At 37.2% G+C, this 564,339-nt stretch overlaps 1 protein-coding gene and 1 pseudogene across 1 annotated transcript; both read right to left on the reverse strand.

Moving 5' to 3' along the window:
- Positions 1 to 4,348: 4,348 nt before the first annotated feature.
- Positions 4,349 to 8,318, reverse strand: LOC118842619 (annotated as a pseudogene).
- Positions 8,319 to 95,599: 87,281 nt separating this feature from the next.
- On the reverse strand, positions 95,600 to 461,025 carry CDH8 (cadherin 8). Its single transcript, XM_036750041.1, has 11 exons — positions 460,927 to 461,025; positions 460,222 to 460,516; positions 373,273 to 373,392; positions 321,921 to 322,088; positions 312,936 to 313,123; positions 309,538 to 309,791; positions 273,756 to 273,892; positions 212,666 to 212,787; positions 186,872 to 186,989; positions 97,505 to 97,756; positions 95,600 to 96,396 (listed from the first exon to the last, which is right to left on the reverse strand). The coding sequence occupies exons 1-11, from the start codon at positions 461,023 to 461,025 to the stop codon at positions 95,903 to 95,905; spliced, it is 2,247 nt and encodes a 748-aa protein (XP_036605936.1). The 3' UTR covers positions 95,600 to 95,902.
- Positions 461,026 to 564,339: the final 103,314 nt, after the last annotated feature.

Raw genomic sequence — 564,339 nt, forward strand, 5'->3', positions numbered from 1 at the left:
AAGGAAAGGCAAGCTGTAGAAGGCCCTATCAAGCTTAAAAGAGGTCTAGTAATAGATTATGATTAACTACTATAGAACCAACGAAGGTTAGTGTGAACAGGCTCATTCATTCGGAAATGGTCATTAGGGGAAGGTTGGCTTATGATTAACACATGATGAACCACTGATTTCTGGGAATATTAGGTATTGCATAGCATTTTTAATTGTATACTCTCTTGTATTGTTCTCTGGCATGTATAAGTCTTTTCTATGTCTCCCCACCCACTAAATAAGCTTTGCAATTGTACAGATTCTCCCTTATACTTTCTTGATAACACAGGTATGAGTATAAAATAGGGATTCTATCTACTTAATGGTTATCATCATCTTTCACAGTAAGAATAACTCACGTTAATACAACTCTGTGATTTGTAAGATTCTTTTCTCACCATCACCCCATGAGGTTGTAGATATTATAACTTCTATTTAACAGATTGGTAAACTGAGATTCAGAGAGGTTCAGCCCATTCCCTAAAGTCACACAACCAGGAAGTTTCACAACTATGACTTGAACATAGGTTTTCTTACTCTTGGTCCAGTGCTTTCTCCACTAATCCACACTGACTTTAAAATAATCGTCATAAAAATAATGAATGAAAAGAATTTTGTGTTAGGTGTTTGCTATGAGCCAAGCACTATGGTCAGTACTGTGGATAGAAATAGAGAGATTGAAAAAGTCCCTACTTTCAAGTTTACACTCTAATTAGGGAGCGGCAACAAACAAAAGAAAGTTCAACTATGGTATATGTGGAAAGACTTGAAAGTCCTAAGGGGGCAACAGCAGGCCTGATGGCAAGGTTCAGTGTACATTGTATCTGTCATAGTTCAGGTGATAGTCCTGGGGTTTGGAAAGAATTGAGAAAGGGCAGATTGCTAGTATTTGACACAGTGCTTGGCATATAATAAATATTGTATTCATGTATTCACTTACTCATTCATTCTTTATTCAGGTAATAAAGCACAAAGGACCATAGAGCACATGTTGATATATGTTTCCTTACCATAGCCCTGAGGGTAAATTGGACAGTTATCATTATGCTAATTTTTATAAATAGGAAAACAGATTTAGAGAAATGAAATTACTTTTCTTTCCACCGAGCTTGGCAGTGTTAGATCTGGATTCAAATTCAGAATCTTTGTCAATCTTTGTGCTCTTTCCTTTACAAAGGATTTGAGGTTACCATCCCCCAGAAAACACACTTTACTGAAACAGTGACTCTGCTCTCTGTATCTTCAGTATATCCCCCAAAGAAACAAAATATGTGTTTCATGAGTACTCATTGTCAGAGCTATTCATTATTCACATCTTGTAGTTATATGATCAAATAAGATAGTATCTGCAAAACTCCAAGTACAATGCTTGGCATATAGTAGGCTCTTAATAAATCTACCACCCCTCCCCAGTATCACAAGCCATAGACAATTTCTCATGCATATTGAGTGTATGGTTTTCAAATGCTTTACACATTTGTGTTTCACAGCAACCAATTTTATTAATTTAAAGGAGGAAAATGAAAAAAGAAAGTAATATAACCAAGGTCATGCAGTCAAGAAAGAGCAGAGGTGGGACAGAAACCATTTTTTTTCTTATTTCTACATTGACTATTTCTATTTGACTCCTTGTAATAAGATAAACCTCATGAAATAAGAAGACATTGCACTTTCCTGTCATAATTGGCCAGAGCTTCATATGATAGAAGCCATCATTCATATATGCATGCATTGTAATGCTCATTCCAAAATGTAGTTCTGTGTTTCAGTGTTTGACTCAAAACAATGAGCCAGTACTATGCACCACGGGCTGTGCTAAGCATTTTTTAAAAATATTCCATTTGATCTTCCCAATAACTCTGGGAGGTAGATTCTATTCTTATTCTGATTTTACAGTTGAAGAAACTGACTCAAAGAGGGATTAAGTGATTTGCCCAGGGTCACACAGCTAGTAAATTTCTGAGGTCACATTTGACTTCAGGTCTTCCTGAATCCAGGCACTGTGTTCTGTCTACTGCACCATTCTATGATTCTTCTCACTATCTCTACCTGCTTATGCTCACAGTCCCTGGCATTTTCCAAATAATACCTTATCACACGTTACTCTCTTCAATGTTGACTGCATGTTCCCTTTCCTACCCCTACCCCCACCTGCCACCATATACATAGACAAAGTAAACCAGAAGGAGGAATGAGGATACTTTATTCTAACCTTCCAATTTCAGTCTCACCCTCTACTGCAATCACTCAGAGACTTCTCATCCATTGAGGTCCAATAAATCAATAAATGTTTATGATGTACCTACTTGGTGCAGTGTGCTAGGCTTTAGGGATGCAGGTACCAATTATACAACAATCCCTACTCATAAAGAGTTTAGATTGTAAAAGTCAATAAACAAATCCCTTTTATAGAATAAACATAAAGTTAACAATTACAAAGAAGTACAATGTAGGCAAATACCTCTTATATCACTTTCTGTTCAAATACTACCTCTAACATAAAATACTTAGACTAAGGAATTTGGACTTTCATCTGCCTCTGGTCTGTGGAGTGGTAAGAGGTTGCTAAGAAAAGGGATTTCCATGATCAAAGCAATTAGTACCGAAGTGACAGGAGAGAGAAAATAAACTGGGCAGACTGAATTCAGGGTCAACAGCTGGAGGACTATTTCCATAATCCAGATATTAGATGATAAACACCTAGAATGTTGTGGCAACAGTGGAAATGGAGAGAAAGGCATGGGTGTGGGGGAAAAATTAAAGAAAGAATTGATAGGACTCATGGGATACTTAAATAGAGAGATAAAGGCCAGTTGTTTAGTAGATTGTTATATCATAAACTCCTTGAGGATAGTCAATGTGATTTAAAAAAAAAGTTATTTGTATCCTTATCATTCAACACCCAAATGGCAGTCACTTAGGATCAATAAATCTTTTATTTGAAAGGGAATTCAGAAGTCATCAGGTGCAGCAACCCAACTGAAACATAAATCCCTGCAATAACAAACTTGACCAGTAGATATTAAGCCTCTGACTGAACACAGTTCAAGAATTTGAACTCAGTATTCCTATAGGGCAGCCATTTTCTACTTTGGGCCAAATTTAATTTTTATTAAGTTGTTAATATTGTTGCCCTTTTTTCTTCTATTGAAACAAAATCTGCTCCCTTTATAATTTCAGTCCATTGGTCCTACTTTTGCTCTTTGAGACCAGGTCTGATAAACCTACCCCCTCTTCTATGTGACATCTTTTTAAAGTGTTAGAACACAATTGTTGTATCTCACCTAAGCCTTCTCTTCTTCAAGCTAAAACCCCATTTTATTTTAGGCCCAAAATTTGTTCTTTTAGAAATGATGAGCATCACTAAGTACAAATGAGTTTCAGTGGTGTGGCCTGTTAGCATGCTGTGATGCATTATGTCAATAAAATAATCCTTCTCTTCCACTCTTCTCCTCCCCTCACCCCCATTGCTGCTTACCCAGGAAAATAAATCGTTCACTGCATGACGATACTATTAGGTATGAATTTTAGTTCATGAAAAATTGGCTCCCACAGAGGCTGCATCAGAACCAGCAGCCTGAGTATCCAAAGTCATTATTTTTTAAATTTGCTGTCCCTATCTTCAGCTATGTTTCTTCCATAGTACCAAGTGAATATTGTGGTCAAGCACACTAGTGGCCAAAACCAAATCCATGTCATTTTGTTCACCCAGTCCACTCAGCCACGACATTCACCTTCCAAGAAGCTTGAGCCCATCTTCGATTTCCTATATTCAGGCAGAGGCCGGGGGCTGATTCAGGTTGTCTGTCCTTAAGTCCATGATATATAAGTAGATGTTGTCAAATAACAGAGCAAAGATGTCTCCAAAGCTAACCAATGTCAAATTTGAGAATACCATAGCTGGGAAAGTCCTACTGATAAAAATTCTAGGGCTGACTACATTCAGTGTATTTGCAATCAAAATGGAGTTTTGGTTGCAAAAAGACATTTCAATCCTCAGCTACAATGTTTTCGAGCATTTGAAGTTGATTTCTCTTCCACATTGCCAAATCTTGATGCCATACTTGTCAGCACTGAAAAGAATGTGATCTCCAGGGCTGTGCAAGAGAGACTTGACCTTGCACTTATGTAAAACCACCTTGGTTACCCCACTCAGTTTGTCCAGTTAGTGTGTTCGGGCATGTCAGTTGGTAAGACGAAGCTCTTCATCTTTCATGGTGAAGTCCAAAGAATGGTTCACCAAGAGATCAAGCTCATCACTGTAGTTCACACTGAACACTACATCTCAGTGTCCTTTGAAAGGATATGTTCAAGGTCCTTAACTCCATTCCCAACAGGCTACTGTGTTATCAAAGTATCTTGTTACAAGTTTCTGTTAATCAAGCTTGTTAACCAAAAAGAACATCACAAGTCCATGAGATATTGCGTTGGAACTAGATTTATTACAAGAGAAATTAACATTCATGTGGAACCCTAAGCAAACACAAAGAGTTCACAATCCAAACAGAAGCTTATATATTTATGAAATTGTGACAAAGAGAAGAGGAGAAACAGAAATCTCCACCTAAATAGGAGTGGCAGGGGAGGAGAAGTCATGAATAATTAAGATGCCAGTAGCAGCATTCTTTTCCCTTGGGAACTGCTAGCCTAGGAAGATATGATGGTCTGCTTATCTACAAGTGTCCCAGCTGCACAAGCAGTTTCCCAGTCTAGTTCAGACTGATTGGCACCTGTCTAGACTCCCAAGGACACACAAGTAGTACAACTTGGGGCACAAACAACAAATTATGTCAGCCCAGGAGGCTCTTCATCCTTGATAAGCTGCATACTCCAGGTCCAGTGTTTCTAAAACACACGGCAACTCAAATAGACAAGTTCAGATGACCCCTTAAGATTAGTCTGCAAACTTTACACCAGCATAGGTGTGGGTCTGAATGCCATACATACACTGTTCTGGGCTCACATGAGAGAGTTTTGCAGACAAGTCATCTGACCCTGTACAGAGAAGTCCATCCTTGCAGGAGAGTGCATATAGTATGGTAATGTGCCCAAAGGCTTCATGCCCCTTCAAGTGCTTCATGCTCAAAATTGCCTTCAAATAAACATTCATCCCATGCAAAGCATCCCAAGCAGATTCACACATCTGCCAGCCCAAGTTTGGACAGGTGGGCTGCCATACTCTGTACAGGCTCTTATAACCTTATTCCACTAATTAGAGATGAGTCAACACATGAATAAGATCTGAGGATTAAGCTATTTTAATAAAAGCTGAGCTCCCGTGGAAAAAGTTTGAGGAAGTCTCACTTGAGGGCAATCTTTAGGTTATTGGAGAGGTGTCTGAGCTAGATTGTTCCACTGAGACAAATCGTTTTTTTCTGAGGGTACACTCCAAGGGCCTTGGGATTGACACACAATAGCCAGGGTGCCTGTGGTCCAGTGGTGCCTCACATTGATCTGAACCTTTTGGCAGCCATGGAACTGACTGGCAGACCACAGCTTGGAACAATCCAATTTTCTTTGACTAGTCTCTACATTGCTTGTAGATCTTGGCTATCCTTGCTTTTCTCTAGACACATTCCAGCTTGTCATTGTCCTTACTAAAAAATGGTGCTCACAATTAGAAGATAGAGTCCCAATGAAACCAAACCAAGGCCAAATACAGGGTAAATATTGCCTTCCACGTTCTAGATGTCGCTGTAGCCTAAAATTAGAATAACTTTTTTGACTGACATATCATGCTAGTAGCCCACCAAAAGTCCCAGATATTTTTTCACATAAACAGGTAACTAGTCATGTCTTTTTAACCTTCAGCTTTTGCATTTAGTTTTGTTAAATTCAAACACAGGAATTTACACTTATCCTCAGTATATCTTCTTTTTTAGCCTCAACCCAGAAAAGTCCCTTTGGAACCTTCTTTTGTCATCTAAGATGCCATCTACAAACTATGCTTTCACTCATCATCTATAAGGGTTAAAAAAATAAGTTGAATGGAATGAAGCTAAAGAGAGAGCCTTGCTGACACTCTACTAAAGATCTCTCTCCAAGTTGTCACCAATTTATTAATAAATACTTATTAATAAACTGACAAAATGGTTTTTTTCCAAGAATATTCTTAAAAAGATAGTTGTTTAGGACATCAGTTGCAAATGGCTGTGTTCTGAGTTTGTGTAGTAAGAGAGCAGCTGAAAAAGCAAATTATAAATGCAAAGACTTGTCAACCAAGGCCATCTGTTTCTGCTACTTTTCAGTACATGAGGGATCTATGATTCCTTCCCATTTGGGGAAATTTTTTGTACTAATATACATATTAATATATATATATATATAGATATATAAACATGTTTGGAAGGGAATAACATTTATGGAATTATCTACTAGGTCCCAGGCATTGTATTAAGCACTTTTACAAATATGATTTCATTTGATCCTCACAATAACATAATAGCACCTTACAAGGGTGGTATGTGCTATTACAATCCCCATTTTACACTTGAATAAATTGAGGCAAACAACCATTAAATGACTTGCCAAGGGTCACACATTAAGTGTTTGATATAAGATTTTGAACTCAAGACCAGCGCCCTATACACTGCACAATCAGCAGCCTCTATGTTGATAACAAGTATCCTACTGGCAATCTCAGATTTATTTAACTCCCTAATTCTCCTCAAGGTTCAGAGAAAGAGCAGCCTCCTACCCCAAACTTTTCCTGATCCTTCCCTTCTCCCTACCTCCAGCCCTGTTAGTAGAGCCCTATAACCTAAAAAGTAATTTGTACTTACTTTACATATATTTTCTATGACTTTGTCTGTATATATCTTGTTTCTTCTAATAGAATATGAACGACTCAAGATCAAGGACTATTTTTCATTTTGCCTTTGGATTCCCAGAATCTCAGATGCTGTCTCACCCACTGTCATTGCTTAATAAAATCTTGTAAAATTTACTCAAATTGAGCTCGGCATTAAGTCTTAGAGAACTTCCTGAAACTCAGAGAGTGCCCATGATCACAAAACTCAAGAGTATAAGAGGTGAGAATTGAACTCGTCTCCCTGACTTCAAGTCCAAAACTCTCCCTCATGCCATCCTGTCTCTGAGGCTATTTACAGAATTATAAATAATAACACCCAAGAATCCTTCCATAGAGTAGATGGCACATAATAAAAGGACAGCTTGGGGAGTTCTCTCAAAGTTTGTTCCTTTTTTGAAGGGATTTACACAGCAATAAAATTTGCAGAAGTGTAAAATTAACTGAGGTATATGACAAAAATAACTGTATTTTCGGTTCACAAATCTTTTTTTTTTTTCAGCCCAATATCACAGGCAGGATATTGCCTTTCTCACAGCTTGAGAATTAAAGAAAAACTTCAAAACCTTGTATAGTTGCAAAGTGGGATGTGAACTCCACATTCATCAGCCCACTGAGATGCTTTGGACAGAGGACCAGCCTCAGGCAGCAATAGATGGATGCCCTTAGAAGCCCACAATGGGGTGGACTTGACTCAGGCTGATTCTCTGTTAATTTAGTGTTGGAACAAAATGACAACCTTAAGTCATTCAATAGTTAACAAACCTAAGTTGACATAGATACAGCATAGAAAAGATATTTAACAAAGGTACTGTAAGACTTCATCTCAGTAGACTTAGCCCCCATCTCCTCATTAAAAGGCATCAGAAGAGCAGGGCAAAGTCTGTAGTGTCCAGCTCCTTCTGACTGGATTTTTAAAAATCACTTTAATTGTTCAAGAAACCACAGAAACTATGGCCAGTGGAATCATAGCTTGAGCCTCAGCTCCCTGGGCCTATCAAATGTATGATCAGCTTTGCCTTTCAGAAGACAAGCAAATAGACAACAAAAACAAAAATGTAGCCCCACACATTCGGACAGACATTGGTAGTGGGAAACTTGAAAAATAGAATGGTCCAATCACAAAGTCAATCTATTATCCCAGGAAAGATGAATTCAAGAGATGAGGAAGGATCTCTAAAGGCTTTTATTCTTCTAGAAATGGAAACACAGAAAAGAATTACCTGGGATGTTGTTAGGTGGGGTGGAGGGAGGAGGAGGGACTATTATGAGAATGCTCTTCAACAGAAAATTCTGCCTTAATCATAATGCTGGCCTGAATGTTATCCATGAAAGGCCCTAAAGTCTGTTTCATGCTTCCCAAGAAAATGGGCAGTTTCTAAGGCCAGACTTGGGCAAGATTGTCCTTCCTTTGTTTTCCTACCTTCGTCTCACATAGCCTCTTCCCGTTCACATCCAGGAGCTTATCTGTTTCATTCATGTGGAGTCTTGCTCTCAGTTGGTCGTCAATGTATCCCTGCTTGATCTATTAACTGACAATGAAAGCATTAACTAAAGAGGCTCTAAGTAGCAACTTGGGGGTGAAGATAGCAGCTGGACTAGTGATTCATCGATATGAGGAAATGCTGATTGAGGAAACTCCATCAGACAAGAGCAGGAAAGCATCTTTTCTGCAACTTATAATTTCAGACTGTTTTCTAACATTCTGAAAAGTTGAGCGACTTGCCTAGGGTCACACATCAAGTTTGTGGGACTTGAACCCAGATCTCCTTGGCTGCAAGGCTGACTATTCATTATATCATACTAAAAATTATTAGTGATTATTTTTGGTTGTATTACTCATCTTGTTCTCATCTCTTTTTTTTTTGATAGAGATTAGATTGAAAGTCTTTGGAAATGTACACCTCCTCCTATTAGCCTTTTATAGGCAGTTAGTTGTTACAGAAAATTAAGTGCTAGATTTGGATTCAAGAAGACCTGAATTCAAATCCTGCATCAGATACTAGTTGTATGAATCTGGGAAAGTCACTTAACCTTTTTGTGGCTCAGTTTCTTTATCTGTAATGTGGGGCAATAATAACTCCTACCTCTCAGGGTTATTTATGAGTGTCTAATGTGAGAATAGGTAAAATACTTTGCAAACATTAACATGCTCTATAAAAGTTAGTTATCATTATTATTAATATTATTAATTTTAATATCCTGTTGACCATTGCACAAGTGGCTCAAATAATTATGTTTCAAAAATGAATTATAAGATCACTGGAAACAACTTTCAGATAACTCTAGTAACAGGCTGGAAGATGGTGATGATATGAACCTCATTCTGTTCCTACATGATTTTGATTTTTACTTCACTGTCTCTGTATTTTTTAAAGCTATCTATTCCACATAACCTGGAGATTGAGTATTTTGGTATGGAAAAATCTATTAAAATACTCTTTTTTAAATTTTTATGGGCCAGTTTCATATTAAGTCAGTTGTGAACAAGAAATAGTTCTGTGGTAATGCTCTGGTTTCAGGTCAGTTAACTTGTTGAATTCTCTCAGATATTTTAAGATCTATATCAGCACTTAGGTGTTTAAGACCCAATCTGTGAATTTATCAGAGAGAGTGAGCTTTTGTTGTATACTTCTTGCCACCAGGTCATGTCTTCTTGGTATTTGGTAAATGCTAAAATTTTCAACTTGCAATAAAAAGTTGACCCAGTTCTAATGTTTACTTGCATACTCTTCATCAGTCAAAAGCTCAAGCTTCTTAATGCCAACCTATGTGTAATTCTAATGGTGTGGTGAGTGAAGGGTAATACCAGGGAAACTGAAGCATGTTTCTCCAAACAAAATCATTTCATTAACAGTTGCATGTATAGCTGTTAATAAAGTGAGTCAGACTGGCCTCCTCAGTTACATCAGCTATTGATGAGAAAGGAAGAATCCCTTTTTATTGAGATTCAGGGAAAGAGAAATTCTGGGTGGCTGGGAAATGTCACAAGGTGTGTTGGCCTTCAGGTTTAGATGGTCAGAACCCTCTGACAATTCCTTAATTATTAATTACTTTATGTGATTCCTCTGCCTGTTGTGATCTTGGCTAGGAGACGAAAACCACCTTATTTGATCCCCACAAAAGAGCATCAAACTTCCCTAATTTTACAAGGAAGGACAGTGGCAGAAGAATTGCCTTTTGGAGGTAGGGCTTTGGCCTAAGCTAATTTTTGTTTACAGTTAACAAACACAGATGGCAGGATAAATGGCTTAGCAAGCAAATGTCCCAGGAGCTAATTTCAGCAGTAATCACCTCATCCCCTTTCAACCACTCCTTTAAGCCATTCAAAGTGGGAGAGGCCAGCATTTTTGAGTATATTTAGGCAGATGCTAATCATTAAAAAAATCAATGCAGCATAAAATCAATTACACTATAAAAGCAATACAGTAAAAATCAGAGGAAATATTAATTTCTGTCTGTACACAGTAGTGAGGACTTGACCCTGAGTTCTCAAAGTACCTCTTTTTCCACAACCAAATCTACATGACTCACACATTTGTCCAACATGCTTTGGCCTTCTGTTGGGTGAATTCATATGGATGTTGCCCTTTTGATTCTACTCTTAGAACATGGGCATTTCATAGGCTTCATGTGGAAGGAAATCCTTTTAGTTACATTTTAGAAATCCAGTGGCATGCACCTACTATGATCTTTTGCTTTTGTTATGTGAAGTAACTTCTATATTTCTGTAACATTTAGTAGAGTATTTTTATAACTTTTTGGCCTATTTTATTAGATCCTTTGATAACAGGTATTAAATCCTAGATGTTTAGAAGAGATGTCTTGTGGGGGTGGGATGGTAGAGGGGGATCACTGTGTTCAACTATTTAAAGAATTGTCATGTGAAAGAGCAATTAGTTATGTTATCTCAGTCCTACAGGTCTGTTTCAGCCAACTATAACCAGTTCAAAAGAGCCAATTTTAAAAATTTTAGTGTGAGCAATTTATGTCTTGGAAATCAGTGAATGCTCCAAATTGGGGCATGATTTATTGTTTTGTTGACTGTCTAGACTTAAGAAAGTGATGTAAGAAATGTTCCTAATGCAGATTTAAATTCAAAGTATGTCCTCTGTATTTGTTTATTTTCTTTCTATCTTTTTAGAGAGCTAGTTGTTAAACGTTTGGCAGCATTCCCCTCATTGGACCCAGTGGGATTACTGGGTAAGAGATGTAGAGAGTATAATTTCAGCTTGATGGAAGAATAAACTTCCTAATAATTAGGTGTTTCTTTAAAGTGACCAAAAGTAAAATAGGTCACATGTGTAAGTAATATGCTTCTCATAAAGTCTTTTCCAGAATTCTTAGAAGAGATTCCTTTTATTTGATTAGATAATCTCAGAAATTTTGCTCAGCCCTGAAATTTTATAATTCTCTGGGCTATTTCTGGGTGGGATTGAGCACATCCTGGACAGTACTTAAATCAGTGGTTGACCAAAGGACATTGACAGGTATGCTAAGAAGCACAGTTGCATATTCAGGGAGAAAGAGGAAGAATGCACCAGGTAGGCCAAACCACCATTATCATTTTTCCTTTAATCCTGATGGAGGCAGCCCAGAATACGAGAGTCTGGGAATATGGGCAACCAGCCCTGATTTTGTAGAGACTCACTTGAAAACTTCCTCTGAAGCTGAAAGCAAACCTTCAAAAGAAGAATGTTAGCTTTGCAGATGATCTTAAACCACAAACATCTACAGCTAGAAGAGGCCACAGTAGGTGTTAAGTTGAATGCTCTTATTTTGCAGATGAAGGAACCGAGGCCATAGAGGAAAACTCAGCTACCTAAGATTAACCAATCAGTAAGACAAAATCAAAACTACAAATTAGTTCTCTTTGTAGCAGAGGCTGATTTAGCCTAAAGGTGTCATTCCATGAAGCATGCACCCAAAAGTGCCTTGAAAAAATTCTTTTTATCGGTCACAGATATAGAAGATCCAGAGGGTTAAAAAAAAAATCTTGCCCCCAATATCCTTGGCAACTTCAAATGCTTCAATCTTGGAAATGGATATGGCTTTAACAGTACAAATGTCACTCCTACCTGTTTTGTTGCTTCACACTAAGGACCACTTGTACAACTTTGCCTTTCCATCTGCCCTATAGCAGACCCCTCCTATATGTTTTGTCTCCCCCTATTTACATGTAAGCTCCTTGATAGAAAGGAAAGTCTCACTTTTATATCTGTGTCCACAGGGCTTAGCACTGGAATTGGCACATAGAGGGGACAGGTGATAGAGAGATAAATGATAGATAGGTAGATGATACATAGATAGATACATAGATAGATAGAATGATAGAATGATAAAGAGAAATTGATAGATTCATTCTAATTTGTATTTTATGAAAGCATTTAAACTTACTGACTAGAAAATCCAGGGAATTTGTGTGTGCTTTCCTTCCTCCTTAAAAAAAAATAGCTATCCTTCTTTTGTAAAAGAAGCCCTGTATTAAATGTAAGTGTCAGAGGGTTTCCTCTATAGAGCCCTTGATCCTTGACTAGGCAAGCATTCATGGCTTATATATCTCTCCGCTATCAGTTAGTTACAACGGTTCAACATCAATTCTCAGTTCCATTTTCATCTGCTACCACCCCTTGGGGATATATCTGAGTATGAACAGCAATGGATGGTGCCATGGGTACTTGTCCCTGGGGGCAATCATCTCTTTAAACACCTCAATGAAAATCAGCTGGTGCCAAGATTTCATTTCTATCAGCAGGAATTGGATGTGGACCAATTACCTTGATGGGAAAGTTCCATTGCCAAGGCTCTCTGCTGTATGGTCCCTTCAGGAGAAAAGTTAACTTAATTAGTTCTCAAGACAACTCCAAAGCCTCAGGTTTTTTGCTTTTTTGTTGTTGTTGTTTTGCTTTGTTTTTTTATTAATTCTCTCTCTGTCTGTGTCTGTCTCTGTCTCTCTTCTACAATTTTATGCTAATGCATTTCACCATGCTTGAAAAATATCTCCAAAAAGTAAATTATAGCCTCTCTCTCCTTGCAATTGATTTATCTTGCTTTCCTAACAACAACTTGTGTAAAATTCTTTTGAACCCCTATCAGGATCAAACATCAAACTACTTCTGTGCTACTGCTAATTTTTTTCCCAGTATATTTACTTCTTTTCTTTTGTAGAAGAATGAATTATGTGTTAACAGAAAGGATTCCAAGAAATCAAAAAGGATATGAATGATGATAAAAAAAAAAACCTGTCCACTTGTATTAACGACTTTTATGGCACCAAAAAGTTTATAGATTGTTTTGCATGCACCATTTCATTTTATCCTCACCAAGACCTGGAAATATAGGCACCTTAACATTTGAAAAAAATGTAAAAACTGGGGTCCAAAAGATAAAGTGACTTGCTTACAGTCACATGTCAAATACAATCTGATTTCAAATTCATGCATTCTGCATCAAAGTGAATAACTCTATCCAACACATCAAGTCAGTTGCTTCCCTTTTTAGATATTTTATTGTTACAGAAGTAGCAGCTTGAGAAATTATTTCAAGAACTAGAGAGTGTGAGGTGCCATTAACATCATAAGATATTATATTATCTCAAAATATAGAATGTTAAAGCTGGAAGAAAACCTTCAAAAAAAGAATGTTGGCTTCGCAAATGATCTTAAACCATAAACATCTACAGCTAGAAGAGACCACAATAGGTGTTAAGTTGAATGCTCTCATTTTGCCAATGAGGGAACTGAGGCCACAGAGGAAAACTCAGCTACCTAAGATTACTCAATCAGTAAGACGAAACAAAAATTACCATTTAGTTCTCTTTGTAGCAGAGGCTGATTTAGCCTGCAGTGGTCATTCCATGAAGCAAGCACCCAAAAATGCTTTGAAAAAATTCCAGGGATTCAAAGGATATAATGACTCATTTTGGGGATCTTTGGGGGATGACAAACTGCTTGGCCACATCTGTATTTTTGGTGGCATAGACCTAAAAGTACTTGTGTTTTTGTGTGGTATGACAAATTTTGAGTGGTCTTGGGCTGAAATAGCAGAGTGGTTGGTTGTGGAAACAACTGAGCAGAGAGTTCAGACCTAATGCAGGGATAGTACAACGCATAATTGAAATGCAAAAAGTCTAATCAGCAATCCCATAAACTATTTCTTATTATGATGGAGTATATTAATCACCCATCAGATTGTAACTCATTATAATTTAAGTTACTGAATTTTTTTCATTTTTGTTTGTTTGATGTTGGTTTGCTTTTGTTAAAAGAGTGTGTGAGTGTCCTGTGCTTGGCATTCTTTTTAGATGTAGGAACAAATTATCTGTCCAATGCCTGATTCATATGGTACAATGACTGTACTGTGCACTACCCCTCCCTTTGACAGAGACCATAGATGGGAAAAAAGAAAGAAAAAAAAGAAGGAAGGAAGGAGTGAAGGAAGGAAGGAAGAAAGAAAGGAAGGAAAGCAAAAGAAAGAGAAAGAAAGAAAGAAATCTAGCTAGTAAACCCCAAGTTAAGTGGGCAGCTTCTGGCCATCAAAATTTACCTTTCTTTGGAGAGGAGAAGGAGGAGGGCAGGGAGAGGGAGAGAACAAGCTGAGTTACCCAACTAGTTGGTTCCCCTGTCAGTCAGCTTGGTCTACGCACATGTTGTGTTTGTCCTTCGTTTTTGAGGAGGACTATGACATGGGGAAATGATGACTTGACTTGCACTTGACTTTGATTTGAGTGAGGGAGGACTGTGCAAGGTCACCAGCCTCTCTCTTCCAGAGCCATCTGGATCCAGTGACCTGATATTCACCAGGACAAATGGAGATGGCCCAGGATGTATTGGGAGACCCTAGCTAAGGCCTTTAGGCTAAAGTCTTTTCATGTACTCACTTAGAGCAAGGTAACACCCATTCAGTGAATAGGCCTCTTTGAGAAGTAAGTCAAGAAATGGCCCCTTTAATTAAAAAAAAAAAGAAAAACAAAGAAAAAATTGGAACCAGATGGCTCTGGAGGAGAAAATGAGGCTGGTGACCTTGCACAGCCCTCCCTCAAATCAAAGTCAAGTACAAGTCATGTCATCATTTTCCTGATGTCATGGTCCTCCTGAAAAATGAAGGACAAACACAACAAGATAGGAAGCATAGTTTAAATTGATTTAAATTGATAAATAGTTTAAATAGATTTAAATCCCTAGGTGCTGGGAGGAAGAATTAAGGAAAAATAATGTGAATAATGGGAGCCTCTTTCATTGCAGGCAGGTTCTCCCATAACAATCCCAGTTAAAAAAAACAACAACAACACATGCCTGAGTAGAATACAGGTTGTGTTCAATGTACTCCATTCTCTGTAATGGATCACACATTTGTTGCTCGGAGTGAGATTTTCATTTTTAGTCCAGTGTTATATTCATGCTATTTCCGCTATGTTTTTATTTCTTTTTCCTGAGTCACATAATCCAAGTGTTTTATGTTTGACCTTATGAAGTAAGAGAAGACATTTTCTGCTTGGGAATGAAATAGAGTAGCAAAAATGAATCATAAATAAATTTCTTGCCATCAGTTAAATCCTGAATTATTGACCTATGAAAAAAATAAAAATAATTAATAGATAAAGTAGAAACAGCAAGTGCTCCAAAAAAAATCATCAGGTCTACAAAATAAACTAAATAAGTCAATACTTTCATTGTTTCCTTATCTGTTTGAAAGATTAGAACAGGGACTACAAGTGCTTTTGTTCCATATCTTTTTTTTCTTTCTTTTTTATTTACTGTTACTGAAACATGTGTTTGCAAATGATTCCTTTGTATTTACACTACTGAAACCCCTAGATGGCAATTCTTGAAATTGAAATAATAAGCAGGGGAGCAGGGCAGAGCCAAGATGGCAGAGTAAAAGCAGGGACTTGCTTGGGCTCTCTGCCAATTCCCTCCAAACACCTGTAAAAATGACTCTAAACAAATTCTAGAGCTATCGAACACATGAAATGACAGTGAAACAAGTCTCCAGACCAATATGGCCTGGATGCTTTCTGGGAAGGTTCTATCGCACCATGTTGGGAGTGGAGCACAGCCCAGCATGGGTCACAGCGGCACAGACCAGGCTGGAGCAGACTGGGCAGAGCAGGCTTCAGAGCACTGAATCAATGAGCTGTGGTAGTTTCCAGAATTCTCAACCCACAAATGCCAAAGACAACTTAGCAGGTCAGTGGGAAATCTCTGTTGGACTTGAGTGAGAGAAGGGTGCTGTCTGGCCCCAGTCCCAGGGTGGCAGAGGTGGCTGCAGCAGTGGCTGCTCCTGGAGCTCCACGTCCACAGATGATGGGGGGGGAATCAAGTGGCTGATCAGAGTGGGAGTCCAGGGATCTCTTTGCTGGCACTGAGGCAGGATTCTCTTGTTTTGCCCTGCTTGGATCTGGGTCACAGTCCTTGGTGGTGGTCCCAGGATGAGGAGGAGTGCTGGTGAGGAAGAGCTTATGGTGGCTGTGGAGAAGGAGTTCTCCTAAAAGTTCCAAGGCAGAAAAGAGTGCTTGAGGTCACTCACTGACACAGGCCAGGAGAGGAGTAAACCCCTCTCCTTGGATCATACCACTTCAGAAGAACTAAAAATAGGTGCCTACAAATAGCTCAGAAAACAGCAGCACAAAACCCCTGAAGCTTAGGGGAGCACTGTCCACTTTGGAAGCAGAGTCATACCTTGACAAAGAGCTCAAAAGTCAAGTAATTGGCTGGGAAAAATTAGCAGACAGCATAAAAAATCTAAGACTATAGAATCTTACTTTGGTGACAAGGAAGTTCAAAACATAGAACCAGAAGAAGACAACAAAGTGAAAGATCCTACATCAAAAGCCTCCAAGAAACATATGAATTGGTCTCAGGCCAAGAAAGAGCTCAAAAAGGATTTGGAAAAGAAAATTAGAGAAGTAGAGGAAAAATTAGGAAAAAAATAAGAGTGATGCAAGAAAACCATGAAAAACAAGTCAACAGCTTGGTAAAGGAGACCCCCCCAAAATACAGAAGGAAATAACACCTTAAAAATAGACTAACCCAAATGACAAAAGACATCCAAAAAGCCAATGAGGAGAAGAATGCCTTAAAAAGCCGAATTGATCAAATGGAAAAGAGGTCCAAAAGATCACTGAAGAAAATAATGCCTTAAAAATTAGAATGGAGCAAATGGAAGGTAATGATTTTATGAGAAATCAAGAAATTATCAATTATAAAACAGAAGCAAAAGAATGAAAAAAATAGAAGACAATGTCAAATATCTCACTAGAAAAGCCATTGACCTGGAAAATAGATCCAGAAGGGATAATTTAAAAATTATTGCACTAGTTGAAAGCCATGACTAAAATTGAGCATAGACATCATCTTTCAATAAATTGTCAAGGAAAACTGCCCTGATATTCTAGAATCAGAGGGTAAAATAGAAATTGAAAGAATCTACAGATCGCCTCCTCAAAAAGATCACAAAAGGAAAACTCTTAGGAGTATTGTCTCCAAATTCCAGAGTTCTCAGATCAAGGAGAAAATATTACAAGCAGCCAGAAAGAAACAATTTGAGTACTGTGGAAATGCAATGAAGATAACACAAGATCTAGCAGCTTCTACATTAAGGGATAGAAGGGCTTGGAATTTGATATACCAGAGGTCAAAGGAGCTAGGATTAAAACCAAGAATCACCTACCCAGCAAAACTGAGTATAATACTTCAGGGGAAAATGGATTTTCAATGAAATAGAGAACTTTCAAGCATTCTTGATTAAAAGACCAAAGCTGAATAGAAAATTTTACTTTCAAATACAAGAATCAAGAGAAGCATAAAAAGCTAAAAGGAAAGATAAATCATAAAGGACTTATTAAAGTTGAATTGTTTACATTCCTACATGGAATTGTAATATTTGTAACTCATGAGACCTTTCTCAGTATTAGTGTAGTTGAAAGGAATACACACACACACACACACACACACACACATATATATATATATGTATATATATATATATATATATATATATATATACATACACACAGAGAGAGAGAGAGAGAGAGAGAGAGAGAGAGAGAGAGAGAAAGAAAGAGCACAGGGTGAGTTGAATATGAAGTGCTATCTAAAAAAATAAAATTAAGGGGTGAGAGAGGAATATATTGGAAGAAGGAGAAAGGGAGAGATAGAATGGGGTAAATTATCTCACATAAAAGAAGCAAGAAAAAGCTGTTATAATGAAAAGGAAGAATGGGCAGGTGAAAGGGAATGAGTGAACCTTATTCTCATTGGATTTGGCTTAAGGAACCAATAAGGTTGTTAACCAATAAGGGCAGGGTGTTTACATCTTTATGTGGGATTATATCATCTTATGTATGTTATATATATATATATATATACACATATATATATGTCAGTCTTGAGAATGGTACAGCTATTATGACAATTGAAAGGGATATACATAGGTTGTGAATGCCTGTATAAATTAACTGATGTAAAGATATAAAATATAAGTAAGAGTTATAAAGGGAGGGCTATGAGAGAAGCGGTAAGGAGGTAGTAGAAAAGGGTAAATTACACCAAATGAAGTGGCACAAAAACATATTATAGTAGAGGGAAAGAAGGGAGGGAGAAGAGCAGTATTTGAGCTTTACTGTCATCTGATCTAGTTCAAGAAGGGAGTAACTTACCCTGATAAGTTTAGAAATCTAACTTGTCCTACGGGAAGTAGGAGGGGAAGGGGGGAAAAAGGGAAGGGGGTGGTCAGAAGGGAGAGGAGAAGTAGCAAGTGGGAAACGGTAAGATAAGGGAGGGGAATAAAGAGGGAGGGTAAACTGAGGAAGGTGGTGGTCAAAAGCAAAACTTTGTTGAGGAGGAGAAGGGGAAAAGGAGAAATAAAAGCACAAACAGGGGAAATTAGGATGGAGAAAAAGACACAGATAGAAATCATAACTCTGAACGTGCAGGGGATGAACATTCTCATAAAACAGAAGCAGATAGCAGAATGGATTAAAAACTGTAATCCTACAATATGCTGTTTACAAGAAACGCATTTGAAACAGGGGGATACACATAGGGTAAAGGTAAAAGGCTGGAGTAAATATATTGTGCCTCAGCTAAAGTAAAAAAAAGCAGGTGTAGCAATCCTAATCTCAGACAAAGCAAAAGTAAAGATAGATTTAATTAAAAGAGATAAGGAAGGACATTATATCCTGCTAAAAGGCACCATAAACAATGAAGCAATATCATTGCTTAACATATATGCACCAAGTGGTAAGGCATACAAATTCTTAGAGGAGAGGTTAAGGGACTTACAGGAAGAAATAGATAGCAAAACTATAATATAGGGAGACCTCAACCTCCCCCTTTCTGAACTTGATAAATCTAACCTCAAAATAAATAAGAAAAAAGTTAAGGAGGTAAACAGAATTTTAGAAAAGGCACATATGATAGACCTCTGGAGAAAACTGAATGGGGATAAAAAGGAATATATGTGATTCTCAAAAGTACATGGCACATACTCAAAAATTGACCAGGTACTTGGGCATAAAAACCCCACAATCCAGTGCAGAAAAGCAGAAGTAGTCGAAGCATCCTTTTCAGATCATGATGCAATAAGAATAATTTTTAATAAAGAACCATGGAAAAATAAACTAAAAACTAATTGATAACTAAATAATTTAATTCTAAAGAATGAGTGGGCCAAAGAACAAGTCAGAGAAACAATTAATAACTTCATTCAAGAGAATGACAATAATGAAATAACATACCAAAACTTATGGGATGCAGCAAAAGCAGTTCTTAGGGGAAGTTTTATATACCTAAATGCCTACATGAATAAAATAGGGAAAAAAGAGATCAATGATCTGGGCATACAGCTGAAAAAGTTAGAAAAAGAGCAAATTGAAAACCCCCAATTGAATACCAAATTAGGAATACTGAAAATCAAAGGAGAGATTAATAAAATTGAAACCAAGAAAACTATTGAATTAATAAATAAAATAAAGAGCTGGTTTTATGAAAAAACCAATAAAATTGATAAACCTTTGGCCAATTTGATTAAAAAAAAGAAAGAAGAAAACCAAATTACCAGTATCAAAAATGAAAAGGGTCAGGTCACCTCTAATGAAGAGGAAATCAAAACAATAATTAGGAATTATTTTGCCCAACTGTATGCCCATAAATTTGACAACCTTAGAGATATGGATGAATATCTACAAAAACATAAACTGCCCAGGCTAACAGAAAAGGAAGTGAAATTTCTTAATAACCCCATCTCAGAGAAAGAAATTGAGCATGCCATCAATGAACTCCCTAGGAAAAAATCTCCAGGGCCAGATGGTTTTACATGTGAATTCTATCAAACATTTAAAGAACAATTAATTCCCCAATACTTTGTAGACTATTTGGGAAAATAAGTGAAGAAGGAGTCCTACCCAATTCTTTTTATGACACAAATATGGTACTAATACCCAAACCAGGTAGAGTGAAAAGAGAGAAAGAAAATTATAGACCAATTTCCCTAATGAATATTGATGCAAAAATTTTAAATAAAATATTAGCAAAAATATTGCAGCAACTCATCACGAGAATAATACACTATGACCAGGTAGGATTTATTCCAGGAATGCAAGGTTGGTTCAATATTAGGAAAACTATTAGCGTAATTGACCATATCAACAGCAAAACTAGCAGAAATCATATGATCATCTCAATAGACGCAGAAAAAGCCTTTGACAACGTACAACACCCATTCCTATTAAAAACACTAGAAAGCATAAGAATAAGTGGAACCTTCCTTAAAATTATAAATAGCATCTACCTAAGACCATTGACAAGCATTATTTGTAATGGGGATAAACTAGGTGCATTCCCAATAAGATCAGGGGTGAAACAAGGATGTCCATTATCACCCCTATTATTCAATTTGGTACTAGAAACATTAGCTGTAGCAATAAGAGAAGAAAAAGAAATTGAAGGAATTAGAATAGGAAAAGAAGAAACTAAATTATCACTTTTTGCAGATGACATGATGATTTATTTAGAGAATCCTAGAGAATCAAGTAAAAAACTACTTGAAATAATAAACAACTTTAGCAAAGTTGCAGGATATAAAATAAACCCAGATAAATCCTCAGCATTCCTATACATTACTGACAAAGCCCAACAGCAAGAGATAGAAAGAGAAATTCCATTCAAAGTTACTGTAGGCACTATAAAATATTTGGGAGTCTATTTGCCAAGACAAACCCAGGGCCTATATGAACATAACTATGACACACTTTTCACGTGAATAAAATCAGATCTAAATAAATGGAAAAATATCAGTTGCTCATGGTTAGGCTGAGCTAATATAATAAAAATGACAATTTTACCTAAATTAATCTATCTATTCAGTGCCATACCAATTGAACTACCAAAAATTATTTTACTAAGCTGGGCAAAATAATAACAAAATTCATCTGGAAAAACAAGAGGTCTAGAATATCTAGGGTATTAATGAAAGGAAATGCTAGAGAAGGTGGCCTAGCCATATCAGATATTAAACTGTACTACAGAGCAGCAGTCATCAAAACTACCTGGTACTGGTTAAGAAACAGAGGTGTGGATCAGTGGAATAGGATAGGTACACAAGTAGGAGAAATCAACAAGTTTAGCAATCTACTCTTTGATAAACCCAAAGAGGCCAGCTTCTGGGCTAATAATTCACTATTTCACAAAAACTGCTGGGAAAATTGGAAAATGGTAGGGCAGAAACTGGGCATAGACAAATATCTTATACCATATACCAAAATAAAGTCAAAATGAGTTCATGATTTAGGAGTAAAATCTGATACTATAAGCAATTTGGGAAAGGAAGGAATAGTTTATTTATCAGATTTATGGAAAAGTAAAGAATTCATGACCCAACAAGAGATAGAGAGCATTACAAAATGCAAAATGGATAATTTTGATTATGTCAAATTGAAATGTTTTTGCACAAAAAAGCCAATGCAACAAAGATTAGGAGGGAAGCAGAAAATTGGGAGAAAATCTTTGCAACTTGTATCTCTGATAAAGGTCTCATTTCTAAAATATACAGGGAACTGAGCCAAATATATAGGAATACAAGCCATTCCCCAATTGAGAAATGGTCAAAGGATATGAACAGGCAGTTTTCAGAGGAAGAAATCAAAGCTATCTATAGGCATATGAAAAAATGCTCTGGATCACTACTGATTAGAGAAATGCAAATCAAAACAACTCTTAGATACCACATCTCTCCTGTCAGATTGGCTAAAACAACAAAGCAGGAAAATGATAAATGCTGGAAAGGATGTGGGGAAATTGGAACATTGTTACATTGCTGGTGGAGTTGTGAGCTGATCCAGCCTTTTTGGAGAGCAATTTGGAACTATGCCCAAAGGGCTATAAAAATGTTCATACCCTTTGACCCAGCAATACCACTTCTAGGGTTGTATCCCAAAGAAATCACACAAGCGGGAAAAGGACCCATATTTACAAGGATATTTATAGCGGCTCTTTTTGTGGTAGCCAAGAATTGGAAATCAAAGGGATGCCCATCAATTGGGGAATGGCTGAACAAGCTGTGGTATATGAAGGTAATGGAATACTATTGTGCCATAAGAAATGGGGATGATACGGACTTCGTAACAACCTGGAAAACCCTACATGACATAATGCTGAGTGAGCGGAGCAGAGCCAGGAGAACATTGTACACAACAACAGATATATGGATTCCGTGAGGACCAACCCTGACATACTTTGCTCTTCTCAGCAACGTAAGGTGCAAGGACAACTCCAGGGAACTCACGATGGAGAATGTTATCTTCTTCCAGAGAAAGAACTGTGAAGTTTGAATACAGATTGAGATGTACTACATGCTTGCCTTTTTTGCTTCTCTTTTGTTTTTGTTTCTGGGTTTTTTTTTTTTGCCTCTGTTTCTTCTTTCTCATGATTCATTCCATTGGTCATAATTCTTCTCCACAACTTGACTAGTGTATAAATTAATTCAGTGCGAAGTTATACATGGTAGTTATATGAGATTCCATGCCATCTTGGGGAGGGAGGGGGGAGGGAGAGGAGAAAATCTGGAACTCAAAATTATGTAGAACTGTGTGCGGTAAACTAAAAATCAATCAATTAATTAATTAATTAAAAAAAGGAAAAAAGAAAAAGCTGTTATAATGAAAAGGAAGAATGGGGAGGTGAAAAGGAATGAGTGAACCTTATTCTCATTGGATTTGGCTTAAGGAAGGAATAACATACACACTCAATTAGGTACCTTACCCTACAGGAAAGTAGAGAGCAAGGTGATAAGAAGGGAGGATGATTGAAGGGAGGTCACATTGGGGGAAGGGGTAGTTTTCAGAAGTAAACATTTTTGAAAAGGGACAGAGTCAAAGTAGAAAATTAAATTTAATAAATGGGGGATGAGATAGGATGGAGGGAAATATAATTACTCTTTCATAGAATGACTATTATGGAAGTGTTTTGCATAATGATACATGTATAACCTATATTGAATTGCTTGCCTTCTCAAGGAGGGAGGGTGGTGGGGGGGGAAGAAGGGAGAGAATTTGGAACTCAAAGTTGTAAAAATAAATGTTAAAAACTGTTTTTACATGCAATTCGGAAACAAGATATACAGGCAATGGGGTACAGAAATCTATCTTGCCCTACAAGAAAGTAAAGGGAAAGAGGATAACTGGGCAGGGGGTTATAAAAGTGAGGGCAGACTGGTGAAAGGGGCAATCAGAATATATGCCATGTTGGGGTGGGGGGAGGGGAGAGATGGGGAGAAAATTTGTAACTCAAATCTTGTGGAAATGAATGTTGAAAACTAATAATAAATTAATCTTTTAAAAAAGAAATAAACAATAGTTATGGAAGAAATCTGTACATTCTTTGAGATGTTTTCTTAACCTTCTCAATGATTGTCTATAGTAAACTTTCAAATCTGCCCTCCCTTTTATCACCCCCTTTTTCCCCTTATCACCTTCCTCTCCCAATTCCCTGTCAGGTAATATAAATTTCTATTACCAATTGGACACACATAGGCACACACACACACACACACACACACACATACATTTGTGTGTGTATGTATGTATCTATGTATACATTTATTTCCTTCTTTCCTATCCACTGTAAAAGCTCTTCCTTGTGCACCACTTTTATGTGAGATTGTTTTTCCCATTCTTTTCCTCCCTTTCCTCTTCCTCCAGGGCATCCCTCTTGCTCACTTATCTATTTCTTCTAGATCATCCCAACATAATCAACTCACTCCCACACCCCTTTTCTATGTACAATGATTCTCACTTCCCTAGTAATGATAAAGTTCTTGTAAGGTGCATGTATCATCTTCCCGTATAGAAAGTAAAACAGTTTAACCTCATTGATTTCCTTATACTTTTTCATCCATGTTTACTTTTTTACACTTCTCTTGAGACAAATTTCAAAGTAAAATTTTCTATCTAGCTCTTGTTTTTTCATCATGTATTCTTGAAAATTCTCTATTTCTTTATATATCCATTTTTCTCCTTGAAGGATTATCCTCAGGTTTGCCGGAAAGATGATTCTTTCCAGATCTTTTTGTTTTCCAGAATATAATAGCCCAAGTCCTCTGCTCCTTTAATGTGGTAGGGGCTAAATCTTGTGTGATCCTTATTGGGATTACATGGTATTTGAATGTTTTCTTCTTCACTACTTGAAGTATTTTCTTTTTGGGCTGGTAGCTCTATCATTTGTCTATAATATTCACAGAAATTTTCATTTTATGATTGGATTTGTGATTGTTGATTGGTGAATTCTTTCAATTTCTATTTTAGCCTCTGGTTCTAGGATATCAAAGAAGTTTTCATTGATAATTTCTTGAAATATCATGACTAAGTTCTTTCTTTGCTCATGGCTTTCAGGTAGCTCAATAATTTTTAAATGATCTCATCTCAATCTGTTTTTTCTTGATAAACTATTTTTCCAATGAAATATTTAATGTTTTCTTCCTTTTTAATTCTTTACACTTTGTTTTATTGTCTCTTGGTGTTATTAGCTTCCACTTGCCTAATTCTAATTTTTAAGGAATTATTTTCTTCATTGAGCTTTTGTACCTTTTCTTTTCCATTTTGCCAAATCAGCTTTTTAAAGTGTGGTTTTTAATCAGGAAATTTTGTACCTCTTTTTTCATTTGTTCTTTAGTGTTTTTGTTCCTCTCTTTCTAAACTATTGTCTTGGCTCAATTTTCTTCATTTGCATTTATTTCTTTGCGTAATATTCTTTCACCACTCTTATTTGATTTTGAAAATAAGTTTTTAGTTCTTTTAGGAATATTTTTTGGACTTGTGTCCAATTACTTTTTTTTCCCCTTGAGGCTTTGATTGAAGCTGTTTTGACTTCACTGTCTTCTTTTGAGTTTGTGTCTTGATCTTCCTTGTCACCATGGTAGCTTTTTGTGGTCAGGTTCTTTTTTGTTGTTGTTTGCACATGTTTTAACCTATCTCTTGATTTTGACCCTTATGTTAAAATTGTGCTCTGTTTCCAGCATGGAGAAGAGGGGTACTGTCTCAAACTTTGAGATTTTTTGCACTATTATTTTAGAGCTAGTTTGGAGGGTTTGGAAATTTATAGTGCTTTCATGGAGGTATGATCTTGGGAGAGGTGTGCTCACTGCTTTCTTGGTCTGTACTCTGGTCCCTTCCTAGGAAGCCCCATACACACCCTTGGGATTATAATTGATATTCTTATTGATTGTGTTTTATAACTAAGATAATATATAAGCTCCTTAATTTGATCCTTTGCTCTTATATACGAATTTTCTTGTTATTTTATCTAATTTTTTTAAAAAAAATGTTACAGGTACATCATCATCTTTTCTGTATTAAGTCAACCTAATCATGGCTATTATGTATTGTTCCAAATGTTGAAAATTTCTTTCTTTTCTTCTGAAAAAAATCTTATAATTATTGTTTTTGTTACTGGGCTAAACAAACAAAATTAAATTATAATATGCATCACTGATATTTAAAATGTTATTTGTATGCCTATGACTTTTTTTGTCTTAAAAATGATCATGAATAGAAATGCTCATGATGTTATGGACATATCTTATACCTTATTCATTTGTATTAGTTAGTTTTTATGGTAAGTAATGTTTTTGTTGGTGCTCTGGAGTTTTCTAAATAATTTGCCATATCATCTCAAAAAAAAACTAGCAATTTAACTTCTTCTTAGCAATGCCAATTTCATTTCATTTCTTTTATCTCAGTCTATTGTTATAGCTGCCATTTCAGTTCTATGTTGAATAATAATATTGGGTAGGTATATATCTTCCCCCAACCTCCACTACTTTTAGTGGAGAATTAAGGATTTGTTAATACATATAATACTAACTCAATTTCAAGTAACTACTTTTATGTGTATAAAGGTGAAGATCTAAATATTCCTCAATCTTTGTCTTTTTTAACTGAAATGTATGTTGTATTTTGTCAAAGGTTTTTTTCTGCATCTATTGCTATATGCATGTGAATCATAAGATCACAGTTAAAGACTTTTGAGCAACTTTAGAGATATATTCCAATCACTGCATTTTACAGATGTGGAAGCCAAGTCTCTGGAAGGTAAGTTATTGGATCAAGTTCAAACAGGTAGGAAGAGTGGGATCTGAATCTAGCTTTAATTATTCTGATAGGAATGGTCATCACACTGTATAACACTGCTTCAATGTTATTGCTATTATTTATATTTGATTTTGTTCAGCAAACATTTGTTAAATAACTATGACTTGAATTGTGATGATAAGGTTTATGTCACAAATATTATTTCATACAACATCATTATTATGGTATTAATTTCACAGTATGAAACCATTCTTGTGTCCCTAGTTTATAAAACAAACTTAATTGCAATAAATGTGTTTTATACATCACTGTGTTATTTTACCAATATTTTATTTTAGGGATTTGAGCCATTATTCACTAATGATATTAGTAAATACTTCTCTCTCTCTCTCTCTCTCCCTTATCCTTTCTTGGCTTGAGAACCCAGGCTGTATTTTTCTTATAGAAAGGAGTAGAGTATTTTCTTTCTCTTTTGTTAAACAAAGAAAGAAAAGTGCACACACCTACGTATACACGTATTGTGTGTATATATATAATATATATACACATATACATATTTATGCCTACACACACACACACACACACACACACATATATATATATGTATACACATATATAACAAACTCATAAATCCATTTCTTCCTATTGAAGGGAAAAGACCTTTTGAGTAACACTGGATGAGCAAGACAAATATAGCTTATGATCTACATCAGAGGTACCAAGTGGACTGACAACAAGATTAAAGTGTAATTGGAAAATGTTTAAGAAAAAATGCATTACAACAGATAATATTAAATTGTAGTTTTCTAATCAATATGTAAGAATAATTGCTATTTGTGTTTGACACCACTGATGATTTGAAGGAATATTCATCACTTGAGGGAATATTCAAATCAATGAGTTCATAGATCTAGTTGAGTATATAAATGCTTTTGACTAGCATAAGCATTGAGGGAAATTCATTTGTCTCAGAAAACTGCTTTAGTTATATCTTATCAATGTTGATATTATTATTATCACTTTACTAAATAATTTTATTGCATCAATGATTGGATCTTTGCCTTTAACCATTTTGAAGAAAATATTTTAAATCAATATTTAGGCCAGCAATTTTGCTTAAATTTTCTTGATTAATATCTTATTTTATTTATCCTTAGTAAAAACAAAATTAATTTTTTTTGCATTAAAGTTTTTTATTCCTTGAATAGTAATTGAATACATTACAATCCAAGAATATCTGAACTCAGGAAAAAAGCCTATTAATTCTCTCCATATGTAATCTCTCCAGCACTTTTACTGTTTTTATATTTTTTTTTTCACTTATATTTTGGTCTCATTGAATTCCTTAAGTGGTGTGTTGATATAGCGAACTATTAATATTATTTTTCTCTAACTCTTTTTTATACTGTAGTTTTTTACTTTATATTTGTTCCTATTTGGTTGAATGATTGTACTTAATATTGACCTGCTTTGTCAGTGGTTCTTTAATCATGATATAATGATTATAGCACTCAATTTCTAAATTTAATTCATCTCTATCTGAAATAATGAGTGCTTTCTTATTTTCTGTGGTCAATTGATGCCTAATAAATTTTTATCAAATCTTTCATTTTAAAGTCTCTATCTTAGCTGTTTCTATGTCATTCAATATGTTATGGGTCATGTCTCATTTCCCTATTCTGTAACACATTTCTTTATTACAGAGGAATCCACTAATGTTTTTAGTCAACACCATAGCAGGCTCAGCTAAATTTTCTTGAAATATACAGACGTACAAACTGAGGCACTCAGAGATCTGCATAGAAACACACACACGCGCACACACACACACACACACACACACACACACATGCAGAAATACAGACACCCATTTCCACTCCAGTTTTTGTAAACATGCATACAGAATTATGTTCTTAAATTGCTTCTAATACCTCTCTATATTTTTTTCAGTGTTTTTGCTTTACCTGCCTATCACCCTTTTCTGAGATAATAACATCATTTGGTTTGCATGTCCCTCTACCTTGCTCTGAGATGCCCACAATAAGACAATTTTTTTCAGCTCTTTTATTTTGATTTATTGCATTACTAAATAAATATATATTGTTTATCGCAATTCCATAAACCTATTTGTTACCTTTAATTGTTAATTAAAAGGACCTTACTACATAATTTTCTTCTATGACAGTGCCAATACCTTCGTGATTCTGAAAACCCCTCAAGTTGCTGTCCTTCTAGCCTTTAGGTAACTTCAAGTCAGAATGATGCCCAGGTTTTTTTTTTTATTTTCTAGTGCAGTATTTTGTCTTTACTAACTTTCCCAAGGCTTCCCAAGAGACCATTGTAGATCATGTTTTGATAGTTTTGTGTAATATTTCTATTGAATAAGTTTCTCAGTACTGTTCCCTCATTTCTTATCAAATAATTATAAACCCCCTATGTAGTTTTAACTAACCTGTTGAAGAGTCAAATGAAACTCCTTTTAGATGTTCAGAGTTCAAACTCCAAAAGCAGAAATGATATGTATAACCAACGATCATCACTGACTTGCAAAGCAAAGGTAACAGACTAGTCTTATTTTTCTGAGGATTACCTTACAGTTTTTTTGTTTTGTATTTTTTATCAATTTATTTGTATATTGAAAGTCTGAAAAAATAGCTATTATTTTCTCATAGAAATTCTTGTTGGTGTTTTAAACAATGAAAAATGTACTTTCTCCCATCAAATAAATTTAATAGTATATCTAGGTAGTTTATTTTAGGATAAAACCTGATTTTCTTTGACTTTCAGTGAATCATATTCTGTGTTTTTCTATCCTTTCATTTATTTTTGAGTAATTCTCTGCATTTTAAAAAATGAAGATCATTGGTAAGTTTTTTTTTATTTTATCTTTATCAATTAAGATCTATTCTTTGACAACAATTTAACTCCATAAGTTGAAAATGGGCTTCCCACTCTGACAGCAAGTAGTTTCTGTTGATGTATGTCATCTATGTCTTGTTCTCAAGATTTTTGAAAGGAAGGTTTTTTTGCACAATTTACTGAGGAAAAAATAAGTATTTTCAACATTTCCTTTGGGGAAATTTGGTGATTCGTAAATGAAATGAACTCTATCCTCTCTTTTTCTCATCTTTGCTTGTAAACCTTTTAAGCCTCCTTCCAGTTGAGTTGTCTTTTGATCTTCTTTTCCAGTTTGTTCTTTCACTTCTTTGGATTTTCATTCCAGCAAAACAATTTTATCTCTCAGCGATTTCATGTTTTTGTTAAATATTTTGACTAGTTTTCCTCAAAACTTTCTTGTAATATTTCTTCTCTTTACGTATCTCTTTGTAGAGATAGTAGCTCATCTTTCTTGTCCTCTAATGTTTTCCCCAGAATTTGATATCTTACTTGTTCTAGTTTTATTGATAAGCCCTTTTGAAGTTAATTAATTGTTTTTTCCAACTTATAAATTTATTCTCTCATCTGCTGATTTGTAATTTATTTACTTTCTGGAGGGTTTTCTCTACTTAATTTTTTTAAATTTACCTTTGGTTTTAGTGATCTGAGAGACTAAATTTACTTAAGGTAAGTAACTTAAGTAAGGAAAGTAACTTAAGATTACTTTCCTCTCTATTACCACTTTTTAATTTTTGGTTATTTCTATATGCATTCTCATCTGGAAGGTCAGCCAGCTAGGGTTTCCATTATTACACATTCCTCCATGATGCTTTCTTATACTATGCCATAGTTAGGATTCTTTTGGTATATGTAATAGCTTATCAGAGTTGTCAGATTTGAAACTCTAACCATTTAAAATGTAATTTGTAAATGTTTAACAAACAAAATAAACAAAATACAATGTGATATAGTTAAGGTTAATATGTCATTTTTAAGTTCAATATGCTGTCAAATGGATATGCTTCTATTTGAGTTTGACATCACTGACCTAGTGATGGCTGCTAAAGTCCACTTCAAATCTCAAATTCTATAATTCATTTATTTAATTTGATGTTCCTTCTTTCCCCCATACTTTGTACATTGGCATGAAAGTGTGTAAAGTGCTAAATATTTTGACTTCTCCAGTCTTCACAAATGACAATTAGAAATCAATTACAGATGTCATAAATGTTTGTTGAGTTGAATTACTTTACACATTATCTTCTGTAACATGTGGTTGTTGTTGCTGTTGTTTTCTTCCCCCAGAGACTTTTCTCATTGCCCTGATGTTGCTTTTTAGAGCTCTCTTGATAAGATTGTGTAAGTTTTTTGTCTAATACATATCTCCCAATCTTTATGAAATGAAGTAAATTCCATACAAGGAATTTATCATTTTGGTATTGTAAGCCATGACCCAGAAAACCAAATCCTTTTTGGCACCATCTTGCTACCCAGCTGTTCAATTCCCATGCCATCCTGTCACTTCCAAAGTCATGACCTTTACTAGGAGAAAAGAGGACAATACCACATGTTCATCCTTCAAGTCCTTCAATGACCTATATAATATTCCTAATTGACCAGAAATATATTAGAGGTTCCTTATTCTAGTACCATTTGTTGCAACATACTTAAGAATATGTGAAGAGCCTTGAAACAGACAGAAAGAACATATGTATAGAGTTGGAAGAAAGAGTGAATAATCATTTTAAGGGAAAAGGTGTGGGTAGAATGAGTAAATGACACAGTGGAAAATGAATTTATGGAAGAAACATTTAATATGGGTACTCTAGGGAGGGATGGATTGTAGTGTAATTTGCAAATTACATGGTATTTCAGAACAAGAAGAGTCACAAATTTTTAGAGTTGGAAGCATTTTCAGAAATCAACTAATCTGATTTTTACTTCAACTGGTATCCCATTTATAATATCCTTAACAACTCCAATAATAGCATTTATAAAAGATTTATGTGCCAGGCACTGTGCTGTGTACTAAACAAATATTATCTCATTTGATCTACGCAACAATTTGTAGTACTGGTACTATTCTTTTTTGCTTTTTTCCGGGGCGGGGCAGGGCAATTGGGGTTAAGTGACTTGCCCAAGGTCACACAGCTAGTACACATGTCAAGTGTCTGAGGCCTGATTTGAACTCAGGTCCTCCTGACTCCAGGGCTGGTGCTCTACTCACTGCACTACCTAGCTGCCCCCTACTGGTACTATTTTGATCCATATTTTATAGTTGAGGAAACTTAGGCAAAGAGAAGGTAAATAACATGTCTGAGGTCACACAGCTCTAGTAAGTGTCTAAAACTTTATTTGACCTCAAGTCTTTTTAATTGAAGTCTAACACCTTATCCATTGCACCACATAGTTGCCTCTTAACAAGGTGTTATCCAACTTCTGTTGAAAGACCTTGACTGATGGCAAACATATACACTCTCTCTTGTGGCTATCCATTCCATTTTTCAACAAATTTACTTGTTAACCAGTTTGGTCTTATATCACTCCAAAACTTCCCCTCTTCAACTTTCACCCATTCTTTCTCTATCTGCCTTCGAGGGCCAAGCAGACCAAGTCTTCTTCCATTTTCCACATGATAGCTCTTCAAATCTTTAAAGACAACTCATCTTCTAGTTCAACTATCTCATTTCACAGATGAGAAAACTAAGTCATAAAGAGTTTAAGAGATTTGCCCAAGGACACACTACAAGTTAGTAGGAGATAGAATTGAATCATAGGTCACCCAGCTCATACCACCAGCAGCCACTAATAAGACAATAATATCATAAGCTTATGGATTTACATTTGGAAGGGTCCTTAGAGACACACACCCTGACACACATATTTATCATATTATGAAAGGAAGGCATAGATAGGTTAAGTGATTTGCCCGTAGGTAGAAGGATAGTCAATGCTGGCATTTTTCTGGGATTTGGACTCTAGCCCTGTGATTCCAGTTCTGGTATTCCTTCCACAGCAGCACACTGTCTCTCCTTTACTCAGCATATTGTATCAACATATTGGTAACTTGGGATATATGATTGAAAAGCAGCAAAGGAAGGATATAAAAATAGCTAACTTTAAGGTTTGCAAAGCACTTTACACATCTTATCTCATTTGATCCTCACAACAAGCCTGGGAGGTAGGTGCTATTATTACACCCATTTTAAAGATGAGGAAACTCAGGAAAATAAAGGTTAGATGACTTTTCCAAGATGACACAGCTAGTGTCTATGGAAGGATTTAAATTCGATTTTTTCTGACTTTAGGTCTAACAATTAGTCTCTAACCATTGTGCAAACTATCTGCCATACAACCAAGCTAAAGAAGAAAATTGAGTGGAAATGGAGGATTAAGCTGTACGTCAACTTGGCATATACCTGTACAAAAATCATGAATTCAAAAGTAGAAGGGTGATAAAAACCTCTTCACTAGACATTTGAGTAAGGCAAAATGCATGGATTTTGCAAATATTACTGTAGTGTCTGGCTGTCTGTGTTCTCGTTTCTCCTGTCCCAACCCAAGTTTTACAATAAGGTTGTAAACACCCTGTTAAAAAAATAAAAAATTCTCAGCAAGACCACTTTTAGGGGTGTATCCCAAAAAGATCCCACAAGTGGGAAAGGGACATATGTACAAAAATATTTATAGCAGCTCTTTTTGTGGTAGCAAAGAACTGGAAATCAAGGGGATGCCCATCAATTGGGGAATGGCTAAACAAGTTGTGGTATATGAATGTAATGGAATACTACTGTGCTATAACAAATGGGGAAGATACAGACTTCATAATAACCTAGAAAGACCTACATGATATGATGCTGAGTGAACAGAGCAGAACCAGGAGAATGTTGTACATAGCCACAAATACATTGCTTCTGTGATGACTAACTCTGATAGACTTGGCTCTTCTCAGCAATACAAGGTTCAAAGACAACTCCAAAGGCCTCATGATGGAGAGTGCTAACTACATTCAGATAAATAACCATGGAGTCTGAATGTAGATTGAGGCAAACTATTTGCTCTCTTTTCTTCCTCTCTCTTTTTTGGGTTTTGTTTCTTCTTTCTCCTGATTCATTCCACTGGTCATAATTCTTCTTTACAACTTGACTATTGTGTAAATAAGTTTAATGCGAAGGTGTATGAAGAAGATATATTGGATTCCATCCTGTCTTTGGGGGAAGGGGGAAGAGGAGGGAGGGTAAAAAAATCTGGAACTCAAAAACATGTGGAACTGAGTGTTGTAAACCAAAAATTAAAAAAAAAATTTAAAAAATTAAGACTTCTTCTCTGGCATGAAGGGATGGCCAAAAATTTTACATGGATTTTCCAGAACTCAGGGGTGCTATGCCCCTAATGCTTGCCATGTGGAAGGGATAAGTATAGGCCCCTGCTTTTATTCTTCTTCCCTTCGCTGTCCCCTCTTTTTTTCTGAGACTGAGGGAAGGAGCAGTAGTAATTCATTATGAGTACCTACCACACTAGTAATTATTATAGATTATAATCTAGAAAGTAAAGAAGGCTTCAGACTTCATTTCAAGATCAGCCACTTTAATGAGATTTATGTGTTACTATAAAACTAAAATAAAATTAATGTTAGCTTGATATTGCCCTAAGTGACTTTTTTTTTTAAATAAACACTGGCGTCAGAAAATGCTGAGTCGCAAAATTTTCACTCTGGGGTGTCATACCACTCTCTGATCTTGTATTGCTGAATGTTCTACACACATTTTAAATTATAAACCATGAAATATACTTGTGTGAAATTAGCTCATGTAGAATCAATCAGAATATATCTATGTATGTCTATGTCATCTTTCTATCCATGTTTTTATCTGTATGTATGCATCAGTATATATTTTGTTGTTGTTCAGTCATTTCAGTATTGTCTGACTCTTTGTGACCTGATTTTGGGTTTTCTTGGCAAAGATACTAGAGTGGTTTGCCATTTCTTTCTCTAGCCCATTTTATGGATGAGGAAACTGAGGCAAACAGGGTTAAGTGAATTATCCAGGATCATATACTGAGTAAATGTCTGAGGCTAAATTTGAACTCAGGTCTTCCTGATTCCAGGTCCAGCACTCTATCCATTGTGACACCTAGCTGCTCTTTTACTAATATGTAGACATGGTACAAAGCTTTTTGTTTGTTTGCTCTGGGTTTTTTGTTTGTTTTTAAGGAAAAAGAAAGCAAAGGAAAGGAGAAAGGGAAGGAGAAGGGGGAGAGGGAAGGGGAAAGGAGAGGGAAAGGAAGGGAAGAAAAGGCAAAATAGAAAGTCTATTTTAAAAAAGTGAACTTTGTTTCTTCAGTTGAGACTTTTCATTGAGTCCATGTAAAGTTAAATTTCTTGCTTTCCCCCAGATATATCCCTTTTACAGTTGTTCTATATTAGAATCAGAGAATCTGTGTTCACAGCCTCTGACACATACACACATATACCAGAAAATCTGTGCTTTCTGGTTATGTTTTATCTTTATATATAATATTATTAAATAAGCTATATCAACATAATGTGTTGTTACATATAATTAGATGCAGATAAAGATGTCATCATAAATCATTACCAGAGTTTACATTGTAAAGGTTTGCTTGTCAGGGCAAATAGATAAATAAAGGGGAAAGGGGAAAAGAAGAAATAACTTGTACTAGCTTTCATCATCTATGGTCCTGTTGAACACTTTCACTGTTCCATTACTTTACAATTATAAAGTACAAGCCTGAGCCCAGCAGGAAGACAACCTACCTCTACCATCAGTTTTTGTCCCAAATGCCAATTTCCTCTCAGCTGGAGTGTACCACCCTGGTCCCCATCTCCATCTATTCTAGCTTTTGACTGCTCCAAATCTTTTCCTACTGGGCTGAGTAAACATTGCACAGACTTTCAATCATGGCTAAGAAGCTTAGAAAAAACACAAATTATAGAAATTTCATCTAAGGATCAAGCCACACCTTCCAGTTGGAGGGTGTAGGGGAAAAACTGGATAGACACAGAGTGCAGACTGTGTTTGAATGAGGAAGTGTAGACACATCTCTTGAGAACGGGGGAATCTGACATTAACAGATGTGGAAAGGTAATTCTGTACCTGAAGGTGGACAAAGCCATAGATATCAAAGGAGGTGATGAAGTTAATGATGTTAAGTGTAAGACAATGTTTACAATTAACCAACTGCAGCCTTGTGAATTGCAAAGAGTACAAGGTGATAAATTATTGATTCATAATCCCATGGCATCTATTAACTGATTCATGTACTAGATTCTGACTCATTGCTAAGTACAAAATGTCCACCACTTGGAGAATCAGCATCAAAGTAGCCTGGAAATGATTTAGGAAACTGAAGAAAATTAAATGACTAGAACTTCAAAGGTCAATGAAGGCTTTGAATGTTCACCCAATATAGCAGGAGATATTGTCTGGCATCTCAGCTTCTACTTTAAACCTCTCAGTAATCCTTGGGCAATTTTCCCAGTAGTTATCAATTTTAAAGCATTAGGCCTCTATCTCTAGTTGCCAATAGGGCATTTCTTACTCTGTGTCTTTCCATGCCATCAAATCCAACATGTCTAAAACAATATTTCCTTCAAACTTGTTTCTCTTTTTTTACTCCATTCTTTTTGTAGGAGTATCACTATATACTTAATCCCTTCTATTAAAAAAGCTTGATAATATCTTTGGATTCCTCCCCCCCCCCACCTATCATAATTAATAAGTTACCAAGTCCTGTGGATTTGACTTTAGCAATATCAATCAAATCCATCCCTTCCTTTCTATTCCCACAGCCAAGATGCTAATGCAGACCACATTAACCTTCTGACTATCACAGTGGCCTCTTAATAGATATTCTTACTTCTTTGTCTCTAATCCATCTAATACACAACTGTCAGAATGATATTTTTTAAAATTTTATACATATTTTTCCTCTGAACTCAAATACAAAAATGATTCATTTCCCTAAACATAACACAACACAAAAAAAGGGAAACCATGAATTTTCCTTTAATAGTGCTTGCTGTTTTTAAAAAGCATATACTAAATTCTGATCAAAATTCTTCAGTGTTTCTCTTTTATTCACCCAGTAATGGTTCAATTACTTAGTTTGCCATTCAAGGCCATCCACAATCTGCTACTACCCAGAAGCTTTTCAGTCTTATCTCAATGCTACTCCCCTGCAGTTCTAGCCAAACTGGACTGTTTTCTGCAGTTTTTTACAAATTATGTTTTCTCTTCTGCATAGTGTTCCTAATGCTTGGAATTTGATCTCTCCCTACCCACCTCCAACATTTAAAATGTTTCTCATCCTTTAAAATGTGTCCCAAATGTCATATGAAACATTTTTTCAATCTCTCCAGTTAGAAAGAATCCCACTCCCAACAAATAATAATTTTGTACTTTTTTCATATCTACATTGTACACTATCAATCAATAAACCAAACAGTCAGCGAACATTTAAGAAACACCTCCTCTGAGCAAGTTACGGTGTTAGATGCTGAGGACACACAGCCAAAAGGAAAAGAAATACCCTTGCTCTTAAGAATGCTCCCAGGGGAAACAAAACACAGGTAAATGCAAAGTACAATATATATACAACGCATGGGGTGTGTGGGGTGGGGTAGGGTTGGTGTGAGCACTAGTAGCTAGTCAACAGGGACAGGTCTTAAGTAGGCCTTGAAGTACTACTACTAGTGTTGAACTGTGAAGGGAGCTAGGGATTCTAAGAGACAGATGTTAAAATACAGTATACTGGGCCAGCCTAAGCAAAAGCAGAGAGATAGAATATAGAATACTGTACATGAGGAATAGTAAAATAAATAATTTAGCTGGACTACAGTGTGCACAAAGGAGAAAAAATATCTAATAAGTCAAAAAAGATAGGCTGAAACTACATTTTATTGTGAAAGGCTTTAATACTAAAAATGGAAGTTTGTATTTTATCCTAAAGTTACTATGGAACCATTGGAACTCTTGGAACAGAGGAGTCAGAGCTGTACTTTAGGATCATACTTTGGCACTTGTGAACTTACCTGAAATTTTGAGGCAATAGACCTATTAGCTCTGAAACATTCTGCTCCCCCCATGTCCAATGTCTCTATTGATCAGTTGGACTTCGTGGGCCAGGTCCTTTCTGAAGCTCAATTCCCACCTGTCAGCTCTACTGCTCTTTTTTCTTATTGGCACTCTTCTTTTCTGCCATGAATGACACTCTTCAGAGTTGCACACGTTGACTTCCTCTGATTCTTTCCAAGTGGGGTTTCAGACTTGCGCAACTAGGGCAATTGCGATGTGATATGACCAATGATGGAGAATGAGACAAGAAATCCCTTTCCCCAACTCCCACCATGCCCTCTGGTGGAAATGTGAAGGAAAAGGAAAAGAATAATTCTTTGTCAACAATTGTGTTCTTCCATAAATGGTTCTACTTAAAAGTAGCAGCATACAACTTTTACAAAGCTTTTCTTTCTTGATTCCCAGCAGAACCAATTAGTTGATTTTTTTAAAAAAATAAAAGGTATATGAACAATCTTTGGCTAGCCAATGTCCTCCATTTCCTTAAGGGAAAATATCACACTTCGTGAAAGAAAAACAGTATGTAGATTGTTTTGGTTGAATCTCATTTAACACTCATTCACAGTTTGTTATCTTTATTACCTACCCCATTAAGGATTGAGGAACCAGGAGTGATCTGACCAACTCCCCAGCCTCCATTATCTTTACATGGTTTTGAATTGAACCTGATATTTCACTCCCCCAAATGAGAAAGTTATTTTTGCCAAGGATTGTTAGAATCTCTTCTCAAATTTAAAATCTTAGAAACTTGCCTAAGAATCACTGAAGGGATCACGAATGGAAAGAAAAAGTTTAAGAAGCCCTGGCCTAGAGCACTGAGAGGCATTTAAATGAATTTCCTAGGGTCACAAAGCTAATATATGTCAAAGGTAATCCTTGAAAACATATTTTCCCGACTCCAAAGCCAACTCTGTATTCATTACATCCCACATCCTCTTAATAGGCAATAATAAATATGTTTAATTTAAGTGCCTTTTGTTGAATTTAATACCACTCTGCTAGACTATAAGCTCCATAAGGCCAGTTACCATATTTTATTTATCTTATCCAATTTCCTCAGGTACCTAAGAGAGTGTTTTGCTCATAGATGATGCTTATTAAACACTTTTTTGAAGTTGTAGAAGGTAAAATCTAGATGAAGGGTAGATATCTCTCTTGGCAATTGGGGGTTCACACTTTTTTTAAGATGTGGGACAAAAGATATTCACACATGCAGCATAATGACCGAATTATTTTGAGAGTGCAAAGCCAAGTCTAGCCACAGTGAATGCAGTCTTCATTCATATCTCTAGATTAATAATTAAAACAAGGTCAGCACCAATAATGGAAGAAATTACCTATTTAGAAAATGCATAATGAAGCACTTCCCTCTAGGTGCTTCATTAAATGATTTTATTCTTTAAAAAATCTCTCTATACTCAATTTATATACATTTTACATTAATACCAATTAGATTAAAGGTGTTCTGAACAAAATATATAGGCCAGAACAATTATTAAAGAATTCAACTTGGGTAGGTGAATGGATTCAAGAGTTCAAGTTTGCCTTAGATAATTATCCCAAAGCTAGGGACCTAATTTTTAGTTCTTTCAGACTATCCACATCCCTAAACTCTGTTCACATAAGAAGTTCATGAATAGAAGTGTTTTTTTCCTTGACATACTTTATAACATTTTATTTTTTCCAATCCAAGTTTGAAGGTATATTTAGAAAAGAAACAAGTACTGTTTGGGCTTGGAAAATGTCAGGATCTATTTTGGTTTAGATGAAGGAAAGAAGAGACCAGCACAAGCAGGCTGGAATGGTCAATTTGTAATGTTCAAACCCAATCTAGCTTAATGAGATGCTCCCACAGAATTATCAGGCTGTCCACAGGTGAAAAGCATCCAAGAGCTTTATAGAATCAGAAAATGACAACACTTGAAAGGACTTTAGAAAATAAAATGTTACAGCTGGAAAGGTCCTTAAAGTACAGACTGCTAGAACAGGTCCTTAAAGCATAGAATTCTAATTATAAATTTAGAAGTGGAAGGAACCTTAGCAATTATCTGTTTCAATGCTCTAATCTTACAGATGTAGGAATCTGAAGCCCAAAGTGAATTCTAAGGCCTTATAAATGAGGATTTTGTACCAGTGAACAAGGTACAATGAAAGGAGCACTGGATATAGAGTCAGATGACCCAGGTCCAAATCCCATCTTTTAAAGTTATGACCTCTGTCACCTTGTGTGTTATTTAATCAACCTGAATCCCTTTTTCCTCATTTCTTAAATGAGGAGATTGGATTGGATAGTCAATGAGATCACTTCTAAATATAAAATTTCATGATCTTAAATAGCTGAGGACTCTAATACCCAAAGAAGTAAAATATTTTGCTGAAAGTCACACAAGTGGTAAATCAGAGGGGTAGGATTTAAATCCATTTCTTATGGCTCCAAATTCTATATCTTTCCACTATGCTTTGATTAACATGACTTAAAATGTAATATTAACCTAACCTCCTAATTTTACAGATTTTTTTAAAAAGTGATGCTAAGCAGGGAAAATGACATACCTAATATTACAGCGCTAGTCATTGGAAGAGCTCAGACTAGGATTCAGGTCTTTTGACTTGCAGTATGGTGTTCTTTCCAATCCACCATGAACTGCTTGCTGTGCAGTCCCCTCTAGGTGTCTCTATTCATGTGTACACACGGTGAAGAGATAAAGGTAAGCTTAAATTTGAATATTTAGTATTTTAGTAACAATTGTAAAAAAAGTGAACATTAATTATGGGGGGAACATGATAATTGTCTTCTAGTTTGGTAGCTTTAGAGTTAAGGGGGACCTCAAAAGACATCTAGTCTACTTTATTTTACAGAGGTGTGACCTGAGGCCCAGAGAAGTTCAGGGATGTGCCCAAGGTCACATAAAGAAGAAACTGCAAATCTGACATTCTAACACATTTCTGGATTTAAATCCATTTTTATTTTTCTGCTGTTGCATGCTGCTCCCCCAGTAGCATGTTTTCTGTTACCTAAGCATTTCATTGTTGTTCAGTTATTTTCAGTCTTGGCTGACTGTTCATGACCCTATTGGGGGTTCCCTTGGCAAAGATTCTGGAGTGCTTTGCCTTTCTGCTCTCCAGCTCATTTTATAGATGAAGGAACTTAGGCAAATATTATTAAGTGACTTGCCCAGGGTCACATAGCTAATAAGTGTCTTAGGCCAGATTTGACCTCTGGAAGAGGAGTCTTCCTGATTCCAGGCTCAGCACGCTATCCACTGTTCCACCTAGCTGCCTGAATATACATTTTTGTTTAAAATAATGTTGTTAGGAGTCATAGACTCCTATAATCTTACAGCTGGAAAGGATCTTTATTGCCATATAGTCCCATCTCCTTGCCAGTGAAGGAATCTTCTCTAGTACAATGGGTCAAAGTGTGAAGTTTTGCTTTTCTATTGGCTTTGGGGTGAATAGTTTTTTTTTTTTTTTCTGACTTAGGATTCCTTCAGGACAAAAGAAGAAAAACAATTTTTTTTTACTTGAAGCTCCATTTAATTACTGGAATCAATCAAGGAACAATGGTAAAGAAAAATCATTTCCCACCTCTAAAAGTTCAGTCAGAGAACTTTCTGTGAATGAAATTGCTATTAATTTGTCACTAATGGAGCATAACTTTATTTTTTTTTTCCTGATGCAGGTCTTGCTTCTAAATCTCCAGGATTTAGGAGGAGCTGTTTTAGGGCTCTAGAAATAATGTAAGCTCCCAAGAAAATCACCTAACCTGCAAATTGTACTTCTTCACATAAAAGCCATCTCTGAAAAGTGGATATATGTGGAATTTCTGAACTCCTATGAATTTAGTCACTAACTCAAGCTACAATCTGCAATGCCTCCATGCTTTAGCTATAACTGACACTGCAGAGCAATTCCTGTTTTCAGTTGAAATATCAATTACCAAGAATGTTAGGATAGCGATGCATGCCTTTACTAACCAATGTTATTGTTCCCCTCTGCCTAGTGGTCAAACAGTCCACTGAATGGGAACAGGAAGAAGGATAATTACTCTTCCATAGCCCAGTGACATGGTAAACAAGCATACTGCACTTTCACAATGACTGCACATTGAAACAGAATGAATGACTTCTGAATCAAAGTGCCACTAAGTCAATTTCCATAAACTGAATAATTATAAGTTGGATTATGTAAGCAACAGATCAAGAAAAAATGATGTGACAAAGTGTAGTTTATTTGTCTGTTCCAACTTCTCCATCTCTACCTCTTCCCCATGTAATGTCAGATCAGGCAAGAAATGAGTTCCTGAAAGCTTTGATGTGAGGTGATGGCCTTCTATTCAGCTCAAATGTTGACAGAGATGAGTCAGTAACTAAATAACTCCATTCAGCAATTCCTGTTCTCTTGCTGAATTCGAATGCAGTTTTCCCCACAGTCTGTGAGTAATGTCACCTAATTACTTTAATGCTGGTATGTCCAAAGGTTTGATGAAGAACTGTGCTTAACTTTGAGGAGGTAGTTATTTTGTAATGAGTTTTATTGAGGGAAAACTCCTGAATGCATCATTGATTCAGAATTTATATCTTCACTTATAAAATCTCCCAGGATCCATTGCAACTCTCCATTATTCCTATGCCCAACTTATCTACATTAGGAGGATGAGAGAAGGTGGGCCCTAGGTTTCTGTGTGAGTGATAATTTCAGAGGAAATATGAGAGGAGGAAACGAACAGAATGATGAAGTAATACCTTCTACATGAGGGTTCCTAAAGAAGAGAAGGCGTGACTGTGGGAACTCATGAATAAAAACTTCACAGAGCAGGATCTCTGAAAAAATGTGACAACCAAAAAGAAAATAATAAATACTTTTGCGCAACACAAATTTAAAAGAACTGAGGTTATTAAGTGGATATTTTTAGATGGATAGAGGATGTGGCATCAGTACCTCCCCCACAAAGATTTGCATATGATAAGTGGTATAAAAGTTGTCACAAAGGATGTCTATTATAGGAAAGAGGTAGCTTGGTCATGTAGTTACAGTGACAGCCAATGTATGAATAGCTTGAATACTATGATGACATTTCTGAGATACTAAAATACTTGTGGGAAGACCTCCAGTGTTTCAGTATATGCTCTATAGAAGATTTATTGAGAACACTGCCTCGATACTTCAATGGATCTGTGATCTTATTGAAACAGATATGGGATCTGTCCAGATCGCCCACTAAACTAACATTCTTACTTTGACAAATACATCTTTATTTTCCTCTAAATGACTGTTGCAACAATTCAGCTAGCAGCTGTTGTGGGGATGAAAGACCAACACAAGCCCAACAACAAGAACACTGCCAGTACAGGTTCTTTCGATCTGCTTTACTAAGGAAAGTAATGTTAAGGGGTTAACAATCATACTTGGATCCAACATATACATATTAACTCACTTAGTTCAGGAGGAAAAGCCAACAACCTGAACTTCAGAGCAAATACAAACAAGTTACAAACATATACAATATAAATAGACCAGATCACAATTCATAGTTACCAAGAAACCATCAACATCTGGGTTGAAGACCCGGGGACCTCTTAACAACGGCTGGCCCAGAGTCATGTGCCACTCCTCCTGTGGCTCAGAGCCCCCAGGGAGAATGCCAGCCTCTGGGTTTCTATATCTTGTTCAGAGTCAAAGGTGAGTCACACATGCAACTCACTCACGTGACCTAAAAGTGTCATAAAAATGGGACTTAAACCCATGTGGTCTAAAAGCCTCTGATGTCACAAACAGGTCACTCAAACCCATGTAAACAGGCTTCCCCTTGAGGCAAGGACTCCTAATTTAATCAAGGAAACAAAGGCCAAACTCTTCAAGGGCACTTGATTGAATAAGTGCTAAAAGCCCACCTTAATTAACAATAAAATACCCCATGTATTCCCCCTTCATTTGGAGTCCTTTCTCTATATCTCTTGGAATTGTACTTATACCAATTAAAGAAATCCCATAATCTAAGAATACCTTAAAGGAATACATACATACATACATATATATACACATAGTATATGTACATGCACATATATGTATCTATTTATTTATTTAAGAGATTTCATTGAGAAAGGGATGAAAAAATATACAGTAATAATTGTTTGGAATAATAGGAACTAATAAAGCTCTTTTTAAAAAAAAAATAGAGTGTGTTTGTAGGCAGCAGGGAAAGAACCAGAAGGTAGGGAGAAATTCGAGATTTAAGCTCAGAGATAGTAGATTGGTGGAATTAATCTATTTGAAAATAATCTACTTGAAAATATGGGACATCATGGAACCATGGCTTACATGTGATGTTTACCCTGATAAGGAAAAGAACCACCTTGTCATTGGATACCGGAGTGAAGGGGTGGGAAATAGCCAAATGATGTCAGAGAGACATGAAATAAGGAAGAGGGAACAAGAGGAGCTCCTAGGAAATATTCTTGATTATTTTCTATTAAGTCCTCAATGAAGATGGTCATCAGTGTGGCAAGGGAAACTTGAAGAGAGAAGAAAAACTTCAGAATAGCTGCTCTTGTTACTGGAACAGTTAGTTAATTAGGGAGGAATAGCAGGATTGTCTTGCTACATGGAGGACCTAGTTGAGAATAAAACGAGGAGGTAATATTCTTTAATCATACCCTAAAGCTGTTAGTATGTAATCTTGTGTACAATTAGGCATCTACAGCTTCACATACTTTTTAAACTTTTAGATTCTGTTTTTAGATCACCTTAATTTCCTACTACATCCCTGCACCTCTCCGTTCAAGACAGCCATACCTTATAACAAATAATAAAAATGAAAGAGAAAAATAAACAGTTTAGCAAAACTAACCAACACATAAACCAAGTCTAGTAGTATGAAAAATATTCCATACACATAATTCCCTAACTTTGCAAAGATGGGAGATAGGTGTAATATTTTTTCATGTCCTACTGGGGAGCAACTTATTCATTGCCATTGCACATTGTTCGTTTTTGTTGGTTTTTTTTTTGTATATACACTTTTCTGGTTATTGCATACATTGGTTTTTTTGTATGTATTTATTTGAACTTTGCTAGTTCATATAAATCTTATGCATTTCGGGATTCTTCATTATTTCGAACATTGTGATAATATTTCATTATATTGGCATATGAGAATATTTTTACGTAGTCCCTAATTGATGGGGATTTACTTTGGTCTTTGCTATCTGTTTCTCCTTTTTCTCCCTTTTTTGTCTCTGTTTCTATCTGTGTCTCCCCCTCTGTCTCTGTCTCTCCTTTCTTTCTCTTCTCTATTTGTCGGTCTCTTTCTGTGTCTGTCTGTCTTTCAGAGAGAGAGAGAGAGAGAGAGAGAGAGAGAGAGAGAGAGAGAGAGAGAGAGAGATGTTCTGCTATATATATATGTTGATGTAGATTGAATATTTATTCCATCCTTGACTTTCTTGGGGTATAAGCCTAACAGTGGGATCTTTGGATCATAGATTATAAACAGCCTAACTACTGCCTTAACATCATTCCAAATTGCTCTCCAGAATATACAGACCAATTAACAGCTCCACCAGTACTATATTTTTGTTCCTATCATGCCAGAAGCCCTCTAATCGGTTGAATAGTCCCACCTTCATCATCTTTGCCAATTTTCTGGGTGTGAATTGAAAGCTCAGAGCTATTTTGATGTACATTTCTCTTGGCATTATTTGTTGAAGTAATGTTTCATATGGTTGTTAATAGTATGTAATACTTCTTTTGAAAACTGTTCATATCCTTTGATTACTTATTTATTGAGGAACATCCCTTAGCCTTATATATTTGTGTTAGTTCCCTGTCTGTCTTATATATCAAGCCCATGTCAGATATTTAATGCAAACTGCATCATTTTTCTATTTAAAAATGTTAATATAATTTCACTGATATATTTTGATTTTAAAATGCCTTGATTTTCCCCTTTCTGTGTCCCTTCCATGCTCTCAGATAGTCATCATTTACAACAAAATATTTAAAGAAAAAAAATTTAAAAAGAAGAGAAAAAACAGCAAAAATGAAATATAGATGTGTGTGTATGCATGTTTGTGTATGTATGTATGCATGTGCATGTGTGTGTGCGAAAAGTCCCCAAACCTGGATCTTGCATCTCTGCGAAGGAATGTATGTGTGGCTATGGTGGTGGTGTTGCTTGGTATTTCTCATTTCTGTCTTTTTGGGTGGGGAGGGGAGGCAAACTTGTTCTTTGTAATTTTGCAACTTCCATTTTCAGTTGTTTTATTGTAGTCATTCTTTTCATTTACATCATGTTAGCCATGGTCTTTGTATTGTTTTCTTGGCTCAGTTTATTTCACTTTGTATCAGTTCATCAGTCTTTCAATGATTCTCTTCAATTATCGTATTGGTTATTTCTTACAGCACAGTAGTATTCTATTACATCCATGTACCCCAATTATTTAGTCATCACCTAATCGATGAGCATCTACTTTGTTTCCATTCCTTAGTTACCTATGACAAAAAAGTGCTACATATACTTTTAACACTTAAATATGTGTTTATAATATTATAAATAGTTTATAATATTTATAATGTTATATGTAATGTTATAATGTTTATAATGTTATACAGAAACATTATAATATAATATAGTGTTTATAATAATAAATTGTGCTATAGAAACAGTACTAAACTAGGTAATTTTTTTAAGTTGGTTGTCACTTGCAAAATACAAAACTTTAATAGCTGGCTGATGTTGGGTTGGATGAATAATTGAACACTAGTCTCCCAATCACATCAATGGTAATGGGGGAACAACAGAAAGGATTATGAATGCAAAGAGGGGCTGGGAATTCTCAGTCTTTTCTTCCCAGACAAATGAACCAGCAAAACCTGATATATTTCTTGCCCAAGCCCATTCATTTGACAAAACATAAGGCAGTTAATCCTTCCTTTTGAAATCCCCCCTTTCTTTAAAGAGATTATAAATCAAAGCCATCAGCCTAAAATAAAAACGTTCAGGGACAGGAAAGAAAATCAAAGGGCCAAAATGGAAACATAATCCTGATTTCAATGCTTCCTTGCTGGAAACAATGTTGCTATAGTCGACTTGGAAAATTGTGAAAGAGGTGATCACACATCACTCTTCTCTTTAATACAATGAAAGAGCAGGCATTTGGCTTAGTGCTGTTGGATATTTGGATATTATTGTCAATGAGTTGGATGCCTGGGCATACTTGGGGGGTGGAGGAGGATCAGAATGGGAGTAGGAAGATCAAAGTTCAAATCTTATCCCTTCTACATGGATGAGAATAATGTCTCTTAGCCTTGATTTACTCACCTTAAAATGGTGATGATGATACTTGCAAAACACATTTCATAGAGTTTTTCTGAGGATGTTCTTTTTAAATTTTAAAGAAAAAATGCAAACTATTTTGCTTAGCAAATATATGTTACATGAAAGTTGGACCAAATAGCTAATAAATAAGATTGGTGTTGTATGTCAAAGTAAAGATCTAAAAAGACCTAGAATTTAGTAGATTTAATATATTAGGGAAAAACATTAAATGATATACTTAGGATAAAAATCAACAGAACATGTCTAGGAATTGGGAAGATAAGAGGGAAATCAGTTTTTGTGGAAAATCAGTTACGGATCTGATATTTACTATGTGAGTGATCTGGGTAAGTCAATGGTTTTGAGCTTGTTTCTCATCCATAAAAGGGAGCTGTCAATGCTCATACTACTTACTTTCTATGGTTGATCTAAGGAAAGCACTATGCCCAACTTAAATTGCTACATAAATATAAGTTATTATCATCTGAGGGTAGGAAAAATGGTTTGAGCACACTCTGAAGTCAAGATGAGTCAGTAATGTGTCATAGTAGTCCTAAAAGTTAACTTTCTTGTATGTGGGATTTTTATTGTTCAGTTGTTACAGTCATGTACAACCCTTTGTGACCCTATTTGGTTTTTGCTTGTTTGTTTGTTTTGTTTTGCTTTTTGTTTTGGCGAAGATACTGGAGTGGTTTGCCATTTTCTTCTCCAGTTCATTTTACAAATGAGAAAATTGAGGCAAATGGAGTTAAATGGCTTGCTCAAAGTCACCCCATTAGTAAGCATCCAAGGCCAGATTTGAACTCAGTCCTCCTGACTCAAGGCTCAGCATTCTAGCCACTGTGTCATTTAGCTTCCCACATATGTGGCATTATTAAATGCATACTGTCACAAAAGGCTGCCTTAGCACAGTGCATAGAAGTCTAGCCCTTGGATTCTGGAAGTCCTAGGCAAAGTTACCCTCTGATATTTATTAACTTTGTAATCTGAGGAAATCACTTAACTAGCGGGATCAACACTTAGAGCACTGAACTTGGAGTATGTCAGACCTTAGTTTGAATCCTGCCCCAGATACTTGTTACTGTGTGACCTTTGGCAAGTCATTTAGCCTTTCTCATCCTCAGTTTCTTCATTTGTAAAATTGAATTCAATCTTCAAGTTCCAGTCTGGTTCTTAATCTAGATTTCTATGATCCCTGCATGCATCATACAACTCACTAGGACATAAATCATAAACAGCAGGCAATGTATTTTGGTAGAAAGTCTTTTCAAACTGGGAGTTCCCTATGCTGACAAAATTGTAGAATTTTCAAATATTAGTGTAGTGTTAAAGACAAGGTATAGTCTCACTGTACTTTGTCCTGATAATATTCTATTGGAAGTATTTTATTTAGTTCTGGGAACAAAATTAATAAACTGGATTGTGTCCAACAGCCAATATAGAAAGAGGATTCCAAATCATGTCATTTAAAGCTTGGGAAATGTAGTGTAGGCATGATCGTTGATTTCAGGTGCTTAAAGGGCTACCATATGGGAAAATGTTTAGATTTGTTTTACTTGTTCCCAGAGAACAGAAGTATAAGGTTAAAACTACAGAGCTGGATTTCTGTTCAAGAAAAGAAAAAAATTCTATGCTGTCAAAAGTAGAATGGATTACCTTAGAAATTAATGAGTTCCATATCATTTTTGGTCTTTAAATGGCAGGAAGAATATGATAGAGAACATGCTCGAGATTAGAAGCTGAGGCTTATGATTTAGGGGGCAGTTAGGTGGTGCAGTGGATAGAACACTGGCCCTGGATTGAGGAGGACCTCAGATCAAATCTGGCTTTAGACATGTATTAACTGTGTGACCCTGGGCAGGTCACTTAACCCTGTTTGCCTCAGTTTTTCATCACTAAAATGAGCTGGGGAAGGAAAAGGGAACCCCTTCCAGAATCTTTGCCAAGAAAATCACAAAGGGGTTCACAGAAAGTCTGATATGACTCAACAACAATAACAACAAAAACTTACTACTGAAGGTTAGACTAAATGTTCTTATGAATTCATTCTATTATTAAAATTTATTTTAAAAGTTATGAGAATTTCCATTTAATATTTATTTATAATAACACAAAAGTTTAATAATTTTCAAAACGGTGGTTGCCAAAGTGTGCAAAATAGTATTGAAAATTCCTGGCAAAGAACTATGACACCAACCTGCTCTATGGGGCTGCTGGATTACAAAGCCATGAAATGTCTGATCATGTGTTGCTCCCTGACCTTCTAATTGTCCTATTTCTGAGTACTGTTTAATTGTCCTTTCTTGTCATTGGCATAAGTTAATGGTTTCCCTGCTGCTTGGGGTATAGGATTCAGAGAGACAGTGGCTTGTCTAATGAGTTCAAGATAGTTCTCTCTGGAATGGCTGTAGACTCTTTATTGGATCATATATCTAATAGTCCTGTCTCCATATGATGCCCAAATGAAGTCTTCTTGAAAACTTTCAGTGCATTGATTCCTGTGGGGAAATCTTATTTAGATGCTCCTAGATTAAAGTGGAGTCAGAGGTCTTATTCCTCTCTTTGTTTGCCTGTTTTCTTCTAAGGGCCCACCATGATGAGATATTGAATTAAACTCTCTTTGGAGGAAATTAGGGCCCTTTAAGATTCCAGATGTGCCAGGATATTAGGAAGAAGGTCTAATCTAAAACCCAATTTAGTGACTATTACCTGCCTTCTCTGTAGTTGGCATCTCTAAATGTGAAGAAAGTGTTTTCACCTAATGAAGGAGATGCCTTCCAAGCAGAGGTCACTTCAAATCATCAAGCTGGGGGCAGGTGGCTGGTTTTCTGATTCCATGAGGCTGCTGTCACTCTGGATATTATTCCAAAGCTTGCCTGGCAGTATTCAGGGCTGTGCTCTTCAGGCATCATAAGCAGATAATTCATAAGAGAAAGATGGGTGGGGGGAAGGGAAGGGAGCAATTCATTGAAAAATTCTGTTCCATGTCAAGATATGAAAATGGCTAGGGCATTCCTTCCTCTCTTATAATTCCTGTTTGTTCTTAAATGAGGAAATGGAGAAAGGTGAAAGGTATGTATAGAATGTAAAAGAAGTCTTCACTGTATCTGTTTCAGAAAGGCCTTTTATCCCCCTTCTTTTCCCTCCTAGTCTTTCATTATTGGGCTATGGAAAATAGAATGAGCTCTAATAGAATCCAAGGAAAACAGCTCCAATGAATTTTCATGTGACTGAGATCAAGGATACTGAAGCATAGAATGAATAGCTAAAGAGACCCCAGGAAACATCAGAATGTACTTGAGGAGAAGTAGATGCTATCGAGGAGAAGGCCCTGCCAGGTGACAATGCTATGGCCCCTGTACTTGGAATTGACTCTCATTATGACTGAGGTGAACTCATTTCTGTGATGAAGATTGAATATTCTGATGGTGTCAACCCTTGCATGTGTACTATAGTTCAGGTGGTTGACTTTGGAATGTAATAAAGAATTCACTTTAGGGATCATTAGTTTATTATAGGCGAAGCATTTCCTTATTCTAATGACTTGCATTTCTCCTTTGTGGCAAAATTTTTATTATTTTTCACATTGAATTTTAGTATCACTGGCCCTCACAACAATGGATTTGAAATTCTATACTTAAAAAACACCAAATAAAATAAGCATTTCTGTATACATAATAGAACAGAGCCTATGACTTTTCACCAGACTGGCTATCTGCCACCCCTGGAATTCTCTGCCTTTTCACTTCTACCTCCTGCTTCCACAGCTTCCTTCATGACTCCTTTCAAATCCTATCTGCAAGAGGCCTTATCTGCTCTCCCCAGTTGATAGTGCTCTCCCTTTGAGATTATCTCCCATTTATGCTGCATATATCTTGTATGGACATAATTATTTCCTCCATTATAATGTGAGTTGCCTGAAGTTTTTTTTTTAGCTTTTACTTTTGATAACTCCAGCATTTAACAGTACCTGGAACATAGTAGGCACTTAATAAATACTTGTTTATGATGGTGATGTGAATGCCTCTCTTTTCACTGTTCCCAATATCTGGACTATCCTTCCTTTCCCTTTGTTGCTGTTCAGTAGTTTCATTTGTGCCTGAATCTTAATGGCCTCATTTGGGATTTTCTTGGCAAAGATAGAAAGATATATTCTTTCTCCAGCTCATTTTACATATGAGGAAACTGAGGCAAACGAGGTTAAGTGGTTTGCTCAGGTTCACCCGGCTGTAAGTATCTGAGGTCAAATTTGAAGTCAGGTCTTTCTGACTTTTGGCCAGGCTCTCTATGCACTACACCACCTTGCTACTCTCAATGTCAGTGGAATACTGTCCTATTCTTAAAAGCACAATTTATATACCACTCATAACAGTAGACTTTTCTTATCTCTGATGCTTAGCGATAATTATCTTTCCTCTCAAATCTCACAAAATACATTGCTTTGCACTTTTTGAATGTACATAACTGTTGGTTTTGTGCATTGTCTATGATTTTCCCTCCTTTCCCTTCCCAACCCACACTCCACTAGCCTGTAAACTCTAAGAAGGAATAATACTTCGCTAAGTTTCATATCCTCCCTAGCACTGTGCCCTGCCTATCAGAAGAGCTTAATAAATACTTGTTTAAATAAATGCAGAGCCAGGTTCCTGAACTCAATCAACTCTTTAGGACTGGTAAGAAAGAGCAATAATATTGATTATACAGTGTCCCTGAGAATATCTGTTGTGTTAGAGGCAGGGGGAGTGAGAGTGATGAGATGAACCTGATTATAGCTTTAGGGTCTACATAATGTTGCACTGAAAGAATTAAATGCATATGTGCTTCCTCATCTGGAGATGAGGCAACATTTGGGGAATCTAGGACTTCTGGTGATTGTGGGAATGAATGTCAATATCCCTTAATTCCTTCCCCAGCAGGGCCTGAGAGACCTGAACAATGCTAAAAGAAGCAGAGGAAAGCTGTACTTTGTTGCCAGGGACTTAGCAGATGCTTGGGAAGGTCAGGAAATATGAACTGACTTTGTCCTCTGAAGGGCTAGTGTCACTGTCTGAATCTGTTTTTAGGATAAGGGTTTGACATTTCAGCCCCAAAAGCTCAACCTGTAATATACATACACATGCCCACACGTATATATGCCTAGAAATACACATATACTCATGGATGCATGTATGTACACACATGCATGTGCACATATATCACATATATAAACAGGCATGTAAATATTCCTGTTACATGCACATATACACATTGAATTAAAAGTAAAAGTAACTTGAGATCACCAATGCCATCCTAGAGTCAGCTAGTTGGTTTCATGGATAGAGAATTGAATCTGGAATGAAGAAAATGAGGTAAAATCTAGCTTTGGAAACTTACTAGCTTTGTGATCATGGGAAACTGTTTGCCTCAGTTTCCTCAAATGTAAAATGGGCATGATAATAGTAACTAATTCACAGGGTTATTACGAGAAATAAATGACACAATATTTGTAAAGCACTTGGCAGGATACTGGCGTGAAGTAGGTGCTACATAAATCCTATTTTATTATTACTATTGTTATTTGCATATTCACATATACACATGCATGCATATTCATGATGTGTATATACTTGCACACACGCACATATATACTATGACCATAATTGTATGTATACATGTACTTGTATGTGTTGTTGTTTATTTATTTATTTGAGGTTTTCTTAGCAAAGATCCTGGAATGGTTTGCTTTTCCTTCTCCAGCTCATTTTATAGATGAGTAAACTGAGGCAAACAGTGTTAAGTGACTTGCCCACGGTCATATGATGAGTAAATGTCTGAGGTCAGATGTGCAATCAGGTCTTCCTGACTCAAAGTCCATCACTCTATCCACTGTGCCACCTAGCTGTCCATGCTGTACATGCAAGTGTATATATGTGTGTACATAGGCACATATGAAGTTACAAACATAACAGGATGGATATGGATATTAATATAATGTAGTACTGAGCACAGGAGAGCCTATCTCTTTTTAGAAGCCTGCTCAAAGTTAGCCTGGGCCTGAAAGAACTCAATAACTCATTTTGCCTGTGGGAATACTCCTCTGAATTGGGATGAATGAAAATCTAGGCAGTGAGCCTGAGGCAATTTGGAGGAAGGCATAGTTGGCATGTTTATAAAATTTTCAGATGACACAAAGCTGGGAGAAATAACCAACATGTTAGATGAGAGAATCATGATCCAAAAAGATCTTGATAGGTTAGAATGGAGGGCCAAACCCAGTAAGCTAAAAGTTAACAAAGATAAATATAAAGTTTTTCATTTAAGTTAAAAAAAATAAACTATACGAGTATGATGTGGGACATTGACTCATGGCTAGATAACAATTCATGCATAGAAAACCTAAGGGGCTTAGCAAACACAAGGTAAGTCATACTTTTGTTAAAAGTCAATAAAATGTATTGTGTACCGACTATAATAGAGCAGTAGTGTTAAGAATGAACACCACTGTCCTTGGTTCTGATTAAGTAACATTTGGGGTATTATGTTCAGTTCAGTGACATGGACAACCGGTTGAAATGAACAAAGTTATCTGGAAGTAGTTGAGGAAGGGAAAAAATGCTTTCATCCAGATAGTAGTATTTAAGAAGAAAGTGCCATCTGAGCCAAACCTTTCAGAAAAGTGAGATTCCAATTGGCAGATTAGGAAGGAGTGAATTAGGAAGCATCCGAGACAGCCTATACAAATACAAAGTTGGAGTCATTTTGTTGAGTTCAGGCCATAGTTAGTAATATGTCCAGTACAATTTAAGTGACATATAGGCATAGTGAACAAATTCCCTACACACACACACATACACACACACACACACACACACACACACACACACACACAAGTAAAGATTCTCCACCCAAGCCATCAAAAAATCTACTAAAACTTGGAAATATATACATTTTTTTCAGAGTACAGCTTTTCATCTGGTACTTCTGAAGTTGATTTTTGAACCCATTTATATATCTTTGAATTTATCCTCATTAAACTTTGCCATATTAGATGAAATATATTTGAATTCTAATTAAAAATAATGAGAGTCAGGAGATGGTAGTTCTATTTCATAATCAGATTGTGACTCACTGTGAGCAAGCCATTTAATCTCTCTGTGCCTCAGTTTCCTTACCAATAAAGTGAGATTTGAAAAAAAGATGATCTCTAGGATCCATTCCAACTCTAACATGTTGTAATTGGCACAAGACTAATATGAGTACAAAACCCTCCATTGAATTTAAGCTACAGTAATAGGATAGCACTTAGAATGAGGTTGAAGTGGGGTGAAAGACCTCTTATTATCTACCCTGGTCAGAAGAAACTTAAGAAGACCATTGTCAGTGTAACACATGGTCTTTTATTGGCTTTGTTCATTGCACTTTGGTACCACGTTATTGGAGGAACTTTAATGAACTGGAATATAACCAAAGACATATTAATAGTATAGGAAGGGGAATAGAAAGTATGCCATACAAAAATCCTAAAAGTAAGTGAGGAAGTGATTATATGGTGGCTTCTTGGTGATTGCATATGCATAATAAAATCAGAAGCATTGCTAAGCAGGATGAAATTAATGATCCTCTCTGTCACCCTTACCTTGGCCCCAGACTTTCCTATTAATTCATGCCTTTCCTGTTCTCACTTGTTTGCTTAGGAGGCCAAACAAAATATTGGCCTAGGACAATTGTCAGGTCCTATGACCAAGAGAACACTTGTTTTGTTGTTGTTGTTGTTGTTGTTGAAAGGTTAGCCTCTAATTTGAGCCTGACTGAGTACAGGTTAGCTATTCAACATTAAAGTTTGTGACAAAGACCTTGCCATCGGTAAGAAGGAACTAGAACTGAAAAAATAAAGATTAAGCTTTAGAATCCTAGCTAGCTGTGACTATTCTATTTTCCAAAGAGCTAGTATTGGGGTCAAGGAATTATCTTTTGCACAGGAATTTTCTATTTCATTCCAGGGTCTGGAAACAGATATGTCTTGTTTATTGGAAGAAAAGTCCCTTACAACCCACCACCAATCTAATGGCTGGATGCATTAGGGTTCTTGTGCTCTAAAAGTGCTATAGCTTTAGCCCTGGCCCTTAAGATAAAAGAGAGTTGGAAGAGTCCACTTTTTTGTGTAAAAGAATTTGTATATTTGTTTATGGCTTGAGTTAAAGCCAGAAACTTCATTTAGAGAGAAGTATCAAAATTCAGTAATTAGTGGAGCTACACCTGAGAGGGATCAGCAGATCTGTGAGTCCAGTATTGAGTGTAATATTGAGAAGCAATAGCCACATGAGACCAACAAGGATTAACACGTGGCAAAACTTTTGCATCAGCTATATCAGCAGGAAAATCACACCACCTGAGATTTGCAGGAGCAGAACCAAGGCATCAACGAACACTTTCATGTCCATGCAACTTCAGAGTTGTGATTTTCTTCTTCAATCATGAGTCCTGGCCTCATATCTTCCTTAACTGTGTGCCTATCCCAACATAACCCTCATCCAAAATATTATCCATATTTCTATCTCCCCATAAGTATTTCTTTTATATATCTATGTTCCTACAAATAGTATATGTATTTGTGGAAAGAATTCTTCATGTTTATGAGGAGAATATTTTACTGATGCTTTTATTACTATACTATTTGATTTCATTGCTTGAAACTAATTGTATACTCTGACTCTAAAAAAAAAGTAAGTTCATTGGGGGCAGAGCCAAGATGGCAGCTGGAAAGCAGGGACTTGCCTAAAGCTCTCCCCCAGGACCCTCCAAACACCTATAAAAATGTCTCTGAACAAATTCTATAACTGTAGAACCCACAAAATAGCAGAGGGAAGCAGGGCTCCAGCCCAGGACAGCCTGGATGGTCTCTGGGTAAAGTCTATTGCACCATGCTGGGAGCCAAACAGAGCAGAGCCCGGCATGGGCCCCACCTGGACCAACCAGAGTGGGAGCCCAGTGGAACAGGACATACCGCACTGAATCAATGAGCTGTAGCAGTTACCAGACTTCTCAACCCACAAACACCAAAGACAACAGAGAAGGTTAGTGGAAAAAACTGCTGGGTCAGAGTGAAAGGGGTTCGCAGTCGGCCACCATGCCAGGGGTGGTGGAGGTAGTGCAGCTCTGAAGCTGCTTACAGAGCTACAGCTGCAGTTGCTTCCAGCCCCAGGCCCACCTGGTGGGAGGAATTAAATGGTCGATCAGATCAGGAGTGCAGAGCCTGCTTAGATCTGAGTCATTGTCCGGGTTGGAAGTCCTTGAGGGAGGAGGAGTGTTGGTGTGGCAGAGCTTGCTCTGAGAAATAGCTCTGAAAACAGCAGCTTGGGCCATAGTACTCTCTACAAGCAGTCATACCTGACAAAAAACTCAAGGGTCAAGTAGTTGGCTGGGCACATGAACAGGCAGCAAAAATGGTCTCAGATTCAGACTCAAACTTTGGAATCTTTGGTGACAAAGAAGACCAAAACATACACTCAGAAGAACCCAACAAAGTCAAGGAGCCAACATCAAAAGCCTCCAAGAAAAACACGAACTGGTCTCAGGCCATGGAAGAACTCAAAAAGGATTTGGAAAAGCAAGTTAGAGAAGTAGAGTTAAAACTGGGAAGAGAAATGAGAGTGATGCGAGAAAACCATGAAAAATAAGTCAATGAATGGCTAAAGGAGACCCCAGAAAATACTGAAGAAAATAACACCTTAAAAATAGACTAACTCACATGGCAAAAGAGCTCCAAAAAGCCAGTGAGGAGAAGAATGCCTTGAAAGGCAGAATTAGCCAAATGGAAAAGGAGGTCCAATGGACCACTGAAGAAAATACTACCTTAAAAATTAGATTGGAGCAAGTGGAAGCTAGTGACTTTATGAGAAATCAAGATATTATAAAAGAGAACCAAGGGAATGGAAAATGCAAGACAATGTGAAATATCTCATTGGAGAAACCACTGACTTGGAAAAGAGATACAGGAGATGTAATTTTAAAATTATTGGACTACCTGAATGTCATGATCTAAAACAGAGCCTAGATATCATCTTTTAAGAAATTATCAAGGAGAACTGCCCTCATATTCTAGAGCCACAGGGTAAAATAGAAATTGAAAGAATCCACTGATCGCTTCCCGAAAAAGATCCCAAAAAGAAAACTCCTAGGAATATTGTTGCCAAATTCCAGAGCTCCCAGATCAAGGAGAAAATACTGGAAGCAGCCAGAAAGAAACAATTTGAGTATTGTGGAAACACAATCAGGATAATACAAGATCTAGCAGCTTCTACATTAAGGGATTGAAGGGCTTGGAATATGATATTCTGGAGGTCAATGGAGCTAGGACTAAAACCAAGAATCACCTACCCAGCTATGCTGAGTATCATGCTCCAAGGCAAAATAAGGATTTTCAATAAAATAGAGGACACTAAAGTTTGCTCAGTGAAAAGACCAGAGCTGAATAGAAAATTTGACTTTCAAACACAAAAATCAAGAGAAGCATGAAAAGCTAAACAAGAAAGAGAAATCATAAGGGACTTACTAAAGTTGAACTGTTTTGTTTACATTCCTACATGGAAAGATAATGTGTATAATTCATGAGATCTCGGTATTAGGGTAGCTAAAGGGAACATACATACATACATATATAGTTATATCTATATATCTCTCTATATATAGACAGAGGTCACAGGGTGAGTTGAATATGAAGGGATGATATCTAAAAAAATAAAATCCAATTAAAGGATGGGAGAGGAATATTTTGAGAGAGGGAGAAAGGGAGAGATAGAATGGGGTAAATTATCTTGCATAAAAGTGGCAAGTAAAAGCAGTTCTGTAGGAAGGGAAGAGGGGGCAGGTGAGGGGGAATGAGTGAATCTTGCTCTCATCGGATTTGACCTGAGGAGGGAATAACATACACACTCAATTGGGTATCTTACCCCACAGGAAAGAAGGAGGAAGGAGATAAAAAACGGGGGATGATAGAAGGGAGGGCAGATAGGGGAAGAGGTAATCAAAAGCAAACACTTCTGAAAAAGGACAGGGTCAAGGGAGAAAATTGAATAAAGGGGAATATGATAGGAGGAGCAAAATATAGTTAGTCTTTCACAACATAAGTATTGTGGAAGGGTTTTGCATAATGATACACATGTGGCCTATGTTGAATTGCTTGCCTTGTTAGGGAGGGTGGGTGGGGAGTGAAGAAGAGAGAGAATTTGCAACTCAAAGTTTTAAAAGCAGATGTTCAAAAAAAAGTTTTTACATGCAACTAGGAAATAAGATATACAGGCAATGGGGCATAGAAATCTATCTTGCCCTATAAGAAAGTAAGGGAAAATGGGGGTTAGAGGGAGTGGGGTGACAAAAGGGAGGGCTGACTGGGGAACAGGGCAATCAGAATATATGCCATCTTGGAATGGGTAGGAGGGTAGAAATGGGGAGAAAATTTGCAATTCAAACTCTTGTGGAAATCAATGCTGAAAATGAAAAATATTAAATAAATAAATAAATAAATGATCTTTTAAAAAATGACAAAAAATGTAAGTTCATTGATGTGAGTTCAGTGCATAAGCTTCTGTGGATATGGATGCATGGAGTAACTTCAACCTAGAGTAGTATTGTCTGGGGAACCAAAAGTTGAAGTCAGTAAGTGCCCCCATCTAGATGTTACATTTAGCCTGGAGAACAAAAAAATAAAACCTAGGAAGAACATGATAACTATTTTTGAAGGACTATTGTATGGAGAGAAAAAATGAGCTTTACTTTGATTCATTCCAGAAGGCAAACCTAGGAGAAATGACTGGTAATTGGAGAGAGGCGGATTTTGATTCCATCCAAGGAAAAATGCCTTAACTATGATTCTGCTCCCAAAATGTAATGGGCCCCCTGGTGAAGTAATGAGTTCCCCATCCCTGGAGGTCTTAAACAGAAGAAGGAAAACCACCTATCAGAGATTTTGAAAAAAGGAAATTCTTGTTCAGGCACAGGACTAGATAGCCTTTGAAGTGCCTTCAAACTCTTAGATACTGTATTTCTGTGAAGTTACAGGGTGGTCTATTTCACCTTGATATAAGGGAGAAAAATCTTCAAAATGAAAGCAGAAAGGCTCTAAAAGTGGAAAGGCTTGTCTAGTCTGTTAGTGAATTTCCTCTCACTGAAGTTCATCAAGCAGATGTGTGATGACCAATTATTTATGATTTTCAGGAATTCCTATTTAGATGTCAGTTATACTAGACGGCCCCTGACACCAATATTAAGCTTCTGTGATTCAGCAATACTTAATCTAGGACTTGAATAGCCAATAGGCAATAGCCAAACACTAATCCCAAGGATTCTGGGTAATTACCAGTTATTAAGCACAGGTAGTTCCTATATATTATGTAGGAGTTCCTTCCAGCCAGCAGGGGAATGCCCTTTCAATGCAAGGCTATATTTAATGCTGCCCTATTGACATCTTCATTATTTTGCTCTCTCTAATCTCCTCTGTAAAGTTTGAGTAAAACTGTCCCAACTACTGAGTGAAGGTCTTGGCTTAGAATTGACTCTCTTCCTAGCAGTTAGATCCTACAATCTTCAACTGCCCTGCAATGTGACTAGAAGCTCACTAAGGGTATGGAAGCAAATACAGATAGCCAGGCATAGTTCCTTTTCACTTAGTGCTTTATTAGCAATGTGTTATATTTGGAGGGAGTGTTGGGGGACGCTTCAAAGACTTGTATGTGAGCTCTTTTTCTGGCAATGATTATCTCTAGTTTCCTTATTTGTAAAATGGGAATAAAAATATTTTAACCATAAGACAATAGTATGCAGAGGATCAGAGGGTCATAAGTTATTGATTTGGAGTTAAAAATGGATGTCAAATGTAATCTATAGAAAATATTCATCTTACACGTGGAGAAATTGAAGCCTAGGAAAGTTACATGGCTTGCCTAAGGTTACATAAACGAGACAGGATTCAACCAGGAGAGCAACTAGGAGGCACAGTGGTGAGTATTAGGCCTAGAGTTAGGATGATTGGAGTTCAGATCAAGCCTCACTTACTTACTAGACTGTATGACTCTGGCCAAGTCACTTGACCTCTGTTTTCCTCAGTTTATTCATTTATAAAAAGCAGATAATAATAGCATCTATCTCTTGGGATTTTATGAAGATCAAATGAGATGGTAATTATAAAGCATTTAGCACAGTGCCTGGCACAGAGTAAGCACCATATAAATATTATTATTATTATTATCATTACTGTTGAGTCCAAATATAGCTCGTCTGTTTCAGAGTCCAGCACATTTGTGGAAAATGCTACAAAGCTGAAAGGGGAGAAAGCAGAATAGTATATTAAGGCAGAACTCGAGACTGATATCACTAAAACTTTTTCAGTTCTAATATGCATATTCGTTATTAAGTCAAAATATCTAGATTCAGTCAATTCCAGGTATATGTTGTGTTACATTGGGCAAGTCATCTGGCCTCTTGAACTCATTCTAGTCCTATGCAAAATGAAGGAGTTGGACCAGACGATCTTTAATGACTATACCATGCCCAATGCCTTATTGCTACAAATACAACAACAACAGCAAAATCATGTTAAACAAAAAGTCAAAGAGCTCAACCAGAAAATCATCTACCAGATTTGTTACAAGATGAAGGGTATAGCCTGTGATACCACCCACTAGCAAGGGGAGGTCATCATCATTGTTGTTGGAGTTATTATTATATCTGCATGTCACCACACCTTCAACAGAATGTTAGAAATAGACTGGATCATAGAATAGATCATTCCATAGTCTCCAACTTTTTTAATTTGATAAAAACTGAAGACTAGAACCAATGAGTAGTTAGCCTAAAGTTGCATAGCTATTTGGTGGCAGAACTAGATGTAAAATCTTCATTTTGAAACTACTCACCCAGTACTCTGGAGAATCAAGACAGATTCTCATGGGGTAATCATGCCCAATTAAGAACAGATTGTCTCAGAAATTATTGTTGTGCCCCTCCCCTTGCCATTACTGAACTGAACATCTTTATGCAGACCTTCTCATCAGCTTCCAGAATACTTGATTTCTACTAACTTAGGTCATGTGAGGGATCATTGAGTGTAGTGAAAGAGTTCTGGATTTGAGGCTGAAAGACCTGGGTTCAGGGGGCAGTTAGGTGGCACAGTGAGTAGAGCATTGGCCCTGGAGTCAGGAGGACCTGAGTTCAAATCTGGCCTCAGACACTTGACACATGTACTAGCTGTGTGACCTTGGGCAAGTCACAACCCCAACTGCCCTGCCTTCCCTCCTCAAAAAAAAAAAAAAAGACCTGGGTTCAGATCTTGGTTCTGTCACTTTACTACATATATTTAGTGTAGGCTATTTGCTGTAATTGTGGTTGTTCAGTTGTTTCAGTTGTGTCTGACTCTTTGTGATTCATCTGGGATTTTCTTAGCAAAGATACTGGAGTGATTTACCATTTTCTTCTCCAGATCATTTTAAGGATAGGAAAACTGAGGCAAACAAGGTGAAGTGACTTGCCTACGTTCACATACCTTGGTTATCCATTTTTTTCAAAGAGGACCAAAATAAAATCACTATGCTAGAGTCAAGTAACAGCATGGGTTACTGTGGCTGATCAGACCAATAAAAGCTCAGGAATACTCTGTCACAGGTCAGGCACAAATAGTCCTTGTGAACATTTGGGATTGATTCTCTAAACTTGAGTATCTCATGTTTCTTTTGGGCTACTTCAATTCTGCTTTGCTTATAAAGCACAGCACATTCTCTGATGAGGACATGCCACACTGGGTGGTACTGCACCATTATCTCCAATGTCACACAAACAATTTCAAAGTTCTTAAGAGAGACCTTGAGAATGTCCTCGTATTACTTTTTCTGACCACTATTTAAGCACTTGCCCTATGTGAGTTCTCCATGAATTAGTCTTTTTGCCAAGAGTACTTTTGGCATTCAAACATGGTGGCCAGCCCATTAAAGTTGTGCTTTCTGTGATAGAGTTTGAATGCTTGGCAGTTTAGTTCTAGAAAGGACCTCAGTGTCTGGTATGTTATCTTCCCAGGTGATCTTCAGAATATTCCTAAGACAATTCAAATGGAAATGATTCAGTTCCATGGCTTGACACTGGTAGATTGTCCAGATTTCATGGGCATACAACAATGAGGCTAGTACAATGGCTTTGTAGAACTTCAGTTTGGTAGCCTATCTAATATCTCTTCTCTCCTACACTTTCCTTTGGAGCCTCCCAAACACTGAGCTAGCTCTGGTAATCAATGTGTCAACCTCATTATCAATGTGTACATCCCTGGAAAGTATATTGGCAAGGCAAGTGAACTTATCCACGGTATTCCAAACTACTCCATGTGTTTCACCAGATGGTTCCACATATGGATGGTGTAGTGCTGGCTGATGGAGCACCTGTGTTTTCTTGGTGTTAATTGTTAGTTCAAAATTAGCACAAGCAGCAGAAAATCAATCCGTACATTGTTGCATCCTAGCTTCATAGGCTGCATTGAGTACAAAACCATCTGAAAACTAATAAACAAAAAAATCATGTACCAGCAACTCCCTCCACTTTAGTCTTGGCTTGTAGCCTTTTTAGGTTGAAGAATTTACCATCAGTACAGCAGGTACTTGACAACATGGCTAAAAACATCATGCTAAAAAGCATGGGAGCAAGCACATAGCCTTGTTTCACTGCATTGATTACTAGGAAAGTGTGAGAACGTTGTTCATTACCCAGAACGTGGACAAGCATTTGATTGTGAAATTGATGTACAATACTGATGAACTTCTCCAGGCATCCAAATTTTGACATAATTTTCCACAAGCCCTCATAACTGACAACATCAAAGGCCTTGGTCAAATCTACGAATGTTGTGTATAGCCCTCTGTTCTGCTCCTGGCAGTTCTCCTGGAGTTGTCAGGCAGCAAACAACATATTGATCGTTCTTCGGCCCTTTATGAAGCTACACTGGCTCTCAGGAAGATGACTAACTTCCAGGTGAAGGATCAGCCTATTAAGGAGGACTCTGACAAGACTCTTGACAGTAATGACTAAGAGAAAGATAACCCTGCTGTGATTGTCACAGGACAATCTATTTCCTTTACCTTTATAGAGGTGGACAATGGAGGTGTCCTTGAACTCCTGAGGATAACCTCTTCTTGCTATATGACTCAGAAAATTTCAGTCAGCTTTTGTATGAGCAGTGGACCACCCCACCCCAACCTGGCAAGTCTCAGCTGGAATAGAATCAGTACCAGTTGCTTTGTCATGCAAAAAGTCTAATGGCATTCAAAACCTCTTCTTCAGTTGGAACTTCAGCTAGAGAAGGATTGACTTCAACCTGAGGTAAATGGTCAATGGCTTCAGCATTGATTGCTGACAATCTGTTGAGAACACTATGCAAATATACTGCTCATCTCTTAAGGATCCTGTTCTTATGACTAATCAATGTGGCTCCATTAGCACCAAGTATTTGAGATGCACCATAGGTCTTTGGCCCACAAATAGCCTTCAGGGCATCATAAAAGCACTTTGGATTGTTACTATCAGTATAAAACTGAATTTCATTGGCCTTTTTACTGGGCCAAGAATCCTGATTCTCTCCAAACTTCCTCTGTACTTTACTTTTGATGAAATTAAATGCTGCCTTCTTAGATATGGATGAACTATCTTTCTGGTAAACCCTGTAGGGTTCTCATTTTTCATTTAGCAGCTTCTGAATTTCCCCATAATTTTAATCAAACCAGTCTTGATGTTTGTGAATGTTCTGACCCAGATGAGCACCAGTGCTATATGCCAAATCTCCGAAAGCTGCCCATTCCTTTTCTGCTCCACTGTTACCAACTGTTTGTTCAACTTTCCCTCCAAGTTAGCAATGAACTCTTTCTGATCTGTTGACATTAATTCTTCTTGTAGTCATTTTGCCTTGGGGCCACTACCACTTTTGTTAAATGAGAATAATTAGCTTGAAGAAGATATGTCTATGATCAGTCCAGTACTCTGTACCACTCATTGCCTTACACCCTGTCTTTCTCTTCTCCTTACAATCAAATGGTCTATTAAATGCCAATGTTTGCTGCAAGGATACATCCATGAAGTTTTATTGTGTCTAGGTAAATGGAAGACAGTGTTGGTGATGAGATGGTAATGATATGCACAAATCTTCAGTAGCAAGTGACCATTGATGTTGGGTGTTTCCAACTCCCTTCCTCCCAAGGAGTCCCTGCCATGTATGGTAGTCTGAGCCTACTCAAACATTAAAGTCACCCAGAATTATAAGCTTTTCCTTCTTTGGCACATTGCTAATAAGGGTCTCCAGTTCTTCATAAAAATTTTCTTTGTCTTCATCAGTGTTCATTATGGTGGGCACACAGGCACAAATGATGGTGTCATATTGTTTTCCCGCAAGTGGCAATTACATCGTCATGGGCCTGTCATTCACTCCTTTTGGTAGGCATACAGCCTTGTTCACCAGATTCATTTTGATTACAAAGCTTATACTGGCTTGATGGTGCTCCCCTTCAGTGTGGCCACTAGTGTGTATCCAGCTCCAACTTCAATAAGCTAGCCTTCATTTCCCATCCCTGTTTCGCTCAGGGCTGCTATTTGGATGTAACACCAGCTGAGTTCTCACAGCAAGAGCTATTCATCTTTCAGGTATATTGGATTTTGTGTTGTCTGTAAGTGTGTGCACATTCCATGTATCAATGGTGAGTGGGATCATCTTTGTAGAAGTTTTTGTACATTTTGTGTGGGTGGGATTCCCACCTGCCATGGTAATCAGGCCAGGGTTAGGTAAGCAGATATTTCTTAAGGCACCTTTTCTAGCCCCTTCCTCACACCAGGAGGTAAGCAGTGTTATCCTCAAGAGGTTGCTCAGATACCCAGAGGGCTACTGAATGCCACTGCTGCTTCCAGTGAGAAGATGACCCTATGACTTGGGCCACCTACATGCAAGGTTGTAAATACATCTCCCAGTGTATCTGCATCTGATGCTTGGTCACTTGCCTGTTGTCACAGGACTTTGATATAAATAAAAATGGTAAAATTATATGGGTGATATCTTTTGATTCATGCATAAACTGGATTTAAGTGAGGCAAAGTCGCACAAAGTCAACCTTACTGTTTCTTCCAGAGTCATCACAGTTCAGTGGCAAGAGAGAGTCAAGATGACTGATGATGGCTCAAGATGCAGTGGGTGACTTTGGAGTCTTTGATGTCTAACCAAGCTCTAAGTGCTCCACAGCACCTGCCTCAGCTGCCTCCATGGTCATTGTAACAAATTGCTCTCATCCACTCATTCCACAAGGGGAATTCTTCATATCCTTGGGGTAGACACCCCCCTAACTCACCAGTGCATTTGATACCGCTTAGTTACCCTCAACCTGGCTTAGCCCATCTGCCAAAATGGTTTACCTGGGTGTGGCCACTGTGCATGCTATAGCTTCTGGGAGCCACAGGTGAGAGCTAGGTGGATCAGGTAGAAATCAAAGGTAGAAAGCAGCCCAGACAAGGGCTTGGCAGCCCTCACATTAGAGGTACTAGTCTTCCTTGAGCATACCCTCCACCCTGAAACCAGATTTGAACTCAGGAAGAGGAGTCTTCTTGTCTCTAGGCTCCACACTCTAGCTACTACACTGCCTAGCTATCCATAGCATAGGCCATATCCTTGGATAATTCATTTCCCCTGTAAGCGTCTTATTTTTGTCAGATATAAAGTGAATGAGTTGGACTACATGATGCCTATAGATCATTCCAACTCTAATCTTTCCTCTTTGGAGATTTCCCATACAGCTCTAATTTTCTGTGCTCTAAGCTCTATTCTAGGTGATCACATATGCTCAGGTATGATGATTGCCAAGGTTATTATTTAGGTTGAAGGTTTACCAGGTTGAGAATACTTTGCCAGACTCTAGGAGGTATTACATACTAAGTCAGGAAATCATACAAAGAAAATTCAAAAGCCTTTGTGCCGATATTCATAAAGCACTTTCCATGGTAGTCAGAAACCATAAACAAAATGGGAGCCCTTCACTGGGGAATGACTGAACAAACTGTCATATATGGAGGTAACGGTACATATGTGCTGCTGTAAGAAATGACAAATATGAAAAATTCAGAGAATTGTGGGAAAATAAGTATAAACATATATAACAAAGTAACAGAATCTAGAGAATAAAATACACCACAAATCCAAAAATGTAAATGAAAATGACCAATAGGAGTAACTAAACTATGATTAATTATAATGACCAATCACTGTCCAAGAAAATAGATGAAACCATTCCCCTATGTTTAGGGCCTCTATCCTCTACATCATTTTTTATCTTATCTTGCTATTTCATCAGTATAAGGATTTGCCAATACACATCAGCATTGATTACAAAATTTACTTAAAGTATTATTTGCCTAGGGAACTGATAATATAAATCTTGCTAAGGGGCACACAACCAGTGTGTAAGAGATGGTACTTGAACCTAATCTACAAATATAGAATGAATCTAATGACTTCCTCTCTAAAGATATCAACAAAACATAATGCATATGTATGTATAGTATTAATACATTACATTAAAAATATCTCCAGCTTTCTATGATGATAGCCATAAAGTATGTCACTCTATTGGGACAACTGTATGTTAGTGCCATCTCTAATGCATTAGTTGCTTAAGTGAGAACTATATCCAGCTCCTGTGTTGCTTTCCCCTCAGAAAGTACTAAAGAATGGCCCATGGTTCATTTTAGTAAGTGAGGAAAGCTGGGGTGTGTTTGGAGCTTAATGACATTATTTACATGTCTTCTGCGGGAGAGGCAGTACTTAACTTGCTTTTTATGAGACATTTCTGAAGATGTCTTCATTGCTATTCGATAAAAAGGCAATTGTCAGTGCTTTGATAATTTCTCATTGAGAATCCTCCGACACGATTTTTAGCGGGATGCACAGCCCTACAGCCGGTATCAGCATTGGATAATAGAACAGCTAGGCTCATTTTGCAGTGTGATTACAAAACCCATCACTGTGAATTATACAGCAAGCAAAATTGGTTTCCACCTTCTGCAAAGCCAGAATATTATCTTGCACAAATAGTGTACAAATGTAGAAATAATATGAGTCCAACTTATCTGAACGATAGACTACAAAAGCCTTGTGCCGTTCCCTCCATCAGCCCTCTCTGTGCTGTTAATGGTACCTACTCTATTCAGAAAGCAATCCCTAATCATGGTGAATGCTCTCACTCCCACTAAGCTTCAATAGCCCAGATATGCCTCCTACTGCTGCCAAAGTCTATGAAACTGACAATTAATTTCAAAGGAATTTCCTCAACATCTTAAGGTCAGTCAAAATGTGGCCATGTCAGCTTACATAATACATATGTCCCATTAATTGAAATGGTCTATTTGGCATTATGGATATAACATCAGTGATATAACCTGATATCCCTTTTTAGATTGGAATCAGCCTTTCTAATGCTGCCTTTAGCATATTTAGGCATAATTTTGAAAAAGATTTCTTTTTTTTCTCATGAATTATGAGCCTTGCAGACTCTAATGAACATTTAGAGGTTGATAGATCATAGGATCTCAGAACTGGAAAGAACATGGTGCTACTTGAGGCAGCAACCCTCTCTATGACATCCCCAGAGAAAAGTTATTCATTATTTATCTTTGCCACCACCAACACCAAATTGCCACCACTGAGGTTGGCAAACTAGTCTGTCCTAGGTAGAAAGTCATCCTGAGGGAGGAATAGGAGAACGCACGTACCAGGCAAACCAGACCACTACCACCATTTATCCTCAAACTCTAACACAAACAGTCTAGGATTCTTCCCACAAGAACAGGAATACCAGTTCTTCTCTCTCCCAGACCCCTAGACATGTTTCCAGCCTGTCTCTGTTACCATCATCCAGGGAAGAACATTTTACGGAGATGAGACCTGGCAAATGTTTCCTTGGATGCCATATTGGCAGCCTCCTCAACAATCACAAGTATTGAAGACCCATATAAGAAATTTTTCAGTGTCAAAGTCCTTGGAACCATCAAATGGCTAAATATCATAAACAAACATAATTTATTCATGGAAATAACACTAAGAATAAACTGTCAAGTAGCTTTACAGTGTTCACCAAGGACCATTGGACCTTTCCCTTTGACCTGGAGCTGAAGCCTCCTAATTGTGTTGCCATTCTCTATTAGAATATGATTTTCTTAAGAGCAGAGACTACCTTACTTTTTTATTTGGATTGTCACCCTTAGCACAGTGCTTTGCACATAGTAAGCACTTAATAAATATTTTTTTATTCATTCTTTCTGCCAGTTTTTCCCACTCATTTGCTTTTGGAGATGCAAACATCTGCAGTTCCTTCAATTTGTCATTAAGCAAGTTTCTAGTCTCTTTCATTCTAAGTGCTCATCTAGTCCAACCGACTCATTTATGCAAATGCAGAAACAGGGCCCTAGGAAGGCCCTTCACCAAGATCACAAAGCGAGTTAGTGAAGCTCCTTCCTGACAAGTACTCAGATTTATCCATCTTTGTATCCCCTAGTGTCCTCTCCCACCAACCTTTCTATCCTACCCATCAAATGCCTTGACCTATTAAAGACCTTTACATACAAGTTCCCTGGGATTCTTGGTGAACAAGACTTGGGGAGAATGAATGTTAATTTTCTTAAAATTCCATGATATAGATGCAACAGTGAGACTAGGAAATCTGAAAGCCTTGAATTTCCCCCAAACCATAAACAGTAACTATTTTTAACTGAGCTTTCCATATTCTGGGGCAATAATATCACATGCAAGGTAATGAACATCAAAATGAGACTTCCTCCTATGGAAAAGCATCTTTACAGCTGCTATTTGACTGCATGAAGATCATCTTGATTCTCTATTAAGTGACTAAATGGTGAGGGACTCAATTCGTCACTTTTTTTAAGCAAATCTTTTTTTTTTTTTACCTTGAGTCATTTCAAGGTATATGTATAATTTACACCTCATTCCCAAGCAGAATGCCTCCTGGGGCATATATCTGTATGGTATCAAATACAAAAAGCAGCCATGATCCATGTCTTCAATATAGGGATTTCCCCAAATTTCTTTTTCAGAATCTCCTCTGTAAGTGGTTACACCCATTCTCATAGTTTCAACTTCCTCCTCTAGGTGGATGACTCTAAAACTAATGTATTCTTCCCAACCCTCTCTCCAGTCCCTCATCTCCAAATCTCTACTGGTCAGTTAATAGAATCACAAAATCTCTAACATGGAACCAGGCCTCAGAGCCCTTCCACTCTGATCATACCCAAACAAGAATCTCCCTACAACATACTTAGCAATGATCAAATGTTATGGCAAGCAAAGTGGGACTTTTTGTTTTGCTCTTTTTTTTGCTCTTGGAGTTCTAGTTCTTCTCAGCACTAAGGTAATCAAGTGCCCTTGAGTAAGACTCGCCTTTGTTTGAATAAAGAGTTTTGATTAATCAAGAGTCTTTGATGACCTGCTTAAGTCACAAGAAAGCCTAAGTCACATGAGTTCCAGTCACATGGTTGTGACACCCTCTGTGGGCTGACCCGGGAGAAGTGTATGTCCACTCTGAAGTTAGCATTTTGCTTTGAGGGCCTCACTCATTGTAAGAGTGTTCCTGTGACTTGGCCAGATGAGACTCTGGGTAGCCATTAAGGAGCCCTCCTGGCTTTGAAAACCTAGATGTTGGTACTTCTCTCTGGTATGTATATCTGTATTGCTCTGGATAGATAGTTAGATGCTCTGTCTGTTGATTTGTGTTATTTGCTCTGTTTATATAATTTCTGCTTGTAATTTCTGTTTGTGTTTTCTCTGAAGTATCAGGGTGCTGACTTTTTCCCATGAACTAAGTGAATGACATATGTTTGTTTAATTAAAGTGAGATTATCAACCCCTTAAAGTTGCTTTCCTTAGAAAAGCAGATCAAAGAATCTGGGGTAGCAGCTCTCCTGTGTGCTGGTGTTATTGACCTTACACATCTACAGTAGTTGCAAGTGATCTCTGCTTGAAGATGGCCAGAGAGGGAGGAATGAGTAACTCCCAAGGCAGCTCATCCTACTTGGGGGTATCCCTATTTCACAGAATTTTCCTTTCTACAAGGTTTTATATGCGTTTTTGTAACTTCAATTCATGGATGCTAAATATGCTTCCTTAAACTGAGCAGAATGCGTTTAAACTCTCTTCATTGTGACAGTGTATAGAAGTACAGTAGAAAGAACTGACTCCAAAGTCAGAGAATAAGGGTTCAAATGATATCTTTGATACTTCATGTATGATCATGACATGCCATGAATGAAAGATGAATTTGAAGGCAGCAGACCATAGTTCTAATCCTGCTGCTGCCCCTTACTATAGGTTTGACCTTGGGAAATTCACTTAAACTCTCTAGGACCCAGTTTCCTTACTTGTAAAATGAGGGAGTTGTTGCAATCTAGGATTGTATTATAGTGAAGACTTCCGCCTTTTGGTCATCTTTCACTGGACGTCCTCCAGCTTTCAGAAAGCTCTTCCTAAAATGTGGTATCTAGAATTAAATATAACACTGCAGATATGACCTAACCAGGGTAATCAATTTATTATTATTTCCTTTATTAATACCTAATATTAATGTGAATCTATCTAATGTTACTAACATTAATGTTAATTAACAAAATTAAATAATATTATTATATTCTTTATTAAACACCTAATATATACCAAACATTGTGCTATGGAGTGGGAATGTAAAGACAAAAACAAGACAGTCCCTGACTGCTAAGGACTAGGAGTTGAGTTGAGAGACACCATGTACATATTGTATGTGGGCCATTAGAAAATTGATTTAAAAAAACAGAGATGAGGTAATTTTATTAAAAAGGTACTAGAAGCTTGGGGGATTGGGAAAGACAGACTAGAGATGAACTTTAAATGAAACTAAGGACTCTAAGGAATGGAGGTGTTGGTGTGGAGTGCCATCCAGGAGTGTGGGACACCCACAAAGATGGGACATGGAGTGTTATATATGAGAAACTGCAAGGTTAGTTTAGCTGGATCAAGGTGGTATAAGAGAAGAATAATGCATATTTAACCTGAAAATTAAGTTGATAGTTCAGGACTCAGTTTTGAAAAGCATTAACAACAAAGGAGTTCATATTTGATGCTAGAGGTAACACAGAATCACTGGAGTTTATTGAGCAGTAAAGCAAAATGGACAGACCATCTCTCAAAATAAAAATGGCTTATAACTAGGCATCTATGAGAAGGAAGGACTGAGATAGTTACAGATCCAAGGAAGGAAGGTCAATTATGGGGCAGTTGCAATTGATCAGGCAAAGCCTAAATTGGAGTGGTCACTACATGAGTGGAGATAAAGGAATGAATTTGAAAGATCTTGAGGAGGTAGAAATGGCAAGTTTTTACAGGGCAAACAACACAGGACATTGCTAGTCCTAAATATTACACTTAATGCTATCCAGTATCACAATACTGATTGCTAGTGGGACAAGGGTATTGCTATTTCCTTATTGGTTCATATTGAAATTACAGTCATCTAAAACCTCTAATCCACCTAAATATCTTAAAACCCAACATTGCTAAAACTAAACTTATCTTTTACACAAAATGTTCTTTCTGATTTTCTTCTTCTATTAATATTCTTCCTATTTACTCAGTCACTAGGCTTAAAATTTCAGAGTCATCTATGACACTACCTTCTCTTGGGTACTCCCTATATAATCAGTTGCCAACTCTTATCCTTTCTATCTCTTTCATGGGACACATTTGAGATTACATAATATAACATCTACTTACATTTATATAGTGCCCTAAGGTTTACAAAGTGCTTTCCTCATAACAGTCCTGGAACTAGGAGTGGAAGTGTGATTACCATCTGCTTATGTCTGAGGAGACTGAGACTCAGTGAGATTAAGTGACTTCTTCATGGCCATGCAGATATTAGGTGGCTGAGGATGGAATCCAATCCTGGGCACTTGTCTCCCATTATAGCAGTTTCCTCCACACTACTCTACCATTACCAATTAGCTCTTCATTACATACTGTCTTGTACTGTTCTCCAGAAAGATACTATGGCACAACGGATAGAGGGCTGGCTTTGAAGTCAGGAAGACCTAGATTCATGCCAACTAATCACAATAGGCTGTATAAAGATGGGAGAATCACATCAATGCTAAGTGCTTTTCAGACAACTCTTTTAGATACCAAGATGCAGACAAGCTGATGATCCATCAGTAGAGGCAAATTCTAACTCAGAGTTACCCTTGAGGACAAAATCCCAAATCCAGTCTCCCACCTAAAAACATCTTAATAAATTATTGATGTGTAACAATTATAACTCTTACAACACAATCCACATCTCCTGAAGGCCATGGAAGCCAATCTGTTGTAATGAAAAGAACTCCAAATGGGAGTCAGAAAGACAGGGGCCTAGAAGTGGCTCTACCACATACTCTGTGACGTTAACCAAACCATTTCCTCTCTTTTGGAGTCAATTTCCTTCTCTTTTGAATGGGGACATTGGATTAGAACTCTATGGCCCCATTTGGTCCTAAAATTTTCTATTCTAAATTTCTTTCTGTATCAGACTTTCTATGAGGCTATGACTATATTGTGTGCACACATGCGTGTGTGTGTGTGTTTGTGTGTATGTGTGTGGTGTGTATGTGTGTGTGTGTGTGTGTGCACGTGTGTATCCACAGCAGAGTTAGGCGCACACTTGTTCTTCATTAAATATCTGTTGGTTTTGGCAAAAATGAGAGACACTTTTAAAGGCAGGGACCTGTAAGCTATGTTCATTTCTCAGGAACTAGATTCACTTTACAGTAAGTAGTGATAAACTACAAATTGAGTCTGAAGAGCCTCATTTAATATTTTTATCAGTGCCAAACCACAAGTCCAATAATGCTCTTACCCTTGGGGATTAGTACTTAGACCACAGAGGAGTGATGTACCTTGGGAATCATTCCTGGAAAACATATTTCTGTTTATATTTAAAACTACATATTTCTTTAGCTCTCTATCAGGTTGGATATAGACTAATGTTACAGAACATTATTTCCATTAAGGGAATATTTCCAGTAAGTGAGCCAAACAATCCAGCCAAAAATAAAATCACTAAAGTGAAGGTTTTTTTTTTCATTTCTATAATGCTAAAAAAAAAAAAGAATAATCTCTTTGGCTACATTAGCTAAACCTTTGATGCCAGACACTAATTATGCCTCTTTTGACCTTATCTATCTCTATTCTTATACTATATTCCATAATATACTCTATCAACTGGTATAGAGCACAAGGAATAGAGATGAAGTTCCTATGCCTCTGATGGGCTATTCCAAGAGTATCACTTTTAAATCAGAGAACGTCAAATTTGGAAGGGACTTTAAATACCATCATATCCAGGCCATCTGGAGGGAAACAGAACTCTCAGAGGTCACACAAAAAAGTCATAACAGAAATCCCACAAAAGACCTTGGACCTTCTATTTCCCAATCAAATGTATTATCTGCCCTACCCCCTCTCCTAAGGCAAGATGTTCATTCAGCAAACTTTTCTTGAATGTGTACTCTGTTCAAGATAAGGTGCTAGGCACTGGGAATATAAATATACAGTTTATAGACAAAACTCTGTTCTTACCTTCATGGAATTTACTGTGTACTAGGGAACAAAATATGCTGACAGTTAACTAGAATGCTTAATATTATATAAAAAGTGCGTCAGATGAATGCAGAGTAAAGCGTTATGGAAGGACTGAGACAAATGTCTATATGAGCTGAGAGGTTCAGGGAAAGCATAGAGTAGGATAAGGATTTGAATTTGAAATTAAAGGATAGGTAGGAATTCATCTAAAAGTGGAAAGGCAGGCATTCCAGGTCCAGGGTAAAGCATGGATGAAAGGTATATATGGAGACCAAAGTGATACATTTAACGATGTTTTAAACAAATATTTTTAAAGATACTTAAAAACTAGTTGACTATTAAAACCTTTTGATTATTCATGCAGATACATTTACACTGCCAGAAGTACACATCTAGAACACATTGCTAAAGATTATTAAGTCTTGAACATTAAACTGAAGAATTTAGTGTTATTTTTATGTTTTACCAATTGAATGCAGAGATTAGAGTAGGTTGGGAAGACTCACAATAAAAACCATTTAGATTAAAGTGAATAGATACAGAGACTGAAGAACATCATTGTCAGAGTTTATTACAGACCACCTCGATAGAAATAAAGAATAAATAAAGAGTTGGAAAAACTTATCACCAGGGTAGCTCAGAGGTTTGATAAAATATTGTCGTAAGGCTTCCATTTTCTATATAACTGTGGGAGCTCTGTTTCTGTCTCTCTCTTTAATCAAAAGCAATCTAGAATTCTTTTTTTACTTTCCTATGAAAATTTCATCCTTCAAAAAGTAGATGAACTAAATCAATTGAATTAAATTTTTGAAAGCATTTATTTTTTTAAAAAGACCTACTATGAGCTCACCATTTTACCAGGCACTGGGGACAAAATGTAATCAGTGCAATCAAAGATCTTACCTTCTATTAAAGGAAACATACACATAGTCATCTAGGCAAGTAACAAAATGTAAATATACAAAGAAAATATAAAGTAATAGGAAGAGAAAAAGCATTCAAAGTTAGGATATGAAGAAAGTTATCTTCAATGGAATAAATTTTTTTGTTGTCTTAAATGGATCTAAGGATACCAAGGACAAAAGGTAAAAAGTAAGCCCATTCTAGTTATGGAAAATAACCTTTTCAAAGTGTAGCCATAATGGCTTTTGTTTTCTTTGAATGGCTCAGCTTGCCTCATTGAGCCTCTGGACACTGTGGCTTGCTCTTCCGGGGCAGGAGGCCCGGGGAGCATGCCGGGAAGCAGACAGCTTCCTGTGTGGGGAGTCATGGGGCTGGCTGAGGGGAGGTGTTAGCTCCAGAACCTGGTCTACCCTAGGGGGAGGAGCCAACTCAAGAACCAATCAGCCCTGGTCATTCGGGCGGAGCTTGATGATGTCAGAAACCCTATAAAAGGGGAGAGGACAGCTTGAAGATTCTCTCTTTCCTTTTCCGGTTGGAGCCAGCGACAGTTACGACAGTTACGTCAGTTTCAGTTTCAGACACAGACACAGCTGAGGCAGGAGCTGCCAGCAGCAGAGCTGATCTACGGGAGGAAGCTGAACAAAGACTTCAGTCCAGTGGGTAATCTTATTACCATCAAGGGGGAAACATGATTTTGCTTTACGCAATCATGTTTCTCTGTAGCCTCCTGGTTACTCTTTCAAGGCGTACCTATTGGGCCTGGAAGATTATGACCAACATATCAAAATGGGGTTGCTGGTTCATGGGTTGGTTACTGTTGAGCCTAAATAAATGTTTTGATTCTTCTGCCTTCTACTTTGAGAGTTTCTTCTATCCGGCGATTCCGAACCTTTCAGACATGTTTATGATCTTCTTTGAGATTATAAACTCGGCCCTCCTGATACATTTGGCGTCACGAACAGGATCGCTAGGTATAAGATCTCTATTTAGAAGCAGAACAATTCCAGAGGAGGAGATAAATATCCCAGGATGGGAGGATCCATTTTATTCCTCCCTAGCAAAAGAATTGGCTAAAAAAGCTGGACCCTGTGAAAACTGGGAACCAAGGCTACGGAGAGGAGATCCTAGGGATTTAGAAAAGTGTTTACGAGAAGTTGGGATTCAGTCAGGGGCATCACTATCTAGGCAAAGCTGGATAGTGTTATCAGCCTACCGGCTAGTATACGAAAGATTGAGATTAAGTGAAAGACATGGGGGCACTCCTACCCCACAGGAAGAAGGGAAATCTCAGATAGCAGAAGACCAAACTGACTCAAATGAGAACTTTTCTATTAATGTGGCTAAGAGCAACAGGAGACCAAAAAAGCCCAGAGTGCATTTCAACCCAGCCCAGAAAGAGCCGGCTGAGGCACAAAACACTACTGGGGTTCAGGATGTGCCTCACACAGAGAATAGGAGATGGTTAAATGATCAGACAAGGGCTCGACCCATACAAAGGAGGAAGACAGAAACCCGAGGTGAAGATTCAGTTACAAGGGAAATTCAGGAAGATTTCTCACCGCAAGAGGTCACAGATATTTTGAGTAGATTCAGCCAAAGAATAGGAGAACCATTGATATCTTGGATGGTAAGACTCAGTGATCAAGGGGCCGGTGGAATATCAGTAGATGGGACAGACTGCATGAGATTCATAGGTATCAGCCATGATCCTCTAGTTCAACAAGCTTTTAGGGAACATCATCAGCAAGGAGATGGTGATAGCAAGACTACTCTGTTGGCATTAGCCGCTGTGGGATGCAATAAGAGATATGATACTGATTCTATGTGGCCCACTGAGCACAGACCCTGGTATTCACTTAGAGATTGTATCATGAGACTAAAGGAGGAGGTAATGAAGACTGCCATTATGATAGGAACTGCAGACAAATATTACAATGATCCAATGGGACTGTCTCATAGGAATTTAATAATTAGGACAGCTCCCCCTGCTTATAAACAACTAATTTTGAATTTATTGCTTGGAGAAGTAGGGAGCCGTCTTACAACAGTGATAAATAAGATTTTACAGTTATATGACTTAGGTGACTGGGGAAGGGATAGATCTCCTCGAGAGAGAAGAGTGTATAACCAGCAAACTTGGCGCCAAAGGAGAGTAACAAGGAAAGAAATGTTTACTACTTTATTGAGAGCAGGGGTAGGTTTTGAAATGATAGATGGAATTCCAACCAATGAATTATACAGAATGTATAGAGGACTTGATAACACGAGAAATAGGGAAATAAGAACTGCTCCTGCAAGCCCACAAGCCACTCAGAGTGAAGGTGACCTTGTGTGATTAACGGATGAAAACTTGTACATTTGGGGAAAGGCTGGGAGGACAATCTTAGTCTATATCTAGGGTGGGATCCTCTTGGCTTCCTCATTATGTTCCTTTTGAAAAGAAACATTTCCCACCTGAGTTTGGCTCTGATGTTGGATCTTTGCATAACTAAAATCTCAACCAAACTTGAGATGATTTTATTTGAAGAATTATAGTCCATACTTGTCTATTCTTTTTGTCCTTTGTTTTGGCTAACCTTGTTGCTAGTTTTGTTTCCTTCAGGCTTAAGCACCCTGCACTTTCCGGTGACTGCCTAAGCATGTAGCATTCTTGGAATTCCTGCCAGCTCGTTAAAGAAATGACCTCTGGAATGGGACTTTTTGGGGGCAGGGCCATCTCTACATCCAATTTCAGCATGAAGAAGCTATGGAAAATGAGACCTTCACCCCTCACCCCAAGATTTTGAGCCCCAATCGTTCAAGGGGGGTGGAAATGATGATAGTGTTCTGTTTACTTATTTTGTGTTATCCTTGCTGTGTTGTTTTATTGTTATGATATTATTGATCCTATGTAATGGATACAAGGATTTAGGGGTGGACATTTGAATTATTAATAATTATTTTGGGGATGATTGATTGAAGAGATTATTTTGCTGGGATCTAGGGGTGGATTGCATTTGAATCGTTAACCAATGTTTGGGAATGTCACTGAATGATATGTTTTGCTTTATAATGAATGATACGTTTTAGTTTCCTTTGTAATTGGATCACAATGTATGTTCTAGGATACATGGCTGATTAGATTATGTATCCTATAACAAGGGGTGGAGTGTAGCCATAATGGCTTTTGTTTTCTTTGAATGGCTCAGCTTGCCTCATTGAGCCTCTGGACACTGTGGCTTGCTCTTCCGGGGCAGGAGGCCCGGGGAGCATGCCGGGAAGCAGACAGCTTCCTGTGTGGGGAGTCATGGGGCTGGCTGAGGGGAGGTGTTAGCTCCAGAACCTGGTCTACCCTAGGGGGAGGAGCCAACTCAAGAACCAATCAGCCCTGGTCATTCGGGCGGAGCTTGATGATGTCAGAAACCCTATAAAAGGGGAGAGGACAGCTTGAAGATTCTCTCTTTCCTTTTCCGGTTGGAGCCAGCGACAGTTACGACAGTTACGTCAGTTTCAGTTTCAGACACAGACACAGCTGAGGCAGGAGCTGCCAGCAGCAGAGCTGATCTACGGGAGGAAGCTGAACAAAGACTTCAGTCCAGTGGGTAATCTTATTACCATCAAGGGGGAAACATGATTTTGCTTTACGCAATCATGTTTCTCTGTAGCCTCCTGGTTACTCTTTCAAGGCGTACCTATTGGGCCTGGAAGATTATGACCAACATATCAAAATGGGGTTGCTGGTTCATGGGTTGGTTACTGTTGAGCCTAAATAAATGTTTTGATTCTTCTGCCTTCTACTTTGAGAGTTTCTTCTATCCGGCGATTCCGAACCTTTCAGACATGTTTATGATCTTCTTTGAGATTATAAACTCGGCCCTCCTGATACACAAAGCCATGGACATAAGAGATGATGATATGTTGTGTACAAAGAAAAACAAGTAAAAATGCAGAATTCATAAGGTGAAGTAATATGAAATCAGTATAGAAAGATAGGTTGGAGATATCTAGGTGTCACAGTGAATATAGCTGTGGGTCTGGAGTCATTTAAGGCCTGAGTCCAAATCTGGCCCCACATATTCACTAGTTGTGTGATTCTGTACAAGTCATCTCTGTTTCCTTTAGTTTGCCCAACTGCAAAATGATGATTATAACGATACCTAATGTCCAAGCTTGCTGTGAGGATGAAATAAGATCATATTTGTAAGTTACTTAGTACATTTTCTAACATGTAACAGATGCTTAATATATCTTATTTTCTTCCTTCCTTAAAAAAACCCTAGAATATTGATTTTTTGTTGCTGTTGTTTTTTGATCATTTTTCTAGCTTATTTCTTGACTTTGAACTTTATGTTAAAGTTTGACTCCACTCTCCTGGGGCGGGGGCGGGGAGGTACTTCCCCAAGCTTTAGGCTTTTCATGATACTGTTTTCAGAGCTAGTTCTATGGATCTGCAAATTTTTGGTGGTTCCAAGATGGTGGTATCCTCAGAGAGGTGTGGTCACTGCTCCCCTGGTCTCCACTCTCTTCTTTACCCAGGAAGGGCCCCTGGTCTCCTGTAGCCACAAGCACTCATACTCCTCTTTGCCTTGGAACTTAGACCATGGCCTCTGCTTCTTTGTGACTGACCTCCACCACTCCACTTCATCCTAGAACTGTAACTGAGAACTTTGTATTGGCAATAGAGATGGCAATCAGGGCCACCTATATCCAGTGCCGACAAAGGGTCCTCTGTACTCTCTGACTGGTTGTCTGATCCCCTTGCCATCTCTTGGCTGAGAACTCCCAAAGCTGCTGCTGCCACCATGTGTGCGTACTGAAAATAGGCCTCTACCCTGATATCACAGATGTCCCCTGAAAACCTTGTAAGTTTTCTTAGCGGAGAAAAAAGGTCATTGTTTTTACCACTCCAAAATTTGATTTGAGTAGTTATCTTAGAGTTGATTGGAGAGGAATATTGAAAGAGTTCAGCTGGGCTGCCACCTCTAAATAAAGAGTTGGACACAACTGAAAAAAATGACTGAACAACAAAAGACCAATTAGGATTCCATTATAAGAATCCAGAAGAGAAAGGATGAGGTGTTAGAGTGGTTCTGTGACATGTATGAAAAGGAGTCAGATGTGAAAGATATAGTCAGAATAGATTTGACAAGACCAGGAAGTTGAAGGTATATGAAAATGAGTGTGAATGAAGAGTTAAGAATAACTCCGAGTTTGTGAACTAAAGTGGTTGGAAAGATGGTGTAGAGTTAACAGTAATAAGGAAGCTAGTGATGAGGGTAATTAGGGAACTAATGGGGCTGAAAGAGTTGTGTTTTGGTCATATTGGATTTGAATCATCTATGGGACAATTGCATGGATGTGTCCAATGGGAGATTATGATATGGGATTTGATTTAATGAGATAGAAAATGTGTTCCCATGTAGAATTCGGGTTCATCTGAATAATGATAACAAGTACATAGGAGCCAACAAAATTATTAAGGAAGATGACATAGAGGCAGAAGAGGAGACGGACAAAGACAGAATTTGGAGATATTCCCACAATTATTTGTTGTTTAGTCATTTCAGTCATGTCTGACTCTTTGTGACCCCAATTAGGATTTACTTGGCAAAGATACTGGAGTGGTTTTCCATATTCTTCCCTATCTCATTTTACAGATGAGGAAACTGAGGCAAACAAGGTTAAGTGACTTGAACAGAATCATACAGCTCATACATATCTGAGACTGGATTTGAACTTAGATCTTCCTGACTACAGGCCCAGTAATCTATCCACTGAGCCACCTAGCTGCCCTTATCCATTGTGCCCCATAGCTGCTGTGATAAGGCTGACAATCCAACCAAAGAGATTTAAGAAGGAGGATAAGAACTCCCCCAAAAAACCAGTAAAACCTTCCAAAATCCATGGAGGAAGCTTTCAGTCAAGACAATCTAGGAGGAAAGCGTTGTCAGCAATATTAAGCATTATAAAAAAAAAAAACAAACAAGAAGGATGAAGAGTGAAACATTTCATATGGTTTTCTTATTTACAAAAATGAAGCATTTGCTAGAATAGAAGTCATAGGAACCTCAGGAAGGGAGTGGTAGTGACCATTCCATTCATCACAGAATGATAGGAAGATTGTTTTTAGTCTAACATGCACCCCAGATTTTGGTAAAGCAGATTTAAAGATTCAAGGGATAGTTCTAAAGGTTGTCAGGGTATAAAATTATAATGGGTGAGTCTATCCAGGGAATGAAGGAAAGAGGGAGGGAAGGAAGGAAGGGAAAAGCAGTTCTTAAAAATTGGCCATGTGCTAGGACATAAAATGTCATAAGCAAATTCAGAAAGGCAGAAGTATTAAACATGTCTCCGTGACTGACTATGATGATATAAGAGATAATTAACAAGCCTTCTAAAGAAATGATTCAAACTTAAAGATGGTAAAAACATTTTAATCCTAAAGAATTAGTTCATTCTGCAAAATGACAGCAATGAATCAACATAAAAAACTTTTGGTATGTAGCCAAAGAAGGATTTAGAGGAAAATTTATATCACTCAAATCCTTTCTTCAACAGAAACACAGAAAGAATAGAATAATAAACTTTAAAAAGTAGTTGAAATGTAAACAACAAAAGAAATTAATTGCACATAGAAATTTTGAAAATTAAATTTTTTAAGTCGAAAGAAAAAATGAAGATATAAAATTGAGAATACTTTTTAAAAAACACTGATAAATTGAACCCCAGCTAATGTGTTAAAAAGGGAGGGTTGATCAAATTTTGAAAATCAATAATAAAAAAATGAATTCAAAATAAATGGGAAATAAAGGACATTTTGAGAAAATATATTATATGTCAATAAAATTGAATACAGTATTTATAAATACAGTGTTTAAACAGCATTTATAAAACAGTATTTATACATTATTTGCACATGTATAAATATTTAATAAATATTTAATAAATAATGGAATTTAATAAATGTTTAATAAATTAATAAATATTTAATAGATAAATTACATTATTTAAAAATACAGTATTTACAAATAGAGTAACCAAATCTCAAAGTACTATGAAATTAAAGTCTAATGGGAGTGGGGGAAGTGTGAAATGCAAATTCTCTCAAACATTATAAGATTAAATAATTCTCATATTACATAGATTATTTGAAAAGATAGAAAAAAATAACACTTTAACCAAAATTCTTTTGAGGATGCAAATATGTTCTTCATACCAAAATCAGGGAGAGATGAAGCTGGGAAAGAAAGGTCTATATCAACAGCTTTAATAAATATTGAATGAAAAACATTGAATAAAATAATGACAAAGAGGCTACAAAATACATTAAAATATTATCAATTATTACTAGGTTGGATTTATGCCAGGAATGCTGAGGTGGTTCAATACTAGAAAAATTATAAACATAATACACCACATTAACAACAGCAAATAAGTATCAGTAAAAATTGTTGAAAATTGACCCCCCCCACTACCACAAAATGTAACAACCATTTCTGCTAAAACATTTTTTAAAAGCATAAATGGACTTTACTTTAATATTATGAGGTCTATCTAAAACCAATAGCCAGTATAATATATAATGAAGATAAACTAGAGGCCTTTCCAATAAAATTAAGTTAAAACATGGTTTTCCATTATCATGACTATTATTAGATCTAATACTAGAAATGCTAGCTATAGCAAGGAAAGGAAAAAAAAAGAGGAAATCCATATAGTCAAAGAGGATTGGAAATTATATATGTATATATTTGCAGATAATATGATTATCTGCTTAGAGTACTCTAGGGATTAAGTCAGGCTCTCATCACTTCATGCCTGGACTATTGCAATAGCCTGCTGGTTTGTTTCCCTGCCACAAGCCTGCTCCCACTCCAGTCCATCTTCCACTCAGCTGCTAAAGTGATCTACCTAAATTGCAGTTCTGACCATGTCATCCCACCTACCATTCAGCAATCTCCAGTGGCTCTAAAGGTCAAAGGTCCAAGGTCAAAGATAAAATTTTCTATTTGGTGTTATAAATCTTCCTTAATCTGGCCCCTTCCTACCTTTATAGTGTCTTTACATCGTATACCACCTCCATGTAACTCTGTAATGCAGTAATACTGACATCTTTGCAAAACACTCCATATCCTGACTTTGATGTGTTCATTTGCTCTCTCTCGTGCCTGGTATTCTCTCCTTCCTCATCTCCACCTTTTGACTTCTCTAACTTCAAGTCTCAGCTTTAAGCTGAGGGTATATCAATAAAATTGGGAACAACTAAGTAAACCATTTTATAAGATTGTAACAGAATAATACTGGTCCATAAAGAAATTATGAGTCATAAATCAATGTAGAAAAGTGGCATCAAATTAAAATTGAATTGAATCATTCAAAAACCACAAATTAACATCATCTATGTTGCACTGTATTTTTGAAATTTATTTTGTTAATATTTCCCAATTACGTTTAAATCTAGTTCATACTGCACTAGGGAGTTTCCCAGCCTTGGCTGCAGGACCATAAGTTTGACAGCTCTGCTGTAGAATGCAGTGAACAGAACCTAGAAAACAATGTATACCATAACTACATCATTTTAGAGGAAAATAACTTTCAAAGAATTCATATTTCTGGTCAATGCACTCAATCAATCAGTCAATAAATATTTATTAAGCATCTACTACCTGCAAGGCACTGTGCTAAGTGTTGAGGATACAACAACAACTATGAGGCAAAAGACAGTCCCCACCCTCATGGAGCTTATAAACTAGTAGAGAGACAACATGTCAACAAATATACACAAAGTAAGCTATATACAAGATGAATAGGAAATCATTAATGGAAGGAAGGCCCTGTAATTAAGAAGGGCTGGAGAAGGCTTCCTGTTGATGATGGGATTTTAGCTGGGACTTAAAGGAAGCCAGGGAGGTCAGTTTTTGTAATGAAGGGAGAGCATAATAGACACAGAGGACAGCTAGAGAAAATTCAATGATCAACCATAGACTAATAATGGAGCATGTGTCCCATTTCTGACAAAGAAGTAATTTACTAGAAGTATGAAATGAGAAGCACATTTTCAGACATAGGCAATGCATGTATCTGTCTTCCATGGCTTAAGCTAATTTTACAAGAAGAGGTTTATTTTATTTTATTTACTTTTTTAGGGGATGGGGGATAGAAATAGTGAAAGCAAGTTAAAAAACTTCAATGAAAGAGTTTTACAAATGCACAAAAAGAAACAAAAACTTCACAGGGAGACACAACAGCGGAATATTTTTTTGGAACTATAATACTGAATTGTATATACTTTTAATATTGTTAAAGAAAGAAGAAGGGAATAGGCATTTATTTAGCAGCTGCTATGTCCCAGGTGCTGTGCTAAGTGCTTTGATGAATATCTTATTTGATCTTCCCAAAAATTCTGAGAGGCAGGTGCTATTGTTATTCCCATTTCATAGATGTGGAAACTGGGGCAGACAGAGGTTAAGTATCTTGTCCAGAGTAACACAGCGAGTAAGTGTCCAAGGCTGGATTTGAACGCACTCCTTCCAGATTCTAGGACTAGTGGTCTATCCACTACACGACCAGCAGAATAGTTTCATATATAGTAATGTTTCTGATTTTTATATGTGGAAATGTAGATATTTGTATTTATCAAATTTAGAATAACCAAAAATAAATTATTTTTCAAATAAAAGAACTATAGATTAAGCTCATCATATCTTTGTCCAAGCTCTATATATTCATATACGAACTCTGTGGGTTACCCACCCAACAGCAAGCTATCTTGTGGACAACAGGAATCCTATATCCACTTGATTTTTTCATATTTAAATAATGAAATTAGGATTTTTGAGTGGTTATGGCTCTCATTTAGGACATTCTGCCAAGTGTTGGCCCTTGAAGAAATCAGTACATGCCACCTGCAAACTGTAGCATCTGGAGGACCTCACCCTCTCTAGGGAACCATTCTCCAATTTAGATTCTGTGATGTGTATCCTTCATGACAGTAACACATATCTTTGGCAAGCATGTGTTTCCTTGTTTTATGCCTCATTTGCTATTAATAAAACAAAGTTATCTGTGTTTTGTAAGACTTAAATTACTTAGATTTTTGCAAAACAGATTGAAAACTCCCTCATGCTATTCTTGAGGATAAGATAGAGAAATGTTGGCAGTTGGGTGAAATAGGAACTGGTTAAGTCACCAGATTTGATCATTAACGAATTGATGTCACTATGTAAAGATACCCACCACCAGCTCTTTAATTGTGCTTATACTGTTTACATTGTGATTCTTTAAATCAATTACTAGGATGGAATACTTCCCAAATTTATAGAGAACATAAAGCTGGGAGAAATAAGTAGTATTTTCAATGACAGGATCAGGATCCCAAAAGATCTTGACACACTACAATACTGGGCCAAGTCTCATAAAAAGAAATTTAATGAGAATAAACATAAAGTCTCATGCTAGAGTTAAAAAAAGAAAACTTCATAAATACAAGATGGGGACTAGATAGCAATTGAGAAGAAAAAAAAGATCTGAGGTCTTCAATAAACTATATGTTCATCATGAGCTAACAATCTGATAAGACATATCAACAAAGGTAATTCAATATAATCCTCTATTAACAAGTCATAGGGTCCAGGATTGTGGATGGGGTGGTTATGTACTCTGTCACATTACACTGTAGTATTTTGTTTGATTCTAGTTATGATATTTTGGTAAGGACATTGAAAAATTAAGAGAGCATCCTGGCAAAGGAAGGCTCACAAGAAGGTGATGGTACTCAAGATCATTTCATGTTAGATTATGATTACCCCGAGTGTATTTTTTATTTTTTTATCCCCAGCATAGTGCCTGCCAGTGTAAGGACTTAATAAATTCCTCTTCACTTGACCATATGAGGAACTGATAATGGTGAGCCTGGAGAACAAAAAGGCTGGATAAAACATCATTGTTTTCTGCAAGAATTTGAATACTTGTCATGCAGAAGTGAGATTAAACTTGTTCACCCCATTTCCCATCAGCTACACTATTTTTGTTTTCTTTGGACCTCTTCACCATCTCTTCTTTCCCTAGAAAACTCATCATACAGAAATCTCACTATTCTACTAGAATGAATCCACCTGGTTCTTACATCTCTGCAGTACTGTCTGGCTCTCTCATGCGACCCTATGACTAGAACCCCTATTTAAAGAGTTTTTCTCTCCATTTCTCACCACCTACATTACTTTTGAACTTCTTTGGAATTCTCCATCATTCCCATGTGATAGGCTAATAGGTAACTTCTTTCTTCCTCTGGCCCTCTTCTTTTTTTTAAATCATTATTTATTTATTTAATAATTTTAGTTTTCAGCATTAATTTTCACAAGAGTTTGAATTACAAATTTTCTCCCCATTTCTACCCACCCCCCACTCCAAGATGGCTTATATTCTGATTGCCCCATTCCCCAGTCAACCCTTCCTTCTCTCACCCCACTCCCCCCATCCTCTTTTTCCTTCCTTTCTTATAGGGCAAGATAGATGTTTATGCCCCATTGCCTGTATATCTTATGTCCCAGTTGCATGCAAAAACTGTTTTTTTTTGAACATCTTCTTTAAAACTTTGAGTTCCAAACTCTCTCCCCTCTTCCCTCTGCACCCACCCTTCCTAAGAAGGCAAGCAATTCAACATAGGCCACATGTCTATCAGTATGCAAAACCCTTCCGCAATACTCATGTTGTGACAGATCAACTACATTTTGCTCCTCCCTATTCTATCCCCCTTTCTCCAGTTTTCTCCCTTGACCCTCTCCCTTTTCAAAAGTGTTTTCTTTTGATTACCTCCTCCCCCATCTGCCCTCTCTTCTATTGTCCCCCCTTTTTTATCTCCTTCCTTCCTCTTTCCTGTGGGGTAAGATACCCAATTAAGTGTGTATGTTATTTCCACCTCAGGTAAAATCCAATGACAGGAAGATTCACTCATTCCCCTTCACCTGCCCCCTCTTCCCTCCCAATAGAACTGATTTTTCTTGACACTTTTATGCAATATTATTTACCCCATTTTATCTCTCCCTTTCTCCCTCTCTCAATATATTCCTCTCTCATCCCTAAATTTGATTTTATGTTTTAGATAACATCCCTTCATATTCAACTCACCACATGGCCTCCCTCTCTCTCTCTCTCTCTCTCTCTCTCTCTCTCTCTCTCTCTCTCTCTCTCTCTATATATATATATATATATATATATATATATGTATATATATATACACACACACATATATATACATATATATGTATGTATATATATGTATGTGTATATATATGTATGTATATGTATGTATGTATGTATGTATGTATGTGTGTGTGTGTATGTATGTATATTCCCTTCAGCTACTCTAATAGTGAGATCTCATGAATTACACACATCATCTTTCCATTTAGGAATGTAAACAAAACAGTTTAACTTTAGTAAGTCCCTTGTGATTTCTCTTTCTTGTTTACCTTTGCATGCTTCTCTTGATTCTTCTGTTTGAAAGTCAAATTTTCTATTCAGCTCTGGTCTTTTCAATGAGAAAGCTTGAAAATCTTCTATTTTATTGGAAATCCACATTTTGCCTTGAAGCATGATACTCAGTGTAGCTGGGTAGGTGATTCTTGGTTTTAGTCTTAGCTCCATTGACCTCCAGAATATCATATTCCAAGCCCTTAAATTTTTTAGTGTAGAAGCTGATAGATCTTGTGTTATTTTGATTGTATTTCCACAGTACTCAAATTGTTTCTTTCTGGCTGCTTTCAGCATTTTCTCCTTGATCTGGTAGCTATGGAATTTGACAACAATATTCCTAGGAGTTTTCTTTTGGGGATCTTTTTCAGGAGGCAATCAGTGGATTCTTTCAATTTCTATTTTACCCACTGGCTCTAGAATATCAGGGAAGTTTTCCTTGAAAATCTCTTAAAAATGATATCTAGGCTCTTTTTTATTGATCATGATTTTCAGGTAGTCCAATAATTTTTAAAGTATCTCTCCTCAATCTATTTTCCAGGTCAGTGATTTTTCCAATGAGATATTTCACATTGTCTTCCACTTTTTCATTCCTTTGGTTCTGTTTTATAATATCTTGATTTCTCATAAAGTCACTAGCTCCCACTTGCTTCAATCTAATTTTTAAGGTGGTATTTTCTTCAGTGGTCTTTTGGACCTCCTTTTCCATTTGGATAATTCTGCCTTTCAAAGCATTCTTCTCCTCGTTGGTTTTTTGGAGCTCTTTTGCCATTTGAGTTAGTCTATTTTTTAAGGTGTTGTTTTCTTCAGTATTTTTTGGGGTCTCCTTTAGCAAGTCATTGACTTGCTTTTCATGGCTTTCTTGTATCACTCTCATTTCTCTTCCCAATTTTTCCTCTACTTCTCTAACTTGCTTTTCCAAATCCTTTTGGAGCTCTTCCATGGACTGCGACCAGTTCATGCATTTCTTAGAGGCTTTTGATGTAGGCTCTTTGACTTTGTTGAGTTCTTCTGGCTGTATGTTTTGGTCTTCTTTGTCACCAAAGAAAGATTCCAAAGTCTGAATCTGAATCTGAGTCTTTTTTCACTGCCTAGCCATGTTTCCAGCCAACTACTTGACCCTTGAGTTATTTGTTGGGGTATGACTGCTTGTAGTGTAGAGAGTATTTTGTTCCAAGCTTGAGGGGATGCACTGTCATTTTCAGAGCTATTTCTACACTGCAAGCTCTGCCACACCAGCACTCCTCCTCCCCCAAGAACTGCCAACCCGGACCTGATCCATATCTTAAGCAGGCTCTGCACTCCTGCTCTGATCTGCCACTTAATTCCTCTCACCAGGTGGGCCTGGGGGCTGGAAGCAACTGTAGCTATAGTTCCTTAGCTGCATCACCTCCGCTTCCCCTGGGGCAGTAGCTGAACCACAAACTCTTATCACTCTCTCCCAGCAGATTTTCCCACTAACCTCCTCTGTTGTCTTTTGTGTTTGTGGGTTGGGAAGTCTGGTAACTGCCACAGCTCACTGATTCAGGGTACTAGGGCCTGTTCTTCCCAGCTCATAGTCTGGTTGGTCTGGGCACAGCCCATGCTGGGCTCTGCTCTGCTCCCAGCTCCATGCATGATAGAACTTACCCAGTGACCATCCAAGCTGTCCTGGGCTGGAGCCCTGCTTCCCTCTGCTATTTCATGGGTTCTACAGTTCTAGAATTTGTTCAGAGTCATTCTTTTATCTGTGTTTGGAGGGTCCTGGGGGAGAACCCTAGGCAAGTCCCTGCTTTCCAGCTGCCATCTTGGCTCCACCCCATTCTGGCCCTGTTCTACCCCTTCTGTTTTCTGCTTCCTTTTCTGTATTGTCTTCCTCCTTTGGATTGTCACTCCCTGAGGACAGGAACAATCTTTGTTTTATTTATATTTGCATCCCTAGCACTTAGGCACAGTGCTTGGGACATAATAGGTAATAAATGATGTTACCTCTCCTGCTTTTATATATTTCAAATTGAGAATAAATTTTTCTTCTTGTCAAACTGAAATTTTCTCCTTGTAACTTCTACCTGTTAGTCCCACTTTGGTCCTCTAGGGTCAAACCTAATAGGTTGAAATCCTTTTCCAAATGGTAACTCTTTGAAATATACTGTTTGGTCTATAGATCAAAGAAACAGAAAAAGGACTCATACATGCAAAATTTTATAGCAGCTCTTTTTGTGGTAGCAAATAATTAAAAACTTAGGGGACACCCATCAATTGGTGAATAGCTGAACAATTTATGATATGTGAGTGTGATCAATTATTATTGTGCTATAAGAAATGATAAAGGGAATGGCTTCTGAAAAACCTGGGAAGACATGTATGACCTGATGCAAAATGAAGTGAGCTGACGTATAAGAACAGTATACGTAGCACCAGGAATATTAGAATGACAAACAACTATGAAAGACTTAGCTACTGATCAATCCAATAATCCACAACAATTCTAAAGGGCTCATGATGAAAAATGCTATTCACCTCTAGATAGAGAAATGATGGATGCTAAGTACAGATGGAAGCATTTTTCCCCTTTATTTTTATTGTGATTTTTCACAACTGGGTTTATGTGGAATTTTGTTTTACTTCACGTGTATAATGGGTATCATATTTTCTTCCTTCTTGATGAGTGAGGGAGGGGGTGAAGGGAGAGAATTTGGAACTTAACATAAAAAGGCATCAAGTCATATACTTGTAGGTAGCAGCCATGTTGTTCCTACTTTTTTCAGACTATGATCCTACTTTCTTAAGTCAATAAAATGATATATAAATTCTAGTGAGGACAATGAGGATGATGGTTTAAAATGCCCTAATCCTCATTACTTCCCTCTGGATGTATTCTAGTGTATCAATACCCTTCCTAAAATTTGACACCCATGACTGAACAAAATAATCCAAATATTGTCTTCCAGACTAGAGGTCACGCTATCATATTGTTCATTTTTGGACTCTGTTCCTCTATTAATTTAGCCTACAATCATATCTTTGTTGGCTTCCATATCACAGTGTTGATATATATTGCTCTCTTACATAAAACCTGTTTTTTTCCTCACCCATACTGCTGTCTCATGAACCATGTCTCACCTATTCTGAATCTGACTTCCTTTTCCAAAGCACCTTCCAAATCTACCTTTCATATTCTATCTAAATTTTGATTTTCTAAGGTCTCTATTAAGCTAATAGTTATTTATTCAATGATATTTCACTAGATGCATATTTAAACTACAGTATTCTTTTTGACTATAGATAATTTGGCATGATCTTTGTTATTACAAAATGGCAAGCCTAATCACTATTTATATGCAGAGTACCCACATGTTTCTAATAAGCAATATTTCCTAGAAGACATAAAAGTTGCCCAAGAGATTTCCTGATAAATTCTACAATAACAAACATGTACTCTTCCTTTCTTCACTACCAAGGGTAATATCTACCCTTTTCTGTAAGGTAAAATAACTCCAAAAATGAAGGGTATCATCTATATATTTTCCAAATATCTGGTACACAGCTTGCACATAATAACACAGAATCACAGATTATCAATTAGAAGGAAAGTCAGAAGCCAATTGATCTGAATACTACCTGAGTAAAAATCTCTCAAGTCTATGAGCTTTTGAATTCTGCATAAATGGTCAGGCAATTTCTAATTCAGCATCTTTAGTGAGGAAAAAAAAAAATACCTCCTTTGGCAATATCCAAATGGTTTAGACCAAAATTTGTTTCCTTCCAAGTTCTAGAGAAATTCCTCCTAATTCTGCCATCTGGGATTCAGCAGAGCAAATCCATTCATTCTGCTATGTTATATTCTATTAAATACCTTAAGGCAGCTAGCATATATGTCCTACAGCATCTCTTCATCTGATCTTCATGTAACATCATCTGTCCCCATATTGCTGCCTTCCACTTCCACCACATTGTTATCATCTTTTCTGCACTAAAATATGGCATCCAGATCAGAACCCAATACTTCCAATATGGTCTAATAGGAAAAGTATGACAGAATCATCTCCCATACCTTTGTCTCCTGATAGAATGTAAACTCTCTGAAGACAAGGAGTATTTAATTTTTGTCTTTGGGTCCCCAGTACTAAGAAGTATACCTTGCTATACTTAGCACTTAAAGCTTGTCGATTGATTCTGGACACTACATCTCACTTAATGCATCTCAAGATTTCATTTGCTTTTTGTGATACTGTGAATAGATTAAGTTTCAGCCCCTAATGGGGGATAGAGAGCATGGTAGGTTAGGAAGCACACAATGGTATCTAAATTAGCAATGGGAAGGTTACAAAGAAAGAAAAAATCAGTAATTAGATTTAATTAGATAAAACTCTCCTGGTAATTCAATTCCTGCTTGGAAACCTCACTTAGAAAAGGCTTCTGTTTGCATTAAAACTTCATTGGAGTCTACTAATTAACTATCTAAAGCAGCAAAATAGTGTCCTATTGTGGTAAAATGAGGGAAAACCTATGAGAAATATATGATTTTTTTTTACTCAGGAGCCTCTAGTGACTGAATCCCAATATAATGATCAGGCATGGCAAATAGAATTTGCCAAAACAGTTAATAATGATAGCTAGCATCAAGAACAGCAAAAAACTAAGAATCTCCCTTTGAACAACCATGGAGGATAAGTGGAATTTTCAGTGATCTACAGAGAGCTTGCATGTTTGTATTTCTACCAGTTACTAAGTAGCAGGTAAGTATTCACAGTGTAAAGATTCGTCTCCCCTCCAAGAAGCTGAAAAAGGCAGAAGGAAGATCTCTGTACTATTTAACTCATCGAGGGAAATAAAACATTCCTAGAAAATGATGGAGGAATAGTAGGAGTGCTTCTAGGAGGAAAAAGGAAAAGAAAAATATTTAAAGGGAAAGGAACAATACTAAATGGTCTCAAGAGGTCAAAATGGTAAAGATTTTTCAGTGAAACAAGGGAATAGTTTGATGTAAGGAGAAACACAAACAGGTTTCTAAAGGTGCCACAAAAAGAGATGAAAGGTAACGATTAGATTTCATTACTTTACTAAGTGCTCATATACCTCATGAATGGTTGAATGGTCCAGTATATATCATTCAAAAAGGGAGAAAAGAGATGGAATGTTAACTTTCCATCATGAAGTCTCACTTGGTCTATTACTGGTCCTTTTCACTATGTCATAAGAGGGATTCTTTTCATGTAGAGTTGAATTAGGTGTCCACTGAGGTCTCTTCAAATTCAAATTCATTGATAACAAAAATGCTACCACTTCCTCTGCACAAAAGGAGGAATTATCTATTGAAACACAGCAGATGGATTTTTCTTGCTTTAAAAAAGTGTATGCAATTTATTCTAAGTGAAATTCTATTTTTATTTTACCTTCTTAGCATTTGGTGGTTGAAAAGCTGTTATTATGTTTTTTCTTATGATGTATTAAATGATGAATATATAAACATTGTCTCTTCTTTCCTTAAAAAAATAGAGTTGATGACAACATGACCCACGTTATAGATCAAAAGGAAATTGGATTAGAAATCAGATTTGTTTGGGTTCAAATCCTGTCTCTTGCATTTACTATCTTGTGATTTTGGAAAATTAATTTCTCCTGCCTGAACCAGCTATCCCAAAATGGATTAATAATATTTGCGAAACTTATAGGGTTGTTGCAAATAAAGTACTTTGACAGCTACAACAGCACTGCCTAAATGTCAGCTCCTATTATTAAGCACAAGCTATTTTTTGCAATGACAAGGATGGTGAGATAGATTTATTAAATCCCAGCTCCTCAGAATGGTGGCCATGATTCTAATCTTGAGAATTATAAACATCATCAGCATCACACACAACTTTAAACCAATGTCCCTAAACTTTTCCCATAGATGGGTCAACCCCCTTCACAATTCTATAAATTTCCTTCATTCCAAGAAGAAAGCTCAGCTAGACAAGGGGCCACTGTATCCCCTTTTCCAGAGAGAATGTGAGTCAGAGGTGCTATTATAAATTACCAATGCAAATTATCCACAGGTTATTTGCTCTCACAGGTTAGACCTGTTTCCATTAAAACTGTCATTTTGAAGAAAGAAAATTGCATGTTCCCATTTGTGGACCCAACAATAGCTTATGTGTTTTTTTTCTTTTCATTGTTGATATTCATGTTTAAAAGCTGTATAAATGCACAATTTGAAGTGACACCCACCGTTAGTGGTTACCTTATCTTTTTGACTGACAATGATGAGATTTCTGTCATGCTCGCCTCTCCTACAGTGCCAGTGATGGGATTTTTTGAAATCTTATTACTGGTTGCACTACCGTGGTCTCAGATGGAACTTTCAATCAAAAAGGCAATCAGAAGGTTATACATTCGTGAGTTTCCCTACAAAGGAGCCCTGCAAAGCAAGGGACTGTATAATATAACTCTGTGGAAGAACCTGCTTGCCTTCAATCCATCTGTAGTTATGAACAGTAATGGGCTGCTTAGCTCACAGCACCCTCCATTAGTCTCCAAAACGTGGCCTCACCTAGAACTCAGTCCAATCTCAGTATGGAATCAGGATGTCATATTTCCCATGCTGGTGAGATTTCCATTTCTAATGCAGAGCATCACCTTATACTGAGGAGCTGATTGACAGAGATTTCCCAAGGACACATTTTACTGTCTAAAATCTGATTGGATAAGTCTTGTTTCACTTGAATTGCTTGTGCCTCCACCCCATATTCCTATTGTTGTTCAGTCATTTTTTCAGTCATGTCCAAATTTCCATGACCCCATTTTGGGGTGTTCTTGGCAAGGAAAATTGAGTGGTTTGTCATTTCCTTCTCTAGCTCATCATATAAATGAGAAAACTGAGGCAAATAGGGTTAAGGGACCTGCCCAGGATCACACAGTTAATAAGTGTCTGAGGACAGACCTGAACTCAGGAAAATGAACTTCAATAATAATTCCAATTGTATTATTCCAAGTTCTAATTCTAATTATTCTGCTCTAAAGTTCAGAACCTTGAAGTCACACCATGTGTCAACAGTAAAACTTCAGATCAGAGATTTTATCAGTAGGCACTCTCCCTCCATTCATGAAGATTTAATCATTTTCTTTTAAAAATGGTCTTCATGTGTTGCTGCAGTGGGGGAAAAAATCATCACCTGGTGGCCAAAGCCACAATTTAGGCATTCTCACACCTACTTTAAGCTGGTCCTCTGTTAACATACACAGTGCACCACCAATCTTACATTGTATGACTTTACCATATTTGCTCATCAGGTAAAACCTTCAGAAATCATGGGTTAAATCCATGCCATAAGGAGGCATCACAGGAAGATGATAGAAAAAATACTTTACTTAACTACATGAAAATTGAATCCAGTGAAATCTTGGTTTCCAAAAGAATGTGGTGCTATTATAATGGAGAATAGAATAGTGTGACAAGTGTCAAACTGAATTGGGAGCCCTGAATTCTAGTTCTTGCTCTTCCACTAATTAATTTTACAACCTCAGATAGGCACTTCAATTCACAGGTTGCACCTTATCTAAAATTCTAGAGTTCCATTCATAACTGATTATTCATTGTTCAAGGGCATGAACCAGACAAGAAGAAAGGATAAGACCAGACGTATTTATAAAAATATATTTCACAAAGTAGGAAACAATACAGGAGTTTCTCTTAATACAATACATGGAGTAAATAAACAAACAATATAGCATCAAAACAAAGTAGAAAATTAAAATGATTTGCATGTAATACTTAAGTTTTATTATACAATCTCTACTTCTAAATGGCAAGTTTGCATTACAAATTGAGTATGCTTGCAGCTTCTAGTGCTGTCTTGTCTTGGAGTGCAAAAGCCCCTGTGCATAACCATGAATGTTAGATAAAGAAATGCTAATAACATAAGTAGTAAAGTTATGTACAAACTGGTTCCTTCTCTAATACATTGGAGAACTATAAGCATGTTTTACTTTACTGTGTAATGTGTGGGCTTCTAAAAGGCTAGAGTTTAAATATTCACATGAACCAGTATACTTCCAGATGTTTGTGCTTGTAGTAAAAACACCAAATACTAGAGATATGAACAAAATAGAAAACTGTTCAAAAGTTTCTCTGGGAAAATGTTATTCCTGCCCTCATCAGTCACATAAAGCTTAACTACTCAAAAGAGACTGTTAGCTTCCCTTTTTTAATACATCATCTGCAATCATCCTTATTTGCTCATCAAAATGTACATATATTAAACATTCATTTTATATATATAGAAAACAATCTAAAGGATTATTAATGGATATAATTTTTTTCATATATTCCCTTAATCTATAGATTACCAACCTTAATAAATAAAAGCAGTAATGGACATCAATAAAATATTTATTTCAAGGATTAAACAAATAAATTCACTCATCAGTGATAAAATCAACCATCTCTTATGTAGTCCATCCATCCTGTGATACAGTTCATTTTGTGTCCTTGTGGAAGATGATGAAGTGGAAGATAAGAGTAATCCTTCTTCTAGAAACAAGCCTATTGTAATGGGATTTCTCCTCTCCCATCATTGAATGTGCAACCCTCCCCCCACCCTTCCCTGGAATGAATTAAGAACATGTGAATATTTTAAGGCTCGACACAATATTTAAAGATGAGAAATAGTCTGTGGTTATTGGGCCAACAATTATGTACAATGGATGGTCACTGCACAGTAGAAGCTAGTAGGTCTTACCAATGCTCCTCATAGCTAGCATTGTACAGAAGACCAGGTATTGCTTTAAAAATTTTGGTGGCGGGATCTTTGTTGGCATTGAGGAAAAAACGTGTTACTTTATACACCCTGGCAGATGACATTATTCAGCAGCAAAATCCCCGTAGGTCCATTTCTCTACAAAAGCACCATTTGTTTTGAATTTTCCTCTTTTTCTTACATTGAAAATTACCCCAAGATCCCAATCTCCATGTCCGTGGTGGTCAAGTGAATATCAAATATCCAAAGACTTCTAGACACTCCACATACTTTACTTCACACTCCACAAGACTTATAAACCTCCTAACATATACTTTTGTATTTTTTTTTTGGTTCAACATTACAATGTAGTTGATTTCATAGATGACTGGCGCTAAACTTGCCTCTAAAACAAATGACCACATTGGTTGTAACTAACAGGGATGGCCCTAGAATATTACATGAGTTTTCAGTTTCATAGGGAAGTTTATAATCCACTGTCAAGTTTCTTTGTCACTTTCTCCAACTGAGTAGAGTTCTCCAAGTCTTTTGAAACGAGGACCCCATTCACTGAGGTAGTCAAAATTCTGATCTGAGTCTGACGTTGAGGACTCCAGGGAACTGAGAGAGCCCGCCACTGAGCCTCGGCCTTCATAGCCATAAATCTGAATGGAGTCATATGGCGGAGCTGTGGGATCATTATCAGCTTCATGGAGCCTCACGTTAATAAATTCATCAACATCCACACCATTTGGAACAGGTGCAAGCCCTTGCCTGGGCATAAATTGCAGGTCAGGTTTTATATCCTTCCGAGGCAAAAATCCATTTATTCCATCTGGATTCTGCAAAGTTGCAATATCGAAAGCTTCTGTATCCTCTTCTCCACCTCCTTCATCATCATAACGGATGATGTTTTCCCTCACATCTTCATCATCCTTAATAATCAGGGGCTCATTTTTATGTCGTCTCAGAGTTACAAACAACACTACAATGACTGAAAGGAAAATATTGAATAAGAAACAGATTAATCAAAACAAGGTGCAATCAAAGAAAAATATACTGATTATTTTTCAGGAGACAAATTCATTTAAAAGATCCAATAGATAGATTCATGCTAAAAGAGTAAAAACAGAATTCTGGAAGAATGCCATTCACCACTAGTTTCTACTTCTGGTTCTTATATTTAGATTTAAATGTAACATAACTACATTTTCTATCAAAGAAAAACAGACGGGGGGAGTAGAAATGTTGGAAGAATATTAACTGATAGGGAACAGGGCATATATAGTACAGAAGTATTGATATAAACTTCATAGTCATGAGCAGTAAGTCCCACTATTTAACTTGTACTTTTGCTTCCTGAAATGTTGTTTTCATTAAGCCCAAACAAAATATTTTTATTTCATATTCTACTAATATCCCATGTGTTTACAGAACTTCCATTCCAATGTCACAGACAGGTCATATGAAGCAGCCATTTCTTCTTATAATATGGCATGTGTATGTGTGCTCATATACATTTAATATATGCAGTGTAACAAACAGTTTCCTAGTATAAATACTAATGTTTGTATATTTTCTTCCCATCAGTTATGAAGTATTTGGGATAAAATGGGTTTAATTTCTAGCTTTGTTATTTCATACGTGAAAAAATTAAACAAACAAACTTTTTTTACAGTTTACACCACAGGTCTCCAACCACCACAGGTTTACCAATGCAATGAAAAGACCAATCTGGTGACTCTCTAAGTTGATTCCCACCATCATCCCACCTCTCCACAATGCCTCCCAATCCATACTGCCAAGGATTCTGGGAACACAGAATCCAATGCATACTTTTTTCCAAAACTCAAGGATATTACTCTCTTCTCCCTACCATCTGCCCCTCCTCCAAAATACAGACTATAATCTCAATCATTTAATAAAGTGAAAAGTGAAAGTTTTAAAAAGTGAAAAGTGAAAGTTCCCCAAGAAATAAATTTAGAAATAAAAAGTTATGGACCCCTGGTCTAGAGAGGGTCAGTGCGGTCGAGTTATTTTCATAAATTTATAAACCCTGACACACAGATCTTGGTCATCAGAGTATAAAACACAATACATACCTAGTAGTAAAATGATGCATGCTAGTATAGCTATTAATGCTCCCATACTCAGTCCAATTGGAAGTACATATGCTTCAACATTACACGACTGTACAACACCGTCACTGCTGCAACCACAGACACGAATGGTAAGAGTGCTGGTGCTACTCAGAGGAGGGTTTCCACTATCACTGATTACAATTGGTAAAAGATAGACTTCTTGCTTCTGACGATTGAATCCACTATGTTTTGCCAAAATGCTGAGAGAATTATCTGGAAAGAAATCAAGAGAGTTTCAAAATACCTGCTCCAATTTTTTTTTTTGTTCTGCCCTTCCAGCTATTCAGGTTCCCTTTGCCTTTTACAGATTTTCATTCATTAATTCATTCAAAAGGCATTTATTAAGCACTTACAATGTGGCAGGAACTGTGTTAGGCCCTAGGGATATAAAGATAAAACTGAAACAGGTTATGCCTTCAAGGAACTTGTATTCTACTTGGGGGATCAATAAACACACACACACACACACACACTCAAGCATACATATTGCCTATGATTCTTGGAGCTCCATGGTCAGCAAGGTGGTTATGATCCCAGCACCCCACTGACTTTAGCAAAGAACTTTTAAGGAGATGATCCAAAGTGTATTTTTCATTAGGAGCAGCACAGCATAGTAGATAAAGCACCTACCTTCACAGAACTGTTGCGGGAACTGAACAAGAAAAAGTATGTAAAGCATTTTGCAAATTTTCCCATGCTGTATAAATACGAACTATTATAATTATTGTTGTTATTAATTTATTAATTAGGCATTCCTGGCAATCCAAAGGTCTATCAGATTACCAAAGCACACGACAACTAGCAAGCAAGCAAGGATTGGAACTTGGAACAAGAAAAGCAAAAACATTGGAGGCAAATGTGAGGATAAGATATATTTGAATGCCTTGACAAATGCTCCATCAGAGGGAGGTTAAACAAAGTCATTAGATCAACCATGCTTCCTGGTATTAAGGTTTCAAAGAATGAGTCACCAACAGTATGATTTTCACATCTATTTTAATATAAACATGTCTATAATGCCTTGCTGATCAGCAGTCAACCTGACGTGATGTGCTCATTTGTTTAATATGTTCTATGGATTTCCTTTGGTTATGCCCCATTATACAATGCTTTTGGGAAGAAGGATATCTACAAATGATATTAAGCCATGGTGTACCCAATGATCCAAGGATCTTTATTTTACATGACCTAGAAGGCAGACACAGCATGCAAGGGAAGAGTCCCTGAGAGCAGACAATAAATAGCTGTGTTCTATTTGGAGAATGTCTGTGACACATTGGAGCACATTTAATTAGCTCATGGAACATTGGTAAAAGATTTCACATGCTATAGTTCAAAACAGAAAATGAGAATTGTTCTTCAAAATGTAATTAATACAAATCATAACGATGCTTGTGCCTTTTGGTAGTTGACATTATTTGTATGTGATGCTATCCTTGCACATTTCTATTTCTTTGACACTCCATAATAATAACTTAGAGACTGAATCAGGAATATAAAAATGAGTGTAGGATGAGAGCTATCTCTTTGACTGCAAAAGAAGCATTATGGTGTTTCTACTACTAAAGTCATGCCAGATCCCTCTATCTTCCTGCTTTAGGGCAAGCATTAAAAAAAATACTGTGTGTATATATGTGTGTGTGTGTGTGTGTTTCCTTGTAAATCTCTCTAAAGAGAGATTTTGTCATTGTCACTGTTATAGCTGGTTTTGGGGGAGGGGAAGGAGGATAATGATGCTTTGCTCATTTGGAGAGTCTATGGGCTTGCTTAGGTCTTTTTTGAACCCCAGCAATAGGTGGGTAAAGGACTGAGACTGCATGAGGTTTGTACAACAGGTTATATCTCTCCTATTGAAAATATTTTTTGAAAAGAAAAGAGAACAAGGAGAAAAGTCATGAGGTGTTTCAATAAGAGTATGAAGCTTATAGTCAAATACCTGAGAGAAAGGCTGTTCTACACACAGAGACTTTCCATTTCATTCCTCTACTTATGCCTTTATGCATGCTGTTCCCCATGCTAGGAATAATTTATCTCTTCAATTCCACCTCTAGTCAGCTTTAATTCTTTCCCTCTCTCTCTCTCCCTCCCTCCCTCTCTCTCTCTCTCTCTCTCTCTCTCTCTGTAAGGGAAAGCAAAGTGGGACTTTGTACTTTTTTTTCTTTTGGAGTACTTCTCAGCACTAAGGCAATCAGGTGCTTTTGATTGAGTCTTGCTTTTGTTTGTAGAAGGGCCCACACCCTTTTGCTGATCAGGTCACAAGAGGTGTGAAGCCTTCTAGAGGTGTGACGTTCTCTGGCCCTTAAAAAGGGTATAAATGTATACATACATACATATATATGTATATACATATATATACATACATATAATATATATGTGTGTGTGTGTGTGTGTGTGTACATACACCCAGAGGGGATAGCCATTGAACTCAGAATCGAGAATTGAGAACTGAAAACTCTCAGAACTATGGGAGGTGAGGTTTTGGGGGGCTCACTCATTGGAAGACCGTTCCTGTTATTTGGTCAGACAAGACTCTGGGTAGCCATTAAGGAGCCCCCAGGCTTTGAAAACCCAGATGTTGGTGCTTCTCTCTCTGGTAACTGTGTATGTATTGCTATGGTCAGACAGTTAGAAGCCCTGTCTGCTGATTTGCGGTATTTTGTTCCGTTTATAATTTCTGTTTGTATTCTCTGTGAAGTCCAGGGTGCTGGCCTTTCTCCCCGAACTAAGTGAATGGTATATGTATGTTTAATTAAAGTAAGATTGTTAACCCCTTAAAGTTGCTTTCCTTAGAAATACAGATCAAAGAACCTATGCTAGTAGCCCTCCTGTGTGCTGGTGTTATTGGCCTTACACAGCCACAGTAGGAGCATCAAGTAATTGTTGTTTCTCTCTCTCTCTCTCTCTCTCTCTCTCTCTCTCTCTCTCTCTCTCTCTCTCTCTCTCTCTCTCTCCACATGCATGCCCAGAGAAGCAGAAGAGTCATTTAACATTTCTAAGCCTCAATTTGCTCATCTGAAAAATTGGCATACTATTTGTTCTAGCTACCTTACAGTATGAGAGAAAAGTAAAAGTACAGACGTGCAGTACACGTATTAACTAACTCACTGGATTGTGATAAAAATACTTGGAAAATTGTATATTTTCTTTGGAATACAAGGTATTATTATTCAACAACAAAAACATTTTGTAAATCCATTTAAGTGTCCCCGTGCCACTATTAAGGACCAAGATGCTAAATCAGATATAATCATCAGATCACCTGGTTGGGAAATACCATCAACACCTTCTCTACTTCATGAAAACACAGGTGAAACCAAGCAGCTGCACTTTTTTTACTTTTTTTTCTTTTTTTCATATATTTTGAAATGTCTTCCCCCAAAGTATGATTCCCCAGCAGTGGCCCTTGGAAGCTCAAACGCTGCTGTGACAAAGCAGAGCTCTCTGATAGGTTCCAGCAAAGTAGAAAGGGTTCAAGTATAGGTTGGGATAGAGGTAATTGCTGTTAGCTAAGGACAAATAAATCCACATCTAATGAGCCTCCTCAGTAGATTGGCTACAGAGTGGTAAATTTTCAGTCACAACAGCCATTGGAGCAGCTATTCATTGCATGTGAAATCATGATGCAATTTGTATTAGTGGCAGGAGTAGCCACAACTAATAGTAGGTACTATTTATTGTCCCCTCCCTACAGATTGAGGCAGACAGTGGTGAAATGACTTGCCCAGGATCACTAAGCTAATACATGAGGCCAGATTTAAATTTGAGTCTTCCTGACTCCAGGTCCTTCATTCTACCCATTCCACCACTTAGCTGCATAGATCTTTTGAAAGATCTGGAAATATTTAGAGGGGAGGACATAAGTAAGCAACCTTTAAAGAGCTATAGTTTCCAGAATGATAGAATTTATATTACTGATGTCCATTAAACTCCTCTGACTTCTTCTGTCTTATTTTATTCAGTCCCTATTCCAAGAAAGCCATTGATGAGTTAAAAAATGCTCAAAGGAGGGCAACTAGGGAAGTGAAGGACTTCATGTTTTTCCCATATCAAAATCAGTTGTAGGAATCAAGGACATTTAAATGCCTCAGGGATTTGTGATTTCATAAGTGTGGGTAATAATTCAACTCACGCAAATAATCGATCCTCAGAGTGTAAAACAAACCAGGTTTAGTTTGGTCAGGGAATCGACTGATAGAAGTTGTGATGAGTATCATTTATGCTTGACATAAGGTAAGAAAAAGCTCCCTAACCATTAATGTTCTGTCAAAGTGTAATGGAAGGCCTTGGGGAGTATTCCTTTCTACTTCATTGAAGGTTTTCAACCAAAGATGGGAAGACCACTTTCTGGGCTGTAGTGAGGATTAGTTTTCACATTTGGGTTGAATTAGACTGTCTTTGAGGTCCCTTTCACCATTAGAAAGATAATTAAATTAGAATATACATTTAATCTCAGCTTCCCCTCACCACGTTCAAAAAGAAAATATGAGGAATCAACGTAATTAAAAAAACCCAAGAAATAGCAAGAAAACTCACTAGAAGGCAATGCCTATGGAAAATTGAGTAATACATACACACAGATATATATATAAAACAAAATACCACATTGCCCATTCAGCTTAGTTTTTATAAGTGCCCAATACTCCTTATTTTTTGGTCACTGTTCATGGCCCCAGACCTCCTGCTCTGAGCTCAATTCTGTTTGTACTTTTCAGTCTACCTCTCCCTCCCCACAAACACCTCAACACCCAGCAGTAATTCAGCTGAACTCATCAACCCCTTGACAAGGAGAGGCTGGTTAACTTGTCTAACTCCAGTGATGTGGACAGAAGTCCTTAACCTAGAATGGGGAAAAGATCATATTAATGTTAAATTTGTTCAAACAGTCACCAACTGTTTATGAGTGTACTAGATGCCAGGCACTCTCCTAAACACTGGGAATACAAATATAAAGAAAGAAATAATCTTTAATTGCAAGGAACTTACGTTTCAACACTATTGTGACAGAAATAGAGCAGGCTTCTGGGAAGATACATGAGTAAAACGTGGGTTATAATCATGAGTTACCTTCTACACCCAAAAAAGAGCACAAAAGGCACCCAAAATAAGGATACAACAACAAATCAATGAATGGGAGATAAAGGATATAAAGTAACATGGCAGAATGAAAAGTCATGTCTAACAAACACAACTACCAGTAAATAGGAGATGGTTAAGATTTTCGCACAAGAAAAACTTAGCACTAAAATTGACAAACAATAACAATAGCAAAAAAAAAAAAAAACACCAAGCAAACGCTTCTTGAATGATGAAATGCAGTGAAACTATTTTAGAAGAAAAAAAAAAGAAATGTCTTTAAATGAGGGAGAAACGCTATAATAACAAGATAATAAGTTACACATTTTAACTAAAAGAACCACACAAATAATGACTGAATGACTGCAAAAACCTCAACAATGTTTAGAAGAGATGGAAAATTTTAAAAGAAGAAATATGTTTGGGAAATGAGACAAAATTAGATATCTCAAAGATTAAAAAGGCAAACAAATAATAGACAATTTATAGCAAAGGACAGAGACCACTTCCAAAAGAAAGTACTCTCTAAAATAGATAACAAAAGATGAGAATTTGAAAAAAGAAGTATAAGAAAAAGTAACAAATGAGATAAAAATAAAATTTTTAAAATGAAATAAAAATGCATAAATTGTCTACAAAGCAAACTAATTGCCCAACATCCTAGCATGCTTAGAGATAGCTGTAGTATTGCTTTGCAGAAGAATGTGTTTAATAGATGGCAATGGACTGACTGAGCAATTAATACCTATACTACACTTGTAATTCAAAATTGTGAAGGTTGAAGGAATTTTACTCTACTCTTTTGATGATTAAAAAAAATGATCGGTATAACCAGACCATGGGGAGATGAAACAGAGAAAGACAAGTATAAGCCCACATTAAAAATGAGCATAGATATGCACATTTGAAATACAATATTAGCATAGTCTAGAGGAATATAATAACAACATATATGACCAAGTTGGAGTTAAATTAAATTTGAAAGGATGGGTTAACATTTGGAAACATTTTGGGGGGAAAAACGTGTGTGTGTGTGTGTGTGTGTGCATAAAATTAAGATGCATATATATGTAAGTGTCTGAGGTAGGGTTAGAAGGAGTTTAAGGGAAAAGAAGAAAGTCAATCAGTCTAACAACTAGCAATTTATTGAGCACCTACTTCATGCAAGATGTACAGACCCTGAGATTTTACTATGGTTTTAAACCTGGAAAACTTGATATATTATGGCATCTTTTTAAAAAACGTGTTTGGAGGAAAGTTTTTTTGAGGGGATGAATAGTTTTGATACTTCATATTTTAATAAATGTAATGAAAATAGAATACAAAAGTCTTTTCATCAAACATCTCATACAAATTTGACATTCAAAACTTAGAGGAATTTTTATGAACATATAAGGCTAAGAGGCCTTCTGACCTGACTATCCAAAGATAAGTGGTGAAAGGATGAGAACCATTTTCAGAGGAAGTTCAAACATCAAAAATTATATGAAACAAATTATTAAAACATGAATAATAATAAATTAATTATAAATTTGTATAAATATGATGTTTCTTCTTATATTTATCTAAATTTCACAGAATATAATAAACAGAAAAAGTCAGGAGGCAGTATGTGAAGTGCAAAAATGTTGGATTTGTCATCAGAGGACCTGAGTTCAAATTTTACAATCTAACATTTATACATTGGGTAAATCATAACCTCTCTGTATCTCAGCACATCATTGTTTCAACAATTTGACTAGCAGCTGTGGAAGGGGTGTAAGACCAGCACACAGAAAGCTGCCAACACAGGTTCTTTTGATCTGCTTTACTAAGGAAAGCAACTTTAAGGGGTTAACAATCTTACTTTAATCCAACACACAAATATCATTCACTCAGCTCAGGGGGAAAAGTCAGCACCCTGAGCTTCAGAGCAAATACAAAAAGAGCGAATAAACACAAATCAACAGATAGATTTCTGTCTGACAAAATCACAATATACAGTTACCAGAGAAGCATCAACATCTGGGTTTTCTTCAAAGCCGGGGAGCTCACAACAATGGTTGGCCCAGAGTCACGTGCCACTCCTGCTGTGGCTCAGAGCTCCAAAACAGAAAGCCACCCTCTGAGTTTATATATCTTGTTCAAGGTCAAAGGTGAGTCACACATGCATCTCACCCACATGACCTAAAATCGCCACAAAAGTGCGACTTAAACTCACATGGTCTAAAAGCCTCTGATGTCACAAACATGTCACTCAAACCCATGTAAACTAGGCTTTTCCTTGAGGCAAGGAGGTCATCAAGGACTCCTAATTTAATCAAAGAAATAAAGGCCAAACTCTTCAAGGCCACTTGGTTGAATAAGAGCCCATCTTGATTCCCAACACAATCATCTGTAAAAAGAATACTCTAGATCAGATGACCTATGAATCTCCTTCCTTCTAGCTCTACATCTATGATCCTACGAATAAATCAAAGTTGTAGAAATCAAGGAAAGATAGACATGTTAATAGAATCTTGATAGAACTATGAGGAGGTCCAGAAATCCTGAAAAATGGATACTCTTTGATTTAGCAGTCTCAAGAGCATGTACCTCCCACAGAGGTTAATAATAGAAATAAAGCCCAATATGTATACCCAAATACTCAAATACCAGTTTTTTTAAATAAGAAAGTTTGAAACAAACTATCCCTATAGTAGATTCAATAGTAGGACCTGAGCTGGAAGGGACTTTGTAACACAGGCTGTTAGAAAACAGAATGTTGAAAAAGGAAGAGGGCCGAAAAATAATCTAGTCAAACTCTTATTTAATAGATTGTAGAATAACTGAATATATGTTAGTTGGAAGGAATGAACATCAGATACTATCTATTTCGACCTTTGTCTTACTAAGTAACCTGAACAAGTATCTTCTCCATATGTCCTTCCTACCTCCCAAATAAGTGGTCACTCATCCAACCTCTACTCTACAAGATATTCCATGAGGGAGGATTAGATATCTCCTGTGACATTTTGACCAACTTTATTTTCTTTTCAGTTTTTCCCCCTACATCAAGCTTAAATCTGTTGCTTTCAGGCTTCCATCCATTGTATCTAGGTATGAAATCTGGGGCCACATAATGAGTCTCTTTGTAGAATTATAGAATTTGAGAGGTGGAAGAGATCTTATGGGCTATATAGTCCATTTCATACACAAAACGAGCAGTCACTGTACATTATATGACAGCCATTCAAGTAATTGTCAGCTATCATCCTTCCCCCCATCTTCTTTTCTTAATTAATGATAAATTTATTCCACATTTTATACCTTTCGATTATTGAAGGTTACTGTCAGAGTCTCCTAATGTTTTCTCTTCTCCAGACTAAACATTTTCCCCAATAGATCCAAGTAAGACATTTTTTTCCAACCCTCTCACTATTCTAGTTGTCCTCTTCTGGATATAACACAGTTTATAACATTCCTAAAATTTCATCATCCGGAATAAAACACTGTATTAGGCATAATATGACTAGAATACATTGGAACACTCCTCTTATTCTAGACACTAGTCTATCTTAATTTATCATAGGGTGATAGTAGCTTTTTCAAATCCTTCTTAACAACATTGACTTATATTACACTATCTACTAAAACTATCATATCTTTTTAAACAATTATTATCTACACATGATTCTCCAGTCATGAATAATTCCATAGTCACAATTATAAAGTTTAGTTTTTGAACCCAAATTAAGAATTTTACATTTTTCCTGTTGCATGACCATATTAAAACCTTTTTGAAACCTGAATTTGTCATTTATTTTACTAGTAATTATTTCTAGCTTTGTGGCATCTACAAATTTTAATAGGCATATCTTGCATAGCTTCAATTAAGTGACTGATTTTTAAATAAAATAATATATCAACATGAGATTGATAGAAGACTGATCACCGAAGCAATTTCCTAGAAACTTCCTCAACTTTGTTGTTCAGTCATATCCAACTCTTTGTGACTCCATTTGGAGTTTTCTCAGAGAAGATACTGGAGTGGTTTGCCATTTCCTTCCACAGCTCATTTTACAGATGAGGAAACTGAGACAAATAGGGTTAAGTCACTTGACCAGAGTCACAGAACTAGCACATGTCTGAGGCCAGCTTTGAACTCAGGTCTTCCTGACTCTACGCTCAACACTCTATCCACTGTGCCACCTAGTTGCCAAGCTCCTCAACTTAATATTGCCCATAGAGAAGGGATTTTTAAACAATTCAAAAATTACCTAACTATACTAGCATCTTGCCCACATAGCTTCATTCTGATAAAAGTATAATATAAAAGATGACAAAATAAGGAAATAGAGGCCAAGAAAGGGTAAATAAATTCTTCAAGGTGACACATAGTAAGTTGCACAGTTAGGATTCAAAACCCAAGTCCTCTGACTTTAAATCTAGTATTCATTCCAGTACACCAAACCAAGACATAATTCTCGTCTATCAGGGAGTATATAAACAAATGTTTTTGTTTTTTTTCCGTGAATTTGAAAGTCATATTGGATAGGTTCTGAGATATCTTCCAACTTTTCATTTCTTATATGCTAGGAAGAAATGTCTATTAATAGTTAACAACTGTGTGCACGTACTTACTGGGAAACTAAGCACAAGAAATTAAGAAATAAATATTAAAATATATATTTTACTATCCTTGTGTTATGTAACATAACCATATGGCAATACTTTTAGATTCTTGAGTATCAAGATGGGCAGATTCCGTGCCTGCCATTCTGGGACAATTCTAGCTAAGTGCAGGAGGCAGATAGTTGTCTAGAGGGTTAGAAAAAAAAATAAAGTCACAAAAAAGACCATCTAGGTACTAAGGCATGTATAGGTTCATAAGATGAAACATCAGTGACCTCAGATGAATCATATAGTCCAAACCCCTCATTTTGAAGGTAAGGAAATCATGCCTTAGAGAAGTGGACAGACTTATCCAAAAGCATAATCTATTAGGGGGCACAGTTGGTTTGTTAAATCAGGTCATATGACTTCCAATTTCCTTCATGTATTACATCATAGAAAACTACATTAGAGGAGTGAGCACATATACTTAGATAATCATATATCCTTGAAACCAGAATGTCTGATTTTAATGATTCTTGAGAGACTGTACACTCCAACTCAGAAGATTTAGGTTCAAACTACAATTCTACCACTTGAAAACTGAGCAAATCTTAAATAAATCTTAAACAAAACTTAAACAAATCACTTCCCATCTCTTTGTTTCAGTTTCCATATATGTACTAGGTGGTGCAGCAGATAGAGTGCAGGCCTGGAGTCAGGAAAACCTAAGTTCAAATTCAGCCTCACACATTTATTAACTATGTGACACTGTGTAATTAGCTTAACCCTGTTTACCTCAGTTTCCTCATCTTTAAAATGAACTGGAGAAGGAAAGGGCAACACACTCTGCTATCTTTGCCAAGAAAACTCCAAATGGGGTCAAAAAGAGTCAGATATGACTGAACCATGACAACAAAAAAGTGAATATAATAAACCTAGCCCAGCACAGCCTACCTCAGATGGTTGCTGTAGTGATCAAGTGAGATAATGAATATAACTGCATTGTAAACCCTAAGGCACTTTATTAATAGTAGTTATTATTTCTGAGTGATACATATTGGTTATCTACATTGATCAAAACATGTAGTTAATTACTTAGATATTTCTTATGCTTGGGCTAATGTTATTTGTCTGTTCGGTTTAACTCACTGAAGCTCCGTCTTTTGGGACCCAGATCCAGAAGTTCCACATTTAGCACATATATGACAAAGTAACTTCATTGAATGGTGTGGTACCAGCCCTACTTGTCTAAAACTATTAAGCAATGTTCTGTGACTAACAAGACAGTCTGAGAGGCCTGCAAGAAAGTGGCAAAGAACCTGGGTTAATAAAGAGACATGCTAGACAAGTGTGATTGCTTTTATGACCAAATTAATGGATGAAGAGAAGATCAGTAGATATTATGCCTTTTTGAAAAGAGGCTCCTGACATTTGACTTGCAAATTGAATTCAAATTGTTTTGGTTGAGTCAAATGGAATGCAAGTGACTAGAAGGTCAAAAACAAGGGGAAATGGCAGTCTATTTGGTTAGGAAGGCAAACTGAGTGGGGGGAGTTAATTAAATAATTATTCTTTATAAATAAACACAGATACAGCAAAAATGCCTACCATAGAGCATAAAGATACCAACATAAATACTCGCACATACATTGGGAAACAGTTATGAATACAATCCAGTATTGAAGCGATGTAGCAGTGACTACAATAAAAGAAGATCTATAGGATGGGTGTTTAAAACAGTAGAATATATTGGAAAGAGAAAGGCAGTAATGAATTAATAAAAACCAAGAATCTGTTAAGCCAGATTCTCCCAGCACCATTATAACTTCCTGCATAATTCAGTGACAATATACAAGCCACAGTAAATACGCCACAAGCTATTGGATATTTCAAACAACCTAATTAGATCACTAGTTTATTTGTTGCTACCTTCACCCAGTCCTCTACACATCCGAATTAGAGTGTCCACCATTTAGCCTGATGATAGTGAATTATAGTCCTCCTGCAAGGCAGTCTGGTATGGGGGAAGCACACTACGGACTTGGAGTTAAGGAATTTAGGCCTGAATCCCAGCTCTGACACTAAATGTTGTGTGACCCAATGAAAATCATTTCATCATTCTTGCCCTACTTTCATCCTCCTAAAAATGAGAAAGGTGACAACAGATGAACCAAGATCTCTTCCAAATCTCATAGTTTGAGGCTGTGCTGCTTTTTTTTTTCAATTGCTATGTTTATGCTTTCTCTGAATACTTCATAATGGAGTACATAAAGTCCACTAAAGTCTTCCTTTCAAGAGTCTTCAGATCATTGTGAGGACCCCAAAGTCCTGGTGGCTAAGCCATTAGAGGTCAAGTTATCAGATCAGCAAAACTTACAATGGGCTCAGCTATTGACAGAATATTCTAAATTTGAATATTTGATTGGAATCAAGGTAAATGCCCATGAATTGGGGAATGCCTAAAGAAACTGTGATATATGCTACAACAAATGCAGTGGTGTGCCAAGAAGTGATATTTATGAGGAATTCAGAGAAACATGGGAAGATTTGTATAAATTCATTCAGAGCAAGTAAAGTAGAAGGTGGAGAACAACATAATATAGTCAAGGACTACAGTGATACCATTAGAAGAACACTAATTAATTTAGTGCTAAATGCAATAAGCAACCTTTTCCATAGAGAACAGATCCAACAACACAATTCTCTCCTCTCAGTATTAACATGACATCTATGGTTATGGAATTGCATTATGCTAATCGACGTGACTGTTTTGTCTCTTGTTTTTTTTTTTTTTTTTGAAGGGGAGAATGCAGGGCAATTGGGGTTAAGTGGCTTGCCCAAGGTCACACAGATAGGAAGTGTGTCAAGTATCTGAGGCCGGATTTGAACTCAGGTCCTCCTGACTCCAGGGCTGGTGCTCTACTCACTGCGTCACCTAGCTGCCCTGTCTCTTGTTTTTAATAAGCACTTTTCTTTATAACAAGAAAGCACTTTTGTGTGTGTGTGGGGGGAGGTCTGGAAATGGGGATTGAATAGACAAAATAGAAGTATATTATAATGGATAGAGTGACAAACTCTGAGTCCAAAATATATGGGTCTCCTTCTGAAACAGACTGATTATATGATCCTGGAAAGTGTCCGTGCCCTTTTGGAACATTTTAAGTCATAAAATACTCAGTCATCTGGATCACTAGTGGGAGTTTCTTATCAGGAATTTCCTATAACAACGAATTCATAGGTCTGGACCAAAACAAAAGGAGTTAACATTTTAGAGTAGTGTGCACAGTGAATGTGTGTATGTACATATATAAATATATACATATGTGTGTGTGTCTCTATATATGTGCATAGGTATATATGCATACACATGTATATACACGTGTGTGTATATACATGTATCTGTCTATATGTATATGCATGTGTCTGTATATAGAGTATTTATATATAAATATAAAATATATATTTGTAGATATATTGCTACACAGGTAGGTGGTTTAGTGGATAGGGCACTGGACATGGAGGCAGGAAGACCCCATTTCAAATCCAGATAGGTGCTATTATTTTCTCCATTTTACAGATGAGGAAGCCAAGATAGACAGAGTCAAGTGATTTGTCCAGGATCACACAGATAGTAAATGTTGGAGACCAGTGTTAAATTTGGTCCTTCTCATTTTAGGCCCAGGGATCCAGTCATTATATCACCTAACCATGGGTATGAAATATTGTATTTGGTAGTAAGGCTGGAGAGATAAGTTAGGTCCATGCTGGAAGAATTTATGTGCCCAAACAGAAGTGTTTACATTTGATTATGCAAGTAATAGGGAGACAATGGAGTTTACTAATAAAGGAGTGATATGATCAGACCTATGCTTTAGGAAAATCACTTTAGCAACTGTGTGAAGAATAAATGGGAGTGGGAAAGATTTAAGAGAGGGAGATCAATAAGGAAGTTTTTGTGATCGTCCAGGTGAGAAGTGATGAAGATCTTAATCAGGGCAGTGACTATGTAAGTGGAGAAAAGGGAAGGGATGCAATAAATATCATAAAGTTAAAAGACTAGGCAATTAATTGGATTTTTGAGGTCAGAAAGAGCAAAGAGTCAAGTATAACACTAAGATTCCAAAGCTAGCTTGCTACAAGAATGATGGTATTCTCAAAAGAAAGAGGAAAGTTCAGAAGAGGAATGGTTTTGTGAAGGAAAGATAATAAATTCTGTTCTGTGTTAGATGAATAGGGCATCTAGTTTTCAATGTCCAATAGAGAACCTTTGGCATAAATCCATGGCTGAAGGCTATGCTATGGATGATAATTTATGAAAGGACATGGAAGAGTAATCAGATAGCTAGGAGAAATGAGTGCGCAGTAGCATGAAACCTTGAGTGGAAAGAAGAGAAAAGGATTGTAATTAAATCCTGTGGAGGAATCAAGAAGAATGGGGATTGACAAAAGAATTTCTAATTAAGAAATCGTTTTTAATTCAGAAGCCAAAATGGGAGGATTTCAGAAGTGAGTTAGAGGGGAGAAAGTGGAGGCACCAAGTCTAGGCAGTTTTTGTTTTGTTTTGTTTTTTCACCATAGGAATTTGTTTGATAAGGGTTAGAGAGATATAAGATGGTAGTCTGAAAGGATGGTAAGGTGCAGTGGGTGGCTATTAAAGCAGGAGTGGTGGGAGAAAGAGAGAGAGAGAGAGAGAGAGAGAGAGAGAGAGACAGACAGACAGACAGACAGACACAGACACAGAGACACAGAGAGAGACAGAGACTAAGGCCAAGAGACAGAGAGAGAGACAGCGACACAGAGACAGAGAGAGAGACAGAGAAACAGAGACAGAGACACAGAGATAGCCAGAGAGAAAGAGGCAAAGATGGACAGAGAGAAAGACATAGAAAGACAGACATAATGACAGAAACAAAAAGAGAGGACATTGGCAAATGTGATATGCTATAGATTGAATTATAATGTAAGGTTTCTAAAGTTGCATTCTTCCTCATTTAGGCTTACTCCTCTACACATGAATTTTATTTTGTGATATTACTACCAAGATTCCCTAATAACTATTATTATAAATACGCCCAATTCCACATGTTAAAAAATAGAGAGTTACTGTCATCTTCATTGTGGAATCTTTTAAACACTTGATTTCTCTACTAAGCCTGAAAGTGAAACCACAAACAACTTCCTTAGAAGGCAAAGAAAACAAAATATAAATATAACTAGTTCTGGAGGGTAGGAGGTTTTCCATTTGTATCTATGCAGGAAAGCAAAACATAACCATAACATTATTTTCCATGTGAAACTTTCCCCAAATGGAATAACCAGGGTATTTAATATGATTTCATACTAACATTTCAGAAAGAAAACAACTCCAAATTATTCAATAGCTGAATGTTAAGATATCAGTAGTGTGTCTGGAGGGTGAACCCTCCACCAAAGCTTTACTGAATGAATAATTTCCTCTAAACATTTAGCTTTAGAGGAGTTAAGAATTAATTAACTCTGCAACGGATCTGATAACTATCCTCATTACCACATCACACAGATAGTGTACCAGATACAAGGTCAAGGGTACTGGGTGGAGCACAGCAGGGAAAGAAGCATTAGGCTACATTCCCTCAGACTGTTCTAAAAAGGCTGAGAGAGATTTAGAGTGGAGTGAACGGTGTAGATCCTGGTGTTAGGACAAATGGGTTAAATGCCTTAAGAGATGCCATCTGTAGGCCATTCATCTAGTTGCTTTACCTTTATGAATGAAAGATTCTTCATCTGAGAAATGTTGACAAATGAGCCATACCTCAAAGTTGTAATGAATACATGGTGAAATATGGGTTATTACAGCGACCTCTTCCAAGCTATAAAACTGACAATCTTGTGATTTATTTTTAATATCGATTAGAGATTATAGAGATTTTTTTGAGCACACCAGATAGTATTGTTACATAAGGACACCCTCCAAGTATTCATTTGCGGATGAAGGGGGAAAGGAAAGGAACAAGCATATATTAAGCACCTACTAGTGTTTGGCATTGTGTAAAGCACTTCACATATATTATCTCATATGAACTTTGAGAAGCAGAAATATAGATGAAATGTCTCCACATGTAGTTTAGGGAGACTGAGTCCCACATGAGTGGCTCCAGAACTTCTCCCACTGAAAATCTGCTCCTTAATTCTCTAGTCATAGCTGCTGTGACAAAGTATCACTGATTGCTTTCTAACTTTGCAAAAAAAAAAAGGAAGGAAGGAAGGAAGGAAGGAAAGAAAGAAAGAAAGAAAGAAAGAAAGAAAGAAAGGAAGAAAAAAAGAAAGAAAGAAAGAAAGAAAGAAAGAAAGAAAGAAAGAAAGAAAGAAAGAAAGGAAGAAAAAAAAAGAAAGAAAGAAAGCCATGGCGTCATGAAAAGTATACTTTTGTTGTTGAATTGTCTCAGTCCTGACTCTTTGTGATCCCATTTGGGATTTTCTTGTTAAAGACAGTGAAATGGTTTGCCATTTCCTTCTCCAGCTCATTTTATAGATGAGGAACTGAAGCGAACAGAATTAAATAACTTGCTTAGAGTTACACAGCTTGTAAGTGTCAGAAGCTGAATTTGAATTCAGATCTTCCTGACTAGGCACAGTGCAAATCCACTGAGCCACCTGGCTGCCCCCAAAAGAATATACGAAAATAGAAATTTGAGCTAGATGTTCTGTGGCCTTTAGAGAACCTTCATGTTATTGATGAGCCCAGAGTTATGTATTGTTAATTAAGGTGGGACTTTTTTTTTTATTGTTTTCTCTTTTAGAATGCTGAAGTAATCAAGTGCTTTGATTAAGTCTTGCTAGGTGCTAAGGCCAAGGGCCACACCCTTTTGCTGATTAGGTGTGAAGCCTTCAAGCCCTAAGAAGGGTACATAAACTCAGAGGTTAGCCTTTTATTTGGGGCTCTCCCTCACTGAAAGAGTTTTGATGTGGAGCCTCTGGGTATCGGCTAGAGCCCCCAGGCTTGAAAACCCAGATATTGGTGCTTCTCTGGTAACTGTATATCCGTGACTTTCTCAGACAGAAATCTCTATTGATTCGTGTTTATTTGCTCTGTTTATATAATGTATGTTTGTAATTTCTGTCTGTATTTGCTCTGAAGTTCAAGGTGCTGACATTTTCCTTGAACTAAGTGAATGATATATGTATGTTTGAGTAAAGTGAGATTGTAAACCCCTTAAAGTTGCTTTCCTTAGAAAAGCAGATCAAAGAACCTATGCTAGCAGCCCTCCTGTGTGCTGGTGTTATTGGCCTTACACAGCCACAGTAGCTGCAACCAGAATAAGTTGCTTAAGCAATAAATGTAAACATAATGCCTTACATTAGGCTTTAAAAAATCATTTCCCAAAGTACAAGATAGGGGAGCTATGCCTAGAAAGCAGCTTGTCTGTAAAAACATATAGGTCTTTTAGTTTCTGTGATCTCACTATGAGTCAAAAGTGTGACATGAAAGACAAAAAAAACTAATGCAAACAAACTTCTTCAAATGACATTATGGTCAAAGAAAACATTGTGAGTTTAGGAGAGTCAAAGCTAGAGAGGCTCTGGAGGACAAAGAAGCCTGTGAAAAAGGGTGTCTAAATTGCCACAGGATGATTAAGTGAAAGAACTGGAGATACTTAGCTTGGAGTAAAGAAGGCTTGGGGGAACATGTTCCTGTTACATAGCAAGTACTTAAATCAGCTATTAAAGGGCTGTCACCTGGAAGAAAGTATAGACTTGTCCTCCCTAAGCCAGAATTAGCAACAATGGCATGTAGTTGGCAAAACAAGAACAGGGTTAAACTTGTAGAGTTGGACTTGGGGTCACCAAAGATGAATGTGACTATTGGATATTTTGAAAGCATCTAAAGTGTCTGCATTTCATTTTCTTCATCTTTAAGATGAAAAGGTTGGAATAGGAAGCCTCTGAGATTGCTTCCAGTTCTAGCTGAGGTGTGCTGGGGCCAAATGCTATGGGCTTTAGAGAGCCAATTGTTAAATTTTCAGTGTGAGCATGAACACCTCAGGAACCTACAAATGCTCCAAACTAAGGCTTGACTTAGAGTTTTATCAATTTATCATTTTGTTGATTATCTAGATTTAAGAAAACAATGTTCTGGTTTTGGTTTTCCAGAGAGCTGGCTATTTAATATTTACCAGCACAATGCTATGTTATAAACCTTCCATCCTAAGGCTCAGAATGTGAAGGAATTCAAAGGACAACCAAGATGCAAAGAGGCAAAGTTAAAGGCGATACAAGGAAAATCTTTTCTAACAATAGTAGCTGTAGAGGCTCAAAAGTAGTGTTGTTTCAGACAAAGGATTGAGGCCACTTGTTAGGTATGTTGTCAAGGGGATTTCTATTCAGGTTTGGGTTGAACTCAGTGGCCTTCGAGGTCCCTTCAAGTGGGATGGTCTGTGAATCTGTAAAGAGAAGCAGTATAACCTGTTTGCTGAAAGTGAGAGTGTTTACATACAAGTTCCATGATATTTTGATAAGTGCATTATCTCATTGGTTTTGGAGATTTTTCCATGAATACAGCCCCCAATCTTTTCACAGTTTCCCATATCATAGAATTCATCTTTGTGTATTTCAGTGACATTTCAGAGAACCCAGTAGACCTGAGCCCCCCACCTTTTTTCTGGTCTCTTTAATCAGAGGCACGTATATTGATGAAGTATAAGCATAGGTTAATTACTCTGCCCAAATCTTCAGAGACTTTATCAGGGAAGACTCTTGGCTTGGTGACATTTGAGAGAAATTTACCCTTACATATTTCCCTCCTCTTGTTTCAATGGTAAAATAGATGCTTCAAAGGAGGGATATTATGCAAGGAAATTCAGCATCCTACAGGGTGACACACAGTGTACAGAGACCAGTGTTTGTCCTTGAATCATTTTAAAGATTAATACATTGCATTAAACAGCTTGACTAAACATACATCTGCGGATATAGGTCTTAATATACTTTGGGAGAGAAAGAGAGAGAAAGGATGCAAAATAGCTATGTGGATGCAATTATCATTCTAGCCACGACCACATTATCATTCTTCCCAGGTCACTGACTATGGCACAGACCTTCGAATCTCAAAAATCCAGAAGTATCAGACACACTGCATATAGCACCCTTTTTATCATAGAAATATATATGTTTAAAAGACTGTACAATTGAGGTCAGCTTTATTTGTTTTGCCTTAAATTCATACATATATTAACACATTCTATCAGAGCAAGGGGAATTCAAGGGGCATGCTAAGAGCATCCCTGTGTCTAGGTCAGCCTCACAATGGAAAGAAGAATCATATGAATTCTCTCTGGAGACTTTATTGAAAATGTGATGTGACAAAAAAAAAATCCCTATTTCTACAACTCATAAGGGAATTGGACTGCATGGAAAAGAAACACAATTATATTTTAATTCCTTTTACAGAATAAAAGGGGTGTTGGCTGCCTTTAAAATACTTTTCCTCAGATTTTGTATTTTCTAACTTATCATCCAGAGTCGAGAGTTGAAGCAGTTGGTAACAAGTGATTAAAGATATATAATATTCCCACTTGCTTCTCTACAGTGCAGAAGTACAGGATGACTCCTTGTCCACTAGAATAGAGTTTCAGGTGTCATCACTTCAAAAGGTAGGAAGCCCAAACGGCGGCAAATTCTTTAACTAAACCCTCCAGACAGTGTGCTTCAGACTGCTAGGATGGAAATGATGTATATGGAAGGAGTCACTAATTAGCCTCATTTTCAAATGAAGTACAGTCATTAAAAAAATAAACTTTTCAAAAGAGAGTACTAAAGAAAACAAAACTTTAGATTAACAACAAAAACCCTATAGCTTCTTATTCAGATTTTTTTCCAGTTAAGCTCTGTGATTTCCAGATACAAATTTAGTGTAAAGAAACCTGAGTGAGAACTTTATTCCCCATTTTGATGTGTCTGATACACATTTTGATGCAGTTAGAATCTTAAGAAACAGTGGAAAGCATCATCTCAAGAGATTTTCTTCTCCTTGTTTTACTTTAAATCCAGTGGTTCATGGTGTCAAGCTTTCCTTTACTTGAAAGAGAGGTTTTAATGAAAAACAATATTGCCAAGTTTGATGTCTCTTCCTCCTAAGTCTCCAAAAGAAAGGCACAGAATTAAATAGAAAAGTATGCCCTTCTTGTACTACAGTCACTGATGGCTTTAATCTCCTTAATGATATTTCAGACTATGAAGACTGAGTGTTTTGGATGACTAGATATCGGTTTGTTCTTCTGGCTTTTGACTCTCTCTTTCTCTTCTCCCACATTAAATTCTGTCTGTGTGTCTCTCTGGTTTTGTCTCTATCTCTCTGCATTTCTGTTACCCAGGGATTATCCTAGCTAGGCCCGGAGGGGGTTATCATCAGAGGGTTGAGTATTAAGGGATTCTTCTTTGTTAATTCCTCACAGTAATTCATGAAAACACCCCCTAAGGCATGATGAAAAGAATGCCCACTGTTTATGAAATCACAACATTGTTTTCTTTTTTAAGGTAAGTAGACTCTCTTTGAATTAATTGTCTTATCTGTTGAATTATCTACTATTCACTATTCCATAATTTGATGGATAACTTACTTCTTTAATTAACAAACACTTAGGAATTGTGAAAATTAAGTCTACACAAACCTGAAATATTTGTAAGAAAACTGAAAAACAAATCATTTACATTTTTTCTTCACATGATGGTAGACAAAATTTCTAAATTATATGTGGTTATGTCTATAAAGAGAAACAAAGACAGAAGCAGAGACTGATACAGAGGGAGGAAGAAAAAAAAGGGGGGAAGGAGGAATAAGAGAGAGAGAGAAAGAAAAGTAGAAAGGAAGAGGAAGAGGGAGAGTATTCAGAATGTCATATTCAGTATGTCAGCCTGGATAAAGGCAGGTTCAAGTCCTGACTTTGATACATACTGACTGTGTTACCCTTGGTAAGTCATTTGCCACTAGACACGTCTCTAAGAATATAAGTTGAAATAAAAGTGCTGATTTGCTTTAGTTGAAAAAAATTTCTTTAGTAGAAAATATCCTAGAGCTATGTCCTGTCTATACATAGAAACAAAAAGCACACATTGCTGTTATTATTATCATTACATATTATCTTGATGCTTTGATACTTGGTATTGTGTCAATAGAGCATTTATTTATGTGAGAGTCATTAATAACTGAGGGAAATTTTCTTTAATACATCAACGTTACCTCTTCATTTATAAATCGATATGTTGAGGGGATTAAGATTGTTCTCTAGGGCTCCAGAGGACAGCACTAGGAGGAATGCGTGAAAATAGCATAGGGGTAGATGTTTTTGAATCTTGTCATTCCCATAACTTCAGCAATAGAAAGTTGCCAACATTTTTAATCATGTTTCTGAAATAAAGGATTTGGAAATTATAGCATAGGTGTTGATTCATGGTCATATATGCCAATGCTCTCACTTTGAGAATTCTTCCTTCCACTGGAATTTATGATAGCTATAAAACTTTTTTTTTGCCAGGCAAAAAATGTCTGTTCTAGACCTGGGGAAGGTCTATTGCATTATCTGGAGACTTGACCATAATTCAGTCACACTTTATCTGTTAATTTTGCCAATGAACTATTCAGGTGTTGGATAAAATCAGACTCTCGACAACGAGACAAATTTTAGCAATGAATGTAGCTTGGGATCCAACTTGGAAAAAAAATCATTCCATGTATCATTTAAGATACAGGAGTAAGTATTAAAAAAAAAGTTTAATAGCTTCCCATGGGGGCTGGTTCTTGTGCTAAATCATTACAGTACTCAAAATATTGTACTGCCTTGCTACAATGTAAAGCCATTTCTTTTCTTTTGTGATGAAACCCCATGTCCATTTTTCTCCATAGCTATTTGTTTGTTTGTTTGTTTTCATATTGACTTGAAGAATCACATTTATTTAGGAATCCCCTCCACAATATCCTCGAAAAGTGATTACCATTCTGCAAGGAGAACCTTGAGTGGGTCTCCCAAGGAAACCCATTACCTTTGGATAACTTTAATAATTAGGAAGCTTTTTTCTGTTGTTTTTGTTGTTTTCTTACACTGAACTTAAATCATCCCCTTTGTTACCTTCACCCATTTCTCAGAGTGCTGTCCTCTGGAACCATAGAGAACATTCTTAATCCCACTTTCATGTTACAACCTTTAAGAGCTGTGAAGAAAGCTATCATATCTCCCCTCAGCCTTCTCTTTTCTAGTTTGAACTTTCCTAGTTCCTTCAACTAATATTTGGTCACCCTCCTTTTGACATGCCAATTTGTTGAAGTAATTCATAAAATACAATACTCAGAAACAAAGACAATATTCTAGATGTCATCTGGCCAGGGCAGAGTAAAGTAGGGATATCAGAGAAAATATAATATTGACAGCTCTTTGACTCTTTGACACACTTCAACCTCATATAAGATGCAAAAACTGTCTCAGATAAACTTTAATGACTCTCTCTGTCTCTCTGTCTCTGTCTTGCTCTCTCTGTCTCTACCTCTCTGTTTCTCTGTCTCTGTCTCTCTCTGTCTTCCTGTCTCTCCATGTCTCTGTCTGTCTGTCTCTCTCTCTCTCTTCCTCTCTCATTTGATATTTGATTTTACTTCTCAGTATGTAACATAGTGTTTTAGATTTAAAGAAACCTTAGCAAATTCTGCTAAATATTGAATAAAACAAAAAATGCTATCAGCTGAAACAAACATTAATACAAAAAATCTACCTTAAACATGACAATAGAGTAGAAAAGATAAATCATGTCCTTAAACATTAAAATGAATCCAATGCATGAGAGCTACAAACTATTATTTGAGTTCAAAAAAGGATGAATCATTTCCACCTCAGAGGAGGGAGGGTAGTATTGTCAGTTGTCAATGAAGATTTCTTGGGAAAGTGAAAGTTACTCTGATCTTAGAAGGATTGATAGATATCCAGTAGTCAAAAAATGAGACAAGTATAGTCTAAGTATAGAAGATATAGTAATATCAAGTAATATTAGAAAGATAAATTGTGTCTAGAATGTAGAGGATCTTGAATACCAAGCTAAGGAGACTGATCTATTTGGTGGCGAGTGATAGGGAAAACACTGAATGTTTTGGTGCTTGTAGAAGTATGTGACCAGAGATGTATTTTAGCAAAAATCAGTCCTATCATGGTACGCAGGGTGGATTGGAAATTGAAGAGATCAAAAGTGGAGAGATGAGTTAGGGAGCTGTTGAGATAGTCATGAAGAAGGGAAGTGAAAGCATAAACTAGTGTGGTACCTGGGAAACAGATTAGATACACATGTATGTGTGGCAGGGGCATGATGGAGGAAAGGTCAAAGATGAATCTAAAGTTATGAACCAGTGAGATAAAGAGAATGGTGGTGCTATCAATAAAAATAGGAAACTTATGGGGATAATTGGGTATGAAGGGGAAAAGCATTGTGTTCAGTTTTGGATATTTTGAGTTCATGCTAAAAACAGGACATTCGAATAGAGATGAAGGGCTTGTAAAAAGGTGATGGCTGAAACAGTGGAAAAGAATGAGGCTATGAGGGAAGAAGAATGTGTTGACAAAGGTAGAGGGGTGTGTTAAGGTTCTCTGCCTTGCAGAATGACATTTAAAATGAATGAAAAAAAGAAGCCAAACAAAAAAAGAGAGAGAGGACTGTCAGAATAGTAAAAAGTAGATTGAGAGACAATCAAATATAGCACTGAAAACAAGAATCAGGAGGTCCAGGTTCCTATTCTGACTTTCTCACTACATTATCGCATGGCATCATTAAAGACATTCTATCTCCCATGCATGCTTTCTTTTTTGGCTCCATTCATTGTTTATACAGGCTGTGTCAGGCCTACTGATTTCTACCTTACTTCCCTAACTCACTTCCTCCCTTTGCACAAAGCTGGCCTTGTAGTTCCTTATACCTACTCCTCACCCTCTTTGCTGGCTAGGACAAAGCTAACCAGGTTAAAGAATAACACCCCTCCTTCTATTCTCTATGCCACATCTTTCCCTAGAATTGTCACTAGGAATAAACAAATAGTCCTTTATATCTAAAGAGGGCAATGTCATGGAGCACATAAGGTGGACTCTTGGGGAGTCACAGGTCACATCATTCCCTACGTAACTATACCGTATTGTAGAAAAGAGAACTCTATGCCAAATCAGCAATGAAGGTGGAGTCTAACTCTCTGAGTGTGTTGGTAGGCAAAATGGGCTCCTTAGCACTTAGTTTAACAAGTGCCCTTGAAGAGTTTGGCTTTAGTTTGCTTTGAGTAATTCAGTGTATTTCATTGAATCTTACTAAGTGCTAAGCCCCAGGCCCAAACCCCTATTAGGTGTAAAACCTATGCGGGTGTGGATAGGCAACTAAGGTGGGGCCCAAGGTGGGGCTAACTCCAGGGAAGGCCTAGTTTACATGTCTGGGACAGCAGAGGCTTTTAGACCATGTGGGTTCAAGTCCCCTCTTTGTGACGATTCTAGGTCACGTGGGTGAGTCATGTGTGACTCACCCCTGACCCTGAAAAAGATATAAAACCAGGGGTTAGCTGTCTTTTTTTTTTGGAGCTCTTTGCTGCAGCAGTGGTGGTGCTCATGACTCTGGGCCAGCCCTTGTTCTGAGCTCCTGAGCTGAACCTAGATGTTGGTAACTATGAATTGTGTTGGGTCTATCTGTTGATGTTTGTAATTTGTTTGTATTTTGCTCTGAAGTTCAGTGTGCTGGCTTTTTCCCCTGAACTAAGTGAATGATATTTGTATGCTGAATTAAAGTAAGCTTGTCAACCCCTTCACCTTGCTTTCTTTAGTTAAGCAGATCAAAAGAACCTGTGCTGTTGGCAGCTTTCTGGGTGCTGGCTGTGGGTGGATCTTGCACCCCCACAGAAGCTGCTAGCCTGATTGTTGAAACACTGCCAGGGTGAGACATAATCCTGAAGACTTCTTATTCGGTAGGTAAGTGTCACCCTAGCCTGATTATACCATGTTCCTGGGAGGCATCTAAGATTGGGGAGGAACTGAGTTTAAGTCTGGCCTCAGATTGCAAAGAAACAGAAACTGTGGGGATGCCCATCCTTTGAGGAATGGCTGAACAAATTATTGTATATGAAGGTAATTAAATATTATTTTTTGTAAGAAATGGTGAAGAAGGTAGTTTCAGAGAAAGCCTGGAATGTTTATGTATTAGCTAATGCAAAATGAAGTGTTCAGAGTCAGGAGAAAAATTAAAAACTAACAAGAACTTTGTAAAAGCAAACAAACAATATCTAAAAGACGTAGGAATGCTGATCAACACAATGACCAAACACAATTCCAGCAGACTAATAATGAAGTAAGCTATCCATTTCCAGATAGAGAAGGTATGTATATATACATAGGGCATATATATATATACATATACATATATACATACCCTAATCTCCATTCTGAATCTATCACCTGTGTGTGTGTATGTATGTGTGTGTGTATGTGTGAAATGACCGGTATGGGATTTTATTTTGCTTGACTGTACATGTTTTAGTAGAATTTGTTTTTTCTTGCTTCCTTGATAGAAGGTGATGATGGTGGGAGGGAATTAATGTAGATTTGAAAATAAAATAAAACTTAATTTTTAAAAATCCACTCTCATTCAGTTATTAGATGCGTGATCATGGGTAAGTCACTTCGTAGCTGTCTGCCTCAGTTTCCACATCTATAAAATGACAATAACAATAGTACCTACCTCTCAAAGTCCTCATGAGGATAAAATGAGATAATAGTTGTAAAGCACTTTTTAAACCTGAAAGTACTATTTACATATTAGCTATCATTAGCCATTAGTATTCCATCCTTTCAGCCTCTCCATCAGCAGCCATCCGGTATATCACTTTCCTCTCTCACTTGCCCTAGACTCTAGAATTGTTAGTCTGTCTTTCCTTTAATCATAATATAGGAATTTTGGGCTAGGAGTGAGATGACCTGGGTTTAATTCCAGGTCTTCCAGCAATTCACTGTGTGAAATGGGACAAGTCACTTCCGTATTCTGATACTCTGTTTCCTTACCAATCTCATAAAGAAGTTACATTAGATAATCGCAAACATCGATTGCCGCCCCGCCCCCAACATCTTACGGCACTTTAGGCTTGGTCCTCCAGAAACCTTTCAAACAATAAACCTTTTTGCTTTCTAAAGCTCTTTGAAAAATCTCTGTTCAGCACTCCTTCCATTCAATTATAAGGCATAGTTAACATGGCCAATTCGCTTTCTATGATAGTCGTATGTTGGTTGGTCATGGGTCCCCTATTTCCTATTCCCCTAAATCTAGGGCCCATTTCTAGTTTTAATATGTATATTCTGTACAGCTACCATGGGGGATCCCCATCCATGTTACTGAGCTATGTCCAAGACTGTCAATAAAGACCACTGCCTATAATCTCAGAGGTGGCTATGAAGATGATGACCAGAACTTTCTGCCTTATACATACATATACATACATACACACACACACACATATATATGTGTATATATATATATATACATATAGACATACATATACATACGTGCACATAGATTTGCATGTATGTGTGTGTGTGTATCCTATAAATACATATTGACTATCAGCTGTACGTAAAATTCTGATATGGCAATTCAGACATCTGACTCATATGAATGTTATTTTTCAAAACAACCATAGTCAGAGCAATTTGGAGCTATGCCTAAAGGGTATAAAACTATGCATACCCTTTGACCAAGCAATACCACTCCTAGGTCTATGTTCCAAAGGGATAAAAAAAAGCAAAAGAATTTATATATACAAAAATATTTATAGCAGCTCTTTTGGTGGTGGCAAAGAATTGGAAATTGAGGAGACATACATCAATTAGGGAATGGCTGAACAAGTTGTTGCGTATGATTGTGGTGGAATGCTATTGCAATAAAAGAAATGATATGCAGGATGCTCTCAGAAAAACCTAGAATGACTTACATGAACTGATGCAAATGAGCAGAACTAGGAGAACCTTGTGCGTAGTAACAGCAATAATGTACAACGATCAACTGTGAATTACTTAGCCATTCTCAGCAATACAGTGATCCAAGAAAATTCTGAAGAATTGATGATGAAAAGTGCTATCCATCTCCAGAGAAAGAACTGATGGAGTCTGAATGCAGATTGAATCTTACTTTTTTCTTTACTTTCTTTTATTTTTTTTGTCCGTGTTTTCTTTTACAAGACTAACATGGAAATAAAACACATCAAACTGATTGCTTTTTCAATGGGGGGTGGAGGAGAGGGAAAGAGGGAGAGAATTTGGAATTCAACAATTTTTTAAAATGAATGGTAAAATTTTTTTTTACCTGTAATTGAGGAAAAATAAAATATTAAATTAAAAATACAACAAAACTGTTACATTTTAAAACAAAAAAGTGCAGTCAATTTGATTCAATCTCTACAAAAAAGAGGCCTCCCAAAGCAAATAAGCTGCTAGAGCAATTCCACATTTAAAACATAATATATAAATATATATATATAAACACAAGTATATATGTGTATATACATATATGTACATATTAATACAACTGTGAGAAATTCTTCCTGTTTAACTTGTTCTTCCATCTCAGAGAGAGCTTATTTGGTATTTTTTTCAAATGAAAAGTGAAATCGAAGCCAATTTTATTAAAGTAGTAAGAGCAATTTCCCTTTAGAAAAAGCCATTTATGACTCAAAACAATTTCTCTAGACTTTTAACAGCTTTTTAACAGCTCATTACTGTGTATGTGCACACACATATGCACACATAATCAGAAACAATGGGAGTTTGTTTACCAGGGAAACAAGTCATTTGGATTTTTTTTTAAATTGCGCTGTAAATTATTAAATCCAAAGAGAGATGGATCTCCCAACGGATGCTCAGCAGTTGATTTGATTGGCTTCTGTTTAGCAATTGTTCCACAGTCCTGCTTGTGCAACATTCACTTTCCAAGAAAATTATTCCACCCTGTCATCACGAGGTGAGAAAGAGACACTTAAAGGTTCCCTTATCTTTACTTCCTCTATTTTTTATGGAATAAGATCCATTTCTTCCTGATTTTTTAAGAGTAATTTCTCAACTTTTTTTTTCTAGAGTATTTTATCAATTACTTTTTTTCTTGTTGGTTTTTAATTAAATGGATTTGAAAAGAAAAAAATCCATAAATTTTCTGTTCAGATATGTGTTTTTCTAAATGTTGTCAACTGTCCCAGAGATGATCTCAACATTTTAAATGAATCTGCAAGACTTCATACTCTAAGATAATAGACAAACCATGATTGCTTGTTGCCACTTCTGTGCTCAAAAATCATCAGTATCTCCCTATTGACTACAGGGCATAAAGTTTATTACAACCTCTTCTTAACCTTATCTCATTTTACCTCTCTTTACACACTCTACTTTCCAGTCAAATGGAGCCAGTATCTATTCACTGAGCTAATTCTGCACATTCCCTCTTCTTTGCATTCGTGAAGGCTGTCTTTCCTGCCTGAAACATGCTCCTTTACCTTCTGTCAAGGCTGCAATCTTCTCCATAAATCTTTTCTTGATCTCTATATAGAAAGTGACTTCTTCCTTATCAAATTTTCTTCAAAGATTTTTCTTGAATGTTCCTTCATCTCTATTATATTTAGATATGGATTATACTAATATATGTACATGTCAATCTCAAGTACCTTGTAAGCTTTTCGAGGATAGGAACAAAAGATTTTCCTTTTTGTATCTTCAGTACTTAGCATAGACATCTACACATAGCTTATTAATGTGTGTTAATTTTTTTCATCTTTATTGTGTATACCACCTCATATTTCTTGAAATCAAAATTTGAAGACTGAAGATGGATAATACCTTTACATTTATAATCTCTATAATTGGTACAACAGCTAATTTCTGACCTCAAATATATAAGCCATGAATTTGAGAGAATGGAAGAAGATTCTCTTAAGTGGAACACTCAAAGAAAACATTTTGACTTAGAGTGAGAAATTTCTGTATTCTAAGGACTTAATACTTCTTTAGTGTGGGCATCTTCTCCACTAGTAGAGACTGCAAACTAGGTAAAACTTTGTAATCATTGTTTGAGAATTTCTATGACCAAGAACAGTGTCAACTTTCAGTCATTCTGGAGATAAGCCTCTTGAGATTTAGCTAGACTAGTCCTTAAACAAGAGACCCAGGACCCATCATGGAGTCTAAACTTGGAGCCTTTTCATCTTGATGTCCACAGCCCCTTAGTGTGCTGGTGTATATTTAACAAACAACTCTCCAAAAACAACAACAACAAAACAAACAAAAAACTTACACATGACACCCCTTTAAGTTTAGTCTGCATAAGTTATATTTTCTCTATTACTCTTTTACAGGCAAAATAATCAACAATAAGTCAAGCCCTGCTTTGTAGCATTTGATGATTTCCAAGGTATGAAGGCTCACATGAAAATTTAACCATTGCTTCAAGAGCCAGTACAAGCTTGATCTAGTAAATCCTTTGATCCACAAGTTGGATCCAGTAAACCCCTCTATCCAATAGAGCTTTTCCTCTTCTGACATGGCCTTGGAGGGTCTAGTGTCACCTGTACACTACAAGTAGGCACTGAAATGTACTAGTAGAGAAAGTAGTGAGAGATAAATGAACAAATTCTTAAAGTCCCTCTGCAGACCTGATTTAGGAGGGTCTTGGAGAAGGGCTACAGTTGTTTAACTCTGACGATATCTACTATTAGCCAAGAGATGAAACATAGCTGATGATTCAAAACTATGACTCAAAATAATCTGAGCGAGGAAATCAATTCCAAAACCCATGAAGAGGTTTGCTTTCTCCAGTGAATATCTATGTTTTGGTGTTTCAAAACTGTTGGCTTTTTAGCTACATGGACAAGTAGTTTTCCACAATTGATTCCTGGCAATTTTTCTTCAGTACTATCTCACCCCTTACTGGAAGCTCATTTTTGGTTCCCTGACTCAGGCTCACAGTGTGTGTGTGTGTGTGTGTGTGTGTGCGCACATGCACACATAGGTGCACACATGTGTTAACAAGAATTCTAAGATATCTCATTCTGGAAAAAGATTTCAGAGTTTGTGCTGGTGATAATCAGATTATTTCTATTCTTATCTGATATTTCAAGATGGTTACACTGACCTAAATATGGGATTTAAAAGAAAAGTGAGCTACGGCTTTTGCTCCTTGCCCAACTCAAGACTCAGATAAGAAATCCCCAACAATGATGTTGTTATACACAACAAAGAGTCATTTCTCCTGATTCAGAATCTATTCAATATAGAGAGAAATATTTTGTTCAAACAATTTGGGAAACAGGTGTATGATATAGCCATTATTTCCTACTCAAAAAAAATCCTAAATTTTGGAAACTAGTTCTCAGTGCCACATTTCAGAAATAGTGGTTACAATTTGGAGTTTGTGAAGAACTCAGCCTGAATGGTAAGATTATTTGAAACCACCCCATAAGAGACTTGGTTAACCAGTAACTAACTAACAAGAACTACAACTACAACATGTATTTAATAACCTAGAATTGTTTTCAAAGAACTGGTTAGGTGGTGGAGGGCATATAATATTAGATAAGGTAGGATTCCTAGCTTTATTGAATTTGAAGTCTTGTAGATTGAAGGAATTGGAAAAAAATTAGCCTAGAGAAGAGAATACTCAGGATAGGCAAACATAATGATGTCTTCAAATATCTGAAAACAGCTAGATTTGACTACATACACCCAGAAAGTCATACAGAAGGTCCCATGTTTTTTAAACACCCTTAGGATTAAGTTTCAAACTATTTCAGTAAGGGATAAATTCCAAAAGAATTGCACATATCATGAATAATAATGTTGGCTTTTCTCCTCTCACTCCCTACAATTTTTTTAAAAGATTGAAAAGGCATTAATAACTAATAACCCATATAAGAAGCCTTTCACCAATAACTGTCTACAGCAAGTTAAATCTTTACAGTCATATAATTAAGAGTTGTAGGGAACAAAAATTCCTGCTATGTTTATCATTATTATACAGAACACCTTTAACTTAGTCAAACAAAATATAGCTTTAAGCAATCTCCTTAGACAAAAGATCCCTCACGTATATGTTGAAATCACACAGAGTTCTCTGATTGATACAGCAACAGAGGTAAATAGTTCAATGATTCTCTGATTATTAATATTAAGCAAGGCATAAAACATAGGCAGGTATGGTTCCCAAAGGTGCTTGCCAGTGTCATAGAGAATGTCCTGGGCAAATAAGAGACAGGTGCCCTAAAAGTAGCAAGTCTTTCCAGATGTTACTATTTGCAGATAAAATTTTGTGGACTACATCATATCCCAGAATACTACAGGGATTCCTCGGTGAAATCTGTGACAATTAAGGGACTGTAGCAATCTACCCAGAAAATGCCATGTGTCTATTTCCTAGATTCAGACATACAGTAATAATGGGAAACCTCATGAGTTATTCCATCAGCCCATTTATCTCTGGAAGTCACAGCAAGTTGATGATAAGCTTATCCAAGAATTGGAGAAGATAAGTGTCTGGAAAATTTTGCAGCAGTTTCAATGACCCTAAAATATTTCTTGGAGTCAAAGCACACACAATTATAAAAAAGTACTCTCTTGGAGAGGTTATATGGCTGTGAATCATTAAACATTACAATCTCAGAAAATTTAAGCTTACAGGTGATCCAACAAGTAATAGAAAGAGTCATAGTAGCTATATGTAGGCTGTAGCATATTACCCATCATTACTTGAAAAATAGGAGATTTTTGGAGCATGCGCATATCACTTAAACAAAGCAACCTTGCTTCTGGGAGATCTGTGTTTTCATATAACAGTGGGAGTAGCCTCTTTTGAGATTGTGTAGCTAGAAAAGGCTGTTTCTTTAAAACTGGTCAACTGATACAGTCTTCTCTGTAACACCCAGAGAGTGTGAAGATCACAGTTCACCCACAGCATGAACTAAGTTGGTGAGGAAGGACGGATGGGCTTGGGGTTCTGTTTTATTTGTCCTTTTCAGTTCTAGGTACAATTGGTGGAATTTCCACTGGACCTGGATTTGAACTATGGCAACTTTAGTTGTTGTTGTTAAAATATATAATGCCCATGTAGCCCCTTCTCTACACAGATTAATAAAAGAGCAGTGTGAGGCCCATTTGTTTAAAAATGCATTTTACAAACAAAACTGGAGAAACTTCCTGGACATTCTTAGGCTATGCTGACATGCTGAGTGTCTCCACAATTTGTAATATACACTCAAGGCTAGGCAATATGATATCATTGAAGCTGCTTCCTTGCAAAATATATATTTCAGGGCATCAATATGGTCATTGCAGGATACACATATAGCCTGCTAGCCAGGGGAGAAGCCAGAGTGCTGATGGATCAAACCCAAAGGGATAGGGGAGAAGGGTGTTTTGGACTTAGAATTTGGAATTGCGCTACATAGAAACTAAGCTAAACTGTGAACCTAATTTCCACCTTTTCCTGAAGTAGGAGGTGGTACAGGAGGCAGATTATGCCCTGGGTGTTTATTCTTGTGTTGTACCAGAAGCGAGCGAGACACACCACAGAGTATAAGTTTTAAGTGGAGAATTTATTAGCCGGTGGCCATTGGGGTACGGCACCACAAATCAATGGCCATGTGTTGAAGCGAAAGGGTAGTTTATATAGGATATGGGGGTACAGAGTTGGGGGGGAAGAGGAACAAAGGTCCTGGCTGATCAAAAGATTCAGTCAGGTTATCGTACTAGTGGGATAATCTCATTTACATTCCTTGGTGGAGTCGTGGAGCCCCAGGGATATCTGCTAGACAGCGTCTGCCAGGTTATCCTTCAGTGGGATGGTCCTATCTATTGAGATTCCTTGGTGGAGTCATGGAGTCCCAGGGGGTTTGCTAAATGCCAAAGATATCTGAGTCCATTCTTTCTGGGGGTGCTTGTCAGTAGCTAGGGGTTACTCAGGGGTTCCTAATTTTCCTTGTATTACACTTGCTATACTTTTGAAGAAAACATTTCTTCAAAAAAGCTAATCAGAGTGCTAAGTGGTTACATGGAACTGGGGTGCAAGAGATCTACAATTAGAGGAACATCATCAGTAGGGGCTGGAGTCATTTTAGAACTTAGACACCCCCAAATCCCTTGAGAATAACAAAGCACCCATGGAGGCATGAAATGTAGCACTCCTGGCTTTCACACAGTGGGATCCAGAGTAAAAACTTTTATATTTGTATGTAAAAATGTCATAGAAGACATTATCAAGCACTCTTATGCCTATATACATATGTGAGCAAGCCATTTAATGGGAGCAAGGAATAAAAGGTAGAACTCATCAGTGATGAACTAGTAATGAAAGACCCAAAGAAAGGTCTCTGATGTATTGAGCAGATCATATATGGAAGCCAAAGCTTCCAATGGTCTCCTTGTCTTAACTCTAATTGGTTCATTATTCAAATTATTCCCCTGTCCAATCCACCATTCATAAAATTATCAAAGTGATTTTCCAAAAGCAAATGTCTAACTATACCTCTCTCTCAGTTAAATCCAGCAGCTCTCTATTATTTCTAGGATCAAATACAAGGTCTTCCTTTTGATGTTAAAAGCATTCATAACCTGACTCTTTTCCATCTTTCCAATATACATTATATGTTATTCATTCTATGGCCTATTCAAACTGATCTTTTTTTTCAAACATAGCATTTCATCTTCAATCTCCATTCCTTTGAAATGAACATCTCCCATGCCTAGGATTCTCTTCCTCCTCAGCCACACGTCTTAGAATTCTTAGTTTCTTTCAAAATACTGTTCAAGCATAGTCTTCTACAGCCCTAGATATTAATGCTTTCCTCCAAAATCACTTTTCATCTTTTTGTACATATTTCTAAATACACATGTGGCTTCCAACTAAAGGATGTTATGTTCATTAAAGGCAGAGAGAATTTCCCTTCCATTTTTCTATCCCCTAGGACTAATCATGATACATGGGGAAAAAAAATCACAAGATAATAAGGAATAGATGAATTGTGAAGAGAAGTCATGGTAGAAGAGGCCTGATGCTTATCATGCTTGGTAGAAAAGGTCAAAGCTACTAACATAAGACAAGATATTTGGGAGGCAGAGCAAAATAGTGGAGAGAATGCTAACCTAGAGACAGTAAGACCTATCTTTAAATCCTGCCTTAGACACTTAATAGCTATGTGGCCTTAGGCAAGTCATTTAACTACTCTGTACTTCAATATCTATAAAATAAGGGGTGGGGTGTGAGAATTGGGCTCAATAGCTATCAGTTTCAGCTCTAAATCTACAATCTTATGATGAAAACTGAGAAGAAATAGGCTTTGCATCACTTTAAAGAAACACTTTCAGCTCCTAGCATTGTCCTAAGTGAAATGGGATACCTCAATAAGAGGTGATCATCCCCTCATTGAGGGTCTTCAAAAGGATAGTAGACCACCATTTGTTCAGGATTTTGGAAAAGGGATTAGATTCCTACTGAGATACAGATTGTATAAAATGATCTTTGAGGTGCCTTTTAGCTCTCCAAATCTAGGATTCCATGAATTAGTTAGCAACAGGAAAAATACTTATGAGTTTTATTCAGCATGATTTGTAAAATTGATGCTTGATGCATTCAGCAATTTTCTAATGACTGAAAAGTTTTAATGTGTTTTCAACAAGGATGTATGTATGAAAAGGAATGAAAATGTCTGATCAGATTGATTCTCTCTCATGCAATTTTGTGGTAATGCCAAGTGCTGGGTTATGGAAACATCACTCCAGGCCCCTTGCAGACCATTAACATTTATTTATTTATTTTTGCTAGAGGTGTTGGGCTGACTGAAAGCTATTACTCCTGTAATACGCTGTATTTGAAAATAATTCTGATTTTCTCATCGCCATGTGCTTCTTGGCAATATTAATTCATTATCATTGTCTCGAGAGCTTCTTGCAAGATCACATTAATTCTCAAAGTCACACCTCTTCAATACTCTCTGACCTTGGTCCCCCATCCCTATCTATAATTGGAGAGAGTAGAGAGTGGATATCAGAGTACTTCCAGTTCCTCCATTCAAGGAGGGAGCCTAGGGCAGCCTGCTCACAATCAACCCCTAAGACTTACTCACACTGTCTCTCTGCTCACCACTTTCAATTCTTTTGTGCATTGGCTACCCCAATTAAATTGTGAGCTCCTTGAATGCAGAGACCATATTTTGTCTTTCTTTGTGTCCCTAGCACTCAATATAGTACCTGGCACATGTTTATTGTATGACTAATAATTATAATAATAATACCTACCATTTATATAGTAGTTTCAGATATTGTCTTATTTGATCCTTAAAACAACCATGGGAGATATCCCCCTTTTAATTGCTGCATAAGGAAGGAATAAGAGAATAAGGATAGCTAGGGAGGGATGTGTATGGATAATCATAATATTGCCTATAGAAATAAATTGATATGAAACTTCAGTTATGAGGAAAGGAACCAACTGACCAATCAATGAGAATTTAATAGGAGCCACCCTTTTACACAATACACCAGGCACTTTACTAGATTCTGGGGATAAAAAGATGAGAGCAAAAGAGTGTTCACCCTCAAGCACTTTATATTTTACTGGCTGGATAGACTAGGTTCATAGATGAGGAAATGTAAGATAGGTGAATTGAACATTATAAAAGTAATCTGGGGACAAATGGTTAACATTTTGGAGAGTCAAGGAAAGCTTGTAGAAGGATATGGCTGTTCAGTTGAGCCCTAAAGTGAGTAAAGAGTCAAAGAAAAAAAAGCTGAGAAGGGAAAGCATTCCAGGAATGAGGGACAACCTATACAAAGTTACAGAAAGAACAAATGGAGAGTTTTGTTTAAGGAACCGCAAACAGGAATGTTTGGCTGGACTGTAGTAGAATGTAGGAGGAAGAACAATGTGCAATCAGTCTGAAAAGGTAAGTTTGATTCAAATTTCAAACACAGCTGTATATATTTTATAATAGAGGCAATGCAAAGTCTCTGAAACTTAGAGCTGAGGAGTAATGTGGTCAAACTTGAACTTCAGGATTATCAATTTAGCAATAATGTGGAGGATGAATTGGTGTGGAAGGAAGCTGTAGGAGTTCTTTGCTGTAGGTACATACATCTTGTGAGGCAGTTAGTGGAAACAGTTTTAGACTAGAAGTCGAGACCTTGGTGCAAATTCTGGCCATTATCCTAATTAGCTCTGTAACCTTGGATAAATCACTTCTTTGATTTCTGCTCTTCAGTTTTCTCAATTCTAAAATGAAAGGTTGGAGTATATGGTCACTCAAGTCCACTCGGTTCTAATAACCTATGCATTGAACTCCTGGGAAAGAATATATCCTTAATTTCAAAGGAATTAATTTTTTTCCGGCATGAACAAAATGATTTCTAAGTTCCCTTTCAACTTTGAGATCTATAAAGATAACTACTATAAAAAGAAGACCGGGAATCAGAAGTTCTTGGTTCAATTCTAACCTATACTAGCAGCTTGATAGAAGGAGGAGGAGGAGAATGTATGAAGTGTTTAGCTTCATTTTTCCTGTCTGTAAGATGAGGCAGAAGTGCAGTTGGTTTAGATGGTCTCTGAAATGAATCATGATGAAGTAAACTGAAAAGAACAAAGACGAAAGTAGACTTAGATGTCATCGACCCCCAGTAATGTCTTCTTCTAATGGTTCCTTTTGTGATGAGATCATTCTGGGTTCTTGAATAGAGACAATCACTCAGGCTAACAGCTAGTCTTACAAAGATGCTTGGCTTGACACATGGGCCTGGAGATGAATGGTATCTATGGTCTGAGACCAGTCTAAGTAATCTTTGAGACCTTCAGAACCAGAAGTTTGACCATCAGGGGAAACAAAAACTAATTTGGGCCAGAGGATTTAATGAAGATCATCTACGAAGGTGGGGGAGGCATTACAATGTGCATAGGTGGTGGGGGCACCTGTAATGACAAAATCATGGATCTTTTTGAGCACTGATGTGAGATGCTAATGGAGATTTTCAGGGAAGTTAAATAAAGAAATAGAGAAAATATGGTTACATTTTCTTTAGAAGAGAGGGGGAAAGACAATTAATGATTTTCTTTTCTGTCCTCTGAAGTATCAGAGGATCACAAGATCATAGACTTAGAAATGGAAGTGACCAAAGTAGACATCAAGTCCAGCCCTCCCACCCCTATTTTACTATTAGGGAAACAAACTCCTAGAAGTTGTGACTTACCCAAGGTCACACTGATAATAAAAATAATATTAATAATAACAGCTAACATTTACATAACACCTACTATGTGGTAGGTACCATGATAAGCATATTACAATTATTCAATATTATTATTTGATCCTCACAACAGCCCTGGGAAGTAAGTACTATTATTATCCCTATTTTATAGATGAGGAAACTGAGTCAAACAAAAGCTAAGTGACTCACCTGAGTTATACAGGTAGCAAATGGCAGAATTAAGATTTTTAACTCAGGACCTCATACTCCTAATCTAGCAATTAAAACATAATTTGAATACAAGGGAAAACCAGAGGCTCCCTGATTCTCCATCTCACAGCCTGGAATCAAGTTGGTTTAAATTTTCCGTGGAAGTCTCTACAGATTGTGAGAAGCAAATAAGGTTTCCTCTTTACTCCCTGGTGTAAGGCCTGGTCTTTGGATCTCTTGTGGAAGCTTTTAGAAAAGTATTTAACCACAACCACAGAAATTCTGAATGATAAAAGTCCTATTCAGGATTAAGAAGACTGAGATGAGGTTTTATCTTCCCTGAGCCACCGTCAGCCAGGACACTGTGCCCTACAGATACCAAAGAGAAGAATGGGGCAGGATGGCTTTTTTTGGAATGGGGATGGCATGTATTTCACAGCATGTGGTTTAGGAGGGAAGATCAGGCTGCTGCTTGATTAGTAGGAGTTAAGGCAATTAGTAATAACCCTAGCAAGTTAATGGGGGTTCCCTATCTTTTTCCTCAACCAGGACTGCCAACTGCACCCTCCCCCAGGCAATCCTCTGCCTACATCGATCACCTTTCCTCCTAGATCAATATGGCTTCTAAGATGAGGATAGTCAAACCTTTCCTCGTCTTTTTGATTTAGTTCATAAAACTTGAATCTCACAAATACATCATCGTACCAACTGATTAGTAATAAATTCAATTTATATAATTTGCTTTCCCTCCCTGTGGACACCTTCTTTATAGTACTTGTAGCTGGGGAAACAGCAGGTGGCCAATGCTGCAGCAGCAACCAGCACCGCTACACGAATTAACTAGACAGCAGGTGCTCAGCGGGGTGGAGGAGGCTGGCTCTCCACTCATCTCCCTAATTAATCTGCTGATCTTTCATTATAGCGCTGGTTTGGGGTATTTATTTATCTAGGCTACTGTTAACAAAACAAAGAAATTACATGGCAAATCCCTTCCCTGCTCTATGAATGAGGTAGAAATCAAATCAAATTGAAATGAAAGAATAAAGGGGGAATTGTTTCTTGGTTCTGTCTTTACCTGCTCAACTTCCTGCTGCCATGCTTGGGAAGCTCTGCATCCATCCCTGACTCTGATGACCTCATGCCTTATCTGCTGAAATGAACTCCTAGCAAGCCTCCCTGACACCTGTCTCTTACTCTTCCAATCAATCCTGAGAACACTGCTAGTCTAATATTGTAGGAATCCCCACAGCCAAGCAGTTTAACCCAGTGTCATCATGGCCAGTCCATTTAGCACTTGGCTTCACTTTTAGACCTTGAATGGAACATGGTTTAATTGGTGTGGGTAATGCCTCCATGGCAGCTGGGTGGCACAGTGCATACACTGCAGGGCCTAGAGTTAGGAAGACTCATCTTCCTGAGTTCAAATCTGGTCTCAGATACTTACTAGCTGTTTGTAAGTAATTTAACCCTGCTTGCCTCTGTTCCCATCTATAAAATGAAAAGGAGAAGGAAATGGCAAATCACTCCCATAATCTTTGCTAGTTTTGTTGTCGAGTCATTTCACTCAGGTCCAACTCTACGTGTCCTCATTTTACGTTTTCTTGGCAAAGATACTGGAGTGGTTTGCCATTTCTTCTGTCAGGTCATTTTACAGATAAGGAAACTGGGGCAAACAGAGTCCAGGGGGTCACATAATTAGTAAGTATCTGAGGTTGGGTTTGAACTCAGGTCCTCCTGACTCCAAGGCTGGTGCTCTATCCACAGTGACAGGTGACTAAACTCTAAATGGGGTCACAAAGAGACAGACATGACTGAAAAACTGAACAACAAAAATATCTCCATGTCATGCCATACCATATGTGATCCTTAGCTATGTTTTCACATAAATCCTTCATGAAAAAACTGTGCGAAGGTCCCCCTCTGGTTCTTAAATATCTTTAAGTTCCATGTATCCCACTGTGAACAAATTAGTTTCTACTTTGGATCAAAAGTAAACCATGATATTTATGAAATTGGTTCTAAAATCTATTATGTAAAAGGAGAGATAGTCTTGCTGACCACCTGTAGTTCAGTTAGAGTGGACACCTGCCAGCAAGACCATTCTTTAGCATAATCTGAGAAGACGTAATGTAGCACCATGGAGTAGAAAGATGCTTGGATGTATATGAGAAGATCTACATCTGAACCCTTTAGTAAGTGACCATGAGCAAGTCCTATAATCTCCAACTGTTTGGAGAGACAATGTGGTTTAATAATGAAACAATATGTAGGTGCTTATGACAACTGAAGTTCACTCATGAACTATGACACTCCATTGGTTTGCATCTGAATGTGGGGTATTTCATCTCTCTAAGCTCAGGTTTCCTCATGTGAAAAATAAGGATAAGGTGTATATCGCCTGCTTCAAAGGGTTATGAAGATTTATAGCAGCTTATTTTGTGGTGGCTAAGAATTGGAAATCTAGGGCATGCCCATCAATCAGGGAATGCCTGAACAAGCTGCGATGTATGATCATGAAGGAATATTATTGTCCTATAAGAAATGACAAGCAGGATGATTTTAGAAAAACCTGGAAAGACTTACATGAATTGATGTATGATGAAGTAAACAGAACCAGGAGAATGTTGTACGTAGTAACAGCAATATTGCTCAATGAAGAACTGTGAATGACTCAGCCAGATTCTCAGCAATATAATGATCCAAGACAATCCCAAAGGACTCATGTTGAAACATGCTATCTACCTCTAGAGAAAGAACTGATATTGTCTGAATATAGACTGAAGCATCCTTTCTTTCTTCTTTCTCTCTTTTCCTTTCTTTCTTTCTTTCATTTTTTTGTTCTAGTTTTCTTGTATAAAATGACTAATATGGAAGTGTTTTACATGATTACACATGTATAACCTATATCAGATTGTTTGCCAACTTGGAAGGATGAGGGGAGGGAAGGATAGAATTTGAAACTCAAAACTTTACAAAAAATGTTTTAACATATAATTGGGGAAAATAAAATATAATTTTAAAGGGTTATAAGGGATATATAGGAAATAACAGGAAACTCACATGACAAATTCAGGTCAGCCACTTCTTTCCTAGAGCACTAAGGGGATAAATGGCTTGCCCAGAGCCACTCATGTATCATGTATCAGAGGCAAGACTTGAACCTATATCTTCTTGGCTTCCAGGCCTGGCTGTCTATCTATTATGAAATACTCTTTCTCCACAAGGTCCACAAAAATGAAATGAAGTAATATAGGCAAAGTGCTTTGTAACCCTTAATGGTGTGTTAATTCCTGCTATTAGTATTCTTTTCACTGGTTAGTATGTACATAGACCATTAGGATAGGAAGGAGCATTAGTTCCACCCATTAATTTGATAGAGGAGGAAACTGAAGTCAAGAGAATGGAAGTAACTTACCTAAGGTGACACAGAAAAATCATATTCCTAATAATAGGAATTGGGTCTGGTCTGGACTTTGATCATACCCCCCACTGCCTGGCAGAGCTCCTGGCACACCTGCCATGGGACTCCATAAATGTTTGTTGATTGAACATTAGAAATTTAATAATCCTGCAATGTAGGAAGTATTGAGGATTACTTTAAATCTGTTTAAAATAAAGAGAAGGAAAAGTGTTTATTTAAACAATAAGGCTCTCTCCTCATTCTTTTCAACTGCATACTATTTGGTGGACTCAATAGTCTAACACACATCCTGTGCATAATCTAGTTTCTCCCGTTCTCACCTCCGTAAAAAGAATAAGCCCTGATAAAATTCTAAATAGTATGAATTCTATTATATTTCCTTTTTGTGGAGGGGGGAAGGCAGGGCAATTGGGGTTAAGTGACTTACTCAATGTCACACAGCTAGTAAGTGTGTAAAGTGTCTGAGGCTGGATTTGAACTCAGGTCCTCCTGACTCCAGGGCCAATGCTCTACTCACTGCGCCACCTAGCTGCCACCTATTATATTTCTTATGGCCAATATTCTTAGTTACTTAATTTTATCCTGATGAGAAAACCCAATCGAAATATAACCTTTTGCAGGCCCAAGTTGATAACAATTTCCTAATTTTCTCTGTCTCTCACTCCCAAGAGAGAAATACTGGTCTAAAAAGTTGGACAAGAAAATTATTCTTAGAAACTTTCAAATATTTAATGCTTGTATTTTTGAAATAAAGTATTTACAGACATAGTCTAAAAGTACACTTAGAAAATTTCTGGTCATAACATCAGAGGAGCAGGTTCTACCACATACTAGTGGTGTGACTCTTAGTAACTTAACCGATCTCTGCCTCAATTACCTTATATTTAAACCAAGTATGAAGGGAGAGAGAGAGAGAGAGAGAGAGAGAGAGAGAGAGAGAGAGAGAGAGAGGTTATTTCACATGACTAGGGAAGGAAAATGCTCCAAAAAATACTTAAAAGCTATATAAATATGAATGTTCATTTCACAAATACAGTTCACTTGGTAGTTCCATATTCATTCTTAAAGCCTTCTGACTTTGCAGCTCCTAAATATGTGGGTACATAGACTTAAGGCTCAATCCTTAGTTGAGTTTTCTCTTGCTTCCTCAGATCTTACTTGTCATTCTCATCGATTTAACTCTCTCTTCAATATTAATGCCTCCAAAATATTTATCTATAATGGTTTCTTTTTTTCTGAGTTTCAGTGAATTAAACATAAATTAAACAGCAATTCCATCAAAATATTTAGCACCCACTTTGTGCAAATCTCTGCTCTTTATTGTGTGGATACAAAGGAAGATGTAACACAGAGCCTGTTTTCAAAGAGTTTATTATCTAATGGGGAACATGACAGTCATGTACCAAAGTTGGAGCCACAGGGTCTGGATTTGAATCATGCCTTGATTTCTTACTATATGTGTAACCTTAGGTAGGTTATTTTCCCTTTTAATGTTTCTGGTGACTCCTCTGCATAAATCAGGAGGAAAAGCATACATCTAGTTAATCCTTATGGGCCTTCTGTCTATGAACCACAATTTGCAAAATTAACAATTATCTATCTTCTTAACTGTCTCACTGTCACCTCAAATTCAATATGTTCCAAATTGAAATGATCATCATAGAATCATAGTCATGGAAGCATAAAGTTTAGAAGCTACCCCAGTGACCACCTAATCCAAACTATACCATAAAGAAAAAAATGTTACCTTTGTCATTAGTTTTCTGCTTGAGGACCTCCAATGTGGGAGAACTCACTATTTCCAAATATAATTCATTTCTTTTTTTTGGACAGTTCTAATAGTTAAGAAGTTTATATTGCTGTTTTTTGTAATGTTTTGTTTTTTCCCCATTATACTAAACCTAAATTTGCTACTTTTATCCATTAGACTAAGTCTTCCCTTTGTATCCAAACAGAACATAACTAATCCCTCTTCCACACAAAAGCCTTTCACATATTTGAAGACAGAAATCAGGGCTTCATTGGTTCTCTTCTTCTCAGTGCAAAATGTCCCCAGTACCTTTAACTGATCCTAATATGGCAAAGCTACTTTCTCATCCATATTCAGGTTCCAACAGCATCAATACTATTGTCTGAAAATAGATGCTTGTATTCTCTGTTTTGTTGTACTGCCTTCCCTCTTCCTTTCTCCTTAGATAGGAGTAATCAGTCATCAAATCACATTGATATTTCAAATTTTTGACAAGATCTTAGATTTTATCAGGGTGGGTACCCATGTAACTAAAGGGGATCTCCATCCTACAGTACCTTAAGTGGTTGGGTTTTTTTCTTTACAATTACCAAAATATTCTTCACCTAGTGACCAATCTTTTGGTAATGAATTTTTGCACACCTTGCTGCCTCCACTGAGGCCTCCCTCATCTCACTTTCTTTTTTTGTTTTTTTTTGGGGGGTGCAGGGCAATTGGGGATAAGTGACTTGCCCAAGGTCATACAGCTAGTACATGTATCAAGTGTCTGAGGCCGGACTTGAACTCAGGTCCGCCTGACTTCAGGGCTGGTGCTCTACTCACTGTGCCAACTAGCTGCTCCCCCTCATCTCACTTTCAAGCCCCTTTATGAGTCAATCACTGCACCCCAAAAGCCTCCTCTCCTCTAGGGTGGTTGGCTTCTGCAGGGAATAATTGGAAGACAACACTGAATATGATGTTGGAGAATGGAGGTTCAGAAGTAAACTTCTTATTCCCAGTATAATCTCAGGAAGGTCACTTACTTCTCTGGGAAACAGAGTGATAATATTTAAAAATAAGGAATAGGACAGGATAACTTCCAAAGTCTCTTCTAGTGAAAAAAACAAAAAAACAAGTGATCTTATGATCATTTTTTCTCATAGATCCAAAAAAAAACCCAAACCACTTAGGATCATAGAATTCTATTTGTTTCATAATGACATGATGCATGCTAATTTAGATCATATTTGTTTGTGTATGTGTTTTATCCTCCTGTATTTTAAGCAAACTGCAGTGAGAGACAGATAATTTTTTTAAATCCCCACCCATAACACAGTTCCTGATATATGATAGGAGTTTACTTTGTGGAATTATTTCTTGACAGCTATATCATGCTATCTCAGAGTTAGAAGGGACCAGTGAGGTCACCTTTCTTTATGTTTATTGAGTTAATGTGCTTTAGGTTAAACAGGCCCTGTTTAGAAAGACCATTGTTTTGATTTTGTGTATGTAGTTTTGAGATCTAAAAAGAAGGACTTACAAAATACAATTAACATCCCAGAACTTTTGATAATATAATCATGCAAGAGTTTTGGGGGTTTTTTATGGTAAGGCATTTTCTAGGGGAGTAAGAGACCAGACAATTCATTTCCCTCTTTGTAGGAATGTGATACATAAAATCTCTGATAAGCCATCATAAAGATATTGCCCAAAGACTCCAATAGTGGAGAATTCTCTAAAATTTGAAGTTATTCATTCCACTTTTGAGAAAGAAACAAAAAAATTGCATAAGTAATCTCAAGATAAGTAGAAGCATAAAAACTTGTATTGAAAGGGACCTAAATCTAATAGAACCATCTAATTGTACAGATCAGGCAATGGAGTATTGGAGAAAACAAATAATTAACCCTTGGATTTCTCTGATGTGTGATTTTATACCTACCTCTGACAGAGACAGAGCCAGGATTTGAAGTCGTGTCCTCTGACTTGATTATAGCCTTCTCTTTATCGATGATCTGCAATTTATCCTGCATATTGTTTACACATAATTTTTTGCCTATTGCCTTCCCTATTAAATTGTGAGCTCCTTGAAAGTCAGGACTGTCTTCTGTCTTTCTTTATATGCTCAGCTCTTAGCATACCTTTAGCTTTAAATTTTCTCAAGTTTTCTGGTCCTTTTTCCCCTAATCTGTGAAATCGGTCTGTTGAACTTCACCACTTCTAAAGTCCATTCTCATTTCCCATTATGGGTGTTCTTTCAATGCCTGGAAGTGAGTGATCATTTAAACAATGGTGAACTTCCATTTAAACAAACAGAATTAACTGGAATGTGAAAGGAATAATAGTGATAGCCTGATCACTGCAAACAGCCCATCAAGGAAATTCAGACCCAATTTTCTCTATTTCCTTCAAGAGTAGATTTCTGGGGTTGAATTTCTAGGAAATCAGCAAAATTCACCGTTTTATTTTGCCGATGGATATTTTTTTAAATGTAGCTTTTGGTTTCTTTGGTTTTATTTAAAAAAAAACACAGCAGTCATTTATGCCCATGTGACTTTATAAGTACCCCTTATCCTGTTTCTTTAACTCTGGAGCACACTCTTAATACTTTCAGATCACTCGATTTCCCTGCTGTGTAACCTTCCACCTACGTAGAACTGTTTCTGTCTCTGTCTTTTACCCTCTTTTATAATATCTGCCCAAAGATCAAATCATTAATGGTATTAAAGCTTCACCATAGAAATTGTTATCTATGCTGGAAATGTTACTTGTATGAAGAGAGGAAGAAAATTTTAATTGGAAGCCTTGCAGCTGGAAACTTCAACATAACTGGGTTTTGTGTTTCTTTATGTTTACGGGGGCTAATGTACTTTGGCTTAGGCAGGATGTGTTTAGAAACTTAAGACCATTAGGTTGATTTTGTACATACAGTTTTGAGATGTAAAAAGGAGTGCCACAAAATACAAACAATCTCTTAGAACAATTGATAACAATCATGCAAGAGTCATTTAAAATGGTCAGACTTTTTTTTTTCCGAGAGAAGCTAGAGACCAGACAATTTCATTAGGATTTTCGTCACAGCGAGTAAGTGGTGGGTGTCCTGGTGGGGTGTTCTGAGCAAAGTGGAGACATTATTGGGAAAGAAGAGTGGGAGGTTGTAGCCACACACAGTACTGTTCTCAGTTCTAAGCTACCAGGGGCTAGAGTCAACATCGAAATTCAGTATCATGGAAAGGAGAACCGAAAGAACTGTTTAACTCTTTAGACATCTCATTTCTCACTTGGTTCACAAGATTCTGACTTAGAATGGACCATAAAGGTCATCTTGTACTTCACCCTCCACCAAGGGCCCTAAGGGTTGAAGTCGAAGTTAGCAACAAAGTGGCAGAACCATGATCTGCACTTCAGTCTTCTGACTCCCAATCTATTGCTTTTTCAATCAATAAACAAACATTTAATAAGCATCAACTATGTGCCAGGCATAGTGCTAAGTGTTGGGAATACAAAGTCTTATCGAGTTTACAATCTAATGGGGGAGACAACATACAAACAAATATGTATATATATATATATATATATAGATAGATAGATAGATAGATAGATAGATAGATACATAAAGGAAGCTACAGACAGAATAAATAGGAAATAATTAACAGAAAGAAGGCTCCAGAATTAAGAGATATTAGGGAAGACTTCCTGTAGAAGATAGGCTTTTAGTTGGGACACAAAGAAAGCCAAGGAAATCAGTAGGCAGAGCAGAGGAGCGAGAATGTTCCAAGTATGGGAGACAACCAGAGAAAACGCCCAGATTGGAGAGAGGGAGTGTCTTGCTCCTTTATGCTACACTGCCTCTTCTCCAGCATGCTACCTGTTGGCATTATCTAAGTTCTCAAGGCCGGCGAAACCAGTTTTGCAGTTTGCCCCAGTGCTTCTCATATAAGCTAGAAAGGAATGGCATAAACCAGCTGAGTTAATTACTGTACACATGCCCCTTGGGGTCAGAAATAATAATGCATTTCTATCAAGAGCTACAGTATATAAAGCACTTCTCGTTCAGTTGGTTTCAGTCCTGTCTGATTCTATATGATCTCATTGTGTGTGTGTGTGTGGTCAGAAATACTGGAGTGGTTTGAAATTTGCTTCTCCAGCTCATCTTACAGATGAGAAAAATGAGGAAAACAGGGTTAAGTGACTCATCCAGGGTTACACAGCTACTAAATGTCTTATTTCAAATTTGAACTCATGAAAAGAAGTCTTCCTGACTCCAGGCCTGGCACTCTATCCACTGTGCTACCTAGATACCCATAAGGCACTTTACTGACAACAAACCTGTGAGTATATGTACTACAAATATTATTGCAATTTTACAGATAATAACAATGATAATAGCTAGCATATACTATATGCATATATTATATTATAATATAACAGAATCCTCACACCTAGGGTTGTTGTGTGGATTAAATGAATTAATATTTGTAAATACTTTGCAAACCTCAAAGCCCTATATAAATGCTAATTATTATTATTATTATATCTAATATATTATTATTATTACTATTTAATTTAAAATAGGAAACTGAGGCAGACAGAGCTCAAGGGACTTGACTAAAGGTCATAAAGCTAATATATGTCTGATGCTAGATTTGAATTTAAGATTTCCTGTTTCCAGGTCTAACACTCAATCCACTGTGTCATTTATCTGCAGAACCTGATGTGAAAACTGAGCCATAAGACGTCAATGATTTTGTCAAGGATAAAATGATAGAAAGGCTCATGACTGGTATTCAAACTCAGGTCTACTGATTTGAAATCCCTTGCCATTAAATCATACTACTCTCTGTATGTCAAGGGATCAAGTAAAAGGCACCCAGAAGTTTTAGGAGTGGCTGTTTAGACTCAACACATATAAAAGCATAATTTTCTATGTTTTTACCTCCTATAGTGCACAGCCCGGACATTTACTTGACTGCAAAGAGTCTTGGTTTCAAGAGCATCCAAGAAAAAGTGTTCCGTTGAAAATGTACTTTATCCCCTCCCCCACTTGTAAGGAAAGAATATGGTGGTGCATAAGCAGCCCAGTAAGCAGACCTAGGTAATAAGGCACCATTATTCTGAGAGAAGCCCAAGCGACAGGACCCGAAGTCTAAAGCCACCTGCTAGAATTCCCATATGGTACTCTGCATTTCAGAGAAATACCTCTAACTTAGTGGAATGTTCCCACTGAGAGGGAAGTAGGAGTTTGAAATTTTGAATGATATGAATTTCCCCACTCTGCCCCCATTTAGAGAATAGTCTGTACTAAGGGACCTTGCGTTTATTGATAATAAAAATAGAAAATGATTTTAAAATTGTGTTGAAAATGGTTTAACCACCAAAGGCTAGACAACACAGACAATTCAAGTGGAGACTTGCACATTGGAGATGACAAGGAAGTCCTGACCTCATTCTCTTCCTCTCAATTGTTCTGCGGGCAGACTGGCAGGGAGCAATTGTCCTCTGGGCTGGAAGAAAGGAACCTGATTACTCTTCTTCCCTTTTTCTCCTTGCCCAGGTCTCTCCAGCTCCCACAACCTGCATATATCAGTTTCAGCCTAGAGAGGTCTGTCAAAGAGAACGCATCTCAGCTTGAAGAGAAAGGAGCGATGAACTCTCATAGCTGTAAGACTTCACTGTGTCCCAAAATTTAGTCACTCACAGAAGCACAGAATACTAGAAAAAGAAAGAAATTTAGGATACATAATTCTGGAACAGAGTTCTTGGGATAACTGATGGGTCATCGAATCCAACGTCCTCATTTTACACATGAGGATACTGAGGCACGGAGAGATGTGACATCTCCACAAAGTTAGAGAGGGGACTTGAAACCATGTGGTTTGGCTACAAATCTAATACTCTTCCCGCTATACCCTATCTGTACACACTGCTTCTATTTTTTTTTTTGGTATATGAATTTTTTATGTGAAGAAAAGCCCAGAATTCCAAGTCTACCCTGGGGAAAAACAACAAAGCAAAACAAGACAAAACAAATCATCAATTCTGCTTTACCCCAGGGAACTGTAAAGAATCTTATTTTTATAATGCCTAGCTGACCGACTACTTAAGGCCAAAAAAAAGGCTCTACAATCTCAAAATCCAACACCTTTTCTAGCATTATCCTGGAAAGTCTCTGCTACCCCAATTACATTTTTTATTCTTTCTGGATTTTTACCAACTTTCCATATTGCTTTAGGCACAAGGCAACAGTATGTGTAAGGAAGTTTTATTATTTACAAGGGGCACCATAACCAGGTAAAGGCCCTCAGCAATCTCTGGGTCTAGTCTCTTTAATTTACAAATGAGAAGACTGAGGACCTTTGAAGTGAAGAGATTTGCCCCAGGTCTCACAGAGAGTAAATGACTGGGACTTGAGCCCATGTTGTCTGACTCCAAATTCGGAGCCTTTCCTGCCATACTGCACTTCTATCAATCTACAGAAGTACAAAATGATACATAAAGTTAGAGAAAGTTAATTATTTATCAAAAGCAAATGTGTCCAGAGCCAGTGTTCTTAACCAAAATCCTGACTCGACTGGCTAATAAAACTGACTCATATAGTATGATCCTTACTTAATCAGCCCCCACCCCCAGCCTGCTTCCCCTCTGAGAAGGGAAGCATCTCTACGTGTCTGGCATATTGATCTCAGACACCACTGCTTCCTACCTAATTACAAAACCCCGTGCATTCTTTTCCTAAAGAAACTCTGGGAGGTCTCTAAACACCGTTCTTCTAGTACTTGGCTCATTAATATGGCTATGACCAGTCAGTCTAACCTGGCCAATCACAGAAAACCATTTCAAGACCTTTTCCTGTGTGGTGCACATACCTACATGATGCCTACCTCAACTATGATCTTCTTAGTGCAGCTGGGAGGCAGTATGGCATAATTTTATCCTTGAAACAACACTGGGAAGAAGGTGCTATTACTATCCTCATTTGACAAATGAGGTGATTGAGACAGACAGAGGTTAAGTACCTGGTCCAAGTCACACATCTAGAAAGTGTGTGAGACCAGATTTTAACTCAGGACTCATTGACTAATGTATCTAACTAATGTATCACCTAGATGCCAGATCCTGGAATCATCATTTCTAGTTTTAAATTCTTTTTCTCACACTTATCAGAGGCAGCTAAGTGGCTCAGTAGATGGATGTAACACTGGACCTGGAATCTAAAAGATCTTAGTTCAAATCCAACCTCAGGCACTTAATTAGCCATGTGATACTTAACTGCTTTCTGCCTAGATTTCTTTGTCTCTAAAATGGGGGTAATTAACAGCACTTACAAAGCTGCTGAGGATTAAATGAGATAATATGTATGAAGCATTTTGTAAACCTGAAAGCACTATATAAATGCTAAATTTATTATTATTTGTGTTGTTGTTATCTGTAAAATCATGGGCAAACTTAACCTTTTTGTGTGATGGACTCTTTTAGCAGTCTGGTGAAGCCTATGGCACCCTCCTCAATAAGATTTTAAATGCATTAAATAAAACATAGGGTATTACAAACGAAAACAATTGTTGCAATAGTTATTAGGGTATTTGAAAAACACCAAAATCATGGACCCCAGGTTAAAAATCTCTGATTGTCTTCTCAGAACTTGCACCTTTTATTCCATAAATTGAGATGAATAACCCATGTATTACCTACCCCATACATCAGTGATACAAATTTGTCATGAAACTATAATTCTAATCTGGTAGTTGAGCTGTGAAGTTAGGCAGGAAGTTGTTGGTGCCAACAGCTCTAATGAGGAATCCAAACATCTTGGTCACTCTCCAGTGGCAGTATTTGAAAGGGGGCTTCCCATTTATACTACCACGGGAGAATTGTATGATTCAAATGGAGAGAGAGTAAGAAAATTGGGGAGATACCTCTGTGGCAAAGGAGTATGGCCCTGTATCTTCCAGTAGGCTGAGGATCATTTCCTCTGTTTCTATGTATAGATACATTTTCAGTTCCTTGCATCCTCTGTGGGCCTCCGGGGAAAGTTATACATGTTTAGGTATATGCAGTGAGCCATCTGAGATCTCAGGCACAGGTACAATCAAAGTCTTTTGCCACCATGTCACAACATCAATAACAGCTGTACCCCTATAATCTCTTATCATAGCTTCCCCATTCTTTCAGGTGTACCCACATCAGAGGTTACAGAACATTGGTATTGAGTAGTCATAGGACTGATTTATTTCCATATCCACCCCTTCTACCAGGGATGCAGCAGAAAAATCATATGGCCTATAAACATGTTAATAGAGACACTATCCACTCCCCACATACACTAGAAATAACATTTTGTTACAGCTTGTTAGGGAATACTATGAGAACTACAGATATGAGCTGCATATGTGGCTATAAAAGTAATCGGATGTCTTTTCTAGAGCCAAAGGAAATTCAAAAGTGGGGAGGTACACTAGGAGCAATTTTCCTAGGGCTGTATATACAGTGACTTTATTAATATTTTGGCAGGGTAGTGTCCATATTTGAAAGACAATAAAATCGGCCACTTCAAAATGGGCTCTGTAGTAGCACTATAGGGCAGGCATTATGTGGGAGGTATAGAAATGGATTCTAAAGGTTAATGATGCTTCTCACTCTCTCGCTGGCTCTTCTGTTCATATATTGATCTCCACTGCAATTTTGTTGCTATTGGCTTTCAAAAAGTCCACTGAATTACTCAACACAGTGGTAAGTGAGTAATAAAAATCCTCAGCTTAAAGGTTTCCCCCATGACTAGATGTTCCCAAAATGGTCTGCCCTATCTATATTTTTTACTTGATGATTTCATATAAGCAAAGAATGTTTAAAAGAAAACAGCATCCATCAATACACATGATACGATTCTCAGAGCTTGGTGAGATTTTGTAGAAAGGGAAACCATGTAATATTTATGTTTTGTCAATAAGCACACACCTTTAAGGTTGCTATTGATTATACATTTGAAATAAATTGCTTAGCTCTCTGGCCATTTTATATGGTTTATTTTTTCCCCAAGTAACATGTTTATTAAAGGTATCATACTTAAAATTGTAAGGAAAATGGAAAAGATTTTACAGAGATTCCACATATTATTTACAGAAAGGAAAGTATTTTCCATGTTATGTGAATAGCACCTCCTTCAAAGGTAACTGTACAGTAGTGAAAGTTCAAGCTACATCAAAGGAGAAAAAAATACAAGAAAGATAGTAATTTAATAAATAAAAGGAGAAAAATTAATGCTGTAAAAAATTGTCAAGAGAATGTTTCCTCTCCCCCAGGGGATCATTTCCTCAAGCATGAGGAAACTTCACATTCTCTCAGATATAAGCTTCTTGTCCAAGAACTTGCAGGCAGGTTTCATCAAAGCCCAACTTCCTTTGTGATCTAACCAATCCAGCCTCATTTGTCATCTCATCTCTGCTACCCAGGACCAGAAAAAGACCTGCAGGCTGCTTCTCCAGAAATATCTACTGCGCTGTAAACAGAAAGGACTCTCCTCCTGGCCCTGAATTATAAAAAAAGAGTAATCACAATCTCTACAGTAGGGAATAAACGGTCAGGAACTGGAAGCCAAGTGCAAGAATCCCTGGAGGCTAACTACTTTGTCCAAATCTTTAGAAAGACTTACCATTGGCTCATGTCAGAAATAGCAGCTAATTTCCAAATTACTGATTTCAGAGTAATCTCTGTTCTCTTTCATTCTTTTTTCTCAATCCCTTGCATGAGGATAGTAATCATATACATTTTGCCTTTGCTGTTGTGCCTTAGCTGCTAATGAGTTTTATACTGACTACTCGCCTTCTCTGTCATCTTCTGATGCTGGCATTTTCTGCCTGAATGTGATTTTAATTACCTAAGCTTCTGGTAAAAGTAGGAGAAGCAGTCATGTGCCCTCTGAGTCTTCTCTAAGATAAACATCCCCAATTCATTCAACAGTTTCTCATATGACGTGGACTGAAGACCCTTCTTCAGTCTCAGCTGACCTCCTCTAGACACTTTTCAGTTTATTAATCTCCTTCTTAATCTGTGGAACCTGAGATAATCATAGTATGCTTGATGTGGTCTGACCAGAGCAGAGTACAGTGGGACTATTACTCCCTCATTTCTTTAAGTATTACTCCCTTAATTAACCCAAGATCACTGTTATAAAAAAGAAGTGGTGGTCCCAAGACCACCATGGCAGTCTTCCCTTAAGGGAGGCTATAGTGTATAGAATCTAGGCATGGAAAAATCTGACAGTAACATCTTTTAAGATTAATACAGCCATGTGCCCAAAAATAATATCCTGCTAACCACCAGGGTCTTTCTTTTTTTGCACCTGCACACTTCAAAAATCCTGTGTGCCTTGAACCTTGACATATAAAATTGGCCAGCTCCAGAAAGTCATCCAATTTGCTGCTTAAGGTTGGAACTCTCAGAAAGATACTTTGGAGCATGCTCTCCCATGGGAATAAGTCTTCCCAGATGAATAGACCAATGTCTCTGTGCCTCACAGCACAGTGCTGCCCTTACATGAGTTTCACTCTGTTAGTTTATAAATCTGAGTTGTTTCTCAGATCTCCTCCATCTCTACCTTTCCTCCTCCCCCTCATCCACTCTTCCTCATCACTCAGCAATAAAACTTTGACTGCCACATTGTACTAATGACATATGAGGATACTTCCCCACTTAAACCTGAATATCTCCTTAAAACCTAGTGTTTCGATGAGACTTTAGAGGTTCTCTAGTATCTGGGATATATCCCTAGAAGACAGAAGACCTTTCTAGTGTTAGCAGATTGACAAAATGATGCCTCAATATCTTTCAGCAGGGAGTCATCAACTACTTCAATTTCCTCTTTTTTAGGAAGTCCTTTACTCTCTTCTCTTTGTGTCATTCTTCCATCTTCAATCCAGGATTCCCCTCTGTCCTTTTCTTACTGGTTTTCACAATGAAAACATTTTTCTTGTTTTCCCCCAAGGAAGGCTTTTATTGTTTCAGATAACCTAAGGAGGATGCCAAGGTATAAACCCCCTTACATTTTTTTCTGGGAGGTAGACCAATCTGTGCTTTGACCAGTCAGATGGCCCAGAACTACAAATATGATATATTCAATGAAGATCACTTCAACACTCTCCCCACTTTTAGGGTTTCTCCTTGGATCCTCCCTACTTGGTAATGCAGAGCTCAGCAGTTGATGCTTTCTGGATATTGAAATGAGAATAGTGGAAGAACCTACCTGTTCTACACCTACCTCCTGCCAATGAGCTACCCCATTAGACTGTGAGATCCTTGAGAGCAAGGACCATTTAATACTTAATTTATTTATTTATTTACTTTGTTGGTGTTGAGCACAGGGTCTAGCACACAGTAGGTAATTAATGAATGATTATTGACTGCTTGCCAGTGGAAATGGTCTCCAAATGGGTGACTATTGAAGGGTCAGCTTACAATTAAGAATATAAGGGAATGATCCCAATGACTCACAGATAAGCTCCTGCAATGTGTCATGTTGATTGGACTGAGAAGGTAGCTTATAGATGCTTAATGGGATGAAAGTGGAGATCATAATTAGAAGCATTGACATGCTTGGGAAAGAGGAAAGAGAGAAGGGAGCTGAGGAGCTGATGTGATTAGAAGAATTTGACCTACTTTGACTAAAATGCGAGATGTGGTTTCACATAGGTCCTTTGGAGTGAAAGATACTGATCTATATTTTTCTCTTCCCTTTCAGTAATTCATGAGTCAGGAGATAGTTGAACTACTTCTCTGTTCTGAATACTTCCTACAATGGAGCAGTCGGGAACCCATAACTCCCCCACTCCCACCTAATTCCTTTGTGAGCAGAAGGCTATTCTCCTAAAGAATAGACACTCAGAATCTATTTCTTCTGTCTTTTTCTCTTCTTCTTTGTTGGGTTCTATTAAGTCTATGTAATCTGATGTCTAAGAAAGTCCATTTGGTTGAGGACAGATATTGTCTGCAGTCATCTTTATGAAATTAATTGTGTTTCTTATATGTTTCAGATTATTGCTAGTAATTATGTTTTCATTACATAGGAGTAATTTTAGATTGGCATGCATTAAGCTAAGAATTCTTCTATAGGTCATGTGCTTATACTATCTACCAAACTTCTCTCTTTTTCAAGCTAAATTGTGTAGTTATTTTGTGAATTCAATTTTCAAGTTTTGAAGGTTAAAAGGTCCCAGAAATCCTGGAACTTAAGTAGACTTAAGGGTCTATCCTTAGTTATAGAGCTAAGAAATCTCCTATACAATGCGTGCTAACAGTCCCCATTCAAGCTAAATGAAGGATTTAATTGATGGGCTTAAGTTTCTGCTGCATACTAAGAACAAGGTAAAATGAATTTTCAGGAATAATGAAACTTGAGCAAACTTAGGGAACCATCATATCCAAAAGCTGGAGGAAGTGAAGGGTGATCTTTCTCCTCTTGTAACAGGTAGAGTAACACCTCTCCCCATTTGCTGTAAGAAAGATCATCAGTCTCTAATAGTACCTCTTTCCAGATAATTTTAAGTTGTAATTCCCAGCCTTTTAGCATTTTATTAACATCTTAGCAGCCTATGTAACACCTGCTAATACCTAAATAATCACTCAACCACTTTTCCCTTCCCTCCCTGACTTTTTTTTTAATCTCATGTTACCAGTTTGTTTTGATTTACCATAATTTGCCAGATATCCTTTCCTTCACTAAACTTCTCTCTCCTCAGGTCCTTCTTCACCTTCTTTACTTTCAGGTAAAGTCATAGAATCATAGATTTTGAGCTGGTAGATGCCTTGAAGCCTTGAAGACTGAGTCCAATGCCCTCCTGCTACATATTAGGAAAATGAAACCCAGGAAGGCTAAGAGAATTTCCCAAGGTCATACAGTTAGTAAACAGAAGCAGGATTTCAACCTAGGTCCCCTATGTCCAGGACTCCTAGGAGTCAGGACTTGAACCAAAATTTCCTAAAATAGAATGAACTCAGTGTCTTGCCAACTGCAGGGTGAAGTCTCTTTGTTCAACTCTTTTTAGTACTTTCATTTAAGAATTTCTTTGTTCCATAAGAACAAAAAGGTATGACATTTTTCACACACCTAAATTGTCAATATCCCATTAGATTCTGTGCTACTTCGGGGGCAGCTAGGTGGCACAGTGAGTAGGGCATGGGCCTTGGAGTCAGGAGGACCTGAGTTCAAATATGGCCTCAGACATTTGACACACTTACTAGCTGTGTGACCTTGGGCAAGTCATTTAACCCCAGTTGCCCTGCCTACCCCCCTCCAAAAAAAAAAAAAAACAAGATTCTTTGCTACTTCTCTGGAATATTAAAGATATCCTAAGTAGAGGAAAATATTCTTCCATATCCAATCCTGTTGCACATAGAAACTTCAAATGACAAGTTCAAATTCAACTCAAATACATTAGACTTTCCAAGTCATCAAATCACTACAAAATTATGAATCAGCATTATGTACATGTTAGAATGGGGAGTCTAAATTCTAAGAGTTCCAGATCATGTTCCTATGAAATTGTGAATCAAATAAGGACAATGTCCAGACAGTCTTTATCCAATTAGCACAAATCTTTCTTTGATGCGTTTGAAATTTCATTCAAAGCACAGCGCACATGTAAAGCTACTCAAAACCAACTGTGCTTGAGGCTTCCCTGCCTAAGATCAAAATCTTTAAACTGGAAAAAGTTATGTGTACAGTGATAGTTTAGGGGATGGATGAAAGGCACTAGGAAGGATTCCAGAGCAAAAATTCTATCTAGGCTCAATATAGTTTGTCCCTCCAAATACCAGCCCTTCCATTATAATGAGATTAACTTGAAAAGGAAGAAATAAGCACATATTGAAAAACTATCCTGATTATAGAGCATAGCAAAGTTTATACAAGGCAGACTTTCAGAAACTTGGAGTCAGACTGTAAGAATCATGAAGTCAAGGACAGTTTCATTTTTGTGTTTGTATTCTGAGTCCCTAGAAAATTGTCTACCACAAAATAGACTCTTTAAAAATACTTAATGATTTACTTTAAAAAAATTCCAACCAATTGAGTTTTATTGCTGTCAGTATTCCCCAACCTGCAGTTTTTAGATCACTATGGGAGTGGGAGGCAAAGAATTATTGCAAGGCATCTGCTATTCTACATGTGAACTGAGAATTGTCATTTTGAGGTTCTTTAATCAATGGATCTTAAAAGTACAACTGCTCTCATCAGATGGTACCCACTTTTTTATGAACAGCAATCCTCATACTCAAAGAGCTTAGTAATCACTATATATTCCTCTCTCTTTATATGCATATATATGTAAGTTTATATGTATATAGAATATATGAAAATATTATACATATACATAAATCAATAGGTAGATAGATAAATATATATGTAAATATGTGTGTGTTTTTTAAACACACTCTCTGAGGACACCTCACATAATAACTAATGTATTCTGTTGTTGCTGTAGTTGTTAAATTGAATTTCTTCTCCTTTATTTGGATCTGTAACACTATAGGTGAGGGGGTGAGGGCTCAAAGCATGGTACTAAAATAATAGCAATAATTTATGTTTTCCTAAAATTTGAATATTTACCAAGTACTTTTTAATACTTCCAATTAATCTTGAGTAAAGAATTATACAGGAAGGAAGGGAAAATAAGAGAAAGAAAGAAAAAAGAAAAGAAGAAAGAAAAGGAAGAGAGGGTGAGACAAGGAAGAAAGAGAAGAAGAAAGAAAAAAGAAGGGAAGAAAGAAGGAAGGAAGGAAAGAATGAAGGAAAGAAGGAAGGAATGAGGGAAGGAAGGAAGGAAGGAAGGAAGGAAGGAAGGTAGGAAGGAAGGAAGGAAGGTATTATGCAATGGTAGTCTTTGGTAGATAGAAAAAAGGAGGGGGGCTATCTAAGCAGTAGTCTTGGAAGATGAATTTTGGAGTGAATGATGCCAGTTTTACAGTATTTTTACTGATTTATTGTAACTGAGCTTTGCAGGCACTGAAGTGTTTGTGGATGTTTCAAAATGACCTGCTTTTCATGAGCATCAAAATTTTGATCTATCTACTAAAAAAAAAATGGATTGATGGCTGCTATCAAATTTGATAGCAGATCCCGGATATAAAAAAAGTTTTCTTGCTGTAAAATTTTAGCTGCCTGTCACTTACATTATATTATGTCACATCTCACAGTGACATATTGCAATGTAATGCAATGTAAGTCGCATAATAGACAACGGCAATACATAACATTTCTAACAGTGAGATCCATTAGACTACTCAGTAGTTTCCCAAGGGAAGTGAAAGGAATCCCATTGCTTAGGTCATTCAAAATAGATGAGAGCATATTTTGTTTTAATTTTTTATTTTATTTTTTATCCCCCTCTTCCTCTCAGTGATCTTCTACCACCTCTCTACATATGGCCAGTGGAACAAGAGAGATTGACCCTCACAGGATCATCTAGTTCACAGATTCCTTCCTTCCTCCTGTTTTTGTGCTTTTCTTTCCTTCCTTCCCTTCCTCCTTTAAATATGTATTAAGTACCCACTTTTTATGTAGCATGTATTTATCCCTGGCAGAAATTTTTTTAAAAAAATTTATTTTAATATTTAATATTTTTAGTTTTCAACATTCATTTCCACAAGCTTTTGAGTGATAAATTTTGCCCCCATTTCTATCCTCCACCCCAGCCCAAGGTAGCATATATTCTGATTGCCCATTTCCCCAGTCTGCGCTCCCTTCCATCATCCTACTCCCTCCCCTTTTCTCCTTCCCCCTTACTTCCTTGTAGGACAAGGTAGACTTCTATACCCCATTGCCTGTATATTTATTTCCCAGTTGCATATAAAAACAATGTTTTTTTGAACATTTGTTTCACAAATTTGAGTTCCAAATTCTCTCCCTTCTTCCCTCCCCACCCACCCTCCTTGAGAAGGCAAGAAATTCAACATAGGCCACACATGTATCACTATGCAGGACACTTCCATAATAGTCATGTTGTGAAAGACTATTTCCCTCCATCCTATTGTGTCCCCCTTTATGCAATTTTCTCCCTTGACTGTGTCCTTTTTCAAAAGTGTTTGCTTTTGACTACATCCCCCTGAATCCGCCCTCCCTTGTATCACCCCCCCCCATCCCCTTCCTCCCTACGTTCCTTTAGGGTAAGATACCCAGTTGAGTGTATATGTTATTCTCTCCTTAAGTCAAATCCGATGAGAGCAAGATTCACTCATTCTCTTTCACCTGCCCCATCTTTCCATTATAACTGCTCTTTCTTGCCACTTTTATGTGAGATGATTTACTCCATTCTATCCCTTTCTCCATCTCCCAATATCTTCCTCTCTCAACTCTTACTTTTATTTATTTTCAGATATCATCCCTTCACATTCAACTTACCCTGTGCCCTCTGTATATATATATATATATATATATATATATATATATATATATATATATATATATATATATATATGTATATTTGCTACAATTATCCTAATACTGAGAAAGGTCTTATGAGTTACAAATATCATCTTTCCATGTAGGAATGTAAACAAAACTGTTCATCTTTAGTAAGTCCCTTCTGCTTTCTCTTTCCCGTTTACCTTTTCATGCTTCTCTTGATTCTTGTATTTGAAAGCAAAATTTTCTATTCAGCTCTTATCTTTTCATCAAGAATGCTTGAAAGTCCTCTATTTTATTCAAAATCCATATTTTGCCCTGGAGTATTATACTCAGTTTTGCTGGGTAGGTGATTCTTGGTTTTAATCCTAGCTCCTTTGACCTCTGGAATATCATATTCCAAGCCCTTTGATCCCTTAGTGTAGAAGCTGCTAGATCTTGTATTATCCTGATTGTGTTTCCACTATACTCAGATTGGTTCTTTCTGGCTGCTTGCAATATTTTCTCCTTGAATTGGGAACTCTGGAATTTGGTCACAATATTCCTAGGAGTTTTCTTTTGGGGATCTTTTTCAAGAGTCAATCAGTGAATTCTTTCAATTTCTATTTTACCCTCTGATTATAGGATATCAGGGTAGATTTCCTTGATAATTTCTTGAAAGATGATATCTAAGCTCTTTTTTTGATCATGGCTTTCAGGTAGTCCAATAATTTTTAATTTCTCTCTCCTGGATCTATTTTCTAGGTCACTGGTTTTTCTAATGAGGTGTTTCACAATGTCTTCCATTTTTTTCATTCTTTTGGTTCTGTCTTATAATTTCTTGATTTCTTATAAAGTCACTAGCTTCCACTTGCTCCATTCTAATTTTTAAGTTGGTATTTTCTTCAGTGGTCTTTTGGACCTCCTTTTCCATTTGGCTAATTCTGCCTTTCAAGGCATTCTTCTCCTCATTGGCTTTTTGGAGCTCTTTTGCCATTTGGGTTATTCTATTTTTAAGGTGTTATTTTCTTCAGTATTTTTTGGGGTCTCCTTTAGCCAGTCATTGAATTGTTTTTCATGGTTTTCTCGCATCAGTTTCATTTCTCTTCCCAATTTTTCCTCTACTTCTCTTACTTGCTTTTCCAACTCCTTTTGGAGCTCTTCTATGGCCTGAGACCAATTCATGTTTTTCTTGGAGGCTTTTGATGTAGGCTCTTTGACTTTGCTGACTTCTTCTGGCTGTATGTTTTGATTTTCTTTGTCACCAAAACAATTCCTTTTACGCTTCTTGCTCATTTTCCCAGCCAATTACTTGACTTTAGAGTTTTTTGTCAGGGTATGACTGTTTCCAGATTGGAGCATGCTTTGTCCCAAGCTTCAGGGGTCTTGCATTGCTGTTTTCAGAGCTACTTCTATCCTGAGGTGGTATGATGCTCCTCTCCTGACCTGTGCTCTGGTCTGTGAGTGTAAGCACTCCTTTCTGCCATGTAACTACCAGGAGAATTCCCTCTCCACAGTCACCATAAGCTCTGCCACAACAGCACTCCTCCTCCCCCAAGAACCACCAGCCATGCCCATGACCCAAGCAGGGCAAAGCAAGAGAACCTTGTTGCTGTGCCAGCAAAGAGCTCTCTGCATTTCCACTTTGATCTGCTGCTTGATTCCTAACACCGTGTGGGCCAGGGGCTCTGGAAGCAACCACTGGTGGAGCTCTGGAAGCAACTGCCAGAGCTTCCTGCTGCTGCTGCCTGCTGTCCCCAGGGCTGGGGCTGGACCATGCATTTCTCTCACCCAGATCCAGCAGTTTTCCCACTGACCTGCTCAGTTCTCTTTGGGGTTGAGAAGTCTGGTAAATGGAACAGCTTAGTGATTCAGGGCCCTGAGGCCTGCTCTGCTTGGTCTACTCCTGGCCTGGTCTGTCCTGGCACAGCCCACACTGGGCTGTGCTCTGCTCCCAGTATGATGTGATAGACCTTTCTCAGCATCATCCAGGCTGTCTTGGACTGGAGACTTGTTTCCCTCTGTTTTTTTTTCATGGGTTCTGTAGCTCTAGAATTTGTTTAGTCATTTTTACAAGTGTTTGGAGGGATTTGGGAGAGAGCTTAAGCGATTCCCTGTTTTTAAACAGCCATCTTGGCTCAGCACTGTCCCCCCCAACCCCAAGGAAATTTTTAAAGTTCATATAAGACATTATCCTGGCCCTCATGTAGCTCACAGTCCAGTCACAGTTAAAAAGCACACACAGCTAACAATCATAAAAAATATCACATGATTAGTGCATTAGGCCTAGCTGTGTTGGCCCATTCTTATATTCCCTGCTACTAGCTAGGAGTTCTTAGACGCAGTATGGCTAAAGATATCCAGTGTTCTTACTAAGTCCTGCACCAGTATGGTTCCCCACTCTGTATGAACAAAGCCACCAGGCTGGAGAGAAGAGCCAAAACAGCACAAGTTAGAAATGGAGCAAGTCACAGCTTCCATGCAAGCCAGAAATAGGATCAGGCCCATGAGTGGCTGCTGCAGCAACAGCTTGGAAGAGAAAGGGAGACCCAGTGTCAAAAAATAAAATAATTAAACAAGAGAGACATAAGCAAAATGAAGTCTTCTATTAGTTTTTGGGAGGAAATCACTACTAATGGCAAGACTCAGAGAGGGAACCTAGATGGAAGTGATATTTAAATTAGTCCTTAATGAATTAGTAGGGATTGAATAATACTGAAGACAAATGAAAGAACTCAAACTTATTTTAAGCTTTAAGATCTACAAGGTATAAGAGGAAGTATGAACAAAGGTATGATAGCCTGAGAGAAGGACATATTCCTGGAATCAGAGAATAGTTCCATTTGGCTAAAGCACAGAGTATATTGCTCACAGTAATAAGACCCAAAGTGGTATAGTTAACAGGGATGAATGACCTGTGGCCTCAAGGCTACATGTGGCTCTCTGAGGCCTCAGCTGCAGCTCTTTGACTGAATCCAACAAATTTAGACTTTAGGAACTAGAGGGCCACATGTGGCCTCAAGGCCTCAGGCTAACTACCCTTGGATAGTGGGAAGAACTCTAGAACAAGAGTTACAAAGAGTTGGTGGGCTAGGGGGATATGTGGGGAGGCAGAAGAAGCTTCATGTAGGAATGAACATTTTATATAAGCATTGAATTCAGGACAGAAGTTTCAACAAGCCAAGCATAAGGGGATGGTATTCCAGGCTGAGAGAACAATGACTTGTTAGAAGTAAATAGAGGCCATGTTTGGGAAACAACGAACATTTCAAAATGGCAGGGGTTCTTAGCTTGTAGTCAGTGGTTAAATTTCAGGAGATGCTATATTTTTAAAAATATCTTAATAACTGTATTTCAATATAATTGGTTTCCTTTGTAATCCTATGCATTTTATTTTATATATTTATAAATTTTAAAAAGAGATCCATAGGCTTCACTAGGTTGCCAAAAGTATGCACGACAGAAAAAGGTTTAGACTCTGCCACAGAAATAGCAAACATGGTGGTAGTGGGGGAGGGTAGCATAGGATATCTTGAAAGATGTCTAGAGAGACATGCTGGGGCCGGAAAGCTGAGGAAGTAGCCACTAAAGGATTTTGAAGAAAGAAGTGAAATCTTTTGCTCTAAACTTTAAAAATCTGCTCAGGTAACAATGTGGGTGGTAGAATGGAAGAGGAAGAGATTGGAAATGGGAAGACCGGTGAGGAAACAATTTTAGTTTATTACATATATGTTGTCCTCCCTGCTCCATTAAGTTCCGTTAAGGTGGGACTATATATATATATATATATATATATATATATATATATATATATATATATTCTTCCTTTGTATCTTCAGCACTTAGTACAGTTCCTGGCACACAGCAGGCATTTAATAAATCATTGTTGATTAGTAGAATAGAATTAGCCTATTAGTAGAATAGAATTAGCCTTAATAGGGTCATTTGCAGTGTGAATGGAGGATAAGAATGTACATGCCGGGGATATTACCAAAACTGAATCCATATCAACAAAACTGAACACAGGACTCCAGATACAGTCTGACAAGGGCAGAATGTAATGAGATGATCAATACCCTGTTTCTAGAAATTTTTTACTTCATACTTTATTCCCAAATCACATTAGAATTTTGGGCTGTTACACCAACCTAACAACTCCCAATGAGCTTTCAGTACACTAAAACCCTTAGATCTTTTTAAAAATAATTTTTGGCTATCTATGGTTCTCCTATCTAATGCTTATGAAGTATTTTTTTTTCATTTTTGTGCTCAAATGCAAGACAATCTTTATCTTTATTGAATTTAATCTTGTCAGACTCATACTAATACTCTAGCCTATCAAGGTACCTTTGGATCTTGAGTTTAATCTCCACTGTGCTGGCTATGCCTTTCAGCTTCATGTCAACTGCAAATTTACTAATACCATCTATATACCTTAATCTATGCCGTTGATGAACATGTTAAGGGGAGGAGTTTCTTTTTGGTGGAAAGGAGACGAATCTGGTTTTGGACATATTGACTTGCAAGGCCAATTTAAAAGTTTCAGAAACTAGTGAAATAGTTGTCAATTAAACTGTTATTAATCAAGATATAGCAACTTCTTATTTATCTAGGACCTTAAGAAACAACACCTAAGTTATTGTGAGGCATATGAGTCACAGATTTAGAAGAAAAGGAATCTAAATCATATTTAAAGTTAGAATGACACTTTAGCGGTCATCTATTCTAATCCCCTCATTTCAAACATGAAGAGATTGAGGACCAGAGGAGAAAAGTAATCAATCACTCAAGTATTTATGAATGTTTCCTTTGTGTACAGCTCTCTTGTAGGCGTTGGAAATTTAAAAAAAAAATGTTCTCAAGGAACTTACATTTTATTGCCCAAAGTCACCCAGGCAAACAAAGATCTTCTGACTCCAAATTCAGTGTTTATGTAACTGTTCTACAAAGTTTATAACTGAAAAAAAAATGCTGTTTTAGAGTAAAAAAAAATCTGGGTTCGATCTCAACTTTTCTGTGAATCCAGGCAAATCATTTTCACCTCTCTGAGCTACAGATGAAATAGTCTATGATTTATCTAATACAAATGACAATGATATGAATTTATTTTACAATAAATTATCTAACAAATACAGCAGGGGATTCAGAATTAGGCAGATCTGAGTTCAAATTCTATCTCAAACACTTGCTAGCTAAGTGACTCTTGACAAGTCACTGAAATTTCTCTCATTTTTTGTTTCCTCACTTGTGAAACTGGGATGAGAACAACACTAATCTCTCAGGGTTCTTAGGAGTGTCATTTGCAAACTGTAAAGCACTATACAAATGCTAGCCATTACTAATCTATAAGGTTCCTTACAACTCTGGCATTTTGTATTCTAAGGTCTCTTATAGGAGCAAACTTCTTGATTCTAGCCTTCTGTGTTTTCAGGTTCCAGCTCAAATGTCCTAAATTTTCTGTTTGCATATAGTATATTTTAAGTTCCTTTCCATCCTGTTATATGTTGCAGAGTGTTGTTAGAAGCTTTTCTCCTCAATATTTTTTAAATTGTTTAGCGTTAGTTATTTCTTTTATGTGCACACGCACAGACACATAGACATGGACACAGACACATACACACATATTCTTGCTCTTAATTTTCCTCTTCTTTCCTCTTCCTCTTCTGAACTTTAGTTAATTGCATAATTTTCTGTTCTTTTCCTTTGGAAAAATATGAACTTTAGGTAATTGTCTCTTAACTATTCTAAAACTTTCTTTTTGACCTTTAGGTTACCAAATGTTATAATTAAAGGAAATGACAGGGCCATTCACAATATATGTGTTCTCTTTCTGAATTAAAATGTAAGTTCCTTGAGGAAAAGAACTGTCTTGCTTTCTATACTTAAATCCCCAGTGTTCAGTACAATGCCTGGCACATCATAAATGTTTAATAAATCATCCATTCATGAGTTTTTCTTTCTTCCTTTTTTTCAGTGACTCATCCTTCTTTTCACTGACTCATCCTTCTTTTCATCCTTCCTTCTCCTTAGTAACCTCTTAGTAAACAGCAGGGAATCCATAGACATTATCGCTGTCCATGGACCTGATCACATCCATTATGTGTGACCTATAAGATCTTGCCACTTTTTAGCTTTCATTGCCACAATTGATGGGAAAAGGGTGGAATCAGAGACCATTGAACAACTCTGTGCCTTCCACTGAGTCTATATGAATGCACTCATCACAGCCAACTTCTAATCATTAGGTCCACCTAACTGACCATGGCTCCTGAATCTATAACCATTCAAGGAAGTGGACTTCAACAAAATGAATAGACTCCCACCGGAATACAGAACTAAGATGAAAAGGAAGATGTAGAAGAAGAGCATTTTATTTTGATAGGATAAGTACTAGATAAGGATTAGAGCTCTGATTTCATCTGTGCAGAGGACCCTCAAGAAAGGAAATTGTCTCTACCAGTACAGGTCAACTATGTCTCTGTAACTTATTGTCTTGAAATATCGGTTCTCTCTCTCTCTCTCTCTCTCTCTCTCTCTCGCTCTCGCTCTCTCGCTCTCTCTCTCCCTCGCTCTCACTATCTTTCCCGATATAGATCTATATAGGTATATATTAGTTTGTTTTTAGTTTTTGACATTCACTTCTATAAGATTTTGAGTTCTAAATTTTCTCCCCATCCCTCCACTCCCCCTCCCCAATATGGTGTGCAATCTGATATAGATTACACACGCACAATCATGTTAAACACATTTCCACTTTGGTTATGTTTTAAAAAGAATTAGAACCAAAGGGGGTGGGGGAAGACACAAGAACGAAGAAACAAAAAAAGAGAGAGAACATAGTAGGGTTCAGTCTGCATTTAGACTCCGTAGTTCTTTCTCTGTATGTGGATAGTATTTTCCATTGAGTCTTTGGCAATTGTCTTAGGTCCTTGTATTGCTGAGAAGAGATAAGTTTATCAAAGTTGTTTGTTGCACAATGTTGCTGTTACTATGCACAATGTTCTGGTTCTGCTTACTTCAGTCAGTAAGTTCAGTTCATGTAAGTGCAGGTTTTTCTGAAGTCCACTGGGTCATCATTTCTTATGGAACAACAGTATTTACATTCATAGACCACAACTTGTTTAGCCATTCCCTAATTGATGGGCATCCCCTCAATTTCCAATTCTTGGCCACCACGTAAAGGGCTGCTATAAATATTTTTGTACATACGGGGCCTTTTCCCTTTTTTAGGATCTTTTTGGTAAACAGAGCTAGAAATTGTATCGCTGGGTCAAAAGATATGCAGTTTCATGGCCATTTAGGCATATGTAACTTATAGTCTTAAAGAATGGCCTAGAACATTTTGAGTTTAAGTGATATGTCCAGTTTTATATTTGTCAGTATGTGTCAGAATCAGGATTTAAGCATGTGTTCCTGACTCCAATTTTAGCTCTCTCTTCATTAAACTTTTTTACCTCTCTTGTAATTTTGATATTATGGGGCAAAATAAACATTAAAGAAATCAAAACAACAACAACCTCCCTAACAATTTGTTGTTCTTATTTTTGTTCACCTATTCAGTTGTGTCCAACTCTTTGTGGTCCCACGGAACACAGCACACCTGGTCCTTCTATCTTCCACTATCTCTCAAAGTCTATCCAAGTTCCTGTTTCTTGTTTCCATGGTACTATCTATTCATCTCACCCCCCATTGTCTCCTTTTCCTTTTGCCTTCAATATTCCCCAACATCAGAGTATTTTCCAATGAGTCCCATCTTCTCCTTATGTGGCCAAAGTATTTAAGCTTCATCTTCAGACTTCCCATTGAATAGATACGATCAATTATTTTACGTATTGACTGATTTGACCTCCTTTCTGTTCAAGGGATTCTCAAAAGTCTTTTCCAGCACCGCAATTCAAAAGCATTGATCCTCCAGTGCTAAGCTTTCTTTATCCTCAAATTCTCACAGCCATACAATGTTACCGGAAAAACCATAGCTTTGACTATATAGACCTTTGTCAGCAAGATGATGTCTCTGCTTTTTAGTATGCTGTCCAGATTTGCCATAGTTTTCCTTCCAAGGAGCAAATGGCTTTTAATCTCATGACTGCAGTTGCTGTCTGCAGGTATCTTTGAGCCCAAGAATGTAAAATCTGACAGTGCTTCCATTTCTTCTCCATCTATTTTCCAGAAAGTGAACTGGCCAGTTGCCAAGATCTTGGGTTTTTTTTTTTTTTTTGATGCTAGGCTTTAAGTGAGCCTTTTCTTTCTTTTTGACAAATGTTTAGTTATTTTAGTTTTCAACATTTACTCACTTCCATAAGATTATGAGTTCCAAATTTTCTCCCCATCTCTCCCCTCTCCCCTACCCTGAGATGATATGATATATGTAAAGAAGAATTAGAACCAATGGGAGAAACCATGAGAAAGAAGAAAAAAAGAAAGCAAACAATATGCTTAAATCCACATGTGGACTCCATAGTTCTTTTTCTGGATGTGGACAGCATTTTCCATCATGAGTTTTTTGGAGTTGTCTTAGATGCTTGCATTGCTGTGAAGAGATAAGTCTATTAAAGTTAGTCATCGCACAATGTGGCTGTTAGTGTGTAATGTGCTCTCCTGGTTCTGGTCACTTCACTCAGTGTCAGTTCATATAAGTCTTTCCAGGCTTTTCTGAAGTCCATCTACTCGTCACTTCTTATAGCCTGATAGCATTCCGTTACGTTAACACATCGCAGCTTGTTTAGCCATTCCCCAATTGATGGGCATCCCCTCAATTTCCAATTCTTGGCCACTACAAAAAGAGCTGCTTTAAATATTTTTGTACATGTGGGTCCTTTCGCATTTGTATGATCTCTTTGGGATATAGTCCTAGAAGTGGTATTTCTGGGTCAAAGGTATGTACATTTCGATAGCCCTTTGGCTATCTCCCTGAATGACCAAAAGCAAGCGCTGAATGATCAAATGTCCAGAGTATTGTGAAGAAAATTCTCATTTGGGAGTATGTTGGATCCAAGAACTGCTGATGTCCCTTCTTACTCTGAGACTGTGGGTATATTTCTGTAATTACTTACAGATGTATTTCTGTATGTAATTCTTTTCTTGCCTATGGGCTATTTTCTCTTACACAGACTACTGCTACTGCTTCTATTAACCTTGAGGCTTGCAAAGTACTTTACATGCATCTTCATCAAAGTCATACAACAATACTATGATCTAGGTCCTAATAATAATAAATATTAATAATAACAATAGCTAACAATTACCTAATGCTTTTTTTATAACTTTGAAAAACACTTTGTGTAAGTTATGAACCTTGTGGGGTAGGTGCTATTATGATGCCTATTTTGCAGACGAGGAACCTGAAAACAAGACTTTTAGTGACCTATCTATGGTCACATAGCTAGTAAGTGGGAGTCAGGTTCTCCTTTCTTCAGGAAGTCTTTCCTGTCTACTCACACAGGCTCCAGTCACAGCAACAATTACAGTGACTCGCCATCTCTTGCCCTTTCCAGTTCTCACATTGTCTAGCAATTTATACACTATATTATCATTTTGAATGTCTATTACTGCACTTTCTAGTAAGAGACCTGTTTGTACTTTAAAAAAATCGATCTCTTCTCACCACGTATTGCTGTCAGTTGGTATATTTTCTTCTGATACTGTGCCTGTCTCTAATAGTCCTCTCTATCCTACATCTCTTTGTGCAGGTGTTAGTATTTCTTTAAAAATGAATCTGTATTCTCAAATTGGAGACAAATAGATGGTTCAGTGAATAGGAAAGACAAGACTTCAATTCACATTTCAGATATTTGATAGCTGTGTGACCTTGGGCAAGTCACTTAACCTCATTTTGTCTCAGTTTTTTCAACAGTAAAATGGGGATAACAACAGCATCTAATTGCCAGGGTTGTTGTAAGGCTTAAATGAGTTATAAGGTATTTAATAGAATAACTGGCACACAGTGGGCACCAGCTGTTATTAAAGTTATTGTTATTATAATATATGTTTTTAATCTGTTTCTCCCATTTAACCCATCAGATTATGATTATAAGATTTTAAAGCACCCAATACATATTTTGAACATCATCAGCATTGTCCTTGAGCATTCTGGACATAGAATCATAGAATTTTAACACTTCAAGGGACTTTAAATATCACATAGGCTAGCTCTCTCATTTTACTGATGAGAAAATTGAGGCCTAATGGAGTAAATTGATGCACCTAAGGTCAAGCAAGGAGTTAGTAGCAGAACTGGGGTTATAATAAGAGTAATGCCTTACATATTCATAATGGTGTTTATTGGTTATAATGCCTTAGATACTTATAACAGGGTTTACTGGCTATAAAGCACTTTATAATTATTATCTTGTTTGAACCTACAACAAGCTTGTGAGGGAGATAGTGTCAACGTTACCGTCTCATTATACCAGTTCAGCAACAGAGGAGCAAAGAGGCCAAATGATTTCCCAAGGTAAGATATCAGTAAATGAAGGAGATCCAGCCAGAAGAATGAAGGTCTCCTCACTCCAAATATGGCATTTTTTATCAATACACTAGAAGCCAAGTTATTCAGAACTGCTTTTGTAAATTAAAAACTAAAATCAAAAGAAAGGCAGATTATTGCAAGCAAGACTGCTACAGAATCTGCTTAATGGAAGCCCTGAGATAAACAGAAATAATAGGACCAAGTATTAAGAAACTAGTTTCAGGTTTACAAAGTTTTTCATTACCTCAAGTCAATACAATCTCAAGAACTCAGTGGTGCAGAGTGGTCCTAAAATATCCCTAAGCTACATTTATTTACTAAGGATATGTTTTTTTTTTCTTTAAGCTAAAACTACCTCTAAAGTACTTGGTTTATTTCTTTCTTATACTAGATAGAAGTGTTGAATTTGACTATAGGAAGATCCAACCACATTACTTTTAGGGCAGCTATTTTATCTTTCTTACCATGTTTCCTAATATATAAAAGGGAATAATAAAACCTTCATTCTCTATCTCACAGGTTTGATGTGGGGATCAAATGAGGTAATATATGTAATGTCCTTTGCGAACTTGAATGCTCAATATAAATGTCATTTATTATTATTAATCCCATGTTTTATTTTGTATTATAGTTATTTGTACATTATCAGCTCTCCTATTGGATTCTAAATTTCTTGAGAGCAGGTAACATATATTATTTAGCCTTATGTCACTTAAAATATGAACTGGCATTTTAAAATGCCTACTATATGCTAGGCACTGTTAAGCACTGGGTTACAAATATATATATGTGTGTGTGTGTGTGTGTATGTGTATATATATATATATGTATATATATATATATATATATATATATATATATGTATATATATTTAGAGAGGGGGAAAGAGAGAGAGAGAGAGAGAAATGGGCCCAGTCTTCCAGGACCTCAGTTTCTAGTGAAAAGAACAATACGCTCAAAGATAAGTCAATACAAAGATTGTTCAAACTGAATACGATGTTATTTTTTAGGGTGAAGACCATAATCATTTGGGAAGAAGAGGGAAAAGCCTTATGTAATAAGGAACACCTAAGCGGAAACACGAAGAAGTCTGAGGATTCTAAAAAGTGAAGAATATATTGTAGGCATGGAGGAAAAGCTGTGAGTAGACATGGAGGCACAAAGTGATACATTATGTATGGGGAAATACAAGTAGGGCAGATAGAAAGGAGGCAGGAAGGGAAGAGAAAGTAATGGATGGCTTTCTCTAGGAATTTAAAAGATTTACTAGGAATGAGAAAGAAAGGGTAGATATAGCACGATATAGGATAACAGCTTGATGGGATTTGTTTGTTTGTTTTCTTAATCCACAATAACTGAGGAATGGGAATGTCATTGTTCCCATATTGCGATTATAGAAGCTGAGACTCATAAAGGTTAGAAGGTACTCATGATGGGGCTCTGCAGTCTAGTTATCCCAGAGTTCACACAGCTGTCTAGGGAGGGGAACATAGACTTGAAAGCCAGACTACCAACTGCAAATCTAATTAGTTGGTTTTTTTTCTCCTATTGTAACACCACAGCTATTTCTATTCATTTGCTATATCAACTGAATATCCATTTGATGGAATTTCCACCACTTATATGAAGTGAACTGAACATTTGAGGGAAGATATTTCTGAGGAAAGGGATGCCTGGAGCCATGCCTGGGGAGAAAAGTTATGCAGTAGGAGCCCAAGGATGCTGGTATGTTTTAGTTCATTTCCTTATCCCACTGCCATAACCTGCGATACTCTAAATGGTCCATAGTAATTTATTTTTATACGTTTTTTTCACAGTTGCTCTCTTGACAGGTGTGATAGAGACTTTTTGGAGAAGGGAAAGGAATGGAAGAAAGAATTTTTTTCAGTTCACACTATTAGCATGCCAGGTGTTGGTAAGATAAAGACTGCCAGTACTGGAGACAAACAACAATGATCTTATTGGTCAGTCAATAGCATTATATACCAAAAGGGAACAGTGCACATTCCTTAGTAAATCAGTAGCTGAACAGGACTTCTACTTTGGAGAGACACCATAATGCAGGAGAAAATGACCTAAACTGAGAGGTTGGAGACTTGAATTTGAAGCCTAGTTCTGTTGTTCCATAGTCTTATAATTGAACGTCCCCAAGCCTCAATCTCTCACTCTTTGAAATAGAAAATGATACCTGCTTTATCCACTTCTAATGCTTTTTGAACCTTAAAGTGCTATTTAAATATAAGTTACTATTAATTGTGATTTTCTACTTTTGTAAAGCAGGGAATAATTATAGTTAATAGGATGCTAAAATTAGATGGGACGTGAGAAATCGTCATTTGTGGCAGGGGAGGAGGGTGTGGGGGGTGAACTACATGACCCTGGAAAGTTCCTTTGCAGCTTATTCTGGCTCTCAGTGTTTGAGCTCTTAGTGGTACTTGTAGATGGCAACATTATCCCTTTGTTGGTGTCCCTCTGTCTTTTAAAGTTTGTTGAGTGGGCTCTCTTCTTAGACTCAGAAATCAATAAAGGCACAACTTACCATCCCAAAATATAGGTTCTTTATTAATGTGGCTAGGGGAACACAGCTCATCTCCATATGTGCTGCATGGGATACCCTAATTCCTACCCTTATATCATGGATTTCAAACTTAGATGGATGGTGGAGGTCATCTAGGAAGGAAGGGAAGAAGGAACAAAGGGAGTCAGGAAGGGAGGGAGGGAAGGAGAAAGAAAGGAGGGGAAGAAGGAAAAAAGGAAGGGTGAGAGAGGAAGAAAGGAAAGGAGGAAGAAGGAAGGATGTAAGAAGGGAAGAAAGAAGGGAGGAAGGAAGAAGAGAGGAAAGAAAGTATGGAGGGAAGGAAGGAAGGAAGGAAAGAAGGAAGGAAGGAAGGAAGGAAGGAAGGAAGGAAGGAAGGAAGGAAGGAAGGAAGGAAAAAAAGGAAGTAAAGAAGGAAGGAAGGAGAAGAAGGAAGGAAAGATTTTTAAACACCTGCTATGTGCCAGGCCCTGTGCAGAGGTTAACTGACTTCTCCAGAGTCACACAGTAAGTGTCTGAACGAGGATTCAAAATCAGGTGTTCTTGACTCCTGGCCCAGTGGATCACCTCATTGCTTGTCAGCTCATATCCTTATTTTACAACTGAGGAAATAGAGACTAAAAGAGATTAAACAAACTCCCCAAGTCACATAAGCAGTATATAGTAGAAATAGTACTAGGATACAGACTCTTCTACTCTAAATCTGACATTTTTTCCATTGTACTGCTTTGCCTATTCAGCTTCTTATCATCTCTAATCTCACAGATGAGGACATTAAGGCACAGAGAGGCTAAGGTCACCCAAGGAGTACGGATCAGAAATAGAAGCACAATTCAAACACAGGTCTTCCAACTCCTGGTCCTGTGCCATTTTCATTGCAAGTTTCTGCCTCCTTTTAGATAATATTGAGGCATTTGCTGTCCTTCATGGTTTGCTCATTGTGTAAATAGCTTTGCTGGCTCACTCTCCCGAGTGACTAAGTTATGTATCACCAGGCCACTTAACTGAGTGCTTCTGTGGGCAGGGGTATTCATTTACTCATCCTTCTGCCTTAAATTTAAAATGACCTAGATTCATTTAATTCATGTATCAGAAAAACAAAAACAATACACACACACACACACACAGACATACACACACACACACACAAGATTATTCCTTTCTGCCACACTTACCTCCTCCATCCCCAAATTTCCCTTAAAACAGCATTTTATATACATGTTCAAATAAATGTTTCTTCACACCTCTACTTCTTTATTTTCTCATCTGTGAAATAAGGGAGAAGGTGTGCTCCATAAGCTCTAAGGTCCCTTCCAGCACCAAAAATATATTCGAACATTCCATGGCCAAAAGTCTATCCCAGCTTAAAATATCACAAATCGATCCTCAGTCAGTCAGCAGATATTTATTAAGCACTTAACCATATGACAGCTAACGTGCTTAGTACCAGGGATACCAAAAACAAAATAAAACAACCACAATGACTTAAAAAACAATAACAGTGTCTTCCCTCAAGAAGCTTATAATCTAAAAAGGGTGACAACATATGCATAAGTATGTAAATACCAGAAAAATGTAAAGTAGAGGGAAGGTAATCTCAGAGGAATAGGCTCAAACAGGCAGGAGCAACAAGAAGGGCCTCCTTTAAGATTCAGTTAAACTCTATGCATTAAGTGTCTAGTAAGAGTGGTAATCAAGGGCCTGTACCAAGGGAAAGACTATGGAAATAGAAGGGGAAAAAAACCTAAATGTTTATGAGGAAAAAGAAAGGCAGCATGATGTAGTGGATAGAGTAGTACATTGATAAAGCTCAAAGCCAGGAGGAGCTAACACATGCTTGCTGACTAACCCTAGGCAAGTTCTAATTTCTCAGTGCTGAATCTAGGCAGTCCTCTCAGAATATAAATTTCAGAGAAGGTGCCAGCCTGAATTGGTAGATTGGATTTCCTAACCTGGGAACCTCCTAACATGATAAAGTCACAAATCTGATGAAAAAAGCAAAAGGGGAAAGGGAAAAAAAACCAGAAAGTAATTTTATTCTATCTGTACCTTGACAAATTGTCAAAGAGTGAGATGTATGTTACTGAGAAGTTGAATTTAATCAATGAAGAAAAACTTTGAAAGTGTTTGATATACATATATTACATGTGTGTATATATATGTGTGTGCACACTCACAGAAACACACATATGTAAGTATATATAGACATAAATTTGTACATACAAGCACATGTATGTTTGTATATAGACATGTATACATACACTATATATACATATACATACATACAAACATAGTTGTGTATGTATGTATGCATATGTGTGTATTTATGTATGTATGTATACACACAACATTTAGGTGCTAAGAGAAACTGTTTTCCTTACCAGTAATGTTATCAACAGCTACAGAGGGAGAATAATAAAGAGCTCCCATTCTCATTCTCCTAAGCCATGCTCACCTACAACTATCTGCAAAATTATTTACTAGCTAGTACTCTCAAAATAAGGAGTAAGTGGCTAATTGCATCTGCAATTTTCTATTTATGGAAAACACGAGAAAACTGCACATGTAGGAAGAAAGAGAGAGAGGCAGTGAAGGACCAAGCAAGTGTAACATCTTTCCATTGTTTCACATTATACACCAACAAAGAGAGATTAGAATCAAAATCTGGCCTTGAGCAAGCTTCCAGGTAATCATATGCATGCAATGAATAGGATGTATTTGTATATATATATATTTGTATTTTATTATATAACTACCTGAGGCAAGAATCAATCTCTTAACTTCTATTCCCAGATGTGGACAGGAAGTCTTTTTCCTATGAAATGATTGGTTTGGTGTATCTATGGGTTACAGAAAGTGCCTGCCACTCAGAGCTTGGAAAATACTATGTGATTCTACCATTTCCAAAAATACAACATAAATCATTGCTAGATATCTGCCTGGGAAACTTACAGGAGAAGAGTTCATCCAGTCAACCTCCTCATCCTCCTCCTCACCATCACTCCTAAGATTATATAGGTATTTAAAGTTTATAACATGCTTTTCTCACAACAATCCCATGAGTGATCTATAGTACAAATGTAATTTTCTCTCTTCTGTGCTTTTAAAACAAAACAAAACTGATCCTGGGCGACTGGGAATGACTTGTTCAGGGTCACACATCTTTTAAGTACTAACGTTAGCATATGAACCCCTGTGTCAATACTACAAGTCCAGTCTTCTTTCTACTATACCACAAAAATACAATTATATAGAAGCTTTCCAAAGAGTTAACAGAAATAATGCTGAATGTCAAAGTCAAATGTAAGTAAAGGAAGGATAGGATATTAGAAACAGGGATATTAAGAAAGATCTTACTGAATTTGTTAGATTAATAGTAAAAATAATTTTTATAATGGTTTAAACTTTATAAAGTATTTTTCCTCAACAATCTTATAAGATAAATAGTGTAAGTATTACCACAGTTATTCTGTAAATGGAGCACATTAAAGAAATGGCCAGGAATGTCTAGATGCAAGCCTCAGGTCTGACACATCTTGTATGACCACTGGGCAAGCCACTTAACCTTTCAGCTGTAGAGAAAGTTCAGATCAGCAATGAAATCACAGGTATAGTCCATATCTCCATTTTCCAAATAAGGAAACTAGGGGTATAATGGGAGAAGTGCCTTGCTCAAGGTAACATGATTAATAAATGTTGAAGATGGAATCCTGACTCTAAGTCCGTCTCTGTTTGTGCTCTACTATACCATCTCTCTAAGCTTAGTTTATATTTGACGTTGTTCTCGTGGGGACAGTGTTGGACCCAATACCATGAGTTATTCGGTTTCACACAGAACATCAATTCAAAGACACAACACCTGAAAAGCCTGGATCTACCACACCCAAATCTATGCTCAATGAGCTTATCAAGAGAATCTCATGGCCAATCACCAACCCTTGAATGTGCTGGCAATTTAAGGGACATGCCTTGCAGATGACAGATGGGTTAATATGAGAATTTCTTTATCCAGCATCTAAACTCATTAATATTGATATGGGTTTTTTTTAAACATATAAAATTGATCATTTAAAAATCATATGTACCTTTTCCAACCCTATGCATCATCCCTTGCGGAACTCAAATGCTTGCATGGCTTTAATCATCCTCTCTATGCAGATGATTCCCAAATTTATATCTTCACTCCCCACCTCCTCCCAGAACTCTTGTCCCATGTCTCCAACCACCCACATAAATGGCATTCTTGAAACTCAAAATCAACATGAACAAAACCAAATTCATTATCTTTCCATCAAAATCTGATAATGATACCATCATCATTCCCAGCATGAAAACTCATAACCTCAAAGTCATTTTATATTCTTTTCTCTTCTTTCCCATGTATAACAGGCTAACCCTGTCAATTTTGCCTCTGCAAAATCCCTTATTTCTATCCTCTCCTTTCTACTTTTGTAACTGCCACCTTAATTCATGCCCTTATCTCATCTTGACTAGGTTATTATGATAATCTTTTCTTGACTAGGCTGCCATAAGTATGTTCTTTATCCAGTATATTTTCTCTCCATTCCATCTTTTAACACCACTGAATAATCTTCCTAATGCATGGTCCTAATACATGCCAATATGAAAGATGATATCATTCCCATGCCACCTACCCCTAAAGCCTACTGTATCTAACCACTGAATGCCTAAGAAAATATAAACCCCTCATCCAACCTATATATCATCCTCAACTCCTCACTCTCTCCCACACCCCATATCCAATTAATGGTCAACCTCTATTGTTTTTACCTTCAGAACGGCTTTCACGTATTCCCCTTTCTCTCCTCTGACACTGCAACCACTCTGGTTACAGACCCCCATTACCTCAAAAGTGAACTACAGGATATTCCAAAAGTCTGGACACATAGGCAAAAATGCATATTTTCAAGAAATGAAATTAAGGAAATTTTCAATTAATTTATTTGGAAATTTATTTAATTGGAATGTTAACAAATAATATCTTCAGTATGATTTCCATCATTTGTGATGCAAAGGTTGAGGTGCTTTGCAAGATTCACATGAACTTGATGCAATAACTACACATTGCCTCCGTGTCCAGACTTTATGGACACCATGTATTGCAATACTTTTTAGTTGGCCTCCCTACCTGAAATTTCTCCTGACTCCAATCCATCCTCCATTCAGATGCCAAATTGATCTTTCTAAAACAGAGGTCTAATCATCTCTCTCTCTCTCTCTGTCTCTCTCTCTGTCTCTCTCTCTCTCTCTCTCTCTCTCTCTCTCTGTCTGTCTCTCTCTCACACACACACACACACACCCACACTCAAAAAAAAATCCAAAAACTCCAATGATTTCCTATTGCTTCCAGGATCAAATATAAAATCATGTTTGGTTTTCAAACCCTTGAAAAAATGGCTTCTTTTTACCTTTCCAGTCTTCTTTTATTTCACTCACCCCCCATATACTGGAGTCATTTTCCTCCTTCCCTCCATCCCTGACTCTAATTATTACTACTGCTTGTGCCTCATGCCTGACACATTCTCCTTCTCTATCTCTACCTCCTAGCTTCCCTGGCTAATTTCCAGTCTCAGTCAAAATCCCACCTTCCTGTAGGAAGTTTTGCCCAGTCTTAATCTTGGTGCCTTCTCTCTAAGACAGGACTGCACAACCTGCAGTCCCCGGGCTGCATGTGGTGTGCCAGAGGATTTTGGAAATGTACAGAAAAACATTACGTTTTCATGGGTTGCCCAAAATCCTTTGGCATGGCCCCTTCCCCAACACACCCCATATAATCAGCCCAGCTGCTGGTTGTGTTGGCCTTCCCTAAGACTACCACGTTCCAATTTATCCTAAATATATCTTGTTTATAAATGTTTGCATGTTGTTTCCTATGTTGGACTATGAGTTTTTCTTTGTATCCTCGACTCTTAGCACAATGCCCAGAAAATAGTTGGTATTTAATAAGGGATTGACTGATGCTCAACCCTCAGCCTCCAATTCACTCCAACTTACTTTTCCAAACTAATCTCAAATTATTCCCTTTTTATGCTCTCAACTCTAACTTAATTGGAATAATCTTTGTTCTCTTTTCTTTTATTCTGTCCTCTCTCATTCCTATCTCTTTTCTCAAGTTGCCTTCCATGCATGAGGTAAACTCCACTCCACCCACTCTCATCTCTGCCTGTCGAAGAACTGCTCTTATTTCAAGGTCCAACTCAGATGCAACATCTCCAGGTACCTTTCCTGACATATCCCCAATGGATTTTTTCCCTTTGCATATTTCTTACTCTTCCTTTCAGCAAAATTTTTTATCATAGTGATTTCTGTCTAAATCCTAACCCCATTTAGCACTAGAAGTTTCTTAGAAAGCAGGATAAATTTTTGAATTCCCCAAAGCTAGCATAGGCCTCAAGCAACAATAACACAGTGACAGCCCACACTTCTGGAGGGCTTTCAGTCTTATAGAGAATATCACATACAATATTAGGAAACTAGGTGGTGCAGTGGACAGAATGAATGCAGGACTTGGAGGCAGGGAGAGCTGAGTTCTAATTTGGCCTCAAATATTCACAAACTATGTGACCCTGAGCAAGTTGTTTGGCCTTTCTTGGCCAAAGTATCCTCATCTGTTAAATGGTGATAATCATAATACTTTGAACTGATAATTAATTTATGAAATTATGATATCGTGAAATGGGGGCAAGCATGCCTAGTTCTTTGAGTACTCATGGGGAAGACCACAATTGGCACTGGAAAACAAGTTGGCAATCACACTTTAATTAAACACAGAGGTTATAGGGGTAAATGGCCCATAAAGTCAGAGGTAAGTGAAAAAGTAGTGGTACAGAAGCAAATAGTATGGGAACAGGGTATGAAACAGTGAAGTAAGGCAGTGAGCCTTAAAGGAAAAGAATGGGGAGAGAAAGAGGCAGAGAGCATCACTCATGTAACCATGGCTAAGAATAGGGAGCACCATGGACCTGATAGAGATGAAAGAGGACTCTGGGGTCAGGAGTTTAAGGTCTCATTTTATAGGGTTTTGGGGCAAAACCAGATCAATTCCTATCTGTGCTATCTTGGTGTTAGTGCATTGACACATCCAAGTCACCTCAGTTATTGATAAAAGTACAAAGTTAACATCCCCATGCTCCCGAAGTTATCACCTTTGGATGTACTCCTGCTTTGGAACTGTGGAGGTCTGTAATTTGTCTTGGTTTTTATATGTTAAAGGACCAAAAACCTTGAAAGCAGCACCTGATTTGGCACATATTATCAGGATGTGAATACATTATTAAATTTGTAAATTATGCTCCTTTGAATTTTGGATGGTTTGTGTGTGACTTCCAGATTTCCCTATGAAATCTTATTTCTTGATAATGTCCCTTTGTATTAGCTAAACTTAGCTATTATATTGACTTGGGAGGGGTGGTAATGGGACCAGAACAGGACAGAATTTTTAAACACACCTTCCTCCCAATATTGCTGTGAGGATAAAATAAGGTAATACTTTTAAAGTGCTTTGTAAATCTTAAAACAATCTATAAATTATAAACTATCTACTCATTCAAAATAGCTAATAATACTATGTTGAATATAGTAGGTGCTTAATAATAACTGAGTTGAATTTGGTGAAGGCAAGATTTTTTCAGACAGACAGATTTGGGAGCCCTTGAAATTTCATCATTACAAATTCCTTCCACCAGTGGTGATGAGAAAATCTTCTGTGATTTGGAGTCTTAGAGATTTGCCCTTAGCACTGACAGGATAGGGGATTTGTGCATAATTACACAGCTAGTATTTTTGAATACTAGCGGAACTTGAACCCAGGTCTTCTTGTCTTAGGAACAATCTTCTAACCACTATACTACATGTTTTAAATAAATTTCCTTAAGCAACATCTGTTTTATAAATCTCATCCATATTTTTATCTGGATCAGAAATATTTAATTTTGAGATCCAACCATCAGGTTATATGAATTCAGCATAATCTTGAAGAAAGAGAGGTAGATTTAAGAGGACATGGGGTTAAGTCCCAACCCTGCCATTTACTGTGACACTAGACAAAGTCACTTTAACTCTCTGAGCCTTAATTTTCTCATCTGCAAAATGGGGATCATATTATCTGTCTTGCCTTCCTGACAGGACAATTGTGGAGAAAGCAGTGGTACTAATTAAATGTCAAATATTATAATCAGGGAGAGGAAGGATCTAAACCCATTCAGAACTGAAATAGAAATATTTTCTCTCTTCCACATGTCTGAAGAGAATATAGAAAGAGCTAAGTATGGCGAATCAGATTGATTAGACATTAAACCCTAGTGGTTCCCAAACCATGTTCCCCAAAGCCCTACTCTTTAACATAAACTGAATAAACCACATGCTATTTCTGTGTCCTTCTCCTATTCTTATGCTTTTTTTTATAAGACCTGGTTCTTTAGCAATAAATTATTACTTATCTATTGAGTAACAGCACAAACCTATCTTCTGGGGAGTACAAGCTTTACTTTGAAGAATTTTTTTTAAAGAAATGTGTAAGAAAGCCATGAAAAAGTCCACCATTTTCTTGAAACATCTTTGCCCCAGAAGCCAGCCTGAAAATAGGCAGCCTCAGCTCATCCTCTTTAAAAGGTTCTCTGCTGAATCTGAGCTTTGTTTGCTCAAATAGCACAATAACCACATAAGAAATCAAACTATTTCATTTTTAGACTGGATCTTCTTATCTTTTTTTCACTATTAGCTAGCATTTCTTATCCTTTAAAGAAAGGATGTGTAAAATTCTGTTTTGTTGAAAAGTGCGAAGAGGGCATTCCATGCCTAGTTTCCCTAAGGAGGTAAAAACACACAACAGAGAAGTGCATTGTTATGGAAAGAGATCTGCATGAGTAAGTCAGAGGAAGTGGACTCAAATCTACCCCTTCCACACTCATCTCTCCCTGCCTCACTCGGGCACTGTGTGACCTTGGAAAAGTCACTTACCCTCTGGGCCTCAATTTCCTCATTTATAGAGGGAGAGAATTAGACTAGATAAACTCTAAAGTCTTTCATACATCTATATTAGTGTTCCTATGTACTCTAGGAAACAAGTACAAGAGCTACATTAGTATATGAGTATTCACATTTGTGCAGATTAAAATAATGAAAAGACCCTAGTAGAATATTTTTCCTTATGCGACCCTTGTATGGAACTATGAGGACCACAGATAATAGTTTCAGACTGTCTTGATTCTCAGTTAGCACCAGAACTGCACAGGCTGGAACACAGAAGATTATTTTCATCCTTAATCCCAGAACTGTGATTATTATTGATGTCCTTTTCAGTTATAGATACCACAATTAAGAAAATAACCCATTAAACTGTAAGAGAGACTGAGGAATATGGCCAGGATGGTAAGGGAACTTGAAACAAAGTCATTTAAGGAGTGCTTTAAATAACCAAAATGTTTAGCCTCTAGAGGTAAGGGGCTTGATTGTGGATGGAGGTGGGCATTGAGGAAAGCATGAATCCAGACTTGGAATATTTTAAGAGCTGTAATATAACAGAGTAATTGCATTTCTTTTGCTTGTCCTTTGGCATTAAAACTAAGAGCAAAGGTTAGAAGTTTTATAAGGAGGCAAATTTTGGGTCAGTCTAAAGCACACACATAGACACATACACACACAAACACACGCAGAGCTTTTCTATCATTTAAAGCATTTAAAACTGTCCCAAAATGTAAGGGGCTCCCTCAAGAAGCAAGACACTTTTGGCACTGGAAGTCTTTCAAAGGAGGCTTCTGGGGTTTCTAGGAGGAGAAGAGAGGGTTTGAAGTGAGGGATCATGCTTCGGAAATGGATTAGACTATATGACTGCTGGGTTGTGACTTATAATCTCTAGGAGAATGTGATCCTATATCCTTCTGGGTTTTATTTTTAAGGTTGTTTTTGATCCTTCGTGCTATTTCACTTTCATTCATTTGAAATGAGCCTCTTCCCAGAGTCAAAATCCTTGCTTCCTCTGCTCTAGCCTCAGGTACCGGCTGCTGAAGGAGACTGAGAGGCACTGGGTTGCTTGCTTGCAATCATTCTTGTGACACAGAATGCTGTTATTGAGGTCGTGTCTCTGTATGGTGTGCCATGGATCTTGAATTTCATGTCTATAACATGTTCAGATTCTTTCTAAGTGTCAACTTTCCATGGTGAAAGAAGATGAAATGATCTTCAATTGTGATAAACAAAACAATTTACCTGAAATTTTGCTTCAAATGACAGATGATATTACCTCTGCATTTAATGTTAATATGTGGTTCAGAACTAAACTACTGTTACTATATGACTGAAATCTAGTAAACTCTAAAGTCCATTTTTCTCTCTATAACCCACACCTTTAAAAACTAAATCTGTGTTGTTGCGGTAAAGGATGTTCTGCTCACTGCACATCAAACCCAATAGTCCAGTTAAGACTGTTTAAATCGTAACCATCTCCAAATAAATTGTCAAACTTCTGCTAACTGCTTTCATAGGGAATACATGTTCATTTCTAAATGGAGATTTGGGGGTAAAAGGCTTAGAGAACCAAAGGCTAAAGGAAAGACAGGCAGGTGCTGTGCCCAAATATGGTTTAAAGGTGACAAAAATTAGCCACTCTTTTTTACAGAAAAGAGAGAGAAGCCTTGAAATAATGTCCAAGGAAAAGACTGGCAAATCACGATGGTAAATTAGGGGGAGAGCTCTGATGCAATGAACAATTTCCATTAGCATTATGGCCAACCACATGCCTCAATCTTGGCCCAGACCATTGAAAGTGTATCCCCCGTTGTCAGTAATCTGCAGATTAAATTGTCTCTAACAGTACACATTGAAAAAAAATAGATGGTAAAAGCCCTACTGTGGCTAACCAGAGCAATCATTTTAGGATTTTGAATATTTGCAAAAGAAGCTCTTCAGTTCCAATGGTACCTTTTCCTTTTGATTAAAAAGCTAAAGAAAGAAGATATGGGGATGACACAAAAATAACAGGATCCGGCAGAAACCACTGAAGCAAAGACATTGATGTTATCTGCTGATCCCTTATGCCTTCATTTTGTACACTATATAGGGTAATGATGACATATCTATTTTCTATTTTGCTTAGTGTTTATTTGCTTCTTAATTAAAGTTAGTTGACAAAATGCAACATAAATGACTTCTTGTCAACATTCTGTTGCTTTAAGCACAAGTAATAAATTATGAATAACTGAAGTGAAGGCCTTTCCTAATCATGTGTGCATAATGACAGTGTACATATTTAGGACCAATATTTGTTTTCTCTTTTGCACAAACAGAACTCTTCCTTGATCTTGTGCTTTCAAAGGTCTATGATGCCATCAGTGCACATGATCGATTCTCTAATGAAATTATAAATCCTTCATGCCTTAGAAGACTGTCTTCCTGAGTTGCTGAAGAACCCTGGCGCCTCCAAATCATTATCCTATGGTCAATAGTCTAGTGATGAATTTAACTGCACGTAGGTTGGATGGTCCATGGACAAGAAATCCAATCTGTATTTTTGATTATAACTTAGGAGGACCTGTCAGTGCTCATGTTCTGATGGTATAACTTCAAGACCCTAGGCTCACCTTCATGACATAAAGAAGAAATAGAGGAAGAGTCTAATGAAGGAACTTTTATGATTAAGAGATATCATCAAGGGGGAAACCATTACAAAATGGGTATTGTATGTGCTTGATAATTCTTGTATCATGGTGATGTGGATAGATTCATGTTCAGAAATTAACCCTGTACATCAGTGATTTTTAGAGGAAAACGACATTTTGTAGAGAGGATTCGAACTGTGGGAGAAATACACACACACACACACAAACATGCATGTGAACATACACTATCTTATATATACATATAAAGAAGGATATGTGTGCATTTATGTATGTGCATGTGCATGTGCATGTGTGTGTCCATTATGTTTTCTAAAGACTTTTTACCTGAAGGAGAAGGGTAAAAAACCAACAACAATTAACACATCGATGTGTTTCAGATGAGGGGGATTTAAAGGCCAATCAGGAAATAGAGTGCTCTTGTGTGAGCACTCAGCTAGCTCCAAGTCAGAGCAGAGTAGGCAGCAAAGGTTAAGAGGCCTGAAAGAGGACAAATGGCTTACCAGGTGGCCCCCTCCTTGCTGTCTGGATCATCAGGATGGCCTTTCAGGTCCAATGAAGCCTTGATTGATCACATCTGGCTTAAGGCGAGGAGAGAGGGGCTCTGTCTGGCTGGACGCCTGTATCCTGAATACAGGAGAGGAGTGAGTAAGGATTCAGCTGGACAGAAGAGAGAGCAAGGTCACAGGGGACATCGACGGCTGGATTAGAATTTGGGATGCCAGGTCCAATGTTTAGCAGCAACTTTCAGTTTGAGAAGAGAAAGATCCAAGAGAGACTAACTGTGGTCCAAAAATAGTATGGAAGACCACCTCCTTCACCCTTCCAGGACTCTGAACACTGTTTCTAAGAAGAGTAAGTGGAAGGTAATTGAATTCAAATTCAAAGTGAGCCTAATAGGTGACATGTAGAGATATCTAGCCTGTTCAGTACAAGGACATGTTTTTCATTGTTAGGTTTTTTGTTCGTTCATTTGTTTGTTTATTTTTAGGGAAGTGGGGGTGCAGTGGAGGGGGGATAGTTTTTTTCTTTATTTTCTACGATGAAGCAGAAATATGATGTTCTAAATCAGATCCCCCAAACCTACAGCTGTATCGATGGGTCTATGATATGTCAGATTTTATCATACTATAACCTGGTGCAGAACAAATATTTTGCTAATAATTTCGGTTAAGGGCAATATGCATCCACTAAAAATGCGGTCACTTTTTAAGTTCAAAAAGAACACTATGGAATTAGCAAGGTCCAAATGAAAAATAAATATGGGTAGAATGAAAGCAGTAAGGAGATACTTTGTAGGATGAGAAGGCAATGAATGAATGGTTCATGATAGAAGACAGATGTAATACCTGATGGTTCATTTCCTCAAAGGGCTCTACTTAGATGATTTTCATGTCAGGAAGGTGATAAGAGTATCAAACTTCCAAAATTGAGTAATGTGTCAAAATGCAAATTATTGGTTTTGGAATAAATTCCTTTAACACTCCAAGGATCCATGTTTTCTTTAGCAAGGTTACTACCTCCAGGTATGCAAATGGTGCCATTTATATGCCTTAATAGACTGTCTTACTGAGTTTCTGAGACTAAAAAAATAATAATTGAAAGAATTTCATATGCAGCTACCTAGTAAGAAGCCTCTCTGCACTTAACTAGTCTAGTTCTTGAGTGACACACAGTTTGTACTCATATTCTTCCAAGTTAGGTAAGATTTGAAGGAGCTGGCATAGGTTTCAAGAAATCAGGGTCACTTCCATGCCCTAATGAGACACTGTAGGAGGACTGGATTGGAGGAAATGAACTGCATTCTAAAAATGTGCAAAGCACTATAGACATGAAGAAAATGGAAGAGAAAGTGAATATGAAGTTCCAGCTGGAACCTACCTTCTGCAAATTGATCATTATAGTAATGCCCTAGTAGCTGGTCTGTTGAGTCAAAGAGAGGATATCAACATTAAAAGGAGGGGAAGAAAGAAAGAAAGAGAGTCAGCATCATCTGATGCTCTGGTTTTGCTTCTGTCTTTGTGAATGTAAGCAAGTATTTTATGCCCCCATGCTGTTCATCTCCTCAAGCCAAAAGCTTAGTCCACCCCTCCCACAAGCTGTCCTCCTGTGTCAGGAAGTTGGATTTTTTTTTCAGCTTCTTACACACATGGTTCAAATATCTTAGTAGAAAACATGAAAGCTCCCATTACAGTCCACTGCTCCCTGGCAATTCCAATCAAATCTATTACCTACAGAACACAAGCGAGAGTTGAGCAAGTTTCCAAGAAGCAATACAACTCAGACTTTCTGCAAGCGAACCCTTTCAGTGTCTGTAAAAGGTTCATTTATCTTCCCTGTCTCGTTATATTTAATTGTTGGGTGTCTTCCATTTTCACGGTTGCACTGGATGCCTAAATGCCAAGATGTGGTGAGCAAAACTCTCTTTTTTTAAGGTTCACCCAACTGGAAGGAGGGACCAACATTTCTGGCTATGTTCCCAGACAAACTGTGAAAACTCAAAATGCTTAGATTGTTTGCTGTTAACTGAAATTTTTAATGACTCACTGAAATTTTGATCTTTACTTCCAACTTTATCTGGCTAGGGAAGGATAGACTGCACTACTGTTTCTGGAAGACAGATTATCTCTTCCCTATTCAAAAGTAATGCTACTTGTGACATCACAAAACTGTGTACAAAAGGACAATATACAACTCATTTCCCTGGTATCTATCTTTTATTGCATATCAGTTCTCAGGATAGAGCACTGGCTCTATTGCCAGCAAGACTAGTCTTCCTGAGTTCAAATCTGACCTCAGACACTTAGCTGTGCGACCCTGGGTTAGTCACTTAACCCTGTTTGTCTCTGTTCCTCATATGGCAAACCACTTCAGTATCTCTGCCAAGAAAACCACAAATAGGGTCACCAAGAGTTGGACATGACCGAAAAACAACTGAAGAATCAGGTTAATCGGGTATCAGTTACCTTTAAAGTGCGATGAAAATCTCTATATGAAACAGAAGCAGGAATTGCAGCACATTGGAACTGGAAACAATTTTAGGAATCATCATTTCCAATCCTCTCATTTTCAGGATGAGGAAATTGAAATTCTTTGAGGTATTAAGTGACAATTTGTGGCAGAGCCAGGCTTTAAACCCAGATCTTTAATTTCCAGTTCCAGTTTCTTTGTCACAATGACTAATTCTTGTGAGATAGTGTTCTATGCTACTAAAATTGATTCTTCAGGTTCCGGCCGATATAAGCCCTTTCAGTTCGAGATTGTTACATTTTTGTCTTTGTATACCAAGTACTTCGTACAATGACCGACTTGCAGTTGGTGCCTAACAAAGGCTTGTTGAACTGAATTCTTCTTTGGAAATCTTTTTTAAGTGTGGATATACAATCTGTGATTTTTATTTTATTTTATTTTAGATAATGGTCATGCCAAATATGAGAGATGGAACATACAGTTTCTAGAGAACTCTGCCAAGACCATGATAGTATGTGATCAACACCCTGATTTATTCTGAAAGTTAAAGTTACTCTTTTTCTTTATAAGACAAACTAATTTTTAATCAAAATAGATTGAAATAAAGATCTTACTATTCTGTTTAACCACACTTACAGCTTCATAATGCTGGACAACTTTTTTTTAAGTTATTGCTCACGACAACCTTGTGAGGTTAGGTCAGAATTATTGCTGTCAAGGAAAGAAAGTAAAGAAAAATAAATTTTCAGTGAAAAGAAAAAGAATAAAGTACAGAGATTATAAGCAGCCTGTCAAAGGCTACACTGGAAGTCACTGGGAGATCAAGGACTAGAAATATTTTCTTTGATGCCCAGCTCTCTACTGGTTAGAGATGATTTAAGGTGTACTAACATGTAACAAGAACTTGTGATTTTTCTTCATCTGTTAATATAAATTTATTAGGAGACAAAACACTGTCAGGCAAATCAGTAAGTTGCAATGACTGAAATTCAAATTCATACTTCCTGAAGTTTCCACTACATATGAACTTATGTAAGCTCATATATGTAAGGCAAGGACTATCCTTGGTTCCTTATTTCTTAGTTTTTGTAGTTGTTTTGTTTTATTTTGTATCCTCAGTGTTTAACATAGTTCTTGACTCAACAGTAAGCCTTTAATAAATGTGCCTTCTAATGCTTCCTTCCTCCCTTTCTCCTTTCCTCCCTTCATTCCCTCCCTCTGTGCTTCTTGCTTCCATCCTTCCTTCTTTTCTTCTTCCTATCTTCTCTCCCTCTCTTTATCCCTCCTTCCCTCTCTTCCTTCCTCCCTTCCCTTCAACAACACTGTCCTTGAGACTTAGCATAGTAGAATGAATGGAACCAAAGTGATTTACACTTGGCTGTAAATTCCATTTATATTAGATTTATTTTGATAACAATCATTGAACAGGCCTGATGAATAGAACAATCCCCACACAAACGATACAGCTATGGAACCCTCAAGTTGATAACATGCACTGACCATTTGGGTAGTCCAAAGAGAATCATACTTATTCATCTGACTGTCTCAACTCTTTGCTATTGAGTACTATGGAAGAAAATTTGATGAGGTAAATTTATTGTGTTATACAATGTGTTGTAATTTGTTGTTTCGGATAAATAAGAGGAGGGTTGTTCTTATTTTCTATATTGGTGAAGTCATAAGCTAAAGGCAACTATTTACACGATATTCTTATTTCTTTTGCTAGCATACATCAACATTAATAAAAGCTCTTTCAGAGAACTAAATAGAACTGTGTTCAAAGGAAAAGTCATGATACATTTGGCAAATTTTATGGAATTTTCATTTATGGTATAAATGGATATTTATTGCTACTACCTTTTAGAGATAGGAGCAGATAAAATAATCAAAATTAGTCCTTATTATGTAATTTTTGTAGTTGTTGAATATATATTTCATGCAGGCCTTTCAAAAATTGTATTAATAATATTTCAATTCATCAAAAGATCAGTAAGAATACTTTCTCCACTAATGCAGATCACAGACAGTCAAGGGCCTTAGAAGTTGCTTTGTGTGGGTTGGGTTGGCCAAAACAATCAATCAATCATCACCTCGTGGCTGACTTTCTGATGATGAGCCTCTCTGTGTGTGTATCTAGGTTGGTGTTTAAACAACAGACAGTCTATCATTGAGCCAAAATTTTAACCATCTCCCCTGACATAGCCTTCTAGAACCCAAGGTCACCCCTATGTCATTTTGAGATATTAGAACACTTTAGTGGAGGAAGAGCTAAAGAAACATCTACACGAATAAGAACAGATAGATTAGACCACACATTTATCTTACTAATCATTTCCAAAAGGTTACATCATGGATCTAAGTACAATCTAAACCAAAATAAATATATTTTCTAAACCTTATTCAATATGCAGTCACTTAGGAGAGGAAAATATATGGATGCTTTGGTCATTTCTTTTTTTAATCTTTACATTCTCTGACCTTCACACATAATAGATGAGAACTAAGTAAAATATTTCTTCTAAACTTGGTACAAAAAGTGAAATAGACTGAATTAACTACCAAGGCCTCTTAAGACTCCACAACAGGACCAGGCAGAATAAGCTACAATATCCCAGAGACACACATTATCTTTCAGGAAGTTGTTGGCCCACTGACATATTGGATGCAGGTGTCAAATAAATATCTAAAAGGCATACACACAATCCAGTCAAAATGAAAAGTGGCTTCCCCTGAAGGTCTTATAAACATCGAATTAGAAGTGAACAAATCTAAGACATAAGCCAAACCCTCCTACAGAAGCTTATCTCCATATACCCAAATTCCTGGAATTTTCATAGGGACTTGATCCTTCCTTGGACAAGTAAAATGGCTAAGGTTTCTCTGGGATGAAATTACATTTTCACTTTAGAGGATTTTCTTATCTATTCTTCTATTATTATAAAAGGTAAAGTGATGTAATTACCGTGCCATTACACTGATAAGTCCAGCTCTAACTGCACATGGGGAGGGGAAGAATGGGAATTAAGTTGCAACTGAACAACACAGCAGAAAACAGCACAGAGAGAAGGTGAGTCCTGGCCCCATCTCCTAATGCTTGGATATATTTACCTTCATTTTTTTTGATGGTGAAATTTGGGTTGTTGGCCATTTCAGGAAGAAGGCTATATAGGAAAAAATGTCCAGTTTTGGGCTCATCTTTGTCTATAGCGCTGACTGTTTGGATCACCTGTAATATAAAAAAGTGACATCAGCTTTTCAGATGATATCAATTCTCTAAAAAATGTCCTAAATTATTGTGCTAGACTAAAGGACTTGCCATCATTTAGAAAAAGACAGGCTTGAAAAGCTGCTAAGAGTAAAGATCTCGACCTGCTGCATTTTGAAACTGCTGTGGTTTGGAATATCAGAATCATAACACTTGTAAATTGCAATCAGCTCGTCACAGGTTTCTTCCAGTTTGAGCATTTGTTGGCCCCCAATAACGATGTAATCTTATGCTCCTTTGGGGATGGCAGAAGACTGTACGGTGTGGGTGTTGGGAGGGTAAGGAATTGAAATCTGGAAACCTTGCCACTCTTACTGAGCTATGCTCAGCAGGCTCCCATCCCCTTGCCAAAGAACAGAGCTGTTTCCAGGCACAAACATCACTGCAGCAAGCCTCTCCAAGTACTGAAATGTAACCCCCACCCCCAATAATGAATACTGTTTTTAAAGTCAGTGGATAACAAATTCAAACAATGCTTTGGAGTGTATCCTGAGATGAATAAATTATAGGGATTAGAGGAATTACCACTGTGAAGAGAGCTGTTTGAATAGATACAGACACTTGAAAATGGAACAGGTTGGATGTGCTTCTTTCATTTGAAAGAGCTGCAGGAAGATGGGGCAAAGGTACTTCCTGTGATATCGAAGCATGATCTCAGTTATTCATATTTAGTATGGTCATGGTATTAATCACCTATCCTATAATATAGCATTTACAATGTTGAAAGACATAATTAATATAGAGTTCCTATGAATGGCTTCGAGCTAGTGTTGCTGTTTGTATTTATTTATGCATACAGATATATGGTTCAATGGAAACAATATTAAATCTGAAGGTAACCAGTTTGAGTTCAAATTCTGACTCTATAACTAACTGACCAAAGGTAAGTCACTTAATAGGCAGCTACGTTTAGACAGTGGATAGTGTGCCAAGACTGAAGTCAGGAAGACTAATTTTCCTGAGTTCAAATCTGGACTCAGACAACTACTAGCTGTGTGACCTTGGGCAAGTCACTTAATCATCTTTGCTTTAGTTTCCTCATCTGGCAAATGAGCTGGAAAAGGAAATGGCAAACTACTCCGGTATCTTTGCCAAGAAAACCCCTAAATAGACTCATGGAGAGTCAGAAATGACTGAAACTAAACAACCAAAAGTTACTTAAGCTCTTGGATCCTCAATTTACTCATATATAATATGTGGATAATAATACCTGCAATACTATCCACCTCATGAAGGTTATAAGTAACAGTACATATATGTTAATTTCAGTAATTAAATATGGGTTTTTGGGGGGCATTTATTCATGTTCAAGGCCTGTAATTTCATCAATACAATAGGGGAAATGAGCTATCTCAATTCAACCAAGGGAGAGAATTCAATCTCATCCATGGAGAAGTTTTTCGGTAAACAAGGTAGAAATCAGAGTCACTTTGAGTAAACAACTTCCCTTCAACCCATGCTTCTTCTAACCTTTTTTCCCCCTCCTCCTTGGAATCAGTCCTGAAGAGAATCTGGAATCACACATATCCTTTCTCTAAGCAGATGAAGAATATCTCTCTTCTCCAAAACTCTCTCATTAACTCTGTCCTTCATACAATCTCTCACTCAAGGTCATAGCATTCTATTTACCACTCTAGAATTGCACTGCACAGAGAGTGTGCTTGCCTATTGTGAGAGGGCTGCCCCTCCATCACCTAGCTTCTTTGAGAATCAGGTTACACATGTTCTCTAGGTGTGAGCTAACTTCAAGGGTCATCTTCTACAGATTACCATTTATGATTCTCACCGATTATTATGTCTCCCTCTACCACCCTCTAAAAATGTTATATATCTGTATCTATGTCTATATAGATATAGATACACACACATATATATATAGATAGATATAGATATATAGATATGTGTATAGTAACACATATATACATACACAATATACATATTTACACATACATATATACATATGTTATATAGTTATTTTATATGTTAACCTGTCCCCAAAAGCTTCCAAAATCTTATTGTAAATGGTTCCCCTTTGGTCCAAACAACCTAACCATTCTATTGGGCCTCACATACAGTGCTCTTTCTGCCATCTCCATGCTTTTGGACTGACTGTCCCATACCTGGGCTCCACTCATTTCTCACCTCCACCTTAGTATTCCTAGCTTCCTTCTAAACTAATCTCAAGTGTTAAATTGTGCCTGAAAAATGTCTTGATCCCCCTCACTTTTAGTACCTTTTCCTCTCCCTTGCCCAAACTGCTTTAGTTTTTTTGTTTGTTTTGTTTTGTTTTGTTTTTATTTTGCATATATTTATACAGGTAGTTACATGGCATGGAATTCAGAGGTTGGGAACCTGCGGCCTCAAGGCCACACATGGCCTTCTAGGGCCTCAGGGGCAGCGTTTTGACTGAGTCCAAGTTTTGTGGAACAAATCCTTTTATGAAGGGGATTTATTCTGTGAAGTTTAGATTCAGTCAATGGGCTGTGCTTGAGGACTCCTAGAGGGCCACATGTGGCCTCGAGGATGCAGGTTCCCCACCCCTGGCATAGATGGATAGAATGCTGGGGTTGGAGGCAGAAAAACCTGAGCACACATCCAGCCTCAGACACTTAGGAGCTATTTGACCTTGGACAAGTCACTTCACCTCTGTTTGCCTCAGTTTCTTCAGCTATAAAATAGAGGAAAGAGTATCACCTCCTACCTACGGGCTGTTGTAAGGATAAAACAAGATAACATTAGTAAAGCACTTATATAGCATGTTGGAGGTACTAAATAAATGTTATTTATCGTTATTCTATGTTCCTGTTATCTCTATCTGTAGAATATAAGCTCTTTAAGACAGGGGCAGTTTCACTTTTGTCTTTGTACCCCAGCTCCTAACACAGTGCTTAACATACAGTAGGTTTTAAATAAATGTTGATTGATTGATTAGGAAGCTGCCTGGAGCACTGAGAATTTAAATGATTTTTCCTGGACACGAAGCTAGTATATTTCATAAAAAAAGAACTCGGAACATTGTATTTCTAACTATTGGGTTTGATGCATCATCCTATTTTATCTCTCATGTATATTTATATATTAGAAGATAAATTATACGTAGACATCAATCTATCAGCAAGCATTTATCAAGATTCTACTATGTTTCAGCAACTCTTCTGGGTTCTGAGGATAGAAAGATGGTGGTGGTGGTGATGGTAGTGTGTGTGTGTGTATGTGTCTTTGTCTATGTCTGTGTGTGTGTGTGCATGTGTACAAGCACACTAATATAGAGGGGGAAGCTTAACTTACTGAAGAAAACACTAGACTTAGAGTCAGGAAGATTCAAGTTCGAATTCAGATATGGTTGCTTAACTAGATTTTTGAACCTAGGTGGATCACATTATCACTCTTAAGTCTCAATTTCTTCATCTGTGTAATGTATAATTCATAGAATACTTTTGAAGATCAAATGACATACTTATAATAATATAAGGTACTTCTATAAGTGTTTACTAGTCTTATTGCATTATTTCATTTTTTTCAATTGAATCAGTTCTTGAGAATTTTTTTTACTAATTCATAGAGGAATTGCTTCGTGTCTTAGCGGAATAACTATCTACGCTAATAAAATCACAGATCCAATGTTAATTTTATATAGCTCTGTATCTCTGGTTTTTGTCAAGGTTAGCACTCCACTGATACAAGCTGTAACTTCTTTACACCTAGTAGGTCTTCAAGATCTGCTTTGGCTAAAAAATGCATGATGCTGCAGACACTCTAGTGATAAAATCCTCTGATCTTAATGAGGTTGACACTTAGACAGAAGTAACATGTAATTCATGTAGTTCAGCACTCAGAACCTAAGACGTGGAAATGGTTGTGCTCTGCTATATCTACCATTAAGAACTTCAGCTCATTTCCATAATGAACAGAAAAGGACACATACTTGCACATATATGTGCATGTTGCATCCATATGTATATTATGTGGATATGTAGACAATATGCATATGTTATGGATTGTATACATATAAATCTATATCTATATATGGTCTTGTATACAAATTACATGGTACAAGTAATAATTGCGATATAGTTTTCTTTTATGACAACAATAGTACTGAAAGTATGTTTCTACTAACACAAAATTACTCCAGATCTCCAAACTTGACCAGGTAAAATTAGATTAAGACATTTTCTTCCCTACCTTTAGTCAGCTCACTGTCAGCTAAGTGCTGGATTTTGTGTCACACACAGAGATATGGTTCACTTCTCTCTTTGGTTGTGCTTTAGTTGTGATTTTGAAGAATTTTGGTTACTCCAGGGAAAAACGCCAAAACCACGGTTGTTAAAGAGCACTCGGTAATGAATATTAGAGATATCGCAATGGCTATTGTTACTGGGATATCAGTTGTTTAAGGATCATTCAAGCTGACAGTGAAATGGGGTCAATCAAATAAAGCACAGAGCAAAGTGTATCTAAAGCTAATAACTTGTTAAAAAAAAAGAAGAAACCTGCCATGAATCAATGAACTATTTCTGCTAAATGGCCCAATCAATCCATAGAAACAGTGATTCTTAGAGGGATTTGGCAGCCAGTGGTAATGTTAATGATTTTTTCTACAATGAATCTTAGGTTTCTTGACATTGGAAGAGTAGTAGGAAGACTAGTTTATCATACATATATATATACTCAGAAAACAAGCACACACACATAGCAGCTACTAACCAACGCTATTAAGAAAATACTTGTTGTGGATGAAACACTAGCAAAATTATGGTACTAAAGAACAGAAAAAAAAGATTTTTTTTTACTGCTGAAACTCACTCTTCCTTTCAAGGTTATAGCAAATCTTTTGTCAAAAAAAAGCTCAGATTGGCCTTTAAGATCAGGTATTCCCATATTGCAAAAAAATCTACCTTTCGAGAAAAAATTATTTGGGAATTTTTTTTCTTGTGAGCCCAGAAGTCTTTTTTCCCAGTGAGGGGAAAATGAATCTCATATATACATTACTATAATGAGAAACAGAATTATCCTGGAATTATAGAAATTCCCAAATGCCCATGTAATACTGCAATAAAACCTTGTACTTTCCTGCAGATTATAAAAGGTTAAGTCATTTATCTAAGAGATGGAGATAACATGCTTTGATAGCCTTTCAACTCAACTTATTAAAACACCATTGTGGCTAAACATGGAGAAATGGAATGTTTATCAAAGTATACTTAATATCTGGTATAATGTAGATATTTCTTGATGGGTTCAAAAATACGTGTCATAATCTTTTGAGCTCAATGCCAAAATTTGTAAACCATGATATTCAATATCAAAATGCCTTTTTAATGTAAAAAACTATCAGATTCATTGTTTATTTAATGATTTTATCTCCCAGTTAGTTTGTGCAGAGGTATATATGCAACACTGTGCACACACATACACATACATATATGTATATAAATAAATAAATTGTGTGTATGTATACACACACCTTTTTATTCATCCTTTATTTCAAAATAGACCAATGACACTATGGAGTGATGTCTTGACTTGTGTGTAAAACAGATTTAACTGAGGCAGAGTTGCACAAAGTCATCGGCCTCACTCTCTCTTCTAGAATCATTGAAATCCCGTGGCAAGACAAAAGTCAGGACAACTGATGATGGCCCAGGATAAAGGGGATGTTCTTGTCTTCTTTGATGTCTGACCAAGCCCTAAGTGCTCCATGGCACCAGTTTCAGCTGCCTTCATGGCTATTGGAGCAAATTGCTCTCATCTGTCTATTCTACCAGGGTAATTCCATCCTCCTAAATCACTAATGAGAGTGAGGTCTCCTGGTTACCCTCAACCTAGTTTAGCCAATCTGCTGAGACAATTTTACTGGGATGTGACCGTTGCAATGCTATAGCTTCTTGGAGCCACAGGTGAGAGCTGGGTGATAGATGGATACCAAAGGTGGATGAGAAGCCTTCATATATATATATATATATATATATATATATATATATATATATATATATATATATACACATATATACATATGCACACACATATACAGTGCTGTGCAGAGTAACTAGATGATACAATCATTTTACAACATATGTGTGTGTATATATGTGCGCACACATATAAATAGATATAGAGAGAGAGACAGAGAGAGAGAGAGAGAGAGAGAGAGACAGAGACAGAGGGGATATGGATATATGATATCCCAAAGGTCTTGGTGCAGTTTTGCACATTAGTAACTTAAAGCTTAAGGAAGAAGATTCGAGATAGTGGATTCAAAAACTTCAGATGCACTAAGAATAAATGTTCACAACAATTATATTTAGTTTTTCATTTAAGCTTTAGTAGCTTAAAACTACACTAACACTTTGGAAGCACCTGGTATAATTTTCCTGATCTGTCTATCATATAAGGAAAATATGAAATAGGTGGCAGTCATAGGACTCACAAACTGACCATCCAAAATAAATGTCAGAAAAATTCTCTCCAGGGGCTAATATTTAGATAGTAAGCTACTTTTAAAAATTCTACCCTATTGTTAGTAATAGTAGTTTTAGTATTAGTAATAATAACTGTTAGACCCCATGATGATGGCACCACTGCCCTTTTCATCTCCCTCTGAGGGAATCTGCAGGATGGGTGACCTTCTCCTTTGTTCCCCATGAAAATAAGAGTTAATATGGTGCCATGGGTTATAAAACACAGAAATAAAGGAACAATTCCTTGTTTGTCCTGAGTGCCTTTCTTAACCTTTCCAGCTCAGCCCTGGGAAGGTCTAACCAAGACATCTTCTCTAGGGAATAACTTTCAGTTGCCTCTCACTATTGCATTTCTTCAGTCTGTGACTGTTATCTAGCATCATATGGGTGGTGACTCTGACGTTATTCATTCAATTGTCTGAAATATAGATAAGTACCTTGCTATGCTGGATAACCTGGCATATATGGCATATATGAGAAGAATTTTTTTTATATTTCATATTGTGTAGAGCCAATCAACCATGAGGGAGGAGGGGAAACTGTACATATATTAGAGTTGTGGAAAGACTGATGGACATACAGATTCCTACTTCTGACTGCCTGATTTACTAGTGTCTCAAACGTGGAAGCAATAATATTTGTGTTGAGGGCTGGGGTGAAGAGGTGGGGTTTGAAATTACTGCCTCTGATCTTCATGAAGGCAATTGACCATTGTTATATAATTAAGAATACCTAAACAGTGACTGCTTCCTATGTAGTTGAAGAGAGCTAATAAGTTACTGTCTGTCAGGTTTATTTAACCTGACCTGAGTACAGCGCCCCCCCCCCCCCCACACATATACACATACTCCCTACGTTCCATTCCCTGGTACTATTTTTAATGATGTTACTGCCAAGGAATGGGTCCGGGGACTAGGAAAGGAAAAATGTTCTTGGCATTCTGAATTGTAATATGGACTTCTTATTCTCAGAAATATTGCTAGAAATGATGCTAACTCTATAGTCAATTTGGTATGATTCTTTAGTATCATATAGGATAAATTAGCTTTTATGAGCTAATATATGGTTCCGATCATATCCATGTTTTTTGGGAAAGCCTACTCTCAATTTCCTGCAACTGACTTTAAAAAAAAGGAAAACAAACTTATGAATTGTAGTTCATTAATAAGATGGGAACAATAGAGCTATTATCAGAGAACCTAGCAACCCTTATCCTCACAAAAGAGAGGCCATTACTGGGAGTAGCGCAAGGGAAGTGAGGCAAGTAGAAATGAGCTCACCTGTTGTGTGGCCAACTTGAGATAGGAAAGAGAAACTAGCTTCCTCTTTTTAGTTAGTTATTCTTGTTGACTATATGCTAGTGTCCTCAAAGCAGAAAGTTAGCAAATGGTCAGTTAAATTACTCTTTTAAAATCATTATTTAAAATGTGTGTGCTCAAAATTTCAGTGCCCTGAAGCAAATCTCATTTTCTTGTCCTGGTTAAGGCTCAAGGGATAAAGTTGTATTCTGGATACCAAATTTGTATTATTATCCCCATCCTTGTTGTGGTGTTACTTTATGATCCTGGGTGTTTTTTTTAATTTATTGATAATTATATTAATAGAATCATTTGAGAGTCACTGTATTGCTTCTTGCTGACCATAGAAAGAAAAAAAACCCAGAAATTTTAGAAGAATTTGAGAAAATGGCCAGAAAGAATATCGGTAATAACAGCATGTAGCCACTCCCTACCCCATCTTTTGTGAATACAATTTTATTTCCATTTACTTGGTTAATCCATCTATAAAAGCCCTATCAAATTAAAAACTGCATGAGGGCTGGGGCTGACTTCTTTCACCATTATACTTGTGCATCATAGATATTTAGTAAATATTGAATAATATTGAATGAATATTATAGTTCTGGAAATTGAGGTGGCCTTTTTGTTGAATAAAACAAAGAGGGAGAAATAGAGCTAAGGAAGATAGGGGTATATGGCCCCAGATCTATTTTGTCTGTAAAAATAAACAGACGAATGATTCTGACTCTCCACTTCTATGGCCCCTAGGATTAGTAATTTATTTTGCTAACAGAAAGGATCATCAAAAAAGTATATGATGTATAACATTCACATTCCACTAAAACAAATATTATTGTGTTGGTAAGAAGAAGGAAAGACAGCCTAGAAGACTGAAATCTCTTTGCAGGCAAAGACCATTATTCCTCATCTTCATATCCTAAGTCCCTAGCACAGTGGCCTGACTATACTCAGTGGTCAACAGATATTATTTTAAAAATCGAATTAAAAGTATTGTGAAAAGATACCCAAGTCTTGGCTGCTAACCCACTTGTTTCAAGCAGTACTCAATGCTGCAGAATTTCAGGACAGCTAAGGACTGTGGAGTCTTCCGTAATGCAATTTGACTCGAATGTGTTCCAAAGTGTGTTGTGGAAGCTCTTCTTGTCATGTCAGTTGAAATTCTTTCCCAATTTCATCTTTTCATTGCATTAGCACATTTCTGATTCTAAATGATCACATACCCCGTTAAATTCAGAAACAAATCCTTTAGGTCTGACCTGCAAATAATTCAGAAACATCAGGCAGAAAAGGTGCTGGCTATGTACTTTGTATACTCAGCATGACTCCTAGTCTTTCTAGGCAGATAATGTAAAGCCCATATCCCTACGTGTCACATTTATCCTCCCCTCCCCACCATCCAACATACACATACATTGGTGATCTAGTGTGGAGCCCACTCAACATCCTCATTTTCTTCTCTTCTCTTGGAATTTCTTGAATAAATTTGACCTAAGGAACTGGATCCCTGACATAGGGCACCAGAAATGTATTCAAAGAGGATTTTTGGCAGGGTTGGGAACCCTGGGGAATGAGAGATTGTGGTGTGGAAGAAATCAAAATTGCCAACCCCCAACTCCTTGAACCAATTTCTATAATTGTAGTGATTGTCAGTTCTAGTTATGTATGGTGGTATGAGATGCCCCCCACCCAGTGACTTTTTAACAATGGAACATGGAGTGATTATCTGAGCTATAACTAAGGATTCTGGGACCTAGAGCAAGCAGCTTGGAAGGTCTCTCAGATAATTTTTATAAGACATTTATAACTAGGAGGTAGGGAGGCAAAGAGACCTCTGAAGGGACCTTTGGGTACATTGCCCCAAGGAGGGGAAGTTTCAGGGGACACTGGGGGGCTATTCCTGGTGAGGCCACACTGAAAGCTCTAACTAAGCCAGGGTGAGTAAGCAACTATGGAGAAGCAGGGTTACTGGTACCTCATGCAACATGATATAGCAGAAAGACTATGAGTTCTGGAGTCAGAGGCTTTGGGTTCAAATTTCACCTTGGATGTTTACTATTTGTGTGTCCTTGTACAAAACACTTTACCTTCTTACTGTAGAAGGAGGGGCTTGGACTAGATTAATCTCTAGGGTCCCCTCTAACCCTACCTCTAGGATCCTCTGATTTCAACTAATTAATTTTGGTATTAAGGCACTAACCTCTAGTTTTTGCTACATAATAAAGTGAGATAAATGCTAACGATGCCCTCTGGATTTTGTAACTCTAGGGAAAAGCTCTGATCATACCACTCATTACGACTCTAGCAGTGTTTGAGTTAGTGGAGTAGAACAAAGATGAGTGTGAAAAGAAATGGTACATAACACAACTGTGCAGTTTTTTGTTGTTTTGTGAGTGTGTGTATGTGTGTGTGTGTGTGTGTGTGTGTGTGTGAATGTCTTTTAGGAAAAGTGACTGGAAAATTGATTATTAAAGTGGCAGCTGTAGAACCCTGGGGTTTGGGAGCCCTTAAATTCACAGTCTGGGGCTTTCATTTCCACATGGGAAAAAAGAATATTTACCAGACACAGACCTGGCAAGAACCAGTGGTACTTTAAGCTCAAGCTTGTACAATTCTGGGTTCTCCTTCTTGAAATGCTTTATCATTATTTGGAGGCCTGGCATTACAAGCTCCTGGTAGATGTAGTTCTTTAATTGACATAATTCTGAGTGCCCAGTGGTCTCCTTATGGAAGAAAAAGGCTTACAGAGAAACCAACAGACTTAGTTTGGATATTAGGGATGTGTGTGTGTGTGTGTGTGTGTGTGTGTGTGTGAGAGAGAGAGAGAGAGAGAGAGAGAGAGAGAGAGAGAGAGAGAGAGAGAGAGGGAGAGAGAGAGAGAGAGAGAGTGTGTTTCTTGGGTACATTTCAATTTCAGACTTTTACTCTCCTCATATAAATCCCATATCTTGCAGTGTTTATTTTGCAAAGGACATTAATCATAGAGTCATAGTATCATAGATTTGGAGCTGGGAGTGATCTTAGAGACCATTGAGCCTAACCCTTTCATTTTACAGATGGTTTTAAGAAGATAGTTGATTTGTTGAGAGTCACACAGCTAGTAAGGGTCTGAGATGGGATTTGAATTGGAATCTTCCTGATTCCAAATCTGGTGCTCTACCCAATGTGCCACCTAACTGCCTCCATTACTTTGTTCCTCTCCATAAATATACTGACATCTAAAGTGTCTTATTCACAGCAGTCATTCAGACCCACTGCTAGCTGTTCTTCTAAGCTCTTGTGCAAATAATCATATAAGTTGATTAGAAATAACAGTTTCACCCAGTATTCATTACTGGACTATTTCTGCTGAAAATAATAAAGAGATCAACATCTCGTAGAGCTCTGTGTGTGTGTGTGTGTGTGTGTGTGTGTGTGTGTGTGTATGTATGTATGTGAGAGACAGAGACAGAGACAGACAGAGAGAGAGAGAGGGAGGGGAAGAGGGACAGGGACCAGGAGAGAAAGAGAGAGTGAGAGAGAGAGAGAGAGAAAGAGAGAGAGAGAGAGAGAGATCCAGCTTCTTTTGCAACAGTGAACCAAACATGAGTCAAAAGAAGCCCAACAGAATCTTTAAAACTCTAATAATTTGCACATTCTAGCACAGCAGAGATAATTACCTGGTTTATATTGTTACTCAATCCTAGAAAGGATGAGATTTCCTTAAAGGCATTGATTAAAGGGAATTGTGAACATAGCTTTTGTGCAAATACAAACACACACACACACATACACACACACACACACACACACTAACCCTGAGTTTCATAAATTTTGTATTTTGGCGTTATTAAGTCTAGAATAAAAGCAAAGAGAGTACATCTGGCAATGTTATCCATCAACGGTTTCTTAAAACATTCTGTCACATCATCGGTTCCTAAGCTTGTCAATCTCAATTACATCAGATCCCAAAATAGAACAATGGGAAAATGGAACCCTCATAAATAGTTCAGTCAATGTATTTAAGGACTGCATATATAATTGTTAAAGGGGGCATGTAGGTGGAGAAGTGAGTAGAGCACTGACCCTGGAGTCAGAAGGACCTGAGTTCAAATTTGGCTTCAGATACTTGACACATTTACTAGCTGTGTAACCTTGGGCAAGTCATTTAACCCCAATTGCCCTGCCTTACCCTCTCTCAAAAAAATTCAAAAATATCATCTTTAAGGGTTCCAATGTGATCCTTTCCCTTATAGTGATTCTTACTTGGTAACAATAAAGAGTTAAGAAGCAATGGAAAATAGAGTGGAATAAAGAATGGAACTTGCTTCTTGTCCCACACAAAGTACGATCTGAAATGAAAATCTTCCCCCTTGTTGACAATCCTGTGTCCTAATCTCCTGATGAATTGACCTCCTGGTTGCTCAGGATGACCAACTCTATTCCCAAGTACATTGATGAATATACACTTAAAGATCCATGATCTCATTCATGTGGATAGCTCATCCCCTTGTGGAATTCATAGCCTATCCCTGCCTTCTTTCTATGTATGGTTCTTATCCATGTCGTTTAAAAATTATTTTATAGAGGGGCTGGCCAGGATGGAGGAGTTCCTCTGATTTATGTAATATTTTGTGAATGTCATTGCAAGACTCAGCCTATTTATATGCTACACCTCTGCCAGTTATGTATTTATTAGATGTCACCATTTCCTAAGCACAATTCATTAGTGGCAAGAGCATGCAACTTGCTTATTCCCACCATGTATGTTTGTTTGTCAAACTTAGAATTGTGGTATTTTGTTGTTTTTTTTTTTTGGCGGGGAGAAGAGATTGGGGAATTCTTTGATTCACAACCCTATAAAAACACTCTTACCATTGTAATACTATTGAATACTTGTTTTTTTTAAGTATACATTTAGCTATAGAGTGTCCCCAAAGTGCACTCTACCTTTAATAGCTTAAAGCTTACACATTTGTATGTACATTTGTATGCATGTACATACATTGCTTTAATAATTTTAACATCATACACAATTGTATCTATATATGTGCATAGTAATTATGCACATATGTGTGTCTATATATACATATATATACATGTATTCAGACCATAATATTCTGGCTATAGAGAGACATACAGACAGATAAGGCTTCAGTGCTTCAAAAGTTTGAGTGTAGTTTTGAGCTATTAAAACTTAAATCTGCGCTAAGATTTCTGGGAAACAGATATATGCATATATGAGAAATCATAATATGTATGGTTTTAATATAACTGTATATAGCCATATGTATATGTAGTTACAAATGTGTGTACATTATATATCTGTACATATACACATATATAAATATATACACATATACATATTTATACATATATATGTATGTGTGTATATATGTGTGTGTGTGTGTGTGTATACATATATATATATATATATATATGTAGGGCAGCTAGGTGGCAAAGTGGATAGAGCTCCAGGCCTGAAGTCAAGAAGACTTGAGTTCAAATCTGGCCTCAGACACAAGTTATAGAAGAGTTGTAGTCTTCATTCTTATAAGGAGTAGCCACAGCAGTGAGATTCCAAATTACTGAAGTACCAAAGTACTGAAGCATTATTACATTAGGTATATTTAAATATACATATAGTATGAAACGATGATGATGATGATAGCATTTATATAGCTCTTGAAGATTTACACATTGATTTATAAATATATATTAATTCATTTTATCCTCACAAAAATCTTGGGAGGTAGCTGCTATTCCTTCCCCCATCAGATATTGAGCTAATGAGGCTAAGTGACTTTCCCAGAATCACATATCTATTAAGTGTTTGATGCTGGATTTGAATTAAGTTTTCCCTGACTCCAAGCTCTCTCCATTGATCCATCATATCAATATCTATCTATCATACAGAAATACACATGCAAATACATATCTATCTATCTATCTATCTATCTATCTATCTATCCATCTATCTCTTGAGGTGAGGGCAAACCTGAGATTTCATCATTACTAGAAAACTCACCAGTAGAACACTTGGAAAATGGAACCCTAATAGTCAATTCAGTCAATATATTTAGAGACCACAAATGTAGTTTGGTAATAGTTCCAAGAAAATTCTCTCTAATAGTAGAGATGAGCAACTGTCAGGCAACTGACAATCTTAGAGTTGACTGCAGCACTGGAAGGGAAAATGACTTGCTAAAAATCATGCAGCCAACATATGTCAGGAATTAAACCCTGGATATCCCAAATCTGAGGCCAATTATCAATCGATGGTGCCACAATACTTCTCAGATATATAGATGTAGATACACAAAGGTTTTCAATTATATGTATATATGTATATGTATAGTTATGTCTCTGTGTGATATGTTTACATATACACATGCATATACATGTATTCACATGAACATATAAATTTGCTGGTTAAGAATGTTAGCAATAGTTGAGCCTAATAAGTAAGTCTCTTGAAATCCAAATTTTTGATGGTTATCCAAACTTTGTTTTATATGTGTAGTTTCCCCAACTTTTGTTTTATGTGTGGTACTAACACACCACATCTTCATTCCATGAAAAATGTAATGGAAACAGTATTTTTCTCATTTGGTTAGGCCATCAATTTAATCTCCATTTCTAAATCAATCCTATCCTCCTTTTGTGTATGCAAATTGATCTTGAAAGATGCCTTCTGGCAGAGAAGTTAAAATTAAATTTCCCATATTTATTGTTTTCATGAGTGTTGTAAAGTGTCCTAATTTTATTTTATTATTTTAAATTTATTATCAAAAGACCTATGGAACTTAAATGTCTAATATCCACCCTTTCTTTGCCTCAGGTTGGACTAATTTTGCTGTTTTTCTTATGAATTCTGTGTCTATCCTAGCCACAGAGATAGAATTTCAATTTCTTCACTTTTTAAGTTATGTTTCCTTTCCCAAACTCTTTGTATGGGAGATTTGTTCCCTCTAGCCTTTCTGTAATTGATGTGTCACACTTGGTACTGAAATTTCAGTGTTCAACATTTCTGTTTCTTAAGTGTGCATCTTTGGGTACAGGTGAATACCAAGAATTCCACTCTGACATCTGACAAAAGGAAAATTGTAACTTTACTTTCTCATAAGCATATATTTAGTGTTTTGTATGTACCTTATAATTTCTATTATGAGCTATTCAAGCACTGTGTACATGTAAAAAATGAGGACTTGAATTCTCTAGCAAAGTAAAAGAAAAGCAAAGAGAGAGAGAATAAAATTTTAAAATAAATTTTAAACTGTACACTGTTAACCCAAATATTCTCTACCATCTTTTGACTAGAACATTCCAAGATTTGAAGATTTTCATGAGAGTTAATTTATTTGCAATTTGATTTTATAATACTAACAGGTAAATAAAAGCACCCCATTATTGAAAGTAAATTGAATTGTAAATCACCTGGCTACATCCTTAACAGTAAATGGCTTTGGCCATGTGAGTGAGGTAGAACCTCAGAGTTGTATGTATAAGGGTTTTCTTTTCCTTCTCCCCCACTCCCCTTACTATTTTCTACTCCTAGGCAGGAATGGCAGTGGGAGGAAATGTGGGAAAAAGAGCAAAGAGGTGCTTGTTAATTTGAAAAATAGCAACAATAACAAGAAAAGACTCTACAGCCTAGATAACCTTACCAGAGGCTGAACTTGGGGAAGAATCACCTGAACCCAAACTCCCATGTGACCTTTCCAAGAATCTCCAAATTCAGTGCATCTTCTTACAGGAAATAAATAAAGGAAAGTGACTTTGAGAGAAATCCTATTAAAAACATAGGCAGTGAAATTTGGATGAAGTAAGGTACTTTGGTAAACAATGAGCCATCAAAGGCCATCTAAAGTCCCTGAACTAAGGAATCTCATTATGCCACCATGAGATCCTCTTTGCTTAGGCCTCATCAGGATGTGGAGATGGCCTTGTGGTCTCAGAGGCAATGCAAAGGTGTCAAACTTGGCTGGTGGCCACATGCAGCCTGCAAAACATCAGAGTGCAGCCTGAACTGGACTAAAATATAATTGGCAAATGTTTATCAGAATAAAACTACAACATAGATGATGGTAATTTTGACTAAGTTAATATGCAGCAAGGACATGTTTCTACTCAAGTTTGATACCACTTTAACAAGATATTGATCTAGAAAGGCTTCACATAGAAGTGTAGAAGTGAAGTAACTAGGTATCACTTATATATGAGCCTATCTGAGTTTAGAGACATTTACCACTAGAATGTCGGCTGCTAGTTGATAGATTTTTTTTCTTAATTTGGTAACAACAGCACGCATTCACTAAGGCATAAAGGATAGATACTCTTGGTGAAGAAAATACACCAAAAAATCTGTGATGTCATTGACATAATGGAGAGGTATAGTTAGACTTTTCTTTCTTTTTTTTGAGGGAGGAGACATTATATAGCCAATAAGGGTAGCAGAGTGGCACCAGCTCTGCTGCTGGTTGCAGAGAGTTACTGGGACACTGACAAGTGATATGTCTAGGAATAGTCAGTATGTGCTAGATTGAGGATTTGATCACAAGTCTCCCTGATTCTGAGGTCAGCTCACTATTCACACTGCCTCTGAGTTAGATAGAAAAAGAAAAAGTAGTGAATTCTCAACATCTCTCACATCTTCTCTACTCTAAGCTGGGCTTCCACTTGTCTCTCATTCAGCCTCCACTAGACTTGACATTTGAATCTCAGATCAGGGTCTTAGTGGCATATGTCATGTGTAGCGGGTTCCCTTCTTTGGGATATCCCCATTTTTCTCTCACCTTAGATTGAAGCAGCCCAGCATAGTGGAAAGAATATAGGCCTTAGATTAGGAGAGACCTCAGTTTGAATCTTGCTTATGACTTCTACTAGGTTTTGGCAATAGGCTTTTTAAAGCTTTATTAAATTTCAGTTTCTTCCTTTGTATAATATGGATGATATTTGTATCACATGTTTCTCAGGTTTATTGTGAATTTATAATGAGATAATATACACAAATTACCTAGAAAATCTGAATATGTCAGCTATCATCATGATCCTCATCTTTCTCATTTCTGTTCTATTCTAACAGACTAAGAGTGAGAAACTAACTACATCATTCAGGACATTTTAAAAGAAAGACTTTAAATTCAACAGTCTATCAGGCAGTGCATGTGAATTACTAAGGAAGAAGGAGGGGTATAATGAAGTTGAACCTTTTACAGATAGGGAAACTGAATCTCAGAGAGAGGAGGTAATTAGCACAAGATCTCTTCCATACTAAGTGCCCGGGTATGTCTCAATTCTGTATTTTGCTAATTGTATTTGATATGTATGTATATATGTATACACACATGTTCTATATACATATGGGTAACATGTATATAACATGCCTGTATATATAATACTAGATATAGTGAGCATGTTTATATTATTTACAATAATATATAAATGATACAATTATTTAATCATTTATTTATTTGGTTTTTATTTATTATACAAGTAATATACTATCATGTAATGTTATTGTTGTTTGTCCTTCATTCTTTAAGAAGACCATGACATAAGGAAACTGATGCCATGACTTGCAAGTGAACTGAATTTAAGTGAGGGAGGGCTGGGCAAAGTCATTAGACTCACTTTCTCCTATGGAGCTATCTCGGTTCAGAGGCAAGATACAGATAGAGATGACTGGAGAGGGCCCTGGATGCAGATACAAATAAGATGTAATACACACACACACATGCACACACACACACACACAGAGAATATAAGTACATATGTGTGTATACATATATGTATACACATATGTATAAATGTATATGCATGTATACACACATGTACACACATACAATCAGAATTTTTGGAAATTGAAATAAGGATTTTGGTTCTAATCAATAATTCCAAGACTATTTTTTGGGAAAATATAACTGAGGGAGATAAGGTGATTTTTATCTCTAAATCTATGATCCTATGACACTATAGAATTTGTTATTGAAAGAAATTAGTTGTCAGTCCCCTTTTATTAATCAAAAAATTTAGTTGGTCTCATGTTAAAACTAGGAGTACCGAAATTCAGGGTATCTCAAAGCCTATATATCTCAACCTTCAGCCTTGTCAGGAGTTTGCACTGGTTCTCCAAAGAGGGCAGGAAAAAAAAGAAAGGTTGAGAGACATTTATATGAATGAATTATATTTTTAAGTCTGTTAAGGATAGAGCTTAGCATTCATTTAAACAAAAAATCCAAATGAGTAGGAATTCAAATGAGTGGAGACATCTAGATGGATGGAATAGACATCTCATGACTTCTTTCTAACTCTATGATTCCGTGGTTGAAGAGAAGTTGACTACTTTGAAATACAAAAACTAATCAGAATAAATCCCTATGTTTATTTTTATGTAATTTTTAATACACTTCAACTCTACCCATGTGACTTATAAAAACTGGGTCTTTTATTTGCTTCCACTAGATTGTAGCCAATGATCTCCAGCCCTTTCCCAAAGAAGATCCCTTCTGTGTTTAACCTTAAAGTCTATTACCTTAAAAAGAAAGAATTCCTTAAAGTTATAGTTTTCTTTTTCTGACAGTGCAAATAGTCTCTCTCTCAAAAAGTAGTAGCAATGATGATGATGATGATGATGATAACAGATATGATATTTTCATCTCTTCCTCACAGGCATAAAATTTTACCTTGGTAGAAAGAACACTGAACTTAGTGTCAGAAGCTTTGACTCTGCATTTGTTAGTTCATTGGCTCTGGGCTTTTTTTCCTCCTTCCTCATTTCCTCAATTGGAAATTTAGGAGAATAGTATTTGTACCACCAACCTTACAGGGATATTGTAATAAAAGTGCTTTGTTCTTCTGAAAGTTATATATATGGAATTATTAGTAATCATGGATTGATTTCATTGATTTCCTCACATTTAAAGACATTTAAATTCTTCAAAATCATTTTGACCTGAAGTAGGATCAAAGTTTCAGAAATTTGAAGTTTGGAAAAGACTTTAGAGATCATCTAATCTAAACCCCTCATTTTACAGATAAGAAAACTGAAGCCCAGAGAAGTTAAGTTACTTTCCTAAGGTCACACTGTTAATAAATAGCAGAGAAATAACTTAAACCCGAATTTTGATTTCGAATCTAGGACTCTTTCCTGTGCACTATGGCACTTGTAACATAAATTCCTAATATAAGGAGACCCAGAATACAAAAACATTGAGAAGAAAATATCTCTTTAATAATAAGAGTAGCAATCTCTGACATTTATATTAAGGTTTTAAACTATGCAGAGTGCTTTATATCCCTTATCTCACTTGAGCTTTACAACAATCCATTGAGAAAGTATTACAGTTCTCATTATCTCCAATGAGAAAACAGAAGCTTTGTAGGGCTTTATGTTTTTTGTCTTCTGGCTGAAGAAACACTTTATTTAGTCTGATTTATTCGCATGATTTTAAGGTTCAATCGGCCTTGGGACTAGTATCTTCAGGTCTCCAAATTATAAGCATGAAGACGAGCTTTAGTGAAATGGATGCAATTCATATTTTTAGTTTGGTCCTATTACACATTAGTCATCCAGAAAGAACTCCATTCTTTTGATAAGCTTTGACTGTGACTTAATATGGAACCAAAGCTCTGCCTTCAGACCTTACATAGCAGAATGTATTAGAATGTTGGAATCCAAACAGCAATAGCATAAGACATGAATGTCACTTTAAAAGGAAAACACATTCTCATGCATTTTTGGAAGCTTCAGCTTTTGGCACAACTTTTGACTTAAAGCTTTTGACTTATAGCTACTGTACTTTCAAAACTAGCTAATTAGGATTGTGCTAACCACTGCAATAATTTATAAAATAAGAGTGTTTGTGCTTGAAAGACTTACTCAGAAAAATTCTTAACAGGAAGCATGGTATAGTGGGGACAGAACATTGGAGTAGGAATGAGAGGCTCTGAATTCAAAAGCTTAGTTCTGTGGAAGATATTGAATAGTTCCTTACATGGTGGTTTCCTCATTTGTACAATTTTGGATTATGTTATCTATAAAGTTCTTTCTAAGTCTAATTCCTATGATCCTTTTTAAAGTCAATTATTATCAAACTCAGTGTTAGCTTCAGCAAATACAAAAGGTGGCTTGTTAAAGTGCTATCCTAGACCTAGAGAGAGATGAATTAAGTTTGAATTCCAGCTTTCCCACTTACTACCTAGAGCAGTTTCCTTGTTTTTTAAAATAAAGAGATTAGATTAGATGACCTCAAAGTTTCCTTCCAGCTCTAAAATCTGTTATTTTCTGTGTTAAAAAAGGCTTAGGACATGATGCTAATACAGAGCATTTCTGAATAGGTTGCTATTTTTTAATGAAGGGAGTGTGGTCTATGATAGATAGCTTATGAAGTGTCTTGCCCCATCATCCAAAACACAGATTAAAAATGTTGAAAAATGTGTTTATTTAAAAGAAAATTCATTGTGAAAATTAGGGCTAAAGGTTTAAATTTACTAAAGAATCAAGGTAATTCTATAATAATATTGGAACATGAAGTTTTCTGAAGCTCCATTACAGCTGGGACTGCATTTAAATATATATACACATGTGTGTGATTAATATATATATGTATATATATGTGTGTGTGTATGTATATGTGTATACATATGTAAATTCCTCAATATTAGTAAACATCAGGAATATAATCAATCAACAAATACCTATTGTCAGATGCTCTTCTAGTCCCTAGGGTACACAAAGAAAAATGTAACATTCCCTCAAGAAGATTACAGTCTACACAGAGGTAATACATGCATATAAAAGTTTATGCAAGATATATACTAGATAATTAGTAGGAAGAGGGGGTAGCAGCTGGGGAGATCATGAAAGGTGCTTTGCAGATCCTATATAAACACAATGATTATGCTATATAATTTGCGTATTTAGCAGATGCAGAAAATCTGTTCTATATCCTTCCAAGGGAAGCTAGAGACACACATAAACACATATACACAACATATACGTATGCATGTATCTATACATCTATATATACACAATACACACATATCTATATCTATATACACAATATTTAGTGCTTATATAGGGTATTTCAGGACATCATGTTGTGAATATCTTATGCATGTATCTAGACTATACTAACAGAGAAATGAAAAGGGAATAGAATCATATGACCAGTGATTCATATATATAGTATGTGGATATATTGACATATGTATATATGCACACACAAATATACATACACCATATATATGTATTGCATATATGTATTATATGCATATGTATACATACACGTATATACACATACACACACATATATGAAAAATAAGTCTTCAGAATGCTTGGCATGACACTACCTTAAAATTATCATCTCAAGAACTCTTAAACATAAAACTGTAAAGAGGAAAACAAATAGATGAGAAACAGAACAGATCTGCCATCTGTGGCAATCTGCTCTTATCTTTGATGACAGTGTAAACAAGAAATTATAACGATCAATCAAGAAAGCAAATCCAAAAAAAGAGTTGCTGGACCTAAAAAAATAAATACAGTGAAAATCTATCCAGGAAGAGACAGTTTTAAAGATGCTCATTCATCAGTTTTAAGAATATCTTGAATTTCAGATGATTCCTTTTAAATCAGAAGAGAACAAGGATGGTACTGTTTCCCCGCCAAAAAAAAAAATTAAGTGAAACCACATGAGCATTTTCCAACATATAAGCCTACTTTTTTTAAAACATCGAATTATTAATGTCTTACGCATATATGTAGCATATCCTTGACAGAGAAATAAAAAGAGAACAGAACCACAGGACCAGCAACTCATTATGGGAAACTTTATCTTCACTGTTGCACAAAGTTGAATGAAAAGTATAGAAAGTTATTATCCTCACTTAGCTGATGGTTTGCTGACAAGTTTCACTAAGCAGGGCAAAATACAATGTTAAAGTCTCTTCTCTAACAAGATGTCTTCCTAGGCATACATTAAGATCATACAAGATTCTGTGAGAGGTGATACCACAGTAATCTTCTGATTATCAAAATAAAAATGTTGATGATGATAATGATATTGGCTGGTTTGATATATGATTTTAAGCTTTGCACTGTACTTTACATGTATTATTTCAAATGATCCTCACTATAACCAGATTAAGTACCAAAAGAATTATAATTTTCATTTTACTGCTAGGGATGTTGAGACTCAGAGAGATTGAGATTTGTTTATAGTGTCAAAACTAGCCAAGGCTGTGTGAGAATGATTAGGTGTAGAGAAAATCAAGTAAGGCAGGAAACAGGGAAACATACATTCAATGAAAGTATCCACCAGTGATATAGGGGATGTCCTGAACAACCAATCTAACAAGCAAATAATCAAAATAGAAGGATTCCCTGTAAATGTCAAGGTCAATAGTGGAATATATTAACTAAGAAAGCTAATGAAACCTTGGGTTTCATGAACAGAGGCATACAGGTCAATAGTAGTAGAAGATAACACTAGTCTCCTTTGCTCTGCTAAGGTGAATGTGAATGGTTTTCTTAGATGACTGACAATTTAGAAGATATATGATAAAGTGTTTTAGGATTATCAGTTGAAAGGGAATGGATTTGTATCCCTTGGCCCCATAGGACCAATTTCAAATGGTGAAATTTAATCCTTATATAAGGAAAAGAATTCCTAACAATTAAAACACAGGAAATTGAAAGGGCTGCTTCAGGAGTTGATGGGTTCTCTCTTTCTAGAAGTCCTCAAGTAAGGCTGGAGGAAGACTTGTTGGTTACATTGTAAAAACGATTCCTATCCAGGTAGAGGGCAAGAGGGTCTCAGATGAGCCTTTTAACTCAATGATTCTCTTAATCCTTAATTCTCCTGTTCATATTATGCTGACTGCAGCAATCCCCAGAATATTAAAAAGAATCCTCATTGAGATACCCTGTCATTTGAAAGATATTCACTTAGCGATGTGCATTAGGGGAGGGAGAAGTATATGAAGAATGCATATTTACTAAATTATGATAATAGCTTGAAGGAGAATCCACTTAGTGCATCCGTACAAATAACTTGGAAAGGCACAAAAATAGACAGTGACCCAGATGTACAATTGAATAGGATGAAAGAAGGCTGGATCACATTTGGAAAATTCTGCAGTGCTTGCAACTATCCCAAGCTTCCAAAGAATGCATTTTTTACGCTAGTATTCTCCACTTGAGGTCATATGGCTAGAAATCATACAGAATGACAGTCTGAAGAATGAAGACGAGGTGCTCCAAAGGACAATGTTAAGTGGATGTTTGATCAGGAAAAAAAAAATAATTATTAGAAAAGAAAGTGGATGTGTTAACAGTTTAGAGGAAGAAAAATAGGTAGACAGTCAAGCATAGCTCAAGCATCCAGGAAACATGCACTACTTTAAAAAAGGTCCATTAGCACATTGGGTGTATGCTCTAGAGAACGGTCATTGAAAGACATAAATAAGAACCACAAAGAATAAGAAGGCATGGATAGATTGTGATCTGCCCTGGTGAAAAGAGAATTCTCATCAGTGAGATCATGTGCCCATTACATTTTTGGCATAGGTGCTACTAGAGTAAGTTGTCAATCAAAATGTTAAAATGACCACTGGAAAATTCCTACTTATCTTCCTAAGGCATAATGTTGGGTTTATTAAAATTGTGAGTGAAGTCAATGTTTTCTTTCTTTGACATCAGGTACCTAAAAATCATTGACTTTAGAGCTGGAAGGAACATTAATAATCCTCTGTTCCAGGGGTTCTTGACCTAGATAGAGCCTGTCAACTTATTTTTATTATTTTAAGGAATGTATTACAATATAATTGGTTTCCTTCCTAAGCCTGAGTATTTTATTTTGTGCATTTAAAAAAGTGATTTGGAGAAGGGGTCCAAAGTCGTCATCAAACTGCCGAAGGGATCCATGACATAAACAATGTAAAGAGCCATTGCTTCATGACAATCCTCTCATTTTATAGATAGGGAAAATGAAGTCCAGAGAAATGAAGTGATGCATTCAAATTGATATGATTAGTTTGGGCCTGGGCATTACATACACCCTCAGTACAATATACTTTGCACAATCACTCACTGCCTCATTTTGTTTATGTAGAATTCATCCTATTGTGTCAGAGTCAGATGACGATGTGACATAGGCTCTGAAGGTAATTCTCAGGAGTTCCAAAACATATTCTGACCATGTCTTGTATCATTCTTGAAGTATGTGGACTCCCAGGGTAACCATTTTGAGGGGAACAACAATCATGTGTCGGTATTTTAAAATATCAATCATACTACTTCAAATTTGGGATTTAAATAAATTATTTTATAAAATAATTATTTTACAAAACAAAAAAAAAACTGTTATAATTAGGATAAATGTAGAGAGCTCAAATGCTGTGATAGTTGTGCAGGAAAACCCCCTTTTGTCCTGGAAGATCAAAACATTGATCTTTTTTAATGATTAAACAATGCATAAAGCTACAGTATAACTTTCTTTGAAGAAAAAAAAACAAATCTGCCTTGTCAGGTACCTGCTTTGGCAAATAGTAAGTTTAATTCCTAACACCCACATGAGGCACAAGAATAGTTAGATTAACAACTCTAGTGTCATACTGTCAGCTGCTGTTTATTTAAATTAAAATGTCACCATCCAGAAATAAATGAGGAAGTTGAAAAACGGTAAATTTCAAAAACATACAGTACATTGGCAGCTTGGTAAAAACGATATTACATTCTTGTTTCTGTTGAACTTAACATTGGCCTATTTCCATTTTAACATGTATTGAGATTTTGCCCTCCCCTCCCCCCCATCATTTCTATATACACTAGTATGAAGCAAAAAAAATGGACATAATGTATGTAAAGCATTTTTCACACCTAAAAGACTATATAACTGTCAGCTATTATTAGCTGAAAATATGAATAATTTTTATAATTATCAACTTATTATCCTTATTCTTATTACCTAGACTTCTGTGTGGATGCTCCCTCTACTGAGACAAATCACAGCTCTTCCAAACCTTAATAATTGATTTCAAGAGGTTCTGTATCCCACCAGATTCACCACCAGTGATGAATCTCTACTCCCTTAGCTACCTGACTGTTAGCCAACAGATACACAGTCTATTGAAGGGCCCATAGTATCTGCCAGAGAATACACGGTATTGTTGAAGCCTTCAAGAGCTAGTCTCTCTGCCATAATGAGCTGGATTTTTGTTTGGGAAAATTTATGAATGAGTAATGATATATATTGGTAGCAGGAGTCCCCCAACCAATGATGTTAGAGCTCCATCAAAGTCAATACTCTATATGACTAAGAAAAGAAAATCCCCACACAGTTCATGCCAATTTGGTGACTAAAATTTTGCTTATCTTATGTTTATCTACCCTACTTATTTTGGAGGTTTCTTATACTTTTATATCACATATCTTCTTTTAAACCATTTTGTTTTGGCTTGAAAATTCCTCTTCAGTATAATAGCTTAGGCACTGATATAATGAACAAGTCTCAATTTCATGTTTTTCCTCTTTCTCCCTTACCCTGTAAAGTCAAAGAGCTTTACTACCCTAACCTCAAACCCACATATTTTTGTTTATTTCCCAAGCCTTTTTTTCACCCAAAAGATATCTCTAATATGCTATTTCCCTTTTGGATATATGGAACAGCTAGGTACTCTACTTTTCAAGCCAATTTGGCCATCTTGATTCTAACATCAGTAGGACGAGCTGCCACACATGAGAACAAGTACAACCTCTGTATCTCTAACCTACTTAACATATTCACTAACTGCTTTGCTAACATATATATTAAAAACATGGGTTATACTTTAGTTATTCAATCATGAGACAGTGGTATAAAAACACATTCAGGATTAACAACATGGAGATATTTACTTGGCCAGGCTTTCCATTCTCACATAAAAATGCCTCATATTCGGATGCGAATTCGGGGGCGTTGTCATTGACATCCAGCACTTTTATAGCAACAGGTACTCGAGATATTTGACTGTGGTTCCCTATGGGAAGGAAAAAATAACAAGCATTGAGTGTATTTTACTTTATTTTACCTTACACACACAATTTAATGGGCTTAAAAGATGGTCTCCTATAAAGTGAAGTGTGTGTGTATGTATGTGTGTGTATCACTGTATGATATTCTAAAATAGGACACTTTTGTCATAGCATCTGACCATCCAACAAATAAAATCAGCCAGTGCTGCATCATCAAAAAGGAGAATAAATCTTTCTCGAATAATCTTTGTCAGATATTTACTTGATGACAACCTTCTTGGACTAAATTAGAAGATTTTTTTCCCCTCTGATGTATCAGGCTTTGTTTTATTGATAAAGCATATTATACACGAGGGGAGGGATGCTGTAAACAACCAGGATTGATTTCTTTGTTTATCTTTGGCAGAATACAGTACATTTTACTCTATTAGTCGCTCTGACTGCCCATATATTATGTTCAGCATTAAAAAAGACGATGGATAGCTCAGACCAAATTGTACAAGATGAAGAGTGAGCTTAGAAAAGAGTACAATCAGACAGTATTGGGAATTTTTCTAGCACTCCATTTCATTAATATTTGATGGTCAATTGACCCCTGCAGCTTTCTTGATAGGAATGAACCCAGATCATCTTTAATAAAAGTATTCATCACTTACTGAGTTAGATGGTACAGTGGATAGAGTGTTAAGTATGGAGTCAGGAAGACCATAGTTCAAATCTGGTCTCAGACACTTACTAGGTCTGTGAATCTGGGCAAGTCACTTAAACCTCCCAGGATTGTTGTGAGGACCAAATGAGATAATAACTATAAAATGCTTGATGGCTCATTAGTAAGTGCTATATGTCAGCTATAATTATTATTAATTATAATAACTTTCATGTGCAATTTGAATGGCTGAGACCTCCACACTTGGCTCTTTACATAAAATATATTTTCTGCTTATTTTCCCTCATTTTAATTGCCAAAATGATTGATAAATTGTGCAGTATTTGGGTATATTATCATCCCTCAATTTTTTTAATGTAGTGCCATTTACTTCTCTATCCACAGGGTAATGAGCTTGTGATCTTTTATGAATTATATACAATGCTTTGGAGATGGTTGATTGTTTATTTACCTTTCTATTTGCATGACACTGAGTATTAACAGGGAAAACCAAGTGAGACGAAATATTTGTTTTGGGAATATATTTCCAAATCCTGATCTTTCTTTATAATGTTGATAAAATCTAGATCATTACAATCATCAAGTTTTTTTCCCTTATAGAAAATACTTCCTCATGCCAAGAACATCTTTTATCTCTTTCTAATCTCATCCTAAACATAGACACTCTTGCTCCAAGATTTTACTTTTAATGTTTCAACCTGGGCTTTCCACATCATCCCTCATACTTCCATTTAGACCTTGTTTTCTTAACCATCTTCAGTATCTCCTTTACTCATAAATATGTTCTTCAAATTAGTAGAGTTCATTCTTTGCTTAAATATGTCTTTCCTTGACCTTCTTATTACCTCATGTTACTTTCTTACTTGCCTCTCCCTTTCAATTTCAAAATTATTGAATTTTTTGCCATGATTATTATACTATGTGTGTGTGTATGTGTGTGTGTGTGTGTGTGTGTGTGTGTGTGTGCGCACATATGTGTTTTAAGGCAATAGGGGTTAAGCGACTTGCTCAGCTAGTAAGTGTCTGAGGCTATATTTGAATTTTGGTCCTCCTGATTCCAGGACCAGTGCTCTATCCACTGTGCCACCTAGCTGCCCCTTCATATAGCTTTTAAAATAAATTAATTAGTGTGTTTTAATGAATGTCTGTTATAAGCCTCGAAGCCTTTTTTAGGCCCCTGAAATCTATCTTTAACTCCCTACAACATAACTCCGATCCCTGCCAATGTATTCAACACTTCCTCAATCTATATGTATTTGCCAAGCCCTTACCACATGCAGAGAGAACTCTGAATTATGTTGCTGAAGGTCATATAAAGATTAATAAGACATGATCTCTGATACCAAGGGGCTTCTAGTCCAGCCAGGGAGATGCCTGGAACTCAAATAACTATATTATAAAATAAAGTATGATAAGTGCCTAAGAGAGGAAAACATGTTATTCAGGAGTTCAGAGGAAGAAAAAGACATATCTGAGGGGAGAGATCAGGAAAAGCATCATGGAGGTGCTGAATATTGAAATTTAATATAGCTGTAATGGAAAGCACTAAAAATGATTCAACCTCTTAACATGTCTTATTTTTATTAATTACAAGATGATTTTCCTCAAGGTCATGTGACTTGTGATATTCTGAACACCATATTCCTAATCATACCTTTCTTGGTGGTATGGTAGATAAAACACTGAACAGAGTCAAGATCTGAATGCACATCTTGCCTCCAATGTTTCCTACTTATGTGACCCTGGCAAGTCATTTGACCTCTATTATCCTCAGTTTACTGAACTGTAAAATGGGCATAATAATACTGTACACAATCAACTGAGATATGGTTGTAAAGTATTTTGCTTATCTTAAAGTGCTATATAAAATGCTAGCTATTTTTATTGTCATAGAGTCTATCATATCCTGAACCTTTCCTTTCCATTTGTGTTGCCACACCCCCCTCCCAGTAGGACATTTTTACTTACTATGCCTAGATTCTTTTTATAATCCTCTAATCTGTTAGCTTTCCCTAGGGAAGCTAAGCATTTCAGTTTCAAATCTCCCACCCTGGACTGAGGTGTCTTGATTGGTGAATGAATAAGCAAACACTCAATTGGCACAACACTGCTTTTGGTCGGTGTAAGTTTGAGTGGAAGCTGAATATCAGAAGTATCTATTCATACCTTAAGGTATGGCCTAGGTCTCCCAGCTCTTAAATTATATGACCTTATGTTTTTATTTAATGGGACAAATAGCACTTTCAGCATCTAAGCATGTCTATTAATCAATCAGTTAGCATTTATTAAACAACTAGTTTGTTCTAGGCTTTGTGCCTTAAGATAATAGACAAAAGTGAAGTGGTCCCTGCCTTCAAGACAACTCCAATCTAGCCAAAGCTGGCCATTTGCACATGCATAGATATATAATTAATATCTTATATAAGATATTTTTAGAGGGAAAGCATTAACACCTGAGGGGATGAGAAAAGGTTTCCCATAGAAGGTGTCACTTGAGCTAAGCCTTGAAGGAATCTAGGTACATGATGAGAGTGCATTCCTAGCATTGGGGACAGCCAGAACAAAGGCATGAAAGGCCCTGTGGGATGGAATACCATGACTGAAGAACAGTAAGAAAGCCATTTTGGAAGCTGTCTCCCTCTTCTTCAGTTTCCTTATCTATAAAATGGGATAGTAATAGACTCTGCCTCATAGTAGTTATTGTGAGAATAAAATCAGATATTTCTCAAGAGATTTGAACACCTTAAGGCCCTATGTGAATGCTACTTATTGTTGCTATTTTCAACTAGAGGACCTTTCACCCATTAATATGCTCTGATTCTATGACCAGAGGAAGATAGCAGTAACAGAAAAAAAAAAGCCCAACTTCATAACGTATTGCATTGTAGTACTACAGAAGGAAGAAAAGTTCAAGGATGAAAATATTGCCCTCTGAAGAAAACAAGAGGAATATGAACCAGACCAATCTAATCCACAAACTGTGCACCTTCTATCTCAAATCCCACCTTCTGCAGGAGGCTTTCCACCTTCTGATCATCCCCCAGTGGTTAGTCTTCCCCTCTCATATTACAGTATACATTTGTATATGCTTAGCTATTTGAATTATTGTCTCCTTCATTAGAATGGAAGTTCCTTAGGGTAGGGACTGTTTTTCTTTTCTCTGTATCCCCGGAGCGCAGCACGGTGTCTGGCACACTGTAAATAATTAATAAATTCTTGTTAACTGACTGACTCACTTACCGACCTTTTCTTACCATTCTCTTTCCCTAAACAGTTTTTTCCTAGAATGTAAATATACAATTTACCAGGAATAGTTGCACTAATGATCAGCATCTTAGTAAGTGCCTTGCACATTGTAGGCATATAGTAAATGTTTATTGAATTGAATCGTATCTGAACTATTTAGGCCAGGAATACTCGAAAGTTTCTTGTGATTTTTCATTCTTCCAAAATTCTTTATTTTTGTTCTCCCCATGATACGGACAAGGCCCATCATCCTGAATCAAATAACCCAACACAGGAACATTGCCTGGGTGTCCTGCTTTCAACCCCTCTCCAATGAATGTACGATCAAGCATTTTGTTTGAAGTAATGAGACCTAACTTGGGGTCTTAGTTCAGTTTCTTATTAGTTGTATAATCTTGAGAAAACTTTTGCCTTGACAACACTCTGTGTCCTCTGCTCTAAAAGAAAATTATATATATATATATGTATATATATATGTATATATATATATATATATATGTCATTTGTCTTGTCTAGCTCATAGAGTAGTGGTGTTTTGCTTGACTACAAATATTTGTTATTAGTATTTTTTAACTTTTTTTATACAAATGATGTGAAAGGGAAATATTTTTAATTAACTGAAAAAATAATTTAATTTAAAAATTAATAAAAGCCTTTGTGAGTATAAAACTCTAAAAAAAATGTGACTTGTTTTTGTTATGCCTATTTCCCTTGGTTTGGAGTTTACTGAAATGGTGTCCTCAGCATAATTATTCACTACTGGGGGCTCTGTTTTCTTCCCTCTAATCTACTGTATGTTGTACCCTGGGACTATAAGGATGTACAGTTCTAGTCAATAAAAGAAGCTAAATTTAATCTTGCTACGATTTTCATTCACAGTTCTTGCCATGTGAAAAAATATCTGCAGAATGGACATAGTAAACTTGCAGAAATAGGGAAATGTACTCTGAAACCTCCATGAGTCTTAAAAAGATAATGCTTTTTAGTACCTTCCCCAGATACATTTAGTAGAGAAAAATAGACTCCCCTAGTCATAAAATCACACAATTTGAAAACTGAGAGGGACATGAAAGGCCATCTAGTTCAATCCATATACAAAAGGAATCCCTACTCTAACAAAAGGTCATCCAGAGTAAGATCTCCAAGGACGGAGAATCCATTATCTTTTGAGGTAGCCCATTTGACTTTTGCGCAATGATCATTTATAGGATGGTCTCATGTCTCTCCCCATATTCACTTTAACTTTGCTTCTTTGCAACTTTACACATTGCTCCAGGTTCTGTCCTCTTGGAAGGGTACAAAGGGGAGAGAAACTTTTATTCTTCCTAAATATAACAGCCGAAGACAACTATCTTGTCTTTTCTCCTAACTCTCCAGATTCTTTTTTTGTCTTGGCTAAATATTTCAATTTCCTTCAACTTATCCATCATGTGGTGTGAAATCAGGGCCCTTCACTATTCTGGTTACCCTTCTGACCTCTGGAGAACCTCTAACTTATTATTTCTATTCTTAAGGTTGTCTCACAACTGAACACAATACTACTGATGAGGTATGACTAGGCTAAAGTACAATAGGGTTATCACCTCTCTATTCCTGGAAGCTATAGCCCTCTTAAAGTAGCTCATGGTTCCATTAGCCTAATAGTGGCTTATTTCCTTACACTATTGCCTTTGACAGCCTTATTTCTCACATGTTGTATTGATGTTGCTTCCTAGGCAGACGCTCTTCTCCATTTAACCAAATTGTCTCTATCCAAAAATGGTTAAACAATTTAGTACTTTAGGTGTCATCTAAAGCTAACTTTAATTAACATGAAGACACAGGTCCAGAGAAAAGAAATGGCTTTCCCAGTGTTGCTCAGCTAATAATGTGTTTGTCAGAATGAATCCTTTGACTTCGTTTTTGGATTAAGCAGTGAGATACAAGCAGATAGAATAACTCATCTGATGTCCGCAAATCATGGAATGCAGCAGATCATCTTTTTTCTTTTACTCCCCTCTAGTACTCTACCCCTCAAGCATTCTTTGGCTGTAAGGATTAGCTGATATTCCCCTATGAACATTCTATCTGTGCATATACCATAAATGGCCTTCAAAATGACCACTTGATGGGATAGAAAGCTGAAATAGAAATCATCAGCCCAAAACATTCTGAGCAATCTTCCTTCCCTTTATCTCCCCTGGATAAACACACAAACAATGAATACAGTGTCTTATCAGGATTCTCAGCACAAGTGTCATATTTAAACACTAAAGATTTACTTTTATCTAAATTAATAAAATGACGGGCAGTTCACATTTTAAAGACATTACAGAGCAGTGTAATTAATTAGATAAGCTTCTAAAGAAATTATTCATGTCCTTTGTGACTGCCCCCCAAATGTTTGTCTTTCATCTGAAAGACAAATATTAAACATAAAGATATTATAATTAGAAACTTGATGAGAATTCATTAAAAAAATTAATTTTCTCAACTCAAGAGATGGGGACAAACAGGTTTGGAAATCAAGCCTGGGGAAACCCACTTTGGATGAACTGAAAAAAATGCATATATATATGTATATACATGCGCATATGCATATACATATATGTATATGTATTCACAGATCAGGAAAATAAGAAAACATCCTCTCTCTTTCTCTCTCTCTCTCTCTCTCTCTCTCTCTCTCTCCCTCTCCAACACACACACACACACACACACACACAATCTATTTTCTTCTTTAATGATGGGAAATCTTCTCCAGTGAATGCAGTTTCTGAGGCTTGAAGGCTGTGGGATTTTAGCCTTCCCATTTGCCCACCATCCCTCTCTCACACAACTCACCCCCAAAATTGTCCAGCAAGTTATCTCCTTCACTTAATCAAATGTAATCAAAAAGTCTTTATTGTCTAAATTTGGTTCTAATTGGATTCCAAGGGTTTCTGTTAAATAGCCAAGCATTTTTTAGTTTTGGGAGGGGGGGAAAGAATTTGACAGATTTGAATATACTGGTGGGGTTTGATAAATAATTCTTGAGGCTTCCACAAGCAGAAGGATAGAAGCTATGAGCACTAAATTACAGTCAACAGGGGAATGCAAAATATGTGAATTTATAATTGAATAGGGGATGAAGGAAACAGTGGAAGTTTATAAAACAGGAAAATGTGAACTGAATAAATGAAAGACAAGACACAAGAAAACAAGAAAAAAATCCCCTTTCCCTTCCCCAAAATAGCAGGAATATGGGGAAACATGAAATGGGGTAATGAATTAAGGCCCCTCTGTTGACTATAGGGGAGGAAAGACATTGCTGGTCTTGCAATTAAACCTTGGGTTTGAATCTAACCTTTGATACTTGGCAGTTTCATGATGTGGGGCTAATTTTGCAGCCCCTGTTTCTTCCTTTTTAAAACAGAGGTAATACTTGTATAGCATACTTCAAAGAGTTGTTGAAAAGAAAGTGTTTTGTGAACCTTAAATAGCTTAATAAATGAAAGTTATTATTATCTTTGGAGACATTATCCCCCAAGGGCTTTTGTTCATTTTTAGATCATTAGGGATTGATTCAGTGTAAAAGAGTGCTGGATCTTGAGTCAGAGTATCTAAATTTGAATTCCCTCTTTAATATTGCTTTATTAACTGTGTGACCTTGGATAAATCAGTTAACTTCTCTGGGCCTCCTTTTTTTCCATTTATAAAATAAAGGGGTTGAACTAGAGGGCCACAAAAATCACTTTTAGTTCTAAGCTCTGACCCTTTGCCATCTATCAATATATGGTGAAATGAAAAAAAAAGCAATAGAGTTGGGATTTGAAAAAAGGACATTTTATAGAGTAGAATCACTAATGAGGATGCCTTTGGGGAGCCTTCTTTTGATAAAAACTTTCTCTTATTTACATGTCAACATTTCCAAGCTACACATCATCTAAACAGTTTGATTGCAGCAACCACCGGAATTTTACTAGCTTTTGTTCTTAACCCAAAGAGAGTATCATTAAAAAAAAAAGATATATCAGTCCTTATCCTGCAAGAACCTTCTAATATTTGGATATGTTTCTGTTTTTGAGGGGAGGTACCAAAAAATTCACTGATCGAGAATCAATTCGTAATCTGATCAAAAAAATTGATATCCATAGAATATATAGTCCAACCAGTATATAAATAAGAATCTTCTCTATGACAACCCTGCTAATAAGTCAAGCAATGGCCAGATATGACAAATTGCCACCCCCACCCCTAGAGAGCTTGAATTGTTGGAAATACTTTCCTTATATTAAGAGAATCTGTGACTTCTACCCATTGTTCCTGGTCCTGACCTCTGGAAACAAACAGAAAATCTAACCACTTTTCTACTTAACAATCCTTGAAATGCTTGCAGTCAGCTGTCAGACTGGACCCTTCCCCAGCCCTGTCTTCACCAGGCTAAATATCCACTGGTCCTTCAACCAATCCTCTTAGGCCACCATCGTATAATAGCACTCAAGTACACAGAACTAAATAAATGGGGTCCGGTCAAGGGCTGAGACAACAAAACTAATAACTTTTGTCATTCTGGACACTAAGCCTGTTTTAATACCACTCACAAGCACATTAACTGTTTTGCCTGCCAAATACTTCTGCCACATTGAGTTTACAATGCATAGGAACCCTACTACATTTTTAGATTTATATATTTAAAATAGTTTTAAAACCTCTTAAGAGGATTGCCCTTAACCAAGAACCATCCTAGTTCAAGACTTTCTCAACTCCCTCCTCCCCTCTCTGTCTCTGTCTCTCTTATACATTACACATTAAAATAGACTATCTGAGTTGTGCTGGTGCTTTTTAAAAAATATAATATATTAAAATTAAATGAATCTCAGAAAATGTCCAGTTCTGTGTTAAACTTTGCTCTTAACTTCTATGATTTAACCACCCACTCATAATAAATATAAATATATGTGTTCAGTAGACTCTCAATTTAAATCTTATCATCAGATCAACAGAATTCAAAAGGTCAGTGAAATATGACCCATGTGTTTCTATTTGTACAGTATATCATTTGGAGGGCATGATCTTAAAACCACAGAAGGTTTTCAATGATATGTTCTATTTTCCATGCCCAACCCCCATGCACCCACATGCACAGGATAATATAAATTCAAATATGATGGTGTCAAAAGAAGGGTTTTGTAATCACATTAAGATGGCACATTGTAGCAATGGAATTCGTATCTAAAACATTGCAATCATTTGTCTTTTAATGTCTAGAGTAGCTTCTATATCTCCATTTTAAAAATCACATTTTGATACTCTATTTCCATTAATTTCCCAGTAATTAAGTCATGAAATGTATTGTTTTTGGCTTACTCAATGGTACAACTTGAGTTTACTGTGTTATTACCTTGAATCCTATGTGAATTGCAATAGCTATGTGGTCAATGCCCTTCAGAATTGCAGAACAGTAATTAAGGGGATGTGCTCCTCAGTGAAGGCTCTGACTGCAAAGGCAGGAAGACTCCTGGACCCATCTCTTCTCTGTTCTACACTTTGGCCACGGTGAGTTTTATATTCGTTGTGACATGTAACCAAGATATATGTGGCACATCAACGTAAGTAAACAAATACATTATTCAGGATAAATGACTAGCATTGCGGTTTGAACTGATTATACACCAACCTAGTACCTCGGTGTGGAGCTGTTGACAATAAAAATGATGATATTTCACCCACAGCTTCTAATATTAAGTACTTAGAATATATATGAATGTAAAGAGATCTACATATTCTCATCCATACATCATCAGTCCCTCCATCTGCATTATGATCTGGACAGCCATCTGCCCATCCATGTATTAGTGAAAGGTAAATACTGACAGAATATTATGAGTTGTTGAAATCCGATTTAAAAAATAAATTAGTCCTATAAATGCAAACTTATGAGCAATGTAAGACAATCTGTTGTGTTAAATTTTTAATGAAGCCACTGAGGTGATGGCTAAGAGGCTGCCGTAAAATATAGTGTCTGCTCTAGAGAAGTACTCTGAGGTGCCTTTGTAGTGGTTAACCACTGTACATCCCAGCCTTGAAGCTAAGCTCTTACCCATATGTAGCATGCTCCCTTTCACAAAATATTTACATGCAGGAAACCTTGTACCGGGAAGAATAAAAATATTATTGATATCATTTTTCTTATGGGGAAGCTAAGGCAAAGAAGAAGGGAATGACTTACTTGAGATCAGAGTTGGTAAGAAGCAAGGTTAGAATTTGAACTCATATCAGGAGACATAATGAAGACATGGAGCCAGAGGACCTGTGTGCAACTTCTGATTCTACCTACTTACTACCTTTTTGACCCTGAGCAAGTCACATAAGCTCCATGGGTTTCAATTTCTTTATCAATAAAAGATTTAGTTGTTTTACTCATGTCTTACTTTTCATGATCCCATTTGGGGTTTTCTTGGCAAAGATACTGGAGTGGCTTGCCATTTCCTTCTCCAGCTCATTTTATAGATGAGGAAACTGAGGCAAACAGATTTGCCCGGGGTCACACGGCTACTAAGTGTCTGAGGCTGGATTTGAACCCAGGTCTTCCTGACTACAGGCCTGGTATGCTATCCACTGTGCCATCTACCTGCCCATCTATAAAAGGAGATTGGATTCAATGACCTCTGAGCTCCCTTCCAGCTCTGTGGACTGCTACCTATCATTTACAGATGCTATCTAGCAAGCATAGCATCCATTCTGCTATATCTCTCTTCCTCTTATTACCACTAGTGTTCCGGCAACAAGGATTTCTCCTGACCTTTTTTATCTATTCCAGATTAAATCAAAGGATGCTAGAGCTAGAAGGGATTTTAAAAGTTATATAGTTCAATTCCATCATTTTATGCACAAAGAACCTGAGACCCAGAGAGAATAATTGATTGCCCCAAGGTCACGAAGCTTATTGTCAATTGATTAATCAATACAATTTATTATGTGCCTACTATGCCAAGTGCTGGGCATACAAAAAAGTCAAAAGACAGTCTCTACCCTCAAGGAGCTCATTATCTAATGGAGGAGATAACAAGCAAACAAAAATATACAAAGCAAGCTGTATGCAGGATAATTAGGAAATAATTAACAGAAGGAAGGTACTGGAATGTCACTCTACTCTCCATCTACTACTCTGCCTGGTTTCAACTCCACTGAAGAAGGTATCCCTCCTGGAGTAAGCTCAATACCTCTAAACTTATGGCCATGCTGCTAAAGCAAACCTGGACTGACACTACCTCCCTCAGCCTATTGTCCCTCCTGATTGGGAGGCTAGAGCCTGGAGTACCAAATTCCTCCCAATACTTTCCTTTATAGAAGGCTGAAACTGGACTTTTTGGTTCATTCCATTCTGTGTCTACTGTTCTGCCAGGTTTCAACTCCACCAAATAAGAAGGCCCTGAGCTGGGTACCTTCTGGTGCCGCCCTCACCTTTTCTGCTTCCTTATGTGTTGTCTCCCTCCCATAAGCTTCTTGAGATTCAGAGTGAGTTGGTTTTAATGCTTGGCCTTTGAGAAAGAAACTTAGCCGGTAAACCCCAAATTAACTAGGTAGCTTTCAGCCATCAAAATTTACCTTCCTTTGGACAGAACACCCTCAGGTAAAGGGAGGGGAGGGGAGGGAAGAGAAAGGGAGAAGAGGGGAGGGTCAAGCTGGGTTGCCTAACTGGAACCGGCCAGTTGGGTCCCTGTTCAGGCAGCTCAGACAAGTCACAAGTTGTGGTTTGTCCTTCGTTCTCCAAGAGAACCATGACATCAGGAAGATGATGACATGACTTGCAAGTGAATTGGATTTGAGCAAGGGAAGGCTGTGCGAAGTCACCAGCTTCACCCTCCCCTCCAGAGCCATCTGGGTCCAGTGATCTGATATTGATCAGGACAACTGAAAATGTCCCAGGGTGCAGTGGGAGGCCAAAAGAGAAACAATTACTAAATATTTAAATTCACTCTGAGCCAAGAGGGCCCAAAAAACAATTATCAAATGAAGCTTGGGCAGGGACCTGTTGTTGTCCAATCCAGGAGATTCAAAGTGAGTGGGGTTTAATGCTTGGCCTTGAGAAAGAAACCTTAATGGTTGTTTTTTTGGGGCCCTCCTGGCTCAGAGTGAATGTAAATTGTAACTATTTCTCGTTGGGCAGGCAACCCTGAGGGTCTTCCCCTCCCAGTTTGATTTTTTTTTTTATTAAAGGGGCCATCCCTTGACTCATTTCTTAAAGAGGCCTATTCACTGGATGGGTCTTGACTCACTCAAAGTGAGAACCTGAAAAGACTTTAGCTTAAAAGGGTCAATGTCTCCCACTGCATCAATATCAAGCCACTGGACCCAGACGGCTCTGGAGAAGAAGAGTGAAGCTGGTGACTTTGCACAGCCTTTCCTCACTCAAATCCAATTCCCTTGCAAGTCATAACATCATCTTCCTGATGTCATGGTCCTCTTCAAGACAAGAACGAAGGAAGAACCACCACAAAATCTGCTTGAGTGCAGGACCTATTTTTGCCTTATTAATTGTATCCTCAGCACATATCATAGTGCCTGGAACATAGTAGGCAATTAATAAATGTTTACTGAATATTGAATGTTGGAATTAAGAGGGGTTGGGGAAGGCTTCCTTGGGTGGTAGCTGGCAGCATTGGAACTTGAAGAACGCAAGTCTTCTGGCTTCATGTCTGACATTTTACTTCCTCATGTTGTCTCTAAATCCTATTCAGTAAACACTAAGTAAGTTCCTATTATTTGCAAGAGATTTTGCTAGATGCTCAGAACGCAAAGACAGATAGTAAGTATACAACTAGGCACTGTTATCAAGGATTTACATTTTAGTGGAAAGAAAAGAAAACATATACACAAATAAATTTGTGATTCAAGAGAAAGTAGGAATAAAAAAATATAAAAGGTACAGAATTTTATTTTCCTGAAAAATCTGTACATGGGGAGATTACTTTCAAGTAGGGAAGACAAAGGAATAAATATTTATATAGCGCCTACTATTTGCCAGGCACTGTGCTGTAAGTGTTGTTTTTTTAAACAAATATTTCATTTGATTCTCACAACAACTCTGTAAAAAGGGGGTTATTCTTATCTTCCTTTAACAGTTGAGAAAACTGAGGCAAACAAAAGTTAAGTGACTCGTTCAAGGTAACTCAGCTAGTAAGTATCTGATACCAGATTTGAACTCAGGTCACCTTGACTCCAGGCCCAGTAAACTATCTACTATGCCACCAGCTGCCTATGGGTGAGCTAGGGGCAAAAGGGGTCTGTAGAATTCGAGAAGCATAGGGCTAGCTTCTTGCATTCAGTGCTATGTGATTTGGGGCCTTCTTAAAGGAATAGAGAAACTTCAACAGATCAGAGGAACCTAAACAGCATAGTCTGCTTTGACCAGAACATATTTTATGTAAAGGAAAGTGCTGCAAGATAAAGCTGGGAATATAGAGTGGAATGGGATTTTAAAGGGCCCTGAATGCCAGAATGAAGAGCTTACACTTTATTCATTAGGCCATGGAATGCCACAGGAAGAGTTTTGGGATAAAGGATTAAGAAGATGTTGCTGGTATATTATGACATGTATGAAGGCAGCGGTGTGGAGGGTAGATAAAAGAGAAAGTGTAATGGAAGAAGAAAGACCGGTTACAAAGTAATTATATTGGCTTCCAAGAGAAGGGATGAAGAGCTTTATTTCAAAAGGATTTCCTGTAATGGGAAGGTTAATAAACTGATTTTGGACATACTAAATCTATCATGTAACCCAACAATCTAGAGCACCAGTAATGCTATTTGTGTGTCATGCAAATTTGGAAATATTATGAGAAAGTGAGAGAACACAGGACAATATCTGAATCACAAATGATACTAGTAAAGCAATTTCAAGTAATGATGAAAAATAGAGCTTGATGTCAGAAATTAGTATTCTGTTCCTAAGTTGGGATGCACTATCTAAAAATGCGTTTAACTTCCAGCAATGTTTTTGTTCCTAGGAAGTTATGCCAGAGATGCAGATAAAAAGGAAGTTCCCTCAATGACTTCAGAGGAGAACTGATTTAAAAATATACACTCTCCAGAGAAGGCCTTCCTAACATTATTTGTGTCATGGACCCCTTTGCCTATCTGCTGAAGACTATGGACCCCTTCTCAAAATTATGTTTTTAAGTTGATAAGTTGAAAATATATAGGGTTTGAAGGGAAACCAATTTTTAAAATTCATCTATGACTTCACACACTCACACACATAAGGATGTATACAAAAGAGTCTTCTCCAAGATGAACATCACCAGTTCCCTCAGCTGATCCTCATAAGAAAGGAAAACAAGACCCTTTGATATAATAGTTGCTTCCTCTGGCTGCTCAATGGCTTTAAATGGTGGAACCTAGCACTGATTACAACATCTCCAATATAGTGTGACCAGAGCATAATAAAGATGGGCTATTACCATATTATTTCAGGATATTATGACTCTTTTTTAAGACCATATTATCTTCTTTGGATGTCACATCACACGGTTGATTCATTCTGAGTTTGTAGCCTATTAAAACAAATAAATAAAATAAGCTTTTTTTCAGATAAACTGCTGACTAACCATGCTTCCAACCATCCAATAACCTTGAAATTATTTTTTGACCCAAGCAGAAGGCTTTGTATATGTCCTTATTGAGTTTTATCATAGTTGATATTCACATTCATCCTGATAGAATTGTAGTAATGGATCAACAACAGAAACAAATGCGTTTTTATTAATGGCGCTATAGAAGATTACCATTGAGCTTAAAGATTCATTCTAATGATCACTGGACTTTCCATTGTACTTGTAGCTGACATGTTCAATGTGTGTTGCCTCCCCCATCAGAATGTGAGGGTGGCACTGACTTAACTTTTCTATTTGGAGAATAGGAAACCCTGGAGAGAGATTGGAATTTACATTCAATGGCACAAAGGCAAATGCATTCTTGCAGGTATAATTTAAAATTAACTCACTTCCTGACATTAAGGCTTTCTAGTTAGTACATGAGAGGGAAAAGTGAATAGTAAATGTTGTGGGTTTTTCTTTCTTTCTTTTTTACATTATTTTTTCCGGTTAAAATAATCAGCTTGAGGGAATGGTTGACAATATCCGTCCTCCACTCTAAGAAGATCAGCTGAGGGAGTGGTAATGGCAAAGACAGCTAGGTAACAGAGTTGCTAGAGTGCTGGATTTGAGCAAAGAAGACCTGAGATTGAATCCTGCCTCCAAATGCTTTCTAGCTCTATGAACCAGGGGTAACTCACTGAGCCTTTCTATGCTCAGTTTCCTCATCTGTAAAGCTGGATAATAATAGCACCTAAATCATAGGATTACTGCAAGCTACGAATGACATAGCACGTTCATTTGTTTGTCCTTTGTTGTCAAAGAAGACCAATGACTTGGGTGTGAATTAGAATTAAGTCAGGCAGAATTGCATAAAGTCAGCAGCTTCACTCTCTCTTCTAGAGTCATGGAAGTCCACTGGCAAGACAGAAGTCAGGGCAACTAGTGATTATATATATATATATATATGTATATATATATACATATATATATATACACATATATATATACATATATATATATACACATATATATATACACATATATACATATATATATATACATATATATAATGTATCTGTGTGTGAGTAAATGCTTTGCGAACCTGAGAACACTATATAAGTGCCAGATATTCATTCCTTTTCTAAGCCACTTACTAAAAAGGTATGACTAATTTTATTTTAGAAATATGAGATCCCTTGCTTCAGTAAAAACTGGATGGGGATATCTTTCAACATATAAACCTGCAGGACCCAAATCTTTATATTTCAATGATGCTACTGCTTCCTGTGTAGAAAGATGGAGGGAGTTGAAGGGGGAAGAGGAAAATGGGAAGTGAGAAGGAAGCAGCAGATGTAGCGGAGAGGGGGCCAACCTCAAGGTAGGAAGACTTGAATTGAAGTTCTGCCTTTGACACATACTAATAGTATGGGAAATCATTTAATCTCTCAATGCCCCAGACTACTATCTAAGATCATAAGAGAGTTTCCACACTGGGAAATACATAGATCTATGATATCACAAGTTAAAAAAATAGAGAATTTGCTTTTTATTGAACAACTTTTTTCTTTTGACTCTCCCACACTAGCAAGAAAAAAAAAATCACAACAAAAACATCTCTGAGCCTTTGTCTTATTGAGATGTTCCTTTACGTTCTGTTCATTTACTCTAAATCCAGTTTATTGAAATCAGACTGATTATTGCTCGTTTAGAAACATATTTTGTTTGCAGCTAATGGAAAGTAGCTGATTCCATCCTAAATATTGCAGAAATGAATTTACTATATATCTCTTTGTATACATACATTCATACATACATTTACATACACACATGTGCACATGTGTATGTACCTCATATTGGAATAGGGACACATATCCCTATGCACACACACACATATCTACACACAATGATTTTCATTTTTTTTAAAGTTTCACTGATTCCTTGTTTATCAGTGGCATTGAATTTATAAGACTGCTCAGGTTTCTGGCTACACCTGGGTTTGATAAATATCGTAAGTTTCATAGTAACAGATAAATTGTCATGTTAAGTTGGGTCCCCACGTTCTGTCCTGGACCTGGACAAAGAGAAATTGCATAGATCTTGACTTAAGTAATGTTAAATTTAGCTTCTAATTCTATGAGCTTCATGTAACAAAGATCCTGGAAACAGGGAAAACTGATAGGAACTTCATAGTTCATATAATGAATTGATACTCCTTCTTATACAGAAGATAAGAACAAAGAGACACCTTTGGATTTCCAGAAACTCTTATGACCTGAATTCCTGTTTTTAGTAATCAATCACCCAGAAATCAATAGTGGGGTGAAAGTCAGAGACGTTCCGGAAAACTGGAGAACTATACCCTAAATTAGGTTCCTTGGCTAGCAGAAATATATTCCAACCCATTTGAGATAAAGGACCAACTGCACCCCCAAATTTCATTCCAATAAAATCGGCTTCAGAGATATGTTTGTTAGGGGTGTGTGTGAGTGTGTGTGTGTGTGTGTGTGTGTGTGTGTGTGTGTGTTTCTTTTATTTCTTTATTATGGCCATCAACCTACCACCAACCAACCTACAAAGAAAACTTGTTGTTAAGTGATTGGCAAGACCAATGAGCTTTCCCAAACCCCAGTTTAAAGATCATACATAAGTTTTCCCCCAAACCTTCACTGAGCCTCAGTTTCTTCAAGGGGATGAAAACACACAAACTATATCTACCAAAGAGTGTCATAGTGAACAAACCTCTTTAATAAAACTTAAAACTTGGGAGCAGTGTGGCCCATTATTATTATGGTGACCTCAACTGCAAAGAGAGAATGGTGTGAGCTCTGCTTTTTGTAGAATGCCCAATTAGTTCTTAGTTGTGATAGATCAGATTCAAATTCAAATTCAACAAACAGTGTGACCACTTAATATATTCGAGGCCCCGGGCTCAGGGACCTGGAAAGCTAATTACAGCTTAGGGAGATCTAAGTTTCACCACTGAGGGCATATAGATTAAAATCTGGGGAAATGCTATGAATATTCTCAAGTGTAAAATTCTTACTTTTCTCATTATTCACCACTTAAATTCTAATTCATATTATTAAATCAGTTCAACAGATATTCATTAACTATCTACTGCCAGACTTTTTCTGAGTACCAGGAGAGATGCAAAATTTGTGTACGACTACTCTATGCCCTCTTGGACCTTATAGGAAATACGGAAATAACTGTGGTACTATTTATATATAACAAGTGCATAAGGGAAGTGGAAATAAAGTGCTACATTAAAATCAAGTAAGCTTAGTGATTAGGTAGCTAGGTGGCACAGTGAATAGAGAACTAGAACTGGATTCAGGAAGACATATTCTGCCTCCGACAGTACCTTTGAAACCCTAAATACCTGTCTTGGATTTCTCATCTATAAAATGTGGATGATTATAGCATCTCTCTCTTGGGGTTGTTATGGGACCAAATAAGACGATATTTATAAAGCGTTGAGCAGAGTGCCTGATACATAATAGGCACTTATTTAATGCTTGTTCTGATCCTGAGGCAAGTTATAGTTAGTATTTAATAAGAGCATAGAAGGCACAATGGATAGAGTGCTGGACCTGAGTTAGGAAGACTCCTCTTCCTGAATTAAAATCTGATCCCAGACACTTACTGGCTGTATGACCCTGGGCAAGTCACTTAACCCTGTTTGCCTCAGTTTCCTCATCTGTAAAGTGAGCTGGAGAAGGAAACAGCAAATTACTCCAGTATCTTTGCCAAGAAAACCCCAAAAGAGATCATGAGGCGTTGGACACAAGTGAAAAACGACCGAACAACAAAACATTTATAAAATGCCTTAAGGTTTGCTAATATTATCCCATTAAATCCTCACAACCACCCTGTAGAGTAAGTTGCTATCATTTTTTCATTTTATAGATTAGGAAACTGATCCTTTCTAAATCAATGAAGGTTTTCTAGAGGAGGATGAAGTTTATTTGGGTTTTAACAAGTTATTAGTAATTTTATGGGCAAAAGAAAGGAAAGTTCCACATGTGAAAGCTGGATAGTGAAGAGTTTGCACAGGGGACAGCAAATGACTCACAAAGGATAACTTTCAAGATTTAAAGGTTTTCTAGATCATCAGTCCAGCCCTCTCATTTTACTGCTCAAGGGACTGAAGTCCTTCAAAGTTGAGTGATTTGCCAAAATCACAGACCTAGTACATGGTAACACATAAGATTCAAACACAGCACCTGACTTCAAATCTAGCTTTCTTCCCAGTGAACCAAAGTTCAACTGCAGTGGAAGGGACACTGAAGGTGGTAGTATGAGGTACCTCTGGAAGGAAAGGAAATGTGAAAATAGTATAAAGGAGAAATTACGAGGGGACTCTGGATGAAGGCGCATCACTGGGCTGGGAAAGGGAAGTCTGAGAGCATCCTAAAAAGGTTGGGGAAGAAGAAGGAAAATCAGAAAGGCAGCTAGGTGGCTCTGTGGATAGAGCACTAGATTTGGAGTAAAAAAACCTGAGTTCATATCCTGCTTCAGAAATTAATTAGCTGCATGACCCTATTTGAGTCACGCAACTATTCTCAGCCTCAGTTTCTTCATCTGTAAGATGGAGATAATAATAGCACCTACCTCAAAGGGAAGTTGGGAGAATCAAAGGAAATAACTCATTAAGTACTTTTGCAAACCTAAAAGCACTAAGTGCTTGCTATTAATAGCATTATCATTAGTAGTAATAATAATAATGATAACAATAATCAGGTGAACTAAACTTAGAGGAAGTAGCGATATGGGGTCAAACCCTATCTCATACATCATTTACTATCTGGTTGACAATAATCAAATTATTTCAGTTCTGCGACCATAATATGACACTAATTATTTCCACCTTGTAGGTTTATTGGGACCTATTGTGTATACTGTACTCTCTTGGATATTGGAGATATAAACAAAAAATATACAGTTATTACCCTCAAAAATCTTGCATTCTACCTAGTGGATCCCCAGTTGTCTGAGCTCCAATCTGCTCCTATGGAAAACAGGGATGTATTTGGACTACCCACTTCAAAGTATTATTTTGAAAATCAAATAAGATAATGAATGTAAACGTATAGTACATCGTTCACTTTAAAGTTATATACAAATATCACCTATCATAGGACAATTTGCTTTCCCTGTCTGAACCCCAAATTTTGTAATCTACAAAATACTTAGACTATTTTCCTTATGTGGTTGATGTGAAGAAAGTACTTTGCCGAACAGGATAGAAATGTTAATTCTAAGAGATAGTAGTTGAATGGTGATATAGGGAATGACTAAATGGTCTTGAGTAAAAATACATGACCAGATCTGTGCATAAAGCAGAGACATTCTGACAGCATCTGAAAGTTATCAAGCATGGAATGATTTCTCCATATCTTTTAACTCAAGGCAACTCAATTAGTAATTTTTTCAATGATTTCTTATCATTTCTACTCCTAATTTTAAAGGAAACAACATGTGAAATAGACATAACCTCTAAAATTCCCATTTTTCTGTGAATAACTTAATACGCATTCATTTCAGGTCATTCCTGATTTTCTACCATCATAGAAATGCATTTAAATTCCAGAACTTAGATATCTTGTAGGTATGGGCAGTCTGAAGAACTGAGTCTCAAAACCTTTCTAAAAGGATGTTGTTATCCTCAGACTGTGTTTTTTTTTTTTTTCATGAAAAGAAAGGGGAAAAAAGAACAATAAGTTTCCTTGACTTCTTCCCTCATCCTATTATCCATATTCATTTGTTAATTAACTTCATTAGCATTTTTTCTTCATTTCAAATGCAGTCTATCCAGGTGAATTTCCCATAGCAATATTAGAAAACAAACCACAGTGCTGAATTTCTGACACATTCACTTTTACTAGAAACTGTTTAATCTTTCTCAACACTAAAAGGAAATTAATTGTCTAATATATTAAAGCAATTAAACAAACCACTATAATTATTGTTATCTGCAATGATGACACTTTCATAATAGCATATTAAATCAAATTAAAATAAACTTTAAAAGAGAAGCTCTCTTAGTAACTTTGAGCTTCATTATCAAGCCAATAGATGAGGCAACTTGCCATCCACCTGCAGAGAGGAGCTTTTCATGTTTCAGTCTCTAGAGTGGGAGATTTGGCAATGATAAATACCAGTCCTCCTTCTTCCCCTCCAACCAATAGTGATTTTACATCTCCTGAGGCTTTTAGGTTGTGTTTTTGCATCCAACATAATTTAATCATGACAATTGATCTTATTACAGACTTGTATTTTTTCTTTGTTTTTTTTTTTTTACTTAATTTTTAAAGAACAATAACTTGAACCTATGTAGTACTCTATCCACATTTTACTTGTGGCAAGGCATACTGCATGCATGATATCATTTTTGTCCGCACAGTTATGCAGGGGAATAGCAGGCATCATTCTCCCCATTTACATAAGAGGAAACTGAGGCCTAGAGGACATAAGTGATTTACTTTCAACCATTGAAAAAACTGAGTATAGAAACCATGTGTTCTGCCTCTAAGTCCAGAGAATCGTCCCCCATGTCCTGAATTTTAATTTGTCATTAACAGTTTATATTCACTGGAGTGAGGATGGGAGGTATCACTCATTTTGTTTGTAAAGAGTTTAGTTGAAGAAAGCGTAAGAAAAAAGATTTGTGTAAGCAAATAGATAAAATCAACTTGTGAATAAAAAAAATCTTTCAGATGAAATATTGAGGAAAGACAGAGATATATCATTTTGGGGACCAAATAGAGAACTATTCTCCGGATTAATGTAGTGAAAGGACCTGTCTGAAGGCAGATCAAGGACTGATGGCTGCAAGGTATTGTGGTCTATCAGCTCATTTGCATTTTGATGATTTCAGAGTTTTCAAGGTTATCATTGAGAAATAGTAAATCAAGTAACCATTGTATATCATGGGAAGATTATATGAGGTGTGTTGGGTTCTTAACTGACAGAAAAGTGAAATTAGTGAGTTTTACATCACAAATTGCAGACAAATACCTGCTTATGAGGAGGTGTGGATGTGATAGGTAAGCCAGGTAAGATATAGGAAGAAGAAGAAATTATTGGAAGAGTAAGACAGAAGATGAAACAGTAGAGTAAACTGAGTGTAAGAGAAGACACAAGAATCTGAGAACAGAAGCAACAAGCGAAGCTGTTTCCAACCGCAGCAGCTGACTCTTCAGCTGTTTTCTGGGAGCCTGATGATTGGAAGAGAGGTATTGTTTGCTGATTGACTGTAGGAAGGCTAGGTCAGCTGACAGAAGTTTTTAACTACTATAATGATGGGGAAAAAAAAACTAACTACTGTTACTAAGTATAGAATAGTCTATCTTATTGCTTTCTAGTACCATCTAGAGTCTAATAATGAAAGAGAAATACGCTTAGTGTTCATTGTTGCCTTCTGCTGAATGTTATCATTTATAAAGGAGAAATAGAGTTGTAAGCTATACTAACTGGAAAAAGCTTTGCTTTGCAAGAAGCTGATTTCAGAAAGAAGCCTGTTGAGTGAAAAGCTGGCTGGGCTACTCTATATGGCCCATATAGCCAACTGGGGGAGCTTTGTAGTTCTTTGGCTTAAGAGTGCTTGCCACTGAATAATTTCAGTGTTGTAATACACACACCTATTTTTACACACACACACACACACACACACACACACACACACACATACACACACACGCACACACAAATACATGACCATTTGCTTAAAAAAAACACATTACCCTTTTCAGTGCTCTGTTAAAGGTGGCTATGAGCGAAAAGAACTCTACCCAAGATCAACAAAGTAATAATTGGGGGGAAAAAGCAACTTCATGTGATACAGATTGTTCTAGAAGGGACCAAGGATATTAAAACTGCAGCTCACCATTGTGAGTTGCTGTAAGCACATGTACTGTCCCACTCATGTGCCTCATTGTTATGTTTCTGTAAATATGTACACACCTTCCCCCACAGACACTGTGTGTGTGTGTGTGTGTGTGTGTGTGATGTTTCAGGATGAACTGTGATGTTTTGATTATTTTTGCTCTTGCTTTCTCAAAAGTGATTGATTTTTGCCAGTTCCTTCTTTTTTCTTCTATCTAGTGAATGCTGTCATTATTTTTGCTTTTGCCTTATTATTTAGTAAATGTTTATTTTAGACTTTAATAGTGCCATAGTGGCTGATTTTTATAAATTAAAAGCATAGTGGTTGGGGTTAGGGTGACATTTTGTAGGAGTGTATTTTTCCGACCTCATGGTTACCCTTGGGGCTGAGGGTAGGATAGAGACAGAAACAGAGACGGAGAGAGAGAGAGAGAAAGAGAGCTTCCATCTAGCTTCTTTTGTTAAAGTGTGCAAAAAAAAGAGTTGACAGAATATACAATAGCATCTTTAAAATACTGACAATTTTCACACACAGGAGAGATCATAAACTGGTTTCTAGTTTTAGAGAAATAGTATAGCAAATGTTACCCAAGACTAGAAATATTTTATTTTTTTAAAGGTCCTGATTAAAGAATAGAACTGTGAACATAGCTTCTTAGAACACACACACACACGCACGCACGCACGCACGCACGCACGCAAACACTTTCTCCATTATCTAACCCTGAGTTGTATAGCAAAGTAGCCACGGCTGTGGTTGGCCTCTGATACTGGGTGGGGTGGAGGGGTTAAGAGAAGAGGAAGGATACCTAACATACTGATGCTGATATGCAGGCAATTTGGGTACATGAATCAGACCAGAAAGACAGAGGGGTGCTATAGGTACCAAATTGAGTGTCACACATATGGGCAACACTGACTGCATGAGTTGATCTGATGCTACACTAAGGATAGAAATGTCTACTACCATACAAACTGTAGCGTAGAGACGTCCATGTAACCATCTAGACAAGTCACTGTTACACAATATGTATTTTTAATGTATTGTGTTATTCTCCCCCTCCCCCGCTCCATATACACACTTTCTAACGTGAATGGTTAAGCCAAACGCTTCAGATTTGTTTTGAAGAACTTCCAGGAGGCTCCGTGATGTTTCAGGGCTTTATGTAAGCAGCATGCTATCATTTGCAAACAGAAATATCTGGAAGACCTCAAACACCATAGGGAGTCCCTCTTCAGTTTGGGCCCTGCGCTGAGTCACCTCCATCAAAGTGGTAAACATCTTTGGTGAGCATGCTTCTCCCTGTTTTATTATTCAATTGCTATAAATAATCAGAGGCTAGCAGAATAAAGTTGGTATCTCTGTTCTTAAGTCTTTCAAGCACTCTTGAAATATTTTGATCTATGCCTGGAAGACGTTTTTTTTGAAGAGAGTATCTAAGGCAGTATTTTACTTTAATGAATTAAATTTTATTATTGTTTTGTTTATTTTGTCAACAAATAATAAATATGGTAGGATCTCACATCCTCTTCATATTTCTATGATTTGTTGGGATGGTGAAGATGTGGTCTATTCTGGAATATTACTTACCTTAGGCTGCCTTTTCCTTACTCAGAGTCTCATTGTGGATACCTTTGATGTGTTTGTTTATTGTTTTCATTAAAAATGTATACAGACAAGAAAAAGAGGCATATAGCTCAGTAGATGTTTATATTCTTTCAGGCACTTTTTTTTTAGATTGCAATAAGAACCATGTTTTCCCCATGACTTTATTCTTTCTTACTATTTCAGATACTTTGTTAATTCAGTTAATTCAGAATTGTATAACCTCCAGGAACATTTTTGTGTATATTTAACTCAGCTGCTAGGTGACACAGTAAATAGAGTGTCAAGCCTAGAGTCAGGACGACACCTCCTGGACTTCAAATCTGGTCTCAGAGACTTACTAGCAGTGTGACCCTGGGCAAGTCAGTTTACCCTGTTTGCCTCAGTTTCCTTGCCTGTAAAATGAGCTAGAGAAGGAAATGGCAAATCACTCCAGTATCTTTGCCAAGAAAACCCCAAATGGGGTCATGAAGAGCTGGACACAACTGAAAACAACTGAACAACAACAACCCAGCTGCTTTTCAAATATTTGTCCTTTTGCACTCTTCCTGTTCCCTCTTTAAGAACATCCAGGAGTGTCATGTGAAGGTTCAATAAGTCTATCTCCATTTTCTTCTTTAATGGTAGGAAAAAAGGTGTTATCATTTTAAAAAAAAACCTTTAAAACACTTTACAAATCTGTTCCACTTTGTTTCTGTTTGTTGTGCTTTCATTTTTATCTTTAAATATCTTTAAGGTGATTTCGTTTGGGTCTCTTACTAAAGCTTCTTTAAATTAGTTTTATGATCCTCTGTTTCTTGAGGCTACATTGCTCACAATATTCTGTCATCCTCATGAGATTTTGATCAGTTTCTATTTTAAACTGATATTGTCTTTGGCAGTGCTCTCTCTCATTGGCAAATCAAGCAAATGCTGACCAAGGCATTTTTTTGTTTCTTTTGTATTTCCTTTATAATATAATTAAAGTGTTTAAGTTTCTATTTTGTGTTATTATTATTATAATGTGTGTCTATGTCCTATCTTTCATCTGCATTCCATTTTTATCTTCAAAACCTTGTTAAATTGGTGAATGTAATAGCTTTATTTTGTACTTCATATTTTATTTTTATTTTTATTCTTTCTTCTACCATAGATAAAATTATAGCTTGCCTAATAACAAACTTTTAGAAAATATAATCTTATGGAAATTAAAGGAAATTATAGGCAAACAGTGAAAAAATAGGTACCACATAACATAACTCTAGTATTGTGTGAATTTTTAAATTATTTATTTCAATTAGAAAATTGATTGATATGTTGCTATTACAATGTCACTTTGTTTTATCACCTTTGTTTATTAAGAATGTGGTTACAGGGGCAGCTAGGTGGCACAGTGAGTAGAGCAACGGCCCTGGAGTGAGGGGGACCTGAGTTCAAATCTGGCCTCAGACACTTGACACACTTACTAGCGGTGTGACCTTGGTCAAGTCACTTAACCTCAACTGCCCTGCCTTCCCCCCTCCAAAAAAAAAAAAAAGAATGTGGTTATAGGACAAGTTAAAGTTTTGTAAGTCAGTTTCTTTGTGTGCCATCCACTAGGACCAATGTAGCATATAAAAAAAAGTTTGATCCATCTCTAGTTCCCTCTTAAATAGTCTGAATTAATGGTACAAAACTTAGTTATTAAGATACAAAAAAATTGTAAAATAGTTGGCACAGTAGTTGAAATATATAGAAATGGATTTCTATATATTACATAATGTAATATATGTAAATATGGGCTACACGTTTTTAATTTTCTTCCTATTAAACAGGTATGTTTCATGGCTGATTTCCATAAATTAGCAAAATGCTCATATCAATACTTAAATACCTAAATAGACCTCTGATTTCACAAATGTGGAGACAATCTCCAGAGTTGAAGACCTCAACCCATTCATATCTGGCCACCCTGTAGGATGTTTGCTTCTGTCCTCCCATAAAGTCACTGCAGGATACTCATTCAACAGTGTCAATATGCCCGGAGAGTAGTCATGGTGCCCATCAGTTATTCTTCACTCCCACCACATTACCAAACCACCTTCTTTTTTATCTCACCCTTTTCTATACTGCTATTCTTTGTACTTCAATCTAGTACTTTCATGTGTGTTATGTGCTGTAGCCTGCTTATATCCATTATGAGGTATCATTCCATTACTCTCAAAGTAATTTTCAGTTTGTGAAACTGAGAATAATCAATAAATATGTCAAAGTCACTCACATTTATATGATAGGTTAAGCTTCACAAATATATCCTCTCCCAATTACGATATGAGTCAAGAAAGTTGGTGTTTAAATTTCAGCTTCATCAATTACAGTCTGTGTGCTCTTCAGCAAATCATTTCCCCCCATTGGTTTTAATGTTTCCCTCTTTAAAATAAAGGACAAAGACTAGATTCTGAGCTCTTCTCCAACCATAATATTATGTGAAATTAGTAAGTATAATTGTCCCCATTTTCTAGATAAGGAAATAAGAGCGCAGAGAATTTAAAGGATTTGCTCAGGGTACCATACCTAGTATAGTTAGAACTTAGACTCAGGCCCTTTAATGTTAAATGCAAAGCCATGTCAATATTCCCCAATGGCCTTTTAAAAACTCTATACAAATACCTGATGTGCCAACAACTGTCCACTAGGCCAATGACCACTATTAAATATTTTTATTCATGGCTTTCAATTTTGGTTCACACAACTAACCAGAAAGTTATTGAAAGATGATTGATATTAGCCAGTTAATAATAGTTATTTGTATGTATGTATGTGTATTTGCATGCTACTAAACTTTAAAGAGAATTCAAGCCTCTTTTCCTTTGTTTCCTTTCATTGACAGAGACCATGCAATAACTTTGTGCTTCTTCATTTTTAATGGTGTACTGGGCCTGGAATGTTGATTCTGCTAGGTACAAAAACACTGTGTCCACCTACCCAGCAAAACTGAGTATCATGCTCCAAGGCAAAATATGGATTTTCAATAAAATAGAGGACTTTCAAGCTTTCTCAGTGAAAAGACCGGAGCTGAATAGAAAATTTGACTTTCAAACACAAGAATCAAGAGAAGCATGAAAGGGTAAACAAGAAAGAGAAATTATAAGTGACTTACTGAACATGAACTGTTTTGTTTACATTCCTACATGGAAAGATGATGTGTGTAATTCATGAGACCTCAGTATTATGGTAGATGAAGGGAATATACATGTATATAGACAGAGGGCACAGGGTGAGTTGAATATGAAGGGATGATATCTAAAAAAATAAAATCAAATTAAGGGATGAGAGAGGAATATATTGAGAGAGGGAGAAAGGGAGAGATAGAATGGGGTAAATTATCTCGCATAAAAGTGGCAAGAAAAAGCAGTTCTGTTGGGAGGGAAGAGGGAGCAGGTGAGAGGGAATGAGTGAATCTTACTCTCATTGGATTTGACCTGAGGAGGGAATAACATACACACTCAGTTGGGTATCTTACCCCACAGGAAAGAAGGAGGAAGGAGATAAAAAAGGAGGGAAGATAGAAGGGAAGGCAGATGGGGGAGGAGGCAACCAAAAACAAACACTTTGGAAAAGGGACAGGGTCAAGGGATAAAATTGAATAAAGGGGGATAGGGTAGGAAGGAGCAAAATACAGGTAGTCTTTCACAACATGAGTATTGTGGAAGGGTTTTGCATAATGATACTCATGTGGCCTATGTTGAATTGCTTGCCTTCTTAGGGAGGGTGGGTGGGGAGGGAAGAGGGGAGAGAAGTTGGAACTCAAAGTTTCAGAAGCAGATGTTCAAAAAAAAAGTTTTTGCATGCAACTAGGAAATAAGATATACAGGCAATGGAGCAAAGAAATCTACTGTGCCCTACAAGAAAGTAAGGGAAAAGGGGTTGGTGGAGGGGAATGGGGTGACAGAAGAGAGGGCTGACTGGGGAACAAGGCAATCAGAATATATGCCGTCTTGGAATGGGTGGGAGGGTAGAAATGAGGAGAAAATTTGTAATTCAAACTCTTGTGGAAACCAATGCTGAAAACTAAAAATATTAAATAAGTAAATAATGATTTAAGGAAAAATAAAAAAGAACCCTCCAAAAAAACCAAAACAACAACAACAACAACAACAAAACACTGTGTCCCTGAGGTCCATATTTTCTTCCTTAGGAAATGATTCTTCTTCTTCTTCTTCTCCTTTTTCTTCCTCTTCCTCCTGTTCTTCTTTCTCCTCCTCCTCTTTCTTTCTTCTTTTTCCTCCTTCTCTTCTTTCTATTCTTCCTCCTTCCTCCTACTTCTTCCTATATTTCAAATGCTGTGAGGATATCTAAATGCAGAAACTACTTCCATTGATATGGAATCATGACTCATGTATACTTATAATCTTAGAGGGTTGTATAAGTAACTAGGAGTTTATAATTTGTCTACAGTCATACAGCTAGTATGTGCCAGAGGTAAGGCTTAAATATAGTTCCTTCTGTCTCCAAGGCTAGCCATCTATCTACTACACTGTATTTTCTCTCATTCATATATGTTTTATATCAATAAAACCTCACTGCACTAGAGACACAAAGAAAACAAAAAAAAGTAGTACTAGCCTTCAAGGATTCTAATGTAGGAGACAACATATAAAACAAGTACATAGAATATACACATACACATATATATGTATATATATATATATATATACATGTATGTATATAATTTCTGTCTGTATCTTTAAGAGAGAGAAAATGAGAGAGATCTACTGTATGTATTTATAAACCTATATACATAATAAATTAATGTAACCAACAGAGAAGATTGGGAAGAACTGCTGTAGAAAGTGAGATTTTAGCTGAGTCTTGAACTAAAACAATGAAAATAAAAAGTGGAGGACCGGGGGCAGAATATTCTAGGAATTTGAGACAGCCAGGGCAAATACATGGAGTCAGGAAATGGAGTGTTGTGATCCAGGAAAGCAATGACATACAGTCTAGGGAGCTATCCACACTTTAGAGAAACACCCTTGGCAGTTGAGTGGAGTTTGGATTGGAGTGGGGAAACACTTAACGCACTGAAGCCTATTAAAAGACTATTGAAGTAGCCCACATGAGAAATTATAATGACTTGAATGAGGGGTGTGGCTACATGAGTGGAGAAGAGACATAAACAAGAGATATTGTGAAGTAGAAACAGCAAGTTTTGGCAATGGATTGGATGTGAAGTAAGGGAGAGTGAGGAGTAGAGAACAACATTGAATTTTCAGGCCTGAATGCCTCAGAGATTGGTAGTTCCCTTGACAATAATAGGGGATTTAAGAAAAATGGGAAAGTTTAGGGGAATGGAGAATTAATTCAGGTTTGCACATGCTGAGTTTGAAATGCCCACAGTTCAAGATGTATAACAGGCAGCTGGTAATGTGTGAATATAGCTAAACGGAGATATTAGGACTAGACATATAAATCTGGGAATTATCTGCATGGAGATAACAATTGACCCCTTGGAAACTGATGGAATAATGAAGGGAGAAAGCATAAGTCAAGTCAACAAACATTTATTAAGCACCCACTATATGCCAAGCACTGGATAAAGTAGAGAATGAAATGAAAAAGGTGCCCTGGACAGGGCATTGGAGGACACTCACAGTTAGAGGCCGTGATAAAAATGAAGACCAAGCAAAGGATAATGAGAATGATTGGTAAGAAAGCCTCAATAGAAAGCAATGCCCATACAAACTTGAGAAGAGCAAATATCCAGAAGATAATGGTTGGCGGGACCAAATGTTGCACAGATGTCCAACAGGATTCAGATTGAAAAAAAAAGCCCATTCTATTTGGCAATTAATCAATCATTGGTAAATTTGGAAAGAGGTTTCATTTGAATGATAATGTCCCAAACCAGACTGAAGAGTTAAAAAGAGAGTGAAAAGAGGAGTAGAAGCAACAATTGTGGATGACTTTCTAAAGGAGTTTAGTCACAAAGGGGAGGAGAGACATAGGATGATAGCTAGTAGGAATGGATGAACTGATGTTTTTAAAATTTTTTAAAGATCTAGGAAATGAAAATGTGGCAAGGGGGGAAGATGCTACTAAATAGGAAGAGATTGGATGTTAGAGAGTCTGGGGATGATTGTGGGAGCACTTTGTCGCAAAAGTAAGAAAAAAGATGGGAGCAAGGGTCATATTGAGGTGTTGCCCTTGAGAAGGAAAATGTCCTTCTTCATCTGAGACTAGAGTGAAGGAGATGATGTGGGAAAGTGTACAAGTAAGGTGATATGAGGATAAGTAGAGAAGGAGGTGTTCTCAGCAAATGTCTCCAGGTTTGGGGTGAAGCATAAGGCAAGGTACTCAGTTGACAGGGTAGAGCCAGGTTGCTATGAGAGTATGTGAGGAAAAGATGAGGTTTGGAACAAAGGCTTTGGAGAGTAGGAAAGTGAATAAATTTGAGATGAAGAGAATGTTAACTTGCCTCAGAGAGGGCCCAGTTGAAATTACATCATATAAATTTGCAGTGGTTTATATTAGCACAATGTTGTGATTTCCTCCAGCTCCATTCAGCACTAACTGAATAGGTGCTAAGGAGGAGGATGGTGAGAATAATCCAGGGTTGGGGTTTGGCAAGGCAGGAATGTTCATTAGAAAATGGGGAATGGGAATCAAAGGTTGCAGACAATGTAGACTTCAGTTAATTTCATGGTGGGCTGAGATAGGGAAAGGAAGAAAATAGAGATAGTAGAGAGATATTGGTCTGGGAAAGAGCTGAGGGGTTAAGTGAATGAAGGTCACAATGAGGACAAAGAGGTAAGAGGAAGAGAAGGTTTGGTAACAGGGCTACCTAAGTTGAAGTAACTGAAAGAACACAGTGCTGTGTTTACAGTGATAGAGGAGGGAAACCATAACTTGAAAAAAATTAGAGACAGATGGAAGAAACTATAAAGCTAACTCATAACTTAAAATGTGAATGTACTGAAAAATCCAATAAAATGAAAAAGTGTGACAAATTGGATAAGAAAACAAAACTCTAAAATCTGTTGCTTACAAGAAACACATTAAAAAACAAAGTCATACACAAAATAAAAATTAGAGGATGGGAAAAAATTTTACTATGCATCAAGTGAATCCAGAAAAGCAGGAGTCACGATCATGTTATCTGACACAGCAAAATCAAACATTCAAAAAAGTGATGAACAAAGAAACTCCATTATGCTAAAAGGAACCACAAACAACAAACCAATATCAGGAATGAACTTAGAGGCTCCAAATGTCTTAGCATCCAAATTCATAAAGGAAATTTTATGGGAGCTACAAGAAGACATAGTAATACAGTAATGACAGGAGACTTCAATATTCCTCTCTCAGTTTTGGAGAAGTATAACAGAAATATAAACAAAGGGAAATAATAGAACTAAACAAATTCATGGAAAAAACAGAATTAAAAGATTTATGACATCTTTTAAAGGGGACAGTAAAAGAATACACACATAGGTATGTATACATATATATGCATATATGTGTAGATATACTATATTTCTTAGCACCACATGGGACTTTCACAAAAATTTATCATGTTGTAGCACACAGAGATATTGAAACAAATTATGTAAATAGTCAATACATCCCTTATATACCATAATGCATACCCATAATAATTAGTTAAGAAACCACAAACCTCGGATAGATAGCCAAATAGAGACTTAACAATGAAATCATGAGTGTGTCAAAGAACAAGTCATAGGAAATATATATATATATATATATATATATATATATATAAAAGGAAATTATATTGATGCAACAATATACCAAAATTTCTGGCATTCAATTAAAGCAGTCCTCAAGGGAAAATCAAATATTTATAAATATATATTAACAAAATAGACAAGAGTATTAATTAACTGAAAGTGCATTATAAAAATTAGAAAGCCAAAAATGTAAAATAATCACAAAAGATGAGGTATTATAGAGGGGAAATAGATAAATAAGAAAGAAAAATCCAGAGAAATTATAAATAAGACTAAAAGCTGATTCTTTGAAAAGACCAAACTGATAAAGAAAAGAGTAAAAAATAAAATCATTAAAATAGCAAATGAGCAAGGTGAATTCATAGCAAAACCAGAAGATATAAAAAGACTAATCAGAACATATTATGCACAGTTATATGCTAATAAAATTGAGAACACAAAATAATTAGAGAAATATCTTCAAAAATATAAAATACCTAAACTATCAGAAGATTAAATGGAGTTCTTAAAAAACTGCTCTCGCAAAAGGAAAAGATCTAGGTGTAAAGAAACTACTGAAGGGAGGAAATAACAACAACAAACCCCTCATATTGATGGATTCACAAGAGTATTCTATCAAATTTTGAAAGAACAGTTAGTAGTCATAAATCACAAATTATTCTCAAACTCTAGAGAAAGAAAGAACTCTACCAAAATTTACTAGTGAGACAAATATAGTCCTAATATCTAAACTGGCAGAAGAGAAAAGAAAGAAAGAAAACTATAGGCCAATATGTTTAATGAACTTTGACTCAAAAAATTTAATAACATCCTGTTAAACAGACCACAGCAATTTATCCAAGAAATCACTTGTTATGATCAAGTGGAGTTTATAACAGGGATGCAGTGATGGTTCAACATTAGGAAAACAAATGATATATTCATTATATTAAAAGCCAAAATATCCAAAACCATGTCATCAGATCAGTAGATGCAGAAATAGCCTTTGATAAAATATACCACTTTTATGCTAAAACCTCTACGAAGTATAGATTTAGAAGGACGTTTTTTACTATTATAAAAAGTATCTTTCTAAAACCAAAAGCAAGCATCCTATTCAATAGGGATATAGTAGAAAGGTTGCTAATAAATATAGAAGTGAAGTAAAGATGCCCACTCTTTCCACTATTATTTGATATAGTTCTGGAAATGTTAGCAACAACTATAAGACAAGAGAAAGAAATGTAAAAGAAAAAAGATAGGCAAAGAGGAGACAAAATGTTCCCTGTTTTCTGATATGGTGGTTCCCTTGAAAAGTCCTAGCCAATTTGCCAACATACTAAAGGACACATTAACAGGTTTAACAAAGTGGTAGGTTATAAAATAAATCCTCAAAAATCAACAATATTTCTTCATAATAATAACAAAACACAAGAAGCAGAAATAGAAAGAGAAATCTCATTTTAATAATTATAAAATACATAAAGTACTTGGACATCGACTTACCCAAAGACATCAAGACTTGTATAGATTAAATTACAAAGTGTTTTTAAAGAAAGAACAATTTAAATAGCTCATGGCTAGGTCATGCCAATAAAATAAAAATGACAGCACTACCAAAGTTAATTTACACTTCCAATACCATTCCAAATTCAAATTACCAAAAGAATATTTTATAGAAATCAGTAAAATCATGATAAAATTAAGTTAAAAATAAAAGAACTTGAATATTAAGGGAAATGCTGAATGGAGGAGAAATTGCATTTCCAGACCCTAAATATTTTATAAAGCAGCAGTCATCCATACCATCTGGTACTGGTTAAGGAGTAGAGAAAAAAATCAGTGGAACAGGCTAGACAAAGAAGAATCAGATAGTCTAAATCCTCTATCATTCAACAGTCAATTTTTTGAAACATAGATAGAGATAGAGATATAACACTAGGTACCAATGTGTCTATCAATCCCCAGGAAATTTTCACTTCTCCAGACAAAACATCCCATTTCTTCCACTGATCTTCACATATGGTGTGGTGTACTAAACATAGTGTGATTCGGAGGCAATAATACCTGGGTTTAAATCCCTCCTTATATATTTACTCCACATGTAAGCCTGTAAAAGTCATCGAACCCCTCTATTACCTGTACTATAAATATGAATAATAACAGAACCTACCACAGGAGGTTGTGGGGATCAAATGAGATTATATATGAGGATCAGATTAGAATGTGTTTGTGTGTGTGTGTGTATTTCTGTAACACTTTACCAACCTGAAAATGCTATATAAATGTCAGATCTTATAATTGTAATTATTGCTATATTATTATATTGAAAGAACTTGTGGTCCTTTACCATCTTAGCTGTCTTGCTATGGATGCTCTCCAGTTTCCAATATCCTTCATAAACCATTGTACCCAGAAATGAACATGGCACTCTAGATGTGACACAGCCAGGGAAGAGGAAACTGGGATTATCCAATGTATTTCTAGACAATAAGGGTCTCTCTAAATTTGCATTAACATAGGAATACGTTAGATGTTTTAGCTGTCATGTTACTATTGACTGACAATGAGTTGGCAGTCCACTCTGATACATGAACTTTTCCCTCAAGATGATCAACTGTTTAGCTATTAGTGAACTGTGCTTTTTTTATTTTTTGGAACCAAATTTCAGACAATTTATGCACATTAAATTATGTTTTATTGGATTTGGACCAATGTTCTAACCATCAAGAACTTTTTGGATCCCAATTCTTCCTTGAAGTCTGTTAGCTATCACTCTAAGCTTTTAGAATAATGTACAGATCTTACAGGCATGCCACTTATAACTTTGTCCTAATGATTGGTAAAAATGTTAAAGAGTATAAGGACAAAAAATACTAGAGGAAAATATTGGTTGTTTGACAAGCATCTCATGTTTCGAGGTTAATATATAAATTTAATATTTGTGGATTGCTAAAAACTTGAATTCTTGGCACCCTGTGCCCATCTTCCTTCCGTTTCTTTACCATCACTGCAGGAATGGAAAGAGTTCACATAATACTGAGACTCATTCAGTATTTTTTATGTTATAGAACAATTACTTCCATGAAAATAACATTAAAATTATCAATATTTTTTCCATTTTACTTAAAAGAACTTTGCTTACACTTCTAAGCAAAGCAATACATTTTATTGTTATTATTATAATGGTGACAAATAACTATCTCATAAATATTAGGTTAAGTTTTTTGAATAAATATTTTAAATATAAAAATACATAAACATAGACAAAAAAGAAAGGCAGAAAGAGACAAGAGAGGCAAAAAAGAAGGAGAAAGGAGAAAGGGAGATTATCTCTCACCAACAAACCTTTAAAGTTTTTGTGGGAGTGGAGAATCTCTGTACTCTCTAAAAAGAGAGCTTAGAAAAAAGATATAAAAATGTAAAATTGAATTTCTTAAAGCCATTTTAGTTTTCTTTAATAAAAATAAATGTAACCTCAAGCTAAAAAGAACCTTGGTTTTCCTTGTACTTTAAAAAATCAATGGAGAGATCACAGAATGAGTAAAGTTAGGTTAATTACAGGATGAAAATAAATTGCAAATTAAAGCAAGTGACAGGTGATAATTTTTGAGACATGTTGCTCCTATGCTTTAAAAATGGGTTTTGTTCATGTTTTTATCATTGTCCCCAAAACACCACCACTTAGTACATCCCCACTGCCATGTAATATACTGTACAAACATCATCTTGTACATCTCTCCCTGTTGCCTCTTCTCATATTTCCCAATAACAGCCAAGACCTTTCAAATCTCCAAGTGGGATAATATGAATCTGAGTTTATCAGCCAAGTACTCTCTTCCTAGACTTACTTTTCAAAATCACTGACAAAAATCCCTCACTCAGAGACCCTAAGTAGAAAATCACCAGTAAAGTGAAAGATGCACCTGACAAGCCTTATGGGAAAAACACATACACTAAAGATAAAAATAAAGAATAACCAATAACTATTGTAAAAATAAAAGTGCTTTAAATATAAATATAGATATACACACAATTACGAATGACCTCTCATACCAAGAGAGTATAGGGGAAAGAGAACACTGCTCCTAAAAACAACAACAAAAAAAATGTGGCTTCAAATCCTGACTTTGATGTCTAAAACCTCTATATCTTTAGATAAGTCATTTTCCTTCCATGGGCCTCACTCTTCTCAACTGTAACAGGAAGGGATTTGCATTAATATGTTACATGAGAGATGGTGGCCAGGCCTCGTACTGATGACCCCACTGAATCACAAGTCAGTCAACACTAGAAGACAGCTTCAATATCTGCCTATGAAGGAAAGGCAAGCTTGGAGATGAAGATTATCAATATAGAATTGCTTTACTATTGAATTCAATTGCATTCATGTCAACATTCACTGAGCAACTATCACATGCTAGCTATCACTTAAACAACAGTCTATCAAAGACACTGCATGGCTATGAATCAGGGAACACCATGGTCTTAAAGAATACAAACTTGTAGATGAGACATGGGCCAAAGGGAAGCCATGTAGTGGATCTGAGGAGGACAAAGGTGTAAAGGGTATGTTTGATTAGTAAATCATATCATAGGGAGAATGAAAGGAAGCAGATGACGAGCAGAGTGATATAATGGTATCTGCAAGATCTTAAAATAGCCAGAAAAAGGCATCTATGCCTCTTTGGAAAATCTATGAATGGGCACTGGCAAGGTTTTTATGGGTCAAGGCTAAGGAGTGGGAAGAAATAGTCATGGTCTTCACTGATGAAGTGAATTTTAATATGGTACAAAAATAAAACTCTATCAAAGTAGTGAAGTGGGTGCAAAATACTTTCCTTGGCACTTGGGATGCAGATATGAAAAATAACACAGACCCTGGCCACAGAAAACTTAGAATCTAATAAGGACTTTTGTTGTTTAGTCATTTCATTTGTATACAGTTCTTCATGAACTCATTTGGGGTTTTCTTGGAAAAGTTGCTAGAGTGTTCTCCCATTTTCTTTTCCAGCTCATTTTACAGATGAAGAAACTGGGGCAAAAAAGGTTAAGTGACTTAGCCAGGTTCACACAGCTAGTAAGTTTCTGAAGTCTGATTTTAACTCAGCTCTTCCTGTCTCTAGACCTGGTGCTCCATCTACTGCACCTCCTAGTTGATATGTGCTAAAATAAACATGATCAGAGGTAGAGTATGATGATGACAAAGGGGAGCACCAGAAAAGTGTTTTATGAAGACAGATGAGGACATCAAGGAAGGCTTCATGGAGGAGGTAGTAATTAGGTTGGGCAATTAAAGAAGGACATAAGCATTTAATAATCCACTACTGCATGCTAGAGGCACTATGCTAAGCACTTTACAAGCATTATCTGCTTGGATTATCACAACAACCCTGAAAAGTAGGTGCTATTATTATCCCCATTTTACAGATTAGGAAATAGGGGCAGGCTGAGGTTAAATGACTTGCCCAAGGTTAAACAGATGATAAGTGTCTATGATCATATTTAAACCCTGGTCTTCTTGACTCTAGATCCAGAGCTCAATCTAATGTGTCATCATCTAGCTGCCTCTAGAGCCCTCTGAAAAGGTAAAGACAACTCTAACAAGTAACAGTGTAGAACGGTACTCTATGTAGACTAGCAAAGCAGAGGTGAGGAAAAATGAGAAGAGTGAGGAAGAGAGACATTTTGTCTAGTGTGAAGAATGTATGAAGGGAGTAGTTTTAAACGATCCTGGAAAGAAAATGACTTTGTGGCTTGGAGGGAAGGAAGCCAGAAGTCGTGCCTTTTACAAGGTAAGTTTTCAATGATTCTACTTGAGCTGAAAGGTTAGTGGGAAGAGTGTCATTACTGATAATAAATGATATTTGAAGATAGGAAAGGGATAACTGTGGATAGGATGGGAGGAAAAAGGATCCAGAAAGATAAGGGCTGAGGACTTTAAAAGGAAAGTTATATGAAAAAGGAACATGGACAGAGGTTTATATCCATAAAGCAGACATTAATGGATTAGGGGATGAGGACGCTAAAAAGGTGTCTAGGAGACTTCGGGACACAAGAGATTTAGGCTACGGCAAAGCTGTAACAGGGAACATTACACATAATAGTCTCTTAGTGAAAGTGTGACATAGGGGCCACAAAGGTTAATGGAATCTTAAGCTACATTAATAGAAGTGGAGTGTCTAGAACTAGGCAAATGATAACCTCCGTGCTCCCCTGTCCCAGTCAGACTGCATCTGGAATATTGTATTCTCTTCTGGGCACCATATATTAGGAAGGACATCGACAAGCTGGAGCGTGTCTACCAGAGGGTGACCCAAGATGGTGAGGAGACTAGAAATCACATCCAGTGAAGGTCAGAACTGAGGGATGATTAGCCTGAAGAGAAGGATTTGGGGTGAGAGCAGTGAATCAAAGTTACAGAGGTACACGTTGTAGTTTGCAATATGGACGAGAGGAAAAAAATCCAAAAATTAAAGTCATCCAAAATTAAAATGGGCTATGCATTGGTCCATAACACAGGACTAACCACTGGAGGTTTTCAAGAGAAGAATGAATGACCACCTGGTGGGGCTGTTGTTGAAAGGTTCTGGTTCAAATAAATGAACTCTGAGATTCTAGGAGTTTATGAATATAAGATTATAGGGCAGGAAAGATCCATGGCATCTAAGAGGAGAGGTGGGGAAGGTGGTAAAACATTAACTGGTCTCAGATGTATGATGGCAAAGGATATTTTGGACCTATTTGATATGGATTTGCTGAAGAAAGGGGGAAAGGAAGGAATAAGAATTCATTAAGCACCATTAGGCGTATTATTTCTTTTGATCCACACAACACCGAAAGCTATATGCTATTAACACCCGCATTTTACAGTTAAGAAAATGAAAGTGAACAAAGGTTAAGTGACTTTTCCAGTGTCACAAATGCTAGATTTAAACAGTTCTTTTTACTCCAAGTCCTGTGCTCTATCTACTGTGCCATGGTAGTGACTTAAGAAAATTATGAAGGAAACAATAAAGAGAAAAGATCTGTGTGTGCAGACATATAGTAGTGCTGCAGATTTCTATAAGCACAGAAATGGAGTCAAAAGAGAAAGACTACCCCATTTTCATCATAAAGATGAGATGAAAAGATGAAAGTGAAGAAAAGAACACAGCTATAGTGAAAAGGAACAAGGAATTTACGATCAAAAGATTTGGTTTGAGGAAAGAAAGTACAATGCGATAAACATTTATATAACACCTACTTTGCACAAGACAGTGTGCTAAAGCATTTGACAAATGTTCTTATTTGATCCTCACCACTCTGTGAGGTAGGTACTATTATCATGCCCATTTTATACTTGAATAAACTGAGGTAAATAGCATTTAAGTGACTTTCCCAGCATCACACAGTTAATAAGTGTCAGAGGTCACATTTGAACTCAGGTCTTTCTGACTCAGGGCCCAGTGCTCTATTCACTTGAGCCATAAGCTACCTTTACTACTTAACCAAATTATTTCCTTTCTCTTTGTGCCAGTTTCCCCATCTGCATAATGAAGCTAATTGAGGAGATAATCTCAATTTCTCTCCCAGTTCTAAATCTATGACCTGTGATTTAATTTCTAGTTTATTGCATTTATAAGAAACTATACAGGGGGCAGAGCCAAGATGGTGGCTGGAAAACGGACTTGCGTGAGCTCCACCCCCCTCCCCCCCTATCCTCCAAACACCTATAAAAAATGGCTCTGAACAAATTCTAGAACTGCAGAACCCACGTAATAGCAGAGAGAAGCAAGGCTCCAGCCCAGGACAGCCTGGATGGTTGTTGGGTAAGGTCTATCCCACGGATCTCGGGGCGGAGCAGAGCAGAGCAGAGCCCAGCGTGAGCTGCGTCTGGACCAGCCAGACCAGGAGCCGGGTGGAACAGGCCCAAGCACCCTGAATCAGTGAGCTGTGGCAGTTACCAGACTTCTCAACCCACAAACACCAAAGACAACAGAGAAGGTTAGTGGGAAAAGCTGCTGGGACAGAGTGAAAGGAGTTCACAGTTCGGGCCACCTCTCCCGAGGCAGCAGAGGTGGTGCAGCTCTGAGTACAGAGCTACAGCTGCAGTTGCTTCTGGCCCCAGGCTCACCTGGTGGGAGGAATTAAGTGGCAGATCTGAGCTGGAGTGCAAAGCCAACTTAGATCTGAGTCCAGTCTAAGTTGGTGGTTCGCGGGGGAGGAGTAGCACTGGTGTGGCAGAGCTTGTTGTGCAGAAACTCAAATGGCAAAAGAGCTCCAAAAAGCCAATGAGGAGAAGAATGCCTTGAAAGGCAGATTTAGCCAAATGGAAAAGGAGGTTCAAAAGACCACTGAAGAAAATACTACCTTAAAAATTAGACTGGAGCAAGCGGAAGCTACTGACTTTATGAGAAATCAAGATATTATAAAACAGAACCGAAAGAATGAAAAAATGGAAGAAGACAATGTGAAATATCTCATTGGAAAAACCACTGACCAGGACAGTAGATCCAAGAGAAACAGTTTAAAAATTATTGGACTACCTGAAAGCCACGAACAAAAAAAGAGCCTAGATATCATCTTTCAAGAAATTATCAAGGAGAACTACCCTGATATTCTAGAGAAAGAGGGTAAAATAGAAATCGAAAGAATCCACTGATTGCCTCCTGAAAAAGATCCCCAAAAGAAAAATCCTAGGAATTTTGTCACCAAATTCCAGAGCTTCCAGATCAAGGAGAAAATACTGCAAGCAGCCAGAAAGAAACCATTTGAGTATTGTGAAAACACAATCAGGATAACACAAGATCTAGCAGCTTCTACATTAAGGGATCGAAGGGCTTGGAATATGATATTCTGGAGGTCAACGGAGCTAGGATTAAAACCAAGAATCACCTTCCCAGAAAAACTGAATATCGTGCTCCAAGGCAAAATATGGACTTTCAATAAAATAGTTGACTTTCAAGCTTTCTCAGTGAAAAGACCAGAGCTGAATAGAAAATTTGACTTTCAAACACAAGAATCAAGAGAAGCATGAAAAGGTAAACAAAAAAGAGAAATCAGAAGGGACTTACTAAAGTTAAACTATTTTGTTTACATTCCTACATGGAAAGATGATGTGTATAATTCATGACACCTCAGTATTAGGGTAGATGAAGGGAATACACACACATACATAAATATATATATACACACACACACACACACACACACACACACACACACATAGACAGAGGGCACAGGGTGAGTTGAATATGAAGGGATGATATCTAAAAAAATAAAATCAGTTTAAGGGATGAGATATATTGAGAGAGGGAGAAAGGGAGAGATAGAATGGGGTAAATTATCTCACATAAAAGTGGCAAGAAAAATCAGTTCTTGTTGGGAGGGAAGAGGGGGCAGGTGAGGGGGAATGAGTGAATCTTGGTCTCATAGGATTTGACCTGAGAAGGGAATACCATACGCACTCAATTGGGTATCTTATCCCACAGGAAAGAAGGAGGAAAGAGATAAAAAAGGGGAGAAGATAGAAGGGAGGGCAGATAGGGGGAGGAGGCAACCAAAAACAAACACTTTGGAAAAGGGACAGGGTCAAGGGAGAAAATTGGATAAAGGGGGATAGGATAGGAAGGAGCAAAATATAGTCTTTCACAACATGAGTATTGTGGAAGGGTTTTACATAATGACACACATGTGGCCTATATTGAATTGCTTGCCTTCTTTGTGAGGGTGGGTGGGGAGGGAAGAGGGTAGAGAATTTGGAACTCAGTGTTTTAAAGACAGATGTTCAAAAAAAAAGTTTTTGCAATCAACTAGGAAATAAGATATACAGGCAATGGGGCATAGAAATCTATCTTGCCCTACAAGAAAGTAAGGGAAAAGGGGATGGGGGGAAGTGGAGTGACAGAAGGGAGGGTTGACTGGGAATGGGGTAACCATAATATATGCCATCTTGGAGGGGGGAAGGGTAGAAATGGGGAGAAAACTCGTAATTCAAACTCTTGTAAAAATCAATGCTGCAAACTAAAAATATTAAATAAAAAAGAAGGAAAAAAAACTATGCTTTTAATTGAGTAAGAAAATTAGATTTATTTAATGTTTTAAAATAAATATAGATGCATATACAATAAATGTATTTTAAATTAAAACAATATTAGGATCACTTGTGGTAATGTAGTTATAAAGATCAAATAAGATATAATAGTAGATTCTTAGAATTAGAAGAGGATACCTCATTTTACACCTGAGGAAACTGAGGATCAGGGAAAGGAGTGGTTTTCAAACTAGTCATAAAACTAGGAAACGGTAAAGCTGAGACTTCAAATCTCATCTTCTAACTAAATTCAGTGTTCTTTCTAGTACAAAGATGGAAATATTTAATTAGCTGTAAAATTCTCAAGTATTAACATTCCTTTTGATATTGAAGGGAATGTAACCATTTTACTTGTCTAGGCTTTCGCATCTATTAAAAGAATCCATTCTCTAGTCCACTGTGTCTCTCAGAACACTACACTGTATGTTAATTAGATATAACCTGACAGAATCTACATTTTGATTCATTTCCTTTTAATGCCAGGATGACCGTGTCTGCCAGCTTAAGCTTAGATGTCATATGGAGGGAAGTGGGATAATCTACCTCCTCCTCATCTTCATTATCATCACATTTTTGTTGCATTTTAAGTTGTAGGAAGTACTATCCTTACAACAGTCGTGTCATGTAATTATACAAATATCATTCCTATTTTACAGATGAACCCAAGGACTAATGCCAAAGTTATTCAGTTTAATGTTAGTTACCATTTCCTTTGCTAGTTCTTGTCTCCAAAGTCTGTAAAACAGAATGCCATTTATTACATGTGGGGGCTGAGATGTATGATTCTACTTGTTCTCACAACCCTGGATAGATAGCATTGAATCAAAGGTATAATTGTTAAGACCAGGGCAAGAAGCACAACATTCACCCTCAATTCCATTGGCAGAAAGACCCTCAATTCCATTGAGGAGAAGGAAGATGAAGTTTTAGGATGCTATGGGACTTTCCCCAGGAACAAAAAAATGGGAAAATTAGGGTAGATGTAGAATAGCAAGGAGTTCACCTGGGTATAGCCATGGAGGCAAGGAACTCCACCTTCTGTTTTCCTATTTTTAGCTAGCTAAGTAGGAACTATGGTCAATTGTTTCTATGCTGTTGAAGTACTGGATATTCTGGAGATTTCCCTATAAATTGCAGTCACCTGAATCAAAGTCTCACTTTCCCTACCCTAGTCGAGTCTCGATTAAGTCCCATGGATCCTATTAAACTGTATATTGTTAAATTTGGGGATCAGCTATCCAAATACAATAGTTCCTTCCCCTTTGTCCTCCCACTGATGTCTTCCTATGAAAGAAACATTAACTAGCACTTATCTCATGAAGTATTGGTTCAGCTTTCAAAAGGATCCTATATGTTTTTTCCAAGCTGAGTTTGGTTTTTTGCATGTTTGTCTTTCTAACTTCATTTCTTCAGAAATATCTAAGTAGAAAATGATATGGTTTGCATTCTAGCAATTCAAATGACAGCATAGTAATCATTTAACTTTTTGTGTGAATTCTTATAATTGAAATGACAGCATAAAAATCACTTAACTTTTTGTGTCTAGGTCTTAATTCCAGTGGGATCATACAGACCTTATCGATTATGTTTTTCCCTTTTCTTTTCTTCCTCATAATGCTTTTCTTTCTTTAAGGCACAAGTGTTAATACAACACTGGGAAATGGTTCTCCATGGTACGGAAAAGAATGGGATTCAATGTGAGTCAGAGAATTCTCAGAAATGATGGGGGTTATGTCTGTGCACACAAAATAAAGTGGAGAATTGATTATCAATGTTCATTACTATTCTGATCTAAACTCCACTTTGTCTGAAAGATTCAGATAGTTGATGCCATGCATAGTTCCTGCTAAGCTCCTTGTCCAAAGTAAGATAATCCCATGAGCACCTGATATTTCTCCATAGAATTCCGAGGCTTTTCTTTTGAAGATCTCATCTCCATCAAGGAAGCAGGGTAGCTGGGCTGTGAGATGGCATAGCAGCAACTTCAGGGAAGAGCCATGAAGAGAACACTAGCTTCTACACTACTCCCAGACTGCCTGGTGGCAGCCGATAAAAGTAGTATGAATCCAGACCTCTGCTCTCCTCTTCTTTAAAGTGAACCATAGATTATTGCAAAAGTGTGTTGGAAGGAAGAAGAACAAGTGATCTAGACAAGATCTTTTTTGAGACAAAACAGTACAGTTCTGGGGAGTCTAGTTCTCTGAACAGCTTTGTTCACAACCCTAAGGAAACATTTGTTCACTGGACTGTGCAACAAGCTGCCTGAGGTTTCAGGCATATAGGACACCAGACAGCTGGGTGATGATGACTTTGTCACAAGGTCAACTTACAGGCAGATCCTTGACAAGACCTTCTGAGTTCTACTCTCTCCTCTGTGGTATGCCTGTATTAGTGACTGAAGGAACATGACAAAAGTTTGCTACAACTTTCTTTTATAAATAAACTATGGGAGAACAAGGCGGAGGATGTTATCAAATGGAGTTAGATTCTAAATCTGACATATGGAGAGGGTTCAAGGTGCCTCCCCATTTCAGAAGAGAGTTTGTACAAGGAAATCCTGTTTTAGGATTAGAGAAATTGACGTACTCCTCCTTTAATAAATAGCATGTGTTTGTGGGGGGAGGGAGTAGGGCAGCGGGCACGTCTACAAGGAGCGAGGGGCCAGCACCCATCTGGGATCCTTTGTTCTTGGTCCTTTCTATCACTGGTTATCTTTGGGTGTGTCATGGACCTTGCTGAGAGGCTGTTGAAGCATATGGCCCCCTTCTCAGAATAAGGTTTTAAAAGCATAAAATAAAACATATAACATTACAAAGGAAACCAATTATATCAAAATATATTTATCAAAATATGTGTTTAAAAAAAGTTCCCATACCTCAGGTCAGGATATCCATCTTTAGCCTTTTAGTTTTCTCCTGACACTATTGTCCTTCCCTAAATGTCCCCATGAAGTTGTCTACAAAAGTATTCCCCCCATCTATTTACTACTTAAGATGATTACGCATGACTTTGAACAGGTGTCAGATTAAATTGGATGCAATTTTGATTATGACACAAAACTCTTTACATCACCTCAGTCTTCGTGGTGTCTTGTTTTTGAGGCAAATTAAACTCAAAGAATGTTTCTTCATAAAATACTGTGGGAGGAGTAGCCCATCAGGCAGGGAAGGTGCACAGGTAAAAAGAAAACATCCCTTCCCTCAAGTAGCTTACATTCTATAAGAGCATTTGCCAAATATACACATGAGGATGGCAAAGGAAAAGGAAAGCTTGCTGTTCACAATTTGAAGAAAAGCAGAGAGATTTTTAATATAAAAGTTGTGTTTTAAAGAGCCTAAGAAGTGGGGGGAGAGAGGGTAGGAGTGGTCAAGAAGCTTGTGTCCTTGACAAATACCTTAATTTGGACTTTTCTCTATCTTTGAAGATACAACCATAATATTTTCCATTGTAAAATTTGAAAGAAACAAAAGAAACCTTCAAAATGATGCTCTGAGGATGAATGAACTAATGTTTGTAATACTTTGAGGCAACATGGGCACAGAAACGGCAGAGAGCTTTGGTCAATCTCTTATTGCAACATTAGGAAAATGATTTCTTCCCTCATTTTGTCTCGATTTCTGCTGTTGAAAAATGGTTCTAATAATACCTGCCCTTTAGTTACTTCAGAAAGATGCTGTGAGGATTAATGAAATATGTGTAAAGAGCTTTAAGCTGGATAAAGGAAGAGATCATCGTCATTATGAAATGAATTGGATTCTTCAGATGAAATTTTTAGTAGAACTATGACCCTTCTGAGTTTTAGGAATGATAAGGCAGATATGAGAGTGTACAAAGAAATGTAATTTGAAGGAGAAAAAAGCCTTTTGTTAGAAAAGCATAGTGTTTAATTGGGGCTCTGGATCAGGAGATAATAAAGAACTTAGGAAAATTATTAAATAAATATTAAAAATGAGGAGTGAAATCAGAAGGAGGGGAATAACCTTGATATCTGGCCAAATGATCATAGCTGTCACCTCAGATTGTCGCCAATTCCCCAAATGCCCAGATTAAAGAGGAGATATTTTAACTTGACTGGAGCAAAGATCAGCAAACTAGAGCCTTCAGGCCAAAAGCCAGCAGCTCTTACATAAGCCGGCACAAAAACAGGCAGTGGGCCACAGTTTGCCAACTCCTGGAGCTCTAGAAGATGACCTGCAGGTCTGGAGAATTTGGCTTGTCTACTTCATTACAAAATATTCAGGGGGAACATAAGAGGCTAAGTCAACTATATAGATGTGTCAAAATATCCAAGTGATTTCCAGCATATAAAAGAAATATCAGATGATTAACTAAAATTTCCTATTTATTTACATGTTTTGGCACACGTAGACAAGAGGTTAATTTGACTTTTTTAAACATATTTTATAACCGTATTTATAACCGTATGATCAGTTTCCTTTGTAACCCTTTGTGTTTGATTTTATGAATTTTAAAACATTGTATGGAGTTCACCATTCTGCCAAAGGGGTGTGCAACGCAAATAAAGATTAAGAACCCCTGGTGAAGAAAGTTGTTATAGGCAAATCTGTCCAGAGGGGCAGAAATTGAGGGAATATGGCTCTTGAGATCATTTCTAATGATTTGACTGAAAAAATCCTCTAGAAATATGGTGGATATTTGTTTTTTTTAATAGCCTTAACTGTCCTCAAGAAAGCTATCTCATTTATTCTCACGTATGGCACCAGTTTCTGTGTTTTCAAATACTGTCAAAACCTTTGGAGGATCAGTACTCCTTTGGGAAAATAAGGTAAATTTTCCATAAAGGGGAGGAAGAGGTTAGAAAAAAGGATAGAAACAAGGAATGATAGAGTAAATAGAAATATAGGATGTTTAGAGTTCAAATGGAATTTATCAATGATCTAATCCAATCCTCCCATTTTACAGATGACATAATAATGAAAGCCCAGAAAAGAAAAGAAATGACTTTCCCAAGGTTGTCTGGTGAGGCATTTACAGAGCTTGGATTTAAACTCAGGTCCAATGTCCTTTCCACTATATCACAAATAATAAATGTCTTCCTTAGAAAAAGTCTCATACTTGCTATGGTACAATGGTGTAGAACTCAAATAGAAATCTACCACTGCAGGGCAGGTAGGTGGTACAGTGGAAAGAACACCAGCTATGGAGTCAGGAGGACCTGAGTTCACATCCCAACTCAGATACTTACTAGCTGTGTGACGCTGAGCAAATCACTTAACTCCTATTACCTCCAAAAAAGAAAAGGAAGGAAATGTATCTCTACAGGCAGTTTGACTTAAGAAAACAACAAATTGACATCATATACATTCTGTTGCATTTTAAAATATATTTTATTAAACATTTCCCAGCAGCATTCAGGAGTTTTGTTTGACTTTTCTGCTTAGTAGATGTAACTCAGCATTTTGAGTCAGAAGACCTGAGTTCAAATTTCAGGTCAATTCAACAAGGTTTTATTTAGGTGCATGTTCCATGTACTGTCTTCATTGTTGGACTACAAAGACTAAAACAAAATATTCCCTGCCTTCATAGAGTTTATCTTCTTGAGGGTGGTAAGAATAGGAGAGGACAGGATGGGGAAGGGAAAAAAAACATTTTTAAGCATCTGTTATGTGCTAAGCACCTTGCAAGTATTATCTTATTTGCTCTTCATAACAACCCTATGAGATAGGTGCTATTTTGACCCCTCTTTTACAACTGAGGAAACTGAGGCAGGTGGAGATTAAGTGATTTGTCCAGAGTCACATAGTAAATGTGTCTAAGGCCAGATTTGAATCCACGTATTCCTAACTTTAGGTCTGGCAACTCTATTCACCATGATATCCATTGTGGCTTCCTGCTACCTATGCTCAGTTGGTTAGTCAATCATAATTCAAATGCCTGCTCTGTGGAAGGCACTGTGTTAAGGTGGTAAGGGGAAAACATTTTTCTATGGCAAAAACAATATGTAACCAAATAAGGAAATATAAAATATATAAATAAATTTCTAGGTTTGAGTTGGGCACTAGGACCTTGGGGCAAACTGTATGTCCTGAAAATGCCTAGTATAAAAGATGCTATTACAGGTAAGCCTTGTAACAAGCTATGCCTTCTAAGAGGTAGAAGTGAGATGAGAATAGATTTTAAAGATGGGGAAACAAGATGTGAAGAAACACAGAGACTTCTACCAGAATTTTCTATTCAGTCATTTACTTGGGGAACTTCAGTGGAGATCTTTCTTATAATACACCTCCATTTCCCCATCTGCTAAATGAAAGTGTTGGACAAAATAATCCCTTCCCGCCTCTGACACTTTCTAATTCTGTTATGCAGATTTGTAGTGTTTTATCTCCATAGTCTTTTCTTCTACAAGCTGAGGGTTGGGTCAGTGGGTGGGTAGAAGCCAAAGCCGACTTTGACTTCAAAGGGTCCTGGCCTCTATACCTGCCTCAGTAACCATATCTGTAGGGTACCACTGGCCTTCACTGAGCTAAAAGGACCTGGAATAACAAGAGGTAGGCAAAGCTTGGCTTTGCCCATCCTAGTTAACACACCTGATGGAGTGGAGGACAGGTCTCAAAGTCTACAAACATGACTTGTGTTTTCTTGCTGAAGTTAGGGGAATATTCTCTTTGACACATGACCAAGTAGTTTATTATGAAAAAAACAAGATGAGCTTCTCAGGTTCTTCTTAGGTATGATCTAGTCTCCTGGAAAAGGGAAAGAGAAGTCTACTGTTTATTTTTGTGGTTCAGTTATTCAATCATGTCTGACATGTCATGACGCTATGGACCATAGTATACCAGTCACTTCTACCCTCCACTATCTCCCAAAATCTGTCCAAGCTCAAGCTCATGTTCATTGCTAATTCAACTATAGGGAAATACAAAGGACAGAGGCTGATATATAGGTCCATTCTTTCAATCTGAATGTTACATGGAGGAGATAGCAATAGAGGGCCACTTGTGCACTCCAGGGCAAAAAGGAACCCAAGAGGAAAAGGAGATCTGACTCTGAGAGGGCACATATACACCTCTTTTTAATGCTCTCAGCCATCACCATATAAACGTCCTGTGGAATAGAAGTAGAAGATTCTATTAAGCAATGTCTTGAAAGGACAGAACTTTTTTTGCTGATGGTCTGTAGCTAGCTCAAAGGATTTCTTAAGTGTTCTTGTCAATCCATATTTGTAGAAGACAGCCTGTATTCTTCTCCATATCTTAAGACTGAGGGCCATAGTCAAATGAATTAAGCAGAAACTTCTTCCAGCAAACCACCTCCCCTAAAAGAAATCTCTTAAGCCAGTACAAAGGATATCCACAACATAATTCTTCCCAGGGCTTTGTAGATCCATCATACTGTAAGTGCCATTGAGAGATACTAGCATTGGGGCACTATGAATCCATATGATACTGATTTGCCATAGCTGTCCATTTTGATTTTGTCAATGAATATTTTGCCACACTATGGACAGTGTATTCATAAATGATAAGACTTAGTTCTGTATAACTGGATTGCCTAAAAGAGAGCATTTCTTGAGTGCCTAGCTAGCTTGTATTTACTCTCATTTGACATAGGTGGGGCTTTCCTTTAGAGATATCCTGGATTTTTCTCCAGACTTCACCACCATGTGTCAGCTTCCTTCTCCTTCTGACTCTTCTCCCATGAGTTACTTCTCCTTGAATCTCCATTTTGAGGAAGGACCTAAACCAGATATCCTTCATTTTTTCAGACTTCACCATGATCCCAAGAGGGTTTCTTCTCCCTCCCCCTTACTTCTTAGTTCCCTTTCATGTGTTATACTCCCTCATTGTACTGAAAGCTTCTTGAGGGCAGCGACTGTCTTTCTTTTGTGTATATATTTGTGTATATATTTGTATTCCAAGCACTTAACACAGTGCCTGGCACACAGTAAATGCTTAATAAGTGCTTATTTACTTGACTTTGTATCATGGTCATCACTGGTGTAAAACAATCTCCAACATGAGCATATCTGAAGGGACACTTGCCAAAATAAGGAATAGCAGCTATGGTCCAAGTTAACATATAGATCATCTAGGGGTGGAGATGGGAAAGAGGATTATGTTTAGGAATCCTTTTGTCATTTTCAAAAGGAACTTGCTGCCACTGTAGGGATATTTTTGGCAAGTTTCTCTGCCTGTTTTACGTGGGTGATACTGTTCACAGAGAGTGTGGGAATACCATCAATTGACAAGATGGGGTATGATGGGCTTTGTGCCCAACAGATGCCATCTATTATTATTTTTGTTGTAACATTTATTGCTCCTATCAATCTGTTGTTAATACATCGTAAAATATTGACATTAGCCAAGTATATTATGATTATCAACTCATGAAATGAGTAGTCTCTTGTTTATCTCACAGGTATCCAAAAGCCTCACTGGTGTAAAAACAATTGGCATTTTATAAGATGCCTACAGACAAAAAATATTTTGTACGTAGTAGGTGTTCAACAAATGGTGACTGAGTGAGTGATTGAATGAACAATGTCAGACTAAATGGGAATCTATATCAATAGCTGAAATGGCATTACTAAGGCATTACTTTTGAGTCACTGTCCTCTTTAGATTACTAAGAGCTTTAAAGCAAAGAAAAAAAAAAATGAGGGTGGGGGGGAGACATAAGAGAGTATTGGCATTGTGGATAGAACACCAGGCCTGGAATCAGGAAGATCCATCTTCATGAGTTTAAATCTGGCCTCAGACACTTGTGAGCCATATGACCCTGGGCAAGCCACTTAACCCTGTTTGCCTTAGTTTCCTCATCTGGAAAATGAGTTGGAGAAGGAAATGGCAAACCACTCCAGTATCTCTGCCAAGAAAAGCCCAAATGAAGTCATGAAGAGTCAGACATGACAGAAGAACAACTAAATAAATAAGTGAACAGATAAAAAGATAAATAGAGGAATGAATGAATGATTAAGAGAGTCTAAGTGGTCTGGAGCTGTGATTTTTATGCGTGGAGAACATAAAATATTCCAAAACTGAAAGGGACCTCAGAACATAGACTCAAAGAATCATAGACTTAGAAGGAAGCTTAGAGGTCATCTAGTCCAACTCCTTCATTTTTGAATGAGGAAATGGAGAATACATGACTTACCAAAGGTCACACGAATAATTAGTAAAAGATCCAGGTTCTATACCCAGATCTTCTCACTCCAAACCCGGCTTTCTTTTCCATTGTATCATGCATCCTTCCCAACACAGAATGATATCCAGAATGTTGGGCATAAGTGAAGCCTTCAAATATAAAATATACTGTATCAGAGAGGTTTCCCAGACACTTTAGATACATTCTCTCATTGGATTCTCCCTACAACTCATGAGAAAGTGCTGCTGTTATCCTCAATTTACAGATGGGGAAACCAAAGTTGTTATAGGTTAAGGGGCTTGACTAGGGTTACAGAATTAATGTATCTGTAGAGAGATTGGAACCCAGATCTTTGTGACTCCAATTCCAATACTCTAACTACCATATCATATCAGAACCTAGAATATGAAACCTAAAATGCAAGAATATTTTAGCTTTTAGAACATAGAATCTTCAGGAGACTTTAAGGACATTAATTTTATTTGATCTTTGGAAAGAACACTGGAATAGAAATTAGGAAACCTGAATCCTAGTCCTAGCTCACTCATTTATTAGCTATGAGATCTTGGGTAAATCACATAACTTCTCTGAACTTCAGTTTCTTCCTCTGTGAAAAAGTGAATACTAGTAATAATTTGTTTTACCCACTTAATGGGTAATGTGAGGATCAAACAAATGCCATAGTGAAAATACTTGGAAAAGGAAGTAACATCATGCTGGGTCCTGGAGAGATATGTGCCAGTCTCCCCGTGCCTGTCAGCCTGCCCTTTTGGTGATGGGATGACCACTGTAATGTATAGAATACACACACATGTATGTTTATATATGTATGCATGCACATACATACATAGTTATATATACACTGCAGCTTCATTCTGAGCTTAAAACTGGCAATCTCTTACAAGGTCCTCATTTCATTCCTTATAACATTGGACCCTCTTTCATAGATGACGAATCAGGGTTAGATGATGTGGCCCAGTGAGGAAGGAAAAGGCATGGCCACTCCGCATTTCTGCTATTAATCTTTTCATTACTTTGTCTACCTCTACCTCTACCCCCAATGTACTCATGCCTCTGTTAACATCCCAGGAAGGTCAAGTCCCTGTCTCTTTAATATGTCTAAGACCATTTCCAAAAAGTCTCCTATTTTCAGAAAAAAAAAATTAAAACATTATTTTCTGTGACAAGTCACCCGGCACATTACTTTCTATCTTAGTTGCTTTTTATATTCCCTCTTAAATAAACAAATGTGGGTTTCTATGGTACTCTGTGGAATTCACTCTTTGTTTCATTGAAACTGTAACATAATTATATTGGAAATGTGAAAAACAGTTCAGCAGGAAATCAAATGCTTGCTCAGTATGGGTATTTTTATTTCCATAGTCGCCCTGATAAGTGCGAGTGAAGAGATTTGGATACTGTGCCTAACATAAAACCTAATGATGGGGCTTATTTAAGCAAAAAAAAAAATACTTAAATAGAATTCTCTTCCCCAAGACAGATCTTCTTTAGGGAGCACAGAAATTCTTTTCTCGAAGCAAGATTGTGGAGACAAGGCAGCTGTCTTGATGCTGCATAACCTGCTAGATAAGGTAAGGGAAGAATCCAATTCAGTCTTTTTCCTTTTAGCCCATATTTAATTCCCAGACCCCACCCCCCCACCCCAGCCTGTAATTAAACTCATGTTTCTTGATTACAATATGCTGGCTGGTGAGGTGCACTTGAACACCATCCCGATGGGCTCCATCCAGCAGACTGATTTACCTCAGTGGGTGGCTGGTACATTCAATTCGCAATTGTATTCACTCATTAATTTTTCTTAATCTTATTTTTAGGAATGTGGGGGAGGGGGTTCAAAATTCCTATTTCCAGGAGGAGTGCTCACACAGGCAAACTTGCTTCAACAGTAAAATTCATTTCCCCAACAGAAGTCACAGAATCACAGTCAAAGTTAGAAGGGCCCTCAGTGATTCCTTAGTCCCACCCTTAGCCAAATCATGATCGAAATGAATCTCTCACAACATATTTGAGTAATCATCTACTGCTTGAATAACTCCCGTGATGAGTAACTCATAACATACATACTAAGGCAACTCATCACATTTTTGTACAGCCCTAATTGTCTGGATTCCCCCAACCTCTCTACTGAGTCAAAATTTGCCCTCCTATTTCTAATCTGCCAGTTCATTTCTGCCCTCTAAAGACAAGTAGAACAAATTAAAACCCTCTTTCCCAGAAAAAGTCTTCAAATATTTGAAAACAGGGACCATGTTTCCCCTTATACATTCTATTCTCTATTTTCCATAGAATATTTTCCCAAGTGAACTTTATAAGGCATTACAATCCTTGAAACCCTTCTCTGGAAATGTCAGGTTATCCATTTATTTTTTTTTTCTCAGAGTGTCACATCTAGAATCGGGCATGGTACTGCATGTGTGGTCTGGCCAAGGCAAAACACAGCAAGACCAGCATGTTCTCAAAGAATTCCTGACCTGGGCAATTTATCATCTATCAACAGCCCCAGGCATATAGCATTAGTTAATAAAAAGATTGTCACTTATCAGAAGTTCCAAAACTGTTACAAGGTCTGTTTGTTATGTGGTAGGTATCAATACATAGGCAGAAGAATGTAACAGAAAGAAAGTCGACTTTGGAGTCAGAAAGACCTGTATTGAAATCCTGAGTTGAACCAAATAAGTTCTGATACTAGTTGTGTTATGCTGGGAAAGTCATTCAATCTCTCATTACTCCCTGATAATTCTCTAAGATTTTAAATTACATAGAATTAACAATCTGCAAATATATACGTATGTATGTACATATGCATGTGTATATGTACATGCATATGTATACATATATGTGTGTGTATACTCACATATTAGATATGAAATATTATTAATATATTATAACATATGATAATATAATATATTAATATATATTATATTTGCTTAAGCAGATCACCTTACCTTCTGTCACCTTAGTTTCCTCATCTGTAAAATGGACTTAATAACACTTGTACTACCTGTCATGGTTGTCTCTTGTGTCAAGATGAAGCACCAAAGCATCAATTTGTGATTAAAGTAGGAAACTCATGCCAAGACATTTAAAGACAGCTTATCCATTGGTCTTAGATACCCTAGACAGATCTTGGCAAAGGGGTGGTAGTTTGGAGAACCTTAAAGTGTTTTTCTGGTTCAGAGGTTGAACAACTTTAGGAATTCCCCTAAAAGTCCTTCTCTTTCTTCCTTTATTCCACTTCTGTAGAGTAGATGGAGTTGGTAGACATGGGAACGATCAATGACAGGGTCTTGTGATTTAGGCTAGGAAAGACCTTTGAAAACATAGGAGGAGTGACACCTCCCCCCACCAACTTAATAGATGAAATAATATAGCTCTAGAGAGCTAAAATGACTATTCTAAGGTCTCATAGGCAAGCAATAGTGTTAGAATTCAGAGACAAGTCTCCTTACTCTAGTTCCAGTATTCTTTCATTCCAAGGTTCTTTACATTATATCACACTGCCTTTAGGTTAGAATCCCAGATTAGTAGAGCCAGAAGGGGACTTAGGGGATAGAACTGCAATCCAGAGAAGGAAACTGATCATGAAAAGTTAATAATGCCGATGGTAAATAGCCAAGCTGAGATTCAGACCTTGATCTCCTCACTCTCGGTTTAGGTTTAAGTCACTGCATCAGAAGCCCTGGGTCACTGGTTTATGTATTAGGTATATGGTGACACATGATTCTAGATGGGCAAGAAATGTCCGGAAATGTAGCAGTCACTGATGGGGGCACCTAGAAACAGCCCCATCATATCTGAGGCTCCTAAGTCATGCGAATGTGATATGGGGCTGAAGCTCTTCCAAATGTAAATGTCCAGTTAAGGGGAAAATGACAACCTGACCCAGCACTTGGCAGAAGTATGTGTTAGGAATGCCCAAGGGTTGGACCATAGGGAAAGCAAAGGAAGGCAAGTGGGGAGTTGGTAAAGTACAAGTGGCATTTTTTTTTTCATTTTTCACACCTGTGCTTGGGATTAGGGATTTCACTAGTCAGGAAAAGAGATGTGGTTTAAGTTTCTTTCTCCCTGGCTCTTTATAAGCGGCTTCTGCTTGCTCAATACAGATCAGATTCAGTGATAAACTGGCTTGTTGGGTAATGAGGTGTGTGCTGGCATTATTCAGGGTCTGTCTCTAGGAAGGGATGGGGAATAGAGGTTCCTCAATCAGAAGAAGCCTGACCCCTTGGGGAAAGAGAGAAGGGACTTCAGGCTTCTCTCTGAAGGCACCTTTCTAATAGCCTCTGACTCCCCAGGTTGTTTAACATTCTGTGGGGATACTTCCCTGAGAGTACAGTCACTGCCCCACAATTTCCTAACAAGGAGAGCACGCTAGTCTCTGCCCCAGAAGGGCAATGTTCAATTGCTCAGGAAAGAATCATTTTAAAACCCAAGTGTGTCTGTCTGCCTGAGAGTTTTACTGAAGAGGAGAGTGAACCTTATTAAACTAAGGTTTCCTTCTGTTCCTCAACCCAATTCAAATATTGACATGAAGTGCCAGCCATCAATTCCTTATTCAATCACTCTACAGGCTTTTAGTAAGGGGAGGGAATGAGGATTTATTAAAGATCTCCTGTGTGCCAGGCACTGTGCTAAGCCTTTTACAAATAGTATTTCATTTGATCCTTACAACAATCATGGGAGGTAGATGCTATTATAATCCCTATTTTACATCTGATGAAACTGAGGCAGGCAGAAATTAATCACCAAGGGTCACGTAGTTAGTTCCAAGGTTAGATTTGAACTCAGTTCTTCCTGACTCCAGGCAAAGTGTTCTATCCACTGAACCACCTAGCTGTAGATGCTTTTGAGTTCTCACTCCTCCAATCTTATGTAGAAATAAACATAAAGTTAAGTATAATGTGGTTTAAAACAAACAAACAACCTTCTTGCCTTTCAGCCTTTGTATCCAGCAGCAAAACACAGTTCATGGCTGTTGTTGTTTTTTAGTTTCTTATCTTCACCGTATCAAATAATCACAGAACTTCAGAGTGGGAAGAGGCCTTGCAGGACATTTAAATCAGGCCATACTTCTACAGGAATCCCTTTTATAACAGCTCCAACAGGTAGATGTGAAGTCTTTTCTTCAAGACCTCCAGGAAAATCCAGTACCTCCTAGGGCAGCTTATTCCATTTTTGAATAGCTTTCATTATTTAGAAGCTTTTCCCTACATCAATGCGAATTCTGCCTTTCTCATCTTCGTGTCTTAAAGATCACTATTAGAATGTATGACTTCTTCTACTCTGGATGGACAGAGAGTTAGGCTATATCTTGCCTGGCTCCAGAGGGTACAACTAGAAAAAGCAGGTGGAATTTACAGAAAGGTACATTTCAGCTCAATCTGGGGCAGAGTTTGCTAATCTAGTACTATCCAAGATTGGGGTCCTCAAGAGACAGTTTGCTATCTATGGACAATATGGCCATCCATGGTGTAGCACGTAGAGGTTCAGATTTAAAGTTAGGGAAACCTACGTTTGCATCCTGCCTCAGACACCTACTAGCCCTCTGACCTGGGTTTCTGCTTTCTCAACTGTAAAACGAGGAGGTTGACGACCTCTAAGTTCTCTTCCAACTCTAAATCTATGATACTAAGATCCTATAAGTCAATCTTTTCAGGCAAGGGCAGGATGATGACTTAATGCACATGGTATGGATGGGCTTCCAAATTCAAGTAAGGATAGGGTGACCTCTGAACTCCCTTTGAGCTCTGAGATTCTAGGATTTATACAATCAGTGAATCTTATACCCCCAGAGCAATGTGAAAGGCATAGGATAGTCTTGGGGAAAACAAACAAACAAACAAACAAACAAAAGGGCTAATAACTTATTAGAGGAACCTTCCTGGAAGGACTGCTTTCTGATTAATCTCATCCTGAAAGTATCTAGAAGGTAATCAGCTCCCTTGAAAATCCAGGGCCCAGTTTACATGGTGAATTGAATACTAAGCATGAGTTATTAGCTCACGCAAGTGGTATCTTTCTTTCCATGTAGCCTGGTTTGGATGAAAACAATAATTCTGTCATCCAGGCTCGATGCCAATAGCAAAGATTCCTTGAGGGCTATCAAATTGGCATTTGCCTACTAGATTTAGCAGTAATTAACAAGAAAGCATTATTTGCAATAATGTGTTCAACGCACAGTAGTTGCCCATAGTAATGCATTATCTCTAACACAGGGGAGTTTAATTTAATGGTCAATTATGTGCCTCCTGTTTAGAAACTAATTCTGGTGACCAGTCATAGCTTGCTTTCTGTTAATGGTACCACCACGATTCCAGTCCCTCAGGCTCAAAATCTTGGAGTCTGTTTGACTCTTCCATTTCCTTAACCATCTATAGCCAACCAAACACCAAATAGTAAGGATTCTTACTTCATCATGTCTCTCCTATCTGCTTCTCCCTTTCTATTCTCACTGCTACCATCTAAATAATCTCCCTGCCTCTAGTCTTTCCCACTTTCAATCCATTCTCTTCACAGCTAATAGAATCATCTAGCTGTACTCATCTCCGTCTTACAGAAGCTATTCAAGCAAAAAAAAAAAACCCTCAGGTGTCATCTCCTAAATATGGCCTTTCCTGATATCCCTTCTCCACTTATTAGAATCCCCTTTTAAAATTACTTCACATTATTTTATAGATGCTTTGAATTTACCTACTTGTCTGCATGCAAAATCCATCAAGTACCGTGGAATCTCCATGACAGTGGGAATTATTTCATATTTGTCTTTTTTATCTCTAGAGTCATGTATGGGAGATATTTAATAATTATTTGTAGAATTTTTACTTTTATTGTCTTATAGGGATGGAAACAACCCTAAAGATAAGCTGGTCCTATGGTACCATTTTATAGATGAGAAAACTGAATCCCAGAGGAGGTAAGTGAAGTGACTTGCCCAAGTTAATTATTAACAGAGTTGATACTGGAACACATAACCCCTGCTCCTAGCACAATGTTCCTTCTATTTCATTGTGGTTGCCTCTCTGAGGTTAATCTTTCTACAGGACAACTCTGGCCACCTCAGACATCACAGCCCCTCACCACCTATATGATAAAATCCAAACTCTTTAGCCTACAATTTAAAGCATTCCACAATCAGGTTCAAGGCTGTCTTGCTAGCCTTGTCTCTCACCATATCCATATAGTGGAACCCTCCATTCGAGCTAAGATTCTCTTTATGTACTAAGAATTTACCCTGGAAGAGGATGGCATGGAAACCTTTCTTCTGATCCTGCTTCTGCCATTATTTAGTAACAGCTTCTGGAACTAATCACGTTCTCTCTTATTTGGACCTCACTTTCTTTGTCTTTGAAAGGAGAGGGTTGGACTAAATGATGTGCAAGGTACCTTCCAGCAGTAACATTCTAGAAATCTCTGATTCTTATTTGTGTGTATTTTTGCTCCTACTGTTCTGTTCCACAAGGTCTTTCCTCAATTCAACAATTCATTACAGTTCAACAAACATTTGTTAAGTCCCTGCCATGTACCAGGCACTGTATCAAGTGGTGGAGACATAAAAACAAAAATATATACAAGAAAATACATATAAAAATACACATTTATATTTATGTATATGTGTGTGTGTATACACACATACATACACACACAAACCAAAAAAAATGCTTTGTTTCTAGGAGTTCATATTCTACACCAGGTAAATCAAGAAGTCAACATAACCTAATCTGAAGAAGGAGAGAGCATTAACAAATAGAGGGAACAAAAACAGATCTGGGTAGCAAGTGGTATCTGAGTTAAGCTTTGCTAGAAAACAGAGATTATGAGGCAGAAGTGAGAGAGTATTTCAGACATAGGGGAAAACAAAAACAAAATAAACAAACAAAAAAGGAAAACTTCTATGTAAAGACCTGAAGGAAACAAGGAGAAGGCTAAACCCACAGGTAAGCAAGAAGGCCAGCCTGGTTGAAATGTAGCATGCTCAAAGAGATAATAATAATGCCTAGCATCTAGAAGTACTTTTAAGTCTAGAAAGGTAGAAGGGAGCTATCTTTTAATCTTCCCAAACCCTCTTAATTCTATTGCCTTCCCTCTGTTAATTCTTTCTTTCTTTTTTGCATATAGGTTGCTTTGTGTATATTTGTTTACTTATTATCGCCTCCATTAGATTATAAGCTCCATGAGGGCATAAACTGTCTTTTGCCTCTTTTTATATGCCCAGTGCTTAGCACAGTGCCTGGAATGTAGTAGGTGCTTAGTGTTTATTGACTGATTGATATTATAGGGGCTATAAATGCTGAGGGAAGGAGTCTATAACTTGTCTCAAAGATAATAGGCAGTCATTTCAACTTTTTAACAGAGTAGGGGAAAAATCCTAAGTTTTTTTCTGACTCCAGTTTAAATCCCACATTTATTCTTACTGCTTCAGCTAGAAATGATCTCTTTTCCTGAAGTGCTGTATTGTCAATTGTTTATGACATCTTCTGGAACCTTATTACACACTACATTAATTGCATTTTCATGGGCTTATGACTTATTTCCCCCATACTGTAAACTTCATGAGGACAGGGATTATGCAATTCATCTTGTATTCCCCCCTCATTGCTTAACACAGTGCCTGGCATACATAAATTGCTTAATAAATGCTCTTTTAAAAAGTTAATTGCTTATTTGTCCAACTTCACTTTCAAAAATGAAAATGGCAATAAGGCGCCTGCATAATGTCTCCCAGTCTTATTATCCTCACATCTAAGAGAAGATATTTATAAGTAATGAAATTATAATATTAAAATCCTGGTCATTTTATTCATATCAGGTCAATGGTAATTAAAATAGAGCAAATGACTAACAGTAGGAATAATATAAGGTGTGCACTGGGGGCTTAGGAAAAGTGGGTTACCTCCTTAGCAGCTCCATTAGGGATGTAACAACTTTAGAAGCCTAATCTACTGTTAACACATGTGCATCTAACTCCCAGTTGCAGTAATGAGATTTACACATTTACTGTGATGGCAGACTAGATCTATTACTGCTTAAGTACTTGGGGAATGCCTACAGTACAACCATCTTAGCCTCCGTTAAGTGAATTTGACACAAGAGGATGAGGAACAGCTTCTCCATTCTCATTATGAGATAACAGATGAACTTTCCTAACATCTATTTTTTTAGCTTAATTTCATTTGTCTAAACCTTTTGACTGATGAGATGCCACTCTTGAAGCAATTTTAACCCCTTCTTCATAGAGTATACCCTCCATTCTCTTTATTTTCCTGCCTTTCTGGGGGGCTCTGTTACTTAGTGGGGTTTTAAATAGTCACTCAATTCAAATACAATGTCATTTCCTAAAATTATTTCCCTAGACCTTCTCCTAGATTTCAGAAAATAGATGTTATAAAGTGGCACCAATAATCAAAACAAGTCAAACCTATTTACAAGCCATTTTAAATGCACATTAGGCTTTCTCTTGTCTTTGGTTACTGATCTTGGTGCTCTTTCCTTTAATGGCTTAGATCATGCATGGCTAATTCTGCATTTACATCCTTATCTACAGATTTGTGTTGAGACTTGTTTGCCCTTTTCCAGGGAGGAATTAATGTTTGTGTCAAGTATCACCTTATTCTTTATTTGTAGGAAGCTTGATTCACTGCTTCAACACAGCTCTCTGGCAGATAAAAGAATTTTCTGTTTCTGAAGACATAGAAGATATACTCTGGAATGGGGTGGGGGGTGGAGGAGTGAGGGATTGGGGAAGTGTTTCCTCCAAAAGAAGGATATCTTATGCTTCCCTCATTCCCTTCTCTGGACAATCTAGTTATAGAATTTTAATAATGAAACTTCCATTGACCCACATAAAAAGCCATTTCCTTTATAAGTTGTTAGACAAAACACAAACAAGGGCTAGGCACCATTTACCTAGAGATATATTTGAAAGGGACCATCCTTCATTAAATCATTCCTTGGATAATTTGATGAATCTATGATTTCATCTGTATGGATCTTCCCTTCGTAGAAGCAGAATGTAAACCTTCCTTTCCTTCTCCCCTAAGAAATCTCATCTAGGGACTGACTTCATTTGATCAATATCAGAAATGAGGCAAAATCGAATAAAAAGAATGGACAAACCCAGACACTTACTAATTTCAGTAGCTATGATCGTTATGTTGTGCCACATACTCGTCTCTCGGTCGAGGGGTGTTGCCAATGTTATCCTCCCATCTTCTGCATTAATGTTGAACTGTCTCTCAAGGTCAGTGTGCCGATCAATGGAAAACCTACAAAATGGACATCTTTGTAATCTACTTAAATATGTTTATATGAATTGTACATATTGTAGCAGGCTTTAAGTAATCCTCTGAGAACCATAGTTATGAAGCCAAATGAATTGAGAGGCTCAGTGGCCTAATCATTTACAAGACGAAATGACTGACTGAGACTTAAGAAACTTAATAATTATTGTCCAAGGAGTAATTAGCTGTATACTCAACATGAAGGTCATAAAGTGCCATCAGGTTCAGTAGGTAGCATCTTTAAAAACGGATGCTGATGAAGAGTTAATTAGACAATCCATCAAGTTTATTGGACAGCTTATATAGTATTTCTTAGCAACTGCTAATGATTGTAGCACAGTACATGCAACCCCAAAGTAGGATGGGCTTCATGATTATTGATAGCAGTCCTGGAAATAGGTGCCTTGCCAAAGAACTTCTATTTATCAGAGAATGCCTTCTCCTCCCTTCCCCCAGAATATATTATGTGTTTCTGCCTGGGCCCTTAGGGGGTTGGGGAGATGTAATAAATGATTCCCCGTTCACTAGTAAAAGATTTTAGGAAGCAAGAATTGATACCATTCAATTCTCAGACAGCAGCCTGGTATCCTGGTGGGCCTCCATTTGCATTCTACATATGCTTAGGCAGATTAACAAGAAATCTAGTGTTGGGACTAAATTTTTCTGATTGAAAGTTAAATGTACCCATGAGAGAGTGTTCATAGAATCACAGGTTCTGAGAAATTGATAATTTATTTTGATGTTTAGTGGAACACAGCAGCCACTTCTGCAAGATCTCTACCTCACAGAAATCAAGACTCTATTTGAAGACCTCTAGAGATGGAGAACTCATTACCTTCCAAGTCAACCTATCACATATTTAGACAACTGTAACTGTTAGAAGATTTTGATTTATAGCAATCTAAAATCTACTTCTCTATAACTTCCACCAATGGCTTCTGGTTCTATACTGTGGAGCCAAACACAGTCTAATTGCTCTTCTACAGGACAATCCTTAAAATATCTGAATGCAATTATCTTGCCCTCCCCTAAGGCTAAACATTCCCCACTTGATTCTCATGTGTCTTAATCTATAGCCCCATCACCATGCTCATAGCACACCTCTGAACATCTTTCAACTTCTCAAAGTACTGTCTAGAAGTGAAGATAAAATCTGATGCTACTCTCTGTTTAAGAACCCTCAGCGTCTCTCTTTTGTCTCAACAGACTCTTCAGCTTAACATTTGAAGTCCTTCCTAGTCTGGTTCCAGACCACCTTTCTAGAGTTATCTCACATTGTTCTCTTTCACACACCCAATATTAGAACAAAACTAGATTACTTACTATTCCCTAAAATCAGCATTTCATTACCAGCCTCTATCCTCTCTACCCAAACTGTAGAGTATAATCCCTCCACATCTCCACCTCACAGTACCCTTAGTTTTTTTTCAAGTCTCAGCTTATATGACAGCTCTCATTGGTTATGTTTTTTGTTTTCCTGATCTCCTAGGTATTAGTGTTTTCTCTTCCTCAAATTATCAAGATATTCTATTTAGATATATTCTATATCTATCTATAGATAGATAGATAGAGAGATAGATAGATGTTGTATGCCTGAGAACACATGAATCTGTATAACTTTTTTTTTTATATTTTTACAAGTTATGTCCCAACAATAACATGCCAGTCACTAGAGGACAGGGACTTTTGTTTATCTTGTATCCAGAGAGTCTAACGTAGTGCCTTATACATAGTAGGTACTTAATAAATGTGAGTTGGATGGATGTGTCTTTGTGAGGATTAAATCAGGTAATACTTGTAAAGAGTTTAGCACCATGCCTGGCACATAGTAGGTACACAAGATTGTTTCCTTCTTTTCTCCCTTTCTTCTTTTCTCCTTCCTTTCTTCTCTCTTTCCTTCTCTCCTTGTCTCTCTCCTTCTTTCCCCCTTCTCTCTCACACCCTCCCTCCCTTCTTCCTTTTCTTCCTTTCTTTCTTCATCCCTCCCCCCCTCCTTCCTTTCATTCCTTCTTTCCTTTGTTCCTTTGTCCCTTCCTTCTCTTTTCCTTTCTTTCCCTTCCCTCTTCCTTTCTTCTTTCTTTCCTTCCTCCCTTGTCTTAATGCACCTAAGATGGTTTAATTTTATTTTTGGCCACCATATAGCACCATTGCCCCATAATAGGCACACAATCTTTTGGTGAGTTTTTCTGAGGTCTTATTGTCAGGAAGTAACTTATTAACGTACTCCTTCAGAAAAAAAAATGTAACTGAGAAATTAAACTTTCCAATTTGTTGACAGTTTAGCCATTAAGACAGCTCAGACACTGATTTGCAACAACACTTGCAGAAGTTTACACAATCCCACTGAGAAGTTATATGGAAGTCTATAAAGGGTTTTTTTCTTGGGTACTCAAGTCAATAAAGAGATGCATTCACAGTGTGCTCAGCAATTCCTAACCATGATGGGATGAATTATGAATAATTTCAGCTTAAATTACTTGTCTTAGAGAAGGGAGGAGGAAAGCCTTTTCTCAAAAGAATGGCAACTTGTTAGGATAGACACTGTTCCTGGGGAGGACTAGGCAACAGATCTGTATATTTTCCTGACAAAGCACACATTAGTACAGCACTGAGGGTGACTACTGCAGAGCAAAGATAGGTGTGGAGGATCAGCTATTCTTTCCCACCTCATGCATCATTAATACAACTGCAAGCCAACTTTGGAATCTGATTTTTTTTTTAAAAAAATTGCTACAGTGCTGATATCGTAAAGGGAACAAGATGCATGTATACATATAGATGGGCATATATGTACACACATGTAGATGGCAGTTTCCCAAATGACATGAGGACCTAAGGAAGGGATTAGAAATGCAGTATATTAATTCTAAATCTACAACATTGTGCTAAGAAATATTATTAACTATTGTTTATTCTAAAAATTCCATTATTTATTCAATCTATCTGTCTATCTATCATCTATCTCTCTAGGTCTATCTTTGTATTTATTATCTATCTTTGTACTTATTATGTATTTTCTATCTATCTATCTATCTATCATCTATCTCTCTATCTCTCTATGTCTATCTTTGTATTTGTCATCTATCTTTGTACTTATCTATTTTATATGTATGTATGTATCTATCTATCTATGTCTATCTGTCTATCATCTATCTCTATGTCTGTCTATTTGTTTGGATATTTATTTTGGTGGCAGTCAGTACCTATCTAGAAACATCTGGATTCAAAAACATAATGCAGACAAAATATTAAAATGGCAGCAAAAGCAACACCTCACATTGATATGTCTTTTCTGATGACAGAGTCAGCATAAAGTAGTGAATGAAGAACAGCTACAGAGATAGGAAAACTTGGGTTTAGTTCAACATCTGACAGACACTGATCATGTGATCTAGGTCATGTCCCTCACTCTCAATGCCCCAGGCAACTCTCCGAGACTCTAAGTTGCAGAGAAGATACTGATTTTCTTTGGCAAAGGAATTTTTCTCATCAGATTTCCCTCTCTCCAGTTCCTAACCCCTTAAAGCTTCCAGTATTTCCCTGTGAGGAAGAGGATGCTGCTGCGCTCATTAATATAGTTCACATTCCTTCAGATTGTTAAAGTTTACAAAGTGTTTTCCTTATGAAAGTCCCACAGGGTGGTTAGTGAAGCATTTTATAGATGGGGAAACTGGGGATCCAGAGAGGTTGTCACCTATATAAGCAGTCACACACAAAAAGAGAACCACATCTTCTCACTCTAAGTCTAATGTCCTTTCATTTCATCATACTGCTCATTATATAATAATGATATGGTTATTAATTACAATTGATTATAATAATGTAATAATTAATTGATTATTGTTATCATTATTATATTAATCAATGAAAAACCATTTATTCAGTGAATAGTCTGTGCTCAGCATTATGCCAAGAATTGTGGATACAAATACCAAAAAAGCAAAATAGTCCTGTCTTCAAACAGCTTTCATTCCAATTAGCAAAGGCAACATGTATAAGGAAATGAAGGTCAAGGAGACATGTTTTATCTGAAAAGTCTCAGGGCTAGTTACTGAAAACTAAGGGTAATTTATTACTATGTCCTTTCTAGGAATTATATAGTTGATTAGATAACTGTGCCCAGAGTTAGAGGTGGGATGAGGGTAGGGCAGGGGCATGGTAAGTGGGGAAGGAAGACCATGGAGTCAGCATTGCATGAAGAGGAGTAGAAAGCAGCATGCTGGGGTCTGTGTCTGTCTGGTCAACCCTGAAGAATGCCCACTGAGCCAGAGCTGGATTGCTGCGCTGGAGATTAGAAAAATAAGATAATGGGGCTAATAATAGGTCAAGTCAAGAAGTATTCATTAATTATCTATTATATGCCAGATGGAGGCAGCCAGGTGGGGCAGTGGATAAAGTACAGGGCTTTGAGTCAGAAAAACTCATCTTCCTGAGTTCAAATCTCACCTCAAAAACTTACTAGCCGTGTGACCCCAGGCAAGTCATAAATTGCCTCAGTTTTCTCATGTGTAAAATAAGCTGGAGAAGGAATGGCAAACCACTCCAGTATCTCTGCCAAGAAAACATCAAATGGAGTCACAGAGTAACAAAGACACAATAACAACAACAAATGTGTCAGGCATTATATTAAGCACTAGAGATACAAAAGAAAGGGGGAAAATAATGACTTATATTTGCTTTAAAATTTACAAAGTGTTATTTTTGACCCTGGCTTGTACTTGCACTGCATGTGACCATGCTTAATCATGCTTACCCCTCCGTGTCCAGATCTTTAAAATGGCAATAAAACATACACTTTCCCTCATAGGATTGTTGTGAGGAAAGCACTTTGTAAGTTTAAAGCATAGCATAGAAATGATCTATTATAATCATCATCATTATTATTTGTAAGAATAATTCCCCTGAAATGACCTGTTCCAATGCCTGACCATGTTGGAGAGGATACCCAGAGCTCTCACATGCAAATCTATCTAAAGACAAGCTTTGGTAGGTGCTCTCAAGCCGGAAAGTTTATCAGGACACCCTAGAGTTAATCTTCTAGACTTTGTCATAGATAAATTTAAAGGAGGACATTTCTATCGGATTAGTATAGATGACATTTCTTACTTAAGTAGTCAGTATCATTGGCATGTAGTTAGCCAATAATATAGTATCTGCCAGATAAAAATGTGGATTCTTGAAATAGTTATCACTGATTCTTACAATAACCCTGTGATATCAGTCTTTACAGATGAAAAAACTGATTATCTATTTACATTATTTCATCATCCCCAATTCAATGAAATTTTAGCTTTTCCTTGACAGAGAGACAATTTAAATGTATAAACAAGTAGAGGAGGGACATGACATATTGGTTTTAATTGCCCCTTTCATGGCTTTAACAGAGGCAGGTATATTTTTCTCATTTTTTCAAGTACCAATTCATGACAGATTTTATGGGCTGAGTCATAAGAATTTATAAATTCAGCTATAAATACAGCCTTTTAGTAAGATCAGAGGTAAGGATGTCATAATATTACTAGATTATACAACAGAACGAACTTGAAGGAAAAAGTAGTCCATTTAAAATTCATCTCAAAGTCTAGCTCAACTATTTGGAGAAGCCCCTAGTTGCTTGTAGAAATTGCACACAAGGTCGTGCCTAATAATCCTTGTGTTAATAACTTCAGAAGACAGCACAGCATCCAGAATTGGAGAAGAGATTGCAGTCAAATTCCATAGGAAGTCTTCTCCTCTCCCCTCCCCTGGAATGATTAACAAAGTGGTAAACAAGTTTTGTGTAATGTAGTGAAAAGAGCCCTGAATGTTGTTAGCAGAGTTTAGGTGTAAATCAGTTTCAGTTCTGTGACTTAATCCCTGCATGACTTTGTCCTTCCTCTTTCAGAGGTCCAGTTTCATACATATATGTGTGTGTGTGTGTGTATGTATGTATATATATATATATATATATATGTGTGTGTGTGTGTGTGTGTGTGTGTGTGTGTGTGTGTGTGTATAGAGACACACAATACATACATATATATCACATTTATGTATACATACATATATAGATAGATATAGCTATAGATATGTACACACATACATGCATGTATATATGTGTGTATATGTGTGTGTACATGTATACATATATATGTATGTGTGTACATATATATATATATATATATATATATATATATATATATATATAATACAGGGATCATCAAACCTGCTATACCTTTCTCAGGATTATTCAAGGATCAGATCTGATAAGCTAGGTAAAGTATTTGTAAATAAGAAGTATCATCTATCATTGTCATTTCAAACTTTGAGATTGTTGTTATTGAGTCCACCACCCCAACATTCAATAAATGCCAGTGGCTCCCAATTAAATTCAATATTGAATATAAAATCTTGCTTAGAATTTAAAACTTTTCTCTAAACAACCTGTTCCCTTCCTACCCTTTCAATCTTCTTACATCGCATCCCCTTACACATATTCGATGGTCCAGTGACACTGGTTTTCTTAATGTTCATCCCATACAACATTCCATGCTGGACTCTATGTCTTTACACTGGCCGTCCCCCATTTCTGGAAGGCTATTGCTCCTTACTGCCTACTTGCTTTTCTGGTTTCCTTCAAGTATCAACTTAAACTCATCTTCTTTAAGGGGCCATTCCTGGGTTAACCCCCTCCCAAGTCTACTAATGTCTTCTCTCTGAAATTACATCCCATTTATAGGATGCATGTATGTATGTATGTATGTATGCAGGTACATAGTCAGTTTCACTTTCACGTCATCTACCCCCATTAGACTGTGAGGTTCTTAGAGCTCAAGACTACTTTTCCCTTTCTTTATATTCCCCATACCTACCATGATGCAGGCACATGGTAAGGGTAATAAATGATGACTTATAAGACCTCTTATTTCATCTGTAAACCTGAAGTGAAAATCTCATCCACACTGATGAAGATCTGCAAATCATCTTTAATTTGTAGTGATAAAAAATGTATATAACATTTTACATATATAATTTCATTTGACCTTCACAACCCCATAAAATAAGTGTTATTATTTTTCCCCATTTTGCAGATGAGGAAACCACACCTTGGAGAGGTTAATTGTCATGCTCAGGGTTACACAGCTGTTAAGAATCTTCTGCAGTCTAGACAACATTTTGTCACCACATAAGGATCACAGTTTTAAAGAGCTGCCTGAAGCATTTAATGTTTAAAGGGGCTGCCCATGGCCACCTGGACAGTGTGTCTCAGATGCAACTTGAACACAGATTTTCCTGACTCCAAGACTGACCCCACAATCTATTACACCATGCTGCCTCTGCAAATTATACATGGAGAAAATGGACTTCTTTGATTATGTTAAATATTAATGAACTCAAAGCAATCATTGCACTACTAGAAAATGTCCACTAAGGTTGACAAGATTCTTTAAAAAGCTGAATTGCAGGGCTTGTGGCATTCACTGAAATCCAATATTCACATTTGCATAATTTGTATTTTCTCATAATTTACACCATGTTTTCTTACACGTAATACATGGCCTGTGTCAAACCACAGGGAACAACTTAGACTGCAGGCCATGCAAATCACATGGATTTCTCCAACGTACTCTGTAAATTCCTCCAAGGTGCTGTGAAATTAACACATGAAAGAGTCTAAGTGTTGGTGCCTTGTTTAGTGATCTATGTTTACCCTAAAGCTACCCCATACACTAGGCTAAATATAGAGCCTCTTACTACAAAAATAAATGACAGATTTGCAATCTGTCAGCATGAAAGCTTGATCCAAAGAGGTAGATTTCAATCCTTCTATAGTTTAGTAAATAAGTGCTAAGAATTTCCAGAAACAAATGGAAGTTAAGTGACTTTCCCAGGGTCCGACATCTAGTAAGCAGAAGCATGATTTGATCCCAGATCTACCTTACACAAAGCCTAGTCCTTTATTCATTAAACACACCTACCTCACAGAATTTAAATAATTCATAGTTAATACCTTCACATAAGAAAGCAGTTTGTAGATGGCAGAGTGCAGACCAGGACCTAGCTCAACTTTCCCAATATTCCCTCCAAAATAATTTTAAGATGTTGCCTTAAATCAAATTTTGGAATGGCAGAGGCAACAAAAGGTCAGAGTGAGACATTTTTTCCAGCCTAAGACAACTTAGAATGTCCACCTGAGAAGTCTGTAGTACTGAGGTTGGCATAGGCTTGGAGCAAGTCAGAAGCACCAGCCAGTGGTGGGCCATGGAGGCAGCCATGAACAGCAGTAGTAGCTTTGGGAGCTCTCAGATGAGGTACAGTAAGAGAGTCAGACAACAGGTCAGAAAGGGATTATAGGGAACCCTTTATTGGCACTAGGTGCAGCTTGTGCTTTTTGGAAACTCTATTGCTCATAAGCAGTTCTGGGTGGCAGTTCCTCCCAGGATAGAGAGGAGCATTTGTGATCAGTCAGAAGGGAGCAGGGGACCTGGTCACAGTTATAGGGACAAGAGGAGTATTAGTACTTACAGTTGCATAGGAGCAAGGGCCTTCCTCAGTAAAGACCAGAGTGCAGACCAAGAAAGCAGTAACCACACTTCTTCCGGAATAATTCCTTGGAACCAACAAAAACTAGCTCTGAAAACAGCCTAAAGCTTGACACAAGTGAGCAGAGCCCAATTTTAACATAAAGTTCAAAGTGAAGAAATAGGTTGGGAAAATGAGTAAACAACAACAAAGAACTTGACCATAAAAAAGCTATGCAAACTTAGAAGAACACAACAATATGAAAATAGTTACAGCCAAAGTCTCAAAGAGAATGGTAATTACGACCAAGTCCTGCAAGAATTTCTAGAAGAGTTAAAGAGATAAGAGTAGTAGAGGAAAAAAATGGAAAAGGAAATGAGAGTGATGCAAGAAAATCAGAAGAAGAAAATTAACAACTTGATAAAGGAGGTACAAAAAATTATGACAAAACACTTTAAGAAAAGAATTGCTCTAATATTAAAAGAGACACAAAAATTTACTAAAGAAAAGAGCTATTTAAAAAGCAGAATTGGTCAAATGGAAAAAGAGATAAAAGCTCAGTGAAGAAAATCATTTGTTAAAAATTAGAATTGGGCAAGTAGAAGTCATGAGACTTCAAAAAACAATAAAACAAGGGGGAAAAGAATAAAAAGATAAAAATATGAAAAACCTCATTAGAAAAATAAATCAAGGAGAGTTACATTAAGAATTACTGGACTACCTGAAAGGCATGATTTTAAAAAAAGAGCCTAGACATCATATTTCAAGAAACTATTGAAGAAAACTGCCCTAATATCTTAGATCCAGAGAGTGAAATAGAAATTGAAAGAATCTACTGATCACCACATGAAAGATATCCCCAAATTAAAACTCCCAGGAATATTATAGCCAAATCCAGGAGCTCATAAGTCAAAGAGAAAATATAGCAAGCAGCTAGAAAAAAAAAATGAATGTTATGAAGCCACAGTTAACATCACACAAGATTTAGCAGCTTTCACATCAAAGGAGTGGAGGACTTGGAAAATAATATTCCAGAAGAAAAAGGACCTAGGATTACAACTAAGAATAACCTAGCCAGGAAAACTGAGTATAATCTTTCAAGGAGAAAAGTGGATATTTAATGAAATGGAGGACATCCAGTCATTTCTGATGAAAAGACCAGAGCTAAATAGAAAATCTGACATTCAAACAAAAGACTCAAGAGAAGCATAAAAAGATAAACGTGAAAGAGTAAGCATAAAGGATTCAATGAAGTTAAACTGTTTATATTTCTACATGGGAAGATGTTACATGTAACTTCTAGGAATTTTATTATTATTATTAGGGGAGATAGAAAGAGTTTCTATAGTTAAAGAGAATGGGTATGAATCAGTTATGTTGAGATGATCTCCAAAAAATGAATATAGTGATGAGAAAGAGGGATGCACTGGAAGACAGGGGAAGAGAGAAGTAAAACAGGGCAAATTTTCTCACATAAGGAAGGTATGAAAGGAAGGGCTTTTCTGTTCAGTCATTTCAATCATGCCCAACTCTTTGCGAACCCATTTGGGGTTTTCTTGGCAAAGGTACTGAAGTGGTTTGCCATTTCCTTCTTCATCTCGTTTTATTGATGAAGAAAGTGAGGCAAACAGAGTGAAGTGACTTGCCCAGGGTCACACAGCTAGTAAGTGTCTGAGGCCTGGCACTCTATTCACTGTACCACCTTAATGCCTTGTAAAGAAGCTTTTATAGTAGAGCTTTTATACTGGAGGGGGAAATAGGAGGTGGAGTGGCAGGCAATACTAGAGCCCCATTTTTATCAGAATTGGTTCAAAGAAAGAAGAATATGTATACACACACAAATACATACACACACACACACTTAGTTGGGTATAGAACTTTATCTCACCCAATAGGAAAATAGGAGGGAAAATATTAAAATATATCAGGGTGGAGGGGATGATTAGGAGGAGGGCAGTTTGGGTATGGCAGTGGTCAGAAGGAAGACATACTTAAAAAAGGACAGTATAAAAAGAGAGAACATAAAGAGAGGAAAATGGTATGGAGGGAAATTCAGTCAGTGATCATAACTGTGAATGTACATGAGATGAGCTAATCCATAGAATGGAAAAGGGTAACAGAATTGACTGGAAACTAGAAACCAACAATATGCACACAAGAGACACACTTGGGACAGAAAGACAGGTATGAAGTTGAAATGAAGGGCTACTTCAGTTGAAGTGAATAGGATAGGTGTGGCAATCATTATCTCAGACAAAGCAACTCAAAATTAGACCTAATTGAAAGAGATAATCAGGGAAATTACATTTTGCTGAAAGGTACCATAGACAATAAACTAATATCAAATCATTTTATTGCCAGTTTCTCTGATAAAGGCCTCATATCTTAAATATGTAGGGAACTGAGTGAAATTTATAAAAATAAGACCTGTTCTTCAATTGATAAATGGTCAAAATATATGAGTAAGCAATTTTCAGGAGAAGAAATCAGAGCTCCCTATAATCAGACAAAAATGTTCTAAATCACTGTTGATTAGAGAAATGCAGACTAAAACAACTCACATCTATCAGAAATGACAAATGCTGGAGGAGATGAGGCAAAATAGGTGTATTAATGAATTGGTGTAGTAGTAAACTTGCTAACCATTCTGGAGAATAATCTGGAACTATACCCAAAGGGTTATAAAACTGTGTATATCCTTTGACCCAGCAATATTACTTTTATGTCTGTACCCCAAAGAAGTGAAAGAAAAAGGGGAAAACACCTATGTGTACAAAAATATTTATAGCAGTTTTTTTGTGATGACAAAGAATTGTAAATTGAGGGAATGCTTATCAAGTTGTGGCATATGATTGGGCTGGAGTACTATTTTGCTAAAAGAAATGAGGAGGGGGTGGTTTTAGGGGGGGAAATAGCAATAACAAAAAAATACATGGCAAGACCTATGTGAACTGAAGCAAAATGAAATGAGAAGAACCAGATCATTGTGCCCAGTAACCGCAATGTTTTAATAATGATCGACTGTGAAAGACTTGACTACTCTGATCAATACAGAGATCCAAGGCAATTCCAAAAGTCTCATAATAAAAATTACTATCCATCTCTAGGGAGAGAACTGATGAATTCCAAGTGCAAATTGAAGTATAAATTTCTCGCTTTCTTTAATTTTTTTTATTGCTTCTTTTGTGATATGGCTAATATGGAAATATATTTTACGTGATTTCACATGTATAGTTGATATATTATTTGCTTTCTCAGTGGGTTAGGGAAGAATAGAAGGGAAAGAGAGAATCTGGCACTTAAAATTTTAAAAAAAGTTAAAATAATAAATGTTTTAAAAATAAAGCAGTTTATAACATTATACTCCTTCAGAGAGCTCTAAGTGATGCCTGGTTTTGACAAAGAACTCTATGGCAATTTTCGAATAGTATTGTACAATTCTGATGCTATTAAAACTAGGCTACAATTCTTAATGACTTTTAATTTACCCCCGTTGCCTTTGGTCAAAACCTCTTATCTTTCTTTCATTATGTATGTGTCTTGTACAAATATATACATATACGTGGGCATATACATTTAAGTGTATGTACGCATATGCAGATAAAAAGTATGTACACAAATACACACAAATACATAAATGTGTACTGCATATACACACATGCAGACATATACATAAGGGTTTCTTAGTAGCCCAGTTTGAATGTTTGTATGTAAGAAGCAGAAATATATTAATTTTTATTGACATGACATATTCTAAATATATTGATTGCATGGCTAAAAGATTTTCCACCTCAAAAAGTTTTCACTCTCTCCAAATTGTAAGCAAAGAAAAGGAAGACGGATTTTTCAAATCACCAAACAAATATTTACAGGAATAATAATGACTGATCACGTCTATATTGCTTTACAGTTTACGGAGAGTTCTTCACCACAATCTTATTTGATATGCATTATAAATATTATCTCCAATTTATAGACCAGTCAGGTGAAATGAGAGCGAATTGTCTTAGCTAAGGTCTCATGGTTGAGACACGACAGAGGGAGACCAAAGTCTTCTAATTCTGAATCCAATGCTCTTTTCACTGACTCTTCCCCTTTTTACCACCTGTTTGATCAGAGGTAAGAAAGTCCCTTTACCTGCCTGAGCATCATATTCTTTGTTTCTAAAGTAAGCAGTTAAATGGAATGATCATAAGATCCTCTCTTATATTAAGCCCTCCCAGGCATGTTTCAAAATCAAGTTTCAGATTCCTAGAGCCAAATTGTTTTTAGAGAGTTGCACAGAACTTTATTATCCCTTGGTTAAATGAATGATTCTTATGCAAAGCTGGGTCTCTTTGCTTTGAAAGCATCTGGATAACATGTTAAATTATACGTAGCATGCTATAGTGGTAGAGAGCTGGAATTGTGATAAGGATATTTTGTTTTCACCTTTCACCCAGGCAACTCTTGAAGACTGCAAGTTACAAATTACAGAACCAAACAGCTGGGGGTAGGGGATGGGTCTTCCACTCTGGGAGTTCCCTGACTAATCAAAATGATTCTTTCTTTAAAAAATATAGTAATGCAATAGATTTCTGAAACACCTCTCAAATATCCACAGTCCTGTGGATGTTGCCCTCGTCCTCCACGGAGGTTCATTCCTGGTACATCGTTGCATTGGGGCAGTGTTCTATACTATCCTGCTATGAATACAAAGACCAAAACAAACCAGGTCTGGCCCTCAAGCAGGTGACATCAGACATTCAAGTCTGATTTGGGTTCTTTTCTGGTACATCATTGCATTGGGCAGTGTTCTATACTACCCTGCTATAAATACAAAGACCAAAACAAACCAGGTGCAGCCCTCAAGCAGGTGACATTCTTTTGGTGAAGTTTCAAGTCTGATTTGGGTAACACAATATTGTCTGTACTTATCATTCTTTGAATTTTCTAGCTTGCTTTTTGGTATGGTCCAAATGTGTCTAAGAAACATAGCATTCTGAAAGACAGAGGATTTTATTTCCAATCTTTTCATAACTTTAAAAACAAATGAAAAGGTCCACTATGAATCCTAAACCATTTTTGTTGTTATTGTTTGGTAGTGTCTGACACTTTCACCTCATTTGAGGACTTTTCTCGGCAAAGATGCTGGAATGGTTTGTCATTTCTTTCTTTATCTCATTTATAGATGAAGAACTGAGGGAAAAAAGGTTAAGTGACTTGGCCATGGTCACACAACTAAGTGTCTGAGGCCAGATTTGAGTTAAAGAGATGAGTCTTCCTGACTTCGGGCTTGGCACTCTAATCCATTGTGCCATCTAGCTGTCCCCAAAGTGTTATTCACACACACACACACACACACACACACACACACACACACGCACATACACGCACACACACAAACACACCTTTCATCAACTCTTTAAATTCTTTCCTATCTCATCCCACACAATAGGAATTCTTTCTTCCTTTTTGTGTTATGGTCCCTTTGTCAATCTAGTGAAACCAGTGGATGACTCTCTCAGAAGAATTTTCTTTTAAACTTATGAAATAAAATATATAAGATTACAAAGGAAACCAAAAATAAAGAAATACAGTATTTTTTAACTTAAAAAAATTCATAAACTCCAGGTTAAGATTTTTTTCTTTTTAATTGTCCAGCTTCTGAACCACGCTTTCTTGGATAAGTCACTTAACCTTTTTTAAAACTTCAGACATCTCCCTAGAAATATGAGTTGCAGAAAAAGGAACAGCCTATGCTGGTAGAGGAGTTTCTGCATCTTAGAGTTCCCTATATTGCCAAAATGTGTTAAATGGCTCAACATTAGAAATAGATGTGGTTATATTAGTGAAAAATGACAGCAAAGATTGTGTATTATCATGTGTTTTGCTCATGACCCCTTTGGATTATGGGATCTTTCCATTTAACTTACAGCTGAAATGTCCTATATGTGTTGTTCTTCCTCTTTTAGATTGTGAGCTATTTCCTTGAGATTGATCACTCTCTCTGATTTTCTGTTTGTATCGTCAATGCTTTCTATTCATTCATCTATTCATTGATTCTTCCATCACAGGTCCATTCCTTATCCCTATCCTGCCATCCAATTTTAAGTGAAATGACAAAATTTCATGGTAAAGAATAAAATCTCAGATTGACTTGACCAAGATCACAAAACAATTAAGTGACAGATGTGGGAAAGCAAGGCGTTTACTGGGTTTTCTAGTGTGGTCTTTCACTACAGCACTTGGTTTCCATTATTTATGATATTTGTCACTGGGAAAAAAAAAACTCCCCTATTGGTGACATCACAAATGTATTTCAGTATTTTACTATGCACAACAAGATTTAAAACTCAAAAGGGCCTTTGAGATTGTCTGATCCAACTCCCTCATTTGACAGATGAGAAAACTGAGAACCTAAAATGAGGTGACTCATCTAAAGCCATACATATCTAAGTTTACAGATAGTAACTTGCAGAAAAGGGATTCAAGAGGCAGCTGAGTGGCACAGTGAGTAAAGCACCAGCCCTGGAGTCAGGAGGGCCTGAGTTCAAATCTGGCCTCAAACACTTGACACTAAGGCAAGTCACTTAACCCCGATTGCTTTGCCTTCCCCCCCCCTCCAAAAAAAAAGGAAAGTGATTCAAACCCAGTTCTGCTAATTCTAAATTCAGCACTCATGCAATATATGCCATTTCTGTGCTCTTTTCTCTATACTTGACACAGTTATTGTCTCCTGCTGTCCCTGCCCTCCTATAAATTTTGAAATCATGATTGCCCTTTGGTGACTCTGCCTGTCAGAAACAAGCTCCACTATGGCCCCTTACTGCCCAGTTCCCATCTTTGGAGTCTTTTCACTGGCGATATGGTTGCTTACTTAATTCCCAGCATGCCCAAGCACCCTGGATCCAATATTTTCTCCTCTGCTAAGGTATAACTGTTTATTTCTGTCACTAAGAAACATGCCCTCTTGGTCAGGCATCCTGAGCATGGGATGATTTACAACGTCAGGTTTTTGATTCAGACCTCAGCAGGAGAAGAGATAGGGAAGAGGCTCATCTGAGAGCCTTCAGTCCAAGAGATCTGTCATCATATTCCTTATTCTCCCATCATCAGAAAGCCAGAAGCTTTGAAAAGCTGCAAATAATGCATAGCACTTCAATGACAATTCCAACCACAGGTTTTCCAAGTGATTTTTTTCTCTTTTTTGATGGTTTCTGTGGGAAATATTTACCAATTTGCTTTTCCCCTAGAAGTAGTTAGTTACTCCGTCATTATCAAATTGAGTAATAGCAGGAGATCTACCCTCTTTAAACAACATTACAGGATAGTAAAGAAAGTTTTTTTTTCAATATGTTGATACATCTTGAACCTTTAGATTGACATGAAAATAATATTTGTATATTATTTGTATAATATAAATATATTATAATTCATTATTATTTGATAACTAAAATATTTAGCTATATTAAATGATTCATCAGTGCTAATATAAATAATATACTATGTTCCATTATATATTATATTTCATATTCCATGTTGTGGACAGGGGATAGTGGATGTGTTATTTTTCTTAGAATTATTATTTTATTCTTTTGGACAGGATCTGTGATTTTATCAGTATATAGATTTTCAGGTGAAAAATGTTCTCAACCAATGCACATAGACACCTCCTTTACAATTTTTAGGCCTAAAGAGATGCCTGGCACACCAAGAGGTTATTGGACTTATCCAGGGTCATACAGCCAATATGTCTCAGAAAAGGAGACTTGAACACAGGTCTTCCTAAAAGAGGTAACTCCCTTTCTACTATGCCACTTGGCCTCTCCTTCCCCATTATTAGAAGTGTTAAATAATGCTGAGTTACTGCTAATTGTAGGGAGGTTGGAGAAGAGATTCTAGTTCCACAGCTGGCTGGTATAGTTCCAATGCTGGTTGATATTGGTCTAATTCCCTTCAAACTCTAGAATTTTTTTATATGACAAATTAAATTTGAATGGATTATATTCCATTCTTTTGCATTTATTTTTATATTACATAGACATTATTTAAGTGAAAGTGGTCTTAAAGGGTATTATAAGGAATTGGACAAGAAACCCCTCCCTTCTGACTCCATAATCACCCAATTAATGTCTCAATGATGATTTCAAAATTTATAGGAGGGCAGGGATGTCAGAAGACAAGAAATTTATTACTTATGATCTTTTCATATATATGTGTGCATATATATGCATATGTATATATATACATATATAGATATAGGCCACTGTAATTGAGTTCAAAGAAATGGAAAATGGTTATTAAAAAGTAAAAGAAATAAACATTACTAGAACACATCAGGAAAGGATCACGAAGACCATTGGAAAGCTAATAGACATTGGTTTGAGATGTTTAACGCCTTAGATAGTAAGAATGGAACATAAGAGTACATATAAGCCTCTTGTCCCAAAAGTAAATTGCATTTATTTGCAGATCTACCCAACTAGAATCTTATCTCCATAGCTTCCTCTCTAAGTGCCAAGTCACCTGTACCTTAGACCATTCCTGGAGGAATGTCCACACTGGAACACCTCTTCTCCTGAACTGTTGCTTTCTCTACACCTCCGCCAATTAAGAAAAGTGCCAGCCATGGGCTTGCCTTCACTCTCTCCTTTTTAGCCACCTCAATTATATCTTCTTGGACAACTGTCATATTATTCTATTGTATTTCTACTCCTCCATCTCACCCCAAACACATTCTCTCCCTGCCTGTCTCTGTGCCTCTGTCTTTCTCTATCTCTCTCTGTTTCTGTTTCTCTGTCTCTCTCATTTGCCTCTGTCTCTGTCTCTCCAGTTCTGGAACCATAAACCATGATTAACTCAACTCTGCCATTATTTCTCAATGGATCATGTCATTCTACTCCCTTAGGGTCCCATTCTCTATCCCTGTAACTTGCCTAGCCCTCATTACCCCTTTCCCTGTGTGTGTTGTTTGCTCCATTAGAATGTAAGCTCAGTAGGTGCAGCTAGGTGGCGCAGTGAGTAGCTCACCTGCCCTAGAGTCAGGAGCACCTGAGTTCACACTTACTAGCTGTGACTTTGGGCAAGTCATTTATCCCCAATTGCCCTGTCTTCCCCCCTCAAAAAAAAAAAAGAACTGAGAATGTAAGCTCAGTGAATATAAGGACCATCTTTGTTTTTACATTTCTATACCTAATACATAACCTAATGCTTGGCACGTAGCAAGTCTTAAAATCCATTAATTTATGAATGTATTATTTAATGCTAGTGCCTTCTCTATGTTTATTTTCAATATATCCTGTATATATTTTGTCTGTATGTAGTTCCTTGCATACTGCCTCCCCCATTAGACTGTGAGCTTCTTGAGAGCAGGAACTATCTGTCCCTTTCTTTATATCCATAATGCCTAGCACAGTACCTGGCATATTAAGCACCTGTAGTGCAAAAAAAGTTTGTTGAATTTGTAGACACCTAATAGATATTTATGACTAAGTGACTAAAACTCCTTGTCACTCATAGATGAAATATACTGCTGGACTACTGCTATTGCTAGCTAATGTTTATATATCACTATTACAAATTGCTATGTATATGTGCATATATACTACATATTATACATATCACTTTACAAATGAGGACACTGAGGCAGAAAGATGTTAAGTGATTTGCCCAGGGTCACATGGGTAGTAAGTGTCTAAGATAGAAATTTTAACTCAGTCCTTCCTTGACTCCAAATTCAACATGCTATCTATTGTCCTAAGGTAATTCCCTTCAAAGCAAAAAAGTTAAGAAAGAGGGGTCGGGGGAAGAGAGAGAGAAAGACAGAGACACAGAGAGAGACAGACAAACAGACACAGAGAGAGAGAGAGAGAGAGAGAGAGAGAGAGAGAGAGAGAGAGAGAGAGAGAGACAGAGAGAGAGAGACAGAGAGAGAGAGAGAGACACAGAGAGAGAGAGAGAGAGCTACCTTTGGAGAACAATGACTTTAGAGTTCAAGTCTGACTCTGGTACCTATTACCTGTATGATCTTGGACTAGTCATTTTCCCTACTAGGGTTACTCTGTCATATGCAAGTGAGGGGCTTGGACTAGGTGACCTTTAAAATTCCTTCTAGTGCTAAATCTGGTTCTATCAATCTAAGAAAATTGTGGCATGATTTCCATGAAACAACGTGTAGAAGTCCCTGAAAAAATGTTTCTGTGTTAGAGAGACAGTGGAATCTAAGAATAATTCCCACTCCTATAGAACTTCAAAGCTTACTGGCTTTCCTCACAATTGAGAAATTCCCCACAATGGAGAAATAACACTAAATTGGAATCCAGGTTCTCATACTTACTAACTCTGTGACCTTGGGCTAGTCTTTTTTTTAATGATTTTCTTTTTTTTTTTCTAATTTCTTTTCTTTTCTTTTTTTTTGGGGGGGGGCAGGGCAATTGGGGTTAAGTGAAGGGCTAGTCTTTTTTTAACCTCTGTCAATCTCATGTTCCATAACTGTAAATGTGGTTCCAAACTCTTATATTATAGACTTCAGAGGGTTCTCAGTAGCTTAAAGTTTAAAGTATTATATACAGTAGGACCTATAGAAGTTTTTTTTTTCTCTCTCTTTCCTTGATATAGTCATAATTTAAAAAAAAAAACCACTAGGTAACATTTTATATGGCACTTAAAAGTCTGCAAAAGCACTTTACATAAAATATCTTATTTGATTCTCTTACCACCTTTGAGGTAGGCAGGGACTATTATTTGCCCCATTTTACTGATAACAAAATGAGCCTAAGAAATAAATGACCTTCCCAGGGACACACAGCTAGTCAGTGTCTAAGGTAAGATTTGAACTCAGGTTTTTCTCACGCCAGTGGTCTATCTGCTATGCTACTTTTTTAAATTAGGAAATTACTAGTGAAGCCCAATGATTTTTATTTGGAAGATCTATGAGTTTATAAACATTTATTTATTCTATTAGATTGTGGGCTTCTTGAAGGCAAGAACTGTTTTTGCTTTTCTTTATATCTCTAGTGCTTGGTACAGTGACTGGAAAACAGGCGGTGCTTAGTCAATGCTTGTTGACTGATCGACTGATGCAGTTTTGTTTCTTGAAAGCACAAGAACTGATTCACACGGTAGGAGGGCCAGTGAGTTATGCTAAATTTGGAGATTGGTACAGGGAGGAAAATTCTCTGGTTAAGGTCTCTGGCAGAAAGCCTCCACTTTAAAATAAAAATGTTATGAGCAGACGTGACCTGCCAACATTAAGAACTTCGTCCAGGCCACACTGATGAGGGCGTAGTATCCAAAGAGTGGCAGCAACATGCTTTGAGTCCCATAACTGTACTAAGTACTGATAGCTGGAGTGGGGAGGGATCTAAAGGAAGAATATCAGACAATAAGTTGTCACAAGCAACCAATGAATTACCAACTCCAAACAGGTAAATATCTTGACATTTCTCAGGATGCCCTTCTCTGCCACCATGAGAGAACTGGAGCTTTTTCAACAGCTATAAAATGCACAATCTCAAATTACTATAGTGGTCTGAATGTGAGTACAACCCTATCAGAGGCCATGGAAACTGGGCCCTCCTGGAGTCTTGGAAGTAAGTGTGAGAGAGATAATTTCCCTGACTCCATGGAGGAGGTCAAAGGATTTATTTGAAAGCTAAAGGTTTTAAAATGTCATTATACACTTCTCTTTAAGAAGTTTATGAGGCAAAGCAGGATGCCTGAATCTTGTGGAAGATGTGCATGCATATTATTGCTGAAAATCTATTGCCCAAATAGAATTCATGCTTTGGGGAGGGGAGTTGGCTGGGTGATGTCTTACGGATTCTGTGAAAAATGATGGCTTACTGTGATTCCTACATTCTTAATGCTATGACCTATTAAAGTAATATTTTGTATAAGCCATTATTTTGTGTAGCATGGTGTAATAGGAAGAGTTCTCAGTTTGGCCTCAAAGGACCCAAGCTTCAAATCCTGGTATTCATATAATCTTAGGCAAATTATATTCCCTATAGGCTTTAGCATCCTCTTCTATGAAATGAAAGAGTAGGTCTAGATAACCTATAAGAGTGTACCAGTTGTATGTCTATTAGCCTATGGTTAAAAGAATCAAATGTCTAGTTTCTCTAAATTTTATTAAAGAACTTTAAATTTTAAGAATAGGATGCCTCCTTAAGATCATCTAATCTCCCACAGAACTCCCATGAATTAAACTGGAAGAGATCAACACCCAAAGAGTGCTTATGCATGCTTGTGTTTCCATGGTGATCCTCACATTGTTCCCTACACTTATCCTCTTTGCCTGCAAATGTCCTGTGCATTTCTTAAAGTCCAATATACATAACACCTCCTTCATGATGCCCTGCCTCCCCTTGCCAAAAGTGATCTCTCATCACCTGCCTTGGATTTTGTTTTTGTTCAACCATTTTTCAGTTGTGTCTGACTCTTTGTGACCCCATCTGGGGGTTGTCTTGGCAGAGATACTGGAGTGGTTTGTCATTTCCTTCTCCAGCTCATTTTACAGATGAGGAAAGTGAGGCAACTGGAGTTAAGTAATTGTTTAAGGTCACAAAGCTAGTAAATGTCTGAGCCTGGATTTGAACTCATGAAGATCAATCACGTTGACTCTAGGCCCAGTACTCTATCCTACCACCTAGCTGCCTACACCTTGGACTTTATAGATCACTTTATGTCACAAGCCTTATGTACAGTTATCACAGTTATACTTACTTTAGAGCAGTCCATGCTGCTATTTTATCTACCTCTTAGACTTTAAGTTTCTTAAGGACAGGTACCAGACATCTTAACGAGTTGCTTCCTCTAAAACCCAGTCCAATGCTGTACATACTTTTCTGGTTTGGACCTGAAATTCATTAGGTTACTTCTAGTAAAAAGGATCCTTCTATCAATTCAGATTGACACCTGAGACATCAGGAAGATGAAGTGACCTGTCCTGGGTCACATAGTCTCTGTGTGCCAGACACAATGCTTGAACCAGGCCTTCCCAATTCAGAAAGAATCACAGAATTGGAAAAGTGACCTCAACAGCCATCCAGTCCAAACCAGACATGAAAGGAATCCCGACTAGAGCATGTCTGATAGGTGGTTGTATAGCCTCTGCTTGAAGGTATCCAAGGAGGGGGCACCTACCACCATTCTTGGTAGTCATTCTGCTTTTGGACAGCTCCCATTCCTAGGAGGTGTTTGTTTTGTTTGTTTGTTTTTAAGTTTATTTTTCCTGATGTAATTTTGACTATTGTCTAAGAGGTAAATTTATTCAGTAGGACCCAAAGTCATAGTGATTCTGTACTTAGAAGCCTAGGTATGAAATGGCTCTTGGTTATGCCCAGTTAGAGAGTAGAATTTTCTAACAATGAGCTGAGGGTGGAGCTCCCAGGAAAGATCCTTCCTAGCTCTCATCATGCCCTCATGCTGCAAAAGAGAAACACAGCAACATAAGGATAGGGTCTACCGCAGGTGTTTATGGAAAGTAAAATTAAACCTGGCAAATGTATTTTTAACAGAATAAATTAAACATACACACACCAAGCACAGCTGGGGTAGGGTAGGACCTGCCCATTGTTCCTTTCTCAGCTGGCTGATTTCTCTTGGTGCTTCTGCTAGTGGGGCAAGGCCCTAGCTATCAAAAAGCACACACATTCACACACAGCTACCAGATTGTCTATTCAGATGTGGATTATTTCTCTTTGTCTTCCAGAAGACAACTGCAAATGTGGCAGGCAAAGGCTACTGCCCTGGTCGCTGTGTGGGTTGACTATCACCTTTCCCTTTTTTCTGACTTGTTCTCATCAAAAAACTACCATGTGTGAAAACCTCTGCCCCACCCCCATCTTACAGGGGCCGATCTGTTAATTTTCTATCTTCTTAAACTAAGAAAAATCAAAAATTCCAGAAGGTTTTATGACCAGCCTGGCCCTGGCAAGGGGTACGCACACATCCAGAAGGGTCTCCCCTCTATGGCTGTACTTAACAAAATTGTCTCACCTCCAGCCAGTAGCCCTTACAATACCTGAAAAAAGTTATGATCTCCCCTGTAAGTCTTCTTCCCAGGCTGAATTTCCCTGGTTCCATCAGCCAATTCCCATATTGCATGGACTCAGAAGCCTTCACTGTTCTGACAGCACTCCTGTCCACATTCTAAAACTCATCGAAGTCCTTTTTAACTGAACACTCCTAGAACTGAACACAGAACTTTAAACAAGGTTTAGTGGGGCAGAGTACAGTGAGAATATCATCTCCCTCTTCTTAGAAGCTTTGCCCTCTTAAAATAGTCCAAGATCACATAATCTGTTTTTTTTTTTTTTTGGTTGCCACATCCACACTTTGGACTCATGTTGAGTTTGTAGTCTGTTGATACCCTTGGGTCTTTTTTTTTCCCCAGAATAACTAATTGCTGGTCCTCTATTCCCTATGACATATGGTCTCACTGTATATACAGTATTTGCTTAATAAATATGTGTCCTATTTGTATTGTAGTGTTTTGTTTTTTTAAAGTGGCTTGCCCAAGGTCACTCTGTGACTAACAACATCAGAGATGAACCCAGCTCTCCTGCTTCTAATTCCTCTTTATATTATATCATGCTTCCCCCAAATCAATAATGCAATGGGTCTCGATCTACTAATGCAATAAAAGGTTTTGACTCTAAGACCCGGCAATGCTGACGGGCAAGATAATAGAGATTGTGAAAGCTCACCCTTTACTTGGAACTGCAGGGCCAGTGTACTCAGCAGTTAACTGCCTTGCCAGTGGACCCTTTGCACTTCCCATCAGGGCAAGGACTAATTTATGTCTATCAAATTGTACCAAAGATCTGGCCTGACTGACCTGTGTGTCACCTGATAAGAATGGCAGACACGTTTCACGGCTGGGACATTTGCAGTAATGGTGCTCCAAGAGAAGTACAAGACTTGGAATCTGGAAGAACTGGGTTCAAACTCTGCCTCAGATACTAACTGTATGGTTCTGACAAAGTCACTTAACCTCTCTTAGCCTCAGTTTCCTTATTTGTATAAGGAGATAACAATAGCATCTACCTCCTAGGGTTGTTGTAAGGATGAAGTGAGATAACTTGTAAAGTTTTTATAAACCTTAAAACACTATTTAAATGTTAGTAGCTGTTGTCATCATCATCATTATTATGTTTTTAAAAATTAATAAACTGAGGTTCTGGGAGATTAAGTGACTTGTCCAGAGTAACAAGTCTAGTAAGTGACAGAATCAAGATTTGATCCCAGTTCTTCAATTCTAAATCTAATATCCTTTATAGCATACTCATTTAGAAAAAAAAATATAAGAAAAACCTCAGATTTAATTAGGGTTTCCTTTATAAAGTCCCTAAAGGGGGGAGGTAATATGGATATTATTATCCCCATTTTACAGATGAGGAAATTGAGACTCAGAAGCATTAAAGAGCTTGGCTAAGAAATGACAGGGCTAGGGTTAAAACCCAGTCTTCTTTCTCCCAGTCCAGTTTTTTGTTTTTGTTCTTGCTTTTTTCTTCTCACGGTACCATTCTGTCTCCCATTCACAGGACAAATGATAACAACTACCTACCCAGGGTTATGTAGCACTTTTAAGATTTACAAAGCACTTCCCTTATAACAAGCTTACAACGTGATTTAAACAGAAAAATTACTATCTCTATTTTACAAATGTAAAAATGGAAGCTTGGAAATTCAGTGACTTGCTCATGTTTGTGTATTTAAAGCCTATTGAAGCTTGGATGTGAACCTTACTCTCTGGATTCCAAGTCAAGGAACCATCAATAGTTACAGAAACATGACATTGTTTCTTTAATATGGTTTTACTAACCTTGCCTTTGAGTAATCCAAGATAATTTCTGTAATATTGACAATAATTTCATATCACTCAAAGCTCTGTCTCCCAGCTCCTTTTCTTTAAGATATGCGATGTCACTTCAAATATTAAGTGAAAAACTGAAACTGCACAGCTCTAAACACTGTCACAGTGAGAATGACTATTTCCTCTTGATAATTTCCTATGCACAATTATAATCATTACCTAAAATTTCTGTAATACTTTATCATTTTCAGAGTTCTCTTCATAATAACCTTATGATTTCTAAATGCTCACTTTAGGACAGCTTGATGCTGTAATGGATAAAGCACTAGACCTGACATTAACAACAGCTGACTTCAAGTTCAGCCTCAAATACTCACTAGCTGTGTGACCCTAGGCAAGTCACTTAACTACTGTCTGCCTCAGTTTCCTCATGTCTAAAATGAGGATAATAATAGCACCTTTCTCCTAGGTTTATTGTGAGATTAAAACGAGTTAATATTTGCAAAGTATTTTGCAAACCTTTAAGTACTATATAAAGGCTTTTATTATTGTGGCTGTTGTCACTGTTACTACTACTACAACTACTACTTTTGTTGGTGAACAAATTAAGTGGCAACGCCATTTTCCAAATTCCCTCAGCAAGTAAGTAACAGAACTAAGATTTGTACCCAGGTCTTCTGACAGCAACTTTTTGCACTTTACATCAAACTATACCCATGGACCTGATTTCCTCTCACCTCCTGGGCTTGCTTCCATTTCTCTAGTTCACAAATGCTAAAATGATCTCAGGCAGCTAAGTGGTACAGTGGGACTGGAGTTGGGAAAACCTGAGTTCAAATCCAACCTCTGATACTTACTGGCTTCTCATTACCCTGAGCAATTCACTTAACTCTGTTTGCCTCAGTTTCCTCATCTGTAAAATGAGCTGAAAAAGGAAGTGGTAAACCACCCCAGTATCTTTGCCAAGAAAACTCAGAAAGAGGTCATGAAGATTCTGAAATGACGGAACAACAGCAATGATCTCAACAGAGACTAGGGACAAAAAGTGTGGTAGCATTATTAAGCAAATGAAAAAAAAAAAGCCTGATGTGATCATGTTTTGTTTTAATCCATCCAGAGTTATCTTTGCCATCATGTCACACATTGGTGTTTGGAAGGCCAACCCTGTAGATATCAGCTCTTTCTTTTTGAACGTAGGGAGGGCGATTCCGGTCACTATCAGCAATGAAGTGGACTATAATTGCATTGGTCAAATAGGTAGGCATTCCTTATTTGGTAAGTAAATAGGATAACAGTTTACATGCACTGAACACATCAACTAGTCAACTATACATTTCACAATCCAAAGAAACTATTTATTAGTATATCAGAAAGTATACTTAAATAATTGTAAAAACAAATTTAAGGGAAGATAGTGTTTGTGGCAGAATGTGTTGTTGCTTGTTGTTGCTCATACTTCATTCTTGAAGAGAACTGATGACATCAAGAGGGTGATATCTTGACTTGTAAGTGAATTGAATTTAAGTGAGACAGAGCTATGCAGTCATCAGCCTCACTCTCTCCTCCAGAGCCATTAGAGTCCAGCGGCAAGACATAAGTCAAGACAACTTGTAATTGACCTGGATGCAGCAGAATTTAGAGTAGCTGATTATTACTTGATCTTGGACTTCCTAGATAAGATCTGTGAGTGTTTCTGGCCTAATAAGTACATCACTCTTATGCATTTTATTTTTCCTGGCATCCTCCTTCTTGGGCCGCCCCATGATGAGCTGACTTGGATGCTTCCTTCTAAATTCCATTCCTTCCTGAACTGCCTTCTATCTTGGTACTCAACCAGTAATCCTGAGTGTCACCTGCTTCAGCAGGGACCTGGTATAATGCCTTTCTGCTCCATTGCTGTCTTTGATCTTTAACTGCCATATGTGTCACTATCCCACCTATAATGAGTATTATTGCTTGGAGTACTGAAAAAAAGTTGCTTAGAAGTACAATTACATTTTCCCAGTATTTCTCACTATTTAATTTAACTCTAGCTTTCTTTATTCTGCTTTAAATAAAATCTTTAACTTCCTTTCACATATGCTTTGTAGTAAGACAAGAAAAAAACCAGAAAGCAAATGAAACAAAAAACCTCGCCCAATTTCTTGGCTTGTAGGCACTAATTGCTGTGTTGATACATCTAATTGCCCTAGTAAAAGATTTTTATTGTTATTCTCCTAATTCCAGGGGCCTAAGAGTCCCTGCTCCTTCATTGCACAGTAGTGAGCAACTCTTAACTCCATTCAATGACTTTATCTCCTCTATTCATCTTCTCTCAGTTAGTGAAAAGAGAAATGATAGCATGAGTCTCCAACATCATGAATCTCATATTTTTTTTCCCTCTAGTGAGGAGTGAGTTACTCTGGCAACCAAACTTACCCACTTCAATTATCTTCCCTCCCTCTCTTCCCCCACATACACTTCTTTATCAATACCTAATCCAAACAGAAAAGGAGTTTTGACATTTCTAGCAGGTTTTTATTTGTTTGTGTGTATGTTCAGCCTGGTTCTTAATGGGACTGTCCCATTATTTTCCTTTCCAAACATTTAAACTCATATTAAATACAACTTCAGGATTGAAAAAGAACTCAGTCGTCATTTGGTACAATCATTACCTGAAATAACAATCAACCTGACAAGTAAGCACTCAACCTCAAAAGGCTTCCATTAGTGGAATATTTGAAGACCAGTGAGGCAGCCTAGGGACACATTAATTGTTAGGAAGGTGTTCCTTATATTGAGCTCAAATCTACTATTCTGTAACTTTCATATGTGGGTCCTAGTTTTGCCTTGTTTGGCAAAGCAAAATAAATCTTCCTCTTTCTTATTCTAGTGTAATCTAGTCTTCCCAATACTTAAAGACAGTTATTTTTTTTTTCCTTTTTTGTCATTTAAAGTCCTTCACCATCTGGCTTCAAACTTTTTCCTTGATAATTATGTAATATTCCCTTTCAGACATTCAAAGGTCTATCCCGGAGTGGGGAACCTGTGGCCTTGAGGCCACATATAGCCCTCTAGGTCCTCAAGTGCAGCTCATTGAATGGATTCAGTCACTTGAGGACCTCAAGGACCACAAGTGGCCTCCAGGCTGCAGGTTGTCCACCCCTGGACTATCCAAACTGGCTTTCTTACTATTCCTCAAGGACAACATTCCATCTCCCATCACCATACCTTTAAGTCTTCTTTTTTTTCTTCCCATTGCTGGAATGCCCTCCCTCACTTCTCTATCTCTGAAAATTCTCATATTCCTTCAGGGATCAGCTCCCTACCTACCATGAGCTATTTGTGTATCTATGAAGCCATTAGTGGCTCCACCTGAAATGCTTGCATTGATTTTTATGTTTTATATAAATGTGTATGTGTCTACATAATTCCCTTAATTGAATGCAAGCTACTTGGGGGCAGAGTTTATTTCCCTTTTGTTTTTGTATTCCTAGGGCCTATGACACTGCCTGGCACATAGAATTAAAGATGTAAAGCTGGAAGTGACCTCATTTTGTCTGATTAATTCAATCTAACTCTTCTCTTCTCTGGGCTAAACATCAGAAACTATGTAAGAACAGAGCAGACTGACTACCAGTTCATTTCTCTTTATATTATAGCATATTCTTTCTACTCTCTCTTTTTCTGTTTTGGTTTTATGTATGTCATCACATACAAACTTGTAAATTCCTTAAAGAAATGGTCAGAGCAGAATGAATGTTTGAATTCCTTGATGCCTATCACTAAACCCTACACGTAGTAATTTCTTAATACATGGTTACAGGATTCAGCTGAATGAAGCTTTCCAAATACAGATGAAACCTTCTGAAATGATTGAGATTTCCCAATAAAAGGATAAATGGAATCATGGATTGTATACTGGAAAGAGCACTGAATTTTGAATCAAACCTTGAAATTTTTATTCCATAATCAGTTAGTTGACTGACCTTGGGCAATTCACTTAACTCTGTTTTACAAATTACTCCCTGAAAAATCACTTTCTTCAGCTATCAGATGAAGATAATAGTGCTTTTCTTATCTACCTCAATAGTGGTAAAAGAAAGCACTTTGTATTTGCTATTCAATTCAGCAGGCACAGACTAAGAGCACAGGACTGTGCTAGGTTGCAGATAGGAAGACAAAACCAAAAAAGTCCCCTTTCTCAAGCAGTTTACAGTCTTAGGTGGAACTTTAAAAGTCCAGTACAAATACGAGTTACAGCAGACCTGCACAACCTGTAAACTTCTTCGGCTGCAAATAGACTGAACGTGATTGTTTACCAGCTGCTCAAGTGACACACAGGAGAGTGAGCAGGGGCAACTGGGCCACCTGAAATCCTTTGGAGCTGAAAACTACTCAGGCCATATGTTATGTTATGCAGGCCTGTGATACCAATCAATGATTAAAGATCTTTCCCAACCATTCAATAGGCCTCAGTGGGACCAGCTAAGGGATGCTTGAGAGTTTTGTATGTAGGCAGGCCTACACCCTTTACTTACTAGGTGCTAAGCCCCAGGCCTATACACTTTACTTACTAAGTACTAAGCCCCAGGCCTACACTCTTTCCTGTTTGGGTGTGAAGCCCTTGGGCCCTAAAAAGAGTACATGTACCCAGAAGGTAGCCATTGTAAGGTCAAAGTTCAGCCCAAGAAGAGGGAGTAAGAACTCCACATAGACAGAGCTTCAGAGAGAGTGCAGAGGGGAGAGTAGAAACCAGGGAGCTGCTGCAACCAGAGAACTGAGGGGGGAGAGAATGCAGGCAAACAGACAGTGGGGATTTGTTAGTGTTTATGGGAAGGCCCCAGCACAGGAGAAGGTTGCAGGATGACTTGGTTCCTTGCTGCAATACTGTGTTATAATTTCCTTGTTGTTACAATAAGGTGGACTTACTGGTTTTGGAATGCAATTGCTGTTATGTTGGGTTGGGGCTATTGGTTCTGGGATTTGATCCTCTGGTATCTAAATAAATGCTATACTTCTCCTGCCTTCTACCTAGAGAATCTCTTATACTTTGTGATTCCAAACTATACAGGCATGTTCATGGTTGTCTTCAAAGTCATGAATCTTCCCTTACTGATACAAGGCCTGAGTTAGAGCATTGTTAAGGGGCAGCTAGGTGGTACAATGACTCCAGGCCTGGAGTCAGGCCAACTTGTCTTCGTGACTTCAAATCTGGCCTCATACACTTGTTAACAGAAAAAACTGTCAATCTGCATTAATTGATGGAATTTATTCACTAGGAGTTCTCAACACCGATTATTAACAACTCCAAACACATATATTAAGCTGAAATCTGTTGCTTTACAGCCTCTTCATACTTTATCCTGTATAATTCTTGACTATGTTACCCTATAAAAGTGCCACACAAGATCCACTCAATGTTCTGGGGATCTTGCCCTCATTTCTTGTATCTCAAAGAGGTATCAGTGTAGCACTCTGGCTATCCATCTATTGTCTTTCACTCTTCCTATGTGACCAGCCCCTTCCTAATCAATCAATCAAAAATATTTAAAGGCCAATGATGTGCCAGGCACTGGGCTAAGTTCTGGGGATAAGAAAAAGAAGTGAAAGACAGTCACTGCCCTTAAGGAGCTTACAGTCTAATGGAGGAGACAACATTCAAACAAATATATACAAAGCAAGCTACCTACAGGATAAATAGGAAATAATTAAAAGAGAGAAGGCAGTGGAATCTAGAGGGGTTAGTTAAGGTTTCCTGTAGAAGGCAGAATTTTAATTGGGACTTAAAGGAAGGCAGAGAAGGTTAGTAGTCTGAGTGGAGGAAGGAAAAGCATTCCAGATATGGGAGACAGTTAGAGAAAATGCCCAGAGCCAAGAAATGGAGTATCTTTTTTTGTGAACCAGTCAGAAGGCTAGTGTCACCCGATCAAAGAATACATGTTGAGAAGTAAGGTATAAGAAGACTGGGAAGGTAGGAGGTGGCTAAGTTATGAAGGGCTTTGCATGCCAAACAAAGCATTCTGTATTTGCTCCTAGAGGCAATTGGAAGCCACTAGAATTTATTGAGTTGGGGGAAGGGGGATGGAGGTGGGAGTGGGGTGATAGGATTAGATCTATGCTTTAGGAAAATCACTTTAATGGCTTAATGGAGGATGGATTAGAGTGGGGAGAGACTTGAGGCAGGTGGACCCCAGGCTACTGACCTGATCAAGATGTGATTAGGGTCAGTACCAGGGTGGTAGCAGTATCAGAGGAGAAAAGGGGGTATATCTAGGAGACGCTACAAAGGTGAAATCAACAGGTCTTAGCAACAGTTTGGATATAGAGGATGAGAAATAGTGAGTAGTCCAGGGTGACTTGTAGGTTGTGAGCCCAAGGGACTGGGAGAATGGTATTGCCCTCTATAGCAATAAAGAAGGTAGGAGGAGGGGAGTATTTAGGGGGAAAATTCTGTTTTGGACACATTAAGTTTAAAATGTTTATTGGACATTCAGTTCAAGAAGTCAGAAAGTCAGTTGGAATTGTAAGATTGGAGGTCAGCAGAGAGATTGTGACAGGAAAGGTAGATTTGAGAATCATCAGCATCAAGATGTTAATTAAATATATAGCAGCTGATAAGATCACCAAATGAAGTAGTATAGAAGAAGAGAAGAAAGCTGGGGACACAACCCAAAGGAACACACCCAGATGGAGAACTTGATCTGGAGGAGGATCCAGAAAGGAGACAGAGAAGGGACAGTCAGGGAGGAAGAAAACTAGAATGTTGTCCCAAAAACCTAGAGGAAGGAGATTATCAAGGAGGAGAGAGTGATCAACAGTGTCAAAGGCTGCAAAGAGGCTAAGGTCAATGAAGATAAAGAAAAGGCCATTGAATTTGGCAAGTGAGAGCTAAAATGTACCATCGATGTCTTCCAACACAACCCCTTAATTTTCAAGATGGAAAAACGCAGGCTTACAGAGTGCATTTGCTCTTCCAAAGTTGCTCCCCAAAGCGAGTAGCATGGCTAAGGTTTGAACGTATGTCTTTTCACTCCAAGTTCAATGTTTTTACCACTGCTCCATGTTGAAAAATGTCATAGCCTGCATAAGTCTTCACTGCACCTTTCCATTGTCCTTTCTATGTATTAATGAAAGAAAATGTTCGTACAAACTTGGTGAGCCTAGGAACAATCACATTCCTTCTTAAATTTATCACAACATGAAAGCTCTGCTAAAGTGGGGCCTTTATAAATGGAACAAACGAAATAAGATGCATCACTTTTTCAGCAGAGCCTTCATCCTCTAAAATCATATCCTAAGTAAGAGTTCCCAAGAACTATACATTCTATTCAAAACTACCTGAATTCTCATTTAAGAACACACGCAGGCACACACACACACACACACACACACGTGTGTGTGTGTGTGTGCGTGTGCGTGTATACATACATACTTACATACACATCTACATATGTAAATGATTTTAAAAGTCTTTATAAAGTTCTTCTAGATTCCAAACATTATGCTAAGTGCTCAGATATATCACATATAGGGAAAATAGCCTCTGCCACAAGAAACTTATATTCTAATGTGAGATATTCTAATGTATCTCCCATATACACCCCCTCCTCTCCTCTAACTACACATAAGCAAGTAGTAGCTGTGAGGAATAGATTGGATTGGAAAAGTGTGGAGGTGATGAGTAAGGCTATAGGGGACTACATTGACACACCCTTCCTAGAAGCAATGAAAAAGTTGAAATGTTTAGAATCCCAGAACTAACTGTAAAGGATAGTAGGTACATGGGAGCATAGGTAGGCATGGATAGATGGCCAGGGAACAGATATAGTAGGTAATAGAGGCTCCCACCCATCACAACAGCAGGGCTCAGGTTTGACTTCCAGGCATGGAGGGATTAAGTCTCCCAAGCTTGGTTTTATTCAAGAGAATATCAATTTCTTCCTCAGAAACAAGTTGGCTTCTTGACAGACTTCATCACTGAACCCAGATGGAGGGACAAGAGGGAGCCTGTGGGCCCATACAGCCAATGGGCCAGCTGCTACTCTTCTGAAATGGCTGTCATTCCTAAATTCTAGGCTCACCTCTTCATTTCTGGTATTGTAGAACTTCTGTAAGGAGGCAGCTAGGCTGTCCCTGGCAGCATTTAGGGCAGAAATGTGCTATTTTTCCTCTCCTTGTATAGTTTAAGCTAATCTACCATTACTTATGAAAAGCCGTAGATGAAATGATAGAAACTACAATAATCCAATGTCAAAACCCTAACTGTATTTGGCTTATTAGGCTATTATGTATGCAGTTGTTACAAATGAAATATCTCTTTTCATTTATTGCTCTCAAAATGTAATTTTTAATTAAAAACATATATTAAGCTAGCATTTGAATTAGAGATTTGATGGGGGACTAGCTGTTATCATTTGATAATCAATAACCTAGAAAATTATGGATCATTTCAAAGTGGAAACTGCTTCATAAAGGCATATTTCCCAAGGGAAAAATGGGGAAGTCATGCCTTCTTGTCACAGCACATATTTTTTCCCCTGAAAGCATTATTAAAAATACAAGATGTTACTGGTATCTCCATGTGCGTTACAGAAAAGACACATTGCATCTCCAAGGCAGCCTGGACAGTAGGGAATGTAATGTGGCATATGCTCTGATAAGTATATATTTCTTATTGAATGACAAAGTAAATATTTGCATAAAAGATGAATACATTTTTGTCAGCGTGTAAAATACTGCTGTCCTGGAGCTACAATAACTCAAATCTACTTCTTTTTTTCTTCTCTCCCCTCCCCCACCAACAATTTTTCCCTGAATATGTATGTCCTCCAGATAAAGCAAGGTTAAATTGCTGCCTTTTTTGATTCTGACAGACAGTTTGGGAACTGTGAATTGCACTGGCTAGTTGGAAAATTCAGCTTTGCACAAAAATTAACTGATTGTGCATAGAGAGGAAAATATAATCTATCTGAGACAATATAGAAAACCAAGACAATAAATAACAGCCTGTGAATCACTTCTCTCCTTCACACTTGTTCTATGGAGCCATATTACATTTAATTTGATCCCAAACTGAAATTTTGGAGCTATGTTGTTTAAATGATACCATAACATTTCCCCCCTCTCTTTATTTCTTGGTTGAGACTGGAGTAAATGAAAAGAAATGGGGAAATGAGGCTGTTGCTTCCCCCTCTCTTTCTCTCCTCCCCTCCTCCCTCCCTTAATTCAGCTTCCATTCATTTGGTGAAACATTCAAAGGGGACAGAGAAGGTTTACATACATAATCAGTACATCTCTCAATTTTTATATGTGTAATTTAGGGGAGGGAAGAAAAGGAGAAGGTCCTATAAATTAAAGTCACTGAGGGGTAGGAAGTCTGTATTTGTTCTCATCTCAGCACTCTATCTCAGTGACCTTGAAAGACTGACTGTGTAGCCCTCTAATCAATCAGATAAGGAATACCAACAGAGTTTCCTTCACTAGTTGTCTTCTCTACTATTTGTCATCACTCCTTCATAAGCATACATACACACATATGTGTGTGTATATATAAATATCTGTATATATGTCAAATGAGGGTAACTATGATGCCCACAATACACCAGATTTCTTTAAGGCTGAAAATGGGTTAAGGAGGTCTAACCTTACCCTCCTGACCAACATGCCATTCCCCAAATGAGGATTTATCCATTCCGAGAGAATGATATTCTGCTGAAAAGTTCATTTATCTCCCTGTGATATGATCTTATGATCAAAGTTCTAGAGTTCCAGAGGATTTCAGTGACCATCTAATCCAACTTCCTCATCTTCTAGATGACAAAGAACAAACTAGGCTCAAGGAGGTTAAGCCACTAGCCAGAGGCAATAAGCCATGGAATCAAGTTTTGAACCTAATAATAGTTATCATTTACACTGTGCTTTAAGGTGTTCTTTACAAATAATATCTCATTTTATCCTCACAATAACCCTGGGAGATAGGCTCTATTATGATTCCTATTTTACAGGTGAAGAAATTAAGCAGACAGAAGTCAAGTTACTTGTCCTGGGTCATACACTGAAGCTGAATTTGTACTCAAGTCTTCCTGACTCCAAGACTGCCACTCTAACCATTGGACTACCTAGCTGAACAAGTCTCCTGACAGTAAAACAGAGGTCTTTTCATGTTTGTTAAGTGCCTTGGAGGCACTGGAGAATAAAATAACAACTACCACCATAACAGACTTATTTTCAAACAAGATGGTCCCACCATAAAAGTTTGGTGGACTTGTCTTTGTCCAAGCTCATGGTTTACCAGCAGACTAGTCAACTCAGTTTTTATTTCCGTGGGAAATCATTCACTATCACAGCCTTTACCACTTTGCTGGGATGTGAGAAAGTAGTCAGTATTTTAAAACTGAGGTGAATAAATAAAAAAGCCAAGTAGACTGCTGGCTACAGTTTTCTGGAGTCAGGGAATTAAGAGGAGATTGGGCTTTTAAACTTGTATACAAAGCAACTGGCATTGGAGTTAGGCATGAGCTGCTATCTATTTTGTAGTTTAACCTGTAAAATTCTTTGAAAAGATATCCTTCCTTCTAGGTATTTTTTTTTAATACCTAAAAAAATCTCTAAGACAATATTTGAAATCCACACTCAAACACATCATTAGCCAACCCTTCACCCCTGGAGACCAGTGAGCAAGTTATAGATTTTCAGTGTTCTTTGGGAAGAAATCTATTTAGTTAGCATACCTGTCCTGTCATATGGGCAACTGGCAAAGGGAAAAAGACATGTACAAACTGGGGGAGGGCCAGAGGGAAGAAAAATTGAGCTTCATTTTTAGAAAACCCAAATGAAAGATTATTTCCCATTCTCAGAAGTCCAAGGTAAGAAAGTATAAATGAAGGAAATTTTTGCAAACACACACAATGGTGTCTACCCTATGGCACCATTCCAGAAATGCTAACCAATCAGAATCATCCAGCTAGAGATCAGAAGATTACTTAAGAGTCAAATAGAGAAATGAGAGAGGGGCCTCCTGAGTGGTTAGGCCCTGCTGTCTCATGCCTCCACTTTCTTATATTTAATTCACTATAACTGTCAAAAGAGGAGAGACAACGAAATGCTTTTTGCTTTTCTATTGTTAAAAACAAATAAACAGAACAACAAGAACAAGTGAACTCAGCCAGGCTGTATAAGCATTTGCAACTCTGCTTTTTCGAAGGTGGGGAAAAAATGTCACAATTTAGCATAATCTGGGGAGAAGGCACAGATTCTAACATCACTTCACTCTATGCAAATATACTCAGTATGCTGACCAAACAAACAAACAAACTTTGCAGTACTAACTTTAAAGAAGAAATACCTTATAGGACTGGAAGAGACATCAGGGTCACGCGCAGTCACCTGACCAATCACGGAGTTAATGGCGGCATTTTCATGGACTTCCAGAAGATAAGTAGGTGATGAGAAGACAGGAGGCTCATCAGCATCCTCCACTACAATTTTTACTGTAGCTGTATCCTTGAACGGTCCCCTGCTGCTGAAGCGAGGATCAATATGAACATTGGCTGCTTCTACCTTCAGTGTATAGGATTTTTTGGTCTCAAAGTCCAGGGGCTGTTAAGAATGACAAAGATGAATGTCTCTCACTAATGACCACAGAAGCAAGAACAAATGAATATAATGCTGATGGATGAAAGTTATGTGCATTTAAACACATTCAGTGAGCTTTAATGCAATTGCTTCCCATTCCCCAGGATCCAACCTGTAAATTTTATAGGCATTTATTGATATCTGTTTATTATACAGGCTCAGTGAAAGCAATCTCCTATTGTTTTGTTTTGTTTTCCTCTTTTCCAGGGAAATTCACAAAATATTCTTCGTCATGAATTGCACCATCAAAATTTCACTTTGGATCCATAATAAAATTTTACTAGTGTTGATGTGACCTGCATACTAATCACACATTTAATCGGTCCTCTGCTAGTAGGAGATAAGGAGGCATCGCACACCATCTCTATCTGGGAAGAATATTTTATTATTTCTACAACAGCGTGTGAAATGGAAAGGGCCAGAAATAACCACTGTTTAGTCTAAAGAGACATTATAAAGCAGAATTTAACACAAATCCCAATAAAAAAAGTGTGCTTTAAAAAAATGTTTCCAAAGAATTCTTGCACCATTAATCAGGAGACAGTTTATTTTTCTCAGGATTTCCTTGAAAGCATTCTATTCTGTTGTTTGTACTATATAAACAGGCATCCTTATGAAGAGATGTATGTATGTGTATATGTGTTGGTATGTTTGTTTTTTAAGTAGACACCTGAAGACAAGAAAGAGGATGGTATAAATAGACTATTGCTTATACCTTTCCCATCCTTTTAGAAGCCACCTGAAGCTGCCTCATTGCATCACTACTGATAAAATTTTGGTCATTCATATTTCATATCTTTAAAAATCACAGAATCATAGCTAATGAAGGCACTGGGTAAGAAAAAAACTTCCTTGAATAAATCCATATTAGAACTTGACACAACACACATCTGCATCTGCATCATCACAATACCATTCTCTGCATCTCATAATAATTTCAAATTTCAAGGACACAAATTTGGGATGTCTCAAAAAAGGTAGTAAGATTTGCATTACAATTTCTCATAAAAAACAGAAGTTACGATGTTCGAGGTAGGATAAAAATGGGAACATGAACAGAAATTATCAAACTCTTTCAGAAAGTCTGTGAAAGCTTAAATATACATTCTTACTTTGAAAAATTTGTGTTGATTTTTGTATTTGAAGTGTTCTCTAATGGGACTTTGCTCTTTTGCAAAATTTTCTAGTAAACAAGCCAAGCACACTCACTTTTCTTGCCTTTTCTGAAATTACTAGCACTTGTACCTATGAATAGATTATTCAACATCAGCATATCCACAATTTGCCAATCATACCTACTGTACCTATTTTGTACTTTCAGATTCTCTGCAGACACTAATGGGTCTCAGGATTTGGTGATTATATATATGTATATGTATATGTATACACCTATACACGCATACATATACATATATACACATATACACGCATACATGTACAAATATACATATACATACACGCATACACACAAACATATATGTGTATGTGTGTATATATGTTACACACTTAATTCTTGCTCATCATAACTACAATTTGCCCAGTGACACTCTAATGACATGTGAATTTCCAATGGTGGAAAAGAAATCTACTGCTTTTTGTAAATAACACTCCCTACAAACTGCTCACTGAAATACTACTGTAACCCAGAAGTGACTGGTGGTGCAGAGACAAATATTCATAGTGACAATTTGAGGGCTTTTGAGTTTATGAATAACCCTGAAGGGAGTGGGAGCAAAAGGTTAATTGCTTTAGTTCATAAAAAAGAGTCTCATAGTATCCAATGGATAACTAATAATAACAATGAAAATGACATGGGGGGCCCTTAGCACCTTTTTCTCCCATAGAGATATGTGTTGGTTGGTCAACAGTGGATTTGAATATCCCTTTATCACCTTCTATTTCAAACATAAGCCACCTTTATACACCTTTTCATCACTATTCATTTCTTAGTAGTAGACACAAACAAGGCTTTTGGTGCTCAGAGCCCCTAGTCCCCCAAAACAGTCCTGCTGTGTTTTAAAGCTACCCCACACTAATCAACCAGCTATTTTTAGGCTGCTAAATTACATAAACACTTTGGTGTGTAGTAATCACTGCATAATTAAAATCTGAGGGATCAGTATTAAAAATGCTTCCATTTTTAATATAGGGAAGCATCTGAAGCCAATTGGCTGCAAATACTTCATCACATTGTGCCTTAAGTTACTTTCATTCATCTATCTGACAAATGGAAATTAAGAGGAGACAAGGCTGTGGCTCATTATAGTGTGGGATCTTCTACTCACTGGGTCATTAGGTGCACCTACCAGTGAATGATTGAGAAGGTGAGGAGTGTGTTAGTGGGGCATGATGGAGAGCTTTTGTGGCAGGAATTGAGGTAGGTATTAGATTAGATGGGTTCAAAACTCTCTTCCAACTCTGAAAGTTAATGGTTCTATGATTCCTTCCTCTAGAGGACATAGAGAAAAATTGTGAGTGCAAATGCCCTGGGCTGGGTATCAGAAAACCTGACTAGCTCTGGTTTTTCTGCTGATGATCTCAATGGCTTTGTACAAGTTTTTAGACGTCTCTGGGCTTTCCTTATATGCAAAAGGAGATAGTTGGACCAAATAAGTTCTCAATACCTGTCTCCCTCTAAAATACTATATGTTTCAGAGTTTCAACCACACTCGTATATAGTATCACTCAATAAACTGCTGCTTTCTAAAATATGGGTTTATACTATTATAGTCAAAATGGTTATTTAATAAGTATTTAATAAATTAAAAATAATTTAATAAATATTTGAACCTTGGTTAAAACATATATGCTGAAGGCAGGACTGTACAAAGTCATCCAGATGGGAAATGCAGTAACATGTGTGAGGAAAAGCAAGAAGGTTAAATTTTAGAGTACATAAAAGGAAGTAATCTATAAGTCTATATAGATTGGAGCCTACATACCAAAAAGACTTCACCAAACAAAGTTATCCTATAATGTTCATACTGTCCTTTCTCTGTCCTTTAACAAATCAGCATTACAAAAACGTGTTTTTAACATGATCAATTTTTTTGGAACACAATCAATTTCTTAATATGAAATCTGTTCAAATTCTTAATTATACTTTACCTTTCTCAGCCTAATAATTCCATCTTGGGCCTGGGCATCTGAAGTGATTTCAAACAGAGCTGTCCCATCGCCATCGATGATGTCATAAGATGACCTGGCATTCTCACCAATATCCTGGTCATTTGCTTTTACTCTTCCTATTGCAGTACCGAGAACAACATCTTCAGGTACTGAGAAGTGATACAAACCTTAAAAACAAGGGGAAAACACTAACCATTAAATCAGGTTGCAACTCTCCTATCATACTTTTCCCTCTTTCCTGACCTCCTTGGGTGGATGGATGGGATATCAGACATAAACAAACCATATTTATTCGAGCTATGTACTTAGAGCAGCATAATATGGGAATACTTGGCTGATTCTGTGTGAATGCTCCTCTTCTCTCTTGCTATATTATCCCTTCTACTGCCTGCGGGGATGTTTAGTGTTGCCAAACATAAAATATTAAGCTATTTTCGGCACAGAAAGATGCAATGTGTGACACACTGCAAGGCACTTTTGAACTTACCTTTGTATTTACAGACTTGTAGCCCATTTTTGATAAAATCCAATTACTAAACTTCTGCTGTGCCCTCCAGCAAGCTATTCAGATACATGAAAGATTTCTCTTGTTACTAAAGTCCTCACCGCTCTGATGACCACACACCCTGCCTTCAAACCTCTCTAGACAGAATACAATTATAGTGTGTATTTATTCTTCTGTGGGGTAGAAAACTGTCTAATTAGTGGAGATTCAGGAGTCCTCCCATTCATATTTCAAAAGATACAATAACTACTTCAGACCACGAATTACTGTGTTCATTGGTTTGCCAAGGACATCTTAATGCCAATGAAAACCCAGCTTACAGGCTATAACATCCAGAAAGGAAAACTCAGCAAAGTATTACCTGAGATCCAGTCCTGGCTTTGACTAGAAATATCTGTGTGCTCCTAAGGCAGTTCTTTTCTTTCTCTGAGCCTCAATTTCCCCATCTGCCAAATGAGGTGACTGAACCAGTTAACCTCAGAGGTATTTTTCAGCTTGGCCACTCTTTAATTGTATTTCTCATTTCACTTGATCATATGAGTTTGTGGCCATTGTTGTTTTTGTTAAAATGGAATTTGTCTCCTATATCCTTTCTCGTCCATTTAAAGTTAATCCTTTTCCTTCCTACCCACCACTTTCACCCTCTGCCTCCACGTACACAAAAACAGAAACACGTGCCACTATGTCCCTTAGGCAGTGGGACTAGAGGAAGAAAACAAAGATTATTCTCTATTTTCAAATAATTTTAATTGAGAGTCTGTTATTGGTACACAGAAGATAATGTCTAACTAATATTTTCCAAATCCTTAATAAGTGATCTAATTGAGGAATCTAGAATAGTACAGTTGACAGAGTGCTAATCTTAAAGTCCGGAAGACATGAATTTGAATCCTATTTCAGACATTTACTAGCTCTGTGACCCTCAGCAAATCACTCAACCCCTCAGGATCCATTCCCTTATTTGTAAAATAGGAGCAATAATAGAACCTACCACATAGGATTGTGGTAAGAATCAAATTTCATCTACACACACACACACACACACACGCACACATAAATGTGTGTATGTGTGTATATATGTATGCGTATGTGCATATTTATAACCCTAAGGCTCTATGTAACATCCTATTATTAGACTAGTAACATAGCTCTCTAAATTTTGGACAGCATTTTCACATAAATCCTTTCAATTCAATTCAGCAAACATCTATTAAATGCCTATTAAATGCCAGGCTGGAGAAGGAAATGGCAAACCACTCCAGTATCTTTGCCAAGAAAACCCCATGGACAGTACTGACATGGTCCATGGGGTCACAAAGAATCGGACATGACTGAATGATTGAACCAATGACAAATGTGCCAGGCATTATGCTAAGTGCTGGGGGTACAAAAAGAGGCAAAAGACAATCCCAGCTCTGAAGGATTTTATAATCTAATGGGAGAGACAGCATGCAAACAAATATATACAAAGAAAAGCATATACAGGATAAATAGGAAATAATCAATAAAGAGAAAGCATTGGAAAGAAGAGGAGTTAGGGAAGGCTTCCTATAGAAGGTAGGATTTAGCTGGGACTTAAAGGAAGCCAGGGATGTCACTAATTGGAGTGGAGGAAAGAGAGTATTCCAGACATAAGGGTCAGAGAAATTTGAACTTCACAATACCCCTGTGGGTTGGTGCTAGAATTATCCCAACTTTCCAGGTGAAAGAACTGAGACTTTAAAATGTTAGAACTCGTCCCAAGGTCCTGCATCTATTAAGCTTCAGAGGTGGGATTTTCCCCTAGAGCTTCCCAGTTTCAAATCCAGCATTCCAACCACTATGGCTCCCTGACTCTGATTCTAAGGAAATTCTCACCCCAGCTCAGGGTAGACCCAATCTCATTCAGGTATGATTTTAATTAAGACATATCAAGGGAACACACTGTGATACTCCTAGAGCTGCTATGGAAATCTTTAAGAGATATTGCAAATGGCACCTTCTGAACCTGTTATTTTCCTTTTTTCTCTGCATCAATGTTAGTATATTTGATATTGATTTCTTCTAACAAAAGGAGTGAGTTTAACCTAATGTGCCATTACTGAATACAAACAGTAATTTTCTGAGGAAGAAGAGCTGCTAATTAGAGCATTAACTACATTGGCAACCTTAAATGGTAAGTCAGAAAGTGGAAAGGGAGGGAGTCTCCAATTCAAACCTCACTCAAAGCATTCATCAAAGCCAGTCTACTATTAGAAAACAGGTTTTCATTTGAGAACAGGTTCAGATTCATCAACATTGCCCCTTCATTCTTTCTCTACTTGAATTTCCATAGAGGGATAATTGTCTTTTGGCATTATTAGGGTTTGTGCCATTTTGATTTGAGGGGCAGCCAAACATTTGTCCTGATTGAATTAACTAGTAGCCACACAAGCCATATTTACATTTACCCTTATTAGTACTTAGCCTGAAAAATATAATTTAGACATCATTAAAGAATTTCTTCCCCCAATCCCCACCAAAAAATCCCCCCAAAATTCAGAAGCATGAGGATTATGAAGCAAATATCCTTTACTGGGGGCAATAAATAAATAAATAAATGTGTATTCCTAAATAAAGGAGCTCTCTTCCCATTATCTTCTCCCTAGCTAGATTTGACTGAAATAACACAGTTTCAAGGTCTACAAACATTTCATTGTATCCAGAATTTATCACTGAACAATGTTTTGTTGACTACCGGATTTAAAAGGTCCCTTTGGACACTAAACATTTAGTTGACACTGGACAGTGCATTCTGATAAAACTTTGTGTAATTGCTAAGGGATCTGTGTTGAAAGACCTACTTTCTATTCTATGCTTGAATCTACTTTCAGTCCCAGAGTGAGCAAAAAGCTGTCTCTCTGCTTGTATACTTGTTCACGATAGCCCCAAAATGACTTTGGTTTTCCCCTGCTGCTGCATCGTGATTCATACACACCTTATCATGCATTAGTTTATCCAAGTAAAAGGAAGCATTGAGAATTCCTGACAGAGATGGGTAAAAAGCATCTAAGTTTTAACCTATCAAGAAAGGTAAAGTTGTAGAAGCAGTATCAAGAGGAAACCCAAGAAATTCAGGGCAGAGATAGAGAGAAAGAAGAAAGATGGTGAGAAAGATATGAAAGGATCCAGAAAACAAATTACTATTTTGCCCAGGGATGGTGCAAACCGCCCTGCACTGCCATTGTACCTCAAATCTGTTTAGGAGGTAATCAATCATCTCTCTTCACTTCTCACCCTTTCTGCTGGAATGGACATAGGTGACTGGCTAGTGTGAGTGATGATTTAATGAAGGGGCCAAGCTTCTTCAAGAAGCTGGATGACCCTCACTAAGTCATTTCACAGGCACTGAAGCTGTGGCAGGCAGCTTTTTACTGGGAAGAGCACTGCCCAACTATCCAGGAAAACAGGGTTCCAGTTCAACCTTGAATGAATCATTTTCCTATGTTTCCCCCCCAAAAAATGCAAAATTCTTCCTTAAGCTCTAGATGGAGCCTCATTCTTTTGGCTTAAGACTTTTCCTTATTAAAATGTAGGTAGGGGTGACCCAGTTTTTTCATCTATCAAATCAGGGCGATGAATGGTATTATCATTAAGCTCCCTTCTGGCTCAAACATTTTAAGGAAAGCTCACTAAATTTAAAACTAGATCTGAGCTTATGTATGTTTTTTTTATCACTGCAAAGCATTATGGTAATAGGCAAGTCATTGAAACTCTCAGCCTCAGTTGCTTCAACTGCCAAAGAAGGAAAATAGCATTTAATTGTACAAGTGAGTCTTCAAGGTTGGTATGAGGAAAGCAGGTTTAAAATTGCAAAGCATGGTAGAAATATGAGTCAGTTTACATGCTACATATTCAATTGTTTCTAATAAAGATAGCCATCAAGAACCGAGCTAAGGCTCCTGGATCCCCTCTGTCTTTGTGCCAGCACTAAGAAACAGGGACCTGTGCTTATATAGTATACTAATGGTTTAGTGAAAATGAGAAGTCCAGTTGTAGATCATTATTCACTCTGTTTGGGGGAGGCAGACTCATCATTGTAATGACCCTGAAAAAGGTGTAAAGTCATTGTACTTTGGCTTTGGCCCCATCCAACTGTGTCTTTTTTTCCTTCTCCATTAGCCCCCTTTCAGTTGTCCATTAGAGTACCACAGTCCTAGGGATGAAGGGGATGCTACAGGCTATCTATAAAATGACCTCTTTTTACAGATGAGCAAACAGATCTAGGGCAATTAACATGTCCAAAGTCATATAGGAAACTTAAGAGGAAAGAATTATCATAAGTCCTCATACTTAACCTCTGATTCCTGTTAATCCTTCTTCTCAAGAACTCATTCAAACAAAAATGTCCATGTTTGCTAAGGTTTAAAGTGTTATTCTTCTCTACACAGACCTGAATTTTAACAGGGAACAAAGTGTTAAGCCAAAAGAATGAGGCTCAAATGGTAGGTACTGGAAGGTCCCATTAGAGCAGAGAGGAGTTGTTTGTTTGAGGGAGGGAGAGGAGATGGGGGTGGTACAAAGCTTAGCCTTCCCAGTATTCCTGAAATCACAAAATTTCCTCTGGCTCCTTACAAGAGTTTTTCAAGGGGTTCAATCTCAGAAGTTGCAATAAAATAGAGCTGGAAAGGGGTACCCAGCACTTAGTCCAGTGCCTAAACCAGTCTAGTTATTTAATAAAATGCTTCCTAACTTATTGTTCGAGTCAGATTTGAGCTTAATACCCTCATTTTACAGATGAGAAAACTGAGGCCTTAGAGCTGAAGTGATTTGCTCAAGGTCACATGGCTATTAATGGGGGAATTAAACCCCATTCTGGCTCCCAGGCCACTGCATTTTCCTTTGTACCATCTGTATTCATTTGTGTATTCTTCCTTTCCATCAGCTGCTTGGTTCACAAACAATAAGGGTCAAATACAAACAAGAAGGAAAAAAAGCAGACTGTGCAAATGCTTATTGAGAGGCCCTGTGTGGTAGGCTCAGCCCAAAGAGCTGTCTCTTGCCATTACACTGATGTGCTATTCTGTGAAACTCCACATAAAAGTGTCTGCATCATTAGACACATGCTCAAGTCTATTGCACTCCTGCCCTGCCCTGGCTTCACAAGTGAGAAAACATAATACCCACTTTGCCCTCCATGGTAGGGAAAGAAAAGAGCACAGTGATTGCATATCTCATTGCCAGGGTCTGTGTCTCTTGAGTTAAGCACAAGCTGGATGCCTAGTTTTAATGAGTGGCACAAATGAAACTCTAAAGGAGAAAATGTACTGCTTATGTACCAGGGGGCTGGTAAGCACAATTTATGGCTGGGAAAAAGAAAAGGTTTCAAAGAGATTACCTTCTATTTAGATTGTGTATATTTAGTATGCACTTAATTGTTTACATGATGTCTCTTCCATTAGAATGAGCGCTGTTTGAGGGCAGGGTGCATGCCTGTTTTTAATTTCCTCCTCTACCCCTCCAAGATCTTAGCAAAATGCCTAGCACATAGCAAGCCATTAATAAATTCTTTTTGACTGACAGGCAATCTGAAATATTTCCTTTGTAGTCAGTGTGAATGAGCTCCACAGGAGCTCTGGTCTCTATATCCTGAAGTGGGCATCTATCTGATTTAGATATCAGTGAGTTAACTAGATTGAGATTAAACTCTTGTTTATCAGTGCCTTTTTCACCCTATTAAAACATGTTGCATTTCTATTTAAGTGTTTGGCTGCCCTTCCCCAACAGGGTCTCTAGTACTTTCAATAGTAACTTAGAAGTATGTATTTCACAAAGCATTTTCCATATTTAATGTCATCCAATCTTTACAGTTCCTGGAATGGAAAATATTGGAGGGATTATATTCATTTTAAAGACCGGAAAACTCAGGCTTTTATAGGTAAAATGGATTGTCCAAGGTCACACAAAACTAGCAAAGAATGCAGGAAAGATTCAATCCCAATGACTTCTGATTCCAAAGTCCAACAGGTTTTCCTCTAGTCTAGAGCACAACTGCCTTTCTACTGAAATTTATCAAAACTTTGAAAAGTGCTGTCATCAATAAGGAAAAATATCCACTTGTACAGGCCTAAAGTTAGGCATCTATATTATGTTATACTATTGCCAAGTCTAGTCTGCAGTATGCAATAAAGCATCCCGAAGCATTTCTATGATGCTTAAATCATGGCTGCTGGTGTGTGTCAAATATCTGGATTTCTTTATGTATATTTGACCTCAAAGTCTTCAAGTAGAGACTGGATGGTTAATCATCAGGGATGTTCCAAAGTGACACCCCACCTAGGATCAAAGATGGTCTAAAGCAATGTTGTCAAACTCAAATAGAAATTAATCCACATTTAAAGATCCCTGTAGGGCACATGTTGATGTAGTTTAAAATGTAGTGTTACCTATGTTTTATTGTATTTTATTTACCTTGTTAAATATTTCGCTGGCTCAAACTACTTGAATGATTGCTGGGGCAGGCAGTATTTGATACTTGTAGTCTAAAGGACCTTCAAGGTCCGTTTGAGTTCCCATATTCTCTGAATCTGCAACTACTTTATTACATATTCAGCCAGATTTTCTACCTTTTATAAAGAAGAGAGGGTTGGCACAGAAACATCAGCCTAGCTACTCTCCTGCACAGACAGGCATTTGGCTGCTTTGGCAGGCAGGCAGGTTTTTCTCCTGGGGAATCAAATAGTATTCCAAAACTTCATGAAGAGAGGGCCAGAGATTCAGAGTCTTTGAGTTGGAAGGGACCTTGAAAATAATTTTATCAAAACTTTTTATAAAGGACAGAACCAAGACTATGAAGCTGTCAATGGCTCAAAGCCACCCAGCTTTGGCAGAACTGGTACTCATGCCTAGAACCTCTGATTGGCTGTTCTAGTGCTCCTACCATTATGGTAGACTGCTTTCTTCTTATACCTGCCTCAAGCTGCCACACCCTAAAACCAAACTGAGGAATTAAGGAAAAAGTAATTTACTATAGATATGGAAAGGAAAACTACAAGTGCCTCTCTCTGTTTCTCCTTGTGCTAAAATAGGCACTTCTTGTATCTATATTAACTCTTTCAGGATTCCAAGATATTCTAGTATTAAAATTACTGAAGCAGGGATATTGAATACATATAAGTACACTATTCCAATAGAAACTATTAATGGTTATACTATCATATAATTTATTTGATATCATTGATTAATTCCACATAAATGCATTTCCCAGGTAACAGAAGTCATTCAATTAAAAAAGAAATCATTTAAAAAAGAAAATAATTGTTGTGATGTCATTATCAGATTTTCTTGCCTTCTTAAATATATTTGATACATCAAGGAGATGTGATTTCGACTATATGCATATTGATGAAGAACACAACTAACATATTCATCCCTTAGGAGTTGGTTTAGTGAGGTGTTTTGTTTCTTTGTATGTCTGTATGTTTGTTTTTAATGGCCAGATAATTATAATCTCTGTGGCTAAAACCTTTGTTGGAGAGTCATTCTGAATTGACCAGGTTCTCAGACAAAGGACATAGTACAGTCCACTGATGGGTCTGTATCTGAAGTCTCTATACCTTTTCAGTACCAACCAAAGTATTTACTCCATTTTCAAAACCCTGGAAAATCCAATGTCACCTATTTGCCACAATGAGGCATCAGAAAAGGATTTTAGTTAAGGAAAGACACTGGACATTATTTATTGATGAATTAAAATGAACATTAGGGACACCAGTGACTATTCTGTATGCACGTGTCCTTGGAGACAACTGAGGTATTTGTCCTTATGCTAAATGGCTCTCATGCTTCTGTGATTATCCTCCTCTTTGCTGTTAACTCTAAGTTTTTATTGACTTCATCAAGTCATCTACTAGCAAAACTTCCCTACATCTCCCTTACTCAAAACATACACTGCTGTTTTAAAAGTAAGATAATCAAGTTTTAGAAACCATTTTCCTTATTTTATACATATTTTTTAGTTAATAGGCACTAGTGTCATGTCTTGATGGGCCTCTACCTCTTTTCTTAGAGGGCATGGATTTTATGATGGTTATTTTTTTTAATCAGCAAAAATCTTTTCTCTCTTGCTTCTGAGTATGTAGCTTGTTTCTGACAGCTTAAGTTTTCTTGAAATCTAGCTATTGTATCTGTGGGATTTTACTGTATTTAGGTTCAAAGTCATGGCTGAGTAATATAATTCATGAATATAATGTATATTTACATAATACATAAATATAATTGAATGGAATTGGTGACTTTTTATGCCCAAGTTTGAACTAGAGAAAATCTTAGACAATGAAGGAATTTCTTTTATTTCACAACCTTTTTCACTAATGTATGAAGTATTAAGATTTTTGATGTCTAACATGTATATCACTCTTGTTCAGTTTTAACCTCAACAAACCATAAAATACAGATGGAAGCTCAGAAATAGCTACAAACCAAAAATAGTTGTCACTTACTCTGGGCAAACTTAGGAGGATTGTCGTTGACATCAGTGAGTGTAACGGTGAGAGTTGTGGTCCCAGACAAGCCTCCTGAATGTCCACCCATGTCTTTGGCTTGGATGACCACCAAGTATTCCTCCTTTGCTTCTCTGTCCATGTTGGGAAGAGCTGTTTTAATAATTGCTACAAAAGAAAAAAACAGCACATCAAGCCAGAGAGAAAATCAGAAAATGGACCTACGTGCTGCTTATGTTTTCATCTCTTTGAAGAATTACCTATAATCTCCTAAGTTATATCAAAAGACTATAGAGTAGAAACAACACTGAATTTGGAGTCAGGACACCTGGGTTCACAAAACTTTTCTGTGCTTCATTAGCTGTATAGTATTGGACAAATTAAGTCATTATTAGTCACAAATTAAGTCACAAAGTAAGACCTCAGTTTCCCCATCTGTAAAATGAGGATAATAATCATATTCATATTGCCTAATTTTAACCAAGTTGTTGTGAGAATACTTTATCTACTGAAAAGCTGTTTATAATGTATTTGTTATTCAACATTGTTATCACTATCGCAAGAATTACCCAAGAAAGAACTTGAGAAATATATACTAACACATAATCTAGATTTTCTTTTCTCCAAATTAAAACATAAATCATAGTACCATCATATTCGTACAATTGTTCTATGGGAAAAATTACTAGAAAATGAATCCTAACATCTATTACACATCTGAATTCTTTTGCAAAAGAACATAAATATACAAATAGCTAAGTGCTTTGTTTTCAAAGATAAATTATTATAAAACCCATAAATATATTAAAGGAATACACATTAACAAATACAAATTCCAAGCTACAAGAAAATGACAGTATTAAATGAAATAATAATTGATGACGATAATAATAGTCTCACCATTGCATATACTCATAATAACCAGCTAAACATAATTTTAAAAGCCTTGAAATATAGAGAAGAAATCCAATCATGTGGAGAAAAGGCAGGTACATATCATCCTGCCCGCTACTGTAGTTTTCCCAAAGATACTTTCATGATGCATACACAAGTTGAGCTTATGGCCCAATACTTATGTTCAATTACAAAAACAAAACTATATTAAACACCTGTGTAATAGTCAAACATTGTGTCAAATGTTAATACCAAGATAGCTACTTTTCTCAGAAGGGTTTATGTTTGAAATTTGTTGAACAAGAAGATAAAAATGAAATGATGGTGATGATGTGCGACTCACATATAATTTTACATTTATACAGCATGCTAAAATTTGCAAAGCACTTTACCCCATAAGGTAGATCATGAAAGTACTGTTAGCCACAAATTAAAGATTAGAAACACAGGGCTCAGAAAGATGAGGCACATTTCTTAATAGCGAAAAGAATAATAACAAAAGTAGTGGTAGTTAATATTTTTATAGCACTTCAAGGTAGCTGGTGGTGCTGTGGATAGGGTGTCAGGAAGACCTGAGTACGAATTCAGCATCAAACACTTTACTAGTGGCATGACCCTAGGCAAGTCATTGAACCTCTGTTTCCTTCAATTTTCCCAACTGTAAAATTGGGTTAATAACAGAACTTCTTTTGTAGAGTTGTTGTAAGGATCAAATGAGATAAAATTTGTAAAAGTACTTAACACAATGTCTGATACATAGTAGGTATTATATAAACATTTATTTCCTCCTCTTTAAGGTCTGCAAAGGATTTCACATAAATCATCTCATTGTGTAGGTATTATTCCCGTTTCATAGGGGAAAATACTGAGGCTAAGAGAAGTTTTGGCTTTTTCAGGATCACCCTGTTAGCAAGCATCCAAGGAAGAATTAAAATCCAGGTACTCCTGATTCCATATCAAGCATTGTATCTACTATGTCATGATTCCTCTCAAAGTTATGTCTGTAAGGATGCAGACCATTGAATAAATCAATCAAATCACCCCACCCGTGTAAAATAAGTATCAAGATGCTAAACCTTTATATTTTAACAAAGTGAGAACATTTTGCTATTGAATCAATCAATGTGTGCTTTAAATAAGTTTAGACATTCCCTTGATCAATTGGGATGACCTCACACCTGAAGGGCAGGAAAAATGTTCAGGTTGGTTGAAGAAACTTGGTCTTGCCCTATGGATCATCTATAAAATATTGGGCCAGTTCAGCTCCAAGGGATTCAGACATCTGGTGGAGGAGATGAGATAGAGCTACCCCTGAGAAGGAATCATTTGGCGAGAGAGGAGAGCATCTGAGCCTTAATCTGGGGATTTTCCGCTTTCTTTTAACCAAAGAAGGAACTAGTGAACTTTAGAGGGGCAGAGGATTGGAACTTTTTCATTGAGATCCCAGAAACACTCTCCAAGACAGCAGCAGCTGATGAGAGTGTCTTCATATTAATCCTATGATAGACTGACTGAAATACGGAAAGCAGATTCAAGTCTCAGGGTTCGAGGGGATTCAAGCCCAGCAGAAAAGATATGCTATACCCAATAAAAAGACTTCCAGGAGGTATTATGCTACCTTTTTGTGATCTCTAAACTTAAGCTGCAAATTCCATGGAATTTAGATATACTTGTAGGAGAGTGTGTCATTGATTTTTAGGGGAGTAGCTTATATCAACTATACTTACAAGCCAGCTTAGCTAATTAATCAGGGTAATTAATTTATAATAATTGATAATCATAGCAAGGAGCACTATAGTATGGCCTCATAATTAATAATCCTACTTACCCCCACCCAACCTACTCTTAGTTTGGAAATGGGGCTAAACACTGAGGATACTAATTGATCAGTGTGAAAGGAAGTGAGGAGGATAATCCCAGAGCACAGGAACACATACAACTATAAATGTTGAAGGCATGTCTTCTGACTCCAAAGGTCAGTGCTTTTTCCACTATTGAAGGATTTTGAACTGGGAAGGCATAAAAATCATCTCACAATTTATTTTACATATTTAATAATTAAGGTGCAGAAAGGATTAATGAGTTACTCTATGTCACATATATAGTTAGAAGCAGAACCAGTTTTCAACCTTGGTTCTTTGACACGAAAGTCCTGTTCTCTGTCCATCACACTGAACTTCCTTTTTAAATCAGCACATTTCCTTTCATCTAGGGGAAAGACAACGTTCTGTTCATCCCCCCAGCAATTCTATAAATGTTAAACCCAATTGGAAGATGTGGCACTTTCTCTGTGACTATTTTTTTATTGTAATCCTGTTTTTTGAATCATATGTTTTAATGAAATCATCTGTCTGTAAAAAGAGTGCAAGGAGTTCATGTTAGCGAATCATTTGAGTTGTCAGAGCGCCAAGGGAAATCTAATCCACCCAGGCAGTGGGCTTTTGAAAGAAAGCTCAGCGCTCTAGGGCTCTTTATTAGACATAGAGACTACTCTTCTTTCAGGGATTCCCATTCAGAGAGCACTCAACTGGAGGACATTGCTTATTTGGAAACATTTACTATAACTCAATAATATGCTTGGATTCAGTAGGTTGTTTCAAAAAGTAATCATATTATGCTGTAACTCTATGGATCTTACCCACATCATTATATCTCTATTTGCTTTCCCTTTTATTTACAGGGGAAAAAAAGAGAGAAAAAAAGAAGTGAAGGGGAGGGGAGGAAAGTGGAAAAAAAGGGAGGAAAAAGGAAGGCTGATTGGATAAAAACGGAGAAGGGAAAAAAGACAAGGAAAAGAAGGAAAAGGAATGGGGAGAAAAGAGAAGGGAACAGAGAGAAAGGGAAGAATAATGGAATTAAAAATCTAGAGCTTGAAGAAAACTTAGAGGTCATCAAATCCAACCTTTTTCATTTTACTGATGAGGAGACCGAAGTAATAAAAGATAAAGGAACTTGCCTAGCCTTACACAGCTAATAAGTGTCAAAGGTAATATTCAAACACAAGTCTTCCAGGGGAGGAGTGGGTAAGGAAGGATTAGCAATGAGAGGGAGTGAAGTGGAAGGAATGAAAAGAAAGGGATGAGAAGGAAAGGGGGGAGAGGAGAGAGAAAGTGGGGGGGAAGGGAAAAGAAGGAAGATTGGGGGGATATATTAGTTACCTATGAAGTGTTTTTAGTAAGAAAATATTTAGTGAGCATATAAATTACAAAGATGTCCAGATGGCAGAAGTGCTTTAGAACACACACACACACACACACACACACACACACAAGCATTCGTGTGCATGTGCATGTGCGTGTGTGTGTGTGTGTGTGTGTGTGTGTGTGTGTATGTGATTACTTCATCTTCAGGGTCAGACTTTCAGAAGGTGGGGCTAGAAAATTGCTTCTTCCTTGCAATATTTCCTATGAGAAAACTGTAATTCATCTATTTTAGGTCTTTTTACTCTAACCAGAAATGCCCTTGCAAAGTTATGCTATCAGTGCTGAAGACTGACACAGAGCTGCCACTGATGTAAGTGAAAATTAGATCGTGTCCTAAGGGAAACTAGCTCAAACCATGTTCTAAGGCCCAGGTTAGGGCAAGGCATGCACTCAAAGGCCCTTAGGTCACCTCAGACCATTGATCACTTGTGGTTTGCAGGATTCCTCGATGGTTATGTAGTTACCTTATGTCCTATATAATCTTATTCACAGCATCACCTCCAAAGATTTGAAGCCCTATATCTCTATTAACTATTTTTGAATACCATTATGAATAGCTGAGTGGTTGAAAGTAATGTAAATTTTAGATCTGGGCTTGATTTATTTGACTCAGCCAGAAAGGTTAGGGACCTCACACTCTCGAAAATGAGAGAGTTCCTTAGCTTATATGACCTGGCATGAGAAGTTAAATAAAGACATCAGTCAATAAGCCATAGAAATGAAGACTCATGGGATCATGGGATCATAGATTTAGAGCTACAAGGGATGTTAAAAGTCATCAAGTCCAACATCCTCATTGTAGTACACATGAGAAAACTGAGGTTTAACTTGTGTAGAGCCACATAGTAAGTTAGTATCTGGAGGAGGATCTTTTTTAGTCCAAGTACAATATTCTATCTAATAAACCAAAGGTGCCAAAATCAAGGGCTGCATATTTCAGTCGTTTAGTCACATCTGCCTCTTCATGACCTCATGAACAATTCTGTCCATGGGATTTTCTAGGCAAAGACACTAGAGTGTTTGTCATTTCCTTTGCCGGTGGAATAAAGCAAACAGATTGACTGAGGTCACACAGCTAGTAAGTGTCTGAGGCCACATTTAAATTCAGGTCTTCCAGAGGGCCCAATGCTTCATCTACTGAACCATCTAGCTGCCTAGCATATTGACTTAGAAAACCACAAGTTAACATTATCTAGGTTGTATTATATTTTTATTTCATTAAATATTTCTCAATTGCATTTGAATCTGGTTTGGCTGCCCTTGAGAATTTTGCTTTCCTGCCAAAGCTCACTAGCCTGAGTTTGGTACCACTGCACTAAACCATTATGTAATATATTTCTAAAACAAGATTACCTAAGCTGACCCTAACCTTTTAGCAACAAAATGCCTTAAGCCCCAAGCCTGGAATGGACTTATACAAAGTCACTGAAGTAAAATGAAATCACCCCGATTAACTCTTATTTATATAGATGTGGTATCTCAAACCATGAGACTGGAATGGACTTAGTTCAAGTCAGTGATCTGGTACATGGCAGTTATAGAAATAGATTTCATGGATTAATAAGTGTACAATGTTGTTATATGTCCTTCATTTTCATGGAGGATCAATGACATCATGAGGTGATATCTTGACTTGTGTGTGAACTGGATTTAAGTGAGATAGTGTTGCACAAAGTTGTCAGCTTCACTGTCTCCTCCAGAAACTTTGAAATCCAGTGATGAGACAAAAGTCAAGATAACTGATGATAGCCCAGGATACGGTGAATGACTTTAGTGTTTTCAATGTCTGACCAAGCTCTAAGCTCTCCAAACCACCTGCTTTAGCTGTTTTCATGGAGATGGGAACAAATTGTTCTCATCCATTCATTCCACTGGGGGAAGTCTTCACATGCTTGGGGTGGACACCCATCTAACTCATCGAAGGGTCTGAGACCTATTGGTTACCCTCAACCTGGTTTAGCCCATTGCTAAGATGGTGTACTAGGGTGTGGCCACTGTGCATGCTATGGTTCTTAGAGCCACATGTGAGAGTTGAGTGTCAGGTCAAAATCAAAGGTGGATGAGCAGCCTTGATAAGAACTCAGCAATCACTCACACTAGAGGTGCTAGTTTTCCCTGAACATCCCATATACCCCAGTGTAGAATATTACTTATCTTCTCAAAGCCCAGGTCAAATGCATCAGTGGTTCTCTATGAACACTACAACAAAATGCAAATGCCTCTCAGTGGCATTTAAAGTCCTTTGCAATCTAGCTCCAACCCATATTTTCAGACTGACTTGATGTTTCTCTTCTTCACATATTGTAGGCTTTAGCCAAACTGGCCTATGTGCCATTATCCAAACGTATCGTTCTATCTCCTACCTGAAGTCTTCATACAAGCTATAACCCTTAAATATATTCTCTCTCTGTAATCTCTGCTTCTGAACATCTCTAACTTTCTTCATGGATCATCTTAAGCGCCCTAAACTATACTAGACCTCCTCTGATCCTCTTCCCTTGAAATTGCTTTATATTAACATTGCATTTATTTTGTATTTTCTTATTATTTTATATGTGATTTCTTCCAAGTCAAATACAGGTTCCTTGAGAAAAAAAAAAGCTTTCATTTTTTATTTTTGTATTGACCAGGCCTAGACCAGTGTCTGACATACAGTAGTAGGTGTACAATAAATGCTCGGAGAATAAATTAATGAGTTAGAACACTAAGAAACATTTAATTTCTCTTCAGTTATGAATCCTCTCTTAATGCTGATCCTTCTTGACCTGTCTGAAGCATTGATATTGCTGACCACCTTCTTCCCCAGATTTCAAGTACCTTCTTTCTAGATTTTCATAAATTTCCTCTGTCTAGGTTATCCTATCTTTCTGACCATTCTTCCATCTCTCTCTCTCTCTCTCTTTGTCTCTGTCTCTCTGTCTCTGTCTCTGTCTCTCTCTGTCTCTCTCTCTCTCTCTCTCTCTCTCCCTCTCTGTCTCTGTCTCTGTCTCTCTCTCTCTGTCTCTGTCTCTCTCTCTCTCTCTCTCTCTCTCTCTCTCTCACTCTCTTTCTCCAAAAGGGGGAGTGCACTGTTTTACTACTCTTTTACTACTCTCTTTTTCCTGACCTCTCTTTCCTACTGCATCCAGAGTGAAAAGACCCCAGTTTGCTCACAGTGCAAGAGCCATGGACTGAACCAGTAAGAGAAAAAGGACTTCCTCTCTCTTACATTTTTGGGTCCAAGGTTTTCCTTGGCCTGGGATTTATATTTTTGTTCTGCATTGTTTGTCCTTCTCAGTTTCAGGTGCAGATAATAATGCCCCACCAGACCTGGGATTCAAGTCATGGTGACCTTAAAACTAGGTTTGCAGGTAAGATATTATAGCCAGACAGTTAATTATGGAAGCCTAGAACTTGAGCCTAAGGGGAGATTTGAACTTGGATCTGGGATTGTATGCTCTATGGGAACTGAGCTAAACTATGAACATAATACCCCTTCCTTCCCAGAATATGAGATCCAATAGGGAAGGATTATGCCTCCCATATGTTGGGGGTTTACATTCATATCTTTATGATTATACCTTTGATGTAGATATTCCTTTACAATCTTAAAAATATTAGTCTTCCTTTTCATAGCCACTAACAGTGAATACATCCTGAGGCTCTGTATTCTCTCTTTTGGTGATCTCATCAATTTAATGTGCTTAATTATCATATCTATATAGATGATTCCTAGATCTTTTTATCTATCTTTAGTTTCTCTCCTGAGCTCTCCTCCCATTTTGCCAACTGTCTATTGTACATTTTGAGCTAAATGTCTAATAGACACCTCAAACTTAACCTGTCCACAAGAGAACTCACTTTCTTTTAAAACCCACCTTTCTTCCAAAACACCGTACTACTGTTGAGGAGTGCCCTATTCTTCCAGTCATCTGGGCTCAAAACCATGGTGCCATTCCTCTCTCCCTCTAGAAATTTGGCTTCTGCCCCTAGGCTATGACAGTTGAACTTTTTCTTGCTCAGAAACAAGTCTCCAGGTATCTTCTGCTCTCTGGACAATTTGTTGCTGTAAGGGTGTCCACTCCCCTCCTTCTTTATATGATATTTTCCTCCATTAGAATCTAAATTCTTGGAGAGCAAGAACTGTCTTGCTTTTTTATATTTGTATCCCCAATGCTTAAAACAGTGCCAGGAACATAGAAAATATTTAATACATAATTTATCTATGTTCAACTCCTCTTTCTTGATTGCCTGATATATCCAAATAGTTTTCAAATTCTGGATTTACTTTCTTTACAGTATCTCTTTTATATACCCTCTTCTCTTCATTTACATAGCTATCACCATAGTTCCAGGCCTTGTCATCCTTAAAATAGTCTCCTTCTTGGTTTCCCTGCCTCATCTCTCCCCATTCCAATCCATCATGCACATAGGAGCCAAAGTGACTTTCCTAAAGCATGACTCTAACCATATAACCATCCCCTTCAATAAACTCCAATATCTACCCATCAAATCTAGGATCAAATATCAACTATTTTCGTTAGCATTCCTTCAATCCTGGCTCTAAGGTTCCCATGACTCAAATGCAGAGATCTCATAAGGATAATTTAGGGCACTTGAAATTGAGGACAAACCACAGGTTACAGAAACAAACACCCTAGGCCCATTTCTCTGAACAATCCTACCTATTCTTAAAGTAGGATCTTCACTTTCTGGATAAAATAGATAAGAGTTTCCTGAAAAGCACTCACCAAAAAGTTTTAGAAAACAGCAGCTGAGTAAGAATGTTTTAAAGATACAGGGAACCAATCAAAGGAAACTCTCACCACTCATGTGGTCTCACCACTCCATGTTAGGCTATGTTAGGAGAAATAGAAATGCCCAGAGAAGCTTGAGTTATGTGGACATGTGATATCAGATTTTTTTCCTTGATATATTGGTTAGTTTCATGGATTTTTCTTTTTACTTCTTTTTTTAAAAATATATTATTAAAAGGGAATCAAGAAGGAAAGGAAAACAGCGTGAAAGAAAGGTAATATAAAAAATGGATTTGATATGAAGAAAAGAGTAATAATAAATCTGTTTGTTGAATAGTATGGAATTAGATGAGTTTTAGGATTATATGGCAGCATTTCCAGCCCTTTCTCTGCCAGCACTATCATTGTGTGCCATACAATTTGGTTTTTACAGATGGGAGAACTGAGACCCAGAGAACTGAGGCCCAGAGTGGTAAAATGACAAACTCAAGACTATAGAGAAAGAAAATGGTAAAGCCAGGTTTGGAGCTGACATCCATCCTCTGATATAGGTGTGCTTTTATGGCATCACACTGCCTCTGGCACTTAATAAACATTTTCAATAGAATTGAACTAGAATATCAAAAAGTGGCTATTCAATTAACGGTAGTGATGCCAATGTTGACAATGGTAATGATGATGCTTTAAGGCACACAAAACACCTAACATGTATCACTTCTTGGTTATCACAAAAACTGTTTGAAGCAAGTATTGCAAACAGTTATCTCCATTTTATAGATGAGGAAGCTAAGGATCAGAGGTTAAATGATTTGGCCACAGTCACACAATTAGTAAGGGTCAGAGGCACTAATTGAATCTAGCTCTCTCTTTTTCTCCAAGTCCAATGTTCTTTCGCTGAGAAATTATCTGTGTATGAATGTGAAGATTTACAAAATATGGGAAGTTCATAGGCATAGCTTATATACATTTGTCCATGAGCAGAAAATGTGTTTACATTTTTGAACTTTTTCGTTTCATCATTTTTAAGAATTTCATTATAGCTCTAAGCATCAGCTCTAAGCATCATGTCCCAAAAGTGTTATTGCAGTTTTGTTTTATAAGTTTAAACTTAACAGCTTTAGCTTAAAATTATGCTAAGAATTTTAAATGACTTTGTATTTGATTTATTTCATGTATGGAAAAGACTTCATTTTTATTTCCCACTTTACTTTTCTGATGGGCAATATTCAACAAGCCAAATGTTTGGATATTTAAGCAGTTATGTGCTCTGGTCTGGTGGACAGAGTCCTGGGCCTGAAATCAGGAAGACCTGAGTTCAAATATGGCCTTAGACATGTATTAATGGTGACACTGGGCAAGTTACTTAACCTCTCTTAGCCTCAGTTTCCTCATCTGTAAACCTGGAAAAATAATAACACCTTCTCAGGGTTGTTGTGAGAATCAAATCAGGTAATATTGGAAAATGCCTTACCGAATTTAAAGTGCTATATAAATGCTAGCTACTAATAGGCATGCGCCTATCCCAGAGGAGCTTAAGTGGTGCAGAAGAGTCCATTGTATTACGACTGAATGGGGAAATCACAGGTCAAAGCAACACCAAACCTCAATTGTCTAGAATATTTAATTAATCAGAATTTGTCTTTGGCAAAATGGGAAAAAAGAAACATCATCCGGAGGAATTATTAAAACAAAAGTAAAATCACTTTCAAAATAGAACCTAGGCTCTTTATAGATTCACCCCTATTTGCTAAGTTTATTTAGTTGTTTGTTTAGAAAGTATGGTATGAGCAGCAGAATAGAGTCTCTCACTTTCTCTCCCATTGACTTCTACCAAACCATACTGTGACCTTTGGTAATTGATTTAAATTCTTGAAGTGTCTATTTCCTCCATGGAAAAATGAGAGAATGAAACTAGAAGTTATTCCAGGTCTCTTCCAGGACTCAGATTCTGAGTTCTATATTCTAGGGCTCCTTATAGATCTACAATCCTAGGTTCTTCATTTCTTCCACCTCTGACATTGTTTGACTTTGTGAGTCTTCCCCCTTCCCCCTTCCAACCATCTATAATAATTATTATAATTAACATTTATATAACACATTAGGGTTTGCCATGCTCTTTACAAATGTTATGTCATTTTATCCTCATGTCTCTCAGAGCTAGGGGATATTATTATTCCCATTTCACAGAGGAAGAAACTGAGTCTATGAGAGATTAAATGACTTGCCTGACTTCACACAGCTAGTTAAGTATTTGTGGCAGAATTTGAACTCAAGTTTTCCTGACTTCAGGCCCATTGGTCTATTCACTCTGATATCTAGCTACCTAAGTTCTAGATTTAGAAACATAAAATGAGTTGTAGTACTGTCCCTCCTGCCATCTAACTGCCTGACCTTAAGCAAGTCGTTTCCTTTTGGATGCCCACAGTTTACTCAGATTAAAAAAAAAGGAATCAGTTGGGTAAGATGATTCCTAAGATACTTAGTATCTCTAACATTCTTTGATTCTATGACACACTCACACTTGATTTTTAGACATAAGATCCTGGACTATGCAAGACTTCCTTTCATCCAAACAGATCCAATTATGTTCACTCTTTTTCAAGTTATTGAGATAGGAATATGAATCACCACATTTTAACAACTAGGCTAGGTGAACAACAACAAACACGAGTGTTAAAGATTCTTCAGTTCTCTGAAAAAAACTCGCATATAATCAGAGCTGACCAGTCTTATTTAAATCATCAATTCCTGAACTTGTTTTCCACTACTAAAGCAATGAATCTGTCACACAGTTATCATTCCGGAATTCAGTTCCCTGCTGATGATACACAGATCCGTTTGATTCTCTCTCCTATTTTAAAGAGATATTTTTAGTTCTTATTTTCTCCCAATCAAATGCAGATTTTCCTGGTGCAGAAGTTTATGAAATTAAATCCTTCTAGCACCAAAGTTCTTATCAGTTTTGAACATCTGTTCAGCATGAGTCATCCTCTGGGGATTACTTCTGATTATAATCCAATTTTGTCATCTCCAAATTTTAAAATTTGTATTTTTTCCCATTCCATTGTCTTTGGCATTATCTTTTGAGAGGTTATTTTGTATTCCTCAAGAAGGCTTCTTTTTCTGTTTTTCATGATCTCTCCAGATTGAGGCCTGTGGCTCCATGTGAAAGATATGAAGATGTTGATTAACTCTTTTGTTATTTCAAAGGCTGATTACTGTAATTCACTCTTCTTGGGTCTCTGAGATTGTGCTGTTCAGAGATTGCAGTTGATATAAAATGCTGTGCTAGGCTTCTCTTTGGAATAAGACTTGTTGAGTATATTATCCTAGTAATAAAACCACCTGCTATGTTAGCCCTAAAATCCCCCATAGTTTCAAAGCACAGTTGTTGACCTAATCCCTGTGACTGATAGAGCTCAACTGGTTTGTGAATCTTGCGAATGAATCTAAAGTCAGGTTTTCCATTTCAGTGGGGGCCCATCACAGCTTACCCTGTGCTATGGGGAGATAGTAACCATATAACAGAAAACATACCAATGACCAATCATCAGTAGAATTTGGATAGAAGTTGTGGATGGCTCAGCATAATCCTTCTCCACTATTGGAAAACGATCCAAGAAACCTGACCTGTCATGGTAGATCAGCAGCAACATTATGATAATTGCAAAACAATACACTTTTATCAATAAAAAACAAAGTTAATGAGTCTGACCAACTATTTTGGAGACTACTTTTCCCATTATGGAACTGAAAGTTGGAATGAGGCCTAGAGATCTCCTCTTTCAAACTTTTATTTCATTTTTAAAAATACCTAAGTATTTTCTTTGTACATTAGTTACATTGTCCACTATAGCCCCCCTTATCCTTCCCAGAGAGCCATCCCTTAAAATTCAGAATAAAAAAAGAGGAGGAAGGAAAATAAAATCCTCTAAACTAACCAAATTGTCAGTAAAAATCTAACATTATATGTAGTATTACACACACATGGTCCCTTACAGCTACGAAGATGTAGTTGTCTCCTTATTTTTCTTCTTTGAGGACAAGGTTAGTTATTATAAATTTGGAATATTCAGTTGTTGTATTCATTTAAACTTCTGTAGTCTATATTGTTTTCCTGGTTCTGCTTACTTCACTTTACAGCAGTTAATATAAGTCTTTCTAAGCTTCTCTGTATTCATCATGTTCATCACATGGTGATGTTCTTAAAAAAATAAAATTTTTATTTGTTATCATTATATTACTTTTTAAGTTAATAAGTATTATTTTTCCCTGGCTCCCAACCACCTTCCTAGAAAATCAAAACAGCACAAAACACTTGTAACAAATAGTCATAGGCATCCTCATAATGTGTCATTTCCAAAAAATATGTGTTTTATTCTGCATATTTAGTTCATCATCTCTCCACCAGAAAGTTGGTAGCATTCTTTATCCATGGTCATCTTGTATTATAGTTGATTATTTGATGATCATAATTCTTAATGCTTTCAAAATTCATTTTTATCCCATATGTTGTTTTCCTGGATGTGCTTAATTATACTTTGTACCAATTCTATGAGACTTTTCATGTTTTGTTTTTATGAAAACATTGCCTTCATCATTTGTTATGGCTCACTATCATTCTTTTATAGTCATATAAAATAATCTGTTTAGCCAGTTCTCATTTACAAAATTCTGTTATGTACACAAGACAAAATATATTCAGGCATTCCTCAATAGATTGGCATCTACTTTGTTTCTAGTTCTTTTCTAACAGAAAAAAAAAATCTGCTATATAAGTATGTTAGGGATTTTTATTGTTGTTAACATTACTGCGATATATTCTAGTTGTGGAATCTCTGGTTCAAAGAGTATGGGCATTTTAATAATTTTCTTTGAAAAATTCTAAATTGCTTTTGAGAATGGTTTGGTCTATTCATAGCTCTCCCAAAAATGCATTAGTGTGGTTTTTTTATTCACCTCCCCTCCAACATTGATGATTCCTGTCTTTTAATCATCTTTGTCAATTTACTGGGTATCAGATGAAACCTCAAGAATATTTTCATCTGTATATCTCTTATTATTAGTTATTTGTAACTTTTTGTCATATGGTTGTTAACAGTCTGAAATTCTTTTGAGACTTGTTAGTTCATTCTTTTGGACTTACATGCTTGTCAATTATCCAAATGCCTTGTGTATCAGAGCCTTATCAGAGATACTTGGTACATTTTTCCCAAGCAACCTCTTCCTTTCTGTTGTTAATTTTGTTTGTGTAAAAATATTTTCAATTTCATATAATCAAAATTATCTAGTCAGTCTTTTGTAATTGCCAATGATTGCCACTGACCCCTGTTTGGTTAACAATTTGCCCCATACATCACATGTAAACTACATGATCTGCTTCTCTTCAAATATCTATTTTTATAATATTACATTTAATATTTAGGTCACATACATTTTTAATTATTACAGAATATGGTGTAAGATGTTGAAGTAAACCTAATTCTGCCAGAATACTTTAAAATTTTCCAAAAAATTCTTGCCAAATGAAGATTTCATTCCCAGGTTATTTATGTTTTCAGTTTGTTAAGTTCAATTATGTCTTATTCTTCCTTATCTGATCTAGTGTACTAATCTATTTTTCTATGTTTTAACCAGTACTAAATGATTTTGATAATCACTACTTTACAATATTTTGAAGTCTAGGAGTGCATTTCCACTTTCACTTCTACCTTTTCTTTTTTTCCTTACAGGGAGACATATAATTAATCTGACCAAGGCTTTGTAGCACTCTTTTTTTTATATATTTGCATATTTTATAAAAGTATAAATCCATAGAATCCAATTTCTAATCATTCAGTTGCTCAGAGAAACATACCATTATACCATGTTAGAGCAATAAAAGTGATTTCAACATTTATCGTGTGTTTTGGGTTGAATCAAGCTGTATTATAGAGCTAGTTAAACTACAAATTAGTTGTATGAGTTAATAAAGTTACTTTCCCTCTCTGGTTTTCAGTTTCCACCTCTATAGAATGAGAACTTTGTGTTAGATAATTTCTAAGATCCTTTCCAATGCTAACATAAGATATTCAAACATTTTATGTTCTGTAGTCCTTTCCAAGTTGACATTCTGTTTCTCTTATTATTTTACCTTGCATTTATAACTCCCTTTGCTAAAATCATTTTGCAAAAATCTGTGTCTTAAATTATCCATGACAGTGCAAAAACCAATGGATGCTTCTTAAACAGGTGATTCCTGGGGGAATGAAGATCTAGAATTATTCTCATTCAGAATTAAGGTGAATATTCTTTTCCCCAAATGAAAATGCAGGAAATCCTCCATTGACTGGAAAGATTACAATGAAGAACTCGAAATGAATATGAGTTTGGAGAACAATAGTACTACTACCTAATTATATTAATAAAATTAGGATGGGTTCAAAAGCTAGAGCCAAAAGTCTCTTACAATACTAGTTCTCATTTCTCTTTTTAAATTTCCTTTTTTATTACTCCTTTTGGTTTCCTTCTAAAATTATTTGAATTTGTTTTAAACATCAGTATGTGTGAATATTTCCTCATGCATGGAACAGAAAATCAGGGCTACATATGAAACTGTTAATCTCTGCTATGTAAGCTTGTTTTTTAAAGTATATTCCAAATGAAATATGGTAGTTTCAACATTGGACTGTATGTCTGTGATGTCTACTAAACTTCCTTCTGCTCTCTTCTACGAATTAAAAAAAAATTCCTTGGTGTTTTTATCATTAGTTCATTGTTTTACAATTCACAAAGTTTTCCTCACAAATAACTATACAAAGTATATAGCTGTAGCATTATTAGCCCCATTTTTCAGATGAGGAAACTGAGGATCATGCTGATTATTATAATAATACCATTTTTTAAAAAAATTAAAAGTAAAAAGCACTTTCCCCAAACCAGCCTAAGACATAAGTAGGGCAAATATTATTAATTATGTCATTGCACAGTTTCAGAGAGTTAAAGTGACTTACTTTGTCCCCAGTCACAGGTTCTCTAGTTAACTGGTAGAGCACAAACTCAAACCTAAATCCTGTCCTTAATCCCAATGCTGGTTCCACTATACCAAGTACCTCTCTGTGGAAAGTCCTTTCACCAAAATCAGTCCATAAATATTGCTTTACTGTGAAACTTTCTGTTGATTGCTCCCTTCTGGGTCCTACAGAGAATCAAGTTATGTTCCCAATAACTTGGGATGGAAGAAAGAAGTCTTCACATAGTACTCTGCTCCAGATGAGCTAAAACACTTCAGTGAACTTGTGATTCCTGAGGGTGCTTCTCTGTGACATGTTAGTCCTGATTTCAATTTGTCTCCATAGAGGAACAGCGACACTACAGTGGGGAAATCGGCACAGAGGAGAGAAACAATTCCAAACTTGTGTGAGTTCTTGCCCTTAGACTCCCAGAGGGCTTGAAGATTAATATATCAGTGGATTGCACTGTGCCCTATTGAATGTACCAGCAGCACCTGTCACTGGTCTTGTATTATTCACCTACCAGCCTGGTGTCTCCATTCATAAAATCATAGCCAATGGCAAGGCAACCAGAACAAAGTGTGGCAGTAGTATCATTGGAAACAAGTTTATTTCCCGTGCTGCAACCATGGGGAGAAGTTCTGCTTCATGATGAGAATGAGAAGGGAAAAGAAGTAAAGGGAAGGGAAGGAAAGAAAAGTAAGAAAAAAAGGAAAAGAATAGAAAAGAAGAGCTGAGTGAGGTGTTTTAAAACTCCTTCTCACAATTAACATAATAATGTTATATAACACATAACATTAGAGTGACAGGCACTCCAGCTACTATTAAGATCAAATTCTTCAAAATTTTCTTTCTACAATCATACTTCTACCTCTGTACATAATCTTTATCTAAAAATGTTTTAGTAATTATAAATACATATATGTATGTATATGTGTGTATATATGTATATACATATATACATATATGGATATATGAATATATATGTATATAAGTGTGTGTATATGAATATATGTACATATATGTGTATATATACATATATATATAAAAAATTGAGAGGCATGAAAATGATAAAAAGTAAATGACCTTAGGTATATGCTTGAGTCACTTAAAATTCAGAAATTCCTTTTCCTTCACAATAATTCAAGTGAAAAAGCCTCCTAATTTTCCCTGGGATGATCTCCTATTCACTTTCCTACACTTTGGGGTTATATATTCCCTGTGCCTCCACAACCACAGCATAAAACTCTTGCTCCTCATTTCAAAATGAAGCAACATGATGCCAGAATATCTGGGTTTGAGCCCTCACTTTGTCACCTGTGACCTGTGAGACTTTGGGCAAGTAGTTTGACCTCAGTTTCTTCATCTAAAAAAATGGGGAGGAGGTGGACTGGATGCCCTTCGAGATCCTTTTCATCTTTATTCTAGGATTCTATGACTAATTCACACACTATTCAGCAGGAGGACCAAAATCTGTCCCCATATAATGACCTATTTTCCTCCTTACCTTCCAGTTTTTACTTGCTCTTTACCCTGTGCCTCTCTCCTCTCAGATAGAATTATTGTGTCTTTCCCCTTAGGTGCTTAGCCCAGATATCTACAGCAGACATTGGCCATTTCTTTTCCTTTTTTCCCTATTTTTAAACTATTTTATTCCAAGTTTTGAGTTCCAAATTCTTTCACTCCTTTTCTCCCCTCCCCAGTCCCTGAGACGGTAAGCAGTCAGGTATAGGTTATACATGTGGAATTATGTAAAACATTTCCATACAACACATTTTGTAGAAGATGACTCAAAAGAAAAAAAATGAAAGTGAAAAATAGCATGCTTCATTCTATATTCAATCAATATCAGCTCTTTCCAAGAAACAGAGTATATATTTATATATGTATTTGTATGTGTGCACGCATGCACACATGTGTGTGATCAATTACAAGAGGAATTGCTTTGCTTAATTATCCGTATTTTTAGCCAGGAGTTGGGGTGAGGTAGGTTGTAGAAAAATGAATTTGTTGTCAATTGGGGAAAAAAATAAAGCAATGTGAAAGTTACATTGAGAAAAGAGAGTATTAAATAGAGACAGTCTGTAATCTTTATCATTGATTACACAGTCTTCCAGCACCAAGGTAAATACTCATTCTTGAATCCAATTTAAATTAACAAACATTCATTAAGCACTCAATGTGTATAAGACATTGGGGGCTAAGAATAGTAGATAAAAAGACCCGACATCCCCCCTGCAAAGAAAAGTCTCTATCTTCAAGGAATTTAACAACGATTCTATGGGGCAAAAAGGCAACATGTAGACAAATAAATATGGTTATTGAAGTAATAATTACTACTAATACTGCAGTGTTTAATATAATGGAAAGACCTCTAGATTTGGAACTGGAAAGCCAGGGTCAAAATCCCAGAGCCGATGCTTAGGCAACATACATCACCTCTTTTGGTCTCAGTTCCTATATCTATGAAATAAATATTATACTAGCTGACCTCTAGAGTTCCTTCTGAACTGAAATGTCATAATATTATGACATGATTTAATTCCATGATACCATTTTGTGATGTATACAGTCTCCTCAATCTAACGTCAGTTGTGATAAACCTTGGATTTTTCTCCATCTGCAGAAAATAAGGTAGTCCCTTGTAAATACATGGTGTGTCTATAGTCCAAGAGAAGGTAGGGGTGGGATTAAAATTTTACTACTAAGATGTTTGGGATGGGATTGAAAAACATGATATTCACATCTTCTTCAAGGTATGATTGTGGGTTTCTCAATGCATGCATCAGGTGCTCACCAGGTACAATGTATGTGGTAGGGAGGTTGGAAGACAAGAAGGAGGAGGGCCAATTTTGGCTATTTAGGCTACCACATAGAACCAGGAGTGCAGTTTCCAGAGGCACTTCTTTTTTCTTATGCCCAAATGTGGTGAAAAAGGAACACTTGGAGAAGGCTTTTCTCTAGAGAGTACCCTGCCCCCACCCCGCCCCAAAAAAGAGAAGGGAAAATCCTAATGAAACTTTCCACTGCCTGAAAAGTAATAGGAAGTAAATATTATTCCAAGCAGTGCCTCATTCAGAGCTACAAGAGACCTTAGAGATGTCTTCCAGAGGAAAACTGTCATTATATCATGAGGACACTAAATCTCAGTGAGAATGTTGTTTGCCCAAGGTCACATAGCTAGAAGGGAGGAAGAGAAGGAAGAGGAGGAGGAGGAGAAATATTTGTATCATAATTTAATGTTAGCAAGACATTTTTCTCACAAAAGCCCTCTCCTGCCATACACTGCTGGACCTGGATTTTAGAAGACAGAGATTCACATTCTCTGCCTCAGAGGCAGCTGGGTAGCACAGTGAATAGTATTGGGCCTAGAGTCAGGAAGATCTGAATTCAAATATGACTTCAGACACTTCCTAGTAAGCTTTGTTCTGAAGTCAGAATGAAGTTTAAGTAACTGGGCAAGACAGCCTCTATCTGCCTGAATTTCCCCAATCTTAAAATGGGGATAACAATTACGCCTGCCTTTGAGGATTGTTGTGAAAATTAAACGAGATAATATTTGTCTCATGTGTGTTTTGTCTTTTGCTCTAGAGGAAGACCATGACATCAGGGAAATGATAACATGACTTGCAGTTGACTTTGATTTGAGTGAGGGAGGGATGTGCAAGGTCACCAGCTTCACTTTCTCCTCCAGCGCCATCTGGGTCCAATGACCTGATATTCACCAGGATGACTGGAGACGGCCCAGGATGCTTACCCTTTAAGGCTAAGGTCTTTTCAGGTTCTCACTTTCAGTGAGATAACGCTCATTCAGTAAATAGGCCACTTTAAGTAGTAAATTTTGGGAAGGCAACGGGGGTTTAGTGACTTGCCCAGGGTCACACAGCTAGTAAGTGTCAAGTATCTGAAGCCACATTTGAACTCAGGTCCTCCTGACTTCAAGGCTCTATCCACTGCGCCACCTAGCTGCCCCTGATAATATTTGTAAAGAGATTAACAAAGGAACATATGCTACACTAATGCCTGATCCATAGAGAGTGCTTAATAAATTCTTATTTCCTTCCTCCTTGATGGTTATAAGCCCTGTCTGTCACTCTGAAACTATGGGCTTAAGCTATGAGTCTCAGTTTTTGTTTCTGTTTTTCATTTCTAAATGTCTAGGGACAATCATACCTGTAGGATCAAGGTTGTTGTGAGGCCGAAATGAGGAAATGTACATATAAAGTACCCCTTAAATTTAAGGTGCGTATGGATGTTCTATTCATAGTATGTTCTCTGTCACTAAGAAAGATGGATTATTCTAAACAAAGTAACTGTACTGAAAGTAAACATTGCACAGAACTGGTCACAAACAGTTCATGTCTAACAACAAGAGTGCAAGTGTCCAGTGACTTTTACTTTAGCCTGTAACAGTCTATATCAATCCCTTGATTTTCCTCCTCTCTTTTCAGCTGCCTACACTGTATGCAACTTTCTCTGCTGTCCTCCTCCTGAGCCCCTGGCTTTGCTGCCTTTTCTTCATCCTCCTAGCCTTCTGTGCCTGTCTTCAACTCTCAGTCTGTTTCTTGTGGCACCAGTCCCAGGGACCTGAATGGAGATTTGTACTGGGGGAATAGCTGAGATGGAAAGCTTCTACAATGTTCTGCTCCACTGAATCCTCTGTGGGGGGATTTTATTGTAAACAGACTTATGTTGTCCCCCTATGCCGAGGCTCTTCATAAACTGGAAGGCTCCATTTAAGGCTCTTTATTCTTATAGGTAGAGAAATTGGATGATTTGGCAGAGTTTTAGGTAGGATTTAATAGAATGGGAAATGTGTAGCTTGGAAAGCTTGTTTACATCACAACTAAGAGATTATTTTTCATGTTTTTTTTTCCCCCTTCAGTACTGGGCCACATGTGCTTTGTGGGAAAAAGGAGGAGGAGATAGAGAAGAAAATTTTTAAAGTGGAATTTATCTTCAAAAGCTATGTTCTATTGATTCTACCTTGAAAATATCTCTTACATGTATTCTTTCTTTGTTAATCATGATGCCACCAATTTGGTTCAGACTTTCATACTATCTCATCTGAACTTTTACAATAGCCTCCAATGTCTCTCTGTCTCCATTTTCATCACTGTTCAAACCATCCTTCACACAGCTGACTGATAAAACTTAGTGTATCATAGCTCTAATCATGTCATTCACTGCCCAAATGCCCAAAACCCCACAGTGACTAGAGTGGCTATTGAATAAAGATAAACTAGTTGGCCTGAGATTCAAAAGCCCTGCATAGTAATGGTTCCAGTTGGATTTTCTAGGCCAGGACTTTGTAATCCTATGCTTTATTTTATGCATCTAAAAACTTTATTCTGAGAAGGGGTCCGTAGACTCCATCAAACTGCCAGAAGTTTCTATGACACGCACAAAGGTCAAGAACCTCTGCTCTAGGACAGACTGGATTTATTTTTCATTTCCCAAATATATCTCATGCTTTCCCACCTCCAAATCTTTGATCTTTTTTTACATTTGATTAGGATACTACCTCCATTCCCACCCCAACCTGGTGACAGTTTACCTATCCTTTAAGGTGCAAATCAAATGTTATCTCCATATATGAAGTTTTCCCTTATCATTCTAACTGAAAGTCGACCCTTGCTCACTTAATCTCAAACACTTTATGTTCCTCTTAGCATATTCTAACTTTCTTGCAGTTATCTATATTTTTGTCTTATCTCTTTTACTAGACTGAAAATTCATTTAAAGCAACCATTTTCTACTTTATCTCTGCATCTGCCTCCGTGCCTAGAAGAGAGCAACACATGTAGGAAGTACTTAATCCATGATAGTCGAACATTTTGATTTTGAAGGAGTTTAGGAGATTTATGTGTAGATATTAAATCCTAAGCAAGAGTTTCCTTTAAAAATGTGCAGATGACTAAAACAATGTAAATGGAAGAACCATCAAACAACCTAAAATAAATCTTGTGAAGTATCAAAGAACTATTTTAGCCCCAGAGAAGAGACATATAAAGACACCTCCCCTTCCCCACCCTTTTGAACAGGTGGGAGATTCACAGGTGTGGTTCGTTTCAGAAGACATCAGATTTTTTTCAAGGAATAGGCTAATTTTACTGATATTTTCCCCTTTTATCCTTTGAAAAAAATCGTTTAGTATATTATTATTAATATTAATTAATTAATATTTAATTTAAATAACAAGAATGGGTCTCTTAAAAGAGTGGCTGGGTAGCAATACAGAGTGAAACTTAGGTCATGCAAAAACAAAAGATATTGATAAAAATCTATTAAAATAAATTATATGTGAACAAATATTTTATTTATACAGTATATTGTTCTGAAACATCATGATGATGCCTTTACTAAATTTATCCTCCAATGGCTCCCCACAGCATCCTGTAATCCTTGATTCTCCATAGCCTAGAGATGAACCTGGAAATTTCAGTGGGTCTCTACTTCTTTGTGATCAAATATAAGCTCCTCCATTTGACTTTTAAAGCTCTTTATAACCTGGACCCACAGTAGCAGCAATATTTTGTTAAGAACAACTTTGAGAGACTCAGTCATTTGACTCTTACAAATGCACAAATTAAAAATAAAGGACATACTAATAACAATAACCTGGCCTCAACCTAACTTCCTGACCTTATTATGTATTTGATCCCTTGGTGATCTCTTCCATCCAAACTGGTTTTCTTACTCTCCCTAACATGACTGGTGATTTCCCCATGCCTTTGTACACTCTGTCCCCCATTCGTTGAAGGTACTTTGTCTTCATCTTTACTATTTAGAATCCCTCATTTCCTTCAAAACCCTGTTCAAGTGCTACCTCCTCCATGAAGCCTTTCCCCATCCTTCCCACCCCCATGATAGTGTCTTACATCCCAAATTTTCCCTTATATATATTTGATACATATTTTGCCTGTGCTTATTTTTATGTATACTCTCTCCTTTGAGAGAATGTAAACTCTTTAAGGACAGGGACAGTTTCATTTTTGCCTGTATATGACGGTGGTCATCACTATGCCTGCCATATGACACATGGCTTAGCAAATGTTTATTGATTAACTGACTGAATAACCCTTAGAGGCTTTGCCTCTAAGCACAAACTCTGCCAAATGTATCCAACCTGAAAAATTCAGAGATGAACCCAGTGTTGGAGTATATACCTGTTGTGCAAAGACCACTCTATTTCATTGCATAGAGGTTCGTCAACAAAAACTTGGTCTCTTGGTGAGGAGTTTTGTTTTGTTTTGCCTTCTTGCCTGTTTTTTTTTGTGGGGGGGCAGGAAGAGTAACAGATTCTGCAGCGTGTGGAATGGTTCTGATTTAAGTATAGAGATTACCTAGTGAGATGCGATCACAGATCTTTGGCTTGATTGAAGAACTATCATCCTTGTAACAATCAACAAAGACACATATCTATTAAATTCCTACAGAATGTCTGACACTCTACTAAATGATAAAGGTGCAACCAGGAATCAAAATTATCCATTGGAGTACTATTCTGGTTTCATTATGGGTTCCTTTTCCTTATTTGGCCAAGGATGATGGTGTCAGATAAATAACGGTTACAAAATTAGCCAGAGAAGGGAGGGTGAAGTTAATTTTCTCTGAACCAATTCATTCTTTGCCAACAGTTACCTGATCACCTGCCAGCCTCATTATGTATTTCTCATTAAACTCAGTGGCACCCAATCAATCTCAAGAGCTTTACTTTCTATACATTAAAATCTAACTCTAATTTCTCATTGTTGTTTAATTCATTGGTTAATATTTATACGAAATTATTCAATGCTAAACAAATAGTGGCATTCCCTGAGTAGATAAAAGCCAGTGGTTTCCAGGAGGCTCATTCAAGAAAAAAAAGGGGGAATGGGCTGGAGTTAGCCCCAAATGCAAGGTCATGAAAGGAGAGCAGAATCATTCTGCTTTGAATCACATCTTTCCGTCTGAATATCACATTATTTCCTATTATACAATCTATATTCCAGTCAAACTAAACTACTGTTCCTTGAATGTTATCTCCCATCTCTAGATATTTGCCCAGAATGTGTATTTATGATCAGACAGAATACTGGGGACCCTCCAATCATTTTAGCCAAGACATTAAACTTATATCAGTACAGCCTAGGACAGCATTAGTTTCTTGGCTTCCATTTATACTGTTGACTCATTTTGAACCTGTAGACCACTAAAATTCCATGATTTGTTTCATGTAAATTATTTATTGTCTAGCCATGTTTTTCACTTATAGCATTTTTTTTCCTCAACTGTCTCCGAAGATTCACACATTTTACTTGTAACTTGAATATCACCTCCTCCACTGTACCCCCTCCCTCATCTGAGGTGCATAGTCATTACCTCCTTCAGGAAATAGCTTAAAACATATCTTTCAGGAAGTCTCCTCACATTGACCTTGCTAATCTCTGGTCACTTGGTCTTTTCTCTGCATCTGCTCGGGATTCATATTTTCTGTATCTTAACATACTGCTTTCCCCCATAGAGGATGATGGCAAAAATACTATTTTTAGAAATTATAGTTCAGGTAAAGAAATAATTTGCATAATAGGTTTGGAAACTACTCAGAAGCTTCACACCTGTCTATGAGAATGTTTTCTTCAAAAACTCAGTTAGAGGGTGATGAACCTGCCAAGGGCTAACAAAACCAAACGTAGTAAAACAGCCTATACTTTAACAAAAATTCCTGGGTACTGATTTGGGTTTCATTTCAGAATTAGTTATCCATGTATAGCTAACTCATTGATTGGTCAAAATCACAAGTAAATTATAAAGAAGGAGGATGATAATAAGATATTCCACTTAGTTGTCACAGCTCTAGGTAACTTGTTTAAGCAAATGTTTGACTCTTAGGGAGGAAAATGATTTATACAAAGAATAACATTCCCTCAAAATATTACCATTTCTTAGAATTATTTAACAACTCCAAAAGAGACAATGCAAGAAGACAAAAGAACGTCCAGTAACCACTCCAAGTTATTAAACACTTAGTCTTTTAGCCAAGTAGAAAGTTATACTACCAAATGCAACATCTGTTTGGAGTCGTCAGTAAATATTTATAAAATGTCTGCTATATGGGAGGTATTGTGCTATGTACTAGAAACACAAAGAAAGGCAAACTATTTTTAAAAAAACAATACATGCTTATTTGTAAAGAGAAAAAATACAAGAGATGATTTACAATGTTGGAAAAGTATCAATTTAAGAAATGATTAATATTAAAAATAATCATAGAAAGAGGTTAATGTGAAGTGCACAAAGCTAGATAATTCCTAGAGAATGTCTAAATGAAACTAGAAAGAGATTGATGTGTAGATGAGAAATGGGATAGATCTCTTGGCCTTTCTCTGATGCTCTACTTTCATCAGTGATAATGATGGAATGATATTTAGATTACTGAATTTGGAATCCAGCACCTTTGTATTAGATAAACTAGCAAAGGAAGTAGGAATGACACTTAGAAGGATGAAGTGTAGATAAAATTCAAAGAAAAAAATGTATACTGAAGGCAACAGTGCTAAGGAATTCAGGAACTGATTTACAAGACTTCTTTAAAAAGAACATTCCAAAAGAATGCAAAACATAATAGGAAGTATTTTACAATAATTACCAAATATAATTTAGAAGATGATGCATACATGTTGTACCTGCCTCAGAGGGCATTTATTAAGCACAAATGACATGCTGTATGTAAAAGAAGTTTGCAAGCTTTAAAGCACTATATAATTCTCAATATTATTTTATAAGTATTATTATCCTTGAAAAAAATAAAAATATGAGAAGGTAATAGGAAAGAAGGACAATGATTTAGGACAATGTTCTATAGCATACCAAAATACAGCCTCGTATACAATTTAATGAGAATATAAAATCGAATAAAAATGAAACGTTTGACTTGGTTTTACAAAAGATAGCCTCAAAGGCTCCTTTCAAGCTAGATTGTTTCCATGTCTTTATTAAGATCATAAAAGATTGTATAACTGAAAATATCAACTATTTAGTGACATGCTGAGCATGAACAACAAACTGGGAATAAAATAGGGAATAGGGAGACATATGTTCACCAAAGGTGTTTACCAGGTTGTAACAATAATGTTGCTAGCAGCTGCTGTGGAGGTGAAAGACCAATAACAAGACCAACAACAAGAACACACAGGAGGGCTGCTAACACAGGTTCTTTGATCTGCTTTTCTAGGGAAAGCAATTTTAAGGGGTTGACAATCTCAGTTTAATTAAACATACATATATCATTCACTTAGTTCAGGGGAAAAAGTCAGCACCCCGAACTTCAGAGCAAATACAAACAGAAACTACAAACAGATCAACAGACAGGCTTTGTCTATTCAAGACATCACATACATAGTTAACAAAAACAGAAGCACCAACATCTAGATTTTCAAAGCCAGGGGGCTCTTAAAAACGGCTACCCAGAGTCAGAGTCTCATTTGATCAAATCACAGGACACTCTTCCGGTGAGAGAGAGCCCCAAAACAAAATGCCATCCTCAGATCTTATATACCCTTCTCAGGATCAGAGGGCATCACAACCATTGGACTCAAACCTATGTGAACTAGGCTTTCTTGTTTCCTAAGCAGGTCAAAGATTCTTGATTCAATCAAAGAAACAGAAGACAACAAAAAGTTGACTTTGCTTGCCATTACATTTGAAAGGCAAGACTCATCAGAGGTACTTGATTACCTTAGCATTCTAAAAGAGAAAACAAAAAAGCCCTATCCCAATTACCATAACACAGGTCCATGAACGATGTCCTGAGTAGGGTCCAAACAAAGGAAGTATTACCCATTTTCCTCCAAATTCTCACTCTAATGTTCATTACAGTAAGTCCTAAAAGGACCTACAATACTTCCTTAATAAGATCCAGTCCATTTAGCCACCAAAAGGATTTTCCCAAAGCACAGGTTGAATCAATCATGTCACCCCCTACTCAATAAACTCAATATACTTCCTGTTGCTTCCAGAAATAAATACAAAATGGTCTGTTTAGCATTCAAAGCCCTTCATAACCTAGCCCCATTCTGTTTTCCTAGTCTTCTCTTCACCATATGCTCTTTACTCCAGTGATGCTGTTTCATAAACAAGAGACTCCATCTCCTGGCTCTAGGCATTTATTAACTCAGGCTGTTATTCATGCCCACTGGAATATTCTCCCTCCCCAACTCCACCTACTGACTTCCCTGGCTTCCTTTAAGTCTCAACTAAAATACCACCTTTTATATGAAAGATTTCCCAACCACTCTTAATTCCAGTGCCTTCCCTCTATTATTTATTCCACATTTAACCCATATATAACTTGTTTGTATATATTTGTTTGCATGTTGTCTCCACCAATAAATTGTGATACTTGAGAACTGTCTTTTGTCTCCTCTTTAATCCCCAGCACTTAGGACAGCGCTAGGAACATGTTTATTGATTGATTGATGATTAAAAACACAATGATCCAGTCACGGTTTATTATCAATAATGATAATGGTGGGGCAGTCCAAATGTTGAACTTAAATCTCTGAAATATCGAAACAACCAAAGGAAGTACCTCAGTGCAATGGGTGAATAACACTCCACATGGTATCTATGGAAAGGATTGGCCAGAATCACATGGAATGATGGGAGCATAGGTTGTAATCCTTAGTAATATGCACATTTTTCACGGATCCACCAAAGTCTAAAAAAAAAAGTCTTCAAGAAATGAAATTAACTTTAATGGTGAAATTAAGAGTTAGCTACAAGAAAAAAAAATGCCCCAAAACATTAATACTTAGAGAAATGCAAATTGAAGCAACTCTGAAGTTTCAGCTCCCACCGATTAGATTGGAAAACATGACAGAAAAGGAAAATTGCATATGCTGGAAGGGCTGTGATAAAATAGGCACATTAACTCATTGTTAGGGAAGCTATGAATTATTTCAGTCTTTTGCCAAAACAACTTGGAACTCTTGCCTACCTCTTCAAATCCATACCATTACAAGGCCTATATTCCCAAAGGGCTCAAAGAAAGAAGAAAATGACCCATATGTACAAAGATATTTGTAGAAGCTCTTTTCATAGTGGCATTAGACTATAAATCAAAGGTGTAGCCATTTATAAGGGAATAAATAAATTATAGCATATTAATATAAAAAGATTTTTATTTCATCAAGAGAAATGGCAAAATGGATTGTTTCAAAGGAAACTATGATGACCCTTATGATCATACAGATAGAAACGAGCAGATCGAGCAGAACAATGTATACAATAATATCAATATTTTAAAGAGAATCAACTTTGAAAGATTTAGGAATTCCAATCAACACAAAGAGCAGCCACAATTCAAAGGACTCTTGATGAAAAGTGAAATCTTACAGATGGAGCTGATAGACTCAGAGTGTCGACTGAACCTTTCAATTTTTGTCTCTCTCTCTCTCTCTCTCTCTCTCTCTCTCTCTCTCTCTCTCTCTTTCTGTCTTTCTGTCTCTGTCTTTGTGTCTGTCTGTCTCTCTCTCTCTCTCAATGGCTAATGCAGAAAATTTTTTTGCATGACTATACATATTTGTAATATGTTTTGTTTTACTTGCTTTTCAATGGGGGAAGGATGGGAAGGAGAAGGAGAATTCAGAACTAAAAGTAAAATATAATGGAATTAAAAAGACAATAATATTATAAAGAAAAGTAACTATGAAGAACTTTAGAATGCTAATCAATGGAATAGCAAGTCACAAATCCAGAAGAATAAAGATGAAACACATTATGCATCTCTAGTCAGAGATGTGATGGACTTAAAATGCAGAAGATATACTTTTTGGACATGGCAAATATGGGAATTTGGTTTGCTAAATTATGAATTGAACTATGAATATTTCTTATGAATATTCTCTCTCTCTCTGTCTGTCTCTCTCACCAATTGCTTGTAGTAAGAAGGAGAGATAAATATGAGGGAGAAAGACAGACAGAAAGACAGAGAGGAAGGGAGAGACAGAGACAGGAGGAAGACATTTTAGTGTGCTGGTAAGGAAATTTGGGGGCCAGTGATACAGTAATATCTTGGAATGTCTCCATAACACATCACATGGGTTTCTGTCCACTTATGAGCTCTTAGGTACCATGTGGTATTATTCTTTTGTACATGTCCTATTCAGAGCCTTTTGTGAGATTCCATGAACAGTTAATACCCAGTACAAAACAACATGTCTCAAAGAGCACTTTTTGATCAGACTTTGTTGAATTAGCCTCCCCCTCTCACTTTAATCTCATCTGAGTGGTACTTTCTGCCTTTTGCACATGTTGGAAGACAACTTTACTCACAGGATGTGTGTATGTGCATCTCTTAATCTCCTTAAGGGCAGGACCATGTCTTTTTTATTGCTTTTATATCCCCCATAGCACCCAGCATGATGATGTGGACACAGAAGGCAAATGACAAATGTGCAGTGATTGGCTCTTCACAGATCTCAATAAGAGCACACCACTGAGAAGGTCCAAGGTGATTTTTTTCTCATTCCTGTCACAACTATGTTAGAAACCTTGAACAGCAACAACCAAAAAATACAATAATAAAATGGGGGACAAAAAAAACATTGCCTTAGTTGACAAGGAAATGGGAAGCTTAATTAATTTATGCCTGTAAAACGTTTTGAATACCTTAGGTTCAAATTACTGTTGTGCTTATTCTCAGTCTTACATAAATATTTGTACATGTAAAAATTCAGCACTTTGACATTATTGAAATGGTTGCATGAAAACATGAGGCAAATTGACTTTGAGACAGGTGTTAGCAGTCAGCCCTGGCTAAGAAAGCCCTTTGTCAACAGAGCAGCTACAAGTGGGGCTGCTAATGTACAGAAATGGTGATCTATGGGGTGGAAAATATATTTGGATTCTATTCTCTCTTCAATTCCCTTCGTCTCTGTGGGGAGACTGTAACACTCTTATGATTGTGGGTTGTCAGGGATGGAGACAAGGAATTGGGCAGGCTCAGAGTATTGGGTTCTGATTCACTAGTCGCTGGTTTTAGCTCAAATCATTTATTACTCCAAACCTCTAATATGGATCAGTTTCAAAGCAGTGGCCTAAATATAAGTGACTTTATTAAGCAATGCTGTATCTAGCCACAATTTATTTTTTTAGAGATATAGAAATACATTTTAAAACTAAAATATTATATATGTTTTATGTATATGTACATGCAACATGGTGAGAAGAGCACTGAATTTGGAATTGAAAGACCTTGATTCAACTTCTAGCTTTCTTCTTTACTGCCTTTGTGACTATATCCATTGATAGATAGATAGATAGATAGATAGATAGATAGATAGATAGATAGATAGACAGATGACAGATAAATGATAAATACGTATATATACATATATGTTTATATACACATAAGGACTATGAATTCGACAAGGTGATTTTAAATTCATTATTTCCTTTGATCCTCCCAATACCTTTATAAAGTATTCTAATAGATAGCATGGCATGGTGGATAAAGGATATTTTTTTAAGTGAATTAAACCTGTTTGACCTGGACAAGTGTATCTGTAAGGCAATAATAAAAATCTAGATGATAATTGTCAAAATGCCTATGTAGTTCTGTATCGCAAAGTATACAAGACTCTCCACATAGAAGGCAGAAGTAAACCATTTATTCAGACACCAGAGAACCATATCCCACAAGCCACTTATCCAATCTGTCAGAGCAGTAAAACATTCAGTACACAATATAATAACCAGGAGCCTCGCCATCCGAAAACCTCTCAGACTCCTATTGGGGTCTTCCAAAAAACAAACTCACAGTACAGCAAAGTCAGCCTGTTCAGCTCTAGATATCATGACAGCCATTAGCAGCCATAACTGCGCTCTCGTTCTCTCTCTCTGTGACATAACTTCCTTTTCCTGTCAGGAAGTTCCTCCCACCACACTTAGGCTTCCTGTGATGTAAGCTGGTCACATGATCTATTAATGGGTGGGAAAGATCTTCAAATATAAATTGCTACTACAACAAGTCATCCATCCTTTCATTGCCCCAAGTAATCCAGTAAGACTTTAAGTTATACCACATTTGCCAACTTCTATTAGTGTAGGAAGTTTCCTCACCAGAGATTGTGTCCACCCATGATATCATACGTCCATACCAGGAAAAATAAATGACATTTCATATATGTGTGTGTTTGTGTGTGCATTTCATGTGTGTGTGTGCGCGCGTGCATGTGTATGTGTGTATATACACATATGCACATACACATACATATACACATATATATCACCTTAGGATTTAAAATGTCTTATTAGCCATTCCGTGTGAGAGAGTACAAATATCCTAACTCTCCTTCTATAGATGAGAATATTGAGACTCAGAGAGGCTAGGTGATTTATTTAAAGTCACATGGCTAATAAGAACAAGGATTTGAGCTGTTCTTCTGACATTAATGACAAACTCAAATAATCACTTTAAAGTCAATATTGAGGGACCTTGAAATAATTCCACAAGGAATCATAAATGACCTATTAATTTTAATTCAATCAATTGAAATTATTTTTTGAGTATGTATTATAATTTAAAATTCATGGTGCAGGGAAACTGACAGCTCTACTGTTAAACAGTTGTGTGACCTTGGTCAAGTCACTTAAGGATTTGATTATCAATTTCCTCATGACTATAATGAGGACTTTGGATGACATCTTTCAAATAACTTTTAACTTTATTATTATTATCTATAGCACAAGCCCTGTGTTCTTTTCATTACACCACCTTGATGTATGAAGCTTACTTTCTGTCTCTCTAATGAATAAGTATCTGCTACAGAAACCCAGTGACCATCTCAGATTGGCTTTGTCAAAAAGTAAAATAAAAATACAAACAGGCAATTGTTTAAGTAACATAGACCTTCTGTTTGAAAAACATGTCATTTGTAAAGCAAAGAGGCAGTAACTTTCAGTGACAATCTTCAAAAACTGTTTTTCAGGGTGTAGGAGTTTTAGTACTTTAGAGTTCATACGAAATGTAAATAAGACAAATTCAGTTTAAAATGTATTTTTTCACTGTCTGTATTTTCAAATGTGATAGAAAGTGATGTCATCTCAGAATGTGTTCCATTATGATCATTTTAATGCAATATTGTAGCAATTTAGTATAGTGGGTGGATCTGCAAATGGATTGAAAAAAAAAATCTTGAAATGTTTCTAGCCTGCCTAAAATAACTACTGTGGTGAGAAGGCATGTCATGGCAGAAAATGTGGAATTCATAAACATTAATATAAAGTGGCAGTATGCCCGCTTGGTATTGATTAATGCCAAAAATGTCTACTAAGGATATTTTCAGAGTTACGATTTCTAGAGGCTAAACTGATTTAGTCTTCAATAACTAGCCGTGTAGTTTGGTGGACAGAGCAGTAAATTTGGAATTAGAAGACCCAGATACAAATTCTAGCTCTGTTCTTTGCTGCCTCTATAGATACATAGGTATAGATACATGGACATATAGGTAGATAGAGAAGTAGATAGACATTCTTATAGATAGATATTGATGAAGATATCAATATAGATATGGATAGAGATATAGAAAGAGATGGATTAATTATAGATCTACAGATATAAATATGATAGATACTGGGCAACTAGGTGGTGCAGTGGATGGAGAGCTAGGTCTGGATGCAGGAAGACTCATCTTCATGAGTTCAAATCTGGCCTCAAACACTTAACTAGCTATGTGACCCTAGGAAAGTCACACAACCCTATTTGCCTCAGTTCCTCATCTATAAAATGAACTGAAGAAATGGCAAACCACTCCAGTATCTTTGCCAAGAAAACCCCAAATGGGGTCACAAAGAGTTGGACACAACTGAAATGACCAAAAACAACTATGATACATATAGATATATCTTAACCTCTTTGACTCAATTTCTTTCTCTATAGGAAGAAAGGATAAGGCAAAAAGATCTTTCAATTCATTTACGACTCTAAATTCCATTGAGTTAGATTACTAATTGTATCCACCACTAAAATCTTGCAAGTTCTGATCTATGTCATTTGGAGCTATGGTGGACTTGGTATTGAACATTTGACATTTCATTTATTAGAGAAAGGATTCATCATAGAAAGGACACTTTTGTTTGACATTAGAGTTAATGGGATTGTTCTCCATGGCCATGTAAACTCAGATGCTTGAATAAATGTTTGTTGAATTGAATTTCTAAGGAGCCAAATTGTATTGTCTGACCTCACTATCCCTCCTTCATTTGTTCTCTCTGATTGCTAATTTCTTGCTGACAACTGACCCCTTAACCTTTTGGAGCTCTTCATTTGTGTATGACCCTCACCACCAGAACCACTCCTACTGAAATTGGCCCCAGATAGACCAAACTGTCCTTTCAGCATCATAGAAACCTACCCTTAGTAAATCTCTTGCCCACTCTCCTGTCTATTCCTAGTCCTGAGTCCAACCCCAAGAATGGCCAAAGGATCAGTACAGGAATATGTGTTATACATAGTAAGTGTTTAATAAGTACTTGTTGAAATAACGGATCTTCCAATGGGCCTTCTCCCCCTGCCCTTTTCCCATGAAACAAATGTAAAAGGAAGAATTTCAGCATCAGTTTCCATTCCTAAAGAAATTAACAGTTCCAAGAATGAACATGTCTACACATGGCTCTTCAAGTGTATTTTTGTTTTTGTTAGTTTTATTAACTGATCACTATCATTTCTAATTGATTGTCTAACTGAATTGAGCATAATTAAAATATGTATATATATGAAAGGTGAAGCACAGAATCCAGGAAATTTTGGATAACCAGAAAGGTGGTTGGGGAAGACTTCTGTCTGAAACAAAGGAATAATTTAGGCAACGGTGATTGGGGACGTAATCACTTACATCACTGGCTGAATTCTGCATTTTATTTTCTATTGGTTGCCATAACCTCCATGTTTTACAAAATGATGTGAATAATTTCTCTTCACAAATGTTATTTATTTTATTGAAGGTTTCAAGTTCCTTTAATCTCTTTTCTCTGGGTCCCCCATCCACCAATGCAGATCCCAAACCCTTTGACCTTAGCTGAGAGTTTGCATGAGTTAATGTGGCCTTGACAATTTTCTGGTAGGAAGTCTTTCTCCATTTATCTAAATTCGTTATTGGACAATAGGGTGTTTCTCTGGTTCCTACTGAAACTGAGCTTAGTAGAGCCAGTGAATCATCTTTATTCAACTGGCATTAATGAAATAACTACTATGTGATAGACATTCTCCTAGGTGCTAGGGATAAGCGGAGGGGGGGGGGGAATAAAATAGTCCCCATGGTCTACTGGAGGAACTCAGCACATACACATATTGGTAAATTCAAAATATATACAAAGTAATTTTATGACAGGACCAAAAACAAGGGTATCAGGAAACCCCTAGTGTAGGGGTTTCCTGTGTAAGGCTATCTGGGCTGTCTGGAATGAAGCTGGAGTTTTTTTTTTCATAACCCAAGTTTTTTAATTGTTTTTTAGCAGTCATTTATGCCATGAATTCGTAGGGCATTGGTTCCAACAGCTCAGGTTCCTTGCCATTGGTTCTCACAAAGTGTGCTTCTCTGGGTGGAGCAGACTACCTTCTTCTTCTGATCATTTTCCTTTACATGCTTCAGGAAGCTATCTCTGCTCTTAGAATGCCTAATATGCTCAATACGCACATTAATTCTCTTGGCTAGAATTTTGCCCTTAACCTGTTCGTGTACAACAATACCTCCAGCATGCTGAGTAACATTATAGACCCATCCAGTCTTGCCGTGGTAACATCTGTGGGGCATTCCTTGCTGAACTGTGCCCATGCCCTTGATATCTACAATATCACCGTTCTTGTGTATTTGCATATACGTAGCCAAAGGGACAACACCATGTTTTCGAAAGGACCGAGAAAACATGTAGTGTGTCCCTCTCCTTTTTCCTTTTGTGTTCGTCATTTTGGCAACTCACTGGAATATGGCGGAGCCAGTGGGAAGCTGGAGATTTTAAGAGGCAGGAGTAAAATTAAAGTGCATCCCAAGTAACACAGGCAAAGTGTGTAGATGAATGGAGGCAGGAGATAGAAAGTGCATTGTAGCTGCAGCTGTTTTTTTGTTTTTGTTTTTGTTTTTGTTTTTTTAATGAAAAACAGAAGGTAGGCCACTTAGGTGGGAAGAAAGAATACATGATAAGAAGGAACATGAAATAATTTTGCAAAGATAGGTTGGACTTAAATGTTGAAAGCTTTTAAATGCTAAAAAGAGAAGTTTCTACTTTATTTAAGAATTAATAGGTTTTTTTAAAAAATAATAGCTTGTTTTATTCTATAAATTAAAAATAAATATTTCTTTTTAAAAAAAGAAGGAAAAGGGAGCCACTACTGTTTTTAAGGAGCAAATGCCATGGTTAGATCTATGCTTTAGTGAAAATTCACTACTCTAGGGATCTGTCACAAATCTATTCATTTATGAAAATCTCTTTAGAACTTTCATGCACTTCAAGTCCATTTTCAAGTCCACCATTACATATAATGCAGCTACCAGAGTATTTACCCATAAGAAAAAAAAATCCCCAATAGATATCTCACCTGAAATATTTCTGGAAATCCACTTTCCTGTGACAGTGGAAAACCCCATAGGTTTTCAGAGCAGGAAGGACTAATTCCCTAGAGAACCATTATTTTTTTTTTCCTTGCCAAAGACTGCTGATATAATTTCCTCACTTGGCCCAATAGATTCATGTCATGTGAGCATACCACTTAAGTCATTCCAGATCTATCTTTGTCTCCCCCAACCCCAACATCACTCCCTCATGACTCCACCAGTCAATCTTGAAGGAGCAATTATTTGAAAGAAGGCAATGAACCCCCTTTCCTGTGGCTTTATTTATATTATCTTTCTGGACTCTATATCCCAATTAATCCTGGCTGCTCTTTATTCCTTAGTTTTCATTGTCATGGTAGCATAGAGGACCTAGTACTGCCTTTAGAAATCTTGTTATTAGCATTGTCAGGAAGCAAATGAAAAAAAAAGTGTTTCCACACAATGTGGTAGCTAAGTCATTTCAATTGCTCCCAAATGTTCAGATGGCAAGAAGATGGACTTTGGAGTGGCTTTTCCTATTAAGAGATACAACTATATTTTGAAGAAGGCAGTGTTCTATAATGGAAAGATAAATTAAATTGGAAGAAGGAGACCTGGGTTCTAGCCTTAACTTAGCTACTTTGTGAGCAAATCAGTTGAATGTCCTGAATCTTGATTTCCTTTTCATTGAAGTAGGAATGATAATCCTGGCAGTTCTTTACCCCACAGGGTCATTGTAAAGCAAGTGATTTGTAAACACAGTCCAATGCTTTAGGAATATGAACAGTTTTTAAGGAAAATACCTTGTTTTAAACTCATAGTACCATGAGTTTTGAAACTGACCTTGTATAAATTTTATTGCATCAAAACCATTATGCTATAAGGTTACCGATTACTCCAGTTCTAGGCTAGCTGATTGTCTAAAATGGGGTACATTTTTCTTCCACTTTATATATGAGCTCAGGGACAGTATTGCATGGGGACACGTTTAGGACTTGACATTTGGAATGGCAGATGGATTGGAAAAGCATTTGCCTTGTGGGAGTTAAATGGCACAATCAACCCCCTTGAATCTTGATGCAATTTTTAATTTGGAATGCTAAAGATTATAGGATTTGGGTGCGTTGGAATGATAGCCACTCACATTTCTTCAGAGTTTGACAATTTACAAGGAGCTTTCCCTGAAACAACCCTGTGATATAGATAACAATAACTTATAATTCTATAACCTTAAGGTTTATAAATCACTTTTCTCCCAGAAACCTTGTGGTCTTGCTAGAGAGAATATATTATCCTCTATTTTTTTTTTCTGAAAAGGAAAGTAAGACTTCAAGAAAGGCAAAATAATTTGTCCTACCTATGCCATAAGCTATTAAGTGATAGGACTTGAGATTTAAACCCACCTTCCCTTACTCCAAGAACAAAGCTATTTCCATAATCCCATCTTCAGGTATTATCATTGTCACTTGCCAAGGAGGAAACTGGGGCTCAAAGAGTCTGAGTGATTTGTCATGCTAATATGATGAATATGTTTTGGAGCTGGGAGTAAATCCAGGTCATGAGGGTCCTTTCCACTACAGCATCTTCTCTCTATAAGGGATGCTTTCTATTTCTTTGGGTTCAGGCCTAGCAGAGGTACAGCTGGACCAAAAGGTATGCATGGTTTGGTAAGTTTTAGGGCATAATTCCAAATCTTTCCAGAATGACTCAACCACTTCACAACTATGCCAATAGTGGAGTAACCCATTTGTTTTCCCACAGCCCCTCTAACATCTGTATCTATTATCTATCAATCTATTTTTTATCTTTTGCCATCTTTACCATTCTGATAAGAGTGAGATAAATCCTTAAGTGGATTAATTTGAATTTCTCAAATTAATAGTGATTTAAAGAATTTTTTCATATGATAGTTTAATTTTCTTCATTTGAAAAGTTTCTTTCATGTCCTTTGACCATTTATCTATTGGGGAATGTTTATTCATTTATATAATTTTCTTGTACATCTTAGAAATTAGACATTTATCAGAGATATTTGTTACCCAGTTACCTATTTCCCTTCTTTTTTCATTATATTAGTTTTGTTTATACAAAAACTTTTCAGTTTTGCATGATAAAATTATCTATTTTAAATAATAAAAAATCCCATTTATCTTGTTTAATCTTCTCTATCACTTGTATAATCATGAACTCTTCCTCTGTTCATCCATGTGAGAGGCAATCTCTTCCTTGATCCTCTAATGTGTTTACAATGTGGCCTTTCAAATCTAGGTCACGGGTTACGTATACATTTGGAGTTTATCTTGGTATACGGTGTGAGATAATCAAATCTCTATCAGGCTGCTGTCTAGTTTCTCAGCATTATTTTTTATCAAATAGTGAGTCCGTCCCCCAGTAACTTGGTTCCCTGTGTTTAGAAAACACTATATGACTATGTTGAGTTTCTTTATGTTCGCTTTGTTTTCCTTTGCTTTTTCTTTCCTTTGTGTTCTGTACCCAACTGTTAACTTTACTTTTTTTTTTCAATTTCACTAGTATTATCATAGTTACAATTGGACTAAAATAATAGGAATTAGTCCTATAGATTATGGTTCCTCCTTAAGCTTTCTTTGTGTGTGTCTGTAGTTTGTTCTTCATTCTTGAGGAGGACTGTGACTTCAGGGAGATAATGACATGACTTGCAAATGACTTTGAATACAGTGAGGGAGGGCTGTGCAAAGTCACCAGCCTCACTTTCTCCTGCAGAGCCATTTGGGTCCAGTGGCCTGATAAACGTCAGAAAGACTGAAGATGGCCCAGGATGCAGTGGGAGACCTTGGCCCCTTTAAGCTAAGGTTCTCACTTTGAGAGAGGTAATGTTCATTCAGTGAATAGGCCTCTTTAAGAAATGAGTCAAGGGATGGCCTCTTTAATTAAAAAAAAATCAAACTGGGAGGGGAAGACTCTGAGGATTTCTGGGCAAAAGAGATACAGTTACTATTTACATTCATTCTGAGCCAGGAGGGCACAAAAATAATCATTAAGCAGTGCTTGCTCAGGGATCTATTGTTGCCCAATACAAGAGTTCCAGAGTGAATTGAGTTTAAGATTTGGTCTTTGACAAAGAAATCTAGCAAGTAAACACCAGATGGCTCTGGAGGAGAATGCGAAGTTGGTAACTCTACACAGTCCTCCCCTCCCCTCTCTTCTCCTCCCCCTTCCCTTCTCTCCTCACCTCTCCTGTCCTCTCCTCTTGCCTCCCCTTACCTGAGGGTGTTCTGCCCAAAGGAAGGCAAATATTGATGGCCAAAAGTTACCTAGTTAACTTGGGGTTTAATGGGTAGATTTCTTTCTCAAAGACCAAGCCTTGAGCTTTCTTAGAATGAATATTGGTATATGACCTGGGTAGAAAAAGATATTGATAATTTAATTAAAATGAAACTTAAAGAGGGAGGGGGAGGAAATTCACCAGATCTCCCACTTTACTCAGGTTGGACTTATGTCATCAGAGTTGGACATGAATCAGAGTCGGACATCTAATCCAAATGTTCTTAAACTTTTGAGGTTGTGGACCCTTCTGTCAGTCTGGTGAAGGCTATGGATGCCTCGTCAGAATTTTTTAAAGGCATAAGATAACATATATAGAATTACAAAGTAAACTGATTACAATGAAGTTCTCTCTCTCTCTCTCTCTCTCTCTCTCTCTCTCTCTCTCTCTTTCTCTCTCCTTCTCTCTTTTCCCCCATACATACTTACATACACACACACAGATACACATGCACAACACTCCCCCACACAGAGAGACATATATATACACACATATAAACATACATACGCACACAAGTTCAGAGACACCAGGTTAAGAAATCTTTATTGACTCCAACCCATAGCCCAACAGAATCCCTCTTATACCACCCCTGCAATGTTGTTTTCTAGCTTCTGCTTGAAGGGACCTTCACAGATATTTGTGAGAATTGTTTTATGCCTGTAGTTATATGGTTGTTGACAGAAATGATATTAAAATCAATAGCTATTAATGCTTAAGTCTACCACTCTTTTGAATCTGTAAGACAAAAAAATCAAAACACAACAAACAAAAAATACACCCTACAGACTAACTACTCTACCTCCTCTCATCCACTGCAAAATAAAATGCCTTGGATGACTAGGGAAACTGGCATTGTAATAGATAAAATCCCAAAGAGGAGAAGGCTATTGTTTTGTCTGTCTCTTTTAATGGCAAAATAAAAAATATGTTAGCAGACCTGAGTTAAAGTCCAGGTTCTGCCAATTTCTGACTGTGAGATCTTGGTTGAGTGACCATGCCTCTTTGGATTTCTTGTTTAGTTGTTTCAATCATGTCCAACTCTTTGCGACTTGATTTGGGTTTTTCTTCACAAAAATACTAGAGAAAGATACCATTTCCTCCTCCAGCTCATTTTACAGATGAGGAAACTGAGACAAACAGGATTAAGAGACTTGCCCAGGATCAAACAGCTAGTCAGTGTCTGAGACCAGATTTGAATTCAGGAAGATGAGTCTTCCTGACTGCAGGCCTGGTACTCTATCTAATGTGCTGCGCCTTAAATGCAAAATGAGGCAAATGGATTAGACTACCTCCAATATGTTCCTTCCAGCTTTAACATGCATGTGATGGGAAACTCATAGCACTATGAGGCAGCCCATCCATCTTTTTGAATACCTCTATTTTTTTTTAAAAAAAAGTCTTTCCTTATAGGGAGCCAAAATACTCTTCACTACCCACCAGTCCTTGTCTTTTCATATAGGGTCATCTAATATATCATCCCTTGTTAGTACTCCAAATACTTGAAGACAACTATTATATCTTCCCTAAGTCTCTTCTTCAGAATAAGCATCCACAATTCTTTTGTGGTAGGGTGTATACTATCTCTAATTATCATCTTCTGGACCCTCTTGAAGTTGTTTAGTCCTTTCTAAGATGTAACACCTGGAACTGGACAGTCCTTCAAACATGATGTCACTAGGACTGAGTGAAAACTGTTTCTACACATCTAGGATGGCAACATTACAAATAACCTTTCTATTAGGATAGTAAATATGTCCACATGCATTGCCCCTAGAGAAACATAGAAGCTGAAAAATAAGCCAATATTTTAGGTCACTTGTAACTCTTCGTCTTCTCTGTCCTCTCTCTAGCATCATTGGATAGCTTTTTGTGGACTAAGGATTAGTAATTTCTCAAGAATGGTATTTAAAATCAGAAGAGAATTTCTGTTCCTCATTAATTTGATGAAGCTTTTAAACATTTATTTTTTAAAAATGTTCCTGATCACATTTTCTCTACCAGTTCCCTCCTTCCATTGAGGGAACTGAGCAGGGAAGCAAAAGATAATAGAACAGTGTGGCCCAGTGGATAGAGTTTTGGAATCAGAAAGGCCCATGTTCAAATTCTGAAGCTGTGGGACCACGGATAAGTCACTTGATCTGGCTGAGCCCCAGTTTACTAATCTGCAAACCAGGAAGAATCATGCCAGTAACTCAAAAGGTTACTGAGGCTCAAATGAAATAATACATGCAAAGTGTTTTTGCAAATTTTTAAACCCTATGTAGATAGTAGATATAATTAACATGTGAAAGTCTCATTTGAATTTGATCAAATTCAGAATTTTTTAAAATTTAATTTATCTTTTTCTATTCACATTGTAGCTATTAAAATGATTATTTGTATAAAGGCATAAAACTACACTGCTTTCCTCTCTTGACATGTCTCTATTTAACTCTCCATCTCTTCTCTCACCATCACTTCGTCTCCCCTTTTAACACAGCTAGTTTCGCTCCTTCACACCTTTTTTCCCTCATTTTCAGCTAGGAGAATGAATTTAGAGTACAATATAATTCATTTTATTACCCTCTTATTACATAATGAATCCTATGGTATTCCCAGAGAAGGACACAATTAGAATTAAGTCATCTTTCAGAAACTCTAGTTCTGTATCTGGACCTGCAAAATGATCTCCTCCTCTTGATTATCTGTAAGCATTTCAAACTTAGCATATGCCAAACAGAGCTCCTCATCTTTTATCTGGGAGCTGCTTGTTCTATTGATTTCACTTTTTTCCTGTAACACTCCACTCCCTAACCCCAGCCACTCAGAGACGAAACCTTAGGGCTACTTTTTAGTGTTTCCTCCTTTTCACCTTTCATATTTTATTAAGTCTCAAGCCCAGTTGATCTTATCTTTGAAATGCCTGGTACACCCTTGCCTTCCTTGTTTTGTCCACTGCCATTACTCTGTTCCTGGCTCTGATCACCAAACACCTAGACTACTGCATTCACCTCCTAACAGGTCTTCTTCATTTCCACCCTATTTCCTTCCATTTGTCCTTTATCTTGCTGTCAATTTAATCTTTCCTAATGTTCATGTTTGATCATATTCCCACTCTGTTCAAAACTCATCCATGTGTCCCTGTGAACCACTAAATATCATCCAAATACTTTAGTTTGGCATTCAAAGCCCTCCAAAAATCGAACAGTACCCTACTTTCTTATCCTTATTTCACGCACTTTTATCCACATTTGCTTGCTATGTTCTCACCTAAATGAATTACTTACTGAATATCCCCTAATATAGTTTCTGTGCTTTCTGCCTTTGTGAAGAAGTTTAGGACCAGAAAGAAGGTGTCACTGGTGAAAGTCACATAGCAAGGGCTAGGAATTAGAAATAGATCTTCCTTTGTTGGGGAATGTGGAATAGTACTAGTGGGAAAAGGAAGACTTCTTGCTAGGTTTTTTTTGGTATCATGAATCAGAAACAAGGTATGATCTACATTCTGTACCTCATGTTGAATGCTAAGGCTAGACAATAATCTGGGTAATGAAAGCTGTGTACATGATCTTCAAATTGATATAAATTCCATGGTGGAATTTTTTTTGGTGAACATGTTAACTAGGATAGCCTATATCAAACAATACAATTGAATAGGCTCTGTGACTATGAAAATATGGTGATTGAACCCTGTTTTTAGTTTCAATCACTACAGAACCTGAAACTTAATATGACAATTCAGCTATCCTTTATTAAGCACCTATTATATTCAGACAACTGTGATCAGAATTGGAGGAAATTTGTAGCTTTTCTCTCTATTCTTAAGGACCTTGGAGTCTAAGAGGGAGAATTGGATACATGGACAGGTAACCATAACATACAATGGTCATGATTATGGTGATGATGAATATGTGAATAGAGGTGATAGGGAATAGAGAGTGAATAGAGAACTAGCCTAAGGGGCAGAAGACCTAGGTCTTAGGAGTGGGGAACCTGTGGCCTCAAGGCCACATGTGGCCCTCTATGTCTTCAGGTGCAGCCCTTTGCCTAAATCCAAACTTCACAGAACAAATTGCCTTAATAAAAGGATTTGTTCTGTAAAACCTGCACTCAGTCAAAAAGCTGCACCCAAGAACCTAGAAGGCCACATGTAGCCTAGAAGCCACAGTTTCCCCACCCCTGACCTAGGAACAAGGCCTTGCTCTGATACCTATTAGCTGGGTCAACCTCTCAATGGAATTAGGCAACTCTCTAAAGGCAGTAAATCACAGATCCCTTGCCCTCTGCATTGGCAGAGAAACTCTTCCCATTGGAAGTCCCCTATACCATTGAAATCACAGGTTTTGGTTCCCATAGGATTTAAACCTGAAAGAAACCTGAGGATTTGTCTCGTACAACCTCTTCATCTTACCAATGTGCCCAGATAGGTTAAGAAACTTGTCTAAGGTTGTGCAACTTCTCATAGTAAGTAGCAGAACTGAGTTTCAAACTTACATCTTATGATTTTAAATTCAATAGTCTCCCCACCCCACCCACCAAAATGCAGCTTCCCTGCATTAGAGAGGTACAGAATAAAATTATCTCTGAGGGTTCTCTTTCCTACCTATATTTTTAAATGAAAATACATATCTCAATCTTGGTAAAGCATTTCCAAGACCATGGCTAAATAATATTCTTTTATCATGTCACAAAGGGAACTCACTCATTATCTATTTATTTTAGCATATCTTTCTGGTTCCATTGAAACAAATGTTATCTATCGCCAATGAAGAAAGATGGCCTGATTTTCAAAAAAGGTCAATCAATTTGGTTAGTTCCTTTTCCAATGGGTCATTCATCAGGTCCTTCCTATCTTGACAGCGGCAAAGTTTGGGATGTCCTGTCACTTCTCACTGATTTTTTTTTGTATAATGTGACATTTATTATTCTGGTGCTCTATATTTCATTTTGACTCAGCTCCTTAAATCACTCAGGAAGAGATGCAGTGACTCCCTCACTCACTGCTGTCCTAAAATTAGGGCTTTTCAATGAATGCCATTCTTTTCCCTCATTTGATCCCAAGATATTAAAAGAAAACATATGGTATTAGAGGAAAGGGGGAGAAGCATTTTTCAAATACAAACAAGTTATTTTCAGCATTATTAAATATTCTAATAGCACTACTCACAAAAGTCAGTGTATATACAACTGATACTTTTCAAGGCCTTCCACTGTATATTTTCACTCATTGGTTATTCTTCTTGTTATCTCAATGCCCTCCTGAATAAGGGGATTTACTAATAAGCACTTGCTAACAGTAAGCCTCTGAATGTTCCAGGTATATGGGCAATCTGGAATGTAAATAGGCAGAAGAGGTTATCACAATGTCACAAGGCTCTCTTTTGAGCATGTACAGGAATAATATTTTGCTGCTGAGATGAGTGAGTCGCTGTCTGAATACTTCTGAGAATGACACGGATTTTGTCCCTTAGTGTTTCTAGCCACTGGAACTATGACTGGGGATTAACACCACCACCATTAATACCACCTGACACTTCTATAATGTCCTACGGTTACAAATTGCTTTGTATACTTTATTTAGCTCAATGCCAGGTCCCAACTACATTGCCCATACACCACCTGAAATCAATTTCACTTTGACCATCGTCTCTACTCCTTCCCTATGTGAGAATGGGACAACCCAATGGAGCTGCCCTGACTTTGATAGGATAGATTTGGTCTTATTTTGCTCAGATCTGGGTCTCTACTGTATTTTTACATTATCCCCAGCCATGCCACAGGTAGTACGGGAACTGTCTGAATTGTTTTTATTCATATCTCCAATGCGTAATTTAGTGCCTAGAACACAGTAAGCAGTAAATGAATGCTCTATCTATATATCTTTCTATCATCTAAATTTCTATCTCTTTTGAACCTAGTGAGGAGAGAAATTATTCAATATATTAAGGATCCATGAATTCATCAATGTGTTCTCCCTTCATTAGTCAATAAGAAGGCCACCATATGCCAAGCATGGTACATATTGAAATGGATAATAGTAAAGTAATATTATAGGTTATTGGTATCTATGTTGGTAAATCTTCCCCCAATAGGGTTGTAGGCTCCCAGAGGGTATAGAGACTGTTTTATCAAAAATGTGCAGTATTTTGACTCCTCCATACCTTCCAACTCTTAGTAAAATACTCCCCATAAATTAAGCTGTAACAAGGGCACCATTGCACTCTAAGTTACACAGGCTCACAACTAACTCCTCACTCTCTCTCCCCCCACCTCCTGACCGTACCTAAGCTCTTGCCAAGTTCTGTAGCTTCTATCATCTCAACATCTCTCGTATATTCCTCCCTTTCTCTTTTGATACAGCCATCACTCTAGTTCAGGTTTTTATCACCTCACTCATGGACTGCTGTAATAACTTTCTCAATGGTCTCCCTGACTCAAGTTTCTCCCTCTTCTACTTCTTTACCTACTCTGCTGTCAACATGATCTTCTTCTGATACAGATCTGACCGTGTCATCCTCTACTCAATAAACCTCAGTGACTCTTTGTCACCTCCAGGATCAAAAGAAAAATCCTGTGTTTGACTTTTAAAATATGTCATAGGTTGGCTTCTTCCTACCTTTCCAATCTTTTTTACACTTTACTCCTCTCTATATACTCTACAATGAAATCTGGTGACTCTAGCCTCCTTATTCTTCCTCACACAAACACTCCATTGCCTGACTGAATTTTCTCTTTCTATCCCTATGCCTGAAATTTTCTCCTTTTTCATCTCTGCCTCTTGGCTTCCCTAGATTCCTTTAAGTCTCAGCTGATACCCCATAATTTTTTGCAAATACACGTTCCTGATCTCCCTTAATGCTAGGCCCTTGTCTCTGAAATTATCTCCCATTTATTTTATGTTTCTTGTCTGTACATGGTCATTTGCATACTGTTCAATTGAAGGTGAGCTCCTTGAGGTCGGATACCATATGTTTTCCTTTCTTTGGATCCCTAGTGCTTAGCACAGTGGCTGGCACATAGTAAGACCTTAATAAATGCCTGTTCACTAACTGACCAACTGTTGAATAAATGAAGGAATGAATGAGAGAATTATTATCCCTGGAAGTCTTCTTAGGGAATAATCTTCATGGATTGCTGTGGCCAAAAATATTCATCCCCTTCTGGTTAGCCTTCTGGTGATGAGCATTTCTGTTTCCCAAATAACAGAAAATTATTTGCTAAACCTGTTCTTGAAGCATTTCTAGCTTGGATGGTTTTACCAGAGCATAGTCTACACGAACATAAACTTCCAGAACTCAAAGTATTTCTAGGACATGATGGGACATTATGATAGAAAGCAAACTTCTAATAATGTTGGCATTATATGTATATATCTGTATATGCAAACACATATGTTATATATATTAAAAACTTTATTTTCTAGGACAAATATTAATCAATATAACTAATATATATATAATTTGAAGTTTTCCTTTCTACCAGTCATATACACACATATATTTATTTTCTACATCAAATATATGTCAATTATATAGAGATATGTATATGTGTGTTTATGTGTATACCTATATGTACCTACATGTATATATGTATATCAATCATCTATCTATATATGTGTGTATAAGCATAGGTATACACACTATATATATATATATATATATATATATATATATATATATATATATATATATATTAACTATATGACTCTGGACAAGTCATATAATGTCCTGGTGCTCTAGGCAACTAAAACAATAAATTTCAGGGAAGGTACCAATCTGCATTGGTAGAGGAGATTTCCTTATCTAAGAGTTCTAAGTTTACTTAATAAAACTACAGATCATATTTTATCTTTTATGTTATAATGTCTATTATATTACGTCATCCTTTAAGGTATACAAAATGCCTTATTTATATTATTTGATTGGTGTTTGAAGTCCCTTACACATGTATAGCTATGAAACTATGATACTGACAGTACCACTATGGTTCAAATAGGGCAATTATGATAGTTTTCCCTTTGCTTATCACAAGCTGAGGCATCACAAAGTGGGAGAAGGGAAAGGAGGGGGCTAGGAGAGGCCATCAACAGAAATTGGGATTTGAGCTGAGTCTTCAAGGGAATTAGGGAAGGCAGAAGCTGAAAGTAAGAAAGATCATTCCAGGCAAGGAGGTGAGTGATGGAATATCCTGTTCAAGGAACAGCAAGAAAACAGGTGTTGCTTAATTGTAGCTTACAAAAAGGCGAGTAAAATATGAGAAAATGGGTGAAGTTGTAAACAGCTTCAAATGCCAAATGGAACATTCTCCATTTGATCCTGGGAATAATAGACAGTCATTGTAGTTTATTGAGTGAGGACAATAGGAAGGGTGACATTATCAGACCTGTACTTTAGGAAGATTGCTTTGGTAGCTGAATCATAGTGGGGAGAAATTTAAGGAAGGAAGCCCAACCAGAAGAAAAGTATTGTAATAACCTAGGCCCAGGTAATGAGAACCTACACCAGGTTAAACCTATTGCATACTTCCTTCTAGATTAAAAGCTCTTTGAGGGTTGATCTGGTATTTTCTAAATTATATATCTCTTTCATGGTCCCACACAAGGCCATTACTACAATAGGTACACAGTAAACAACATGACCTTGAATCTAACTGAACCAGAACATGGAAGCAACTCCTTGGCACCGTCAAGAACAGCCACTTAAGTACACAGACAACACTTCGCTACCCAACCACAACTGTTAATGAAAATCTCACAAATGAAAAAGAGAATTTGTGATACATAAAGTGGTAACCTGGCATAGTAGAAATAATGTTGATGGTAGAGTCAAAGTTAGAGTTAGCAGAGTTAGATTTGAGTCCCAATCTCTAGGACTTATAGATGTTTCAGTGTAAACAATTCACTTAACTTCTTGCTTTCTCTAATCCTCCCCACATACTCTGTGATCCAGTGAACTACCCTCCTTAACTTCATCTCCTGACTCTGGGCATTTTCACTGGATACCCCCCATGCCCAAAATTCTCTCCATCATCTCTACCTCCTGCCTTCTGTGGTTTCCTTCAACTGTCAGCTAAAGCCCTACCTCCTATGGAAAGCCACTCTCAGGCTGCTTTAAACTAAGTGCCTTCTCTCTGAGATTACCTCAGATTTACTTTGTATATGTCTTTTTTGTGTGCTGTTTCTCCATTAGACTGTGAACTCTCTGAAATTATGGAGTTTTTTTTTTTTCCTTTATTTGTACCGTAAGCACATACCACTGTGTCTGGCACATAAGTAACCCCTTAATAAATACTTGTTGATTTGACTTGGCACCTTCTCTGAGTCTAGTTTCCTCTTCTGTGCAGTAAGAATACTAATACTCAATGCTACTTTTCCCATGGTATTATCAAGAATTGCTTTGTTAACCTTAAACTATCTAGATTTCTCAGTTGGAAGGAAGAAAACAAGCATTTATTAAGGATCTCCTATATTCTAGTCACCATTCTAAACACTTTTAAATGTCTCATTTGATCCTCACAACAACCTTTGAATATAGGTGCTATTTTCCCCTCATTTTATAGTTGAGGAAGTTAAGTCAGACAGAGGTTAAGTGACTAGCCCAATGTCACACAGCTGGAAAGTGTCTGAGGCCAGATTAGAACCCAGGTCTTCCTGACTCCAGGTCCAGGTCTCCATCTACTGTGCCATTTAGTAGGGAGAAAGTGGATGAGAAGATGAATGGGAGGTATGGAAATATTTGACCCTTTAATTAAACGACCCAGACGAGTTGAAACAGGTCACTTCAATTCATTAATCTAACCACTTATCTTCTGCATGCGGAGATCAGAGCACACTACTCATCAGATCATTGACTTGAGTAAACCCAAAGAAGTAGGCAATAGGCCATTCTTTTTGGCCTTTCCTGTTTACCTTCTGCCAGTCTTTGTTCAATGGTAATCAATAAACCAATGAGCATTTATTAGGTGTCTAGTATGTCCCAGGCACTGTATTCAACATTACAGATACAAAAACAAAGTGAAATAGTCCCTGCCTTCAGGGTGCTTGCATGCTTTTAGGGGAGACAACATGTCCATAAACAAATCTAGACAAAATATAAGCAATAAATACAGAGGAATTTCGGGAAACAAGGTACTGGCAGTGAAGGGTGTCAGCCTAGGTCTAACATAGAAGGTGCCACTTGAGTCAATTTTTAAAGGAATTTAAGAACTGACAGCGAGGGAGTATATTATAATCATGGGAGACAGCCTGTGTGAAGGCACAGAGATAGACGATGGAGCATCTTGTGGGAAGAACAGCAAGACAACCAGGTTGTGTGGGCACATTGTGTCTGGCTAATTTGTCTGAACGGTTTGTCAGCGACAAACATAGTTCATGGAAACTAAGGCCCTTGGAAAAGCACAAGAGTAGGTTTGATTTTCCTGTCATGTCACTTCTCCCTGAGCATCTGCAGTTACATTTTTTGTTCACCCAGCTCAAGGATGCCCTTATGAATGAGGGCTAATGGAGGGGGTTGAGAGTGGGGAGGGGTAGAGATAGCAAGAAATGACAACTCAAAAAGGCAGCTGGTAGAACTAAAACTGAAAGTGCTGAAAGTTGCTGAATTCAGCTATTTGCTCTCTATTCCTATTGTCCATATCTTCCCATTAAAGACCTGTGACTTCAAATGCACCTCCATTTGGCTTAACCCCTTCTTTGGGTTTTTGCTGACTTGTGCATTGACTATCCATTAGACTAAAAGAATGTCTAAAGGAGAGCTCAAGCTGATTTCTGGACCCAAACTTCCCCATATTGACAAATGTCTTCTTCTTCACGCACCTCTTTGCTCAAGCACCACTATGGAGGGCAGCTGTATTTCACTACTGGCAGACTCCTTTGCTGACATGGTGCCAGGATGGACATGTGGTGACTTGAACCATTACTGTAGCATCTCCTAGTTCCCTCATAGGTACTTTTTCTACTGCTTTAGATTTTGTCAATATGAATATCCTACATGTACATATCTAACCAACTAGGCTCTCTCCTTAGACAATGGTCAAAATTGTTCAATGGGTGTCTGGAAAATGTGTTTAGTACACAAGAGATTACGACACACTTTAGATCTTCAGTAAGTTGTGTTTTTCTGAGACATCTTATACACTGCTAGTAAACATAAATAAATGCATATGAACATATATTCACATGAGAGTGTAGCTATAAAAAAGATAGTCCACACATGTGGGTGTACATATGCTTTGGAAAGGATCTGGACCTATGAATCAATGAGCAACAGGGGCTGTTAGTGTGTAAGCTCCCTCCACTGATACACTGTGTGTGTGTGTGTTTGTGTGTGTGTGTGTGCGCGTGTGTGCGTGCGTGTATATAAAAACTTAGGTTTGTTTCCGTAAAAAGAACTTAACTACTGTGCATAAACAAAGAAAGAAAGGTGAATATATTGCCTAAATATGACTGAATAAGGAATGTAAAAGATGAGTCAATCCCTAATTGTGATATTCAGTACCATTATATCTTAATGACAGTCAGTAATGATCTCAATAAACTAAGAAAACCGAAGTTTATTACCTAGTTACCCAAATGTGTTTTTTTAGTTGAGAATAAAATTATAAATACATTCTTAATTAATTTTCTAATAGGAACTTCATGTAAGTTCATTTTAAATCCTGAGAATGTGCATACACAGATATTCATACACATACACCTATGTGTTTAGATGACGATATATGTGTATGACTCATATCTTTAAAATACAAAAGTATTCTCTGATTTTTAAAGGTACTATTCTGAAGGGTGATCATTGTTTGCAAGACTGGGTTGTTTATATATTGTCAGATAGGATCTGCACAAATTCAGGAGAAGACTTAATTCAAGACTTTAAAAACAGCTAATTTTTTTGCCTTTATAAAAGCAACAAACACATACACTTTACTAAACTGATGTACAGTTGGTTAAAAAATAACAAAAATAAATCTCTTTCCTTCTGTTTCAAAGAAAAAAAATTATCTTCATTTGCAACTCAATAAAAGTGTCAAAAATAACTTCATTAAATTTTAAATTTTTCACTTAAAATTTTCCCTGAAACAATAGTTTCTGATCTTTGTAACTCCTGCTTGCCAATTAGTACGTGGGCTGATCTATGTTTAAACTGCTCAATATCTACACAGGAACCTTAGCAAACACCCAGTATGACAAAAATTATTGTGACCACATATTTTCGCTGTTTACTTGGAATTCTCCATGCTGTTGTAAAATAACTATAATTACTCTTAATACTATAACTCACATCAACACTTCCCTATATCAATTCTGTAAGGGAGAAAGTATAAATATTATTAGATCAATTTTTTTTATTCTTGTACAAATGAGGCAACTAAGGCAATCTCAAAGTGGTTAAGCAAATTGTCCAGGACTGCACAGCTAGGACATATCAGGTTTAGAACTTGCAACCATGTGCTTTCAGATTCTAATAAAACTGATTCAGTCATATATCCCTATGCATAGTCAGAGTATATAAAGAATGGAAAGTACCTTAGCGATCTGGTACGACTTTCATGCATTTTAAAAGTGAGCAAATGGAGGCCACAGGGAAATAATATGTCTTTCCCAAGGTCATATAGCTGGTTAGTAACTTGAAGTAGAAATGCAATTTCAGTGGCATTTGCCCCCGGATCTACTTACCTGTTTCTGGTTCAATGGAAAAGTATGGCTGTCCTTCCAAGATACTATATACCAACTTTGCACTGTTTCCATAAACAGGATCATCAGCATCAGTAGCTGTTACATTGGTTACAGATGTACCTGATTGAAAAGAAGATATTAATTAACACCTTATTCTTTGACAAAAAATAAACTTTATAATCTGTTACAGAGGTTTTGCATATGTACAGAAGTATATGTGAGAAAAAAGGGAAGAAGAATAGTGCTTTATATATAACTAACAAAATGCTAACCTTTGAGAGAATAAATCCTGCCAGACTGGAGGAGTGTGTAAAAGCAAATCCTCTTTAGCATCTGCATTATTTAAAAAGATCCTTTGTAGCTTGCATTCGAAAGGAACTATTTGATCCATATGGACTTTAAGAATATGCAAAGAATCTTATCAAAAGAATATGAAACACGTGGTTAATAATGCAACATGACATATTGCCTTTGAGTTTTACAAAAGCATATCTGAAAGAATCTGGGAAACTTTGCCACAGGCCTCCTCCAGCCCAATATAGCCATTTGGGAAGACGGTCACATTTCTAACCTTACTAACCTGGAATTGCACTAATATCTAAAATTCAAAACCTTGAAATTATGTGTTCCACCTACAGGAGTCTGTTCTTCCACTTCTTCACGTTTCTTTGTCACACAAGCCAAATCCTTTGACACTTATTTGAATCTCTGGTCACCTCACCCATCCTTAATCTCCCAGTCCTTTCCAATCAATCAGCAACTGTTTATTACCTGCCCATTAAGTGCCAGTGCTAGGAATTGGAGATACAAAGGAATTTTCCACAAGGAATTCCCATTCTCTCTGAGGAGACAGCGTGTATACATATAGGCTTAGGCAAAATTTGTATTTTTTTTTTAAAAAAAGAATAGTTATACAGGAGGAAGACTTTAGCACCTAAGGGTTCAAGAAAGATCCTATGGGTTTGAAAGCAAGGTTTCCCACTCTCCCCAGTGTTGTTTTATAGAGTTCTAAAAATGCTAGCAAGAGCAAAAAGACAAAAGAAAGAAGTGAAAGGCATAAAGATAGGTAAAGAACAGACAAAATTATCCCTGTTTCCTGATGAAAGAATGATATACTCTAAAGTCCTAGGAAATCAACAAAAATACTACTTGAGACATTAATAGCTTCAGCAAAGTTGCAGGCTACAAAACAAACCCTCAAAAATCAGCAGCACTTCTCTATAATAATAACAATACTCAAGAAGCAAAAATAAAAAAAGGAAATCCCATTGCAAATAAGAATTAAATGTATAAAGTAACTGAGGATTGACCTACCAAAACACACAAAAGACTTGTATAGATTTGACACAAAGAGCTCCTTAAAGAAATAAAGAATAGATTAAATATCTGTAGAAATACTCAGTAATCATAGCTAAGCTGTGCCAATATAATAAAAATGATAATATTAGCAAAGTTAACTTATGTCTTCACTGCTACAACATTCAAATTACTAAGGTGATACTTTACAGAATTTAATAAAATAATAAAAATTCATTTAAAAATAAAAGATGTGGAAATGATGAAAAGAAATAGATATAAATAGGAAATATCACCTCCAGACCTCAAATTATATTATAAAAAAGCAATCACAAAATTACACAGTATTGGATAAAAAAGACAGAGAGAGAAATCAATGAAACAGACTAGAAAAGCAAGAACAAAAAACAATAGAACTCAGTAACTAAATGTTTGATAAAGTGGAAAACATAAATTACCCAGGAAAAACTCATTATTTGATGGGGGAAAAAAACTCCAGGGAAAATTGGGAAGCAGACTATTAGAAATTGGGCTTAGATCAACATCTTACAACATATTGTACAATGTATTCTAAATGGATATGTGACTTTAATATTAAAGATAATTCTATATTTTTTTTTAAAAATTAGAAAATAAAGATATCAAATACCTCAAACAACTATAGGTAGGAGATTTATTTTTAACTAAACAAGAGATAGAGGCAACTACAAAAGATAGTATAAACAAATTTACATGAAACCAAAAAGCCCATGCACATACAACATTAATGTACCAAGACTATGAAAGCAAGTGGTCAAATGGGGGAAAAATCTTTTTATCAAATTTCTCTGAAAAAGGCTTGGTATCTAAGGCTATATCTCCTTCTCTATAGTTTTATATCTCTTTGTCTCTATCTATAGAGCAGCTACATGGTACAGAAGATAGAGTGCTGTGCCTGGAGTTAGAAATTTTCATCTTCCTGACTTCAAATCTAGCCTTGGGCGCTTACTAACTGTGTGACCCTAGATAAGCCACTTAATTCCATTTACCTCAGTTCCTTCATCTACAAAATGATCTGGAGAAGGAAATGACAAATCACTCTGCTGGCTTTTCCAAGAACACCCCAAAAGGGGTCATGAATAGTTGGACTGGACTGAAGGGACTGAACAACAAAAATCTTTGTCTACAGATAGAGATATAGATACATGCATACATATATACACACTTAATATGTAATATTAATACACACATACTTAATATATATTTAATAGTCATATTCCAATAGATAAATGGTAAAAGAATATGAACAAACTTCTCAAAAGAAGATTGTAAAGTATTTACAGCCATGTGAAAAAAATGCTCTAAATCACTAATAATAAGGAAAACACAAATTATAATAACCACAAAGTTTCACCTCATACCCTGAAAACTGTCAGATAAGACAAAAATTTTGCAATAGTCAATGTTGGAGGGGTTGTGGAATGATAGACACACTAAAATATTATTGGAGGAGTTGTAAAATAGTACAACCATTTTGGAAAGCAAATTGGAAATTATTCAAATAAAGTGGCTAAAATGTTCATACCCTATAACCTGAAACTCCATTACTGCGCTTATACCACAAGGAAGCCATTTATAGGAGAAAATCCGTGTGTATATATACATACACACACTGTATATACATATACATACACACTATATACATATACACACACGCTCTCTACATATATACAAATATATATGTGTGTATATACACATATATACATATGTATATGTATGTGTGTATGTGTGTATATATATATACATACGTATTAGTTGTCCTTCATTCTCGAAGAACATCAAAATGACATCACTATGCTAGAGTCAAGTTTCAATGCATCCTACTGTGGCTGAGGAGAGCAATATGAGCTCAGAATGCTCTACCACAGGTTGGACACAAATAGTCCATATGAACATTTAGGGTGGAGTCTCTAAATTTGCATAGCTTGCATTTCTTTTGAGTTACTTCAATTTTGCTTTCCTCATAGAGCATAGAACCTTCTCTGATGATTATATGCATATGTATATATGTATGTATGTATATGTGTGTATATATGTGTGTGTGTATATATAAGCATTTAAAGCATCACTTTTTGTGATAGCGAATAATTGGAAACAAAATCGATACCCACCAATTGGGGAATCCCTAAACAAATTGTAATACATGACTGTAACAAAATATTACCATGCTATATAAAATCATGTATGTGTGTGATGAATACAGAGAAGCATGGAAAGATGGACATGAATTGATGAGAAGTGAATCATGCTGAGCCAAGAAAACAATGTACATAATAATAAACAAATAAAATAGTAAATGGAAAGAACAATCACTCACCAAAATAATCAAAAGCAAATGCAACAAAATGATGAAGATCAAGCAGGTCTTTAATGAAAAGACATAAGAAGACAACCCCAACCCACCCCTGCATGGAGGTGAGATGTCCACTGATATTAAACATTTCATGTTCAGACTTTTTCAACATATCAATGGGTTGTATTCATTTTTTTCTCTTTAAAAATACTACTTGTTTATAAGATGCCATCTTCAAGGGAGAATGGAGAAAGATACTTGGGATAACTGTGATGATGTCAGAAAAAAAGGCATCAATAAAAATGGAAAAAAGAGGGCCCCATGTAAGAAGTAGCATTTCACAGTTGAGCTTAGCTTTCAGGGAAACTAAAGATTCCAAAAGATACATGTGGAGGACCAGGTAGGTGGGGATTCATTCCATGTGTTGGAGATAGCACTTGCAGAATCACTGGGATGGGAAATACAGCATTATGTGTGAAAAGCAACAAAAGGCCCCTTTAACTGGATTATAAAATGCATGAAGGACAGTAGCATATAATAAGGCTAGAATGATGAGTAGGAGTCAAGTTGTGAAGGCTTTTAAATGACACACACAAATCCGGCCTCAAACACTTGACACATTTACTAGCTGTGTGACCTTGGGCAAGTCACTTAACCCCAATTGCCTTGCCTTCCATCCTCAAAAAAAAAAAAGAAAGAAAAGTTAAATGATACACACAGTGGGATTTGTATTAGATGCTAGAGGTAATAGGGAAAGTTTATTGAGCAGGTGACTGGCATGGTCAGAACTACACTTTAGAAAATCAGCCCTTGGCACAGTGGCTGGTATAGAGTAGACCCTTAATTAATGTTTATAGATTGATTGGTTATTGATTGAAATATCAATTTAGCGGCTATCCTGAGGATGGATAAGAGAAAAGCATGAGGCATGGAAGTCAATTAGCAGGTTATTTTGATAGTCCAAACAAAAGTGGAAAGGGGTCTGAATTAGGGTGACAGCTATGGAAGGAAAGAGCAGTTTCTTCTCCATTTTGAAGAGATGGAGAATTTGAACATGTTTAGTGCCAGGAGTACTTTTGCTGGCATAGAGAAAATATTACTTTTTTTCTGGAAGAAGAAACATGAGTCAAAATGTGAACTTAATATTGCAAGAATGGAACCTTACTTATTTTGACAGTAATCAAGATATAAAGTAAAGTTTTTGTTGTTGTTGAGTCATTTTTCAATTGTGTCCAATTCTTCATGACCCCATTTGGAGTTTTCTTGGCAAAGACATTGGAGTGGTTTGCAACTTTCTTCTCCAGCTCATTTTATAGATGAGGAAACTGAGGCAAACAGGATTAAGTGACTTGCCTAGGGTCTAGTAAGTATCCGAGGACAGATTTGAACTCAGGGACTTGAGTCTTCCTGACTTCAGACCCAGCATTCTATCCCCTGGGCCATCGAGCTGCCCTCAGATAAAATTACTGGAAAATAGAAAAATTGAATTGATTTCACTCGTTGCTGCCTTTTTCTCTATAATCTCAGCTGGTCATCCCTACAGACTTTCTACACTATTCTTCTTAGTTTTTTTTTTCTTATGATAACACCAGAACTGCTCAGAATTTTCTCCTTACCCTTGAAACCTTAGGCCTTGAAACTTTGGTGATGGTGATTTTGTATTTTACTGATAGTTATTGATGCTCCTTCATCCCCACCCCACTCCCAATTCAGCGTAAAACCTAGCATGTCAATGCAAAAATTTGTTCTGTGTGATTATGCATATTAGTTACAAAGGTTTTGTTTTTCTTTTATTTTTAAAAGAGAGGGAGAGAAAATCAATTTTTTTAGTTAATTGAAAAAAGACAAAATTCAACTTAAAAAAGACATACAAAAGAAGGGAGAAAAGATAGGTACCAGAGCATGGATATGAAAATCTGATATAATCTTGTACAGAAAATTTCAGGAGCAGTAAAACTCAGAATGAACTGAGCCTAATTGGAAAGGAATGCTAAGATCATTTTGTTTCATTTTGTTTTGTTTCTGCTGTAGTGGTTTTTGGAGGTGAAGAAGGGCTAATGGTATTGGAGAAAAGAGGAGGATCAAAGAAGAGAAAGGGCTACTACTAATGGCATGGTGATCATTGATGATAGGGAGAAGGCAAGATAATTCAACTCGTTTTGCATCTGTTTTCTCTGCTAAGGAAAATATGTAATCTGGGAAAAAAAATGGCCAATGGGGAATTGAACCTCAAAATAAATAAGATGATAATGAGAGAGCATCTAGTTGACCTTGATCAGATCAGTCACTGCAAGAACTTGCAAATCTGATTGCAGTACTCTTTCTTTATCAGATCACATCTCAAGTGTTTGGCTTGGGTTCTAGGCACCACATTTTAGGAAGCATGGTAAGAAGCTAAAAAGCTGAAGGGTCTCAAAGTACGTCAACCAGGATGATAATAGGCCTCCAGCTTCAAGATCATGCCTACAGAAAACCGGTTGAAAGAACTGGAGTGTTTAGCCTAGAGAATAAACATGATAGCTGCCATCAGGTATATGAAGGGCTCTTGTGTGAAAGAGGCATTAAATGTGATTGCTGAGCTTTTGTCGGTAATCTTTGAAAGATCATAGGGAATGGCAGAGGATCCATAGGAAAGGAGAAGGGCAACTTTCCTGATTTAAAAGAGAGACAGAGAGAGACAGGGACAGAGACAGAGAGGCAGAGAGGAGTAGATTATTTATATTCCAAGATGATGAAATTTACTTCAATTCCTGGGAAAAGTTTTTAAACATATCACTAAAGCAATGGTTAATATGCATCTAGAAAAGGAAGCAAGAATCACTAAACAGCTATATAGCAGCATTAAAAGCAGTTTCCTGCCAGATCCACCCCAATTCCTTTTTTGACTAGTCTGGTATGTCAAGAGAATTCTATAAAACAATCCACCTATATGTCAGAAAAATATTTCAAAAAGTTTCTCATCTGCTTCTTAAGTTTTCTCATCTCTTGTTCTTGGACTATGCTCATTACAATTACTCAGCACCAGGACTTTTCTTTGTGTCATTTACATTGTTACAAACATTGTGTACATTTTTCCTCCTACTCTAATTATTTCATAAAAGTATCATATTTTTCTGAATTCTTTATGTTTGCTTTTTATGGTATAATAACATAATTCATAATATTCATATACCATAATTTTAAGGCATTCTTCTATCAATGGGCATCTACAACTTTTCCCATTTCTTTACTACAACTAAACATTCTACTTCAAACATATTTGTATAAGAGGGAATGTTCTATCTTTAACTCATTTAGGGTAGATACTTAGCAATGAGATCTCTGAGCCAAGAGGTGTCACTTTCCATAGTAGTTAGGATTAATGGCTTTGCCAAATGTGTATTAGTGTGCTTTTTTTCCACAGCCTTTCCAAAATCATTCATGACCATCCTTTGCCATTTTTGACAGTTTCTATGAAGTGCAGTGAAACCTCATTTTCTTTTAATTTGTATTTATCTTATTTTTAATGATTTGGAGCAATTTTCATGTGGTTATTGATAACTTGAAATTCTTCATTTGAATATTTTCTTTTCATATCCTTTGACCACCTATTTACTGAAGTGTGAATTTTGTTCTTGTATCATTATGTTAATTCCCTGTGTATCCTGGATATCAGATTTCTATCAGATATTTGATGCAAGGATTTTTTTTCAGTTTGACAGCTTTGCTTTTCCTACCAGCTGCATGATTTACTTTCTGTAAAAGCTCTTAAAATTTTATGTATTTGAAATAGTCTATTTTAGGTTTTATGATCACCTCTATCCTTTATTTGGTTAAAAAAATTCTCTCCCTAGCCAGTTGAGGAAAGTATTAGGTCTATATCCCAAAAGACCAAAGAAAGAATAGGACCCATCTATACGAATATGCTTATAGCAGCTCTTTTTGTGATGGCAATGATTGGGAAACTGAGGGACTGTCTATCAACTGGGGAATGGCTGAGCAAGTTATGGCATTTGAATTATATGGAATACTATTTTTCTATGAGAAATAATGATAGGCATGTTTTCAGAGAAACCTAAGAAGACTTATATGAAGTGATTCAAAGTGAAGTGAAAAGAACCAGGAGAACAATTTATAGAGTAAATGCAATATTATCCAAACAAATGGAATGATCAACCATGATTCTAGAGAACTCATGATATAATATGCTACTGAATTAGAGTACAGACTGAGACAATGTGTTGGTAAGCAAAATGGGCTCTTAGCACTTAGTTCAACCAAATGGCCTTGAAGAGTTTGGCTTTTGTTTCCTTTGAGTAATTCAGGGTATTTCATTGAGTCTTACTAGGTGCTAAGCCCCAGGCCCAAACCCCTATTAGGTATTAAACCTATGTGGGTGTGGATTGGTAACTAAGGTGGGGCCCAAGGTGGGGCTAACTAAGGGGAGGGCCTAGTTTACACATGAGTTTGAGTGACATGTCTGGGACAGCGAAGGCTTTTAGACCACATGGGTTTAATTTGCCTCTTTGTGACAATTCTAGGTCATGTGGGTGAGTTGCATGTGTGACTCACCCGTGACCCTGAAAAAGATATAAACCAGGGGTTAGCTTTCTCTTCTTTGGAGCTCTTACCCACAGCAGTGGTGGCTTGAGTGACTCTGGGCCAGCCCACGTTACGAGCTCCCGGGCTGAACCTAGATGTTGGTAACTATGAATCTGTATTTGGTCTGTCTGTCGATGTTTGTAATTTGTTTAGGGCTCTCACTCTGCTGGTGTGCTGATGCGGAGACTCCGGGCAGCTGTAGCTAAGGGCCCAACAGCTCGTAACCCAGATGCTGGGACTTTGTTAAACCCTGGTAACTATGTATTGGGATTTGAGTCAGACAAGGTCTGTCGGTCCATGTTTGTACTTTGCTGGTATTTTGCTCTGAAGTTCAGGGTGCTGGTTTTTTCCCCTGAACTAAGTGAATGATATTTGTATGCTGAATTAAAGGAAGCTTGTCAACCCCTTAACGTTGCTTTCCTTACTACAGCAGATCAAAAGAACCTGTGCTTTGCAGTGTGTTGGCAGCTTTCTGGGTGCTGGTTGTTGGTGGATCTTACACACCCACAGAAGCTGCTAGCTGGATTGTTGAAACAGACAGTTTTGGGGGGCTTTTTGGGTGGGGATGGATTTGGGGCACAGAGATTTCCTCATGGAAATGTGTTTTACTTTATGATGTATATTGAAAGACAGAAAGAAAAGAAAGAGAGAAGGAGAGAGAGAAAGGAAGGAAAGAGGAAGGAAGGTAGAAAGAAAGATGAAAGGAAGGAAAGAAGGAAAAAAGGAAGGAAGGAAGGAAGAACAGACGGAAAGAAGGAAGGTAGCTCTTACCATTCTCCTCCATTTTAAAGGACATTTTTATATTTAGGTCAAATATCCATCTAAATTTTATTGTGGCATATGGTATAAGATAATATGCTGCGTAAATGTTATCAGGTATGGTTTGGAATAAGTACCTATGAGTTCTCTTCCAACATTTTTATTTCTCAATTCTCCTATTCTAAGTATTGGGACCACTAAGCACTACATTTCAAAGGACATAGAGTTGAATGCATCCATAGAAGCATGTGAGGTTGGGGGTGGGGTGGAGACTGAATAGTATATGCTATATTCGGATGAAATGAAGAAATTGGAATGTTTATATTAAGGGTACTATCTCTCCATATAAAAAGTCACTTAGAATGAGTTTAGCCTTTTTTTTTTCTCAGCAAAACTGCTAAAAAAACAACTCTCAATAACATATTTCTATAGCACTGTGAGGTTTATATAGCAGCGAACAACCCTAAAATTTAGATTCTGTCATATTTTAATGGTGAGAAAACTGATTCTCAAGGAGATGAAATGCCCTGCTTGGGAAGGGAGAGAGGGAGGGTAAAAATATTTATTCTGTGCCTGTTATGTGCCAGGCACTATGCTAAGTGCTTTACAAATATTATCACATTTGATTCTTACAACAATCCTGCATGGTAGGTGCTAATACTATCCCCAATTTATAGCTGTAGAAACTGAGGCAGGCAAAGGTTAAATGACTTGCCCAGGGTCACACAACTAATAAATGTCCGAGGCTGGATTTGACAAGTCTTCCTGACTCAAGGCTCAGAATTTCATCTATTGTGCCACCTAATTTTTCAGCATCACATAATTTGTATGCATCAGAAGTACAATTCAGAATAATTTTTTTTTGATTTGAGATCGAGCTCCCTATCACAATTCTATAGGATATGACACAAAATTCCTTTAAAATTAGAGTTGCCCCAAAATGAAAGGATCTGCTTTGATATCTAAGTGAGTTCTCCATTACTGGAGTTCCTCAAGTGAATTGTATATGGCCACTTGTCAATGATATTTTTAGGGACATCTTTCCCAAGTATAGGCAAATGAGAATATGTAAGGTCCTCTTTACTCTGAGTCTCTTTGTTTGTAATGAGATTTTATTTTGAGTATATTAAACGTCTTTGCATCTTGCAACTACACTAAGAATAAAGCTAAAAGAAATGGGCTCTGATTTCATACAAGGCATTGATTATGAAGTAACTTGACTAGACTCTGTGTGTGTGGGTGTGTGGGTGTAGGTGTGGGTGTGGGTGTGGGTGTAGGTATGAGTGTGTGTGAGACAGAGAGAGAGAGAGACAGAGAGACAGAGAGAGAGACAGACGTATAGCCTCCAAAGGGGATGCTTTCATGGGCCACGCTCATTTAAATGTGGAAGTGCTAGTCCATTTATATTTATTTTTAAACATAATATTGTTATCTTAACATTATGCTGACAACTAATCTGAAGACTAGAGACAGGAAATAATTTGCCAAAGGTTTCACAGCTAATTTCTTGGCCTGAGTTTTCTTATGCACAAAATGAAGAGGTCAGATTAATTCAAAGGATCTTAAACTAAGATCCATGAACTTAAAAAAATCTGTATTTCAATACAAATGATTTCCTTTGTAGCCCTACGTATTTTATGTATTAAAAAATTATTCTAAGGAGTCCATGTGTTACCAGACTGCCAGATGAGTCCATGACAGAAAATAGGTTCAAAAACCCTGGGTTAAATTATTTTTAAATCCCCTTTGAGCTCTAACAGACCAAATCCAATGGATCAGATGCCTTTTTTATGAGAAAAATTGTTCCACTTCTTGACCTATCTTGCAGAAGGGGCAGAAGGAGGAAAGAAGAAAAGTATAACTGTATTGTAGTAGTGACTTAACCAGCAGGGCACATAACTTGAACTATATGGCAGCATTGGGACAAATTTATGGCTTTGAATTTGATTTGCTTCATACTTGTTTATGAGTAGGGAACTAAAGAAAAGGAATGACATTTAATTTGACAGAATAACAATTCAATTAAATTAGATTTAACAAGTATTTATTAGTGCCTTTTATGTATAATACATTGGAATTAGGAAGAAACATAAAATAAGATCCCCTCTTTCAAGAAGCTAACATTCAAATGGAGAATCACAGAGATAAAATTTACAGATGAACAAATATAATCCAAGTTAGAACAAAAGTGCAAGGGAAAACTCCATAGCACTATGAGAAATTTAAATATGGCAGTATTAGGGGCAGCTAGGTGGCGCAGTGAGTAGAGCGCTGGCCCTGGAGTCAGGAGGACCTGAGTTCAAATCCAGCCTCAGACACTTGATACACTTACTAGCTGTGTGACTTTGGGAAAGTCACTTAACCCCAATTGCCCTGCCTTCCCCCCTGCAAAAAAAAAATCTAAAAAAAAATATGGCAGTATTGTGAGGAAGATCCTGGACAAGATGATCATTGCAGGAAAAAAAAAAATGTACTAATATGCTAGTGGTGGGTCTATGAATTAGTTCAAAACTAACTCAACCTTGGGCTACTTTAAGGAAAGCATCCCATTTATTCTTCATCAAGACCATTTTACTCAGTTATGAGAACCACAGATTAAGAAGGGTATTGATAAGTTGGTGGTGGTTGTAGTTCTTCATTCTTGAAGAAGACCAAAATGGCATCACTATGCTTGAGTCAAGATTTAATGTGTCCAACTGTGACTGATCAGGGCAATACAAGCTCGGAATGCTCTAAAACAGGTGGGGCGCAAATAATCCATGTGAACGCTTGGGGTGGATGCTCCAAACTTGCGCATCCTGCATTTCCTTTGAGCTGTTTTAATTCTACTTTGTTCATAAATCACAGCACCTTCTCTGATGTGGGCATGCCATGCTGAGCAGTCCTGTGCCAGTGTCTCCCATGTCACACAATCAATTCCAAAGTTCTTGAGAGAGACCTTGAGAGTGTCCTTATGTCACTTCTTCTGACCACCATGCGAACGCTTGCCCTGTTTGAGTTCTCTATAAAATAGTCTTTTTGGCAATCATGGGTTTTGCATTCGAACAACATGACCAGCCCGTTGGAGGTGCACTCTCTGAAGCAGAGTTTGAATGCTTTGAAGTTTAGTTCTAGAAACGACCTCAGTGGCTGGTATCTTATCCTGCCAGGTGATCTTCAGAATCTTCCTAAGACAATTCAAATGGAAGTGATTCAGTTTCCTGGCATGGTTCTGGTAGACTGTCCAGGTTTCACAGGCATATAACAACGAGGTCAGCACCATAGTTCTGTAGACCTTCAGTGTGGTAGTCAGTCTAATACCTCTTCTTTCCCATACTTTCCTTTGGAGCCTCCCAAACACTGAGCTAGCTCTGGCAATGCATGGGTCAACCTCATTATCAATGTGTACATACCTGGAAAGTACATTACCAAGGTAAGTGAACTTATCCATAGCATTCTGCCCTGCAGGCTATTTATGGACCAACGACCTATAGTTCATCTCAACTACTCAGTGCTTATGGAGCCACATTGCTTAGTAATAAGGACATGACCCTGGAGAGATGGGCTGAACACTCCCATAGTGTTCTCAACAGACCATCATCAATCAATGCTGAAGATATTGACTGTTTACCTCAGGTTGAAGTCAATCCCTTCCTAGCTGAAGCTCCAACTGAATAAGAGGCTTTGAATGCCATTAGGCTCCTTTCATGTGGCAAAGCACCTAGTGCTGATTCTATTCCAGCTGAGATTTACAAGGAAGTGGGTCCATTGTGCATTGATAAGTTAGAGAGTGTCCAAAGGAGAACAAACAAGATGGTGAAGGGTTTTGAATTCATGTCATATGAGGATCTTTTGAAGGAACTGGACAGCTTTAGCCTGGAAAAGAGAAGACTCATGGGAACATAATAACTGTGATCAAGGGTAAAGGCATGTCATGTGGGAGAGAGATTAGACTTATTCTGATTGGCCCTGGAAATAATGGGTATAAGACATTTGAGGCTTAATGGGAGGAAAACACACACACACACACACACACACACACACACCACCACCACCACTACCACCACCACCACCACTGTTCCCTAAAACAACAACAGCAATGATAATTTTACTTTAACAACTAGAACTGCCCTAAAAGAGAATGACTTGCTTAGAGAGGTGGTGGGTTTCCCCTTCTTGGATGTTTTCAAACGGAAAATTCTGTCTTTTCTGTTTACTATATAAGAAGCCTTATACAACTCTCATGACATTATCTCATTTTCAAGGTGTGTCTTGTTGAGAAAGATTTTCTTGAGCACCAGAAGTATCTGTGCATTTCATTAATTGCAGATCATGCACTATATCCCTCACTCATTTTAAACAACTTGGTTTGGGTCAGGACCCAATAAGTACTAGACAGGTACAGGCCATCCCCCATACCTAAAATGCACTCCTTTCTCAGCTCTGCCTCTCAGAATACATGTCTTTCTTCAAGGCTTAGCTCAGGTTCTTGTTCTACTGTGAAGCCTTCACTAATTTTCCTCAGCTAATAATACACATGCACACACACACACACACACACACACAATCTTTCCCTCTTCAAATTTTCCTAGGCCATTTTATCTAAATTTCTCCTTTGAGCCCTTCTCACTATACATAATATTGTAGTTGATATGGATATATTCTACAGGGTGTCCCTAAAGTCTGGACACACAGCAAAATTGACAGCAATGTGGAGTTATTGCATTGAGTTCATGTGAATCTTGCAAAGTGCATCAACCTTTGCATCACAAATGATGGAAATCATATTGAAGATGTTTTTTGTTAATATTCCAATTAAATAAAATTTAGTTGAAAATTTCATTCACTTCATTTCTTGAAAATATGCATTTTTGCCTATGTGTCCAGACTTTAGGAACACCCTCTATAAGGTTTGCAAAGCACTTTAAAAACATTTTCTCAATTTTTCCTCACGGAAACCCTATGGGGGAAATATGAAAGTATTTACATTTGGGGAAAAATTCAACAAGGTTATATGATTTGTTGTAGAAGTAAAAGTGCTATATTTAGTAAAAGATGAGGTTTGAAATCCTGACTTTGCTGCTTACTACAAATATGATCTTTCTCAAGACATTTTACCTCTTGAAGACAAAGTTTTCTCAATTAAAGGGAGGGAATTAGACTAAATGATCTGCTAACTTTAAATATATGATCCTATCATTTAACTATTATAGTCACACAGTTAGTAAACATCTAAGGAAAGATTAGAACCCTGGTATTTCTGATTTTACCTTGAATTCCTTTGGGTTTTTGTTTTTTAGTCACTTGAATTCTTTCTTATTTGTGCACATATCAGATTTCCCCAAGCAAAGCAAACTTTTTAAGAATAGGAACCATCATTTTTCATCTCTTTGTCCCCAAGATGTAGCATCATTTTTTTCACATTCACATATATTCATATGAATCCAGGATCTCATAAATGTAGCAATTCCTTCTAACATTGCAGGTCACCTCCCATCCCATCCATGCCTACCCATTCTTTAGGACTCCTCTGTGACTTTGGATGAATTCATGAATGGCAATTGAAGGTTTTCTGCCCACTATATTCAAGGCTTTTCTTGATTTCTCTTGATACCTTAAGTCTACCAATAGGGTACATGCACTAGCCATTGGTTAGACCTCTTATTTTTTTACTCATATGTTTCTTCATTGACAACCTTAGTTCCACTTCTGATTTGCAACTCTTATTTGTAGTGTGTTGTAGTATGTCCATGCCCATCATGTCTTTCTGTGAAATAAAACATTGCACATAGTAGGCAATCAATGTTTTATAGATTGAATTGCAGCTTTTTCCCAAGCTTTTTTCCATAGATGGGGATTTCCTGGGAATCTATATCCTGCCATGTGGCCCATTTGAAAAATAAAAAAATCACTACTTCCTTGTCAAGGAGGATATTTCTTCTAATAGTGATTCAGTACAGTTGATAGGCCTATATGCCAGGATAGATGTGTGGGGAGTTTTCTTCGAAGTATTCGTCAAATTCATACCCATGGAAAAATGGATGTTTTGAGCTTAATCTTGCAGCAGCAAAGATCCAGAGTCAAACTGCAGTAGTGAGTTTTCCCTGGAAATTCATGCAGAATGCCAGCCACAAAAGCAAATGAAAAAGTAAAAACCTTGCAGGATAATGTTTCTTCAAAGTATCGACTGTTGGTTTGTGATAAATTGAGCCCCAAGTAATACCCAGGAAATATCACCACCAGAATTCTCTGTTTGCATTTTCATTTGAAACTCTTTTTTTGTTCCTTTGTCAGGGCTACAACAAACTCATTTAGCTGGTGACTATAAATTTGACATGGTGCCATTTCTACAAGAAAGACTCTATTCTAGTCCAAGTTGATGTTGATCCTAATTATAATAATATAGCTGTTGTATTTCCAACTGTAGCCAACAAAATAATCACTGTTTTCACATCAGAGTGTGCTAGTGTCGCTGCATATATGAACACTTGGCTATCAAGGTGAATTCCGTTTTTAATAAACCCAATTTTCACCACTTAGTTGGCCTAAGCCATGATCCTGCAACACTAATGACGTCCCGATTAAATGAAAACTGCCGATATGTAGCTTGGATTTTAATTAATGAAGATCTGTAATGTGAGTTCCCTTCCCACCCACCCCCATACACTGGAGGGATTCATTCAACTGGCAGTAGATTCCATAGGGGTTCGCTCTCAGCCAGAGAAGCAGTACCACAGACAGAGTTAGCAATCAAAGATTTTACGCTGCCAGGGTGAGCTGGTTTCAGTTTGCTGACAAACTGAGATGAAAGGCCTTCATAAAAGTAAGATGTTTGTGTTTGGATAGCCTGGTTCTATGAACCAGGCTATACTTTTTTATGAGCAAGTCAGTCTACCGATTCTGAGCATTATTCAGAAAGAAAAACACCGACAGGGTCACAGCTAGTAAGAAAACAAAGGTCTTGCTTGGTGTAGGCGGAGATGCAAGGTATACATGGGAAAATCTTAAACTCCTTTGACTTAAAGAACAAGGCTATTCATTCACAAGTCCCATTTATTCATGTACTATATCCAAAGAAGCACTCCCTCCTCAGCTCTGCCTTTTAGAATCCTTCTCTTCCTTCAAGCTCCCTTCTGGTATTCTCTCTTTCATGAAGACTTTTTTCATCTCATTCCAAACTCCCTTGATCAATCCCAAATAAAAGTGTCTCTTCTTCTTTATCCCTTCCCCCTAGAATCAGCATAAAATATTTGTGTAAATTTATACAGATACCTATATCTGTATAAATTTGTAGTGAATTACAGCAAAGTAAGGTAATTGCTTCTGCCTTTCCTGAAGGGATGGTCTTCCCAATGCTTGCAGCCTTTGGGCTGCCTTTCCATCTTTATATCTATGTGGGTAGTGCCATCCTATAGACTGAACCAACTCCTTTGCTCTTAAGTAAGCATCTTTGGTACTGAAAATGTACACATCCACTTTTCCTTGAGTTTTTATGTCCCCACCCCTTATGCCCAGAACATGATTCTTATTTTAATTCAAGTCCCTAGGAGACTTCTCATTTCCTTAATTCTTGAATCCCTTATATTCATGAGAGCCCGCATGAGGCTCATTCCTACTGAGAACCAGAGGAACCAACATTCTTACGTGTATTACATCTGTACCAAGCTTTCCAGATATATTAAATACCACTTCTCTTTACATTATCTACATTTGAGGTAACTGGCATTCTTACTGTTTTTCATGTACAATATTCCCTCTCCAGACTCTATACTTTTGCCTATCCTTTTCTCTGTGCCTGGAATAGACTACATTTATACCACTTAGAAGCCTCAGTTTCCTTCAAAGATCAGCTTAAGCTTCACCTTCTGCAGCTGGACAATTTTTATCCTCGCAGCTACAAACACCTTACTCTCTTAAACTTTTGTTTAGGCTTTTAAAACATATATGTTTATATATGTGTATACTGTCTGTCCTGATGGGATCTAAGTTCTTTGCTTAAAAAAAAAAATTATGTCTGCAGCTCCTACAATAGGGCCTTATATGCAATAGGCATGTAATTAATACTTGTTGATTGATTGATCTGTATACGTATATATAAATGTTATAGCTATTGATATAAATACAGATCAACATGGAAGTACATTAGATACATGTGGTGATAGATCGATACAGTTATATCTATACAGATAACTATAGATAGATATAGCTGTAGATGTTAAAATAGAGAGAGATTTAGATGACAAAATATTGATATCACTACAAATAGAGATATATTCAGCCATACTCTCTTAAATCCTTCAGGGCTGTTGGTCATTACCACCTGGATGTCCTATAAGTATTGCAAATCCAACATATCCAAAATATAACTTGTTACCTTGCCCCCAACCTAAACCCATTTTTTTCTGTCAAGACCACCACAACACTTCTTATCATCCAGCCTCTCCACCTTGGAGTTTTCCTCAATTATTCCTTCATCCTCACCCTCCCATCACCCAAACAACTGCCAAATCTTATCATTTCTACCTCCATAATGATGACATTTTACACATCCATCCTCTTTCTCTCCACATACTCACATGGCCACTGCTTTAGCTCAGAACCTCATCTAATCTGAATAGAGTATAAATGTTTCCTTGTTAGACCTCCACCTTCCAGTTAAACTTCTCTCCACTGTCCTCTGCAAAGTTGGCGAAATAACCTTTCTAAAGAATAAGTTTGATTGTGTCATTATCCTGCTTGAGAAACTTCAGTGGGTCCTTATTGCTGTTAGTACAAAAATGCAATCATGCCAACTTGACATTTAAACCTTTCAAATTATCCTCATTTAGGCACTGTACATTCCAGCTAATACGTCATGATAGTATCTCTTCTCCTAACCCAACCCCATGAAACAATGTGGCCAGAGTGGCCTTTGTTTTGAGTGACTCAGTTTATCTCATTGAGCCTTGCTGGGTGCTGGGTCTGTATGACCTCTTCTGGGGCAGGAAGCCCAGAGACCCATGCCTGAGTGCAGAGAACTTCCTGTGTGATGATTCATGGGGCTGGCTGAGGGGAGGTGTTGACTCCAGAGCCACACCCTATTGGGTGTTAACCTAGGGGAAGGGGCCAACTCAAGAACCAATCGGCCCTGGTCATTCAGGCAGCACTTGATGATGACAAAAACTCTATAAGAGGGGAGAAGATGGCTTGAAGATCCCTTTTTCCTTTTTCCGGTTGGCGTGGCAGCGGTGGCAAGCGTGACTCTGGGCCAGCCCGAGCTCTCGGGCTGAACCTAGATGTTGGTAACTATGAATTGTATTGGGTCTGTCTGTTGATATTTGTAATTTGTTTGTATTTTGTTCTGAACTTCAGGGTGCTGGACTTTTCCCCTGAAGTAAGTGAATGAATCTGTATTTGGTCTGTCTGTTGATGCTTGTCTGTATGCTCCCCTGAACTAACTGAATGCTGGATTAAAGAAAGCTGGTCAACCCCTTCACTGTGCTTCCCTTGTTTAAGCAGATAAAAAGAACCTGTGCTTTCCCGGCATGCTGGCAGCCTCCTCAGTGCATCTTACACCCCCACAGAAGCTGCTAGCCGGATTGTTAAAACAAACAACAATGCATTTATTATTCTTATTAATTATAGTTTATACCTACTTCTCTGTGTGCATGTTGTTTTCTGTGATAGAATATAAATTCCTTAAGGGTAGGGACCATTTTATTTAATTTTTTGTCCTTGTATCTCCAACAGTAACACAATGCCTGGCACAAAGTAGGCCTTTAACAAATAATGTTCATTGATTGCTGAATATAAAGCTACTGACTCCATCAGTATTCAACCTTCTGGAGACTTTTTTTTTCCTTCCCTGGAATGTAGGTAAGAGGTAAGACCCTCCTCACACATTTTTTTTCCTCCTCACACTTTTGCAGAGCATTTGTGTCCCTATTACCTTTTACTTTCAATTGTAATTATCTCTGTTTAAACTATATCCTCACTAGTAGAATGCAGGATAAGGACTGTGACACTTTTCGTTGCTGTAGCCCTAACTCCTAGCACATGGTGTTGCACACATTAGGACCTTAATAAACATGTGATACAAGGTTGCTAAAGCAACAACATCAGATGAGAATGTAAGAATATATCCTTTCAGATGGAAAAGAGGGGAAAAAAATAGAAGCACTCTGACAACATTTTGAAGACAAATGCATTTCTGGCTTTCTCCTACCATCTTCCAACTTTCGATGTGACAGTTTGATCTGATCATCTCCTCCTGGCTTGGTAGGCACATTTGCAGAGACAGTGGATCTGATGTCATTATAGACAATTCTTGCTTTAATATTCACATTTATTTTAAAGAACGGAAATAAAGCACTCAAAGTTTGACAGATACTGGCCACTAAGTCAAGAAATACCTGCCTTTGTTATTTTATCTACACACAAAAAATGAGCCCTTTCCACAATGAGCCTCTTATTGCTCACAAATTCCTCAGGTACCCCTATGTGGTACAATCTACAGAGTGACACAGATTTGCCATGGCAACCTTTTTTGGTTGTTGTTGAATAGCAAGGCAGTAATTTCAGACGGCCTATATTGCTTGTTGACGTGTAAATTATTGCCTCTCTGAAACTGAAGGAACTCATTCTGGTTGTTTTAAATGTATTAGACGGAACCCAAGATTTTTTTTAAATTTTTGTTTTAGGAAAGAATGTCCTTTGATTGTTCACTGATATGAACGAAAATTGCTTATTCAAGTCTACAATTAATTAGGTTCCATCAAGGATACAGGTGTAATGGTTTGATGGGCTTACTGGGGAGAATGAGAAATAAAAAGAAAAGGTGAAATTCTTTAAACAGTTCCTTCCCCAGATCCCATGAATTGAGAGGCAGCTTGAGTTAGTGCACAGGGGAATGGACTCAGCTCTTCCTGGGTTTAATCCTGCCTCCTATATTTAATAGCTTGGTTACCATGAGCAAGTCATTGAACCCCTCTCTGCCTAAGTTTCTTCACCTATAAAAGAAGGGAGTTGAACTCAAGGTCCCATGTAACTCTAAATCTATCCTATCAAAGAGTTTTGGAGTTGAAAGAACTGAATTTTTCTGACCCTTGTGAATTACATATTTCTGTGTGTGACAAAACCTGAACTTACTTAAATCTGTCTACTCTGTTTGTTCAGCTCCAGATTGGTTTATTTGCTGAATTTTCAAGTATATGTTAAGGTATGTCAAGTATAGTATATGTCAAGTATATGTATAACAATATGTTATATTGTTAATTGTATTACTTTACAAAAGAGAACTTATGATGTATAATTTTGACTATGATATCATATCTTGTTCAGTTACTATTACCACTCTTGCTGTTCTGATTGTTATCATTAGCCACTATTCTGAAACATGCTGTATGCTCCCCTCACTGTACCCAACAAAATCCTCTATGTTTCAGGCCCAGGTCAAATGAATGTGTGTACATGTTTTTTTTTTTTAATATTCTCATTTACTTATAAAATATGCATGCTAAATATCAATACACTGCTTTTTATAGTGGATGGGGGAGTAAGTATGAATTAGTGTAAAGGAGAGACTAAACTAATTCTTCTCTCTTTTTTCCCCCTAGGGCAGAGATTACTTTTCCCACCAAACTGTAAAAGAAAGAAAAGGAACTGAATTATCTGACTTGCTTCATTCATTGACTCTGTTCAAATTGCTTTCCAGGAAAAGGGGTCCAACCCCTTGGAGGACCTTCCTGGGCTCAGCTAACTAGAGGGGTCATGTCAGGATTATAATAGAAGCACATTGAACTCTCACCTTCCTTTCTGTTCACATTTGACAAATTTTGAAAAGCCACTAATATAAGAAGTAGAACTAGAATGTATTTAAGGAATAATGAGACTAATAATTACATATATATTTACATGTATATGTATATATAAATATGTACATATATATAAACTTAATAGACTTGCTCAACATTTTACTTTAGAAACTTATCTTCTAAGGTATATAAAAGGCAAAGAAATCTAACATGGGCTCTTTTACAAAGACCGAAGTATTGTTCACCACATGCTGACCCATGTGCCACCTTCCTGCTTTTACTGAAATTTTGCTGCCAAGTTCTCAATATCCCCAAATTCAATTTATTATGGAAACACAGACAATTTCTTAACAAAGCCCAGCAAGTAGACACCACTGAAAATGAATCCTGACATTCTCTGGTCCTGTAGATGAGGACATAAATGGGTGAGAGAGGCATATTGTTACCATATTTTATTCTGGTGCATTTGAAAGTGTAAACAGTTTTGTAAGTTAATGAAACATTTCAGAACATTTAAAATAATGGCTCAAAAATGAATCCCAAACTTTCTGGAACAATTAAACCCTTCAAAACATACATTTGAAAATGCGGATGTTTTTGGTTCGCCCATGTATCATTCTAATGAACATCTGTAATGTATTTCGGATGGGGGGTAAAGAAGGATATTGTATGAAAATGCATAACTGTAAAATCTCGAAGATGTTTACTATGCATAGGAGAAAGCTGCCTTTTGCGCAATACTCAGACAATAGACCAGTCTGGCAGCCTACATCCTTTTACAACAGTATAATGAGGACGATTGGAGGCCTGGTTGTGGAAACTAATAAGCTGCATATTTTACAGTTTTAAGTGCACAAATAAACTGTTTGAGAATCGGGATGCTGCTTTTCTGCAGAAAAAGAGAAACTAAATTTCTTGTTCATAGTCTGCTTATCCCTAGCAATTAAGCCCTTGCTAATCTGTTACCTACGGATTACAGTCTTGTGAATGGGCTAAGAAAGGCCACAATGAATCTGGTTCTCAGACTGAAAGAACTCTCCAATACAAAGCAATGCCATTAGATTCCTTGTAGGTGTTCTGTTTGGGCAAGTTGAAAATGTTTTCTCATTCAATATGCTGCCAAAAATATTCCAGCAATACTCGGTGTAACTATGATGATTGAAAATTTCTGAGAGATAGAATTTCTGGGTAATTAATAATCAATTTATTAATTAAGGCAGGTGAATAACCAGTAAGTTAAGGTCAGCTGTTCTTTTTAGCAACCAAAAGACCTCCTCTGGAGAATATTGAATGCTTAAATAGATTTGGAAAAGGGAATGTTCCTGAGGGTGAAAATCAACTCTGATTGGTAACAATTAATGAGGGTGGATATATAGATGAGGAAGTGGGCAAAAAAGTCTTCAACTCCTCCTTGCTGAGGGTATTGCTTGATGAGATTCAACTGCCTCCTGCTATCTAGACAAAGGAATCTATCTCCACCCGGACCACAATGGGTCAGAATTCATCTAAATTAGAGTCCCTTTACTCTTAATCAGAAATAAGCTTTCCCAGTTGGATGGGTTCCAGCCCAAAAGTAAGGAGGATATTAAACCCATCTCATCTTAAGCAGAGGCTACCTTCATCTATTCTTTAAATGAGGAAATAGAAAGGGAGAAAAAAACCTAGATTACTCAGCCCACATATTAGTAATCGGTCATTAATGATCATTTCTCTCATAACCCTATATGGCTTTCATGATCATGTTCCCTAATTCTCTAGAACCATCCCAGTTTCAGATTTTCTTCACCATTGTCTTATAATTCATGTTTCCTAATTGATGTATATGTTATCAGCAGCATAGATATTCCCTTCCCTGAATGGATCACTACTCATCCATGTCTTTTCTTCCCTGATAGACTGTAAACTCCTTGAGAGTAAAGATTGCTTCATTTTGTATATTTGTATCTCCAGATCCTAGCGCACTACCTGACACATAGTAGATGCTTAATCAACCCTTGTTAGTTTATTCATTATCATTCTATACAATTGTAAAACTAAGAACTATGTGATTCCTAAGACTTTTTTAAAATCTCTTTCAGAGGACTTAATGTCTGCTGAGACGTAGTCTGTCACAAGGATAGGCATTGCCTCACTCAAAGTGAGAACTTGGAAAGACCTTAGCTCAAAAGGGCCAAGGTCTCCCACTGACTGGGCCATCTCCAGAATCCTGATCTGATATGTAGCCACTGGATCAGGATGGCTCTGGAGGAGAAAGTGATATTGGTGACTTTGCACAGCCCTCACTCACTCAAATCAAATTCAATTGCAAGTCATGTCATCGTTTTCCTGATGCCATGGTCCTCTTCAAGAGTGAAGGACAAACCACAACCACAACCACAATAATCAAAGGCTTTCCAAACTGGTATATGCTCCCAGAGACTGTACTCCCTTGACAAAAACCAAGAGTAATTACTACACCATGATGAAGCATCAAAGTAGACATTTTGAATTTTCTATATCTGTTATCAAAATGTTCTAGAAATTCCAATATTTTCATAGGAGCTAAGTCTCAGAGTTGGAAGCACCACCAGAGCCTTTTTAGTTGAAAGCATTTCTGACCCAAAATCACCTCTATACCATTGACCATAAGTGATCACCTGATGAGCTCAAATGAAGGGGAATTTGCTATCACTAAAGAAATTCAGTTATTTTTAAGAGGTTTTTTTTTTTTTCACTAAGTCTAAATCTCATGTTAGCAACTCCCACTCATTACTCCTACTTCCACTCTCTAAGGCCAGGTACAACAAGTCTAATCACTTTCCCACATGACAGTCCTTTAAATATTTAGATAACTATCATGCACACCCTGGGCATGGTGGTGGTGCCATGGATACAGTGTCAGGGAGACTCATATTCCTGAGTTCACTAATTGTGTGACTCTAGGCAAGTTTCTTAACCTTTTTGCCTCAGTTTCTTCAGCTGTAAAATGAGTTGGAGAAGGTAATGATAAATCATTCCAGTAGCTTTGCCAAGAAAACCCCATATGGGATCATGTAGGGTCAGACACAACTGAAAATGACTGAATAACAACAAGAAAAACATGCCTGCCCTAAATCATTGTCTTCCTCAAGTTAATTTTTCCAATTTCTCCAATTGTTCCTTATTTAGTCATGTCTCTACTCCTGGCATCTTGTCCTCTTCTGGATATGCTCCATTTTGTCAATGTCTTCCTGAGCAGGTACTTAACTGAATACAATACAGCAGAAATGAGCTCATCAGCACAGAGTATAACATATATTTTGTACTTCCTCCTAGATATTATGCTCTTAATTTAGCTTAGGAGAACATTAAGGATTTTTTTGTCTGTTTTCACTGCCAAGTCACATTGTTGGTGCATATGAAGTTTTGAATCCACTGAAATCTTTATATTCTAGACAAACCTAGTATCTGTAAAGCTTTTTAAAAAAACTATCATGTAGAATTTTACATTTATTCTTATTAAGATTTATTGTAATAGATTAGGCTCATCATTCCAGCCTGTCAAAAAAAAAATTGGATGCTGACTCTGTCATCTAGTGGGTTAACTATCCCTCTTAGCTTTGAGTTATATGCAAATTTTGCTTGTTATTTATGCCAAATCATATTAAAAACTACAGGAACAAATTGTTTGGAAACTCCATTAGAGAACTTCTTTTACATGGACCTAAAACCAATCAGTCTTTGGATTCAATAACTAAATAATCCTAAATTCACCTAGTTGTATCATTTAGCATCTATGTCCTATTTCTATCTACGTCTTGTTCACAAAGTTAACAATTATTTGGTAATTATTAAGTGAAATAATCAGTTCAGAGAGAATTACAAAAATACTATAACATGCATGTTACAAAAGAGTTGGAAGTACAAAGATCATAAGCCAAAGATGACCAGTAGAAATGACCACCCTATACTTACCTGCTCTCTCACTTTATAATGGGGTTCATTTAAGTTTGGGTGACTTTATTTTAAAATAATGCTGGCTGTGGCAACATTTTGTGATGTATACATTTAGTCATGAAGATGCCAGCATACTAAATCCAAATTATGTATGTCTCCAATTATGTATATAGAAAATATAAATTGGTAAATATTTTGCAAATTGCATTATGTTAAGTAGTTGGCTGGTGGTGATAAAGATGTGTCTAGTAATAAAGTTTGTAGATATTGTATTAATAGCACAAGAATAAAAGTCCACTAAATTGTATTGACTTGGAGAACACAAATCATATTTTAAACAGCTGCTGGCCATGTCTGGACTTTTGATATGCTAGCTGTGGTCATAGAAATTGGTGTTTTTTGTCCTTTGTTTTCAAAGAACACCAATGCCATCTGTAATGGCAAGCAAAGTGGGACTTTTTGATGTTTTTCTTTTTCTTTTGGAGCACTTCTCAGAACTAAGGCAATCAAGTACCTTTGATTAAGCCTTGCCCTTGATTGAATCAAGAGTCTTTGATGACCTGCTTAAGTCACAAGAAAGCATAAGTCACATGAGTTTGAGTTACATGGTTGTGATGCCCTCTGACCCTGAAAAAGTGTATATATACTTGGATGTTAGTAATTTGCTTTGGGGGGCTCACTCATTGGAATAGTGTTCCTGTGATTTGGCCAGATGAGACTCTAGGTAGCTATTAAGCCCCACCACTCCGGCTTTGAAAACCCAGATGGTGGTGCTTCTCTCTCTCTGGTAACTATGTATCTATTGCTTCAGACAGACAGTTAGAAGCTCTGTCCACTGATCTATGTTATTTGCTCTGTTTATATAATTTCTGCTTGTAATTTCTGTTTGTGTTCTCTCTGAAGTTCAGGGTGCTGACTTTTTCTCCTGAACTAAGTGAATGATATATGTATGTCTAATTAAAGTGAGATTGTAAACCCCTTAAAGATGCTTTCCTTAGAAAAGCAGATCAAAGAACCTGGGCTAGCAGCCCTCCTGGGTGCTGGTGTTATTGACCTTACACCTCCACAGCCGCTGCAAGCAGCATTGTTGTTACACCATCTCAGAGTAATGTTTTGACTTGTGGGGGATGGGGAGTCTTCACTTGTTTTGGGTAAACATTCCCCCAACTCACCAATGGGTTTGTGACCCTATTGGATACCCCCAACCTTGTTTGGCCCATCTGCCAAGATGGTTTTTCAGAGTGTGGCCACTGCATATAGTACATCTTCTTGGAGCCACAGGTGAGAGTCAGGTGGACACTAAAGGTGGATAAGCAGCCCTGAAAAGGACAAGGCAAGCCCTCACACCAAAGGTCCTAGTCCTCCTTGAATACCCAAATACCCCTCATAGTAATTAGGCTCATCTTAAAGGAATGCTGGCAAGTCCCTACTCTCCTCAAGTGCCTTTTTTGGAGAATAATTGAGCCTTTATCTTTTTCTTTGGTGGGATATGGAAATATAAGAGAAGAAGGAGCAGTCAACAAGTGCAGTTCGGGTCATACTTTTGGGTCAAAGCCTGGATCCACACATACAAAGTGGATTAAAAATTTGAGAACATTCCTCAAAAGAGTCAAACTTCCCTCCTTCATCTTCCCCACCCCACCCCAAATTGCTTTTGTATGAAACATCCAGGTGGCACAGTGAATAGAATATTAGACTTGGAGTCAGGAAGACTTGGGTTCAAATTCAGCCTCCGGAACTTATTAGCTGTGTGACTCTGGGCAAATAACTTCTCTCAGCCTCAACTTACTCATCTCTAAAATGAGGGTAATTATAGCACCTACCTTACAGAGTAGTTGTGAGGATCAAATGGATCAACACGTGTGAAGTCCTTTTTAAACTCTTTAACAGTATATAAATGCTATCTACTACAATGAGAAACTGTGGTTAGGATGTTTTCCTTACTTGTTAGTGTATTTTTTTTTTCAAATTGACATATCTGAGGTCTCAGTTCTCCCTTCAACTTTGCTTGTGTAGCCAGAGCTTTTGATGCCCTAGTATGTCCCTTCCCTTTCTAAATAAGAAAGCCTGCATTTGTCTTATCAATGACTCCTTCTTTCATCAATATTCATACCTACCAAGGTGAATTGCCTCCTTTCTACTAAACTATTAAGCTATTGAAATTTGAAGGTCCCCAGGCAAAAGAAGCAAAATTGGAAAATCACTATACAGTTATATTTGCAAGAAAATGAAAAATCACTTCATTGTTTGCTAACTTGCCTAGGACATCCCATATTGTATATACACTGTAATTGTGTCTCTCTGTGTGTTATTAAAATATGCAGAAAAAATCTGAAATACTTGCTTCTTGTCAAAGAGTCAAAGAACTATAAATCGTGGAGAGAGAAAACAGAAAAGATCATCTTCTGCAGATCTCTACCTCCAGGCAGGCAGGACATGAAGGTATTTTTATTCCTATTTTATAGATATGGCCACCAAGTCCTGATAATTTCACTTGCCCCAGGTCATACATCTAGAATATATACCCATAGCTATAAAGTATAGGATGCTAGAGAGATAACCCAGATTGTCAAATTCCTTAAGGTTTTGCCCTCAAAGTGGCAGTTAGGGGTCCCCAAAGGGCAATGACCAATGCCTCCTACATTCCAGGGGTTACCCTGATGATTGATGGGGATTTCTAATGCTCCTGATGCACCACCAATGGGCTTCCCATTGATTATCAGACAAACAATGCTGTAGAGATAAGCTAAGATTTCTATGTTTCCTGTGTCTCATTTATTATGAGATATAAATGAATCTCCCCTCCTCTTGGACTGTGGGGAGGGGAGACAAGAGTGCTCAGATTAAGTTTGCAGAGCTTGCTAGCACCTGCTTAGATATATGCCATAAATATATCCCAGAAGCAAAACAACCAGGAGCCTAAGTAATGAGAATGTGTTTGCAGAAGTCCTCCTGTAGTCTGTTTTGCTATCAATAAACTAGAACCAGCTTAATGGTTCTTGTGTTAGATCAAGTGCAATACCTCAGCAACTTGGGAATACCTGGTAAACCACCAGACCAACCAGCAGGAACTTGGGTCCCCCAAGGCTTTTATGTCCTAAGTTGCCATGGTGATGCCTGTGGCCATGGAAAACACTCAGTCTATACTAAGTAAATTCCTATCAACACAAGCTTGTAATGCCATCTCCTTGGAATCCAAAATCCAGCTCTTATTCCAAGGAAAGGTCTATGTCAGAGAATTAAATTCATTTATAAACAGATACCTATTTTTAGCTTGTTTTCTAAATCACTTTCCTGTATTTCCATGACCCTTGATTTAATCAATTGGGTGTTCCCTCTACTAACATGGGTTACAGTCTCCTCATGCTTTGGTAATTTCTTTTCATGAATTCTCATGGGCAAAAAAATCTATCTTCTTATGGTCAGCTTTTTGATGATGAGTTCTTCCACACTTAACTAGGCTCGTGCGCAGAAAGTCAGCAATAGTTCATTGTGAGACCTTTTCTTTCCACCTTGGTTGGACCTGTAGAGTATGTGTTCTATTGGTATAACCCCCCAGATCCTCACAATGTCACCTTATTGAAATGGAGTGGCATTAGAGCAGAGCTTTAGGGCTAAATCTTAACTACTAACTCCCTTTATTTCCATAAAAATCTGAAATTTCCCTGAGAATGGTGCATTATTCAAGTCATTTTCTACCTGGAAGGTTAGGGCAGGGAGGTGCAGGGAAGGCGTCTGGACATAGATGTCAATATAGCTGGCTGTCTTTCAATTGAAAAAGACAGCAAGTGGAAAGAAATTAAAAGCTTACCTGCACTTTGAAAGGTAAATATAGACCAATGTTAAAGCATCTATGTTCTCTGCCTCCCTACCCCACCCAAAATGTTCCCTAATCAAGGGTTGCTTGCTTGTTTCCTAGCACAAATTCGTCTTGGTTTTCAGAGACCCCTAAACTTTGATTTTCATATTAATGACTGAAAAAGCATTTTTCAAAATATAATTTTATATGCACAAAACAAAAATTGATATTCAGAAAAAAATTTGGACTATCACATTAGCATTTTAGTTTTGGTTTTGTTTCTATTCTTTTTTGAAGTCTTAAGTTCACTAAGAAATCTTTTTCAAATAAAAATCTGGATAAACATACTTGACTTAATTATCATCAACAGCACCCATCTACAGCAAGGCATAGCAATGATGGAGTTGGAATCTGAAAGACCTGGGTTTGAATTCTTCCTCTGTGGCTTATCATTTGAGTGATCCAGGGCAAGTAATTTTAACTTCCCAGAAATTCAGTTTGCTTATCAGTAAAATGGAAATTAAAATGGCACCTACCTCACAGAGCTTTAGTGAAGGCCAATTGACATAATATAGGTAAATAAAATCCTTTATAAACTGTAAAGAGCTATGACAGGGTTGAGTATTTTTATTAATAACAATAATAATTACTATTAATTATTATTATTATATCAGTGTACCTGGGACCCCAAAAGGATATAAAACTGGGTCCCAGATTTTGAAGGGTTTGCTATATAGTTGGGGAAACTATCCCTTCACAGCACACAGTAGAATTGTAACAGGGAATTTTTACCTTCACTAAAAACAACTCAGCCTTGTGGTGGGGCACAGATGAGTGTCTGGTTGCAGGTCTTCCAACCTCTTAAATAGCAGGGGTGAGCCAGAAAAGAGCCATTAGGGCTAGTTGTGAGGATAGAGGCTACATTCACTTCAGGGAGGAAGTCATATCTTCCCACATACACTGGCACCGTGGAACAAAATCCTATTCAGCTGCATATAAGTTATGACTGAAGAGCAGATGGCTCAACTAACTGACTTGCTAAGGTTTTCTTTAAATAATTAAATTCTTTGTTGTGAGAAGCTCATAGTGTATTGATTTATCTGGTCTTCAGTTGGGGAATTCATAGGTTTCAGTCAAATGGAATAACAAAATTCCACCCTCTGCACCACCCAATCTGTTTTTCTTTTCAATAGCAATTCAAAAGTATTCCACAGTATATGTTCAAAAAAATAGTGCTCGAGGGTTTAAAGAACTTGTGGTTATTTCCAAGTTTTTGTAAGTGGAAAGAATAACTTTAGCCTGAATGGATGAAAACTGATCCACCCCTCTCCTGAACACACTGCTTATTATTTTCTTGAATGTCAAAAAAGGTTAAGTTTTTGCTTTAAAAATTGACTCAAGAGAAATCCTTCATGTTATTGTTAAAGCCATTTATTCCTCTTCTAATAATATTCATACTTACTCAAAGACTACTAGAGCTGGAAAGGAACTTGGGCCACAAAAAGTTATATGTGGAAAGGAATTTACACCACAGAATGTCAGAACATAGAATCTCAGAATGTTGAGTACAAAAAAATGGACCACAGAGATCAAATTGGTGAATGTGCTACCTGTGCAGCCAAGAAGTTTCTTTCAGAGGCCTATGGGGTAACCATTTTAGATCTGGAAAGAATTTTAGGTTTCATCAAGTCAAACCCTTTTTTTTTCCAGGATAAGGAAAGAGAAGTACTAAGAGATTAGATAACTTGCTTAGGATCACATAGCTAGTAAGTGTCTGAGGCCGGATTTGAACCCAAATATCCCTGAAATTTCAACCTTCCGTTTGTTGCAGCAAAAGAAGGAAGGAAGGAAGGAAGGAAGGAAGGAAGGAAGGAAGGAAGGAAGGAAGGAAGGAAGGAAGGAAAGAAGGAAGGAAGGAGGGAATGAAGGAGGGAAGGAAGGAAGGAAGTAGAAAAAAGGAGGGAGAGAGGGAGGGATCAAAGGAGGGAGGGAGGAAGGAAGGAAGGAGAGATGGAGGGAAGGAAGGGAAGGAAGAGAAAGAAGGCAAGGAGGGAAGGAATGAGGGAGGGAGGAAGAGAGGGAGGTCACATAGATAGTTAGATCTCATTTCCATACTGCTTTCATGCCTGGAATTTCAGTATATTCAAGAAGAGGCTGGACAAGTTGTAGAACAGGAGGTAAGGATGGGTAAATTTCCTCACAGCTGTTCCTTGGCAACCATATTTTATAACATCTGCTATTTTTTTCCTGAGCATTTGTACTACCTTGGTGTTTACCCTTTGGGCTAATTTGCAGTTGACCCTTGTAATATAGCCCTTTTAGCCAACATTTTTGTGACAGAGTCTCATTGATTGAACAGTCATGTAGAGTGTCATAAAAATCAATGTATACAGAGAAAAGAACTGTGGTGGGACTTCATAATATCACATCTAGTTTTTATCACAACTTTCCATTTTACCAAGTTACTGTCTCATTATTTATACCAGACAGGCATCTAGATGAACTACAAAACATATTTTGTAGCTTTTGGCAACTCATTTATAACAGGCGTACAATTAATATCTTTACAACTGTACTCGAGGCAGAAAGAAAAATGTAGTAGCATGGATTTTGGCACGTGTTTGAGGGCAGCTATGTGAAAGAAAGGCTAGGGGTTGATTTTTTAGTAAACAATCTCCAGTAATAGCTGGCTTTTGGGTAGAGCTTTAAAGCTTGGAAAACACTTTATTCCTATTCTATCTGATGAGCCTTAATAATAAGTCAATAAACATTAATTAAACACTATGCTCTAAGCACAGGAGATACATATGTATATATGTGCATATACATACATACATGCAAATATACAAACATTAGATTGGAGATAATCTCAGAGGGAAGGTACTAGCATTAAGCAGGACCAGGAAAGACTTCTTATAGAACCCAAGATTTTAGCTAAGAGTGAAAGGAAGCCAGTAAATGTAGAAGATGGAGAGGAGAAAGAGAGAGAGAGAGAGAGAGAGAGAGAGAGAGAGAGAGAGAGAGAGAGAGAGAGAGGAGAGAGGAGGGGGGATGGCCCATGAAAACACACAAAGCCAGGAGATGGAATGTTGCATATGAGGAAAAGCATGGAAGGGAGGCCAGTATCACTGGATCACAGTGCATGTGAAGGAACATAAGGTATTTAGTGGACTAGAGAGGTAGGATGGGGCCAGGTTATGAAGGGCTTTAAAACCAAATAGAATTGTCTGTTTGATCCTGAAAGTAATAGGGAGCCACTGAAATTTATTGAAAGGGGGAAGGGTGGAAATATAGACAGAACTATATTTTAGGAGGGTCACTACTAGGTGAGTGGAAAATGGACTCTTCCTTTGAAGTTCATGCTATTCATATTTACCATCCAATTAAAATGCTAGTAGCCATTGTCTACAAACTCCTAGGTCACTCACCTTCCTTCAGTACCTGGGTTACTATTTTTCTCTCCTCCCTAAATTCTGTTCTCATACTAGAGGACTTCAACATGCATATTGATTCTCCCTCAAACATCCTAACCATTCCATTGCTCAGTCTACACACTCCCCATAGCTACTCCTCCACCCCACCTCAGCCACATACAAAGATGTTTATCTGCTTAGACTTGTCATCACCTACAAATGTACTACCACCATGTGTAAGAATTCTGAAATCCCCTTATCTGGCCATAATCTATTGACTTTTCATTCTCCCTCTGGCTTCTCTTACATAACTTTACTCTTTATCTCCACCATGACCTACAAATGCCTTGACCCCTCAGTTTTCCCCCACACCATCTCCTCGGCACTAGCCACTCTCTCCACTCCTCTGTACTTTGATTCGACTTGTTGGTGAATCAATTCACTTCTACACTGACATCCTCTCTTGAATTCCCAAGCCCATTATCATATAGATGGTTACATCTAACCAGGCCTCAGTCACACCATTTGTTGCCTTTGCTCCTACACACTTGCTGCTGACTAAAGGTGAAGAAAATCTTATAACCATTCCCAAAGACCATTACAAATTTGTTACACAACTTCAACTGGGCCCGTATTTCTTCTGGGCAATCCTACTACACCTCCCTTACCCACCACTCTTCACAATGGCTCTTCAAAACCACTTCATCCCTCCTTAAACTTCCATGGCTCCCTATCACCCCACTCTCTAAGCTGAGAACCTGGCCTTTTATTTTACAGAAAAAAAAAAAAAAACTGAGGGTATTCACAGTGAACTCCTTCCTCATCTTTTATCATTTAGGTACTTTCTTCTACTTTCTGCTCCTTCGCCCTTGTCTCATGTGATAAAGTGACCTTATTCCTTACTAAGGCTAAACCTTCTCCTTAGTTAAAGCAATCCAATTCCATTCCATTGCCTCCAATGGATTGCCCTGTCTGGTATCCTCACTCTTTTATTTTCAATCTCTTCTCCTCCACTGGCTCATTTCCTACTGCCTATAAAGATGTCCATATCATCTCTATCAAAAAGAAAAAAAAATAACTCATTTGATTTTTCCATTCCTGTTAACTATCATCCTTTTGCTCTTTGTAGCTAAGCTCCTTGAAAAGTCAATTCAGAATAGATGCCTCCACATTCTCTCCACTCACTCTTTTCTTTTTTTTCACTCACTCTTTTCTTAACCCTGTCTGGCTTTCTACCTTATCATTCCACTGAATCTACTCTCTCCCAAGTCACTAATGATCTATTAGTTGCCAAAGCCAATGGCCTTTTCTCAATCCTCATTCTCCTTGATTTCTCTGCAGACTTTGACATTACTGATCACTCCTTCTCGATAATCTCTTCTTTTTTAGGTTTTCAGGACACCACTCTGTCCTGCTTTTCTTCCTACCTTTCTGGCCACTCCTCTGTCTCTTTTGCTGACTCCTTCTCTAGAACACATCCTCTAACCATAGCTGTCCCTCAGGTCTCTGTCTAAGGTCCTCTTCTCTTGCCTTTCTTATTACTTCACTTGATGATCTTATCAGCTCCCATGGATTTAATTACCATCTCTAGTCTGATGATTCCCAAATCCACCTTTGTTGCCCCATTTTCTCTCCTAAACTCCAATTCCACATATCAAATTGTCTTTCAAGACATCTTAAACTGGATACCCAGTAGACTTCTTAGACTCAATATATCCAAAACAGAACTCGTTATCTTTGCTCCTAAGTCTTCCCCTTCATATCTTCACTATTACTGTAAAAGGCAAAACCCATCTCCTGCTGTCCTACAACCTAGGGTTCATCCTGGATTCTTCACTATCTCTTCCCCTCCCCATATTCAAACTGCTGCCAAGGCCTGTCAATTTCACCTTTGTAACATCTACCTATGTAACTCACTTCTCTCCTCTGACACTGCCACCACTCTAGTATAGTACCTCATCACCTCACACGTGGATTATTATAATAATCTGCTGGTAGATCTGCCTGCCTCAAGACTCTTCCCACTCCAGTCCAGTTTCCATTCAGCTACTAAAGTGATTTTCCTAAAACTGATTATGTCATCTTCCCCCTCCCCCCACCCCTGCACATGCAGACACACACACACACACACACACACACACACACACACTCACACATACACACACACACACACACTCAATAAACTTCAGTGGGTCCCTATTGACTATAGGATCAAATGCAAAATGCTCTGTTTGGCATTTGAGACTCCTCATAGCCTAGTCCCTTCCTACTTTTCCAATTTTCTTACACCTCACTTCCTATCATGTACTCTTTGATCCAGTGATGCTGGCCTCTTTGTGATCCCATGAATAAGATACTCCATCTCTTGGCTTCAGGCATTTTTTTCTGGCTGCCCCCATTCCTGAAATATTATTTTTCCTCAACTCTGACTACTGACCTCCTTAGCTTCTTTAAAGTCCCAACTAAAATCCCACCTTTTACAGGAAGCCTTCCTCAAACCTCCCACCCCCTTTAGTTACAGTGTCTTCCTTCTTTTAATTATTTCTTATTCACCTGTGTGTTGTTCATTTTGCATGTTGTCTCTCCCCTTTGACTATAAGTTTCTTGAGGGCAAGCACTGCCTTTGTTTCTGTTTCCTTTCTCTAACACTTAGCACAGTGCCCAGCACATAATGCTTTTTGATTGATTGGTTGGAGAAAAACATGAGGCAAGAGGACCAATCAACAGCCCATTGCAATAGGCCAGGCATGAGATGATGAAGTTCTGCCGGCACCAGGGTCATGGGAAATGTCAGAGGAGCAAAGTGGGGAATATACAAGAAGCATTGAATTGTAATCCTATGAAGTGGGTATGACAGGTATTATCTCCCTTTACAAATAAGGCAATTGAGCCTGGAGAGATGAGGTAACATAGCATCACTCAACCAGGAAGTCTCAAAAGTGGCATTAAAATACAGGTCTCTCATCATTTCAAGTCTGCTATTTCTTCCCCTGTCCCACACAAGTTGAATCTAGACCTTTTCTCCTAAGAAATCTCTGGACATGTTTCTTTCACATGTGAAAATGATTACATATCTTTCACAGCTGTACCTCCCACTTTCTTGTGACCCATCTGCCCTTCCCTATAAGAATACCTAGGTATTCTTCTGTACTGGTCATTGCTCTAGGGGTATAGTAAGAGAAGTATGGTTTCCCCCAAAGAGGGAATCCTCTGCCTTGTTCTTTAAAAAATAATGATGGTGTACCTTCAAACAGTGAAAAGAGTGATGGATTTGAAATCAGAGGTCCCAGGCTCACATCCCAGCTCCAGCACCTACCTTTATCTTGTACAGTCATTTAAACCTACTGGGCCTTAGCCTCTAGAGTTATAAAAAGAGAGGGTTGAATTAGATGGTTGCTGAAGAATTTTCAAATCTAAAACTGTGAAATATTCCTACTAGGGAACCTGAGAATTCAATATAGTGAAGCTATACAGTTTGATTTCCTAGGTATTTTGTACGTTTTAAGTTGTCACAGTTGATGCTGCAGTAATTAACAGTTCTGCAGGAGTATAATTCAACTGTGTTTTAGATCTGCTTGGTCCTTCTTTGATAGGGATAGCAAACATAACAGATAATAATACTGAGAGTACAAAGAGGTAAAAAAAATGCAGAGCCATAGCAAGGAATTTGTGTACCTTGGGCAATGAACAGGAAAGGTACTCAGAGTTAGACGGGGTGTTAGTGTAGAGACCCTTGAGTACCTTACCTTTGAAATGTGAGATGGAAGGATATCATTGAGATTATTCAGGTTACTTCTAATTTAATCCAATTCAAACAAATAAGAATTTATTCAGAGCTTATTGTTTATAATGCAGACAGTTGGTCAATCAACTAACATTTATTAAATGTCTACTATGTACTATATAGGTCAGTTTGGTGGTACAGTGGGTAGAGTACCAGACCTGTGTTCAAATCTAGTCTCAGATATTTACTAGCTTCTGGCCCTGGACAAGCCACTTAACCCTATTTGCCTTAGTCTCTCCACCTGTAAAATGAGCTGGAGAAGGAAAGGGCAAACCACTCCAATATCTTTGCCAAGAAAACCCCAAATGGGGTCATGAAAAGTAGGACAGGGCTAGATGACTATGACAACAATGTCTTTGTACTAGTTGGGACAGCTATGTGGTGCAGTGAATAGAGTGCTGGGCCTGGAGTCTGGAAGTCCTCAGTTCAAATTCGGCCTCAGACACTTACTAGCTATGTGTTCCTGGGCAAATCACTCAGTTCCTTATCTTCAAAACAGGGACACGGTGGATAAGGCAGTGGCAAACCACGCTTTTACTTTTGCCAAGAAAACCTCACGAACTCCATGAGATCACATAGAGCCAGACATAACTGAATGACCAAACAAAACGCACTAGATATTGCATGCTAAGTGCTAGCGATACAAAGAAAGGAAAACAAACAAACAAACAAGAACAACAAAAACTCTTCTGTCAAGGACCATACTGTCCTATTGTAATATCAATTAAGTTGGGACTTGTTTACTGTTTTAGAATGATAAATTATTCAAGTGTCTTTGATTGAGCCTTACTAGGTGTAAAGCCCCAGGTCCAAACTCCTATCTACTAGGTGCTAAGCCTATGTGGGCATGAAGTCCTCAGGGTCCTAAGGGGAGTTGCTAAGACCAGAGCCAATAGTAGGAGCCTGAGTTCTGGTCACTCAGGTGACTTTTGATGATGGCTAAAGAGTGTATTAAAAGAGAGAACAGAGCTGTTTGCTAGAGGCTTTCACTCCTGAAGGTGCAGGATTCTGGGCAGCCACTCTAAAAGCCTCCCCTCTCAGTCAGATGTTGATGGTTCCTTGGTAACTATGAATTGCATTTGATCTGTTTATAATGTATGTTTGTAATTTATTTGTATTTGCTCTGAAGTTCAGGGTGCTGGCTTTTTTCCCCTGAACTAAGTGAATGATATTTGTATGTTGGTTTAAAATAAGATTGTTAACCCCCTGATGCTACCTTCCTTAGTAAAGCAGATCAAAGAACCTGTGCTGGCAGCTTTCTTGTTGTTGGGCTTGTGTTGGTCTTTCACCCCCACAGCAGCTGCTAGCCGAATTTAGTTGCAGCACCTATGTACTGAGCATAGGAGATAAGTCCCTATGGTGGCAATCAGTGATTAAAGAGCTTTCCAGCCCATTCAATAGGCCTCAGGTGAGGCCCACAAAGGGAGGCTTGATTAGAGGCAGGCCCACACCTTAGTGATGTCAATGGCCTTTAATTAAATTAAAGACCTTTTCTACCCACTCAATAGATATCGGGTGGGGTCAATTAAGGGAAGCTTAATTAGAGGTTTGTTTGTAGGCAAGCCTAATCCCTTTACTTACTAGGCCCTAAGCCTCAGGCCCACACTCTTTTGCTGATTGGGTGTGAAGCTTTACAATCCCAAAAAGAGTACGTATACCCAGAAGGCAGCCTTTGAGAACTGAGAATTCAGAAGTCAGAAGTCAGAAGCCAGAAGCCAGAACCAAAAATTCAGAATCCAGCACAAGGAGAAATAAGAACTCCGATATCACAATGCTGCCTCTCTATTACATTATGTTATCTGTTTAATGAGGGGTTACAATATGCAAATATATGTTTCAACATGATCAGTTGAGAAGGAAGATAACATTAAAAACTAGGAGAATCATAAAAGGCCCAAATGTTAAGTCTTGAAGAAAGGTAGAAGTTTCAACAAGTAGAGATGAGAAGGCAGTTCACTGTAGGTATGGGGTTGGGGACCACTTATGCAAGGGCATGAAGATGGGAAAAGTAATTCTAGATTGGGAAACAGTGAGGGGGCCATTTTGGCTAGAATGTAGAATACCTGAAGGGGAGTATGTGAAATAAGTTTAGAAGTTAGAATGAAGCCATAGGCTTTTAAATGCCAAAGTGATAAGTTTGTTTGTTGTCGTTCAGTCATTTTCAGTTGTATCTAGCTCTTTGTGACCCCATTTAAGGTTTCCTTAGCAAAAATACCAGAGTGGTTTGCTGTTTCCTTCTCCTGCTCATTTTACAGATGAGGAACTGAGGCAAAAGGGTCAAGTCACTTGCCTAGGGTCACACAGCTAGTAGGCATCTGAGGCCAGATTTGACTCAAGAAGATGAGTTTTTCTGACTCCAGGCCCAGCACTCAATCTACTTTATCTTAAAAAAAATAGCAATCCACTGAAGTTTCTTAAGCAGGCAATGGACTTAGATTTTTCTTTTAGAAACCTTATTTTGACAGTTATAAGGAGAAGAGATTAGAAAGAGGGTATTAGAAGCTGGAATCCAGCATTTCAATTGGGAATCTTTAATAATGGTCCATTCCATATGCAATCAGTTCCTGAATTAGGGTGATGCCCGTATGAGTGAAAAATAAGGGAAAAGGTATACGAGGAGTTGTCATTGTGGAGGTGAATTTGACAAAATTTGGCAACTGATTGAATTTTGGAGGTTAAGGAAAATCAAGATTTGGGGGTAACTCCAAGGTCATAACTAGATGACTAGAAGAATGGTGGCAGGCAGAAGAGATGTAAGGAAATTTGGAGGAGAGCTTGGTTTAGGAAGTGAGGTGCTGTTACATTCAGATCATAACTATTTGCAGAGAAAGTATATTTAAATTCAGAGAAAGAATGGTATTACCAAGACAGAAAGCATAGTGAGAATAAGTGTTTGGAATGAAGAACAGGGCCAAGGAAAGAGACTTTGCATTCAACCACAGCTAGGGGGAAAGAGATGAGTTATGATCCTAGTAAGGGACAACATTAAGGGATGGTTACATAAGAAGAGAACCCTGAAAAAACAACATTGAGAAAGAACAGAGAAGAAAATGTATCCGAGAGACAACTGTGGTCAACAGTGTTTGTTAAATGCTGTATAAAGGTACAGAAGAATGAGAACTAAGAAAAGGCTGAGATATTTGGCAATTAAAAAGTAAACAAATCAAGAAGGAAGTATCTTTGAAGAGAGTAGTTTCATTTGAGACACAAAGTCCTTAACTAGCAGCAAAGGGTTGAGAAGACCATGAAAGGATAGGAACTCAGGCAAAGACTTGTGACAGGTTTTATCTAGGAGTCTGACTATGAAAAGGAGGGTAGACAGGGGATGAGATAACTTGAGGGGTTTTGTGTGAGGTTTTTATTATAGTTATTATAGTTGTTTAAGGTTAAGGGGGAGTGAAAGTAGGTTTTGCAGACTTTATTTGTATTCAGCTGGGAAGGAAGAAGTTAGGAAAGAGAAATTATAAAGATCTAGGAGGGGTCTATGGGGAAAAGATATTTGAAGGAAAGAAAAGTTCACCAAGTGAGAGGATGTGGAGTGCAAAGAAAAGAGGGTCCAAGATAAAGCCCCTGAGGATACCCATGTTTAGAAGATGGGACATAGATGGTGAGTCTTAGAAAGGGTCATACGGATAGGAAAGGCTCAGGGAGAGAGCTGTGAGGCAAAATCCCAGAGAGGATAAAGGGGATAATCAGGAGGGGGTGGATCTTCATTTCAAAAACTGGAAAAAGGTCAATAAGAATGAGGACTGAGAAAAAAAGACTGAGAAAAAGGCAGGTTTTGCAATTAAAAGATCCCTTAACCTTGAGGAGAGAGCAGTTCCAGTAAAGAGGTGAGGTCAGAAGTCAGATTGCAAGGGATTATGAAGTGAGTGGGTGGAAAAGCTATGAAGGAACAGAAATCTAAAGGGCTATATTAAAAACTTTGTGGTGAATGGGGAAGATACAAAACTAAAGCTTTCAATTTTAACTATTTTTCCCCCTTGTTTACCAGGTGCTATTTAGATTGGTACAGAGATACAAGGATGGTGAGAATGGGCTAATTGTTTATTCCTTTTGTATACCTTTTATACCTCATTGTTTATACATTTTCCTCAGCTTCTCCTTTGTCCCCACCACCACCTAATTAACTTTGTCATCATACAGATGGAGCTGCCATTTCTCCCTCTGAGCTGAGGACAAATGGCCTAGCTCAAGTTAGGTACAAGAGGGCCAGGATCTCCCCTAGAGGCACTAAATCAGGGGGAATAAGAGCTCATTAAACTAAACAACCCAATTCAAATTCCTAATTTTCCTTTTTCAACAGTGTGTGTACATGGGTGGAGGGGAGAGAGAGCAGGGTCCAGTTGCTGGATCTTAGCATCATTACTATTCAGAGAATCTCATGTCATCTGGATGACCCATTACTGAGTCTCCATGTGATGGCAATCAACCTCATAGTTTCCTGTGCCCAGGTAGCCAGGTCCTCTTTAAATGAGATGTTTAAAATGTTAGATATTATTTTAAAATTAGTGGCCCCATCAATTGGGGAATGGCTAAACAAATTGTAACACAAAATTATAACGGAATATTACTGTACTATAATCAATGAACATTATGAATACAGAGGAGCATGGGAAGATTTACATGAGCAAAGGAAGTAAGCAGAACCAAGAAAACAATATATACAATTACTACAACAATGTAAATGGAAAAGAAAAAAAACTATTAATGATAAAACAATCAGAGAATCTTGCACATCTATAATGATCAAGATTGGTCCCACAGAGGAGATATGAAAAGTTGTCTCCTCCCACTTCTTTGCAGAGGAAGGAGGCTATAGCGTAGAACACTGCATATCAATTCAGGCTTTTTCAGTATATTGGGTAGTTTTACTGAATTTTAACCCTTTTTAAATTGTTGTTTGTTATAAGGACTAAGTCTTAAAGAAGAGGAGAGAGTAAGATAACTTAGGAAAAGTAGATGATCTAAAATTAAAAGATATTTATTTATTCATTTATTTATTTTAGGAGGTTGTCTACTATTCCATCTACCTCCCTCTTAGCTATGTCTTGGGTAGGAGGCTGTTCCTTGGGTGTTCAAGTCCAAGTAGCCTACCAAAGAGAGGCCTGGCTTTAGCTTTTCTAGACTCTGATGGCAAATTCTGTTTGTGGGAACAACTTGGAATTTTGGAGTTTTGTTAGTCCTACCCCACACACTCCATGACTCTTCTCGTTGTATGTGGACCTTATGTTACTCTCATGCCTTCTTGATATAGTTTGGGAACCTCTATATTTACTTATGCCTGACACAAAGCCCTGTTTGTCTTGCTGTGTTTATAGGGCTGGGCCTTGTAGAGACAGACAACAAATAAACAAATTAGCTAGCTAGTTAGATCATAGATAGAAAGAAAGAAAGATAGATAGATAGATAGAAAACATCAAAAAGGTCTAAGTGCTTGAACAAATAAAAAGTATTAAGTAAGAGAATCTAGAATCTCTCTGACCCTCCAAAGAGGATATCAGGAAACACAATCATGCTCACACGTAACATGTTCCTTGGAGTCTCTGTTGCTCAGTACTCCTCAGAGATTATAAAGACCACATGCCTAACCCTATGTGACAATTCGTAGATTTCTATGTTAATGATGATGATGGTAATGATGGTGATGATGGTGATGGTGATGATGATGATGATGGCATGCTTGGATAGATTCTGTTTAGATGTTTGAAAAAGTGTAAACAACTTGCTTAACCAATAATTCATTACATTTCATCATTCCAAAAATGCTAGAAAAAAAAATCACTGAACCTCGGAATTAAAAGGAACCCAGGATGCAACATGCTATAATGGAAAGAAAATTCGAATTGAAGTTATATTCACTTTGACCCCCAACTATCATTTAACTAAACATCTAGTTCCTTATATATACAATGACTATAGTAATACTCTTACTGACTACCTCACAGGATTTTTAGTAAGGAAAAGCACATTAAAAATCTAAAAGCAGTACATAAATGCATCTATAATATTGCACGTTTTCCTTAAATGGCCATCTTGTCTACAGCATCACCGTGTAGTCGGTGAGACTCACCTCTCACACTTCTAGCCCATTCCTGTCTTACAGGACTTTATCTATTTATTAGAGAGTTTTTATTAAATCAAAATCTTCCTTCTAGGCAACTTCAATCCATCTTTCCTAGATCTGCTTTCTGGGACTAAGCATAGCAAGTTTAACTCGCTTCTTCTTTCAAAGAATTAAAGCTACCTACTGTGTGCCTCCTAGGTCTCCCATGCTCCAAGCTAAACATTAAATAAATTAACAAACAAATCAATAAGTGAACATATACAATAAACAAACACAACAAAACACATGATATAATACAAAAGAGGCATTCTATTAAGAAGAGGAGGGATCATTCTTTTTGAGGCCCTTGAGTGCAACCATGCAAAGCTAGGGACAAATAACCATATTGTCCTTAAAGTGAATGTCTAAGACACTTGGAAATGAAAGAAGACTAAGTCTTAGAGTTCCATATGGTAGAGGAGTCACCTTTGGCCAGGAGGAACTAAGAACTAGGTGTGCCCTTTAGTGTTAAGAGGAAATAGTGGAGAGGTGATAAAGAGATAATTAAAACATGCATCCTGAATAGCAATTTAATTCAAACTGGAACAGATGGGACCAGAAACAAGAAAAAAAAGGGCCTGGGGCCTCCCATAGGTAGGAGAAATATAAATGAGGTTGTATTTAGAGAAGTGGAGCTTATAACAGTTAAGTTAATGATGTAATGCTTAATTGGTACTTAGATGTTACTGTTACTTTTAATCCTTTCTCAAATTGGGATTTTTCATAGATCATAGACAGAAAGTGGAGAAATTATGTATGAATTGAAAGATAGTTTCAAATGGCATAACTACCTCTAAATTATTCAAAATTGAAATAAACCTGAGATACACAAACCAATCATAGAATTTAAAAGTTGGAAGAGATGTCAGAGACCACAGAGTTCAAGCCACCCTTAAGTAACTACCTCTTCTACAAAAATCCCATTAAGTGGTCATCCAGCCTGTTGCTAGGTTTCTATGATGGGGAATTCACTACCTCCTGAATCAGTGCATCCTACATTCCTACGTCACTATTTTTTTTGGAAATTTCTTCTTCACATCAAATCCAAATCTAGCTTTTTTTAACTTCCTGTTACTACTGCTCATTCTCATCTCTGGCATCAAACAGAACAAGATGAATCTTTTCCCATATCAGCACTGTTGATATTTAAAAACAACTATATTACCCCCTCTTAAGTCTTCTCTCCTCCGGGTCAAATATTCTCAGTTCCTTTAAAGAGTAATCTTCTGCAAGTGTTCTGTTCCTCTCCCCACCTTGTTTACCATTTTCTGTGCACATTTCAGCTTGTGTGTGTCTTTCCTAACATGTCATGCCCAGAATTGAACACTCTTGCAAATGCGGCAAGAGGGAAGAGTGTAATATAATCTCTCTGGTTTTAGACATGCTTCTTTCTCTTAAGGCAATCTAGGTTAACTTCAATTTTTTTGCTTATTTGTTTTGGAACGGTGAATGAGGAGAATGTTTTTAGTTCTGACTACCGTATTCATATTACTCTCATTTAGTCACCATTTTTTACTTCATGGCAGCTAGTACCTTAGAAGGCTGAAGACCATCTCTATGAACTGCCCTGAATTCTTCAGATCTAGAAAACCACACAATGAAACATTTAAATGGCTTATGAATCTTTCACTTGGGCTCTTCTGAATTATAAATATATTGTTAAGTTTATAATACAGAGATATGGAAAGTCACCTTCCTCCCATTTCCTACCATATAAAGCTTAGAATGATTGTGGTATCCAAAGCTCTCTATAATCTGGATCCCTCTTATATTTTTTCACCTTGTTTCTTACTATTCCCCTTTATATCTTCTACATTCCTAGAAAACAGGGACATTTTCTTGTTCTGATCTTTCTTTCCCTTTCCCATTTCTAAATTCAACCTGTCTGCAATGCCCAAGATGGCCTTATCACCTCACACACCTCCAGTTTCTATTACAGTCTCTACCTTCTCTCAAAACCTTCACTAGGAGACACCTCTTCCATAGACCCCCTTTTCCCAGATAAAAGCCAAGTCTAGCTTTCATTTCCATATTTTGCCTGGACCTCTCTTTTGTATTTACTTCATTCTCCTTTGCATCATAGTATGTGGGTACCTCGTTTTCTCACTTTTAGTTCAATGGGGGCAGACTACATTTTATATCTATCTTTGTAATCCTAGAATCTGGCAAAAAGCCTTAAACCTTGTCATCTTTTAATTTGTTGACAGCAAATATTCCTGATTAGAAACCTTCCAAATTGTTGACTTGTAACATTAGTTTTTAGGTTTAAGTTTACATTACTAGCACTCATGAAACTGTTTATTTCTTTTCAGATACTTGGTTTGAATTATGGTGCTGGAAAGATTAGTGGACTTAATATCAGATCCCTGGGGTCAAATACTGGCTCTAAAATTTACTAGCTATTTGTATGGCCATAGGCTGGTCACTTCACTAATCCTCAATTTCCTCATCTGTAAAATGGAGATAAGAATACTCTAACTCACTAGGTTGTTGTTAAGAAAAAAAGTTTTTAAACCTTGAAAGAAGAGAGATTTAAGCAAAACTGAAAGGTCTAAAGGAATAAAAGCAGGAACTTTGAAAAATAAAAGGGAAGGTCTTCAGATGTGGAAATTAACATTCCACATATTAGAAAGCCTAGGAGGTTTGAATAACTTGATTGAATATGAAGCAACCAACAAAGCCCCTAGGACACAGGCTTTATTCCTAGCTTTGTCTTTAGGCAGTCATCTGCTGGAGGCCTCCACAAAAGGAATCTTGGGTATATAACTAAATGAAATGGTGCTCATCACCATGAGCCCAAGTGGAGAATGTAATTGAAGGAATTGGTTATAAAAATGGCAGGATTTTTGAATAAAAGAAGATACTTCTCAAGGCCTGCTTACTCTCTGCAAGTGGTTCTCTGGGAGCAAAAGAAAATGTTTCTGCTAAAAGCTAAAGGATGCTCTCTTAACCAAAAGGTCATAGTACCACTCCAGTTGAAAATATTGCTCTAGCATTTTGGGTTAAAAGAGCACCATACCACCAATAGCCAATGGCTGAATGTAGTGAAAGATTGAAGCTTCCCATGGAAGAGTAAGACAAGAAGGTATATCAGAACAATCCACCCAACAAAGATACTATATCCTGGCCAAGCAATCAGTCCAGTCCAGTCTAACAGAAGCTGTCCAATGCCAAAGACACCTTCTAATTTGGCCTAGTTAGTTGACAGCTTCTCAATGGCTGAACAAAGAACTTGACCTGTTCTAAGAACTGAAATGCTGTTCCCTCTATGAAGCTGAGTGGTAGAGCAATTTGTCCAGTACGGCACGCATCTCTCATCCCTAGGAAACTTTGTGAGCACTCTCTGGAAAAAGAAAAGGCACCAAGACCTTACATTTCTGGAGTTGAATTGTATTGGCCATTTGTGTTCTTCATACACGTGGTTGTTATCCATATAATTTGTTGTCCATTTTTTCCTCCATGGACTGCTAATGTATTTTAGGAAGATGGAACCCCAAATTTTTTTATGGGAGAAGTATTCTACAGAAAAAAAATAATAGCTCACATTTATATAGCTCTTTAAGCTCATCCCAATTTAGTTGTAGCATGGATAATACCAATACTACTATTTTTATTTGACAAAGGAAGAAGTCAAGGGTTTGGTGAGTGATTTTCCCGTGAGTAAATATAATGTAATATATTGTGTTTGTCCTTGGTTCTCGAAAAGGACCATGACATCAGAGAAACGATGACATGACTTGCAGTTGACTATGATTTGAGTGATGGAGGGCTGTGCAAGGTCACCAGCCTCACCTTCTCCTCCAGAGCCATCTGGGTCTAGTGGTCTAATATTCACCAGGACCACTGGAGATGGCCCAGGATACATTAGGAGACCCTGGCCCTTTCAGGCTGAAGTCTTTCCAGGTTCTTACTTTGAGTGAGGTAATGGTCCATTCAATGAATAGGGCTCTTTAAGAAGTTAATAAAGGGATGGCCCCTTTATTCGAAACTCAAAAAAAAAATCAAGCTGGGAGAGGAAGACCCTCAAAGTTCCTGGCCAAAAGAGAAACAGTTACTATTCAGTATTTATGTTCACTCTGTGCTAGGAGGGCAGGAACCTATTGTCCAATCTATGAGCTCCAGAGTGAATTCAGTTTATGACTTGGTTTTTGAGAAAGAAATCTAGCCAGTAAATCAGGAGGCAGTCTTCAGCCATGGAAGTGGAGCACAGAGAGGAGGCAGAGGCAGAGGCAGGGAGGCTACTCACAGGTTGTGTTTGTCCTTTGTTCTTGAAGAGGATCATGACATCAGGCAAATGATGACATGACCTGCAGTTGACTTTGATTTGAGTGAGGGAGGGCTGTGCAAGGTCACCAGCCTCACTTTCTCCTCTAGAGCCATCTGGGTTTAGTGGCCTGATATTCATCGGGATGACTGGAGATGGACCATCGTTTTCTTTTTTTTTTAGCTTTTGATTAAAAGGGCCTTCCCTTTATTAACTTCTTAAAGAGGCCTATTCACTGAATGGGCACTAACTCACTCAAAGTAAGAACCTGAAAAGACCTTAGCCTGAAAGGGACAGGGTCTTGCAATGCATCCTGGGCCATCTCCAGTCATCCTGGTGAATATCAGGCCACCAGGACCAGATGGCTCTGGAGGAGAAAGTGAGGCTGGTGACCTTGCCCAGCCCTCCCTCACTCAAATCAATGTTATATAATATGATATAACAAAATAGCAAAACTAGGATATTCCTACCATCCACCTCCCTTCTTGGATTGACACCAATTACAACCCCCTGCCTAATGGCATGAGGATATGAACCTAGGAATAACTAAAAGAACATTGTGGGACATAGATAGCAGACTCTTTTTCTTTTTGGAACCAGAAAAGAGAAAGAGGACTAGTGAGTAGAGATCACAAGGAGTCTGATTATAGCTCAGCATACAGAGATTCTTTTTTAAACTTAAAAGCCATATAAAATAACATGATTCGCTCCCACTTTCTTAATATAAGTTCAACAATCTTCTCATTGTTTCCCTTCAATATATAGGAAGAAGTTAAACAAGGGGACCTCTGAGCTCCCATCCAATTTTGAGATTCAATGAAGATCTGTCCTGCCTACCTCACAGAATATTTTTTAATAGTAAATGAGATGTCACGAAGAGGAATAAAACCAGGGATAATATACTAACTCTTCTGCTTAGTAGATGTATGACCTAAATAAAGTCAGTTCTCTAAGCCTCAGTTTCCATATTTTAAAAATAGTGATGTAGTCTTCAAATTAGGCAGACACCTTCCAGATCTTGGCCTTGGCTAGTCTCAGACTAGACAGGTGACATTGAACAAATCATTTAACTTCTCAAGTACCCTAAGCAGTTCTCTGAGACTATAAATTGCAGAATAAGACTTTATCAGCATTGGTCAAGTCTGTTTCCTCCCTAAAAGCGCCTTGACCAACAAAATCTCAGGTCCATGTAATAACCCCAAACCATAGAACATATTAATATATCATGCACATCCCTCGTTTATATATTCTTCTTTCTGGAAACTATCTGCAGTTGTATAGTGGTTTCAGTTATCTCTAAGCAAGGAGAAGGTTTGAAAGACAAGTGACCTCCTTTTTCTTATAATAAAATCTCAATGCCAGAATCTAACTCCTAAGCACTGAACCAGAGACAGCTTGAATTCTATGGGCTGAGAATAGGTATAAAACCCAGCTGATGATAGTAGAGTTTCCCTTTGAACTTGGGGTGGCAAGGTCATGATCTGTAGTAAACAGACTTTTTTCCTCCCTTTTTATGTCCTATTATGTCTACTTTTAAATCAGTTTCATTCTTCCGTAAAGATGCAAGGGAAGGCAACCCCTTGGCCTTCCTGGCAGTATATTTTTCTTTTGGTACTTAACTCTTTTTACTCCTATTAAAGAAAGCTTCACTCTTTAGTAGCTTCCATTTAAACTGTCATTTCTTCCAAAGATCAACTTATTTTCCCTTCTACTTTTTTAAATACTCCCTTTTTCCCCTCCCCCACAAAAAAGGCAAGAGTGCTAGCGAAAAAAAATACAATAATTCAGAAAAATCTGGCATTAGAGGGAGCTTATTTGTGTAGAATTTTGAGATATTTTTATTTTATATATGTGTGTTACTTGGGCTATGTCTCCCTTTAGGAGACAATGATCAACTTTCTAGACAGTGCCAATAGCTGGTGCTTTTTGTTTCAAATAAAATATGAATAATCTATTAGATAACATAGCATAGGTACTTTCATTGTATACTACAAATATTCAAGTTCATGGTGTTAGATCATGTATACTCACGTGTAATCTGACTGTTGCTAGATTCAGCCCAAAGGCCTCAGTACCTAGGCTAAAATCATATAAATTAAGCAATTTTGAATTGTTCTTTTTATACTGATTTACTTAGATTTATAATATTTGTGTACAGCTACATACTTTTCACACACACACATACACACACACACACACACACACACATGAGTTCCAGTTCATCTACTTTACTTTCATTATATTCTCTTTCTCATATCAATTGAGGATCATGATGCAGTGTCAGAAATTACAGTGGAAAGAACATTAAACTAGAAAGTCAGAATGCTTGGGTTTCCACCCCAGATCAACTATTTATTGGCTGTATGACCTTGGGCAATTAATTTCATCTCCGTGAACCTCAATCTCCCCTCTGTAAAACGGAAATAATGACACTTGCATTGTTATGAAGAGGAAGTTTTGTAAACCATAAAATGCTTTAGACATGAAAACTATTTTCAATGTAGGGTTTGTTTCCAGATTCAGAAGAATGTCAGTTTTTGGGAAGAAAAAGAATTATACCTGTTCTCTTGGTCACCTTTCTTATCTTCTACCCTTTATTTTGTCTCTACTTTACTCCCTTATTCACTCTTCTCTCCATCTTCCTTCCCTCTTATCTTCTCTCTGTATCTCTGTCTTCCTCTGCCCCTTCCCCCATCATTTTTTGCTAAGGTGGCACATTATGTATATGTAGGGGGATGGGCAGGATGGTGGAGAGAAATTGACCATAAGATCAGAAATGGAAGATGTCCCTCCTTATTTCCATGTTTCTCATCATTATTTCTGGGGTCCCATTAGTGCAGCACTCCTGCATATGCTCCCAGTGCAGGTATGTTTATATAGTATACATACTGTCAAACTTGGATAGAAAATTCTGTTTTCCTTTCTGAATCGGAAGGGAAGATTTGCAGTCTGGGGGTAAAAAAACTGCTCTGACTCTCGGTAATCTCCACCCAAACACTATCTAGCCCGTCCTGCAGGAATTCTTTTCCTTGTACAGCTGCCTTCACAGCATACATACACATATATTAAAATATGTGAGAATGTTGAAGTATTCATGGAAACAAGATAGATCATCAATCTTACATCATCTTGTAGAAAAAGAAAATGAAAAATGTTTTAGAGAGCTGGCTGGGGTAAAAGTGAATTCATATTACAAGGATTTAAGTTGGACAAATATCCAAAACATATTTCTATAGGTTGAACTTTGCATTTACTTGCACTGTTCTTTACCAAATTTCTCAATTTTTTTTCAATTTTCTCTACATAGGATAGACCTATGAACTAATTATACATTTCTTTAAAAACATTCTTATCTTCTATTAATTTTGATTACTGTATTTAACCCTTCCTCTGGACTCTTTTCCAGATGGTGAGTAATACATTGACATTCAATTCTGTAGGTTGGAATTCCAAAGCCATAGCTCACAAACCCCAACCATGATGCTTGCCATTAAGATTGAATCAGAAGGCACAAGTAGCAATTAGGAAAGACATTTACTAAGATTATGTGACATAAGTAGCAGGTAAAAAACATTCCTACCTTAAATTTGGAGCATAACATTGTACAAATACAGCATTTATGGCAAAAGAGGTCCTAAGTTTAGGGTGAAATGATAGTGAGGGACCCATATGGCCAAACTAGTTGATGCCTTTGGTGCAATGGGGCCATGGTAACCTTTCTTCCTGAGATCCTCAGGAAGAATCTCCCTGGCTACAGAGTCTCTATTGGATGGGCTGTTCAGATAAAATCCCAGGGTCAGCTCCCCTTGGAAGCTTGCCTCTCGATTGCCAGTGCTAGGCCTCTCTTAATTCCTTAGCCAGTTATCTTGGTTGTTCACTATGCTACTCTTTGAAGCTAACTGAAAACTGTCTTTCTCTGTTTCTCTCTGGAGAGGAAGCATTTTCTACTTAAGTAAGATGTGGTTTATCTTACTGGGTAAATAGCTTTGCAGCAAGATGCCACTATAGGGCAGTAGGATAGAAAAAAAACAGCAATCAACCAACCAAACCAACAACAAAATTTCAGGCTATTCCTGAAGGATGAAGAATATGTGGATTTCTCCTTGTAAAGAGGCATGACCAGTTTTTGCCTAATAGTGATGCCACTTCAAAATGAGGGGGGAAAATGGTCTAACTTCATAAAGGGATAACAGAACATTAACATTTTCTTGACACATTAAAAACTCATCATCTATAATTATGACTTGGATAGGGAGAAATCAGTTGGTCAGGGACCACCCCATTTTTATATATAAAAGTTATATCTATGGTAACATAGTTCCTTTAAATGGGTAATTAAATATTAGAGAGCAGTCTATAAAAGTTTCAGGGGAACTGAAAATTATAGGTTAAGTAAACTTCAAAATCATTTGAAAATAATAATAGTAGTAGTAGTAATAATACCTTATGGCAAAAATACTCTAAAAGTATAGAGGATTTTGGAGTTTACATTGATATTTAAATATAATGTGTAAAAATCATTATATAGGTATGTGTTTATATATAATGAACATTGTGTATATATATATATATCATTTTTATATATACATATAATTTATATATAGGCATAAAGAATCAAGAATATATGTGTGTTTCTGTGTATACATATGTGCATACATAATATGTGTATCTATCTATATAAATATAGATATGCATATGGATATAGGCATAGATATAGATATGTACTAAGTGGCACAACAGAGGGCCAGCTAGTCTTAGAGTTAAAATAGACTTGAGTTCAAATGTGGTGTTAGACATTTACAAGCTGTGTGACTTTGGGAAAATAACTTAACCTACTTTTCCTGAGGTTCCTCATCTGTAAAATGGGAATACAAATAGCACCTACTTCCCAGCATTTTTATGAAAATCAAATGAAAAAAAATATTTATAAATCACTTAGCAAAGTATCTGGTATATAGTAAGTGCTACATAAATGTTACCTATTTTTATTATTATGTGTATATACATACATGCGTATATACATTTACATACATACAGATATAGATAGATAGATAGGTAAATAGATAGATAGATAGAGGCAGCTAGGTGGCACAGTGTACAGACCACTGGAACTCATCTTCCTGAGTTCAAATGTAGCCTCACACACTTACTAGCTGTGTGACCCTGGGCAAGTCATTTAACCATGTTTGCCTCAATTTCCTCATCTATAAAATGAGCTGGAGAAGGAAATGGCAAACCACTCCAGTGTCTCTGCCAAGAAAACCCCAAAAGGGATCACAGAGAGATGGACGTGACTGAAAATGATTGAACAACAACAAATATACATATATGTATATATATATATATATATATATGTATATATATATGTGTGTGTGTGTGCATTATATATATATATATATGTTTGTACATATCTCATAGGCTTAATCTGTGTCTTCTTATGGGAAAAGGAGGACATGAAAATAATAATATGATGCAGTGAAAGGAGTACCCTAGCAACCTGTATGCTACTCCTTACTCTACATTTAACCAACCAGCTGTATATCTCTAGGCAGAATCATTTCTCTGCCAGCCTAATTTCTCTCATCTGAAAAGTGAGAGAGTTGCATTAAATGATCACTAAGTACCACGTCTGAGTTTATACAAAACATAACTATACAATGTTGGGTTAAAGTTGTAAAAGTTTTTTTGGTGTATTGTTTGAATAATAATGTTTATTAACTAAATGTCAATATAAATAGAGATCTCTATATGCACACATATAGATCTCTCTAGATCTTTATGTATATCAGTCTTTCAGTCTATAACTATCTTTCTTCCTTGTTTCCTTTCATTCTTTTTTCTTTGTCTCTTTTTCTCTCCCTTCCTCTCTGTTTCTTTCTTCCTTTCTTTCCTCCCTCCTTTCTTCCCTCCTTTCTTTCTTTCTTTCTTTCTTTCTTTCTTTCTTTCTTTCTTTCTTTCTTTTTTCTTTCTTTCTTTCTCTTCCTTTTTCTTTCTTTCATCTATCTCTGTCCTTATAATAACCCAAGTCCATCCCTGCTCTTTAAGGATGTGACTACCTTTATTCCCCTGGCATTGTAATTTATCATTACACTTATCAGAATTATTAAGACTTGCAAAGCTGGTTTTCTAGAATGCAAATTAATTTGTAATTAAAATATATATGTATATACATACATATACACATATACATATGTGTGTGTGTGTGTGTGTGTGTGTGTGTGTGTGTGAAAGAGCCATCACTTTACTTGGGCAGGCTCAGAATCAGAGATTTGGAATTGTAAAGGCCTTAGCCAACATAATCAAAAGATTTTTTTTCTATAATGCATATGAAAGGGAATGATCCAGTCTCTTCTTGATGATTTCCAGTGATAGAGAGGGGAAAATATCCCATTTTACTTTTCTTTAGCTTTAATTATTAGGGAATTTTTCCTTAGCCTGATCTATCTGTCTATCTATTTATTACTCTTAATTCTATCTTCTGGAACAAAACAGACCAAGTTTAACTCCCTTTCCACATAACAGTCATCTTTTAAATACTTAAGGACAACCATCTTTAACTTTCACCCTCTCCCTCACCACCACAAGACTTCTCTTTGCCAACTAAACATTCCAAGTTCCTCCAGCTGATTCTCATATGGCATAGACTTCAGGCCCTTCATCCAAGTTGCTCTCCTCTGGATGCCCTCCAGATCAGTTAAGTTACGTGTATGTGGGTATGTGTAAGGGTGGGTGGGTAATTAATTGCCATCCAGGATGATTAGATCTAAGAACACAAACAACAACAATGATAAAAGTTGGACTTGGTAACATATCCCTGTGTAACCATCTCAGAAATACATATTAACATTTCTAGGAAAAATGATATAAAAATCAACTAGGGCTAGCCCTGGCCAAAAGTTGTGGAAGTAATCTTTGTTTTCACTATCTTCTCATTCTGTACCTCATTACTCTTTTCCTCTTACTTTGAAACCCACTGAAGGAATTATGACTCACTCAACTCAATTATCCAGTCCCCTTCATAATCTCTCTGGACCTTCCTTCTCCCTCCATCAAAACTTTTTCTCCTATTTAATAGTCACTATAAGGTACAAAGGACTGAGGGTAGCTTACTATATTCTGTCCTCTAAGGGGATTTTGCCAACTATAAAGCCTTGAAGTTAAGATGATAAAGCTACTTTTAGGCATTAGTCAAGGAAGGGGAAAGTTTTGTTTTGTTTTGTTTGAGGGATGCAACAGGGCCTTTCTGATATCTTGTTGCAAATTCTGTCTTTAGATAACAATCCTGCAATTGCTTCTTTGTGTAAGGATTTGAACTCAGAAGGTACATGGTCAAGCCCTAGTTCTACAGAGTGACAAGCACTCTGCGTTTCAATTCCTAACATAAAATGGAGAAAATGAAAAAAAAAAATGGAGAAAATGATACAGGAACTGCCTAATTACAAAGTTTCTGCGAAGAAAGTGCTTTGTTAACTGACAAGTCCTACATAAATGTAAGCATCTATAAAAGGTCAGCATGTAGCCACATATTCTATCATTAAATGACTGTAAAAATGTGCTTAAAACATTTCACAAGATCTATTCCTCTCTTAAAGGCAGTGTTTAATGGTGATACATGCACTGTCACTGGGAAACACCACCTGAGTCCATGAGTATAAAGAGCCCAGATCACAACATATGGAGATTCTCTGATAATAACAGTAAAACCCAAAAGCCATAAGAAGGAAGGCTGTCAGGGTAGTCTGACACAAGATCTCTGGTTCCCCTGATCTTTGAAATCAGGATGCCCTTAGGGATCTCTGACATGTATACAGTCTAATGAGGAAAGAGTAATTCAGAAGTTGTTCTTAATATTATAGTGATTATTGACGTAATCACATAAATGAGTCACAGCTAAGTCTCTGATATCTCCCTGGCTTCAGATTTCAGACATCTGAGCAGAATAGTCCCAGACATAGGCCCCCATAGAACAACAATCACAGCACGGAAAAAGAACACAACACTCAGAAGAGAAGATATTTAGGAACATCTGATCCTCACAGCTGGATTATTCTGCAGCCACAAGGTCTTACCTGTCTCTTCTAAAACTCCCAGGTTCTGCACAAAGAGTATCTTTTTACTGTTATTGAAAGCTATACTTGAAAGGTAGCCTGGACAAATGGATTGGATCCTGGAATTCATATCAGGAAGACTTGAATTCAGTCCTCCCTAAAAGAACGACTAGTCCCATGATCCTAAGCAAGCCATTTCTGCTCAACGAACCTTGATTTTATAATCTATAAAACAGGACTGATACTAGTAATGTTACTGAGTTATCTTAGGTCTGTTTTAATTTTTGGACTTGTGCTTTCATTGGTATAGGTGATGAAACACTAAAAATCTGCGTCTTAAACTTAGTTTTAAAAAGTTTTCTGGAGGCAATAACAGATTTAGTGCATACAGAATCACATGGCCAATATGTTTTAGGGGCAAGACTTGAATTCATATCTTACTGACATGAGACAACTCTTCTTCCACTATGACATGCTGACACTCCACCCTCATAGGGTTCTTGTGAGCATATCTCTCTCTCTGTATATATATATATATATACACACATACACAGACCTACAAAATGTATATATATATATATATATATATGTATATACACACACATATATACACTGTATATGTGCATATAAAATATATATACAACATATATACAAATATATGTGTATATACACACATATATCCTTTTGCAAACCTTTTAATGATACATAAATGCCAGTGAATCGACTCCTGGATCTAGAGGTAGAAGGAACCTCAAATACTATCTAGTGTTTTTGATTTACAGAGAGGGAAACTGAGTCCAGGAAGGTTAAAAAGTTTGCCTTTGGTCATATAGGCAGTGAGCATCAAAGGTGGGATTTGAACCCACATTCACTGATTCCAGAACCAGTCCTTTTTGCACTGTAACATACCATCCATATTTTTTCTGCTGTCATGTATTGTCTTTAGGTAGTCCCAGGTGGAAGGGAGGCTGGGCCCTCTGCAGGGTTATTGTATTGTATTGCACTATTCCTGTCTGCCTCCCCGGAGAGTTGTGCCAAAGCCAGCTCCAACCAGTAGAAATTGTTGTTAAATTCTCACTATGAGCATTTGCACCCTAGAAATCTGCAAATGGTATAAATCAGGGCTTACTTTATTGTTTTGTTGATTGTTTAGAGTCTAGACTTAAGAAAGCAATTGAGAAAATGTTAATAATACAGATACACCCAACTGTCCTTCCTTCCTTCTTACCCAGCCAGAAGAGTCACCTACAATTGTGATATTATTGGGATTATTAAAGAGACTTCTCCACTATAATCCTCCTCTGATGCCTCATTATTATGTGGAGGTGACTCTGTTCTCTGAGGTCATGACAGAAAAGCATGAGCTCTAGTAGGTAACACTACAGCTGGAAAGACTCTGAATATCAGGTTAGAAATGGACTATTTTTCAGTTAACCCAAGATCCAACTTTGCCAAGTGACAGAAGACTCCCTACTACAAGCTGAGTCATTTTGGGATTTTTTCCTCCTATTAAAGCAACCCATGAAGATTATCTCCTCTGATACGGTGGTATTTAAAGCTTTGGGGTATCCCCACTGACAAAGTCACACACTTTTTGAACCATTAAGACACTGAAGTAGCTGTGGTGAAACTGTTTCTTAACCTTATGAGTATTACTATTAGTATTAATAAGTAACCCATTACCAAAAATGGCATATGGGATTTGGAACAGATTCCTTACAATTTTGGGACCTCTTATAATTTACCAAATTCTACCAAAAGTCATAATGACTCTGAGGAAGGCAATATGTTGCTCTGGAAAGATCATTGGATACATGGTAAGATCACTAGATTTAATGTCATAGGAGCACAGTTTAAATGATCATTCTAGAATTTACTACCTGTTCATTAGAGGTGACCTCCCCCTTTTCATTTCTTATACTGGTAATTTGATTTTCTTCTTTCTTTTTTGGTTCTGTTTCTTCTTTCTCATGATTCATTCCATTGGTCAAAATTCTTCTCCACGACTTGACTAGTGCATAAATTAATTCAATGCGAAGTTATACATGACAGTTATATGAGACTCCATGCCGTCTTGGGGAGGGAGGGGGAAGGGAAGGGAGAAAAACTGGAACTCAAAACTATGTAGAACCATGTGTGGTAAACTAAAAATAAATAAAGAAATTTATAAAAAAAAAAAAAGAATTTACTACCTGTGTGATCCTGGGCAAGTCATATCATATTTCTGCAAACTGAGAGGATTAGACTACATCAATGATTCAATTGATCAAGCATGTATCTAGTAAGCATCCATTCAGACACTGTGCTAATAGTGGATGGGAAGCAATTCCTTCTCTTAAGGAACTTACATTCTAATGGGGGATACAACAAATATAGATATATTTAAAAGTGAGGGTCAAGAAGGCTCTCACATCTAGGTTGAATCCATCATTTAATCAAAAGTGAAGTGTCATAGAATGGACCTCAATGGGTCCCTGCCCAAGCTCCTCCACTTAGTGGCTGTATTTTGGCTCTCTTGGCTTAGAGTGAATGTCAATGGTAACTGTTTCTCTTTGGAATTGCAACCCTGAGGGTCTTCGCCTCCCAGCTTGATTTTTTTTTTCTTTTTTTCTAATTAAAAGGGCCATACTTTGACTCACTTCTTAAAGAGGCCTATTCACTGAATGCGCCTTACCACACTCTAAGTGACTACATGAAAAGGCCTTAGCCCAAAAGGGCCAGGGTCTCCCATTGCATCCTGGGTCCTCACCAGTCATCCTGATGAATATCAAGTCACTGGATCCAGATAGCTCTGGAGGAGAAAGTGAGGCTGATGACCTTGCACAGCCCTCCCTCACTCATATCAAAGTCAACTGCAAATCATGTCATTTCCCTGATGTCATGGTCCTCTTCGAAAATGAAGGACAAACACAAGTGCCAATAAGTGAATAAGTTCTTAATTTGAAAAAAAATCATAGGGATGAAAGCAAGTGATGCCACAGAGGAAATATCCTCTGACAGTTTGAAAAGATTGAAGTTTGGTAACGTGAAATTATTACTATGAATAATAATAATAAACACTTACATGAAACTTTAAGGGTTGCAAAGCGCCTTATAAATATAGTCTCATTCATCCTCACAACAACCCTGGGAAGTAAGAGCTATTATTATCCCTTTTCTATAAGTAAGGAAACTGAGGCAGCAGAGGTTGATTGACTTGACCAGAGTCATACTTACCCGGCTAGTAAGTGTTAGTAAGGCAGGATTAGACCTCAGGTCTTCCTGACTGCAGATCTGGTGCTCTATCCATTATCACAGGTGTATGGTCCTGGGTAACTTCTACTCTCTCCAGTCAGCTCCACATAAGAAGGAGCACAGAAGGCCAGTTGTGGGAGGGATCTATTATGGAGGACTGGATGTGGACGGGGCAAGTGATTTTTGAAGTTTTCTCTAAGGCATGTTCCAACTCCAAATTCTATACAATCATGTCATATGGGGGGAGGGGCAGTTTCCTTTTTTATTACCATAGGATCATGTAGTAGTTTCTTGTTTGTATGTATTTCTTTGCATGCTGTCTCCCCCAGTAGACTGGGAGCATGTAAAGGGAAGGGATTTCTTTTTGCCTTCGTTTGTATTCTTATTGCTTAGCACAGTGCCTGGCAAGTAGTAGACAATTAAATGCTCACTGGATGACTGGTTTCCTACAGTATGTGAGCACTATTAGAAAACCAGTCAGCACTAGTGGTAGCAGATAGGAAGGTCCCCATTGAGGGCTTGGGAAGCATCGTATCCCATCTAATTGTGTTGCAGTACAGGGCTATTGGTCACTTATTTATCGAGGAAGAAAAAACTATAACTAGTTGCTCATATACTTAACTAGGCTGGCCCAATTTTATGATTTTAGAACATGAAATATCTTTGCAGAGGGGCAGTAAAGACCCAGATGATCCTAAGGGCCTGGGGAAGGTTGATAGATACTGTCTTGCTAGGTTTCCAGAGGACAAATGCCTATGATACCATTGAATCTCTAGGTCTCTTACCGAGTGTCCTTAACAGAAAGGAGGCTGCTGGAGGGAGAATATATGTATGCATGCCACTTCCCTGGGTGTCTGGTTTTCTTGTGTCACTGCTTAGTATCATCTCTATGTGACAAGGTCTCAGTGTTCCAAAATGAACTGTGTCTGTGAAGGGCCTCTGAAGGTTGCTGAGAGTCAGCCCCAGAACCATTTCTCCTTCTCATCCTACCTTAAGGGCAATCTTGAGAGCCCAGAGGTAATTAACACACAAGACGATGCAGGTGCCCTTCTTCCTGCTTCCAGGTACTATGGCCACAAAAGAGAGACTAGGCTGAGATTAAGGGGCCATAGGTATCACCAGGTAGCAGTACCTCCTAGGACTAGAATGCCCTCCTGAGCCTCTGTAACTGCAAACAGAAAAATAACTTGCAGTGTTGTCTATGGCAGCTGTCATACAGCTGAGAGGGAAAGCCTTTGTTTCCTTGACTTTTTTTTCAAGGCATCTGAGTACAACCCCAAGACCCAAAGAAAACAGAAATGTAAGCTTGTGTCTGCTTTGTGGCCATTTGAATGAAGAACTAAGTCCTGTGTACATTTTTTAAGAGAAATAAAGAATACAATCATCACACATCAAGTTTCCCCTTCCTATACTTAATATCATCTTTTCTGAGAAAATACACAGAATGAATTTCAGTAAACTTATTAATTATTAATTTAAAAAATACAGCCATAACATATGGTGTATGTACCAAAATAAACACAAGCCCCAAACCTAACAGGAAGCAGGTGGTAAATGCCTCCAAGATATTCGTTATTATCAATATGCTAAGGTTTTGAGTATTGCTGCTATTAGAATATAGAATTCAAAGGCATTTCTCCAAAAAAAATGATAAAAGGACTGGTGAAAATTGCTTGCAAATTGAAATATTGAGGGATAAATGATCATCAGGTTTTTCATTTGGGATAGCCTTTACCTCTCCCTGGTCATAGTATTTTTGGCAGTTGTTTTGTAGGAAGAATAAAATTAGAGACCCTTTGTCAAATAGGAAAGTATTACTAATTGTATGTAAGATGTATTTATTTTCTTTTTAAGATATAAGTTCCCAACTGATCCAACCATTCTGGAGAGCAATTTGGAACTATGCCCAAAGTGCTATAAAAATGTACATACTCTTTGACCCAGCAATACCACTTCTAGGGCTGTATCTCAAAGAGCTCATAAACATGGGAAAAGAACCCAGATGTACAAAAATATTTATAGTAGCTTTTTGTGGTGGCCAAGAACTGGAAATTGAGGGGATGTCCATCAATTGGGGAATGGCTGAACAAGTTGTGGTATATGAATATAATGGAATACTATTGTGCTATATGAAACGATGAACAGACAGACTTCAGAAAAAACCTGGAAAGAAATATATTAACTGATGCTGAGTGAAGTGAGCAGAACCAGAAGAACATTGTACACAGTAACAGCCACAGTGTGCAAAGAATGACTTTGATAGACTTAGGTCTTGTCAGCAGTGCAAGGACCTAAAATAACTCCAAAAGACTCAGGATAGAAAATGCCAACACATCCAGAAAAAGAAATATGGAGTCTGAATGCAGATTGAAGCAGACTATTTTCTGTTTTTGTTTTGTTTTGTTTTATGTTTTTCTTTCTCGTGGTTACTCCCATTCATTCTAATTCTCCTATACAACATGACTAATGTATATGTAGAGCCTATACTGGACTGCACGCTGTCTGGTGGAGGGGGAGGGGAAGGGGAGAAAATTTAAAACTTATGAAAGTGAATATTGGAAACTAAAAATAAATGAATTAACTTTAATATAAAGATACCAGTTCCCAGGATCCATGGCCATTAACTGTCTGCTACTTCCAAGGCTCATGGCTTGTAAGCAATTTCACCAAGCTTGCACATCATATTATAATCTTAAGATAATATAAACATTTGTGCTTATGTTATAAATGCCTACTGCAAGTGCTCTGTGCTAAGTCACCATGATAATGCTAAAGTTAATATAAACTTGTGAGGCTATTGCTGGCAAATTGCCTTCTTTCTGTGCTCCTCTATAAATCAAGTGAATACTGGTCAGTAAGTGGGGAATGTAAAACTGTCTGCCTTGACTGGCCCCTATCAAGGCTTATCGGGAATGTTCATGTTGTGCATGTCTCAAATAATCTCCATCTAGACTTAAAGGATGCTGTAGGAATTGGTGCCCCTACTACTCTTATTCTCACCTGCCCCTACCAGAAGAGTAACTAGGAAATGCTGCAGGAGTTGGTGCTTCCATTATCAGCAACCCCCTTTGAGAAGAATAGAGTAATTAACCCTTTATTATGTCTCCAGGCTGTCCTTCTGACTGCTGGATCAAGAGTGAACCTGCTAGAGGCCAGAGCCCAAAAGTTTCTATGTGTACTACCTTATACTGATTCTACTGCTAATCCTAATATTGTTATTAATCAACAATCAATCAGTAAACATTTATAAAGCACCTACTATGTTCCACATACTGTGTTCAGTTCCAAGGACAAAAAAAAAAGGTAAAAGACAGTCCCTGCTCTCAAGGAGCTTGCAATCAAATGAAGGTGACAACATGAAAACAAATATATATACAAAGCAAGTAATATAAGCCATATAAAATATAAATAGAAGATAATTAACAGAGGAAAAGTATTAGAATTACCAGGGGCTGGGGAAGGTTTCCTGTAGAAGATGGGACTTTAGCTGGGACTTAAAGGGAGAGGAGGCCAGTAGTAGGAATGGAGGAGTGAGATCATTACTATTATATTTTATCATTTATAATAATATATAAATTATGCCATTTGCAAAGTATTCTACAACTTAGGAATACGAGGATTTTGGTTTGAATAATAGTTCTTCCACTTATCAGAGTAACATCTCTGGGCTTCAGTTTCTTCATGAATGAAATTAGGAAATTGGTCTAGATAACTAACTACTAAAGTTTGTACGAACCGGCTCTAAATCTGTGATTCTGTATAGTCTGTAGCACAAATGTTTTCCGTTTCTTTCTTTTAGCTGATGTTTATGGTGTTATTTATATTTTGTAATATGACTAGCACAATTACCTCATTTGATCCTCCACAATTTTCCTTTGAGGTGGTACAAGTATTAATAACTTAATTTTACACCAAAAGAAACTGAGGCTGAGTGGTTGCAACTAGTCCCAGATCAGATACCTACTAAATGCCAAAGATACTGAAGGAGATTGGTTTCCTGACTGAGTCCAGGGCTCTTTTCCATTACAAAACATTGCTTCTCTCCTGCAGCCACAAGTTCCTCCAGTCTCAATTTTTTCTTTGGGCTCAGAGATGACTCCATCGAATAACAGGAGGCAGTATGGTGTAAGGCAGGGTTGGTAACTTGCGGCCTCAAGGCCACACATGTCCCTTTGGTTCTCAAGTGTTGTCCTTTGACTGAATCCAAACTTCACAAAACAAACCTGCTTGATAAAAGGATTTGTTCTATAAAACTTGGACTCAGTCAAAAGGCCACACCCAAGGGCCTAGAAGGCCACATGTGGCCTTCAGGCCACAGGTTCCCCGCCACAGGTAAGAACACTGAATTTTGACTCAAAAGACCTCAGTTCAATGTCCAGCTTTACTACTTATTACCTAGGAGAAAACTTAAGACAATGACTTCTTATCTCTATGGCTGAATTTCTGTATATTTAAAATAAGGGAGCTCAATTGATGCTTTTACCCTATAAGCATTTTCTTCCAAGATTCCTCCACAATTGGTCCAGAAGGACTTGGAGAATGCAGATCCATTTTGAAGCATAAAAAGGATGCTTGTACTTTCTAAATATGGATTTAGATCCTTTAACTTTTTATTAAACAATTTGATTCATCCCTACAAGACTTATTTTGGTATTCTAACTTGCCCTGCGCCACAGAGTAATTAACAATGCACTGACTTATCTTACTCTTCCAAGACAAAAAAACCTTAGCATATTAATAAAGAATTCTTATATATGTCTTACTATATACAAAGCTACAACATGTACAAAACAACAAGCTGTGAAGTAGTTAGTGCAAGGATTGTCTTCCATTTTATAGACTGAGAAACTGAACATTAGAGAGACAAAGTGACCCATCACACAACTGATAAGTATCTAAGCCTGAACTTGAATCTAGGTCTTCTCACTCCAAGTCTGGTGTTGTTTCTATTCCTTCAGAAATCCAACCTGTCTGTAATTCTAACTTGGTCCAGTTTGCCCCTTCTTCGATGACTTGGTGGTCTCCTGATAAAGATGACTCACATAACTATGCCTCACCTGATCAGCTTAGCCCACTGCCTCTCAGATCTCCCAAAGTGAAGGGATCCATCAGCCTCAAGCTTCCTGGTAGCTGGGATTACAGGAATAAGCCTTGAAACCAAGCCACCCTATGGTTTTTAAGGACTTTTTAAAGGAGAGCACCAAGAAACAGAGCTACCTTGCATTTTAAGTCCTTTTTTAAAGCATATTTTATGGCACTAATAATAGCTATTTGCTTTGGTCAAAAAAGAATAATGGAAAATAAGTATAAGGTATCTTCCCCATCCCCCCCCCAACTTCCTGATATCATATAAGAATGCATTTATTGCATGACAGCCTAAGCAGCCCTTAATCTTACATATTACAAGGAGATTATAATAGCATGAGAAAGTTTATCACACTTTTTTTTTTCAGAAAGACAAGCAAATTTCTCAGAACTCATCTGGTTGTCCATTTGAATGCAATAATAATCTCTCTGAATTTACCAGTTCACTTAGGCTCATGCACTGCAGAATGATGTCTAAATGCTTCCTGTTTTTAAGTGATCAATCTTTTGGCAATTAAGCATGCAAACACATGGTGGAGGAGGGGGGAGATTGAACAGACAACACATAATCCCGTTTCCTGCCAATATGTGGGTACCTAGTTTTCAAGCAGAGAGGTAAGCAAAGACTTTTTTTTTTATTCTGACTTAACGGACCAATCTGAGCTAATTATGACCGATGTAACAAAGCACTGTGTTGGGATGCAAGAGACCTGGTTTATATTCCTGATACCTCTGCCAATTTACTGTGTGACTTTGGGGGAAAGACATCTTCAATTTTATGATCCTCAGCTTCCTTATCCTTTAAATGAAGGTGTCAGGCTAACAATTCTAAGATCCTAACTAGTTGCATCATTCTCCGTTTCCAAAAGTACCCTTTGTAGCAGTAATCAGATTAGTCCTGTGGGCTAGAAATTTCAAACCCGAGAGTTGAAAAGAACCTTAGAGCTCACTTAATCTAAACCCCTCATTTTGTAGATAGGGAAACTGAGGCTCATAGAAGAGCAGTAATTTGCTCAGGGTCATATAGATAGCAAATAGCTTTACCAGAATTCAAATATGAATCTTCTAATTTCATCATGCTGCCTTCGAGTCGAAAAGTAAACTCATGTTCCTTAGGTCTTGGTCAAAAGATTGGTATCCCCAAATGGAATGGGTGCTGCCTCACTCTAAGTCAGTACATGAAAAGGCCTTGGCCTAAAAGGGTCAGGGTCTCCCACTGCATCCTGGTCCATCTCCAGTCATCCTGATGAATATCTGGTCACTGGACCCAGATGGCTCTGGAGGAGAAAGTGAAACTAGTGACCTTACACAGCCCTCCCTCACTCAAATCAAAGTCAACTGCAAATCATGTCATCATTTCCCTGATGTCATGGTCCTCTTTGAGAACAAAGGACAAACACAACCTGGTATCCCCAAAGCTGGAGAGTAATGCAGTTTAATGGCTATACCCCCAAAATCAGAAGATAAGAATTCAAATACTTGAAGTATACATGTATGCATGTGTGCATGCATGTATATGCCCATTTTTGTATATTTATATATTCACATATATACACACATGTGTCTATATATACAGACACACAAACACACAGGCACATATATGTATGTATACATACATGCATGCGCACACACACACACACACACACATATATATGTGTGTGTGTGTTCGTTGTTCAGTCATTCAGTCATGTACCATAGCCTGCCAATCCTGTGCAGGGGGTTTGCTTGGCAAAGATACTGGAGTGGTTTGCCATTTCCTGCTCCAGTGAATTAAGGTTAATAGAGATTAAATGACTCGCCCAGGGTTACACAGCTAGTAAGTATCTGAGGGAGAATTTGAATCCAGCTCTTCCTGACTCCTGGGCCCAGTGCTCTTTACACTGAGCCATCTGGTTGCCTCTACAAATAAATAAATTCTTTCAAATTCTTTAAGAGATATCATGTGGAAGAAATATTCAAATTATTCTACTGGTCCTAGAATATAAAACTAGGAATAATATGTTGAATTTGCGAGGAGACATGTTTCCCAATAATTAGAGCTGTCCAAAATGAAACACACTGACTTAGGAGATAGTAGGTTCCTCATCCGCTTACTTTCCAGGTTTTTGGGGTGTTGTTGCTAGGTGTCACAATAGGTAGAGCATTGGCTTGGAGTCAGGAAGACTTCAGTTCAAATCCCACTTAGGTACTTACTAATTGTATGACCTTGGGCAAGTCACTTAACCACTGTCTAGGTTTTCTCACCTGGGAAATGGGGGTAATGACAGCACCTACCTCCCAGGATTGTTGTGAGGATTCAGTGAGATAATATCTGTAAAGCTATTGCCTGGCACATAGAAGGCACTTTTTAAATGCTAACCATTATTATTCCTGACTCCAGGCTCAGCACTAAAAAGACTGCTAGCTGCCTGAGGGTATAAAGATAAAAATCAGCTAGTCCCGGCCCTTAAGAAGCTGACATTCTGGTAGGGAGAAACAATAAGCACATCTATCTAGTCCTTCAGAAAATCCCTGGAACATAGTAGGTGTTTCATAAATGTGCATCTAGTCCTTCAAACAATTCCTGGAACATAGTAGGTATTTTATAAAGGTTTATTGACTGACTGTCAGACATAGGAATACAAAATATTTCTATAAAAGGTAATTTTTTCAAGTAGGAAAGGTGCCATTTGGGAGTTGCCATACTAATTGTGCAACTTCTTCCATAGGGCTCTTATAAGAGAAATGTGTTGTAACCCGGAAAGCAGCAGTGGCAGGTGAATATTGACTATTATCACGTCCCTGAACTATAACAGAGACTCCAGGAACATACACCGGCAGGTCTTGTGTCTTTTGTGTTTGAACACTGTAACATACGCTATACAAAAATGCATAGAAATCGTGGACATCTAACAGCAACAGCCACGCTAACTGCACGATAATGACATCAGAAAAACTCTCATCCGGTGATTATCGCAATCAGATTGTTCTGCCAAGGTGAGGAAAGTGGCAGTAGAGACAGTGCCAGGAACTGAATTCTGTCCTCTATTTGGGAAACAAAAGAACACATGACTGAAAACAAAGAAAGGCAGGATGACTGCAGGGCACCTTATTTCCACTGCTAGGATTCATTTTGATAGATGTGGTCTGGAATAGCAACATGATATTCAGAGTGATGACTCTCTCACTCTGACCCAAGTGATTATTGTCCCTTTTCAATTCCAGGTCAAAGAGATGTATTGTCCCTTCACAAGCCTGGGGAGAGGAACATTTTTTTTTCTCTGTCTCTCCTGTTCTTACTTTCCCCCAGAACTCCGTGTTGCCAGCCATAGCTGAAAATGTTTCCTCTCCATCTATCTGTTTTGGTTTTATCGTTTGATGGTTTGTTTTGTTTTTATTGAGGAAAATGTGTGCTATTATGCCTGCATGGCAAATATATAGTGGCTATTTGTTTCCACCTAACTGCACCCGCCAAAAAAAAAAAAAAAAGGAATTAAGGGCATGTGGAATATATTCTGTTTTCAGTTTATTTTCTGATCCACTAAGAAAGTGAATTCATATTCACCAGGTCCCTGTTGTTTGAAAACTGCACAAGAATCATAGAATCCTGAAATGTTAGAAATGTAAGAGATCATAGAATAGAGAATGTTTAAACCTAGAATATCAAAGATGGAAGGGATCTTTAGAACATAGAAGATTGAAGATGCAAAGGACTTTAAAACATGAAATGGAAAAGCTGAAAGAGTCTTCAGAAAATATCATGGTAGGCCTTTCAGGGACAATAGCATATAGCAAGTTGAAGTTAGGAGGGATGTGAGAAGTAAGAAAGAGTATGTAGCCTTACAGATTAGTACTAGCAAGCATTTTAGAATTTAGAATTTTAGGGCTACCCTGAGCCTCTGAACATAGAACATTAGGCCTGGAAAGGATTGTGGAATATAGAAGACCTCAAAGGTAATTAATAGCAGAGTCAAAATTTGGAATCACGACTTATAACTCAAAATTTTATGTTCTTTCTACTATATTACACTTTCTTTACCAATTGGAAATTAAAAAAAAAAAAACAAAAACGTTTCAGCTGAATATAGAGAAAATCTTAATAGACTTATCTGACAATGGAATGGGAAGGCAGTGAGTTCACTATCTCTTGTGGTTAGTTGGGCATCAAAGTTTTGTTTCAAGATTTACCTTTTTAAGGGAATTCTGCTCAAGAAAGAATTGCTATAGATAAACTCTGAGATACCTTCCAGAGCTCAGATTTTGTGAAATGGTGCAGAGTCACAAAGGAAAATAGGGGTTCCACTCTTCCACATTTGTTGCTGAGAATCCCTATCATCAGTATGACTTTTAGATATGGAGAAGTGTGTTTTGTTTGTTTGTTTTTAACAAATATTATAGGCACATTCTACACTCCACCTAATGTAATCTACTATTAGTCTGCCTGTCACTTAACAATAATATATTAAAACATTATACGCCAGATAATGTAATCGATAAGGGCTGATGAAGTTTTCAATGTGTAAAACGTAGTTCATTTTCAGAGATCACTAGAAAATGGGTGATCCTCTTCAATTATGTCAAGGAAGGGAAAAGCTCACTGGCTATCTAAACAAGCTAACCACACTTAGAGAGCTTTAAGTAACTGGAGAAACTTCAGCAGATGGTAGTTTAGCAAATATCAAGCAAAGAAATACTCTGGGATCTATGGCATCTAAGTTTGAATCTGACTTCAGACACTCACTAGCTGTGTGACCGTGAGCGAGTCATTTAACCTCAATCAGCTTCAGTTTCTTCATCGATCAAGTGAGAACAATAACAGCACCTCCTCCCAGAGTTGGTGTGAAGATTTAAGGAGATAATATTTTTTAAATGCTTAGCACAGTGCTTGAGATGGCTGAGGTGGTTAATAAATGCTTATCCCTTTGTCCTTGAGGAAGCAGATCCTTCTGCTATGAATTAAGGGAGAGTAGAAGTAAGCCTAGATGTAAAATTATATTCCTCCTATCTCTATTGACCGACCATGCTATCAGACTGGCAGAATATCTATGTTGTAGACCAGTAGGAGGCAGCATATCGAACTGCCCACAGTGAGAGATAAAGCAAATACAATCATAGAACAAACGCGGAGAGATGTATACAGAAAGACAGCCACCTGAAGGAAGAAGCGACTTCCAATATTATGATTCCTCATGCCTGAGAGTCATACTGGCTCTAGATGCTATGAGGTCGCTCACCCTCAAAGCCCATATTAGAGTTACACCTAAAGGAAACTGCATAAAGACTCTACAAAGAGAGAAAAGGATCCTCAATAACCACATAATGTGGCTTTACTTTTTGGAGACATATTCTCTAGCTATGAGCTTCATGACATTTGTACTTTAAGTTTGAAGCTGCTATCCTCAGGGACTTTTTGTTTACAAAGGGAGAGGGAAGGCACAATTTTTGTGGGGAGAAGATGCTTTTGTAACAACTATTCTTGCTATAACACTTTAGTAAATGCCTTTGCTAAAAACTTTTTTCTTATCAACTGGACGATTAAAACAAGAGCACTAATGAAAATGCATGAACCACAGTATTAGAAACTGAGCACTTCAAGGTTACCCCCTAGAATACTGAGAGGAGTAGTGCACCAAGTTACTCTCTGAGCATCCAACCCATCAATGAGGGTGGGAGTTGCTCCGGAGAAGGGGTGTTTCAAAAGATAAACTATTAATTCATCATAGATAGGATATGCTCTTTGAACTTCCCTTTGGAATAAAGATAAATAAAGGAATAAAGGTAAATGGTAACTGATCTACCTACATTCTCTAACCTTGCCCCACTGGCTCACAATGGGATAAAATTCTCTCACTCTTTCAATCTCTCTCATTCTCTCTCTCTCTCATCTCAAACACACACACACACACACACACACACACACACACACACCCCTTTTTTACTTTATCTGACTTAATATCTATCAAACACACACACACACACACACACACACACACACACACACCCCTTTTTTACTTTATCTGACTTAATATCTATCTCCCCATTTATCAACCTGGTTTTTGTAAGCTAACTTTCTCTATATTTCTCTATAGATATCATGCCCCTCTAAGCTGTTTTTTTTTTCTTTCTCTTAGCCAAACAGCACTGGTTCCTTAAAGCAGTCATCATATGACATGGACTTACCTTGTTGCCCTGCTCTGGACGTTCTCCAACTGATCAAAGTTCTTCTTCAACTGTGGTGTGTAAAATTGAACACAGTCCTGCAGGCTAGTTCTGACAAAGAACTAGAACCTCTCTATCCCTTGCATTTACGACTCTGTTAATTCAGCCTGAGATCAGAACCATTATAAACCACTTATTATTCATATTATTGTTGAACAAGTCTCTGTAAGGCAGTATGCAAATAACGTATCAAAGAAGCATAGAGACTTATATCGTAATCATCATTCTATTGTTTTACAGCTATGTCCAGTTCTCTGTGATCCCACTTGGGGTTTTCTTGGCAAAGATACTGGAGTGTTTTGCCATTTACAGATGAAGAAACTGAGATGAACAGGATTTAGTAACTTGCCTGGGATCACACAGCTATTTAAGTGTCTGAGGCCAGATATGAACCCAGGAAAATGAGTCTTCCCAACTCCACTCCTGGCACTCTACCCACTGTGTCACCTAACTGGCCTGTAGAGTCTTGTATAATGTTCACCTAGTCAAAGTCATATCTGATAAAAGAAGTGTATTAGGGAAGAGAAGGAAGGGGGTAAAATGAGTATACTGAGAACACTATGAAGGAAAATATATGCAAGAGGGAAAATATGGACATCTAAGTTATAGATATTATTCATTTCTCAATGTCAACATATATACATGTACAGTTAGCAAGGATCCAGCGAAGAGTAACCAAGATAGTGAAGAGCTCTGCATTCATGTCATAGGGAGATAGATTAAGGGAACTAAGAAAAGAAAATTCAGGGAGAGCAGAAGAGCTGTGTTCAAGTATTTGAAAGCTTCTCTTGTAGGAAAGGGACTAATTCTGATTATTCCCAGAGGGCAGCACCAGTAATAACTGGTGGAAGTTGCCAAGAGGTCACTTTGAATTTGATGTCAATAGAACTTGTAATATGAGTTGCCTAGAGAGACAGTAGATTCTTCCTCTCTGGAGATCTTTCAGTAGAGGCCACAAGACCACTTGAATTGAATGTTTTATTTTATATTCTGTTTGTTGATATGGGTTCTATTAGGTGTCTATTGGATGAATTAACAAATATACATATATGTGTATGTGCACATATAAAAATACATGTATGTATACATAAACACACATATGTATTTCTGTATAACTAGAGTTACTTTAAATAATAGGGCATTATACATACTAGGTACATGATACAGGGTGGCCTAAAAAAGACACAGTTCAGTTTTCAGTGTAAGACTTTTGGGACACCTTATATATACTTATTGAATTTAAAGTCCAGCAATTATAATGTTATATTTGTTAAAGCCTCTCCGTATGTAGATCAAAGTATTTTCAAAGAACAAATTGAATTTTGGCTGGATTTCTCAGAAATATCTTGTTTCTATTTCTAGTAAGAACACGAATGTCACCTATAAAACATTTGACCAATATGTAGCATATCCATTTCAAGTCAAGTTTACAGCATTTCAGAAATGTGTGTTTCCACATTGCTTTGATGTGTCATGGATTCATTTCCCTTGAAGGCAATCAATGCAAAGGCTGAATTGTTTGTATTTCTACTCTTCTGATACTTCATATTCAGCTTTCATAGAATAGCCAAAGAAAGCCAGAATGATTAAGTAAGTCCTAACAATACTAAGTAATGTCTAACAGATGATGGTAATTTACAAACCTGTGCTTAAAAAAAAAGTGTTCCTAGTGTACTTTTCTTCCCCCTGTGACTATCTATAACAGTTGAGAACTTCAAGATTGCCCTTATAAAAGTAGGAAAAGATGATAGGTTATGAAATATGATCAAGGTTTAGATAATCTGTTTCTGACTTAAAATACCTCAAAGTATTCTATTAAGAAAATTCCTAAGCCAGATTAACATGAATTAATTTTTCACATATAAGTGTATTTTCATCACAAATGAAAGTCACCTCTGTAGTACTATGAGAGATAAATAATTTTACATTTATTCATTTAAAAGAAAAAAATGTCAATAGTATCATGATTTTTATATTGAATCCCAATTATTGTCATCTAAAATACCAAGGTTCTGTAGAACTGAGTTTGCTAATTGCTGTAATATGTAATGGGCAGGTTAAAAAATTCCAATTCTTTCTGCCGCTATCACAGATGAACAAATTGAGTCCTAGAGAGGGAAATGACTTAATAACCATCAGATTAATTATACTAGGTAGAAGCTAGTCTCAGACTTGAGTTCTCTGACTCAAATTCCAAGCCATATTCCACTACACCTGGACTGAAAAAAAGAGGAATGTTTAGGGGAATATTGTTCATTCTCTAAATGGTAATTATTACTGGCCAATTATTCAAACTTCTGAAAATTAATTTAAATTATTCTGGATACTATTACAAAAATTATGTAGGACTCACAATAACACTAGAGAAATGTCAAAATTCTAGTCTTTAGGTGTTAGATACTAGAAGAGTAAGGATGTCTGTTGACCGGTCAGTAGAAGACATCCATGATGTAGAGGGAATGAGAAACCATATCATATGTGGATTATTTGAAGGAGCAGAGGTTGTTTTGCCTGGAGACGAGAATATTTTGTCTTGAGGGTTGAGCCCATTGAGAATTGATGACTATCTTCAAGTGTTTGAAAGCTTGTCAGATTGAAAACAAAGGGATTCAATTTATTTTTCTTGACCTTGGAAAGCCAGAAGTAGGATCAGTTGGTTCAAGCTATAATGAGGAAGATTTCAAATTGATATAAACAAAAATTTATAAACAATTAGAGCTCTACAGAAGGAGAATGGACTTTCTCAGATGAGATGAATTCTCAGCTACTAGAAACTTTCAAGTAAAGACTGATAGACTGCTTGTAGGTAGTGTTGTAAAAAATTCCTATTCAAGTATGGATTGGGCCAAATGATTTTGAAAGTCTCTTATAAAAGCAGAATCAATTGAGTAAATCAACCAAATTATCCCACTCCACCTCAGGTACGTGATAAAATGCTATACTCTGGCCCTCTAATAAGGTGGGAATTTGCCCAATTGAAATGAAGTAGTCAAAGGCATACCAATTAAGTATGAAAAAGCCATAATCAATTTAGCTGGATAAATTAGAATGATGTTTATAGGAAGGGAGAACATATTGGCTGAGGAAAAAGTCATGTCTTGTAGTTCTTGTATAAAATAGCAGGCCAATACAGAACCGAGAGATAAATAGCAATTCCACTGAGAGGTAATCGGGAGAAATTATTCCAACTAAACATTATAAGAAGTCATTGAAGGTTAGGGGGCAGGAAGGAGAAGACTACATTAGTTTATGTCTTAATCACTACCACCCACCCATACCATAGATTGGAGGACATTCAGAGTTCCATAGGACTCCCATCTTCTCTTTGGAATTATAGGAAAAATCTTCAGAATAGTTGTCAGTCATGTTGGTGAGCCAAAGACAGACTAGATACAGATTCTTGGCTCCCCAAGGTGTCTAGAAAAGTTGCAGCATTTGTATGGGGGAATTAATGGACATATGCTCTCTAAGCTTAAGCCCGTTTTCCAATGGACTCTGAATTTGTAGAAATGTGTAGCATAGAGCTTTAATGGGGATGTTTTGTACCAATTATTCCAACTGTATCATCTTAGTAAATATGCCTTATTAAAAGTCAAATAAATCTGCATAACTAATGGAAATATACCCATGATCTGGGTGGAAAGTTTACTTTTGAGTGCTCATGAGCTGCATCAATGGAAAAGAAGATTCCTTAACTCCTCAGGAATATACTTAGAATCCCAAGGGAATATTATATCTGTGTTCTGGGGCCCCTGTCTGGGACCATTGGGACAGTAATCTCAGAACACGTACTTCACTATGATTCTAAGTACTTTCGAATTCTAAGGCTCTCTCGGTCTATGATTCTTTTCTTTCAGATCATCAGTAACCTTGCTACCACCTGAAACTCCAGAAAACCTCAAGAGAATTTCCCCTAGAAAATGCATGTCTTTCATGTCCATGTTAAATGTTAGCACCCTAGTGCACAAGAGAAAAAACAAAAATCAAGTAATTTTCCTAGTTATGGAAGATATATTTTTGTTCACACGTATGTGCAATATTTGCCACCTCATTGGCACACTTTCTCTTGAGGTACCTAATTCTATTGTCAGACAATCATAATTATTAGGAAATAATTCTACATATTGAATTAAAGTATTTCTTCTTCTTCTCCTTCTTCTTCTTCTTTTCCTCCTTCTGATGAGGGCACAGTCTCTGGGAACTCCTTGCACCCTTGAACTCTCCTTGCATCTTCCCACTTGATCTGGCCTTGGCCTGAGGCTATAACCATTAAGCCCAAATGCCTACCTTGCCCAGTCCTCTATTGCCCAGCTGTTTCCCACCCTTAATCCTGTTTCCCATCCTTAAATCCTGTTTCCCATCCTTAATCCTGATCAAAATATCTATACCCTAGCTCTGTTACCCTAGCCCTTTATGGTCTGTCATTTCCACATAGCCTTCAGCTATTTCTCCCATCCTGGAGTCTGACCTCATCCCAGTCCCTTCAACCTCCTCCTTAGACTCCTCCTTAAGTCCCTCCCTAGACCCCTCCTCTGGTCACCCCAGACCACCCCTCAATCCCTCCCACAATCTTTGTGTATATAATCTCCATTTTGCCTCCATGAAGTTGGTCAGATCCAATCTAGCTCAGGTTGATCTGGCCCGCTTTCCTTACAGGTGTCGCAAGGGGTGGGATCTCTTGGGGCAGGCCCATGTGGCTAATTCTTAATAAACTTTATCTTTTCCCTTGGCTGAGAAAGCTTGAGTCGAATTCTTTCGGCAGGACCCGGTGTGTCAGTACTTTGGGGTGTCGAGCACCCCTCACCCCAAACCCTCTCATCACTTCCCCTTCTCTTCCTTCTCCTCTATCTCTCTTTGTCTCTCTCTTTTACACACACACACACACACACACACACACACACACACCCCTACGGAGTGCCCCCACTCCCCATAATGGAGTCTTTCCACTAAAATCAAGAACAAGTTCATCACTCCTTTAAATGATAATCCTTCATACAAACAAATTATATTCTCAGTATGCCTTCTATTTGTGATGTTAAACAACCCCAAACAACTGACATATGACCTAGTTTTAAATCCTCCAATTATCTTCGGTCTATAACCTCCTTCATTGTGAATTCTTTGCTTCTATTAAAGTAATTTAAGATTACGTTATATGGATTTTTTTTGTTTGTTTTGGTTTTTTGGTCTGTCATGTCACACTATAGATTCCTTAAGTTTGTAGACCACTAAAAGCTCTAGTCCTTTCCGCACAGACATTATCAAGACACACATCCCTAAAACCAGAATTTTAAACTGACTTTTTAACCAAGTGTAGTACTTTATTTTATCTTTGCAAAACTCTTCTATTTTTATTCAAAAGCTGTCAGATACCCATGTCATTATTACTTAAATTTATGTAAACTTTCTTAGACTGTAATGTTATCTTCTTTAGGCAGAATGTATACCTCACTCCACACCCTATTGTAAAGCTTGTGAGCCATAGATATTATAGCCTTTCAAATCAGGTAAAACTGCTTGAAACCAGCTGGTTTCCTTTTGAGAGTGTTTATTTCAATCCACATGATTTCCCACCCATGTTTTCCCTAAGAATTTCAATTTCATTCAAGCCTCTCTGAATCAAAGGAGACAAAAAATATAATCAAAATCCATCAAGAGTTTCTTTTTTCTTTTTCAATTTACATCTCTTTTTAAAATTCTATTGAATGCTACTGGGTTCATTTGAATTCTAGACCACTGACTGGAATAGAATCATAAACTCCAAATTAAAATGAAGAAATATGTTGAGATTAAGACTGTATGTAACTGAAAACGTATTTTAGTCTATTGAACTTCTGTGATAAAACTAAAAAAAAATTAAAAGAACTCTAAAAATTGAATCACTTAATTACTATTTTAACTTAATATCTGGGCATAAAATTCTCTGTGTATATTCTGGATGAAGTCTGGAACTGCATTGTCATGATTAGGCAATTAATTTAAACGTTTACCATGAGTGCATAAGATTTTAAGTGATACATAAAATTATACATTTTGTAGTTACTAGTTAATGTTTATATCATCCAGATAAACATAATTATTCTAGATAGATACTGTTTGGACTTTGGCTACATATTTAATGCAATGTGCTTTAACATATGGAGAATAGATAGATATATACATAGATATCTATCTATAGCTGTCTTATATCCTGTGTGTATGTATACATGCAGATACTTAGATATGTAGATATAGATGTAGCTGCAGATGCAGATATAGATATAGAAATAAATATAGCTTCATGTATTTTACCCATAGATATATTTATATATGTATATATATGTGTGTTTGTGTATGTTTTTAACCGTGGTAGATACATGCCCAAAACATCTAAAATAGAGTTGACCACATGGAGAGGACAGGGACATGCTTCTGTGAGACAGGAGATGTGTTACATTCAAGTACATTCTGCATTGGTTTGCCAAATGGTTGGGAGTTGCTTTTTTTTCATTGGCTGTAAACTTTCACTGGCTACAACTTTATATCTGCCTGACTAAGACATGGTCACTCTCTTTTCTGTGGTATGCAGGAGTGAAGGACATGTTTACTCACAGCAGGTACTGCATGCATACCATGAGGTAAAAGGAAAGAGCCTAAGGGTCACCTCCTTCCCCAGGCCAGCTGTCCCCAAGAAACACAGACTTTCAATTTTGGTCTTGTTTTGTTTGTTCTTTTCAGTTCTAAGCACAGAGAATAGGGTCCCAGACTTGAGATATCCTGCTCTGGAGATATTAGAGTCCAGGCTTCCATACTAATTGGTTCAACCAACCCAGCAAGTGATCCCTGAGAAGCCAGGGATGTATTTTGGACTTGGAGTTTGGTGTGACTAATGTTTTGTATTAACTATATTAAATTGTGAACCTTATCCCCTATGCTTCCCCAAAGACTCAAGCTGGGATTATGCTCCTGAGGTGTTGCGGAAATTTTTTTTCATTCTTGTTCTGGCCATACTTTTGAAGTAAATATTCCTTTGTAAAAGCCAATCTGACTGTTATATGGTTAAATGGATCTGTGGTGCTTGGATCAATAAAGTCTGAGGGCATACCAATCAGTGGAGGTTTGACACAAAGCCCAAGATAAGAGACCCCCTCAACCCTCTTCTGGATACTGGAGAACCATAAAGAAAGGGGGACAATGGTACACACTTGGCCATAGGCAGAGTGGGACAAGAGAATCACTTTGCTATTTACGTGCATATGTATGCACACACATATGTATGTGTGTCACATATGTATCACATGTACATAAACACTATATCTATATAGGCGACATAAATATATAATGTTTATATGTGTGTTTAGAATGCACATATACATGCACAGATATTCTGTGAGATATACTCCAGAAAACACTCAGGTATTCCTTCCAGTATTTTCACCAGGTGGTCAGAACTAAGCATGAGATACCCCCATGACTCAACTTAGGTCTATTTACTGCCTGGCTACATTCAAATGTGGAGGCAATACCGCCATAAGTTTTCAATTAGGGAGAGCAATAGGGACCTATATTGTTCAGACTTTGACATGAAGTCGTGGACACATGACCCTACCACTGGTTCTGTCTCTGTGTGGTATATTTTTTTCCTGCCTTATGTGGCACCATGCCTGGTACATAGTGAGTACTTAATAAATGTTCATTCCTTAATTATTAGAAATGGAATGAACCAGATGAACTAGACTATGATCTTGTGAGCTCAAGAGGTTGAGGGAGCCACAGAAATCTGAGGGTTGAGTCTATGACAGTTTGTCGGCAAGCAAGTTTGGTCTGCCAGCCAACCCAGAGGTGCAATTAAGACCTGGCCAGGTATTAGACTGACCTTCAAGCTAATATGTCAGGTCCTACAAGGTCTTGTCTATTGGCTCTGCCACTTTTGTAAAAGAACTTGATTTGATAAATGATTTGTAGCAGTTACTTTAAAAAGTTAAATCCACTCTATTCAAGGAACAAGATGGTATGGAGAGACTCTGCTCCTCTTAGGGGTGGTATGAGTTATTCCTCTGTTCTTGCTATATCTCCTCAAGGAATATCCTTTTATAAAAATTAATTGTTCTTAACTGGATACATGATTCTAGGGCACTACTAAATGGTATCAATTTTGTTGAGGACATATTAATGGCATTGGTTAGAAGATATTGAAGTGATAATTGCTGATTTCAGAAACAACATACCAGAATGGAGGCTTGAGTCAATCGCATTAGAAATACACTCCTAGAGCTTCCATATGGGCTACATTTATAAACAGAAGTATAATGTATATTACATATGTATAGATGTATATGCCTATGTGTATATGTGTCTGTGTACATGTATACATCCACATATGTATGAGTGTACATATAAACAGAAATGGATTTCTATTAATTTAGACATGTATGGGCTGTGTACAGACACATACAGGTATATATATATATACAAATAAATATATACATAAGAATTTACAGATATAGAGGGTTTTAAACTATTAAAGATTAAAACTACACTAGCAATTTGAAATCATAGAAATATAGAGAAATAGATGATAGGTAGATGGACCAATGAATAAATAGATGCATATAACATACATTCACCTATTGTGTATATATTTGTATACATATCTTCAAACAAATATGTGAATTCATCAGTTTATATATTCCCTTCAAAAACAATGCAATCATAACCCCTCTCTGCTTTCTCATCTTGTTTGACTCCTGTCTGTGGTCTTCTCTGTTATGTTTCCACAAATAGTTGATTCAGTTTTTAGGGCCCTTCCTCCCTTTCTCCTGACATCATGAGAAGAGGAGTGGTACACCTGTGTATCAATGTTATCTCTCACCCTCACTCATGCCATGTGACTACATCATCTTCTTTGGGATCATTATGACGCATTTCCTTGTTGACATCCTTTACTCAAATTCTTCTTTGAAATTTCTTGTTATATATTGCAGCCTGCTCGCACATTCCATGTTCCTCTCCATTATCCTATGTGTGATACTCATTTTAATTCTTTAGGGATTGTAGTGTTGCATGATTCATCATCACAAAACGATGCTGGTGTCCTGCAATGGGCAGAGGAGTTTATAGCTGATTTTCTTTTGTTTTTCTTTATCATGTTAATCTGGTAGGTTTTGCAGCTTTATTGATGTGTTTTCAGGGGAGCTTAACTCCTCTAGGTCCCCTCCCAATGCCATCTTCTCACAGTTCTCTCCTCATTGGGTCACTGAGGTTAATATACTTGTCCTCAGACACACAGCCAGAATATGTTAGAGGCGGAATTTAAACATAGATGTTTTCAACTCTGTGGCCACATCTCTATACATCATACCACTAACGTAGTCATAGCACAAATAATTTTGTTCTGCTATATGTTGAATGCATTTTAAGACACTTTGTACAGTATGAGAAAGCAACGTTATTTCAGAAAAGAAGAGTAGAAAAGAGTAAATAAAGTAGATAAGACCATATAGAAAGTTCTTTCTTGATCAATAAAAGTAAGACCTAAGATTCCTTCTCTTGTGTTTTATTCATGGGGCTACTCTGTCTTCTCATAAATTGAACCAATGATTTGTGCCTCTCTGTATGTCTCTTTCTATGTGTCTCTCTCCATCTGTCTCTGTCTCTTTCTCTGTTTCTGTCTCTGTCTTTTCCTGTTTATCTCTTTTGCTGTTATGTGTAGTACAGGGTTGTTTTTGGTTTTTAATGCTTAAAATTGAAATAAATAAAATCTAGTTAAAATAAATAACTGAAAGAAATACTAAATTTTAGTTAGAGGTTGATGGGAAGAAAGCTGCATTTTTCCCGTTCAGGTTCATGGATTCACAGAAATCTGTCATTAGTTGACTTGGGAGCCCATGTACTCCAGGTTAAGAAACTGCTTTAGATGAAGATGGGATCAACAAGTTCAACAACTCTTTCTCTATTGTTTTTTCTCACTTTAGTCAAAGGTTACATTTCTGAATGGTCACACTGTAGCTGAATGGAAGTAGCTGAGGGAAGTCAAAGTGACATAACTGCCTCAGCCCCAAACCTAGGTGTTAATTGACACTCACAGCTATTGTTAATATCATGGTCCCTATTATAATAAAGATTCTGTCTTGGAGTCATCACTCAGCATTTCAGCTTTCTCATGATAGCAATGGGAATGTCAAAGTTCAGAACTAAATAAAATTAAACAGCAATCGTTTTTTGGTAATGGCTACAACAAAAACACATTAAAACTAACAATCACCAAAAATGCTCACATCCTCTTCTTTAGCTGTAACTGATTCAAGTATCCTTTCAGTGACTGTAATAGTAATTAAGGTGGGACTTTTTGCTTTTCTTCTCTTAAGTGCCTTTAATGTTTCTGGCCTTTGTTTGAATGGGGCAGATAAATTGGGATCTTTTGGTCTTGGTTATTTCTCAGCACAGAGACAATTGGGAGTCATTGATTTGTATATGATGTGATACTGGGGATAGGGAACTTTCCCACACCCAGCCTAGGTGAGGACAGAGCACTCAGGGCTCTGAACAGGATATAATTGAGGCTTGGCTTTTGACTTTTGGGGCACACTCATGGAAGGAGTGTTGAGACTCTGGGCAAGCTGCAAACTGCCCCCCAGGTTTGCAACCCATTGGTTCTTCTCTGGTAACTATGAATTGTGATTTGAATCAGACATGGTCTGTCTGTTGATGTTTGTAATTTCTGTTTGTATTTGCTCTGAAGTTCAGGGTGCTGGCTTTCCCCCCTGAACTAAGTGAATGATATTTGTATGTTTGATTAAATGGAAATTGTTAACCCCTTAAAGTTACTTTCCTTAGTAAAGCAGATCAAAGAACTTGTGTTGGCAGCTTTCTGGGTTCTGGTTGTTGGTGGATCTTATACCCTCACTGCAGCTGCAAGCAAGATTGTTACTACAGTGACCCAACCAGAAGGCATAAAATACTGAACCATATACAGTTATTAGGACAATGCACCATACCTATATGTTTGAGAATTCAGAAGATAATCAACTCAAGTCCACATGCATTTGTTAAGCTATAATGTGTGACTCCTATGTTGGCCAATGGAATTTGTATCTTCCAAAGATTCTCGTTAGCACAAAGTCCAAATAGAATATAAATTTATTCTCAATGATTAGATCCTCTCAATGTTCCTATTATTTAGTAACACCACACTGATTATGTGAAGCTTCAAAACATTGAGTCTCCTAGATGAGATAAGTAATTACTCAAAGTTCAACTTAATTATTACCATAACAAAAACCCAAGCGGTTGAAGCTTGCCTACTGAGCTGGAGGGACAAGCCATAGAGCTGCTTCATCAGTACATGTCTCTTGGACAGATCCTACATATGGATCATAAGACTGGACCCAAATTTGAACAGCAGGAGGAGAACAGCTTTTGGGGACCCGTGAAGTGATTTTAATGATCCCAAATTTTCCCCTAACATTGACATTTTTTCTGGTCATGCTGGATGCCTGTGAGCTATGCACAAAGACATTCTCCAAAGAAGTAAAGTCATGTATCATCCAAAGAGCAAACCAGGGAAGGGACTGTAGTAGAGGGAGGAGTCTACAACATATTTCCAACAAATACTTTTTATAGGAGAAGCAGTATAACAGATTTCATAAAATTGTCTGACTAGAAAAGTCATATTTATCTAGTAAGAGCAAGGGATAAGTGATGAACAGCTCCCACACTTCATTAGTGTCCCTCCAATGCAAGAAATGAGAGCATCTGGCAATTCTGTGGAGGATTTATAGGAAAATATGGATGAGACACTCAAATAATAAAAACAAGAGTCATAACAACATTGAGACAGATGTCATGGATTGAGAACTGAGTCAAGAAGTTACAATCTCAAGTCTTTTCTTTGGTATATGGTGACAGCTAGGGCCTCCTAGTATCTGAGTAAACTCACTAAGACCATTAGTTGTAGAAGTGGTGCTAATCTGCAATATTAGATGGAGTTTCCTTTTTGGAAGTTTTCTTAACAATGACATCTCAAGGGCAGCTCAAATAACAACATCAACAAGGGCCATGTATATACAATAGCACTTTCAGGCTGGCAAAGTGTTTTACATGCTGGTTGAGTGGCGAATACCTCTACTTTTGAAGGAAGTACCCACATTGATGTGATCACAGACCTATCAAAGTTGTTTATTTTTTTCAAGGTCCTTGGTATAAAGCCTGATAGATGGCCCTGGGGATATAAAAATGGTGACTCAAGTATTGATAGTGCTTTAAGTTTTTCTTAGAGATCTTACCTTCTAAGAACATGGATATAAGAAATGGAAGGAGGAGTTTTGTTTCCACAGAATTAAAGGTGTGCTTCCCTGCCCTCCCCCACCCCAGCTTTAGCAGAGACCAGGCCTCAAGGTCAGTCAGGTGAGAGGTCAGAGGCTTGTATGCGTGTGCATGCTTTTTGAGAAGGCAGTCTGGGGAATTAGAGAGGCCAAACCCACTTGAACCAGTTCAAGCTTATCTAGGGTCTGGTCTTGGTCAAGAATCCAGGCCTACTGATTTGCATAATTTGCATATGTTAAAGAGGGAAAGTAGGGGAAGTAAAAGAATATAGTTTAATCCTAAACCAAGACAAGGAAAATCTAATTAACTTCACTTTTGCTTCTGTATCCTTATTATCCTACCTGTATAAACTGTATAACCTAGGAAAACTATGTAAAAAATAAAGATTATAAACTAACCATAACTCTAGCAGGAGTGGAGGGAATGGTTACCCCTGCTCCTGCAGCTATATCAGTGTGAGTGTTCCTGTGAGCACTACACCTGCTTTCTCGAGGAGCGTAATAAAATGCCTTCCTCTACCCACTCTGGTCCTGAGTTCTTTGGGTGAGAATGGGCAAATCACATGGATTTTCCTAAGGTCAAGTGAAGGGAAGCAATAGGTAATGGAAGCTTGCTGGGCTTACTCCTGGATCTTGTCTTGGGGTGTCCTGTGATCCCCACTGCGGTATTAAGAGAGTTACCACTCCGGATTCCCTTGGGGAACCCTGTGGTCTACACAGCCTTCTTAAGGGGGCATCGCTTGGGACTTCCGGCTCTGTCTCGGGAGCCTTGTGATCTTACCGCTGCCCTAAGGGGCCATCACTGGGGTCTTCCTTAGGGTCTGACCCCTAGGAGACCCTGTGATCCCCACAGATTAAGGGGTGGTTACCACTTGGTCTTCCTCTGGGAGTCCTGTGATCTGTACAGCCTTCCCTAGGGATTATCACAGGGTTCTTCCTCAGGACTTTGGCCCTGCCTAGGAAGTCCAATGATCCCCAAAGCTGTGTGTTCTCACAATTTGGGGAAGTCCAGTGATCCACAAAACCACACTTCTCACATGGAGAAGTAGGCACTAGAAGTTTCATTTTCCCCATATTGCAGATTAGAAAGGTGAGGCTCAGCTTCTGGAATAAGGGAGTCTTGCTTTTTGTATTTGTATCTCTAGTATTTAGCATGGTGCTTGGAAAAGAGTCAGTGCTTAATAAATGATTGCTCATCCAACCATCCATCCATCCATTCATTCATTCATTCAATCATTCATATAAGGAGCCAAAATTCAACTAAGGTTTCCTGTCTAGAAGATTAGTTTTCTGTCCCTTATGCTACACCACCTCACTGAGAAAATATGATAATGTCTCTGAACTCAGGAACCTTATACTCTAATGAGGAGTAGAGACTATAAGGTAAGGAAGCAAACTTTAAACATGAGCTTCATGACTCTTTCCTAATTTTATTTAGCTGAATCACTTTTATCCCTTTTGCGTTTCTGTGAATTGGGTAGGGTTTTTGGTTGGTTGGTTGGTTTAGTTTGGTTTTCTTCCTAGTAACTAGAAAAGAAAAACAACCACATCTGAAACAAGATTCATATTACATCTATGTGACTCATAATTAGAAAGTGATTAACATCTTAAACCCATTTTTTGGTGAAAGGAACTGGCATTCGAGCCAAAGATGCATATACCAATTTCATTTGGAGTGACTGGTAGATAATAAATCTGAGGAAAACATAATTGGAAAGCAAAACTCAGCTCTGCTATACCAGCACCCTTGCTCAACAATTAAATGCAAAGAAGACTACACAAAATAAATTATTTTACTGTACAAAGGTACAGTATTTCTGTAAATGATATTGCTGGAATTTTCTTCCATGAAAATTGTGTCTCTAAAATTTTAAATGTATTTCTAAAATAATTAGCTGCCGTTTAGGCACCTATAAGTATATATTTTGTCCTGCAAGTTTATAAATTGAAGACAATTGTTAGAAATCAGATGTATTTCAATTTAATATTGGCAATTTTTAGAATTAGAATTATTTCTGGGGTGTGTGTGTGTGTGTGTGTATGTGTGTGTGTGTGTGTGTATGTGTGTGTGTATAAAGAAATGCATATATATTCTCTTGGCATCCCTAGAGCTTATTCGCTTGGCATTTCTGAGAGGGGAGAGAAGAAGAAACAATTAAAGAAAAAGATGGGGAGAAGATGCCAAAGTGAGAAGAAAGGAAGAGGAGAGAGAGAAAAATATGCTAGCTGCTGACATTTATCATCATATTCCCCTTCATGAGATATTATGAGATATTAAAGTAATAATTTATTGGCATGAGTAAAATAGTGATTTTTTAAACCCACATTACCATAGCTAGATACCAGATATGGTTGTGCAAGTGTTTGTACAGAAATCTTTAGAGAGAACCTGAAAAACTTTGATTCTTATACCCAGATTAAGCTTCTCTAAAACTAACATCTGAATTATGTTTCTATTTATTTGCTTATTTGTTTAGCTTGTGTTTATAGTCTCAGGGATTGTTATGAATGCAAAGTTTCTGAAAAATAAAAAGGAAACTCAAAATTCATTATAGTGAATAGAGCACCAGGCCTGTCAGGAAGACCTGAATTCAAATTTTGCCTCAGACACTAACAAGCTGTGTGACTCTGGACAGGTCATTTAATGTTGATTGACTTAGTTTTCTCATCTGTAAAATGAGCTGGAGAAGGAAGTGGCAAACTACTCCAGTGTCTGTCAAGAAAACCCTTATCAGACACAAGTGAATAACAACAAAAAATTTGCTTATAACATTTCTATTTATTAATTATTTTAACCATATCATGAAGTTTTTTGGGATAGAGCACCAACCCTGGAGTCAAGAAGACCTGAGTTCAAATGTGGCCTCAGATACTTACTAACTATATGACCATGGGCAAGTCACTTAACCCTGATTGCCTCCAAAAATAAAATAAGATAAAAAGAGGTAATCTAATAAAATGATACAGCTGCCACATAGCATTTTTATTTATTTGTTCTTTTTTAAAAATCTTTTCCTGGGCATGCAAGTGCCTTAAAATTCACATAGGTCTTTCCTTTTCCATGCATATTTATTGTATATATTAATTGGATACACCCAGCACTAGTTGGCTCTGAGCAAGTTTATAATTACGTTATTAAAAAACAGGTTTTCCAGGAAGATTTATGTTTCAAAATATAACATAAAACTCTCTTTAGCCAATATGCACTTAAATCATGAAGGCCTGAACAATACACTGAGAACTCCAGTGGCTCCTGAAGCTTCAGTTGGTGGTAAAGTGGTAAATTGGATTTCGAGCCTGAAGATTTCACTTTGACTCCTGGCTTTGCCATCTGCTACCCATGTAACTTTGAACAAGTCACTTAACTTTTCATGGTTTCCTCATCTGTTACAACAATAACAACAGCAACAGAATTGTAGTATGTGATCTCTAAGATCCTTGCCAGTTCTCAAATTATATGGGATCACCATGCCAACTGCCACTATTATGCCCTCCTTTCCATCAGCAATGAGCTCCTTCTCTGGCTGTATTTTAATTTTTCTGTCAGCACCTACTCTTTTCCTCACCCCTCTAAATCATTTGCCGGACCACTGCTTCAGCTTTCTTATTTGCAAACTGAAACTATTACACAAAAGAACAAAAAAATATCTAGAGATGGTAAAGACTTTACAGAATCATGTAGTCTAACTCTTATCTTATTCATAGGGAAATTGAGGCCCAAATAGGTAAAGTAAGCTACTTGAGGTTTATATATTTGCATAAAAAAGAAGTTATTTCTTGGATAGGAAATGCCAGACATTAAAATGGAGCTGTCCACAGCTGAAATTCATTTGGAATTTCTAGGGAGTGAGGATTAACGTCAAATGCTGAGGATATTGTTGGCTATCACATTATGCAAATTAAATGGGAAATTACACATACATACAAATACATGTGTGGATATTTCCTATGCTCTCAAACCTATGTGATACCTGACTAGTGGATTTAGATCTGACCTTACTTTGAACTTGCCAGTTTTCCCCTTTGAATCTTGACCTCTTTTGCTTCCATATTTGGGGTATACCGCCTATCTCTGGCCATTGTCTGATGATAACCTTTTGAGAAGGAAGATTGTTGTCTCAATTGATTTGCCCCCTGCTTCTTGTCCCTTGCTACCAGAACTATTAATGTTAGCACTGCCCACTATACCTATCCAGTAAAGATTATTCTGCTAAATTATGTCCTGCTCCATGAGAGGCCGTTAGAAATAGTTTCTAAAGAGATCTGTCCTTGGGCCCATATGGGAAAAGGTCAAGAGGAAAAATTCAAGGTCACGAAGGTTACTAGTATCTACTCCAACTTTTAGTTTATTCAGGTTTCCTGACTCCAGCTACATTAAAAAAAAAAAGCCCATCATGGGCTGATGCTATGTCTTTATTTTAACCTCAAATTTAGAATTAAAGTAAACCAAAAGGGAAACTTTATAATTCAATACATACAAATATATATATATATATATATATATATATATATATATATATATATATATATATATACAAATTACATGTGTATAAAGTATATATAGAGAAAAGGTATGATTAGTGCTAATTATGATGCCATTGTGTCCTTAGAATATTATATGCCATCAACAATCATTTCACATTTTCGAGTTTAGGCTCCACAAATAGATCATAAACATCTAAAGATCAAGGATTATCTGTTATATTTCTGCTCCCTCCACCCTCACAATACCTAACTCTAGCAGCCTAGGCCATAGAAAATTAATAAATTACTGATTGCTTCTTGATTGGTGAAATGCCAATGTATCCCTTTGCCTATGTCACACTTTGACTCAAAAATCATCAGGGACTTTCCATTTCCTAGCCATTAATTTTTTTTGATATTGAAAATCACACTTAAGACCTTGTATAATATGCTTCCAAACTCTCTTTCCATTCTTATTGCATACTATGTATGCCCCCTTTGGTATTCCATGTTCTAGACAACGCTCATTTGTTCTACATCTATTCTTCCCCTGACTATTCCTACCTTTGTTTTTTGAGGTCCCTCCCTTCCTTCTGCATACTACTTTTACATACAACATCTCCTCCATGATGCCTTTCCCGAACCACTGGATAAAGGTGATTTGTCTCATCCTAAATTCATTATGTACCTTCCCTTTGCCCTTACTGAACATTCTTTTCCACAACCCACACTTCTCCTTGAGAATGATGCCTATGTGGCATCACGTCTATGTTTGTAACTCCATTAATTGACATGGGACTTTGCAGATAATGAATATTTATTGAGTCAAATTGAATTAAATACCTACTATTACTTTGCTACCCACACAGTAAGGGGTTCTTCTACAATTATGCTATTTATTTGTTCTATATCGAATTTAGTTTTCTTTTATTTTGAATATGAATGGCTTTTGAAATCAACAGATCCTGCTGTTATGTATTTAAAAGGATTCCCTTTAATTTGACTTTTGGACTCAAGTTGGCTTGCCATTTTGAAGTAAAGTTAAAATAATATGAAAGATATTCAGAAGGTAGTTTACCTACTCACTGGCCTAAAGCCACTGTTAATTGACTAATCTACTTTCCTGTATCTAATCTACAACTCAGTCTCCTGTTTTGGGATTATAGCATTTCAATGTAGACTTTTTCTCCAAGTGTAGAAGAGCTACATCTGCATGTGAATATACACAAACAAATAATTAACCAGCAAGCAAATATCAATAGGATTAGCCTAGCATGTTGGAACAAATCTTGATAAATCCTCCTCAGTAACAATACCCTAACTGCACCACCACAAGTAGAATATAAATTCAGCCTTTAGAAGTATTGTTGTGTAAGGAAAGATATTTTAATATAACTGTTAGTCAGCTACTATTATTGGGGGACTAAAGCTATTGAGCTGCCAATGGAACTTAGGCCAAGAAAAAGGGAATTTGAAAATGCAAATTGTAGAGAAGATAGTCATAAATATATTTTACCCATCAACACACCCTTGCTGATGCAAGAAGCTATTTTAATGGGTGACTTTTAATAGCTCTTTGTACTTCCATGCATACATACCCAAAATGGACATCTCTGGAACAGTAGCATGATATGGTCCATTAAGAAACTCCGGTGCATTGTCATTGATATCTTGAACTTTAATAATGAATTCGGAAGGAGGCTCCAGAGGTTTGTTTGTATCCCAATCGACTGCTTGAGCTGTTAGCGTGTATTCAGCCTTTTCCTCACGGTCAAGTCTTTTTATAGCATGAATATCTCCTGTTATGTCATTGATCTGAAAGATAGTCCCAGCTCCATCTCCCGATAGAATGTACTTGATTTTTTTGCTTCCAGGATCCAAGTCAGTGTGGAGCTAAAATGAAAAATTAGTATTTTGTTAGTGAGGAAGCAGCATCCTTGCTCTGTAGCAACTTAATCATGCATTTCTTCAGTTATCTTTTTTGTACTTTAAACTCAGTTTCAGTAATCCCTATCTCAGTTTATGTGCACAAAGAGACCATGCATTTACAAATGCATACTAATGCATAGTAATCAAAATGGAGCGTAATCATCAGCACCTAATGAGCCAGCCTATTTAAAAAGCAGTTGTATATATATATATTTCAATTTTTTCCCCTTAAATATGAATGTCTTTTGAAGAGTAAACATTCCATCCAAATAGTTGATTGGTATCTCTACTTAACTAGGTCACAGTTTCTCACATTATTGTCTTTGATCTGACTTTTACCAGGTCAGGCTTTTTTCCCAATCACTTTCACTTGCCCCTGTTTGGGAAAAAAGAAGATAGGCCATAGCCTGAAATTCCACTGGGTGTTGTAGCAAAAGGTTGTCTTCATAAACTATGTTAGTAATTGAAACCATTGCTCAAATACACATATAAAGAGTTCAGACCAGTTGCTTAACCAGTCCTTAAAGCTAAAATTGTCTTTCCCTGGCATTCAAAATCTCAACAAGAAAAGAAACAAAAATTGTGTGTGGAAGCATCTTAATTCAAAATACAACCTTCCCTCAGAGTCCTTTTTTTTTTTTTAATTCCAAACAGACCTCTTTTTTTCCCTCTCATTTGAAATTTTGTTTAGGGCTTCAATAAATAAGAAGAAAGGGTTATCTAAATAACAAAGAAAGACTCCAGATATATTCTAATATATTTTATTTTGGATTTTTTTCCCCTTAAACTCAATCATCAGGTCACATCAAATATTTATGGAATCTTAAAACGTATACTTTTCTTTTATTGTATTAAATTTATTAACAAGAACAAATATTGAAATGTTACTTTATCTTAATGAGTATGGGATTATAATTCATTTAATAGGATATTAATCCTAATTTATGATCATTTTAATTTATGTACATATTTAACGTGTCCATTAGCATTTTTATTAAAAAGAGAATTTGAATAATACATCTCTAATGGAGGGTTTCCATTCACATACAAGACATTCCTAGTACATAAAAATAGTTTAGGATCCAGATTAATATACTAGCTGCTTCCTCTTAACAACTGAACAATTTAAATTGGTTTAGGATTCATTTGCATTTATCCTGGTGATGCTAGAGAGGATGGACTATTGTCTTCAAATCTTTCAATACTACCTGCCACTGTCATGATTGGGAGATGTTAGTTTTGAAACTCAATTTAGATTTTGAGTGCTATGATACTGCAAATCTCTCTCAATCAGAATTATGAAACTGAAGCCCTTGAGAGGTGATGTTTGCACATAATTCTGAAGTAGAACTATGTCAGAATAATGCTACATGTGCCATTTTGTTTTGCACATCACAAGATTTTAATTCAGAAGACTGTACAGTAGAAAACTTTCAGTTCTTTGACCCAATATATTTGGGGGGTGGGAGGAGAGGACAGAGTGGGTTGGGGAAGGTAAGTAAACAATTTTAAACATATTTTCTGTCATCTTATGATCTGCAAATCCTTTTTTACCTCAAAAAAGAAAACTGAGCTTGAAAACACTGTGAAAGTGATAGCAAAGTTGTAATGATGATCAACTGTGAAAGAATTGGCTACTCTGGTCAATACAATGATCCAAGACAATTCCAAAGGACTCATAATGATATGAATGCTATCCACCTCTAAAGGGAGAATTGATGAATTCTGCAAATTGAAGTATAATTATCTCACTTTATTTTTATTGCTTTTTACTGAAATATAGCTAACATGGAAATATGCTTTGCATGAGTTCACATGGATAATTGATATATTGCTTGCCTTCTCAGTGGGTGGAGGAGGGGTGGGAGGGAGAGAATTTGAAATTCAAAATTTAAGAAGAAAAGAATGTCAAAAATAAATAAATAATAAATTTGACATTAAAAAAAAAAACACTGAAAACTTGAAAACATCCTAAAAACACTGTCTACATAAGTTTTCAATGCAATTACTCACTTACATACTTTTTTTTATTCTATAAATTAAAAATAATTTTTTTTAAAAGACATAGTATGGTATAGTGCATGCATAGAGTGCTGGACTTGGAATCAGGAAGATAAAGATTAATGTGATGCACCCAATGGCACCCTAGTAGCCTGCCTCAATACTTTCTAGCTGTGTGACTATATGCAATTCACTTAGCCTCTTTAATGTTCTCATCCAGAAAATGGAAACAATAATACCTACAATTTATACCTCACAGGGTTGTTGTAATCCTCAAACAAGATAAGGAAAGTAAGTTGTTGTTCACTTGTTTTTCAGTTGTGTCTGACTCTTCGTGACCCCATTTGGGTTTTTGTTTTGTTTTGTTTTTTTGACAAAGATACTTGAGTAGTTTGCCATTTCCTTCTCCAGCTCATTTTACAGATGAAAAAACTAAGGCAAATAGGGTTAAGTGACTTGCCCAGGATCAAACAGCTGGTAAGTGGCTGAGGACAAATTTGAACTCAGAAAGAGAAGTCTTTCTGACCCCAGGCCCAGAACTCTATCCGCTATGCCACCTAGCTGCCCAAATGCAAGTAAAGCACTATTCAAAATTTAAAATGCTCTGTTTTATGTGGCTTATTATTGTTGATATAATAAATAGTTTAGTATCTGGTTATCTAGTTTCTTTATAAAAAGAAAAAAATTGTGCATGAAATCTATAATTTTGCCTAAGTACCCAAGGCCCTACCCCAACACCCCTACCCCAACACACACACATTACTTCCCAATATCTACCTGGCAGTTATTGCTTCTCTGAGTATGCTTCTCCATCTTTCTAGTTTTCTTCACTTCCAGCTTAGGCACTCCCCTCATTCTCACCCAGACTGGTCCCAAGGATGCAGATCCATCGGTTCTTTGGGTACACAGTCCCCTTGGATTTCAAATATTTAAAATTTCACAAACCATCTTGGGTCATCATGAGTGAATTCCATTACCATGTATACCCCAAGAATTGAATTTATATGTTTTATAAGCAACGGAGAGACTTTTAAAAATAACCTGGGATAGAGTGGTTTTTTTGGGTTAACTGTATTGATTATTGTTATCATCATTTAAAGAAAAAAATTAATCTGGAATTGTAATATTATTGTAACTCTCACAATGTAAAATTCTACCTCTCAATTTGGCTCTGACTTCTAAGTTTAGAAAACTGCTTAGGGGAGCTAAGAGGTTAATTCATTTGCCCATGGCCACACAGCCTTTCTGGCAAGGAGCACTTGAACCTGGATCTTCCTGACTCTAAGCCTGGCTTTCTATCCAGTGCATTGAGTTTCTTTCCATGTCATTATCATCATTAACAATAAGAGGTGACATTTCTTAAGCATTTGATAATATAGCAAGTATCATTATAAGAATTTGAAGTTTGAAAACATATCGTCTCACTGTATATTATCTTGTTGGAGCTTTGAGATTTGTATCATCTCCATTTTTCAAGTGAGGAAAGTGACACCCAGAGAAATTGAAAGAACTTGGTCTTTTTTACTAGCAAGGAAGTGTCACAGGCAGGATTTGAAAACACATCTCCCTTAACTCTTAACATTGTGTTCTTTGTACCATGCTAAATGTTCTTCTGCGGGAAAGCTTGAAAAGTACCTTCCTTCTAATTTTGAGAGATAGTTTGGGCAAGGATTAGAGGTGGAGTATTTGAAAGACTTGCAGAGGGTCATGGAACCAGTTAATGGCAGAGCCTGGTGTTGAACATGGTACTCTTGATTCAAAGTCCAATACTCATCAAGCAAAGGAGAAGAGAAAACCAACATCAGAACTTAAAATGTCTATACGTAACTTTTAAGAACCAGGTGTGTTCAGGGTGGGAAAGGTATGAAGATGAAATTAGAGATAATGCAAAATAAAATATTGAAAAAGGCAATAGTGCCCAATGTACAAAGTTGACCCAAATACTGAAAAGTCAAGTGGAAAGTTAATGTCCCAGCTTTGCAAAAACAGGTAACAATGATTCAATGTTTGGACAGCTAAGAAAATGACTAAAATTTTCATGGTTTTTGACACAGGGATCTCACTGCTAGACATACGTATACCCCAAGGAGAAAAAGACAAAAATAAATGTCCCATATACACCCAAATATTTATAGCAGCATTTTTAATTTAGTAGCAGAGAATAGGAAACAACATAAATGATCTTCAATTGGGGAATAACTAAACAAGTCGTCGTACATGAGCACTGGACTTGTAGTGAAGAAGACCTAAGTTTGAAACTCGCCTTTGCTACCTACAAGCTGAATGACCCTAGGTAAATCTCTTAAACTCTCAGCCCGTTTCTTCATCTTTAAAGCGGAGATGATAACAGCACCAGCTTCACAAGGTACTTGTGAAGATCACATGCAATTACACCTAAAGTGCTTTGAAAACTTTAAAGCGCTAAATAAATCCTAGTAAGCATTATTATTATCAGTGCAATGGGCTATTGTAGGAAATAATGAATAAAGAGAATTCAGTGGAAAATGGGAAGCATATACGGAATAAATTTGCTTATATGGTACGGAGTGAAGTAAGGAGGGACGAGAAAACAATATACACAATGATAAATGGAAGGGAAAAACAGAGCCAACAATAAACGGCAGCAACATCAACAAAAACCTGATACTCTATCATTATAATGACCAAACTTGATCCTGAAAAATAGCTGTGAAAATACATCTCACACTCTGCTTTGTACAGGTGGTGGTCTATGGATGCAGAACATTTCACACACTATGAGATATTTCTGATATGCTGGTGAGTTTTACTGAATTTCAGTTTCTTTCTTCTCTTTTGTAATCTCCATTATAAAGGGTGACTTTCTGGGTAAGGGAGAGGGAATGATATATTTGGGAATAAGGGTAATGTTAAAACAAAAGATATTCATTTCTCTTAAAATTCATGCGCAAATTCAGCCAAAGATATAACCAGGGAGAAGCGGGGCTTTGCAGCAGGAGACTCAAATTCGGGGAGTACTGACAGTAGTTGTACTTTTTTAATAGGTAAAAGTAACTGAGGATAGAACCTTGTCGATGCTCATTACTTTAAATAAGAAGTAACCAGATAGTCTGCTTTCTATCTCAGGAAGCCCCATCCTTGTTTAGCTTCCCTCCAAGTTGGTCCTCCGCAACATATCTCTTACAGTGTCCCAGGATCTTTCCTTCTCATGATATTTGTGTCTCAGAGTCTAAGGAATCCTTAAAGTTTTAACTCCTGCTCCCCTGACTGAATTTATCTTTATTGGTTGGTTTATGTCGTCAATCATGGTCATGCCCAAGGACATATTTTGTGTCTCTTCCTTCTTCTCTGCTTCCTTGTTCTGCCATCACTTTCTAACAGAAATACTAGTTATAGCTCAGGATTCACCCAATAATTGGTTGGCTTCTCCCCTTTGCTTAAGGCATGTGATGACAACTTTCATTTACCTCTTTCCATCCTGTGGAGTCACCTTGGGGCCTAATAAGTATACTATCTGGGCCTCTGCTAGGAATATATGTGAGTCACTGCATTCAAATGGCAGAATCACACTATGGACCTCTCTTTCCAGGGCTAGTCATTGCCCAGTTATGGTTATATACTTGAGCTACCCCAACAAGGCCACTCACAGTTTTTTCCTAGCCACCTGTTTCTTCTTTACACAAAGCTATAAAGGAATCCTGAGAACAGAGTTTAATGTACTGCAGCCGTGATACACCAAATGGCACCCTAGTGGCCTGAAGTGTTTAATGGGCCTCCCTAAGTGCTCAATTTACTACCAAGCATGATGGTAAATACGAGCTGAATTTGACTAGACCTGTCCAGATTTGTGTGTGCCTCCTACTCCTACTCCGACCTCCCTCCAAACACAGTGGAGGGGGACATGGCACCCTTCAAAAAGCAGAGGGCTGACTCTTAATATGGCACTCAAATGTACAGCTCTCTATCCCCCATTCCCAATGACACTATTGTAATGTCTCTCTAAGTGCTTAAATATCTACTATGAAAGGCCTCAGGCAATAGAGAGAATCAGGATCATTATGAAAGGTAACAGAGTTTAGCAGTGATTAACACAACCTGAATCAGCTTTACTTGCTTGAAATAAGTATTAACCAACCATTCACAGAATCCCAAAGTATCATTGTTAGGAGAGAATTCAGCAATACTCTGGATGTGATGTACTAGCAAAAGCATTGGGTCTAGAATCAGAAGGAACTGGAATTTCAATCCTGGCTCTGCCATTTTCTGACTCTGTGACCATGGGCAAGTCCTTTACCTGAGCCTTAGTTTTCTCCCCTTTAAAATGGGATAACATTTCTCTTGCTACCCACCCCCCAAGGTTCTTGTAAGAAGAACATCGTACAATGGCAAAATTGTTATGGATTTCTGAAGGCTTGTTTGGCTATTCACTCTGCTTTGTTCTTTTATTATAAGCTACTACCTGTAATCTTCAATCCTTTACAATATTTTGAATGTAAACCCATATGCTAAGCCACTTTTATCCCCATCTGTAGGATTTCTCCACTTAGCAATGAAATCAAGAGTTCGTTGACGTGAGGCAGTTCCCAAGCTTTTTCAACCTTCTCATTATGGCATCTATCCTGCTTCATTTAAATTTCCCTAAAAATAGTGTTTTTATCTTTGTCTGCTTCCTATTTTTTTGTAGGGGGCAGATCACCTACGATGGGAAGGGTACTATATTAGACAGTGGGGATTCCAAAACAAAAAGGAGACAATGGAAGGGTGCTATATTAGACAGTGGGGATTCCAAAACAAAAAGTCTTGCACTAAAGGAACTTACTTTCAATTGAACTTGCTGTAATCATGCCCGGGTTCTTATTATTATTTTATTGTTCTTTCTAACTTGCCATTTATTTTGACCTTTGTTCTAATCAGTCAATGATCTGCCTGCACACACAACTAATTCGGAAATTACTCCCGCAATAGTAATTAGTTAATTTCACATATCATTAGTTTTCTTGTGATGTTATTCGGTGGTCCCATGTTCAATGGCTTCTGTCTCTTTTTGAAGGAATTATTTATGGCTTAAAACCACAAGACTTGCAGATAGTCTGCTAGTCTTTGGCCTCTTTCACTTCTAGATCCAGAATCACATTTTCCAGTGTCATTTATGCCATCCTCCCCAGTATCCACCTTTACATTGTTTTGACCAAGTATCAAAGCATACTTTGACTTGGTTTAAAGGATTTTGCCAAGTCATTAGTAGAATTGTTGTCCTTTTTTTTAGCTTTTGTAATACATATTGGTTCCTATATTGACCTTTAAGATGAAATGATCAATTATCAGTTATCTATATTCATATGGTCAAATGCTGAGAATAAGAAGAGACTTCAGAGTCCTTCAAGTGTCAAACTCTGTCATATTACTGATAAAGAAGCTGAGGCTCAGGAAGGTTAAGCAACTTAAAGACACACATCAGAAATGCATTCTGAACACAAGTCTTAACACTTCAAAGATGGAGCATTACTACTAAATACTGCCTCTTTGACCTCATTGTAATAAATGATACAAAAGGTTCAAATCTCTTGTAAAAATGTATTTCTTCTTGCAATCATCCAAATGTGAAAACAACTCTTTTAGACCCTTTTCTAAGGAGAACCCTTGAGCTGCTCACTCATTCAAATATAAATTCAATGTTGCCTCTCATTTCAATTACATAGAGAATGCCAATATAGATGAAGTTTAATCCTTCCAATTGCACATCATCTCATTGGTTATTAGACAGTGATTATATATCAAGTACCAACCAAGAATACAATTTATGGTTTTGTTTGGTTTAAAAACTACTAAGTTCTTAGCATTCTATGTTTTCTTCTCAACCACTAGACAGTGACCATGCAGGATTTCTAATCCATTTTTTCCCCTTTTATTGGTTTTATGAATCACCAGAGACAAAATTGTCATGCCTTGGCTAAATTTCTGATGGTGAGCATTTCTATGTTTCTCTCAGGTGTTTCTAAATAATACTCATTATCAAAATAAAAATCATAGAATAGGTATATAAATTTAAGTTTATTCTGAATTTAGAATATTGAGTTAACAGTTTTAAAGACAAACACACATACACACACACACACACACACACATATACACACACACGACAGTTTAGCATAGACCTGGACAGTACACTGAATAGAAAAAAAAATCCTCAGTTTTTATCAAATTCTTTTCCTGATAGAGCAAGAAAATATATGCCACTCTAGTGGTTCAGATTGCTTCCTAGCACTTTGTTGAAGTTTCTGGCTTGGAGGATTAAACTGGTTAGTCAGGGGTTCCAGCAGCCTTAGCACACTGAAATATAGCATTGGCAGTGGTTCAAGGTGAACTACTGAAAAGGAGGAACACATTCACTGAAACACGCTGCAGGAAATAAACTAAAGGGGAAACACATTTATTGATGCACACTGTAGGAAATAACTCGAAGAGGGCACACATATACTGAAGATTGGATGCTTGAGTGAACCAGGAAATTTTATAAGTGTGAAGCTAAAAGGAGTGTGTACCCAATCTTCCTCTGCTGTATGGAATTCATAAAATAAAATTATGGTATATTGAGGTGATTTATAACAACACTGCATTCTTTCTGGGTCTAAGACAATACCATTTGGTCCCTGCCTTTGCTATTAACTACCCTGGGATTAAGAGCTAGTTTTTGGTTTTGGTTTTAGGTTTGAGATTTTTTTGGGGAGGGCCAGAGGGAGGGAGGAGGGTTGAATGATAATAGTCATGAGAAAATAGTTCATCTTATTTCACTGTGTAGTTCATAACAAAATGTCCTGATTAAGACATATTCGCAGGCTGGTCTTTCCAGGTGCAATGAGTGAATTAAATCTGGCAAGCACTTATAAAATGCCACCTGTATGCAGGCCAGAGCACTGAGCAAGTGGAAATACAAAGCCTGCATATGTATAACAGAAGTGCACAATTTGTTGGCTCCCAATGTGAGCACATATATGTGTCTGATAAAGAAAAGGAACAAAATGTGGGCAAAAAGAAATGTATTTTAAACAGATAAGGAAATATGTTCAGCACATATTCCAAAGGGCAATGAGCAGCAGGGTGTTCAGTAGCACTGTGGAAAAGGGAGAAAAAAAATGATTAGAGAAGGCTTTTTCCACGTTCTTTATATTTCAAAAGAACTTAGTTAACTAAAGCCCCGATAAGAGTCAAAAATACAAGATAAAATTCCTATTCCCTAATGGCAATTAGTTTATAAACAGAATGTAGTTTGTTATTCAAATAACCTAAATAAGTACTGCAGAATGGAAGATGTTGTCTTAACAGAATGTCATCAATGATACATGTTCTCTAACACCAGTAGAATGTAAGCCCCTTGAGGGCCTGGACTGTTTCAGTTGAATAATTGATCAATCAATAAACATTAATGTTCTAGGTACTATGTTAAGTGCTAGGGATACAAAAAGAGGTAAATGACAGTCCCTGCCCTCAAGCAATTTACAATCTAATGGGGGAGTCAACATGCAAACACATATATACAGTGTATAGATAAGTAAGAAATGATTAAAAGAGGGAAAGTGCTGGAATCAAGAGGGGTTAGGAGATGGCTTCTTGCAGAAGGTGGAAATTTAATTGAGACTTAAAGGAAGGCAGAGAGGTCAGTAGTCAGAGATAATGAGGAAAGCACTCCAGGAATGGAGTTCAGAAAGAGAAAATGCCTGGAGCTGAGATAGAGTGTCTTATTGATGAATAGCCAGGAGACCAGTGTCACTTGATGGATCAAAGAGTGAGAGTAAGGATTGGGGAGTAAGGTTTAAGAAGACTGGAAAGGTCCATGTGGGCTAGGGTATGAAGGGCTTTGAATGCCAAATGGAGGATTTTATATTTAATCCTGGAGGCAATAAAAAACCAATAGGGTTTATTGAGTAGAGTGGATGACATGATCAGACCTGTGTTTTAGGAAAATCACTTTGGTGGCGGAATGGAGGATGGATTGGAATGGAGGACTTGAGAGCAAGCAAACCAACTAGCAGGCTATTGCATTAATCAAGTCATGAGGTGATGAGGTCCTACACTAGAGTGGTGTCAGTGTCAAAGGAGAAAAGGGGGCTTATTTAAGATACGTTGCGAAAGTGAAATTATCAGGCCTTGATAGCAGCCTATATATTGGGGGAGTAGGGGAGGGAGAAGGACAGAGAGATAGTAAGGAATCCAGAATGACTTCTAGGTTGTGAGCCTGAGGGACTGGGAGGATGGTGTCACTCTCTACAATAACAGAGAAGGTAGGAGTGTGGGAGGGCTTAGGGGGACAGATAATGAGTTCTATTTTGGACAAATTGAGTTTAAAATGTCTACTGAAAGGCACTTGGAGATAAGAGATGGGAGGTCAGCAGAGATTGGGTCCAGAAAGGTAGATTTGGAAATCATCAACAGAGAGATGGTAATTACATCCATGAGAGCTGATGAGATTGCCAAGTGAGGCAGTATAGGTAGAGAAAAGAGGGTCCAGACAGGAAGAACCCCAAGGGATGCCTATGGTTAGAGAGCGTGATCAGGATATATGAAGTTCTTCTACATCCATAATCTTAGCTCTCTTCTGTCTAGTCTATAAAGTGCAAATTCCTTAGTTTGGCATCCTATATTGTGTCATCTGGCTCCAACTTACTTTTCAAACTTTCTCTTACAGTGTTTCCCTCTGTATTCTCTGCCTTCCAGACAAATAAGACTATGCTTAATCTCCAAATTCTGTACTTTCCATGTCTATAATTTGTTTAATGCCTCAAATAACTCTTCTTTCCTTCTCAGTTGCTATCTGAGACTCAACATAAACACCATAACCTCTATACAGTCTTCCCTTTTCCCTCCCTTTAGTTTGAAATTAAGGAATAAAAAACATTTTAAAAAAATTTCTATGTGCCAGTTATTGTGTCAAGGTCTAGGGATACAATAACCAAAGCAAGATATGGTCAAGGAGCACAAATTCTTTGTTTTTTTTTTTTTCAATTCTGAACTTAACCACCAAAAATAAAAAGGGAGCATTTCCTTATACACAGCAGAACAAAGTCATTTATGCTAAAGTGTGAGTCTTTCAATTTGATACTGCTTTCTTCTTCATTAAAAAAAAAAATATAAAATAAATCCCACATGTTACTCTCAAAACTGTCTAACCTGTTTCTTTCTAAATTTCATTCTGTTGTTTCCTGTGTATATAAAGGAAAAAATTTTAATAGCGCTTTTCTTTTGGTTTCACTACTGCTAACTTTCCTTCTCAATCCTCCCTACTCCGCCAACTTACACCATTTTTAAAATAAAAGGGAAGAGGAACAAATAAGCATAGGCAAAGGAAACAAATCTATTCAGTGGCCATGTCCAAAAATCTACATATATATACATGCAGATATATTTTTTCTATCTATCTATCTATCTATCTATCTATCTATCATCTGTGTGTGTGTGTGTGTGTGTGTGAGTGTGTACCTTAAGGGGATCACTTCTATGTCAACTGGTGGATAACAGCCTTCCATTTTAATAGCAGGAGATAACTCATAAGGGAATGATGACCAGGAAAGGCTTTTTTCAGTCTGGGAAAACATGGGAATATTTAGTAGAATAATGGGGAAATAAATTGGCATGACTTTTCTAGAAGCAGTTCTAGTGTTGGTTTGATTACTGTTATCTGAACAAAAGGTAGATGGGGTTTGGAGTGGGAAGAGATAGCAGAGCACCAGGTCAGAAAGTGACTGAGATAAAGGAGAACACAGCTAGGTATGGGCCAGCTAGATATAGTAGAGGGCAGGAAATAAGATATTTCTTCCTTTGCATTTCCAAAGGCCTTCTTTTATGGACCTATCCTATGGAACTTTTTACGGACCTATCAATTTCTTCTTTGCAATTGTGTTTATATGGGCTTATTTCACAACCCCATTCTTACACCACCATCCCCATTGAAAGCATCAAGAAAATACAGACAACTCTGATTTAATCTTAATGTCTCCCCTAGCTTCTAACACAGAATTCTTCGCATAACAAGTACTTAAGAAATATTCAGGGAATTGAATTTAAATCAAATTGAATCATTATTATCACCTCTGAAAATTAAGAAATAAAACAATTTCTTTGTAATTTTGGTCCAATCTTTACTTGGCAGCTACATTACATTTGAAGAATTCATATTTTTAATAACACTTAGAGATGGACAGAGAGGGAGAGAGAGAGAGAGAGAGAGAGAGAGAGAGAGAGAGAGGGAGAGTTTATTACTAATTTACTGTGCTGGCTGTCATGCTAAATGTGGGGATACAAATATAAGCAAGCCTGTGCTTGAGGTGTTTATATTCTAATGTAGGAAAAAAAGTACATGAAAAGGTGGTAGAAAGGGAGTGGGAAGGGATGAGTACATTAGCATGGCAGCCTATCAGAGCTAGGACACCCAAGGGCAGAGTCTAAGGTTGTCAGTATAGGAAAGTGAAGAAAATAGTCTAAAAGAAGAAAATACAGAGTAGAGACATCTAGAAAGTGGCATGGAGGGCTGGGCCCTAGCAAGCTAAGGTGAAATCTCACCTAGGACCTCTAGGGTATCCAGGGGCAGAGTCCTAGTTTCTAGTGGCAAAGCATTTTCCTCACAACTCTGTGAGTTAAATACTGTGAATATCATTATGTGTCTCTTCCTCTCCCCCACCTTTTTAAAAGTTTTTGTCCATTTAGGACAACAGATGAAGGGATCCACCTGGTTTCTGAAAGTTGGCCATATCTCTGGAGAAATTTAGCCACTTTCAAAGACATGGGTGGCCCTTGGGGTGAGAAAATATTAATCAATGAGAAGTGGCAAAATGTGATAAGATTCTTTTTGTCATTCCAGACCTGCCTGGGAAAGGGTTAAGGAACCTACTGTCAAGCAGCTAGGTGGTTCAATGGAGAGAGTGTTAGACTTGGAGTCAATTTGATTCATGCCTTAGATACTTCTTAACTCTGTGACTCTGGACGAGGACTCTGCCTCGGTTTTCTCATCTGATAAAATAGGGTTAATGTTAGCATCTCTCTAAATTGTTGTAGTAATCAAATGAGATAACATACAAAAGTGTTTGTAAACCTTAAAGTATAACTGCCATAATGAGAATAGTAACACTAATAAATTATTATATATATATATATATATATATATATATATATATATATATATATCTTACTTTTGTTTTACAAATTATTTAATTTCTTATTAGTATTACATTATTTGGTTAGAAACTTGGTCATAAGACTATGACTTCACATTAGTAATCCTGAAATCCTTCACCGTTCCATCTTCTCTGTCTCTATCTCTATCTCTCTGTCTCTCTCTCATTTTTTCTCTCTCACTTTCTATCTCTCATATATACATATAAATATACATATGTATAGATATACATATATATGTATATTATATATAATATGTACATACATGCCTATAATCTTGAATGGAACTAGTCATTTACCTCTTTTATCTCCCACAGAAAGTGAGCTCCTTGAAGACAGGATCTACTTTTGATTTTCTTTTGTATCCCCAAGACCTAGCATAATGCCAGGCAAATAGTTGGTGCTTAATAAATGCTTGTTGACTGACTGACTTCATATTCATTTCTATACACTCTCACAATCTCTTCTTGATAGCTGGGGGAAAAAAGTGATAGTATATTTTCCCTAATATAGGACATAATTTTTCTCTAAATCTGTTTTATATAAAACTTAAATTTCTACTTAAACAAGGAAAGTAGTGGTGGGGACAATAAATTTGGATTCAGAAGGACCTGAATTTTATTCCTTACTTTGATGATTACCACCCTTGTGATCTTGATTAAATCTGTTAACCTCTGTGTGACTCAATTCACTGAACTGTGAAATGGAGACAATCATAATTTTACTCTATGGGTCAAGGGCTTTATGTGAACAAGTTTTTTGTATACTTTCAAACCCCATATAAATATAAGCTGTAAAATGAGCTTTTCTTGTCACATCCATATGTATGGACTTTTGTTGTTTAAAGAGTTCCCATCTTAGGGGAATAGCCTAAACTCAAGGCCAAACTCTATTTAGAGTTGTTAGGAACCTTGGAGATCCTGTAGATCAATAGTTATCAAAGTATAGTCCTGGGACTCCTGGAATGCCTGAAATTCTTTCAGGGGGGTCTAAAAATCAAAACAGATTCTAATTCACAAAAACAAAAGCTTTTTGGACAACCTCAATAATGTTTAAGAGTTTAAAGGGGTCTTGAGACCAAAAAGTTTTAAAACTCAAGGCCAACTCCCTCCTTTAACAGGTAGGGAAACCATACACAACAAAAGTTAAAGGGCTTGCCAATGTCATGCAATCAACTACCAGCAGTCCTGAGACTGAAGCTGGGTCCTCTGACCTGAAAGACAGTACTCTGACCACTGTACCTATCTCTTTGTTACTCTGTTTTTTAGGCCTATCACAAACAGGATCCAAGTTGGACCCACCAATGAAGTTTTGGCTCCCAGGACTCAAACAAAGCAAAGATAGAGAGCCACTGCTAAGATAGGAATAATAGTATGATTCCTAATTTGCATGTAAAATCAGTGAGGAGTATTACCAGAACTGAAGCATGAATACTCTTGTACCGATGCTACTACTTCCTCACTCCCAGAGAAGAAAACATATCTACTAATAAACATATTATTAGAGTACCTTATAAAAAGCACTCTCTGTGTGATTTAATCAGCATAGGGAGCTCACACTCTCCACCAGGGAGATGACTTAATAGTAAAGCCCTAGGCCATTTCTTGAGGAACAGAGAAATTAAGTCACTTACTCAGGTAGTGACTGTCATAGAAAGAATTTTAACCTAGATCTTACCAGTAAGTTCAACACTGTATCCCCCCACATCATGGTATTTCATTTCATTTGTGTGTGTGTGTGTGTGTGTGTGTGTGTGTGTGTGCGCGCGCGCACGCATATGTGCATATGCCAATGTATGGATGATTTAGAAGAGTAACAATTTGGAACATGTACATATATGTCCAGTTTTCTAGTTATGTCCATGCATGCACATACATATATACGCGACATAATACGTACACATGTATATGCTCTATGTAAAAGTCTTAGTGCAGTTTTAAGCTTAAAACTACTAAAAGTTTTGGGACACCTCATACATATGTTATCATTACGATTGTCATCACTTTCATCATGGTTATTTGATATTTCAGAGATTTTATTTCAATGCAATAGAGATCATATTCTCTTTTTGCCGTAGTAATCTATGTGTGTTGCTGAGACTTTTTTTTATTTCTCACAGGGACAATCTTTTTGTGATATGCCCCAACACCTGACTATCCTGTGTCTTGGGTATTCAACACCAAGTTTACCTCATGGTTTTCCCCTAAAGTCTTCATAATTTGGCAAGAACTATTAAGCCTTACAATGCATTGAATATCACCATGCAACAGCATAAGTGTAACGAATAATTTTTCTCCTTTTAAAGATGTGAAAACTGAAGCTCATGGGGATTATATGACTTCTCCACAGTTAATTTGTAATTTGAAATCATAAAATCACCAAAGTTTGAAGTCCAAAAGATCTCATAGTCTCAACCAATACCTTTAGTTCAACCAGATGAGAAAAAAAAAATCCCTCCTATAACAATCAACTATTTGTCAGAAAATGAATGAATAATGAAGTATTTACAATGATGTGATTACTACATGCCAGATATTGAACTGTGTTGATACAAACACAAGTAAGCAAGACCGAGTATTCTCTCCAGGATAACCTCCTGAAGAGTATTCTAATGGGGGGGGGGGGGTGTGTTGACACATAAAGGAGATACAGAAGGGAGGGAACACTGGCAACAGGGTTTGGAAATGGCTAGGAAATTATATGGAGTCCTTGGAGTCCTAGTTCTAGGCAAGGTAAGGTGAAAGTTCACCTATCAGAGCCCAGCTTTCCTGAGAGCAGAGTCTGGGATCCACTTAAAGGGGGTATAAGAAAAATGGCCAGAGTTGAGAAGACATGGTCTACCAGCTTCTGTTAGAAAACTTGCAATGTAGGGTGAAAGGGGGTGGATCCACAGTCTCCTAAATCCACCCATTTCAATTTTGCCTAGCTCTAATTCTTAGAAAATTTTCCCTTTCATCAAGCCAAACTTACCCCTTTGACAACCCCTTGCTTTTGAGTCTATCCTCAGGAGCCATATGTAAGGCCAATCAGTAAGTGATAGCTCTTTCCCACCCATTGAATAGACCTCAGGTGGGGCCAATTAAGGGAAGCTTAATTAGAGGTTTGTTTGTAGGCAGGCCTAATCCCTTTACTTACTAGGTACTAAAACCTCAGGTCCACACCCTTTTGTCTATTGAGCAAGAAGCCCTTGGGGCCCCCCAAAGAGTACATACACCCAAAAAGTAGCCATTGAGAATTCAGAAGTCAGAAGAGAAGCCAGATTTCAGAATTCAGCCCAAGGAGAACAAGAGGACAGAGTTGCTGAAAGAGTACAGAGTAGAGAGTGGAAACCAGTAAGCTTCAGAGACCAGAGGACAGAGAATGCAGGCAAGCAGACAGTATTCTTGAGTGATTGTTTATGAGAAACTCCTAGCTGGGGCCAAGGTTACATGATGACTTGATTCCTTGCTATAATACTGTGTTATAATTTCCTTGTTGCTACACTGAGGTGGGCTTATGGGTTTTGGAATATAATTACTGCTATATCAAATTGGAGGTATTAGTCCTTGGATTTGATCCTCTGGAGTCTAAATAAATGTTATACTTCCTCTGCCTTCTACCTAGAGAGTTTCTCATACTTTTCTATTCTGAACCATACAGGCATGCTCATGGTCTTCTTCAAGGTCATGAATCTTGCCTTACTGATGCACCATATAGAACAAGCCTCATCCCTATTCAGGATGACAGCCTTTCAGATATTTGAATGCAGCTACTATGTCTCTCACCCATGACTTTTGCCAAGTGTCCTGTTCTCCAGATTAAATACCCCTAGTTTCTTCAACCTATCTTTGTCTGTCATGAACTTCTCCATTTTGGCTGTCCTCCTCTTAGTGCCCTCTAGCATGTAAATGTTTTTAAATTGTGGTACCCAGAAGTGAACACTGTATTGCAGCTAATGAGCTGATCATGGCAGATTAAAGAGGGACAATAACCTCCATTTTTTTTTCTCCAACTATATTAACTTCATATCCAATCATTTTATCTTTCTTCCACTTTATATTTAAATAATCTCATAGAAATAATATTAATCTCAGTGCTCAGCATGTGGTCAACATGTTATAATTTTTGTTATCTTTCTCTTTTTCTGTTGTATTTGTGTTTTTTGTTTGTTTTTAGTTTCTTTGCCCCCGGACAGTCCAATCTGTACCATTCACATCTAGTTTATACATAGTTGTTGACTTTTGTCTCCCCTTTTACACTGAAAGTTTCTCTAGAACAAGGGCTATCTTCTGCCTTTATTTGTACTACCAATACTTAGCAGTATCTCACATGTGGTATGAGCTTAATAAACAATAGGTGACTGACTAAAGATATACAGGAATGGCTGTCTTTTCTTAGAGTGGTTGTATACCAACCATTGAAATCACAGATACTTAAAGTATCAAAGTAATATGAATAATAAAGTTTATTAATAAAGTGAAAATATTTTAACTGGCCTTTTAAATATTAGAGAAAGACTAAAAGTCATTTAGAAAAATGGTTATTCTTGGCCCTTCTAGTGAATTTCCAAGATCTCTGATCCAAGAAGCTTTTAAAGACATTAATAGGCTTTGATCTCAAATGCTGAAACACTGTAGTAAACAGCTTACCTGTAAGTCTGGAGATTGGTTCCAAATGCTATATTATCTGATTTAGCAGACAATTTACTTTCACCTTTTACAGGGTTAAATTGCCGGTAGAAGCAGTTTTGTTCCAAATCCTATACCTGAGTATATCTTAGCTTTCTAATAACAACCTCTCTGTTCTACAAGTGTTGAGAGAAAAAAAAAATTACAATTTAATATAATCATCAAGCTTCACCAGTTTGTGTGCATGTGAAGGTTAAAGATCATTAAACTCATCATTATACAAGGTCTAGGTGGATGATGGAGAGGCATAATCGGTTTAAGTGAACGTTAGTTTCTGTTTTAAAAAGAGTAATAAATGCCTAAAATGGATGCTTTTTTTCATCTCACATTTGCAGCCTTATTCATCTCAAGTCTGTCTGAAATTCAACCTGCTATTTTTACTGTCTTGGACTATTTTAGCAAGTTTAAACAAAGGCTCCTTAGTTATCTTAAGAACATGCAGCTTTTCATGACATCTCTATTAATGTAAAGTCCTAATCTAGTTGCTAATTGTTCATTGTTTTAATATTCTTTATTTTAAGAAGTAATGAGATGCACTGAGTATTGTAAATATACAACAGGTAGAGTATATTATGCAGTATTAGCATTCACATTATTATTCAACCATAATTAATGCATTTCTAAAATAGAGTGTTGACAGCACTCTTATTCAAATATATAGCATATGTTTATAGTCTCACACATCGAGGTACACACATAATTACAATATATGTGAGAGGGAAATTGCAATGACAGCCTCACAAGCACTTGCCAAAGAGAACTGTGTATTGCACTAATTGAAAAGTGCCACAGTGAACAATTACAGAAGGTGAGACTATCAGATGACATCACTGTGAAATACAGACCAGGCTAACCTGCTAAAAAGCCCCACTGCTCTTTTTCTTCCTAACAAAACTATTGTATGTCAGAGCATAAACTATCACTTTTTTTAAGCCAGAGTAAGATAGGTTCCAAATATAATGACTTGCTATTAGCTTTTACAGTATTTGAGAAATTGAAAAGCTGTGACTCAACTTTTCACCAAAATGTTAGGGTTAAAATAAAGCATAAATGTCAGCCAAAAACCAGGAGAAAATAATTTTTCATTTATTAGAGATGTGCTTTTGAGTATTTTTAATTGGGAAAAGAAAAGAATGTTTCATTACTTTTTTTTCCATTCGAGCTCATTAGGGAGTAATTAATTTATCCATGTATAATTAGAGAGTAACTACCCAACACTTACTTCAAAGTATCATGCAATATGCTTTTTAAATGTAGTTTCAACCTGAGGTCACTCCTGCAAAAGTATAAGAAGTTATTCTTGCTTTCAGAATTTCTAAGGTAGCATCATGTTATTGGGTGATCCCTGGACTTGGAGTCAGAAGATCTGGGTTCTAGACCTGGCATTATGATTTCCTCTAACCGGCAGGTCAAAAACTCATCTACTGCATTGTAGAGAATTCTTAAGAGGCCAGCTAGTTCATGTAGTACCCAGATCATGAATGATCACATTCCAAGAAGTGGTTACCTAGCCTCCACTTCAAGATCTCCACTTATAAAGTCACTTCACCTCTCTTCATCCTGGTGAAGATGCCACTCACTTTACCTATATCATCAGATTGTTGGGAGAATCAGGTGAGAAGATGATAGCGATGATGACAGTGATCACTGACATGCATATAGGGCTTTAGGACTCATCAAGACCTGTATCTGCATTATTTCATTTGATACTCATAAAAACACCATGAGGCAAGTAGAAGAGTTATTCTTACCTCCATTTTGCATGTGAGGAAATTGAGACTCAGAGACTAAATGACTTACTACTGATGGTTATACAACTAGTAAAAGTCACAGGTAGATTTCAAACCCAGGTTTTTCCTGACTACAAATTCAACATTCTCTCCACTCTACAAAGCCAACTCCTTCGACAATGTTGGTAAAGTAAACTGACTGCATAAAATGCTAGAGAAATATCAGTCACTGTCTTTCTTATTGTTCTATAGAAATTAATGATGAATCCCATTTCCAGTGCCTTTCTACTAAATATTGTCTGGTTTCTCATGTTTTTACCTCTTCACCATTTCCAAATTCTGCCTCTTCCAAAAAAATATAAATAAAGTCCATATTTTCCTCTCTTTAAAGTAAAATAAAACAAAAACACTCTATAGTCTCCCATCTTGGTATTCATTCCTGTTTTGAAACCTGTATATGTTTTATATATGATAAACAACAAACAAACTCACAAGCACTGTCATCTGAATTTGTTTTCATATAGCTTTGTCTCACACTACGGTAACGTCTTCCTAATACTATGATTCTATGCCTTGTTATGTCTCCCTTCTAGGAAGCTGACTTTTTGTATTCACTAAACAGGTGAAAGCCATTAGGTGGTGGAAGAATAGTTTATTTTTGTTTTGTTTTGTTGTTTTATCTTCTAGGAAACCTAAGGTTTCTGCAACACCTGACAGATGGAATGAATGACCTAAGATTTAAACAGTTGTTCATTATTAAATGAGTGAGACTGGAATACAGCTTGTTCCTTCACAAGACAGAGTCCTTAAAGGGTTCATAATTTTGATTCAATAGTGTCTATTATTCCCTTTGTGTGCCTACATAGGTCTAATTACTAGTAATGGCAATTATATGTAGAGATGAACAGGAGACTGGGATCCAGTATGTGGTGAATTAACATGGAGGCTCTTAGTGGAGAATGGTTAAAAAAGGTCTCAATTAAGATGTTATACTCTTTTAATTTGAGGCAGCTAATTACCACCATTCAATTTTGCTACTAATACCTTTCTACTACACTTTCAAAACAATCTCGAGGATAAAATGTGAAAAGCTACAAAGATGTTAAATACATTATATGGACCATCACCTATGATCTAATTGAGAGTAATGCAGTTTGGAGTTGGAGGGAATCCATATTTCTCGTTTTCCTTTAACTCCATTGCTTTTAATTTATTCAACATCTAATTCAGTGCAATCTATCTTCCTCTTTGTTTTTTATTTTTGCCTTTCTATCCACAGTGCCTTGCAAATAGGCATTTAATTTTTTTTGATGCAAACTGAATTTCTGTTGTTTACCTCACAGCTTTCTATCCATGTTTCCATCTGTGAAAAATATTATCATATATGATCTCATAGCTCATGTATAAATAGTATTCCCTTCCCTTACTATCCTGTGATGTAGGGAAGATAGACACTCACATTTTCATGTAACAAACAAGGAAAATAACCCTCACAGAAAGGAAATGACATGATCAGGGTTATTTGACCAGTAACCTGCTATTAGAACCTACAGATTATGATTCCGTGTCCAAATATACCTTAAGCTATACCTCATTTTCAATGATTTTTTAAAGCCCAGACATTATATCTTTTTATTCATTGTCTTAAAATGTATTCAGTTATATGAACTCTCCTGTCTCTGTGCCCTTCCTCAAAAGCAATGCCTACTCAAATTCCATTTGGCTTTTGCTAAAAGCATAGAATATATATTAAGCAGAAATGTAAAGCAGTTTCAAATCTACAAAACACAATCTCAAGTGAGTACCATAACTATATTTAATAATAATATGCACTCCTGGGATAGCAGTCTCAAAATAGAAAGGCAACACTTAATCATAATGGAACCACAGTGGTAATTAGAAAAGACTGCTCACTCAACCTTGTGTTGTGAAGCACAGATCAACAAGGAAGGAAAACTTAATAGGCCAAATATGTATGAATAGTAAAAGTAAATCCATTACGAATTTGTGCTAATTAGGGGTGAGGACTGTCTAAATTAGTCTAAAGTCTAAATTATGGAATTGGTTTAAAGGCATACTTTTTTTTTTAATTATGTTCAAGAGCATTTAGTAACATATAAGAATTGTTTAAAGGCAAAGATGTAGTAAAAAGAGCAAGGGGAGTCAGGCGATAATAGAATTTAGTCCCAGTTCTGCATTAACTGGTGCTGTGACCTTGGAGGAGTCATTTCAGTTTTCTAGGCCTCATTTTCCCCTTTGCAGGATGAGGAGATCAGATTAGATGAGTCTTTCCTGCTCTAAAATTTTCTGATTCTCCTGTAATAGTTTTGTTGTATTAAACAACATGTTGTGCTGCTGGAGAGAAGGCTAAACAATTTTTGCCTGGAGAAGGTCCTACTCTAATGAACAAATAGGACTGATTTGTCATTTCCTTTTCAAAACCAACTGCTATTTGAGATATAATGGGTTTCTATTATCCTTAGGGTTTAGCTGTAGAAAGGCCTTTGAGAAACCATCTACTTCATTTTACAGGGGAGGAAATGGAGACCAAGGAAAAGGGCAAGGAGAGAGCATGGTATCATGTAAAGAGTGCTGCACTTGGAGGAAGAAAAGACCTGGGCTAGACCCTGTTCTTTGAGACCTACTAGGTATATGACCTTGGAAACATCACTTAACCTTGCCAAGTTCAGTCTCATTAGCTATAAAATGGGGATAAAAATAATGTGTGTGAGGGGGGAGGGGGTAAAGCAGAGTTTACTGAGGAGGAAGACTATCTGAGAATCATTACACCCTGCCCTTGGAGCAGTTGAAACTTTTGCTCTGGAACCCAGGTCAGGCAGCCCTAAGAAAGGGATATAATCTTGAGACGCTGAGGGAAGTCTGTGTCCAAACTGGAGAGAAGTCTGATCAGGAAGCCAATCTATGTAGGATATAGGTTGGAGGAAGAAAAAAGTTCCTTCTTCTCTGCCCCCTACCTCTTTTCTGCTTCCCCTTATGGCACCCTTGGTAAAATGCCCTCATAGCCCTAGGCAAGTTCTGGCTGTAGATCATAGGCCCGTATAAGTAAATAAGTATTCTGAATGCATCATTCATAAACCTTCAGAGGATTTCAGCCAGAATCTGAATTCAGATAGTGTACAGACTTTTATTTCTCCAAAATAAAGTATAAGCTCTAACTCTGTCCTGGTAAAGAAATGTTTCGATTTTAAAACAACAACTAAAGTAATAGGTTGCATTATGTAGTTCCTTTCTCCATGGACCTTAAAGTATTTTTATGGATACCATCCAGCTAGTTGAGAAAACTGCTCTCTGGGTGGTGACAGCATGAGGAAGTACCCAAGGGTATCATTAGGGCATCACTCAGTGCCCTGGAGCAGTGATTTGTGCAATGGCCTGAGGGGCCAGAGGGATACAATCAAGGTTTCCAAAAGTACCTCACTTGCTTTCAGGAGCACCTGGTTGGCTCTAAATTTGAAATTAATATTTAGAACTGTCCAGGAGCTAGACAGGTTGCCAGGCCAATCAATCCAAATGATTGCCCTGGGCCTCCAGGCCTGCTGCAAAGTTCAGGACCCAATAGCTAAACCCTTTGGACCAGATAACTCAAAGGCAAAGAAGCAAGGGAGGGAAATGGACAAATGTTGGCCGATTTTCTCTAGCTTTCTTCTATGCTGCCCTCTGTCGACAAGAGATAGTTTGACCCATTTTCAGAAATGACTGAAAAATAGCTGGGTGACTGGAGGGGAGGGGAGTTGGGGGGTGACAGAAAAGCCTTAATATTCTTAGTCTTGAGATATAGGTGCTCATGGACCTTTTAAAAATGGGTGCAATAATAATGATAATAGTCCATAAGCATTAATAAGTCCTTGAGATGTGCCAGGCAATGTGCCAAATCATAGATGATATCATCATCATGACCAAAAGAAAAAAATAACAGTAACTTGCATTTATATAACTCCCTTATGGTTAGAAAGTACTTTCATAATCATTGTTTTGTTCAATCTCTTTGATGGCAACTGAAGTCAACAAGCATTTATTAAGTGCCTATTATGTTCCAAGCACTGTGCTAAAAGTCTGGGGATACAAAAAAAGGCAAAAACAGTTCCTGTCCTCCGGTTGCTCACAGTCTACTGGGAAAGGCAACATATACAAAAAAGCTATATACAAGATAAACTGGAGATAATCAACAGAGGGAAGACACAGGTAGTAAGAGGGTTGATAAAGGCTACTGGGAGAAGATGGGATTTTAAGACTTGAAGGAGGCTAGGAAGGCCAAGGAAGCAGAAATGAAGTTAGAGAATTTTAGGCTTGAGGGAGAACCAGGAAAAATGTTTAGAGTCAGGAGATTGAATGTTTTCACAGCAAGGAGTCTGGTGTCACTTGACTGAAGGGTATCTGGAGGTGGGAGAGTAATGTCATAGAGTAGCAGGGATCCAAGTTATGAAAGGCCTTGACTGCCAAATAGAGGATTTTATATCTGATGTTAGAGCTGATAAGGAGACTTCACTATCATAATGGGCCAGGTGTGAGTTGATGAGATAGGGATTACCTCCATTTTGCACATGAAAGAAGTGAGAAAGAGAGACTGAGTGGACCAGAATCTTAGAATCCTAACGTATTAGATTTATTAAAGACAGATCCAGATGCTCTCATATCTTAATTCAACTCAATTCCCTTCAATGAACAGAGTCAGTGAAGTATAATGGAAAAATACTGGGTTTGGAATCAGAGGACCTGGGTTCAGATCCTGACTTTGCCATTTACTGCCTATATGAACTTGGGCAAGTCATTCAACATCTTTGGGCCTCAGTTTCCTCAACTGTAAAATGAGAGTTGGGTTAGCTGGCTCTCCCATCCTTTTGAACTCAATATTTAGGACTGAAGATCCTGTAAGTTTGTACTGGTCATAAGGCACTATACAAGGACCTTACACTATGAAGGAAAGAAAAATGAGTATAAAAGTTATAACATAAAAAAATGTGAGAAAAGTAAAAATATTAATAGCTAACATTTGTATAGTGCTTAGTATGTGTCAAGCACTGTGGTAAGAGCTTTCTAATGATTATCTCATTGGATTCTCAAAACAACCCTGTGAGGTAGGTTTACAAAGTGATTATTTTCTGTATTTTACAGATGAGGAAACTAAGGTGAATAAAAGTTAAGTGACTTGCCCAGGGTCTCGAAGCTAGTGAGTTGCCTGAGGCCAGGTTTGAACTCTAGTCTTCCTAATTCCAGACCCCACGCTTTATCCACTGGCTCCACCTAGCACACCACCTTCCTAAGGAAGGCAAAGAACTGATGTAAATTAAGTGAGGAAGAGATCGTGGAAGGGGAGTCACAGAAGATTTTACTGAAAGTCTAGAATCAAAGGATTCCAGGAGAGAAAGTGTTGCGGTTTCAACTCTGCCCACCCAGGGACACCAAAAACTGTTACGGTTTCATAAGGTGCTGTGGTGGAATCATCTCAAAGAATTCAGAGTCAGACCACCTCTTTGTTTTTTTTTTTTTTTTTACTTTTATACCTTTTTTTTTTTTTCTGGAGGGGGGAAGGCAGGATAATTGGGGTTAAGTGACTTGCCCAAGGTCACACAACTAGTAAGTGTGTCAAGTGTCTGAGGTCAGATTTGAACTCAGGTCCTCCTGACTCCAGGGCCAGTGCTCTACTCACTCTGCCACCTACCTGCCCCATGAGTCAGGCCACCTCTAATCCAAGTATAGGCATTTATTGAGATTGACACCTCTTATGAAGTGGGCTAAATTCCAAGAGAAACCAGCAACTTCAGAGAAAGTAAGATGGATTTTTATAGGGTAAAGATGTAATTACATAACAGAAATTATGAATATTAAAAAGGCAGGAGGGAGTTTGTTAAGGGATTAGGTAATAGGGGAGGGGTCCCAGCCACAGTGGAACTGAGCATGCAATTACCCATAATGCATACAGAAAAACCCATTGGGGGGGATTTGTATGATAATGATATTATAATAAGCCTCTCTATGTTATAAATTCACTCTAGGTCAGTTCTTTACTATTACTGCGCAGGTGCTTACTTAGAGAAAAATCCCTTCTATTGTTTGGGTCCACATCCTGCTTGGGCATCCTGGTAGTGCTGCTTTCTGATTGGCTGGCTATTGTGGTCTTGTTTGAGATTATATCGATGTGGTTGTGGTTGAGTGCATGAACACACCTGCTATTTCTGTGGGAAATACGAGGAATGGGTCTGGGGGCAGTGGCTAGCTGGGGGCAGTGGTTAGGATCCCATCACACGGATATGCCTGTTGTTTCTGTGAGAAATATGAGTTCATGGACACACCTGTTGTTCTAGTGAGCAGTGAGGCATATATGAAGAAGTTAGGGTATTCAGTGGGGGAGGGGGTGTGAGTGGCTAGATGGGGGCAGTGGGGCCTATAAGAAAGTTCGAACATCAGGGCTGGGGGCATCTTTATTCGGATTCCATCAAAAGTGGATAGGAGAGTTCATTTTAAGCATTTCAAAGAATGGAGTAAGCAAATTAATGGAAATAGGAGATGGGTGTACTCGATATTAACATCATTTATGTAGTGTCAATATAAATTGATATTGAAGGCAAAAGGGAACCCACATTTCTGGATATTCTTTTCTCAGCTCCAGATATACCATTGCCTAAGTAAAATCATTACAGGATGGAGCAGGACTAGAGAAGGAACAGATTAGAAGGCTGTGTTTATCTATCTAACAGGAAAAGAGTAGGTTCTTCAATAATCCAAATAGGTGCGGGCAGCAGTGTGTTAGTAACCCAAATCAGGTTTCCAATACCTCTTTTCTCCCTACTGCCATGGTTTCCCCTTTGTATTGGTGAAAAATTTCCACACAGAAGTGAATTTTCCATAAGCACTTCAAATGAGAGGCATGCAGATGGGCCTCAAGTAAGAAGACTCATCTTCCTGAGTTAAAATCTGGCCTCAGACACTTACTAACTGTGTGACTCTGGGAAAATCAATTAACTATGTTTGCCTCAGTTCCTCATCTTTAAAACAAGCTGCAGAAGGAAAAGGCAAACCATTCAAGTTTCTCTGCCAAAGAAAACTCCAAATGAGGTCATAGAGTCAGACCCAACTGAAATCACTGAACAACAACAACAAACCAGTTTATCAATAAGAATAAGGATTGGATTTGTGATTTTCTTGGCAGGCAGAGCTAACACAATACAACAGGTATGATCAATCCCAGTCTGAGGGCAGCACAGCTATAACTTCCTTGTTCCCTAAGTTTATGTTTATAATAGTTTTCTTGGCTATCTTATCACACTGTTGATTTAAATTATTTTTGCAGTCAACTAAATTGTCCGGATCTTTCTCAAACTAGTCTCTAATCATAACTCCCCCATCTGGTGTTTAGGAAGATATTTTTTGAACCAAAGTATAAGACTTTACATGTTTTAAAATGTCTTTTCCATGTTCTTTAAAATGTTATTTTGTGTTGCCCATAGATCCAGCCCATCAGTATGTTTTTGTTCTTATTTCTGACTCTGATCTGATGTACCAGTCTATGCAATCTGACAAAAAGGAAATAATTTTAGTCTTTCATGAATTTCTCTCAGTGATAGGGTGCTGAATTTTTTTTTTGTGACAACTGCTTTAAAGAAATGTTCATTAACCGTCCCTTGAATAATACAGTGTAGAATAGTGCCAGCCATTGGGTGAGTTCACTTTCCTGTAGCATGCAGATTTGATGATCGTACCTGTGTCAAGGACTAGGTACAAGAACAGAGTGATTAGAAAGGCAGCTCAACTCTCTGAGTGTTAGTTACCTCATTTATAAAACTAAGATAATGATATGTGTGTTTCTGACAGGCAGTGTGGATAGAGCCCTGGTTTCAGAGTCAGGATTATGTGAATTCAAGTCCTATTTCTTACACATACTAACACTGCAAACATGGCCAAGTCATAAATTCTCAGTGCCCTCACATAGCTCTGAAAGACTAGAAGTTATAGACTAAGGGCTAATCCATATCTACGGAAGAAATGTTATGATGTTCCTTGTAGTCAGTTTTTTAAAGGAAAGTCAGATGGTTGACTAAGAATGAGTCAGGTTTGCAGACTGCCTTATTTGAAAATCGTTAATGGTCTAGTGAACAGAAAACTGGATTTAGAGGCAGAAGACCGGAATATGAATCCCCTATTCTACCACTTAGTAATGCGTGACCTCAGGCATTCCATTCTTCCTCTCCATCCCTCAGTTTCTTCCTACATAAATTGAAAGGATTTGACTAGCTAATCTCTAACATCTCTTTCAAGAAAAAAGTTTACCATCTTATTATCTTTTCCATTAGGACTTAGGAGACAATGCCTGATGGGTTATGCCAAGAGTAAGAGTCCCTTGTCTTTATCCTTCTAGAGTTAAGAACAGCTCTGCTCCAGCTCTGTCAATGACTCTATATGTAAATATGGGCAAGTCTGCTCACCTTTTGGCCTCAACTTCATCATTTATGAAATGGAAATAATTCTTTCCCTGATCTTCAAATGAGACGTATACATTGAGAGTTGTGGTTATTTTTGTTCTTTTAACCCCCAGGTTCTTTTAAATATAAGGTATCATATTTTTCTCTCAGACTTTACATGAACCAGGTGGGACAGGGTTGAAATCTGAAGTCTATGAGCATGGACACAGGCTGCCTCTTTTATAGTTATCCTCTCCTGATCTCTGATGAAATAGTATCTATCTTAAGATGGGTGTATCCAGGTTAGAAGGAAAACCATGCGAATTCAGGAAGTGTGGAAGGCCCTGGTTCCATCAAATTGGAGCAGGTAGCATAGGAAAAATCCCCCATAAATTACGCCAATATTCTTAGAGATGCTGGCCACAAAAAAAGAAAAAAAAAACGAGAGCATTGACCCATGTGTGGCCATTTTATTAGCAGAAATGTACCAGGAATTGTTTATACAGTACATAGCTGTGATAATATATAAAATGCCTAATTAGGAGTCCTGCAAACTGCTTTATGCTCTTATGAGTTTTAAAATATCATTCTCCTAGCAGATTGTAACAGTATTTCAAAGTTAGTGAATTCTGTTTTAAGTTGTTCTATTAATATGTGCTCTAAGTCTTTTATGTTTAGCATTTCATTTGTGTATAAGAATAAATTACCAGTCCCATACCTGATTCATAGTGCCCATGAAGTGCCTTTTTACTTTCTGCATTTTGGTCAAACCCTAGATGTGAACTTCATTTTAGGCTACAAGTATTTTTTTCCCTGGGGTAAGATGTTTTATGAGCCAAATAATCTGAGGAAAAGGAACCTAACTGCTCTCATTAAAGGTCAGATTCTTCCCACCCTTGCCCCATCCTAGGATTGTAATTAGTCAAACCAAATGCCTGAATGCAGAGGAGAAAGACATTTTAGTGGGGAAAAAAATGCATGAAGTTCCCTACTCCCTGGAGTCCAGCAGATCTATCTCAAGGTTAGGTTATGATTCTATGATCTTTATTTTTCTGGGAGGAAATATGAGGGTCAGAGTTCTTAAGAAAAAAGGCATCATAGTATACTGGAAATAGGAATGGATTTAGAGGCAGAAGAACTGAAATCAATTCCTGGCTCTGCTATTTATTCACTAGCAGTGTTATCCATATGCAAGTCACTTCACCGCATTGGGACTCAATTTCCTCATCTGTAAATTGAGGGAGTTATGACTAGAAAAATATTTGGTCTTTTCCAGCTTCAAATCATATACTCCCAAAGCTGCTATATATTAGAGCTGCCCAGGTAGGTCATTTGAAACCGGACCTAGTCTTTTCAGAACAAAAGACTTTCTTTTGATTTCTTAATCTTAGCCTTTTCTTTTTTTCTTTCTTTCTTTTCTTTCTTTTTTGGTAATATACTCATTAACTCATTTCATCCACAGGTAGAAGAAAAAAGTTATATTTCTAGAGACCCACAAGGAGCACCATAATCAATGAATCTTAACCCCAAATACTCTCATACTATGATACACTCTCTTACATGTACGTGAGTTTAAAAATATATTTTATTGATTTCTTTTGTTTTTACATCTCCAAAATTTTTCCTAGTATTTTTTTTCCTGCCCCCTCTCAGAGAGCCATCCCATACAAAAATAATAACTTTTTACTGTGTTTTCCTCCCTCCTTGTCACCTTCTACTGAGGATTCTGGACAAAGCCTGCATATTTCCACTGCAGTGTTTGTAAACACAGGACATAATATCTAAGGCAGACAGACTAGGTCTATTAAAAAAATCTCTTTTCAGACAATTGGCTGTTGAACACATTTTGAATTTTAAACTGCAAACATTAACTATCCAAATGGCTTTTGTATTAGGACTAGAAGCCATGGGGAATGATGCTACTGTGTCAGGGGGAGAAGATGATTGGGTATGGATTGGGAGTGAGATTAAATTATTGATTATAATGTTCTGAGTACACTGGCATAAGACTCAAAAGACTCAGCAAGTGTTTTATTTTATAATCTCCTAAGGAAAATCTATGATCTACAGGCTTTAAATGAGTATTCTATTTAAAAGCCCATGTTCCTAACAACCCATGCTTAATATAATCATAAACATTTAGATATTTATGCAGAAATTCTGAACTGAAGAAACCAGGCAATGGATCATATGTTAACAGGTTAAAGTATTTGATTTAGCTAGATTTCAAACCTCATTAGATTTGTGTCAGAAAGCAAAACTAGTTCTAAGGGGGCTGAAGTTAGAGAATGACAGATTTTAGTTTAGCATAAATAAAACTTTGTAGCATTTAGATCTATTAAGGAAAAGAATTGAATGCTTTAAGGGCTGGTGAATTCTGGGTTACTAGCAATGTTCCAGTAGAGGCTTACAGTCAGTCAGGAATGACAATAGTATTAATGTGCATATACAATATCTGGTAGATTACCTATATATTATATATGTAGCTGTGGTGCTGACCTCATTGTTGTATGCCTGGGTAACCCGGACAGTCTACCAGTGCCATGCCAGGAAACTGAATCGCTTCCATTTGAATTGTGTTAGGAAGATTCTGAAGATCACCAGGCAGGGTAGGGTACCAGCCACTGAGGTCCTTACTCGAACTAAACTGCCAAGCATTCAAACTCTGCTTCACAGAGTGCAACTCCGATGGGCTGGCTATATTGTTCGAATGCAAAACCATGATTTCCAAAAAGACTGTTTTATGGAGAACTCACACAGGGCAAGAGTTCACATGGTGGTCAGAAGAAGCGATACAAGGAAATTCTCGAGAACTTTGGAATTGATTGCATGACTTGGGAGACATTGGCACAGGACCACTCGGTATGGCGTGCCTACATCATAGAAGGTGCTGTGCTCTATGAGCAAAGCAGAATTGAAACAGCACAGGATGAACAAATTTAGAGAATCCACCCTAAATGTTCACACACAGACTATTCGTGCCCGACCTGTGGTAGGGCATTCCGAACTCATATGTGGTTTGATCAGCCACAGTCGGATACACTGAAACTTGACTCTAGAATGGTGATGTCATTTTGGTCCTCTTCAAGAATGAAGAACAACCAACCAACCACCCAACCGTATGTATGTGTGTATATGTATATGTTTTATATGTCTGTATAGGTGTATGTATAGTATATATGTACATGTATACATGCACATGTATGTATACACATATGTACAGATGACACTTTAAGCATTGCCATGCATAATTATCCTACTTGATCCTCACGACTGCCGTATGATATGAGGTAATCATTTTCGGTATCATTTCCAACTTACAGATGAGGAAGATGAGCCTGAGAGATAGTAAGTGATTAAGTAACATTGAATAATAGAGACTGGTTAATTAAATTAAATCATGGAAATTCTGTTGAGACAATCTTAAATGATACAGTGGAAAGAGGCCTAAATTTGGAGACAGAAGATCTGGGTTCAGATGCCCATTTCAGCATTGCCTGTGTGTTTTTTGAGTAAGTTACATAATCTCTTTGAGCCTCATTTGTAATCTTTGAGGTTCCTCACTTGTAAAAATTAGGTGATTTGTGCTAAAAATTCTGTCTAACTAACATGTCCTATGACTCCATAAACTTGTCAGAGATTATGCTGCCAAAAACATATGGTGAAACATGGCAGCTAGGTAGCATAGTGAATGGAGTGTTAGATGGAGAGTTAGGAAGATTTCAATTTGAATCCTGTTTCTGACATTAAATTAGCAACCTCGAGCAAATCACTTAACCTCTCAGTATCAGTTTCCTCATCTATAAAAGGGAGATTAATAATAGAACCTTCTTCCACAGAACTGTTGTAAGTATGAAATGAGATAATACATGCAAAGTAGTTTGTAAATCTTTAAGTGTCACATAAATGGTAGCAATGAGTCAGTTAGGTGAGACAGTGGATAGGGTGCCAGGCCTGAAGTCAGGAAGACTCATCTTCCTGGGTTCAAATCCAGCCTGACACTTACTAGCTGCGTGACCCTGGATGAGTCACTTAACCCTGTTTGCCTCAGTTCCTCATCTATAAAACGAGCTGGAGGAGGAAATGGCAAACCACTCCAGTATCTTTGCCAAGAAAACTCCAAATGAGGTCACAGAGTTCAACGCGACTAAAAAACGATTCAACAATAACAAAAAATTATTATTACATGGATTCATTTGTTATAAGGCTTTGTTTTTCTTTGAGAAGGAGGGGAAGGAAGAGGGAGAGAAAATAATTATTAATTGAAGAAATAAAATTGAGTTAAATGCATATACGTACATACACACACACATACACACACACATGTATATACACACACACACACACACACATATATATATAAAGCATGCTGCCATAGTAAAAATTCATGCTTCAGGTAGAGTTCAAACTGCATGGCCTTAGAAGTGCCCTTGAAATCTAGACTTCTATTATACAACACATATATGCATGTTTACATGCACATGTGTATAAAGCATGCTGCCATAGCAGGGATTCATACTTCACATAAAACTTAAGCTTCATGACCTTCAAAATTTGAACTTCTGACATTTTATCATCATGTAGTCAGAATCAGTGAGGGGCACTTGGAAAATTTTAAAGATTGTTTCTTCTTAGTAACGAAGTTTTCTGTTCCTGGCCCCTAACCTCTACTGCCCCTTTCCCAACATAAAACCCTAAACCTGACTGTGAGTAGAAGGGTCTAGAGTTGGAAATCTCTTCTTGTCTTTTCTTCACCTTTGGTTTCAAAAGCTTTATTCCTCCATTTGTTTCTGACACCCTCCCATTAGAGGCTCTCTGGCAAGGTTAACCAATTCTAGAAGGTGTTGTCCTAGTGGCGGCTTTTCTGCCAGTGCTCTGCTCTCTTCAGAATAGCAAGGCTGTTGATTACATTTCAAGGACATTGTTTGTAAATAAATGATGATTTGGCCCCTCTTGAAAAAAAAAAAAAAAGAACTGTCCACTAGAGTTGGTAATCATTATACTCCCAATCACATAATGATCACATTATGCATTATTTCTGGAAGCCACCTCCCCCTACCTACTCAGTAAATTTAAAACTAGTCCTCACTAAATGAATAATAACCTTATAAGGATGAAGCTTTAAGATATTCACAACAAACCTTCAGTGAAAACAAAAATAAGCACACAGCGTTAATGGACTTAAGAGAAATTTAAATTGAATAAAAGTAACAAAGGCAATATGATTTAAAAATAAAAATAAAATTCATACTGGGTCCAGAATCAGAAAATTCATGTTCAAATCAGACTCATAGAATGGCAGCGTCTGTCCAGTCTGCCCGTACTTAAAAGTAAATTCTCTCCACAACATACCCAAGTGGTCATTCAACTTTTGTTTTAAAGATTTTCAATGAGGGAGGACCTCCTGAGGAAGTCCATTAAACTTCTTCCACAGCTCTAATTCGTAGGCCTTCCCCAACCAAACACCCGCTTTGGGGCATGGGGGGAGCCTAAATTTAAGTTTTTACAACATTTATACATCCACCATTTTTGCTCTCTGGGCCCAAAGTCTGACTCTTCTTCACATGACCAGCCTTCAAAAATTTGAAAAAAAAACTTTCATATGCCCTCTCAATCTCTTCTCCAAGCTGAACACAACTAGATCCTTCAGCCATTCTTCAAGTGCCTGAACTTAAATTTCTTCCCTGTCTTGGTTGTCTTTCTCTAACACCCTCCAGCTTTCTGATTGGTTTCAGTTATGTCCAACTCTTCGTGACCCCATTTGGTGTTTTCTTGGCAAAGATACTGGAGTAATTTGCCATTTCCTTCTGAGGAAACTGAGGCATTAAGTGACTCGCCCAGGCTCACACAGCTAGTAAGTTTCTGAGGCCAGATTTGAACCCATGAAGACAGACAAGTTTTCCTACTGTGTGACCTAGCTGTCTGGCTTTCCAATGCCCTCCCTAATATGTGACAGTCAGAACTGGTGATGTTGCCTTTCAGGAAGTCTGACCCAACTGAATAAGGTATACTTTTCTTCCACGAACCCCTCCTTGCTGTTTGTCTTTGGAGAAGTTTATTTATTTAAGTCTCTTTGGGTCTTAATTTCCTCATCAATAAAATGGGGAGGGTGCACTTGAAGATCTTTCAAGTCTTTTCCACTTATACTTTCTAAAATTTTAAATGTAAAGATGTCTAAGAATAGCATAATCGAGAGAGAGAGAGAGAGAGAGAGAGAGAGAGAGAGAGAAATTTTACCTTCTGCAATTAATTACCTATTCGATGTTGGCCAAGTTATCCTAGGCCTTGGTTTCCTCCCTCACCTGTGTATGTGTGTAAGTATGTGTGTGTGTTTGTGTAAGGGATGGGGGCATGTGGATTATATGACTTCCAACATTCTATGCCAGCCCCTCTCACCTTTTGTTACCCCATTCCCAAACACTACAGGGACTACTTGGACCACAAGAAAACCTATAGTCTTCACTCCCCTTTGTTGATCATAGCTGGCATTTGCATAGTTCTTTAAAGTTTGAAAGCTGCTTTTATAAATTATAATATTAGATTTTCATACTAAATTTGTTCCAGAGAATTTAAGAAAAAGACTCAACATAAACTCATGAATCTTCATCTCCTATTTGAAGGTTACATAGACTGAAGAGCTAAGATGATGATGTGCTAAAGAAACTGAGGCATAAAAATATCATCCTAGAAGAAACTGAACCCAGGAGTCCTGCCTGAGTCAGAGACTGATTCTCTAATCACACTTCCTTTTCATACCAAGGTACACCTGCTCTTAATTGCTTTCTTTATTTCTATTTGTATTTTTAGCCTGGAGGAGTGCTAGGAGGATTAATTACAGCAGTTAATGTTTCCATTTGAAGGGAGATGATACCTTATAAGTGCTAAATATTATTATATTTAATAGAATTAAATTGGTTTAAAAGAGGCAACTGGTGCATTTCAAATGTCTCATTGAAGCCCAGGAAAACTCCAACACCTCACATTAAGTAATCGAGATAAAGTAATGGAGATACAATCTCAGCCAAATCGTATATAAAATAATTTCAACATTGAGTGTCTCTCTCGCATTACTAATGAGCCACAGATATATGCAATACATCGGGTAGCTGCAAACGTGCTGATGAGGAATGAATTAATTACCCAGTTATCCCAAACGGCACCTATTTTATTATATACATGATTTCCATATTTTTAGCAGTCATTTTTTAAACTGTAGGAGTTCATTCACAGAGAAAAATACCATGAAATTGGAACCAGTCACTATCTGGTTTAGCTACTGGTGTTAATATATTTTCCCATCCTGTCTCTGTCTCACTGAAGGAAACAATCTTTGGAGGGTAAGGAAGGAGTAAAGATATTTTTTTCCCCAAAACTGTTCTTTATTTCCAAATATTATGGCATTTCTAAATGGTTTTACATATTAATTTTTGATAATTAATTTACATTATATTATGTAATGGTCTTGGGCATAGACATGGAAAGGGAGGAAAACTGTACAGCATGGAGAGGGATGGATGGGTTTATGAACTGATTTAGTGGACAGAACAGCCACATTGATGAAATCAAAAATATTGAAGTATACAACAGAGAAATATTTAAGGATACTAATAACAGCAAGCCATTAAATTTCATTTTACAGGCACCAGACCTCAAGGAGATGGAATTAGAGACATTCAAAGAGCTGAGAGAGACCTTAGATATTGTGGTCCAACCCCCTCATTTTACAGCTGAGGAAAATGAGACCTAGTGAAGGAGCATGACTTATCCAAGGTCACACAGATAGTAAGGAATAGATTTAGAATTTTTTTTTTCGTTTCCTTTCATCAGTTATAGGTGATCCAAGACAATCCATAATCTAAAGTAGTCTTTAGGATAGAGTCCTAGGCCTATAGTCAGGAAGATGTGAGTATAAATCCAACCTTGGATACTTATTAATTGTATAACCCTAGACAAGTCACTTAATTTGGGATCCACATATGCCAGTGTTAAAGAAGTGAAGTCAGCTGCAGAACTAAAGTTGCTATTGAACTTTTAGAAACTTAAGCATTGGCTAAAAATGGTCAGCTTTCAAACAGAAGTATAGAAAATCCTTAATTGTGAGAGCAATGCAAACAGTGTTTGCGTATGTATGTCCGTCATTCCCCTCCAAGGCTTAGCACAGTGCCTAGCACACCCTGGGCACTTAGTAAATATTTACTGATTGACTCCCTACTCTAGACCCTTCAGTGGTTTCCTGTTGCCTCTAGGAGGAAGAAGAAGAAAAAAAAAAGGAAAAAAAGGAAATTCCTCCATTTGACTTCTAAAAGCCAGTCATAATCTAGATCAATTTTATTTCCCCAGGCTTAGTTCATGCTATTGGCCTTCACGTACATTGCACAGGTTGTCTGTGTGTGTAGAATTCATTCTCTCCTCTGAAATCCTTTAACTTCATTCCTTGCTCAGTTCGTGTATCGCCTCCTCTGGGAATTCTTTCCTGAGTCCCACAGTGTTTACTGCTCTCTCTCTCTCCCTTCTTGTTCAGTCATTTTCCAGTTATATCTGACTCTTTGTGACCCTGTTTGGGGTTTTCTTCACAAAAGTACTGGAGTGGTTTGCCATTTCCTCCTCCAACTGCAGATCATTTTACAGATGAGGATCTAAGACAAACAGGGTTAAGTGACTTGCTCAGGGTCCCACAGCTTGTAAGTGTTTGAGGCTGGATTTGAACTCATGAAGATGAGTCTTCCTGATTCCAAGCACCATGCCACACATTCATATTTATGAATGTGTACACATGTTGTTTTCTCCCCTGTAGAACAGAAGCTTCTGAGAGCAAGAAAAGTATGTCATTTTGTTCTTCTTCCCAGTACTTGCATGTTTAGTCACCGAATAACTGCCTTTTGGAATTAAATATACTTAGTTAATAATAATATTAATAATACTAAGTAGCATTAATATAGTGCTTACTGTATGCCAGGCACTATGCTAAATGCTTTAAAATTATTATCGGATTTGGTCCTCACAACAACCCTGGGAGGTAGGTGTCATTTCACAGATGAGAAACTGAGGCACACAGAGGTTAAAGAACTTGCCCAGGGTCACACAGCTAGTAAGTATCTGAAGCCAAATTTGAATTCAGGACTTCCTGACTCCAGGTCCAGCACTCTATTCACTGTGCCTGTGCCACTTAGATGGTTCATTTGGATCAGATTGGATTGGACTAACAATAAACATGTTTGGGCAGTGAAAAAGCCTGCATTTAATTCCATTGAGTTCAGGTGGGCTCAGTGTACTTCAATTAAATAAATATTTATTAGGCACCTATTAACTGTCCATCTCTGTGCTCCCTGGTATCTGACCTTTAGCACATTACTCCTCTCAAATTTCTTCATTGTAAAATGAGAGAATGTGATCATATGATTTCTAAGGCCTTTGAAAAACTAACATTCTTTGTTCTAAGTCCTCATCCAGCTCTAAAGATCTATGTTCTAGGCTCTTAAATACCAGATTCTAAAGTCCCTTCTGGTTCTAATATTTTGTAATTCTGTGATAAGTATTTGCTCTTTAATACAGTTGCTTCTTAATAACTAAACTCAGTGGGTCACAAGAAGCTTATTATTTTTTAAAAAATCCTTTGAATCTCTTGGGCTAAATCTGCGTAATATATATTTCCTGCCTCCCCCCTTGCCCTAGGCAAGAAATCTAATGTTTTATATAGTAAGCCCAAATATTTTGAAGCTTCTTTTCCTCCTCTGTATTTCACTGGAAGGTTGAATATACAGGTTATGCACTTTCCCTGTAAAGAAGTCCTTGAAATAATAGTCCACTACTATGCCAGTTATAAGCTCATTCTCACCCCCATTGCCCTTGGAGATAGGATAAGAGAAAGGTAAAGCATCTCTCAATTGCCTAAAGACTCATTTCTAAGATACCAAAGAAGGTAATGGAATTTCAAAAGTATAACTGAAAAATCCTTCTAAGGTATATTGGTTCAAATACAGTTCTTCAATTATAGGCTGCACAATTAAAATGAGATCTCTTCGAAAGTGAAAACAATTAAAACATACACACTGTTTATATGCTGAAAAGTAATACTAATGTCCCTTCCAGTCTAATTTTAGGACATCCTCATTTCTTCTACAAGTTATATTTGGAGCAAAAATGAAGTCTACATGTGGACCAATATGGTATTTGGTCAAATATTTATTCTCCTGTTTATTTTCTATTTAGACAAATAGTACTCTAGGAAAACAAAACTCAGTTTGCACAATACACAGAAAAAACAAGTTTGAGTGAACAAATGTCCTTTCTTCCCTTCCTTCCTTCCCTCCCTCCCTCTTTCCTTCTTCCTTTTTCCCTTCTTTCTCTCCTTTCCTTCCTCCTTTCTTTTTTTCCTTCCTTCTTTCCCTCCTTCTTTCCTTCCTTTTGTTCTTTCCTTTCTTCTTCACTTCCTTCTTTCCTTCTTTTTTTCTTTCCTTCCATCCTTCCCATAGTCATTGAATAAATGTATAACATTATTATTGGTGTTGTCTATGATGCTGTAACAACAGTGTGGCTAGCAGCTACTGTGGCTGTGTAGAGCCAATAACAACAGCACACAGAAGGGCTGCCAGCACAGACGCTTTGATCTGCTTTTCTAAGGAAAGCAACTTTAGGGGTTTACAATCTCACTTTAATCAAACATACATATATCATTCACTTAGTTCAGGGGGAAAAGCCAGTGCCCTGAACTCCAGAGGAAATACAAATAGAAATTACAAACAGAAAATATCAACAGATCAAACAGGCTTTGTCAGATCAAGGCATTACATACATAGTTACCAAAAAGAGAAGTGCCAACATCTGGATTTTCTTCAAAGCTGGGGGGCTCCAGCAGCTACCCAGAGTCTCCACATCAACAGTCTTCCAGTGATTGAGAGATCCAAACAAAATGCTAACCTCTGAGTTTATATACCCTTCTTAGGGCCTGAAGGCTTCACACTTAATCAGCAAAAGTGTATGGGCCTGGGGCTTACTACCTAGTTAGCAAAAGGGTGTGGGCCTGCGGCTCTGCACCTAGCAAGACTCAATCAAAGGCACTTGATTACTTTAGCATTCTAAGAGAAAGAACAGTAAAAAAAAGTCCCACTCTGCTTAACACCACAGATGCAAAGAAATATAATAAATATTCTCTGTAAGGAAATCACAATGGAATATATAATTCATTGACAATAGAGTATCCTAGAGCAATTCAATGCAATTAATATGTGTTAGGCATTTTACTTTGTATAAGGCTCTGTGCTAGGATACTGGGGAGACAATTAAAAAAATGAAAATGAACACTTGCCCCTGACTACACCGAGTTTACGTTCTACTGGGAGTAGGGGGCAGAATGTAAACAGATAATTATATATAATGTAGGCTGAAACCTACAGGATTTCTAGGAGTGACTTTGTCAGGCGATGATGTAGAGGCCTGGAGGAGGCAGACTAATTAATGTGTATATTAACTTCATGCAAATTTGAAGTTCCTCAGTTCCTCTTAAAGAGATAAGAGAATTTGCCAAATGGTTAATGTTCTTTGGGTGAATGGTTTAATAAAGACCTAGTAGTAAAACCAGAAGGTTATTGAACTATCTATCAATCAACCATCAACCATTTGTGAAGTGCTAAATTATGTGCCAGGCCCTCTCGTAAGTGGTAGGGATCAAAGGCAAAAGTAAAATTCTCTCTGCCCTGAAATGACTTCCATTATCTCTATACATATATTCATGTAAGGAATAGAGTATACACATATAAGTAAACATACAACACACAGGAAGGAAATGAAATTAATCTTAGAGAAGAAGGCAGTAGCAGTTGGGGAGGAGGGTTCAGAGAGACTAGGAAAGGCTTGAAAGAAACCAGGGATTCCATGAGATGGAGGTGACAATGGAGAATATTCTAGGTATGGGAGGCAGTCAATGTGAAGGCATAGAGACCAGAAATGAAATCTTATGTGTGAAACAGCAAGAGATATTTTAAATCCTGTCATATATTATAGGAAACGTTTAATTTTAATTGTTATGGCTGACTGAATTGTGTTTTGTGAATGAAATGAAATGCTATTATACTGTCAGAGATGAAGAAATAGATGATTTCAAAAAGACATAGAAAGACTTATTTGAACTGATGCACAGTGAAGTACAGATAAGCAGATGAATAATTTGTACCATAATATCAATATTATAAAAATGAACAATTTTGAAGATTTGTATAAAACAATGAAGAATGAAATAAGCAGAGAATTAGGAAAACAATTTATATACTAAATTACAAAGATAACAACTTTGGAAGGTGTAAGAACTATGATCAATACAATGACAATTCATGATTCCAGAGGACCAATGGTGAAATATGCTATTCAATGACAGAGGTGATGAATTTAGGACGCAGAATAAAAAATATCTATTTTTGTATATAGTCTTTGATGGAATATGTTTTGCTGGATCATGAATATTTACTGTACAGAATTTACCACTCCCCAGTGGTATTGGATTGGGAGGGAGTAAAAAATAAATTTCTCTCCTTTTTTTTAAATTAGAGATTGGAGGGAGGGTATCATGGATATAGAATACGACCTGTACTTTCAGATGAGGTCACTGTATTATTAGTTTCACTAATTGTTCTGTTTTGTTACAAAAGACCTCTCATGGAGTGGTGATAATCTGTAAATGCTTATAATATTTAAAAAATCAGTACAACTTTATAAGCATCTAATATTCATTCAACAAATATTTTATCAAGCTTCTATGAGGTGAAGGTTCTAAGCTTAGCAATGAAGGTGAAAAGATGAAAGTTAATAAAAGACACAATCCCCTTCTTTGATGAGTTTACTAGCTAAATGGAGGATAGGTACCTGGCATGTAAACAGATAAGTATCATTTGTAGTAGAATGTGATAGGGGTAAAAAGAAAATCTACCCAGTGGGGCCAAGAATGGTATGAGAAGCATCAAAATATCTTCAGTTAGAACAGAGAAGGCTTCATAGAGGAGATGTACCTAAGATAGACACTGAAGGAAGGGAAGGATTTCAGGGTAGGAAGGCAAGTCAGACTTAGACCATGATGAGCTTTGAATCCTAGAGTAACAGGTTTTAATGTAAATCCTATAGATACTATTCGGTGTTTTGAATAATGACATAATTCACTTCAAATAAAGAAAAATGTGTCAAGACCTGACTGAATGGAAAATATCATGCTTGGGACAGGGGGAGAGATAGTATTTTAATAAAGTATGGTCCCTGCCCTCCTGGAGTTTATGTTACACCAGCAGATAATCCAGATTCAAGAATGATGATAAACATTATTACATAGAATGTGCATTATCAAGACAAAAATAACAGTTTTGTGTGAAGGAAAAGGAGAAAAGTTATCCACTCTAAGGATCAGCTTGGAAATAATGTAGCTAGTTAGTAGATTTGTACATTGAAAAGTCTGCTTGGACAGGTCTGTTAAAAATGGATTGTGAAGGGGGAAAAAAAACCTGAAGAAGGCTATTTAGGAAACTATTAAAATATCCAGGTGAGAATTAATGAAGGCCTGGCCAATGGTCGTGACAGTAGAAAAAATGGATATGATTGATATTTCAGAGGGGAAAAAAGGCAGGGCTTGGTGACTAGTTGTAGAATGGAAGGGTGAAGGCAAGAGAAGAGTCAAAGACAACGATGGGGTTCCAAGCCCGGTTGAACGGGGAAATGGTGGTACCATCAACATGTTTCACTACAGTGAGCTATTTGCAAATATCATAACATAGAAAAAAATATTTTATGTTGGCTAATCAGAAGCCAAAAGAGTTCTGGAAATAGCATCATCAGATTTATTATGGTTCAGATCTGTTTGTGTTTGCAATGCATAAATTCAAATTGAAATAAATTATCTTTGGGATGGCAATGCATTTCTTCTCTTTTGCAGAGTTCCTTCTGACAGCCAAGCTTAATTTATGCTATTATTTGGTATATTTTCATCAGGTGACTTTTACTCTGCTGTTTGGGAAATCCAGCTCTTATTTCCTAACATGATATTATAATTTATTAGCATTCCAATTAAAAACATAATTTATCTATAACCTTCAAGTTTATTATTTATATTGTACCGTCCTAATAGCTAATAAATCATTTGTAATTGACTTTAATACCAAAAAGCTAAATACCAAGCCCTACAATAATCTGAAAATGATGGGCTATGCAAATAGACCTGCCTGTCCTGCTACAAATTGAAGTTAAAGGCAAATGCTTTGAGTGATCCATGAGGCAAAAGGTTTAACAATATGAAAAGAAGGTCTCTCTGATGCAATAAATAAAAAAAAATAGCTCATTCCTTCTGCCCAAGGGATCGGTCTCCTAATTAATCAATTTTCAAATAATCTTTAATAGCAAGCATAATTAGTGAGAAAACAATGAGCTGTGATATCTTCCTTAGTTTGTTTATAGAGTTCCTTGTTCAAAAGGAAATCATGTATCTAAGATAACACAGTATGGATGATATTCATCAGTTATATTCCTTCCTCTCAATCTCTAGCACAGATTTGGTCCTAAATGAATCACAGCATGATCAAATCACATTTCTCCTTTTTCTCTATGTAATATTTATTTGCACATTAAAGAGCTCATTATTGACCACAATTGGGTTCTGAATGCTTGTACTTCTCATCAGGGCCATGGTTTAGGGGGTTAGCTGGGAAAGCTTAGCTAATGGGTTGCTTTTTCACCAAGAAAGTCCTGAGCCCATAGGAAGAGGAGGCTGGAAGCCCTAATCTCCTTCAGCATGCTGCATAACTGCTGTTGATTAGGAAGCAACTTGTTGGCAAGAAGACTCAGCAGGTACAACCCCAGGAGGTCTCCCTTCCCTGTTTTTGGGTTTCTGTGTGTTAGAGAGCAAGTCAGTCTTGAGAAGGCTCAGATAAGCATACCAGAAGCAGATGCAGGGGGAAAATAATTAGGATGATTTGGGAAGAAGGAGTGAGTATATTAATACTATGTCATTTTAAACAAGTGTCAAACTCAATCAAGTTGAACTTGACACAAAGAAAAATATATAGTAATTTCACGGTAATGCAACACTGTTTTCATATAATTATGTAGTAATCCACAAGAAAAATCAGCTTCCTCTGAGAACTGCATTCCTTTTTTTGTTCCACATTTTCCTGATATGCAGGCTGGAAAATACAGGCTCAGTCCTACAATGAAATTTTCATAAAGATAACCCTGAAATACAGCAAATCCTTTCTATTTATTTCAAGTTTAGTCATGAATACCTTAAGCAGCCCTTGCTTCAATCAGAACTCATTTTTAATAATAAAGAAAAAGGATCCAAATATCATCACAGGCAGCCTAATAATATGGAAGAAAGTCAATTTATTGAGATGAATTTCAATCAGCTAATCTCTTGCATTAAAAAGTGTAATTCAGGGTTTTCAGTAGCTTGCTGTCCTGCTACAGACTAACTCGTGACTGGTCACTGGGTTGCAGATCAACCCCACTTCTCCAAATCTCCACCTGGAATTCCACACTGTGATCATTCTGGGCTCTGTCAGATCTTAGCTGCTACCATGAATACCAAATTATCTCTCACCAACCTCTAGACAAGAGCTGGGCTTAGACTGAAGAAACTGAAGTCACAGTCTTTCTGTAAATAAGAAAAAGGAAAGAACTTCAATATAGGAGGTGACACCATAGTTGCCCTCTTTAGCACTGGCAGGAAAGGTGGTGCCACTCAAGTGGTAGACGGAGAATGAGAATGAGAAAAGACTGGGATGAAAACCTCACTCTCTTGAGACAAAAATTGCTTTACATTCATGGAAAACCGAGATAGATTCAAGATTGGCTGAGAAGTTTTGGCATTTGTATTTTTTCTTTTGTTTTTATTTCTTCCACCAAAAGGGAAATGGGGGTTCCTCGCTCCCTCCCCAAAAGTAAGAGAACAAAACAAACAATGCGGACCCGCAGGAGACAGAGACAGCCAAATATAAAGATATAAAGAAAATGGAAATTTCAAATCATAAAACCATAGAAAGAACTGGAAACAATAAATCAATAAGCATTTATTAAGCTCTTGCTATGTGTTAGGAGGGCTGAGTTAACCTATGAGTCAGTTCCATTAGAAAATGAATAATATTCAGCTTGATAGCATATGTGCTAAGCTGTGGGAATATAAAGACAAAAATGAAAAAAATCCCAGTGCTTACATTTCATAGTGGGAGACAACGGGTATACACACAAGCTTATGTGAAATATGTACAAAATGAATAAAAGATAGGTGTGGGCAGGGGTATTCTAGAAGCTGGGCAGGCAGCTCAAGGTAGTGCTTGAGATGAGTTCTAAATAAAAACAGGGATGTCAAAAGGAAGAGGTGAGGTAGAAGTATGTAGGGGACAGCCAGATTAAAGGCACAGAGATGAGAGTTGAAAGGTCATGTGTATGGTCAGTGTGGCTGGATAGCAAAGTACAAGAAGGAGAATAAAATACAACAAGAATGGAAAGGTTGTAAGGGGACAAAATTTGGAGAACTTTAAATGTCAAAAAAGAGGAGTTTAGATTTGATCCTTGAAGCAATAGAGAACCATGGAGAGCCATGGTATGGGGGCGGGGGTGAAGGGGGCATGATCAGACCCGCACTTTTGGAAAATCATTTTAATAGCTATGTGAGGGACGGATTGGAGGCTATTGCAGTCAAAACACAATAGCTGTAGGAGGTATAATCATGGAGGCAGAGGAAGGAGTATTGTTTGACCATCATTTAAGCAGGAACAAAGTACAGGGAAGAGAGGCTTAGTTGGTAGAACAACAAAGAGAAGAAAGAATACAAACCAAGAATTACAAGAGTACCAAGAATGACTGCTGGTAGAAAGAGACCCTCTGGAATGTCTCTGAAAGGTATAATTCAGACTAGGTAGAAAGCAAGATGGTAGCCAACTAACTTTTTGTATTGAGATCCTGAGATCCAGGGTCAAGGGTTATATTCTGTGTCAGATAACAGAGAAAGACTGATGATGTTCTTGCAAAGAAGTGGTTAAAAGTAATTGCAGTATGTGTCAGAGGAAGGACTTAACTCTTCATTCTGAGGTTGATTCTCTATCTACCATGACATAATACCTCCCATATAATTTTACATTACAGTTTTTTTTTTTGTAAATAGGTCATACTTCCTTTTCACACTGTCAGCTCCAGGAGAACAGACCATTTCTTATCCCAACTTTTTCTCTTCTTGAGTGCATACCACAGTTCTCTGCCCACAGGAGGTGCTTAATAAATGCTCATCAAATAGAAATGTATTGTGCCAGAGTGGTTTAGCTGTGAATGAACACACAGATGTGCTGATTTGCCCACTTGATCAAGGAGTGTGTTGTGCCCTTAAAAGGCTAGTGCTGAAGGCAGCAGCAGGCAGGAGGCAGAGGTGCATTGGGCTTATTCTGACTCTTACTACTGCTGACTTACAGGATCCATTGCCTTCTTCTCATCAAGTCAGGAGAGCACTGTAGAACTCCTGTTGAATGATCCCATTGTGGCATCTGTTTTGTACTCTCAAAAGTGATCTGGTTATATAAAAAAATGTAGATCTGAGTGAGTTTTGCCCAAAGGTTATCTGTGGCACCTCCGTATGTTTAAGCTTTAATTATTTGGCTAGACAAGGGAGCTCACAGTCAGTTAGACAGCCACAGAGGTTCTGACATTGTCTTTAGGAAGTGCAAGCACATGGGCATGACCAGCAAAGGTTAAGAGAATAGCTTCAAGGAACAGCAGCTATTCCAAGACACTGAGGAAAAATTAGAAACGACCAGCTGGTGCGAATCAAGGAAAATATGCTGCTAAAAGGTGGGGGAACAAGTTGTTTACAGATAACGCAGCTTCATAACAGCTTTCACAGACATGTTTCTCCCCCCCCCTTCCCCTCCTCCTTCCAAATCTTTCAGAAGGGAGCAGAATGAATGGATAGAAAATGTGAAAAGAAACGTGCCTGATTCAAAAGGATGTCTTGTGATTTCCCTTCAGTTTAATAAGTAATGGGCAGAATGGATCTCATCACATCCACAATAAGTGCCTGTCATCCACGCTACTCAAAACCTTAAGCCCATTTTCTTCTGTTTTCTACCTTACTGCCAACCTCACAAGCCTCCCCTTGATAGTTAAATCTCTTTTTTCCTGAAAGCAAGTCCCACTGGTATTGAAGATAGCCCTAGGAAAACAAAAGCCCAATACAGAGAGCCCAAGGCAAAGCTATTGCCCAGCATCTAGGCCACAGAGTACTGAATTAACCTATGAGTCAGTGCCATTAGAAAATTAATAATATTCAGCCTGATAGCATGTCTCCCTGTAGTATTCTGGAAGTTTTCTCACCTCCCTGCCTTAAGTACCTTGAGGCAGGGAGTGCGCAATACATGTCCTAGAAGCTCAGGGACGAAATGGAAGATTGAATGTAGAGAAGGGATTCCATTTAAATAAGTGGTCACTCACCCTCCATTTCAAGGCTTCCAGTCCTGGAGAGTGCACTACTTCCTCCATCCCAGAAAGGCAGCACATTCTATTTTGGATAGCTCAGATGATGAGGTTTTCTTCATACTGAACTAAATATGCCTCTCTGCAACTTTGCTACTTTGCTCCTAGTTTTGCTCTCTGTGGCCAAGCAAAATAAGTTTAATCTGTTTCTAGAAAGCCCTTCAAATACATGGGGAGATATATAAGGTTCCCTGCCCAACATCTGATGTCTTCCCTTTTCCAGGCTAAATAAATCCATTTCTTTCAACTGAACCTTTTATGGAATGATATCCAGTCACTTTGCCAACCTGTTTTCTCTGTTTTTTGCACTCCAATTCATCAGTGCCCTTCTTAAAATGTAAAATGTAGCACTGAATCAGTATAAGTGTAAAATGACTGGGCAAAGTACACCAGAACTATACAATTCTTCATTCTCTCATTTTTGTTGCTATTCAGTGGTTTTTCAGTTGTGTCCAAGTCTTTGTGACCCCATTTGGACTTTTATTGGCAAAGATACTGGTAATGGTTTACCATTTCCTTCTCCAGCTCATCTTACAAATGAGGAAACTGAGGTGAGCAGGATTAAGTGAATTTCCTAGGGTCACATACCAAGTAAGTGTCTGAGGTCAGATTTAAATTCAAGAAGATGAGTCTTCCTGACTCCAGGCCCAGTACTCTATCCACTGAGCCATCTAGCTGACTTTCACTGTCTCATAGCACCTAACAAAATAATAGAAACATGGTAGAACTAAGAAGCATGCTTTTTTAAAATTTAATTTACAAAAGCATCATGGAACTAGAGCTGGGAAGGACATCAGAGGTCATCTAATCCAACCCTCCCATTTAACAGATAAAGAAACTGAAGACTAGGGAGTTAAATCACTTACTTGAGGTCACACAGGTAGTAAAGAGATGGGATTTGAACCCAAGACCCTTTACTCTAGCATCAGCATTCTGTGCCTGTTCCATACTGCCTTATTAGTTTTATCAGCCTTCCCAAGAGCTAGTAAACAGCTATTCTTAGATAGCTGTTTACTAGCCTAGATATATAGATAGATGGATAGATGGACAGATGGATGGACAGACAGATGGATGGACAGATAGACAGATAGATGGATAGTTTATTCAAACTCTTCCCTGTCCAATATCTGATGTCTTCCCTTTTCTGGCTAGACAGCCCCAGTTCTTACATACATAGGTCACTGAGTTTATCTAACCAGGTTGGATAATAATAGCTAGCATTTATCATATAGCACTTTTTATGTGACAGACAACAATTATTATCTCATTGGCTTTGCAACAACCTTTGTAGGTAGGTGCTATTATTGTCCTCATATTGCAAATGTGGAAATTAAGGTTAAGTGACTTGCCTAGGGTCACACAGCTAATATATGTCTGAGGCTAGATTTTGAGCTCAGGACTGAGCACTCTATCCACTGCATTAACTAGCTACCACTAGGATTCAACAAATCCATTTGATATTAGCTGACCTTCACATTACATATTCCTCTAAATCATTGCTCAACTCTCCCATTCTCACATCTAGGTCAGTCTGAGAGAGGACACGATGGTTTGGGGGTTTGTTTTTGTTGTTATTGTTTTATGTTTTTTGTGGGAGGAGTTATACCTTGAAGTCACAGCAAATAGATCATCAATTCCAAAAGTAATTTCTAACAGAAACTGCCAAATCAGAGATTCCCTGGATTTATCTGAAGCTCTCCATGAGTTGAACCACACCCTCTCCAATGCCTGTAAGCTGGAGACATGAGTTTTGTGAGTCTCCAGGAATGCAAAAGAATTCAAGACCCTTCAAGTTTAGTTATCAAAGATAACATACTATGAAACTTTTATTATTTTTCCCACCCACACCAATTCTAAATTAAGATACATTTGGCTTTGGGCATAAGCACTATTCTTCATGCAGTGATTATGAAGAAATAATGCAAGTGGGAATTTTTCATAAGCTTTGTCTCCAACAGACAATTACTGAGCTTTCTTTTGAAAAAAATGACAACAGTTTGAGTAAAGATTTTGTGGAATCCTTCAAAAGATGGAAATAAACTTATATTCACTGAGTATATATTTGTACAACCATAAAATGTAAAGTTAGATTAAGTTGGTTTTCAGTATTATTTAGATTGACTTCTCTTTCATACTGGAATTAAGAGGATGATAATTCTCAGCCATGAGCTCCTTAAGATGCCAGACTTGGTATAGAACCTGTATTGGGGGTGAGGTGTGAAGGGGCGTTAAAATACACTGTCAAAAAGAGTCAGCAAAATATTTGTTCTTATCTCATAGGAACCTATTCTGATAGATCCCACTTATCTTTACTGTGATCCTGAACTTGGTTCCACGTGGCAGTTGTTTTGCCTTTTCTTTTGTCCTTTGGAGTTTGGTCACTTCTTTCTGGCACCATGCCCTACTTGAACTGGTCTTTGATCATTGGCTTCATTCATGGTCTTCCTCTAAGTTTTAAAAACTCAGCTTCTTTCTCTTCCGGATACTTCTTTGTACCGCCCCCCTCCCCCAAACACACACAAAGAAACACTTAATCCCTATTTCCCTAGGCAGATACATATGGATGCATACTAGTGACTCCCCCATGAGGCTGGTACCGCTCTTGGTATCCATAGCACATCACTAGTAGGTCTTATCAATGGTTCACTGTTGATCTGGCTCAAATGGGACACAGATGCCCTCTGCTGGTTTCTGCTGGTTAACTCCTAGCCTCCCAACACCTATGTAAGGGGCTCTGATAGGAATGTCTTTTCAATCAGAGGTAGAAGGAACAATTGAATTCTTTGAAAGGGTGAAGAATCTGAGCTCAATTGCAGGTCATATAAGTAATGGATTTTCCCTACCTCCACCCCTGCTAAATGGAGTACAATAGTTATTTTCAAAGTTAATACCAGTTTGTTCTATCAAAAAGTCAATACATCATGGATCTGTTATACATCAGTTTGGGAACTCCCTCCACCTACAAAGATGCAACCCATCTATAATTCAGTGCATAAATCTTAGTCGCCTGGGGCTCAGGAGAGGTGGCTTAACTTGCTTATGGTCCTACAGCTAGCTGGAGTCAGAAACCAGGATACAAAAGCAGGCCTTCCTCATTCCGAAGTCAAGTGCTCTAACCACTACACACACTGCCTTCCCTATTTAAAAGTACTGATTTCCTTTTATTACTTTCTATTTATAAAAACTAAAAATGTATCCTGATAACTCAATAAAGATCGAGACATGTTGACTAAACTTCATTTGTTACACTATCATCATCTCAATTATGTCTGCCACAAAATGTAATTCCAAACAAAGTAAACAGTGTGATTAAATCTCACCACCAAATGATTTCATTGATCTTACAGCCTCTTAAGCAGCAAAGAGAGCACTGAATTCAAAGAACCTATTTTCCAAACCCTGCTCTCCTGTGTTTCCTTGGTCAAGTCACTAAATCTCTCTGTGCCTCAATTTCATAATCTGTAGAAAGAAGGGATCACAATAGAGGTCCTTTCTACCTACAAATCTCTGATCCTTTGAACTTATGAACTCTACTTTAAATTCATTATGATCAAACAAGAATAGGAAAAAATATAAAGGGAATTGTACCGGAGTATAAATCACTTCTCTCCCTCCCTCAATCCCATGTTCTCTGATATTTTAGTATTTTCTTTTTTCTTTCCTCTTTGCCAACCAATATATAAAGTTAAACACAAAAAATATTGGGATATTTTATTCTATAGGAACACATTTCTAATTTTATAATAGTGGCCAGTGAAAATATATAATTTGCTTTACAAAATCTACTTTCAGCATTTCCTATTTATGTACATAAATGTCCAAATTGAATGCAAGCCCTTTTCCCAGACTAGGCCTATTTAGTTTTATTTTAATTTGTATCTTCACCAACTAGTATGTAGTAGGGATGTGTGTGTGTGTGTGTGTGTGTGTGTGTGTGTGTGTGTGTGAACTGAACTGAACTGAAATGAAGTATACCCTGAATTTATGTGGGTGAGTGGAGGGGACTTTGCATGAATGTGTTGTTTTCTGCAAAATATGAGATATCTAATCCATTAAAAAAGCAAAAACCATTGGTGTAACATGAAAATAAAATTACCCTAAATGCAACAACAGTTTATTTTGTTTTACTTAGTATCTTAATATCTTTTAAGCATTAAAAGACTTTTAAAAGAGAACAATTTAGCTGGTTCCTGGACTTCTTGTTCAGAAAAAGGACTTTATAGCTTAAGAGAGATAGACACATAAACAGAGATGATAGGTAAATAGACAGATGACAGATAATTTAAATCTCTCTATACATAGATATAGATAGATACATAGATGCAGAAACTGAGGTCCAAGCACCTTAAAGGAATTATTAAGCAGAGAGTAAATAACAGAGCTAACATTTAATCACAGATGCCCAGATTGTAAATCCAATGCTATTTTCACTATGTAACGCTAGCTCCAAGTCTCATATGACAGATCTCCTAGATGGATTCTAATCTCAGTTCTCTCTTCAACAAAATGGAGATAAAAATCACCTATCACTGAAGGTTGTTATGAGAATAAAATGAGAAAATATTTATAAAGTGTTTTGTTAATCTTAAAGCATTATGTAAATGCTAACTATTGTTATCAATCATAAGATATGGTGGCAAAAAATGCAATTGTGACCTTAGACTTCATAAGAGATGCATGGTCTCCAGAACCTTCTAAAAAATTGATAGATCTGCTGTCAGTATGCTGACCACATCTTTTAGGAGACTGCGTTCAGTTTTGGCTACCACACCTTGGGAAGGATATTGATAAAGTCAAAAGAATAAGTAGTATGCCAAAGGAACTCAATATTATGACATGTAGTGTTCAATTGTTTTCAGTTGGGTCCAACTCCTCCTGTCCCCATTTGGGGTATTCTTGGCAAAGATACTAGAGTGGTTTGCCATTTCCTTTTCCAGTTTCCTTTACAGATAAGGAACTGAGGCAAACAGGGTTAAGTGATGTGTGGTTAACACAACTAGTAAGTATCTGAGACTGGATTTGAACTCAGATCCTCCAGAGTCCAGGTCCATTACTCTATCTACTGTGCCACCTAGCTGCCCAATATCATGATATCTGAAAATCAATTGAAGGAGCTTGGGATGTTTAGTCTGGAAAAGAGGAAACACTAGTGCCAAAAGAGCTGTCCTAAAGCATTTGAATGGTTGTCATGTTAGAGAAAGCTTCAACCCCATTTACTTAGCTTCCAGGGTTAAGAGAATTAAGAGAAATGGGTGGAAGTTACAAAGAGACAAATTCTGGCTAGATGTCAGGGGGTGGATATTTCTAACAATTGGAGTCAATGATTATGTCAATAAGCAAATAAGCATTTATTAATGCCTCACTATGTGCCAAGCATTGTGCTAAGCACTGGGTGGGGGGAGGGCAGAGTGGCAGGGAGTGAGGAGAGAGAGTGAAGGAATGTTTAACATGAAAGAAAAAAAATAAGAAAGGAAAAGAAAGAAAAGGAGAAGAAAAAAGCTACAGAGAGCAGTATCTGCTTTCAAGGTATGTATGTGTGTGTGAGTGTGTGTGTGTGTGTGTGTGTGTGTGTGTGTGTGTGTGTGTGTACTAATGGGCTGCCTTAAATGGAATAGACTGCCTTGGGAAGTAGTGCAGAATCATTCATAGAAGTTTTCAGGGGCAGCTAGGTGGTGCAGTGAGTAGAGCACCAGCTCAGGAGGACCTGAATTCAAATTTGGCCTTGGACACTTGACACACTTACTAGCTGTGTGACCTTGGGTAAGTCACTTAACCCCAATTGCCTTGCCTTCCCCTCTAAAAAAAAAGTTTTCAAGAATAACCTGACAATATTGTATAGAGATTCTTTTTCAGGTATAGGATGGACTAGATTTGAAGTCTCTTCCAATTCCAAGATTCTATAAACTCTTAGTATGTGGAAATTTTTTAGGGAGAGGAGAATACAATCAGCAGGAGGGACCATTTTTCCTGTGGCACAAATGACCAAAGATACATAGAATTCCAGGGCTAACAGAGACCTTAGACATCGTGAAATTCAACAACTTAATTTTATGAAAGAGGAAATTGAAATCTAGAAGTGCCAAAAGACCAGTCAGTGAGGAAATGGCAGAACCAAGACTTCTCAGTCCTTACTCCCAAGTCAGCTCTCAGTCACACAACCACTCCAGCTTCAAGAAAGACTTCTCCAATTGCAAATATCTTGCCTCATTCCATTCCATGACAGTGGCTAAAACAAAAAATAGACCCTTTACCCCCACACTTCACAAATTGTGCAGAGTTCTAGCTTCAGTACATAAAATCATCCAGATTTTTAAAAAAAAAAATCAGAAAATTCAGTCAATAATCTAGGTGTTTCAATAATAATAGCATTTATTATGGTGTATGCAGAACATTCAGAGAGTTCTCTGAATTCTTAACTTTCTGCTCTGACATTTTGGTATTGCATAGATATGGCTTTTATCTGTCCTCTTTATTCTCCTTCACTTTACTTCACTGACGATGTACAAGAAAAGCCTCCTCATCATGTGATTTTTACATGGAGGCACAGAACAGTGGAAACCTTTGAACAAGGAAATCCTAGCAGGAAGTTTTCTTTAAATATTCTGCAGGAAATCAAGATCATCTTTATTAGATGGCATACATTCCTGGAAAGATATGCCTTACAAGACTCATGGGAGAATTGGAGTTATTCAGCTATCTCCATGGCAGATGCTTAAATATAAGAGGCTGCACTTGACCATTAAATGCACCAACATTAGTGGGCTCTGTTATCACAGTAGATTCATGAAATATAGCAAAATACTACTCTACCAAAAACTCTATTCTCAATAATATGTAGTCTTAAGTTTACCCTTCTTTTAATAACATTTCATTATCTTTATTTATAGGAGATGGAAGTTAAAAATATACACTAGCACTAATTATAATTTAATAGAGTAAATGCTTTCTGACAAAGGAAACACATTTAATTGACATTGATTAAACGCCTACTATATTCAATGTGTTGTATTAGGTGCTGGGGATGAGGATAATAATATTTTACATTTATAGAGCACATTCCAGTCTACAAAGAACTTTCTGCACAAATGCTTGAGAGGAAAGTAGCGTCAAGTATTACAATTCCCATTTTATAAAAGAGGACATCGAAGATCAGTGGGGTAGACCCAATTCAATCCATGAAGCATATATTAAGTACTTGCCATCCACAAGGCTCCATATTAGACTCCGAGGATACAAAGACAAAAAGGGAGAAGAAAATAATACATGCTATTCAAGAGCTTTTAGTCTATTGGAGGGAAAGGTGGAGCAAATTGTTCTGTAACACTCAAGCAAAGCACTAGAGTCCAGAATGAATCTCACACAATGCTAGAGCTGCTATTTTCCATTTTGTCTATGAATCTGTCTCAAGCACCTAGCACAACGCCTTGCACATAATAGAGTTAATAAATATTTATAGATTGGATTAGAATTTGTAGAAACTTTAAAGATTGTTTGATCAAACCACATTATTTTTACAAATGAGGAAACTGAGGTCCTTAAATTTACACTGCCTTACTTAAAGTTCCTGGTCATAGTGTATATGTATACAAAGATATGTGTGTATACACATATGTATGTATATAAATATACACATGTGTATGTATACATATACATACATATGCATACGTATAGATAGGAAAAATCCTTGCTAATTATTTATTCACTAGTTTTGCATGAATGTTTACTATAGGTATTGTTCTGTAGTTCTCTTTCTCTGCTTTAGAATGGAAAGAACTCATGATATGAAGTCAGAAGACCTGGGTTTGAATACTGGCTGTGCCATTTACTCCTTCTGTGATCTTGGCAAAGTTACTTCATCTCTCTTGGCCTCAGTTCCCTCATTTGTAAAATGAGGGGGTTGGACTTGAAGAACTCAAAGGTCTTTTTCAACTCTAGGACTACGAACTTATGATCCTATCATTACACTGGTAGTGAGTGTCAAAGCCAGAGTTCAAAGCCAGAGCTTTTAAGCCCAAGTTAGTACTTTTTTCTTCTATGCCATGCTGCTATCCAGGTATTTTTATTTCATGTCCGGTGCCCTTTCCACTTCTCCATAATGTCTCAAAAAGGAAAGAAGACATAGCCTCAAATATTCCCGTGGTTTTACACATTATTCACATTAAAGAATCTTGTATAGATATTCTCAATTCTCTCCATTTTATGATTTTTTTATTTTTTAAATCAAAGACCCATTTAAATTAACTTTATACCTTAGAATTTCAAAATAATTATACTCATATATAGTTTTTCAAAATGGAAGTGACATAGAGATTATCTGATTCAGCTCCCCCCATTCTAGTTTAAAATTGAAGAAAATGGTCTAAAATGGAGAAGTAACTTATGCCAAGGTTAGATAGCAAATATTAGATCTAGGATCTGAACCCAAGTTCTCTGATTCCCAATCCAATGTTCTTTCCAATGCAACACAGCTTCTTAGAAAAAAGGTTTGCTAATTTTGTTTGTTGAACATAAAACTCCAAAATTGGGCAAATGGGTAAGCGTATTTTGGAGTTTATTATAACAAACTCTGGGGAGTGTTATACAACATGAAATTTTCTTCTCTGTCCCCTTCTCTGACTGATCTGCAACCTCAAAAAATTATTAAATACCTACCATGTGTAAGATATGATTGAAAGTCCTGAAATATAAAGACAAAGTAAAAACAGTCCTTATCCTTGAAGAACCTATATTTTACCGTAATTTACATTCAAAGTCCTGACATTTTTTTCATTCCTTCAAAAAACACTTATTAAGTGTTTGCTTGCAAGAGTCTCTGTCCTCAAGGGGTTTACATTTTGTTAGGAGGGAAGGAGCATGTAAAGAAATACCAAATAGTTTAGGAAATAATACTTAGGAGGAAGAAGGGAAGGCAGATTGGAAGGGACTTTATGTAGGAAGTTGTCATCTGATTTGAGCTATGAAGGAATTTAGTGATACAAGAAGGTAAAAAGAGAGCGCATTCTACGTATAGGGAATAACTATGTCCAAAGCCATGGAAGTGGAAGATAGATTATTATGTATAAGGAACAAAAGCAGACAAGCTTGTCTGGAATATAGAATTAATTGAGGAAAATAACAGTGAATAAGCCTAGGAAAATAAACTGGATCCAGCCAGTTCTTCCTCCCTACCCCTCACCACCACTCTAAAATGTATTTTCTTCCTTAGTACTAGGAAGGCTCTTAATATGTCTCTTTTGGCCTTTCATTCTCCACTTTGCATTGTGGATATGTGTCCTACCATACTGTAAGCTCCCTGAAATCACAGTCTGTATTTTACTTTTATGTCTCTCCTAGTAACTAGAGCAGTGCTCTGCACATAGTAGGCACCTAACAAATGTTAGTTGAGATTAATTTCATTTATTGAATCTGCCAGGGATGACCCAGGCAAATATTGTGCTTCTTGAAAAGCTGTAGATGACTAAATATTTCTTTTTTAAATAAGCAAGCTATAGCCCTCAGGTAGTAAAGGTACCAACTTACACAATAAAAGCTGAAGGAAAACATGGATTAAAAATGGGCTGTGATTAACTCAAATCATCAAAGGTACGATTTGTTTTAGCGGGGAGGAAGAAGAGAAGATGCAAACAAAAGTTTCCATGAGACTTTCTTTAGATCCCATTTTTGACAAAAGCAAAACACCCCAATGCAATGCAAATTATGTTTCATAATGACAAATAAAACCTTCGTTTTCATCAGCATAAAGCAGAATCTATTTTTACAGTAAAAAATACTGAATCCCTAAGCAATTTTGAGGCGATATCTGCTGACAATTTTGTACTTAACGGGCAAGAAGAAGCTATTTTACATATCTGATGTGAAACCAGAAAGCTGTGATAAAAAAATGCTCAATTATATGAAATTCACCTTCATCCCCAGAACTCTGTTTATTGCTGTGATTATTCAAATCACTCTGAGTTTATGGGGACAGTCCTCAGGCCCTTCTCAGAATACAGGCTCCAGGGCAAGATCTGACATATTATTAAACTCAGGATACTTTCATTACTATCTCTGTACAGTCACTTTCTCTTTCAATTTTCCTTGGGGATAGAGTGAAGGATATAAAGCTGTGCCTTTTGACATTTTTTCACTTTAATAATATGATGCCAAAAACATTTGGATCTTCCAATCTCCTGATTTCTGTTTAGGAAAAACTAAAATATGGAATGATTCACCCCAAGGTCAGATGAGCTGGGATTAGAATCCAAGACCTTCCTATTTTTGCTTGTTGTGTTTAAAAATCCAAAATAAATAATTTCTGGGCAAACAATGTTGGAGTTTGTCCAACCCAGCCTCGGGAAGTGAAATCTAAAATGTTTTCTCTTGGACTCTATATGACCACCTCGATCACCTGGGCAATTTACTATTTCAAACTGATTTTCAGAGTATATTAGGTGTTAATGTAATATTGCCTGGCAAATCATTTCAGTAGAAACCAGTTATCGGAAGTGGTTATATATTCAAAATTAGGTTTTGCTCAATTGATTTCTAATTATACAATCAGAGACTCAAGAGATCAAAGTTAATAGCTCCTTTCCCCTCCCCTCAGACAAGTATATATACACATAAACACAGACACATGGAAGCTCTCCCTGCCTTCCAGAGTCTCCACCAGCCCAGCAGTATTTGTCTAAGAATAAAGCTTCAAATGTCTAAGCACAGACCACCTACAGTCTATCTGATTGTTCCCTTCAAGTAAACCAGAAAGAATGTCGAATTAAGGGCCATATACAGCAGTTAAGTGTACTTTAAAAGGAGTACATTGGAAGCCCTCTCTCCTTGGTGGTCCTACTGTTTCTGTGTGTGTGTGTGTGTGTGTGTGTGTGTGTGTGAGAGAGAGAGAGAGAGAGAGAGAAATAGGAATAATAGTTAATGCAATGCAATAGGCTACAGATCATTTACCTGATAGGCAACTCAGGTACAAATTTAGAGACCTTGAGATTTGAGGATGCATGGCATAAAGTTGGACCTAGTCATTATAGGAAGATATGAATGATCTTGTCATGTTCATTCTACCCCTCTCCCTGTCTAGATCCAATAGTGCGAGGAAGAAATGATGCCATATCAAGAGTTTGAGGACCTAGATTCAAATTCAAACTCTTGATCTTGTCACCTGTGTAACCCTAGACAAGTAATTTGACTTCTCCAGGCTTAATTTTCTTCTGTTAAATGACAGGGAATGAATTTAAAAAATCACTAAGATCTCTTCCAGCTCAATATCTATGATCCTAAGACTAATGAGGATTTTACCAACCAGGCTTTTCTGAGCTCCTTTAGTACCCTGAGAAATAAAGAGAACATAAGGAAAACTTTTTTAACCCATTGGAGATACCCTCTCAGGAGGAAAACAATAGAGTAGAGTCACATAATCCGGGAAGTTAGAAGGACAAGTATGCTGCAGAGAACTCTACAAGAATTGTAAAAAGTAGGAAGCGTGGCCAGAAAGGAGTTGATGAGGAAAAAGGTCTGGAGATTCTAGTGGACTACAAGCTCAACATGAAGTAGTATGGTGTTGCAGCTTTAAAAAAATAATGTGAACTTAGATACATTAACAGAAAGAAAGAGTTTAAAGCGAAGCCTTCAATAGCCCCAATATACTTTACTCTGGTCAGACCACATCTTCCGTTCTGTACTCTGTTCTGTTAGACACATCTTAGATGGAATATTGATAAGATGAAGCACACCTAATATAGGGCTTGGAATCCATTACACAGAGTAATTGAAGTAATTTATGATGTTCATCCAGGAGAAGAGAAGACCTATGAAGGACATGGTAGCTATCTTCAAGTATTTGAAAATTTATCCTAAGTAGTTACCCTTTTTCCTCCCTCAGCATCAGTGTATAGAACTAGAGCTGATGAACAGAAGATGTAGGAATACACAATTTGGCTCAATATCTAAAAACTGGGATTCTCCAAAGATGAAATGGGCTGCCTCAAGATTCGAATTTCCTGTCATTGAATTTCTTTAATAAGTTAGGTGAACACTTTTTGAGGATGTTGTAAACATCAACCCAGATTTGGGTGTGGGTTGGGCTAACTGGCCTCTTTGGTTCCCTCCAACTCTTACTTTTTTCATCCTTTCAACCAATTATCCACATTATAAGGATATAGATCTTTTAAAGTGCCAAAGTAAAATGTGAATAATTCATTTCAATATCAAGCCATATAATGTGTTGCCTTAGCAACTTTTTCGTATGGGTATATTCATAGAATCCCAGGATTGGAAGGGAGCTTCAAGGTTATCTTAATCCAATTTGCACCTTGACGAGCATCCTCTGTATGACATGCCCAATGAGTAATTTTTCCTTGAAGAACTCTAAGAGGGAACCTACTACACCTCAAAGCATCTCCCATTCTACTCATTCTTTTTAAGAGCTCTTCTTGTTATTAAGTCCTTCCCCACCCCCACTTCCCTTAAATCAAACTTCTGACCCTCTTCTTAGCAACTTAAAACCATTGTTCCAAATACTGCCTATGGTGGTCAAACACAACCAACTATATACAACATAAACTTGAAATTATCATCAGAGAGAGACACTGGAATTGAGAGATAGGGAAAGACTTCTTGTAGAAGGTGGGATTTTACCCAGGACCTGAAGGAAGCTGGGGAATCCAGGAGGCAGAGCTGAAGAGGGAGAGTATTCCATGGGGATAGCCAAAGAAATGGCTTAAGGAACAGCAAGAAGACCAGTGTTACACTACATTAGAGGATATTGGAGATGGCATAAGGTTTAAGAAGACTGGGAAGTTGGAGGGTGGTAAGTTAGGAAGGACCTTGAATTTCAGTCAGAGCATTTTATATTTAACCTTGGAGGAAACAGGGAGCCACTGCAGACCAAAGCTTAAGGAAGATAGATTATTTTGAAAACTAAGTGGAAGATAGACAGTAGTGGAGAGAGATGAGTCAGGGAGGGAAACCAGGGGATTATTACAGTGGTCTAGGTCTAAGGAAATGAGGGCCTTCACCAGCATAGTGGTAGTGTCACAGAAGAGAAGGGGGAATATGTGAGACATGAACCACTAGGTGGATCATAGGAATACAAATTTCATGGCAAACATAACCATGGCTTCTATTTTGCTCAGCTAATATCCCATAATGAAGAGGATACAGGAGGCAATTTACTCAAAAATCATTAACCCCAAATTGTATACTTTGGTTTTACTTCTCAGTGCAAATGATCAAATGATATAGACTTGGATAAAACCAAATGCATCCTTGAAAAAATCAATCCCCGGGAATCACAGCATACACATAACCAGTGTTCCTTTTTTGTGGTCCTTTATTTTAGAATCTTCAGTGTTTTCAAAATCAAACAACTACACAAAAATTTTAACTTACATTTCAATAAGTTGTGGTTGGTAATTAACTCATATTTCTCTGTCAAGTCACAAGGAGCAATGGGTTGTACAATAAATTATAATATTTACAATGGCCCATTTTATGGAAAGGTGCCATTTGCAAATAGGAAAAATTGAAAAAAAAACCTAGGAGGCCTATCTAAGCTTATTGAAAATCTTTGTTATATAAACAGTCCAAAGTGACTTACCCAGATAAGAACTATGTTCCATTTTTCTGCTCCAGTATTCCCATAACCCTCCATGCAAGCCCTTCTTAGATATGATTGTATGGTGTACAGGTATGACCTAGGCTCTTGAGGGCTATGCCAGTGGAAGACAAGCTTTGACAGGACCTAGCAAGGTGGAAAGACTCAGAGACAGCCTCTTTGCCATCAAGAACCAGCTTCATGGAGAGCACAAAGCTCATAATGATAATGAAGATGATGATGATGATAACATCTATCATTTTTATAGCACATTATGGTTTACACAGCACTTTGCATAAGTTATTTTATGTGATTTTCATAACAGACCCTTAAGACAGATGCTATTATTATTATGATCCCCACTTTAGAGATGAGGAAACTGAGGTTGAGTGTTTAAGTGATTTGCTCTTGGTCACATACATGGTAAATTTTAGAAAAAGGATTTCAACTTTTTCTAACTCCAAATACAATCTACTCTGCCAACTAACTGATGTTTTATAGTTAAAAAATACCAGCTATTAAGGGAAACTGAGATCTGAGTCAGTAGCTAACACATTTATACCAGAGAAATCACCTATTCTTGCAATATTGAAGTTATAGTAAGGGTTTTTTGGCTTCTTTTTAAGTAGTTTGAAAATACTTCCAGTATACCCAATATATAGCAAACCAAGGATTGGGACCATGGGAAGAAGTGTGACATTATTAATCTGGGATATTTGCAAAATGAAAATTTACAAATGAGAGAAAAACACTAATGATCCTCAAGCATCATCTCATATATAGTCTTCTTTCCTCTTTAATGAAAATGTTTCTCCCTTTACCTAAAGTTTCTTTAATTATTAACTTGATGCTAAGAATGTTAAAAATTCCTTAAGCATAATATAATTCTGATTTTCTATGCATGTTGCTCATTTATCCTTCTATCAAAATCCTTCTCTGAAGCTGTACCATGACATAGAGGTGTCCTGACATTCTCAAAAGCTAGGTCCCCAAATGCATGTTCTAGTAGCCCTACAAATCTAGAAATGTTATAATTATCATTCTTGGGGCAGACTACATAGCACTCAAAGACTATCTTGAGGAGATAAGGAGAGGTTCATCGCAATAAGACTATTCACTGAGTAAAAAAATTGGGGGGGATTCACAATTCATGAATATTAGCTGTCTTCTAACATGGGGTGGGCGGAAAGGGTCACTACCAAACTAACTTACTGCCCCACTGTTGTTCAGTCGTTTTTCACTTGTGTCTGATTCTTCATGACACCGTTGGGGTTTTCTTAGCAAAGATACTAGAGTGGTTTGCTATTTCCTTCTCTAGCTCAATTGTAGAGATGAGGAAACTGAGGCAAACAGAATTAAGTTACTTGTCCATGGTCACATAGCTAATAAGTTTCTGATGCCAGATTTGAACTCAGGAATATGAGTCTTCTTGACTCCAGGCCCTGTACTCTATCCACTGGGACACCTAGTTGCCCATTTCCACACTGACAAAAACACAGATCACAGCTTCATCAAAGGATCATAGTTCTAAAGCTGGAAGGGACCTAAAAGGTTATCTAGTCCAACTCCCATTGTGGCACAAATGAGAAAACTGAGGTCCAATTTTCAAGTGACTAGACTAAGGTCATATTTGTTGTTGTCTGGGGTCAGATTTGAACTCAGGAAGATGAGTCTTCCTGAATCTAGGCCCAGCACAGTCTATGCACTGAACCTGCCCATGAATCTTTTTTGTTATAAATCATTTTTCATTTATGTCTGATTCTTCATGATACCTTCGGGATTTTCTTGGCAAAGATACTGGAGTGATTTGTCATTTCCTTGTCCAGCTCATTTTATAGATGAAGAAACTGAGGTAAATAGGGTTAAGTGGTTTGCTCAGGATCACACAGCTAGTAAGTGTCTGAGGCCAGACTTGAACTCAGGCCCAGCAATATTATTTACTGTACCACCTAGCTACCCTGCAGCCTGGATTCAGAACTTGTTTCCCTAAATCTATACGTGTTTCAAATACTTAAATACAGAATGATTAAGCAAAAACAAATTCATCAGACTGACTTATTTTTTAAACCTCAGTCTCAATTAGATGTTCCTATTGGCAGCTCTCAGTCATAGTTTCCTAATTTGAATGACACTCATTCTCAACCCCCATCCTCAAAGACAGATATCCATCAAGCACCATTTCAAAATTGGTTTCCTTAAGCAAGTCTTCTTCTGACTTTCCAATAAAATAAATGTAAATCCACAAATGAGAATATATGTCTTATAGATGAAGAATAAGACTTTTTTTCTGCTTGACCCTAGAGTGCAAAACATGGAGTTAGCAATTGGTGAAATTCACAGACAGACAAATAGTACTTTCTTAAATGCAATGGACTTTCTTTGAAAATTCTGAGTTCCCCCTCACTGAAAAGTTTGACTGGAGGCTAGATGATCAATACATTGTGTTTCAACAATCTGGCTAGCAGCTTCTGTGGGGGTATAAGATCCACCTACAGCCAGCACCCAGAAAGCTGCCAACAGCACAGGTTCTTTTGATCTGCTTAACTAAGGAAAGCAAGGTGAAGGGGTTGACGAGCTCACTTTAATTCAGCATACAAATATCAGTCACTTAGTTCAGGGGAGAAGGCCAGTACCCTGAACTTCAGAGCAACATACAAATTATAAACATCAACAGACAGAACCAATACAGATTCATAGTTACCAACATCTAGGTTCAGCCCGGGAGCTCAGAAGAAGGGCTGGCCCAGAGTCACGCGCCACCACTGCTGTAAGGAGGAGCTCACACATGCAACTCACCCACGTGACCTAGAATCGTCACAGAGAGGTGGGACTTAAACCCACGTGGTCCAAAAGCCTCTGCTCTCCCAGACATGTAAACTAGGCCCTCCCTGGATTTAGCCCCACCTTGGGCCCCACCTTAGTTGCCAATCCACACCCACTAAGGTTTTATACCTAATAGGGGTTTGGGCCTGGGGCTTAGCATCTAGTAAGGCTCAATGAATTACTCAAAGGGAATAAAAGCCAAACTATTCAAGGGTACTTGTTGAACTAAGTGTTAAGGAGCCCATTTTGATTACCAACACACATGGTAAAAAGAATTCCTCTATAGGTACAGGCTATACTAGATCTTTGAGGTTTTTTCCAGCTCTGAGATCCCAAAATAGCATGCAATTAAAAGTTTAGAAGTTTCTAAAAGCAAAAAAAAAAGAAAAAAAACAATTCCACCTAAACATCTTCATGGTAAAACTGCTGACAAGGGTGCAGCAGGAACTAGTGTACATTTGGGAGGATTGTTTCTGCACATCTGTGATGAGGTGTGCTCATTTGCAAATGGGCATTTACCAGAAAATAGGCTGTAATGTATGTATTCTCCATGTATGTTGTGCTAAAAATACTGTGAGGAAGAATGATTAGCCAATGTGTAAATTATCCTTCTGTTTATGCCTCAATTGTGAAAACTAATTGTTGAGATAGCTTCTTAAGCTTTTTCACAGCTGTTACCCTCCAAAAGTACTAGGTAAGCTTTATTGCCTGGTTTAAGTTATGCAGTATGACATTAAAATATGAAAATGAATTAAAGGACGTTTTCACTTTTACTCACAATAGCAGAACACTTCTTGTTTTAGAAGAATAAAATAACCTGGATGATAAATAGGTAGACAGAATCACAGTCCCTGAATGTTGCCCTCTTTCCCTTGTGCTACAGACACTATAGCATTAAAATAAACTACAAATTAAGTCAGTTTAGTGAGAAAAGCAAGCAGTCATCTTTAGCATCTAGCAGACCAAAAGTTACATATGCAGATAATTTTTTCACATTTTAATTGGCTGAGTTGATATCATATAGGCTTTGTTTATATAAGATCAGAAAACCCATATGTGTAGCACTTTGCCCCCTGCCTAGCACTCTATTCTGTAGCTCTCTTAATATACTTATTATGGATTATTGTGTATCATAACTAACATATATCTTCCTATACTATATAGCAAAGAGCTAAGTTGCACAGTAGAGAACCAGTTTTGGAGTCAAGAAGTCAAATCTTACTTCATACATGTGGTCAAGTCACCTAACATTTCTCAGCTTCAGTTTCCTCCTCCATAAAATGAGGAGGTTGAATTCAATAGCCTTTAAAGTCCCTTTCAGCTCCAAATCCATGAAAGTAAGGAATCTGTTTTACCTAAACTTTGCACCTTTTCCAGCATCCAGCATAATATTCTACATTCAACAATAGTAAATGTTTAACAAGGTTAAATTGAAATAATAAATGGGGACAATTCAGCCTGACCAATGATTTTGCTTAATTAAAATTAAATTGTTGATGACTGAATTTTTAACATTTTAATGTTATACTGGTGTTGTGTAAACACAGATTCAGCCCCATCCTGCATTCTTCAACTTGGATGTTGACTGTAGTGGTTAAGTATTTGCTGGAACTCAGGTAACAGTTTCATCTAACTGTACCCTACATATGTTATTCTTGGCTTCTGATATCTGGTCTCTCTTTTCATTTCTGTCTTTATTTTATTTTTATAAGTTTTTTATTGGTATCTTTTATTTTTTGTATCATAGTTTTCTCTCCCTACCTCAAAGAGCTGTGACATATGACAAAAAGTATCGAAAGTACTATTAATATCTGTATTTTCCCATTATAGACTATGAGCAAGGCAGTGTGGTACACTGGATTGAGAGCTGGCCTCAGGGTGTGAGGTCTGTGTTTAAGCCCTACCTCTGATACTAACTGGCTCCTTGACCCTAGGAAAATCACTTAACCCCATTGACTTAGCCCCTAGACAGCACTCTAAGATTAAGCTTCAGAGAAGGTGTGTGTCTGCAATCTCAAAGGGGAGTTCCTCTAATAAGGGTTTTGTTTCTTATGTCAATGAAATCACGTCTGGTCCACTTTTCAATGCATAAGAATTCTAGGAGTGTTGATGGAAATTCTTTTTTTTTTAACATAAGGGAAGTCCTTTCCTTGGCTGAAACTAATTCTTGCGTAGAATTTTGTGTAACAGTTGAATTTCTAAGGCAAATAAGTAGGGGGAGCCACAAACAAAAATACCAAGTATGGAAACTCTAACCTGTAAAACAGCAGTATTAAATCTGAAAGGGGTCTTAGGACATAGCCTATTAGGATATGGAACAGAGAAGATAATAAAATCCTTGGAAAGGAATTTAGAGCATAGAGTGTTGGAGGTAGAAGGGATCTAACGAATCACTGAGTTTAAGAGTTCTTAACCTGGGCTCTATAATCTTGTTTTTACTTAAAAAAAAACACTTCTGATTACTATTTCAATATAATTGGTCTCCTTTGTAATCTTATGTATTTTATTTTATGCATTTAAACACATTAATCTGAGAAGGGTTCCACAAGTTTCACCAGAGAGCCAAAGGGAACCATAACACAAAGAAACCTATGATATGATTAAAGCCTTTCATTTTACAGATGAAGAAACAGAGACCCAAAGTGTTTAAGTGACTTGTCTGAAGTCACACAGTTAGGAAGCAGCTGAGAGAGAATTCAAACCTACATCAAACCCACTCCAAATGCAATGCTCTTTCCACTACATCATTTAGCATTATCAGAATAGAATTTCTGTGGTTTAATTTAATAAATGAGGCATCTTTTTTAGTCTCTGAGCATAATAAACTCTCATTTGCACTGACTGGATTCATAAATTCATGCTGTTAAAAACCTGTTTCTGTCAGGATTGGCCCAGACTCCCATGCCTTTCACTCATATTCCAATTCAGAACAGCAGGAGGGAGTTTGCCCATCACAAGCATCAGTTATCATTAGCTCATTTCTTTCCCTGCTGTTGGAGGAAGCGACATAGACCCTGGTGGCAAGCTAGCTGCTCATCTCAGATGGGGTACCTGGTATTTACAAAGGAGTTTGTTTGGCCCACATAATGCCCATTCTTCCTGGCAGCGGATTACACCAAAATGTTAAGACAGGGCCACACAATAAACTCAGGTGTCTAATGAGAAGGGAAGGAATAGACTCTCTATTTCATTAGAGACAGGGGTATCTGTGAGCAAAGAAGACACAGCAAAAGTAAGGCAGAGAAAGATCACTGTACCTAATGCCACCCATCCAAGTTTTGAAAGCCTAGCTCTGCCACCTCCGTGACTTCAAGCACATCACTTCTATGTGCTTCAGTTTCCTAATCTGCAAAATGAATGGAATCAATGATAATCTGTGCTGCTGGATTTACTGGAATGTTGTGAAGACTAGATGTAAAATGATATATAATTATGAGCCTTTATTGATCTACATATATATATATATATATTAAAGAGAATGAATAAATAAGTGGGTCTGAATATAGGCTATTCTGAAATATAGGCCACCTGATGAAATACGATTTCTTTGAAAAGGAGGGAGATAGAGAGAGAGACAGACAGACAGAAAGACAGAGAGAGACAGAGAGAGAGAGAGAGAGAGAGAGAGAGAGAGAGAGAGAGAGAGAGAGAGAGAGAAACAGATTGACTGAGGAACTAGACTTGTGATGTCATTGGTATCTCTAGTATAGAGAAATCCTAGATGAGGAAACTTCCCCTGCACCAATGTAGGTCAGTAATTTCTCTAAAATGTATACTCTTAGAAAGCTACTTAGAGTCCTGAGAGATTAAGGGACTTGTCCAGGGTCACACAGCTAGTATGCATCAGAAGTGTATCTTAAATCAATGCCTTTTAGGCTGTAGGGCTTGTTGTCTATCCACTATGCCATACTGCTTATCATAGCTGGATAGATAGATGATAGAGAGATGACAGATATGAAATCTATCCTGTGTATGTTCACGTACATATATGTAATCATGTGTGTATACATATATACACATGTGTATATATACATGTGTGTATGTATGTGTATATATGTATATGTATATATAATCATAGCATTGAAATCAATCAACAAACATTTATTCAGTGCATGCTATGTGCTTCTATTTCTCCCCACTGGAGTAAAACAGAACAAGTCGAATCCCCTGTAACAGTCCTTAGACTTAAAGACAGCCATATCCTTCTTCAGTATTTTCTCCTCTAAGATAAATGTCTTCAACCAATCCACACATGCCATTATCTTTTCCCCAATACCATTTCCTCTTCCTAACTTCCCTTCTCTTTTAAGAGGGCCACTATCCTTCCAGCCACCCAGCTTTGCAACCTCAGAGTCACCTTTAACTCTTCCTTTGCTTCCTCCTTCATATCTAATTGATGGTGCCTCCATAGTATCTCTTGCATTCATTTCCTTCTCTCCAATCATGGGGCCAGCACCTTCATTCAGGGCTTTATCATCTCTGCTGTGGATTATTGCAATGGCCTCTTGATAAATCTCTCTGCCTTTGTTTCTTCCCTCTCTCTAATTTATGCTCCACAGAGCTGCCAATCTGAAAGTTATAAAGCATAGGTATATCCACATTGCTCCCTGGCTCAAGAAACTCGAATGGCTTCTACTTTATATTGAGATAAAATACAAACTCCCCCATTTCACTTGTAATGTCCTGAAAAATCTGTGTCCAGTCAACACTACATAGTCTACTTTCCAACCAACCTGGTCTACCAGCTACACCCTGTCCGTGACATTCTATCTTCCATCTCCATTTCCTTATACATGTTTTCCCTCATGTCTGGAATTCACTGCTTCTTTACCTCCACCTTACAGAATACCTAGTTTTCCTCAAAACTCAGTTCAAAACTCCCATTACTCTCAGAAATTACCCTGAATATATTTTGAATTTCATTTTCTGCAAACATGTTGTTTCCTTTAAGTAGAATGTAAATTCCTTAAAGGAAGGGAATATTTCATTATCGTCTCTATATTTCTAGTGCATGAATGTGACATGAGAGATAGAGAAGCCAGGAAGACCTGTGTTCAAATCCCACTTTTCCACATTCTTACTGTGACCCTGAGCAAGGCATTTAACTTCAAAGTGCTCTAGGCAACTTTCTGAGATTTTTGGTTGAAGAGAAGTTACTGACTTTCGGCAGTTGAGATATTTTCCTCATCTTAAAATTCCATTCATTAAAGAAGTCAAAAGACCAGTTCCAGCCCTATTTCCATCTCTATCTCTAATGAATAGCACATTGTCATATAGTTGCTTAGTTAATGCTTATCAATCAAATTGAAAGATAATTTAAAACAGGGGTTCTTAAACATGTTTATGTCATGGACCCCTTTGTCAACCTTATGAAGCCTATGAACCCCTTCTAATAATTATGACTTTAAATGCACAGAATAAAATTAAGAAAATTACAATGGGAATTAAACTAAAACATGGTAATTAAACTGTTAAAAACATTTTGCATAGTCCATGGAGCTGCTGAAATATATTGAAAGACATACTGCGATTCTATGGATCCCCAGTTAAGAGCTACTGATTTAAAAGAACTCAAGTTTATAATGAACATTCTTCTTTAGTAATTAATTTAAAATCCCCCAAATATGGATTTGGACATATAAAATGAAGTGGGACCTCCTACCTGAAAAGTGGGTGTGACTTTGCATTGAGTCAAGTTATACATTTTTGGATTTATGTACAGAGTTCATTCATGTTCCCTAACATATCAGAGATATGCCCTTACACCTCTAACAAGAGGTTGAGGCAGAAAGAGGGGGAAGGTATGTTTATTCAGCTGTGGTTTGCCTGCCTCTCCTCTATGTCCCTTAAATTACCAAGAGATTATAACTCCAAATCAGAAGGAGATTTTTCTAGGTCATGATATTTTCAGGAGTGTAGCCCATGGCCAAAAAGTGTCCTTCTTTTATGGACCCAGAAGGCACTTCTATGAGAACCTCATGAGACCTGAGAAAAAATTGCAGCCTAGTCTGTCCTTGAATGCATGGTAATATCTCTGCTCCTGTATAGAATTTTATGCCCATTCTGCAGACATCATCCAGTCATTCTAATTTTACCTGACTCTATGTTAAGAATGAAAAACATAGCTATTCACAGACATTTAATACCCCCTGAACACACAAAAAATTAGCCAGTGCAAGTGACAAAATGTACTCCACTCAAATGCTCTAAGTGGTACCTTTATCATAGGCAGTAATTCCAGGAATTGTGACATACAGGATGATAATACCCACCAGATCTGAGATCAGACAGAGAGCTCTAAATGCCAATTCCATCTGCTTGGGCAGATGGCAAAGTGCACTGAAGTTCCCTGAATCTCTCTATCCTTTGTGCCCCATCAGCACACTGATTTCCTGATAAGACTATAAGAAGGGTTTGAGAACAGAAGGTTTTGTATTTTTTTCACACAATGTGTTGACAATAGGTCTATTATTCTTACTGACATGACCTTAAGAGTAATGAATGAATGCTTGTAGGGTGACTCTTTTATTGGAAAAAAAGATGTATATGACCTGAGGACAATAAAAGACATCAAGGATATAGAAGTGTCATGCAAAGAAGTTCATTTGGTTGGAGGAAAAGCAGGAGAGAACCAGGAAGATCAATCATTCTCTTTTGTCTTTCCTTAGGTAATCAAAATCAGGGAGTAAGGGTATCACTTGGTCTATAAGGTTGTCTAGAATGCAGCAGAGGCCAAATGATCTGTGATAAAACTTATTACTTTATACCCACAGAAAGCACATATTGAACATTAGAAAATTTAAATGGAAAGTTAAATTTCAAGGCTTCTTGTTGTTGGTTGTTATTCATTCAGTTGTATGTAACTCTTCCTGACCCCATGGACCGTAGCACACCAGGTGCTTCTATCCTCCACTATCTCCCAAAGTCAAATTCAAGGCAATTCAGTTCAGTTTAACAGACATTTTTTGTGTTTACTATGTATATGTCTTAGTAGTAACAATTAGAACTGAAAAGATGAAAGAAGATAGAGTTGCTATCCTGAAGAAGCTTATAGTCAAATTGGGGAGATTAGACTCTGAGCCATGAAGCAAAGAAAAATGAGGTAAATCCAAAAGGCAGGGCTAGACAAAATTCCTGGAGAAATTTGAAGAAGGGGAGGTTACTTCCATTTGGTGATGTCATAGAAAGGCTTCGTAAAAGCTGTAAAATCAAGTTAGGTCTTGAGTCAGGAAGGGACTTCAACAAACAGAGATGAGATGAGGTTAGTTCAGGGCACATGGAATGATAGAAAGTCATCAAACCTTGAGAAGCCCAGACAAGAATGAAGGGAAGGAGGTCTTATATAGTCCAGTTTTGTGAAACATAGAGTATATAATATGTATTTCTGTGAAACATGCCTTAGCCATGTTTTCATTACGAATGCGACAAACCGTAAGTAAACAGTCTGGCCTGGATACTGGTACTAATGAGAAATGTGACAAATCCCAAATTGGAGGCTAATTCTATTACATTCTATTTCATTGTAGTCAGATCAGTTATCAACCAATACAACAATTGTGCAAATCCTCTAAATATCAATAATGATGATATCGTGAAAGATGTCACGCAGTAGTAAGATGAGAGTGGACATGGAGTCAGGAAAAACCTGGGTTTCAACCTCACCTCGGCACACTCTCTGCAGGACCCTGGGTAATTCATTCTAAGCCTCTCTTTTTACTCCTCTAAAATGAGGTCGTGAAGAGCCCCAGATTTAAGGTCATGATACACCACTGTCACATTCCTCAGACAATCACTCTATACCTAAACTGGGTGGCTAGTGACCATATAAGCAACACCAGCAGCCTCAGACACTTTAACCATGATTTTCATGATTTGTCCCAGGAAGGCAACTGCTTTGCCCCTTTATTTTTGCTGCTCTATATTCATTTAGAGGTGATTTTCTATTTGTGGAAGAAATTTGAAAAGCCTAGAATTTTCTAACCTACTCTGCCATCTTCCCAGAATCCTCTTCAATTTGCATGAATCTTCCATTATCATATTATACACTTCATATAAGGGCAGCCAAGTGGAGCAGTGGATGGAGGGCTGAGTCTGGAATCAAGAAACCTGAGTTCAAATATTACCTCAGACATATATCAGCTGTGTGACTCTGGGCAAGTCAACCTTTTTTTGTCTCAGTTTCCTCATGTGTAAAATGGGGATTAAAAATAGCACCTACCTCCCAGGTAGTTGTGAGGATTAAAGGAAATAATAATTTTAATGTGTTTAGCACAGTGCATGGCATGTAAGTAAGTGCTATATAAATCTTGGCCATTGTTTGCTATTATTATTATCCCAAACACTCCCTGATCATAGATCTAGAGCTGGAAGGGATGTTAGAGGCCATCCAATCCCACTCATTTGATAGATGAAGAAACTTCTCAGAGGCCCAGGAATGTTATGTGACTTACCCAAGGTCACATGGATACTGTGTCACAAGTAGGAACTAACTCAGACACTCTGACTCTGAAGCCAGTATACTTTCTATACTATCATACTGCCCTTTTAATTATAACCACTCTCTCCAATTTTCAGTCCTTTCTTATCTAAGCATTTCTTTCTTTCTACTCAAGGACAGAATCAGATTCTTTTTTTATTTAAATGTATTTAATATTTTAGTTTTCAACATTGATTTCCACAAGGTTTTGAGTTACAAATTTTATCCCCATTTCTACCCTTCCCCCCATTCCAAGATGGCATATATTCTGATTGCCTCGTTCCCCGGTCAGCCCTCCCCTCTTTCACCCCACTCCCCCCATCCCCTTTCCCCTTACTTTCTTGTAGGGCAGGATAGATTTCTATGCCCCATTCCCTATATATCTTGTTTCCCAGCTGCATATAAAAAACAACTTTTTTAAAATTTTTTAAGCATGTGCTTTTAAAACTTTGAGTTCCAAATTCTCTCCCCTCTTCCCTCCCCACCCACCCTCCCTAGGAAGGCAAGCAATTCAACATAGATCACATATGTATCATTATATAAAACACTTCCACAATGCTCATGTTGTGAAAGGTTAACTAAATTTCCTTCCATCCTTTCCTGCCCCCCTTTATTCGATTTTCTCCCTTTATCTTATCCATTTTCAAAGCTGTTTGCTTTTGATTACCCCCTCCACCTATCTGTTCTCCCTTCTATCAGCCCCCCTTTTTATCACTTTCCCCTTACTTTTCTGTGGAGTAATATACCCAATTGAGTATGTGTGTTATTTTCTCCTCAATTTGGATCCGATGAGAGTATGATTCACTCATTCCCCCTCACCTGCCCCCTCTTCCCTTCCAACAGAACTGCTTTTTCTTGCCACTTTTATGTAAGATAATTTACCCCCTTCTATCACTCTTTTTCTCCCTCTCTTAATATATTCCTCTCTCACGCCTTAAATTTATTTCATTTTTTTAGATACCATCCCTTCATATTCAAATCATCTTGTGCCCTCTGTCTATATTCCCTTCAACTCCCCTAATACTGAGAAAGGTCTCATGAATTACACACATCATCTTTCCATGTAGGAAGGTAAACATAACAGTTCAACTTTAGTAAGTCCCTTTTGAATTCTCTTTCTTGTTTACCTTTTCATGCTTCTCTTGATTCTTGTATTTGAAAGTCAAATTTTCTATTCAGCTCTGGTCTTTTCACTGAGAAAGCTTGAAAGTCCTCTATTTTATTGAAAACCCATATTTTGCCTTGGAGCATTATACTCAGTTTTGCTGGGTAGGTGACTCTTGGTTTTAATCCTAGCTCCTTTGACCTCTGGAATATCATATTCCAAGTCTTTTGATCCCTTAATGTTGAAGCTGCTAGATCTTGTGTTATCCTGATTGTGTTTCCACAATACTCAAATTGTTTCTTTCTGGCTGCTTGCAGTATTTTCTCCTTGACCTGGAAACTCTGGAATTTGGTGACAAAATTCCTAGGAGTTTTCTTTTGGGGATCTTTTTCAAGTGGCTATTGGTGGATTCCTTCAATTTCTATTTTACCCTCTGGTTGTAGACTATCAGGGAAGTTTTCTTTGATAATTTCTTGAATGATGATGTCTAGGATCTTTTTTTGATCATGGCTTTCAGGTAGTCCAATAATTTTTAAATTATCTCTCCTGGATCTATTCTCCAGGTCAGTGGTTTTTCCAATGAGATATTTCACATTGTCTTCCATTTTTTCATTCCTTTGGTTCTGTTTTATAATATCTTGGTTTCTCATAAAGTCACTAGCTTCCACTTGCTCCAATCTAATTTTTAAGGTGGTATTTTCTTCAGTGGTCTTTTGGACCGTCTTTTCCATTTGGCTAATTCTGCCTTTCAAGGCATTCTTCTCCTCATTGGCTTTTTGGAGCTCTTTTGCCATTTGGATTAGTCTATTCTTTAACATGTTATTTTCTTTGGTATTTCTGGGGGCTCTCCTTTAGCAAGTCATTGACTTGTTTTTCCATGGTTTTCTTGCATCACTCTCATTTATCTTCTCAATTTTTTCTCTACTTCTCTTACTTGCTTTTCCCAATCCTTTTTGAGCTCTTCCATGGCCTGAGCCCAATTCATATTTTTTCTTGGAGGCTTTTGATGTAGGCTCTTTGACTTTGTTGACTTCTTCTGGCTGTATGTTTTGCTCTTCTTTGCCACCAAAAAAGGAATCTAGAGTTTGAGTTTGAGTCTGAGTTTGAGTCTGAGTTCATTTTCATTTCCTGTTCATGGTCCCAGCCAACTACTTGACCCTTCAGCTTTTTGTCAGGACATGATTGTTTGTAGAGGAAATAGTACTTTGTCCCAAGCTTTGGGGTACAAGCACTGCTGTTTTCAGAGCTACTTCTACTCTACTGTCACCCCAGGCTCTGTCCCAGAAGTGCTCTTCCTCTGCCAAGAACTGCCAACCAGGACCACAGTACATATCCAAGCAGGGCACAGGAAGAGAATCTGCCTTTGTGCCCACAAAGCACTCCTTGCATTCCTGCTCTGATCTGCTGCTAGATTCCTCCCACAGGGATTCAGGAAGTGACTGATGCTGGAGTTCTGGAAGCAGCCAGCTACTGCTACCTCTGCCACCACTGCATGACCTCCTCCACCCCCAGAGCTGGCAGCTGGACCACTCTGAACACAATCCCACAGTTTCCCCCAACCTGCTCTTTGGCATTTGTGGGTTGAGAAGTCTGGTAACTGCCACAGCTCACTATTTCATGGCCCCAAGGCCTGTTCCAACTGGCTGATTCCAGGTCTGGTCTGTCTTGGCACGGCCCATGCTGGGCTGCCCTCTGCTCTCAGCAACGTGCGATAGACCCCTTCCCGGTCACCATCCAGGCTCTCCTGGGGTGGAGACCTGTTTCCCTCTGCTATTTCATGGGTTCTGCAGCTCTAGATTTTGTTCAGAGCCATTTTTTACAGGTGTTTAGAGGGATTAGGGGAAAGCTTACTCAGGTCCCTGCTTTCCAGCCGCCATCTTGGCTCCACCCCCCAGATTTCTCTTATTCTTAAAAAAAAAAAGTGGCAAGTGGGAGGTTCCCTTCCCTTGATCCTACCATTCACTCAAGTTTTCATTATGAATCTTTTCTCCCTTTTTACAGCAAAATTCCTAGAAAAAAAAAGCTTTCTGTACTCTTTTACTTTCTTATCCCTTGCCCCTTCTTATTCCCTTGCAAACTGTTTTGGAACTTACTCCTAAGCTAAAACTTCTCTCTCCAAGGTCATCAGTGGCATTTTAATTGCAAAATCTGATGATGTTTTATTAGCCTTAATCATTTTTGGCCTTGCATCATTCAAACCTGTTCCTCACCCCCACCTAGATCCTCTACAATCCCAAGGCTTTCTTGACCCCGCTCTTTCCTCGTCCTATTCGTTGGACCACTCTCCACTCTGTCCCCTTGGATGATCATAACTTCTATCCATCATCTTCATGTGGGTATGCCCAAGAGCTTTATCCTTGGCCTTTTAATATCTCTCTTCACTTTCTCCTTTGGTGATCTTAGCTACTTTCATGGATTCAACTATCACATCTATACAGACAAACCTGAAGTCTGAATTTTACATAATAGTTGCATCAGAGAAGGACCTCAGAGACCACCACCTAGTTCAGGCATTCTTAACCTCTGTTTGCATCATGGACTGCATTGTCAGTCTCATGTAGCCTGTAGATTCCTTCCTAAAATTATGTTTTAAATTCATAAAATTAAATATATAGCATACAAAGGAAACCAATAATTGTATTCAAAGGTAGTTCTCAAAATATTTTTAAATGGCCCCTAGGTTAAGAACCCTTGTTCTAGTGCAACCTGTTCATTTTATAGATGAGAAAACTAAGATCTAGAGGAGGCAATAAGTATCCATATAGTATCTATATGGTATCTATAAGTGTCTATGTAGTACATACTATATGCCAGGTACCATGCTAAGTGCTTTACAAATATTATCTCATTTGATCCTCATAATAGCTCTGTGAGGTAGATACCATTACTGTGCCTATTTTATAGTTGAGAAAACTGAGGCAAACAGAGTTGAAATTACTTGGCCAGAGTCACACAACTAGTAGTGTCTGAAGCTGAGTTTGAACTCAGTTCTTCCTCACTGCAGAACCAGTGTGCTATCCACTGTATACCTAGCTGCCTGTAGAGACATTAAAGGATGTGCCAAAGGTCACAATGGTCTTTGTCAGAAATGAAATTTAAATCCAGGTCCTCTGACTCCAAATCCAGGGCTTTTTTTAAAAAAAAATTGTACCATGATGTCTCCATTTACCACTTCCTCCACAACTTTTTATAAAATCTAGAGTTAGATGTTGCATGGACTTTTCAATCTCAGTACGTCCCAAACAAAGTTAAGTTTTCATCCCCAAGTCATGCCACTTTAAAATTCTGCTATTTCTACCATGGGCTCTACCACCTTCTACTCACACATGGTTGCAATCTCAGGGTAATTCTGGATTCTTCATTCTCTCATTGCCACATACCCAATCAGTTGCCAAGTCTACCGTCACTATATGTCTCCCACTGATCACCTCTCCTTTCAAAGGACCAACACTCTAGTTCAGACCTTTATCATATCTTTGTACTGTAACAGCTTCCTAATTGACCTCCTTGTCTCTAGTCTCTCTCTTTTCCAATCTATAATCTTTTTTGTTGTTGAGTTGTTTTTCCATCATGTCTAACTCTTTGTGACTCCGTTTGGAGTTTTCTTCACAAAGATACTGAAATGGTTTGCCATTTCCTTCTCCAGCTGATTAGGAAACCAGGGCAAACAGGATTAAGTGACTTACATACCCATGGTTATACCTCTGCTAAGTGTCTGAAAGCAGATTTGAACTCAGGAAGATGAGTCTTCCTGACTCTAGGCCTGGCGCTCTATCCACTGTAGGCTATCCATCATCTACACAGCTGCCAAATTGCTATTCCTAAAACATGGGTCTGATCATATCATTCCCATGCTAAAAAGCTTTAGTGACTCATGCTTGCCTCTAGCAAAACAGCATCTATTTTTAAATACCTTCATAATCTGGCTCCTGTATCTCTTTCAAGGTTTACTGAATATTAGCAGCAGCTAGGTTGATAATGTAGATAAAGAGCTGAGCTTGGAATCAGGAAGATCTAAGTTCAAATCTAGCCTCAGACACTTACTAGCTGTATAACCCTGAGCAAGTCACTTCTCTATCTACCTCTGCTCACACAACTGAAAAATGAGGAATATAATAGTAACTAACTTTCAGGGTTGTTGTGAGGATTACAAGAGATAATATTCACATAGCCTTTAGTAGGCTATAACAGATGCTTAATAATAAATGCTTGTTTCTTGCCTTCCTTTTTCATTGCTTCAAGTCAAACAGACCTAGGTGCTGTCTCTCTCACAGGTGATGTTTCCTCTCATCTCCAAGCTTCTGTACAGATTGTCTCTCATTCTGAGAATGTACCTGTTCTTCAACTTTGATTCATAGAATTCCCTAGCTCCTCACAAAGCCAAACTCCAGAATGATATTCTGCACTAGACCTCTCCAGGACTCCCAAGTTGCTAATATGCTTTCTTCATCACCACTCAACGCCCCCCCCCCACCCCAGTCCAGAAGTTGCTTTGTTTCAATTTTGTGTATCTTTTCTATTTACTTTTCTGGATATGGTTTGTTTTCTTCTGATGGAGTGTAAGCTCCTAAAAGGCTTTTATTTTTTTAATTGTATCCCAAACACCTAGTGTCTGACACACGGTATGCATTTAGTAAATGCTTGTTGAAAGAATAAAGCAATGTTGTCGTTCAGTGGTTTTTCAGTCATGTCTAACTCTTTGTGACCCCATTTGGAGTCTTCTTTGCAAAGATACTGAAATGGTTTTCCATTTCCTTCACTAGGTAATTTTACAGATGAAGAAACTGAGGAAAACAGGGTAAAGTGATTTACTCAGAGTCATACCTCTGGTAAGTATCTGAAGGCAGATTTGAACTCAGGAAGATGAGGCTTGATGCAATGGACAGTAAGTATAATCTCAATTGCAAATATGATCATAAAATTGCAGAATTTGAAAGGGCATCAGAAGCCATTTAGCCAACACCGGAATGAAAAAAGTAGTTTTCTAATCTTTACTTGAAGACATGTAGAAACTCAGAGTACACTAGCTTCTAAGACAACCTGCCATACTTTTGGACTACTCTACTGTTAGACACCTTTCTCCCCATCCTATGCCCTTATATTTGAAACTGAAATACATACATATATATATATATGTTACATATACATGTATATGCCTTCCTATAGCTTCTACATGCTACCTAGTTCTGCTCTCCCCAACTAAAAAAACCAAATCTTCTCCTCATTCAGTCAATTAGCATTTACTAAGCCCTTATCTTAGACTGTATAGTGCTAAAGTTTGGTGAAGGGGAAGAAAAACAAAAACAGTACCTCCCTCAGTCTTGTATACATAGCAAACACCCCCATATCCTTCCCCAGTCCTTATATAGCTTTATTTCCAGGCCCTTCAATATTTTAGTTGTCTAAGAAGGAGTACGAATAGTTAAATTATTCTTAAGATTAGTCCTTTGTTATTCAAGCCCATGCTACTCATTGCTCCTTTGTCAAGGAGATATCCAGGCAGCAAACAATTCAAATATGTCTTAGAAAAAATGCAAACTAATCCATTTGAGAAAATGAACTGGAATACAGACATCTAGTTTAAATACTAGTTTTCAGCATACCTAATAGCACATGCAATCAATGGCCTTCAGAACAGCATATTTTAAGAAGGAAGCATCGGAGAGAACAGCACTAGGCAATTGGAGTCAGGAGACCTTTCTCATACAGAATGTATCACTGACTTACTGTGTGATTTGAGACAGCTCACTTAGCTTTTCAATGTTTTAGCTCATTTTTCTCATCTGTACCCTTCTGTTAGAGTGATGCTGAGATACTATCTTTAAAGAACCTTGGGGAAAAAGAGTGTTGTGTAGTATAAGATTTTACTGTATTTTTTTTCCATCTCCATTCACCTCAAATGCTTCCTCAGAATAACCTGATCTGACAATGGAGAAAAGTCATGTCCCACTGTTTGTTGAGAATAAGGGAGGAAAAACAAGAAGCCAACGAGGAGGGCAAAATTTAGAGGAGTCAGCTCCAGAAAGAAACTTCATATAAAGAAGGGTCAAATCAGGGATCAAGGTGGTTTGGGGGGATGGGAGGACTTCTGTATCCACATAAACCAGGGAACTTTGTGGGAAAAGTGTAAGCAGTCTAACATATAATATCCATTTGTCTTCAGATAACAGAAAAAACTCCAAAAGGTCGTGATTTTTCATTTTTACTTACTCACCAATCCTAGTTTGGTGCCAGAGTCAGTGGTTTGAAGGTGACTTTCATAGTATGTTGGAACATGCACTGTGGAGAGCATGAGGAGTAGAACTGGCACCCAGCTATTCTGCTTTTCTTTTTTCTGCTACTTTTTCCAAATCTTTTTGCAAACTTTGAAGTTCCCTACACATTTATTATTATGGTTGCTGCTGTCATTTTGTATCATTAGCAAAGAAATCATAAAGTTTGTATATAATACAACAGAGTTGTCGAACACGAGGTCCCATGCTTGTGGCCCAAACCAGGCTAAAATGTAAATGGGAAATATTTAACAAAATAAATAAAAATATCATAAAACATTGATAATAGTACATTTTTAAAACTGTCACTTTGTGGCCAGCAGGGATCCTTATGTACAGTTTAGTGTCCTTCATTTCTATTGGAGTTTGACACCTCTGCAATATAGTGCTTTCCTTGAAGAAGACTATACATTATGTTCAAGCCTCACAGGAAATGTCATAAACACTAGACGCAGTCCATCAGACCAGGGGAAGAAAACATAAACGGTTGTTTCCATTATTGCATAAAGCAAGTCACACTGCAGTTGCCATGCTAAAATTAGGCCAAAACCTGGCTAATAATAATGGCCCCTGATATGTCTCCAGAGATTAATTGTTAAGAAATGTTTTTTACATGAATTCTCTGTCTCTGTAGTTTTCTCTCTTACTCTTTCTCTGACTCTCTCTCTCTCTCTCTCTCTCTCTCTCTCTCTCTCTCTCTCTCTCTCTTTCTTTCTCCCTCCCTCCCTCTCTGTGTGTGTGTTTCTCCCTCCCTCCCATTCTCTGTCTGTCTTTCTTTCTCAACTGAGAAACAGTTGAGTTCTGCATCAGAAAAAGGACTTTGTATGCCATAGGCAAGATTTAAAAACTGACCTCCTTCCTGGATTTAGAGTTTTTGAGCTTCCCACTATATCAAGGGAGGCAGATCTGGCACCAGAGAACCTAGAATCCAGAATTCTCTTTACCTTTCTGAACCTCAGTTTCCCCATCTGTAAAATGAGTAGACTAATCTTGAAAAATATCTCTTAAGGATTCTGTGGGCCAAGTGCTTTGTAAACCTTAAAGAGCTGTAGTTATGTAAACTAATATTAAAATGAAGAAAATTATACAATTCCAACCAAACCCAGAAAGTTGATATGAGGAAAGCATATTGCAAACTTTATAGGTCTTCATAAAGGGAAGTTATTAATAAAATAGATATAATGATATGCACATACTCTCCTATCAGAGGCCATGAGATGTAGTTAATAAAGAACTGGTCTTGGAATAAGGAATTCCTGAGTTCAAGTTTTGCATCTGAATCATATTGACTACCAGGTGGCACAATGGATAAAGTGCTGGGCCTCGAGTTCAAATCAGCCCTCAGACACTTACCAGTTGCCTCAATTTCAACAAGGATTATTGTGAGGATCAACATAATAACATTTGTAATGTACTTAGCATAGTATATGGCACATAGTAGATGCTTAATACATGCTTATTTCCTTCTTTGGTGGCCTTGAGTCCTTTGTGACCCTAGATGAGTCCTTTGATCTCTCAGTGACCCAGGCAGATCTCTAAGGTTCTAACCTGCATTGGTAGAGGGAGTTTCCATGCCGGGTGTTGCCTATACTAGTGAAATTGTGTGTCTATCTCAGAAAAACCAATAATAAATTGTTCCTCACAGAGTTATTATGTAGAAAATATGGCATAACCCTTAAATTGCTATCGCTATCAATAATCAATAAACATTAGGGCTTCCTTTGTGCCAGGCACTCTGCCAGGTACTGGTAATACAAGACAACAATAATATAGTTCTTGCCCTCATTGAACTTCCTTTCATTCCATCAGGGGAAACAACAGAGAAGTATATACAAAATAAATAAAATAAATGTTAACATGTTAAATATTAATATAATATAAATGAATAAATAAACCAAATACAAGCATTTTGGGTATGGGGGTGGCATTAATAGCTAGGTGATCAGAAATGGCTTCATGTATGAGGTGTCATTTGAGCTAAGCTTTGAAGAAAACTGAGGAGCTGGGAGATGGAGTAAAGTATGTAAGGAACAAAAAGAAGGCTATTTTGAGTGGTGCATGCTATATGGGAAGGTGAGGAACATATAATAAGACTGAAAAAGATAGATACGTGAAAATGTTATCTTTTTTATTTTATTATTGTTGCTGCCACACGAGGTCATTAACTCATCACCATATACTGTTCTTGAAGGGCAGAGTTTCTTGGCACTCCAAAAATGTGTCCAAAAAACAAAATAAGCCACCCTTGTATACATTCCCCTGAGTTGTGTATGCTTAGATGCTGCCTTGATTTATCGTGGCTATGACTTGTCCTAGGAAAGTCTCTTGCTCTCTGCTTCAGTTTCCTTCTGTGTAAAATCAGGATAATAATAATAATATGTACCTCCCACTGTTGTTGAACAGATAAAATGAGTTGATATACGTAAACCTTCAAGCACTATAGACATACTAGCTATTTTTTTCATTTTTATTATTGTTGTAGAGCTCTGAGTAGCAACTTTTGCAAAGTACTTCACTTCACTATGAAAAAAGCACAGAGACTATGAGCCCAGTTGTGTGACTGGAATGTCAGGATGTCAGCCCAAATACGGGCATGGAATCAAAACATGAACCCCCACCACTGCTACTATAATACTTCTTGGATAGAAGCAATGGAAAGGCTACAATTGAAAGATATGACATTCATCATGTTGATTGTGTAGTTAGCTTTTAGTACTAGGGCTTCCTTCATCAGTTTGGATTAAGATTTAAAAAGACATTTACACTATAATTACTGATTCCCACAGCTTTCAAATTGTTGCTTAGGCTGAATTATAGATAAGACAGTTGTAAAATTATACTTTCATTTATTGATAAATCAAAATTCTTAAGGACAAAAAATAAGATATGTATTTGAAGCAGGGAACAGGAATTTTTGTCTAGAAACCTTCCATCACCACCATATTCCTGTAAGACATGTCCTTTTTTCCACAGACTCACATTGTTCACACTCCCATAATTCACTTAGCATGCATTATAGTTATCTTTATATGTTTCATATATAAGCCTGGATTCTAACCTTAATGAGGGCAAGGATCTTGTCTCACTGTAACTTTTTATCTACCCCCAAAATAAAGAACAGTTTTCTACATGTAAAAGTAGGTGCCAAATAAAGTTTGACAAATTGAACATTATGTATTAAGTGATATTATTAGTTCGAGCTAATCACATGGAAATACTCACTTAAGATGCTACAAAGAGCACACTCCTGGCCATCATGATTTGTCTCCTCCTACCTTGCCAGTTTTATTATACATTACCTATTTAATGCCCCCCACCCCCACCCCCAACACACACAAACATATGTAGTCTACTATTCAGTGATATTAGCATCTTTTTCTTCCCATAAGACAATCCATTTCCTGACTGTGGTCATTTTCACTGACTGTCCACCATGCCTGGAATTCTCTCTCTCCTATTCTCTGCCTCCTAGCTTCTGTTTCTTTCAAGTCCCAGCTAAAATCCCAATGTCTGAAAGAAGCCTTTCTCAATATCCCTTAACGCTCTGGTCTTCCCCTAAGATAATATAGATTTTACCATGTTTATATCTTGCTTATGCACAAATATTTGTATTTTTCTCCATTATACTGTGAGCTCCTTGAGAGAAAGGAGAAGAGACTTTTTTTGCCTTTCTTTGTATCCCTGGAACTTAGCACAATGTGTGGTACAAAGTACACAAATATATATGGTTGTTGACTTAACCAGACTTCATAATTATATTTCTTTATGTTTTTAAAACTTATTTACAATACATATACATCATCTCCTTTTATATTCACAATTCTGTGAGGAAGGTAGATCACGTATTATCATTGTCATTTTACAGAGTATATAAAATGTAACTCAACTGTGACTCAGCAAAAAAAATTCCAAAGATCATACAGCTACTAAGTGATGGGTCTTCTAACTTCAAGGCCAGCTCCATTTGTATCATGCTACAAAGTAGATGGAAAGGATAAGATTTGGAGAGTCCAATAGGTTAGAACTGCAATTATCAGAGTCTTTCATTTTGTCTATACATGATCATGCTCTAGTAGTCGGCTTGAATTGCTATGTCTAAAAAATATATATCATTTAGTGGCTAATATTAAGGGTTAAAACATTATAGACTTAGAGCTAGAAAGGATGTTGGAAACCATTCAATCTAAACACCTCCTTTAACAGATGAGGAAACTGAGATTGGGAGAGGTTAAGTAAGTTGTTCATAGACACACAGCTAGGAAATATCCAACACAAGATTTGAAATTGCTTTCCAAGACTCCAAACCCATGACTCTTTCTATCATACCACCTAGCTGCCAAGAAGATAAGTTTCTCAATATTTAAGCTGGTCCCTATAACAAAGAAATTTCTATGACCAGTCTCTTTTTTGAAGCTTTTCCAGGTTGATAAAAACCTATGAGAGTTTAGGATTTGTTGACATAAGCTTTTGAGAACTCTGAGTAACCTCCCTCTATGTTGAGATATTGGAGGAGCATTTTAGGAGCAGTTTGCTGTGCAAATTGATATTAGTTCCTGTTCCTGAGAAGGATTCTTTTTCTTTTTCCTACGTTACCAATAGAAAATCTGACTTGCTTATGTCCTATATAAATACATAAGACAACAGCTGGGTATGCCAATATCTGTCACATGGAAATTCTGAACAATCATTTGGGCAGCTTAGATTTATTAGGCTTTTCTATATTGATTATCAGGGTTGAGTCTAGATGAAAAATAGTTTTTCACAATCTGAAAACTCAAGGCTCATGGTTACCTCTTATTCCTGATGCTTATTTCTAGTAGGATTCAATAAGTAATGGTACATCTGATTTCTGAGAAAGCAATAGAGCAAAGATACAGAGAACTAACTTCTCGGTTCAATTTAGAATTTTCCATTATCAGCCTTGAGACCATGAGTCTAATGTTGAAACCTCACTGAAACAATATGAGTAATGACTGTAATGTCAACTGAGAGTCCAGGGTGTCCTGTTACAAAGATGTTGTGACCTAAAGGTGCAAAAATAGAAACATAGCAATGTTTCCATACAACATGTGGACTGTTTTTATTATTTTTCTCATTAATAAAGTAATGTTTCATGAGTCAGAAGATTTAGGTTATCATCACTGGAAGACTTAAAGCTGAGAAGAGATGACCACTTTTTAGGTATACTTTTGTGAGATTCATGCTTTTGAGAAAAGTTGGTCCACAGGACCTCTGATCTTCCTTCTGACTCAGATATTTTAGGATTTTATATAAATACGCATTTGATTCTGGCAACAACTCTTTAAAATATAAATAAGATAGATAATATTATTTCCACTTTACAGGTGGTATAACTGAGGCTTTGAGTGCTGGAGTGATATCCAAATATTAAATATAAATAATGAATGATGTAACTGGGACCAGAGTCCATGATCCTCAAATATCTATAATGCTCAAATATCTGAAATGCTGATGGAAATTATTCTTTCTGCCCTCAAGTGAAAAAAGGGAAAAGTAAATAAAGGTTAGAGTTGTAGTTGCCTTAACAACTTCTAATATGCATTCTACTCCATACAACTGATGTCTGAGAAACATGGTATAGTATACTAACCACTGAACATGTAATCAAGAGACATGGGTTTATTATTTTGCCTCTCTATTCTTTGATTTCATCATCTATAAAACTGGGAGGTCAGATCAGTTCATTTCTTGGTCCCTTCTAGTTGTAGTAGTCTTTGTTTTATGTTCTTCCATTCTGTAATTTTAGATCCTTCCCAACTATAATAAGCAGCTCATATGGACCAGTTGGGATTTTAGAGGTCATCAAGGTCAACCTCACACACATACACACTTATGTATGTTGTTGTTGTCGTGGAGTTGCTTAAGTTATGATTGACTCTTTGCGACTGCATTTTGGGGTTTTCTTGGCAAAAATTCTAGAATGGTTTCCCATTTCCTTCAGCTCATTTTAAAGATGAGAAACTGAGGTAAACAGAGTTAAGTGAGTAGCTCAGGGTCACACAGCTAGTAAGTATCTGAGGCAAGATTTGAACTCATGAAGATGAGTCTTCCTGATGCCAAGCCCAGTGCTCTATCCACTGCGCCACACGTATTTGTATATATCATGTGTGTATCTGTATCCCTGATATGTTAAATGCCTTGCCCGAAGTCAAACATCCTTCTCAGCCTCAATTTCACCATCTATAAAATTGAAGTAGTAAGGAATGTAAGATAGGGTTTGAACTCAAATCTTCTGTTTCCAAATACAGAGCTCTTTATATAGCACCATATTGTTTCTCTACTATCTTTGAATCAATAAATAAAAATGAAATGGACTGTATGTATAATGTTATATCCTAATCCAATAATTGGGCATATATACAGTGATCATATTTTATTAACCAAAATTGAGAAATGATCTGATAAATATTATTTTAAAAAGCATTTAATTTATGGCAACCATTATTTATTGGAGTTTGGAAAGACTATGCAAAGGATAAAATATTTGAAGTTGAAATGGTCCTGCAAAATCTAGGACAGTTGATCACCTCAGAATGGAGACCTAGTCAACTAAAATTTTCAATTATCCAAAATACCAAGTAGCTCAACCTATATTGACAAATAAAAATTTACTTCATTCTCTTTATTTTCAATTATGAATCTGGGAATCTCAGGGAAGTCCAAGGTCCAGAATCCACAAACTGGAAAGAGCCTTGGAAATCACTCAACCTATATCTGAGCAGGAATCCTTTCTACAAAATACTTCCCAAGTGGTCATCAAGTCTCTGCTAAGGAATTCCCAAAGATGGAGAACTTACTGTCTTCCAAGACATTTTGTTCTACTTTTCAATGGCTCTAATTGGAAGAAAATACTTCTTTATACTTAGCTAAAGGCTGCCGCTCTGGGATTGTGATTCAGTCAATAAGTCAAGTCAACAAACATTTAGTAAGTGCCTACTATGCACCAGGCACTGTACTAATTGCGAGATACATCGATTCTAGTTTCTACTCTGTGGGGTCAAGAAGTACAAGTCCAATCATTCTTCCACATGGGAGCCTTTCAAATTTTTGATGATGGAGATCATATCCCCTCATTTTAACTCTTATCATCTCTATGTTAAACATTCCTATTCCTTCAAGTGATCCAAATTTGATATGGTGTCCAGTTTCCACTGCCATCACTTAGCATAGTATGTATTCTATAATTAGTGCTTAACGATATTTTTTATTCATCCATTTCCTCATTCATTCATTTATTCATCATCCTCTGAATCTTTACCAGATTAGCCTCCCTCAGATATAGTCTTTTCCAAATCTGGGATTCTAGGATTGCATTCACTATGTCCCAGTTATGTAAGAAGGGAGAATACAATAAAATGTGTGCTTAGAACTCAATATTATGCTGTAGGACTATCACCACTCTAACTCCCTCCCACTGCCAACACACATATTCACACACACACACACACACACACACACACACACACACACTCTTATTCTATACACTCTGGTTCTACTAATATAGTCAACAGTAACATTTTTCTTTTGTGCCTGATATTTCTAACTACTGAATATAATTTGCTTCTGGGTGTTTAGAGGGATACACAACATAGGCATGTAAACCAGTACCTACAAATTCATACATACATGCATATGTACATACATACATACAAGCTACTTATACCCACATGTTACAGGCAAAAAGAACCTTGTGCACAGGGGGAAATGAACCCAAGCTACAACGAATATGTCATCCTTCCTGAATACAATTTCAGCCTTAATTTGAACTGAGTGTATCTCCTAAGAATTCTCTTCCGTAAATGGAAATCTCCACCCAAACAGAGAATAGTCAGTTAGTGCATTGGTATTCGAGTCAGCTCTACACCGAGTGGCATATACAAAATATGACTTTCTCTCCTTGATTAAACAGGTGCTCTTTAAGCCAAGCAGCACTGCATTTTAATTGTAAATATTCTTGTAATAACAGTTTAAAACCACCGCAGATAACATGTAGCAGTTAGTCACAGTGCCAGGGGCTTCCTCAGGCCTGTCTTTATAAGCTATATGTATGTGCTAAAGAATCATGTGTATAGAGGGAAGGGTCTTCCCTGGGGGGAGGGGTGGGGTAAATATAATCACAGGTGAAAGAGTCCTGGTTTGCTTGTTCTATTCCCCTTGCCCCTTTTATTTTCTCCTGTGAATCTGAGAAAAGAGAGCTGTCAGGCAACTCTTTTCTAGAGATTTGAACTCTGATTCTCAAACCCCTTTTAAACTTGGGAGTAGTAGCCAGGAATTTCTAATTTGAGACTGAATGAGGAATAATGAAAGCTGCTGAAGCCACTAATATTAACACACAAGATCACTGCATCAATATAATCTCATATAAAAAAAAAGATCTTTCTTTTCTGGGGGTAGGGGAGGGGAGGTAGCAAAAAAAAGGCATAGATGGAGAAAACTTGCGTAGAGCCTTCATCTGTATTAGGGACAATAGACCGAAAAGGAAAGAAAAAAAGATATTAATCGTTTTATGTTCACAAGAAGGGGAGTGGAACAAATTGTTGGAATGAAAGATATGTATATTATGTCTCATAATTACCACAAATCCAAACAAGTCCAAAACCAAATTTGCTATTGAAATTGACTCCATAGTCCAACTTCAATATTGCTGTCATTGACATCACCATATATGCTCCATGGGTGTTTGAAGTACCTCCTCCAGTACCTCCTCCGAATTTTTGCTTGTTGAAGTTTTAACCTATCTGACAAGGTCAAGTTTAAATTTCACTTCCTTGAAGAATTCTTCTTTCATTCCCCCAGGTGGCAAGTTTCTTTCTTTTCCCCAAATTTACATACCTCTTTTATCATGTTCTACTTTTACTATTTTTATATGGTGAATTTGGCAGATTCTCTCACTAGAGAAGGGAGCATGATATAGTGGAAATTCTGGACTTCAACTCAGAAGACCAGGATTTGGTTCATGGCTTTGCCACTTATCTGTCCTATTACTTTGGGAAAATCACATCACATCTTTGAACTGATGCTTCTTCCTATGTAAACAGAAGATAACAAAATAGATCATCTCTTGGACCCTTACAAACTATAACTCAATAACCATTTATGAGGTCCAAATGAAATAATTTCTGTAAAGTAATTCACCAAAATTAAAGATCTATCCACATGTCCATTATTATTTTTATTAGGCATAGCAAAATCCAATGAGGTCAGAAGAATTCAGTTCAAGTCCTAGCTGTGCCATTCACCAGTTTCATGTACTCTTTGGTAAGTTATTCTATCCCTCTGAGATTCAGTTTTACCACGTGTAAAATAGAGAGAGCACTCTCTGTACTACCTACATCCAAGGATTATTGTAAAGATAAATGAAAATGTATGTAAAACATTAGAGTCTTTGAGCTAAAAAATCATTCAGAGGTTATCTGGTCCAATCCCTTACTGAAGGCTAGGTCTCACTAACAGTATCCCTAAAAAGTGATGATCTCTTCTCAACTTTAAGCCTTCCAGTAACAGGAAAGTTACCACCTCCCAAGGCAGCCCATTCTCCTTTGAGATAGCTCTAACCATTAGGTTATTATCTTTCAGATAATATCCTTCAATTTGCCTCCCTGTAGGTGCTACCCACAGAGTCTAGTTCTGCCCTCTAGGGCCCAGTGGAACAAGTTTAATCTATCTTCTATATATAAAAAGTCTTTCAAATATTTGAAAACAGTATAACCTCCCACCCCTCATCTTCTCTTTTCCATACTAAATGTCCCTCCAGTCCTTTCAAGTTATCTTCAACTGACATAATTTCAATTCAACCAAATTGGTTTGTTGAGTTGATTTATTGAATTATAGACTTGTTTCCTCCAGCTACTGGAATCTTGCTCACAATGTACGAATGTGAAAAAGAATCAAAGGGCACTGTCATTTGAGTTCCATATATCTGCAAGAGGGGCTATACCTTTGTGTCTTTTTTTTTGAAAGCAAGAGTAGTTAAAAATATTTCAGATCAATCAATACCATGATTGATTGAAAAAGTACAGCACGTATAGGGGTTGGTAAGCAAAAAATTGCTGAGATCCGACTTTTGCCTGCAAGCTCTGATAGAGCAGAGAGCTCCTGAGACATGGAGAGATATTGAGATTAATAGGAACTTTTACAGGCTGTCTGAGAACAAGCAGGGCAGAGTGTCAGAATGAGGAGGCAGGAATATACTTGCCCAGGAATCGGAGAGGGTTACATCATTTCAGCTCTCCTGGGCAGGAGACAGGCTTTGGCAAGCATGGACCCTGAATATTGGCAACTGGAATTCAGTAATATCTTTAGACATCTGTCAGTACTTCCTATGATTTATCTTGGAGGTGATGGAAAAATTAACCATATAGAATTGCATTATAACCCAGGGAAGGCTGAGAAAGTGCCTGTGCCTTCCTTTCTTTTGTATTCCTATTCAAACAAATTAAGCACTTTACAAACATTAATTAAGCCTTCTCTGAAACCCTGGGAGGTAGGTGTTTGAGAGAACTATTTTGATAGTTGTCTGTGTTAAACATGGCCTTACTAAGAAGTTGAATGACCTGCCCAAGATCATATGGTAGTGGTTGTTAGCAGTAAAAGTCAATAGTCGCATGTTCTTATCATATCCTGAGGTGGGCCTTAAGGAGGAAGAAATAATCACATTATTAATTATTGGCATTAACTCTTCAGGACTTCATCTTTCGTTGTTGTGCATACTAAATCACAGCCCCTTCGCACTTGGGCCATATCAGCTGGAGGCCAGCCTACTATTGATAGGCCTCTGAATCTTAAGCTAGGCTGCTTCTCAGACAATAATCACAAAATTCATTTCCAAGCTCAAGACTGGCAACTTTCCAACTTGGTGAGACCGATCAAAGTTTGCTCTCAATTAGGACAGCCTTCCAGGGCCTTGGAATGCTTCTACACCATGAAGAGGCACTAGAAAAGGATTCCAGTGGGAGATTGATATTAATTTTTAATAACAAATGCACAGCTATCGAAAAGTTAATACTAATAGCTTACGAGTCTATCTTGCCCTCCAAAGAGATTTACATCCATTTATCTTATGTGATCCTCAAAATAGCTCTCTGAGGTAGGCAGACTACACTTTTCTCTGTCTCCTCCCTCCCCATTTTGCAGATAAGGCTCATGATAGCACTGGGATTTGAAAGCAAGACCTCTGAGAATTTGAACACAGGACTCTGATCCTCAGTCCACCTTATCCTTTTTGCTATCATTCTGGACATGTAAATTCATCAATATGAGGAACTCCCTGTATGGAAACAGCATCCTCTCAAGCAAGTCCACAATTCATCTGTAACTTATGATCTCAGACAACAACCTGGAGGACTCAGAAATCAAGGGGCAGTTCTTGAACCCAGGTCCTCCTGACTCTTAAGGTTAGCTCTATATTTATTATGTGATGTTCTTTCTCACTAGGCTATGCCCCTTCTCAAGCAATAAGAATAATAATACCTCATATCTGCATGGTACCTTTACTTTAAAAAGCACTTTCCCATACATAACTGCATATCAATGCTCAGCAGCCTGTCAGTGCAAATATTATCATTATTATCCACTTTGCAGATGTGAAAACTGACACTTATGGTGATATCTTAATATCTTCTGTCCTACAGTAGATATTAAATAGCTGAGTCATGCATCCAACTCAGATCCCTTGAATTTCTTCCTTTCTGTTATTTTTACTTTCTTCACTTTTAGACTTACAAGAATGCCATTCAATTGCAAACCATAGAAATGAATCCAGCATTGCACATCAAAGGATATCTATCTTCATTTGGGGAAAAAAACAGAACTATTTCAGTTTAGGTTTGGTCTCCCCCATATACATTTACTCCCACATTTCCAGACTGCAGGTGACAGGCAAGAAAATATTTACCTATCTTCATGCTTATACAAGATGTTGCAAGTTACTGCAGACTTCTCTGGTAATAAATAAGATTCTGACACCAGACACTCAAATCATTTGCGTTTAATAATAATAACTAGCATTTGCATAGGTTTTTTTTTATTTGCAAGGCACTTTATTTATCATCTATATAAATAATCTACATCTATCTCTCTCTACATCTATCCATATCTATATCTATCTACCTATCTATATCTAATATATATGTATATATATGTATGTGTATATATATATATATATATATATATATATATATATATATATATATATATAAAATCTCGTTTGATCCTCCTCTTTTTTGAGAGGTAGGAGCTATTCTTATCCCCACTTTATAGATGATAAAAATGAGGCTGAGTTGTTAAGTGCCTAGGATCACACAGCTAGTAAATAACTAAAAAAGGATTCAAACTCAGGCCTTCCTGAATCCAAATTCGGAACTCCATCGACTGTACCACCAAGCTGTCCATAGTCATATTGTATTCCTTCCAAATAATCAAATGAAATTGTAGGATCTATGTCCAGGACAGACCTTAGAAACAATCATACTAACCTTCCCATTTTATAGTTCAATGGGACCCATAGAGACTAAATGATTTGTTCTAGGTCACACAAGTATTAGACTTTCTGAATGTTTAACTAAGGTCTTCTGATTCCCAATGCTCCCATATCTCCTTTCCACTTTCCTGTTCCCTTCCCCTTTTAATTCCAATTTTAGTAAACTCTTTACTTTCCCACCTCCTAATACTTCTGTTGTAGTCAAATGGGGTGTTGGGGTGGGGGATTTTCTCTTTTTGGGAATGCCTGGGACCTCTCATGAAGTTTTCTTTTTTCCCTTCAACACACAGACTTACAATGAGAATACCTAGAAAGGCATAGAGAACACTAGATTAGAAGTCTTAAGGCCTGGCATGAATCTCAGTTTCATGGAAGTCTAACCTTTGGCTTTGGACACATCAATTCCATCTCTGTCACAGTTGCCCTGCCTACCTCCTAGGGCTCCAATAAAGAAGCATTTTGTACACTGCAGTTCTGTGGGCAGAGGACCTACTCTCTTGTGCTCCATAACTTATCCTAGAGGCACATTAAAATAAAATTCCTGTATGTAGGCCTAGGATGACACAATAACTCTTTGGTTTATACTTCCTTCAACAACCTTATTGAAGTTCTAATTGTGTCCCACAATGCATCCTATCAGAATGCAGGTCTGTCTCAAGGTTAACTTTGGGTCCCAGTGAGAGTAAGAAAAATGAATCTTCACTCAAAAGATTTGATTACTTGTACAGGATCATGCTCACTCTGTTGTTTCTGGGCAAGGCACTGCTGGGCCAAGTTAGATTAAAGAGGGAATACGAATAGTGTACGTACAAAGAAAATATTTTCCAATTATGCTTCATAAGAGGTAGAAAATATTACTTGTGATAGAGGATTATGAATGAGATAATTACCTGGAGCCTAATGTACCTAAAGCCTTACTAAAGGGGAGAGAAAAATATTATTAAGTGATTATTGGCTACTGTTCTTGCTACTTAATGCTAAAAGTTTACACCATGGGCCCAAGGACAAAGGATGGTCCAATATAAGGCCAATGCAGGGGGAGCAGGACTTGTTCATTGTGTTGCTCCACTAAAAGACACTGAACCAGATCTATTTCTCTCTGTTCATCCTCCTCCCCAAATATTTAATATGAGATTTCCCCATTGACAGTCAACTGAAATTAATAAAGTGAAAGGATGTAGAATAAAATGTTTGATGTGCAAGTCCTTTTTTAGACAAAGATGGCATAATGCATCCTCAGTGAGCCTTTCCTTTTTACCCTGCACCTCACCTTTCTCACAGTGAATTTTATTATGTTCTTCTTCTCATCATTTCTCAACAATGAAATTCAGTCAAGTCTAAGTCACTGTGGAGTCATTCAAAGAACACAGAATGGGGAATCAGGAGACATGAATTCAAGTTCTCACTAAGACACTAATATACTTGGGAACTTTGTAATGTGAGTTTAGAGAGGAAGTATACCTTAGTGGATAGCACAGTTGACTTGGAATCAGGAAGGCCAGGGTCACCACCTTCCTCATCCTCTTCTTTCCTTTGATTGGAAGGCTGGAGAGTAGTATACCAAACTCTTCCCAATGCCTTCCTTTATAGAGGGCAGAAACTGGACTTTTGGCTCACTCCAGTCTATATCTGCTGTGTTGCCTGGTTTCTATTCCCAAAACAAGATGACTGGTCCTGAACCAGATACTCACAGGTCTCAGCCCCTCCCTACCTTTCCTATCTCTTTGTGTGTCGTCTCTCCTTTAGAACGTAAACCCATTGAGGACAGGAACAATCATTTCTTTATATTAGTTGTATCACCATTAGTTAACACAGTGCTTGGCAGGCACTTAAATGTTGATTGGATTGGATTGGATTAGATTGGAGAGACAGTTGCCTCATCAGGAATTCCTTACCCATAAAATCACAGGTTCAGTTTTTTTTTTAAACTTTCTTTCTAGGTTTGACATGTTGTGATTTTTTGATGAGAGGAATCTTAACACTACCTCAAAATGCAGTGGAGAATATTGAGTCCTGAGGAGGGCCTGGAACTAGCTGGTCAGAAAACTCTGGAATTGCCCCTTTTTTGAAATGATCAGTCCCCTGACAGATACAATAAAGCAAATTTAGGAGGACCCATCTCATTAGTTCTTACATGGAAAAGTGCACTCATGCAATATTAATGACTACTATTTCTAGTTATGAAGCACTTGCCATTCTATGCTCTGAAGGTGCTCCAGAAACAGTGACCTAGATCAGGGGTCACCAAGTGGTGGAAAAAAATCTGTCCCATTTAGACAATGTGCTATACACTTGCCTCATTTTGTGCCGTAGAGCTGTCTCTGAAAAGTTAAGTGGGAATAAAAATTTTATAAGTTGAATTAATTTTTCCTCTCTGACTTACAAAACCCCAGCAAAGATTGTTCCATAGTTGATAGATCTTTAATCAGAAGATTGGTTTCACTGTCTCATTCATCTCAAATATGGAGTTAGTGATTTGTAAACAAACACTTCCATGAACCTGGGAAATACACATTAGAGTTTTAAAAGGAATTACTTAAAAAAATACTTTTGCAGACATACAGACTTATAGAAAGTTAAAGCTGCAAGGTACCTTAGAATACACACTATTAGGATAGAGAACATAGAACAATTTAGCTAGAAAGACCACTGGATCATAGACTGTTAGGATGTTTAAAATGACTGAGAATTAGAAAGGACAATAGAATATAGAACATTAGAACACAGAATTCTAAAACTGAAATAAGACAGAGAGAATGTATATGGCGTGTGTGTGTGTGTGTGTGTGTGTGTGTGTGCGTGCATTCAGTACAATGTGGTAATTATATAAAGAAAACGAAGTACAATAAAATCAAATGGGGAAGTGAAGGCCAGCCCCTTGATATCCTCACTTGAAAGATAAGGAAATATACAGAGAAGAAATAACACATAAAAGAACTGTGAAAAAGCTCTGATCTTATGCATCCCAGACACAAAGAATGTTACTTTTTTAAAAATTCAGTATGTTTTGTCATTCTTCCTATGAGTTGTGCATCAAGTAGGATATTTAAATCTTACCCACCAAAAACCCTTTTACCTATTCCACCTATGTATATTAAGCATACTCAATACTCTTTAAAATGGTGGTATTCTTAAAAATGTTATCTTCTCTTATTTTGGCTTAGCTGAACATTTGGATAGGGCACTGGAGAAAATGGTATTATTGCATTGATCAAGTACCAGTTTTGACAATTATTAGCTATATTATTTGGGCAAGTCATCCTGAGCTCCATTTTCTCTACTACCACCACCAAAATCACTATTACTACTACTACTTCTACTACTGCTGCTGCTGCTGATAACATAAATAATGATATTATTAATGATAATAATACAAATAATGGTGACATTAAAGATAATAATAACAACAGTCCAGCCTACTTCAAAGGAAAGTAGATTGGCAAGTTTTAACAAAGTAGAGGTTTAACATATTGGCAAAACTATGAAGTTAGAAATAGAAATCATTATCATTTTCCCTATTACCTACAAATGTTGAATCAAGCTCTCACTTATTAAGGTGACCTAAACTGACCAAGATACAAAATTGATCACCTAGAATTCAAGATTGATTTTTCACAGTCAAAGACAGCAGTTCCATCTGGGGACCTCTACAAGTGTCTAAGACCTTTCTGCTTGGTGTACAATGTGAAAGATATTTTCATAATAATTCTAAGGCTTTTAATTTATGATATAGTAAATGTTGAGAGATATAACCCATATAACCAAAGTTCCTTGGGAGAGTTCTCAATAACTTTTAAAAATGTAAAAGTTTCCTGAGGCAAAAAAAGTTAGGAAATGGCTAGTCTACACCATGTCCTCAAATGACTCATTGGACTGAGAGCTTTAGCAAAATCAATAAAAGAAAAAAAAAATAAGTCCTAGCAGCCTCGAGAATTAGTGTGAAGTGAATGTAGACACTAAAACGCTGGGATACGACATGGTAGGAAAGTTCAATAAGGCTACGGTTCTAATTAACAAAGAAAACAAAGTGAGAATATGTTAAGAATTCAATATTTGAGGATGGCTGGTGTTTCAGCTTCTCCTAAAAGCAATGGTTAGTAGCTTTCAGCAGGTGAGGGCTCTGGGGACAATAGGACTATATCACAAAAGGCATCCACTCTATGATTCATTTCTTTAAGTATTTTTAAAGATCTGGAGACTTTAGTGGGCTTATGAGCTCAATATGAATCAGTCATATGATGAATTTGTCCAACTGAGGAACACAGAAGTAAAATAAAAGATGAAGAATAATGCAAGCTTAGATTATTGTAGAAGAGGTGTGCTACCTCAAATAACAGAAATGATAATAGTATTGTCCTCTAACATCAGACCACATCTGGAGTTTCATGTTCATTTCTGGGCTTTGTATTCCCTATGGGAACATTAACAATTTTGAACTTGTCCTGATTTGGTTAACAAGAACTTAATATTTCTGGGAATTGTGTCCTGTAAGGGTTGTAAGGGCAGTTAGGTGGCACAATGGATAGAGCATCAGTCCAGGAGCCAGGAGGACCTGAGTTCAAATCTGGCCTCAGAAACTTACCAGATGTGTGGCTCTGGGCAAGTCACTTAACACTATTTGCCTCAGTTCCTCATCTGTACAATAAGCAGGAGAAGGAATGGCAGACTACTATAGTATCTTTGCCAAGGAAACCCCAAACAGGGTCATGGAGAGTCAGACACATTGAAATGACTCATCAACAACAAACATGACCTGGAAAATGTAAGGTTATGGCTGACTTCAAATACTTCAAGAACATTCCTATCAGGGAAAAATTAATCTTGTTTGAAAGGCCCTAGAAGCAAAAAGTTGAAGTCCCAGAAAGAAAAAATTAAGTTCAATATAAACTTTCTCATAATTAAAACTGAAAATAGAATAGGTTGCTTTGGGAAATAGTGAGTTTCCCATTTCAGGATTTCAGGCAAAAACTGTATGTATGTTCATTGGGGATATTGTGGAAAGGATTCTTGTTCATGTACATGATATTTTTTTAGTTCCCTTCCAACCCCTAGATTCTGTTGTTCTGTATCTGAAGCCAGGACCTGATACATGGGTTGGACAAGATGGCTTTTGATACACCTTCAAACTTTAGCAATATGAGGGTTTTTCTTTTTGTAGAGTCATCAAAGAGGGAAATGTTTCTGCCTTTAAAGTGTCAGACGCCACAGGGGTTCAAGTTACATTCTTCAAAACCTTCTGTGTATACTTCTATCCCTCCTGCTGCCTCCCCCATCAAGAGAGAAAGCTATTACTATTTAAAAACCAAGCTGCTCTAGAGACCAGGCTATAATTATTCAATTGATGATCCTCTGTGGCCACCTGGATGTCTTTAAAGGCCCCAAAGCCCAGAGCAAAGACATAAAAATGTGGTTCACATATTCACAGACTTCACAATACAACAAATGTGAAAAAGCAAAATATCATGAAATGAATGTCTTTTTATGAAATAAAATGTAGTGTGATGCAGCAACTAGTGGGTTGGGAGCTAAGAGACGTTTTATTAGTGGCAATATGTCTTTGGTCAAGTTGCTTACCCATAGAATTTTTTTTATTTTAAATACCCTAATGACAAAAATTTATACTTATTATGGGTCTTTAGAACTTATAAAACATTTTTATTTCCTGTGAGAATGTTTCATTTAGGGGAATAAAACACTGCACAAATTATGTGTTTTCTCAGATTCAAACCCTCACCGCTAAACAAAAAATGTCAGCAACACTTTCTGGTGTAGTAACTAGACCTTTGAACAAGGAGTCAGAACCTCCAAGTTTGAGTCTTTGCTTAGACACTTTCTAGTCTTGAGATCTTGGCTAATCACTGTATTTCTCAGAAGTTCATTTTACTAATCCATCGAATGAAAGTGATTATCCTGGAATCCCACCCTCAATTATTATGAAGATTAAATGAGCTAATCGATAAAACTCTTAATGAATACTATTCTTATCATTTGTCTAACATGCTGTTTTTATTTATACTTTTCCTTCTAAAGGGAGGAGAAATTATATATATATGTATATATATGCATTATATATGTGTGTATGTGTATATATGATATATGTGTATGTGTACATATTTGTGTATGTATATGTATATGTACATATATATACATACACACATGCACACACACGCACTCACACACATACACACACACACACATATATATCCCTTTGACACTCTGTTGAAGCCTATGGACTACTTCTCGATCAGTCAATAAACATTTATTAAGCACCTACTCTGTTCCAGGCACTGTGCTAAATGCTGGGGATGCAAAAAAGGCAAACGGCAAACCTTGCTTTCAAGGAGCTCACTGTGTATTGAGGGAGACAACATGCAAATAACTATATGCAACCATGCTATATGCATGACAAATTAGAATTAATCAAAAGAGGGAAGGCACTACAAGTAAGAAGAGATCAGGAAAGGCAGTCTGGAGAAATTAAAATGAGACCTAACTTAAGCTAGAAGGAGGCAGAGATGAGAAAAGAAAACATTCGAGGCATTCAGGACAGCCAGTGAAAATATCTGGAATTGGGAGATGAAGTGTCTTTTTCAGGGAACTGCAAGGAGGTCAGTACATTGGATGACAGAATTTAATCCATAAAGATCCCAGATAACTGGAAAAAGTGACTGAAGCTAAAAGGAAATTTAAAATTGATAAATTAAAAAAATATATATAGTCCTCCTAAACTGCTGCTAAACTATAGGAAGGAGAATTTGGGTTGACTGTGGTCTATATGGAAAAGACATGAGGGATTTAGTACAATATAAAACCATGATTTAGCATACAAAAAAGCTAACATTGTTTTAAATGTCATCATGTGCAGAATGTGAGAGGTAATATTCCTACTGTATTTTTCCCCAGTCAGACAACATTTAGTGTGCTGTGTTTAGCATTACGTACCACATTTTACAAATATCACTGATAATTTGGAATTTGTCTAGAGGAGAATGACCAGGTTGTGGAGAGGACCCAAAACAATTTCATAGAGAAAGCATGGTACAGTGGATAAGATGCCAATTTCATAATCAGAGGACCTCAGTTCAACTCTAATTTATTAACTATGTGACTTTATCTAAGAAACTTAACATCTCTGGGCATGAGTTTCTCATCTGTAGTATGAAGAGCTCAGACAAAATTTACTTCTAAGGTATCATTCAGCTTCAAATCAAATTGATCAATCAATTGAAAGAACTGGGGATGTTTAGCCTAGGGAAGAGGAAGATGAGAGGTGAGGGGCTGTAGACTGAACACTTTCACTTCCTTCAAATGTTGAGGGTTGGACAAGTAGAAACATTGCTCAGATTATCCCTAGGATATAAAACTAGGATCTGTGACTATATTACCTCTGAAGTTCTCAAACTATGGCAAAATTTGATGGAGCCCAGATTTTATAGGCATATGAAAAATGACATCCTAAACTGTCTCATGAAAGGTTTATTATTAGAGTTACTTAATACTGGAAGGTCTATCCCCAAAAATTGGGGAGGTACCAAGCATAACCGCATTACATAAAATACCTATGGAAGAAAAACACAGAGTGAGAACTTCTTTGGCTAACTTTCCAAGAGTTGGCATGCTTGGAGAAACACACAGAGACAGACCAATGTCAGGAAAGCTTTGGGAAATCACAATAATGCATTCATACCCTTCTATAATTCCAAAGCCTTGCCTGGGTCTTAATAACTCTCTGAAAGCAAGCCAAACTACTATAATGCTTCAGAAGTTCAAGCAGTCAGTCCAACTGCCAGCAGCAAAGTCCCCTTTTCCTCCTCCTTAAATACCCTCCTAAGCTCAGACACTATCCACCCCCCAGTGGTGGCCTAAAGCAGCTCATTTTCAAGTACTATAGCTCTACACTACTTCTTTCTAAGATGCCTATTCAGTTCACAGCTTTCCATTTCACTCATGCCACTGGCCATGGTTCTGACAGGTTGAAAGTCACAAGGAATACTGTAGATTCCCAAACAATATAGGAATGCGCAACCCAACAATTAGGGCTATCCGATATGATAAGGACTGCCTAAGGAGATAAAAACATGCTAGCTATTAATGTTCTTTAAATAAAATCTGGCTGATTCTTTGTTGGGCATATTAAGTGGATTTACTTTTCAGGTAGGGCTTAGACTAGCTGACCTCTAAGATTTCTCCCAACTCTGAGTTTCTGTGATTTTGCACCTAATTCTTGAACAGGTTATAGTTTAATCTACAAAAAGAGGCCATGTTACATAAATAAAAGTGAACATTTGATTTATATAGGCAGCATTTTCTACAATACTTCAAGCATCTGTGATTTAATCAATATAGGCATCACCTCTAATCAAATAATCAACAAACAAACATTTATTAAGCACCTACTGTATGCCAAACACTGTGCTAGTTGCTGAGGATACAAATAGAAATAATGAAATAATCCCTACTCTTAATGTTTTCACAATTCAAGTCACTACCTCTCTGTGCTTAGTAAAATATTTGTGTTACTATCACCAAAAATATGTGTGTGTAAACATATATGAACATATGCATGCATATGTACATGCACATACCACCGGATCTTATTCAAAGTCTTTCAAGCTTGGTAAAATCATGCAGAGTTGTAATCTGTTGGTATGTCCTTTAGGAACCCAGAGTAACCTATCTGTCATGATGATATATTAAAGTCACTAGAAAGCCAGATATTCTTTCATACATGACCAGATAAAATTATAAGAATAAATCAACCAATGGCCCCAAATCTATTTTGTTCTGTTTAGCTAAAAGGATATGTTATTTTCATTATTCTGGATGGCAACTATTTTCAGATGCAATGTTCTAGTCATCTTGTTTGCCCCAGAGTTCTGTGTAAGAATGGCAAGGAGAAAAGCAGACTGGACTTCAGAATGGTAGAAGGAATCGGTATTTGGCTATTCCAGAAGGAGTATGAGACCTACCCTTCAGAAGAATATTATTTTCACATGTGAATCTCTACCTGCTATCTGCATCTTTAAAAAAAAACTATTCCATGGAGACAATGAGCCTGAGGTAAATGTACAAAACATACATTCTGCTTTTCACTTCAGGCTTAACTTGTCACTGATAATGATTTACATAGTGATTCCTTCCCTGCCTAGATAACTTGCACTAGCTTTAAGCTATTTGCTCCACAGAGAAGTGTTGGGATAAATCCCTAAATTCAGGCTGATTATCATTCATAAACTTTGTCTAATAATGAATATACTGAAAGGGATTGACTGTGGTGAACCCTGGGACCGAACTGGGTGTTGGGTTACAGTACTCATGAATTCATTAAAAAACATTTATTAATATTAGTAACTAATAGCTACAATTAACCCAGCACTTTAACATTATTTCATTTGAAACTCACAACACCCCTGTAAGGCATTATCACTATTACCATTTTGCCAATTAAGAAGCTAAGACCAATAGAGGTTAAATGACTTGCCCAGGATGTCACAGCTATCAAGTGACTGAAGCAAAATTGTAATGTAGGTATTCCTGACTCCAAAGCTGGTACGTTAGTCATTATCCTATGTAACCACATCTCTTATTAAGCACTTAGTATGTGAAGATCACTGTGCTACAAATTGAGAAATTATAGGATATATCCCCTTCTCTTCTGGAACATACTGTCCAGTTTAAGGACTAGACTTCTCAACAGAAAATTATAATACAAAATGCTATACTACAAGTTCATTAGAGGAGGATAAAACTAAGTACTACATAAAGTACACAATGGAGGCGTAATTAGTTATAAAAGAATAAAAGAATGCTTCCTATATGAGGTATCATTTTAATTGGATTTAAAGGGTTAAAAGGAATGCAACAGATTAAGGGGGAATATGAAGACATTCTAGGCATTGGGAGCAGAATGATCAAAGGTGCGGAGGCAAAACACTGATGTATTTGTTGAGGAATAGGGACCAGCTCAATTGGGTTGGCTTACAGAGTACTTAAGGTGACAACATAAGAGAAAATTTTATAAAGGGATTGTGTCACCAGATTATGAATGGCTTGGATTGACAGACAAAAGAATCTGAACTCTGTTTTGTAGTAAAGAACAACGATAAGCCAGAGTGTTCAGAAAAGGGAAACCAGAATGGTGAAGGGCCTCAAGCCCACGTATGATGGGGATCTATTCAAGGATTTAGGGATGATGAGCCCCAAGAAAAGAAAATTCAGGGATGGAAAAGATATGATAGTAGCCTTTAATTAATGGAAGGGATTAGAAGGGATTATTAGATTTTTTTTTGCCTCAGAAAAGCAGCTGGGAAGTTACAGAGAGGTAAATTTGGATTGATTCTAGGAAAAACTTTCTAACAATTAGAGTTGTCCAAAAGTGGGATGAACTTCCTCTAGTTGGTTTTGTTTCCCCTCCTCTTTGGAAGTCTTCAAGCAGAGGCTGGGCAGTCACTTGATAAATAAGTATAGTAGGGATTCCTTTCATATGTAAGTTAGATTGAATGACTCCTAAGGTCTTTGCCAACTTTCATTCTGTGATGCAATTGTCATCCCTGAACATTTTTGAAAAAAGTTATTATATGACTAGATATATCAGTAAGGAAAGTTTGTCTGGCAGAGTTAGAAAGGACTGGCTGTGGGAGAAGTAGAGAATGAAAGTAGAAAAGCATTGAAAATGATGAGAAATACTTTAGTGGTACGTGATGACTGTCCTTCCATCTTTGGGCAAAGGAAGGAGAAGTATCAAAGTAGAATCACGATTGCATAGGGAGAAGGGTAGAACATAGAAAGCCTGGAACAGTCAGGATGATACTTGGTTTGTTGCAAGGCAGATGTGCAATAACTGACACCCTATATTTAGCCTGATGTCAGTTAACAAACAAAATACTATAATGATCCCTAAGAAACACTATTTTTTGTTATTTTTGATGAAAGAACATAATGTAAAAATTTTTCAATGTACTCTTTGTTCTATCCTTAAGCTAGTGATAGATTAGAGACTTAGAAACTAATTGAAAGTACAGTAATGAATAAATTATGTCCTAGAGAATAATTTTTTACTAAACATGTAGTCTTCATGAAAAAATAGAAAATAACAGTAAATAGGCTTATAATATATGATAATTTCATTGTATGAAGTAATCTTAATAGAATTGAACAAAACTGTTATTGACTCTAATTCTAGTAGGCTTCTTTTTCATCTTCTAAAATTTATTTGGTATTTTAATTTTCACCTGTTACATGTAAAACACTTTCTAACGCTTGGTTTTAAAATTTGGAGTTCCAAATACTTTCCTATCCTCCTTCCCCACCTCCCTTCCTTGAGAAGGCAAGCAATTTGATATTGGTTATACATGTGTAGTCACATAAAACGTTTCCATATTAGTCATGTTGTGAAAGAAAGCATAGACAAAAAAACCTCAAGAAAAATAAAGAAAATTTTAAAAAAGTATTCTTCAATTTATATTCAGCCACCATCAGTTCTTTCTCTGGGGATGGATAGCATTTTTCATCATAAGTCCTTCAGAGTTGTCTTGATCATTGTATTCCTGAGAATAGTTAAGTCATTCACAGCTGATCATCTTACAATATTGCCGTTACTTTGTACACAGTACATTTCACTTTGCGTTAGCCCATGCAAGTCTTTCCAGGTTTTTGTCAAAGCATCTTGTTCATCATTTCTTATATTCTTATATTATTTATATTCCATCATAATTACATACCACAACTTGTCCAGCCATTCCCCAATAGATGGGCATCCCCTCAATTTCTGATTCTTTGACACCAGGAAAGAGCTGGTATAAGTATTATTGCACATATAAATTCTTTTCCTTTTTGTTTTTTATCTCTTTGGGGATGCAGACCTAGTAGTGGTATTGCTAGGTCAAAGGGTATGCCTGGTTTTATAGCCCTCTGGGCATACTTTGAAATTTCTCTAAAAAATGATTAAATCATTTCACAATTCCACCAACATTAATACCTCAGTTTTCCCATATCCCCTCCAGCAGCTGTCATTTTCCTTTTCTGTCCTATTAGCTAATCTAAAAGGTATGAGGTAATGCCTCAGAATTGATTTAATTTGCATTTCTCTGCTCAATAGTGGGTTAGAATATTTTTTTTCATATGGCTATAGATAGCTTTAATTACTTCATCTGAAAACTGTTCATATCTTTTGATCATTTATCAATTGGGGAATAGATCTTATTTTTACAAATTTGACTTATTCTCTATATGTTTGAGAAATGAATCCCTTATCAGAGAAACTTGCTTCAAACTTTTTTTACCGTTACTATTGCTAAATGCATTTCCCACCATCCTATTCCCCCCATTTATTCCCTCTCTCTCCTTTCACCCTGTGCCTCCTCAAAAGTAGTTTGTCTCTGTCTATCCCCTCCCCTAATCTGCCCTCCCTTCTATCATGTTCCCCCCTACTTCTTATCCCCTTCTCCTCCCATTTTCCTATAAGGTAAGATATATTTCTATACCCAAATGAGTTTGTATGTTATTCCCTCTTGAGACAATTCTGATGAGAGTAAGGTTCACTCACTCCCCCTCAGCTCCCCCCTCTTCCCCTCCACTGTAAAGGC

The sequence above is a fragment of the Trichosurus vulpecula genome, chromosome 3 (assembly GCF_011100635.1).
Source record: "Trichosurus vulpecula isolate mTriVul1 chromosome 3, mTriVul1.pri, whole genome shotgun sequence".
Classification (NCBI taxonomy): Eukaryota; Metazoa; Chordata; class Mammalia; order Diprotodontia; family Phalangeridae; genus Trichosurus; species Trichosurus vulpecula.

Excerpts from the sequence above, each read along its gene's own strand:
- CDH8 (XM_036750041.1), bottom strand. The coding sequence starts at position 461,025 with ATGGTTTCAATTACTAACATAGTTTATGAAGACAACCTTTTGCTACAA. Across the intron at positions 460,517-460,926 it reads TTCTTTTTTCCCAAACAGGG|CTCCACACTGACTTGGATCC; the intron begins GCAAGTGAAAGT and ends TTTTCATTTTAG. Across the intron at positions 273,893-309,537 it reads GTCTCTTCCAGTCCTATAAG|GTTTTCCATTGATCGGCACA; the intron begins GTATTTCTTCTT and ends TCCATTTTGTAG.